This window comes from Monodelphis domestica, chromosome 1 (genome assembly GCF_027887165.1).
Source record: "Monodelphis domestica isolate mMonDom1 chromosome 1, mMonDom1.pri, whole genome shotgun sequence".
Classification (NCBI taxonomy): domain Eukaryota; kingdom Metazoa; phylum Chordata; class Mammalia; order Didelphimorphia; family Didelphidae; genus Monodelphis; species Monodelphis domestica.
This window is the reverse complement of record NC_077227.1, coordinates 362,913,324-363,490,039: the sequence shown is the minus strand read 5'-3', so window position 1 is coordinate 363,490,039 and position 576,716 is coordinate 362,913,324. Positions and strand designations below refer to the sequence as shown.

The following is a 576,716-nucleotide window of genomic DNA, read 5'->3' as shown; positions in this document are numbered from 1 at the left end:
GTGTCTGAGATTAAATTTGAACCAGAACCTCTCATCTCTAGATCTAGGTCTCTATCCACTGAACCTTGATAATACATTCTTAAAGAGACAGAAAATGGAGAAATGGAAACAATGATCACAAAAAGCCAGCAAAGCTTAATCAAGAATGTCAATCTAACCTCATTTCCTTTGTTTGTTTGTTTCACAGGAAAGTTAAAATGATAGATCAGGATATCTATTTGCTTAGATAGATCAAAGGAATCCCATTACTGGTAGATCACAAGTCCAGGTCTTATCCCTACCTGGAATGCTAGATCATTGAAATGATGCAGATATGATATGCCTGTAGATTAGCAAAATATTTGACAAAATCATATTTTATTTCCAAAAGAACAATATGGAGAGAAATAGATTAGATTAGACAATGTCCTAGATCGGTGTATTCAGAATTTGCACGATTGACTAAGTTAAAAGTATACTTGGAAGGGTATCTCTAGTGGAGTGACCCAAGAATCTTGAGCTTGGTCTTATCAAATTTTGGCACTGTTATCAATCACATAGATGACAGCATAGATAGCAGGTTTTTCAATAACTAACATACTTTAGGACAGAGTCAGAATACTATTAGATCTTAACAGATTGGAATTTCAGATAATATCTAATAAAATCAAACAATAAGCAACTATTAGGCACCTACTGTGAGCCAGGCACCTAAATGTTAGGGATAAAAAAGAAGCAAAGATTAGTCCCTCTCCTTAAAGAGCTCACAAAGTCATAAGATTTAAGAAGGATAAATTGACATCTGAAATTGCTGTAAAAATTCAACAAAAGAAACAAAAGATGGGAGAGTCAAAGTTAGTAACTCCTCTAGTAGAATTGTTTTTATGTAGTTGAAGAGCTGCTGCCTAATAGAAGAAGGATTAGACTTTTTATGCTTCAGTTTAGGTGACAGAAGGCAAAACTGTGTTTGGAAAGCCTTTACAGATAAAGTGAATTATACAAAGAAAAAATTTTCCTAGGTATTAGAATTCACCAAAAGTGGATTAGATTTCCTTGAAAGGTAGTAGACTCCCTGCTGCCTCATCTTCCCCTTCCCCCAATCATCACTGTTCTTGGCATAGTGGTTGAACTAAAATGGCTTTTTATATCCCTTCCAATGCATAGATTCCATAAAGTGTGTTGCAACCAATTCAGATGGCACTGAGTTCTCCATTCCAATCACAAAACTAATTTTTAAAAATATTTATAGTTGGACCTTTTGGTTTTGGTCTGTATTATACCTTTGATTTTTGCAGTATCAAGAAAAAGAAACATGTCAGTGGGAGATGGAGGATTACTATTTATTTACCCTATGCCACCTTTGGCCAAGCTGTGTTGTTCTCCAAAACCACTACTTTTTAATAGTTTTCAGAATCAAATTTTGTGGTGATTTAAGGCAAAAAATTTTCCTCAAAACAAACTCGTGAGCTATGGAGTACACGTATAATTATCCCTATTTTGTGTATGATGAAACTGAGTCTTGGAAGAGGGCACTCACAAGTCCCCATGGATAGGAAATGACAGAGTTGAGAAATGAAATTATGTCTTCAATTCCCATCCTCTTTTTACTATACCATTTTACTTCTTCTGTAAGGTCAGTACTAGCTATAACATTTTGTAATTCCATCATTGGTACCACCTACGGTGCTTTAACAAGTTTGAGGTCAATAAGTGTTCTAGCTTCCATTTGCCCTTGAGGTCACATTCATAAAACTGTATTTTCATATAGAAGTTGGACCAACTATTCCTTTCCTAAATTATATCCCCTGAACACCCAATTACGTGCACTGTTGGAGGGGATCTTTCTTATTTGACTCCAGAATACATTATATTGTGTGTGGTGTTTGCAATGACTTGCTTTCCTAATTAGATTTGGCTGGAGGCAGCTTGTTATGGAAGAAAGAGCCCTGGATTTGGATGCAGAAGATCAGAGAATTACAGAATTTCTGAGTTATAAAGAACCACCAATTCAGTCTACTTCAATCCAAATAAAAGTTATCTGTACAGACTCATAGATCTACAGGTAAAAGGGACTTCAAAGCCACCTGAACAATCCAGCTCATTTTACAAAAGGGGAGACTAAGTTTCAGGAAAGTTAAAGACCTGCTTAAGGTAACACAAGTAGTATAGATGTGGGTCTTCTGAGTCCCCAAGTACTCCATGAGAATCCCCCAGGGCTTCAGTTTTCTTTCCATTGTATAACAGAGTCAGCAGCTAAAGATTTCCAGTGTGGAAGCATATTGCTCAGGATGCCAGGCCATATTGCTTCACTTTTAGGTAGATTTGTTAGGAAGTTTTCCCTACAGACCCTAATCTCTTTCTCTGAAGCTTCTACTTACAGCTCCTATTTTGGCCATCAGATTCTAAACAAAACAAATTTAATCTCTCTTCTATGACAGCCCTTCAAATATATAAAAGAAGCTATTGTATTCCTACGAAATCTTCACTTCTCCAGGCAAAACATCCCTAATTCATTCAACTGACACATATATGCCATGAACTCCAGTCCTCTTACCATCCTACTCACTCTATTCTGGATAGAGTCAGGCTGTCTAGGGTCTTTCTAAAATGTGACATCTGGAACATAACTGCCCAGATGTGATCTGATGCAAGGGGAGAATCAATCCCATCTTCACACCAGTCAAGGTATAACAGGTTTATCATCTCCATAGTTTTTTAAAGCATGTTTAATTTATTTAATTAAGTATTTCCCAGTTGCATTTAAAATTTTTTTACATTCATTTTTTAAAATTTTGAGTTCCAAATTCTCTCTCTCCCTCCTGCCCCTCCCCTACTCCTTGAGAAGACAAGCAATATAATATCAATAATATATATGGTCATGAGTTAATCTCTGTGAGTCTCAATTTATTATCTGAAAAATGAAGAAGTTGGACTAAATAATCTCTATGACCCCTTACAATTCTATATCAGTACTACTAGGGCATTATGCCTCTTCTAATTCACTGAAGAATTTCATAATATTAATGACTCCTAGAAATAGGCTAGTTTTTAGAGAAATAAAATATATAAAAGTATTTTATGACCATAATAACAGTGGATCTATTTAGAGAAAAGTTTAAGGTTTATAAAGCAGTAAGTAATTAGTATCAATATTTTTATCTCCATTTCATAGATGTAAAAATTGAGACCCAGGAAGTTGAAGTGACTTGCCTTGTATATAATCACCAGAGTGTCAATTAAATTTGGAGATGCAGTGGATAGGGTTCTAGTCTCAATCAGGAAGACCTGATTCCCAATACTTCCTAGCTATTTGTTCCTAGGCAAGTCACTTATCTCTCTCTACCTCAAGGTCTCTTTGAGCTCCAAAAAGATGATCCTTCACTCGTGCCAGCATAAAACAGAATGACAAGTTTCTTGGGTCTAAGAGGTCAAGGCTCTAGGTTTAATATTATTTCTTCTATTGACTAGTCAGGTGATTTTTAGTGCTTTATTTGACTTTTCTCAGCCTCCATTTCCTCATCAAAAATAATAATACCAGTCCCAACTATTTCGTAATCAATTAGATAATGAATGTGGATTATTAAAGACAAAAATAATGTAAATGCAATATAAGATGATTAGTAAAGTTATTTTGACTTCCAGGAGCATCCTCTGACTGATGGAAATAAAGTCCAATCTGAAATGTGTTAAAGAAGTCAATTTGGGATTCAATAGCTAATAATCCCCAAGGCAAATAATCTTCATATGAGAAAATTTTCTATAAATATAGGGTGTATACCTTAAATGAGAAAATCAGAGAATTCTATTGGAGCTGAGGAGCAAAAATAAAACAGATAATGATTAATAGAAAAGGAAAGGGGTAGCTAAGTGGCCCAAGCCAGACATGGAGTAAGGAGGTCCTGGGTTCAAATCTAGATGGCCTGAAATATTTCTTAGCTGTTTCACCCTGGGCAAGTCATTTAGCTTCAATTACCTAGACCTTAATTCCTGCCTTGGAACCAATACTTAGTATTGGTTCTAAGATAAGGGTTTAAAGAAGAGAAAGAAAAGGAGAAAGGGTACTAGGAAAGATACAGATGGAAAGGAGTAGAATATATTGAACAGTATTTCTAAGGGTGAGTCAATAAATTAACTGGACAGTTTAGCCTCAACTAAATCACACTTGTTTAGTTATATCAATGAAACATCTTTGTTTGACTTTGATGGTGATTTCAACTTTCTGGGCTTTAGTTTCCATAAAGATATGAGAGAGACTTGAATTCCCTGGCCTTTGAGGTCCCTTCCAGTTTTAGGTCTCTGAACAATGATCTATGAATGAAAGGACTATTTTTTATTCAGCCTTTACCAATCAAGTCTGTGAAACCATCTTGTGCTTTGAGACATAAATCTAGTCTTCAGTTCATACATTACATGCTTCTCCCCTCTTGGGATCTCACTGACAGCCATATGCCAATAGATGCCAATATGTCCAAATTAGAGCATTGACTCATTTCAATTAGCTCATGAAATAAATGTTTGAGGGTGATCATGACATGTATGATGTGTTATTTAACCTAAGCAAGAGTCAACCTATAAGTAATCAACTTGCTAAAAGTAGATTCTATTCTGTAGAACACCTTACTAGAATTTTCAATTCAACAGATGAGTGTAGGAAGACATGTAAATGAACAGCAACATTTCTCATCATCAATTCAATATTTTCTTAAATGACCATCAGTTAAACTTCATCATTTTATCATAATTAAAAGGATTCAGTTCTTAAGAGAATATGTTAAAGGGAAAAGACAAGAAGTCTTTAGGACGAGAGGATCTGGTTTTGCCACCAACTTTTCATTTGATCTTGGGCAACTTACTAGTCTCCCTAGACCTCAGTGTCCTTATCTTATCCTTAATTAAGGAAATTAAACTAGTAGAATTCTAAGAATTCTATCTTCTAGTCCTGAATCTATGATCCTGTGACCTTTATGTTTCTTTTCCATGTGTTAAATATTATAAAATCTGTAGTAGTAAAATCTGTAGTATAAAATCTGTAGAACAAAACCACATGTTCTCTTCATGTTCAACATATTAGGTATGGATGCTTCATTGGAGTTCATTATTTTCCAGAAGTTGGAAGCATGAGGTGAGATATCTGGACAAGGTATTTTCCCCTCTGCTTGTCTAGCACTCTAAATTGCCAACACATCTCCTTGTCTTTCCCGAGTTAAAAGTCGTGGTGCTGTTCACGTAGATGCCATTTAATTTATTTTTATCTTGTGTCTTTTCTACAAAGTGTCTCAAATGCTTTACAGTGAGAGATAAGGAAGAAGACGAGGGTGTTTGACAAATTGGGAGCAGTTGCTCTTGTAGAAACAGAACAGAAAGGCAATTTATGGGGAGCAAGGGAGGTGCCAACCATAAATAATGTGATAGTGTAGGCTCTTATCCTGATGCAATATGGGTTGCAGTTTGTCAGAGAGATAAAATAGAAAAATTCTCATATATGCTTAAGGAAACATGTATGTTGAGCATAAGGTCATGTCAAGATGTGGAAGCATAAGGTCATTCAAGATGTGGAAGTTTATCAGTGGAAAGAGAAAGAGAAACAATTCTGTATGAAGGAAAAACAAATGACAAGGAAAGCCCACCAAAGAAAGGAGCCAACAGAAAGGCACAGAAAATGCCTTCATAGGATTTTAGAACTAAAAAAAGTCCTTAGGACACCACCTAAACTTCTTATTTTATGAGTGAAGAAACTGAGGCTTGATAAAAGAAGTCATTTGCCCAAGGTCACATAGGTGTTAAGTAGGAGAACCAGGATTTGGACAAATTTGAATACCAAACCCAGTATTTATTCCCTTGTGAAATAAAGCTTGAGAATAAGAAGGGAATGGTCTCTTTTTTTTTTCTCAGTTTATCCAAACATAGATCATTTGGTGTAGTGGATACCGAGGCAGCATCAGTGCCAAGAAGTTCTGGGTTCAGATCCTGTCTGTCACATACTGACTATGTCACCCTAAACAAATCCCTTAACTTTTAAATTCTCAGGAACCATTCTAAAAGACTATAAATGACAGAGAAAAAACTAATATGTATTGGTAGGAGTTGGCTTATCTGGGAGTTCCCAATACCAATTAAATTACAGCTTTAGTCCCTATTTCTATTTAGCTGAGAACAGAGATCAGGATTAATTAAGTCCAAGACAAGGTTAGATGGCAAGCAGAAAAGGCAATCAGGATTCAAAACCAACCTCAGCCTAGGATACAGGACCCAGAAGTTAAACTCAGATAATGCAGTAATGATAATCAAGTTTATAGACGAAGGTCAGGAGGACTACTAGGTAATAGATAGAACTCTAACAACAAAATATGATTATCTAGCACTGTCTGTTGTATCTAAGGAGCTATAAAACTTCTATGCCAATCTTACCTAGTGTAAAATTTAACCCACAAATAATTTATCTTGAAATATAGATAGCATCTTGGAAGCTATATGGCCCAATATCTTAATTTCATATATGCATACTGTGCAGCAATTATCCCAACTCCCATTTCCACTGATAAGTAATGTCCTCAGAGGATGATTTCTAGGTTCCCTTGGGCCTCTGCAGGTAACTGAAGGTTGAGTTGTTTTTTTTTTAATTGATTTATGTTGCTATATTTTATTTTTTTTAAATCAAACTTCCCTCTGTTTTCTTCCCTTTCAGAACCATCTCATATAACAAAGATATTTTTAAAGAAAAAAAAGAAAGAGAAAAATTAGCAAAATTGATCAATAACATAAAAAACCTGAAAAAATATACAATGTTCCACACCTATGGACTCCTGCCCCTGTAAAGGAATAGAGAGTGGAATATCTTCTGATTTCTCTTCTTTGGAGTAAGATTTGTTCTTCATAATTTTGCAGCCTCTATTTTTATTGTTTTGTGACTCATTTCAATTTACATTATAAATTATAGTAATGTGCAGTATATTGCTTTGCAGTTCTGTTTACTTCACTCTTCATCAGTTCATTTAAGACTTTCTGTGATACTTCATATTTCTCATATTCATTATTTCTTCCCTATCACAATATTTTATTACATTAATGTACCACAACATATTTAGCTAGTCTGTATTTGGTTTCTACTTGGTTTCCATTTCTTTGCTGCAATAAAGTTTTTTGTTTGCTTTTTATTGTCATTTAGTCATGTCTGACTCTCGTGACCTCATGTACCATAGCATGCCAGGCCCTTCTATCTACCACTGTCTCTCAAAATCTGTCCAAGCTCATGTTCATTGTTTCCATGTCACTACCTATTCATCTCATCCTCTGCTGACACTTTTTTCTTTTGCCCTCAATCGTTCCCAATATCAGGATTTTTTTTTCAATGAGTCCTGTCTTCTCATTATATGGTTAAAGGATGGAAGTCTCAAATTCAGTATTTGACCTTCCAGTAGTGAATAGTATGAATTAATTTCTTCAAGTATTGACTTATTTGATTGCCATGTTGTCCAGAGGACTCTTAAAAGTCTTCTCCAGCATCCCATTTCAAAAGGTTCAATTCTGCAGCACTCAACTTTCCCTATAGTCCAGCTCTCACATCCATATACTATTACTGGAAAACCCATAGCTTTAAATATATGAACCTTTGCTCATGAGGTGATGTCTGATTTTCAGTATGCTCTCCAGATTTGCCATAGCTTTTCTTCCAAAGAACAAGCACCTTTTAATTCACGATTGCAGTCACTGCAGTGATCTTTGAGCCCCAGACTGCTTCCATTTCCCTCTATTTGGCAGGAAGTTGCCAAGATCCTAGATTTTGGGATTTAAGTCAGTTTTTATACTCTCCTCTGTCACCTTCAAGAAGTTCCTAATTTTATGCATCTCTGAGATTGTTTTTTCTGACAACCTTAATTCCAGCTTTGATTTGTGTTGCTAGTTGCTATTTACAGAGCCTTTCCTTTTTTGTCTCAGGCACAAGTCTAGTAGTGAAATCTGTGGGTCAAATGATATTATCATTTTAGTCATTTTCTTTACTTAATGAAGAATTGCCCTAACACCTAGCTCTACCAACAATGCATTACTGTGCCTCTTATTTCCACAGCCCCTCTAACATTGCTATTCAAATCTTTTGTTTCTTTTGATAATTTTCTGAGTGAAAGGTAGTATCTTTTTAGTGCTCAATACATCATAAGCCCCTCTTCAGTCTTTTCTACTATGATTGTGGTTTAGCTATCAAACAGATTGAATTAGTGTTTAGAATTGGAACATGGTTATAGAGTTGGTACAATTGGCACAAATCATCCCCCACAAGTCTGTGACATGATACCACACCAGTGTATACAGAGTCTAATGCTCAGGCTTAGCTACCTAGTACATGTGGCAAAGGGATAACTCACAGTTCCTGGTTGCTAGAGGCTCTTTCAACCCCTTCACTCAAGAAGCTCTCCTTAACCAGAGTGTAGTTTTCTTGCTGTGTACCTTGTAAAGTCAGGAATCTATCTTCCTGAATCACATATAGTCTATTCCTGATTTTCAATGAGGACACTGCAACCAGTCACTGATACCCCATAGTTAGAATACTAATAGAGAGCTAGGAAAATGAAAATCCTGAAGATCTATCAAAGCTCACATGTTCTTTCTTGGCCTAAAGGAGAATAAGGCCTGAGAGCTGGGCCAAGGTTGAAACTCTCCTTCCCTCAAGCAGTTCCTCCTCAAGGGTACTGCTGGAACATACTTATCTTACATTCACTTCAATGTCTCAGGGCCAAACTGGGTTAGTTTTTTAGAGATGATATCTAGGGCATGGGCATGTTTCCTCAGTGAGCACAATTCCTGTACAATGTCACTCCAGTTAATCAAGGACATTTTTTACTTAAGGTATCACTTTAACTAGGCTGAGGTAATTTGATCATTTATTCAATTGAGCCCCTTTATTATATACAGATTAAGAGATGGATATCTAGAGACAGGAAACGACTTACCCAAGATCACTTATCCCATGTTAATAGTCATCACAGTGCTAAGAGATTTCTTTGTGAATCCTAAGACTACTTGACACTAACCCCGACATTATTCCTTCTCTACAGTTACCCTAGAATTAACAAACCATTTCTTTTCAGAAACCCACATGATTATAAGTAAGCTCCTTGAAGAGCATTAAGAAATGAATTAGCAAATAGAAAATCGAATCTGATTTTAGAAAATAGGGAATGTTCCATTTAAAAATGAGACAAGGAAAGGAATAGAATAATTCTCGAGCATAAGACATGTTCTTGAGAGTTTCTTGGAGACCTTTTCCAATGAGAGAATGAAACTGGAGGATAATTGGAACAGTGTCTCATTCTCATATTATTGTGAGGGAAATTATAAAAAAGAAGCTGACTTAATCATTCGATCCAATCTAAGAGTTTCTAAAAGAAACACAGGAAGAAATCAAATAAATTGGTCCCATTTCTTCTCCAATCTGTCTCTTGGAAAAGTTTCCTTCTTTTTATATCCTTTGTACCCAAAGGAAATATTTCAATAGATTTTTTTTAGCTGAAAACAAAACCAAAGTCAATGTTCCAGCAGCTTGTACTAGAGGTTCACATAATAACAGCCCAAGTGAATGGTGGTAGGTGTAAGGGCAATGAAATTGGCCATACTCTGCCCATTTTTTAAAAACACAGAACTGAGAATGTACACACACAAAAAGAACAATTATAATCAGAGAACTCGGAAAGCTCCCTTATAAACTCATTCATTTCCTTTTTCAATAAATGGCACCTGTCCCTATATAATAAGACTCTCTTTAGATACTGGTATTTGCACTTAAGTAATGCTAGCATTTTTCGGCTCAGACAGACACAATTTAACCAATGGTATCTCCAAACATCATCATTAATCACCATCACCATCACCACCACCATAATGATATTAATGATGATCATAAGAATAGTGACATTTTTCTGGAAGACAGTTTAAACCTATTTTTATTCTACCTTTCCTTAAATCCATCATCTTCAACTAAATAAAATGAAGCATGGTTTCTAAATTAAAGAGGAAGTCAAACCAAAACATTTTATTAATCATTTGATGTACATGGATGACATCAAGATATATAGTTCCACTGAAAAACACATTAAACAGATCTTTCATCTTGTGGAATCTTTCTTCACAGATATAAAATGTCATTTCAACTTGGTAAGTGTGAAATGTTTAACACCATGAAAAGAGACTGTGGGCTTTGAGGTTGAATCTGGAGGTCACATTGAACCAATGGATGAAGGCAACACCTACAAATAGCTTGTCTCCTCCAGGCATCACATCTAACATAAAGATATCAAAGAAAAGGCTGTAACTAAATAAGAAACTTACTGGCATCCAGAAATCAAAATTGAATTGAATTGAAAGAATATATTTAAAGCAATTTACACCTACATAATACCAATCTTAATATACTTTTGGAACTGCAAAATAGTTCACAACAAATTTGGGAAATGTTTAAACAGAAATAGTAACAAAAATCATAGTAATAATAATAATAACAAATAATTACCATTATATAGTGCCTACTATGTGGCAGATTCTATGCTAAATAAGCAACTAGGTGGCACAGTGGATAAAGTGCTGGACCTAAAGTTAAGAAGATTCATCTTCCAAGTTCAAATATGGCCTCAGACAATCTCTGTGTTACTTTGGGTAAGTAACTTAATCCTTTTTGCCTCAGTTTCTTCATCTGTAAAATAAGCTGGAGGAGGAAATAGCATCTTTGTCAAGAAATAGTATCTTTGTCAAGAAAACCTCAAATGGGGTCACAAAGAATCAGACATAATTGAACAACAACACTGTGCTAAGCACTTTATAAATATCATCTTATTTGATCTTTGCAGCAACCCTTGGAGGTTATACACTGTTATTATAACAATTTTACAATTGAAAAAGCTGGGGAAACAAAGGTTAAATAACTTGCTGAAAACCAAATAACTAATAAGTGTCTGAGGCCAAATTTAGACACAAGTCTTTCTGACTCTTTACATAAAAACACAGGCTCCAACATTCTAATGCAGCTATGGAGGAATAAAAGTATTTATACATCCAAAAGGAGGAAGATATAGAGATTCTTTGTGTACTTGATAAATAGGGTCAAAATCCTGAAGGAATGTTTTTAGAACAAAAAGACAACACTTCACTAAACAATAGTTAACTGATAACAGGTACCCTGTTAAGTAAGAAGAAATTTGTACCCAACTGTGTTTATGTATATCTGAACTTTAACACATTCAGATGAGAGTGAAGTTCAAGTGTTCCCGAATCCCTCAATATACTCCCCTTAGTTGTATAAACTCTTCCTTGAGTGCCTCATTGATGTAAATTATTTTCTCCTTTCTACCTTTCCCTTCTCCTCTCTCCCAGTGCATCCCTTTCTCATCCTTCTATTTTTCTTTTGAGGTCATCCCAATATAATACTCATACCCATGCCTTCTGACTAAATAGACTCCCTCTAACAATTCCAGTGATGCTAAAATTCTTAGAGCTTAATTATATGTTTCATTTCCCATTTGGGAATGTAAATGGATTAACCTTGTTGAAGTTCTTTATGATTTCGCACTCATGTTTACCTTTTTATTCTGCTCTGGTGTCTAGTATTTGAATGTCAAATTTTCTATTTAGCTCTGATCTTTCATCAGGAATGTTTAGGGAAAGTCCTTTATTTCTTTAAATAATTTTTCCTCTTTTTTTCCCTGAAGAATTATATTCATTTTTATGGTTACATTATTCTTGACTGTAACCCTACCTCCTTTGCCTTCTAAAATATCATATTGCAAGTTATCCGTTTCTTTATAAAGGTAGCTGCTAAATTTTGTGTAATCTGACAATGATTCTATGCTATTTCAACTCTTTCTTTCTGGATCCTTGCAATATTTTCCCCTTCACATTAGATATTTGGATTCTGGCTATACTATTCCTCAGAATTTTTATTGAGGGTTATTTTAGAAGCTAGTATTTTCTAAAGTCCTGAATGAATTCATCCTTATGTCTGAGTGGTCAGTCATATACCTCTATACTAATATGGCATTTTCCCCAAATGCTTTCATACCATATTTTCTTTCAGATTTCTATATTTCCTTGTATATGTATTTTCCAAGGAATCTAAATTCATGATTTAATTAATATAGGAAACTACCATGGAGGAAATACCTTCTATAGTTGCAGATTGACATTTTTTCTGTAATTTCCTATTTTATCAGGTTACCTGGGATACTGAGATGATAAATGACTTGCCCAGGGTAACACAGTAAGTATTAGTTAGAGGTAGGATTTGACTGTGAGGTCATATATCTATCTACCACACCACATTGCCTCAGCCCAGACATATATCTTCTCAAAATATTTTGTTGCTTTTGAATAAGACATATTCTCCCAGGGTCATATTTCTGTCACAAGATTTAATTCTACTAAGATTTAATGATGCTCAAAAACAAATGTGAGGGGCAGCTAAGTAGCACAGTGGATAGAGTATGAGGTCTGCAGGCAGAAGGACCTGGGTTCAAGTCTTACCTCAGACACTTGCTAGCTGTGTGACTCTGAGCAAGTTACTTACCCCCAATTGCCTAACCCTTGCTGCTCTTTTGTCTTGGAATCCATACTAAGATAGAAGAAGAAATAAATAAAAAATAAATGTGTCTTTTTGTGTTTGGTTCCATAGTTTATCTTCTTTATCATCCATTTTTTGTGCTTTTATATATGAGCATATGAAGCCATAGATATTATTGTTGGGTTTCTTCTTAGATATTTACTCCCAACATAACTAATTATTATTCCTTCTGCTATTTTTTCCCATTACATCTGTTATTCTTTGAAGTTCTAGGCTTGTCAGACCCATATGGATTGTTTATATCCTCTCAAATCGATTCCAAAAACTTCATACAAGTACATTTTTACCAGTCCTTGTTGGATTTCCTACAATCCATTTTATTCTCATTTTTTGTCATGGTCCAGAAATCTAAATCCTGTCTGAGACCATCTTTGTAGACAAATATGAAATCTCCAAAGCCTCTTCTCTTCTGAATTTTCTACTATTACTTTCAATAAGCAGCAGTGATAAAAACACCAAGGACAATCTCGATGTCTTTAGTTTCTTGCCTAGGACATCTTTAATATTGACCACTGTTTTGAGGGTCATCAATTCATAGATTTAGAGAAAGAAGGCTTAAAATTCATTTAGTCTAAATGCATTATTTTAAAGGGTAGGAAACCAAGGTAAAAAGGTTAAACAGCTTCTTTAGGGATACCCAACCAGAGCTAGTATTTGAACCCAAGACTTCAGACTCTTTACTCTACTATATTATTTTCTCGTGACATAATTAAATCCCAAACAATTATAAGAGGGTAGTGGCTTCCCAATCTCATCAGGTGTCTTTCACAGATATATTCTCAAAAAGACATTCATTCTCTTTTGTTTAATGTTAGATGCCAATCTCTTTTGTTTATGTCAGAACAACAAATAACTGCCTCAGCAATCCAAAGTCACCAACCAACACCACTTATTTCTTCTTCTGACCATTACCACAACCTCTCACTTGATGGCACCATAAGAAGCTACTTCTTCCAAAAATATGCCAGCTCTCTGTCAATAGAGACTTGTGATTATTACATCCCATCCAATGTTCAATGGGTTTTAATCCCTTTCTTTCCTGTCATAATCACCCATCCTTCAGCTTCTTGAAATAAATGATAAATTCTCTTCTGCCTCTTTACCTCTATAAAATGGGTGACGCTTCAGATGGCAAGTGACCGACTGATACTCATAACCACCTTCTCATTCCAATTATTTTGTCCCTGATCAGGTCATCAGTCATAACTTGTTGTAAAATGAATATTTTGGGGCCTAGAGATGACAGAATAGCTCTTCAGGTACATATTTTCCCTTCTTCCTGTTATAGTGAATTTATATTAAGGAAGAAGTCTAATATAATAAGATTGTAATATAATATTACTCATATTCTTCAGTTGGGAAAATTCCTGTCATTTAGGCAGAGATTTGGCTTTCTGCTCTAATTTAAATTTATGCTTATCTCTAATTCCTGGCCTCCTTATGACTGAGTCAAAATTCAAGTAGAGCATGTTATAACATCTATCATATGCACATATGATGTACAATATGTTCATATAATATGCACAGGAAGGAGAAGTAGAAAAAAGAGTGAATCTTTTTATGTAAATTCTCTGGTCTTAAAGAGTTAGTTGCAAAGAAAAGCTTCAGGCCAAGTATTCTCCTTTGATATTCCTTTAGGGATCAATAACCTTCCTCAATTCCAGTCTTCTCTTGACCATTCTCAATGTCTCTCTTCTCTTTGGCAATTAAGCCTTACTTTGGCTTTTTTTTTTACCTATTATCCACTGATTCTTGTTCAAAACATTAAGTTCCATGGAGCAAAGGAGGCTTATTCACACACACACACACACACACACACCCATTGCTGTTGCTACTTCCCACTCCATCCTATCAGTCTCTTTTTTGCACACTGTATGTTCCTATTTCAACTCTAGGGCATGACTCAATTCCCTCTTTCAGCTTAGGGATCAATATTCTGTGTAGTATTAAATCACTCTCAATGTTGAAGTGGGATGTTTGTCTCTAACTCTTCTTCTATGTTTTCTCTTCTTTTCCTCTTTTCTTTCCTTCTTTCTTTCTTTTCTTCTCTCTTGTGTTTTCTTTCTATCTTCCTTTCTTTCAATGTTTCTTTTTCCCCTAACAATCTATAGAGAAGAAATACATTTCTCCAGACCCAGCACTTTCTCATCTTGCCCTGGATCAACTTGTATTTTATAAATAAATAGATGTGAAGAACATTGCCTAAAACACAAACAAAGCATTTTCTCCTCAGATTATTGCAAAATTGGCCTTGCCCTCCATCTTTGCTTAAAATAAGGTCATTAGTCACCTAGGAGCTTTCAAATATTATCTCCTTCCAAAGATCTTTCCTGATTCCCCTCAATTGTGAGTGTTCCTTCCCCAATGATTTTGTATTTCTCTTGTATATGTTTTTATTTATTTGTCTGTGTTAATATAAGTTCTTCCTTGCCCTATCCCTTTAGAAAGTAAATTCCTAAAAGGACTGGATTATTTCATTTTTCTCTTTGTATTCCTCACAGCATTCTGCATACAGTGGGTGCTTAATAAATGCTTGAAAAGTTAAATGTAATGGTCTTTTAGTGGTCAATCGGCAATGTGCAAGGCAACAGAAGCAAATCCGTTTGACTATATCCACTTTATTTCCCATTGCTCCTGCTGCCTAGACACTGTCTTTGACTTCCCTGAAAGTCAAATTCCTTCTTCTTACTTAGAATATAAGGCTTAATTTATTTATTTAACAAAAGAAAACAAAAAATTAGTCCAGAAGATACAAGGGATACTAGGCTATAACTTCGATGAAAGCCATCACTTATCCAAGTTTTATATTTCTGACATTCAGAGTGTAAGGCCCAGCCCACAACAAATGCTTAAAAATGATTACTGCATTGCCTTAATAAGCAAGAACATCACAATGACTATGAGCATCCTTTGCAAGCCTCAGTTGTCTTTGCAGGGTCTAAGCACTGGACTATGGTAGTAGTTGGTGATTTCTTTTAGAAATTTCAGTTCTGGAAGAAAATCTTCTTTACTGAGACAGGCCAGAAAAAAATAAAATTCACAAATCAGCAAATGGAAATTCTCTCAGACATAGCTTTGGTTTTACTCTCTGAATCTTGACCTTTATCTATCCTCCAGTAACCTATGGGGGGTGTCTTTTGTGAAAGCGAAAGAAAGTTCTTCCCTACTATGACCCTGAATGATGAAAGAAGTCCAAAAAAGGATTAGCTAATCCAATTAGGAGTCAGAGTACAGCTGTTTGTCTTCCTCCTGGCATATATTAAATCTGAGGATAGCACAATGAGAGAAGGAAGAAATGGGATGCAGATAATTTTTTAAAGACTCAGCAGAGAAACTGAGACAAGTGAAAAATGTCCTCTGTCCAGCCCCAAAATACTATCATAGGTACTATGGGAGAAAAAAAAAAACACAATGATTACATTATGCTCTGGCTGTATTCTATTCAACAAGGGTTAATTAAGCACCTACTGTGTGTAAGGCCCTGAGGATACAATGACAGAAATGAAAAACAGTCACTGTCCTGAAGAAGTTTATATTTTACTGAAACATTATATCTGGAAGCAGTTGGAAGAAGATGAAAGGCAATTCTGCCTATGGGACAGAATGACAAAGTTTATCCATCTTTAGGAGAAAAGCTGCATTTAATAATGAGGGCTAGTGTCTTTCCCAGAGACAATAGCTGATTAAATCTTTTGCCTCTCTTTCAATACTTATTTATTAAGGATAGACTATTATGCCATGTACTAAGGGAGATATTAAGGTCCTATAAACTAGAGTATCTAGCTTCATGGAATTTACAGCATAACTAGAAAGTTAAAATAATTATGTAACCCAGGGCCAGGCTAGCAGGAGATACTCTGGAGAACCACTAGAAGTGTGCATAGAGATAAGGGAAATGCTAGAGAAAAGGCAGAAGAGGAAGGTCACCAGTGCTGCCTGGGAAGGTCACCATTTCTGCTACCAATGCAGCCCCATGCCCCAGAGACATGGGATTCTCAGCTGTCTGCCCCGTGGGCTAGGGTAGGCAGTGCAGTATAGCTTTTCAGTTTGGGAGAGTGAAGAAAGGGAGTCACTTGTGGATGCACAGAGTGCTAGATGGCAGGTTGAGAAATAAAAGACTGGGAGAGGCATTAAAGGCAAGTGTCAGGAGAACTGTAGTCCCCTCTTATTTGGGGGCATTCAGCAACTGTCAATGGAACCTGTGCCTGTTTATTGGTTTTGAACTCTGGAGAATGAGTGTGTCAGCCTTCCAAGTCCATTCTCTACCCCAACTCCTTTGCCTGGGAAGAAAAGAGGGGCACTGAAACAATTTTCAGATACATAGACGAAATTAGTGCCTGAAAAAAAATTAAAGAGGACAGCTTTAAAAGATACAGGTTGAACAGATTATATACTTTATTATTTTTTAAACCTTGTCTTCTATCTTAGAATCAATACTTAAGTACCAGTTCCAAGACAGAAGAGTGGTAAAGGCTAGACAATCAGGGTAAAGTGATTTAGCCAGCATCACATAGGTAGGGAGTATCTGGGATCAGATTTGAACTCAGAACCTTCCATTTCCAGTCCTATCCTATAGAGTCCAGGCTATTCAGTGGGCCACCTAATTGCCTGATTATATACTTTAACAAAAAAGAATGGTATTCATTTTAGAGCTTCACACAGATTTATGTTCAGTTCTCTTCCCTGAAAATGCTTACATTTTTATATGAACACAGATGGGCAGTTAGGTGGTGCAGTGCATAGAACACAAGACCTGGAGTCAGAAAGAGTCATATTCCTGAGTTCAAATCTGGATTTCACCACTTAATAGCTTGTTGCCCTGTACAAGACATTTAACCCTGGTTGCCCCAGTTTCTTCATCTATTAAATAAACTAGAGATGGAAATGTCAAACCACACCAGCATCTTTGTCAAGAAAACCTCAAATGGGTTCGTGAAGAGCTAGACACTAATGAAACAACTGAACAAAAGCAACAGTAATGTTCAGAATTTTAATTTTTAATTTAAAACAAAACAAAGTTTATCTGTATTCTTTAAAGTGACCTTTATGATTTCTGTTTAAGTAGTTCAGATTTGCAAGTTAGATAAAAATTTGTTCAATTCTGACTCTTCTTAGTTGTGAGAAGAATGATTTGTGAAGGGAAATTATAATAAACCATGGTTTATTAACCTTTTTGGGAATCATTGATCTATTTGACAGCCTAGCTTCTTATCAGAATAATGTTTTTAAATATTTTAAAGAAACATTCTACTTCAATTAGAAATTGGTGAAAATAATAATGTACTTTTCCCATACAAGTTCATAGACTCTAGTCAAACTAAACAAACATTCAAAAAATAAAAAGGGATCCACAGGGAAACTATATTATTCTGAAAGAAGCTATAGACAACAAATCAATATCAGTAATAAACTTATATGCCCTGAAAGCCTTAGCATCCAAATTCATAAAAGATATATTATCTGATCTTTAAGAAGACAAAGTCAGCAACACAATAGTGATGGAAGACATCAATATTACTTTATAAGTTTTGGATAAGTGTAACAGGAAGATAAACTAAAGGAAAAATCTATAACTAAACGAGTTCACAGACACTGAAATCTATTCATAGATATTGTTAAGGGTCTAAAGAACCTAGAAACCCTTAAAATATAGGGAGAAACAGGAATTTCACATTAGCCAAAAGGGGAAAAGTGAATGGAGCATGAGAGTTTATGAGAGAAAAACTTGTTTAGAGAGTCTATGGTGAATTAAGAGATTCTGATATTAATCAATAAACAATTTTATATGGATTTGCCAAGACCTTGACTAGGTAAGGAAGGGGAGTTAGTTATCCTTGCTGCCTAGGAAGCGGCCATGGTGGGGCAGGTTGTTGCCATTGTTACCCCCCACTCTCCCAAACTCCCAAACCAACACATACAGAAAGAGAGAGAGAAATAAACATAGGGAGGGAGTAAAGGGTGAGTGAGAGTCATAATTTGAAAGGATGCCCTTTCTAATAGAAGGAGAAAGGAGAGCTTCTGGACCAGGCACATACCACCCAAATTCTAAGGTTAGAGAGAGGAAGGAAGGAATAATGACATTAGATCACTACATATCCCAGAAATCATCTCCTCTTTTTAGTGTCTTTATTTACTTTTTTACACCAATTACTTTTTTTATTTTATCTTCTGTTACTGATATCTATTGGACTCTTGAGTCCTCATTGTTAAAGTATAAACGCTTTATAAATCTCTTACCAGATTATTTGAGGCCATTCACAATCTGCTACCACCCTATCGTTCCAGCCTTATCTCATAATACTCACACATGTCCATCCAGACTGTCCTATTATTGTCCATATTATTTGTGAACTCTCATGTTTGTTCCCTTAGCCAAACCATCCCCTGTACCTAGAATAGACTATATTCTCCTCCCACCTCCCACCCTACCATCTTTGTTATTGAAGGTATGACTCAGTGCAACCTTTTCAGTGGAGCTTTCCAGGATGCCTCCTAGCCAGAAGTTATATTTCTTTTTTTTTCTTTCTTAGCCAATTTGATCCTCTCCTTTGCACCTGTCATACCTAATTTTTATTATAGTCACTTGCCCACATGACTTATCTCTCCTACCAGACTGTAAGCTACTCAATATCCTCTTTCATCTTTGCATCCTTAAAACTTCACATTGGGCCTTTCACATATTTAGAACTTATATGTGGACAAAATGTACAGCTATTTAAAGGAGTCTTTGATATTTGGAACATTCCAATGGAGTCTGAAGGAAAGTTATCAAGAAAGTAAGATCTATAGCTATGTCCTGGGGTAGTTCCGAATCCAAAGGGACATACTAATCAAGGCAAGAAGAAAACTAGGTATTCTTAGGAAAGAGACAAAGTTGGTTCTTGGCAATAGATCATCATAAGTTTCCTCTTGATGACCCAATTATCTCTACTCTGGAGCATCATTTAGGGCCTGCTGATTCTGGATTAGCCAGATTTTTTCTGTGTTCTTTACAATATCAGAATTTTGATCCTGTGTTCTTTCTGATTAAATATGTTGTCAGCTAGAACATTTGCATATATTAGTGGGTTGATTCTGAGTTCACATATTTAACTGGAAACTTCCAAAAAAATATTACCAGATTTACCCAAAGGAGTCTCTCAGTGCTGTGGAAGCTTCAGTTACTGAATTAAATCAGTGATAGAACAGGCAATCCTTGCCCCTAAATCACACATTAGGAAACCAACTAGTTATCCTATACATAGAGGAAGTGCCACACAAACTTTTTTTTTAGTCAGTAGTCAAAGTGAAAGAGTCAGTGCTATCATTTGGCATTATCTAGGCAAAGTTATCCAAGGAACCATAAATTAATAGCTAAAAGAGTCCTCATCTATCACAATCTAACCTAACAACTTGATTTTCCAGGTGAGAAACTTGAATTCCACAGAAGTTAACAGACTTGTCCAAGCTGGCATAGGTAATTAGGGGCAAAGTGAGACTTCTAAAGTGAAACTCATCTCTTCCTACTGCCCTATAAAAAGGTTGTTTTTTATAGATTATATATTTTTTAAAGCTAACAAAAATTAATTCCATAAAAATTACCAATAAATGTTCTTAAATTTTGCATATATCTAGAGACTAATTCAATAAATATTTACTAAGAATCTGCTTCACAGAGAACAGGTGATTTACTAAGCTTTGTTAAGAAATAGCCCCCACCCTCATGGAACTTAAAGCCTAGGATGAATAAATGATATATGCAAAAATAACTCAAAAATAAACACAGCTCTGTGGATCAGAGATGACTCATGATGTATTTCAACTGACCCATCTCAAACAAGGGTGACTGGTAGAATAAGCAACCAAGAGTCAAATCAAGGGTGCTCTGAAAATTATTTTCATCTCATCATTCATGGAGTTGCAAACTAAGAAAATTGTTGTTCTCAATATAAATGGAATGGTGGAAAATGGCACCAGTAGTAACACAATTATGGGATTTGATTTTGAGATGGTAAAATATTTCTTGTGGCTTTTTAATTTTTTTGGAAACAATCCCAAGTATGACTCAGAACTGGAGTTTGCCCAGCATTTCTCAAACTATGACAAGTGTCCTCATTGCTACAAGAAATCAAATTAAATTGTGTGTGTGTGTGTGTGTGCATAAGACGAACTGTTTTAAATCTAACATTTCCACAAATTCAATATTCAGTTAGCTAGTTCAACAACAAATAGTACCAACAAATTACCTATTAATACATATCCTAGTAACTGATAGTGTTAGTGGAAATAATAGTACAGTTAACTTAACACTTGAGAGTCAAAGAGTACATTTTTACTACTAATGATTTGTAAATATTTTTTAGAGAATGTGATGGTATCTTTGATCAGTGAAAATTTACTGGTTCTAGAACCAGCATTGCTCTTGGTTTTAGTTTCCTCCTCTATAAAATGAGGGGGTGGTGCTATGTGGTCTCTAAAGTCCATATCACCTCTAATAATTACGATTCCAGATGATATAATGGCAGCAGAAAGGAATCATTAATTATAAGCCTTCTCTGAAATCAAATACTATTTAACTGAAACAAGCATAAGCCCAGGGAAAATTGGAACTATAAAGGATTTATCTTTTCATTTCCCCAGGATATGTGAACCCTGGATTTGGAGAAGAAAGAAGTTTGCTTTAGAACATCTATCTGAAGGGCAAAGGAAGAAATAGAATGGGGTAAATGTTCTCACCTTAAAGGGGTACCAAAGAGCTTTTACAGTAGAGGGGAAGATGGAAGAGGGAGCCCTTGAACCTTACTCTCTTCAAAATTTACTCAAAAAGGGAAGAACATACACAATCAATTGGGTATCTAAATTTATCTCACCCAACCAAAAAGTAAGAGGGGAAAGGGATAAAAGAAAGTGGAGGACTGATAGAAAAGAAGGCAAATGGGGATAAGAAGCTAAAAACTTTTGAGCATTGATATAATGAAAGGAGAGAGAAAAGGATAAAGGGGATGGAAATAGGATGGAGAGTAATACACAGTAATCATAATGGTGAAAAAAAATTTTACAAGTCTTTCTAATAAAGGTCTCATGTCTCAAATACATAGAGAAATGAATATATAAGAATACAAGTCATTCTATAATTGATAAATGGTCAAAGGATATGAACAGGTAGTTCTCAGATGAAATATTCATGCTTTCTATAGTCATGGGGGGAATGCTTTATATCACTATTAATTAGAGAAATGAAAATTAAAGCAACTCTGAGGTACCATCCCAGACCTATCTGATTGGCTATTATGACAGAAAGGAAAAAGGACAAAACTTGGAGGGGATGTAGGAATATTGAAACATGAATGCACTGTTGGGGGAGTTGTGAACTATTTACCATTCTGGAGGACAATTGGGACCTATGCCCAAAGACAGTACATATCCTTTGATACAACAATACTATTACTAGGTTTGTATCCCAAAAATACAAAAAAAAAAAAGAAGGACATATATGTACAAAAATATTTAAAGTAGTTCTTTTTGTCAGAACAAAGAATTGTAAAGTGAGGGGATATCCATCAGCAGAACAGGGGGAATGGCTGAGTAAATCATAGTATATGATTATAATGGAATACTATTGTGCTGTAAGAAATGATGATCAGAAGAAGCTCAGAAAACCCTGGAAAGACTTAATAGGAACTTAAACAAAGTGAAGTTAATCAGAACCAAAAGAACACTGTACACAGTGACAGATATAATGTACAACTAACAACTGAATGACTTAGCTTTTCTCATCAATACAATGATCCAAAACAATCCAAAAGAACTCATGATAAAAAAAATGTCATCTACTTCCAAAGAAAGAATTGATGAACTCAAGAAAGAATTTGAGTCTGGATCCAGACTGAAGCAAACTTTTTTCACTTTCTTAATTTTTTTGGTTTGAGTTCCCCTCCACAAAAGGATTAATATGGGAAAATTATGATTGTACTCATAAAATCTATATCAAATCTATATCATTACTTACCATCTCAGTGGGAGAAGGTGAAAAGGGAAGGAGGGAGAAAATATGAAACTCAAAATTCTTTTTAAAACCTTGGAAACTTTTTTTACATGTAATTGGAAGAGGAAGGGAATAAAATTAAAAGATCTATCTCTGTCCATGAGTTTACCAGTTCTGATATCTTAGTTACCTTCATAGGAGTGATTAGAACCAAGCAGTCTATGGTTAAAAGGTAAGGAGATGGGGAAGGGTCAGTTGTGATTGGTGATGGTTCCCATTGCCTACCTCTATGCCTTCCTCTATTGACTTATATAACTGGGACAGCTCATGGAATCACAGGATTCTTACACAAGAAGTTAGAGGTTGTCTAAATTAGTCCCTTTGTTTTGAAGAGGTGAAAACTAAGACCCAGAGTAGTAAAGGAACTTGCCCAAGGTCACAAAGGTATTAATGAATATAACTTGGATTTGAACTCAAGTCTGAGCATTTTATACCCACAGAAAAGAGCAGATCAATGTGCATTCCCATCAGTGAGCAATATTTTTTTCCATTTTCTAAATAACAAGAACACAATGTAACATGTTTCATAAAGTTGAACCCTAAAGAAACTTTCTGTGCTGAACCAAACAAAATATGAGATATAATTACTATACACAAATGCATTTTAAGGGGAACTTTTCCTACTTATATTTTCCTCAGAAATAAGTTTTACATTTAAAACCTCTGAAATCATTAAGCCTTTTTCATCTGTACTGGAAGGATAGGCACCAGACATTCTATTTCCATAAGAATTAATGTTATAGCCTTATTATTCCAAGCATAATTTCAACAAGGAATGGATTTAACACATAAGTACATTACCAGCAGCAGTCTTCTGATGCTCTGAGTCTAGAGACAAATTTGACTTAATGGACTGAATGAATAGTGGCACTGAGAGATTTTTCACCCCCTGCAAGGGCATTACTGAAATTTGGACTCCTATTAACAAATATTGTTACATGTAAAATTTATTTTTAAGACAAAGAAAACTTGCAAACATGTTTTTACAAAAGAAAAGATCTGTCCTACATAAGATGATCTCCTTAAGACATATTTTTATTACTTATACCAGTCTATCTAGATATTTAAAAGTAAATTTCTCCCTAAAATAATTCTCTTAGATTTACAGATTCTATCTTTCTTTCTGGGACACTCTGACCTTTCTTTATGACAAGAACTGATGCTTTTCATTTGCAGTTATGCAAAGAATATGAATAAAATAGCCATACCCTTTGACCCAAAGAATCCATTGCTATTCATATACCTAAAGGAGGTTGAAGACAAAAAGAAAAGTTTAATATACACCAAAAATTTATAGTCATACTTGTGGTACTAGCAAAGAACTAGCAATGAATAGGTGTCCATCAAATGGGGAATGGTTCAATTAATTGTGCTAAATAAATTCAATGAAATTTTCTATGTAGTAAGAAACATTCAATATGAGGAATGCAGAAAAGCATGGAAGAACATGTGAACTTAGCAAAATGAAATAAGCAGGATGAGTGAAACAATATGATGATTATAACAACATATAAATTGAATGACAGCAAATATCAGTACTAAAAGTTGTATTATTATAATGACCAAGGCTGGCCACCCAGGGAAGAAATGAGAATGCTTCCCACTCTCTTCTTTGCAGAGGCAGAAGACTATGGATGTGTATTATCATGGATAACAATTGTCTTTTTTCATAGGTTGATTAGTTTTCTTGAACTGTTATGTTGTGAGGAATTTTGGTTCAATTTGTATTGCTTTAGTTTGTTGTTATCAGAAGGGAGGCATACTTTGGAAAATATGCATGTGTGATAAAAACAAAAGGGAACAAAAATACATATTTAAAAAAACAAGTTATATGTTTTTTCCATGCCTATCCCTTCTTCCCTTCCCTGACTGAAATGTTCCTGGTAAAGGGTTACTTATTTCTACATGATTATATTACTTTTCCAAATCCTCAACTGAGCTACTGATCCTATTAGCCAAACCAATTTAGATTATAAATAATTGAATGAATGAATGAATGAATTTATTAAGTGTTTGCTATGTGGAAGGTACTATACTAAATAATGGGGACAAAAAAGAAGCAAGCAAAATGAATTCTGCCCCCAAAAGCCTACATTCTAACAGATCTTCCTCAGATAACAGCATGTTGTCCAAAGAGAAGTATTTCGGACAGGGAAATCAGAGAGAGTGGTAACTAGAATTAAAAGACAAATGATTGGTATGTCCATTCCAGAAACAGTGGTGTTGAGTTGATTACTATTCTTAGAGACAGAATTAGAAAGGGGACAGTATGGGTATGTATACTCATGACCCTGCACCATGGAGGATGTGGGAAAGTGAAATGGTGAGCCTAAGGCTGTGTAAAATAAGGCAAAAAACTCAGAGAACCAAGCCAAGAATCCAAAGATTAGAACTTAGTTGTTAGCTTTGTCTCTATCTGGGGAGAAGAGTGTATACTTGGATTGTATTTTTAATTTTTCAAATCATGTTCACATCTATCAAGATATTTGATCTTAAAAAGAGCCCTGTTAAGGAGGAGGAGCAATTTTCATTCTCCCCCATTTGCCATATGGTCACTGAGACACAGATTACTTATGTCACCTATCTGATTTAATCACCAGGGACAGAAATAGATCCCAGGTCATCCACTAAACTGCCAAAGGGACCTTCTAAAAGTTCAAATCTGTTTTCTGTGATGTAGAGACACTGGCCTCCTTCCTACTGTGCCTCTCTCAAAAAATGCAGTCTCTGAGCTCCAGGAATTTTACAGGCTATTCCCCTTACTTCGAAGTCTTTCTCTCCTCATTTCTGCAGGAGTAAAAAACATAACTTGCATATATATATATATATATATATATATATATATAATATATATATATATGTATGTATTTAAATTTGTTATTTGTTTTTCAAAGAACTGTCATGAACATACATTGTCTCCTTTTTCTCCTCAAATAACAAACATATGAGGTAAATAGGGAAATTATCATTATTCTTATTGTATAGAAAAGGCAACTTCCACATTAAGATAATCTATTTCTTGCTCAAAGTCAGGTACATGATTCTTTTAGCTATGGACCAGAAATGAAACTCAAGATGTCAGGCTCTTATCCTGAGTCTTTGACCCACACCAAAGCATATGGATACTGTTTGTTTGGCAATCCATCTATGCATCTCCCAAATCACAGACTGTTTCCTAAGCAATAAGTGGCAGAAAAGTGTCCACAACATTCTGGCAAAAGAGTCAGTTTTCTAAAATGAATTTCCCACAGGTACTTGCTGACCTTAAGAAAGTTGGAACAATCTGGCAATTAAAAGTAAGATCATAAATTATTAAAGGTAAGGTTGAGGGTTCAGGAGGAAGTAAACTTTCCTTCGGGATCTGGTAACATGGACATTTTATAACTGATTTTGTGGAAATTTCTCTCTAAGTGCATCTCATCATCTCAAGTCTAAATAAAACTCCCATCACCCTCAAGAACAATCAGGATTGTAGAAACACGGAAGAAAAACAACTTGATCACATGGGTTGATAGTGATATGATTGGGGATGGAGACTTTAAATGATCACCCTAATGCAAGTATTAATAATATGGAAATAGATCTTGATCAATGACACAGGAAAAACCCAGTGGAATTGCTCATTGGCTATGAGAGGGGGGAGGGAGGAATGGAAGGAAAGAACATGATTCATGTAACCATGGAAAAATATTCTAAATTAATTAAATAAAATTTCAAAAAAAATTAAAACAATCAGGATTCAGTTCAAACTTTTGAACTTCCAAACCAGTATCCTTAGCTCTTGGCAGCTCTTATTCTAAATGAGATGAATACATGGAAAAGACAACTTTTAGGTTGCTTTAAGCCCACCTGTTGTTTTTGAATGGCTTTTCTGGAGATTTCCCAATGGTTGCTGGGGCCACCTGTTCATGTAATATGCTACATCAGCATTTCTGGCCAGCCTACCCCCAACAGCAGGTGGGCACTGACTGTTCCAGCTGAGGGTGAACCCTGAGGCATGCAGCAGGCTTCTTTAGCACTAGGAAAACAGGCCCCTCATAATTATCCATCCCAATTATTGGGTCAAAAATAGTGGGACAGAAGGATACCAGTATCTTCATTAGATTCAACTTGGAATTTCCAGATTGAATATAGTGATGATATTGGTCATTTAAAAAATGAATAAGGATTATGTTATTCAGCTTCTTAAAGGATCTCTTTTACAAAGATATAGTCCTACCAATTCGGGCATTCCTCATTACCATATTACATCCTGGTCTATTGTCTAAACTACAACTCATTTTCTTTCTAAGGAAATAATTTTCAAAACTATAAAATCAAAGATCCCAAAGCACAGAACTGATGGTGTTATAGCCCCGCTCAAAAAGATTCAATGGTTCCCTATTTCCACTGGGATAAAATACATATTCTTGTGTTTGGCATTTAAAGTCCTTCATATTATAGCTTCCATTTATCCTTCCAAGACTGATCCTCTTTAAACACTCAAAGTTGTTGTCAAACTAGTTCATCTGAATGCATAACTTTCCATCTCCTCATGCCTTGAGTGCCCTTCCTCCTCACTTCCATCTCTTAGAAGCCCTAGCTTCTTTCAAAAATCACCCCAAATACTACCTCTTATGAGGGATCTTTCCTGCTTTCCCTCTCCCCTTCCCAAAATATTACAATATATTCATTTTCATATATTTACTTATGCATAAGATTTGTTAAGTTAGCATGTAAGTCAATTGGTGGAAAGAACTGTTTTATATATATATATATATATATATATATATATATATATATATATATATATATATATATATATATAATTTTTTAAATTACTAGTACCTGGGAATTCCAGTGCCAAATAAGTACTTAATTAATACTTGTTGAATTGCATTGGGCTGGATGGGGCAGGATGAGAGGAATGTGTTGGAAAAGGCAAATGGTTTTAGAATTATCACAGAATCTTGGAGAAAATGTAATATTTGCAAGTAAGACTCAAGACTCTAAAATACTACCCTCTAATGTCTACTAGTCAGGCTGTCTTCTACCACTATTGTGTACTTTACAGTCACAAAATTGAAGGTGATCTCAAAGCTCACTTAGCTTTTACTTGAAACAAAGATATTCCTGACAAGTGATTACCCATTCTCTCTTAAAAGGCTTCCAGGGATTCAGAATTAGATATTATATACCTATTATGATTAATGGGAAAAAAACATCTTCCAGCTGAGTAAATCTTCCTAATATCATCAGGAGACCAGCTTCACAAAGTGCTCTTTCAAGGAAATAGAGAATACCAGTCAAATATTATCATTTATTAGTAGTAAATTCATATTATTTTAAGTGGTATCATACCCATAAAATCTTTTCCTCTCCACTTCAGATGTTAAAATGGGTCAAAAGCAATGACTAGTATATGTAAATTACCACAACAAAAACTTTATGAGACAAAAAAAATAGTAATTTATCTATTTTCAAAATCTAATCTCTTTTCCTTTCCTTATAAGGAGATAAATTAAAGGATTAAGGAAGCTGGAAGAACACCACTGAACTTTCCAGGTGATAATGATGATGATAAAAAGGAAGAACAAAGAAAGAAGAACATGGTAAAAAGAAAAAATAATTGGAAAAAGAAGAGAGGATTCTCAGTGAATTCAAGGATAAAAGAATATTAGGGTTAAGCAAGACAAGTACATAAGCTAAAGTAGAAGGAAAGGAAGAAGGATTTTTTTTAAACCCTTGCCTTCTGTCATAGGAGAAATACTGTATATCGATTCCAAGGCAGAAGAACGGTAAGAGCTGGGCAATGGGGGTTAAGTGTCTTGCCCAGGGTCACCCAGCTAGGAAGTATCTGAGGTCAGATTTGAACCCAGGACCTTCTATCTCTAGGCCTGGCTCTCAATTCACTGAGCCACTCAGCTGCCCCCAAGAAGAGGGAATTTTGAGGATGGAGACTTAGGAATTTTTGAAGAAGGACAGAAATTGAATTTAGGGAAGTGAAATTTCAGCTTACTTTAAAGAAAAGTCTTATAACTAGTAGAAGAAGAAGCATTTGAATTGAAGGAGGAAGATTATTCAAATTGAAGGAGAAACAATTGATTTGAAAAAGGATAAGGATTTAATAAATATTCAAGAAGAAAGAGCCAAGGAGAAAAATGAGAGAAAAAGAAAAAAGACTCCCCCAAAATAGAATGAGGGACAAAAGAAGGAGCATCACTCAGTGAGGATATTGATTCAAGGAGAAAGACTCAGAAGGAAAAGGAGAGCAAAAAGACAAGAAAAAGACACTTGACAAGTTGGTTATGACTGCTAAGGTACTAACAAGATGAGAAGGTGTTAATGAGGTGTGCATAGTCTTACCGGGATTTGACAAGCACTGCTTACAAAAGCAGAAAAAAAACTCAAGATCTCCCTTCAAGAAAGAGGAGGTGAATGTTACAGAAACTTGCATAAAACATATGATGGCTATCTTTTGCAATGGCTAAATAATTATCTATACTATAAATTCAGATTAACTCCCAAGTAAAGGACATAAAAGTACCAAACTCAACTCCTAAGATTTTTAGAGATAATGAAGTGTCCAATTGAAAACAAAAAGGAAAATGGAGGATTCACAATAACCAACACTGTAGAGTGAGAGGTTGCATTTAAGTCCAACTAATCTTATAACCTTAAAATAACTAGAAATGAACTAATATAAAATACCAACAAGATGGGAAATGATGAAATTTTTCACAAAGAAATTCCTGCCCCAAACCCCCCCCCCAAACATTACAAATATACTGAGGAAATGAGAAAGCTAAAAGAAGCCCCTAATGCAGTCTTTTTTTAAAACCCTTACCTTCCATCTTAGAATCAATACTTTGTATTGGTTGCAAGGCAGAAGAGTGGTAAGGGCTAGGCAATGGAAGTTAAGTGACTTGTCCAGGGTCACACAGCTAGGAAGTATCCAAGGTCAAATTTGAACCTAATACCTCTTGTCTCTAGGCCTGGCTTTCAATCTACTGAGCCATCCAGCTTCCCCCATTAATGCAGTTTTTAAAAAATAAAGTGGTAAAAGAATATTAGGAGAAACCTGTAGTAAACAGAGTAATTCTTCAATGAGTACAATTAGAATCCCATTAAAAAAAAGATCTTTAGAACCAACAGGATGCCACCTGCAAGATTCTCCCAAGTTCAACTGCCCTAGAAATGTGATGACTAATTCCATGGTTCCCAGATCCAGTAGAATAAATTAGAATTGGACAAGAAGAGACTCATCATGAATCAAAATAACTCCAGTCAGAATTGTTCAAGATTCACGTGACCAAGCAAAGGAGAGTAGGGAACTATACTTTTCATTATTATTTCTTATGGCACAATAGTATTCCCTTATGTCCATATTTTCATCATTCAGCAATTCCCCATTTGATGGCACCCATTTAGCTTCGTTTTTTTTGTTTTGTTTTGTTTTGTTTTGTTTTGTTTTTTAACTACAAAAGGCTCTGGGTTTTTTTTTTTATATATAAATAATAGATCTTTTTCCTCTTTTCTTGGGAGAGGAAGAAGACATTGGTCTGTAAGTCCTATTGCTGGGTCAAGTTGTATGTATACTTTATTTCATATCTAGTATATTATTATGTATTTATTTAATATATTTAGTACATTTGGGTTATATCTCTTTGGAGGATAAACCTACAGATGAGATCACTGAATCAAATGGTATGCACAATTTAGTAACTTTAGGGGCATCTCTTATCTAAAATGTCTTTGACCATATACAACCACACCAACAGCCAAGGTATGGAGAAGGAGAAATATTTTTGCCACTCCAGCGAAAGTCCAAGGTTTAAATTCAAACTCTCAGCTGAAGGGAAAATAGAGAGCCCTAGAAAATGGTCACTTATTTTAAAATCTATTGTGTATCTTTTCCCGATTCAATGGTCAAATCACCTTTGTAGCAGATACCTGTTAGCATCTTAGGGTCAAAGGAATTAGTTGAACTTCCCAAAATGCTAAATCCTTCAATGATTAACCAGAATGTGGGGATAAGTGATTTGGGTACTTGTTAGCAGTACTGGTAAGATAGTTGAGGCAAGAATACATGATTTTAAGGGGTTAGTAAAGTATTTTGTTTCCATTCCCTTTGAGATAAGATGTCTATATTCAAATTGCCAATAGATCTATAAATTTATTGATATGAGTATTCATTCAGCTCATGCTTTCTCAACCTGTTAGTCTTGTCCATATCTTCCTAATGGATCACCACTGATGGTTCACCCAGACTCCTTGGGGTCTTTGTCAAACTCATATGACATCATTAGGATGGCAATCCATTGGTCATCCTTTAGTCTCACAATGTGACCCATCCACCTTATTTTTCAATTATAGATCACCTTATAATACCCTCTGTGCTGCTCTTTTTTTGTCATCCATTGTTGGTAATGTGTTACAGCCCACTCAATGTTCACCTTAGCTGTTTTATGGTACTATTATTTGGTATACTCTTGCAAACATTTTCAATGATTGGCTTTTCAAATGTATTTGTTAATTTTAAAATGTGTCTGTTCATGGACTAGGCAATTAAAATAATGAGACCAAGCAGCCAAATAATCAGTCAGATCATTTTTCTGCATAGAAATGTCAGAAGCATCCTTTCTCTTTCTTCCTCTTAAAATCCCTGCTGCTTCCACAGCTTATATCAAATGCCACTTCCTATGTGAGATCTTTCCTAATTACCTCGGTTTTTTTAATGCCTTCTCCCCCCAAAAAAAATTACATTGCACTTATTTTGTATATATTTTGTCTATGCTTATATTGTTTCCAACAGAGTTTAAAGTCCTTAAAGAACAGGTACTGTGTCATTTTTTGTGTGTGTTTCTGGGTTCCCAGGGCCTATCAGAATTCTGGCTCTTAGTAGTCAAATAATAAATTCTTATTGATTGATTGAGTGAGTGAGTGATTCTCCTCTTCACAGAACCAGTTTTAAAAAAGCAAGTTGATTGGGGGCAATCTGAATTGGAGACTTACACAATTCTGTCACTGATTAGCTAGCCATGGGACCTTAGGCGAGTCATTTTACTAATCTGAGCCTTGCCATCTTCACCTATATAATGAAGGAGATTTGACTACCTGGTCTCTAACATTCTATGATTCCTAAAGCCCTTTTTCAGTGACCTGGGAAAACCAGCATCTCCTCTCCAAATTTTTCTCACCTGATCAATGATGCCTGAACTTCTCTACCAAGTATTCCATTAGCTTAAAGCAAAAATCCTCATTTTGTTATAAAACTTGTGCTCAGTCATTAATCATTTACACATTAAAATTCAATAAATATTATAGATCACCAAGAGCTTTGCTCAAAATAGACCTCTGAGGTAGATCTTTCTAGAGAATAGCACATCAGTTATGCCACACAAAACAGAAGAACATGTGATTGTAGAGCTGAAATGTTTCCATTTTGCAGATCAGGAAGTTGAGGTTTAGAAGTAAATTATCTTGTCAAATGTTGCAGAAGTGGTGGCAGAGCTAGGATTCAAACCCAGCTCTTGTGATGCCAAGTGTAGGGCTTTTTACTGTCCAAGGATGCCACTGTTCAGAGATCCCAGAGGAATCAAAACAGGAAAGTCATTATAAATGAGTTCAGAACAATTAGAAATCTCTTTAGACTTCAAGCTAGAGGATTCCCCTTTGTTAGATCAATGGGGTTTGGGATAAGTTGTGGGGCCAAATATAAGACAACGACATTGGCAAGTTCTTCTAACTGGTCACCAGCTGATAGGAGGGAAGGAAGAGTGTGCAGAGGTAATTAGAAATAATCAAGTCTTAGTCATTTTTTCAGGTAGCATCAGTCAGCAGAGTTTGCATAACTGAAAACTGCTGTCATTTAATCTCAGTTTTCTTCTTCCTGTTAAAGTGAATGCTATAGCAACTAGTATACTTTCAAAAACAAACTGTTCTCCATTTCTTGTTGATGAGGAGGACATCTGAGACATCCTAAGCAGAAGATGCAAGGCACCCTCTGTAGTCTCAATGAAACAGTCACCGTCGTACTCTTTCCCTGGGACTTAACAATAGATTTCTGAGCCAAGAATCTAGTAAAGCTTTTCAACATACATGAATATTACCTATAAAATATTAACAAGTATCAATACCCCGCATTCCAATGTCAATGATCACAGATGGTGTGAATTTTAGATTTACTCCACCCTGCTTAGTCTTTAGAATTTTGGCAACCAGGAATGTATACACCCCCACTTAAGGATTAAATGTGAGGAGGATGGCCTATGTGCTAGCAAGTGACAAATCAGAAACAACTGACTGACCTCCTGGGTCGTCCTAAGCCAAACTTAAGCTATCATTGGTACATGTGAGATGCAGGAAGTGATGTAAAAAACTGTCTATATATTTTGCGTGGCAGTGTTCTTGGTGTGCTTGTGGGTTTTTTCTCTGTAGCATGGTTTAAGTGAGGCGTCTTCCCTGAGCGAGTCTGGTGAGTGGTTAGGCTGATTCCTCCTTTCCTTTACCTCCTAAAGCACTATTCTCCTAGGAGACCTCTCATCTCAGAGGAAACCTCATGGCTGGAAGCCAAGCTAGATTTAATCTTCTGAGGAGGCCTTGTGGCTGAGGCCTCTGAACTTCCCTTGGCTTAGGCTAGGCTGGAGAAATCTTATACCCTTTCCTCCCCCTCTTCTTCTTAATTTTTTCCTACTATTGTAATTAAATCACCATAAAAATCCCAAACTGACTTGAGTATTTTATTGGGATTGAATTTAATCCCCAGCAACCACTAAAATAATCTATTCAGTCAACAACCCTAATTTTACCTTAATAGTGGGAGGAAGGGAAGAGAATGAAGGAAATCCAAAACTCACTCATCTTTGAATGCCAACTTCTCAAGCAGATTGCTCCATGGAAGTCTATGATCATAATCATGGGCTCATAGTAGGTACATTTTCAAAAATACAAGTTATAGCTCATTAAGGTATAGGTAAAACTCAAAGAGCACAACTGGTCTGTGTAATAGTCTTGGAGTCAGGAACGCTCATCTTCCTGAGTTCAAATCTGATTTCATACACTTACCAGTTATGTGCTGGCCAAGTCACTGAACTCTGGTCATCTGTAAAATGAACTGTAAAAGGAAACAGCAAACCACTCCAGTGTCTGCCAAGAAAACCCCAGATGGGGTCATGAAAAGTCAAACAGAACTAAAACTACTGAACAATACCAGAACTCCCAGCAATCAATGTGTTTTTTAAGGTTTTGCTTTCAATGTTTATTTTATCCTCTCATTTATCTCTCCCTGTTTGGTTCCCTTCCCCCCAATTTTTTTTATTTTTTTTTCTCTAAAGGCAAAAGACAAAAAGGTTTTATCTTTGGCAATGTTTTTGGGGTTTAGAGTTATTGGGCTCAAATCCCAACACTGCCATTTCTTACTATGGTGACCTATTTTATTTGTAGAGATGACAATTGGTCAGTGCTTTCCCATATCTGCTGAAAAAATGATCCTAAGGAACAGGTCTAACTATGTTACTCTTCTACTTAATAATCTACAAGGGTTGCATATTGTCTCTAAAAATAAAATAATATACAAATTCCTTAATCTGGCACTCAAAGCCCTTCACAATTTGGGTTGCAATCTACTTTTACAGGCTCATTTCAAATTATTCTTTTCATTCACTCTGCATTACAATAAAACTAGCCTTCTAGACATTCCTCAAACATGGCAGACCCTTTATAGAATTCAAAAGAGTATATCTAATATCTTGGAAACCAATAAATGTAAATATATATCAGGGTTTAATTTACTGTTTTGTGTGTATATTATATATGTATAATAGTGTACACATATAAATATTGGTATATATGTATATATGCATGTATATATGGATTTATCAACATACTACTGTAAACCTCAAATTTCCTTAGACTTATAATTGTTGAAAATTTCACCATTGGGATATTTCATACTTGGAAAATTTCTTACTGATAGTCTATTGGAATGGGAACTCCATTGGCATGGGAGGTTCCTTCTCTTCCCTTCTTAAGATTACTTTAGGACAGAAACCCTTTGCTGAACAATGGAAAGGACTTTGACCTATGCTTAAGCATAGAACAGGAATTTCTTTGAGTCTTGATTGATTTAGAATTGATACAATGGAGATACTTGGAATAAATCTCCACCCTATTCAGTCCTAATAGGATTGAGTAAGGGCTGCAGCCTAGATCAAAATTTAATTATTCCAATCTCTACCATACTCAAGTTAACAGGATTTAGAAAGGGCTGTAGCAAAGGAGTATAGATTTAATCATTGGAAAATATGACCTTCAACAGACATGTGCAAAAAGCCAGAAACCTCTGGGCGGTCCTGGGTTAAGCGAGAGCCTCCATTGACAGGGAAATTGATGAAGAGTGATTGGTAGATGTGAGGACTGAGGGGAGGCAACTTGGATGGTGTCCTTAAAGATAGGAGGGTCTGGAGACTGGAGGGAGGATTGAGTTTTTGGGTCGGTGTGGTTCCTGGACTCGGAGGAAGCTTGCTCTGAAGGAAGCTGAAGGTGGGGGCCTCTGAGACTGTTTCTCCATTTTGGACACGTGAGTAATAGGGACTGATCTCCTTTCTTTGCCCCAGCTATCTAAGGGCTTGGGCCTTTTGGCCCAGCCTAAACAGAAGGGGTATTTAAGCCCTATTCCCTTCTCTCCCCTTTCTCTCTCTATATATATCTCTAATTCCTTTCTTGCTCCTATTGTAATTAAACTCCAAAAAAGGCTGACGGCTGACTTGAGTTTTTCATTTAGGAATTACATAGCTGATTCCTTGGCGACCTTAAATTAATATATATCAGTCTTTTAAAGTGATTCCCTTGTAACATTGTGGCTGACCACACGGGAGTCTAAAGAATCCTCTCAATAAAACTTTTTCTTTGCCTTTTTACTATACTGTTTCACCACTTAGTCCTTTTTTTAAAAAAAAAAAAAAAACTTGGCTTAAAGACACAGCTGCTAGAACACGTGAGTATAAAAAACTTTTTCTCTTTTCTCCTTAAGTTAAATTGGAATCAGCAGTTTTTTCTTTTTCTTCCCTTTAATCTTAAGGGACAGCTGGGTAGCTCAGCGGATTGAGAGCCAGCCCTAGAGGCAGAAGGTCCTGGGTTCAAATCGGACCTCAGATACTTCCCAGCTGTGTGACTCTGATAGACAGAAAACAGCTGTTTTTAAATCTCAGCAACAGGACTCTAAAGTCCTGGCTGGAAGAACTGTTTCTAAATATCCTTTCCCTTAAGGAACAACTTCCTGGATTAAAAAAAAAAAAAAAAACCCTGTGGAAAGTTTGTTGCTTTGCCCTGCTCCCCACGTGTTTTGTGAAATTACAAAATATACATATAAAAATGAGTACTACATTCTTTGACAATTATATGGCAGCTGAAGAAGTAGGGGCATTGAGGAATGAAGGATACCTCCAAATTTTTATATTAATAGGTACTGTCATTTTTGTACTCCTCAATACTATATTTAGAGATGAAAAAATAAAAAATATTGAGGATAAAATAAAACAAAATAAGGATAAAATAAAACAAAATGAGGATAAAATAAAACAAAATGAGGATAAAATAGAAAATATTGAGGATAAAATAGAAAATGTTGAGGATAAAATAGAAAAAAATGAGGATAAAATAGAAAATATTGAGGATAAAATAGAAAATATTGAGGATAAAATAGAAAAAATTGAGGATACAATAGAAAAAATTGAGGATACAATAGAAAAAATTGAGGATAAAATAGGAAATATTGAGAATAAAATAGAAAAACTTGAGGATAAAATAGGAAATATTGAGAATAAAATAGGAAATATTGAGGATAAAATGGGAGATATGGAAGATAAAATAGGAAAAATTGAGGAAAAAATGCAAGCCCAATTAGAAGATCTAAAATGTTTCTTACAGGATCAATGGGCAAACACCCACTCTACCAGAAACAGACCTGTTTCTGAACCTTTGAATGAGGAAATTTCCTTCCCTGAAATAGAGATGGAAAGCACCTTCCCTATAGCCCAGTTAACAGACTGCTTCTCTCGTGCAGTGCAAATCTTGTCTGAATTTAATCCCCAAAACCCTTCCCCTGCAATCCCAGCTTCTCATGTTCCTTCTCCTACAGAAAACCAAATTCCAATGCAAGGGAGATCTTGTCCTCCTAGAGAAACCTGTCCTTGTCAAACTGACCCACAGGTGCAAAATTCAACTAGAGGCCTGTTTCCTCTAAGAGAAGTACCTGAAATAGGACGAAATGGGGATGTGGTGACTTTAAGACATAGGATACCGTTTACTCCCCAAGAAATAAATGAATTTACACGAAATATCCCCACATATGAACAAGATCCTTTTCTAGTAACAAAAAAGATGGGAGACATATTTTTTCAATATAATCCGTCTTACAAGGACGTTGAGAGCTTACTACAGGCTTTTTTAAGTGAACGTGAAAAAAACAAAATAATTGCTCATGTCAACAAAACCCGGGGGCGTAATGCAGCACATTGGCCATCTCAGGATCCCGAATGGGACTATAATAATCCTGAGGACTATCTACAACTATACCGTTGTAGAGAGGCCATCCTCACAGCCATGAAGGAATGTGCGGACAGTACAGATAAGTGGATGGAACTGGAAAAAATTAAGCAAAAGGAAAACGAAACACCCTCCAGATTTATGGACAGAATTATCGAGTTTGGGGACAGATACTTAGATTGGGACTTAAATAAAGAGAATAGTTTAAGACAAGTTAGAAGAATATTTGTAAATAATTCTTGCAAAGTAATTAAAAATTATTTTAAAACACAATGCCCAAGATGGTCAGATATGGACCTTGAAGAATTGCGAAAAACAGCTATATATGTTTTTAAGGGAAACGAAGAAAAGGAGAAAGAGAATAATGATGACATGGAGGAAATGAAGAAAAAAATGAGATGTGTAATAGATAGGATAACTAAATTAGAAAGTGGGCATGATAATGAACCAACGACAATTGCCCCTCTCCAGAAATCCAATTATCAATCCATTACTTGCCACTTCTGTGAGAAGAAGGGCCACAAAATGATGGAATGTAGAACCTTTCTTAAGATGTTTGGAAGGAATACACAGTTTAATAATGGTTTTAGAAATAATAACTATAGAAATTATGATAATGGTTATAGAAACCAAAATTCTAGAAATTATAATAATGACTATGGAAATAACTATAATGAATATAGAAATAAGAGCTTTAGAAACCAGAATTATAGAAATAGGAATTGGGAATTTAATGACAATGCTCAAATTGAAGAAAATTTTAATGATAATACTCAACAATATATGAGAAATGGAGCTCGTCCAAAAAATACTCGAGGTGCTAATGATCCTCAGAGAGGTGCCCTTCAGGAGGGTGCCCAGGGAACTTCCCAGTATAATAAAGATGATTCTTCTTAGATTGTATTGATTTTGTTGATATTAATTAACCTTTTTCAGTTTTTTTTTTCTTTTTTTTTTTCTCCTCTCCAAATAGTAGGAAAGATGAATAAAGAACTTAAGACTATGATTGGCAAATTATGCACTGAGACCCATTTAAAATGGCCTGAAATTCTCCCTCTGGCCCTATTTTATCTTAGAAGCAGGCCTAGAGGAGACTTACATATTTCACCATTTGAGATGCTTTTTGGACATCCGCCTATACAGGCTAAGCCTTTCTCCCCGGCTTATACATCGCTATTAGGGGGAGATATTACTATTGCTTCCTATATACAGGAGTTACAGCACAAACTACGTGAACTTCATGAATCTGGAGCTGCAGTACAAGCTGGACCATTAGACTTTTCTCTGCATGACCTGAACCCAGGAGATAAAGTTTATATCAAGAATTTCAAGCGAACTGGAGCAACTGAACCTTCATGGGAAGGACCATTCCAAATATTATTAACTACTCCAACATCTATAAAGATTGGAGAAAGAGACTCTTGGATTCACTGCTCACATGTGAAGAAAGCATCTTCTGCTGAGACTGATTGACTCTATCCTATCATATGAATTGTGACTCTATCTTATCATATGAATTGGAGATAATAATCCATAGACAAATGGATGTTTTTTTTCAAGAATATATTGAATTACTGATTTTTTTCCCTTATTTTTTCTTATTTCTTTTTATTTTTTGATCAGAATATTTGATTTTTTTCTCATTTTTTTGTACTGAAGGTACACATAATTAATATTAATATTATTTTTTTCCCTGCAGTAATACAAGTTAATATATATACTCTTGCTATAATATCAATATATGCCTAAAAGCTTTAAACTATGGGAACCTGCCATTTATTGATAAAATATTATAGGACTGTGATTAATGTTTGTGTCTGATTCCAGGAAAAGGGATAAAAACAAGGAGCACAGACTAAACCTGAATAGTGCCAATAGAGCACACATGAAATATTAAAGTGAGACTCAAGGTTGCGACGCTTAACTTATGTTTAAGTCGTAGGACTTCCTTGTATCTACACTCCTTTTGAAATACTCAAACAAGTACAAAGCTTGACTATCATGCTGGCTCCCTATATCTCTGAAAAAAAAAAATCAGACAAGGGAATGACATTTCCCCATCAAAATAGAATTCTAATTCTTTTCTTCTTATATTATGGCAACTTCCTGTAGTCTTGGCTACAAATGGCTAAGTGAAATATTACTGCATTCTGTCCTACATACTTGTGGGATAGAAATTACTTTAAACTGGACCTATACAAGGTCTATTTTGAGTTTTTCTCATGTTTTTGATTATTTTTTCTATTCTTTTGATAATTGACACATACAACCCCATAACTGAACATTGCATTCTGAGCTAAACTTGATATTTTTTTTTTAATACTTACTTCAGGGGGGATTGTATTTTAATTTAAAATCTAAGAATTTTTGAATTTTTTTGTTTGAGATTTTATTTTTATAAAAATCCAAGACTTTTGTTTAAGATTTTACTTTTATAAAAAATTCAAAGATTTTGATTTTGTTCAAGAAAAGATCTTCAAGAAAGAAGCTTGAAACTTTTATATCCAGAGAATGAACTGTTGCAGAAAGATGCCAAAAACCTACACTTCATCAAGAAGATCAAGAATGAACTTTGGATGTGATTGATTGGACTGAACTTTTGATTGAACATTTATTGTAACATTTATGCCAAAAGGGACTGCCCCTAATTTGGCTTTCTGTCAATGCGCCTAGCAAACATTGGTTTTGCTTTCTTTTCTTTTCTATTTCCTCTCTCACTATTCTAATTTCTCCTAGAAAATTGAATATTGTGTATATCTTTAGTTAGAAGTGAATTTAGAACTACAAAATGATTATGTTAAATGATCAATGGGGAGACTAGTCTCCCAATGATCATCAGGGGGGATTGTAAACCTCAAATTTCCTTAGACTTATAATTGTTGAAAATTTCACCATTGGGATATTTCATACTTGGAAAATTTCTTACTGATAGTCTATTGGAATGGGAACTCCATTGGCATGGGAGGTTCCTTCTCTTCCCTTCTTAAGATTACTTTAGGACAGAAACCCTTTGCTGAACAATGGAAAGGACTTTGACCTATGCTTAAGCATAGAACAGGAATTTCTTTGAGTCTTGATTGATTTAGAATTGATACAATGGAGATACTTGGAATAAATCTCCACCCTATTCAGTCCTAATAGGATTGAGTAAGGGCTGCAGCCTAGATCAAAATTTAATTATTCCAATCTCTACCATACTCAAGTTAACAGGATTTAGAAAGGGCTGTAGCAAAGGAGTATAGATTTAATCATTGGAAAATATGACCTTCAACAGACATGTGCAAAAAGCCAGAAACCTCTGGGCGGTCCTGGGTTAAGCGAGAGCCTCCATTGACAGGGAAATTGATGAAGAGTGATTGGTAGATGTGAGGACTGAGGGGAGGCAACTTGGATGGTGTCCTTAAAGATAGGAGGGTCTGGAGACTGGAGGGAGGATTGAGTTTTTGGGTCGGTGTGGTTCCTGGACTCGGAGGAAGCTTGCTCTGAAGGAAGCTGAAGGTGGGGGCCTCTGAGACTGTTTCTCCATTTTGGACACGTGAGTAATAGGGACTGATCTCCTTTCTTTGCCCCAGCTATCTAAGGGCTTGGGCCTTTTGGCCCAGCCTAAACAGAAGGGGTATTTAAGCCCTATTCCCTTCTCTCCCCTTTCTCTCTCTATATATATCTCTAATTCCTTTCTTGCTCCTATTGTAATTAAACTCCAAAAAAGGCTGACGGCTGACTTGAGTTTTTCATTTAGGAATTACATAGCTGATTCCTTGGCGACCTTAAATTAATATATATCAGTCTTTTAAAGTGATTCCCTTGTAACACTACCACTAGTAGATGAATATTTTTCCCTATAGGCAGAACATGAATAAAAATGGAAATTTTTAGGATCATAGTATCACAGATTTAGTGTCAAGGGATCCAACATGTCATCAAGTCAAACCACTTCATTTTAATGATAAGAAAACTTGGGGTCCAACCAGATTAAGGCACTTACATAAGATAAGGCAAATAGTGAAGATAACACAAATACCAAAGCCAGGATTTGAATCCAGGTCCTTTGTCTCAAAATCCAGTACTTTTCCACTAAGGATTTTAATTTTGTCACAAGACATTCAGCTTTCTAGGTACAGCCACATTAAAGAGGAAGATTCCTTTACTTTGTTCAAGCTGCCTAGCCTGATGTGTTGCCCAGGTCTAGAATCATTCCAATGGATATATTTGTCTAAGGTTATCACCCTTAAGGTCAAAGACTGGGAAGACTTCATGCATTCTGCATTATTCTTTCCCATTTTTCTTTGTAGCCAAGGGTACTTCTGACAAACTTCTGTCTCTGGTGGGAGAAGGTTATGCTCTCTAGAACAAAAATAATGAATTTTGTGTGGGTAAAATTGGGAGACAGTCACAGAATAAGGACTCTAAATTTAGCTGGCTTCAATTGACTTCTATTCCCTAATCCAGCTTCATCATTGAAAGTTCATTCCATCATTATGTCTGGAGGATGTTAGGTCACTAATGAATTGGAAATCTAGACTAAGAGGCTCAACCATCAGCCAAAGGCAGCTGGATACCAAGATAAATGATTCTTGGTTTTTGCTCTAAAAGCACTCAGCAATTCTAGGTGATATCAGAGGGAATAAGAATGGAAGTCAAATGTCAAGGGAGAAAGCAAGAGGCACTCACTAGCTAGCAAACTATAAAAGCTAAAATCAGAACCTTGGGGAGATAAGACAAGAGGCATTCAAGGAGTCCCAGGAGGATGCGGGTAAGAAAGGACAGGAAGGACAAGGCAGGCAGGTAAAGAATAAGGGCATTAGGTGTCTCTGGGCATTGCCTCTAAGGGAAGTGGAAGGAATGGTAAACCAATTCTACCTTCATAGTTTTATCAGGTGCCTTCAATATAAAAAAAAGTCTTTATGACACAAACTGTGCCTGAACTCCCCCCAAAAATTCTCATACAAACTAGGTCCAATTCCAGATAACCTCATAAAAGTCATTACTGCCCTTTGGCCCATTGACCCTACCAGGAGTTACTCCAGAAAAATCTTCTTATATTTAAAAGTATAGTTTATATCTAGTCTTCTCCAAATAAAGGTAACTCTCAGGTGCCCAGCTCATGTGCAAGGCATTCAAGGTAGCATGTACAAGTCACAGATACACAAACTTTGTTTCACCTTACAGAAAATAGAGAGAGGACATAGAGGACCTCCAGGAGCCCCCAAACAGATGTAAAAATCCCATAAATTATTCTTTCAAATTGTTCATCTACTTCCAAACTTGGAACAGCTGTCAGAGCAACTCTGATATTCTGGTGAGTCCCTCTTTCCCAGAGAGTGCAATCTACATAGTCCCTTCAAGACTTATAGTACTATCTTGTGTTTTAGAATTCTAGTGGAAAGTAAACAAACTCCACAGAGGTTCTGAACAATCACTCCTTATCCCATGCAATCCAAATAACTCAGAGGATTTGTTCTCTGAGGAAGATGTTGTATAGGAAGTTACCTTCCTCCAAAAAGAATGTTATGTCAAGAAGTTCTTTCTCCTATTCAAATAACCAAATTCTCAAACTTGGGAACTCTTGAACTTTGAGTTATCCATGACATACTTGCCAAAGAAATTTCCTTGCTCTGAGTAGAAAGATTCTGGTATCATTTTTACTACAAAGTTCAATGACCGCTGTCTCTTCCTCACAAAACATAGTTCATGAACTATTCTCTCACTTGCCCTCTAAGAAGATGCCAAAGGATGTACCTATCTCCTTTCCGAGGCAACTTTCAGATATCTCTAGACTAAGGCCTTCATTCTATAATTTTATAAATTTGAATAGGAGGAATTGATTAGATTAATAAGCAAAACCCCAAGAATAATGTCTGAATCTGAGAAATTATTTTAGTAGTTTACTAATGGATGATCCAGATGGATTTCTGGATTTCTGTATTCACAAACTAAGGTTGTTGGGTTTTTTTTTCTTTTATTGGAAGAGGGTGGATTTTTATGGATTTATCTTTTTAAGCAATGAGATCCTTTGCCAGTCCTCATTTGAGACATTCCTTGTGCTTTTCAGGAAAATGATAGATGATCTTGACTTGTTATAGGATTGCCTTTCCCCCATAATTTAGCATTTTGTGTGTTATTTTACTTATAACCTCATAATGTAAGGTCCTTGAGAGTTATTTTCTATTTTCCATTTCTATAGTGCCATGCACATAATAGGTTCTATTCATATTATTGAATATTTATCTCATTATTGCATATCTTGCATATAGATCTATGTATGGTATCTTGCATATAGAAGGTACTTAATAAATGATTTTCACTGAAAAGAAGTTACATATACTTTAGTCTTGGTCACTAATTCTTTCCCCCAATCCTGTCTTCCCACTTAAACTCTATGAAGGCAAGAAGCAAATCTTAGGTGTTTTTGTATCCTTCCCCTACCTTCCTCAGACTTCTACACACACCTAGAATCTATAACATAGTGCTGCACATATAAGATCCTTAATTACTACTTGTTGATTGAGAAAAGAAAAATTGTTGTCCAAGTACCAAGTGTGAATTTCAAAACTATTCTACCCTAATAAGACCATTCTTTAGAAGTTCTGATTTAGCTATTTCCTGATCAATAACAATAGAGATACTTGGAATAACAGAATCAGGTCTTGGAAACCCACATTCTCCACCCTACTTGGTATAACAAGATTAGGAAGGGTTGCATCAAACTCAAGATTTAATTATTTGAGTAAATGGCCTTCAACAGACCTGCAAAAAAAGGACAGAACTCTGGGCAGTCCTAAATCAAGCTTGAGCCACCATTGGCACATGTGGGACACAGGAAGTGAGGTAGATAACAGCCTCTGGAGTTCTCCGGACTTCCTGTGAGGAGGGCTAGAGGGCAGTTCCATCCTGGAAATTGAGGTTGGAGGAGCCCCACAGACTGCTTTCCTTCAGATTGGTCACGTGAGTGATGAGGACTGACCCCTTTTCCTGCCTTGGCTCTCCAAGCCCTTAACGCCCATGTTGGCTCAGCCTGAGCCAGAATGGTTCTGAGTTAAACTCCTTTCCTTATCTCCCTCTTTCCTTCTCTCTCTCTCTCTCTCTCTCTCTCTCTCTCTCTCTCTCTCTCTCTCTCTCTCTCTCTCTCTCTCTCTCTCTCTCTTTCTCTCTCCCTAATATTTTCTTCCTCCTGTTGTAAGTAAATCACCATGAAAATTTGGCAGCTGACTTGGGTATTTTATTATTTGGAATTTCCCTAGAGACCATTTAAATTTAGATTTTTTTCAGTCTCAACTATAATTTTAACTGTTACACAAGGGATTAATTGCCTTTTAGAATTGTGGATGATTTCTTCCTCCAAGAAAGTCCTATCCTGAAGTGACAAAAAGATATAAGGGATAGTGGCAGCAGAGTCTGAACTCTGACAAGGTCTAACAAACAGGAAAAGAGTTGAGTACCAATTCAGAGAAATACCCTATGGTAATCATTCAAGAACTTTTCTGAGCTGATTAGTATATATTGTAAAGGGTAAAATTATAGTTGAGACTGAATGTAATAATTATTTTTGTCACCAAGGATTTAATTTATAAAATACTAATGAAAAAACCCAAGTCAGCTACAAATTTTATGTTGTTTTAATAGATAGTGGAGGAGATTAAGGAGAAGGAAAGGAGTAGGTTTTCTTCCCACCCCCACCCCCCCATCTCCCCACCCCTGCCTGGCTGGTACCAAGAGGGGAGATTAGGAGATAAGATTTTGGAGTATGAAGGAGGAAAGAATCAGCCTGACCTCCAAAGGGGCTCAGCTAAGATGCTGGAACCTGAAATCAGCTCCAGGGCAAAACTTACCACCTGAACTCAGACAATAGCCACCACCACACCAAGATGGTTAGAGAGAGACAGGAAGTGACATGTCTTATATAGACAGTTTTACATCACTTTCCTGCATCTCATCTGTATCAATGATGACAGCTTGACTTAGGACAGCCCAGAGGTCTGTCCTTTTTTTTTCACATGTCTGTTGAAGGCCATTTCCTAAGATAATTAAATCTTGAGTTTGATGTAGACCTTCCTAATCTTGTTAAACTAAGAAGGGTAGAGAATGTAGTTTCCAAGACCTGATTCTGTTATTTCAAGTATCTCCATTGTTATTGATCAGGAAATAGCTAAATCTGATCTTCTAAAGAATGGTCTGATTAGGGTTGAATAATTTTAAAGTTCACAATATGAACTACTTTCTATGTTCCAGGCAGTGTGCTAAATGCAAGGAATACAAGTTTGAAAAAAGACCTTTGCCCTCCAGGAGTTTATAATCTAATGAGGAAAGTGGGATAGAGGTGGAGTAGATAGTCCCACTAGCATGATGAACAAGGTCAGAAGAGTATGACCAAATAAGAAATTAAGTGTAGAAAGCCCCAATCAATAAAGGTCAGATATCTAATGTTTGTTTGGTTTTTTTTAACATAACTGATGAACCCACATTTAAAATATCATTTACAGGCTCTTCTCTGTTTTGGTGAAAGAAGCATAACAAAAATCACAGATATTTGGACTTACTGAAATATAATATAATACATGAGCTCTGTTCCTTACTACTTTATAAGACTTTAACACTTCTAAACTTTCTGAACCTCAGGTTCCTCATCTGTAAAGTGATGTGATTGGACTAGAGGATCTTTAAGGATCTTTTTCAGCCCTGTATCTATGACCCTATTATCTACAATTTTCTGAGCTTAGTTTCTAGTAAGATATCAAAGAAGAAAATATGTTGGTTATTGATTATCCATGTGGTTGATTCATTCCTTAAAATTCCCTTTGCAAAAGTTAATGCTTTGGAATAGCATAAAGAGGACATATCCCTCAAGGGAGAAAAATCAAAGTGAGATGATGCTATAATAAAAGGTCTTGTTTAGTATTCTCACAAATGATGCTATTAGGCATGATTTTCTGAAGATTCTTTTAATTGGAGTCATGGCTCAGGCAGGAGTGATTAAAGGTGTCATTTAGTTAAAAATCAAACCACTTTTTGATTACATCTGTAATTATAATGCATTAACCACAGAGCTATATATTCAGGCATTGCATATGCTGGTGACATTAAGAAACACCTATAAAGTCAAGAGACTTAATGATTGTGATCCTATTCCATTCAAAGTCATGATGATTCAAAAAGTTGCAACAATCAATCCATCAGTAAGCATCAAGTACCTAGTACAGTGATGACGAACCTTTTAGAGACTCCAGCTCTACTCCACCCTCCAGACCAAATGTCATGCCGCCCCTGACTCAGAGACCACATGCCATGCCTCTCCCCCATATGCTGAGTATGCCCCACTCCCTTACCCTACACAGGGGAGGGAGGAAGCCCTCCCATTGGGCTGCTGGGTGAAGGGAAGTGAGGAATGTCCTCAGTGAAAGCAGAGAGGGTGAGGGGAAAGGCCCAAGTACTCTTCTCCCCTCCAGCTCTGCCACCTGTGAGTTGCCCACCTAGCCCCTGTGCATTCATATTGGCTGCTGAGCAAAGGTGTGGGAAATATGAAAAAATGTCATCAGGCACAGTGGAGAAGGGGAGGGGAGCAGCTCCATCCAAGTCCTTCAGCCTTTCTAGTAACAAACACTGGATGTGGGGAATGGGGAGGGATGGTGACTGAGTGCCCACAGAGAGCACTTTGTGTGCCATCTTTGGCCCCCCATGCCATAGGTTTGCCATCACTAACCTAGTATATATCAAGCATTGTTCTAGGTATGGAGAATACAAAGACAAAAGAGAATCAATTCCTATTCTCAATGAAAATATAGTCCCAACATATAATTACATAAGCCCATAGTTGGAAAAAATATATTGTTTGAGGCAGTTAAGTGGCTGGCCAAATAGAGTGCCAGACATAGAGACAAGAAGTCCTGGTTTCAAATATGGCCTGAGATACTTCCTACCTGTTTGACCCTGGGCAAGTCATTTAACCCCAATTACCAAGACTTTACTGCTCTTTTGACTTGGAATCAATACTCAATTTCAACTGTAAGACAGATGGTAAGAGTTAAAAAAGACTCAATTTTTGAAGAAATTATATGATTCAGTAGCTAACTTCTACAGCATCCCTGACATATAGTCATCCAGTCTCATTTTGCAGACGTCTAGTGACAGAGAACCTATTAGCTGTGGGTTGGAGGGGGGGGGACTATTTTAATAATAGCTAACAATAATAATAGCAAAAAGTTATATAGCACTATGCTAAGTGCTTTACTATTATTGACTCATTTGATGTTCACAACAACCCTAGGGGGTAGGTGTTAGTATATTCCCGAGTGTACAGATGAGGAAATTGAAACAACAGAGAGTAGGTGACTCCTGCCAAGTGTAAATAGCTAGTAACCGTCTGAGTTAAAATTTGAACTCCAGTCTTCCTAAATGGGCTGACCCAATTGTTAGGACATTGCATTTATTTTCTTGCCCCTACTCTCAAGTCAAAATCTGCATTCCTGTTATTTTCCAATGTATTATTATAGTTGTGCTTTCTGAGGAATGCAAAGAAAGTTTAGTCCTTCTACTGTAACAGCCCCTCAAATGTTTGAAGACATTAATTCATCCATGTGTTCTTATCTTCAGGTTAAATATCCCCAAGATAAAACCAGTCCTTAAAGGATATGGTTTCTACATTCCATCATCCAGATTGCTTTCCTCCAGACATTTGCTTTTCAATAACAAAAATTATGGTAACTAAAGCTGAACATATGGCTACAGTTGTGGTCTGATCAGGGACAGGTATATTAGGATTATCATATCTTTTATGCCAAATACAATATTTCAATTAATGAAGCCCAATATCTCATTACACTTTTTGCTACCACAACATACTATCGACTTTTCTTTAGTTTGCAGATCATTCAACCCTCACAAATTCATTTTTACCTATATAATTTATTTCCTTTCATCCCAAATATAAGACTTCATTTTGTCCCTATTAAAATTGCATTTTGTGGGGGCAGCTGGGTAGCTCAGTGGATTGAGAGCCAGGCCTAGAGATGGGAGGTCCTAGGTTCAAATCTGGCCTCAGACACTTCCCAGCTGTGTGACCCTGGGCAAGTCACTTGACCCCCATTGCCTACCCTTACCACTCTTCTGCCTTGTAGCCAATACACAGTATTGACTCCAAGATGGAAGGTAAGGGTTTAAAAAAAAAATTCATTTTGTTAGCTTCAGACCATTCAGTCTGCTGAGAATTTTTTGAGATCTATGTTATATCATCCAATGTATTACTCTGGCCCCTCAGCTTGCTGTCATTGGCTAATTTGATTATGATGTCATTCATACAGAAATATTGATTATTATTACAAATGGTAAAAATGTTGTTACTATTAACACGAATACTATTGATATTAAGAATTACTGTTAGAAATAATCATTCTTACAGATGTATGATCTTCTCACCTATGCTTTTGGAACAGCCTACTGATTGGTCCCCTTTGACTCCAGTGTCTATAACATGCCCTCTTGTCGTTTACATTCATTTCAGTCGTGTCCAGTTTTTTGTGACCCCATTTGCCATTTTTTGGCAAAGACACTGAAGTTTTTTGCCATTTACTTCCCCAGTTCATTTTACAGCTGAGGAAACTGAGGCAAATAGGGTTAAATGACTTATCCAGTATCCCAGATTTAGTGCCTGAGGTGACATTTGAACTCAGGTCTTCCTAACTCCAAGCCCAATGCTCTATCTACCATACCATCTATCCTCTACATAATAAAATACATAATAAAAAAGTACAAGTAACAATCACAATCTTCTCAAGAAACTTCGATAATTCCATATTCCCTCCTCTGTTTGGCATATAAAACCCTTCATATCTTGGTTCCAACCTATCTCTAGACTCATTTCGTATCACCTGTGCCACATACATTATTCATGCCAGACTTGCCTTACTTCATTCCTCTAGGTTCTTGCCTTGATTATCACCTGTGACTTGGGCTTGGAAGCCCTATCTGCCTTCAAGACTTAAATGACAACTTCTATTTGAAATCTTTCCTCTTCCCTCCAGTTATTAGTTCAATCCTTTATATTACTTCATATTTAGTTTTCAAAAGCCTCTCCGACAGAGGGTATAGTTACCGATAGTAATGCTTTTAGATGCAAAAGTACTTTTAAGGATTTAACAGTTGAGGCTGATGGGTTTTGAGAGAATTGAAAAGAGAGAATTAAGGAATATGATTTGAGAGAATCCAGGGAGAAGATAGAGAAAAAGGAGATTTTACTATTTAGCTGTTAGCAAATGAAGAAAATTTTAGGATGAGTAAGTTTGGGAAAAGACTTTTTTGAATGATAGATGAAAGTAAAGAGACTGAAATTTCAAAGAAATAAGATGGAGAGAACTTTTTCTTGAGATAATAGTTTTAACCTTCACCTTGCAAAGAGAATGAAGAGAATTCTTGAGAAGTAACTTTAGTTCATATCTTTAGGGAACTGAATGGAGGAAATGTGTTTTTAGACGTAAGGAGCAGTCATCTATAAATATAGCTAAAGCACTGTAAATAAGAATTACTAATAAATTGTAAGGCTAGTAGCTTTTATGTTTATCTAGACCTTGAGAGATAAGAAAAATTGATACAAAAAAAGTATATGTACAACTGGGAAAGAGATTTCTCCAGTTTATTAAATAAATGTTTGATGAATTGAATCTTGCTCTAAGACTCTGACCTTAGTTGATTGAGAAACATAGTGACATTTTATTAATAAGAAATTATAAACCAAGTACCTGCATTATCCTAGAGCTTTCTGATAATGAGTTTAAACATGGGAATAAGTCAAGTAGCAGTCTGATGGAGGACGTATAAGTTAGGTGGCAATCTAAATAACCCTCCTACATATATGCGTGTGTGTGTATTGCATTTATTAGTCTGTGTACATGTTCTTTGCCTCCATCACCACCAACTCCTATAGGAGATGAGCCTCTAGAGAGTAAAGTCTTACATTTTTATTTTTATATTTCAAGGGTATAGCATAGTGCCTACAACATAGTAGGTACTTAATAAATGATTGTTGAATTAAACTGAACTTGATATAATGCTTTGGAGTTTGCAAAGCACTTTCTATACATAGCTCAGTTGACCTTCTTTCACAGGTAGTTATGAGCCAAGTCATGCATATGTTAGCTCCATTTTATAGGTGTGGAAACTAGCTTGAAAAGTAAGCCCATGGTACTTTCCCATGGTATCAAAATCATAACTTGAACCCATTCCTTCTACTCCAAACCCAGTGTTCTTAACATTCCATATATCACCTTACCTGTCTCTGTATTATAAGAATTGGAAAGGGAATAAACATTTATATTGCACCTACCATATACCAGGCACTGTGCTAAATACTTTGCAAATATTATCTTACTTGACCTTTACAACAATCCTGCAAGGTAAGTATTGCTATTATTCCTTACAGTTGAAGACTGAGGCAAAAATATGTTAAGTAACTTTCCCAAAGTCACATAGCTAAGGCTGGATTTGAATTCAGGTCTACCTCACTCCAGGTCCAATGCTTTATTCCTAGTACCACCTAGCTGCCTCTTGGATTTTTATGTGATTAAACTTCATTTCTCTGAAAAAAAAAAGTATTTTGTACCCATTTCAAATTCTGGATTTACTTCCAAAGTATACCATGGAGGTCCTTACTCATCTTCATCCCCTCTCCTTCTTAGGGGCTGAGAAGATACCTGACAACTTCTTGATTCAGAAACAAAGAGCTTCTTTCATCTCTTTGATCAGAATTATAGAATACTAGCCCTGGAAGAGTATCTAATTTAACCCCATAATCATATATGTCAGGAAAATAAGATCTAGTGGGGAGTGTTCTGCCTAAGGTCACACAGCTTCTCACAAGTAGAGCAAGACTTATATTCTAAATATCATAACTCCCACTCCACTATATCAAGGGTAATACCTATGTGTGAATTTTCTCTAGTGTAAAATGAGATAGTTGGACTAAATGGTCTGTAAAGTCCCTCTTGAACTTATTCATTCTAGGATTTTAAATAAAGACTTGCCTTTCCACCCTAAATTTGGTGGATAATCTCCAAGCTTAAAAAGAAAATGGAACCCATTGCAACTCCAAAGGTTTTCTTAAAGCCTGAATGGAAAATGAGCTAAACGCAACAAATTCATCTGTCTTACAAAATTAGACTTTATTCTGGAGACATACAAAAATAGTTTCTCCATTCTGTACTGCTTCTGTATTGACCACTCTAACCTTTCCCCTTTGACAAACCTCACATATGTTGCTTCAGGCATCTATTGCCATTAATGTCCAGAAACTCATTTGTTCTCAGCAAACCTTTAGGCTACCTTTAATCTTTCCCTTTGTCCAGTGGGTCATACTGATGTCTTTAATTTCCTTGGTTTTCTTACCTTCTATGGACAGGTTCAAACATTGTTTTTAGGTTTTTAAAACATTTAGATTATGAGTTACACATTTCTCTTCTTTCCAGGCTGAATTCCAACAGAATAGACATCTGGCATTTTCTCTAACATCCATCACCAGGGTGGCAGTTGTACTGACAGTGTCCTATACCTAAATGCATGTAGTACCACAGTATAATTGTAAATATATGATACATAAAAACACATAGCAAATATACTCTTAGTTTCCCAATAACAAAGACTTGTTGGAAATTTTAATAAAGCAGCTGTAGGAAAAGAGGCAGGCTCATGGCATGATTCATATCAGGAGGATCAATCAGGAGGCATAGAATGATGTATCACAAAGAAAACTAAATCAGGAATTCATTAGACTGGCATTCAAATCCTCATTCTTTTGTTAACTGGCAGTATGACTTTGAGAAAATCATTTCACCAACCTTTGCCTTAGATTTCCTACTAAGTGAAGACAAAATAATATTCAACCCCTGTTCCAGGTCTATACCTCCACTAAGTGCTTATACCAGACTCCTCTACAACTTTGAGGCTACTGCTCCTAGCTGGCAGGTATATAACATTTCATGATTTGCTAGGCACTTTACATATATTATCTCAATTGGTCCTCCTAATAATCCTGTGAGGTTCATACATGCAGTTGTTACCCCATTTTACCACTGAGGCTCAGAGATTAAGTAACTATCCCATGTTCACGCAGCTAGAAAATTGGAATTTACTGTTTTTTAAAGTCAAGTTTCTCCTGGCTCTGAGGCTAATTATCTTTTTCCTCCCATAAGGAGTAGCACCTACCCAAGTTTTCCATTGCCTTTTAGATAGTTTTGATGGGCTCCCAGTTCCTGATTATTAACAAAAGAAATTTCTGACCAAAACTTTCAGTTTGACATATCTGCCTAGATATAACCCAAAGTTATCCTTGACAATCTTTTTAAGAAAGATAGAAGTAAGGAATGTGGTGGGGAAACTGGAAAACTGACCTCACCTCTCTAGCCTTCCTTGTAATGGACAGAGGTCCTGGCTAAGATTGGGTGTGTGTGTGGGGGGGGGGGGTAAGTAGTAAAAATTAGGTGCTCCAGACCATTGAAGAGATGTTTTCACAAACGACATTGGATAATATATTTAGCATTATCCAAATTTTGTCATAAAAAGAGGACCAATTTTCAATTTGGCTTCTCCTGCCTTCCAGTTGAGTTCATGTAACATATGCCTCCTTCTATCATATGTCAGTCCTGGGAGAAAATTGGCATAAATTTATGCCTTTCCCTTTCTGTGTATCAGCTCATCTCAAGAAAGGCAGGAACTTTTTTCTGACTCATAATCCCAGCTTCCCTCTGTCATACCTTTCAGAAAACTGAAAAGAGTCTCAGTCATAAGCAGCCTCTGAAACCCTTGAATTATGTATGATGGGAACACAGGTAGAGATCCAAAGCACATGTGCCAGTTAAAAAATCACACTTCACATCCAAAGTCTTCAATCATTTCTTCAGATATTCAGAAATAATGATTATCACTCTCTCAGCTACCAGGACATAAAGAAAATGAAAAATAGAAAACAAGTAACTTTTTAAAAGACATTTAGCAATATATGATTGAAATCCAAAGAAGGGTCTAGTATTGTTGATACATTATATGATATCCTAAGAGGACTGTGTCATCATATGTAATCAATAAATGGTATAACCAGAAACATGTATATATTTATTGGAATAATGCTTTGGATGTCAATAGAATGTAGACTCTTTGAAAGCAAGAACTATTTCCTGAACTTTATTCCAAGGCACCTAGAGCAGTGGCTTGCATGCCGAAGGTATATAATTTAATTGATGCTTGTTGAATTGAATTGTATAAATAGTTTGAAGAATATTTCTTCCCCCTGTCTTTCAAGAAGTTCGGTATTTAAAGAGAATGCATAAATGTCTCCAACCCTATTTGCTCCCCTCTAGGTAGCCCTAGTAATAAGGACATATTTAAACAAGGAGTAAGCAAGAGAGTGGAGACCATAGAAAGAGGAGAAAAAGAACTGAGTAAGGTTTTACGTATATATATATATATATATATATATACATATATATATATATATATATCACCCCTGAGATGGCTTTAAGGAACTCAAAGACTCCTCAGAGAATTGCCAGTCTCAAACAAAAAATTAGCAGGTGGTGAGGTCATAATTAGTACAAATAATGAATCCCCCAAAAGAGTCAAATATATTCAAATTCACATTATTTGAAGTTATAATTATGAAAAAAAAGATAATCCTTGGTTCAAACTCAGTAGAAATATGGAATGTTATTCCAATGATGGGACCACTCCTGGAATTCATTATTCACACTACTAGGGACCTAGCATTAGACAGCTATTTAATTGTTGTCTCCCCCATTTGAAGGTGAGCTCTTTGAGAGTAGACACTGGTTTTTTGCCTTTGTATTTTTGCATCTTTGTCTGCATTGGAGCTGGCTAGCTAATGGGGAGGATAAAGAGGAATGTAGGCAGTTTTTTCTACTACTAACCCAGCTCACACTGAAAAGTCAGTCAATATCTCTTCAGTGTCTACTATATGTCAGGCATGGACTAAGGACTGGGGAAATAAAGAAAGCAAAAGATACTCCCCACCCTAATAGAGTTTACAATATCTAGAGAGAGGCAACACATTAAAAAGCTGAAAAGGCATGGAGCATAGGGGGGAAGTTGCCCAGGAGTCTTGCAGCTGCAGCAGAAAATAGTCTAAGGGGGTAAGAGTTTCAAGGCTGATTTCAAGTAGCAGAATGATGAATCTATGAAGATGATGATGCCAGGACAGTAACCAAGTAGAAAATGACAGGGAGAATTCCTTGGGTGCTCTCCTTAAATGGTGAGGATGTCCACTTTTCCACCCTCTCTAAGCAGAGAGGATCCCAGGGGCAAGAGGTGCTGAGGAGGAATGAGTAGGAATCATTCTATTCACTTGCTCTGAACCCCAGGATGATGTCAAGACCAATCTAATTGTAAGTTAAGGTAAGAAGGGTACAATTTAGAGCTCTCTCTTGCCCTGGGACTGGGCTAGCCAAATATACAGAACTCAGTGGGGCTTAAGGATTGCTATATCTAGGTAGAAACTGCAGGGACTTCAGGAGTGACTGATTGGCCCTGGAATATCAAGCAATTGTTATTCAAATGAGAGCTGCTTGGGGCCTTTGTTCCTGTTTCATGATCTGAACTCCTAGAGAGAAATCTTTTCTCTCCTGCTAGACTCACATATGGATTCAGAAAATGATTATCCTCTGCACCTTTCTCTTCTCCCAATTTCTATGTTAGGGTACCTCACTCTGCACATAATCTTTCAAATGTTAAGTTTTTAGAGCAAACAATTTACATCTTAGAATCTGACAAACTACAAATCAGGACTTGATTTATTGTTCTGATGATTTTGTAAACTTAAGAAAAAAGAGAAAGAACATTAATAATGATGGTTAAACTTTTAAAACTTCCTCTTGATTTGCATATGTTTTAATAGGGAGAGTCCACCATTGTGTCCAACTGACAAACCCCAGGTAGGGAATTCCAAGTACCGACATCTTTAGATGTAGAAATTTTATATAAAATTAAAAGAACCCTATACTCCCCTTCCCCAATCTACCTTCCAGGTCTTTGGACTAAAATCAAAATCTGTCTCTTTCCTTCAAAGCATTTACAAACATATACTGAGCATCTACTGAATGCGAAAGTACTCTTGTTGGCACCATTCCTCTTCATCGCAATACCTAGGTATTTGTAGGATTTGGTTTTCCCCTCAAAACTCACTTTTAGGCCTTTTCTCCCTAGGTAGCTATACCGGTTACCAATATATTCTGATTTTACCTTCCATAAAGACCAAGTCTCATCACTTCTGAGCCCTGTTCTTTTGCAGATGCCTATTTGTGGTAATCAGGAACAATAAATGAACTCATGTCAGCCAATGTGCTTACAAATAATACCTTAACTCAGTTACAAATCACATCTAACACAAAGATTCATAAAACTTTAGAATTTGAAGGGAAATTAAAGATATAACAGAGTTCTGATAACTCATCACCCACTAAGTTAATGACAAAGTCAGGAGAAGAATTCATTTTTCTTGATTCCCTATCTAGTGTGCTTTCTATTAGACCATATTGCTTTCTCTTAAAGAAAGGTATTATTAAAACTAATAGTGAAAGTGCAAGATGAAAAAGAATCAGAAATATTTTTGGTCTGATGGGTCTTGTGGTAACTTTCAAATCACAGCACAAACTTAGATACTTGACACTCTAAAAAGTAAAAGCAATCACTCTTGGGAAACAGTGACAATAGTGACTAGCAAATGCCTACGTCCCAGAAGGAATTGTGACAGTAGGATATATTTGATTAGGCATGGGATAGATGGAGGGGAAGAAGAAGAAGAAATATCTGGGGCAGATATCAAAAACCCTGCATAAGCTGACTGAGGAAGCTGAGGAGCAGAAACAAGCTGAAGGTCTAGGAGCATGACATCCCATATCCTATCTCTGTGCCTTTGCAAAGGGAGTCTCCTTTGCATAGAATATATTCTGGCATCTATCTATCTATCTATCTATCTATCTATCTATCTATCTATCTATCTATCCATCTTTTCTATCTTATCTATTATCTAGCTATTTTATCTTTCTAGTACCTTTCCTCTGAAATCCATCTCTAGATAGCTGCCAAATTTATATTCCTGTAACACATATCTGACCATGTTAGCACTTCCTGTCCCTATTCAAACATCTTCAATGACTCCATTATTGTCCCTGTGATAAAATGCAAAATGTTCAGCCTAGCATGTCAAAACCTTTCATCATCCAGTGACTATCACATATGTGATTCACCTATGCTCCCATAAACCTTCCTAGAATAATTTAATATTAGTCTCTGGGTAAATACCCACTTTTGTTCTTGTTAAACTGAACTGCTAGCTTCAATAGGAACATAAAGATGAGCATGAACCCAAGGCATATACTTTTTCTCCCCTCTGGTCTCTCTAATATATATATATATATAGGTCTGGAACTGTAAGAGTGTTCAGGAAATATTTTCCTTTATGGGAACTTGTGCTCTTATCCTAGTTGATTCAGAGGTAAGATATGAGACTCAAGCAATCAACAAATATTAAGTGCCAACTATGTGCCAGACACCACTATTCTTGTATTATATTGCCTGGCACAGTAAGAAACATAATAAATTCGAATTGAAGGGGCAGCTAGGTAGTTATAAAGTGCCAGGCCTGGAGAAGGGAGGTACTGGGTTCAAATCAGATCTCAGCTACTACCTAGCTATGTCATCCTGGTCAAGTCACTTAACTCCAATTGCCTAGCCTTTACCACTCTTCTGCCTTGGAATCAATCTGTAGTTTTTAAGACAGGAGGTTGGTTTTAAAAATAAAATGAAAGATAATTAACCATGTTGGTCATTTTCCTTCAGTAAGAAAATTTGGTTTGCAAAGAGATACTAGAAGCTGAAGCTACAAAATTTCCTCTCTAAACTAGGTCTGATGGTGATGTACTGAGCTCCATTCCTATGGATGCATTCTGCAGCTCATGGTAGCATTATAGATGACAAGCATATGTGATTTTTCAATGGCAGAACAGATCCCAGGAGAGAGAATGTAATTTATAATGAATTCATGATAAAAAGCTGAAGCATTTGGGGAATGAAAAGCTTTTGGTGTAATGAGACCCAGTGGATTAGCTTAGGGGGGGAAGTCCTGTGGAGATATTTACTCATTGTCCTGGCTGAAGGAAGATCCTCAAAAAAGACAAGGATGGTACTTTCTCCAATAAGCCTCCACATGTCGAGCTTTCTGGCTCTGTCTTTGTCTCTCATGTCTCTCTCCATTTCTGTCTTTCTCCATCCATCTCTTTGTCTCACTATATCTGATGCTGTTTCTGCTTCTTTCTCTTTCCATTGCTGTTATTTTAGCTTCCTTGTCTCTCCCTGTCTTTCTTTCCTTGGGCCTGTATCTTTTTTTGTTTGTTTGTTTCTAGGTCTGTCTTCTGTTTCTGTTGTCTCTATCTGTTTCTCTAACTCTTCTCTCTATCAGTGTTTCTTGATGTCCCTCTCTGACTTTATCTCCCTTCTTTCTCTTTATCCTCTGTCTTTCACATATGCACATGCCATTCTCTTTACATGAAGGCTATGTAGTGTGAATGGCAAAGACTGCAATACTCGTTGATGGGAACAGGAAGGGCTGCCACACATGAGTCATGTACCTTTCATCCTGGAGTACAGAAACAAATAGACTATTTCTTATTGCAGGTAAAATATTATTCTTATTTGGAAGCCATATTTCATCTCTCCTTGGAATGAAAGACAAAATAAGGATACAATGAATGCTTATTTTTTTTATCCTTTTCTTACTCTATGATCTCAATGAACAACTTTGTTGCCCAGGAAATAACTTCCCTCTGCTTAGTAGAATGTACTAAGATATTCTCCTAGGATGCCAATGGTTAATGATCCTAAGCTTATATCACCTGGAGATTCAGCTTTTGAATTATGTTGCTGATGCTTAATAGCTATGTGACATTTGGCAAGTCACATTCCCTCTCCAAGCACACCATTACTTCATCTGTAAAATGAGGGAATTGCACTAGGTCATCTCTAAGGTCCTTTAGCTCCAAACTATGATGTAATAGCTAAGTGTGAGAATATACAGATATAAATTTGTTTTCCATTTCTTGTTTTCCCATATTACTTTATTTCCATCACTAAGCTCATGCAAGTAAAGATGATCTCTACTGTGCAAAGCCCTGCAGCTTCAGGAGATACATAAGCATTTATGGCATATGCCTGGGGACCTTGAAAAGACCCTGCCATTGAATTATGCACAAGGTCACCTATGTTCTCAGTGAAGCCTTTTATTCTGTTGCTCTTGAACAACTCATGGTTTGTAACATTTGATCTCATACATATGCCTACCCACTATCTTTATAATGCCCTTTGGGTCACTATAATTTTTCTTCTAACTACAAGTGACATTTCAATAGTGCTTTTAAGGTTGGCAAAGCATTTTACAGACATTATCTCACCACCCTATGAGTTAAGTGATACAGACAGTTATCTCCACCCAAAAGAGGAACAAAAGAATGACAATGGAATGACAATGAATTAAAATAAATGAAAAACCATTGTGTTTACTATGTGTCAGATACTGTGCTGAGCACCAATGATACAAATACAAGATTAAGACAGTCTCTGTCCTCAAAGAGCTTGGATTCTCATAGGCGGAGGCACTACATATGAGAAATGAGAGGATTAAGTCACAGGGATGAAAAATGGAGGCATCCATCTCTTGATGTGCTTTCTCAGAAGCAATAGTAGTTAGCAGCAATACAATGATCCAGGACAATTCTGAGGGACTCATGAGAAAGAATATTATCCACATACAGAGAAAGAACTATGGGAATAGAAACCCAGAAGAAAAACAACTGCTTGGTCACATGGGTTGATGGATATATGTTTGGGAATGTAGACTCTAAATGACCACACTAGTGCAAATATTAATAATATGGAAATAGGTCTTGATCAATGACACATGTAAAACCCAGTGGAATTGTGTGTTGGCTACAGGAGGGGGTAGAGGGAGGGCAGGAAAAGAACATGAATCTTGTAACCATGGAAAAAATTATAAATTAATTAATTAAATAAAAATTTCCAAATTAAAAAAAGCAATAGTAGTTTTGATTATTGTTCCTAGAGCAAGAAGTAAAATGGGAGATGGAGAGGAGAGCATTTAGAATGGGCATGTCAAGAAAATGATATGATAAGTGACTAGAACCAGCAGAATTCAAGTACCCTAAAGGGGTCCTTGAGGAGGGTTCAGTTGGGAGGATTTGGCAGTAAGAGCATAGACAAAATGGCAAGAGATGTAAGACTGAAGAACCAAGGATGAGAAGAATTAAGTGACTTTCCCAAGGTTACACAGCTTAAATAATGGAGGCAGAATGTGAACAAAAGTCTTCTTGAATACAAGTCCACCACTCTGTTCACTATATCACACTGCTTCTCTCTAATATCATGGAATTACAGGCTTGACAACCAAAAAGGAACACCAGGAATATAAAGGGACCAGAGTGGTAGCAAGTGGTTTAAGATTATGGAAAGCATGGCAGTTTCCCAAGTGTGATCTAGAACAATCTCTTTCCTATTCAATTCTGGGTCCAGTTTGTATATCTATTGCACCCCCCTAATGACAATGTGTACATGTCTATGTACATGTCTATAGCGCCTGGAACATAAAGTGTAGAGTCACCTCCTTTCTCTCTAGGCTAGCCTTTTCAACCTAACCTGCCTACTGATTTTATGGGATGTTTAGGGGGAAGAGAAAAGAGGTAAACATCTAAATATTTTAAGTTTATTGATGAGGAAATGGGTTAGGAATGAGAGTAACAGAGAAGGAAATTTTCTTAATCTTATCCCCAAACTAATTTCCCTTAATACTATCCTATTGGCTAACTTATCTAAGCTAAATAAGTTAAGAGAACCTCACTAACTGAGTCCAGAAATGGGCCAAGATCCCAGAGGTAAAGTCCAAAATAGGTCCAGTAGAGATTTGATGGTTCTTCTTTGGTCTTCAGTCTAGCTGCCAGCAGCCTGTGCAAGTCTCTCTCTCTCCTCAATCTGGTATCTCACAGAGGGCCAGAAATCTTATAGATAGATGGAAATCACAGCTACCTCCTGTTCCATTATAACCCATAATAATTAGAATCTCTCATGAGTGTGCCTGTGATCACTTAGGAGCCCAGGGTTCTTCTCCCAAAGTGGGCAAGGGCGGGGAGGGGGGGGGAGGATGTGGATCTCGTAGCCTTTTCCAGCTTTTTTCTCCATGGTTTCTCCATCTTGGGGACTTAGATGTAATTATCCATTCATTCCTGTCCCCCAAAATATCCTCCTTTATGTAAGAGCTATTAGAAAAGAAGGCACTTGTTACAGTTACTTATTCCATTTAATGAGAAGAGAAACTATTTAACTATTAAACATTGCCTTCCTGGCCCTGTGATCTCTTCCATAGGTGTTTGACTTTTACTATGAACTGAAGAGAAAGGTCTTTGCCAAACTCCACTGCTGACACTTTTTTTTTTATTTTTCTTGGAAGATCTTTTAGGGAATTCATTACTGAAGTACTTTTAAATGGGTTTTGGAGAAAGCTAGTGAGGTGAGTAATCAGTTTACTTCAGGGACAGAAGAGATCTGAAAGCAAACACTTTTTTTTTTTCCCCATCACAAAAGGAAGTAGAATTGGAGAGGGAAGTCAGAGCACTTCCTTGACTCTCAAGTAGCAAGCCACTACAGAAAGAAAAATGAAGAAGCCAAACAGAATAGGACTGCTACTTTGGAGGGGGACAAAAGGATTGTGTTCCAGGAGTACCCCTTACCTAGTTTAATTGCAGAGGAGGAGCTAAATGCTTTCTTTGTGTTTTTTCCCCTTAAGATATCCCCATTTTTATTTATCCAAATCTCTGTATAAACATACATACTCCAGAGAAGTCAAGTAACCTATCTTGCTCTGGTTTGTTTGTTTGTTTGTTTTTGTTTATAAGTAACCAGAATGAACACTGTTGTGTATTTGGGGGAGTATGGGTATGGGGCACCAACCCAAGCCCTTTTGCCATCTATTTCAAATATCTTTACCCCTTCCTTTAGAATACATCCTGTTTTTGCTGAGAGGTATATGCTGCTTATCCAAAACCTTGCCTTCACAACTTTGCTTCAATAGGAAATGCAATTTCTCTGATCTTATTCAAACACCTATATCATCACTATGTTTTCTGTATAATATTTTCTTTCACCAAGAAGTCTTTCAGTTGGGACCACAACCCCCTTGAACTCTTGACCAAGGCTCTAATGTGATTCTGTGTCACATGCTCCATGTCAATCATTTTGCACTCTTTCTTTGCTTACTATACTTCTCACTGCCTGGTTTTGAGTTCTCAGAGATAGACCTTGATAACATGGGCTCAAAGTTTCTCAGAGTCCTAGAAGTAACTCTGTTGTATGGGAGCATGGGTAGAATCAAGGGAATATGTACTCAAAACTGTAGCTCATAAGGCTCCACCACTGGACTTACCATTCATATAAAATCAGTCACTGTAAAACTGAGACACAAACATAAGAGCATCTTAACAACAAGGCAAATGAAAGAATAATCAATACATGACAGTGCACACATAACATAAACAGAGGTCACATTTTCGACCAAAATACATACAAAGTTTAGATGTAGCAGTTCAGCCCATAGGTATTATGGAGAGACAAGGATTGTGAGTGAGCACATGGCCACCCTGCGCATGGCAATGAGCTCTATTTCCAGCGTGGCTGAAGTTTAGGCGTGAAACCTTGCTTCCCTTTGTCTCACTCACCAGAGGATAATAACCCCACCTTCTCCTTGTCATAAGTTGCAATTAGCCAATGGCAATACACTAGGTAACTCATACATATGTATTGAAGTATCATGTAACTGATCAATATGTATTGAGCTCATTTGTATATCAAAGAGAATAAATGGACGAGACACAGCCAGCCCGCCCACTGGGAGGACACCGACAGGTTTGCAATGGAGCAACTTCTCCCCTTTCTCTCTCCTCTCTATCTTTCTCCCTGAGGCCTGGCCTTTTGGTCAGGCCTCCCTGTTTCTCTCTCTTTTCTAATGCTAATACCTAGCATTATCTACCGCCTTTAGTTTCTGATCTCCTTTCCTTCTGAGCTAGCATTATCCTCTGACCAGTGCAGTGTTAAATTGAGATCATTGGATGGGAATAGCCTGGATAGTCACCTCCAGTGGTCGGAGCAGGCTGTGGCTCCCGAAAATTAATAATTGATTACTGACTCGATTATTTACATCTCTAAAACCGGCTCGTTCACACCCTTCGCGGAATCCAAAACTTCTATCCTGTTTCTATCTTCTCTCCTTGAAACCTCTCGCGGGTCGGGAGGTTGTATTAGAGGGGAAAGTGGATACAGACTTACAAATGTCTAACCGAGGGATGCACAGGTAAGGAAACCCCATGTGCTTTAGATGATTCACAACTTGGAAGTGGAAGTCTTGTTGTCATAGGACTACTATTCAGGAAAAAATCTGCCCTCATATGAAGCCATTTCTCTTTTAACTGATTCCCTTCTAGTCCTCACTGCCCTCCTGCTGAACAAATCGCATCCACTTCTGCTCTCAAACTGATGAAATTATAGAAGCTCTTTGAACTCAATAATCCTCAAATGACTGGAAGATACCTAGGTAGAAATATCTTATAGGCAGTTGGAGATATGGAACAAAATTGAGAGGAAGATGGTGCAATGAAAAGAATCTGGACATCAGGAGTTTGTTTCCTGCATCTGCTACCAATTATGTCTATGATATTGAGCTAACCAGTTAACTTTTCCAGATGTTAGTTCCCTCATCAATAAAATGAGGGCTTGGATAAGAAGAAAATCAAGATTCCTTCTAGTTTTAAGTCTTTGATACCCTGATATCAAGAAGGATACAAATGAAGACAAACATTTGGAAGTCATCTGAAATGACAAGATAGCTGACTCCAGTAGTGGAAGTCTCTCGTGACCGAGAATGACTATTCTCTTTGTGCAGTTTCATCTACAGTGTACCCTCATGTGACTTTGGAGTCCAAAGGCTGAGGAGCACAGTTTGTGGCACATGGGGCATGGGACGCCAGTTGTTACGGGAGGTGCAGTTGTGGCCTGGTGTCGGCGTTCATACGCAGCGGCAAGACGTCGACGTCGCTCATCTTCAAAGGTGGTGGCGGCCTGGTTAATGTGGGTTCGCCAGCTGCTTCTGTCAGAGGAAGCAAGTTCTAATTGCTTTGGTGTAATGACAGCCCACTTCAAGTTGGACTTTAGCTGATCCTTGAATCTTTTCTTTGGTCAGCCTTGTTTCCTGAGTCTAGCTGACAGTTCACCATAGAACACCTGTCTTGGTATTCGCTGTGGGTCCATGCGGATGACGTGTCCAGACCATCGTAGCTGGGTTTTGAGGACCAGGACTTCGATGCTGGTGGAGTTGGCTCTGTCGAGGACTTCCTGGTTGGTGATTCAGTCCTGCCATCGGATCCTCATGATTGACCGGAGGGAGCGTTGGTGGAATTGCTCCAGCTGTTTCATGTGCTTCCGGTACAGTGTCCATGTTTCACAACCATACAGGAGCGAGCTGAGGACCACTGCGTTGTACACTTTGAGCTTCGTCGCAGTGCTTACACCTCTGTGTTGGAGGACTTTGCAGCGCAGCCACCTGAGTGCCTGGCTGGCCTTTTGGATCCTGGCATTAATCTCGTGGTCTAGGGACCCGTCGTTGGTGATGGTGCTGCCCAGGTACTTGAAAGTGTTGACGTTAGAAAGCTGCATGCTGTTGATTGTAATGCACGGCTGGTTCGTTGGCCTCCCTGGTGCAGGTTGGAACAGCACCTCTGTTTTGCTGAGGCTGATAGTCAGGCCAAACAGTTTTGTTGCGGTAGAGAACCTGTCCACAATGGTATGGAGATGATTTTCTTGGTGGGCCATGAGAGCACAGTCATCTGCAAAGAGAGCTTCCAGGATGAGTCTCTCTGTTGTCTTTGTTTTTGCAGTCAGGCGACGAAGGTCGAATAGTGAGCCATCCAGCCGGTATTTGATGTAGACACCCAGGTCTAGATCCATCACAGCATGTCATAATAATTGGGTGAAAAATAGGTTGAATAGTACCGGAGCGAGGACACAGCCTTGTTTCACGCCATTGGAGATGTTGAAGAAATCGGAAGTCTCTCCACCAGATAGGGCTTCCCCTGTCATGTCGACATGAAAGAGCTGGATCAGTTTGACGAATTTTGCTGGGCAACCGAGCTTGCTGAGTATCACCCACAATGCACCCCTGTTCACTGTGTCGAACACCTTTGTCAGGTCTATGAAGACAATGTAGAGACTCAGGTTCTGCTCAAGGCATTTTTCCTGCATTTGCCTCACCGTGAAGACCATGTCGATGGTGCTGCAATCTGGTTGGAAGCCACGTTGTGATTCAGGCAGGTTCTGCTCTGAAACAGATGACAGGAGTCTGTTGGGTATAACACGGGCGAGGATCTTTCCAGCAGTGGAGAGTAGTGAGATGCCTCTGTAGCTGTCACAGGCTGCTCGTGAGCCTTTGTTCTTGTATAGGGCTACGATGGAGGCATCTCTGAGTTCTGGGGGCATGTCTTCCTCTTCCCATATGCTGGTCAGCACTATGTGGAATGCCTGGAGCGCCTTTCCATTTAAGGCCTTGTACACCTCGGTTGGGATCCCGTCTTTACCGGGTGCCTTGCCTGCACTCATTTGTTTAATGGCTTTTTGGACTTCCTCTATTGAAGGAGGGATGTCAAGTTGTTCAATGGTGCAGTTTTGGGGGATCTGGTAAAGGGGGCTTTGGTTGACTGAAGAGGGTCGGTTGAGAAGCTGACTGAAGTGTTCTTTCCACATGTTGCTGATGCCTTTTTTATCTTTTATGAGAGTGTCACCGTCAGAGGATAGCAAGGGAGTGGTGGTGGGTTTTAATGGCCCATAGACAGTCTTGAGGGCACTGTGAATGAAACTGCTCAAAGAGCCTAGAAAAGGACAAGGATAAATTCATGGTACATTAGTTAGCAGGGAGATAGGGACTGGACCTGTAAATTCATTGGTACAGAGAGTGTCTACTAATGTATGTAGAAACCTTTTCTGCAATTTGCAGTTTTAATGAAAGGCCTAGGACATAGAAGACAGTAGGTTTACATTGGATATGAAAGTTTGTATTTTTCAAAGCAGGATTTGAAACTAGACCATCTGGGTCTTGAGAATGGATCTCTATCCACAAACACTAAACCACCTCTCCATAGTTATTAATATATTCAAAAATCATTGATACTCATTCATGTAAAATCTATATCATATTGCTTGCCATCTCAGTGGGTAGGGAACGGATTAGGGGAGGGAGAGAGAGAATTCAGACTAAAAATTCTTGTATAAATGTTGGACACTTTTACATTTAATTGGGGGGAATAAAATATATTTTTAAATCACTAATATGACAGAGGGTTTAAAAAAGAGAGCATGTTTCAAAGTATAGCACTGTTTAAACTGTCTTTGGAAATAGAAGGTTTTAGAAGCCAAGTAACTTACTTTCCAGAAACTGTTATTGACTGAATCAGGGCCCACAAGGCAAGAGAAGTGTCTTCAGTCATTACCTCTGAAAACCTGAAAACCAATCACTCCTAGAGTGGCAAGTACCCTATATTTCATTCACATTCCAGTGTTTCCTCTATAATGGTGGCATATCTGAGATTGAGACACTTCGCTTTTCAACTTTAAAAAGAGCTCCTCATCCTTCTCTCTCTCCTGCCAACCATCTCCAAGGGCTCTTTAGGCAACAAGAGAAAAAGCAAGCTTTGACCACTGTGAACTTTGCTCATAAAATTAATTCATAGGATAAAGGGAACAAGTCAATTAGTGCAGAAGATTCTCTGGTTTTCTCTCTTATGTGCCCTTTGCCTAGCCAATGACCCCAGCTGGAAAAAGCAGTGCAGACTGATAATATGATGATATGATGTGGGAGTTGATATTTTTCTATAGAGATGATAACTCAGACTTCAAATTGCCATTGAAAAAGGATTTGCTATCTTAAGAAATTAGCCTAAGAACCACATAATGGGTGGTGTCAGATACTGAGAGTTTGGTAAATTAATCCCATTCCCTCAGATCTGAAGATTTATGCAGTGTTAAAGGTGGCATTTGTGAATTTAAAACTATTCCACCTTAATCAGACCATTCTTTAGAAGATCTGATTTAGCTATTTCCTGATCAATAACAATAGAGATACTTGGAATAATGCAATCAGGTCTTAGAAAACCCATATTCTCCACCCTACTCAGTTTAACAAGATTTTGAAAGGTCTGCATCAAACTCAAGATTCAATTATCTGAGGAGATGACCTTCAACAGATATGTGCAAAAAAATGACAGACCTCTGGGCTGTCCTAAGTCAAGCTAAATCCTCACTGGTACAGATAAGAAACAGAAAAGTGATGTTAAAACATCCATATAAGGCAAATCAGTTTCTGCCTCTTTCTCTTTCCCAGGAGAGACAACTCTGGCTGGCAGCATGCTAAGCATGGTGAGTTTGCCCTGGAGCTGATTTCAGGTTCGGGCATCTTAGCTAAGCCTCTTTGGAGGTCAAGCTGATTCTTTCCTCCTTCACACTCAAACCCTTACTTTCTAGATCTCCTATCTTCCTGCCCGGTTCTAGCCCCTTCCTTCCTCCTTCTTCTTCTTAAAATCTTCTCTACTATATCAATTAAATCACCATAAAATTTGGCAACTGACTTGGGTATTTTATATTTCCCTTGGAGACCACTTAAATTTAGATTTTTTTCACTCTCAACCATAATTTCACTGTTTACAATTTGAATTCTCTGTTTGGTAGATTCTGCCCAGAAATCAAGTCATTCAGTCAACTAACATTTATAAATCACCTACTATGTTCTAGGTATTGAAGATGCAGAGGCAAAAAATAAAACAAAACAAAACAAAATAAACCTTTTCTCTCAAGGATCTTACCATCTAATGAGAGAGACAACATGCAAGCAGGGATGTGCAAATAAATCATGAAAAGGAAAAAATGGATGTGATCTCAGAGGGAGAATATTAAGATTAAAGAGGGTTAAGGAAGGCTTCTTAGAGAAGATAAGATTATTGATGAGGTTTGAAGGATGCCAGGAGGCAGAGTTGAGGAGAGAAAGCATTTCAGTCAATGAAAATGTTTGGAGTGCCTGGTTTGGGAGAATGACTTTAGGATTATTATCCCAATAGCATGTTTGGAAGACTTTGCAAGAAGAAAGAGATTGAATGTAACTGGTCTGGTGGCCAAAGAACTATCTCATCAAACTGTTGTCCCAGGTCTGTATGAAGCCTTAATATTTCAAAACTCCAAAAGGTCTATTATATCATTGATATGAGTTTTCCCTCTACTCAGAGAGAGAGAGGTATCCCTTGGTGCCTCCTTAGGCTCTACGGCTGAAAGAATACTTAGCCTCATGGTCAACCATCTGAATAAAATATACCTCTTCCTAGGCAAAAATTCAATCTGGTTCAAATATCAGAAAACTACCATCCCATATTTGGGACAGAGTAATGGATGATCTCTTCAGTCTGTTTTCTCTACAATGCTTTCTAAGCCTTCAAAAAATGGGTCCCAAAGTCAGTTTAAGTTCACCAGCAAATTTGAAATTCATCTACTATTTCATTCTGCATGCTCATTTATAGTCCCATTTCCATTTCTATTTGTTTGGCACAACTTTTCTGCCTTCAGGATACCCATCAGGAAATTTTGTGCTTTAATCACATTCAAGCTATTCCCCACATCATTAAAAAATATTCATTCTCAACCATCAGGGACAACTTCACAATCTCTTCCAAATGCCCAAATTTCCCTAATTCAATCCAGCCAGCCTATTCTCCTCATTTTATTCAATTCTGGGCCCAGATCATTGTCCAGACCCTACTTTGGAAAAAGCACTGGATTCAGAGACAGGAAGGTTTGAGCTCTAATTCTGCCAGACATTTACCAGCTATATGATCCTGAGCTAGTCACTTCATCTCCTTGAAACTATTTCTTCATCTCTAAGATAAAGATTATAATCAAAGATTATAATCACCCAGAACTCCCAGGGTGATTGTGAGGATCAAATGAAATATTTTTTATTATTTTTTTAAATTTTACTTAGTCAATTTAGAACATTATTCCTTGGTTACAAGAATCATATTCTATCCCTCCCTCCGATACCCCAACCCTTCCCGTAGCCCATGCGTAATTCTACTGGGTATTACATGTGTCCTTGATCAGAACCTATTTCCATGTTGTTGATGTTTGCACTAGGATGATCATTTAGAGTCTACATCCCCAATCATATCCCCCTCAACCCATGTGATCAAGCAGTTGTTTTTCTTCTGTATTTCTACTCCCACAGTTTTTCCTCTGAATGTGGATAGTGTTCTTTCTCATAGATCCCTCCAGGTTGTTCAGGATCACTGCACTGCAACTAATGGAGAAGTCCATTACATTCAATTGTACCACAATGTATCAGTTGCTGTGTACAATGTTCTCCTGGTTCTGCTCCTTTCGCTCTGCATCACTTCCTGGAGGTCCTTCCAGTTCACATGGAATTCCTCCACTTTATTATGAAATTATATTTAAAGTGCTTTGCAAACTTTAAAATGTTACCAAAATGGAGGCAGTTAGGTGGCTCAGTGGATTGAGGGCCAGGTCTGGAGACTGGAGGTCCTAGGTTCAAATCTGCCTTCACATGCTTCCTAACTATGTGACACCTAGGCAAGTCACTTAAACCCCTACTGCCTATCCCTTACTGCCCTTTTGCCTTGCAACAAACATACAGTATTGATTTTAAGATGGAGAGTAAGGACGTTAGGGCATAAAAATGCTATTGAAATATTAATTATTGTAGACAGCAAAGTAGAAAATGAATGGAGTGCTCTAGAACGTGGCATCAGACCTTTAGTTCAAATCCTACTTCAAATACTTAATAGCTCCTGGTTATATAAGTTGACTTCTCTGTTAGTTTTTTATGTGCAAAATGGAGATAACAATAGCACCTACTTCACAGGATTATTGTCACTATCAAAAGAAAACAAGGACAGAGTTTTTTTTTTTTCAAATCCTAAAGCATTATATAAATGCTATTATCAAAATATGTACAGTGTTTTATAAATCTTAAACCACTATAAAAATGCTAGCTATCAGTATTATTATTATTATTATTGTCCCCATCATTGGTTCATCAGTTCCAGTGCAATGCTCTGACAGTCCATCTGGGATCCCTTGCTCTGAATATATGATTAATCTTCCTTTTCCATACATGTGTAGCCTGAATAATATTTGGATTGATTGATGAATGTCTTTGAAGAGATGCTTCTTATGTGTAAGTCAGCATTGGAAACAGGATCCCATCTACTGAAACCCAGTCTGCTGCTTTCCATGGCCCTTTGGGTCACCTGAAATTTTGTTCCTTCTGAGATTGTGTTTTTTTAATGATTTGTAGTCCCATAGCAGCAGCACTGGCAGCTATTCTTTGGTGGAGGAGCACATGGGGACTGTTGGAAAGTCTAGTGCATTTTCCCAGATGCAATCTAGCCAGCTCATCTATTCCTATTCATTCTGGCCCCACTTCACTGTCCCCTTTCAGAGCCTATCCAAAATAATATTTACTTGTAAGAGAGAAGGGAGTGATTCAGCAAATAACCTTAAGAATTGTTTTTAATCCTTACCTTCTGTCTTAGAATCAAGCAGAAGAGTAGTCAAGGCTAGGCAATTGGGGTTAAGTGGTTTGCCCAGGGTCACACAGCTTTGAACCCAGATTTGAACCCAGAGATTTGAACCTAAATTCTCTCAACTCCAGACCTGGCTCTTTATCCCCTAAGCAACCTAGTTGGCCCCAGTCTTATCCAAATCAATTTAATGATATCACTGTCTACTTACATACCTATAGATGATCTATGATATCTTCTAGACTTACATGTGACATCATGAATCTTATATAATATATACCTGAAGACTGCACATATGTATCTAGTATAAAACGGAGAGAATGAAAAATCTTTAAAATTTTCTCTCTCTCTCTCTCTCTCTTTCTCTCTCTCTCTCTTTATATATATATATATATATGGTATTGTTGTATTGCTTGTCAACTCTGGAATGGGTGTGAAGAGGGGAGGGAGACAACCAGAACTATGTAACCTTAGAAAAAAATTTTTTTTAAATAAAATTTTTTAAAAATGTGTTGTTTTATAATTAAATGAAACAAGAGGGAAATGAAATGGGGAAAAAAGCTATGGAGATACAAAACCTTGCATAAGCAACAAATTACCTAAAAATTAGAATAGACCAAATATATGCTAGTGTCTCTATTTTATAACAAGAAATACAAACATGAAATTTAAAAAATAGAAAAAATATAAGAATTCTCATAGCAAGAAGAACTGACCTAGAAAACAAATTGATGAAAAATAATTTTAAAATCACTGGACTACCTTAGAACCAAAAAAAAAAAAGAGCATAGACATATATTTCAATAAACTATAAAGGGAAAGAGCCCTGATTTCTCAGAAACAGCGGACAAGATAGAAAATGAAAAATATTTCTGAAAAGATATTTTGGTGAAAAAGAACTCATGAATGAAATACCAAAATGAAAATTCCCAGGAACATTAAAGGCAAATTCCAGGACTTCCATATAGAAGAAAAAATATTGTAAACAATGAAAAATAAAAAACTCAAATTCAGAAGAGCCACTATCAGATTCCTCATATAATTTAGCAACCACCACTATCAAGGAGAATAGACACCAGAAAATGACATTCCAGGTGGCAAAAGACATGAGTTTATAATCAAGAATAACTTAACAAGCAAAACTGAGTATAATCCTATAGATAGGAAATAGACATTTAATGAAATCAAATGGAGCCAAGATGGCAGAATAGGGAAAGCACTCAGTTGAGTTCTTCCAATAGTCCTCTCCAAAAACTTTAAAGTAATATCTCAAATCATATTCTGAAATGGTAGAGTCAACAAAAGATCAGAGTGAAACATTCTTCCAGCCCAAGTTAACTTAGATGGTTGGAAAAAAAGATGAGAAGGGTATGGAAACTGCTCCAGAGCCCATATGGATTAAATATTAATGCAATCTGTAAAAACAAAAGGTCAATAATATCAAGAGAATCAATAAGGAAAAAATGTGAAGGAAGGCAGTCTATCAGTACCAGTTCTCAAACTATATTACAAAGTGGTAATCATCAAAACAATCTGGTCCTGGCAAAGAAAGAAATTGGTGGATCAGTGAAATCGATTATATGCACAATACACAGTAGTAAATGACCATCATAAACTTGTTTTGAAAAAAATCCAAATATTCAAGCTTTTGGAGTAAGAACTCACTATTTGACAAAAATTGCTGGGGAAATTGGAAAGCAATTTGTCAGAAACTAGGCATAGGCCAACATCTCACACTGTATGCCAACATAAAGTCAGGATGAATAAATGATTTAGACATAAAAGGTGATCTCATAAGTAAATTAAGGGAGCATGGAAAAATGTACCTGTCAGATCTATGGATAAGGAAAGACTTTATGACCAAACAAGACATAGACACTATCATGGATAGTCTAAAATGGATAATTTTAATTAAATGAAATTTTAAAGCTTTTGCAAAACAAAGCAAATGCAGCCAAAAGTAGAAGGAAAACAGGAACCTGGTGGGTGGGGGGAGGGATTTATAGCAAATTTCTCTGATAAAGGCTTCATTTCTCAAATGCATAGGGAAGTGAGCCAACATTATAAAAAATAAGAATTATTCCCCAGTTGATATTTGGTCAAATGGTATAAATAGGCAGTTTTCAGAAAAATACATCAAAGCTATCAAAGTCACACAAAAAAAAATGTTCTAAATGACTACCGACTAAAAAAATGCAAATTAAAACACCTCTGAGATACCACCTCATAAGTATCTGATTGACTAACATGAATGAAAAGGAAAATAACAAATGCTAGAGGGAATGTGAGAAAATAGATACAGTGATGTACTGTTGATAGTGTTGTGAACTGGTCCAAACCAATCTGGAGAACAATTTGGAAGTATACCCAAAGGGATATAAAAATGTGCAAAGCCTTTGACCCAGCAACACTGCTATTAGCAATACCCTTTGACCCAATATCCTAAAGAATTCTAAGAAAAAGGAAAAGGACATCTATGTACAAAAATATTAATAGCAGCTCTTTTTGTGGTGGCAAAGAATTGGAAATAATTGTGGAATTACTGAACAAACTGTGGCATATTATTGTGGTGGAATGCTATTGTGTAATAAATAAAAGATGAGCAGGATGGTTTCAGAAAAACCTGGGAAGATTCATATAAACTCATGTAAAGTGAAGTGAACAGAATCAGGAGAACACTGTGCCCAATAACAGCAGCCTTGTAAGAAACATCAACTATAAACAAAGTCCAAGGAACACTGATCAAGGCAATGATCCAAGTCAATTCCAATTCAGTAAAAAAATTCTTGGTAGTTCAATGGGTATGGCACTAAATAAGTAAATTGATTTGGGTAGGATTCTCATTTTTATTATGTTAGCTCATCCTACCAATAACCAATCGATGTTTTTCCAATTGTTTAGATCTAGTTTTAGTTGTGTGGAAAGTGTTTTGTAGTTGGGTTCATATAGTTCCTGTGTTTGTCTCAGCAGATAGATTCCTAAGTATTTTATATTGTCTAGGGTGATTTTAAATGGACTTTCTCTTTCTAACTCCTGCTGCCTGGATGTGTTGGAAATATATAGAAATGCTGATGGCTTGTGTGGATTTATTTTGTATCCTGCTACTTTTGCTCAAGTTGTTCATTATTTCCACTAGTTTCTTAGTTGATTCTCTAGGATTCATCCAAGTCAATTCCAAAGGACCTATGATGAAAAATGCTTTTCACATCCAGAAGGAACTGATGAACTCTAAATGCAGATTGAAGCATACATTTTTTTGTTTTGTTTTTGTTTGTTTTGTTGTGTTTTATTTTGTTTTTACCCTGGCTTTCTGTCTTAGTAACAATTCTAAGGCAGAAGGGGAAAGACCTAGGCAAACTGGGGTTAATGACCAATATAGAAATGTTTTGCATGATAATATATACCTAACCCAGATCAAATCGCTTACCATCACCAGGAAGGGGAAGGGAAAGAAGGGAGGGAGACAATTTGGATCTTGCAACTTCAGAAAATATTGAAACAGCAGCGGGGTTATTCAGTACATTGAGAGCCAGGCCAAGACAGGCGGTCCTAGGTTCAAATCTAGCCTCAGACACTTCCTAGCTGTGTGACCCTGGGCAAGTTACTTAACCCTTATTGCCTAGTTCTTACTACTTTTCTGCCTTGGAACCAACATACAGTATGGATTCTACGATAGAAAGTAAGGGTTTTAGGGGGGGAAAATATGAGTTGGTTTTTTAAATGAGATTCACACAGATAATAAGCCTCAAAGGTGACCTTTAACTTTAGTTCTTTCTGACTAAGGCTGCATTTGAACTCAGGTTTTTCTGACTCCAGGCTTAGCACTCTATAGACTGTACCACCAACCTGCCTAGATGAAATATGTTGTTGTTATTCAGTTATTTTCAATCATATTCAACTCTTCATGTCCCCTTTTGGAATTCTCTTAGCAAAGATACAGGAATGATTTACCATTTCCTTCTCCAGCTCATTTTAAAGGTGAGGAAATTGAGGCAAAACAGGGTTAAGTAACAGCTAGACCCTGAGGCCAGATTTGAACTTAAGATGAGTCTTCCTGACTCCAGGTCTGGTACTCTATCCTCTGCAAGGCTGACTGTGCTGAAATATGCCCTAAATATCTAGGTAAATACTAGATCTATGCAGTATAAGTAGAAGATAGTCTCAAAAGGAAAATATTAGCAGCAAAAATGACTCAAAGGGCCTCTTGCAGTTGGAATTTGTATTGGGTCTTGAAATGGCCAAGCATCCAGAAGGCATAAATAAGGAAGGAAAACATTTTGGTATGGGGTCAGCCAGTGAAAAGCAGGCTACCAGGGGATGGAGTGTCCAGTGCAAGGAACAACTGACTGGTCAACATAGCTGATTTTCAGAGTATATGGAAGGGAATGAATGATATGGAAGAAGTTTAGAAAGTTAGAAAGAAGGCAGGATATGAAAAGTTCAAAAGCCAAACTGAACATTTTATATCTAATTCTGGAATTCAATAGAGAGCTACTAGCACTTATTAAGGGAATGTTAGGATCAAACCTACAGTTTAGGAAAATCACTTTGGTTATTGAATAGAAAACGAATTGGGGAGGGGAGAGAGTTGGGGCAAGGGGGCCAACCAGGATGCTGTGGAACTAGTCCATGTTTAAAGTAGTGAGAGCCAGCACCAGGCAGGTGTGCGATTGGAGAGATGAGAATATATTAAAGAGATGCTATGAAAGAAAAAATGAAAGGAACTCACAACAGATTGGATACGTCAAGTAAGTAATGGGTAAGAAACAGAAGGTAACACCAAGGTTGTATGTCTGAGCGCCTAGGAAAATGCCACATGTCACACTTGGGAGCCCAAGTCAAACTGAAACCCAGTGCTCTTTCCATTCTACCACACTACCTATACCACTTCCTTGAAGGAAGGGGAGATAAGAGACCCAGAGAGCAGTAAACACTACCCTCTATTAATGAGAATCCTTTAGCCTGGAAAGTTCTTTTAGCTTCTAGACGTTTGTAAATGTTCCACATTAAGGTGCCAACTTGGAAAAGATTGATGGAGTTCTGAGAGAGGGAGAGGCAGGATGGGGGTCGGGAAGGCCAGTCGTATTCCTTCAATGCACATCAGATTCTGAAGCTAATCTTTGAAACTACATTTGCCTTTATTCTTTCTGACTTGAGTTAATGGGATGAAAATAGCTTCAGCATATATCATTTCTTTTCCAATTTCACATAGTCACAAACCCTTTATTAGGCAGAGCTGACCTTCCACACTCTGGTAAATGTGTTTTGTTCTCTTAATTTTGCCAGAGAGCAGATAACTAGCCTGGTGTCAGTCGCCAAAGCACAGCATAAGGCAGTGAGCATTTAATTAGCCCTGGGCCAAGCAGAAAATGGAAGAAGCCATCACCTGAATAAAACAGTTCCCCACTCCCACCCCCATTTCTTCATTCATCCAAAATCTGACATGCCATTCACTTATCTTTAAAAATGTCTGGGGATTTTAAAAATAAGTTACTTCGAGAAGACATCTGTCTCCGATGTCAGAATGCTTAAGTTGGCATCCTGAAGTGGGAGGGAAGGTCAGAGCTAAGAAGCATCACAGACTTGAGAAGAGTCAAGTTTAGAACCCAGATCTCAGCTTTCAATTCACTGTTCTTGAGAACAGAGAATCTTAGAGCAGAAAGGGACTTCGGAGGCCATCTCATTTCACCAACACTTGAACAGGAATCCCTTTTATCATATCTCAGAGCAAGGATGCCTCTACATGAAGGGAGGAGCTCAGCATGATAATCTACTACCTGCAAAGGAAACCCATACCACTTCTAGACAAATTTATTGTAGGGAAGGTTTTTTTTTTTTTTTAACTTGAAGCTAAAATATGCCTCTCTGTAGCGTCTACACTTTGTTTCCTAGATCTGTTTCCTGGTGCTGGGGAAAAAATCATTATGGTGTAATGGGAAGAATGATGGATTTATCAGGATCTGAATTCAAATCTAGATCTGCTATTTAATACCTAGGAGACCTTGGGCAAGGTACTTAAACTCACAGTCTTAGTTTCCTCATTTGTAAAATGAAGAATTCACTTTTGTTTTGTTTTGTTTTGTTTTGAATCCTTACTTTCAGTCTTGGAATCAATACTGTGTATTGGTTCCAAGGCAGAAGAGTGGTAAGGGCTAGGCAATGAGGGTTAAGTGACTTGCCCAGGGTCACACAGCTGTGAAGTATCTGAGACAAGATTTGAACCTAGGACCTCCTGTCTCTAGGCCTGGCTCTCACTCCATTGAGCTACCTAGCTGACCCCAAGACTTCACTTCTAACATCCCTTCCAGTTCCAGTTCTGTGATTCCTTTGTCTTCTAAATGACAAACCATAAAGTACTTAAATAAATCTATGATGTTTTCCTAAATCTTCATTTCTTTTTGTAAAATATCCTAAGTTGTTTTTTTTTTTTCATTTACGGGCTTTTAAACAGATAGGTGGCACAATGATTAGCGTTCCAGGCAAAAAGTCAGGGCAACTCATCTCCCAAGTTCAAATTTAGCCTCATTTACTAGTTGGGTTATCTGGGACAAATCACCTAACCTTTTTGGTCTCAGTTCCTCATCTGTAAAAATGAGCTGGAGAAGGAAATGCCAAACCACTCTAGTATCTTTGTCAAGAAAACCCCAAATGGGGTCAAGAAGAGTGAACTGAACTATGTGAATATGACTGAACAACAAGAAATACATTTTACTGATACATGTTATATCACCTTGATTTCTTCCTGTATCTCTTTCCTTACCATCTTCCTTTCAGAGAACCATCCCACCGATGAGAATTTTTCTCCAATTCCTTAACTTACTATCATTTGACATGATGTTCAGACTTCAACATCTAGGTCACCCACTGCTGGAAAATCCACACTTCTTAAATGTTTTTCCTAACTTATCTTACTCTAGACTTCTCTCCCTCTTCAGCAGTACCCTTTTCTTCTTGGAGATATTTGTACTCTGAAATCTATTCTTCATATTGATGAATCCATAGTTTGAACCACAACTTCATGTGGAAGTCCGTTCATACTCATTTTACGCCTAGCTTAACTTACTCTCCGGATCCCTTCACTTCCTTGACAACCACCTTTTCTTTTAAAGTTTTGTCTTACATTAGTATGTAAGCCCCTTGAGGGTAAAAAGTATGTAGTTGCTTGATATCCAGTGCTTAGCAAATATAGTGCCAGAAACATAGTAAGTGTTTAATAAATGCTTTATTTATCTATCTATCATCTATTTATGATATATATGTATACACATATACACATATATAGTATGATTCTACAATGCTGCAGAAGTCATCTGGGTAGATCATATTATTATGTAAGGGTTTATGATTATTTGGGACTACAGTAACATGAAAAAAATAATAAACCATTAGTTCATGAGAAAATTAATTAAAGGGAAGGGAATTTAATTCATTTCAATAAAATTTTATTAAGCACCTAATATGCTTAAAGCATTTTATTAGGCATTGGGAAATTAGTAATGGAAAATGGAGAACAGAAAAAAAGGGAAGAAATCAAAAATGATTCGGAAAAGAACATAGGTTACTTTTCTTCTTCCTGTACCTTATCTGTTGTTTTTTTTTAATTAATATATTACTTTCTTTAGAAGATTTAAGCTTTTGTTGGATGGGTGTCATGCTAACAGTGTGTTGACCCTACATGCCTACATGTACAGATGCCAACACTGTTCATCTTTGCTACTCTGAAAAATTCTAACAGCAGCACTTCCTCTGAGGGAGCCCAGAGATTCCAAACTGTCTTCTACCATTCAACAGAGGTAATAATAAAGTCAAAGATGGTTCATGAGAAAAAATGGAAGGAGACAAAGTTCCCAAACAAATTCTCACTTCAGGTAGTCCAGTACCATTTAGTCTTTCTTACGTGACATTTTGAAAGGCACAGTCAAGTGTCCATCTTCATTTCCTTTTCATCTGAAAACAAATGAAGAAAAAATAATTGCCTTCCAGTGGATGATGGGGATAATTTTCTGGGTCATTCCTCAAGGACTCTCTAAGCAGAACAATTACCTCTATCCAATGCAACTCCCCTAATGGACACTCCAGCTACCATAATGGTCTGCTTTCCATCTAACTCAAAATCACCCACTCAGTGGATTGCCCCCCTTTTCAGTTTGCTCCTCTCAGACAATTATAATAACTAAAACAATATGGCATAGCTGATAAACACTAGATCTAAAAGTAGAAAACCTGGTCTAAATCTGGATTCTACCCAGATTGCTGACTGTGTTACTCTGGGTAAATCATCCAACTTTCTTGAGTTTCATTGTGTTCTTTTGTAAAATGATATGGTTGTACTTGATAACAAAGTTGCTTCTAGCACTGAAACTTGTGAATACTCAAAGAATAACACGTCTAAACTTTTTGCTAGCAATCCCTAAAACTTAATTCAACTTCTATTATGTGTTGACAACCTGGTTTTCAGAGAAGAGAATTCTTTAGTTTTATAGGACATCTCACTTTTCAAACAGCATGATGGAGTATAAAGAGTACTAGAGAGTAGTGTGGAAAGATGGTGGAGTAGGGTGTGAAGCTTACTTGCCCTCCTAAAACCACCCACAACCAACCAAGAATAACTCCATAAAAACAACCTTAAAAATGGGGGGGGGGGGGGCGGGGATTGATAGGAGACTGGAGTGAAGCTGAATAGCCAAGGACAACTGTGGAGGAAGGTTTCTGATCTCCATAGGCCCTGGAGACAAGAATAGATCTAAAAGTGGGAATCTACAAAGTAGCCCTAGAGAGCAATATTAGCAACCTCACCTTGTTTGCTTATCTCTAAAAGAACATCCCAGAGGATACCCCTGGAATCTGAAGAATCCCCAGAGGGAGGAGCCTGGAGAGCATCTGTGTCTGCTATAGCCTCAGCTCTGGCCCATGGCTGGGGCCTGAAGGATTGGACACCTTGGAGTCAGCAGGCACCAGGTCCTACAGGCAGGAACTCAATATTATTTATTATTGCTAATAAACTAAGGGCTTTGGAGGCCTGAGAAATGCTGACTGGACACCTGCTCTGTCAGAGACTGCTGCTATGATAAGAGAGGAGGAGTGAGGAAAGGGCACACACAGGTGAGTATGTTTGAGGAGAGATGGGGATCCTGTCAGTTGTAGTCACTTATAGGAGAATGGAGTCCCCTAGTTGTTGCCACAGGGAAAGGCAAATTGAATGCTTGCAGTTGCAGTAGTAAAAGAAGTCCCAGGACTCCAGAAAAAAAAAAGTCAATAATTAAATCTATTGGCCCAGAGGCTAAAATTAAAAATTTAATATAATAAATAAAAATTACCAAGCAAAGGAGAAAGAATCCAACCATTGATAGCTATAATGGGGACAAAGAGTTTGAGTGGAGTTTCATCTCCACTCAAATTCAATGCACTAGGAAGTTAGAATACCTACTTCAAAAAATAGCCAAGAAATACAATAAATACCAATAAGCCCCAAAAGAACTTTCTTTTTGTTTGAAAGAGCTTTAAAAAGACCTCAAAAAAAAAAAAAAACAACTAAGAGGTGGAAAAAATTAGAAGAAAAAAGTAAGAGCAAAGCAAGAAAATCAAGAAAATTACGAAAGAAACATCATCCAAATGGAAAGACCCAGAAACAGAAGAAAATAATATATTAAGGACTATAATTGGATGAGGAGAAGTGAATGATTTCCTATGATAACAAGAAATGATATAACAAAATCAAAAGAATGAAATAATAGAAGAAAATATGAAACAACTTATCACAAAAACAACTGACTGGAAAATAGATTAAGAATAGACATAATGACAATAAAAAAAAAAAAACTTATACACCCTACTCCAAGAAATCATTAAGGAAAACTGCCCCAAAATTTTAGAAACAGAGGGTAAAATATAAATTGAAAGAATTCACTGATCACCACCTCAAAGACATCCAAATATGAAAAGGTACAGGAATATCACTGCTAAGTTCCATATCCCACAAGTTAAGGAGAAAATACTACAAACAAGAAGGAAAAAAGCTTAAATACTGTGGAGCTACAGGCAGAATAACTTAAGACTTAGCACTACAACATTAAGAGAATGCAATACATGGAATACAGCATTTCACAGAGCAAAAGAATTGGGCTTGCAATCAAGAATAACATTTCCAGCAAAGATGAGCATAATTATAAAAGAAAAATGGATATTTAATGAACTAAAGGAGTTTTATCTATTCCTGGAGAAAAACTCAGAACTCAGCAGAAAATTATATATATATATATATATAGGTATGTATGTATATATATAAGAAATCTACAAAAGTAATGAAAGACTAATCATAAGTAACTTGAAATGCAAAATTGTTTGATTCTGGTGTGGGAACCCTGGAAATTGCATCTTTGCCTGGGTATTCTGAAGGGGTGGGTGTAGATGGAAGACTTGAGATTGAAAGAATGAAATGGAATGAGCCAAAATGGTAGTGGACTAGACCAGGAAGATATAGGGTGGGATGGCTAGCTCATGTTGGGGAGGAAGTAGTTGAGGGACTGCCATGGAGAAAGGAACAAGGGGATAGAGGGCTGGGAGTACTAGAACCCAACTCTCACCAGACCTGGAAAAAAGGACAAATAACATACATAATTAGAAGAGTAAAATTTTTCTTAACATACAGAGAAAGAATGAGGGACTTTCAGGTAAGCATGGAGGCAATCTAAAAGTGAGTCACTTGCCCTCCCCAGAACACTTCTACAAGGAGTACCCCAAAAGACCTTAAGAACCATTTCAGAGGAGTGGAGGAGCTGTACAGTCGGGCGCTGAATTGAAGGTGTGTGGGATTGGGGCTTTTCCAGTCTATAAGAGGGTGAAAGGGCTTCCACCCAAACATGAGCCAATCCACCCTCCCCCAACCCCACCTACGGAGCCAGAGCCAGAGCCAGCACCCGCCAAGATGAGCAAGCAAGGGACACCCCTGAAGTGAGCAAGGGAAACCTCTGGCACCTTGGGAGTGGACTAGGACCATAGGGGACCCCCCCCCCGAAAGCAGCTTGGCAGGAAACCCCAGTGTGCGAGGGATTGCAGACCTTAGATGCCAGGAGCCAGCATACTCAGCAGAACCAGGGAGTGAGCCAGGAGCGCTTCTGGAGCAAGCAAGGGGGACTGCCAGAGAACCACCCTTGGGAGAAGCTGGACCAGAAATCCAGGCGAGAGGGAAAGCACAGACCCTGGGTGCCCCTGGGTGCCCCTGGGAAGGAAGGGAGAAGATTTGCAAAGGATGTGGAGATTCAAGAGCTTGCCTTAGGCAAAATCCTTCCTCCTTAACTCCATACACAGAGAAGCTGCCCAGCTGACTCAGATTTCTGACTAAAGAGGAAAGGGAAAACACCCAGGAAAAATGGCTAATTGTGCACAGGAGCCTCAAAATTCTTCCAAAAAAAAACACAAAAAGAAGACTGTGACCCTCGAGAATTTTTACAGAGGAAAAATCCAGGCTACAGAGGAAACAATGGGCAAAATTCAAACAAAGGCAACCCCCCCCCAAAAAAAAAACCCAGAAACTATCCACAAGCCCTAGAAGAGTCTCAAATGGAGCTTATCATCAAAAAGATGGAAGACTTCTGGAAAGAGAAATGGGAAATGGTTAAAAAAATAAAGAAATCATAACTGAGTACCAAAAGATTAAAGCAGAAAACGAGGTCTTAGGACCAGAATTAAGCAACTGGAAACCAATGAGCTTGCAAAACAGCAAGAATTAATAAAGCAAAGTCAAAAGACTGACAAAATAGAAGAAAACATAAAATATCTCACTGACAAGGTGACAAGATCAGGAAAACAGAGGAAGGAAAGACAATTTGAGAACCATTAGTCTACCAGAAAGTCCAGAAATAAACAGAAACCTTGACACCATACTATAAGAGATCATCCACGAAAACTGCCCTGAAGTTCTAGAACAAGGGGTAAAAATAGACATTGAAAGAGTTCATAGAACACCCTCTACATTAAACCCCCCCAAAAAAAACAACTCCCAAGAATATAATTGCCAAATTCCAGAGATCTCAAGCTAAGGAGAAAATCCTACAAGAAGCCAAAAAGAAACAATTCAGATACCAAGGAGCACCAATCAGGATCACACAAGACCTGGCAGCCTCCACACTGAAGGACTGCAAGGCCTGGAACATGATATTCAGAAAGGCAAGAGAAATGGGTCTTCAACCAAGAATCACCTATCCAACAAAACTGACTATATGCTTCCAGGGGAAAGTATGGGCATTCAACAAAATAGAAGATTTCCAAGCATTTGCTAAGAAAAGACCAGAACTAAGTGGAAAGTTTGACATCCAAACACAAATATCAAGAGAAACATGAATAGGTAAATATGAAAGAGAGGGAAAAGAAGAAAAATGTTTTTTTTTATTCAAACTCTCTTCTTCAAGGGCTACAATTAGATCAAACTATATATATTAATATATGGGGAAAATGTTATTTGTAACTCACAAAAATGTTTTCATTATTATAATAAATAGTAGAATCATTCATAGGAAAAGATTGTGGCATTAAAGGCTATAAAATGATATGCAAAAAAGGGGGGTTAAGGGGGAATCAATGATGGTACTAAGAGATACATTAAGAAATTAAATAAATAGAATAATCTTCATCACACAAAGATACACATGGGAATGGGGAGGGGAAGAATACTCTTATAAGAGGGAGAGAACGAGAGTGCTAATAGGCAATACTCAAATATCACTCTGTGAAATAAGTTCTGAGAGGGAAGAGAAACTAGATCCATTGGTATCTTGAAGTCTATCTTATCTACAGGGTGAGGAAGAAGGGAAAACTAAGAGGAGTAGGGGAGAGGAAGTTTTTAAAAAAAAAGATAGGGAAGGAAAGAGGGAAGGGAATTTAACAGATCCTAAAAAAACGAGAAGGGAACAAAAAGAGAGGGGCCAGAAAGGGAAGCATATCAAGGGAGGGGAATAGGGGGAGTGACTAAAAAGTAATCCACTGGTTTAAAAGGATATAGCAAAAGAAGAAAGGTCAGAACTAGGAGAGGATATCAAAATGCTAGGGAATTCAAAAGTGACAATCATAACTTTGAATGTAAATGGGATGAACTCACCCATAAAACATAGACGAATAGGAGAGTGGATTAGAATGCAGAATCCTATCACATGTTGTATATAAAGAAACACACATGAGGCAAGTTGATACTCACAAGGTCAGAATTAAAGAATGGAGCAAGACCTATTGGGCCTCAACTGACAGAAAGAAGGCAGGAGTTGCAATCATGATATCTGACAAAGCCAAAGTAAAAATAGATCTGATTAAAAGGGATAGGGAAGATAAATACATTCTTATAAAAGGGAGTATAGATAATGAGGAAATGTCACTAATCAACATGTATGCACCAAATGGTATAGCACCCAAATTTCTAATGTAGAAACTAGTAAAATTGAAGTACGAAATAAATAGTAAAACTATACCAGTGGGAGAACTGAACTTACCACTAACAAATTTAGATAAGTCAAATCAAAAAATAAATAAGAAAGAGGTAAAAGAGATGAATGAAATCTTAGAAAAATTAGAGTTAGTAGATATATGGAGAAAAATAGAGACAAAAAGGAATACACATTTTCAGCAGCACATGGCACATTCACAAAAATTGACCATATACTAGGTCATAAAAACATGGCATACAAATGCAGAAAAGCAGAAATAATAAATGCAACCTTTTCAGATCATAAAGGCAATAAAAATAATGATCAGTAAGGGTACATGGAGAGCCAAATCAAAAATTATTTGGAAATTAAATAATATGATACTCCAAAATTGACTAGTCAAAGAACAAATCATAGAAACAAATTTCCTTGAAGAAAATGACAATGATGAGACATCCTTTCAAACTCTATGAGATGCAGTCAAAGCAGTACTCAGGGGAAAATATATTTTTGAGTTCATATATTAACAAATTAGGGAGGGCAGAGGTCAATGAATTGGACATGCAAATTAAAAAACTTGAAAGTGAACATATTAAAAACCCCCAGAAGAAAACCAAATTAGAGATTCTAAAAATTAAGGGAGAAATAAATAAAATTGAAAGTGATAGAACTATCGAACTAATAAATAAGACTAGAAACTGGTATTTTGAAAAAATACAAAAAAGACAAAATGTTGGTCAAGCTAATAAAAAAGAGGAAAGAAGAAAATCAAATTAACAGTATCAGAGATGGAAAGGGAAAACTCACCTCCAATGAAGAGGAAATTAAGGCAATCATTAAAAATTATTTTGCCCAATTATATGGCAATAAAAATGGCAATCTAGGTGATATTCATGAATATTTACAAAAATATAAATTGCCTATATTAACAGAAGAAATAGAATTCTTAAATAATCCCATATCAGAAAAAAAAAATTGAACAAGTCATAAAAGAACTCCCCAAGCAAAAATCCCCAGGGCCTGATGTATTCACAAGTGAATTCTATCAAGCATTCAAAGAACAACTAACCCCAATACTATGCAAACCATTTGACATAATAAGCAAAGAGGGAGTTCTACCAAATTCATATTACAACCGAAATATGGTATTGATCCCAAAGCCAGGCAGACCAAAAACAGAGAAAGAAAACTACAGACCAATTTCCTTAATGATCATAGATGCAAAAATCTTAAACAGGATTCTAGCAAAAAGATTCCAGCAAGTCATCACAAGGGTTATTCACTATGATCAGGTGGGATTTATACCAGGAATGCAAGGATGGTTCAATATCAGGAAAACCATCCACATAATTGACCATAACAACAAACAAAGCAACAAAAATCACATGATTATCTCAATACATGCAGAAAAAGCATTTGACAAAATAAAACACCCATTGCTATTGAAAACACCTGAAAGTATAGGAATAGACGGGTCTTTCCTAAAAATAATAAACAATATTTATCTAAAAACCAACAGCCAACATCATCTGCAATGGGGATAAACTAGATGCATTCCAAATAAGATCAGGAGTGAAACAAGGATGCCCATAATCACCTTTATTATTCAACATTGTACTAGAAACACTAGCAATAGCAATTAGAGAAGAAAGAGAAATTGAAGGTATTAAAATTGGCAATGAGGAAAACAAGCTATCACTCTTTGTGGATTATATGATGGTTTACTTAAAGAATCCTAGAGAATCAACCAAAAAACTAGTGGAAATAATCAACAACTTTAGCAAAGTTGCAAGATACAAAATAAACCCGCATAAGTCTTCGGCATTTCTATATATCTCCAACACATCTCAGCAGCAAAAATTAGAAAGAGAAATTCCATTTAAAATCACCCTAGACAATATAAAATACTTGGGAATCTATCTGCCGAGAAAAACACAGGAACTATATGAGCATAACTACAAAATACTTTCCACACAACTAAAAGTAGATCTGAGCAACTGGAAAAACATTAACTGCTCATGGGTAAGATGAGCTAATATAATAAAATGACCATCCTACCCAAACTTATTTATCTAGTTAGTGCCATAACCATTGAACTTCCAAAAAACTTTTTTACTGAATTAGAAAAAAAATAACAAAATTCATTTGGAAGAACAAAAGATCAAGGATATCCAGGGAAAAAATGAAAAAAAAAATACAAAGGATAGTGGCCTTGCAGAACCAGATCTCAAACTGTATAATAAAGCAGTGGTCATCAAAACAATTTGGTACTAGCTAAGAGGCAGAAAGGAGAATCAGTGTAATAGACTTGGGGTAAGTGAACTCAGCAAGACAGTCCATGACAAACCCAAAGACTCTGGATTTTGGGACAAAAATCCACTATTTGATAAAAACTGCTGGGAAAATTGGAAGACAGTATGGGAGAGATTAGGTTTAGATCAACACCTCACACCCTACACTGAGATAAATTCAAAATGGGTGATTGACTTGAACATAAAGAAGGAAACTATAAGAAAATTAGGCAAACACAGAATAGTATACATGTCAGATCTTTGGGAAGGGAAAGATTTTAAAACCAAGCAAGACTTAGAAAGAGTCACAAAATGTAAAATAAATAATTTTGACTATGTGAAATTAAAAAGTTTTTGTACGAACAAAACCAATGTAACTAAAATCAGAAGGAAAGCAACAAATTGGGAAACAATCTTCATAACAAAAACCTCTGATAAAGGTTTAATTACTCAAATTTATAAAGAGCTAAACCAATTGTACAAAAAATCAAGCCATTCTCCAATTGATAAATGGTGTTAGATTTAAAATGGTTGAGGTCTTAAACTGTAACAGTTAAAAGAGTTTTGTTGTAAACTGTAGTGAGTTAAAATGGTGGAAATGTAAATTGTGATAGATATAAGAGAGGGTGAGTAAATTGACTGCAGAAAATATGTTTCACTACAGTGTCTTGGTTTTTAAATCAAATATAAGGTGGTCACCAGGGAAATATTCCCAATTATTCAAATACCCAAGTCAATTGGGTTTATGGAGATTTTAATTAATACAAATGTAGAATTAAAGAAAAGAGAGAAAGAGAGAAAAAGGAAATAAGTATGAAGGGACTTAAGCCAACATGACCTAGACATGAGTCTTAAGAGAGAGAGATCAGTCAGTCAGTCTTTTAACACTCACCACAAGGTCTGCCTAAACAAGGATTCTAGTGACACCAGGCCAGCTCCATCTCAGCTGACTTTACCAGAGAGAGTTCTAGCCAGAGTCCCCCTTAAAGAGCCTTCCAGCCAGAGACTGTTCCAAAGGGCCTCTCTCCAGAGGCTCCAGAGGGACAGAGTCCCATCAGAGGAGCTCCAACGAGATCTCCTTAGAGATAGTCCTCCAAGAGCATCCCTTCTCCAGAGCCTCTCTCAAGAGATTCTTCCCAAGCGATCCTCATCAGAGATCCTCCAAAAGGTTTTTTTCTCAAGAGATTCTGCTTTTTCTTATATAGGGGTTTTTCTCCTATGTCACCTCCCCTAAGTCCTTACATCTACCAATCACTGTAGACGTTTTCCAAAGGACTGCCCGTCTGTATTCCTGCTAAGTCGACAAATCTCCTCAGTAAGTCTGAACCAGAAAAAATGCTGCTGTGTCGACTAATCTCCTCAGTAAGTCTGAACCAGTGAAAACACAGCTGAGTCAACTAATCTCATTAAGAGAAAACTTGTCCAACCCTTTTAGGTACCTAGCATCTCATTGTATCAATTCTAAACAACAGGCATGTCTCAAAGAACTCCTTGCCTTATTATAAGCATGGGTCCAAGTACTTTCATTGTTTAGCAAGAAGTTTTCTCCCCTAAAGCAGTCTTAAGTACAGGTGGAGTAGAGGTCCTCCCATAGCAAGTATTTTTCTCCCCTAAAGCAGTCTTAAGTATGGGTGGAGTAGAGGTCCTCCCATTTCTGATCCTGGTGAGTTCTCACATCAAAATGGGGAATGTTTTCCCAGTAGGGAATTTGTTCCAATGGAGGATTCCTCAATGTGGAAATTTTTAACATTCACAAGTCTGAGAAATTTCAAGATTTACAATGGGCAAGAGATATGAACAGACAATTTTCAGTCAAAGAAATCAAAACCATTAGTGAGCACATGAAAGTGTTCTAAATCTCTTATAATCAGAGAGATGCAAATAAAAACAACTCTGAGGTATCTCCTCACACCTAGCTAACATGACAGCTATGGAAAGTAATGAATGCTGGAGGGAATGTGGCAAAGTCGGGATATTAATTCATTGCTGGTGGAATTGTGAATTGATGCAACTATTCCAGAGGGCAATTTGGAAATATGACCAAAGGGTGCTAAAAGACTGTCTGCCCTTTGATCCAGCCATAGCACTTCTGGGTTTGTACACCAAAGAGATAATAAGGAAAAAGACTTGTACAAGAATATTCATAGCTGCGCTCTTTGTGGTGGCAAAAATTTGGAAAATGAGGGGATGCCCTTCAATTGGGGAATGGCTGAACAAATTGTGGTATATGTTGGTGATGGAATACTATTGTGCTCAAAGTATTAATGAAGTGGAGGAATTCCATGGGGACTGGAACAACATCCAGGAATTGATCCAGAGTGAGAGGAGCAGAACCAGGAAAACATTGTACACAGAGACTGATACACTGTGGCACAATCGAATGTAATGGACTTCTCCATTAGTGGCAATGCAATGTCCCTAAAAATTCTGCAGGGATCTATGGGAAAAAACATTATCCACATGCAGAGGAAAAACTGTGGGAGTAAAAGCACTGAAGAAAGGCAACTGCTTGACTACAGGGGCAAAGGGGATATGATTGGGGACGTGGGCTTTGAATGAACACCCTAGTGCAAATACCAACAATATGGAAATGGAGTTCGGATCAAGGAAACATGTAATACCCAGTGGAATTCTGCATCAGCTATGGGGGGAGGGGGCGAAAGGGGAAGGGGGGAAAGAAAATGATTTTTGTATCCAATGAATAATGTTTTAAATTGATCAAATAAAAATAACGTTTATTCAGAAGGGAAAAAAAAACATACAGAGAAATAGAAGGGAAGAGGAATGGAATAAGGAAGGAACTAAATGTCCCCTTGGGGAACTGAGGGAAGAGAAGGGAGAGTGGATTAAGAGAAAGGAGGACAAAAGGGATAAGAAAAGGGAAGGAAGGACGGGTTACCTAAGAGATGGTTGCATATCAAGAAGTAAAGGAAAAAGGTGAGGGGATGAGGGAATCAAGAAGTTGGAGTGCACAGTTGGGAGATAAAGGAAGGATTTGGTGAAAGATGGATAGAATAAGAATTAAATGGTTAAGGGAGAAGGGAATTATCTTTGGAAAGGTAGGCTAATTTAGAATTTGGAGGGCAAGCAGAGAGAATAAGAGAGGATCTTTGGGAAAGGATGTGAATAGGGTAGGTATTGATTAAAAGAAATTGGACATCTGAAAATGGATATGGCAAAAAGAAAGGAGGTGGGGACAAACAGTGAGGAGTAACAAAGTAGATGGAAATGAATGAGTAACTAGGACATTGAGTATAATGGGATGAATTAATTCATGCAAAGAAAGTAGATACAGAAAGGATCCAAAACCAGGTCCTGACAATATGTTGTTTACCAGAAACACGAACAAGAAACTGAAATTGAGATAAATGCAGCAAAGGTGAGGGGTTAGAGCAGAATATATTATGCCTCAGCTAATCCGGAGGAGGCAGAGTTAACAGTCATGATGACTGACAGTGTGTACTAACATAGATATAATTGGAAGGGATGAACAAGGTAATTCTATTATGGTAGGGCAAGGAAGGCTACTATGGATAATAAAGCATTATCAGTATTGAACCTCTATGCGCAAAGTGTTATAGCACCCAGGAAAAAATAAATGAGGTACAGATGGAAATATAACAAAATAATAGTGGTGGACTTTAATGTTCCCCTCTCAGAACTAGATAAATATAACCAAACAAATGTACAAGAAAGAAGTGAAAGAGATGAATTGAACTTTAGATAAGTTAAATATAATAGATTTCTGGAGAACCCCCACACCTACATGAGATTAGTAGCAGATCTAAGCCAGAGCAGTCACATAATCTAAACAGTTTCTGGTGGGAAAATAGCTTAGATATCATAAATATTCTTCAAAATTCTTACTTTAATATTCATACTGTGAAGTTAATTCTATATCTCTGTGGGATTATGGCACTAGAATGAAAATTTTAGTAAATATGACCAACCTGGAAAGCCTTGTTTTTTAAAAAAAGTATGGTCATGGCAACAGATTGTGTCTGCTGCCCAAGGACCAATCTAACAAAATATGGTCCTGTCAATATATGTTAACTGAGAACCAGTTGGGCCAAAGTGATCAAATTAAATGCTCATAGTAAAATAGAGAAACAGACCTGATATTACGTTGCTACAATAGCTTTGGATTTTTTTTTAGAAAATAAGATAGAAATATACATTAAGAATTATGTTCGTGCTCATTGACCTTGAGATCCCATAAGGGCATTATTGAGAGGGGAAAATGCTGTGCATGTATGATAATACTAATGGAATTTTTATAACAAAATAACTAAAAACAATAAAACTGGAAATGTAACAAAATAATGCTAGAAATAACAAAAAGCACTAAGTGGGAGAAATGACTGAATTGATTGTGATATTTGAATATAATGGATTGTATTGTTATTAGAAATGACAAATATTAGAAATATAAAGAAAATAAGGGATATGAAAAAATTAAAAGAGAAGAAAAGAGAATAAGAAAATTCATACCATGATTATATATTTTTTAAAATGACAGTCACAAAATCAAGGGGGAAATGTATCCAAGTACAATTAAGCCTTGGTGTTTAATGGTTTCAGAACTTGTTGAGTTTGGTATTCAACTCATTCTGACAAGAACTTATTGTCAAGACATTGGATATTTGCTTGGCACTTGATGTACTTGCTAGAATTTGTGGGCATCCCAATCTGAGGAAGTATATGCCCCTTCCAACTAAAATAAAGAATCATGAGTATAAAGTATCTTGCCAGTGAGGAACTATAAGAGCTGCAAAGGGACCAGCAACAGTTAGTGATGGGGAAGTTTTCTTTAGGTGAAGAGGAGGCAAAAGAAGATGTGCACACTTAGTTAATCTAGGAAATGTGCGCAAAATGGGTGGAATTGCTAAATTTTGTTTAGAAATATCACTCTGATAAAACTTTAACAAACTGAATTTGTTAAATGACTGGACCATTTCCCACTTTAGAGGAATTTTGAAAATGCAGACAAAAACAAACATGGATTTCTTATGAAGCTTACATCTGGCAAATCACAAGCAGGGTTCAAAGGTGATAAGGGACAGAAAAAATAAAGAGAAAGTACTGAAGAAGGGCAGTTACCCTCAGATATGGAAAATGACTGATAACATTTCTTCTACCCCCCGCCCCCCCGTCCCTTTAGGCCTTTAATACAGGTCAAGTTAACTTAAAATTATTTTATTTAATCTTGTGGGTTTTATTATTTTTGTCTATGCATTATTGTTTTTATTTATGTCTATGTATTATTAATATTTATTTGGTAAAATAAAACTCCATTAAAGCATATAATAACATAAAATCTGGGTTTCCTGGATGTCTGAATGGATTAATTAATTTAGCTTACATTATTTTCTATTTTTTCATTATGGAAAAATTCATTTCATAATCAACCTTTTGGGTTCTTGACCTGCCTTCTGGAATGCATTAATGATGAGTGACAAAGTACCACTTTCAAACAAATCCAAAGGCAACTCATAAGTAGAGGATGCTTATATTAGCATGCATATATAACATATATTTTCAATAAATTATAAACAATGTGGAGTTTGTGGCTTTACAAATCCTTTTAATGTATTTGTTTAGTTTATTTTTATTGGCAGTAGTAGTTACTAAGCATATAATGAAAAATAAATAAATAATTATAAAAGTAAATTTAATTTAATTTCTAAAAGAAGATCTAAAGGAAAGATTAGCCCACTTACAAAGCTAATAAAAAACAAACTGTTCTTCCTAAGGAGTATAGGAGCATAATAAAGTCAATCTCATAGAAGCATGTTCTTTGTCCTTTTGGGAGATGGGACGGACAGGGATTTGGGGTCCTTACTAAAGGAAGGTGCAACAATATGTGCCTTCCATCATCCCATCCCACAACATTAAATTAAAGAGGATTGTACACAAGCCAGCCAAACTCCACCATTTACTTTCTGTGTGATCTTGGACTAGTTATTTCACCTCTATAAATCTCAATTTCCTCATCTAGAAAACATGAAAAAGGAAAATTGCCCTACCTATCACATATTTACTAAAGTCCTACTATGATGCCTTATCATAATATGTAGACAACAATGTTCTTAAAAGCCTTATGAGCTCTGGCAGGCCCTTGCAGCAAGAATGACTTTCTATATCCATCTAGCAGCTGTTTCTGTGTCTGTTTCCCAAATCCAGCTTAGATAAATGTGAAGAGGATCAACCATCAGAAGACTGTCCTAAGTATTTTATTTTGGTGACCATATTTCATGAAATCATAACCTAAGTCATCAAAGTGATGTGTATGGGCATGCCCAAACAGAAAAAATCAGTCATCAAACTGTTGAAGTATTAAAGTACCTAACCTTACAATGTTGAGAGGAAAATGATTTGCCTATTATATAATTACAAATAAATGTGTGATAATAACAATGGAAAACATTTTAATGCAAATATAATTATTGCTAATAATAGTGCTCCATAAAACTTAGACTTGTAAAAGATGTCACCACATTGATTATTCATACTCTCCAAGCTAAATTTAGTGTAAAGCTTTCAAAATATAGAAGCCCAAAAGAAAAAATTGAGACCATATTGACACAAGACACGATTCATATCCTTATCATCCTGTATGATACTGGAGTTATCCCAAAGATGCTTTTGTCATTTGGTCCCTTTTTAGTGATGTGTGACTCTTCATGGCCCCATTTGGAGTTTTCTTGGAAAAGCTACTGGATTGGTTTGCCATTTCCTCTCCATATGCGAAAGCTTAAAAAAGTAATTTGCCCAGGGCCGTACAGCTTAGTAAGAAACTGAGGCTAGATATGAACTCAGAAAGATGAGTCTTCCTGACCCTAGGTCCCCTCCTCCATCTGAGCTACTTAGCTACCTCAGAGATGCTTTAAAGAGGGTCTATAGAAGAAAAGTTTAACTCCCAATGTTGGCATTCAATTACAAAAACTCATCGTTTTATTCTCCTCAGAAATCAATCACAGAACATTAATTTTTTTTAAATAGCAGAATAATAAGTTGTCCCATGGTTTCTATCTGAACTCCATCACACTCAAAAGCGAACTTCTCCTGGGGTGATGTTCTCTACATAAACCTCCTTGCAAAGGGTATATGCCATATGCCAGCTCACCCCCTTAGAGAAAACATTCCCTTTCAGTCTTTTCCCCCATCTTTTCCAGGGCAGGGACCAATGGGAATGCTCTCCAAAGTGTGTGCTGTTCCACAGTGCCCAGGCTCTATGCAGAACTCTATTTCCTTGCTTGTATTAGAAAGTAGGGAGCAAGCCTGGATTTATAGTGATTTCTTGATTACCAAATATTCTAGTCTAGCCCCATGCCAGGTCGGATCATTGTTCATGAGTACATAAGAAAAAGAAGCTGTTGTTTTTTGGTTGTTTTTTTTTTCTCTTTTTAATATTGACTATCGGTTGTTTTTAATTTTATTGTGTTCAGGGTTTTCTTTTACTGATTTTGAGTGAGGCTTTTGCTCTATGAAAGAAGCCTAGAAGTGTTACACATGAACAGAAACTGGTTCAAGAATTATAAAGAATCTTAAAGAAAATGTAATATAACTTCATTTTATAAAAGGAACTGAGGGCTAGAGCAGAGAATTGACTTGCTCAATGTCACCCCACTAGCTGATGGTCAAATCTGCACAGAAGTAAGGACTCTTAATTCTTGGTTCTATACCTTTTCCAACACAGAATACATTAAACTTTGAATGAGAAATCACATTCCTTTTTCTCTGACCCTTAGTAACACTTATTGCATTTCTGATGCACAGTCATTAACTTCAGTGGGCTGTAAAACACCCAAGATTGTAAGGAAAGTATAAAGAGAGAAGGGAAAAAGAGGAAAAACCAAAATTAAATTTAAAAAAAAGACTGTACTGGGTTACCTTTTGACTGTGTGTATGACTTCTGAATTACTATTTTTCCATACTTTGAGGTCTTAGAAAATTTAAGAAGGCTTTTAATCATTTTAATTTTTTATTAGATGATTTTAATGTGACATGCACAGAATAATGGTGATGAGAGTAATATCATAGACAACCAGAGAAATATATTTCTATACAGATGTAGATCAATCTATACTTGAATGTTATTGGCACTGCCAGTGGCATAATTACAAATTCTCCTTCTTGGACCCCTTTCTATGACTTTTTTTTTCCTTCCCATTTGAATTAGTTTATTTAGTCAATTTAGAAAATTATTCCTTGGTTACAATAATCACATTATTTTCCTCCCTCCCCTCTACCCATCCTACTTGCAGCTAACGCGCAATTTCATTGGGTATTACTTGTATCCTTGATCAGAACCTATTTCCATGTTGTTGTTTACACTAGGATATTCATTCAGAGTCTATATCCCCAATCATATCCCCCTCGACCCATGTAATCAAGCAGTTGTTTTTCTTCGGTGTTTTTACTCCCACAGTGTTTCCTATGGATGTGGATACTGGTTTTTCTCATAGATTCCTCCAAGTTGTTGAGGGTCATTGTATTGCCACTAATGGAGAAGTCCATTACATTCTGTTGTACCTCAGTGGATCAGTCTCTGTGTACAATGTTTTCCTGCTTCTGCTCCTCTCACTCTGGATCAATTCCTGGATGTTGTTCCAGTCCCCATGGAATTCCTCCACTTCATTAATACTTTGAGCACAATAGTATTCCATCACCAACATTTACCACAATTTGTTCAGCCATTCCCCAATTGAAGGGCATCCCCTCATTTTCCTATTTTTGGCCACCACAAAGAGTGCAGCTATGAATATTCTTGTACAAGTCTTTTTCCTTATTATCTCTTTGGGGTACAAACCCGGCAGTGCTATGGCTGGATCAAAGGGCAGACAGTCTTTCAGTGACATTTGGCCAGTTTCAAATTGCCCTCCAGAACAGTTGGATCAATTCACAACTCCACTAGCAATGAATTACTACTTTGTCCCTACTTTGCTGCATCCCCTCCAGCATTCATTACTTTCCATAGCTATCATGTTAGGCAATCTGCTAGGTGTGAAGTAATACCTCAGGGTTGTTTTGATTTGCTTCTCTCTGATTATAAAAGATGTAGAGCACTTTTTCATGTGCTTATTAATAGTTTTGATTTCTTTGGCTGAGAACTGCCTGTTCATGTCCCTTGCCCCTTTATCAATTTGAGAATGGCTTGATTTTTTGTACAATTGATTAAGCTCTTTGTAAATTTGAGTAATTAAACCTTTGTCAGAGGTTTTTGTTATGAAGATTGTTTCCCAATTTGTTGCTTCCCTTCTAATTTTGGTTGCATTAGTTGTGTTTGTACAAAAAACTTTTAAATTTGATGTAATCAAAATTATTGATTTTACATTTTGTGATTTTTTTCTAGCTCTTGCTTGGTTTTAAAGTCTTTCCTTTCCCAAAGATCTGACAAGTATACTATTCTGTATTTGCCTAATTTGCTCATAGTTTCCTTCTTTATATCCAGGTCATTCACCCATTCTGAGTTCCTTGTAGTTTAGGGAAATCCTCCTCCCTTTCACTCCCTCTCTTCTCCAACCCTCTTCTTCCTGCCACCCTCTCCTCCAAATTCTTCCCTCCCCTCTGAGTGAATTTATAGTTATATATATATATATATATATATATATATATATATATAGTATATATAGATACTCTTTTCTTTTCCTTTTCAAGTCAGGGGTTTTATTGGAATAACTGGATGGGAAACTGAGGTGAGAGGGATGAGGATTTCCCTAAACTACAAGGATAATTTTAGGAGGGTTTGAGGAAGTATTCCAGTCACAAACTGTGACTCTAAGACAGTTAAGGAGATGGAGGAAAACAGAAGTTCAAAATCTTTTCTTCTTTTTCACAAAATCAGCCTGGTTTGTCTCCTTTCTCAGCTTCAACCCCAGAGAAAAACAAAGTTCAAAGTCTCTCAGTTTCTCCTGGCCAGCTGAACTCTCTCCAAGAGACAACCAACTCAAAAGCTTCTCCCTGGTCAGCTTCCACTGCTCAGAGCCAGAGACAAAGTCTTTTAGATCCTACTTCTTCCCCTCAGTGTGGCCAGAAACCCCAACTGCCACTCCTGGGAACATTCCATTGGAACCTTCTCTTGATTGACAGCTAGATCTCCAGCCTTTTATCTTCATTTACAAGCTCTCTCTCTCTCTCTCTCCCCAGTCTCTACTACAAAAGAGAAGGAACTTTGGAGAAATAGGACCAAATGGGTAGCAAATCCTGTTTCTGGAACTTGTGACCTGTATGACTTTAGGCAAATTATTCAATCTCTCTGAGCCCTTGTTGCCTTGCTTCTAAAATGAGGGGTTGGACCTGATGGCCTCTAAGATCCCTGCCAGCTCTGAAACTACAATCCTTTGAAATTGTCTACTACAGTCATTTCTTTTTACAGATATGAGATCAGAAAAGTGAAGTGGCTTGTTGAATGATACTGGGAACTCATGGTCAACAACAAGAATAGAGATATTCTAACTCTCGGTCCCAGGATCCTTCCATTGCCCTGACCTTTCTATAATAAAGAAAATGTGTACAGTACTCTCTTCCTATTCTTTGTTAATATAGGAGTCTTTAATGACAGTTGGGGGAAGCAAAGGGGGGGGAGGAGAGGGGATATACCAGCCAATTGTACAGAACTGTTTCCTCTTGATAAGGAATTAGAATTTGACTGTAGGTTACTGAATGACTAATCCCAATTACTCTGCATGAAGCTTGACCGTGTTTGTATTGAAGGGAGGCTGTAAAGGCTTCTCTGGGCTTGGTTTTGCTCTGTAGAATCCAACCTTCAGTAATGAAGTTCAGCCAGATTGATTATCTTTAATCCTGTCACAGAAGGATAATCATGGGGCTCATTCTCATTTATGTAGTACTTTTACTTCTAAGACACCTTCACATCTATTTATCTGCCACATTTATCTTCATGAAACAACCTTGCTGTTACAGATAGTGCAGTTATTATTCATAATTCCTGTGTTGTGGAAAAGGAAAATAGAGATCTAGAGGGGTAAAGTGAGTTGTAAAGATCACCACAGCCATCTGTTTCTAGAGTTGACCCTTGAATAAGAGTAGGGGATAATTGAACCAACCAATCAATTATTCAAAAACATTTAAAATAACTACAAAAATTCTTTGGTTATCATTCTTTCTCAGATGAGAACAATGCTCAATCAGTCAATCTTTCAAGGACATTGAACTAAATGAGAACAGCAGTTAATAAGGTTAGGAAAGAGAAGAATGCTTTTAGCCATTAGATGGAATAAAAAAAAAATTATTCTATGTAGGAAGCATATTGGGATTGGCTGAAAAGTTCCAGTTCTATCCTATGGGTTTGGAATAGAAGAACAAACTAATTTGAAACCCACTGGCCAGTTTAGTTATAGAAATCATTCCAACCAAGCCTCTAAGAGGATATTGTTTGCAAAGGTGGGGTGGGGTTAGGGGGACCTACCCTACCCTCTTTCATTTAACCAAAGGAAAACCTTTTGAATTTCCAAAGGTCTAGAAGTCTTAGACTTCCCATGGGTGTCCCAGAAATGTTTCTGAAAGAGCTTGTGACAATATCTGCATTGAGAGCTGAGAATAAATTAGTGAGCAAGGGTAGCTTCAGGACACTGAAGAACTCAACAGAAAACTACAGCATACCTTTCCTAAGGGCTGTACCAAGGAGAAAAAAAAGGAAATAGACTTCCACCAAAAAGGACTTCTAGGAGCTGTAAATTGCCCCCACCCCCACCCAAGCCAAGAAGCTTTACCTCACTTACCTGTGGCCTTAATGTAATTTGGGGCCATATGTCCCAAGCTTGGGGAGGGGGAAGGTATTCTGTATCCCCAAATCCTAAGTACCCTTTTTCCCAACAACTAATTAAGTCTGATGGCTAATTAATATGATCTAATAATCACTGGAGGAAAAATACTAGGGAAAGGATGAGCATCTCATGAACAATAACATTAGAAATAGTAGTAGTAGTAGTCAAATCTGCACTGGGGACCCAACCTGGCAGTCCAAGTGAAGATTTGAGAGAATGATCCTAGAGAATGTACTCTACTTGGAACTAGAACCAGGGCCTGATCCTTTTCTAATGCCTATTCTACCACCCCAAACTGCTTCTGACGAACTGATATAGATTAGCAACTCATCTAGAACAAAGTCTTTTAAAGAGTTGTCTAGGACTCTTTGGGGGGTGACAAAGTGGTGCAATAGATAGAGTTCAGGTCCTAGAGACAGAAAGACTCATCTTCATGAGTTCATATCTGACCTTAGACACTTTCTAGTTGTGTGACTCTCACTGTAAAATGGGTGAGAGAAGGAAATGGCAAACTATTCAGTACTTTTACCAAGAAAACCCCAAAAGGGGTCACAGAGTCAGATACAGCTGAAATCACAGTTAAATCTCTTAAATCTTGTGTGTCTTGCCCATGATCACACAGCTTATTTATGTGAAAGACAGGACTCAGACTGAGATCTTCCTGCCTCCATAGTCATCCATGTACCATTATGCCATGCTACCTCTCATTCCTGTTACAGGAATGAAGAAATGGAGCAAAGTGAATTACATAAAACCATAGGATCAGAGCATCACAGATTTAGACCTGGAAGAAACCTTAGTGGCTCCCTTGGCCAACCCTTATCCAGTCACACAGCTGGCTAGTAACAGAAGTGGGCCTCAAAACTAATACCAGAACCCAGGTATCTCAGCCTTTTTCACACAGGAAAGCTGTACCACTCCACCAGTCCCCATTTCAGTATAGGCATATCAAACCCCATGCAAACTAATAACCTTGTTGTCAAATAATTCAGTGTGAACTGACGTAGGAAAATCACATTCTTTAACCAATTTGCAACAGCAAAAAATAGCTCCTTGTTCAACAGCAGGGAATCATGCAAGTCACTCCAATTTATTGAAAAGGCCCCTGCTGTGGCTTATTCCCCAGTGACTGGTAAAGGGACAAGTGTGAGGAAGCATGGCTCCAAGAAAGAAGCAGACAAGTCAGAACTCCAGGGTTCTTTGGAGCTTTGCCAATCTAGGCTAGCCACTGTGGAGGAGGAATCTATTTTGGCCTCTCTCTTTGCGACCTGACTACCCAACTTCATCAGCCTCATTGGGTTGTCCTCAGCTCCCCCAGGGTCCACTTGAGCTTACATAGAGTTCTTAAAGGATTTAACTAGAAATCAATAGGAAAAAATAAGACCTGCAACCAACTTGGACTATATAAAATTATTGAGTTACAGAGTCATGAAACTTTATGCCAAAATTTCCCTATTCTGGACTGAGCATGGCAGAGATTTAGAAAGACCTAGGTGATGTTGCATTTAGAACTCTGGATACAGAATCAGCAAGACCTGATTTCAAATCTTGCCTCAGATACTTTGTCACTGGTCAAATTACTTAACCTACCTGACATTCAGTTTCCTCATTGGTAAAATGAAGAATAGTAGCTTTTTCAGAGGGCTTTTATGAAGATCAAATGAGATAGCAATCTGTAAGCCTTAAAGTGCTACACAAATGCTTATTAATATAATTTGAGGATCTTGGGTTTAGAGTTGGAAGGAACAGTAGAGGTTGCTTATACCAAACCCTTAAGTTCACAGATGAGGAAACCGAGGCTCATAGAGATAATATGGTTTCTTTCTTCCAAGGACTCACAGGGAACAAGTGATAAAGTCAAGATGCATCCAAGTCAGTGGATGTTGACCAATACCTGGCCCAGGCTCCACACAAAGTTACCAACATAGGTCCTTCTCATGAAATCTCATATTGGCACTCATCCCCCAAATTCTAGGGCAAAGCTTTCTAGTAGCACATATCCAGATTGAGGTCCCTCATACCTCTCCTTGTAGAGAAGACTTCCTCACCACCCTTGAGGGCTGGCACAGCCACCAAGTGGCAAGTCTCCAGCGAGGGGAGATCTCCATTTTGTCTCCCTCAAGTAATTCAGGGACTCTGGGAGGGAGCAATGAGGGAAGTCATTTTCATCAATTCTTTCCTCACTGCCTTCATCCCTCATTTCTCCATCTAAGGAGTGTCAGTCCCCCAAAATTACAGGCAAAGCATTCTAGTGGTCACATTGCTGCCATGTCAGCAAGACTTCCATCACTTCTCTGCACATACTCCTGAAGAGAGGAGCTTGCCAGTTTTGCAACACATGTACCATAGAGAGCTAAGCACTGGGCACTTCTAGCCAAAAAATGTGCCTCAGAACACCATGGAAAACACCACAGCCCAAACATATAACCAGAAATGGACAAGGCACAATCATATTCCTCTGTATGCAACATGAGGTAGTCACTGTTATACCTGAATGTTCAATGCACACACCAATTCCAATCATGATAAGGGAAAGGACATTTATATTTATTTTTTATTTTAAAATCTTTATTTAATTAAATAATTTAGAATATTTTTCCATGGTTACATGATTCATGTTTTTCCCCTCCCCACCTCCACTCCTCCATAGCCAAGGAGAAATTCCACTGGGTTTTACATGTGTCACTGATCAAATATTTCCATATTATTACTATTTGCATTAGGGTGGTCTTTTAAAGTCTACCTCCCCAGTCATATTCCCATCGACCCATATGATCAAGAAGTTGTTTTTCTTCTGTGTTTATACTCCCACAGTTCTTTCTCTTATAATGGATAGTGTTCTTTCTCATAAATTCTTCAGAATTATCCTGGATTATTGCATTGCTATTAGTAGAGAAGTCTATTATATTCAGTTGTGCCACAGTGTATCCATCTCTGGGTATAAAGTTCTCCTGGCTCTGCTCCTTTCACTCTGCATCAATTCCTGGAGGTCATTCCAGTTCACATGGAATCCCTCCAGTTCATCATTCCTTTTAGCACAATAATATTCCATCACCAACAGATACCACAATTTTTCAGCCATTACTCAATCAAGGAGCATCCCCTCATTTTCCATTTTTTTGCCACCACATAGAGAGCAGCTATAAATGTTTTTGTACAGGTCTTTTTCCTTATTTTCTGGTATAAACTCAGCAGTGGTGTAGCTGGATCAAAAGGCAGACCATCTTTTAAAGACCTTTGGTGGTACATTTATATTTAGTTATGCCACAGCCACTTCAAAACAGAAGTTATTGTATTCTACCCCACAAACTAACTCTTTAAACATCCATAGATCTGTTTAGAACACCACTATCCTTCTAATTACTGAAATTCACAACCTGAATTACCCTTGATTTTTCTCTCTCCCTTACCTCAGCAACTTTTAGCATCTTGGTCTTATTGCTTCTATCTCCATAACAACTCTAGCATCCATTTCTTTTTGTCTATGCAACCACTACTCTATTCTAGGACCTCATTACCTTTGGCTTGGATTATTTTAAAGGCTTCCTAATTCCAATCTCTGTTTCTAGTCTCTCCTTTATGAAATTCATCCTTTATATAATTACCAAATTAACATTCCTAAAGCACAGGTACAGCCACATTATTCCCCTGCTCAAAAATCATTAATGACTCTCTTAAAATATGAACTCATAAGCCTGATTGTTGGAGACCTTCACAATTTAACTTCTACCTGTTTTTCAAGATATTTTATATTATTCTCCTTCATGGATTCTCTGTTCCAGCCAAACAGGTTATTCCCCAAAGTAAAAAACATGATTTCCTATCTCTATTCTTTTGTATACAGTGTTCGCTTTGAATAGTGTCCCTTATCATTTCTGCTTAATAGAATCCTGGACTTCCTGTAAAGTTCAGCTCAGGCACCACTTCTCAAGTAAAGCCATGCCTGATTTTCCCCAATTGTCATTTATCAGTCCTAAACTCATTTGTAGGACTTTATGTATATACTAATTGTTTACCCACCCCACCACGACCCACACACACACATAGAGAGGAAACTTCCTGAAGACAAAATTCTTTTCATTTTTCATCTATCTCCATGAGCCAGTATAGCATCTTATACAAAAGTGGACCCTAAACAAAGACTCAATGAATTTCAATTTATTGATCGTATGTAAATTAAATATCTGGGAGAACTCCAACCCAGTCCAATTCCAGAAGGGTCCCCCACCATAAGTAGCCATAGAAGTCACAGAGCCATGTGGATTAATTTGCCAGCATGGAAACTGAGATTCAAGACCAGGGAAAGTCATGGAAGTCAGGGTATGTAGCATATGGGGACTGAGGTGAAACCCTGGACCAATTGAAGGATCCTGGGGGAGGGTTTAGACTCAGCTTGAAAAGCCAGCATGTGAAGCTCTCTTGTTCTCTGCCATTCCTCTTCTCTCTCAGACATCCCACTTATGTATGTAAGACATTTCTGGTAATTCAGGAACTTGGTCTCTTGGGCTCTGGTCCCTTCCTCACCTCAAGCCTACTCCTTAGCTGGTTTTAAGTTGTCTGGCCCAGTCATGTGGGTACCTAGACCCCTTGGCCCCCACTTATAAAGTGGACCAGAGTCCATGGAAAATCTAGGACCTGATTGGGCAGAAGTATCTCATCTGGGGACTTACTTTAAGTTAGAAGAGCCAGAAACATTTCTCTTTCTTTTTCTTTACTAATAAATACTTATAAATTTAATATAAAGTCTCCACGATTAATTTTTATTCATAATAATAGTTACCATAGCATTTTTGCTCCAAAGCATTTTTTCTAAAAATAGTTATTTGGGGTACAGGAGACAAGAAAAGTTCAGGGAATAAATAATTAAAGGATTTGGGAAAGATAAGGAAAAGTATAAAGCAATTGATAATGTAACAGTAATGAAATTTTTAAAGGGTATATAGAAAGGACTTAACTGGGACATTTAGGTGATGCAAGGGATAGAGAATTTGGAGCTCGAAATCAGAAAGATTCTCTTCCTGAGTTCAAATCTGACTTCAGACATTTATTAGCTATGTGACCTTAAGCAAGTTGTTTAACCCTGTTTGCCTCAGTTTCTTCATCTTAACATGAACTAGAAAAGGAAATGGCAAACAACTCCAGTATCTTTGCCAAGACAACCCTAAATGGGATCAAGAAGAGTCAGGCGTGATTGAAAGTTACTAAAAAGCAATAAGCACTTAGAAAATGTTTGTTGATGGATTGATTCCTGGACTTGGAACCAAAAGGCCTATGTTCAAATTCTGATTATTAGCTAGGTGATTGTGTATATGTCATTCAACATTTCAGTGCTTTAGTCTTCTCATCTATAAAATGAAGTCCAATTAATTAAAAAGCATTTATTAACCACCTTCTTTGTGTCAGGCACTGTGCTAGGCATCAGGGTTACAAAGACAGAAACAAAATGATCCATGTTCTCAGGCAGCTTGCATGCTATTAGGAGAAACAAAATATACATAGATGGATAGATAGATAGATAGATAGATAGATAGATAGATAGATAGATAGATAGATATGTATATTATGTATATACATATGTATGTATATATATATATTAATATTAATAAGGATAGGGACTGAACCTGCAATTTCAATGTTATACAGAACTTCCAGCTGTAGAAATTCTCTTTACCAATTTATCCTGGCACTTCCTTTGAGACTTATACTCTTAAAGGGTTACATAGAGCCCTGGGAAATCAAGTAAGTGGCCCAGTAGAACTCATACCTAGGCCTTCTTAACTCAGAGATCAAATCTGTCTACTGTGCCATATTGTCTCTCATGCAAAGAAAATGCAAGATGACTTTTGCAGAGAAGAGAAGTTGCAAAGGGAGGTTCTAGATGCCAGGATATAAGGAAATGCAAAATTTAGGAGATTTAAACCAGGCTTTGGAAGAAACTAGGGATTTTCAAGGGTGTTGGTTAGGACACAGTACATTCCAGGCATGGTGGTAAATTGTGCAATATCATAGAGATGAGAAATGGAATGTTGTACTTGACAGATGGCAAATTGGCCAGGTTGGTAGATTGTGGAATTTGTAAAGGGTATAGCGTGTCTGGAAAATAAGCTGGAGCCAAATTGTTAAGGACTTTAAATTATACTAATAATACTTACCTGGGGAGGTACTAACACAATAACAATATTATTATGCTATTAATTTTTAATATTAATAATACTAAATGTTTTATGATGATAATAAATGATACTAATAATGCTCATGCTGCATACCTTACAGAACAATTGTGAAGAAAGTATTTTATAAACTATAAATTACCATATAAAGGTATTTATTAAGAAACAAAATAAGTGGGGTTTTTTTTCCAATTTAGAGCTTCCAAAGAGGAACTAGAAGAAGGAAAATAACAAAATGATGCCTTTAAAATACCATCCTTTTGGGAAATATTCTCATGAACCAATTTAGAAACTGGGACCTTGGTGACTATGTTCAGTGCTAGAAGTTGCTGAGATGAATGAATGAATAAATAAGTGAGTGCTAGATCAAAACCAAACAGATAAACCTAGCAGGAAGAAATCTTGAGAAAAAAATAGGTTTGACATCAGACTGGCTCAGTTAGTCAAACTCTGGCCTCAGGGGTTCTATGCTACAGGCCATATGGAGTTGGAACTGCTTTTTAGGTTCAGAGGACAAGTCCTCTGAGGAAGTAGATTATTGGCTAATTCCGCTTTCCCTGTTCCCCAAGAAGTGCTCATCTTCCTTTCAGATCTTTTGCCCTCCCTTCCTCACTCCCTCCTTTACCAAAATGTAATCTGGATAACATAGAGTAATAGCTTACTGTAGCTCAGCTGACAAATGACTGATCCATTGATTAGATGGAAGAAAATGATAGAAGCCAAGCTATTGTACAGAGTGGAATGAGAATTGTAGATAAGTGTGTTGGGGGAACAAGCAGGAGTGAGGGGGAAGCTCAGAACCAATTTTTCCTGGTTTTCAAGTTCATTCCCCAACCACTGTGGCAGGCCAGTTAACAATCTAGTTAGATGAGGTTGTGACTGTGAGAGAAAAAAACCACCTGAGGTGAAAGGGATGAGTAAGATAGACAGAAGTTTGAGGAGGCTCAGACAGTGTGGGATTTCAGCTTTTTCTGCCAAGAGAAAAGATGGCCTTAATTTCCAAGACTGACACTTCTTCACCACTATGAATTATCAAAGTTAGACTCTAGTCAGGTACTCTCAACATGCTCCACAGGTAGAAAGGAATGAGAAACAAATAAACAACAACAACAAAAAAACAGCCGCCTTCATTTATTTATGTAACACGGTGTCCTACGTGACATCAATTGCAAATATTGAGTGAAAATAGCTAGTTTTACAATTTGCTAAGACAAAAAGTAATCTGAACTAATTTATTCCCATGTGAATGTGGTCTGATGCTAGAGGTAGTGAAAGATTATAGAAAAGAGCAAGTTAATAGCAGGCAATTCATAGAATAATCAAGTATCCAAGCAATAAAGAGCCTTAGAGATTATTTACATGATCTCCTGGACTCACACAGAGCCCCTTGTTAGCAAAGCCAACTTGAACCCAGAATTCCTAACTCTCAATCCAATTTCCTTTCTACTCCACCAGAACTCAGTTCAGGTGCCTCCTTCTATGAGAGGCCTCTTCTGGTTCCCATTCCCCACAACTTCACCCCCACCTGCTCCAAGGCCCATGTGCTTCTGTGTAACTGCTTCATGTGTAGTTTGACTATACCTCTATATGCCTTTTATTTATACACTTATATATGTGCATATAGTCTCCTCCATTGGAATGTAAACTCCTTGTGGGCAGGCGCAGCTTCATTTTTGTATCCCCAGGCCTTGGCAGAGTACCTGACTCTGAGAGACTTTTGTGAAAACTAAATTTAGCTCTCCCCTGATTATAACAGTGAAGATACTTAGCTCTTCCTTTATTGTGAAAATAAAATTATAATCTCCTCATTGTAACAATGAAGATACTTAGCGCTTCCTTTACTGGGAAGATTGAATTGTAATCCACAATCTATTCTTAGATTTTAATCTACAAAAAAAGTGATAACAGTATTTTAAGTACATCTATCCATTTTAACCACAAAAAGGTGTTAAGTAACTACAAAAGGTGAACTTACAAAAAAAAAGGTGTTAAGTAACCCAAAAAGATATAATCTAACCAAAGAAGGTGAGAACTAAAGAGTGGGCAGTCCTGGAGAAAAGCGTCTTCTGTGATTGGTAGACGTGAAATTTAGGGGAGATGACATAAGAGAAAAAAATTCTTTAAAAAGAGGACGAAAGGCCAGAGGAGATATATATTTGATTCAAGTTTCAAGTTGGATGGAGGCTCTGACTCAGGAGGGGGGACTGGAAGACAGACCCTTGAAGAGCAACTGGAGACAGACACTTGAGGAGCGACCAGAAGACAGACACCCAGACTTCTTTTCACTTAGATGGTCATTGTTGGTGAGTGAAAGACTGACTTAGTGACCCCACCTTTCTGGAGGTGTGAAGCCTCCATGAAAGGTCCATCATCTTTAGACTCTCTTCCCCTGGCTGGGGCTTAGAAATTTCTAACTGGCACACAAAGATTCACAGGGGAAGGGGAGGGGAAGAAAACTCCTATAAGAAGGAGAGGAAGAGAGGGGGGGGGGGTTACTTAAACCTCAATCTCAGGGAAATCATCTCTGAGAGGGAAAAACATCCAGATCCATTGGGATCTTGAATTCTATCTTACCCAACAAGGGTAAGGAGAAGGGAAAACCAAGGGGGGGAGGGGGAGAGGGAGAACAAAAAGGGAGGGAAAGAGAGGGGGGAGGGGGAGGGAACAAAAAGGGAGGGACTAAAAAGGGAAACATCAAGGGAGGGGACAAGGGGGACTGATTCAAAGTAAATCACTGGACTAAAAGGTAGAGCCGAAGAAGAAAAGGTTAGAATTAGGGAAGGCAATCAAAATGCCAGGGAGTCCACAAATGACAATCATAACTTTGAACGTGAATGGGATGAACTCACCCATAAAACGTAGATGAATAGCAGAATGGATTAGAATCCAAAACCCTACCATATGTTGTCTTCAAGAAACACACATGAGGCGGGTTGACACCCACAAGGTCAGAATTAAAGGATGGAGTAAGACCTTCTGGGCCTCAACTGATAGAAAGAAGGCAGGAGTGGTAATCATGATATCTGATAAAGCCAATGCAAAAATAGACCTGATCAAAAGGGATAGGGAAGGTAATTATATTTTGTTAAAAGGGACTCTAGACAATGAGGAAATATCATTAATCAACATGTATGCACCAAATAATATAGCACCCAAATTTCTAATGGAGAAACTAGGAGAATTGAAGGAAGAAATAGACAATAAAACCATACTAGTGGGAGACTTAAACCAACCATTATCAAATTTAGATAAATCAAATCAAAAAATAAATAAGAAAGAGGTAAAAGAAGTGAATGAAATCTTAGAAAAATTAGAATTAATAGACATATGGAGAAAAATAAATAGGGATAAAAAGGAATACACCTTCTTCTCAGCACCACATGGCACATTCACAAAAATTGACCATACATTAGGTCACAGAAACATAGCACACAAATGCAAAAAAGCAGAAATAATGAATGCAGCCTTCTCAGATCACAAGGCAATAAAAATAATGATTAGTAATGGTACATGGAAAACCAAATCTAAAACCAATTGGAAATTAAACAATATGATACTCCAAAACCGTTTAGCTAAAGAAGAAATCATAGAAACAATTAATAATTTCATCAAGGAAAATGACAATGGCGAAACATCCTTTCAAACCTTTTGGGATGCAGCCAAAGCGGTAATCAGAGGCAAATTCATATCCCTGAAAGCTCATATTAACAAACAAGGGAGAGCAGAGATCAATCAATTGGAAATGCAATTGAAAAAACTCGAAAGCGATCAAATTAAAAACCCCCAGCAGAAAACCAAATTAGAAATCCTAAAAATTAAGGGAGAAATTAATAAAATCGAAAGTGATAGAACTATTGATTTAATAAATAAGACAAGAAGCTGGTACTTTGAAAAAACAAACAAAATAGACAAAGTACTGGTCAATCTAATTAAAAAAAGGAAGGAAGAAAAGCAAATTCACAGCATTAAAGATGAAAAGGGGGACAGCACCTCCAATGAGGAGGAAATTAAGGCAATCATTAGAAATTACTTTGCCCAATTATATGGCAATAAATACACCAATTTAGGAGAAATGGATGAATATATACAAAAATACAAACTGCCTAGACTAACAGAAGAGGAAATAGAATTCTTAAATAATCCCATATCAGAAATTGAAATCCATCAAGCCATCAAAGAACTTCCTAAGAAAAAATCCCCAGGGCCTGATGGATTCACCTGTGAATTCTATCAAACATTCAGAGAACAATTAACCCCAATACTATACAAACTATTTGACATAATAAGCAAAGAGGGAGTTCTACCAAACTCCTTTTACGACACAAACATGGTACTGATTCCAAAACCAGGCAGGTCAAAAACAGAGAAAGAAAACTATAGACCAATCTCCCTAATGAATATAGATGCAAAAATTTTAAATAGGATACTAGCAAAAAGACTCCAGCAAGTGATCAGAAGGATCATTCACCATGATCAAGTAGGATTCATACCAGGGATGCAGGGCTGGTTCAACATTAGGAAAACCATCCACATAATTGACCACATCAACAAGCAAACTAGCAAGAACCACATGATTATCTCAATAGATGCAGAAAAAGCCTTTGATAAAATACAACACCCATTCCTATTAAAAACACTAGAAAGCATAGGAATAGAAGGGTCATTCCTAAAAATAATAAACAGTATATATCTAAAACCAACAGCTAATATCATCTGCAATGGGGATAAACTAGATGCATTCCCAATAAGATCAGGAGTGAAACAAGGATGCCCATTATCACCTCTACTATTTGACATTGTACTAGAAACACTAGCAGTAGCAATTAGAGAAGATAAAGAAATTGAAGGCATCAGAATAGGCAAGGAGGAGACCAAGTTATCACTCTTTGCGGATGACATGATGGTCTACTTAAAGAATCCTAGAGATTCAACCAAAAAGCTAATTGAAATAATCAACAACTTTAGCAAAGTTGCAGGATACAAAATAAACCCACATAAATCATCAGCTTTTCTATATATCTCCAACACAGCTCAGCAGCAAGAACTAGAAAGAGAAATCCCATTCAAAATCACCTTAGACAAAATAAAATACCTAGGAATCTATCTCCCAAAACAAACACAGGAACTATATGAACACAACTACAAAACACTCGCCACACAACTAAAACTAGACTTGAACAATTGGAAAAACATTAACTGCTCATGGATAGGACGAGCCAATATAATAAAAATGACCATCCTACCCAAACTTATTTATCTATTTAGTGCCATACCCATTGAACTACCAAAATACTTCTTCACTGATTTAGAAAAAACCATAACAAAGTTCATTTGGAAGAACAAAAGATCAAGGATATCCAGGGAAATAATGAAAAAAAACACATATGATGGGGGCCTTGCAGTCCCAGACCTCAAACTATATTACAAAGCAGCAGTCATCAAAACAATTTGGTACTGGCTAAGAAACAGAAAGGAAGATCAGTGGAATAGACTGGGGGAAAACGACCTCAGCAAGACAGTATACGATAAACCCAAAGATCCCAGCTTTTGGGACAAAAATCCACTATTCGATAAAAACTGCTGGGAAAATTGGAAGACAGTGTGGGAGAGACTAGGAATAGATCAACACCTCACACCCTACACCAAGATAAATTCAAAATGGGTGAGTGACTTAAACATAAAGAAGGAAACCATAAGTAAATTGGGTAAACACAGAATAGTATACATGTCAGACCTTTGGGAGGGGAAAGGCTTTAAAACCAAGCAAGATATAGAAAGAATCACAAAATGTAAAATAAATAATTTTGACTACATCAAACTAAAAAGCTTTTGTACAAACAAAACCAATATAACTAAAATCAGAAGGGAAACAACAAATTGGGAAAAAATCTTCATAGAAACCTCTGACAAAGGTTTAATTACTCATATTTATAATGAGCTAAATCAATTGTACAAAAAATCAAGCCATTCTCCAATTGATAAATGGGCAAGGGAAATGGATAGGCAGTTCTCAGATAAAGAAATCAAAACTATTAACAAGCACATGAAGAAGTGTTCTACATCTCTTATAATCAGAGAGATGCAAATCAAAACAACTCTGAGGTATCACCTCACACCTAGCAGATTGGCTAACATAACAGCAAAGGAAAGTAATGAATGCTGGAGGGGATGTGGCAAAGTAGGGACATTAATTCATTGCTGGTGGAGTTGTGAACTGATCCAACCATTCTGGAGGGCAATTTGGAACTATGCCCAAAGGGCGACAAAAGAATATCTACCCTTTGACCCAGCCATAGCACTGCTGGGTCTGTATCCCAAAGAGATAATGGACACAAAGACTTGTACAAAAATATTCATAGCTGCGCTCTTTGTGGTGGCCCAAAACTGGAAAACGAGGGGATGCCCATCAATTGGGGAATGGCTGAACAAACTGTGGTATATGTTGGTGATGGAATACTATTGTGCTCAAAGGAATAATAAAGTGGAGAAGTTCCATGGAGACTGGAACAACCTCCAGGAAGTGATGCAGAGCGAGAGGAGCAGAACCAGGAGAACATTGTACACAGAGACTGATACACTGTGGTATAATCGAACGTAATGGACTTCTCCATTAGGGGCGGTGTAATGTCCCTGAACAACTTTCAGGGATCCAGGAGAAAAAAAACACCATTCATAAGCAAAGGATAAACTATGGGAGTGGAAACACCGAGAAAAAGCAACTGCCTGAATACAGAGGTTGAGGGGACATGACAGAGGATAGACTTTAAATGAACACTCTAATGCAAATACTATCAACAAAGCAATGGGTTCAAATCAAGAAAACATCTAATGCCCAGTGGACTTACGCGTCGGCTATGGGGGGTGGGGGGGTGGAAAAGAAAATGATCTATGTCTTTAACGAATAATGCTTGGAAATGATCAAATAAAATATATTTAAAAAAAAAAAAAGAAAGAAATTTCTAACTGGCTCAGAGGAAGCCAGATTTTCTCTCTCTCTTTCTCTCTCTCTCATTCCTTAATATCTTCCCTCTATTTTAAATAAACTACCATAAATTCATTTTACTTTAGTAATTCATTTGGGATTTAGAAATTAAAATCCCTGGCAACCACATATATATATATATATATATATATATATATATATTCAGAGTCCAACCACAATTAATTTTAACACTTTATAGTTCCTTCCTTCCTTGATTCTTACCATGGCCCCCCATCAGGAATATCCTCTTCTTTCTTCCCTGTGGGCCTGATTTCTATTCATTTTTCAAAGTCTACATTCATATCATGGCACCTCCATGAAATTTTTCCTGACCCTCCCAGACCCACAATTATCTCTTTACAACTTGAATTCAGCTCTCCCGACTTATGGTCAACCTTATTTTGTAGAGTACAAGAACATAACACTTCCATTTGTTAAAACAGAACTTAAAATATGCCCTTTAGATTTTGGGAATCTTCTTGTAGTGATTTTCTATGCCGAAGTATACCTCACCTTGGGATATTTTGTCATCAATCTTATTCATGTTTAGGAGAAATTGGCTGGGTTCCCAGATGTGCAAATTAAGAGATGATAATATTAATATCTTGCATTTGTAAGCCACTTCTAAAATTTTTTTAATATATCATCTGACTTGATCTTCATGACATCTTATATGGTAAGCAGGTGGTACCTCCTACAGAGAGAAATAGGGTCTGTCACTAACCAAGCTATATGAGCTTGGGCAGATCCATGGGTTGGTGATAGGCAGGCAGGGCACTTCCTTAGGGCATTGGGATTTGGGAGACAATAGTCAGGACTTATATTCCATCAATAGCATAGAAAATGAACATAACACTTAGGAGAAAGATTAAGTTAAAATAGGAAGAAATTAAATAGTGTGCTCCTATTACCCCAACTCTAGCCCCAAGGTAAGCTCTTTTCCAAGGACCAGAGACAGTGGTCCCAGTAGAAGTCTCTTAACATCCTAGACTCTCCAGCTATGGGGACTAATGTTCCTAGGTGGATGGTTTTATAGTTTTATGGATTCATCTTCTCTCATGGGATCTTCCCCCACCTTTCTTACCCTGCCAGTTATCTTAGGACCAGGATTATAAAGTAGAAAGAGCCCAGGCTCCAAAATTGGGTTCAGATGTCAATTCTGATTCTTATTACCTGAGTGACTTTGAGCAAATCATTTACCTTTCCTGGGCCTCAGTTTTTATAAAATCAGGGAAAAGGACTAGTTGTCCTCTGAGGTCCATTGTAGTTCTATAATCCTACAATCTCCCTATATGCCCATGCCATTGAAATGTAAGAAATAAATCTCTGGGCCATAATTCTGATCTGAAACTGACTTTATTCATAGGCAAAATATAGTCAGTGGCCACATTACCCCAGGGAGTGATGATTGACATCTTGTCAATGTTCATAGTTGTTCTTATAGACCTTTGACAGTTGGTATAAATCACTGACTAACAAAACCTACATAGTCAAAACTGAGTTAGCTATAGTTATTAAATTCTAGTACAAGGTCCAACCACTTTATTGATCTCACTACTATCTTCAGACAATATTTTAGAAAAAGACTTTGATATTATAACAGACAATAACTCATAAGAAAAAACTTGAAGATATACAAAGTTGTCTCTTTGAGTCTTAAAATCCAAAGACCCTACTTTTGGCATAAATTCCTCGAAAAGCAAATACTAGCCCTACTTTTACAAGGGACTCTGTGATTGTTTCTGTTATCTTTATTTAGAATCAGGAGATAGTAAAGATGTGTACTTAACATGAAATTTATAACAGGAGTTCTTAAGCTAACTTTCTCCTTATCTATCACAGTTGATTTAACAGCTTGGACTTGCCTTTCTAATTTTCTAGTTAACATATATAAATTAAAGACATATAAGATGAAGTAGTTATATACTAAATGATATAAAAAGAAATTCACTGAAATAAATGCAAATTAAACTCTTCAGAAATTTGTTTCGAAAAGGGGATTTGAATTTGTACTTTATTCTGCTCAGTCTATGAAAATTTTGCAAAACTTGACCTCGGCACCAAAATTGCTGGATTGCTCTGATATTGGGCAAGTCCCTTTACTGAGAAGTGGCATAAATATAATGAATGAAACGTAGGCCTTCAGTAAGGAAGACTTATTCTAATCCTGTCTTTAGCACTTATTAGTTGGGTGACCGTGAGTAAATCAATTAACTGCTCTGAACTGCATTTTCTTCATCTATAAAAAGCAGAGGCTAGACTAGATGCTTTGTGGTCCCTTCTAACTCTAAATCTACCACTCTTTCAGGGTTTCTGGTTCTTCATCTATAATGCTATTAGCTCATATTGATATACTGGTTTTGTTTTTGTTTTTTCACAGTTTTTAATTTTTTTAAACCCTTACCTTCCATCTTAGAATCAATACTGTGTATTTGCTCCAAGGCAGAAGAGCAATTAGGGCTAGACAATGGGGGTTAAGTGACTTGCCCAAGGCCTCATAGATAGGAAGTTTCTGAGGTCAGATGAGAACCAAGGACCTCCCATCTTTAGGCCTGGCTCTCAATCCACTAAGTCATCCAGCTGCCCCACACAAAGATTTTTTAGAACAACTCTGTAAAGTAGGTGATAACAATTTAATTACCCCTGAGGTCCAGTGCTATTTAGTGTCTTGCTAAAGGATAGATCAATAGTTTTAAGACCAGGACTGAAACCCAGAGTCTTTTGACCCTTTCCAGTGTTCTTTCCACTACACTATACTAAATATATCATCCATACTCTGCAAACTGCAGGTATTGAAGAAGCCCCAAATTCCCTTATTTCTCTGGGTAATGCAATTAGTGGCAAAACTAGGACTAGAATGTGGGTCTCTGAGTCCAATGCTCCTTGAGACTTATGCAGCATGGAAAGCTGAATTGTCTTAGAAGTTATTATCCATATTCTTGGTTTCTGTACACAGCAGTCAATGATTCCTGAATTTCAGAAATTGCTATATTAATAGGTGGATATATGCATTTCTTCACACCTGAAAAGTTTTTATACTTATAGTGGAGCTTTTGTGATACTTGAACCCTGAAAAAGTGATTCTAATTGATTTCTTTCAGACACTGTTGTAGACTTTTAGGTTTAGGGAAAAATTTAGAAAGAGCTTTTTGGTATCCTTTCATATCATACTACATATACTTTGTTGTTTTGTAGTCTTTTTCAACCATGTCCAATTTATCATTTGGGATAATTATATAATATATATTATAATTATATATATACATATATATAATAAAATGATAATAATATCATTTGGGATAATAAACACCAGTTGGGAGTTTGGGGGATTGGTAAAGATAATAGAGTGCCATTTCTTTTTCCAGCTCATTTTACAGAATAGGAGACTGAGGTGAAAATGGGTCAAGTGACTTGCCCAGGGCCATACAGCTAATAACTACCAGAGGCCAGATTTAAAGAAGGATTCATCTTCTTAACTTCAGGCCCCTACTGTACCACCTAACTGCCAGATGCATATATAACCAACTACAAATAGGACTAGTTGGTGGTCATTTCACCCAAAGTATTATTCCTACCCAGGGAGGATTGTGTGGTTTAAGGCTACTACATATTTATTTAGAATTGATGAAGTCATAGCATCTTGAGATGTTAGAACTAAAAAGTCCATTAGAGTTTAGCGTCGGACCAGAGTCCGACTCCTTTACTTAACAAAGAAAGAAACTGAAGGTTAGTGGTTCAGTGACACAGCAATTGAGAAGTAGCTCTGAACTCTGAAATAGGTCATTTGTCTTTAAATCCAGTGCTTGTTTTTGTTCTACAACCCTATTCACCCAAGTGACTATGGAAAACTTAGAGCAACTCCTTTCAATATTCAATCTTCTTTTTTTTTTTTATTATGGAAAAGGAGGAGAATACAACCACCAAGGAGAAAAAAAAATGATAAATCTTCAGAGGAAATCTCATTGGGTGGAAAGCTCAAACAACACCCAGTGATTTATGTTGGCCCATTCAGGCTGCCCTGAACACATCTGTGTGCATCCAATAAATCACTGTGTCCAGTGAAGTGGCATCCTCATAGCCCTTCTGTAGAAGGCATTCTGCTCAAACATTCCTCGTTAGGTAGTGATTAAATTGATGCTGCATTTTATTCCAATAAGAAGAGATGTAGACTAGGAGGAAGGTAATTTTGTGGAAGACTTCTTAGAATCATTATATTTTAGAAATAGAAGGAATCTTAGAATTAAGCTACTTACACAAAGGTGATATCAGCACAAAATGGAAAGAGACCAAACTGCTGTCAGATTCAAGTTTGTGACCAAGCTCCAATATTTCTTAGCCACGTGTCTGTGGGTTAAGAACTAAACTACTCTAAACTCTAAACTAGAAAAGCTAAATTTTCATTCTTTTCCTTTTAAAAAAAAACTTTTACCCTCTATCTTAGCAACAACTCTAAGTTAGAAGGGCAAGGGCTCAGCAAACAGAGTTAAGTGACTTGCCTAGAGCTAGGAAGTGTCTGAGGCCAGATAGGATTTCAGGTCCTCCTAATTCCAGGTCTAGAGCTCTATCCATTGTACCATCTAGCTGCTCTTCTTCATGAAAGTCCTTTGAATTCAACTATTTGAATGCTCTTGAGTGTTCTCTCCAAGCTAATCATCCTCAGTTCCTTCAACTCATCCTTTTTTTGGCATGGACTCGAGATCCGTCTTCATTCTGGTTACTACATTCTGGATCCTCCTTTCCTTTTCTTTAAAATTATAACACAGCAACTCTCAAGGTGGTTTTGAGTGTACAGTATGGCGAATGTTAAAAACAACACATAAACATGAGCTTCTGTTACCTAGGCTAACCCTATACTTTTATATATAAAGAAACTGAGGCTTGAGGCTTAGGAAACAAAAAATTTTACCTGTCATATATCCAAAAAGTTACAAAACAAGGCTTGAACCCATGTCTTCTTTTTTTTTTTTTTAATGTCATGCAAAACCCACTTCCATATTGGTCACTGTTTAACAGCAAACTCTCTACATAACCAAAACCCCAAAATAAAACCATAAATACACTGATGTGGAAGATGACACCAATAGCTCTTTCTCTGCAGTTCAACAACACCCCCCCACCCCGCCACCATAAGTCTTTCAGGATTGAGCCAGTTCATTGAATTGCTGAGAGTAGCCACGTTTTCATAGATAATCATCATCCAATATTGCTGTTATTGTGTACAAAGTCCTCCCAGTTCTGTTTATTTCACTCTGAATCAGTTCTTGCAGATCATTGCTTATCTCATAGCACAATAGTATTCTATAACCAATATGTATCACAATTTGTTCAGCCATTCCTCAAATGATAGACATTCCCTCAATTTCTAATTCTTTGCCATTACAAAAAGAGCTGCTATAAACATCTTTGTACAAGTAATTCCTTTCCCCTTTTTTTATGATCACTTTGGGAAATAATAAATTGTACTCCAAAATGGTTGAATAAGCTCACAGCTCCACCAATAATACATTAGTGTTCCTTTTTTTCTTTATTCTTTTTTATTTAGTCAATTTAGAACATTGTTCCTTGGTTACAAGAATCATATTCTTTCCCTCCCTCCCCTCCCTCACCCTTCCTATAGCCAACACGCAATTTCACTGAGTATTACATGTGTCCTTGATCAGAACCTATTTCCATGTTGTTGATGTTTGCACTAGGATGTTCACCCAGAGTCTATATCTCCAATTATATCCCCCTCGACCCATGTAATCAAGCAGTTGTTTTTCTTCAGTGTTTCTGTTCCCACAGTTCTTCCTCTGAATGTGGACAATGATTTTTCTCATAGATCCCTCTGAGTTGTTCAGGATCACTGCATCACCACTAATTGAGAAGTCCATTACATTCGATTGTACCTCAGTGTATCAGTCTCTGTGTATAATGTTTTCCTGGTTCTGCTCCTCTCACTCTGCATCACTTCCTGGAGGTTGTTCCAGTTCCCATGGAATTCCTCCACTTTATTATTCCTTTGAACACAATAGTATTCCATCACCAACATATACCACAATTTGTTCAGCCATTCCCCAATTGAAGGGCATCCCCTCATTTTCCTATTTTTTTGCCACCACAAAGAGCGCAGCTATGAATATTCTTGTACATGTCTTTTTCCTTATCTCTTTGGGGTACAAACCCAGCAGTGCTATGGCTGGATCAAAGGGCAGACAGTCTTTTAGCGCCCTTTGGGCATAGTTCCAAATTGCCCTCCAGAATGATTGGATCAATTCACAACTCCACCAGCAATGCATTAATGTCCCAACTTTGCCACATCCCCTCCAGCATTCATTACTTTCCATAACTGTCATGTTAGCCAATCTGCTAGGTGTGGGGTGATACCTCAGAGTTATTTTGATTTGCATCTTTCTAATTATAAGAGATTTAGAACACTTTTTCATGTGCTTATTAATAGTTTTGATTTCTTTAATTGAAAATTGCCTATTCATGTCCCTTGATCATTTATCAATTGGAGAATGGCTTGATTTTTTTTTGTACAGTTGATTTAGCTCTTTATAATTTTGAGTAATTAGACCTTTGTCAGAGATTTTTGTTATGAAGATTGTTTCCCAATTTGTTGTCTCACTTCTAATTTTGGTTGCATTGGTTTTGTTTGGACAAAACCTTTTTAATTTGATGTAATCATAATTTTTATTTTAAATTTTGTGATTTTTTTTCTAATTCTTGCTTGCTCTTAAAGTCTTTCCTTTCCCAAAGATCTGACATGTATAGTATTCTGTATTCACTTAATTTACTTATAGTTTCCTTCTTAATATTCAAGTCATTCACCCATTCTGAGTTTATCTTGGTGTAGAGTATGAGATGTTGATCCAAACCTAATCTCTCCTATACTGTCTTCCAATTTTCCCAGCAGTTTTTATCAAATAGTGGATTTTGGTCCCAAAAGCTGGGATCTTTGGGCTTATCATAAATTGTATTGCTGAGGTCACTTTCCCAAAGTCTATTCCACTGATCCTCCTTTCTGTCTCTTAGCCAGTACCTTATTGTTTTGATGACAACTTCTTTATAGTACAGGTTGAGATTTGGGACTGCAAGGCCACCTTCCTTTGCATTTTTTTTTCATGATTTCCCTAGATATCCTTGATCTTTTGTTCTTCCAAATGAACTTTGTTATGTTTTTTGTAATTCAGTAAAAAAGTTTTTTGTTAGTTCAATGGGTATGGCACTAAATAAGTAAATTAATTTAGGTAGGATTGTCATTTTTATGTTAACTCATCCTACCCACAAGCAATCGATGTTTTTCCAATTGTTTAGAAATAGTTTTAATTGTGTGGAGAGTGTTTTGTAGTTGTGTTCATATAGTTCCTGTGTTTGTCTAGGCAGATAGATTCCTAAGTATTTTATATTGGCTAGGGTGATTTTAAATGGAATTTCTCTTTCTACTTCTTGCTGCTGAGATGTGTTGGAGATATAGAGAAATGCTGATGACTTATGTGGGTTTATTTTGTATCCTGAAACTTTGTTAAAGTTGTTGATTATTTTGATTAGCTTTTTGGTTGATTCTCTAGGACTCTTTAAGTAGACCATCATATCATCTGCAAAGAATGATAGCTTGGTCTCCTCATTACCTATTTTGATGCCTTCAATATCTTTTTCTTCTCTAATTGCCACTGCTAGTGGTTTGTTTGTTTGTTTGTTTGTTTTTTGTAAATTTGACTTAGTTTCTTATATATTTGGAAATTAAACCTTTGTCAGAGAATTTCATTATAAAAATTTTCCCCAGTTTGCTTCTTTCCTTCTAATTTTGGTTGCCTTGGTTTTGTTTGTACAAAATCTTTTTAATTTGATATAATCAAAATCATTCATTTTACATTTTGTAATGTTCTCTATCTCTTCCTTGGTCTTAAATTCCTTTCTTTCCCACAGATTTGACAGGTATATTATTCTATCTTCACCTAATGTATTTATGATTTCACTCTTTATATTTAAGTCATTTACCCATTTTGAATTTATCTTTGTATAGGGTATGAGATGTTGATCTAAACCTGCTTTCCCTATAATGTTTTCCAATTTTCCCAGGATTTTTTGTTAAATAGTGAATTCTTGTCCCAAAAGCTGCAATATTTAGGAAAAAAAACCTTTTTAATATAATAAAAATTAATCATTTTACATCTTATAATATCTCTGTCTCTTGTTTGGTCATAAATTCTTCCCTTCTTCAAAGATCCACCAGGTAAACTAGTCTGTGCTCCCCATGTCTTCTTCAAAGATCATTGATCTTCCCTCATTCCATCATGCTGTCTTTAGGTCAGCAGCCAGGCAACCATGAGACTGGGTTTAGCTCATTGGCCAGTCTGCTGCATCTCAGCTTCAAACAGACCCTCTATTGAGTACATTTCCAGAGCCTTAGTAAATGCTGCCCAATACTTCCCACATACTTTTTTTCTTGAGGATTCCTTAAGTTGAATAGATATTTGAATGAAAATGGGTGGATGACTTTTGTCCTACATCAGTAAAGGAGCAGGTCTCACAATCTCAGATTGATTAGTAGACTACTCTAATCTGCCCATTCTGACTGACCAAGAACAAGGATTTTGGTTCATTCTTCCAAGTAAAAGAAAATTTCCTGAAATTGTGTGGTTCCATACAGCAGCTCCACAAAGATTTATGAAACAGTGACATGCAAGGCATTCTGCGGCAGTCTATATTGGCCTCTTCAAATCCTACCCTTCTTAGGGGGCTCATTTAAAGTTCTTGTTGTTTCTAATGCTATCCCTGATCACCCCAGTCTTCACTGCTCTCCCTTTTCTTGGTCAACACCTAGAGCAGCTATTTCTTCCCTTGATCATATATATTGCCTTCTATGGTTATGCATGCCTTTCCAGTGCACCTGTTTTGTGTCAAACTTGATTGAAAATTCCACAAGGGCAGGGACCACAGAGTAGCAGAGGTTTTAGTATATTGCAGGAGTACATGGTAGGTGTTTAGGTGTTTAATAGCTTCTCCTTGTTGAATTCAATTAAATTTGACAAACTCCAGTCTAGAAACACTGTCATGCCAATGATACTGTTTAACAGCATCTGTGAAAATGTTGGTGCCACACCAAACTAGAAGAATGCATGTATCTTAGCAAAATGAGACAGAGAACATCTATCTTCCTTTTTAGAATACCAATTGCAATAGTAATACTATATAATCATATTGATAGACTTTTTGAATCAGAAGGGAGCTCAGCAATCACCTAGTCTAGCCTATACCAAAAAAATAAAAAATAAAAAATAAAAAATCCCACTTTCATAGACTTGACAAATCCAGTCTCTACTTGAGGACCTTCAATGAGGGAGAACCCACCAACTCCCAATGCAGTCTGTTCCACGTTTTCTTTTTTTAAAATCCTTACCTTTCATCTTAGAACCGATACTAAGAATTGGTTCCAAGATGGAAGAACAGTAAGGACTAGGAAATTAAGGTAAATGATTTGCTCAGGGTCACACAGTTAGAAAGTGTTTGAGTCCAGATTTTAATCCAGGACCTCTTGTCTTGAGGTCTGACTTTCTTTTCCACTTTTAGACAACTCTAATTAGTAAGTTGTTATTGACAACCACCTTAAATTGCTTCTTCATATCTCCATCCATTTTCACCCCTCTTCTGTACATTGTTGCTCAGGTGCATCTAACCCCTGCTGGGGCTTTTCTTGGCAAAGATACTGGAGTGGTTCCTTCTCCAACTCATTTTACAGAAGAAGGAGCTGACGCAAAGGAGGTTAAGTGACTTGCTCAGGCATCACACAGCTAGTATGTATTTGAGGCCAGATTTGAACTCAGGTCTTCTTGACTCCAAGCCCCAGCACTCTATCTACAGCATCCTATCCACTCACTATTCTTCTATATGACAGTCCTTCAAATTCAACTATAATACCCACCCCACCTTGAGTGTTCTCTCCAAGCTAATCATCCTCAGTTCCTCCAACTTATCCTTATGTGGCATAGATTCAAGGTCCTTCATCATTCAGGTTACTATCTTCTGGATGCTCTTTAATTTATCAATGACAAAGTGAGTGACGGCCAGAATTAAACACCATTTTAAAGATATTGTTCATCTTCAGTACAGAGTACCATAAGCAGAGTAAAAAGAGAATATCATTTTCACTCCTGGTAGCTTTGCTTGGGCACCTATGTGGTTCCCTAGATAGAACACTAGAACCAGAGTCAGAAAGACCTGAATTCAAATCTGACCTCAGATACTGTGAGACCCTGGGCAAGACTCCTAACTTCTGCCTCATTTTCTTCACCTATAAAGCTGAAATAATTATACTTCCCTTACAGGATTGTTGTGAAGATCAAATATTTGTAAAGTTCTTAGCATCATACCTTGCACATAGTAAGCGTTATATAAAAATTAACTATTATTATTTATTATTGCCATAAGAAATTGCTTTAGCTTTTTGGCTGCTACCACATACTGACTCATATAGAACCTGCAGTCCACCAAAACCCCCAGATATTTTTTAAACAAACTCTTATCTAACTATATTTCTCACATCCTGTACTTGTGAAGTTGAACTCATGTATAAGAGGTTGCATTTAGCCCTATTGAATTTCATCTAATTAGACTCATTCTAGGGCTCTACCCCTTTTGAGTTTTTCAGATCCTATCTTTATCATCCAGAATTCTCCCTCCCAGCTTTGTGCCATCCCCAAATCTTTTGATCACATCATATATGCTTTTATCCAAACATTTGATTAAAATGTTAAACAGGATAGGGCCAAGGATAGATCACTGAAAACCTCTTGTAATGATGGCATTATTACTATTTTTTATTCCAGCCATCTAACAAGATCTGAATCCTAATTGTATTAAGGTCCAATACACTTCTCATTAATTCTTCTTACTAATTTTTCATAATAATAGTATGACACTATGAAATTCTAGGTAAATTATATCTACACCATTCCATGTTACCTACTAATTTAGTTAGTAGGCTTTTGATGAAGCCATGAAGCCATTTTGTATTTGCTGCTTCCTTTTCTAAATGTTCACTGATCATCTCTTTAATGAACCATTTTACAATTTTCTGAAGCATCCAGGTCCTATCTTTGTAGTTTCAAGTTCTCTTCTCCTTTTTAAAAATCAGAGTGGAGTTGTGAATTGATCCAACCATTCTGGAGGGCAATTGGGTACTATGCCCAAAGGGCGCTAAAAGACTGTCTGCCCTTTGATCCAATCATAACACTGCTGGTTTTGTACCCCAAAGACATAATAAGGAAAACGACTTGTACAAGAATATTGATAGCTGCGCTCTTTGGGGTGGCAAAAATTGGAAAATGAGGGGATGTCTTTCAATTGGGGAATGGCTGAACAAATTGTGATATCTGTTGGTGATGGAATACTATTGGGCGGAATTCCATGTGAACTGTAATGACCTCCAGGAATTGATGCAGAATGAAAGGAGCAGAACCAGGAGAATATTATACACAGAGAATGGTACACTGTGGCACAATCGAATGTAATGGACTTCTCCATTAGTGGCAATGCAGTGATCCTGAATAACCTGGAGGGATCTATGAGAAAGAACACTATCCACATTCAGAGGAAAAACTGTAGGAGTAAAAACACAGAAGAAAAACAACTGCTTGATTACATGTGTCGAGGGGATATGATTGGGAATGTAGACTCTAAATGGTCATCCCGGTGCAAACATAAACAACATGGAAATAAGTTCTGATCAAGGACACATGTAAAACCCAGTGGAATTGTGCATTGGCTATGTGAAGGGGTGGGGGAAGGGGAAGGAAAGAATGATTCTTGTAACCAAGGAAAAATCTTCTAAATTGACTAATTAAATAAAATTTTCAAAAAAAATAAGAATTCCCTTTTACAAAGTGCTATTATGCAATACATATTTCCAAGTGTGTTATGTTGTGAAACAAGACACATATTGCTTACAATAGAGAAATATTTGTGGAAGAAATAAAGGGAAGAATGATATGGTTCAATCTGCATTAAAGTCCATCATTTCCTTCTGTGACAGTGGATAGATAGCCTTTTTTTGTCAGGAATCCCTGAGAGTTGTCCCAGATCCTTGCATTGCTGATAATAGTTAAATCATTCACAGTTGATCATCATCCTATATTGTTGTTACTGTGTACAACCTTCTCCTGGTTCTGCTCTCTTCACTTTTCTTCACTTCATATATGTCTTTCCAGGTTTTTTGGGGGGGGGGGCGGGGGGAGGTATCTTGTTCATCATTTCTTGTAGCACAGCAGTATTCCATTACAATCATACCCCACAACTTGTTTAGTCATTCCCCAATGGATGGACATCACTTCAGTTTCCAGTTCTTTGTCACTACAAAAAGAGCTACTACAAATATTTTTGTACAAGTTCACGATGAGTTTCAAGATGCAGAAAAAGGTAGGGAAGGGACAACTTGCACAAAATAAAGAAGAGGTGAATTGGAAAGAAGAGCTCAGGTCCTACAGAGGTTAATAAATGTCTCCCCCCATTCCTGCCCTTCTGATCCTAGTTTCTCAAGCATCCACGTGATCATCCATTCCCTCTTTAAGCCCTGCCTTACCAACATTACTCTATTTGGTTGGCCAGGGCTCTGCTCTAACCATGGTTTCCAAAAAAAATATTTTTTAAATGGGCTAAACCAGATTGAATTGTCTGCTAACACTGGGAGGGGGAAGGGAAGGGAGGGAAGGAGATAAGTTTGTTCATATAACTTAGGAAAATTTATGTGGAAATCTGTAATTTCATGTAATAGTAAAAATAAATGAATAAATAGGTTGAAGCCAAAAAAAATCAGGATAATATTTGACTATCCTTAACCCTATAGCAAATCTCCTGATCTGTGATCTTCCAAATATCATTACCAGAGGTTTGATAACCATATTTGACTATTTTTTTCAGAGTTCAAGGTTGCATTTCAGAGTCCTAGAAGCAAAGTAGAGAAGGAATATCCCTTAACTCCTGGAAGTTTTGCCTGGACAGCTAGGTGGTCCAGTGATTGGAGGACCAGGTCTGAGGTCAGGAAGATCTAAGTTCTAATCTGGCCCCAGACACTACTAGCTATGTGACTCTGGGCAACTCACTCAATTCCTTCCTCAGGTTTCTCATGTGCAAAAGTGAAATAATAATAACTACCTGGGCCAGGTAACTTGAATTCTCCAAGGCTAATTAGATGCTCTCTTATAGTAGCCAAGGAAGTATGAGGGGATCAGGAATTGGAGAAGACCTGGGGCTTCTTGAACTCCTGGAACAGGTTCTAGGCCAGGTGGAAGGATGAAGGTACATCCACACATTCATCATCTCTACCACCACCTCATCCTTCTCAGATTTTGTCTAACCCTTTGGAAGGCACTAAGAAAGAGGCTGCTTCTCCCACCCTGAAAATGAAGAAACAATCCCCAAGTTGCTTCAATGAGTCCTCTTGCCCTTCTCTACCATGTGAAAGATCCCAGGACCACTGATGGACTGAAACTCAGAATTATGGATCTCCTTTTCTCTCAGCTACACTCAGCAGCTCCCCCTATCCACTCATGCATTAATTTTGAAGATGTCTGCTTCAATGGAAGCTGAATCTAAACTGTTGTTCATCCCCTCCACACCTTGCCTTTGCCCTGGATTGTAGGACAATTGAAGAGGATATTGTCCTTGACCTCCAGTGACAAGAATAAGTCTTACAGATTCTATATACAGATACAGATTTCCTAGATCCCCTTCCCTGCATTATGTAAGACAGAAACAACAAATAGATAGTCTCTTGACAGCTACCCATAATGAGGCCAGGATGAAAAGTGACAATACCAACATTGACCACAGTGTGGGCAGCAGGAAAGCCCTAAATCTTAAGTAACCACAGTTTTTCTGTTGATGCTGCTGCTATTGCTGACCCAGCCTAGTCAGCCTGGTTTCTGACTACATTTGGGTTCTAGAAACAGGGTTGGACTCCTAAGCTTAAGGATTGCAGTCAATAAATTGAAGGAGAGACAGACACTGACCAAGTCCCACCTCCATAAACACGTCATTTCCCAGAGGTATGACAGGGGCTCTCTGGTGGCTTCCACTGCAGCCAAGCCTGGGAGTCTCCAGAGGAAGAAATTGAATTTGCCTGTGGATAATTCATCTTCTATATGGCTGTGAGTGCCAGTGAATAGACATACCTAAAATTCATTTGTGGAATGGAATTATTATAGAAACACATGTGCCACTGGACTTGAGTCTTATGAAGAATTTATGCAAATAAATCAATCAAATCATTTCTCTCTAAACTTAAAAAAATTGCTCTCTTCTCTCTCTATTTACTTTGGTTATCAATTCAGGTTCACTTCCTTATTCCTTAATAACAATGTCATGTTAGGCAAATCACTTGGCAACTCTGAGCTCAATTTCTTATTTAATAAAATAAGGAAGTTCAACTAGATGACCTCTAAATTTCCTTCTATCTTCAGATCTGTGACCCATGTATCTATGAACTTGTATTTCTGTGCTGTCATTTCCAATGTAAGTGTCATTCTCTTTTGCAGAGAAAATAGAAACAAAATAATTGAGCAGCTCTTCTGTCTCTCTGTTGTCACTTATCATTGTCCCATCCATCCATCTCAGGTGTGATCTTATTCTTTCTTTGATTCTCTTCTTTTCTCCCCTATAGCTTTAAAAACAACAACAACAATAACAAAACAGAAAAAAACCCTCTTTTGCTGTCCTGAGCTTCTCTTGCTAAGCTTAGTTCATTCTGAGTTTAAGCACTTCAATATTCTGTTTTTTACATTAATATACTATCAGGTAGAGGTGGATTGAGAGCCAGGCTTAAAGATAGGAGGTCCTGGGTTCAAATCTAAACTGAGAAACTTCCTAGCTCTGTGACCCAGGATCTGTCCCTCCAAATGCCCCACAATTGAGCAAAAGAAAAAGAAGACTCTAATCATAAATATGCATAGTCTAGCAAAAACAATTCCCACATTAGTCATGCTCCAAAATGCATTTCTGTGTATTTTAAGTTCATCACCTCTCAGTGAGTTTCATGCTTCATATTTAGTCCTCTAGCCTCCTGAATTGTCTTTGTGCTGATCCAAATTCTAAAGCCTTTTAAAATTGTTTTTCTCTATGTTGTTGTCATTATATAAATTGTTCTCATAGTTCTGTTCACTTCATTCTGCATCAGTTCATAAAGGTCATCCAGTTTTCCTGTAAAACTGTCCATTTCTTTTATTTCTTATTGCACAATAATATTCTAATACTTTCATATACCTCACTGAGAAGAAGATTGCAAAATGAGGATGCTGAGCACACAGGCAAAAGCAATAGGACCCCCAAAATTAATGCTGGGCAGAAAGGGAGATCTTCCTGAAACCTCCCTTCATTTGCAATTCTGTCCAAGATTGGTCTTGCTCTTCCCTCCCCACTTCAAGCTTCAAGGAGGAGGAGGAGAACCCATTGCAACGACCTTGCTATAGGGAACTATTTGACACTAATTCATATTCACAGTTTTATGATCAGAGGAGAAAAGCATCTATAGCTACAGTCTGCTTAGACACTGATCATAATCTTTCATGTCATAAGTTCCTTTTTCATAAACCAATGCTGCTCCTCTGAAGCACTGGGTGTCTTCATCCTGCATTCACTATTCTGTTCTCATAGTAATTAAATTGGCTAATCAGAGTATCAAGACCATTTTGTAAACACTCCACACTGGGTTTCAAGAAACAGAAGATGTAATCTCAACTCTGTGACCTTGGGAAAGCTGCTTACTGAAGTGATCCCTTCCAGTTCCAACAGTCTATAACTACCTTTTATTCATCCTTCATTTCAAAGAGGACCAATGACATCACATGGTGATGTCTTGACTGGAACATGAATTGGATTTAAGTAAGTCAGTTGCACAGTCACCAGCCTAACTCTCTCTTTCAGAGTCATCGAAATCCAGTGGCAAAATAAAAGTCAAGATGACTGGCAATGGCCCGAGATACAGTGAATGACCTTGGCATTTTCAATGTCTGGCCAAACTCTAAGTGCTCCAGAGCACCTGCTTCATCTACCTTCATGACTATTGGAACAAATGGTTCTCAAATGCCCATTCCACTGGGAACATATCTACAAATCTAGATAAGAGTTTGCAATTCATTTAGATGTTCCCCAAACCTCCACTTCTTTACATATGTTCCAAGATTCATATGATCAGAAACTCAGAATTTTTAGAGATAGAAGACACCTTAAAATCATCACAACTGATTGGTGCTGTGAGCAATATGTAGGACTTAAATAATTAGGAAGACCAGGATTTGAATGATGCCTGAGATACTTGCTAGTCATGTGATGCTGGAGAAGTCACTTAATCCCTCTCAGCCTTGATTTCCTCATTTTCAAAATTTAAAGGGGTAGATCTGAGGGTCTCTTAGGTCTCTTGCAGTTTTAAAGATATGATCCTAATCCAATTCCTTCATTCCACAGATGAAGAAACTGAGATCCTGAGAACTGAATGATTTTCCCAAGGTCATATAGCCAGTACTCTTTCAGTGTTTCGGGCATTCTGCATTTGACTGTAACTTAAAAGGAAGGATGAGGACTTACAATAGGAAGGGATCATAGCTCCTTCTCATACACAGTCACCCAGCTGCATTGTTAAGGCACTTTCCAGCTCTAAATTCTGTGACCCTATATGTTGCTTTCACATTTAATTTAGCTCTTTTGTCTCAGGTGGAAATGGTTTGGAAATAAAGGACCCAGAAGAGCAATGAAAATGTGTGCAGTTCTGTGGCCTCTGTCGGTCGGTTATAAATGTTGCTATGTTATCGATCCTATCTTGTGTGTTCCCTCACCTGAGTCCAAAGATGTAAATGGAAAACCAGAGAGAAGGCAGCCCAGATCCAACTAAATTGCCCAGCCTAGTACCTTGTGCCTACTAGGCACAAGAGAAATGTATGCTGAAATTGAATCCAATTGAGTTGACTGGCATTCCCTGTGCTTATTGCTGGGCCAAAGCATTTGTTTTAAAAAAAAAATCTGTTTCTCCATTCACAGACATATCCCAAAGAAGCTAAATCTCAAAAACAAAGATTTGACAAGAACAATAGAAAGAGACTGAGCTGTGTGTTCAGGAAACCCAGGCTGTTGTCCCTGCTTTGCCACTAATGAGAGTGACCTTAAACAAATCACTTAACCTTGCTAGGTCTTTTCCTTCACCAGAATGTCATGATAGTGAAAGAGATGATTTCCAAGGCCTCTTTGATTCTAATGTTCTACAATACTTGGAACAGGGACAAGGAAGTTCGGTATGAGTAATTTTGCATCCCTCTTTGCATTCCCAGCGTCTTTTTAAATAACTGCCCAGTAAAAATTTCATCAGGATAAATCAAATAATGCATTTGTATGCCTTTCCTCTACAGGCCAGCCTAGCTAATTTCATTGCCAGGTTGGCTACAGTTTGATGGATTTGGAGTAAAAAATAAAACTCTTAAAGAGTAAGTGGTAGAAGGGTTGTAATCTAGGTTGGTAGAAGGAATGCTCACACCAACAAAATTGTCAGTGTCTGGATTATTGAGAAAGATATGGGGTGGCTGGGTAGCTCAGTAGATTGAGATCCAGGCCTAGATATGGGAGGTCCTAGGTTCAAATCTGGCCTCAGACCCTTCCCAGCTGTATGATCTTGGGCAAGTCACTTGACCCCCATTGCCTAGCCCTTATTGCTCTTCTGCCTTGGAACCAATATATAGTATTAATTCTAAAATGAAAGGTAAGTTTTTTTTTAGGAGAAAGTTGAAAAATGCTCATTACTATAAGGAAGATAAAGAGGAAGCTAATAAATGTGATGATGAAGATGGAAATAAAGATGAAGAAGAAAATAGGGATGACAACACTCTCATCCAAATATTCCTGCAGGAATCTTTAGTCATATTTTAATGACTACCTCTTTCTTTCTTTGTAACTATGCAGGTCTCCCAATTGTTTTTTTTATTAAAAGAGCCAAAAGAATGGAATGGGACTAAAATGTTTTCTTTCTTTTGATTAATGATAAAAAATAAAATAGAAGACAGGCCTTGAACTGAACGAGACAAGATATGTCAGCAGACCTAAGGACTAGTTTTTAATGCAATTATCTCAGGGATGGTTGAGAGCAGAGAAGTCTAAGTGGCAAAAAAAAATTTTCTAGTTGTGAATTAAGTCCTGAGAAGAGAGTCAGTTGTGGGGACTCAGATTAGGGAATTTGTTTCTAATAGGAAAAGCCTAATGTGCTATATTAAATTTGGCAATGCATGTGTGTTTTCATTCCAGGAAAGTTATTAACATTGAAATCTGAAATGAACTGGGGGAAAGCATAACATCTCTCATACCATAATAATTAGTGATTCCCATCTGGAGAACTCATCCAGGTGTCTTGACGTAGTACCTATTGTCATTTCCCACATAATGGTTGTAGCAGTAGTAGATAGAGAATTTGAAGAAGTCTGGCAATCCTGACATTAGCTGTTGGGTCCAAGAGTTAAGCAGTCAATAATTCTGTAATGGTTTGTTTATTTGTTTGTTTGTTTTTAAATAACCTGGCAGTGGTGGGGAACACCATTATGCAAGTTGATCATAGAAAAAGGCTATTTGTCTCCACAATCCTTTTAGATGGAAATATATAAAATGTATGCCTTAAGTAAAATAGGGAGAATTTTGTATTAGGACTTCTTTTATTTAAAATAATGGTGTTTTGTAGTTACAAAGCAATTTGAATATGTTATCTCATTTGCTTCTTATTATAGATCTACAAGAGAAATGGAATAATCATCAGCTCCCATTTTATAGGTAGGAAAATAAGCCCAGAGAAAAGGCATGACTTAAGAACTTAGACGCAGAGCAAGGATTTGTGACTCCTAATATAGTATTCAAAACACACAAGAATAGTACTCTCCAAAGATGACCTCTGCTGCTCCCTCAGGTGATATTCAGAATGAAAATATCTGACTTGACTTAGGCCATCAGCATTACCAGGACAAGTGACAGGTGTCTCCCCCTCGCCCCCATCTTTCTTCCCAACCTCTGATTTAAAGTGGAGGCGGAGGGACAGAGCACAAGGAAATTTTCACTTTATCTGGAAGATGCTAATTAATCCTCAACCTTTAGCTAAGATGTCTGTATCCTTGCTACATTCCCAAATGTCAAAAATAAGTGCTTTTGACAGGTTTGTGATATGCATCAAATAGCTAGACAGAAACATCCAATATTCCTTGAATTAGGTAGTAATTAGCTCTAGTTTGGGAAAGGTTTTTCTCAAGGTCACATAGCCAGCCACCTTTCTCTTGGATCCGCCTGGGGAGCTGTCTCAGGTTCCTGGTGGTGTTTTTCACAATAAACCCACCTGTGTTGTATTAGGACATGTGAGAGGCAGCTAGATGGCATAAGGGATAGAGTGCTAAAATCAAAACCTGCCTTGGAAACTTCCTAGTTGTGAGATGATGGGTAATTCCCTTTACCTCTGTCTTACTAGGGCAGCTAGGTGACACAGTGGAGGGAGGGAGGGAGGAGAAAGAGAGAGAGAGAGAGAGAGAGAGAGAGAGAGAGAGAGAGAGAGAGAGAGAGAGAGAGAGAGAGAGAGAGAGAAACAGACAGAGACAGAGACAGACAGACAGAAAGAGAGAGACAGACAGACAGACAGACAGAGACAGACAGCAGCAGCAGCAGCAGAAGAAGAAGAAGAAGGAGGAGGAGGAGGAGGAGGAGGAGGAGGAGGAGGAGGAAGAGGAGGAGGAGGAGGAGAAGGAGAAGGAGGAGGAGAAGGAGAAGGAGAAGGAGAAGGAGAAGGAGAAGGAGAAGGAGAAGGAGAAGGAGAAGGAGAAGGAGAAGGAGAGAGAGAGAGAGAGCTGGGTCTCATCTTCCTCAGTTCAAACCTAGTCTCAGACACTAACTGCAGGACCCCAAGCCAGTCAAACCTAGCTTGCATCAGTTTCCTCATCTGTAAAATGAGCTGGAGAAGGAAATGGCAAACCATGCCCAGTATCTTCACCGAGAAAACCCCAAATGGGGTCATAAAGAGTCAGACATGAATGGAATAAGACTCAAAAACAATTGTTTCATTAAATTTCCTAATCTGTGAACTGGGGATAACTTGTGAGAATACAAATGAAATAATATTTGTGAAATGTTTTGCAAACCTTATACTATTTTACAAAATGTCATTTTATTGTGATGATGCTCTTATTACATTAGAGGCTTATTTTCCAACCTGCAGCATCAAATGAAAATATCACAGTTGTATAATGAATCTGATTTTTTTTTGCCACCCATTAGAAATGGCCTAATCCTTTTAGTAAGGAGATTTAGTAAACTAGGATGAATAATGGCTTTAAGATGTTTGCAAAAGAGCTAAGGGCAGCATGAGTGACATGCCGTCCTTCTCTTCCTTCAAGAGGTAGCTCAACTATTACCTTCTACATGAAGACTTTCCTGATCCCCCCAACTCTTGGTGGCCTCCCTCCCAAAGTACTCTGTAGTTATCTTTACATGCTTTCTTATATATACTCATAGATGTACTTATAATCTCCCCAGCTAGAATGCAAGCTACTTGAAAGTATGGATGTTTTTATTCTTTGAGTTTGTATCTTCAGGGCTTACTAGTACACACATAGTAGGCATTTGTTGTTGGACTAATTGTGGTAATGACCATGGAGCGAATCCCTCTTTTATATGACCTTAGATAAGTCACTTTAGTTACCAGGGTCTCAGTTTATTCATTTGTAAAATGAAAAAAAAATTGGACCACAAGGTCTCTAGTATTCTATTAGGCAGCTTATTAGCTAGCTGGTACAGTAGACAGAGGGAAGGGCTAAAGTCAGAAAGACTTGAGTTCCAATCCAATATTAAACACTTATTATCTAGTTGACCCTGGGCACGCCATATAACCTCTCTTTGCTTCATTTTCCATTGTAGAATTTATCCAATAATAGCACCTACCTGGCAAGATTGTAATGAAAATCAAATGAGAATATATTTGTAAAGCATTCAGCTGGCACATAGTAGGGACTATGTAAATGCTTATTCCTTTCCTTTCCATGACCACAATAATAATTGGATATTAAATCACAACACAATACAAATCTCCTCTATTAAATTCAAAGTAATGTGAAATAAACTGGTCAAATCCCAGAACATTGCTGATTCTCCTGACAGAGATGTATAACCTTTTAAAAGTTTAATCATCCATCTACAAAGGAAAAACCAAGAAGACAAATAATGTCCATTACTGAGATGATGGCATGTGGTTAGAAGGACAACTTGTCCATCAGTGCAACGTACATATTACTGATTGCATGTTACAGATAGATGATAGATAGAAAAGGAAAAGACTGGACCTGTGGTGTCCTTGGTATGGAGAATTCCCAAGTGAGAAAACTCCATCCACCCCTTCCAGTCAGCACCTTCTCTGTCTGCAACTTGCCATCTTAGAGAGTTATCTAGAGTTCTGACAAGTTAAATGCCTTGTCTAGAATCACAGATGACTAGAAATGGAGATGAACTGATGATGTCTAAAGAATGAGACCCCAGAGAGGCAGTTTGCATTGCAATGAGATCCTTCAGATATTAAAAGAATCAGAATAAGGTTTCCAGTGTGTGGACTGAATCTTCCCTTGAGGATTTGCCCAAATACACTGTAAGGGTTGTACTAGAAGAGAAGGGATGGGAAGGATACAATATGTGCTGCTGGGGAGAGCATCCAAAACAGCAAGATCAGAGATCTGTCAAAAAACCTGAACATCTTTGCATCAGTCTTCAATCTGTCCCCTTCCATGCATTATGTTTCTTGCTCCTCTGTCAATCCTGTGGATTAGATAGCATAAGAATTATGATCCCTATTTTACAGACAAGAAAAGTAAGGTCTAAAGAGATAAAGTGAAGGAACAATCATAAATAAATCAACCATCATTTAGTGAGTACTTACTAGATGTCTGGCACAGAGCTAGCCATTGTGGATACAAAAACAAACTTGGTTACTTAACCCTTTCCCTCAAGGAGCTTACATTCTACTACAAGGATACATGTTCACTGATACATTCAAGATATACAGAATAAAATAAAGACACAGTGATGGGGGTGGGGTTAGACTAATCATTGGGGGTAATCAGGAAAGGATTCCTGAAGAAGGTAACATTTGAACTGACCCTTGAAGAGAGCTAGGATTTGCAAGAAGGAGAGGAGAAGAGAGAGTGCATTCCAGGCTTGAAAATTTTGCAAATACAAAGGCACAGAGGTGGGAAATAGAATGTTGTATATCAGAATAAAATCAATAAATGAGCAAATTCAATATTCCATTGATTTCGTGATTTTCTCCATGTCAGCCCCTCCTCCCCACTTTGCTCCCCTTACATTTAGACCACAGTTCTACATGTTGTTGTTTTTTTAAATCCACCAACAGCCTGCTCTGATTAATAAATTGCAATCAATTGCAATGCCTAATTATCTCCGTAGGAGGCCTGAAAAGAAAGTAATAGATGGAGCATGCTTACCTCTCAGCATGGAAGAGAAGCTGAGCCTCAGTAACTAAGTAAAAATGCTTCAATTAAAATTTTTTAAAGGAAATGAAAAGTAGCCTAGAGAGAAGTGACTGAAAAATGAAAGCTCTTCTGAAAGATCTTGAGACAGAGACTTCACAGGAAATGTTTATGGTTTGGTGTCTGCAGTGCTGAAAGGTTAGTTTCTCAAATCAGTGTGTTTAAAAAGTCTGTCAGAATCTCTGAAAAGGATATCACTAAAAAAAGAAAGTTATCCTAGAGTTAGGAGGGAAAGAAAAAATCATTGGATCATAGGATTTAAAATGGGAAGGACTCTTAGAAATCATGTTGTTCAACACTCTTGTTTTACAGACAAAAAAAAAACAACAACTGAGGCCCAGAAGGTTACATGACTTGTTCATGGTTACAAGAGTAACCTTGCAGAGGGAGAACTTTAACTCTAAATTTTTCATTTTTATGGTACATATCTCCTGCAAAAATATCAATGGTCAGAATATAGCTAACAAGGTTAATAGTTTACAATGTTTAAAGCTCATGTTTTGGTATAGCCAAGAGGCATTTGGTCAGGTTTGACAAGATTAAAACATGAAGCCTTTTGAAAATGTTTTTCAATTGGTTGACAAACAGCTTGCCTAGTGTTCAATGTTTCTGTAACTTAGTGTTTGCATATAAACCCTTTTACTTTATTATAGAGAAACGGAGCTAGATGCAAGCTATATTTTATATCCCCAGGGGGTATCCTGAGTGGAGACACAAGCTGAAGAGAGAATAGTTTGTGAGAAACTGTTTTAGATTCAAGCTGATCATTGCTGAGCTGGAGTTCTGCACCACTAGTAACATATAGGATGTCTACAGACTAGAGGTCTAGAAAAATGGTGTTGTCTGACTCCTTCAAAATCCTTCACGTTTCCCCTATCAACAGAAAGAGAGTTTTGTTGCTTTTAAGTTTAAAAAATATCTACTTTTTTTTCGTTTTAACTAAATATGTTCTTTATTATTATTTCTTTGGGCAGTTTGTTGGCTGTTCCTCATCCTTAAAATACTCTCCCTAGTTGTCTCTGCTTCCATTCCTTTTATGGCGGTTGAGAAAGGAGGAGAGAATAACCCAAGAAAAATCTCAGAAAAGTCTTATCTTGCAGTATTATATAGGCAAAAACCCTATAGTCCTTCAAAGCAAAGCAAAGAGGGACTGTAACAGTTGCCTCAGCCGAATGGGAAGAGGAGGGCAATTTGTTCCAATGGCTCTGAAGATGGCTGAAGCAGGCACTTTGGAGTTCTTAGAACCTGGTTAGACCTTGAAGATGCTCAGGTCATCTACTGCCTCACAGTCCATTACTAGTCATTTTGACTTTCTGTCTTGCCACTGAACCTCAGTGATTATAGAAGAGAGTGAGGCCAATAACTTTGTGTAACTCTTGCTGTTGGTGAGTTGTTTCAGTCATATCTGATTCTTCATGATGCCATCTGAAGTTTTCTTGGCAAAGATACTAGAGTAGTTTGCCATTTCCTTCTCCAGTTCATTTTAAAGATGAAGAGATTAAGGCAAAGGGGGTTTATTGACTTGTCCAGGGTCACACAGCTAGTAAATGTCTAAGACTACAACAATTCTGCCTCACTTAAATCTAACTCAAATGCAAATCAAGTCATTACCCTGTCCTTGGCAATTGGTTAGTACCAGTTCCATTCCAACCCTCTCCATTTTGCAGATTGAGGAACTGAGCTCCAGAAAAAGGAAGTGACTTGTCCAGAATTGGGACTAGAACAAGGGTGCTGTGACTCCCAGATTCAGGTTCACTATGGTAAACTGTCTCCAGTTAAAATATCCTAGTCAGCCTTAATCAATGGGACTTAAAGCATCAATATCAGAACTAGGGAAGAGTAGGGAGGAACAACATGGGGGAAATACATCACAAGAGATCAAAAAGCATCCTGACCCTTGTCATAACCACAGAAACATCCTAGCTCCCTCCCCCTGGGTTCAGCTCCTACATCTCCCCCCTTGAAGGTCTAGGGTACTTGGAGGGGTTGGGATTGTGTCTCCTCAATACTGCCATTGTATTAAACCCCCAACCTACTTGTGTTTCTCCATTGTTAAGGGCCAAGCCTCTGACTCTAATTCTATTTAACCAAGTAATATCAATTAATTAGCTCTTACTTCAAAGATATAAGAATAAATTTATGAACATCTTCCACCCCACCCAGCATACCTTTTGAGCCTATTCTCCATACATATCAACTCCTTAAGGGGGTTTGGGGAATGGCAGAGGTTGAAAACTTATCACTTTTCCTCCATAACACTAGTCCCACCAAGTTCATGTCCAGATGTGGCATGAATGCTGAAGGAGTTCTCTCTTCAGCTTTGGTCAGAGATGTGTTCAGAGATTGTACTTCTTTCATTTCAAAGAACAGAGAGGCCAAAGACCACAACTAATTTCTCAGACCAAATGGTCTCAGATGGGAGAAGAACCCAAAGCCTTTCACCTTACAAAAGCCTCTCAGCAGACATCATGAGTGAAGAGATCAGACTACCAAAGCGTAGCTAAAACAAGAATGGCCAGAAGGCTAAGGCTGAGGCTAACAGCTCTTTTAAAATACTTTCACAGCTGATCTAATAGCTTCCTATTCATCACATGGGTAGCAGACTGTAACCTGTTATGTCGATGAGTGCTCCACAGATCCCAAGGCACTTTCCTTAAACATCATGACAACTAGAAGCTGGCTTCCACCTGAGAGATAGCACCTGAGGCCCTTTGTGATGGGGAGCTAATAATAATCATAATAAATAATAGCTAGCATTTACATCATGCCTACTCTGTTCCAGGCACTGAGCTAAGCACTTTAATGCATTATCTCCTTTAATCCTCACAACCATCTTACCAGCTAGTCTAGTATTATCCTGATTTTATGAGTTTCTTAACTATTAAGTGAAAGGGGCCAGATTTGAACTGAGATATTCCTGATGTCGAACACTAGATTCTATCCATTATGCCACCTAGCTGCCCCTGATACTTAAAGAAATTTAAGTAACCTGAAGAAGATCATTAACATTAGGCAGATTTTCTATGGAGGGTTTGTGGGAAAATGTGGTGGGTTGTGAGGTGGTCCTGGAATTCTCTGAGCTGTCTTCATTTCCCAGGTTGGAAAGGCTACTGCATTTCTTACAAAGAGCCATACAATATCATAAGGCCTGGGTTAGTTGAAGGACTTATCATAGACTGGAGAACCCACATAGATGAGATCACAGTGTGATTCTTGGGGTCTAACTAATGTGGAAGAGGCATGAAGGAAAAGAAAACTTCATGCATGCAAGACAGAAAGCTGGTGACATCATCTGTCAATCAAGAAAGAACATTTCAAATGTCTTATTAGAAAGTAAGCAATGAGATCAGTCAGTATACATGCCAGTCCTCACCACTATACAGTATCTTACCTTACATGTAGTATTTCATTTTAAAAATTCTGAAAGAATGACTGAAATTTAATTTGTTTTTACATGATACCAATTAATTTTGCTACTAGCTTTCTAAAAGAGAGGGATCTCTTTGACACTACCTAGGACAATTATTTAATTTGCCATACTCTTAGAGAAGACTGATAGATAGAAGTGGTTTAGGAAGGAAGAGACCTTTACAAAAATCAAGCTTGCCCTTGATCTTTCCTTCCAGTGTCTTACTCTAGTTTCCTTCTAAGAGCAGGAAGACCAGCATCAGAAAGGACACCACTGGACTGTGGAGGATTTTTTTTTGTATTGACAGAAAGAGGCTTGATTTGAAACTAAGCAAGAAAAATGTTAGCAAATGAAAGCAAAATTAGAGAGGAACCACTTAGAATTTGAGGGATGTAAAAACTAAGTCCTAAAGAGAACCTTCAGCAGCTCCACCCAAAAATGTGCTTTTAGGAAGGAGAGACTCCAGGCATCTCTAGATTCTAGACTCTAGAGTCTAAATGCCATTCTCAGAAGTTAGAACACCCCTTTTATGTCCCCAGTTCTGCCAGTAACTAGCTAAGTGGTCTAAACAGCTGTTCAAAGTGTCCTTTCTTCTTACCCTGTCCAGTTCTGGAAGTATATACTATAATCAAATCACTTCTACTGTTCTGAGATGAGATGCTAAAATCGACTCCCCTCTGGGCCCACTTGCCAAATCTGAAGCTTCTCTAACCAAAGTGCCCCTCCTTGGCTACAATTCTTCTATTTGCATGGTTTCCTCAATTAGATCATAAGGTTCTTGTTGGCAGAAACTTCATTCTTGAGTGCTTTGTTTGTGTCCTCAGTGTTTGGCATATAGTAAATGCTTCTGGTTTGGGTTTTTTTTTAATTCATTCTCTGACAACTTATTCTGCTTTTTTTGGATCTTGATTTCTTTATCTAGAAATCAGAACTCGTGATTTCTAATGTTCTTTCTAAAGCATTAAAAAAATTAGAATTATATAATGATTAAAGTAGGATTTTCTGGGATTACAAAAGGCAAATAATACAGGATATATCTTGGAGAGAGATGAGACTTAAATCAGACTATACAAGTGATGTGGCCTTATTATTTAGGTCAGTGCCTGGCCTTGACCCTTGTCTTGTGAAAGAGATAATATAACTTTGAAAGCAGTCTAATTCACAACCAAACTGTAGCTCAGGACTGAAAAAGCTGTGGCCCCAAATTCCATAATGCACCAGATATAGTTAGAGGAAAGATTCCATGGCCAAAAATATATATATATATATATATATATATATATATATATATATATACTCTCTGTTCCATGTAATCTTTTGTAGTTGAGGTGAAAGCAATCTAGAGGATGGATGTTTTAAGGAGACTTTTATTATAGAATTAGCCAAGAAAGTTTGCCCTGGTTCACCCATAGAATGCTGTTAATTATCTGTGAAGACCTTTCTTTTTCTCTCAGTTGGATGGTATAGGCTTCAAAGGAGTATCCTCTGTTAAAATGAAAGGAACACAACACTGTAGTTGAGGTTAAAGGTTTTTTTTTTATTTCAAAGAAAATGAAAAAAGGAGATTTTTAAAAGCCAGTCGAATTAAAAGGTCCCCTAAAGTCCCTGCTGAATAATAAAAATAAACATTGCTTATAAATATTGACATTGTTCAAATGCAAGTTCCACCAGGAAAATAACCACATAGATGAGTAAAATGTAAGATGAGGGAGTTAGCTTCTGCGGCTAGTTTTAGCAGACAGTTATAGGAAAGAGCAACAAAGCTTCTCTGTTAGAGCTACTGTCAATGGAAATATGAAAACCGGACTTTAAAATACCCCCCTCCCATTGTATCATTTAAAAATGCTAACCAAGGCAGCAAGATTGTTTTGATACACTGCCACCTAGCGGTGATTTGAAGAAAATAGACCCAGATGCTCCATGGAGTCACCAAGGGTGCAAAGCTCATTTTAGAATCACACTTTCATCAATACAATTATCTCCCTGAGAGAGAAAAAAATAATTACGAATAACACTGAAGATGTCCCTGTCCCAAGAAAACAGAAGGTAAAAATAAGAGCTTCAAGAGGAAGGTGGGACATCTCGGTGCATTGAAAAGTGCTTAAATTTAGAACAAAGAGGATTTGGGGTCAAATCTTAGCACTACTACTTATTCCTTGAGTAATCTTGGGAAAGTCACTTAATTTCTCTGGGTCTTATCTTTAAAATGAGGGCTTCTCTGGATTTCTAAGATTCCTTACAACTCTAGCTCTGATGAAACTGATCCTATGATCTGGATTCTAACCTGATTCTATCACGAGCTAGCAATATGACATTAAATTTTAATAGTTTAAAATTACATTCAGATTTTTGTGGCAATCCTTGTGTGAGTGTTTTATATATATATATGTGTGTGTGTGTGTGTGTGTGTGCATTTTATATATATACATATATATCTCAATAAAGTATATACATTATTTATGTAAATTTATATTTAAATAAAATGTATTTATATTTTTGTACATAATGTGGTAGTTGGAAGCATGGAACTAGCACTCAGGAGATAGATTTGGATTAGAAAAATAGACTTCAAAGATAGTAACATAGTTGTAACAATTGAACCTATGGGAGTAGATAAAAGTCTCCAAGAAAGTTAAGAAAGAAGAGGAAAGGTGCCAGGATAGATCCTTGAAGAATACTTAGACTTGGGTGCTGGGAGATGAATGATGACCAAACAAAGCAGACAGCAAAGGAGCAGTCAGATAGGAGGAACATGAAAAGAGATTCCTTTAATAGATGCTAAGAAGGAAAAGGAAATCCAAGCCATTAGTAACAGCCACAGATTTAATTTTTAAAAAATAAATAAATAAATAAGGTCAAATAGAAGGGCTGAGAAAAATCTCTGGATTTAGTGATAAGGATATTGCTAAATTTCAGGGTGTGCTCAGAAGCCATATTACAAGGGGTTAAAAAGTGAATAGGAAATGAAAAAAATGGAGGCAACATATACAATATACAATTTATCCTGGGCATTTGGATATAAAAGGAAAGAGGTTTTGACAGTTTAGGGGGAAAGTAGGGTCAAGTGAAAAGTTTTTAAGGATATGGGCATTGTGGGCATTTATAGGCAGTGAAGAAGGAGCCAGTAGCTAGGGAAAACCCTGAACATAAGAAAGAAACAGAAAATTATTGAAGAGGCAAGATCCTGGAGGAGATAGGAAAAGATATGATCAGTGGCACAAGAAGAAGAATTTGTCTTGGCAATGAAAAAGATAGCTTCTTCAGAGACTAGATCAAAAGGGAAGGAAATAGGAACATGATGTATAGTGATTTTGAAGAGTGAAGTAAGGGGAAAGAATGAGTTCATTGCTTATAGCCTTGATTTTCTCAGTAAGGTGAAGTCCTCTTCGGAGAAGGAATGGTATGGAGGCATGGCATCAAATTCAAATAGAAATGGAAGGGAGGGGAACACTATACCATCTGTAAAGATCCTGAAGGCTACCTATTGACTTTTAAATGTTTTTTTTTAATTTTTATGTTGCATTTTGAAATGCAACATATTCTATGTTTTATTGTAGTTTTATCTATTTCATTAAATATTTCCCAACTACATTTTAAAATGGTTCCTCGGCACTCTGGAGTAGCCCAGGGATCTCATGTTTGATCCTTCTACTATAGGGGACTTTAGAAGGGAAGAAAAAGTTGGAAATGGTTACTTAGGGGAATGTGATAAAGAATCAATCATGAGAAAATAAAAGTATTGCCATGTGATAATGAGGACCCTATTGGAAGACTATAAATCTATATTGAACCCACAATTGTATGACTTCCTTAATCAGCATTTGGGAATATGCAGGCATGGGTAGAAGAGATGAATGCTAGACCTAACTCGGAGTCAGTATTTGGCCTATGTATGAGGAATGAAAGGTAAAGGCAGAAAAGATTCAAAAGTATACAATGCCATATGGGTAATTGATCAACTATTGGGTGAAGACAATGAAAGAAGGAAAATGAAGTCAGAGATAGGGAATGAAAGACAGGGGAAACAAGGAGGGATGAGAGGTAGCATTAACCAGTGAAAAAAGCCCCAAATTCTGAGTCAGAGGTCCTGGATTCAAAACTGTTCTGTGACACTCAAGACCTGTGTGACTTTGTGTAAGTCACATTACTCCTCTGAGTCTTTGCTTTATTCCAGTTTTAATTCTCTGATCTGATGACATGATGCTGCAGGAAGAATGAAGAATTGTTTTAAGAGGAATGGCATATAGAATGAAATGAAAGAAGAGGAGCTTATGATAAGAAAGGGAAATTTCAGACTCCAAAATAATGGAGGTAGGACAACTTTTGGTGACAGAGCTAATATGAATGACTGCCACAAAAAATTAAATAAAACATGCATTTTAAGCACCTGCTGTGTATAAGGTACTCAGGCAGTAAAATTATAAAGTGGATAGTAGACTATCATTGGAGTTTGGGAGAACCCAAGTTTATGTCCTTCCTCTAATGTATAACTGAGTGCCCATGGGTAAGTCACTTAATCTCTTAGTGCCTCTCTCTAAGATAAAAAATAAGTTTACTCATGAATCACTAATCTATTTTGTTGGGGGGAGTTTACATATTGATAAAAAATAATAGTTTGAATAAAAATAAATTATGTGAGATTATCAAAGTCTAAAACTGAACTAAGACTGGGGCAGCTAGTTGGCTCAGTGAATGGACTTGGGTCTGGAGACAAGGGGTCCTAAGTTCAAATTTTACCTCAGTTACCCCAATTGTGACCCTAGACAAGTCATTTAATACTAATTATTTAGCCCTTATCACTCTTCTGCCTTGGAATCAATACCTAGTATGTACTCAAAGACAGAATATAAGAGTTTAAAAATAAATAACTGGACCAAGACTTTTGGGACACATATACCCATACACCCATACATATACACACACAGTGCCAAGTAGATGGCCTCACTCTTCTTCCCCCATTGTCTTGACCTTATAGTTGACCAGTTAAATATATGCTGTCAGATATATACACATACACACACACACACACACACACACACACACACACACACACACACACACACATATATACTCATTTGGTAATAGAAATCTTCTTACCCAGTAGGGAAATAGAAGAGGAAGTAAATAAGAGAAAGAAGGCTGGGGGAAGGCAGTCATAACTGTGAATATGAATGGGATGAATTTACCCATAAAACAGAAGTGGATAACAAAATTAATTAGAAATAAGAATCCAACAATATGTTATTTACAAGAAACACACTTGAAACAGAGAGACATACACAGAGTTAAAATAAGGGTGTGGAGCAGAATATATTCTGTTTCAGCTTAAGTGAAAAAAGCAAAGGTGATGATCATGATATCAGACAAAGCAGAAGTAAAAATAAACCTAATTAAAAAGAGAAAAATAGGTACGCTAATGAACTGCTGATGGAGTGGTGAACTGGTCCTACCTCTCTGGAGAACAATCTGGAAGCAGGTCCAAAGTGTTATAAATACCCTTTGTGTATACCCTTTGACCCAACAACACCACTACTAGATTTGTGTCCCAAAGAGACTGAAGAAAAGGGGAAGAAAACCTATTTGTAGAAAAATATTTATAGCAACTCTTTTTGTGGTGGCAAAGAATTGGAAATCAAAGGGAAGCTCATCAACTGGGGAATGGCTAAACAAGTTGTGACACAGGACTGTGAGGGAGTATCACTATGCTGTGGGAAATGACAAAGGGGAAAGAGGGAGAAAGTGGTTTCAGAAAAACATGGCAAGACAAATATGAACTGAGGCAAAATGAAGTGAGGAGAACAGGGAGATTATTGTGTACAATAAAATGCTGCAATGATCCCAAGAAAATTCCAAAGGACTCATGGTGAAAAAATACTATCCTTTTCCAGAAAGAAGACTGATGAACACTGAATACAAATTAAAGCATAATTTTCTCAATTTCATCTTTTTTTAAAATATGGCACCTATGGAAATATATTTTGCATGATTTCACATATATAATTAATTTATCTTTTGCCTTCTCAGTAGGTGAGAGAGGAATATGAGGAAAGGAGAGAATTTGGAACTCAGTTAAAAACAAGAAGAATGTTAAAATAAATAAATAACTTTAAAAAGTTTAATGCTTAGTAGAGAAACAAATTAAAACCTCTCTCAGATACCACCACCCACACCTATTAGATTGGCTAACATGATAGAAGGGGAAAATGCCAATGCTGATCAAGATATGGAAAAATTGGGAAACTAATAAATTGTTGGTGGAATTGTGAACTAGCTTAACCATTCTGGAAAAAATTTGGAACTCTGCCAGACAGGTTATCAAACTGCCTACCCTTTGACCCAACAGTACCACCACTAGGTCCAATATTCCATCATATCAATCTGGAGATGTTCAAACTAGATCCCCCCAATACTGCTAATCCTCCCAGCTTTCTTACTCTCTTAGTAACCTCAGATAGTATTCTCCAAGTTGCCCTTGATTCTATCCCCATCTCCTTCTCACCACCCTAGTTCAGGTCTTTATCAATTCTTGACTAGACTCCTGCAATCACCTCCAAATTGCTTTTAGCCTTTCCTTTTCCCCACATCCTGATGAAGCTGCTAAAATAATCTTCCTAAGGCAAAGCTCTGCCCATGTCATGACTCTGCTCAAAAATCTTCTGAAGCTTACTGCTTCTAGGATAAAATACAAACTCCTCAGTCTGGCATTTAAAGCTCTGATTAATCTGGCTCCAGTCCACCTTTCCAGACTTATTTCACATGATTGCTCCCTCCTCACTCCTATATCTAAGAATCATTAATGTCCTTCAAGTTCAGCTCAGGTACCACTTTCTACAAGAATCCTTTCCTTAGACCTTCAATTTTTAGTGCTACCTCCATACATTTAGTTATATTTATTTATTTGTATAAAGGCAGCTTGACACAATGGATAATTAATTGGCCTGAATGCAGGAAGGCCTGAGTTCAAATTCCTTTCTTTATAAATACTGGCTATGTGAACTGGAGCAAGTCTGTGCTCTAGACAACTCAAAGATTATAAATTGTAAAATAGGTACTGTTCTGCATTGCTAGAGGAAGGTTCTTCATCTCTGCGTTCCCTTTATCAGTGAAAACACAGGACTGGTCCCTATCTTGCTTATATATGTACAGGCCTTCTCCAAAGGAGGCAGGAACTGTTTTCATTCTCATGTTTGTATCCCCAGCACCTAGGAAAATGCCTGGGAAATAGTAAGCATTTAATAAATGCTTGTTGAGTTGAAGTGAATTGAATTGAACTGAATCAAATAAAAATGAACAGAAAGGCATGGAATGGCATGGCATGGAATGGAATGAAGGCCATACATCTGTTTACCTACTCAGGAAGAAAAATAAGATGCCAAATACTTCAAAGGTAGCTTCCTGAAAAGCTGTTGAATATTAGCATTAAGGGTTCTATGGTCTCTTCTAATAATCTGTGATTCATTGATCTCAGTGTCAAATAAACCTTTCTTCTCAGAATTCTTTTTGGGTAAAATGTGGTGGAGGGAAAACTTAGGAAAAGGTATAGAGAAAAAATAATGAGAAGGAAGGGAAGAAAAGATAGCATATTTAATTTTGATCTTCACAACAACCCTAAAATTTAGGTACTATTATAATCCAAATTTTCCAGGGGAAAACTGAAGCAGATAGAGGGTGAGACTTACTCAGGGTCACATAACCATTAAGTGTCTGAGTCCAAATTTGAACTCATGTCTTCCTGATTCCAGGTCAGCACTCTATCCACTATACCAGCTAGCTTCCTCCTAGAAGATAAAAGGGGGCACTCAAATTGAGAGCAAGAGTGTGGCTCTGGAATTGGGTGGGTAAAAGAAAAAATGTCCCTACCTCTTGAAACTAATCTTTTCTTTAATTAAAAACCCAAAGAACATATAATGAATCCACAGACTTCCTCCTCCCTTCACAAGTCATCCCCAAAGTAAAACCCTTTCCTCCATCTATAGTACCATACCCACAAGGAGGCATGTTCCTTTGAGGACTCAATTTCCCCCTTCGAGGATGATCTCTATTTAACCTGACTTCACTTGGATTCATAAGTTCCAGAAGTGGGAAACACATTCAATGTGACTTGCCCCAACCCTGCCTACCCCCCTCTAGCTCTCACTTGGCTTTGCTAAAGGTGAGAACCCCAAAGCAAGGGTTCTGTTTCCTAACACTCACAGATGTATAAGGATCAAGTGGATCACTGTGAAACCAAAGACAATCCATTTCTCAGTTCCTGACTCTTATTTCTCCTGGAGTAATTGGTCTATAGAACAAAGTTGATATTGTTACTGAAATAATGAGCCATTTGGATCTTTCCCTCATGATCACAAGAAAGATGGTGAATTCAAATCAATCATGACACAGAAACAGAAAATGCTATAGCAATAGTGAACTGTTTGACCAGATTTACTATGGGAAAAGCTACCTTATTGTCTGCTCTCTCCCCATCTCCCCTGCCTCCCTGAGTCACTCCCCACCCACCAGTATCCACATTGATAGAGATTTAGATCTAGGGAAGATGATTAGAGTAGAATGACAAATACCTACATAACAGTTCTCCTACCTCCCAGGGAATGCTGCTCAAGGAAAGCTCAAGCTCGAAGGACTCTTTTAATTTTGAGCTCCTATTATTCTAAAACATGCATCTGTGTTCTTGGGGAGGAAAAGGTGGAACAAAGGCAGTGAAATTAAAACTGGCTTTGGAGTTGGGGGACCCCAGATTTAATACCCTGTTATTTATTTGCTCATCTTTTAAGGGAGAAATCGATGATATCTGGAAGCCCCTTCTACTTCTTATATCTGTGATCCTTAGCTGAGCTTTCAAAATCTTCTAAGATTTAGGCCCATGTTATTTTTCTACCCTTGTGTCTCCAAACTTCTTGTTCTGCAACCTTGCTTTTGGCCAAGGCAGAATACTTGTGGTCCCTGAACATGCTTTGCACTTTCCAACTCCTTTGTCTTTGTTCTGGCCATTCTGTCTATCTAGGATGCCTTTCCTCACACTCCATCTCTCAGGTCTTCTTGTCCAATTCTCATCCATCTTGCCAAATTGAATTCATATGCTACCTCTCCATTATGCCTTTCCAGATGTTGCTAGTCAGAATTGTAACCTCTTACTTCTGAACAAAGAGATCACTTTGTGATTCTCTTTTCATTTTTCACTGTGTGTATCCACCTTTAAAACAGGAGCTCAAAGTGTGAAATCTACCAGCAAAGACAAGAAAAATCTTAAGATCTAGAACCAGAAAGATCTTTAGAGGTCAACTAGTTCAAACTTCTTACTTCATGCATGAGTAAACTTAGTCCTAAATTGGTAGAAAGCAGAAGAACTAGTTGTCATATTTGATGCACTATAACATACTAGGGTTGCACTAGGTGATGCAGCGGACAGACTGCAGGACCTACAGTCAGGAAGATTCATCTTTTTGAGTTCAACACTGGCCTTAGACACTTATTAGTTGTGTGACCCTGGACAAATTACTAAACCCTGTTTGTCTCAGTTTCCTCATCTGTAAAATGAGCTGGAGAAAGAAATGGCAAACCATCCAATAGCTTTGCCAAGAAAACCCCAAATGAGGTTATGAAGAAATGTACACAACTGAAACAACTGAATTACAAAAAAGTAGCACACTGACTTCCATTGCCCTAGTAAACCTCATTCCCTCTTCTTAAATATAAATGGGAGTATAAAGGGAGCATGGAAATGATAAGTGATGTGCCTAAGTTCACCCAGCAACCAGTAATAGAACTAGGTCCTTTCCATAAGGAACTCCAATGGAAATGATATAATGGAAAGAAGATCAAGGTTCAAATACCACTTCTGATTCTACTACCTGTGTGAATTTGTCACATGAAAGGAATAGATCAGATGGTTTCTGAGGTCCATGCTAGCTCTGAATCTATGATTCTCTGATTTTAGTTAGTGATTTGGGACAAGAGAAAGAAAGAATCAATATTCCATTACTGATTCCATTACCAAGCCCTCAAACTGTCCAAATCTCCAAAAAGGGACCATTAGAGTTGAAATCTAAAGATCTCATCAGGCTCCCCACTCAGGACCCTGGATAAGTGACAATAGACAGGACACACTATAGAAGCAGTACCCAGAAAAGTCAGTCCATGAGGAAATTAGAAAGTTCTGACTAAATAAACTATGCGTTATCAGGAATGTGGAAGCTGTCAACAAGCATTTATTAAATGCTAACTATGTGCTTGACATTCTGCTTAGGTACTGGATTACAAAGACAGAAATGAAATTGTTCTTTCTCTTCAAAGAGCTTATATTGCATTGGGGGAAACGGCATGTATACGTAGAATATACAAAATAGATTCCATACACTTTTGAGATGGAATGGAATGGAACAGAAGACGTTGCTGACAGAAGAATCAGGAAAGATGTCATATTGTGAGCTCAGAAGGAACACAGGGATTCTAATAGCTAGAGATCAGAAGGGAGTACATGTTATGCATGGGACAGGAGGAACAGGGTTAGCCTATGCCAAGGCTCAGGGATGAAATGTTATATATGAAGAACAACAAGCCAAGTTTGTTTGGATTTTTGAGTTCTATGAAAGGAAATAATATGTAATAAGCCTGGAAAATTGGGTTGAAATGAAATGACATTAGTTGGGAAATATAGGAGTTTCTAAGATAAACCTCAGTTCTTATTAGAACAGAGAGAACAGGGTCCCATCAACTCAAAGAAGCAACTCCCCTCCTCATTCTCCTTTTCTCCTTTGAGACATGCAGGAGTTTCAGAGCATAGAGCCCTGGGCCTAGAGTCAAGAAGACCTGAGTTTGAATGTGGCCTCAGGCACTTACTAGCTGTGTGGCTCTAACCATGCTGTTTAACTATCATCTGCCTCAATTTCCTCATTTGTGAAATGAGTATAATAGCAGCACCTTCCTTGGATGGTTATTGTGATGATCAAGTGTGATATTTATAAAGTGCTTAGCACAGTGTCTGGCATACAGTCGGCACTTAATAAATGCTTATTTCCCTCCTTCCTTCTAACTCAAAGATACTCTCAATATAAAGCCATGTAGACAAAGACTATCTCTCTGAGACTCATGTAGTTTTTAAGATTTGTGTTCTTAAGTCTCTCTGGGTTATACATAATAATAACAGTGACACCTTAGGGTTCATAAAGCAATTCATATACATTGTCTCATTTGACTCTCAAAAGAGTTGCTCAAGGAAGGTAATAAAGGTCCTGTTATCCCCATTTTATGGATGAAGAAGCATACTTAGAGAGGCCAAGAAGTCACCTAAAATCACCTAACTGGCAAGTCTGGATTTGAATTCAGATGTTGCAGGTCCAAGGCCATTGTTCCCTCTATCAAGCTTGTCCCTCTCTTGGTTCTCCCTTCCCCATTCTAACATATGTTCTTCCCTTCTTTATTATTGTATATATTGTACAGCACTTGAGCTACTGCTGCTTATATGGCCATAACCACACTGGCATGTGTGGAGAAACTGTCTCATTTAGGAATGGTGGACCCCCAATTTGGAGTTTCTCAAGTCTCCTGTTTATTCTTGTCATGGTAAAGATAGCCCTAAGCATCAGTGTCCAGCGCATATGCTTTCAATGATTCTAGTGCAATAGCTCACACTTTGCATCCTCAGAGAGTTGCCTAGGTCCTCTCTATTTTGAATTAGTGATAAAAAAGGGAAAGAGGAAAACATCCAGCATCCTCCAGTGTTCCTCTTTGTACTTTGTCCATCAAACAAGGATTATATAGGAGTTACTTAAAGACACACTTGGGCAAATGGCTTCATTTCCCTGACCCTCTACTTCCCTTTCCATAAAATAAGTAATTTAATCTCTTTTGTTGTTGTTCAGTCATTTCAGTTGTGTCCAACTCTTTATGATCCCATTTGGGGTTTTCTTGATCAAGATTTTCTTCTTCAGCTCATTTTACATAGGAAGAAACTGAGGCCACAGGGTGAAGTGACTGACCTGGGGTCACACAGTTAGTAAGTGTCTGAGGCTGGACTTGAACTCAGGAAGATGAATCTTCTTTACTCCAGGCTCAGTGCTCTATCCACTGGACCACCTAACTGCCCTAATTAACTTCTAGGATCTCGTGAAATTTTAAAGTTGCATACTTCCTTATTATGCATTATGGTCACATCATATTTAAACTTATTTAAAGTAAAAACAAAACCTCTACCCTCTACAAGTGCCTGTGTGATCTTGAGTATGTTACTTCTCTCTGGGGCTTAGTTTCCTCATCAGTCAAATGAGAAGATAGCATTAGATGACGTCTAAAGTCTCTTCAGGCTCTGCGTCTTATGATCCTAAGTGTGGCACTGAATAGACATTAATAGCAAGTGGTTAGGAGAGCTCTGAAAAGTTTCTCAGTTCGGCATCATTACACTGTAGGCAATTAGGTGGCTAATTAGAATGGCCTAGTTTAAGCATTTTGGAGAAAGCTTGATTTCAGAACTGCAGCAACATATCCCCTCTCATTCTAAGCCTATGAAATTTTTGTTTTTAAATCCATTGAAAAGATGGAAGGAAAAAAAAACTTAGTTAAATTTCATTCTGTCTGGTGACATACCAGTATAATAGAAAGAACACTGAATCATAAGATTTAGAACTAGAAGGGAATTTATCACTCTTCCCTGCTTCACAGATAAGAAAATTAAGATCTAGAGAAGTGATTTTACTCAAGGTCACACAGGTACTAGCAGACTGCAAATAATTTGCTGAGTTCTTACTCACATTCCATCCTTTGATCTATAGGTGAGGAAACTGAGCTTTTAGAATGATAGAAATCAGAGCTGGAATAGAAGAGATGCTAGAACCCATCTAACTTGACTCTATCATTTACAAATGATTAAATTAAAAGTCCACAAAAGTGAAGTAATATCCTTAAGATTAAACAAGTATTAAGTAGCAAAGCCAGAATTGGAACCCAGATCCCCTGACTCCAAATGCAGTGGTCCCACAAAGCAGAGAAATTAACTAGCTAACCTCTGAGTGTATGATTCCATGAGAGAAGCAAGTTGGAAGTTGTTAGGAAGCCCAATGGTTCTAATATGAACTGAGTGTTCATCCAACAAATATTAAGTGATCATGGTATGCAAGCAACCTTGGCAAGCACTGCAACATTTAGGGAAATGTTTGGGGCAAAGGTGACAAATGATCTAGATGTTTTCTAAAAAAGTTTGTGTTGGTAAAACAGTAAGCTATAGTTTAATAGAATTTAAGAGTTAATAAGAATTTAAAAGTTAAGGAAGAGAGTTGGAAGTCAACTTTGGGTCCAACCTTTGACCCAATGCAGTATATTTCTCCAAACTTTTTATCTTAACCTGTACCTAAGAGCTTCTAAGATCTCCAAGTCTTCTTCTCATGGTTAAATACCACCTGGTTCCTTTTAGCCCATTATAAATGAGATTCTGGACTCTTCCCCCAGACCCTCCCAACATTCTGATTGTCTGCCCCTACTTTGCCAATATTAATCTTAAAGCATTCTTCCAAGAGATGAACACAATATACAAGATTCTGACCTGATCAGTGCAAAATATTTCAGACTATTACATCCTATGATCTAGACACTATACTTATATTAATGCAGCCTAAGTTCACATGAGCTATTTTTTCCTCTCCCTTTTGTTGGTTCACTGAATTAAGCCTTTTCATTAGAATAGCTAATAAGATAAGTTCTCCACATTCTGGACTTTTGTCACTGTCCTTGTTGCTACTGTTAACTTGAATACAAGATTTTACATTCTTTGTTTGGCCCCTTAGTCCACCCAGGCGATCATGAGCTTTCAGGATCGCAATCCTGTTATCTCATATTCCAGCTATCTCTTTGGGCTTCGGTCTGCCTGTCCAGGTCACTGCTAAAAATACTGAAGGTGAGTTCTCTGGCACTAGAGACCTCCCTCCAGATTTAAAGAACTCATTATTCAATATACTTGGGGAAAAGTTGATCAGACAGACAGAGAGTCATTTAATGGTGACATCCCTAATCTTCATTTCTCCATCTATTAGAAAGAGGATAGGAAACCATGAAGGACAACTGACAAGAGTCCTGAGAACAAGTAGAGAAAGGGTGCCAGGAGTAGTAATAAAAATGGCTAGCATTTATAAGGTCTCAAAACACTTTTTAAAATCTCATTTAACCCTCACAATCCCGTGAGGTTGGTACCATTATGATCCCTATTTTACAAGTTAGAAAACTGAGACTAGTGACTTTCCCAAGGTCACACAGCAAGTTAAGTGTCTGAAGCTGAATTTGAATTTAGGCCCAGATTTCTATCTTCTTGTCTCCTAGCTACCTCTGTAAGGTGGAGAAGGTGGCTCAGAACCAACTTATCTTCAGTGCTTCAAATCAAGTGATATATCATTATTCTTTTGAAACAAATTATGTCCATTTTTTCTTCTCAGCTAAAGCTCATCCAGGGAAACAATATATTTAATGATTGCAGGCTCCCAGAAGCTGGTTCAGACACACATGACAAGGACCAGGCAGGGGAGGGGATGGCTTTACCTAGGAAACAGGGCGAGAAACGGTCCCATCTGTTCTACCTGGTGCTGCCTGGCATGGGCCAACTGCACTGTCAGGTGGAGAAGCTACAGGAAAGGATTCTACCATCAGAAGCTACACAACAACCAAGAGTAATATCACGTCAGACCAGCTGCCAAGGTTTTTCACAAGGCATTCCCAGAAGAACAACAAGAAGACAGCATGGTGGAAAAATACAAGCAAAAGCTAGGGCAGGCCTGAGCCCAGACAGATCATGACAATGTAGCGATGCCCGCAGAAAGATTCCCCCCACAGGAAGAAGCAGATAAAGAAGAGACTGGTGAAGTGAGCAGACCTGAAAGGTGACCAACAGAAGAGTATTTGTTTTGTTTTATTTTCCAGAATCCTACTCAGGAATTCTACTCAACTCCATCCATCCAAGCTGAATATCTGCAGTTTGAACCAGACCATGAATCTATGCTGATTTCAGCCAAGAAAATTCTTCAAATCAGAAAGTGGTGCCTAGCCCAGTGCTAAGTAGAATAATTGATAGAGCAATAAACCTGTGCCTTCCTTCAAATCCAGTCTTGAGTATTTACTAGCAGTGTGACCTTAAGCAATTCACTTAACCTCTGTCTGCCTCAGTTTCCTCATGTCTAATATGAGTATTTTAATTCTTATACTAGCTAAGACATTGGATAGTAGGGAAATGCCTTTTGCTAACCTTAAGTTACTATATAAATAAGAATTATCATCATCTTTATCCATGCCCATCACTCCCTACATTGCAAAAGAGTTTGGAAAACCCTTGGAACTTTGGAAAACTTTGAAAAACCAAAGGCAGAGATAGTATACATTTATTATCTGATCAGCAAGGGTCCAAAGGAAGGCTGGAGCATAGATGCCTTGAAGAACAGAAATTCTGTTGGGCTTTGATTTCAAAGGTAGGAGGGACTGATAAGTCCCTGATTTTGTTACTACAGTTTTTATCAATATTTGGTGAGCAATCATGTTATCAGACTGAAATGAAAGAATTGATATATGTGAAAGCTCTTCATAAACAGTGAAGCATTATGTCGACATACGGTATTCATTCTTATAGTTATGGAAAATCTCAAGTGGCTTGGTTATGATATCATCTAAAGCAGGGGTTCTTAACATTTTTGTCACAGAACACTTTGTCAGTCTGATGAAGCTTTTTGCCCCTTCTCAGAGAAATTTTTTTAGATGCATAAAATACTTAGAATATAAAGGAAAGCAAAAGTTAGGAAGGAGAAAGATGTAATTTTTATCCATCCAAGATCATGGACTCTCTAAAATCTATTCATCTATAGACTCCTTGCGAACCTATGGTCATCAGGATAAGAGCCCCTCATGTATCATTTTAGTTTAATAAACATTTATTAACCACCTAATATGTCAGATACTGTGCTAAGTGCTGGAAATACAAATAAGAAAAAGAAAGCTAATCCTTGCCTTCAAGTAGTCTACCATCTAATGAGGGAAGACAACACACAAAAGGAAAATGGTTAGAGGCAGGGACACAGAGGGGCACCTTGTTCCAATGAGTTGAAACCAAACAGAGCTGCACATAGAAAGTGGACTCTAAAGCAAGGATTTAATCTTATTCCCTTTTTTGGAATAATAATTAGATCAGATGATGCTGGAGATCAGATTTTCCTACTTTTCAGCTAGGCATTTGCCAAAGATAGGTGGGTCTTTTGTGGAAAATATGGAGATATATGAGATAGATTCTAGTCAATTTAAGTGGATTTGGAGATAGTTAAATGGTTGAGTCTCCAAAGAAGTATGATGTCAACTGGTAAAAGGGTCTACAGTGGCATGCTTTAGGGATTTCCCACTGGCACTTTGCTTATTTATTAGTGACTTCAATGAAGTCATAGATAGCATAATTAAATCAGTACAATATATGCTTACATATTAAACTGTAACAAAGAGTCAGGATCCAAAAAAGTTTTCACAGGCTAAAATGGCAAGCTTCTTGAGAGTAAGGATTATTTTATTTTTTGTTTTTGTTTTCCTGGTGCCTAACACAGTGCATAGTATATGGTAGATATTTAATAGATATTTAGATATTTAATAAATCTTTCTTGATTTATTGAATCTAATATAATGATATGCAATACAGACAAATGTAAATTCCTACCATCAAGCTCTAAACATCAACTTTGTAATTATAAGACGGGAAAGTCATGGCCAGAAAGAGGATCATATGAGAAAGATCAAGGAAATTCAGTGGGCTGCAAGTTCAAGATGAGTCAAGAGTATGCGATGCCAGCCAAAAAATATGAATGAAATTTTAAGCTGAATAGTATGAGGGACCAAGGAGTTGACAGTGATACTATACTCTGGACATCTGGAACATTGTTTTCAATTCTAAGTACTTATTTTAGGGGAAAAAACTAACAAACTGGGGACCATCCACAGGAGGATGACAAAAATCCTTGTCTGGATCCTTTCATATTAGGGTTGGTTGAAGGAAATGTGGAGGAGGGAAGGAAAGGAGAGGAAAGAACAAGTATATAAGAACCTACTATATGCTGGGCACTGTGCCACATGCTGTATAAATATTATCTCTTGGGGATGAGATGACTTAGAGGGAACATGATAGCAGTCATCAAGTACTGAAACCACTCACATGGTTGAGGGGTTAGCCTTGTTATGCTTGACCCCAAATAAAACAAAGAACAGTAAGTGGGGATTTGGAAAGATACAACCTTCAGTTCCATATAAATTAAGCTTCCTAGCAATTAGAGATAACTGAATGGAATGTACTGCCTTGGAAATAAGAGGTTCCAAAGTAAAGAGTTAATTAACTGTTGATAATGCAGGGATTTTGAGTAAGGTATATATCAGACAGAATAGTTTTAGCTCCCCTTCATTTCTGGGATTCTGAAATTCTGTGACTTCACTTCTAAACTTTAGACTTCTAATATGTGGAAGGTGGTAGAATCTAAATGAAGTAACCAACATCCTAATACACTCTCCCATAATCAATGTGAGTGGGTAACTATATTCCTCATCTTGCTCATCTTTTGTTTTCTAAAAAGACAAATAACAGCACAGGTAATGTCTTGACTTGCTTGTGAGTTGAATTTAAGTGAGGCAAAATTGCACAAAGTCATTAGCCTCACCATCTCTTCCAGAGTCATTGAAGTCTAGTGGCAAGATGAAAGTAAGATGACTGGAGATGGTCTGGGATGTGGTGGATGACCTTGGAGTCTTCCATGGCTGGCCAAGTTCTAATGACTACTCCACAATATCTATTTCAATCACTTTCACTGTGCTGGAATAAATTATTCTCATCTATCCATTCTGCTAAGGGAAGTCTTCACATGCTTTTAGTAGACACCCACCCCCCAACTCATGGACAGGTTTGAGGCCTGTAGGTTACCCTCAACCTGGTTTAGTCCATCTGCAGAAAGTTTTCCTGGGGTGTGGACACAGTGTATGCTTCAACTTCTTGGAACCACAGGTGAGAATTGGGCAATAGGGAGACATGAAAGGTAGATGGGGAGGCCTGAAAAGGGCTCTACCAGCCCTGACACAAGAGGTGCTAGTTCCCACTGAATACCCTCTGTACTCCCATTCCTCCTTCTAAAAAAAAAAAAAAGCAAATTTTCTAACTTACTAAAAATTCCTAACATTACTCCTATGTTAAAAGACTTTCTAGCAGCTCATCAATGCCTTCATTTGAAAATGGGGGTGTTGAATTTAGCAATAGTAAGTCCATATTCCTTAGTGTGGCATTCAAGGTCCTTCACAATCAACCTCCAAACTAGCTTTCCAGAGATGCCTTCCATTAATCCTGTAGAAACCACACATTGCCATCAAATTGCTTTATTGAATATACTCTGTATAATAGTGCAGTGCAGTCTCTTCATTATCCCCAGAACATACTTTGCATTTTCCCACCTCCTCTGCTTTGCTCTTACTATTTCTCCTTTAAGAAATGCCCTCTTTATCCTCTCAGCTTATTCTTCAAGATCAAAATCAAATTTCCTCCTCTTAAAGCATTCTATGACCATCCCAGATCATAGGATATCTCCTTTCTCCCAACTCCTATGGCATCTTTTCCATGCCCCTTATTTGGCAAGCACCAGATACTGCCTGGCATTGTTAATTACAGTGTCAGAGGACCCTATAGCTTGAGCTGGAAGGGATCTTGGTGACAATCTCTTTTGGTCTGTTCTGACTCTTCATCTAGGAAACATAGGCTCAGGGAGGACTAATCTTTTCACATGTATCATACAAAGTAAACGTCTTTCTCCCCAAATAGCTAGCATTCAATTTACAAATATTTCATTTAATCCTCATATCAACTCTAAGAAACAGATGTTATTATGATCCCCATTTAACAGATGAGGAAACTAAGACAGAGAGAGCTCAAGTCACTTCCCCAGGGTCAAACAGTTAATAAGTAACTGAGGCTAGATTTGAATTTAGGTCTTCCTGAGTCTCCCATTAGACTGTGAGTTCCTTGAGAGTAGAGACTGTCTCTTGCCTTTCTTTGAGTCCCCAGCACTTAGCACAATGCCTGACACAAAGTAGGCTCTTAACAAATATTTAAGTGGCCAACTAACTCCAGATCCATTGTTCTATCCACCTGCCTACCTAGCTACCCACTAGAAGGTAGGAGAATATAAACTCCTTGAGGATATACTATGGCTTATTTATGAAGTACAGAGTTTTACATATAATGAGCCCTCAGTAAATAATATGTAGGATGCTATGCTAGAAAGATCTTAGAGATAATCTTTTCCAGCATCCTCTTCATTTTATAGATGAGAAAACTAAGACCCAGAAAAGTGAAAGTGATTTGGCCAATGTCACACAAGCATCAAATTAAAAAAACAAACAAACAAACAGAGATTGGGACCCAGGCACTTTATTATGAATAGAATGTTCTTTTAACTCACACAAACTTTGAATTGATTATGCAGATTTAGACTTGGAAAAAAACCTTAGAGATCATCTAGACCAATCACCTTGTTTTGCTCATGAAGGAAAAAGGGGCCCAGAGAGATTAAAATACTTGTTAAGTGTCACATAGAAAGTGCAAGACCTGAGATCTGAACTCAGGATCTCTGACTATGAGAACATTTGAAAAAATGCTAATGTAATAATTCAAAGGAATTACTACACTACATTTACATTACAGCGTACTAATAATTCCTTTGTTTGGGCCACAATACTTTTTTTTTTTCCTTACTATTCCCTTTTGCCAAAATTTGACCAACAGATTAAAAATGTTAGTAGTAGGGAGTGGTAATGACGAAGTGGTAAAAGGCTAAGAGAAGAGGGATGATTTTTTGGCTAGTATATTAAAGCCTAGTAGAGTAGACAGATTAATATACTTACAGGTGGTAGGAGGTAGGGAAAAGATGATGTTAAGATATTAGGTAGGGATAGGATTGACCTGTGACTTCATTGACATAGGAAAAGCCAGGATAAGGAAACTCTATCAATGCAAGTCAGCCTCTTCTTTGTCACTCATAATATGTTGCCCCTTATTACTTTTCAGTAGAGGTATGGTTTAGATTACAGAAACCTGCAATAGATTGCCTGACTTTCAGAGTGTCCCTGGTGTCCAGGATTCTGAGCCATCTTTTTGCCATCATTGGGAAACCCAAATTAAATTGGAATCTCTCCAGTGCCCCCAATTCACTCTCTCCAGTCCACATCAGACAAAGTAATTGAACAGATGGACACTGCATTGTGTCTGGGAGTCCAACCAACTCTGGCTGTGTTGGATGGGGAGCGAAAACATACACAAGCTGGGTGAATTCTGCAAACTACCAAAAGGGGTGGATCTAAAAACCATTCCCCCAATTTTGAAGTTGCCCAGTTTGGGGGATTTAAATGAACTCTCTCACTGTTTATCTTCTCTTAATATCCACTCCATTTCCATCTGGAATGCCAACCAACAGCTGGCTCCTCAGTAGACAACACTGCTACAATTAAGTACCTGGCAGGGAGTAACTGCCCACTGGAACTGATGGGTCCTTTCTACAGAGCCAGATATGCCAGCCTCTGCCTTCTTCTAGCATGGGAAGTTAGTATGAGAGCAGAGACCTTCCATAACCCCTATCCTTTTCTAAATAAACACTATTCAACCCACTTTGATCATAACGTGGGAAGGGTATGGGAAGTGGAGTAGGACTGGTAGGAGGAGGGAATTAGAAGGACATGATTTCTGTTTTCCAAATATTTGAAGGTTTGCCATTTGGAGAAAGAAACCAACTTATTCTACTTTGCCCAAGAGGGCCAAACTGAGGTCAGTGGATAGAAATTATAGGAAGAGAGGTTTCAACTTAACATAATGAAGAATGTCCTGACAATCAGAGCTTTCTAAAGATGGAATAAACTACCTGAGTATGGACTGATTTCCTTGGAACTTTTAAGAATTGAAATAGGGGTTAAATAACTATTTTGTGGAAATGGGTGTTAAGGAGAGGATAGCAAATGGATAAGGGCAAGACTAGCCTGAGGATGCTTTTGGTATTTGGGGGTTTAGGGGAGTTGTTTTTTTTTTTAACAAAGGCAGTTATGTGATCCATTGGATAGTGTTGGACTTAGTGTAAAGAAGACTTGCATTCAAATCCATCCTCTATTAACTGTGCACTGCAGGACAAGTAAGTCACTTAAACCTCCATCTGTCTGTTTTGTCATCTGTAAAATGGGGATAACAATTATTGTTGAGAAGATAAAATGAAGTAATATTTGTAAGGCACTATAAAAATGTTGACTCTTTTTTAAACATTTCTAGCAGACACTTAATATGTCTGTTGTTTTGAGTTGAATTGACTTGAATGGAATTGAATGATCGCTGATATAACATTGAATCTCAGAATCTCAGGTTTTGGAAGCTCAGTGAGTGACCAAAGTCTGCTAGGACAGCAAATCATATAAGTTTGTCTTCAGTGAGCTCTCCCTGAAGGATAAGCTGCAATGGTTTTCCTTTTCCTCAAATGTTCACTTTTTCCAGATTTCAGGTCACTGAAGATCAAGAAATATCTTCACTCTTAATTTCTTAGTTTTGTGTGGCAAAATATGATCTACCTCTATTGGACTTTCTCAAGAGTCCCATCCTGCATCCCCAGAGTGTTATAGAGGAGCAGAGCCTGTGTACATGTGCAATTAGGATGGGATTAAGTGTGGAGTTTGCTGTCAAGTTTTTGCTACCTGTGTGACCTTGGCCAAGTCACCTCCACCTTTTTGAGTTTTAATTTCAACATCTATACAATGAAAGGACTTCAATAGATTGAAATAGTGCATATACCAGATCTAGAAAAGAACACTTCAAACACCAGTTAAGACATTCAGTGCCTTCCATCTTTAGGTACATGGGCTTCTTTTTCATCAGAAAATATTGCAAAGGGCAAATTCAGAGGTGTTGCCTGCTAAGCTTTGCTGCTTTTCAGCCTCCTCCAATCTTCACTCCCCCTCCCTCATTACTGCTCCCCCTCCCCTTCTGCCTAGCTCTCCTCATCTTTCCTGACTTCCCTGAGAAGCAACAGAGCATGATCCATGGGTGTTTACCAGCTTGGATGCTGGCTCGTGGGCAGCTTTGGGGGAGAAGAGTTAATATTCCATGCAGCGAGGCTAAATCACTTTCCAAACAGAAGCAGTCGACTGGGCTGGAGCCAGCTATCAGGAAAGAGCTTCTAACGCAGCAATGCGGAGAGATTTATTTTCATGTCACATCTTTCATAAAGCACGACAAAGCACTCAACCAGAAGAGGAAAAGAACCACTCCCCACTGCAAAAACCCAGTGGTGAAAAAGCCCAGCAGAGCTATAGGTCTTCCCTCCCTTCCCAGAGGCATCTGGGTCAATCCCCACTCACACATCTGAGGCCCTCAGGCACAGTACCCATGGAGAAATACCTTCTCCCATGGAAAAATGAACTGGGGTTTAACTTGCTCTTCTCTGGCTACAGCACTTATTTCAATTTATTCAAGCCTCTTTATTTTAGAGATGAGGAGGACTCTAAAAGGTGCGCATGACTTGGTCAGGGTCACACTGGGAGCAAGTAACAAAGTCAGGAAGTCAGAGTCAAATTGTGTGATTCCAAATCTAGTGTTCTTTTGATTCTGTCATACTACTTCTGTGACAATTATAATAATGTCATGGATTGTCAAACCAAACTAAAATACACACTGGGCCTAGTGCCCAGAAAACCAGCAGCCAGTCCCAAAGGTGGATACGCACAAAAGAAAACCCCTGGGGTTTGAATATAGATATTGAAGATATTGAAGAATATCTATAACATCTCATTTAAATCTCATAACAACCAGTTGAGATAGGTCCTTCAAATATTTAGATCCATTTAACAAATGAGGAATTGCCTGTAATCATAGGTGTTAGAGCAGGATTTGAACCCAATTCTTCCTGATCCGAACATCAAACCAAGCTGCACTGATGAAATGCTAAAAGAACTTGCCTAAGAGTGAGACATGGCTTACTGGTTAACTTAATCCTCCTTTATCCTTAGCAACATTTATGTGACCACTATGTTGGGACTGGAATTACATGGAAAGGTATCCCCTAGTTAAACTGCAGGGTTATCCTTTCTACCCTCAAAGATTAAGGAGAAAATGCTCTTACAAGTATATGGTAAATTATTCAGAAATCGCAGGTTCAGTCTCTGCGTATCTACTGAGAAATAAGTAGGTGATACAAAGAGGAGCATATGAGGACCTGTTCATAGTGTGATGGCTCAACCAAGCACGATGTGTCTTGGGGAATCTATTTGTCCTCGGTTCGTGGTCTTTTGGTATCTAACTTCTCTATCTCAATGTATATAAAGTAAAACTTGACCTGAAGAGTGAAAGACTTAAAAGAGTTGACCCAGAGCCAGGTTAGACTAACAGAGTTGGAAGTCACTGAGCAGTCAAAGACAGGAAGAACTTCTGAGGACAGAAAGACACAGTTTCACAGTATGAAAACAACAACATTTTAAGTAGAAGTGTAAGTCAAGTGAATTGCTAGTTGTTCAATTGTTTTCCAGTAGTGTCTGATTCTTTGTGACTTTATTTGAGGTTTTCTTGGCAAATATATCAGAGTGGTTTGTTATTTCTTCCTTTAGCTTGTTTTATAGATGAGGAAACCTAGCCCAATAGGATTAAAGGACGTGCCCAGGGCCACATAGCAAATCAGTATTGAGGACAGATTTGAACTCAGAAAAATGAGTCTTCCTGATCCCAAGCCCAGCACTCTATCCACTGTACCACCTATAGCACCACTGTGCCACTACAGCAACACCTAGCTGCCATATGAATATTTTTTTTTACAGATTTTTTTTACATTTTTTTACATTTTTTTTACATTTTTTTTTACATTTTACATTTACATTTTACAGATGAGGAAACTGATGCCTAGAGAATGTACTTGTACATAGTCACCCAAATAAATAGTGATACAGTTAGATACTTCCTAGCTCTTCTGCACAGTATTACTTCTAAGACAGAAGGATTTTTTTTTAAGTGACAGAGCCAAGATCTGAAAGAGGGTCCTCTAAACAATAATTACTCTAATTCTGAGACCCAGATGTCCAGCATCAAATAAAAAGGATGGGGGGATTTTAGGAGTTCATTACTATCTTATCTTTCAATGTCCTTCTCCTCCCTGAATACCCAACCAATTCACTAAGCATTTTTAAGCACCTACTACATGCAGGCAATGAGGACACTTCAGACTTGCCATGAATCAAAGAATTCATTCATCATCCATTTAAGGGTCTTTCCAGGGATTCATCTAACAATTCATCCATGCCTGTAGTTTACATCAGAGTCTACCCAATGTGCTGGAGGCCTTTCTCAATTTTTCTTGACATCAAGAGGATACCAGCAGGACACACAGGGTCTCTTAATGACCAGCTCATCTTTTTTAAATATACATTTTCAATATATTTTGCATGACTTCTCCATCATTCCTTATTTGCAAATTATTTGAAAGGAATACACAAGACTCATAAGACATAAAGACAAAGCAAAAAAAATAGTCTTGAACCTCAAGAAATGTACATAGTACTAGAGAATATATTTAAGAAGGCTACTTAAGGTAATAATTTGGGGAGGAAGAGAATGGTAACAAGTAGATGGATCAGAAACTGCTCCCTATAGGTGACAAGTGAATTGAGCCTTAAGGAATCTAAAAAGTAAAGATGAGATGAACTATTCTAGGAATATAAGACAGACCATGTAAATATATAGAGTTGGGTAATGAAATGCCAAGTATGGAAAATAGCAATCAGACCTGTTTAGCTAGAATGGTGACTTCATGAGAGGGACCACTGTTAAATAGAACTAGAAGAATAGACTGGAATCCGACTGGGAAAGGCTTGAAGGGCTAAGCTTAAGAGTTTGTGTTTTATCCTCATAATTCTTGAGGGGATAGAAGTGCCAATTAGTAAAGACACTAGAATTTTCTAGTTTAGATGGTTGCAAATAAAGAAGATTCCATTAATGGGGAAAATCCAGAAAAAAGGCAGGATAAGGGGGAAAGAGTACCAAGCAGGAGAAAGTGTACCTAGGATAAAGACAGTTTATTGAATTGAAAAAGACAGGGTCAAAAAAGTGGAAGCTCCCCATACCCCACAAAATACTTTTGTAACATCTTACATTTGTTTTCTTCACTCTACTCATAGGACCATCACCCTAGTGCAGTCTTTTTTGTCCTCTTGACTTAATAATCACAAGAGCCACCTAACTGGTTTCCTCTTGGCTTCCAGTCTTTCCTTTCTCCAATCTAACTTCCAAAAGTTACAAAAAAAAAAAAACTTATTAAAACAGAAGTCTGACCATGTCCCTCCTTTGCTCAAGAGTTATTGACTCCTTACTGCCTTGAAGATAAAACACAAGCCTTTAAACTTAGCCCTTCAAGCCCTTCCCAGCTGAATTCTAGCCTACTCTTCTAGGTCTATTAACAGTGCCCCCTCTCATGAAGTTACCGTTCTAGCTAAACAGGTCTTATTGCTATTTTCCATTCTTGGCATTTCCTCATCCTAATCTCTTTTCAGAACTCAATATATACCTAGAATTTTTTCTAAGCACAAATGGGTAAATGATTGTCCTACATTTTAGGTTGCCCCTACCTATAAAGCTCCAAAGGTCAGCTGTGTTTTAATTGACCTAAAAAAAAGCTAAAGGACTAGGATAGAATTAAATAGCCTGTATCAGCTAGGGGTTTTTCCAAGGATGGAGAAAGGAGAAATGGAGAAAACCAAAGTGGCCATCAACATGGAAACAATCCTTTTCTTGGTCTTCATCCACTTTCCCATGTTAATATAATGATGGATTGGAAAAGCAGGAACCAATTCCCATGGGTAGTAATGAGGTTGGAGGGACTGGGCTAGAGGCATGGCCAAAACAAAGCAGTCAGGAGCAAGTAAAAGGGGCCAAAGAAGAAATCATTTCTCTGGTCCCAACTTTCCCAACCATCTGGACGTTGATTTTTTAGGAAGCTATGAATTTGTTATTTCCTGATGGCAATGGCTGAGTTTTATCACTTGAACTATGCCTGGGAACTGTCCTGTAGAAATCTCGAGAGAGATGAAGAAAAGATTTAGTGAAGACAATCTCTAGCTCAACTCAGAGGTTTGTGCTGCATACAGCAGTAGAGGGTACATAGAGAAACTGACAAATTATGTTTTTGTTATTTGGGGAGAAAAATGTCTATCCCTTTGCTCCACCTCTTTTGTAGGTGGTGGTGCTCACTTCATTAGTCAGTGGATGTAGTCTATGTGGATTTTTCCACTAAAATGCTTGGCTTAGCTTTGACTTATTGGGAATCTCAGCTGTCCTCAGGCCATATTGAATTTTACTTGAACATGTCATAATGGACCACATAAGCATGTTTTGATAGTACACAGCGCTTTAGTCATTACCATAAAAATAAAAAGAATGATTTCAGAGAATAAAATATATCGAACAAATACTTGGTTTGCAGGTAGGCGTATTCTTGTAAGTGCTTAATCGACCCTCTGAAAAAAAAAATATACATACAACATTTTAATGTTCAAACCAAATTCACTTTCTTAACTCTAAACAATCAAAAAATAATAAATCAAGTTCTGATTTATAGTGTTTACTGATTTCTGAGGTGTAAATGCTCACAATGAAAATTTAACATGAGCCAGTGACTGCACATCTGTGGCTTCTCCCAGAGTGAGGCTGCCTTTAGTCTAGAGGCTCAAACTCAGTAGCTATTGTATACAATTCAGATTACTTAGACTCATCTGCTTCCTCCAAGAGCTAAAAAGTATCCCTCATCTGCTTTTATGCTCCTAGCTTCCTACAGAGTCAAAGTCCAGGCAGTTGGGGAAATTGGGATCCCTTACAATGAGTCTTCTTTTAGCTGATTTCATTTACTGCTGGTTGCAGTTTGGAGCATTCCCCAATTTGTTTTATTTTTTTCCCTAGGGGTGGGGAGGGTAGTGGGTGCTTTTAAGTAGCTTCCAAATCATTATAATTCCATCTTGCTCTAAGCTTTAGTTAGGAGAAAGCAACTATATGAGGCATATGGAAATAGAGGATTAAAGGTAGCATCAATTATTTGATTTCTAAATAAAATGGTACAGGGGTCTTATGCCAGAATCCTCATAAATGAACAGCTGTTTAATATAAGCCTTCTGTTTTGTGTACTTCAATGCATTTGTCTGAGGCACATGGGTAAGTAATAAGACAAACTGGATAATCTCACTTTCCTGGGAAGTTCCAGCTTTCAGATGTCCCCAGAGCTTTGCTTTCTTATATCCTTTATTTAATGCAGCAGAACCAAATGCCAGGTGGTGAATCAGAGTCACAGAGGCGAATGACCCATTTTAGCAAGGGAAAAACCCAAAAGCCAAGACAAGGGGGGAGATCAAACACCTGCCTCTGGCTGAGATTTGAAGTTAGGCAGGCCAAGAGAGGAGAGCCAGGGTGATTAAGGAACAGATGGCTCTTAGGCGAAAGAAACTGAAGAAAGCCCAAACTCTGGGTCTGCTGGGGGTTAAGAATCCAAGGATCTGGGTTAATATACCACCTCTGATGTTTTCTACCCCTGTGACCTTGAGTTTCAGTCTCCTCATCTTTAAAATGGGAGTATTAAATCATGTATAACCCTCCAGGTCTAGGACTGTAGGGAGCAGCTAAGTGGCACAATGGATAGAGTCCTGGACCTAGAAGCAGGAAAACTCATCTTCCTGAATTCAGTTCTGACCTCAGACACTTACTATTTGTCTGACCTTGGGCAACTTACTTAATCTTGTTCAACTCAATTCCCTCACTGTATAATGAGTTGAAGAAGGAAAAGGCAAGCTACTGCTGCATTTTTGCAAAGAAAACTCCAAATGAGATCATGAAGATTCAGACAGAACTGAACAACTAGAGCTGTATGTTGAAGTTCCAATCAAAGAGAAAGAAACAAATGAAAACAAAGCTATTGGAGAAGAAAAGAGAATTAGCAAGACTACATAGTTGGTTTCACCCTTGGGCTTATCTTGATCTTTCCCATCCATTATCTATTCCTCCATCTTCCTAGATCTCTCCACAAGATCTCAACTTTCTCAGGACTTAGAGAAAATTGAGATTCCTCAAGTCTTTTGTTATTAAAAAATGTAATGTCATTCCCTCATTATTTACTCAGATTGTATTTTTTGGTTCATGATGCATAAGACAAATTTTGGAAAAAATTGACTCTTCGAGTTCCACCATTCATTAGACAAGGCATTTTTATCCTCAGGCAATGTTTTCTCAAAGGTTAGTATACAGAATGATGTTAGGGATTGGAGGCCGAGAAGAACAATGTAATCTATTTCAAATCTTTTCCCAAGGAGGCAGCTGGGTAGCTCAGTGGATTGAGAGCCAGGCCTAAAGATGGGAGGTCCAGTAGATTCAAATCTGGCCTCAGACACTTCCCAGCTGTGTGACCCTGGGTAAGTCACTTAACCCCCATTGCCTAGCACTTACCACTCTTCTGCCTTGGAAACAATACACAGTATTGATTCAGGGTTTAAAAAAAAAATCTTCTCCCAAGCTGGGTCAAATTTTTAGTGAAAAGGATGTCCTTTATTTCAAAAACAGTCATCTAGGCCCCAGATCTGACCTTGGAAAACATCATTTTTGGAGTCTGTAATCTTGCAGGACATTGAAATTTGTGTCAAAAATAGTCATATGTGAGGCTGAAATAGATCCCATCACTATAGTGACTTGAGAAATAACTTTTCCATTCACTCGTCATGAAATCCTGTTATTAGGGATTCAGTCACTGGGAATGAGGCAGTATCATGTCTCTAAGAGGGCCAAAAAAAGTACAAATATCCCTGAGAGAAGAAAATATAGCAAGCTATTTTTCAGCAACTCCTAACTCTGTTTAAATTTGTTAATAAGATTAGAGCTAGCTGGTCACCTTATTCAAGGTCCTAAGGGAACAAGACACAGGAGGGTTATGTTTTAGTTGGGACAGAAGTGAGAGAGAATAAAGATTTGGAGCATGGAGCTATAACAGACAAATGGAAAACTCCTGGGGAAAGCCCCAGACAACTGAGTGGTGGTAGTATCGACTTTTGGGCTACTAGGGACAAAGTATTACAGCTGTGGGAAGAGAAAGGTGGGCACAGAAAGGAAAATGGATAGAGCACTGAAAATTAACTTACCCATATCTCACAATTACATTGTTATGAGCATCATGTATTTCCTCAGTTTCCAAATTTTTTGGATGCCATGATATTTGGAATTTAAATCTATTTACTCACCCCCATTCCGTCTTATCTTTTCCCCTTGAATTATATTCCATAGAAAGAGAGGAGGGAGCCTGAATCATGATGGCTAATTAGAGTTAGATGGGACTTAGGTGACCTGGTGTAAAGATTCTAAGCTACATTAGTAAGGTCATCATAGAACAGGTTAATGTTCTTAAGAGTCAGCCTTGGCCAGGAGAAGCACTATCATTCCATTTGAGTAGCCCTCTCATCTTTATCATGGTGTCCATCTACTGTGGTCATGTCACTCATCATTTCTTATTTCCTCATTCCCTCTCTCTCTCCCGTAAGTTGTCCCTGAGGGCTAACAAGTAACCTTTTTACTCTCAAATACATATTGCCTTGAGAAAGCAATATCTTTTTTTCTCTGTATCATTGTCATGTGCTAGGGAGTATTTATCCCAGAGGATAGACTTTTATAATATATCCTTCTTGGTTGAAGTCATCCAGATTATGTTTTTCATTGATTCAATAAGGGAGTAACCTAAAATTAAATCTGTATACTTCATTTCTCCCTCCAATATTTAAAAACCCTGTAGGGTACTGTATTAATTAAAGAATGAAGGGGAGAAAACTTGGTCTTATTTGGAAAATATCAACTTTTTTCATGTTGCATCTAAGTTACTTTTTTCCTGGTTAGTGAAAATGCAGATTTCTTTTAAAGAATAAAGAGGAAATAAAGAAGGGAATTATAATAGAACTCAAACCTATAAATCAAGTCCTATAGAAAGTAGTAGTTTTTAAATTATGCTTACATAAATTACAGAATGTCTCAAAAAGAACATCAATATTTTCACAAAAGTCAGCTTTCCCAACTAGACTAGGAACTTCCTGATGGTGCAAACTATGTCTTATTATTTTTTTATTTCCTTAGTGAACCTTATACATAGTAGGTATTTTATAAATATTTGTAGAATGAATAAATGATTATCTACTCACTTTCATTTTTTGTTCTGTATATTATCTTTTTCCTCAAAGCAAAGGAGAGGAGAAACTGATTTTTAAAAGCAAGATATTTGACAATATGAACTCTCACATCTAAAGATAGCCTGATGGAAATTGACCAAATTAAAAAAAATGTCAAAAAAATAAAAATAAAGATAGCCTGATGAAATACTAAACTTGGCATCTGAGGAATCTGGGATTGATCCCTGCTTCAGATGTTTGCAAACTGAGTTTCTGGGATAAGTTCTTTAACTGAACTTGGCCTCAGTTTCCTCATCTCTAAAATGAGAGGTTGGACTAGATAGCCTCTAAGGTTCCTTTCAGCTCTAGATCTGTGATCACTTGATTCATTTCTCTTGCTCCAGGATATACTTCACCAGTGTGTTGGCATCTTATCAACAATGACACTATGAGAGAAAAGCCAATGGCCTCCAGCCTCTCTTTATATTATATTCAATATCAAAAAGCCCAAGAGAACTCAGTGTAGCTTTTCTGTTAAACAAGTTATACAAGATTTACATTCCCACTTTTAGTTACCCCATGATTCAGCAAGTGATCAATGTCAAGGGAAAAAGTCTGAGAAAGTAGAATTTTATTTTTAAAAATCTGCAAACCTTGACTTTAAATGAATAGACCTTCTTAACTGCCATTTCAGAAGGATGGTGTGAAAGTGTGAAAGTCTAAAGGAAAAGGCAAAATTAGGTCTAGAATGACTGTGAAATGTAGTAAAAGTCACAACCCAAACCCAAATTGCTTGATGTGAGAGTCTTGGGAACACTTAATTCCAAGATCTATAAAGTAAGACCATGTCAACAGCTTTGGCATTTTCTTCAGTTTCGCCACTGACAAGGGCAAATGCTCAGTTAATGGCTTTCTTGTGTTACAGTTTCTAGCTCCCTTCTCTTTACCTAAAATGTGTTGGGGGAAAGGGGGAGGCAAGGGAAGTGGTTGGCACAAGGAATATAATATAGTTCACCTTAGAGTACATTGCCATGACCAAATACAGACACAGTGGAGATTCTTAATAAAACATGACTAGAAACCACTAACACATAATTCTGCCCAGAAAAAAGAAGGGAGACAGAGTATAGGTATTGAGCTTTTTCTCAAGTCAGGACTGTCCTGTTCAGAGACATGGCCTTCTCCCTACAGCTAGGGAGAAGCAATAAGGGTTTGCCTCAAGTAACCAAATGTAGAGGTACACTGGGAGTACTTGTATTTCTTCAACATCAAAGAAACAACAGGACTTTCTCCTTCAGCATTGTAGAAACAGCAGGTCTTAGTAACAAGTTAGCAAGAATAATTAGCAAAAATAGGAAGCTACAAGATGGTAGAATGGTGTGAGCTCCCCTCATGCCCTAACACCATGAAGCAATTTGCTCAGCAGCATTCTTGTTCTATGTTCATTTCCCCATCTATAAAATTAAAGTAGAGGTAGACTACTAGAGTTTATTTTAGTTCAAAATATGTGATTGAGGTAGAATCTTAGGAATCATCAAGTCTAACCCCCTCATTTTACAAAAGAGGAAACTGACAACCAAAGTAGTAAGTGGCCCAAACCTGATTCACAGACCAGAGGTCTTCCTTCTCTAGGATCCAATCCACATAGCCTTCTTTAGACTTGAATCATGTTCCAAAATATCAAAGATAGTCAACTACTGAGGTTACCACATATCTTCAACATAGCCTGACCATCTGTTATGTATTTTGCTGTTCAGTTATTCCAGTCAAGTCTTCACTTTTCAGTTGACTCTTTGTGATCCCCATTTTGTAATTTTCCTGGAAAAGATACTGCAGTGCTTTGCCATCTTCTTCTCTAGCTCATTTTACTAATTAAGGAACTGAGGCATAGGATTAAGTAATTTGTCCATAATCTGTGTAAGTATCTGAGATCAGATTTGAATTTAGGAAGATGAGTCTACCTGATTCCAAACCCAATCAACTGAGCCACCTACATGCTCCCACTTATTGTGCATAATGAATTCTATTAGTCACTGTAAGAATACAGAGAAGCAGAAAGTATAGTCCCTTTTTATGCAGAGGATAGAATCCATTTGAGAAGGCATAATTCCTAGAGAATAATAGCATGTGTAAGGTCATACAACACCAATTATGATCATAAGCACTGAGGTAACACAAATAAAAACAAGCAAGCACCAATAATGAGTTGTGGTTTATCTGGAAAGGCTTTTTGGAAGAAATGACTCAAACTGGTACCAGAGAGAGAAAATAGGCATGAACTGGAGAGAAAGTAATAGATTATTTTCAACAGGTAGAACATTATGAAGCAAAACCTACAGCAAAACTTCCTTGGCTTTCAAATAAATATTCCATTTTCCAGGAAGAAATAAGATGAGGCTGGATAACTAAAGGGAAGCCAGTTTATTTTTAGTTTTGCATGCCTTTCTAAAAAGTGTATATTTGATGTGGGAAATAGTAGAAAGTCATTGTTGATGGTCTTTGAGCCAAAGTGACATAGTGAAAACAGCATATAAGAGCCCCCAAATATAGGATAACTTGAAACCTTTAAAAAATGGCTGACATGGAAACCTGAAATACAACAATCTTCCAATAATCCAGATAGGAAAAATGGGACTCTGAGCAGAGTTATATTGCTGTATTTATTGTTTCAGAAAATGATAAAATTCATAACTATAGATAAGGAAAGGAAAGACAAATTTATTTCCTCAAGGTACAAGAAAGAATATAACACTTTAATCCTTTAATATTTGTTGAGTATCCACTTAGTTAATGGCCTCAGATCAAAGCCCAAGGTTCTAGAATTCCTATGGTATCATGAAACAAATACTTGATTTGTAGTCAGAGCAACTGGGTTCAAATCCTAATCCAGCTACATTCTACCCAAGAGAGCTTGGGCAAATCTGCCTCTGTCTCTGTCTCTGTCCTGTGGTCTAAGTCCTTTCAGACAAGATATTTAGAATCAAGGTAGTGTCAAATACATATATTTAAAGAATCTGTTAGATTTGAGGACTATATTCTAGTATTAAACTTAACAGAAAATGGAACCAGAAAGGCAAGAAATATTTTCTCCTAGCTCTAGAAAACTGTACCATAAAAACCATCTGTAAGCTGAAGATGCTTATGAAGGAATGAAGTTAGGATATCTCTAGGAGAAGAAAGAGAAGTTGAAGCCCTCAGGGGGGATTCTATAGTACAAGAACAGCATTTGGATCTCATCAGAAATTAATCAGGGCCAAAAGATGGATGTCATTCAAGAAATCACAGACCCATGGCAACCACCTCCTAGCAAAACTTCCCAGAATTGAGATCTCCCCCAGAGCTCTCACTTCACAAACACAGCAGACCCCATCAGCAGAGAAGTATAATGGAACTATGGAACTGTTTTAAAAAACCCTTACAGATCAGGAGGAGAAAGGGAGAAGTGTCTGACTTGTTTCTCCTTTAACATCCTAACACTATCATTTTGTTCATTGTAATAGCCATTTATGAGAATGGCTAATTGCTTTTTAATAATAAGCTAAAGGCATTTCTTAAACTGTCTTGTTGATCTCCATAAAACCTCAATAAAATAAAATAATATGGCCTGTCACTCTGGAAAGTCAGAGGAAATTTGACCCACTCCAATATTCCCTTCCTTATTACTCTATTGAGCTCAAAAACACCTTTCCTATTTACTTTGGGAACAATGCATTGAACGACGATTTTGCTTCCTAACTTGATGCCCCCTTGATACAAAAAGCTACTACAGAATAACGAGATAAAATTATTGTCTTGAGAGCTAAAAGAGACCTTAGTCCATAGCCTACCCAACTCCATCTTTAAAAGGTGCTATTAGTGCTCACTTGGGCAGCACATATACTAAAATTGGAATGATACAGAGAAGATTAGCATGGCCCCTGCGCAAGGATGGCACACAAATTCGTAAAGCGTTCCATATTTTTGTAGTATACATGTCAGACCTTTGGGAAGGGAAAGATTTTAAAAACAAGCATGAATTAGAAAGAGCCACAAAATGTAAAATAAATAATTTGACTACATCCTATTAAAAAGTTTCTGTGCAAACAAAACCAATGTAACTAAAATCAGAAGGGAAGCAACAAATTGGGAAACAATCTTCATAACAAAAACCTCTGACAAAGGTTGAATTACTCAAATTTACAAAGAGCTAAATCAATTGTACAAAAAATCAAGCCATTCTCCAATTGAAAAATGGGCAAGGGACATAAGTAGGCAATTTTCAGTCAAAGAAATCAAAACCATTAATAAGCACATGAAAAAGTGTTCTAAATCTCTGATAATCAGAAAGATGCAAATCAAAACAACTCTGAGGTATCACCTCACATGTAGCAGATTGGCAAACATGACAGCTATGGAAAGTAATGAATGTTGGAGGGGATGTGGCAAAGTCGGGATATTAATTCATTGCTGGTGGAGTTGTGAATTGATCCAACCATTCTGGAGGGCAATTTGGAACTATGCCCAAAGGGTGATAAAAGACTGTCTGCCCTTTGAACCAGTCATAGCACTGCTGGGTTTGTACCCCAAAGAGATAATACGGAAAAAGACATGTACAAGAATATTCATAGCAGTGCTCTTTGTGGTGGCAAAAAAAAACTGAAAAATGAGGGGATGCCCTTCAATTGGGGAATGGCTGAACAAATTGTGGTATATGTTGGTGATGGAATACTATTCTGCTCAAAGGAATAATAAAGTGGAGGAATTCCATGGGGACTGGAACAACCTCCAGGAAGTGATGCAGAGAGAAAGGAGTAGAACCAGGAAAACATTGTACACAGAGACTGATATACTTTCGTGTATCAGATACAATAGAATGTAATGGACTTCCCCATTAGTGTCAATGCAATGTCCATGAACAACCTGCAGGGATCTATGAGGAAAAACACTATCAACAAGCAGAGGACAAATGGTGGAAACAAAAACACCGAAGAAAGGCAACTGCTTGACTACAGGGGCTGAGGGGATATGCTTGGGGATATAGACTCTAAATGAGCATCCTAGCACAAATACCAACACCATGGAAATGGGTTCGGATCAAGGACACATGTGATAGATACCCAGTGGAATCGTGTGTCAGCTATGGGAGGAGTGGCAGGAGGAGAGGGAGGACAAGAAAATGATCTATGTATTCAATGAATAATGTTTGAAATTGACCAAATAAAATAATGTCTAAAATAACACTAAATAAATAAATAAAATAAAATAAAAGATGTTATTATTATCCCCAGCCTCTCACTGAGACTAAGAGGTTAAGTGATTGAACCAGGGTCACATAATGCTACAAATCTACATTTGTAGATGAGGAAAGTGAGGCTCAGAGAAATTAAGGTGCTTTTCAAGTTGGAACTTGAACCCAGAACTCACAGTCTCTAAGCTCAACATATGTCTCTCCTAGTGGCACAGACAACCTCACACAGGCAGCTACTGGCAGGACAGTGACAAGAACCATGGAGTGCTTGCTAATTAAATGATTAATTGATTGATTAGTTCATTGCTGCCTGACTCTTAGTCATGTGCTCTTTCCACCACACCAGATGTCTCCAATTCTGTAGATTAAAGACATGGAGGGATTGCTCTCAGTTCACTGGGGACCAGACAGTTAGAATAGATTTTTTTTCTTTTTTTCCATATGACGTAGATAGAATTTTTATACTCATTTTCTGACATTTTGTAATTCATGTTCTCTCCTTCCCACCCCTCTCCAAAAGGTCAGGTAATATGAAATAGGTTGTATTTATGTTATCATACAATACATATTTCCATTTTCTAATTTATGTTTTGAAGCAAGACACATTACTTACAGTAGAGAAAACTCATGGAGAAAAAATAAAGTGCAGAATGGTATCTTTCAATCACATTTGGACTCTATCTGTTTCTTCTATGGCAGTGGAGAGCTTTTTTCATCATGAGTCCCTTGGAGCTGTTCTGGATCCTCACCTTGTTGATAATGATTGTCATTCACAGGTGATCATCATACTGTGCACACCATTCTCCTGGTTCTGCTCCCTACACTGTGCATCACTTCATAAAAGCATCTCCAGGTTTTGGGGGTATGGAATAGACTCTTAGGAGGACCTGAATCTTGCCCTCACATACTACCATCTAGGTTACCCTGAGCCAATCATTAAAACTCTTCCAGTCTCCATTTTCTCATAGCACCTACCTCAAAGGGCTGTTGTGAGGAACAAATAAAACAATAGATGGAAAGTCCATTATCAGACTTAAATACTATATAAATGCTAGTTTATTATTATCCCTTCTTCAAGTTACTAGCCAATCAGAGGCACAAAGAACCCCATCTCCCTCTTCTTCTACAGCTAGCTCCATTGGGTGGAGGAGAAAAAGCTGAGCTGCAGCCACCCACCTGGACTATCATGTTCATCTGCCTTCAGATTCTAGGCCCCACCCAGGAAAAAGGCCATTTCTTTTTGGGCAGGGGCTGCTTTCAGTTCTGGCTGGGGATCCCCAGACCCTCATGCAACACTGCACATAGCAGTACATTTAATAAGGGCTTCTTGGGGGAGGTTCATGGTTCAGGGTTGATCCTTGCCTATTGGAAAATCCTCTAGGCCCAGAAAGGAAAGAGCTGAGTTTCCTGCTCCCAGGGTCACAGTCCCTGAATCTGGTGGGGTGGGAGATACCTGTGGAGCATCAGCCCTTAGCCAAAGGCTCTGGTCTGGCCCACCTGCCAGTTGATATCTCTATAGTTAGCTTCTCTAAAGGAAGCACCCATGGGTGTGGGACTTGGGGGTGAGGGGGGGGGGGCCAAGCCGGTTGAACCGGCTGCATAGGGAACTCCTAGAGAACTGGGGAGGGAAGAAGAGAGGTAAGAAACCCAGGTGAGGATTGGAGGGAGGGAGGAGTTGTGGGAGTGGCAGTAAAAGAAAGCAGCTCAGAAATTCAGAAATGGAAAAAGAGAAATGCAGGGGGAGAGAGGGGGGATGCTAGGGGGTGGTCATAGATTGTATTGGGGCTTTTCTAACTATCCTATTAGGCAGGGGGACCCCGGGGTAGGGTGGAGGAGCTGGCAGGTCAAATGCCACCCTGACTTGTTCTCAAAGGAGGAGCTGCTCCCTTTCCCTTTGACACTTCTTGGCTTGTCCCACCAGTTCTCAAGGAGGAGGAGCTCTTCATCTCCCTCCCTTTCCTTTTTACCCCACAAAGAGTGGTGAGATAACCAGTGCAACCTGCTGGCTAGCTCCATCTTCTCCCCACCCTCTCCCCCCATGAAAGCATCCTTGTTGCAGCTGGGAGCCACACTGCCAGCCTCCCCAGTCACAACTGCATAACCTGCTCAGAGGAGGTAAGCTTTGGGCAAGAGCTTGAAATGTTTCTGATAAATCAGGAAGGAAAGGGACTATCTTTACCCTCTTTATTTTGGGGCAAGTGGTCTCCTGAACTAACAATCCTGGGTCCTTTTCCTAGGATAGGGATTCACAGGCTTTATAGCTAGAAGGGATCTTGTAGATATATCTTATAGATATATCACCTCATCCAACTCCCTCAGTTTTATAGATAAGAAAAAAAGAAGCCAGGAAAGTGGAAATGGTTTGGTTACAAGTCACACAGGATATAAGTAACAGTGCTGGGATCCTATCCCAAATCCAGTGATCTTATTCTCTAGACACCACAATAGTTCCCCTGGGTTGTAATACCATCATGCCCTGTCTGAGCCATGGGATTGGACAGATGACTCCTCTGAAACCCTCTGAAGAACCTTCATCAGTGAGTTAAGAGATAGGTAGGGGAGCTGTTGTTACAAGTGGAACTGAATTTAAATTTTCTCAAATTTAAACAAATAGCTTGGCGCAGGGAGATTTGGTGCCTTAGATTTGGGTTCAGAAGACCTAGGTTAGAAGCTTGGCTCTGCTTCTTACAACCTGAGTGTCCTTAGACAAGTCACTTAATCTCTTTGAAAAATGGGTTTTCCCACCTTTACAAAGAGAGGCTTGGACAAGTTGAGCCCTAAGGACTCTTCCAGCTCCAACATTCTACATTCTGAACTTTAGCTAAAAGTTGCCTCTAGACTAGCCAGTTGCTACTATCTAGTGCTTTCTTCCTTACACAAACGATTCCCTTAAATAGGACTAGGAATTGTGTTGCCTAGGACACAGAACAAAAGCAGAATTGATTGATTGATGTTGGTGATGAGGAACTAGAATGAGGATGGTGGAGGTGCTAATAGCTATTACCTATTGGATTTTAAATACCTTCAGAGCTGGGGCAAGATGCCTTTTTTCCAGAATCTAGCCCAGTAGCCTTCTTTTAATGCATAACAAGTGAATGAATGGTTCAAATCAAACCTTACCATACAAACTATCTCTATGATCCAAGGGTCTGCAACCAAGATGGGGACCACCTTCAGCATGAGCTATTAAGCAGAAATGGCCTTTGCCAACTAGTGCCTTTGGATGTTATTTGGCAGTGAGTTGATACTGTCTATGTGAGGTAGGGAGAGTTGGGGGGTTGGGAAGGAATTACTCCATAGAGGATACTCTACACCTATTCCAGTACACTTAGAATGTTGCAGGTTCTCTCCTTCCAGTTGTTCTGACCACTGTAGGCAGTACTGACTGCTGTGATGTTAGTTATTGGTTTGCTGGAACGAGAGTAGGTAGCATGTGGTATGAGAGAAAGAAAACAGCTCTCCTAATTTTAAAAGCAGTAGATGTGGTCACTAATTCTGCAGGGGGAGACCTTAAATGACACAAAGGTGATGAGGAATTCTTCCTACAGAGACTTTTTTTCTCCCTGACATACAAAGCCTGCGATACTAAGCCTGAACTCTCTCCAACTCTCAATTCCAATTTTGTAGAGAAAAAATTGTTATTCCTGAGTCCAAAAGATAATTTCAAAATTACATGGTGGAGAATGACTAGTTAGATAGCAGTTTGTCTGGGAAAAGGAGGGGGGGGGTTGCTAGAGTAATTCACAGTGAATATATGTCAGCCATTGTGATAAGGCCCCCAACCAGACTGAGTGACCTTGGCCCCTGCATTAAGATTTTTCTAGGAATAAGAAAGTGAGAATCTCACTAAGCAAGCCACATTTATAATATTGTATTCAATTCTGGACAGCATATTTAAGGCAAAATGTTGATGAGCTAGACTAGTTTTCAGATAAAAATGACCACATTTGGGAATGAAAGTGCATTCCCTGTGACAAATTAGTCCAAAGGACCATATTTAGGCCAGATGAGAAAAGATTTAGGTGAGGACATGATGACTGCCCTTAAAAATTTGAAAGGTGGCCATGTAAAAGAAGTGCTGGACTTATTCCTCAGTGAGCTGAACTAAGGGTAGTTGTTAGAAGTTGTAAGAAGAAAAGACTGGAGGGGGAATGTCTAATAATTAGAGCTATACAAAAATGGAATGGGCTGCCTTGGAGGGAGAGGATTCCTCCTCCTTACCTGAGGTCTTCAAGAAAAGGATGGATGACTGATTATTGAGTATATATCAAAGAGTGGATTTTTGTTTAGATATGGATTTGACTAAATGAATGTTGAGGTCCCTTTCAACTCTGAAACCATTCTTCAATGATCCTGGTACCACATGAGGAGAAAGTATGTTGCATTAAGTTATTTCTTTATATCTATTATTCACTGATGAATAACTATTGCTAAATTCCTTTCTGATTTGGAATTCACTCAGAAACCACTGTCAACATACCTCCCAGGTTATTAGTGGTTCTTGGGTTTCATAAAGTCAAGGGTAGGTTCCAAAGCAAATTGCCCCTCTCAGGGAACACCCAGTTAGCCCTTTAAAAAGATGGCAAAAGGAAGAGAGAATCCCAGAAAATAAAAAACAACCAACACACTGATTTCCACAGGTGGTTCTTCCAACTCTAACATTTTATGAACCTAGAGATCACCTATGGATAGGTCAGTAACCCAATTACAGAAGAATCAAGAGGTGAGTTCTTTTCCCAGTTACCATTAAATTCTTTCAGAAGAGGTATTTAAAGAGGAAGGGTTACTGCTTGGCCTATAGCAATTCTGGAACAAGATAAATTCAACTCTCCTCTAAATAAGAAAAATGAAAGAGAGAAAGAGGGGGAGGAGGGGGGGTGGGAATCAAATCTATAGGAAATGGTGGCTTATTTTCTTTTTGCATTTTGGTTTGACCTACCCAGCCTGACTGTGCAGTCCAAACTGGCTGATGGAGATAAGCAACTCCCAATCCCATTACTCTGCAAACCTGCTGTTCTGGACACACAGAGATTCTGTTGATTGTAGAAATGCCTGAGGATCTCGTCATGCCCATAAAGTTTTGAAGGTCTGGGAGTTCATGCTTCTCTGCTTGGCTAAGTCAAACCATACTCACAAATGTGCTGCCTCATTTTCTAGCTTTTCTGCAGACAAGGGTTTAGGATTGTTTTTAATTGCCATCATTAAGTATCTAGATCTGTAATTTTACACATGTGGAAGTCTTAGTTTGGAAATGTTTTCCACTTATGCAAATGGGAAGTTTGGCTATAACTTATAGTCTGATTGAGTTGTTTGGGATACTGAGAAATCTCTCAGTGACTAGCCTATGATCCACATAGGCTCCCACGTCCTGTTAGAGGCATTTCTGGTTTCCAAGTCAACTCTCTAGCCATTTCTCATGCTGATTCCTATGGACTTGTTAGGCAAGAAAAAGAAGTGCTAAATTAGAAATCAAAGGGCTCCAGTTTTTTACCTGGGCTTCACCACTGACTATGTTTCCCCCAAAAAAATCATCTAACATCTTTTATCCTCTGAAATGTAGCGATAATTATAGTCCCTTTTGTACCTTTGAGGGCCATTCTGTAGTTCATCAATATGAAGGTTCTTTGTAAATATAAATCATGATACAAATGCAAGGTATGTGGCATAATCTCTGTTTCTCTACCTTCTCCTCTCTCTCTCTTTCTCTCTTTCTATCTCTTTCTCCCTCCCTCTCTCTGTCTCTCTCACTCTACTTTCTTTTTCTCTTCCCTCACCTCTTCTTTTCACGGTATCAACCTTTTCATAGTAATAGACCTCATCATCATCCAACATTCTATTCCCCTTTTCAATTCAACCCAACAATTTTGTGCAAGGTACTGTGCTGTGCCCTAAAAATACAAAGAAAACTGCAAAACCAGTCCTGTCCATAGTGGGCTTACTTTCTAGGTGACATAACATTAACACATATGAGTAATTAAAATATAGGAAATAAAAGGTGAATTCAGGGGCATGGGAAATGAGGTTTATATCTGGAGGAATCTAAGAAAGAACACTTGCTTATCTAATTTCATTGATTTGGACCATGCCAATGTAGAATAATCAAACTGTCAGTTACTGTCTACACAATTAACTAAATGGCAGTTAAATTTACTATCCCATTTCTTTTAGTAAGTTGTTAAAATAAAAAAGTGGCTCCAACAGACAGAGGCCTAGCCTGGATGACTTCTTAAAGTCCCCTCCTATTCTATAATTTCATTTCAACGATCCTGTCAAATATATTGACTCAAATTAATTTGAGTTGGCATTTCTATGGGGTACAGACTCTTTTATTCATGTGAAATCGACTCAAGAGGGCCTCTATTTTCATCAGGAAAAACAACAGCAGCATTTATGTATTGTTTTAAGGTTTGCAAGTATTTTACAAATATTTAACCTTCACAACCTTGGAGGAGAAATTATACTCATTTTACAGATGAGGAACCTGAATCAGAGATTGAGTTGCCCAGGTCACATTATTAGTAAGTGTTTCAGACTGGATCTTAACTTAGGTGTCCTTGACTCCAGGCCAGACAGTATTCTATCTACCATGCCACCTAGTCAATTTTTTTAAATCATGATTTGAGAATATTTCTAGTTATGGTAGTAGGCACCTGCAGGCCCTGGTACTCAAAGGCTGAAGCTGGTGGATCATTTGAGTTTGGGAGTTCTAAGCTAAATAGGGCTAAACCCATTTGGGTATCTCTACTAACTCTGATACCAAGATGGTTAAGCCCTAATGGCTATCAGGATACCTGAGAATAATGAACTAGATCATTTAAAAAATACAGCTGTTCAAAACTTATAATATATATATATAATTTAAATTTAAATAATTAATTTAAATAACTAAACATAATTTAAATAACTAAATATTTAAATTAAATAAATAATTTAAGCATTTTATATAGAAATAATATTTTATATATATATATATATATATATATACATAAACTAAGAAGGCCTAAGGTGGTCTCTAATGTCAGATTTGCAAAGGGTGTAAATTATTTCAAATAAGCTAAGAATCCATGTAGCAACCAAGAGAATAGATGATAGGTCTTTCTGTTACATGGGGCATACAGTCATGACATCCTTCTCTTTCCTCTTCCAGTGAATTACTGTGTAGTCATTGTGATCCTTCAACCCAAAGTGACCTAGAAAACAAACTATAAGCAGAGCATTCAAGGTCCCTACACAAGTCGACTCCACCTTACTTTCTGGCAATGTGAACTGCCCTTTATCATGTTCTTTATTTAAATGAAACTAGACAACTTGTTATTTCCTGGTACTTTTCCACCACTGAGTAATTGCCCATATCCATAACCAGGAATGCTGCTCCCTATCATCTCCAACTGTTGAAATCCTATGCTATAACTTAATTCTTCAAAGAGTTTCATAAAGCCTTTCCTTATCCACCCAGTTAGAAATTATTTTTCCCCAGTCATTGTGCTTTATACTTCTTATTCGTGTGTCCTTGTTTGATTATTTCATTGGACTGGGGGCTCCTTGAGAACAAGAGTTTCCCATCTTAGCATTTGCCTGAATCTAGCAGAGCAGTCTGTTCAGGATAAGCACTCAGTAAATATTGGTTAGATAAAATGGATCAAGGCCTGCTCCAAATATTTGACCCTGGGTAGCAAGTTACTGCTGAACCTGTCTCTCTTGTTTTTCCCATGGCTCTCCAGATCCAACCCAAGTGAGTAGAGTTGAGGGAGTTGTGAATATTTCATCTTATTTAGCCACAGATGGTGTCATTCAATGCATAGCTTCTCTTTTCTCATCAACTTTTTTTAATGTGAGTCGATCTAGACCTGGGGTATTTTTTATTGGTTTTGCAGGATATACAATTAGCAACGCCTCTCTGCTTGTAAGTATAAATGAAAGGCCAGGGACTTCCTTTTGGGCACCTCCAATTTCCCTTTGTTTCCTTGTTCTATTTTGAGCTCAACTGACAAATGGCTGAATTTAAATATAAATAGTGAAAGATAATCCTTTCCATGCTGAGAAATAATCAAAATTATGGGAGGAAAAGGGATTAGCAGCCTCACAGAAAATGGAAAAAAAATGGTTTATGAATTCCAGCATCTATATGAGAGAACATAAAGTATATGTAAATTGTTGATGTATAATGGAGATGTACTATATTCTTCATCACATCCATCTATGCTTTGGGGTATTTTTCTAATAAGATCAGATTAAAGGAGCAGAGACTAGTCCTCAGTCTTCACTTTACAAATAAAGAAATTGAGGCTCAGGAAAATTAAATGAATGTCTCAAGGTGACACAGGGATAAATCACCAGAAGTTAGATTTGTGTCTAACTTGTGTCTAACTGATTTGTGGGCCATACATTCTGGGATCAAGAATCAAAGTGGTGCTTGAGCTCACAGGACTGCCTTCATTAACATGAAATTCTTATCACTCTTAGAGCTATAAACTGAGTGGATTTCATGCTAAGAACTTGTCTGCATCCACCACAAGACTGGGGCTGGATCCCTTTGACCTTGCTCTTTTGGAAGCCAATATTCTGGTCTCCTTACCTACTCCCTTCATTTGAACTTCTGCCTTCTTGTTTATGATTCTTTTGATTGTTGCTGCAAATCTCATCTCCTGTCTTGTGCTCTCCTCACCCTCAAACATTATTTCTGCATGATCTCTTTTTGGGTAGGGAAAGTGACATTTTGGAAAAATATATATTTTGCATCTTATTTTGCCCATCTTTGATAAAAAGAAAATCAGTCTGTATGTTTTTCTTGTTCCTTCCCTAGCATCTTCCTCCCTCTGACACTGCATTCTAATTTATCTTGTATACTATCTTGTACATATCTAATTAGGTAAGCCCCTTGAGGGCAGGGACTGTTTTTGTTTTTCTTTGTATCCTCAGTGCTTCATGAAGTGTCTCACTCATAGCAAAATTTAATAAATGCTTTTAACTTAACTTCTCTTTGTTAATGTGGGAATACATTATCATAACTTCTGAATGGGACAGAGAAGAACAATAAAAAAAAATCATCAGAGACCCTTAAAAATCTGTCTGACACATTCAGTGAAAGGCTAGCATTGTTGCAAATACAGTATATAAAATTCCCTGTTATTTAAAAGCTTTTAGAAGGCTATGTCATTTAAATGCCTTTTTCTAGTATTTTTGCCTTTCTACTCAGAGAGCAGTAAAATATTATCTCTGTTCTGTTTGGGGTTTTCTTCTCTCCCCTTCCATCCCCCACCACAAATGCTGAATCATTTTATAATTTGAAATTACATTTGTTGTAGAATATGCTGAGATCTGGGTAATCTTAATTTTGACTTTAGGGTAAAATCTCTGTCTCCCTCTCATTTATTACTTTCAGATATCTTACCATGTCCTGGCTTCCTTCAAGTTTTAGCTAAAATACTACTTTATACAGAAAGCCTTTCCTAATCTCTCAGTTCTAGAGCTTTCCCTTTGTTGATTATTTCCAATTTTATCCTGTTTATAGCTTTATTTTGTACATGGTTATTCAATATTATCTCCCTCGTTAGATTATGAGGTCCTCGAGGACAGGAACTGACTTTTTTTTAACTTTCCCTTGTATCTCCAACACTTGGCACATGGTAGGTGCTTAATAAATATATATATATATATATATATATATATATATATATTGCCTTAATGATAAGGAAATTTATCATTTTTAAATTTATTTGAATTTATCTGAACAGTAATCTGGCTTCCATTAATGAAAATAGGCCCTGGGGTTTGAACATCTAAGCCACTATAGCCCCCTAGTCATGAATTTAGAGGTTGAAGACAACTCAGAAGTAATCTGGCCTAATATCATTTCTGTATGAGTTAACTGACTTTCACTGAGATTAAGTGACTTGTCTATCTTTGTACATTATTAAATCGCAAAGTCATGATTCAAACCTATCCCCTGACTCAATGTCCAGCACTCTTTCCAGTATTCTGTGCTATCTTCCTATCTCATAGGTCTATTCTCTCTTCCTCTTCCTCTTTTGTCAAGAAAATAGCTGTCTGACAGCAGTCCTTGCCATGATAGCCACCTTGTAAGTTGATTTCAGCAATGAGTTGTTTTAAAAAGTGTAACACTACAGAGATGGTGTTCTGAGACTGGCTAGCTACCTCCCCCTTGAGGAATAAGGATATTTATTTCTCACAAATCCACACTATCTCCTATCACAATGGAGTATTTATACACATGGCCTGGACCAAGAAGACTCATGTCATTCCCATGGATTCTTCCCTGAAGGAGTCTATGACAGATGAGATGCTGGGTGAGGTGACTTGTGAAGAGAGACCTCAACTCTTAAAGGAAGATTTGTGGAAAGAAACATGGAAAAGGGAGCTTTGGGCCAGTGGTAAGCAAAGCTCAGCCCTCCATGTTTTAAAGTGAAAAAAAAAAACCAGTCCTATTCCTTATACTAAGATTGAAGAATTGAGCTAAGACCTGGAACTGACTATTTTGGAACTTATGAGATATACAGACCAAAAGTTTTGTTTTTGTTGTCTTTATTGTTCAGAAGGAGGGACTTCCATTTCTGACCTTGAGTTTATTTTTCCCCAACATTCATACCATAACTTCCTCCACAAATGAGAGATTACTTCAAAGTTTTCCACCATTGTTCCTCTCCATAACAAACATTTCTAACCTGGAATTCATGGTCCCTTAAGGCTCCATTGACTGATTTCATGGTATCTGTGAAGCTGAATTGGAAAAGAAATGTGCATCTTTCTTTTCAATAACCTTTAGTTTCTTTTGTCATCCTGTGTATTTTATCTTATGTATTTAAAAAAACATTGTCTGGAGAAGGGGTCTGCATGTTTTGCCAGTTTACCAAAGGAATAGATGAGACAAATTTATGTATTTATGTATGCTTTAGAGCATGGAGTGAAATTTATATCCATTTCTGCCAAATGCCTAGGAAGTCCTTTTCCTTATCTCCCTCCTATGGTACTTTTTCTTCATTTGATCAGTCAGTTTTAATGAAATATGAAAAATATCACATTAGAACTGCAACCAAGGGTCATCTACACTCTCCTCTCACTAAAAATCCCCATAAAACAAAGAAAACTCTTTCACCTATAAAAAAAAAAAAGCTGACACATTTCTAAAATACAACTGAAGCCTTATTACATGGATGAACAGATTTCTTCTAACTCATTCCAAGCTCTCATATCAATACAATCATTGCTGAAACATTGTGGTTAGCCAGCCCTGATAAAAGGAAAGGCAGTAAATACAGCATTATTGGCAAGTTGAGATGGGTGAAAACAGAAAGAGACCCAATAAGAAACAACTAGATTTTACCTGTTTGGAGATCACATTTTTAAAGCAGATTTAATATTCTGTAGGAAAGGGAACAAGCTGGAAAGTAGTACTAAGTTGGAGGCATAGTCTCACTTAGGTGACTAATGGTAGGACCTGAGGCAATAAGAAAGCTTATCTAAGAGAGGGAGGTGGGGAAGAAAAGGGATCATTAGAATAGGAGTGGAATTTAGAAAGATGCTATATTTCCCAACATAAGATCATAGATTTCAAGGTAGAAGAGACCTCAGAAGCCATCTTATCCAATCCCTTAATTTTATAATAAGGATACTGAGGCTCAGAAATGTGAAGTATAATCTTCCAAGTCTGATGAGTTAGGAAATGGCAGAGCTGAGATTTCCCATATCGTTTAGACTACCAGTCTAGAATAAAGTCACCATGTTATCTTGCTAATAAACAATCAATACCGAAGTTCTAAACCTATTACCTCATCCTATCCTAACCCATTTTTCTTCCCAAACATTGGCTGGGAAGCTTCAGTCACCAGCTTCTTTATTAAGTCTGTGCCAGGAACCAGTTGTGTGTATACCATATCAATACAATCATTGCTGAAATATTGTGGTTAGCCAGCCCACCCCTGATAAAAGCAAAGGCAATAAATTCAGTGCTGTTAGCAACTTGGGATGAGTAAAAAAAGAAAACCAGATAGAAACAACCAGGTGTTACCTGTTTGGAGATCACATTTTGAAAGCCGTATGGAGCACCTGGTGCCCGGGAGAAGGGGAAAGCTTAAGTTACAGGTAAATGAGTTGTTTTATTACAGGCCTTTCTTCCTGTCTGTAACATTCGTCTTTCAGTACTGCTACACAGACCCTGATGGATTTTGTTAATCCAGGGCTCCAAACTTTGGGAGATATTTCTGGAGCAGGGTAGTCTGTTTTTAGACAACTATTAATTCTGGTCCTTATTGGCACTAGGCAGTGGTTGCCAACTGATATTATTGTCACAGAAGCATCAAATTGGGTCCAAGTGCCTTAGCTTACAGAGAACTATAGAACCCCTATCTTCTATCCTGTGCCAACCATTTTCTGAACAATTTAATTACATGTGGGGTGCTCCCTCCTCCCCTTCATTATTAACAAGTTTATATTTGGCCCAGGGTTGGGCTGCAGCAGTCTTGTGACTCTCCCTCTCCCTCTCCTTCTTCCTCTCTTCCTATTTAAATCATAGCCAAATACTTAGGGAGATGTCAGTAACTTAACTCTTCCTTTCAATAACCTAAATCCTTCCTTTTCAGGCAAGTCTAGAGCCAATTTGTAGAGTAAGGTGGTTCTTAAGTCTCACTCTTTTTCCAGGTGGACCTACAGTGACTCCCTGATGCTCCCTTGACATACCTCCTTCTATTTAGACTACTTACTATTTTCTAGATTTAGACACTAGATGTATGACCCTGAGCAAATCACTTAATTCTAATTGCCTCAGTTTCTTCATTTGTAAAATGAGCTAGAGAAGGAATTGGCAAACCATTTGAGCAGTTTTGCCAAGAAAAGCACACATGAGGTTCCAAAGAGTCAAATACAACTGATAAAGGACTGAACATATAGATTTCTTGTTATAAGAGACCTTAGAAATTATGCACTCCACCTACCATGTTCTCCACAAAATAAAAATTATAGATAAGGAAACTGAGGCAATCAGAGGCTAAGAGACTTGCCTAAGATCACAAAGGTAGAAAATGACAGAGAATCTGAATCTGAAACCAGGACCTCTGGCACCAAATCCAATGTTCTTTCCACTACAATAACTTTTTTTTTAGGGTAGCCAATGCCCTCCTTATAATATTAGTTCACAGGATCATATTTATACTTTAATACCTCAAAGCCTCTGTGATCATACTGATGTGGGATTCCTTCCAAAGATGTAGACAACAACCCATCTTTTTGCCCATTTTGGGCAATTCCTATTCATATTCTCCTCTAAGTCATCCACAAGGGGTTCACCCAACATCAGTCCAGTGAATCAACAAACTTTTATTGGACACTTTCTTTGTGTCAAGCACTGTGCTTGAACTGATAGACTCCTCCCCATTCTTTTAATCTTAGTTCTGATGCAGCCTTCCTTCATGAAACATTCTTGGCTTCCCCAAACCAGATTATTTCTCCCTATTTTGGAATCCCACTTTAAGTTTTTTGTAATTCCTAAAGTACTTATCACACCTAGTTCTGTAAGGATTTAAGCATGAGTGTTGTCTCTGCCACTAGGTTGTAAGCTCTTTGAGAGCTATTTTGGTGATCTTGTGAATAGATTGTCAGAGTCATAGTCAACAAGACTGAATTTGAATCCTGTCTCAAGTAGGGCAAGTCAGTTCACTTCTCTAAGGCTCAAAACACCTACCTCCCAGGATTGTTGTGAAGATCACATAAGATAAATATAAATCACTTTTCAAAGTACTTTATGAATCATATTGTTGTTGTTATTGTTATCATCATCATCCCTGTAGCACCAAATAAATAACTTTGCACATAGCCTTCAGTGAATGAATACTTGCTGAATTGTGTAAAAGATGCAAACTTTTCAGTCTTCTTAGAATTTCATGAGCTCCTTATCAGTTAATTCTTTCTTTATGAGTCTGTTACCCAGAAGCATAAAAAATGCTATAGGACGCTTTGGGAAGCATAAAAAAGGTTTAGGACGAACTGGATTGGGGTGGGAAGATTAAAAAATGGTGTGGAGAAGAGCATTGTTCTAAAAATAAACAGACCACACACACACACACACACACACACACACACACACACACACACACATATGCTTTTCATTTACAAAATGCTTGAGTTTAGAGGAAAGTAAATTCTAAGATATTCTTAGTGCCAGCTTTCTTCTTGATCCACTGAGGTCTCAGGGGCTTAGCTATTCCCACTATCTGAAAGTCCATCATAAGATGTTATTCGCTAGCATTTAATTAGAATAAGAAGAATTCAGTGGCATTAATTGTGCTAAGGAAAAAGTGAATGTTATTGTAGTCTACAAAATATTGTTCATTCTAAAAACATCAGCACTGCCATACAGAAACAAGAGACCCTCTTATCTTGCTGGATAGTAGCAAAAGCCAAATATCTCTTTTCTTACCTCTCTATTCCCCATTCAATTCAAAGCAAAGGGCTTTGTGTTTTGACTTTCTAGGATATTTAATTTTGTGTTTCAATAAATAACTCCAGAACCATATGCAAATGAAAACACAGGGTCACAGACTTAGGGATGGAAGGGATTTTAGAAATAGTCTAGTGATATGCCCTTCTTTCCAGATAAGGAACTGAGGAAAAGAGAGGCACACAGATAGTAAGTAGTAGCAAGTGGCAGAGGCAAGATTTAGACACAAATTGTCTGACTATATATTGAGCACACTTTCAGCTATACGATGCTCACATACATCATGCTGAAGCAGATTAATGGACCATTTAGTCCAATAGTCTGTCATCTTTGGGGGAGAACATGGGAGGTTTTGCCCTCTCACCCCAGAAGGTTAGTGATGTCCTCCCCAAACATCACTAGCCATCAATTTAGCTTTAACCTTCTTATACTTGTAACTGGAGAGCTAGTCCATAGGGATAGATATGCTAGAAGTAAGATGCCTGAACAGAGGACATTTTGTGAGGAAAATGTAGACTATATATTGCAGTTAAGTTAAATAGATTATTAGCTGGTCAAATAGCCAAACTTTAGTAGTCGTTGATGATTAAACTTAAACCTGAGAAGTCTTTAATCAAGTGCCCCAGAGATCTGTGGGGTGATCATCCTCCTCCGCATATGACCTATAAGGACCCCTCCAGTTCTAAACTCATTATCCCATGAACTAAATACATTTAGCCTAGAGTAGGAAAGACATGGTGTGGCACATGCTACTTCAGGTATTTGAAGGAAGAGCTAATGTATAGAATAGGATCAAAGATCCAGAGCTGGAAAGGATGTCAGAGGTCCCTTCCAAATGCCAAATTTTATAATTGAGGAAATTCAGACTTGGGGAGGTTAACTGAACTGCTTACGGTTACATAAGTAGTTAAGTGTCGAAGCCTGCATTTCAACCCATCTTCTCTGACTCTAGAGAGTCTTCTTTTGACACCAGAGTGCCAAACTGGAAGCAATGGGGTAGAGTTTACAAAAGCTAAATTCAGGCTTTATGTAAGGAGAAATGTGTAAGTAGAAGTGAGGATTAATGTCGGGGTATAGATTGAACTAGATGGCCACTGTGTCTCCTTTCTAGTTCTATAACTCTTTGATTTCATGATTCTGTTGGCACATGACACTGTCTGAATCAAGTTAAGAATAAGTATTTATTAATTGCCTACCATATCCGAGGCACCAAGCTAAACCCTGGGAATTCAAAGAAAGACAAAAAAAGATCCCTACTGACAAAGAGCACACAGCCTAATGGGGGAGACAACATGCAAACATCTATGATAACTATAAAAGCTAACATTTATATAGCACTTCAAGGGCTTAGGAATATTTTTTCAAATATCTCATTTTTCCTCACAACAATGCCATGAGATAGTGAGATGGGTGCTTTTATTATCTCAATTTTATTGATGAGGAAATTGAGGCAAATGAGTGACTTGCCCCGGGTCATACAGCTAGTAAGTATCTAAGGCTTAAGTTGAATTTGGGTCTTCCTGACTCTGGGTCCAACACTGTGTCTACTGAGTCAGCTGCCTTCCAAATAAATAATGGTAAGCTAGAGGAAGTCTCCACCTACCCTCTGATGGCCATCCTTTCATGTGTATGCTTATTCTTCATCACTCAGTCACACATAGAAAAGAAACACCTCTGCATTTTTGAGACCCTAAAACCAAATCCTTGACAATGAAGTGGTCTTAAGTGATCATTTTTTCATGCTTTCCACCACTAGGCAGAAACCCATTTTACAGGTATTAAAAAATGTCAAGGGAATGAGAGCCATGTTCTTCCATCATTAAGTCAGTCTAGCACCAAAGTTCCATACCATGAAGTTGTTTTTCCATTTATTTCATCTAAATCACCTCCATTTGTTTCAGTATACACATCACCATAAAGCATTTAAGCTCCTTAAGGTCAGGGAGCTACTTCATTTTTTTCCTCATTATAATCAATGCATAGTCTAAAGCAAGTGTTTAACAAATCTTTACCTTGAATTCCTATAGTTTTTCAAAAGCTATGACAAGAGAAGATTAAAGTGTACATAGTCTCTTCTACTAGAACCAAAGGAGCTTATTTAGGGTAGCAAGAATTGCAGAACATGTTTGGATGGAAATCTCAAGTGGACCCACACACACACACCAAGATTCTCTTGTGGGTCTTGTACTACATAATATTTTTTGTCAATGACTTAAAGACAATATGCTTATCAGATTTTCAGATGACATATTAGAATGGATAACCAACATGCCAGGTAACAGAATTAGAACTGAAAATATTTCAACAGGCTAAAATGTATAACTGAATATAAGAAGATAAAATATAATGGGAATAAATGTAAAGTGCTGCTCTGGTTCAAAGAATCAACTTCATATATACAAGAAGGAGACCCAGATAAACAGCAATTTATCTGTTAAAAATGTGAAAATGTTAGTGAACTACAAGCCCAACATGGTAATATGTTGATCAAAAAAGTTAATAAAATGTTGGGTTACAGTGAGAGAGAATGTTATATTGATTTAAAAGAAAAATAGCCCCATTATACTTTTCCAATGATCTCTGGAAATATGTGTTCTTTTCTGGGCACTAACCATTTTAGTATAGTCATTAACAAATTGAAGAAGTTTCAGAAAGCAGCCTGGCTAATGAAGGGTCTTGAGACCATGCCATATAAGAATGGATCTAAGGAACTGTGCATATTCAGCCTGGAGAAGAGCAAATATGAGAGTTATCTTAAAGCATTTAAAGGTCTGTCATATTGAACAAGGAGTAGGTAGATAGAGTGTCAAGCCTAGAGTCAGGAAGATTCATTTTCCTGAGTTTAAATCTGACCTCAGACACTCACTAGCTATTTGACTTTGTGCAAATCACTTAACCCTGTTTGCCTCAGTTCCTCATCTGTAAAAAAATGTGCTAGAGAAAGAAATGGCAACCCATTCTAGTATCTTTGCCCAGAAAACCCCAAATGGGATCACAATGAGTCAGGCACAACTGAAATAAAAACTTATTAAAAAAGAAATAGATTTGTTCTATTGAACCCTGTGGGAAGAACTAAGAGTAGTGGGCAAATGTTGCCAGGATTTATGCTAGATATGAGAAAAATCTTCCTTAAAATTAGAGTAATCCAAAAACTTGAATAGGTTACCGTAAGAGGTAATAGGATTCCTCTCACTAGAGGTTGTAAAGACAATTTACCAATGGTGTTGAGGTGATGATTATTCTTCATGTATGAGTTAGACTAGATAACTGTTGATGTGCCTTCCAGTGTTCTGAGTCTTTGATCCTATGAACATAAAACCTGCAAGAACTTAATCCTCCCATTTTATAGATACTAACAGTGCAATTTTCCTAAAATCAGTATTAGGATTCAGGTCTTTGGACAATTAGTTCAGGGTTCTTTCCACTAGAGCCTCTGCCCATAAACAAGAATTCACAAGTTAGGATGCTGTGAACTTTAGAGAGAACAATCTGTCAGTGCTTTTGACTGCCTTTGGGATTCTTCTTTGTTCTCATCCAATTAGAGTGAAATAAATTTTCATCATTTAGCTGTTTTATAAACAAAAAGAAAAGACTGAAGCAATATCCAATCACTGATGTGATCATTAGTTATTTAAATTTTGAAGTATCTAAGCTAAAAACAAAATGCTGCAAGCAGCTATACAGATCATCCTCTCCCAAAGCTGTCAGTATTCCACTTCCATTGGGACACAGGCTTAATTTCCGCAAAAGTCAACTAGAGTAGAAGAAAAATTGATACAATTGCAGGCTTTGTCTATCATATTCATGATCTCAAAATGGAAGAGATTGATTTTTCTCATTTCTTGGCAAGATTCCCTTGAAGAAATTAGGGAGGTTCTTTTTCCAAGCCTTAGTCCAATATATTCTTCCAACTCTTTCCTCAAACACCCCAATCATTTCTGTGGAGTGCTTATCTAAAATACAAGTTTTTATTGACAAAGATGATTCCTTGCCCTTCTTATCATCTCCCAGGTTCAAGTTCTCTCTATGATAGTATTCACTCTTGAAAAAATCTGTTGATAACTCATCAGCTAATTTATAATTTATTAAGCATCTACTACACAATCAACATTATGAAAGATACAATTACTCAGTTCATTTGAGAGTATACTGTGTGCTAGGTAATTTGAGTCATGTTTACATGATTCCTGCCCTTAGATAGTTTGTAGAGTATTTGAGGAGTCAAGATAATAACATAGAGACCAACTAGATAATAATGCAGCATAGCATAGAATCAATCACTTTTCCCACGTCTATTCAAAAATGCCTTTCCTCTCAACGGCCATCTCTGAAATTCCTATTGTGTTTTGGTTCCAAGACAGAAGAGCAGTAAGGACTACACAATAGGAGTTAAGTGACTTGATTGAAGTGACCCAGTTAGAAAGTATGTGAATTCAGATTTGAATCCAGGGCTTCCTGTCTCTAGACTTAGCTCTAAATCCACTGAATTATGTCCCCACCACCACCATCAATTATTTTTTAAAACCTAGGTCTAGTCCCATATTTTTCTTTCTTTTTTTTTTAAACCCTTACTTTCCATCTTAGAAGGCAAGGCAATGGGGGTCAAGTGACTTGCCCAGGGTCACACAGGTACAAAGTGTCTGAGACCAGATTTGAACCCAGGACCTCTCTAGGCTTAGCTCTCAATCCAATGAGCTATCCAGGTGCCCCCCCCCCATATTTTTCTTGATCTAACCTATTGATAAAAATATTTCCTTCATTGGATCTCACATAGAATAACTGATATTTTCCCCTCTTCACTTCTCTAATTTACATATATATAAAACCATTGTATATTACCAATATGTATTTGTGCATGAATATTCATAAGGAAATGACCATTTTATTTAAATTCTGTATCTCCCCAGGATCTAGTAGATGAACATAATAGATATTTAATAGGTTTGTTTAATTTGATCAATCATTAAACATTTATTAAATACCCACTGTATTTCAGATACAATTTTAAATTGTGGTGGTAAAAGACAGAATAAAAACAAACCATCCTTGGTCTCAAGAATCTCACATTTTGTAGGAGGGCAAAAATTCATATAGCAAGACATCAATTACATGCTATTATCAGAGGAAGACAAAAATAAATAACCACCAAAGCTATCAGAAAAGGCTTTATGGAAGAATCCTAGGATTTTGATTGATATGACCCTACAAAAGTTCTCCTCTATTCTTTGTTATAAATAGAAGTTACTGAATGCAAAGCCTTGAGGTTAGGCCCTGACAAATTCTACCTTGCTGGAAAAGCTTTACCCAACTTAATCCAATACAAAGAGAGAATTGTGATTAGATGATGAATTATTTGGGCATGGAAACTCATTATTCCAAGAAAATATTTAAATGGCTCCCAGTTCTGGGTGGCCTACTTGTGCTTCCAAGGTAATGGGTAGTAGAATGCCTGTAAAGGTGGCAACATTCACAAAGAATCATTTATATAATCTATAAAAATCAACTTAACAGTAAGGTCTTTATCAATTAACTAGCTCTATAAAAAGAACCATATTAATGGTGATATTATTGCAATAAATGAAATCAGAAGGCAAAAGGATAATTCAACTAAATGGGAAAATGTCTCAGACACTCTCTTTCAAGAGCCCAAACAGAGGAACTGGCATACTTTATTTCATCATGACCCAAAAGAAATTTAAAAAATTTCATTCAATAGGACCCTAAGTCCTCTTATCTTGCAAGAGTCAGAATAAGAAAAAACACCTTGAATATGACTACAGCTTCCTTGAATATGACTACAGCTTATGTGTGTGAACCTTAAAAAATTCTCAGACCCTACTTCATAAGGTTTGGTTAAGACCATTCCCCACTTTAAACAATGAAGGGACTTAGATCAGGAATGTGAAGACCTCTACTCCACCCCTACTTAAGCATACTTTAGGGAAAGAAATTCCTTGCTGAACAATGAAAAATACTTAAACCCATACTTATAGTAAGACAAAAGTTCTTTAGCTGTGCCTATTTTTAGATCTAATACAAAAGAGTGCTAAGTACCTATAAAGGTCAGGCAACTAATGAATTTACAAGGAGCAAAGAGGTGAGAACTTACTCAGAGATTTTTTTTTCAGGTGTGAACTTAATCAAAAGTTCAAGCCTACTTAGGTGTGAATTAAGAATGGTCTGTCCTTTGGAAAATGTCTACTGTGATTGGTAGATGAGATAACTTAGGGGAGGTGACATAAGAGAAAATTCCCTTTAAAAGGAGAGGAAAAGCTGAGAGAAAGGACTGTCAGAAGAATCTCTCTATGGAGATGGAGAAAGCTGAACTGGTGTCTCTCTGAACACTAGAATTTTGCTTGGGACAAATCTTGTGGTGAGTGGATTGAAGACTGACTGATCTCTCTCTCTTAAGGCTGGCCTAAGCTGGCCTAGTCTTTTTTCTCACTATTCCCTTTTTCTCTCTCTCTTTCTTTAATTCTTCATTTGTATTAATTAAAAATCTCTATAAAACCCAATTGAATTGGGTATATTTCATATTTGGGAATTTTCCCCTGGCGACCACTTTATATTTTGATTTAAAACAAGACACTGTCTTGAAACAATTTTTCTTCGGTCATAATTTAAGCCTAACAACTCTTTATCTGCCACAGTTCATAACTCCCACTATTTTAATCACTATATGTGCCAATATTTGTTGTAGAAGATGAAGAGGTAGAAGAAAAAATTTATGAAGACCTGAACAAGATTCTCCAAATCAAGAAAATATAATTCTGATACTCAGTGATAATAATGTGAAAGTAAGCACATGAGAATATAACACATTTAATCTATTTACATATTTATTACCTTTATAAACATATTTATATATGGAAAATATGGCTCAGTTTTAAGGAAATAAGGCCAGAGACTGATAGATGACTCTGAAGACATATCTATACGCAATGAATAACTTTTATAAGAAGTACTAATGGAATCGACTGTTTATATTTAACTGTACAATCTCCCATACCAATGATAATTTTTTCCAAGTCAGTGTAATTTTTGTGCTGTTTGGTGCATACCATTTTGTTTTGTCCAATATCTTCTGTCCTTTGCTTTTTTATGGGAAGGGACTTAACAAGAGCAAGTTACTTGTCCAAGATCACAAAATGTTCGTCTTGAAGAATGGAAGAATTTGGGGAGGCAGTGAGAAAGGTTATTAGCTCTCTAAACAAGGACCTGAATAAAGATACTGAATTGGGGAAGAATATAGGGTGTGATACCAATATTGTGGAAATACCTTCTTGACAGGAGTATAGGGTGAATGAATCAGCCCACAGAGTCAGATTATGAAAAATCTTAATAGAGACAGAGAAGCACTTGATGTCCCAGAAAAATAAGGAAGCTATCCTCAAGCAGGGGAGTGAATAATAACAGTAAAAATCAACCCTTTACAACATGGTTCCATCCTACCTCTTTCCCAACCTTTAATATCAGTCATTCTCCTCCAAGTACTCCATCAACTAGCCAAATGGGGCCTTCTTCTCAATCCTCACATGACATCTCCAAACTCCATGCCTTTGCATAGGTTCTCTCCCATGTTTGGAATATACTCTCTTTCCCATCTTTTGATCCTTAGAATTATGAATTTGCTTCAAAGTGGATCTGAAGCATCATCTTCTACATGGGACTTTTCTGATCCCACTCCCTCCCTCACCAATGTTGTTGTTCTCTCCAAAAAATGACTTTATACTTATTTTCTATAAATTATATATGTAAACTTAAAGAAAGAAATTTCCCTTTTTTTTCTTTTTATATTCTCAGCTATTAACAGAGTGCCTGACACATAGTAGGTACTTAATAAATACTTTATGACTCATTAATACTCAGCTACATGTCTGCTTCTCAGCAAGGATGGAAATATGTGTTCACAGGAAGAATACCTCCAAATATCTAGCTAGGAGGGAAAGATTTATTTAAAGTCCTGGTGTACTCAAGCTTGTTTAAAGTGGCCTGTCTACAGAATGGATTGCACACTCAGTTGACTGAGAAGACTTCCAGATCCCTATACACTTCCTGTTGAAGAGAAGGTAAATAAATAATGCTGGGGAACATGGATTGCAGGCCCTCTACTTGATTCCCTCCTACTTGGTTGTCTGAACAAGAGTACTCAGAAGTTTGGTGGCAGAGGCAGCCAAAAAGCATCAAAACCAGACTTGACTCGGTTAATGCACAGTCTAATACACTCAGAAATGATTCCACATGGGGAGGGTGGGGTGGTTCTTGTGGTGGCACAGTGCTTCTTTAAGTAAGTGAATTTATCCAAGCATCTTTCTCACCTGGAGAAGTGAAAACTTAAGTAGGATATGATAGATGTATTCAAGGATTTGTAGGACTGTCATGTAGAAGAGGGATTAGTCGTATTTCACTTGGCTCCAAAGAGAAGCATAGGTAGAATTTAACTCAGCATAATTCAATAGATTGTGCTCCATATTGGGAGTATGAAATCTCTTTAAAGGCATACTTTCTGCCCTCAAGGAACTTACAATCTAATAAAGGGATGTGATGACCACATAATAAGTATGATAGAAACTAGGACATGATAGGGGTGAAAGAGTGATCCAGGCAAACTGTTCTAAGCCAATCTCTTTCAGATGGGGGAAGGTTACCTTTGAAGACCTGAGTTTTAAAAGGAGGGTGAAAAAAAGCTTTCCACATGCAGTTGGCATGAAGGAAATGCTTTCTAGATAGGCAGATTAGAATTTTTAAGTGTGATAAAGTATGAAAGTGTGGAAGAAATCAGGAAACAGAGATAGTAGTGAAGTATGGATGGAATGAAGAGTTTATCAAGAGGGTTAGTATGACATAAGACTAGAAAGATAAGTTGAAACTACACAGTAGAGAGCCTTAAATGATAGTTTCACATATTTATATCTTCTGGTCAATAGGAAGCCAATGAAGTAGAGGAGTGACATGGTCTAAACGTTGTGTTAGAAACATTATTTTAGTTGCTGAGTGAAGAACAGATGGAGTAATGAATGGTTGGTCATTGCATAGTTATCTTTAACTATGCCCTTTTCCTCACCTCTTCCACCTCCACCATTCAATATTTTGTCAAGTCTTATTGTTTCTGCCTTCACAATTTGACCTCTTCCTGAAATCATTTTATATTTAGTTTGTTTATACCTTGAACTTCCTCTTTGAATGCCAATTAGCACCATTTTTTTTAGCTTAGTCTTAGCAAATTGTTTAGAACATTGAATAGCTAATGGACTTTCCCAAGGTAATATAAACAGTATATCAACGGTGAGACTTGAACCCCAAACTTTCTGACTCAGAGGCCACCTCACTACTCACTATACTATTTCACATACAAAATATATGTAGAGTCAATATAATTTAATTTTAGGACTTCATGAGTTCTTTTTCATTTATTCCCTCTCTTTTCTCCCTCCTCTCTCCTAGCTTCTCTTCCCCTCTTTTCTTCTGTCTCATTCAAAGGAACGATTATAGCTCTTCATGTATAAATTTGGCAGTTATCTACATAAGGATTATAATTTATGTTATAAAAGCAGACAAGATCACCCAAGATGAGCATAGAAAAGTAAAAAGAGGACTAATAACAAAACCTAGAACAGGGGTTCTTAACCTTAGGGCCCTGAATTTATTTTTTGTTTTTATCTGTTTTATATTTGATAATTGTATTTCATTATAATTGGTTTCCTTAGTAATCCTATGTACTTTATTTTATGCAATTAAAAACATAATTCTGAGGAGTCCATATGCTTCATCAAATTTCCAAAGGGGCCCATGCTAAAATTTTTTTTTAAAAAAAAACCCTGCCTAGAAAAGAGAGATGAATAAAAAAAAGAAAGAAAGAAAAGAAAAGACAAGAAAAGAACCAGGAGAAACTAGTCATGGATACCATGGAAAAGATTATTGTGTTCATATGGGGACATTACATTTTATAGAAGACATTGGCAAGCTGGAGTGCTTACCAAGGGATGATGACCAGAATGGTAGAACTTGAAACCATGCCATTTAGAATAAGTAAAATGAACAAAAAAGTATTCATCCTGGGGAAGAGAAGACTTAGAAGAATGGCATTGTGTGTGCCCTTAAGTATCCAAAAAGCTTTCATCTGGAAGGGGAATTTGACTAGTTTTTCTTGGCTCCTGAGAGCAGAACAGGGCACAATGAAAGGAAGTTGCAGAAAAGCAGATGTCAGCTGGTTGTTCTGTAAATGTCCTAACAATTAAAGCTGTTCTAAAGTAAAATGGGCTGCCAGAAAATGGTTGAGTTCCCTGTAAATGGACATTTTCACATAGAAACTGCATGATCATTTTTCTGGAATTGTCCTAGAAAGGGTTCTGGTTCTGGTTGGATTAGGTAACTTCTGAAGTCTTAGCATTAGTGTGCTCAGAGATTAGCTTTTTCAACATTTGTTATAAATGTTTGATTTCTGATATTAAAAAAAAAAGCATTGGCCTGACTATTGAATCCTATACTCTAACCAAAATGGCACTTCTCTCAAAATGGCAGGGCTGTATAAGACATGGGTACCAAGTCACTGCATTATCTAAAAATTTCCATGTGGCACTTGAAATTTCATACTATAATCATATTCCCCAAACTACAGAAGTATGCTTTTTCCCCTCACATCTTTACTATCACATATATATTTCATATGTATACTTGTGTATGTACATTGTATTTCCCCTGATAAATAGAAGTTCTTGAGGGCAGGGAGAGTTCAACTTTTATCTTTGCATCTTGAGCACTTGGCACAGAAGCTCACTTATAAGATAATGCTTTAAAAAGCTTGTTGTTATATTGATTATGATAATCTAAAAAGTTCCCTGAACCAATCAAGAAGAGCATCATTTGGGCTCTACTAACCATCTACTCTAACTCAGGCTCAGTTTTTTTTTCAAGTATTAGAAGGAAGAGAAGTGGAAGAAGGGATATGGTTTATCAGATTTCTACTGACCCTATATATGATCTTGGAAATATAAAATTCCATATACCTTAGTTATATCATTATTTTACATCTTTTTTTAAAATTCTGTTACATGTAGAAACACTCTGACAATTGTTTTTGACATTTTAAAATTCAGATTTTCTCCCTCCTTACCCTCTCGCCCCATCAGGCAATGAATAGTCTGATATAAGTAATACCCCTACTTTCATGTCATAAAAGAAGACATATCACACATATAATAGAAATCTCAAGAAGAAAATATAGTGGAAAATGGCATGCTTTCAACAGTTCCTTCTTTGACTATGGTTAGCATTTTCATCAGTCCTGTATATATATCTTAGAGACATGCTTTGGCTGATACTGGTTTAGTCCTTCACAGCTGATCATTGTATACTATTTCTGTTACTTTATACACTGTTCTCCTGGTTCTGCTTACTCCACTTTGCATCAGTTCATATAATTCTTTTCAGGTTTTTTTTTAACGCATTCTGTTCATGTTCCTTATGGCACAATAGTATTCTGTTACAATCATATGCTTGTTTGTCCATTCTCCAAGTGATAGACAACCCCTCACTTTCCAATTCTTTGCCACTACAAAAAGACCTAATGAAAACATTTTACAAAAAGACCTACTAAAACATATAGATCTTTTCCCCTGATCTTTGATGTCTTTGGGATATAGGCCCAGTAGTGGTATTGCTGGGTCAAAAGGTGTGCAGAGTTTTTTGACCCTTTAAGCCTGGTTCCATGTTGTTCTCCAGAATAGCTGTATTCATTTACTCCACCAACAGTATGTGAGTGTCCCAATTTTCTTACATCCCCTCCAACATTCATCATTTTCCTTTTTGGTCATATTAGTCAAATTGGTAGGTAAACAATGGTATCTCAGAGTTGTTTGAATTAATATTTCTCTAATCTATAGAGTTTGGGGGCATTTTTTCAGATAACTGTTGTTTTAATTTTCTCCTCTGAGAACTATCTGTTTATATCTTTTAACCATTTCTCAATCAGAGAATAGTTTGTATTCTTATAAAATTCACTCATTTCTCTATATATCTGAGAAAAGAGACATGTCAGTGTAATGGAGAAAAGGTTTGGGGATGGTAAAGGAAACGGAATCTAGGAGAGACAGCTGATGTTTAGGGTTGGCTCAGAGAGAGATGAGGGGCTTTGAAGATTTTCCCCCTTCACCCTTTACTCCTTAGCTATGGCTGCTCTCCCAGATTTACTCTTGTCCTTCTTGTCCCCCCCAGAGACTTAAATATTTCTTCTTAAGAAGATGTCTCTGCCCCTTGAAGCTGCTCACTCACTAGATTCAAAGCTTGGGGAAAAGATAACTACTTTAATGTCAATTAACTCAATCAGGGTAATACAAAGGAATAATTAACAGGGAAAGAATGGGAAAGGAAACTGGGGGAAAAGGGATCTCTTTCTCTAGCTAAATCCCTTTTCTCTCCTTCCTTGAGTTTGGAGGGAACTCAGAGTTTGGCAGCCTGAGCCCCCTGAGAAACAGTCAGGTTGACTAACCCTGAGTTTGGCCCCTTGGCCACAGTTCAGACCCAGGGCAATAGGAGCTGAGGTAAAGTCTGACAAGAGATTCAAAATGCCTTCTTCTCTGAGTCCCTTCAATTGGGAAATGTTGTAGGGAAGGATTTCCAATCCCGAGCAGGAAAAAGGTGGGTAACCCTCAGGAGAAAATCTTATCCAGCCCTCCCTCTTCAGCTTCTCCAAACTGAGAGACCAACTGCTCTTCAGAAGGGAACCTTCTGCTCCTCAAGATTCCAACCTCCTGGGGCCCCTCCCCCTGATGAGGAGAAAGATTCAGCCTGGCACTCCTCCTTTAGTGCCACCCTCTGTCACATCAGAGACACTATGAGATTTTTTTAAATTTTCTTTCCTTTCTAAGCTTGTTTGCATTGATTTTATTTATACAAAAACTTTTTTTAGTATAATAAAAATTATCTCTTTCATTTTTCATAATATTCTCTATATCTTATTGGATCATAAATTCTTCCCTTATCCATAAGTCTGACAGATAAACTTTTCCATGTTCTCCTAATTTGTTCATGGTGTCACCCTTTATTTCTAGATTAAGTATCCACTTTGACTTTATCCTTGTGTATTGTGTCAGATGTTGGTCCCTACCTAATTTCTACCATTCTGCTTTCTAGTTTTCCCACCAGTTTTTTGTCAAACATTGATTTCTTTCCCCCAAAACTTGGATCTTTGGGTTTATTGAACACTAAGTTGCATGGACCTTAACTGCTATGTGTTGATTACCTATTCTATTCCATTGATCCACCACTCTATTTCTTAACCAGTACAAGACTGTTTTGATGATTACCACATGATAGTATTAATATCTGGTATAGCCAAGACTCCTTCTTTCATGTTTTTATTTTCATTAATTCTCTTGATATTCTTGACCTTTTGTTCTTCCAGATGGTCTACTTGGGTATATTATTGATAGTGTATTTTGTAATTCCATCAATATTAACTCCTAGTTTTGTTTTTCTTGTTTGGGACCATCAGAGAGAGAGAGAGAGAGAGATTTACCACATGTAAATAACTAAGAATCCTCTTCTCTCTAGATTTTCAGGACACTACTCTCTCTTATTTTTTCTCCTACCTATATGATCACTCTCTCTGTTTCTTTTGCTAGATCTTCTTCCAGATCATACTCTCTAACCACAAGATTCCCTCAAGGTTCTGCCCTGGGACCTCTCCTCTCTCTATGCTACTTCTCTTTTGTGATCTCAATAGTTCCTGTAGATTTAATTACCATTTTTATACTACTTTTCCTGCCCCAAACTGTCTACTGACCTCTAATCTCCAACTGCTTTCATACATCTCAAATTGGATGTCCAGTACACATTTTAAACTCAGTATGTCCAAAACAAAACATCTTTCCCTTTAAAGCCCTCCCTACTTCTACCATCATTAGTAGTATAGAGAACAAAACTATCCTCCCACAACTCACAACCTAGGAGTCATTCTGGATTTCTCACTATTTCTCAGCCCCTATTTATCTAAGCTATTGCCAAGACTTCCCTATTTCATCTTTTCAACATCTACTGAGTCCCCTTCTCCCCTCTTCCACTGTACCATCAAATGAAGGAATTAAGAAAAAGGAGAGAGAATAAGAGAATATATAGTATGAAGGGCTTAGGCCAACATGGCCTAGGCCTGAGCCTTAAGAGAGAGACCAGTCAGTCTTTAATCCACTCACTACAAGATTTGTCCCAAGCAAGATTCTAGTGTTCAGAGAGATCCAGCTACTCCAACTAGTCCGAGCTCCAACTCAGCTACCAAAGCTGAATTAATTCCAAGCCCTCCAGCTCCTTCCTTTTAAAGAAAATTTTCTTTTGTGTCACCTCCCCTAAATTTCTACATCTACCAATCACAGTAGATGTTTTCCAAAGGACTGACCATTCTTAATTCACACCTGAGTAGACTAATCTTGTCCTTTGCAAGTTACCTGATTAATTTGATCTTCATAGGTACTTAGCACCCCTTTGTATTAGATCTAAAAATAGGCCTAGCTTAAGGGTTCTTGCTTCACTTTAAGTATGAGTTGGGGACTTTTCATTGTTCAATCAGGAGTTTACAACTTTATCTTCCCCTAAAGTATGCCTAAGTATGGGTGGAGTAATGTTAGAGTTCTCACATTCCTGACCAAAGTCCCTTCCTTGTTTTAAAATGGGGAATGGTCCTAACCAAATGTTCTAAGGTAGAGTTTGAGAATTTTTTAAGATTCACAATACCCAGCACTTAGCACAGTGCCTGGAATATAATAGACACAATAAATACTTATTGAATTGAAGAACTGTAGAGGCAGATCTTATATGTGATCTCCCCCATAAGAATGTAAACTCCTTGAGGACAGGGATTACTTGTTTGTCTTTCTTTGTAACCCCGGTATACAGCTCAGTGTAACTGCTGAATAAAATTATTGACTGAGTTGGTGTTTGGCTTTACAATCCTCTTTGTTCAAAAATGGGACATCATAATAATAAACACCATTATTATTATTATTACTATTGTTGTTGTTGTTCCTGCTGCTCTGTTTAGGCTATTAGGGAGAGATTAGGATACTGTGCTGAGTTCTAAAGGGTTATGTCGTTTCCTTTTTCTTTACTGCCCTGAGAAATCGATGCTTTTGGATAGTGATGTTGGGGCATAAACCCTAATAAGAAGACAACATGGGAGGCAGCTCTACTAGTCACTCTGGTCTTTCCATTAGGATGGCAATACTATTCACAGAATAATATCCAGAACTTCAGAATGGTCTTCAGGCCATGACAAAAACTACTGTGATAATACCAATTGTAGCTACCAATATGTCATTAAGTTCATTCATGTTTCCTTTGCTTGATAAAAACCTGATGATTACCTTTTGCCTATGCCTGGAGAGACAAAAGCATTCTGAGAGAAGATTCTGCTCTCAGACGAGTATAGTCCCTCAAACGACAGTCAAGCTTCAATTTCATGAAGAAATTGCCTAAAACTTCTTGAATGATGCTCTTGGTTTTTATATGTAAGATCAATAGGATGTAAAAAAGGATATTAAAATTACATTTATACTTCCATAATATTTCATTTGCAGCAGATTGGTAACTATATAGGTCTTCAACATTTTAGTGAACAAGAAAAAGAAAGAGCACATTGAAAATTTTCCATTAATATATCAAAACAGTCTGTAGTTTAAGTTGCTTTACAATTGAGTCAAATCTATGCCCAGTAAATTTGATAAAAATATACTCATACTGAGGCAAATCCCTGGACCAACAATGGCTACCTGCCCTTTTGGGTGTCTTCGCTGAACCTACACATTTGCTTCCATTCCTCTCATCTTCCTCCACTTAATAAAACTACCTTTTCAAGACAGATCTTTCCCCCAAATCCCCCCTTTACACATATACATTTGTACACACATTCAGATTAATTTCATTAGGGCCTAACTCCCTTGGTCTTTGCAGCAAAGTATGATGTGAGTCAGAATATTTTCTGAAGTGTATAAAATGCAGAAGGTGGTACAGTGAATATCACACAAGGCCTGGATGCAAAAAGACCTGAGTTCAAATCCAGCCTCAGGAATTTACTTGCTATATGACAGGGGCAACTCACTTCACCACTCTGCCTCAGTTTCCTGAACTGTGAATGTAGTTAATAGCTGTTAATGTAGTTAATAGTAATAGTAATAGTAATGTAGTTAATAATAATAATAAGTAATCCCAGTGAGGTTCAACTTAGATATTTGTAAATCATGTAGAACCATGCCTGTTTCATAGTAGAAACTTAATAATGCTTGTTTCTACCTTTCCTTTTAGTTTCTGTTCTTGGTGTTTTTCTTCTTTGATTTCTTACGTGGTTAGTGTAAAAAAATTTTACATGTTTAACTATATTCATTTCCTGGCTTTCATTATATTCTTTCCCTTTTTCATATGGTTTCTAAACTTTTCCAAGTTTCATTTTCCCCCTATTTCCTGTTGACTTCATTCAGCTCTAAATCCCCTCACATCTTCTCATTCTATGCTCTCATTAATTTTCCCCATTGTGATTTCTATTCCTTTTACCCAAAACATCCTTCCAAATAATGTTTGAAGACATTCTTTTTCTACATCCATCTGATACTTAGAAAAATAAATTTTGAACCACAGCCAAAAAACTATTAGACTTTGACCCAGTAATGCCATTACTATTTATCCCCAAAGAGATCAAAGAAAGAGGAAAAAAAAAGTTTCAAATGAACAGAAATATTGATTGCAGCTCTTCTTATGATAGTAAAGAATTAGAAATGGAGGTTTTTCCCATGAGTCAGGGAATGGTTGAACAAGTTAGGGTTTATTATTGTGATGAAATAAGATACCACTCTGGAATACATGATGAAAGGGATGGTTTCAGAGAAAACTGGGAAGACTTCTATGAACTGATGGAGAATGAAATGAACAAAACAAGGAGAAAAATTTATACATTAGCAAAAATTTCATAAAGATAGACTTTGAAATAATCTGAAAATTCTGATCAATAAGATGATCAACCACAATTCTAGAGAATTCATAATATAATATGTTGCTTACATCCTGATAGAGAAGTGCTAGACTCAGCATATTGAGACGTAATTTTTGGATATGGCCAGTCTGGAAATTCCTTTCATTGACTACACATGTTTTTTTTAAACTTATATTTTAAGAGGATCCCCCCCCCCTTGCTTTCTGAGTGGAGGCAGGAAGAGTTAGGAAGAGGAGAAATCAGAACTTTGAAAGTTAATTTTTGTGAAAAAGAAAATTTTCAGTTCTGACAATCTCTTATTATAATCATTTCACCCATGTACCTGTTCACACTGCTTCTTTGACACTGTACTTTACATGTAAAGACACTGAAAAGTAGAGCAATTTTCCAGTAGCCACAGCAAGTCAATAGTGATAGTAAAGCCAGACCCATAGAATTCTTACTTTCTATTAAACTGGAATGGCACCCTTGAAGTCTGAGCCTGTACAGCCTTCAGGCTATATAACAAATCAATTCATTTCAGTAAACACTAAATGTTTATTGGTGCAGAGCACTGGGCATGGGGTGGGGGTAAGGAGGAAGTTGCTACTTTCTCTGACTTGTGAATTCATTTCCTTCAGATAAGGTAAAGATGCTCCATTTTCTGTATGTCTTGTGAAAAGAACAACAATAAGAGTTGACACTGATCTAATGCTTTAAGATTTTCACAGAGCTCTTACATTCTCTTATATTATCTGATTTGATTCTCACACTAACCCTAAGAGATAAATACAACTAAGTACTATTATTGTCCCTATTTTACATTTAGCAAAATGAGTACCATAGAAGTCACTGGAGTTGGCTATGGTTACTTAACAATTAAGCTTCAGAGACAGGATTCAAATTCATGTCTTTCCTGACTTCAAATCCAGTGCCCTTTCCACTAGGGTCTATTTGATGATCATAAATCATAATAAAAAATGAACAATATGGACTTTTTGTGAATGGAGATGAGGAAATGTATATCCCCATTATTCTAAACCAGCTTAATGAGCCTCAAAGCACAAACTGACCTTGCAGAGCAGCATCTGCCCTTCTGAAGCCTAAATTCGGGTATCCAAGGTTTAAACCCACTTTCTTATTGTTGACTTCATTCAGAAGAAAGCCCCTCTTTGTGATAAAGGTTAGGTTTGGGTTCAACGTTGTTTTAATTTATGCCTAGGCCAGTCTTAAATAATTGGGAGCTTCCAATGTGAAACCAAGTTAGGAAGAGAGAAATACTGAGTACTATATATTAGTATAACACTGCAGTCTTTTTTGAAGTCCTATCATGTATTGTATTTGGAAATGGGAAATGAAAATGAAAAATAGAGAGGAAGAGAATGATGAAGAAGAGAAGAAGACTAAAGGAAAGAGACAGGAAGAAGAATGGAGGGAGAGGAGAGGAAAGTAAGTGAAGATGAAGAGAGGACATAAAAATGAATTGAAGGGGTAGGGAAACAAAGAAATAAAAGGGAGAGGAAGAGAGAGGGGAAAGTATGAGTAATGTTGGGAAAGGAAAATAAAATAGAAAAAGGGAAGAGAGAAAGGAACTAAAAGGAAAATAAAGAAGACAGGATATTGCTGTTACAACAGAGGAGACAAGGAAGAAGTGAAAAACTGGAAAGAGAGTTAAAGTGAAGAGAAAAAATGTTAAAGAGATGACCTAAGTCACTTCTCTGATTTAAAAAAAATGAGACTTCTATAAAATGTGAAAATAATTATGGCAAGACCAGGGTACATTAAGATCATCATTGCAAGAGAGACTATTATGACTACACTGGAAACAGTGGCTGATTTTCTCAAGAGCTGCTCTTCAGCGGCTGAACTGTGGCCATTAGTCTGCTCCTTACACGCTCTGAATAAAGACATCTGCCTGAGAGCATATTCCAGTCTGGCTGAGGAGATTGCACTTTGGGACGACTGTTTACAAGGCTTGTGATTCATCTTTGGGTTACAGTTTCCTCGGGGGAGGCAGGTAGAAAGGTAGAAAACCCCTCACTGTAGAGAGAGTAAGCAGGTATTTGTGAAGAGTTGAGAGAAACAGCTGTCACACATCAGGGGCCAGACCTGTTGTACTCTTGTGAATACAAATGTCAACCTCGCTGTCACAGACTGAATTCCAAACCTCCTAAACTAATATCCATTTTCCTTCTTCCAAGCAATTCACCCAGACACTCCAACAAATTAAAGCTCTTAAGAATTTTCATCTCTACTATAAATAATTTATTTTAATTACTTGGTAAAAGAACTTTCTTTTCTTTTTTTTTAATACCTGTGCTTTCAAAAGCATATGAAAGAAGGAAAAGAACTTTTAAGATTTCTAGTCTTGAAGAACTTGGGGCACTAAGAGGTTAAGTCATTGCCCAGAATTGCACAGCCAGTGTGTTAGAGGTGGGATTTGAACCCAATTCTTCCTAACTCCAAGGTCAGCTCTAACCCACTATTCCTCTCAGAAGTATCATTAATATATCAAAGGTACTTCCCACTTTATCCAGTTGCATTTCTGCAGGATTAAGGGCAAGTATGCACCCAAACTCTGGCCCAACTTACTTCTGGGTGCAGTCTGTGCATTGCATCTGAGACAGCTGTAGTCCTAAAAATATTAACTGTAAAGTAGGTTATCTGGCAAATAGTAGGTATTTGATAAATATCTGCTGGTGGAGTTACCATCTCCCAAAAGAATATAAGTTATGTAAGATTACATCTTTGAAAGAAGATGATAATTTCATAAAGATATCCATAATTTAGACAGTGTTGAATAAGAGAGCAGACTTCAGAGTTGGAAAGACTTGAGTTCAAGTTCTACCACCATCATATAATTAGCTGGGTGACCCTGAGAAGTCATTTAATTTCTCAGTTTCCCAAATAACCCTTTAATCATAGTGGAGGTATCCATATACATTAGTTTAGAATTTTCCTAAGAGTTCCCCATACTGATAAAATCACAAGTAGGGATTTTTCAAAACAACACTAAAACTAAGTCACTAAATCTGAATTCCTGGACTCTTTCTGTATTTGTTCCAGCAGCTCAAAGAACAAACCACAGTGACAGCTTGATTGAACCACATTCATTGGACTGGAAAGTCCCTCCACATTCTATTAAACATCTAAATCCATTTTAGACTGTAGAACACTTAGGCCTTGCTTCCTGGCACTTTATGAAATCCACAGGCTTTTAGAAAGCAACACGTAGATTTAAGATGAAAGAAAGAGGAAGAGACAGAGAACAACAAATTTAGGGAGGGGATTTGGAAGGGGAAAAAAAACGTAGGCAAGAACATTGTCATAAACAGCATGGAATAAGATTGAAATACAGGACTATTTTGAATAAGAGGTGCTCCATGTTTATACAGTACTCATGGATTTACAGAGAAATCCAAAGCGAACTCCTGAAATACTCTGGTAGACAGTCCCAAATACTGAAGGTATATGGGCAAACATAAGTAGAGGACTGTCATTCAGTCAATTGACAAACATTCCTTAAGCATCTACTCTGTGCCAGGTACTCTGCTCAGCCTGGGGAAACAGAAAGACAGGGATTTAAAAGATTATACTTGTTGTCTCAGAGAGGTGGAGGGATAGAGGAAAGGAAGAATTTGACTCAAATTTTTTTTAAATGTTAAAAGCTGTTTTTCCATGTCATTTAGGGAAAAATTCAATAGCATTTTTTAAAAAGTAACCAACAAGTCAACAAGTGGAAGAGGAGGGAAGCTCTGGCACAACAGAAATAGCATTAGTTCTCCAAACACAAGTCATGAGTTTGAATCCCAACCCTATCACTTATTACTTGTGTGTCCTTGGGCAAGTCACTTAATTTCTTTGAGATTCTGGGCCCTAATCTGTAAAATTTAGAACAGCTAAAGCAGTGAAGTGGATAGAGTGCCAGACTCAGAATCATGGAGATTGATCTTCCTGAGTACAAATCCAGCCTGACACTTAGTAGCTGTGTCCCTGAGCAAGTCACTTAACCCTCTTTGCCTCAGTTTCCTTATCTGTTGGATACAACTAAAAAATAACTAAACAGCAAAAATAAATATTTAAAGTTACAGATTGGATGACTTATAACATCCCTTCTAGCTCAGTCTATATAACCCTACAAGTCCATCCAAGTTTTGAAGAAGGAAGTGAATTTGAAAGCAGATAAACATTGGTACCCAGTTGAGGCACTTGGTTATACTAAGGGTTAAACTCCTAGGATTAAAGAGGGCTGGGAAACAATTTAATAAGTGATAAAAAAAAATACTGGAAGGTTAGGGAGTCAGGTGAGAAAATGCAGGTCAAATTCTCATATATTTAGTTCTCCGTGTTCATATTGTATCCCACCATAAACCCTTTAAGGGTCTCCTTTATACCTTCAGACCTAATATAGTGCCTGGCCCATAGCTTCATAGGTGCTAAGTAGATTCCTGTTGGATTGGATTGAAAAGAAGGTAAGCAAAATGAATCATTGAGAGAAGTCCTCAAGTTCAAGATCACAGACCAGAACTGAGTCAGACTTGTCTCAACAGAAGAGCTCCTCAAGCCTGAAGGGCTAATAATACACATAGCCTGTGTTTTCCTTTAACTGGACTCAACCCCATTTAATTCTTATCAAGTCAAGGAGAAAACGTCCCCCCACCCAATGCAACATTTCTGGATGAGAAGTAAGGAGTATAACAATTTAGTTTGTGGCATAACATAGACAAGATCATCCAGTCAATCACAGATCTAGAGCAGGAAAGCTCCTCAGAGGCCATCTACTCCAACCTTCTTATTTTAGTGATGAGCAAACAGGTCACAACTTGTCCAAGGTCACACTGGCAAGAAAACTAGAAGCAGGATATGAAACAAGACCCTGAATTTAAAATCAGTACTCTTTCCCCTGAGCAAAGTTGAGCAGCTCATGCTTACCTAGAAGGACTGCTTGCAGCAGAAGAGGCTTCTGGGATTTTTAAAATTATCTTATTTGCTGCTTAATGAAGTTTTTGAAGCACTGCATTTGGATTGCAAAAGCAGATATACCTCAGGCCAGGAAATTGCTGCAGTGCCCTCTCTTAACCTCTACCATATTCTTCTAACAGCTTTCCTCTCTGAAAGACACTGATTTTTCTTCCAAGCTTATTAATTTTTCAATATTAATGCATGTCCCTTATCTTCTTATTAGGCACGGCTCCAAGCATATTTGTGATGGAGTGCACATGTTGGCAGCATTTCTACTGTCTCTCCTGAAGATACTGAATGGTTTCCTAAAAGCAGTGTAGGGGAAGGGGTGGTAATGAACTAGAAGATCAGAGACGTGAGTTCAGTTCCTGAGTGACCTGGAGAAAGATTTCCCCTCTTTGGGTTTTTATTTCCTCATCAGCAAAATAAGATGATTGGGTCAGATAGACAATCTCCACCATCCCTTATATCTAGTACTGAAATTATAATATTTTTGTTCCTATGATCCCAGAACTATCATGCTATTCACTGACAGTCAGCTTATGATATAACACTTTATTTCAGGAGAGAAACTATACCTGAATATAGAAATCCAGGAGTATTCACATAAAAATAGTCATCAAACCCTAAGCAAGTTACCAAGTTAGAGGGAATACAGAGCAAATTAAAAGTTGAGGGAGTGGAACTGGGACAGGAGATTAGAACACACTCATAGTTAGGAGATGTGGCATGACTAGTGATTCAGCAAAGAAGACAGAGAAAGAGTAATCAGTCAGACAGTGGGATGGCTACCCTTATTTTAGAAGAGAGCAAAGTCATAAAAATCCAGAAAAGAGCCAGTATCCAGGAGGAAAGGGTGGTCAGCAGTGCCAGAGAACAAGAATAATGAAGCTTGAAAAAAGACTACCACATTCAGTCATTAAGAGATCATCTATGTTTTTGGAGATAGTTTCAGGTGAGTGATGAGGCCCAGATCTGGATTGAGAAGGCTTGGAGTGGAGAAGAGAGGAGAGGAGAGGAGAGAAGAGGAGAGGAGAGAAGAGGAGAGGAGAGGAGAGGAGAGGAGAGGAGAGGAGAGGAGAGGAGAGGAGAGGAGAAAAGAAGAGAGGAGAAGGTAGAAGTAATGAGTAAAGGGAGTTTTTTTTTTCAAAAAAATTTGACAGCAAACAGGAACAGAACTATGGGATTATAGCATGTAGGCATGGTAGGATATGATGAGGGGAGTATGGACATGTTTATAGACATGAGAAAATGAAATAGTAAACAGGGAGAGATTAAAGATTATGAAAAATGGAAACAATTAAAGGGATAATTTGTAGAAAAAGATGAGAGAGGATGGGATCCAGAATACATGCAGAGGGACTGGCCTTGTTGAGGATACAGACCACCTATTCTTCAGAGACTTGAGTTAAGTTAATATAGCTGGGGGCAGGGCTGATGTCAAAGGAAAAGATGAAACTTGTAAATGGCTTTGATTTTTCTCATCAAAGCATAAAGCAGTATTCACAGATGAGATGTTTGAGGTAGGAGTTTTGAGGGGATTTGAGAAGAAAAGAAAAAATGAAAAAGTTTTGGTGATAAATGGGATAGACAATCAATTATAGAAGAGAAAAGAAATTGCCTTGCTGCAGGGAGGGTCCAGTTAAGATTCTTTCACATAAATTTGTAATGGATCCTCTTAGTACATACAGGACTGTGACTTCCTCCAGCTCCATTTAGTAACACACTGAATAGAAACAGAGAAGGGAGATGGAGGGAATAAACCAAAGTAGAGGTTTCATGGAACATAACGTTAATTTAATAGGACAAGAAAATAAGGGATTTATGACGAGGATAGTTTTGAGTTGAAATGGTTCACTAAAGGGTCTAAAGAGAAATTTATATTAATTCCAAAAGAGGAGTTCTAGAGGGCAAAATGGAAGGAAAGACAGGTCTGTAGTGGAATGTCTGAGGAGTAGGGTTGAGGTGAATGAGGGATAAGGAAGCAAAAATGAAAGTTGGTTAGAAAGATGGTTTACCCTTTAGTAAATCAGGCATTTGCATTTCAGATTTCAAACTCCAGTTAGCCTTTCATTTAACAAGTAAAGAAAGACTCAGACTGAGTGAGTGGCCCAGGGTCACAATTACTAAAGTGGGCTTTTGAATCTTTTGAATCTCAGTGGTCCAATCCTCCTTCTACTAGAACATGATGAAGATGCCTCTGCCTGGAGATAACTATTTCCCCTTTCCCCCACCCACCCTCAACAAACCTTTTGTTCAATCTTCTCTACTTCCTTATCCCACAAACATTGCCAAATGTGTTGTTTCTTAACTCCTTTCCTCCACTCCTCTAAATGTCTGTCTTCAACCATCTCTATCCTTGTCTCCTTCCATGAAAACCCACAGAACTTGGGAAGGTCAGCTTTCACTTCATCAAAGCTTACTTAGCCTTTCCTATGGACCTTCAGTTCTGTCCCCTCTCATGTCTTCTAGAATCTTGCTCAGCTACCACAGTCATTCATATCCACCACCTCCACCACCATCTCCACCCTTCTACTTATTTTCTTTACATATGTTTGTATGTGTTAATCTTCTATTGCAAAATAATTTCCCCTTGGCTCTGCCAGCCATTCAAGCAATTATCCTCTCTCTCTCTCTCTCTCTCTGTCTCTCTCTCTCTCTCTCTCTCTCTCTCTCTCTCTCTCTCTCTCTCTCTCTCTCTCTCTCTTTCTGTCTCTCTCTGTCTCTCTCTGTCTCTCTCTGACTCTCTCTGTCTCTCTGTGTGTCTCTCTCTCTTTCTCTTTAAACTACTTGAACATCTAAAAAGAGTGATCTATACTTGCTGTCTCTACCTCTTCTCTTATTAATTTTAACTCCTTATTCAGTTCACAAATATTTATTAGGCACTTAACTATGTGCTAAACACTGAGGAAAGAAAGACAAAACTGAAACAACCTCCCCATTCCTGAAGAGTTTACATTTTATCCAAGGGGGCAACATGTATATACACTCACAAACACACTCAAAGTATGAGATAATTTGTGGGAGGAAGGGGATGATTAGGAAAAGGCTCAAGTAGGAGTATTTGTTTAATATATTCAGTTGTATCTGACTCTTTATCACCCCATTTGGAGTGTTCTTTTCAAAGACACTGGTGTGATTTGACATTTCTTCTCCAGCTCATTTGACAGATGGGTAAACTGAGGCAAACAGGGAAATTAACTTGCCTGGAGTCACTCAGCTACTAAGAGCCTGAGGCCAGACTTGAACTCAGGAAGATAGAGTCCTTCCTGTACCCTATGGCACCACCAAAATGCCCTACAAGTAACAGTGTTCATTTAAATTTAAAAGGAGAACAAGGATTTTATAAGGCAGAAAAATGAGGAAAAGTGAAAAAAGAATGCACTCGACTGAGGATCACTTAAAGCTAAGTCCTCATCCTCATACATCTCTCTTGAAGTATTTGACACAAGTGACTTCTCTATTTTTCTGGATATACTTATTAACCTCCAAGACTAATGACTCCAATGATTCTGTTCCCTCTCTAATTGTCTTTCCTTTTTCTCCTTTCCTAACCCATTTCCTTCTTTTCTCCCCAAAGGTTCTCCTTCCTCCTGTCTCTACTCTCTCTCCCTTAGTCATTTCATTTAGTTCCAGATGTTTAGTTATCATAACTGATTTATAACCACCCTGATTCATGGACTCATCTCAACTCTCCATAGGCCCCTGGATCCAGTCTTTTCCTACTCTAGTCCTGCCTGCACATCAATGCCCAAGTCATCTTCCCAATGAGCCACTGCTTAGTGTATTAAGTAGAAATTCCAGATCCTGGCATTCAAGGACCTCCACAATCTAGATGCAACCAGCCTACTATGGCTTCTCTTAAAATGTTCTCTTGAGAAACTCTAGATTCCAGACATTCAACTTCCTGTTCCCATTCTGCCTTCTCCCACCTTTGTTCAAATTGCTCCCCTCTATCTGTAATATACTCTCTCACTCCCTCTACATCTAGTGAGGTCCCTTCCTTTTTCCAAGACTCACCTGAACTGCTAACTCTTCCCTGCATCTACTCCCTATTTATTTCTAGAGTTATATAAAAAGTGCTCTCTCCTCAAATTTCTCTTGGCATTTTGTTCAAATCTCTCCTCTGTACTTATGACACATTTCTCCCACCATTACCCCACTCAATTAGACCATAAACACCTTGAAAAGCAAGGTTCTCACTCATGCTTTCAGAAAGAAGACATTTTATTAATGTTTACTAAAAAGAATTAAACAACTTTATAAAGGAAGAAGAATAAAGTAAAAATAATTACTACATGTTTAAATTTAGATTTATTTTAATGTATTTTGCTTTACAACAATCCTATGAGGTTAGTAATTCAGCCATTATTATCTCCATTTGAAAGAAGAGGAATCTGAGTTTCAAAAGAGTAAGTGATTTGCCCAAATTCACAGAGCAAATAAGGGTTATTTAAGTTAAGGATTATATAAGTTAAGAATTCAAACTTGTGACCTCCAATTTCAACATTCTTTCCAAAAATTCCTTTTGTAAGGCTTTCTACTCTTCATCAAGGGTTCTTAACCTCCTTAATCTGTTCACTGACTTGTTTTTTCTGTATACATTTTGATAAAGGTATTTACATATAATTGGTTTCCTTGGTAATCTTATGTATTTTATTTTATGCATTTAAAAATATTATTCTGAGAAGCTATCCATGGACTTTACTGGATTTTCAAAGAGATGCATACATAGCACACACCAAAAATTTAAGCACTCTTAGCAACAGCAATTTCCATATGTTGAAAATGACAATTTTCCCATCCCTAGGAACCATTCCATCACTAAAAAGTAGAAATAACTTTCTGATTATAGTGCCTTTACTAAGGGATGCTTATTATTAGCCACAGCTTATCCAGATCTTCATACAGTGGAATAACTACCCTCTTCAGAAGGAGAAGAAAGACAGATGCATTCTAACCCATATTTGCTTTTCATTCTCATTAATTCAGGCCAGGTTCCAGCTCTAATGGCATTTGATGGCTTTGCTTTCCATGAGCAGCTAGGACTTTAATTTTCATGGGATATAAATTAGGAATCAATATGTTTTTGTCTGGAGTTTATCAAAGGTGACTGTAAACTGTAGTCACCTACAACTGCTGGCAAAGTAATTTCTGGTTCTGTGGTGTACTTTGAGGTTATCAGGCAATCCCGCAAGCATTTCCAGAGACTAAGACATACCCTCAGACTAAGAAGCCCCCTTTCTATGATGTCCTCCCAACTTAGACATGAAGTCATCAATCAAGAATATATCTAAAACTTCCTCACTTATCAGATCAAGGTATTTATCCCTTCTGAGGAAGCTTAGCCTATTAAAATCAGAAGGCCTTTGAAAATGGACAGTTTTAGGGGGCAGCAAAGTAGCCGGACATGTCACTTGATGCCGGTTTGCCTAGCTCTTGTTCTTCTGTCTTAGAATTATTACTAAAATAGAAAATAAGGCTTAAAAAAAGAAAATGGGCAGCTTTCTCATTCGGTCCATTATTTTATTTACTTTATATGAATAAAACACACTATTTTATTTTATTTTCATCCATTTGTAGCCTCAATAATTAGGAGTAACTAAGTGGCACAGTGGAGTGAGTACTAGGCCTGGAGTCAAAAAAGACCAGAGTTCAATGTGACCCTGGACTAGTTACTTAACTTCCCTTTGCCCCAGTTTCCTCATCTGTAAAATGGAGAGAATAATAGCATCTACCTCTCAGGGTGTTTGTGAGGATCAAAGGAGATAATCATCATTGAGCTTATAACACCTGACACATTGTAAACAATATAAAATATTAGCTATTGTTATTATTAGCCTATTTTCTAATCAATCCACAAGTATTTATTAAATATCTACTATTTGCTAAGTATGATATGAGAAATCTGGATGCTAAGACAAAAGTGAATAGTCCCTAACCCCACCAAGGTACACAAGACAAAAAGAAAACAGTCCAGCCCCAAGGGAACTTAATTTCTATTGGAGGGGGAATGAGTGAGAGGTGGGGATACAACATATTCACAGACAAATACTGCGTATATGCAAAATAAATACAGAATAGGTGATGGGAGGGACAGGAAAGTCCTCTTGAAGAAGGTGAAAACTGAGCTAAGCCTCAAGGGGCCTAGGAGCTTCAAAGAGGGAAAGGTGGCCCATGTTGTGAACCCATGGCATGTGTGCTAGAAGGGACCCTTCCCCTCCCCCTCTCCAACATGCCCAAGGACATTTCTCCCATGACCTTCCCCTCTGCCCAGCAGTCCAGTGGGAAAGCTTCTTCCATCCCCTGTCTGGGATAAGAAGAGGGGCTCACATATGGCATGAGAGTTGCAATTTGGGCACTTGGTCTCTAAAAGGTTAGCCATCACTGGTCTAGGCATTAGGAAAACTTGTGCAAAAGCCTATAAACAGGGTATGAAATATTATATGTATAAAGGAGAATAATATATAATGAACACAGAGAGACAGGCTAGAGCCAGATTGAGAAGGGCTTTAAATTTCTAGAATTGTGGAGTCAAGAGAAACCTTAGAGATAATTTCATTCAAATTTCTTATTTTACAGAGGTCTAAAATGGAAGTCTAATGAAACAAGGTCACACAGCTAGTTAGTAAAAAAAACTGAGTCTGCTGACTCCCCTCGTAGGGTTTTTCTACTCTCCTACACAGTTTACTCCCAAGGAGTTTGAGGAAATTTATAGGATTAGACATAATGAAAAAACAAACAAGACAATAAAGAATAAAAACAAAACAGGTAACAATCATTCAACAAACATGGTGCTATGTGACTATAGTTATAAGGACAAAAATGAGATAAGTCCCTCTCTTGAGAAGCTTAGTGAATAGGTGGTGGGGAAATGGGAAAAAGTATAAGCATAAACAAGTGAACAAAACATATTCAGAATTAATACAAGATCATTTTTACCATTGGAAGGAGACAGAGGGAGGAGATATTACTAGTCTCCTCCCCTCAACCCCAAATTTACTAGAACTGAGCCCTGAATTTGTACCGATTTCATGGCAATTAAAAACAAAAACAAAAAATAGAACTATTGAATTAGATTTGTTTAATGATTATAGGAAGTATAAGCTCATATACAAAAACAACATTTTCTTGAGACCAAAATCATATAGTAATTTGTCAAATGAGTTTTCCTTTTTCCTACTCAAAGGACCTAACACATAATAGGTATCTTGCAAATATTTATTGATTGATTAACTGATTCTCACTGGGAGATCTGTCACATGGCCTAAATATGTTCAGATAACTCCCCTTTGACATGGCTTTTGTATACATTTAATTAAATTCATTTAAACAAGTATTATTGATTACCAACCAAACATGGAACTGGGTCCTGTGGGGAACCAACCACCAAAGTATGGGCTATAGTCCTTGCCTTCAATAGTTTATAATCTAGTTGAGAATATAGGATCTAAATATATGAGAAGTTATTTTCATAGGTGGGAGTTATAAAGAGAGAAATCTAGGCTTGATGTAAGAAAAAAAAAACTTCCCAACTAAAATATCTGTCAAAGAGAGGAATGAACTGGCTTGGAAGGTAGTAAATTGTGCTATCAGGATATTTCAAATAGGCCACATGACTTTATTTTGGATGTAATTGGAGGGAAATTTCTTTTTTAGACATGGTTTAGTCTTATAGATGACCACAGAGATCCCTTCCAAAGCTGAAGTTCTATGATTCTTTGATTCATGATATAAACATTTGAATATACACATATATAGATTTTCATACTATACACACATATATGGAAGAATAGGATAGGGATTACATTGTTATAGGAATAGAGAACTCCTAGCTAAGATGTCCTCTACCAGAGCAAGACAAGAGAGGGCAATATAAGGCAACACATTTAAATAGTAAATGAGTATTATAGAAAACAAACAGGATGGGAGTGGGAAGGAGACATCACTATAATCTAGGGTGGTCAGCAAAGGCTTCTCAGATGAAATTAAAATGGATATGAGTCTTGAAGAATGAGTAAAGTTTAGATTAAAGGCAGTACAGAAGGGGAACCATTTGAGAAAAGGAATTAGGGAGAGCATAAAGGAGATAATTGTTGAATAGGGGTACAAGATGGTACTATCAATCCATCTTCAGAAAGTCATGCATGAGATTTTTTTTAATATTGCTAATGACTACCATGATACCACTCATATCATCTTGAATAAATGAATGATCAAAGGATGGACAGAAAACTATTCATTAAGTGTCCACCATGTGTCATTCACTGTAATATGCATTGGGCATCCAAAGACAAAAGTGAGCTAGCTCTGCCTGAAAGGAGACTGCATTCTAACTGGGGAGAGAGTGCTTTTATTAGGGAGAATGCAGTCTGCAGTACATGCTGAGAATGGAAGTAGAGACCTGCAGTTGATTGGCATGCCCTTTCCAGAAGCAATGGCAATATTGAATTGATTGCTCTTGCAAAAGCAAGAGGTGGTTAATCCTCTACATACCCCACCACATGCATTTACAAGATGGCTGATTCTGACTACGTCCACTGTGCATATGGCATGCGATAGATTTGTTTGTTCTCTCTGTAAGAAATAGTCTTTTTTGTTTTCTTTTCTCTGTGAGGAGCTGATAGACCTGGGTGAGATTTTGAGTACTTGCCATAATTCTTCAACAGACCACAGCCTAATTACACTCACTATACAGGCTTCTATTGCTCTTTAGGGCCATCCGCAATTTTCATACTTCTGAGATCTTGGCATACCAACATTTGTGAAATATAATATCACAGCAAGGACATTGCTGTTAAAAGATGAACTTTTGCAATGGTGACCCATTTGATGCATTGAAAGAACCATTTAATTTTCCAAAATTCAGTCTGGTCTGATCTCTCCCTGAAGTTCAATCATAGGCCCTCACATTAAATACATACACATATAAACACTCATAAATACATATATACACACAAACATGCTTGCATGTACATAGACACAAAAACAAACATTAAAAACAAAGATAGATTGATCTGAGCAATCAGGCTACTTGTTTTTTCTCATACATGTTATTCCATCCATCTTTAATCTCTCTGCCTTTGCACTGGCTATCCCCACAGGCCTGGAACGTATTTTCTCCTTACTTGTCCTTTGTGGCATCCCATGATTCCTTCAAAAATCTGCTCAAGGTACATAAATAAGGTTCTGGGACTAGAAGACCTGAGTTCAGATGTGAACTCAGAAGCTAGCTGTGTGATCCTAGAAAAATCACTTTAATTTCTATCTGCCTCTATTTCTTCAGGTCAAATGAGGATAATAACTGCACCTACCTTGCAGCGTTATTCTGAAAATGAAAAGAGATAATAACTATGAAGTGATTAGCACAATAGCTGACACATTGAAAGTGTTATGTAAATATTATTATTGTTGTTTTTAATATTAGACATTGGATGGGAGTCAGGTATATCTTGATTCAGATTCTGTCATTGATACATACTGTGTGACCCTGAGCAAAAAAAAAAAATCTACTCAAGCACACCTTCTACATGAGACTTTCCTATTATCCTCAGCAACTACTGTCCTCCTCCTATAACTGTCATATTTGTTTTGAATATTCTCGGTATTTAATTCTGTTGATCAATGGAATAAAATTATTAAGCATCTACTCTATGTCAGGCACTATGTTAAAAGCTGGGGATACATAAGCAAAAGAGACATAATTCCTACCTATGAGCAATCATAAGCTAGATAGACAACATGTATGTATACCATGTTGGCATATACAAGACACATACAAAGCAGACAAAAGATAGCCTTGAATGGGAAAGGGCTATTAGCCCTTGGAGATTAGGAAAAGCAGCTTGAAGATAGAAAATAGCCTGAGTGGAGTCTTGAATGAAATAATGAATTTAAAGAGGCAGAGGTGAGGAGGGAGAGCATTCCAGGCTTGGGGGGACAGCCAGTATATAGCTCTAGAGATAGGTGATGGAACATATATGAGGAACAGCAAATAAGCTGAAAAAATAAGCACACTTTATTATAATAATAGCATTTGTTTAGTGATTTAATTTTTAGTTTTTTAAGGTTAGAAAAAAGACTTTACCTGCATTATTTCATTTGATCCTCAAAACAACCTTTTGAGGGAAATGCTATTATTATCCCCATTTTACAAATAAGGAAAACTGAGACTGAAAAAGGCTAAGTAACTTGCCCAAAGTCATACATCTAGTGTCTGAAGCATGACCTGAATACAGGTCTTCATGACTCCAAGTCCAACACTTTATCTACTGAAGCACCTAGCTGCCTATGTACATATTATCTCCCCCTGATAAAATGTAAGCTCTTTGAGGGCAGGGACTATTTTACTTTTTTTAATTTTTTTCATCAGAGCCTAGTGTCTAGCACATTGTAGGTGCTTAGTAAGTGCTTGATGATATAAGAGAGAAAAACAGGGTGGAGGTGCGAGGAGGGTTTAGAGGAAGAGACAGAGAGATAGAAAGAGAAAGAGACCAAGACAATGATTGAGAGAGGAGATGGGGAGAGAGAGAGAAAGAGAGAGAGAGAGAGAGAGAGAGAGAGAGAGAGAGAGAGAGAGAGAGAGAGAGAGAGAGAGAGAGAGAAAGAGAGAGAGAGAGAGAGAGAGAGAGAGAGAGAGAGAGAGAGAGAGAGAGAGAGAGAGAGCGCCTTCTCTGTGCTTTTGTTTGTGTTGGGAACTCTTTAGAGAAATATTTTTTTTTAATTCTAAGGTCAGCCTGCCTGCTTCTGACAAATGCTAGCTGTGCAAGCCTGAGCAAATCTCTCAGTGTCCCAGTCAATTCTATAAAACTAGTAGTTGCAAAACTTTTAGTTGCCACCAGGAAGCTCCCTGAGACTTTCTACAAATACACAAACTGTAATCTGAGTTTATAGTTCCCACACTGGGGTATTTATATATATATATATATATATATATATACAGTATGTTCTAGGGACAGCATGAAAATGGAGTGACTAAACTGAGTTAAGATATTTTGGAAGATTTAGGATTTTTATAAGCTGGTACAACTATAGAAAAGTTACTTGAGGCTGCTCCTTTTTAATGCTGATAGTCACTTAGTTAATGCCACCATTTAAACTATGTTTTGAATGACTGATATCATAATATATGGAGTTCAGTGTTTATATGGGACCATAATTATTTCACAACTACATGACTAATATGACCAGATATTTTGCAAAGATGAACTATTTATTGGTCATTATTGGACCCAGATGAGAAACTCTAGATGGTAGAGCACAATACCTCCCCATTACTAGAAAAATAACTCATAGCATTTAACTAACAACAGATGATACCTAAGAATGGTTATTTCTAGATAGAGTATTCTTCCAGGCTCATTTGAGGCAGAAAATTCCTCTTTGGATTCATCAGAAACCCTAGTTAAGCCCTCTTCACCTTGTTCTGGGTCTGTAGTGCCATCTGGAGAAACAGAAGGTTTGTGATGTTTCACTGTCATCTTTAAAAGAGAGAAAGGAAGGAAGCAAATTTCCTAATACCCATAAAAACCCAAGGTCTTCCCTCTCTGAGTTCTGTTTCTTCCATCTTAGAGAATTGATCTGGCAGCATCTTATTTTGTGCTTTCAGAGCTAAGCAACCTAAAAAAATAAAGTTTTGGAAACAGAAAACTTGAGTTCATATCCTGGCTCTTACTTCTTACATGTGTGACCATCGACAACTCCCTAAATCTCTCTAGGTCTCCATTTTCTCACCTATAAAATAAGAAGGCTGGATGTAATGACCTCTAAAGTCTCTTCAAACTCTAAATCTCTGATCTTGTGGCTCTTTCTTGGAAAAAAAATAAATTTTCACTAGTGATTCTGGGAAGGACACTGTTCAGTGCTGATAGGATAGGAAATGTCTTAAAGTCAACTGTTTCTTGTTGTTGTTCAGTCATTTTTCAGTCATGTCGAACGTTTCATTACCTCATTTAGGGCTTTCTCAGCAGAGATAATGGAATGGTTTTGCTGTTCACTTCTCCAGCTCATTTGACAGATGAAGAAACTGAGACAAACAGTATTAAGTGACTTGCCCGGGGAAGTGTCTGAGGCCAGATTTAATCCTAATTTGAGGTCTTGCACTCTATCCCATCTAGTTGCCCACAACTATTTCATGACGTGGCTTTCATTTGCAGGGTTCTGTTTTTACACTTTTTTTTCTCTCTCTCTTCTGTACAAGATAAGGAGATGACCCAAAGGAACATATCTAAAGTCTAAAATGAAGGAATTAACTAGCCAGAGCCTTCTTGTGCAAACTCTAGTCCCCAAAATCACTTTACGAGTTTTGAGTCCTGAACGATCTCAGAATCATTGTAACCCATTATCTTCATTATCCTCCATCCAAATGCAGATTACCCTGCTTCTAATTAATATCAACACTTGTTCTTAAAGGACTCAGTAGACCCTTCCTTTTCTTTTATTTAAATTAATACCATATGTCTTTGCATCACCTTCACTTCCTAATATGTCCCTTCTCTCCATCTTATACAAAAAAAGCAGTGCAGTAAAAATGACACATCAACTAAGTCCAATATAATATTCAGAGACTCACAACTCTGCAAAGATAGCTTCATTCTTATATCACTTTTTCAAGTCAAGGTTGATCATTATCATATAGTATTTATTTCAACTCTTTTTTTCTTTTCATTTTAATTGTAATTACAGGAATCTCTTTTGTTTCCCATTCTTTACCACTAAAAAAATGCTCTCATGAGTATTTGGGGATCTGGCTCTAAAAAACAATATGAAAATGCAGCTACCTTTGCAGGGATATGAGACTTTGACTACAATAATATTCCTCCATTTGTTTGGCCAGTCTACAGGAATCTATTTCGTTTCCTATTCTTTGCCTCTAAAAATATGTTCCCATAAGTATGTTGGGATATGATATTCAGTTACCATTTTATGTGGATGGATTCCTAAATGTTTGTATTCTGCCCTCACCCTTTTCCTGAAATCCAGGCTCTCTTCATCAATTGCCCTTTGGACATTTTTACCTGGATGTCCTGTAGTCAACTCAACAGAGCTAAAGGAGAAAGCATTATCTTGCCCCCCAACCGGCCCTATTTTCACATTTCACTATAACTATTTTTTAAAACTGCATCCTATTGAGTCTTCCATTTTGTAGCCACTATTTTCAATCTTAGAGTTATCTGGGGCTCATGTCTTTCTCTCAATCCCTGGTATCCAATCTACTGTGATAGCCACTTCTCCATTCATGCCTCTACTACCCAAATTAATGTCCTCATCACCTTCCATATGGACTAATTTAATAGCCTTCCTAACAGGTCTCCCTTCTTCCAGTTTTCCTCCTCTTTCATTCTTTCACAAATCTCCTGAAATAGTCTTCCTAAACCACAGATACTCTCCTTTTCAAGAAGATTACATGCCCTTCTGGTTTAGAATACAAATTTCTTTATTGGCATTTCAAGCCCTTCCCAGTGTAACTTCAGTCTACCTCTCCAGTCTTATTTCTTACCATTCCTTTTTGTTTCCAGCCAAATAATGTTCATTTCAGGAATTCAACATTTCATTTGCCATCTCCGTGCCTTTGCCCAAACTATCTCTCTGGCTGCAACATATTCCCTCTTATTTCTACATCCTAGAATCCTTAGCTTACTTCAAGACTTTGCTCAGGTGCCCCCTGCTTCAGGAAGCCTTTCTCAATCTCTGAAGTTGTTAAAGCTCTTAACATCCCCAAATTACTTTGCATTGAAACTTTGTCAGTATGAAAATCTACCTCCAAGAAAATGTAAGTTCTTTAAAAGGAGGAGCTTTTTCATTTTCATCTTTGTATCCCTAGTATGTAGCACACGAATAAGTGCTTGGATAGATTATTTGAATTAGAGGTTATGAAGAAAACTGAACTATCTACACTTCTGGTCAGTTGTTTAGAACATTCACTTGAACCTGGCATTGCATTAACCGTGTTCAGTTACACGACCACCCAGTGAGTGTACCTCTATTCTGTCTCAGTCCCGTCCCATCCAGGCCTGTGGAAGACCAAACCACTGGTGACAGTGGGTTCTGGACAATACTGTGCACGTCTCATCTCGACAACTAGCCAAACAGCTCAGAAACCCATACTGGATCTATCAATGATGAGAGCTTTGTATACAAAGGACAGCATGTAACTTCAGTTCATTTTGAAAGTGCCCATCCAGTGCTTGACCTGCCCTCCTCTGGTCTCTGGGCTTGGTGAAACAATTCTAAAACTTTCACAAGCTGCCTTGAACTCCCAGCTGCTGCTATGTTTCTCCTGAGCATACCGCAGTCTTTGTCTTTATCTTTCAGATCTCGGACAAAAGTATTGTGTAAGCAGAATCATAAGGCTGACTGATTTAAATAGTTACAGATTAATGAAATTCTGCAGCACTAGAGATCCCGAGACGGATCCCAAAGGAGCATTGCTCTGCAGTAGCACTCTGATATTCAAAACAACACCTCCTAGGATAAAGTTTGAGAGGATGTCAACTCTGTCAGGGAGCTCCAAGTGATTCTATAAAGGCTACACCCTGAATTGCCTAACATCCTCCAAAACATCTCATCCTTCAGGATACTGTCTGCATATGTGCATGTATGTATAAGTGTGTGTGATGTAGGAATGGGGGATGGGGACGAGGAAGGGGGCAAAGAATAGAACTGTGACTTCATCAATGTGTTAAAGTCTCCTCTCCAATGAAAATCTGCAGCCAGTCTGCCACTAAATAGCCTTAGAGAGTCACCTAGGGCCCTGAGTGTACTGATTTGTCCAAGGTCTCACAGCTTTATCTTTTTTACATAGAACTTGAACCCAAATCTTCTTGGTTCTAAGGCTAGCCTTCTATATACTAGAGCCCTCTTGCTCTCTAAACATAAAAAAGATGCAAAAACATTTATAAATTTCACAAGCTGCCTATTTTATTCTTTGCTCTTACTTGACACATTTTCTCACTATCATTTATGTGCTGAATCAGCAAAGATCCAGTAGAAAGAAAATTCCACTGAGAAACCTGGATTCTTGCTTGAGTACTAAATAAGGACCAGCTATGTGACTTGGGGCAAAGCATATAACATCTTCTGGCTTTAATATGTGCATCTGAGTGTCATCTAACACTTGCTTTCTTCACTTCTTGGGATTTTTGTGGCAAATAATGGGTCAAACATTTTCTAGGGGGGGTAAAACTCAGCAATACAAATGCAAAGTTTATAAGATTATCCATCTAGAACCAGAAAGAACATCAAAGATCATAGAACCTAGACTAATTTTACAGATGAGGAAAATGGGGTCCAAGGAGGTCCGCAGTCACATATAAGCAGTAAGCTGGGGAGATGAAATTCAAACCCAGGACCTCTGAATTCAGAGTCAGTGAGTACTCTTTGTAGGTGTTGGCATTTATTTTAATGAATGATGTTAATAGCAACATCATCTGTAGTAAAACCCTTCATTTTATTCTGCTTTCCTTCAATAAACACAACCACCCCAAATGAGGATTTCACACCATATATCAAGAAAGAGACTCATCCTTATATTAAGCCTGCCTCGTTGCTGATGCTCTCAGGTCACATAGGAGAATGTGTTGGTTAAAATACAAATTGGGTCTCACTGTGTAAATTTCAACACTTTCTAATCTTCCCCTCTTTAGACATTGATTTAAATTAATTGTTATTCAAGGAGTCACAAGCTCTTCCCTGCAACCTCCTAATGATTTGACCTGCTACTGCTATATAATACCTATTCAGACATCAGCTTTGGAAGCTTACAGCATCAGTTATTCCATCAGAAGTCTATTTTCATCAAATCACAATAAGTCACCTTCTCAAATGTTTTTCCAAGTTTCATTGAAATATGTCTAAAATATTTGAGGACATCTTTATTCCTATTTTGTACACCAACAATCTGCAAGTCAGTGGGAAATGAGAGTTAGCATACTGTACTCAGAGGTCCATCCTGGTCGCCAGACTTATTATACTACCTACCATTTCCCTGTGTGACCTTGAGGGAATCATCAAATAAAATAATATGTCCCTTTAAGTGCTATATAAATATTAGCTTCTCTTATTATCATTTCCCTGTTGGGGACCTCACTTTCCTCCTCTGTACAATGAGGGCCTTGGACTATATGATGACCATGGTCCCTTTTGGTTCTGATATTGTGGCTGGATGCTGATGGCTCCCTATCCCAAAAGGTAAAACCATCAAATACAGTTACGGTGATAAAAAGTCAAGCAGACATTATTCAAAGAATGGGGTGGGGAAGGATAGGGGAGAGAGTGTGGTGAACTGACCCCGTTTGTAAATAAATGAGTGGTTCTATATCTGGAAAATTATTGGGCAAATTCAATGTCTTCTTTTTTTAAAAGAAAAATCTTTTAAGAAAGTTCTCTTTCAGAGAACAGCTGTAACTGTCCAGAAAGATACAAAAAGATCTCTCTTTCCAGGACTAGATAAAAGTTGTTTAAAAGATTTTTTAAGAAGAGACAAGTTTTTAGGTAGGAGACAAAATTCTCAGCTCTAGTAATAATTTCCAAAATGAAGGAATAAATTACACTTTAATATAGAAAAGGGAAAATTCCCAGATCTGCTTGGTCCCAGGGGGAAAAACAAGTTTTAATATGTGAATGAACCTTTATAGATCTCATACATCTATAACACTTTACACACTTTTTTCCTCACATTAGCTATATGAGATGGGCACATACATGAATTATTATGCCCATTTTACAGATGAAGGAGTTGAAGTTTGGTAACTTACCCAATGATGATACACAGCTAGCTAGTGGAGCCAGGACACATGTTAGATGGCTTCAGACTTGAAATGCTTTTTCTATTGCAAAAGAATATCTCCTAAAGTCTAGATAAAATTAGGAAATCCAGAAAACATCCAGAAGTACATTCAAGTTTTATGTTGAAAGGAAAAACTCTAATATGAAGCATGATTTAGAATTGGGGGTAATTGTAAAGATCATCCAGTTCAACTCACTCAATGAAGAGATAAACAATGTGATTTGCTCCAGGTCACACAGAGCAAGCAGAACTTTCAATAATTTAAACCCAGGTCCTCTTACCTCAAAATCAATGCTATTTCTGCCCCGTCTCATCAGTCATCAGCTGGACTTTAGCTACCTTTTAGCTTCCCAAGAAAGCAGGCCACATCATTCAAAAAATATTTGCAGCTGCTAATGAACACACATGAAGCTTGTAAAACAATGACAGAAAGATTTGCTTCTTAGATTCTTCTCCTCAAATGATCTTTGACTATTTTAGATCCCCTCATTCATTTTACTTATCCACAACATCCAGTCCAAAAGGCAAATTCCACATTATGGATTTCCCCAGTTGTTACTATTCTCTCCATTTTTATAATTTATGCTGTGGATGTCCTGTTGTAAAGATTAAAATCAATATGCAATAACTAAATATTATATTTTATAATGTTTTATTAATAATAACTAAAGGAAAAGAACTGCCTGAATTCAGTCTGGTCAAAGGTCAAAAAGAGAGCATGGGAGCAGCATATATCCTCTTAAATATCAATAACATGATCTCACCAATGTGGAGACGCAGGAGAGGTAATAGGGAATTTGGGGAAATACTAAGGACATCTGGGGAATGAAGTCAAAGGTTCAAAATCTCCATTTATACATATCCCCCTGTGATCTTATTAGGAAACCAGTTCCCCCAAAATAATCATGGAAACATAATCAACTTAAAAATTCCAATAGTTTGTGGATAAAAGGAAAAACAAAATAAAACCAATGATTACTAGGTTGACAAAAAGCCAATTTAGGGGCAGTCGCCTTTGACATAAGAATATACATTCAAAACAAAGGCATTTCAAACCCCCCACCACCACCATAGTGCAATTCACATCCCAAAGTTCACTCTGGATCTTCTGGTGTAGCATGTGATCTGTGCAGGCATCTATCTTCAGGGTGCATTCTGGATTCTGGGAGGTAGCAAGTTTCTTATCCTAGAGTTGCTCAAATTTAAATCAAAATTGACAACAATAACTTGCCCCCCCCCACCGGAGAAGAAGAATAACAAAAACAAGGATCACTCAGGGATTCATGGTTGAGTTATGAGGTATATGAATCAATTTGCAAAAGAAAATCAGAAAGGTGAAGAAATCCAAATAAAAAAGAAAAATAACTTATGAATGAAATATAAAATGTGTAAGTCTTATGTCTAAAAAAACCTTAGTAAAGGAAAAAAATCTATAGCAGGTCCTTGAATCAGAAACCAATTAAAATTATTTAAGAAATTATACACTACCCAATCAGTAGCTAGGACTACAGAAAGACTACCATGAAAGACAGAAAAGGGACTAGATTATAGGAGCCAGGTAGGAGCTAAATTTGAGATACTTGGTAGAATATGGGACAAGGGAGACCTGCCTTTGACATATCTCAAAACATCTCCAACCTCAAACCCCAAACAAGTTCAAGTCCTTTTGTCTTGGCTCAAATTTTCATCAATCACATTGGGATTGGTTGATCTTTTTGTCCTTTTACTCGATTGGCACTATGCAATTTAGTTTTGTGCTTCTTTGGCACTATGCAATAGCTCTTTTTGTATTCCCTTCTCCTGGAATCAGACAGAATCATTAAGCAAAGTCCCATAATTTTTTTTAACAATCAATGACATCATTTTTATAATCTAAAACTTTTGGGATATGCATTTACATCAGGGCAAATGTATTTTAAACTTATATTACTGCAAAATCGAAAAAAGTTAAAGAAAATCTTAATGCTGGTGATATGCTTCAAATACAAAAAGGAGAGAAAAAATAAAACTGAAGTAGTATATTGCACATGCAAGCAAAAACAATAATAAATTTTTTAAATCAAAGATATATAGCTTACAATCATTGACACACTGTGTCAGTTTTAAAAAAAAAGATAGAATACAAAGATTTCTATCCAAAAAATGAGATCCATTTCCTTTTCAAACTTGGCCACGATCTACTGTTTACAAAGTAACCATTTTTATAAAGAATAATAGTAATGCACATTCAAGAAGTATCAGAATCCCCAAAGTTATAAGAGCCCATTTAATGGCAATAGCAAACAAACCCACTATCATTAGGATTCTTCTGTATGGTATTTTAAAAACCTGTGAATTGTTGAATATTTGTCACAATTTTTTACAGATGTAGCAAATCTTTCAACCTTTGCTGAGATATTCTTTTAAAAATATATATTACTGCCATCATTACAAAAATGTGGCAGAGGAATCTAGGAAGAAAAAAAAAAACCCAAACCTCTGTACTGTTGATGTTGGATCTAGAACATTACTAAGAAATATAGATTGTTCTGGTGGAAGTAAATTAAACTGAAGAATTACAAATGAGAGATACTCCCTTTTGGGAGATATCCAGAGGTACCATGTCCTGGCATCAACTTCCCAGATCCTATGGTATGAGACTGTTATGTCCCATCCATTCATATTTTTACAAATGCAGGAGGTAGGGATTATGATTGTACTTCACTTCAGCTACTAAAATGGACCCTTATACCTCTTGTTACAAATAATTCAGAGGTAAGCAAAATGATCAATCAGAGTTGTTGAAAACAAAATTTTTAATCATTTCTAAAGACCCTTAAAATCAATTTGAGATATTTAGCTCATTAAATTAAAGGTTGTACATAGCTTTTGATGAAGTCCATCCATCATCATATATGTGACAATTCACAAAGGTCACATGTGATCTTCGATGGATCTAATGATAAGGGTTTAGGCAAGATGTTCATGGGCTTATACAATATTTTGTTCTTCAGCAAAGGTAAAGGTACAAATTAAATATCAATATGGGCTAAATATGGTAGCTTAAAATGATTCAGTTTTACAGAAAGGTATGACTAGATTAATACAGATAAACTTAAAAAAAATTAAACCTTAAAGGAATCAGTAAATGCAATAATATAAACAAATGAGAAGGTGTAGGCAGGCAGTGCAGTCAAAATCCTTTTTTTAAAAACAATCCCAATAGACTTGTTCTATATTATAGGAGGAGAATAAACTCAAAATAGTTAGCAATAAACTTCTAGATCTCTTTTAAAGTTTCATTCCCCTCCCTCAGTTTTATCATCCATTGCATCTCTTATGTCAGAGCTCTGAAGTTTCTGATAGAAGTACTGGGCAGAATCTCCACACTGTATGATGAGAGTATTTAAGACTTTTAAAACTTTGTCAAAATATTTCAGTTTAGTTTGTACTTTAAGTAGCATAGTGTGCTGCATATTCTTGAGGGGAAGTAAGCAGATTGGGAAATAGCCAATAAAAATACAAGCTGCTAGTAAGAGATTCAAGCAGAGGCAATATGTGCTTGCTAGCTCAAGCAATTCCAACTGTTCTTTGAGAGTTTGAAGAATGGTTTGAAATAGCATTTTTTAAAAAGGAAGAATGGAAAGGAATAGTTAGAAGGCTTGGAAAAGTATTACTCTTTCACCTCCTCTCTAGTGCAAAACTTTGAGGGAAAACAATAATGTATGTGCATGATATGAAAAGTACTGCTTCTTGGTGTTTGGGGTTGAGAGAAAGAAGGAAAAAAAACAAGCTTATTTCCCAAAACTGATTAAAAATCCACTGATTTGGACTCCTTGACCTCCCTGTGAAAAACCTTGAATAACAACCTTCTAAACTAGGAGTCCAGGATCATCTTTAAAAAAAAAAAAATCTGCTTGAAAATCAGAAAGTGTGGGGCTCTTTTCTCCACACTGAAAAAATGGCTATGGCAGACTAGAAACACACATGTGGAGTGTGGAAAGGAATTGGGGCAGAAAGATTTTTATACATCACCCTCTATGGTAAAAAAAAAAAGGCTGGAATTGGCAGGCTCTTGTGGCGGGTCTGCCCTCAGCAAAAGGAGGCTCCAAGCTGGGTGGTGAGCAGTGAGGAATGCTGACTCAAGCAGATGAAGGGGAGAAACAGTAGGCAGCGGCAGGTGGTATGGCAGGGCAGGAGCTCAGGCACACTTCGCCACCAGACCCTCATGGTGGGCAGAGACCAGGCAAACTTACTATCTTTACTGTAAGGCTATCTGCTCAAATTTTTTTTTAGAATTCATAATCACTTTGTGATAAGTCAAAAATGTAAAGATTAAAATTAATATACAATAACTAAATATTATATTTCATAAAGTTTTATTGATAATAACTAAAGTAAAAGAACTGCCTGAATTTAGCCTGGTCACAGGTCAAAATAAGCATGAGCGGAGCACACATCCACTTAAATACCAATAACATGATCTTGCCAATGTGGAGACACAGGAAAGGTCATAGGAAATTTTGGGAAATACTAAGGACTTCTGGGGAATGAAGTCAAAGGTTCAAAATCTCCATTTATACACTGTATTGACTTATGTGTAAATATGTTGTATTTTGAGTAGAAGCTTCTTGAAGGCAGGAACTGTCTCCTTTTTATTATATGCATACTTCACATGATGCCTGATTCATATAAGGTACTTAATAAAGCTTCTTTAAAAATTGTGCCTTGAGATATGAATAGGCAGTTTTCAGATGAAGAAATCAAAACTATCCATAATCACATGAAAAAGTGCTCTAAATCCCTCCTGATTAGAGAAATGCAAATTGAAAAAATTATGCCCAAAGGACTTTAAAAGATTGCATGTCCTTTGATCCAGCTATACCACTACTGGGTTTGTACCCCCAAAAGATATAAAATTGTACAAAAGTATTTATAGCTGGGCTTTTTGTGGTGGCAAAAAAAAATGGAAAATGAAGGGATGTCCATCAATTGGGGAATGGCTGAATAAATTGTGGTATATGTTGGTGATGGAATACTACTGTGCTGGAAGGAATGATGAACTGCTTGATTTCTTTAAGAACTGGAAAGACCTACCTGAAATGATGTGAGGTAAAATGAGCAGAACCAGGAGAACATTGTACACAGAGACTGAAACATTAAGGGATGATCAAATATGATTGACTCTGCTACTAATAGCAATGATCAAGAACAGCCCTATGGAAATTATAAAAAAGAATGTTCTCCACATCTAGAGAAAGAACTATGGGAGTAGAAACGCAGAAAGAAAGCATATGATTTATCACTTGGTTATATGAGTATGTGATTTGAGGTTGAAGTTTTAAAAGATTACTCCATTAAAAATATGAACAATAAGGAAATAGATTTTGAGCAATGAGACACGTATAAACCAGTGGAATTGCTTTTCAGCTCCGAGATGGGGCAGAGGGAGCAAAAGGAGAGGGAGAGAATATGAACCATGTAACCATGGAAAAATATTCTAAAAATAAACAAATAAAATAATGTTAAAAAAGGGGGGGGCAGGATGCATTCTTTAAAAAAAGTGTGCTTTGGGAGCAGCTGTTTGACACAGTGGACAGAGTGCCAGGCCTGGAATCAGGAGTTCAGACTTCAGACACTTCTTAGTTAGCCGTGTGACCCTGGGCAGGTCACTTAGTTCCTATTTGCCTGACTCTTGCCCTTCCACCGCAGAGTTGTCACTAGGACAGAGGATCAGATTAAAAAAAAAATTATGCCTTAACTATTATAGGTATTCATGTTTGAATTTGTTGCATTTCTCCCCCAAACTCTTCAGTACTTTTACTGGTTTTTTTGCTTAGTTTCCTGACAGAGGTCCACAATTCCCCTAGTAACAGGTATTGATCCTGGGTAAAAATTTTCTCAGAGTTAGCTATTGATTAAACTTTTCTCCTTCCCCAATGGTTCTAAGAGTTCTACCCTCAGTGAACTCCTTCTACTAACTATCAGATGCTCTTGCCCTGATACCTCATTCCTTGGTTCTTCTACACACATTGATCAAACAATCACCACAGCATCTGTAACATCTGTGAGACTGACACCTCTATAAAAAATGTTGCATGGAAACTTCTTTTGGAGAGCATAAATCAAGGAAATCAACAAAGCTCCAAATTCCTCTGAGCCTCACTGTGTATTTGAGATCTTCACGTAATCAGCAAGTGTGATATACTGGTCCCACTTGCCTTCTCTGCCACAATCAAACTATAATCAATAAGACCTATGACTACTTCAAATAAGAGATATATGGGGTTTTCAGAGCAAACTAATAGACAGCATGTGTATAATGATCATAGCTAAGAGCCTTTTCTTTCTTTCTCAAGTGTCCTTGTGGTCTAGTAACTAAATGATATTCAGATAGAAGAAGACACAGAGACAGGCAAAGTTATAATTGTTGACACTGAGAGAGAGCCTGGTAAAGTGGCCAGAGTTATGCTCTGCCTCGGAAGCTAACTCACTTAAGCAGTCTGAGTCTCAGGGACTTTCACTGTGGGCAGCTGGGTGATACAGAGGATGAAGAATTGGACCTGAAGTCAACAAGACTTGAATTTAGATCTTCCCTCAAACACTTAGTAACTGTGTAAACTGGGCTGTTGTTTAAATTTCAATCTTGTCTAAACATTTAGGGATTTCTTGGCAAAATATTAGAGTGGTTTGCCATTTCCTTCTCTAGCTCATTTTAAGGTGAGGAAACTGAGGCAAACAGAATTAAGTGATTTACCCAGGGTCAGACAGCTAATAATTGTCTGAAGTGAGATTTGAACTCAGAAGTTCTTGACTCCAGACCTGGCACTCTACACATTATACCACCCAGCTGCCAGTGTAAATATGGAGAAGTTCCATAAACCTCAATTTCCTCATTTGTAAAATTGGGATAATAACACCACTTTCACAAGGTAAAAACAAAATGAGATAATATGTATAAAGTGCTGTGCAAACATTAAAGGATTCTATAAAGGCAAGGTATAATTATTATTATTAAACAGAGTATTAATTATACCTATTTTATAACATGAATATAAAAATCAAATAAAAATATAAATTCAAAGAATCATATATATAAAGTTCTATAGTGTTTTAAGTATATATATATATATATATTTAAGTAAATACTTACTTTTAGTATTAGAAAACACTAAATATGCTTAACAATATATACTTAAAACATTATAGAACTGTAAACTATTATTAAATACTTGGAAAGACTTTATGGAGACAATTATTTGAACATCATGTATGGATTGCAATTCTTCAAGAAGAATTTGCATTGCACTATGTCATCCATTTAACAGAAAACAGAATTGTACAGTAGAATTGCATTTAGCATTCATGGATGCTGCATAAATGCATCACCAAGCTCCAGAACACTGCCCTTTGTGTTCTGGGAGAGTGTTTCTCACTTACAGAAATGCCATTCTTTCCCCCTCACGCTTGGCTCCAACGTGGCAGCATTTTTCCCCCCCTGTCTTTGGGCACAATTATTCTTCCCAGGCACATCCTTGTTGTCTTCCCTCTTCCAAAGGAGTGTCTATTGCCACTGACTTCAAAGGCCCTGACTGGGAGGCAACCGATATTATCGGTGAGATGAAAAATATCTTAAGAAAGAGAGATCATACTGTAGTCTAGCATTGGGCCAGAGAAATGTTTCAGCTCTCAAGCAGTGCTTACTGTTGCTGTTAAAGATGCAGGCTCTGTAAAGAACTCGGCTTTTCTGGGGGTAAGTAAAAAGTGATCTCCTGCCATCCTACTTTACTTGGTCAAGATTTCCAGGGGCTGGCTGGCTTTGACTTTTGAGCCTCAGCCAGAAGATAACAATCATGCTGGGGCTTGAAAAGTACAAGAATAAATTAATTTAGCTTAGTTAATACAAGATATGAATTCCTCCTCAGCCAGAAAGGTTTTTATTTTTCTTTAATTGATTGCACTATCATGGGCTAGTAGCAACAGCTATTTCCACAATCTGAAAGCTGAGTGTGTGCAGGTACCATGGATGAAGAAGAATGGCATTTGATGAGGGCATGGAAACAAAATGAGTCACAAAGCAAAAACAATCAGATGCTTTAGAAGAAAAAGATCACCTTTTCTTTATCCCGATAATCATGGAAGCTAGAAGCCAGTTATCATATAAAAATTGTCAGTCCCTGATCTTTTGTAACTTTCCACTGGGAAAGGAGACTTGTTGTTGTTGTTGTACCAAGAAGAAACCCAGGGTTGAAAGGAAAAGTTCACGGAGTCAGGTATTCCAAGGACATATATTGATCCTTGGGGGTCAGCACGGAAGCTACATTGAATCTGGCAGGCCTATGGATAAGCACTGTTTAATTCATCCCTGCTTCAGGGTACTGATGAGGGCGAAGCCAGCCAGGCAGGCAGCCCAATCACCAAGTGCAAAGTGAAAAGCTAGCAAACCCAGTTTAGCCTGTGTGAGCATTAATAAGTAGCTTGGCCTATTGGTTCTCTGAATTGATTGCATAGTTTGGGCAATTATAAGACAGAGCAAGGGAAGATGAATCTCCTCCTGAAGAATACACTTACAAAATGGGAAAATTTGGCAGGCTCCTTTTCTGGGTCAAATTCTTCTGTCTGACCTTTGCCTGAATCCGTCTAGTGAAGGGTATCAGGAAATTTTATTCCAGTGGTAGATGCACTGTAAAATTAAGTCATTATTAGCAAAGAAAAAATAAAAGGTGCTTCCTTTTCAGATGTTACTAACCCTCATCTTTAATAATACCACTGAATTTTTCCTTCCATTGCCAGTGATGTTTGTTTTCCACTTTACTAGGTTATTTCTTGAATTTTGTTTATGTGATTTTATATCATAAATATATCCTTTTGGAGGGGATTTGGCAGAGCTCCTCAGTCTACCACTGTGTATTATTATGACTCAAGAATTCTAATAGCATAACCTAGGTAACTGTGGGCTGAATTAATAGACTATTAAGAGGCAGAACGTTGGAATCTATGGAATCAATCCTTAGTGATCTGGAGCTAAAAGATACATCACCTTTTAAGGCATGAGATTAATAAGCTCATAGGCTTATAGGTTGAAACACGGAATGGGTCATAAAGTCTACTCCATCACCCTCATTTTGTTTATTTTTTTACATGAACTTGACAATCAACACTTGCAAACATTTTAATACACACAATTTTACTATATAACAATTACTATATATAAAACGTGAACTCTTTTAAAAAGAAATCTATTTATATATGTATATGTTATATATTTTATAATATATGCAAAATATTGCATACATATATTCAATCCTGCTTCTGCCCAGACCTCAGGCTAGGGGCAGAAATAACCCTGTGCTATGGAGTGACTGTTCAGATAAATTGACTTTTGATCGCCTGAGACATTACCGAGCATATTAGATTCCTCTAGTTATTGTAGAGATTTATTGGGGAGAAACTTCACTGTATGGACATTTGTAAAAGAGAAGGTCCAAGAAAAACAGAGACTTGAATAGTGGACCCTTAGAGTGGCAGTCATAATTAGGAGTCAGTTCCATCATGTTTCTTGACCTTCAGGGCTACAGGCTAGTATTCAATAATCTGTCTCAACCAGCTTCCTGGAGACCTTATATCTACATACATCACTAAAGTCTCTAAAATAAACTAAAATAAGTCCTTGGTGTAGATATGCATCATCATGCTCCACATTCTATAAGCCAAACAGGACTCAAATCTCCTTCCATGTATGCAGACACATTACAGGGCTGGACCTCCATAAAACTATATCTGATTTGGGCAGAAGAATGCACAAATATATAAGTACATACACACACCCACAATTATTTGTTATACAAATATATTTATATATGGGGTTACTGAGAACTGAATTTCTGAACATCCTCATTACTATTGAGGACACTGTCCTAGGCAAACAGAATTACATCTTTGATATCATCTTTGGCTCCTCATTTATCATTTATTCCACATGTGTATGTGTGTGTGTGTAGGTATGTATCTATATACATAAATGTAAATGTGTGAATATATAAGTATAGATATGTACATATATATCCACATATGCATATATATCATTTTTTCTTTCCTTTGTGCATTTTTAAAATATACTATTGGTGCTCTTACTTTAAAAAAAATTATTATCACTAACTACAGATTCATGTCCACACATACACGTGATTTACCTTCTCTTATAATAAATATATCTAGACAAACAAAACAAATGTAAGTGAAAATCTTGCACACTGGTATGGTCCTAACCCCCAGGATTCATGTGTGCTATGATTTAACGGATTCAGAGACTGGGCATTACTCCCCTTCTGAGCCTCTTTCTCTTTCAAAGAGTTAAGTTTCAAGGACCCTTTCCCCTCATTCCTTATTATCAGAGAATTCCCTGATTTCAATGATCTTCCTTACTTTGCAGGTGATAGAGCAGTCTTTGACTAGAATCATGGCAGCTCTTTGTCTATAACTCTATATAAAATTGAACCTTGAGTATCTACTGGGGAGCATAGATTGGAGCATATTTTACTGCATGGCTAAGCCACTAGCCTACTTGTGAAACTGGGAGGAGAAGAGTAGGATGGCCACCTATGCTGTTTCTCATTGGCATCTGTCCCACTATGGTTACCATCACTGTGTGGCAGTGTTGTTCTTCAGGGACACTCCTCCTTTCACCATATGACAAATCAACACTTTGACTATTCTTGAGCATGCATGTTACATTTGTGCCTCTTAGTTCATCATCTCTCTGCTAAGAGGTCAAAGATAAATATCATCAGTTCTTTGAAGTCATAATTGGTAATAAGTTCAAAGATATCTCAGGTCTTTCCCCTCAGATAGTTATTCTGGTCATAACATCAATTATTTTCCTCTTTCTGCTCATTTTATCCTGTATCAGTTCATACAATGCTCTCCATATTTCTCTAAATCCATCATATTTATCATTTTATAGCACAATAATATTATATTACCTTCATATGTCATATCTTCAGCCATTCCCAATGGTTAATTATTTTGTTTCCAGTTCTTTGCCACAATAAAAAGTACTGTTATAATTATTCTTATACATATAGGTCCTTTTCCTTCCTTAGAAGTATATGTCTAGCAGTATATTTCAGTTTACAAGTTTATATATATATATATATATATATGTGTGTGTGTGTGTATGTGTATATATATATATATATATATATATATATATATATATATGTCTAGGTATACACACATAATGACTTTGGAGGTAAATTTCCAAGTTGTTGGGGGATTTTTGTTTTCAGAAAATATGAACCAATTTATAGCTGTACCAATAATGCATTGGTATGTTTATCCTTTCTTAACCCCTACAACAATTGGCATTTTGCTTTTTTTGTGTGTCATCTTTACTAGTCTAATGACAGTAAGGTAGAATATCAAAGTTCTTTCAATTTGCATTCAATTTCTTTTATTATCAGTGATCTGAACCATTTTTAATATGATTGGTGTTACCTTGCATTTCCTCACTTGAGAACTATCTATTCATATCCTTAAACCATCTATATATTGGGCAATGGTTTTTATTCTCATTTATCTATATATTTTTAAACTTAGATTAGTATATTAGATATTTACAATGAAATGTTTTCCCAATTTTATCTGATCAAAGTTGTCTATTTTATTTTTTATAAACATCTCTATACTTTGATGAGGTACTAATTGTCTCCCTAGCCATTATTGTGAAAGGTATATCCTTCCATTTTCTTCTTTTTTGTTATTTAACATCATATCTAGGTCATGTATCCATTTAGCATTTATTAAGGAATTTGGTGTAAAACATTGGTCTAAACCTAATTTATATAATATGGCTTTCCAGTTTTTTCAGCAATATCATCAAGCAAGGCATCCTTACCCAGATCACTAGTACCCTCACATTTATCTGTCTTCATTTTATATATAAGGAAAACAGAAGTCCAGAGAACTTAAAAGATTTGACCAAAGTCATATAGAGAGCAACCGGGAGAGACCCAAATCTCCCCAATTCTGAACTTACTGATAACAACGGAAGGTGCTGTTCTAAGCACCCAGGCTTACAAAAATTGATGTCCTCGGCTCCTTCTCAATAACTCTGTCCATTGCCAAATATTGTTGCTTCTACTGTTGCTATATTGCTTGGGTCTATGTTTTCTCTCTACATACATGGCCAATATTGCTTCAGACCTTCCTTACCTCTTCCCTGTGCTATTGTAATAATCTTCTCATTTGTCTCACTGTTGGAAATCTCTCTTCCCATCCCAATCCATTTGCTACTTAGCTGCTGCCAAAATGATTCCTAAAGCATAAATGTGACCATGTCATCCCTCTCATTCAATAAGCCCCATTGTCCCCCTATTGCCTCCAAGTTCAAATACAAAGTCCTCTGGCACCTAAAGCCGTTCATAACTTAACTTCTTCCTACCCTTCTAGTATTCTTATTCCTTCTCCTCTCCATATAGTTGACCATCTAGTTACACAGGCCTACTTGCTGTTTCTCACAAGTAATACTTAATCTCCCACCTCCAATGCCTTTTATACAGGCTACCCCCATACCCAGCATGCTTTTCTTCTTCACCTCTGACTCTGAGTATCTTTGCTTCTTTCAAGAGTCAGCTTAAATCTCAATTTCCCTAGGCATTTTCTGGTGTACTCCTTCTCTACACACTGAAAGTCCTTTCCCCTCTGAGCTTATCTTCTGTCCTATATATATTTTATAGATATCTGAATTATTTACATGTTGTTTTCCTCCATTTGAATGTAAACTCCTTGAAGACAGAGACTATTTTTTTGTCTTTATTTGTATCCCTAAATTTAGCATAGTATTTAAAACACAGTAAGCACTTACTAAATGCTTTTAACTGAATGACTCCATATCTAGGGCATTTTTCTCTGCATCATAAATTAAAGGAATTTAAAATTTCTCTACATGGTTTGTTCTACATATGAATGGAAAATTCTATTCTCACAACTGGTGAGTTGTCTGTTACACAGAAATTCTGATCATAACTTTACATGTACATGGTGTTTGCATAATTTCTTGATTGAGCCAAGAGAGTAACAGGAAAGTGTTGGTACTAAGTTGAAACTAGGCAGATCCTTAAAAATTATTTCAAGTTATTAATTATTCTTTGCATAATCTCTATTTTAAATCATCTGGTTAAAAGAATTTCAATATTCAGCACTCTTTTACAGTTCTTGCCTTTTTAACCCTAATGGAAACTATGCTTTATTATTAAAAATTATAGGGGGCAAGTGTATGACTTGCTCATAGGCAAAGTTTTGAGCCCAGGTCTTATGACAAACAATTTAACTAATATTCTTTCTCCTGGACCTTGCTGCCCCTAAGTCTTGTCTTTCATGGTATTTAGAGCATTAAAAAAATCTTTTTTCTCCAAGAGATCTGAAAGAAGCAAAATCCTCATTGTCTAAGTATATCTGTGTCAACTATCTCTGGCAAGTGCCAGGACATGGGCCACTGCAGACCATCAATAGAATGCAAACAAACAACTTCCTTTGTCAGGAGAGGCTTTTGTTATCTCCAAGGCCAAGTTTCTGCCAGCTGTCACTGAATTATATGGTAATGATCTGTAAACACTGGGAAGGTGAGAGGTACAGACTGAAGAGACAAGGCAGATGTACAGGGAAGCATCACAAAAGAGTTTTAGGTCTCTGCTTGCCTTCCTGGGCTCACCCCTACCCCTAAATTCTTGGAATCACCACGGAGTTTGTTTGATAATATGATTCAAGTGTATCAGTCAAAATAATTGGCCCTCCACCACCGCCATCATTACTTTTGCCTACACAACCTCCTTGACACTCCCACCCACAAATCACAAATCTCCTGAGCCCATCTTGATTTGTTTCTTTCATGCTACTGCAGAGGATGGAAAGTCAGGGGAAATGATGCTGATGGCTCTTTCACACAGGCAGAAGAAGGTATACATAAAATGAAGACCAGTTAATGAGTATCCACACAGTACATATGAGAGACAGCTTGGCAGCTTCACAGGTCAGGGAGATTTCAGTTTGGATCTCTGTCAATGAGCCAACATTTTCTATGTACTAGGCACTGTATACCCACACTCTGGTTATACAGAGAAAGACAAAGATATGGTCCCTGCCATCAAGGCCCACACTCTAAAAGGGAGAGAAAACATGCAATTGACTATATATACTGTGTATGTGGAAAATAATCTCAGAAAGAAGGCACTAGCAGGGGGAGATTGGAAAAAAGTCTCCTGAAAATAAGAAGTGGGATTTGAACTATCTTAAAAGAAACCAGGAGGCAGAAATAAGAAAGGGGAACCTGATAGACTGGCACAATAGCCAGTAAAAATGCTGAGTTCAGTGTGTGAGGGGAAGCCAAAGGCCAGTGTTACAGGTTCACAGTTGATGTGAAGAGAAGTAAAAAGGAATAGGTTGAAAGGTAGGAAGAAATCAGGTTATGAGCAGTTTTAAGTGCCAAGCAGAGGAGTTTCTATTTGATTCTGTAAGTAATGGGGAGCCACTGGAGTTTAATGAGTAGGGAAGTAGCATTGTCAGACTTTTATTTTTTTTGGAAAACCATTTAAGCAGCAGAGTGGAGGATGCACTGAGATGGAGAGAGATGATACCAGAAGACCAATCAAAAAGCTTGTGGAATAGTACAGGCAAGAAATGATGAGGGCCTTCATCTGTCTGGTAGCTCTCTGATTGGAGAGAAAATGCAAAAAGAGAGACGCTGTGAAAATAGAAATGATAGAACTTGTCCAGAGACTAAGTATGTGGCCTGAACATGAGAGAGGAGTCATGGATGACTGACGTACAGTTCTGAGTGACTGGGAAGAGAGTGACGCTCTACACCTCAGTTTCCTCATCTGTAGAACAGTCATCATAATACTTTATTTACATTGCAGGGTTGTGAAGAAGTTTAAATGTGTGCAAACTGTGAGGTCTGCATACTGTCATTATTGTGAAAGTCAACAGCAGAAGTGATAGCCTCAACAAATATTATCGAATACTATTTATGGGATTCTGGGAGTTGAGTATTCCAAGGCTAAGTCTTTGACTTTGGGGAGTTTAGAATTAGGATGATAAATAATGCATTCAAAGAGAAATAACAAAACAAGAGAACTTGAGCTAAGTACCAAATGAGTGATACAAAAAATAAACAACACTTGAGCTCAGAAGATCTCTATGGTGATTGCAGAAGATGAGATGTAAGCTGTGCCTTGAAAGATGGTAGGGAAAAGGGCAATGAAGAAGGGCGTGGAGGTGGGAATGTTCACACTAGCTTTAGAAGAGAAGTAGAAGAGTTTGGATGAAACCATGCTGAAGAGCTCATATAGAGAAAGTGAGAGGGGAAACAAACTGGAATTGTAGGTTTGGGTCTAACTGGTAAATGGGGCTTGACTGCCATGCTAAGGAGTTTAGATTTTACTCTCTGGGCAATGGGAAGCATTAAAGGAATTTGAACATGAAAAGTCATGGAGATAGGACATGGAATATGGGAAACAAAGAGAAAGCCAGTTTGGATAGACTGAAAAATAGTGTCTGATGAGTTTGGAAAGTTATGTTGGGGTCATGTTGCCTAAGGTTTTGAAAGCTAAAAGAAGAGTTTATATTTTATGTTAAAAGTATTGGGAAGCCACTGGAGTTGGTTGAGTAGGGGAGTCACATGGTCAGACCTGCATTTAAGGAAAATTACTTTGGCAGCCGCATAAAAAGTGGCAAGAGACTTGAGGAAGAAGAGCCAATTAGAAAGCTGTTACAATAATATAGGTAAGAAGTGATGAAGCCCTGAACTCAGGTGGTGACTGTGTGAGTGAAGAGAAGCATTCAAATGGGAAAGGTAGAATAAGGTAAAGACAGAAATAGCAAAAATTTGGCAACTGCTCAAATACGTGGGGTGAGGAAGAGTGAGGAGTCCAGGATAATGCTGAGATTGTTAACCTGGGAGACTAGATGGATGGTGATACCTTCAACAGAATTAGGGAAATTTGAAAAATCAGAGCATTCAGGGGGAAAGCTAATGAGTTCAGTTCAAAGTTTTTTTTTAACTAAAAAGTCAATGGTGATATCATTATATAAAAGATAGAATTATCAAATTGCCTGAAAGCAACTATTTCTCTGAGAATAATTATATTGGTACACAAAAGTGCCAATATGGAGAATTTTTGACCCTTAAAAGATGCTTTCTTCATCAAAAGGCATCTATTAATAATCTTTTTCTCACCCATCAAATGAGCTGTGACTTCCTACAAATCATTTCCCTTCTCTAGGCCTCATTTTCCTCCCCTGTAGAATAGAGGTTGAAATAGATGGTATCTAAGGTCTGCTCCAGCTCTGACATTCTTTGATTCTCTGTTCTCTGCCTACATTTGAGTGGGGCTCAGCTGTTACCACCCTAGATTCTGTCAGTGATTTTGTTCCCCTGATACAAAACTCATATGGTTGGAAAATACTCAGTGTAGATGTACTGTGTTGAAAAGGTCAGCTTGGATGTGGAAGGCAATGTACATTCAGGGACTTTTCCATGTTATTACACTGAGCTCAAAGGTAATTACATTGAATTTGATTACAATCCTTCAAACTTCAGGCTGTACTGATTCCAGTAAATAGATTGTCACCCACGAGTTTTGAGGACAGTAGCTCCCATCCATTGGTGTGAATACAATTCAGACAGACCAGTTCCTATTTAATATTGCTCTTTCTTTCCCCGAATTGCTGACACATTATCTTATATCATAGGACAGGCAGTTTGTCCTCTACTGTCAAATAAACTTGATGTAATAATAGAAAATTCTGAAAAATTCAATCAAATATTACTGCTCCTCCAGGGAATTTTTAGGCTGATTCTCTTTGAAAAGAGGGGGAAAAGATAGATTTGGATCATGTACAAAGCTCTAACTGTGCCTAATACCTTGGGCTTCAGTTAGGTAGGATAGAAATAACTGGGTTTTCCTTTTGAAGTGGCTCAGAGGGATGGTGTCGACATGAATTGAGAAACTTTTTCAAGAAGTTAGTGTCACTGCAGGGCTGTGTGGACATGGAATCAAGGGTGTCTGAGTGGTAATTTATTCAAGGGTTCTATTCCTTTGATGTATGGACAGGGCGAGCCCTCCCCCCTCCAACCAAACATGATTATGAAGCCAAGTTGCCCACAACAATTAAAACAACTCAGTCCATCTTTGTCTAAAGAGCCTTCCTGATGACTATAGATCCTAAAGTAGAACAGTGATAAATTAACAAAGAGTAGATTTCTAACATAATTCAATTCAGAATATCCAGAAATAGTGGAACTCACATTGGCACTGAGTCAGAAGACTTGGGTTCAAATTTTTTCTCTCATGATCCTGAGCAAATCATTTTGTTTCCATAAGTCTCATTTTCCTCATCTCTTAAAGAATGAATGTCTTAGATGAACTGAAGTTCCTTTAAGCTCTAAATCTATTTATTATCCCATGATGCAATGTGGAATTAAAAAAAAAAGCCCTTACCATCTTCACTTGGAGATATTGATTCCAAGGCAAAAGAGCAGTCAGGGCTTGGCAATGGCAGTTAAGTGATTTGCTCAAGACCACATAGCTAAGAAGTATCTGAAGCCAAATTTGAACCCAGGCCCTCCCATCTCCAGGCCATTTCTCTATCCACTAAGTCACCTAGCTACCCCCTTCTGAAGTATTTATTGAATGAATATGTTTGTACTTGGGTTATTTGTCTTATTCTTCCCCCTCCCATTCTTGCCAACTAGAACATTTAAGTCCCTTAATGGCAAAGATCTTGTCTTGCTCATTTTTATATCCTCCTTGTATTTGGAATGGTGTCTTTCAGGGAGTAATAATAATCCTAATAATAATAATAATTTCTTATTATTTTAATTAATTAATAATTTCTCATGTTCATAGAACACTCAACAAGGAGACTCAGTGTAGTACATTAAAAGGAGGTCCAAAGTCAAAGTATTTGTGTTTAAATCCTGTCTGTACTACCTACTTCTTCAGTAGGTCCCTTAAGCAAATCCTTTTTGGACCTCAGTTTCCTCATCTGTAAAATCAGAGAGCTGGACTTGATGGTCTCTGAGGTCCTTCTAACTATAAATCTATGAAGGAAGTTCCTCCATAGTACAGAAGCTCCTTAAGGGCATCATAGGGTTTAGTTTCGATCTATATCTCCACCACCTGGTATGGTGCTTAGCATTGATTTACAACCAAAAATTTGGAACTCAAAGAGATTGTAGAGGTCTATATTAACCCCTTCATTTTACAGATGAGGAAACCAAAGCCCAGAGAGGATAAGGGATAGTTCAGTTTGACCCCAGGTAATTAATTTTAAAGGTGGGATATACATACAGGTTCCCTAACTTCAAATTCAGAGCTCTTTCTATTAAACCATTCAGTTTCTCAATCAATTAACATTTAGTAAGCATCTATTATGTGCCAGACATTGTTCAAAGCATTGGGGATACATAAAGAGGCAAAAGGATAGTTCCTGCCCTTGAGGAGCTTCCAATCTAATGGTGGAAAGAGCATGCAAAAAATAATAATAATAATAATATACCAAGCAAGCTATATACAGGATAGATAGAAAATAACTAAAGGAGAGAGGGCACTAACATTAAGAGGGAAGACTTCCTAGGCATTTAATAAGTGCTTCTTGAATTGAATTACAAGGCATTTTCATATCCAATAACAATATTGGATAATATAAGCATTATCAACCCCATTTTACAAAAGAGAAAACTGAGACCCAGAGTGGACCTATGACCAAGGCCACAATTATGCAAATAGTTAGTAGCAGAGTGATGAAGCAAATTTAGATCTTCTAATTACAGGTTTAGTATTTCCCTGGGCCATACTACCTGATATGGAATAAATGTGAATTAAAGTAAAAACTGAAGTCAATGGAATTAAAGTTGTAAGCCAGGTCAAAAAGTTTTTACTCCTTCCTTCCACATATTTGTAATGCCTTCTTATTATCTTTAAAATATGCCACAGTGGAACCCTGAATTAGAGTGTGCTACAATTCCCAAGGAGAGAGAGATCATGGGCCTAAGAGTCAGTTGGCATTGATCATGGCTACAACTGACATCTCCCATCTGCCAGATGATGGAGGCCTTCCTGCCAAAACATCACTCTCATCTATTTTCCCATTATTATGGTTTAGAAGTGGCAGCCAAACCCCATCCTGATTATCAATGTCTGTCTACTGAATTGCTCCAACATTGCTGAGTATGAGGAACAAAGAGGCTCCTGGGGAAGTGGCCATGCTTATCAACTGAGCAAAGTCTACCTGAAAAAAGTGAACAATTCCAAAGTCAAGAAATTTGGGGAATCTCCTACTGACATGTACCATGTACCACTTACACACAACATGAACTAAAGCAGAGAGATTTTATTGTTGTTATTCAGTCATTTTTCAGTTGTGTCCGACTCTTCATGGCCCCATTTGGGTTTTATTTCTGTTTTTTTGGTAAAGATATGGGAGTGGTTTGTCATTTTACAGCTCATTTTACAGATGAGGAAACTGAGGCAAAATCTGTGACACAGCTAATAAGTGTCTAAGGCTGGACTTTGAACTCAGGAAGATGAGTCTTCCTGACTTCAGCATGGACATTATCCACTGTACCACACTACAGCCCCCAAGCTAATAAATGTCTAAGTTTTAATATAAATCCAGGTCTTCCTGACTACAGGTCTAGCACTCTCTCCACTGTGCCCATGCCAGATGAGTAGGCACCGTGTGACTATCACCAAGCCCTGATTTCCTCTTGTTGTTCTTGCAAATACTGATGCATGAGACTGTCCAATTCCAAATCTCTGAGATTATTAATAGATGGGAACCTGGCAGAAAAGAAATTTTCTACCAAGGCCCATAACTTATGCCCCTGTGGTTTAGTAAATCCTTTCCCATAAAGGATTGTGTCTTGTGTCTGATGAGCCACCTCCATGGAACATGGGAAATAGTTTAAAAGAACATTAAACCCAAAGAAAGGACTATATGATCTGCTGCTCCATTTTAATAGAGGGAAATTATTATGAAATTCACTGTATAGCTTTAAAAAATGACCTGTATTTCTTATAAGAGAGATGTGAATTTCTTCTAAGATAGATTCCACATAAAATTGCAGTAATTCCAAGGGAAAGAGCTACCACCAAGAAAAGCTAGCTTGCAAATGTGCCATTTGGATTGTTTTACAGGGGAAATGTATCTTTCTAAGAATTCAGGTATGTTTAAGAAGAGTTAAATTCCTATATAAGTTCATGAAGAGTAAGACACAATTGAAAATAACTGAACAGTAGAGTATTATATAGCTCATACAAGGGCAAGGACTCGTTCTAAAATTTCTTTCGTATAAGGCATTCCCAGTAAGGAATTTCCTCTTCTCAATTCAGGTTTTGCAGCCTAGAGTCTAAGAGAGTTAGCCACCTAAAACAGAACACTGAAGAGGACTTGTGTTTAAATCCTGATTTTGTCACTTTGAAAAATTGCATGGCCTTGGGCAAGTCACCTGACATCTCTGGACTTCCATTTCCTCATTTGTTCAATGAGGGGTTTGATCTAGATGACCTATAAGGTCTACAAGGATGATATTAGAAATTGGGTCTTGTTATATTAGAAGTAGAAAAGCTGGCTTGAGAAAGAATTGGAGTTTGAAGCAGATCTAAGACAGAGTGTCAATTTCAAATGTTGACAGGTCCCTCCCCAGCTTTATATATCTGATCCTCTGAAAATATGAATTTCTAACAGAAAGAGACTTTTGATTATAGTTTATTAAGCCAAGTTTTGAAAACTATCCACAGATCAAATAAGATAACGTTTTTGATGCATTTAGCACAGTACCTGGCACATAATAGGCACTCTATAAATGTCCCCTGCTCTTTGCATGTGGCAATGCCCTGCACATTCTAAGTTTTCCTTTTGCCTTAACCCTAGTGAGCCCCAAGGAGCTGAATTCCAACCTATGGGGAAGGATTCACATGTCTCTGCTGAATTCAACCATGGTGCAGGTGGGAGGGCAAGGGGGAACAGTGTGTTCTACAAGAGCTCCAGGCTGCAAGGGACATCTGACCATATGTTCATCTTCTCCTTCCTGAGTCACTCCTGTCTCCCCCCACTCTCAGGTGGCTGATAAGTCAAGGTGCCAGCTCTCTCTGCAAAGCCAAGAAAATAAAAGCTGTAAATGTCAGCTTGCTCACAAATGAACACAGGCTGTTGCTTGCTTGGTGTTGGTTGAAATGTGAAGTGACAGCTCAGCCACATTCTTTTTCTATTTTCCCCCTTACTTGACTTTGACTATTTTTTTAACTGACTCATTGTTTTTTTTTATGTTCTGATACTCTGACCCTACCAGAAAGAATGAGAAAGGCTGCTATGGGACTGCAAGTGAAGAAGGTTTGACACCACCTTCTGTGGGAAGCCTTTTCCCAGTCCCTAGTGCTTTGCCCTCCAAGGCTTTATCTTCCATCTGTCCTTTGTGCCTATATGTGTATGTATATGTATGCATGTGTATAGACAGACAGACAGACATATAGATAGATAGATAGATAGATAGATAGATAGATAGATAGATAGATAGATAGATAGATAGATAGATAAAGGAGAGATAGAGAGAGAAAAAAGAGAGAGGGATATGCTTAAAAATTTCACAGGGAAGAGACCACTGAATAAAACATTTCTTTTGCTATCACCAGAGAACAACTAGAAATGACTTGAAGGGCTATACAGAGACCTAAAGTCAAAAATAGACCCTTCTTGTTGTTCTGCGTATTGTTCTATATGATGGACTCATTCTGCTTATTAGCCTTTCGTAGAAATCTGCAATGCAGCAAATAAATCAATTCCAGTTTAACCCATTATGAATTGAGATTATATAGTATATAATATTAAAACTTTTGTTGTTCTTGGGTAATTTTCAGTTGTGTTCTTTGTGACATCATTTGGGATCTTCTTGGCAAGATACTGAAGTAGTTTTTCTTTTCCTTCACCAGTTCATTCTACAGAGGAAACTGGGAAGCAGAGTTAAGTGACTTGCCCAGGGTCACACAGCTAGTAAGTATCTGAGGTCAGATTTGAATTTAGAAAGATGAGTCTTCAAGGCTGCTCGCCTGGCACTCTTACCAATGTGCCACCTAGCTGCACAAAAGCTAAAGTAAAAGCTGGAAGGAACCAAGTAAAGGCAGAAATAGATAAGAGGAAACATGGGAATGTGATGTTAGAAAGGTAATCTAGAAGCCCTGGAGTCAAATTCCACTTCTACCTGTGAGACCCTGGACAAGACACTTAACTGCTTTTGATCTTAGCTCCTTATTGATGAGGGAGTTGGACTAGGGAGTCTTTTAGAGCCCTTCCAGTTCTAAATCTATGATCCTATAATCCTAGGACAACTACAGTGGATCGTAGGAGAGCCAATGACTCCAGGCAAAGTTTGATTTTTGCCCCAACTGTAGCAATATTTGACATACAAAACCAAGACAAAGATACTCAGGACTCATGAACATTTTTACTCCAAAGTACAATTGCATGTGCACACACACAAAGCCATATCCCTTGGAAATTTCATGCCAATTCATACCACCTCTCCTTTCCACCAATACTGTCTGTTTCAAAAGGAGTATTACTGAGTCAATTTGAGAGGGATGAAAAGATCAGCTCCCAATTTTAGGAATAAAATGAAGCATCAGTAAGAAAAGAAAAGGAAAAATTAAATCATAAAAGATGCTGACATGAAACCCACCTGCAAACAATGCTCGAGTAAATGAGGTATAGCTGGCAACAGAGTAGGAAAAGGGAAGGTTAGAGCTTAAAGTGTTCAGTATCCAAATAGAGATTGACCACTAAAACAAAATGTGAAGATGTGCTTGGTGCTCTGATTTTGGGACTCTCCTCAAGACTTATCCCCCATTCCATCCCACCCAACACACACACACACACACACACACACACACACACACACACACACACATCCAACCAGGAGTACTTTCTGTTGCCGTTACGGCATTTCAGTTGTGTCTAATTCTTCATGATCCCATTTTAGGTTTTCCTAAAAAAATACTGGAGTAATTTGCCATTTCATTCTCCAATTCACTTTAGAGATGAGGAAACTGAGGCAAACAAGGTTAGGTGACTTGCCCAGGGTCACAAAGCTAGTAAGTATCTAAGGCTAGGTTTGCACTCAGGTCTTCTTGACTCCATGCCCAGCACTCTGTTCACAGTCCTGTGCCCTTTCTCACCTCTATGACTATTCCCTATGCCTTCATAATGTTCTTTTTCCATCTCTGATTATTAAAATTCTACGCTTTTTTCAAACCCCAACTTAAATGATACCTCTCCCATGAAACTTCCTCTGACCACCCCCTCACACAAGCTGGAAATGTCATCTCTTCTCATCATATTCCTCTACTATATTGTACTCATCTCTGTCTATACCTTATGACTCCTACTAGACCACTTGAGGGCAGGGATCATGCCTTCATCTTTTTTGGCTCCCTTGCACCTTGTATATACTGAGTACCTTTTATATAATAAAGATTTGTTGAGTGAATAAATCCTTTACTAGGGGAAAGTCTACCCAGTCTTGCTCTGCTTACTAGAACTCTCCTCATATTAGATATCATGGCACCAGGCTTCAATTCCCAAGCTTGTTTGCATCCAGGTACTTGTGGGCTTGCCTGCAACTTCAAGGTATTTGAATAAGCACTTCTATCACAAGATAAGGAAAAGTGGGGGAGATTTTTCTTTGTGAAATATTTATTGGAACATCTCCTACTGTGAAGTGGGAGCCACAGATGCTTAAGGAAACAGTGCAAGAAACCCTGTCTGGCTTAATGTTAACTTGAGTAAATACCTGCTGGGCTTCTGCAGAATAACTGCTCAGAGGTTTCTCAGAACAGAATTTGTCCACATCTAGGAGCTACATCTGGGCCACCAGGAACATTCCCCTTGGATTTATTTAAAACCCTTTGTTATTCAGACATTAAAAGACTTAGAAACTGGGTGCCAAAACCAGCTGCTATATAGCCTGAATCTCTCATCACTTGTGTTAATTGAGCTACTAAAAGATTTTACTTGAAAGTTTTGAGTCAAGAAAACTTCTAGAAGCCTCTAGTAAGTTGTCTAGAAATATAGTGTGGGTCTGTGCAATTCCCCCCAAATTTAAAAGATTCCAATTGCCAATAATCCTGATGATGCTACTTTCTATTTTATGAGTTTGGGCAACTTACTTCTCCTTTCTGGACCTCAGTTTCATCTGCTGAGAATAAAATTGGACAGGCTAATCTCTTAAGTATCTTTCTCTTTATGAATTCCCTGAACCTATGAACTGATCTAGGTTACTGATAGAAAATAATAATACCACCAACATGATATGTAGAACAACTGACAGAAGACATGGCATTTTTCAAGAAGGCAGTTTAAGCCTATGATTATTCTACCTAATCTCAAATCCAGTATCATCTTTTTCTAAGTAGAGCTAAGTATAGGTTCAAAATTAAAGACCGAGTAGAATCAAAATATCTTATTAATTGTTAGTGACATAAAGGGATGGCATCAAGCTATGTGATTCCATCAAAAACCTATTTGACAATTTTTCATCTCAAAATCTCTAATAATATGAGAAAATGTCATTTAGATTTGATAGCAGTAAAATTCTTAATGTACTTAATGGAAAGATAGAGATTGAATTCTTCGAACTTAAATCTGGAGGACAAATTGAAGTAGTGAATAAAAACAATAGCTGTAAATACAATACTTTGGTTTCATATACGCAAGACACATTGAAGCTTTGAAGGAGAAATATATTGAGATTTAGTAGCATCTTGAAACCAAAGGTCACTGGAAAGAATGCATTTCAAGCAATTAACACCTTCACTATACCAGTTTTAATGTATGCTTTTGAAACTGCAAAATAAAACAGAACAGATTTGGAAAGTATCCTAATAAAACCCACTTAATATTAATGACCAATGGACCTTCGGCACCCTAAGGCAGCTATTGAAAGTTTAACACTTCCCAGCCAAATAGGAGGAAAAAGATTTATTGGGACTCTTAAAGTGTTTGATAAAGAGACTACAAACAAACTACTTCACTAAACAGTACTCAAAGTTGGTAATTGGTACATACCTTTGGATTTGTCAAATATGACTGAAAATGACTTAGCTCTAGGCAAAGATCCAAGCTAAGGTTCAAAAATGATCTCAAAAGATTCTAATTGGGAGACATTAGCAAAAACACAGTCAACAATATGCCCACAAAATTGAGCAAATGATAGTCATATAGAGTTGTTTATGGAAATGGAGGGATATGTATATATCATCATCATCATCATTTAGGACCAGGTCACAGCCAGCATAAATTACAAAAGGATTATCTTTAAAGAGCCCTGACTTAATAAGCAATGCATATTATTCAAGGGAATGGGAGGAGCTGGATAATACATCCCTATAGGTTGCAAAAATTTAGCACCTATCAAATGCCTGGCAAGACATGTCCTAGTGGTTAGAGTTATATATCAGAAGATTATCTTTCATAAGATAACAGATGACAAAATTATGTACCCCAATATAAGTACATATAATATAGACCTCAATGTATCCTTGAGAACTTAACCAATACACTATACTTACAATGGAGTATTGTCACAGACCAAAATGTTGCCATAAGAGCCCAGTCATAATAATGATTCATAAAAAATTATCAATAATATTTTAATAGATGTTCATATGTCGTAATCTCCTAGCTACATGGAACATAATATTTTCTAAAGCTGGACTCGTAAAATCAAATTAAATTAATCAATTAATATCTTGTGGTAACAAATTGAGGTATATGTCATCCAGTTATACCAAGGATGCTTTCAGTGGACTTATAAAAAATGAACTTACTTTCTAATACTTTTTTAACTACAAAAAAGTAGTTATTCTATTCCCCTATATAATAATATATAATAAGTTACAGAATATTAAAAATAAAAAGAACAGAGAGATATCAACTCCTCCTTTTTGGTTACAAAAGCATAGGCAATCATTCTTTTCATCTTATATATAGATATATGGAGATATATGCATACATACTTCTTTGTATCAATAGATAAATATATAGATGGACAGACAGGTGGGCAGACAGATGGATAGAAGGATAGATAGATAGATATATAGATAGATAGATAGATAGATAGATAGATAGATAGATAGATAGATAGATAGACAGACAGACAAACAGACAGACGGACGGATGGATGGATGGATGGATGGATGGATGGATGGATGGATGGATGGATGGATGGATGGATGGTTATATACATAGATAGTAAGAGAGAGAGAGACAGAAAGACAGACAGGTGGATATCGCAGGTAGGTGATGCAATGGGCTTGGAGTTTATAAGATCTGAGTTCAAATTTGACCTCAGATTCTTACTGTGTGACCCTAGACAAATCATTTAACCCTGTTTTCCTCAGATTCTTATCTGTAAAATGATCTGGAGAAGGAAATGGCAAAGCACTTTGCCAAGAAAATAATTGAATAAATATATATACATGCATGTGTATAAATGCATATTTACATATGAGAGAGAAAGAGAGAGCTAAAGAGAATTCAAATATATAAATATGATACCATCCCTGACATACCCTTATTATATAGTAAAAGGGATGACATGAATAAATAAATATCACACAAATGGAATATTTTAAGAGGAACATAAAGTGCTATGAGATCATATGACATAATAAAAAACTAAAACCAGTATTTTACCATAAATACAGTTTCCTTGCATAACATAAGGAAAGTATATCCTTGATCCCTATGAGAAGTCATCTATCTGCTCTGACTTCCCAAACCTCTGCAAAATATGCAACTAGCTAATTTTCTCCCAGCCTCCATTTGAGACAATCAACATCCCAAAGCTTTTTAGACAATAAGTGGCAGAGGAGTTGGGGAGTTCTAAGCTCCTGTTTATATTTATTCACCTACATGAAGGGAGGAGGTGGAGGAGATAGGGATATGACCTTCATCTGGATGGCAGGTTCAGATATCCCAGAAGGCAATCAGGGCTTTACCTGGATAAAGTACTTTACCTACATTTTTGTATACACTTTTTGGTGGGGAAGAGAGTGTTGGTTATCTTCTGTTTTTGAAAAATCTGACTCAGGATGTTGGCACTCAAATTCTCCCTGTCTCCCTGGGGATACTCAGGATCTGATTTCTGGAGGTTGTTTTCCCTACATCATGGGTGATGGCATTTCATTAATATTGCATGTGTCTTCACACAAACTTTCCTAACCCCAGCTCAGTTTCTAGGGGACCTTCTATCTGAAATGCATGAGTCCTCCCAGGGACTTATCAGGCACAGAGGCAGGCATTTTATAACCACTGCAAAATGCTGCTATATTTCATTGTGCTTATGGCCTTGGCAATCAGAGCAGACAGATTCCTGGCTTTCTAGAATGTGGGCTAATCTAAGTGGTAGCAGACATGAGGGAGTGCATTAGTAAAGTCACACTGAAGCATGAAACCCAGATGCATACACATGTATGCTAGTGCATGCAGTCTAAACCCTAGACCAATGATAACTTGAACAGATCTAGTTAAATTTCTAAAGCAGGCAGGCAGTTTGAAACCTTCAGGAATGATTTAAATGGCTTTTCCAAGACACATTTAATTCAGATTTAACAAGATAGCTACACTTAACAAGATGCTATTAAATTTACTTGGTTGTTTAATATGAATGTCTTGAAGAGTAGTCATATAGGAGATTAATAGCATTATTAATGCTGATTTATTTTTTATAATTAGTGTTTAAATTTCAATAATTTTCATTAAATTGGGAAGAGTTGAAACACAAGGCCACTTATCAAGCATGTTATAGTGGGGATTCCTTTCATCCACAGTTGGACTGAATAGCATTTGAGGTCCCTTCCAATCCTTGAAATTCTGTGGTAGCAGTAATGTGTTTATTATATGAGAGATAGCCTGGCATAGAAAATAGATGACTATTCTTAGAGTAAGGACAGCCTGAGTTCATGTCCTAATTCTGAAATATATTAGCTGTATGATCCTGAACAAATCATTTCACTTTTCAGTGTCCCATGCAATTCCCTAAGATTATAAATTTACCCATCAGTAGCCCCCTATACTGATGAAATCATAAATCAGGACAAAAAAACAAAAATATATAAATGCAGAAATATGACATTCTTTTCTTTTCTTTTAAAACCCTTATCTTCTGCCTTACAATCAATGTTGTGTATTGGTTCCAAAGCAGAAGAGCAGTAAGGGCTAGGCAATGGGGGTCAAGTGACTTGCCCAAGGTCACATAGCTAGGAAGTGTCTGAGACCAGATTTGAACTCAGGACTTCCCATCTCTAGGTCTGGCTCTCAATCCACTGTGCTACCCAGCTACCCCCAGAAACATGTCTATCTGAAGAAATGTTGAGCCTAGTTCAGAGATAATTAGTAGTCCCTAATTGGGAAGACAGAGTAGGAGTGATCAATTAGACACATTGGAGAAAGGAAAGGTCCTTTTCATATCCTTGAAATAATGATGTGCATTTCTAGATATTGAGCTAGGTAGGTGACTCAGTGGATAGAAAACAGGACCTAGAATCAGGAAGACTCAACTTCCTGGGTTCATATCTGGCCTCAGATCTTTACTAGCTGGGTGACCCTGGACAAATCACTTAATCCTATTTGCCTCAGTTTCCTCATGTGTAAAATGAGCTGGAGAAGGAAATGGAAAACCATTCTAGTATCTGTCAAGAAAACCCCAAATGACTGTGGGAGTAGAAACACAGAAAAAAAAAACAACTGCTTGATCACATGGATTGGTGGGGATATGAGTGGGGATGTAGACTCTAAATGATCACCCTAATGCAAATTTCAATGATATGGAAATGGGTCTTGATCAATGACACAAGTAAAACCCAGTGGAATTGCTTGTCAGCTATGGGAGGGAGTGAGAAGAGGAGAGGGAAAGAACATGAATCATGGAAACATGGAAAAATATTCTAAATCAATTAAATACATTTTTTCAAATTAAAGAAAAAAGCAAAAGAAAACCCCAAATGGGGTCACAAAGAGTCTGATACAACTAAAATAACAACTAAAATAAAAAACAAAATCTTTAAATAGAAATATAAACATACAGACCATGTCAAGGGCATAACTAAACTTTTTTCATATCGTGGTACTCATCTGGATGTGTGTAGACACAGAAATATTGCCCATCATGTGGAAAAAAGGGAGTTTCATAATAAAAATGGAGTTTTAGGAAAATTAATCTAGTCGTGTCGTACAGTGTGGATTGGAATAAACAGTGCACCTTGCTCCCTTGCTTCCCTTTCCTGAGCAATCCTAGAGTTGGAGATTTGTAGCAGAGAAAGGTAATCTTCAGTCTGGGGAGATGGAGAAGCCAGAGACAAAGAAAAGTCGCTTCCAGAAACAAGCCCAGACCTTCCAGAGATCCCTTTGGGCGATGCAGCTACAAATGCAAAGCCAAAGTGCCCCCTAACGTTCGCTCTTCCCTGGATTCAGTGAGAGTGCCATTGGCTGCTGCAGTCCTGACGCCCGAGCTGCATCTGGGGAAATGAGCATTGCCATCCGTACTTGTTGCTCCCTAGCAACCACCAGGCCTGGCTGCATTCAAAAGGAAGATTGGAAGGGAGAAGGGAGGAAGGGAGAGGACCCAGGAAGGGGGAGACAAATGAAATTTAAAAAAGAAATGTGCACCCATTGTGAAAAGAGAAGCCGAATTCAGAGTGATGGTTCTTTAGCTTAGTCCAGCTCACTGTACTGTTGCCATTCCCTCTCCCTCCCCCCCGGAAATGCTTTTCTCTCTGTTCTTTCCCTGGGAGGGTTGAATGAGAGCCAGTTTGGAACTTTGGTTTTTCAAAGGCCCCTGGCTCTTATTGATAGCTTAGGAGGCAGGATCTTTGTGCTTGGCTCCTTTGTCTCTGGTACTGGATCAAAAGGTCTGAGTGACAAAGTTAGAAACTTTTTTTCTGGAGTGAAAAGGATGTATGAAACTGGGTGGGAAAAGCGGAAATACTCTTGTCCCTTCCCCCTTTTTCTCTATTCCCACCCTTCACAGCCTACAACAATCCCTCCCCTCCCTCTCACCCAAGGACCTTGCATCAGACTTGAAAAAATGTAAGTGATTCACCATTCTCTTCTCCTCTTCCTCATCTTATATAGCATATAGAAATTATATACATATATATAATATATATATATATATATATATATAAGACCCTGGGTTCTACTGTTCAGTGGAATTGCCCAGTATTGTTGTCTTCCCATGAGCAATGGCTCTATGCGGTAGTTTATGAGCATTTTCTCCCTTGTCCTGACTTTTTCTAACAATTTTGGTAGTTCTGTGTTTTTCCAAGTTGGCAGAACCTAATAGAAATAACTGTCAGAATAATGTTGGAAATTACTGAGTAGCCTGCCCTAGTTCTGTAAAGACTGAATTATAAGCACATTCTATTTGTAAGAAATTTTTCTTTTATTGATCAATAAATCAATAAAAAATTTTGAGAACCTACTCTATGACTGGAAGCACAATCTTAGGTCCTTAACTACCATGTTCAGAAAAGACAAATGCATTGTGGGAAGTTTTATAAATAACAAAGAAGGTTTTTTAATTCATTTTATTATCATACAAAATTCCATCTCTAAGCACTAGCCTTATCTTTTCCAAAAAACATTTGACTGCATGTATCAAAACTATTTTACCTGAGTTACACATCGAAAGCTGTCTTCCTTTGGAAAACACCCCATCTCCAAAGATGGATGAGTCTCAGTTATATCATCCCTGGCCTTGTTTTCTTGGTACATTGGAGCTAAGGGGCTAAATCTAAACTCTCAGTGCCAGGAGACATGTTGGAGGAAGAAACTAAGCATTCATTTGGCTGGGGAAGGTAGAAGAACATCTGTGATTGGTTTTAATCACTTCAATGCATGACCCCTCCTGTTGTTTTCTGGCTGTTTTATGTTGTAGCCTAACAATGTTTCCAGGGAAGAATTTGATAAGCAGCCTCTATGTTTCCTCATGATCCTAAAACGTGACAAATAGGACTTGCTTAGCCAGCTCTCTCTTCCATTCCCCACAAGGGAGTGTTCAACCTTTCATCTGCTTCTGTTGGACTCATTAATAATAGAGACATAATTGGTGGAGCTATCAAAATATAAGTATTTCTGTAGATAAATTGAGCTTGCCACCTCTGTCCCTATTTGTTCCCTTAGAGGAAACCCAAGACATTATCATTATCCAGTCTAAGCCTCTCAAGTTACACTAAATATTGGCAATGGAATTCCAGTAAAGGGATGTGCCCCTTAGCACTGAAGCTATCCTGAGCAGCTCTCATACTGTGAAGATTGTCTTGTGTGCATGAATTTCATGGTTGATGAGAAGTGAGAGATTGCACTTAAAGAAAGGAGCATTCTTCAATGGGATCACTATTAGTAGGAATGCACATTATAGTAGATTTAAGTTCCGGTTTTAGGGAATTTGTGTGTGTGTGTGTGATTTCAGTGTAGAGGAATTCCCACTGCAGGGAACCTCTTCTATCCATCCATTCAGATCAGCAATTGTAATCTAGATCCTTAGATAACTGCCTGGGATATTAAGTTGTTCAGTAGTTTGAGTCATATCTAACGCTTCATGACCCCGTTGGGGTTTTCTTGGCAGAGATACTGGAGTGCTTTGCCATTCCCTTCTCCAGCTCACACTTTACAGAGGAGGCACTGTGGCAAACAAGGTTAAGCATCTTGTTCAGAGTTACACAGCTTATAAGTGTCTGAGGCCAGATTTGAACTCAGGATGTTGACTCTTCCTGACTTAGAGTCAGGAACTCTGGCCACTGTGCCACCTAGCTATCTTATGGACTAATAAGAGATTAGGGTAATTTGCCCATAGTCATGTAGCTGGGATGAATGAGAGCCAGAATTTAAACTGAATTCCAAGGCCAGAACCTTAACCATGATGAGATACTGCCTCTTAATGATAAGTTTAGGGTTAGCAAATTAGGTGGCTGTTTCATTGTTTATTTGAGACTCACACATACTGTCCTTGTTTTCTTCCAGTGTGCCCAATACTGACCCCATTCCTTTGCCCAGGGTCTCACTCTGTAGCCTTTGTTTGCCTTGAAAATGTTCCTTAAATTCTACTTGTTGAGGGAGAACTTGACAGTAAAAACCCAAGTTGACAGGTTGCCCTTTGCAAAAATGCAAGATTTAGCTAAAAAATAAAAAGAGAAATTTATTAATTCAGAAGTCATGTTGAAATGGCCAGGAGACAGTGTGCAGGTAGAGCACTGCCTCCTACAGGAGATAGTTTCTGGGCTTTATATACCATTTTGACAACAGGGTCTACGTGACTAGAGAAAGGATGATGATAGCATATTGGTCTCTGGAACCCAAGATGAGTCATGTGGTTATGTCCCATGCCTCAAAGTCAAAAAGTGGTAAACTGTCCAATTTAGAGGACAACATGGATGCACCCAAGATCAAAACAATGGCATCTCATTGACTACATCATTGTACACTGGCGAGACATCCAGGATGTAAAGATCACCAGAGCTAAGAGAGGAGCTGAATGCTGGACAGACCACAGATTGGTTAGAGCCACTCTTCAAATGCGCATTGTGCCTCCCCATCCAAAATGCGCCCAGAGAGTTAGCGCATTTTACAACCTGAGTCTTCTTAGAGATCCATCTTATTTGCAAACATTCCAGTCCTGCCTGGACAACAAACTGTCTGCCAAGGGACCGCTCACTGGAAGCTCAACCAAGAAATGGAACCAGTTCAGAGACACAGTGAAGTAAACATCAAAGGCAGTCCTAGGCCCAAAACAACGCAACCACCAGGACTGGTTCGAGGAGAACAACACTGCTATTGAAGACCTATTGAGCAAGAAGAACAAAGCCTTTATGGAGTGGCAAAATAACCCAAACTCCGCTCCTAAAAAGGACAGATTCAAGTCTCTCCAAACCACGGTACAGCGTGAGATCAGGAAGATGCAAGACCAATGGTGGGAAAAAAAGGCAGAAGAAATCCAGTGCTTTGCTGATATGAAAAACTACAAACAATTTTTCAGTGCCCTCAAGACTGTCTATGGGCCATTAAAACCCACCACCACTCCCTTGCTATCCTCTGACAGTGACACTCTCATAAAAGATAAAAAAGGCATCAGCAACAGATGGAAAGAACACTTCAGTCAGCTTCTCAACCGACCCTCTTCAGTCGACCAAAGCTCCTTTGACCAGATCCCCTAAAACCACTCCATTGAACAACTTGACGTCCCTCCTTCAATAGAGGAAGTCCAAAAAGCCATCAAACAAATGAGTGCAGGCAAGGCACCCAGTAAAGACCGGATCCCAACCGAGGTGTACAAGGCCCTAAATGGAAAGGCGCTCCAGGGATTCCACATAGTGCTGACCAGCATATGGGAAGAGGAAGACATGCCTCCAGAACTCAGAAATGCCTCCATCATAGCCCTATACAAGAACAAAGGTTCACGAGCAGCCTGTGACAACTACAGAGGCATCTCACTACTCTCCACTGCCGGAAAGATCCTCGCCCATGTTATACTCAACAGACTCCTGTCATCTGTTTCAGAGCAGAACCTGCCTGAATCACAATGTGGCTTCCAACCAGATCGCAGCACCATCGACATGGTCTTCACAGTGAGGCAAATGCAGGAAAAATGCCTTGAGCAGAACCTGAGTCTCTACATTGTCTTCATAGACCTGACAAAGGCATTTGACACAGTGAACAGAGACGCATTGTGGGTGATCCTCAGCAAGCTCGGATGCCCAGCAAAATTCATCAAACTGATCCAGCTCTTTCATGTCGACATGACAGGGGAAGTCCTATCTGATGGAGAGACTTCCGATCGCTTCAACATCTCCAATGGCGTGAAACAAGGCTGTGTACTCACTCCAGTACTATTCAACCTATCCTTCACCCAAGTGTTACAACATGATGTGATGGATCTAGACCTGGGCGTCTACATCAAATACTGACTGGATGGCTCACTATTTGACCTTCGCCGCCTGACTGCAAAAACAAAGACAACAGAGAGACTCATCCTGGAAGCTCTCTTTGCAGATGACTGTGCTCTCATGGCCCACCAAGAAAATCATCTCCAAACCATTGTGGACAGGTTCTCCACCGCAACAAAACTGTTTGGCCTGACTATCAGCCTCAGCAAAACAGAGGTGCTGTTCCAACCTGCACCTGGGAGGCCAATGAACCAGCCGTGCATTACAATCAATGGCACTCAGCTTTCTAACATCAACACTTTCAGTACCTGGACAGCACCATCACTAATGATGGGTCCCTAGACCACGAGATCAATGCCAGGATCCAAAAGGCCAGCCAGGCACTTGGGCGGCTGCGCTGCAAAGTCCTCCAACACAGAGGTGTAAGCACTGCGACGAAGCTCAAAGTGTACAATGCAGTGGTCCTCAGCTTGCTCCTGTACGGTTGTGAGACATGGACACTGTACCGGAAGCACATGAAGCAGCTGGAGCAATTCCACTAACGCTCCCTCCGGTCAATCATGAGGATCCGATGGCAGGACCGAATCACCAATCAGGAAGTCCTCGACAGAGCCAACTCCACCAGCATCGAAGTCCTGGTCCTCAAAGCCCAGCTACGATGGTCTGGACACATCATCTGCATGGACCCACAGCGAATACCAAGACAGGTATTCTATGGTGAACTGTCAGCTGGACTCAGGAAACAAGGCCGGCCAAAGAAAAGATTCAAGGATCAGCTAAAGTCAAACTTGAAGTGGGCTGGCATTACACCAAAGCAACTAGAACTTGTTGCCTCTGACAGAAGCAGCTGGCGAACCCACATTAACCATGCCGCCACCACCTTTGAAGATGAGCGACATCAACGTCTTGCCGCTGCGCGTGAACGCCGACACCAGGCCACAACCGCACCTCCCGTAACAACTGGCGTCCCAGGCCCCATGTGCCATAAACTGTGCGCCTCAGCCTTTGGACTCCAAAGCCACATGAGGGTACACCGTAGATGAAACTGCACAAAGACAATAGTCATTCTCGATCACCGAGAGACTACCACTACTAGATATCTAGGATATAAAATAGAGGTTTATCAGGAGCAAGCTGGGATGTGCCTATCTGTGCTCATAAAGAATGAAGGGAGAGAGGAGGCATCTGGGTAACTCAGTGGATTGAGAGCCAGGCCTAGAGACTGTAGATCCTAGGTTCCAATCTGGCCTCAGAACTTACCAGCTTTGTGACCTTGGCCATGTCACTTAACCCCCATTGCCTAGCCCTTACCACTCTTCTGTCTTAAAACTAATACACAGTATTGATTCTAAGGTGAAAGGTAAGGGTTTAAAAAAAAAAAGACTGAAGGGAGAGGCCAGAGGGTCTCAAAGTCACCTTCCCTAACCCTGCAGGAATGCTTTCCAATCTGGGGTGTTAGGGTGTCTAGGGGAAGCCTGTACCCCATATCATCCTGAGACCTTAGGTTTCCTATGTCCCATTGTTTCAGGTCTCTGCTTTATCACTGTAAGAGCTGAATCATCAATGCAGGTCTTCCCTATAACAAAACAGATGGTATTGTATGCATATATCCTCATCCTATGGGATTCTCTTTTATCCTCCCATAATTCCTCCATAGAAAATCTGTTCAGTATAAAGGAGAGCTTCCCCAACATCTTTTGGTTACCAGTGCAACCCTAAGACTATTCATTACCGCCCCCCAGGTCTTACTGTGTAATGGTCTCTCTTTTCCAGATATATTTGTGGCAAAAATAAATTTATTCATCAACTATACTATACATACTTTACCCAAATTATACCTCTTATAATCACTTCTTGTGCACAACTTTCTTCTAGAATAATTCTCATTTCTATAACATTTCAAATTTTATGTTTGTACCATTTAAAACTTTGAGGCTCTGTTTCCAGCTGATTGGAACATAGACAGTATTAGTGTCAGTGTCAAACTTAAATAAAAACAATTATTTATGGGCTGCATATTGACTAAGAAAACAGCAAATTGATATTATTTGTGTTGTAGTATATTTTTATTTAATTTGTCAAGTATTTCAGAATTATATTTTAATATGGTGCAGATCCACTCAGGTTTGGTCATCTCTGGTAGTTGATCACTGATACATGCATTGACCATCACAGAGAAGAGAAGTAACTTGTTGGTGTCCTTGAAATGATAAATAATAGATGGAAAGAAGGAAGATATCGTGAAGTGCTTTCCTCACAACTCTGTGAAACAATAATGTAAATATTATTCCCCTTTTTTTCAAATATGGGAACTGAGATTCAAAAGACTGAAGTTAAATGTTAGAGGCAGGATTTGAACCCCTTCCTTGACTCCAAGTCAGGTGCTCATTTCTTTCTTTTTCTAAAAGCTTCGATTTGTTCCTTAATATCAATTCTAAGGCAGAAGAGCAGCAAGAACTAAGCAATCAGGATTAAGTGACTTACCAAAGGTCACACAGCTAGGAAGTGTCCGAGGCCAACTCTGAACCCAGGCATAGTGCACTATCCTTTGTGCTACATAGCTGCCCCTGGGAAGTCTTTCCTAAACACGTCTTTCCTAAAACACAGGTCTGACCCTATTACCTGTTCAAAAAACATCAATGGTCCCCTCTTACACTTAGGATAAAACACAAATTGCTGTTTGTCTATTAAAAAGTCTTTCATGAATCTGGCTCTAGGCTACCTTCCAGTCTCACTTTCCATTACTCCCCTTCTCGCATTATGTGGTCCAGCCAAATTAGCTTGTTACCTTCTGTACCCAAAATCCTCCTTGCTTTTCTACAAGTTGTCCCCTAAGCCTGGAATGCTTCCCCTCACTTCCATCTCATAAAATCCCCAGCTAATCTCTGACTGCCTCTAAAGTACCCTCTCTCCCATGAAATCTATCTTGATTCCTTCCAATCCCTCCCTCCACTAGTTACTAGTTCCCTTCCATGGAAGTCACGTTATTTCCACACTGTATATATTTTGCATTAATTTTCTGTGTATGTGTTGTTTCCTTCAATGAAATTTAAGCACCTTGAAGTAAGGAATGTTTGATTTTTTTCTTTCTGTCCCCTGCTGCCTAACACAAAGTAAGCATATGATAAATGTGTTGAAGGAAGGAATGTATATTCATCTATATGAATGTGTTCGCATGCATGAATAAATATATAATATCTATTATTTATTCATCTATATGAATATATTCAGGATACATGACACCATAACTCAGTGTGCAATGCACTTCAAATCATAGCATTATCAAGAAACATTCTTTTTTTTTTTTAAACCCTTACATTCCATCTTAAAATCAATACTAGGTATTGGTTCCAAGGCAGAAGAACAATAAGGCCTAGGCAATGGGGGTTAAGTGACTTGCCCAGGGTCACAGAGCTTAAGTGTCTGAGGCCCGTTTTGAGCCCAAGACCTCCTGTTTCTAGGCCTGGCTCTCAATCCACTAAGCCACTCAGCTGTCTCCCTCCCCAGAAGCATTCTTAATGATCATCTAGTCCAGTGGTTCTCAACCTTTCTAATGCCATGACCCCACAATACAGTTCCTCATGTTGCAGTGACCCCAAACCAAAAAAATTATTTTGGTGGCTACTTCAAAACTATAATTTTGCTAAAGTTATGATTCAGAATGTAAATGCCTGATATGCATTATATATTCTCATTGCTACAAATTGAGAGGTTGAGAACAGCTTATCTAGTCCAACCCCTTCCTCTTAGAAAAAAAAAAGAAATTGAGGCTTAGATGGAGAAAATGGCTTTTTGTAGGTCACCAAGCCAACTAAAGATACATAGCTCTTGAGATTCTCCTGGTTCCCAATCCACTGCTCCCTCTTCTCCATTCTGCTACCTTCTAAATGTTCCAAAAAAAGGATTCCAGGTCTTCCCCACGCATGGGCCAGGAGCTCCCTAACAGTAAAGCCTCTGTGACATTCCCTCCTTCCTGCAGTCAGCCTGATTCTCAAGGCATTTGTTTTCACTAAGCATAGGACAGCTAGCATACGTAAGTGACTTAATTAGAATTGCACTGAAACCCTGTAATTGGGCACCTGAAGCCAGTCATCTGCCAAATTTCAGACACATTCTGAAAAGTTGAAAAATAAAAGAAACACTGTCATCATCACTTATTGAAGTGTCACTTTAAAGCTTTATCAGCAAGGCAAAAAGTGGCATTCATTAAAAGTAATATTAGGGCCTGTTATTTGTTGGAAAAGGACAGGAAATCCTACGTCATGTCCCCATCATATGCCTGAAGAAATAGTTAAAATTATTCCTTGGGAAAAGCATGGTTGGAACAAAGGTTCTCCACCTTTTTGTGCCATGGACCTACCCATTTGGTAGTCTGGTGATGCTTATGGATACCTTATCAAAATAATGTTTTAAAATAATTGAAGAAAATGCTAAATTTAAGTTACAGGTTAGTCAAGTTAACAGGCATTTATGTGCTAGACACTGTACTAAATACTGAAGAGTAAAGGCATCATTTTCTTTCCATTCAAATTCATGGACCCCTTGAAATCTATTAAAATCTAAGTTAAGAAACCCTGGTCTAGAAGCAAGACTGCTAGACTGAGACTTGAGAAAGAGTTCTAACCATTGATTTGCCAGTATGGTACCTTCAAGTGTCACTTTGTACAAATTATTTCTGTTCCCTGGGCCTTGGTTTCCCTATTTGTAAAAGAAGGTAATTGAACTAGATTTTCCCTTCCAGCTCTAGTAGTTAGGACTCTGTGAGTCTGGAAGCAAGGCAATGTCACTGAACTAAGAGTCAGAAGACCCGGGTTCTCTTCCTGACCTTGACTCTTCCTAATTGGTATGACCTTTAAGCAAGTCACAACCTCCCAGAGACTCTATTTCTTCAACTATAAAAATGGCGGCCATGGTGAGTATAGTACCTACCCTACAGGGCTGCTGTGAGCTAATTGCTTTTATGCCTTAAAGGAATAAAAAACTGAGTTACTATGGCTACGGGGACTCTTGATTCTTTCTATAGAGATGAAGACTTTAGAAACCTCCAGTAGAAGAGAGGACATAACCTAGGGAAGTATATGTCATATAAGAGAGGCCTCTTCAGTGTGAGGCTGGGTGAAAAGAGCCAAAGAAGAAGCCAGTTGAGAAGTGCAGGTGGAGAGGAGGGTTCATGAAATTGCTAACAGGGCAAAAGGAAGCTGGCATTGATGCAGAAACTGTGAATAATTCTTTGTGCACCTGAATATGCATCATCTCCAACCCATTTGGCCCATCTGTGGGGTTGGGCTCACTGAAACCACATGGAGAAAATGAGCTTGCACATCTATAAGGGAGGCAGAGCAATCATGTGGAAGATCATTCTGATGGTACCTTTTTCAGTCCTGAGCTTGTAGCATGCTTAGGCCTCAAGGGGATTTGGGAACCATATGGTCTTGACAAGTTCCAAAAGAAAATACAATCCAGGCAGCATCTCTCATTTAATCCTAGCATGGCAGACCTGAAAAGTAAACCAAAGAGATCATCTTCTTTCAACCCTCACAGAATCTCAGAGTTAGAAGGGATCTGAGAGACATCGAATCTAACCTGATCAGGAATCTCCTCTGTGATATCCCCAATTAATGACTGGTCAGTCTTTGCTTAACAACATCTAGAAAGAGGAGAACTCACTACCACCCATAGGAACCCATTCCTTTTTTATTTTAAATTTTAATTTTTCCAGATTACACATTGATGCAATTTTTAATATTCATTTTCTGACATTTTGCTGTCCATGTTCTCTACTTCCCTTCCTCCCACTTCTCCCATCTTCCCAAGAAGTACAGTAATATGATATAGGTTATAACATATATTGTCATATAATACATAATTCTCAGTTCATCGTGTTTTAAAACAAAACACATATTGCTTACACTAGAAAAAAAGTTCATGGAGGAGATAAAGTGAAGAATGGTATGTTTCAATCTGCATTCAGACTCTACTCCTTGGTGGTAGGTAGGCTTTTTTATCATGAGTCCCTTGGAGTTGTCCTGGATTCTCACCTTGTTGAGAATACTTGAGTCATTGACAAGTTGATCATCATACATTATTGTTGTTTCTGTGTACATTCTCCATTCTGTTCACTTCACTTGTAACACTTCATATGAATCTTATTTTCTTTGGCATGAGATAATTCCATACAATCATATACCACAATTTGTTCATCCATTCCCCAACCAATTATTAATATATAATTGTTAGGAACTTTCCCCTCACAGGGAGTCTAAATGTACCTTTCTACAACTTTCTCTCATTATTTCTAGTTCTGCCCTGTAGGGGCAAAGGAAATAAACCGAATCTCTGCCACTTGGCATCCATTCAAATTCTTAAAATATTTAAAATAAGAAGGAACTAAGAAGCTGTCTAGTCCAACTCCTTCACTTGATAGATGAAAAAACGGAAATGAAAAAGGTTAATCACATGGCTAAGTTCATATAAATAGCAATTGGCAATTTGAACCCATGATGTCTAAATTTAAATCTAATATCATAGTGTACTAGCACTACTGTGTACCATAATGTTTTAAGTCACTTCTTCTCTGAACTAAACAGTTACATGTCCTTCAATCAGTTTTGCTATGTCAAGAAATCAGGATACTTCACTGCTACCCTGACCTGGAGACCTAATGATCCCCAACTTATCAATTTCCTACCTAAAACATGGTGCCCAGAAGCTGTCAGCCCAAGCTGTCAAAGTGCCTGTATTTTACTGAGGAGACCAAAGCCCAGAAAAAGGAAACTATTTGCCTACAATCACCGAGCTGGGCCTACAATTCAGGCTTCCCAACTCCCCGGCCATCATCTTTTATTTTGTCCCTCTTCTGGGCTCTGCTCTAAGCCAGCTGAGGCAGCCTTTGTGGTACAGATTCCCCAAGTCTGAGCAATTCCCTCCCCCCAGAGCTTCAGTTTTGAGATCACTGTTTGACTGCCTGGTTAAATTCACCCTTAAAGGCTTCTCAAATACAGCTCAACCTGTTTTTGGTTTTGTTTTTTTTCCAAATGGCAAACAATCTACAGAAAAGTCCTTTCTCCTTCTCCTGCTCCTTCTTCCAAGTTCCTTTGCTTTGTTTTTCCACTTGTTAATCTTTGCCTTTTGCTCAGAAAAAATGATCCATCTGAAGGTGCTGAAGTGTTTACTCCCCAGTCTATCAAATTCCATCAAGTGTTGTTGTGATACTCATTTGTGAGACTACGGGGGCGGGGAAATGAATTATATTGAAGAAAAAGCCTCAGCTTGCCCCTATAATTTACAGATGAGAATAAAAACCCTTCTGCGAAATTAGGGTTGATTCTTTTAAAGGATATATTTCCTGCAAAATAAGAGGATAATATTGCAGGCAATAAGAGGCATGCAGACACCATGAAAAAATTGTGAAGAAGGTAAGTGGACTTACTTTAAGTAGACTTTGTCTTCCCACCTTTAAATCCACCTCTACCCCAGGGGCACCTCGTCCGTGCTTTCAAGTGGCTGTCCTGATTTCCACAATTCCTGACTGACCAAGCAGGGTACCTTACTTGAGCTTACTCCCTTCCCTAATGAACTTTTCTTAGAAACAGTACTGGAAGAGTCCTTAAAAGGGTTATCATGTCAGGGACAGCTGGGTGGCTCAGTGGATTGAGAGTCAGGCCTAGAGATGGGAGGTCCTAGGTTCAAATCTAGCCTCAGACACTTCCCAGCTGGATTGACCCTGGGCAAGTCACTTGACCCCCATTGCCTAGCCCTCACTGCTCTTCTGTCTTAGAACCAATACATAGTGTAAGATGGAAGGTAAGGGTTAAAAAAAAAAAGAAGTTTATTATTTCTACCCCTAACCAAAGCATGAATATAATAAGCATTCACTTGAGAAATCTTGTATGTGATAGAAACATCCCCTTACACACAGCCCCATGCCTTTTCTTCACCAAGCAATGCTTGAGGATGAATCTGAGAGATGATAAGTAATGCTAGACATAAAACAAGGAGTGTGGAATATATTGAATTGAGTGTTGTGTTTTGGTTTGGGAGAAAGGGAGGAATACAGACTTGTGTCCCTTAATAGCTAGTGCTCCTACTCCTATCTGAGATTACCTCCCAGCTATACCATATGATCATGAACTCTTTGAGTGCAGGGGTTTTTTTTTTGTTGTTGTTTTGGGCACAGGAGATAAGGTACTGGGCCTGGAGTCATAAAGATCTGAATTCAAGTTCAGCCTCAGATATTTACTAGCTATATGTCCCTGGTCGAGTCATCTAACCTCTGTCTGCCTCAGTTTCCTCAACTGGGACCCTAATGGTACCTACCTCTTAGGGTTATTATCAGTGTCAAATAAGATATTTGTAAAGTGCTCAGAATAGTGCCTGGTATAGTAGGTATTTGATAAACATTTGTTCCTTTCTCCCTTTTCTCTGAATTCCCAGTGCTGGGCATAAAGAAAACATCGAATAAATTCTTGTTGACTACCTATACTGATCAGTATAAGGAACTCTCTATATCTAGAAATGCCTTCCACTGATGCCAAATGTCTATAACTTATAGTCTTAGGCAGATGCCAGAAGGAATGAGAGGTTAAGTGAGTTGCCCAAGATCATGAGGCCATTATATTACCAGAGACAGGACTTGAATTTAGGACCGTGCCTTGCTGAATCTATGTATATATTATTTTACATTTGCAATTAAAGAGGAGAGTCTTTATGGTGTAGGCCTATTTGTACAAAATTAATACAACCCTTTTTAGAGCAGCCAAAATGTAGGTTGTTATCTTCCCCATCTCCTCTTCAAGCTCTTATAATAAGTCAGGATGGCATTCCATAGTCATAGAAGCTCACAGTGACAAATGTAAAGTAAGTGATGCATGGCAAAAGTACAGGTTTTCTTATTCCTGTTTCAATTCAGTTTCAACTAAGTTTTGGAGGCAGCTAGGTAGTGCAATGGATAAAGCACCCAGCCTAGAGTCAGGAAGACCTGAATTCAAATCTAACCTCAGAAATTTACTACCTATGTGACCCTAGGCAAGTTGTATCACATTATTTGCCTCCATTTCCTCATCTGTAAAATAAACTGGAGAAGGAAATGGCAAACCCCTCCAGTATCTTCACCAAGAAAACTCCAAATGGGGTCACGAGGAGTCAGACAGGACTGGAACAATTTAAAAACAAGTGTTAGGCATTGTAGTAGGTACAGGAAATAAAAAGACAAAAACAAAACAGTCCCTGCCCTCAGGAAGCTTACTTTCTACCTGGAAAAGCACCTACACACAGATAAGTACATGTAAAATATATACCAAAAATTACAAAGTGATTAGATAGAGGAAACACTGGTGACTTAGGAAAGCAGGCAAGGCCTTTCCTAGAAAAGGGGCCCTTGAAGTAAGTTACAGATTCTAGAAGATTGAGGGAAGTGAAGAGGGAAGGGACAAAGTCAGAGAAGTAGGAGATGGGATACTACAAAAAAGAAACACTAAATAGACCAGACTAAAACATGGAAGAAGGAAGAGAGTGGTATGAGGATAGGTGGTTAAGGTAAGGTGGAACCATATTTTGAGGAGTATAAAATATATAAAGAAAAGGGTTTTTTTTTTATCCTAGAGGGATATCCTAAAGGACTTTTATCTTTGAGCAAGCTACTAACACTTCTAAAGCAGATAGAAACGAGACTCAGAGAAATAAAATAAGTTGTCCTAGTCTTGTAGCCAAGACCAGTTGTTTTCCCACTGAAGAATCTTACCTCTGTTTTAGATTACATTTTACCTTTGGATTGATCTCATCTGAGTTATTCTTTTTCTTGGTCTACTGAGACTGATGGTTAAACTTAAGCATTATTTGCAAAACAGTTTATAAGAAGAATTTTTAAATGCTCAAGTAGAGCCAATATAGTTAATTGTTCAATCATTAAATCATGGCGTTCAAATCCTCCAGCAGAAGAGACTGCTTTGCAGTTTGAATTTCTGATGGGAATTAACTCCATTCCCCTTATTCCCAAAGTTCAGATTGCAATTGTTCATGGATGGGTAGGTAGAATTTGTACTATATGGTGTACAATTAAACCATATGTCAATAGATAGATTTCCCTCCCAAGCACAGCAGTGATAAGAATCTGAGAACAAAGTCCACATTTGCCAAAGAGACCTTGGCACAAAAATATTGCCTTCCCCCAGCTCCAACAAAGGAAGCATGCTATTGTGAAAGGAGCACACAAGTGAGAAGGCTTGAGTTGTTATCCCAGTTCTGCCCCTTTCAGACAATTTAACCATGGGCAAGTGGCTTCCCCTCTCTGGGTCTTAGTTTCCTACTCTATAAAATGAAGAGGTTGGACTAAATCTCTAAGATCTTCTATCCCCTGAAGAAAATACATAGATAAATAAGGAGATCTCTGCCCTCAAATCACTTACAGTCTAGGAAGGGACCCCAGAAAGAGTTTTTCTTGGATAGTAATAATAAATATATAAATAATAAATAATAAAGTAATAATCTGGGCTAGCTCACTGCCCAAACAGCAAGAATTTGCTACGCACCAACTATTTGTTCATATCTGTGGTAAATACTCTAGGAGATAGCCAGAAAATATAACTCATGATCCCCACCTTGAAAGGATCTTCCACTTTGAAGGGAGAAACAAAATAAATGTACATGAAATAACAACAATAAGAGAAAAACTAAATGCTAAATTGTGTGTTAATAATAATCATAACTAGGGGGCAGCTAGGTGGGTCAGTGGATTAAGAGCCAGGCTTAGAGACAGGAGGTCTCTGACCTCAGACACTTCCTAGCTGTGTGACCCTGTGTAAGTCACTTGACCTCCATTGCCTAGCCCTTACCACTCTTCTGCCTTGGAATTCCAAGATGGAAGGTAAGGATTTTAAAAAATAATAATAATAACCATAACTAACATTTCTAGAATGCCTTTGAGGGTTACAAAGTGCTTTCCTCTCTACAAAAGAGATAGTTGCATACATTTTATTCCCATCTTACAGATGAGGAGAATGATATATGGAGAAATGAAATTATTTTCCTATAGTCACTCATCTTAGTAGCATTAGAGCTAGGCTTCAAACACAAATTTCCTGACTCTCAAGTTTTGTTTTGTTTTTTTTCCATAATACTATTCTATATGTCCTCTAGAAGTTCAAAAGCAATGACTAATAAAGGTTAGGCTAGTCAAGAGAGGCTTCATAGAAGAAGTGTGATTTGAGCTGGGTTCTGAAAGATGAAGAGAGGGGAAAGAAGAGGAAAGAAAGAAGAAAGAGGGAAAGAGATGGAGGAAGTGAAAGAAAGATAAAGGGAGAGAGGGAGAAAGCAATAAAGGGAAGGAAGGGGAGAGAGAAAAGCAGAGAGAGAGAGAGAGAGAGAGAGAGAGAGGGAAGGAGAGGGGAGAAGGGAAAGAGAGGGAAGGGAAAAGCAAGTGAGAGGGGGAAAGAGAGAGAGAAGGGGAGAGAAAGAGGGAAGAAGGAGAGAGAGGAAGTAGGGGGTGAAGGGAGGGTGGGAGAAATACTTAAATACTTTCTCTATGCTTCAGACAGTACCTAGAGTGCTAGGGAAAGGAATGCATGCAAGGAAGACAATCTCTACTCTCAAAGAGCTTATATTCTAATGAGAGGAAAATATAAAAGGAAAGATAGAAATTGGGGGTGTGGGGAGAAGAACAAGGAAGTAAAGGAGAGGAAGCCAAGTTTTCCAGATGAGAGGAACACAGTAATTAAAGACACCTAGACAGAGTTAAGCATAACTTATTCATAGGACAGTGAAATCAACCTAGCCAGAGAAGAACGTGCTGGGGCATAGTGGCAGGTAAGATTGGGCTGATATACTAAAGCCCAGATTAGGACAAGCTTTGGAAGCCAAGAAGAAGCATCAAAGACTTGATTCAAAGGGCAATTGAAGATGTTCTGAGTACGGACTGGTAGAATGAAAAAGATGCTTAAAGAAAATTACCCACTTGTTCCCTGGGAACCATAACTTACAGCTGCTATGTAATACAGAACCTGGTAGAATTTATTTACTGCCCCGATGTTGTGTTTACAGCTAGTATACAATCTTACTCATAAATTTGAATTGTGGTTAAGAATAAAAACCACAGTAGAGGTAGCAAGAATCGTGTTTCAGAGAGCTTTACTTTTTGTGTTTAACGTTTTATTTTCCAAGTGTGAAAAAAAAAATGTTCATAGGTCCACGTATCTGAGGACATTGTTGAAAATGATAGCAGCACATCATAGGAGACCGAGGGCTGGTCTTAGGGTCACAATGTCTTTGATCCATGCTGGCTTTCTGGCCCTGGACACCTCATAGAACATGTCAATGGCCCAGGAAGCTTTCTGAGCCTATAAATTACATGACAGTTGCCAGGGGGAATGGGGAGGTAGATCTCCTCACTGGGAGCTCATATAACATTGAAGTCACTGGTTAACAAAATAATAATTGCCATTTAAGGTACCTTACATACATTATCTCATTTAAGCAACTATGTGAGGCAGATGTCATTATTATCTCCATTTTGCAAATGAGAAAATTAAAGCTCAGGGAGTAATTTACCCAGGGGCACACAGCGAAGATAGGTCTGTGAGGAAGAAGTGTAGCATCTCCATCCTTTAAAGACAGGTAGGAATATTGCTGAGGCAGTAAGTAGCCTGGGATCACTCAGATGAAATGGAGCTTCACATTTCATGGAATCCCAGAATCTCAGAATTAGAATTGGCATCAGGGGATAGCTAATCCAAACTGTGTCTGAGCAGGAAGTCTTTCTCTGTTTCTGATGCTGTTCCTCTGGGGCATGAGAAAAGAAGCTGTGAAATCATCTGTTGCTTCTGCATCCCAACAGATGCTCGCCTAAGGTCCTCACCTGCTGAGTGGGCCTCACTCCATTTGCAGATGTTGCCATTCACTGAGCTGGAGGGAGGAATTCCATTCCAACAGGATAAACATTCATTAAAGACCCTTTGTGTGTTGGGCACTGGGATAGGAACCAAAGTAGAAACTTCTTTTGGCTAAAACATGGTTGCTGGGTAGAGGTGCTCATAGTCTATTAGTGTGTTTACTAACAGGCATATAACATATGTGTACACACACATACACCAAATAACTTTAAAATAACATAGCAAATGAAAGATTCAGGAGATAGGTGGGGAAAAAGGGAAGTACAAAGGAGAAAAAAAATGGCATCCTAGGCTTCAAAGATTTAAAGTAAATGTTAAAGGAAAGATAAGAATTCAATAGGCAAGCTACAAGAAGGGCAAGGTAGACATTTGAAATTCAGTGAGCAAAACATAAAGGTGGAAAAAGTAGAGGGACTAGCAAGTGGCCCTGGGACAGTAAGGTGGCCATAGGGCATAGAGCACTGAATCTGGAGTCAGGAAGACTCCTCTTCCTGAGTTCAAATCTGGTCTCAAACACTTACTAGCTGTGTGACCCTGGGCAACTTAACCCTATTTGCCTCAGTTCCCTCATCTCTAAAGTGAGCTGAAGAAGGAAATGGCAAACCACTCCAATATCTTTGCTAAGAAAATCCAAAAGGGGCATGAAGCATTGGACACTGAAACAACCAAATGACAATAATAAAACAAGTAGTCCAAGTGGCTGGTGGGTAAAATACACAAGGTGTCTGGTGACAGATAGTGGGGTGCTTTCAAGGTGCTATTTGCCAAGCAAAAGTATTTTAATTTTATTTAATAAAAAAATTAATTTAGGAATAGTTGAAAGGTTTTGAACAAAGTAGCAACATGGCTAGATCTATCCATAAGGGAACCATCAGTCCAAATTAGAATCAAGGAAGAATGAAGAATACAAGTCAGAAGACTGATACCCAGTAGGAGAAGTAGAAAGAAACTTTATGAGATTGTGGCAACAGAAATAGAGAGAAGAGTGATACAGATGATGAAGTGACAAGATTTGATTGAAATTGCTTACAAGAAATGAAGGAGAGTCAAAGAAAATAGCAGAGTTTTGAACATGAGAGCTTGGATGAATGATTGCCCATGCCATTAAGAGAAACCATAAAAGTCATAAGGAAGACCAGGTTCTGAGGAAAATAAATCATCTTGGTTTGTGGTATATAGAGGAAGCTAGGTGGCACAGTGGATAGACTTCTGGATTTAGAATAAGGTGGACCTGGTTGGAATACTGTTTCAGTTTCTTACTTAGCCTGGTGACCCTGGGCTATGTACACTTAACCTCTCAGCCCCCATAGTCTCATCTGTAAATGAGATAATAATATCATCTCCCAAGGTTGTCGTGAGAATTAGATAATACATGCAAAACATTTTGCAAAACTTAAAATGACAGAAATTTTTATTATTATTACTATTACTATTATTTTTATTTTGATATGGAATTTGAAGAACCAGTAGATATAGATCAGGAAATGTTGTCCAATCTGCAACCAGACACACATATCTATTTTATAGGGGAGGGGCCAGTATTGGAAGTAGAGACAAGGGAATCACTTGAATGATAGTCACAGTCAAGGCAATGAATGAACAAACTTGGCAGGGTCAGTTTCCATTGACTTGGGTGAAGCAGAAAAGGAAAAAGTTTGTTCAGGGCAGAATCTTGGGAAGTATTAATGATCTCTGAGAGAGTAATTCCATACAATGACTAGGACAAAAACCAGTTTTCAAAGGGTTGAGGAGAAAGTAATCATTGCAGTAGCTGTGAATAACTTTTTGCAGAGGTTGGGAAATGAAACAGGAAGGAAGGGAAGGTATAGAGAATAATTTGATGGAAGGATTAGAGAAATAAAGAGTTTGCTTCTCTTTTTTCTGAGTAGAGAGCCCTTGGAACTCTGTGAGCATGATTGGGAGAAAAAATATATCTTTATGTTCATTGATCTCTGGCTGAAATTAATCATTTCCTTTAATTATTTAAAAACATTATTTTGACACATACACACACACAAATGGCTAAGAACCATTGATTTTTAAGAATCCAGTAATTCAGGGATGTTTGGAGGAGTTGTAAATAGAACTTTGTGGAAACACAGTCTCACATAGCTAGGAATTTTAAACAGAAAAAAAGAATTTCCAGTATGCAAAGGCTTGCGAGAAGCATTAATCCAGGATAAGCATCTGTACAAAACATTATTTATGAAGTACAGACACGCTTCTGATGAAAGATGAGTAAGGGATGGTGCAGACAGAAACAATAAAATGCTGATCACATTCCTATTCATCCAACTCTCCCGACTAATACAGGCAGAGACAGTATCTCTAACTTACCCAAGCCTTCTTGCATTTTGCTGAAGCTTGAAAAAGGCATTTGAAGGTGGTCTTTCTGCTGCCTAGAGAAATGATCTTGGAAGGTGAATATATCCAAAAATCCCAGAAACTTAGAGGTGAAAAGGGTCCTGGACCATTTCCAAGCAGGAATACTCTACACAACCTTGTTGTCAAGGAGTCATTTTGCTCTCTCCTTAAGGATTTCCAGTGGTGGGCAATTTACTGCCACATACATAAAGAACATTCTGCTTTTGAATTGTCCTAATGATAAGGAAAGAGGTTGTATGGTGCAGTGGGTAGAGTGTGAGCTTTGAGGTCAGGAAAACCCCAGTTCAAGTCCTGCCTCTGGCATAAATGGCTGGATAGCCATCAGAGATATAAACTGTACCTCTCAAGGCTCTAGGGCAGATCTCTGGTGTCTATCCATTATCTGCACCTTGATGATCTACATCCAGTGGAAGCAGCTTTCACACAGGGAAGTCACATAAACTAATGGAATTTCAAGTCCCAACTTCTTCAGTTCCAGAAAGAATTAGGTATACTTTCCTTAAATTGAGTCTAAATCCCTTCTCTCCAACGTATGTCCTTTGCTCTTACTTCTTCCCTCTGATTTCAAGCAGAACAAAGTTTCTTGTTCTTCAGTATTTGTAAACACTTGAAGATCATGTTCTAAGTCTGGTTCTAGGCTAAGCATCCACACCTCTCTCTCAGCTGATCCTTCCATAAAATGATCTACAGCCTTCTTCCCAATCTGGTTACTTTATTCTAGTAGAGTCAACTGCTGATTCATGTAACTGCTGGCCATTCAAAAAATGGGCAAATGGGAAAAAAGATGATAGAAGAGATAGAAATGTTCACTTAATAATGGCTAGCATTTTATATGGTGGTTACCTAGGTGGCACAGTGGATAGAATGTTGGACCTAAAGTCAAGAAGTCTTTCAATTCTGATCTCAAACACTTGCCAGTTATGTGACCCTGGGCAAGTCACTTAACCCTATTGGCCTCCGTTTCCTTGTCTGTAAAATTAGCTGGAGAAGGAATGGCAAACTACTTCAGTATCTTTGTCAAATGCAGTCATGAAGAATCAGACATGACTGAAATGACTGAACAACAAAAATAGCTGTATGCTTAAAAGCACTTTATACATACCATTCGTCTGATCCTCATGACAAACTTATGAAATATGCCCATTGTACAGATGGGCAAACTCAGGCACAAAAAGGTTAATTGACTTGTCCAGGGTCACACAACTAGTTAATGTCTAAGACAGGACTCCAATTCAGTTCTTCCTGATTCTAAGTTCAGCACTATATCCAAAACTGAGTTGCCTCCTAGATTGTTAATGAGACCCTTTGTCAGCATCCAATCAATCCTTTATTCAATCTGACCTCTATCTTTCTTTCTGTCCTAAATCTCCCACTTAATCTTTATATAATTCTGTTTCAGCTAAACTGGTATTTTCACTATCTCTGAAACATCCTTTGGATTTTTATCACCTCTGTGCTTCTATTCAATCCATCTCCCCCACCACCACTTTAAGCATTCATCTAACTTAATCTCATTTCTACCCATCAAAAATGTTATCAATCCTTGCCACCTCCCCCATGTAACTTTTCTGAGTACTGTAGCTACAAGTAATATCTTCCTCTTCAAAATTTCAGTTTATGAGACCATTCAGAAAAGTAGCAACTTCTATTTTGGCAAGCCTGTAGAGGAATGCAGCTGCTTGAGATTTCTGGACCTATTTAAGGGTGCAAGGATATTTCCTCATTTCTACTATTATTTATTTTGAAAGTTTGAAAATGGCCTCAGTGTAGAGGGAGAAAGAGAAAAACAAATGGAAAATGAATATTTCTCTTTTGTTGGGAGTTCATGAATCAGTGTGGAACAGAAAGAATTATTCACTGGTTAGACACAAGTGAGTGGATATATGGCAGGAGAGAAATTTGAGTGCGTAAGCTTAGAATGATTAGAGAGTGAGTGAGAAGAAGATTCATTGGATATGGATAAGAGAGAAAAAGTCAATGAGACAATGACTCCTAGAAAGTTTAGAGCTAGTAAGCCTAGTCTGTGTAATAGGAATAATGCCTTGACCTGGATCTTCAGGTCCTCCCCCCCCTTCACTGTTTAGATACCAATATAGAGGAGCAGAGGTGAGAGTATATTAATCAAATTTGGTTTTATATCCCTTTCTGAATCTGTTATTTTCTGAGTTCCTTTTAAGTTTTTGGAGAAGGAAGAGGGAGAGAACACTAGACAATAAACTCCTGGAGGGAGCCATTATCTTTAGCATGATACTTTACTCAATAAATATTTTTGAATGACATTTATAAAAAGAACAAATACAGCCCCAACCCAACTAGATAAACCTTGTTTGGGGTACATTCTATTGCAAAGAGTTATTTAGTAGAGGCGACTTCAGCTCCCTCCTGAGCCTTTTTAGAAAATAGAAACTAATTATGGAACCAGATCAACAGTCTCTTTATTGATGCAGTCAAAGTAAAACCAGTAGGGTGCAATTTAGCTCTTCTCCTCATCTTCCAAATAGCTGCAAAATATTATACAAAATGAAGATACAATTGAATTGCAAATTATTTTGAAAAAATCACATAACCCTGATGTAAATAGTACATTTTTACAACTTTCCAAAACCAGTTATTAAAAACAAAAGTGAATGCTTCCCAAAATCAAATGGGTCTTCCTTAGTCTAATGTCTAGAATGGTAGAGAAAAAGGAAGGGAAGGAAAGAGAAGAGAATAATAGTTTATTACGTACCTACTATGTGCTAAGCACTTTGCAAATATTAATGCATTTGATGTTCACAACAACCCTGGAAGGTAGGTGTTTTATTATCCCCATTCAATAATTGAGGAAATTGGGATAGACAGAGGTTTAGTGACTTGCCCAGGGTTATACAACTAGGAAGTATCTGAGATCAAATTTGAACTCAGATCTTCTTGATTCCATTCCCCAAGGCTCTCTATCCACTTCTCTACCTAGCTTCTGAACAGTTTCTGGAATTTACTAAATGTATGTTAATCTTGGTTGAGAATCACAACAGTCCTGGATAGAAAGGTCAGTAACAAGCAAAGGAAGTTCAGCCACTTGTGTGCCCACCTTAACCACATCGTCTTGTATACCTGGATCTGCCTCTTCACATGTACATGCACCCTCATTGCTACTGAGTTGTTCATTGGACAATATTTTCTCTCATATATCTCATTCAACAAATATTTGTTGAGTGCTTAATATGAGAAAGGAATTAGGCTAGGGATTATGGCTCCCTCTCTAGAAGCTTATTGTCAAGTGTCTTCTCCCTCCTCTTCCAAACAACCTAAAAGGAGTTCAGAAAATGACATTCAGAAAAGGGATCTAAAACCAAATTCGATTGATACACTCTCATCATTGATCTACTTTCTTGACATCTATACAATTGTGTGAACTATAGTGCTCCTCCAGGGCCTGTCCAAACATAGGAGCCACCCACTCTGATTGGGGTACTACCTGACCATAACTGCAATGCAATACAGTAACCATCTGTCCAGCTCTTTCTCTACCTGATCTGGCTGTATCCCAAACCAGAGGATAAGAGAAAACTTCTGAGACAGTTGCACTGTATATAAGCTTCGAAGGACAGGCAGAATGTGAATGCTTTCAGGATGGACACAAGGAGAATAAGGCACATGGGTGGAAAGTATCAGACATCGTACCATAGATTTGGGGAGCACCAATCAGTGAAAAAGCACATAGTACTTACCATTATGCCAGGATAGGGATACAAAGAAAAGGGGAAATCTTCTGCCCTCAAGCAGCTGACATTATAATGAAGAGAACATACAAATAACTGCATGTGTGATATTGTATAAATCAATGGTTAATCTCAGAGGGAAGAAAGAATGAAAATAAATCTGGAATGTCTCTGAAGAAGGGGGCATCTGAGCTGAGTCATGAAGGAACCTAGGGGTTGAAAATGAGGAAGAATATGCATTATGGGCATTGGGGATAGCTAGTGTAAATGCACAGCCAGGAAATAAGAGTATTGTATTTGAAGAAGACAGGGGTTGCAGAGTGCATGTAGTAGAATAAAATATAATTGAGAACGTAGAAATGGCACGTTGTAAAGGGTTTAAATGTGAAAGAGAGGATTTTACATTTGATCCTGGAGGTAATAGGAAGCAGCTTGAGTTTGTCATGGTGGGAAGTGACATGGTCAGATTCAAACTTTCGGAAAATCATTTTTTAATGGCAAAGTAGAGGATGGACTGGAGTGGGAATGATTTGAGTCAGGCTATTACAAAAATCCATGTGTGAGGTGATGAGAGCAGGTATGTTGGTCATTTCGTAAGTACAGAGAAGAAAACACGTAAAAGAAATGTTGTGAAGGAAAGACCAAATTCAAAACAGATTTAGAACTGGAATGGTCCCTAGAGGTCACCTAGTCCAAACCCAGGAGGCTATTCATCAAATTTGGTCAAATATCACTTAAATTACTGAAGAAATTGAAGCCCAAGTAGGTTAAATGACTTTTTCAGAATGGCACAATTATTGTGAGATGTGGAATTTGAATGCATATCCTCTGGCTCCAAAGAAATATGAGGTAAGGCTACCTAGAAAGGAAATCTCATACGGGTATATATAGAGAGAGTATATTCTTTATCTGATTGATGATGGGAACCTTTAAAGGATTTGGAGCAGAAGGGAGACATGATCAAATTTGTATAGAAGAAGGGAACTGAGTAAGGTTGGGTTTTGAGGACCAGTTTTCCTGGTTTAGGCTAATAAGACCAAGTAAGCATTTCTCTTTGTTGATTAAGAGATATATAGATTGTGATAAAAGCAGGTAGAAGGGGTAGGGGGAAAAGAGAGGGAAGTATAGCACTGACCCAACACCCAATATTCCAATAAATTCCTGTAATATGGCACCTAGAAATTTATCTAGTCTTACCCACAGAAATTGTCCTGTATGGGAACCATCCAAATGAAAAGATAATCACAGTACTTGTTTGTTGACTGATTCTAAGGCAAAGTTCTGCCTTTCACATTGACTTTCTCTTTTTCTGCCTTTCAGGCTTGCCTTACCAAAGGGTACCTCAGCAGATCAATGGCTCTTTCTTAGTCAAAGGTGACCATTTTATTGGTGAGTAGGACAACTCTTTTCATGATTAACCTCAGAAGCCCTTGATGCCTATATAACCTAAGATTCTGATCCTTGGAAAGGTTGCTAGATATTTGGTCAGGGAGGATCAAGAAGCCGGACTGGCATTAGGTTAGATGGCATGCAATAACTCATTGCATGTGGGGTTCTGGAATAGTATACAGTGATGTGGTTTCCTTACCTACCTTGCATGGCCCTACACACAGCTGACAGAAGGAATTCACTTTCAGTTCTTTCTGCCACCACTATCCACTCCCCAACTTCATCCCCTCTCATTTATTACTACCCAGAGTCCCAAGAGTACAATTCTTTCCAAATCAATATTTTCCCTAGCATCAATTCTATAGTCTGGCAGAGGAGAAACACATCTGCTCTTCCAGTTTAGCTTCAGGGAGGACTTAGATCAGCCAAAATCTCTGCATTTAAATTCATGTCAACTCATCAAACAGTATCCCTTATTGTGAGAATCAGCAAACTCAAGTTAATAAATTTGAGAGATAAGCAATGAGTCTAATACAACAAATGTCAGAAATAGAGTCTGAAAATGTGGAACCGAGGCTCATGTCTATCACTTACTTGGTAGGTGACCTAAGCAAAAAACAAGTTCTCTAAGCCTCAGTTTCCTTATATGTGAAATTGAGCTAATAGTAGAAGCTACCTACCTGCAGCTAAGCTTTATGGTAGGACCCAGAGTCAGGAAGATTTGAGTTCAAAGCTGATCTCTGACACTTACTAGATGTTTGACTCTAGACATGCCATTTTACCTCTGATAGCCTCATTATCCTCAACTATAAAATAGGAATAATAATTGCTCCAACCTTCCAGAATTGTTGTGAAGATACAATAACATTCATAAAATGCTTTGCAAACCTTCAAGCTCTACATAAATACTAACTATATCATTCCTCTTATTATCACCTCAAACTATGGTGAAAATTCAATGAGATAATATATGTATTTTGCAAATGTTAGAGCATTATATTAATGTCATCTATTATGATAAACATATGGCTTAGAGTCAGATAAGCTGGGCATGGGTCCTTCAAGGTACTCATTTGTTTTTTACAATATGAGAAAAAAATGTCTCTCTGTCCTGTTTGTTATATACATATTAAATGACCTGATTCAATGATGTCATTAAGCTAAATGTCAGATTCTTAGGAAAATCAAGCAGAAGTCTTGCTATACTTTTGTAACGACTAATGCAGTAGGCTTTGTGGTATTTAATATTTGGGCTTCAGAGATGGCAGGTCAATCCTAGGACATTCCTTAAGGTAAAGGTTAGCTCTGTGGATGAAAAGCCTTTTACTTTGGGCAGGTGGCACTCTCCAAGGCTTGTATCTTAATTAATTCAGGAACGTCCTAGTGGATTCCTCTCTGTATTGAATACTTGTGCTTATTCTCTTTGTTTTTCATGTCTATACCTTTCACTGAGCCAGTAGATAACTCTTATGTCCTTTTAATCCTATCTTTATATCATCTGGAATACGTTAGGTCAGAGAACTGGATTTAGATTTGGGAAGATCTGAGTTCAAATTCTGACACTTGCAAGATTGCACACACTTGCTGGGTAATTACTGACAAGTCACCTAACCAGTGCTTCATGCATACTATTGAAGAAATGAATGCATGAAATTAAAAGTTCTGTTTTTTCAAAAGCAGAAAGAATTAAGAGATAAGTTTTCCTAAGTCTTGAGGGCACATAAAAGATAAGAAGTATTGCTGGATACTAACTATAGCACAGTTTCACTTTTCCCATTATACTCATAGATATATGCCACCTCATTAGAGAAAAACATTAGATGGCATCATTTAGGTCATGTTGATAATTCCTTCTTGAATCTCAGGCAACTACAGGAACAAATTTCCAGATGTGTTATAAGCATCAGAAGTCAGTTGGTCCAGGAGGTACTTACTGGAAGGGGAGGCACAGATCATGAGTTCACGTGGAATGAATGCACCCTGATACATGTAGAAGATGAGCAGAACTCAATAAAGGTATCCCAACTTCCAGACATCAAACCCAAACATGTTGTAGGGTATGCAGACTGCTTCTGCTCTTTGCATAATTATAAACTCCCCCTCAAAAGAGTAAACATTGCTGCTGACTTCAGAAACATATGACAAAGTGGTATTAAATATGCATTGCTAATTGGACTTTCTAATTTTGCTAGCAGCTTCACACAGACATGCTCTGTTCTGCAGATGCTGGAGTGTTTAAATAAAACCTTCATCCTGCCTTATGAAAAATAAACCAATAGAAAAAAGGGAAAGTCTGTTTTAAATTAGAGTTCAACTTGATGCTGTCTAGTTATCCCTTTTAGATTATTCTATAACAACAAAACTTATGGAGGTGAAAACTGATAGGACCGTCCTAGTTGAGGTATTCATCACATCTTGTCTAGACAATTGTAACAGCTTCATTATTGGTATCCATACCTCTAGTCTCTCCTCTCTCCAAACCATCCTTCACACAGTTACAAATTTGAAATTCTTAAATAAAGAACCAAGTATATATAACACTCTGTTACCCAAAAAGCTCCAGTGGCTCTCTTCTGCTTTTAGAAAAAAAACAAAATTCTCTATCATTTTCAAACCCTTCACAGTACAGCTCCAATCTAGATTTTGAGGTTGATTACTCATGATTCCATTTTTACATAATTTATAATGCAACCAAACTTGCCTATTAATTCTATTAATTCCTCACATACAACATATCATCTCTTGTTTTTCAGTCCTTGCACCAGCGGTTTCCATGCCCAGAATGCACTGCCTCCTCTCCCTGCCTCTTAAAATCCCTAGCTCCCTTCAAACCTCAGCTCAGGTTTCACCTACTACGTGAAATTTTTCCTGATCATCTCTGCTGGCAGAACCTTCCCCACAAATTACCTTATATTTATGAGCTTCGTATTTACTTATTAGTACATGTGTTGTTTTCCCAGTTGAATATATGCCCCTTGTAAGAAGAGGGATTGCTTTGCTTTTGACTTTGTCTTATCACAGTCAAAGTAGGAAACTACTAAATACTTTTTGATTGATTGACTTGGTAACTGTTTAGAGGTAGGAAATGAGGAAGCAGTAAGGATGATTCCAAGCTTTCAAACCTGATTAACTGGAAAGTTAATGGAGCCTCCATCATCCTCATCCTATCCCATTTATATAGTGTTTTAAGGTTTGCAAAGCTTCATAGATAATATTATCTCATTTATTATTCTTCCATCAATAGAATTAGGGAAGTTAAGGAAAAGGCTGAGTTTAGAGAGACGAGTTATCTTCTGGACATGTTAAATTGAATCTGTGGAACATCTAGAAGAATGTATCTCTCAGGAAGTTGATAGGGATATGATGCTCTACAGACAGATGAGTGACAGCTACATCGATTTGGAAGTCATTTCCATAGATGATAATTGAGCATATGGGAGCTGATGAGATCACGGTGTGAGAATACAAGAGAGTCCACGTCAGAGCTGTGGGGTACATCTATAAATAGGGTCTTGAAACAAGCTAGGGAAACTAAGAAAGAACAGTCAGACAGTTAGGAGAAAAACAAACATGACTCTTCAACTTGTCAACAATAATAAGAGTCTCCCAGCTGGACACAGGATCACCAGTTCATTGCTTCAGAGTTGAACGTGACCTTTGTGAAGATTTTCTCATGTCATAGATGAGGAAACTTGGACCCACAGAGATGAAGTTGTCCAAGGTAAAACAACTAATAGGTAGAGGAGTTGGAATTGGAATGGTCCTTCTACTTTCCCAGAAATGCTGGGATTCTCAGGAGGCTCTGTCTGAAGAGTGTAGCTTACTAATACTACCACTACTTCCTCAGAGTTCCAGGGGATTAAATATGAGGGTTTCTGTGCCTTTTTGTACTGTGGCTCAGGAGAACCTCCATCCTATTCTAGTATACTCATTGATTATCAGCTAGACATAATTAGCTTTTTAGAAATGGTATTTACTAACCAGATATATCAGAATAGTTGTCTTGGAAAATAATTCACTCAAAATAGTCATATTCTCTTCCCTTGCATAGAAAAAATCCCTGAGGAGAGTTTAGGGAACACATGTACTAAAAAGGTAATGTAAAACTCCTCATTATTGGAAATCCTTAATTGAGTCCTAATAAATTTCCCTTCAATTATCGTTTGCTGCTAGGTCTATTGGGTTGTTGATTTGTAGAATTTCTTCCTTTTGTGTCTAGCTGGTCCTCATGTACCTCTTGACTTCTAAGGCAGGGCTACTATCAGCCACAAGTGTCCCAGGGATGCTGCTGCTGGATGCAGTGTAGACTCCTTACCAACACCAGTGTTCAAGACCTCTGCATCTTCTGATCTTTTGAAGTTCACAAACTTATAACCTAATTGGTTTTATCTTCAAATACTCTGCCATCTTTTCTCCAGGAAACTGTCTCTTTTCATTCAATACATCAAAAAATATTTATTAAGTGCTGTGTATGTGCCAGGCAGTGTGCTAAGATTTACCAGATGCTTAGACTCCTACTACAAGCTCTCTCATAATATGATCAATCAAGAAGGAAGGGGAGACAGAGGCACTGCCCTTTTTCTCCTGCCCCAAGAGCAATTCCCTTTCAGGAATCCCAAAATCTTTAGCTTTAAAATTTGGAATCATCTCCCACACAATTCAGATCAGCTCTAAACTGCCTTACTATTTGTTTCTGTAGTTCTAGAGGGTTTTTGCCAATCAAAGTGGGCTTCTTTGAGCAATGATAGGCTATTTCTTGTTTGGTGCTACCATCTCTATCCAGTGACAAGAAGCTTGTATGTTCCTTTCAAATTAAGGATTTATTCACACTTCATTTACTTTTTATTTACTTAGCTGAGGTGTTTTAGCTTTCTTTGATTAGCTGGTTTAAGAGGTGGACTCCCACTTTTAAGAAAGGAAAGTATAGTCTCATAAAGGGAGGAGAGAATACCTAGGTAAGGGAGTAGTTAGCAGCATCTGAAACTATAGAGAGGTCAAGAAGGATAAGGATTGAGAAAAGGTCTTTGGATGTTGTCATTTGAAGATCCTTGGTAACTTGAAGAGAAGAGTTCCAATTGTGCAGTAGAAACAGAAGCCAAATTACAAGAGGCTGAGAAGTGTGGAGGATGAGAGATAGAGAATGATAGCTTGAGAGGACAGCAGGGTCAGGTTGAGGTTTTTTAGGAATCAAGAAACTAGATTATGTTTGTAGATAGAAAGAGGAAGGAGCCAACTGATGTTCAGGTATTTCAGTGGTGTCCAACTTTTAGTAACCCCCATTTTTGGCAAAGATATTGGAGTTGTTTGCCATTTCCTTCTGCAGTAGCTCAAGATTAATCAAAGAAAGTTCACCATAAAGGAAGCATACAAGCAAAGATGCAGAAAGGTAAATGAACAGAAGAAAGCCGGACAATCTAGATTAGGTCACATCTGGGAGGCTTTAAATGCCTGCTGTGTGTGTGTGATGTCTCTCTTTCTGCAAATAAGTCTCCTATTTGGTAGACATCAGGTATATAATATAGGTTACAGTAATAAAGCTGCCATTTTCTATTTAAGTTCACTGCTATACCCCCATCTACAGAGCACCATGCTTCCCACTTTTGCCTGCAACGTTTCAAAGGCGTTGGAATTGTGCTAAGTTCTATCCCAGCAGCATTTGGTGCAAGAGAAAGAACAAAATTTGCAAAGTAATCTGTATGCTTGTTACAGTATGTCTGTCCACACTTGAAAAATCTTACCCAGTCAGAATCCAAGAGTCGATACCCCTGTGGTCCAGTACTCTGGCTGGAATACTGATTTTTAAATAAAAGAAGATGAGCTCCTTCAAAAACCATTTCAGACAGACAAATGTAAATAATCTTAATAGAGAGGTGACTTGGGGAGGAAAGTGGAAACTCACTACATCTGGTAAGTTTGCTCAGAAAAATCCGATAAAATGGTGGGGAGATAAAGTTCAGAAACACAAATAGCCAGAGATATAAGCCAGACTCTGACCCACATCCCCTGTAAAAAAAGTAATCATAAAGCATAATAATAATAAATAGCTTATAAAGCTAGAACTTCAGGGTTTGCAAAACATTTTACACATTTTATTTCTTTTGAAATTTACAGCAATTCTGTGAGATAGGTGCTATTATTATCCCCATTTAACAGAGGAGGAAACTGAGCCTGAGAAGTTAATTAATTTGTCCTGTATCACACAACTAGCAACTAACTGGATTGGATTCTGGTCTCTCTCTCCACACATCCCCCCATATCCCACCCCACCCCCTTGACTCCAAGTCTAAAACTCTATGAAAGTCAGCAACCATTCATCAATGAAACAAGGTAAAATGTCATAGGAACAAATGCGAAGTCCTATATCTAGACTTAAGAAAGAAAAATCACTATCACAACTATAATATGGGAGATATACTATAGCAAGCAGTTTGAGTGAAAAATACCTGGGGATGGGGTTTAGTGACTTATCAGCTCAACATAAATCAACAATGTGCCATGGCTATTAAAAAAAAAGGTGAGAGGGAAGAAAGAGAGGGAGAGGGTGAGAGAGAGGGAGAGGAAGAAAGAGAGAGAGAGAGAGAGAGAGAGAGAGAGAGAGAGAGAGAGAGAGAGAGAGAGAGAGAGAGAGAGAATTAATTTTGTTTTATAGAAGTATAGTCCCAGAGCATGGAGAAAATAGTTCTACAGTACTTTAGTCCAAAGGTTTCAACACTTTCTAAGTGCAGTTAAACTAGATTAAACTGTAATTGGGAAATATGTAGCAAAAATAAATAAAAATATAATAAAACACAGATAATGTTCATTGATGGTTTTCTAAATCAATATTTGGACTGCAGGGATCCGTACAGGCCCCTTTTTCTATTTGAACTGAAGACCACTGATCTGATACCTTAAACCATGCCTGGAGTACTGTGTTTGCTTGAGGGGACTATATACATTTTTTTTAATTGGCTAAAAATAATTGACTAGCTAGAAGACCCCACCATCTATTGTAGTGCTCTTTATTAGTTGTCTTTTTAAAAACTTTTTAGCTTCTCTGTTAATCCATCTCATAGAAATAAGATTACATGAAAAATTTAAATAAGCCTTATATACCCCCTATACAATATATATCGTTATTTCATGAATTTAGTAGTTTATATGAGACACCAAGAAGCATAGGTATGTATATGCCTATGAATACATACAATATGTCTATGCATGTGTGCATACATATTCCAGTGATGCTATATGTGTAGCTATGAATTATAGACTACCACAGTCTATCAAGAATTAAAACTGAATATCACCCAAAAAGCAATAGAGAGGTAGGCTAGCATGTGTATGTGTGTGTCATACATGCATAGTCTTTTATGCTTTGGTTTTTGTTAAAATTCCTTGGTGGTTTCTTTCATCATAGACCTTGAATCCCAAATACTGATCTATCTTTGCCTGGGTCCATTGTTAGTAAAATCTATAAGCTCATAAATAAATCACCTATTTTAAAAATCCCCCCTCCATTCCTGGGCATGCGGCCAGATAAGAACATCTTTTCACAAATTCAGGCCCAAGGGCTGCTATAAAGTTAAAATTTAAAGTTTGGCCTTTGAACACATATAATATAGATCTTGGAAGAAGGGAAAACAGATAGATGCCTCTGAGCCCACAGAAGGTAGCAAAATTCCTGTCTATTTTTAAAAGAGGATAAAAAGTCTCACCTTTTAGTCCCTGCAAGCTTCTAGGGGGATTTTTGTCCCAACTGTTGGCATTTACCCTGGAAGGGCATAGTTTACAGTAGACCAAAAGCCAGAGATCTACGAAGGGCCAGCACTAGGAATGTGCCCCAAATACTATGGTCTTTGGGGCACCGCAGCAGTCATAACACTTTTCTTTTGAGAGGAAGGAGCTAGCAGACCACACTCTAAAATGTCCTTCTATTAAATAAGACTTCAAAATTACAAGATTTCTGCAGAGGTTGCTTTTTTTGTTTGTTTTGTTTTTCATTTTGTTCGCTTATTACACTGACTTAGCACAAATGGAACCAATTCAGAGTATTTCCTGCTATATAAGTAGAAAACCAAAAAGTCCCCTGAAATCCAATTCTCTGTCTTCCATGGATTCTAACACTGGTCATTCTCCATGAAATTGGAGCACATTTTGGGTGCACATACATACATCTCTTTTTTGTTCCTGCATTGAATTAATCAGTAGATTGTCAAAGTCATCTCTGTTGTTCCAGCTTTGAAGTAATCTTGTATAATTTTTGACACATGTAGGGGGAGACACATTGGAAAAGCTAAAATGTAGTGTTTTGCTTTATTAATTCAATATTTTTTTAAAAAATTAATAAGCAGAAATAAATAGAACTGATTAATAAGTATTGCTTTTGGGGCAGACACTGAAAAGGGAATAGAATCTTGGAAAAGAATTAACTGAGAGGTGAAGAGCTCAGACCACACTGCCCTTGAGAATTGCATTACTCCCAAGTTCTACTTAAACAAAGACATCTTTTTAACAATATTTGGGGGTCATAATGGTAATTCAACTGTGAGCCATGGAATTCCACAGTCTCCGAAGAATTAAAATCAAAGTCACCCAAAGATTAATGAAAGGGCATATAGAAGATGTGAATAGAGTACTGAAGAATTTCTAGAGATAGTGAAGTAAAGGATATCAAAGACTTGAATAAATGGAAGAAGTAAGCTGGTTATGTGGCCAGAACAATGGATAATTGATGGATGGTATATTCCATTGTACACATATACTAACCAGATATGTAGAGAAGAGGTTCTTAACTTTCTTTGTGTCATGAACCCCTCTTGCAGTCTGATGAAATTTATAGATCACTTCTCAAAATAATGTTCTGTTACCTACATTCAAAAATTGTAGGAAATAATTAAATTTACTTAGGGCTTACTTTAAATAAAGATGTAATTTGTTCCCATTAAAATTCATAAATCTCCTAAAATCTATCCATGGACTACAGATTAAGAACTCCTGTTCTAGGCCAACACTAGCATGCTGGGGAAACCCCTGTGAAGGATCTTTATAGGAGAACATGAATAAATAGCATAAGATGAAATGTCATAGATAGGTCATAATGCATAATCATTGGAGATCATATTTATATCTCTGAGATCATTGAAGCTAGAGCTTGTCTAAAGAAGAGTTCAAACAGGATGGTGAGAGAACTTAAAATCACGTTATATCAGAAATGTTTGGTTTATAATGTTTTGTTTGGAAAAGAGAAGACCTAAAACTGTCCTTAAAGATTGTAAAAGTTAAAATTAATCTCAATAATAAAAGTATTATATTTTAGGAAATTTATTAAAGATCATTAGAAATAAAGGAATAAAAGGGATACAAAATAAAAACCATGTGCCCATGGCTAATTATTAGCCTGTTCAAAACCCCATGCTTACCACCACCATGTGTGTGACAGGAAGTAAAAGAGCTCAGGTCCCTCCACATCACTGCCTAATATCCCTTGTCTACAGGAAGTCCTTAATGACAGGAACTCAGTGGGCTCCCAGGAAATGTAGTTCCTTTTTAGGGTAACAGATTTCCAATTACACAATATGAAAGGAGTAAGATTGATTAGATATTGTTAGCTCTAGAAAGCAGAAATGGAAGCAAGTAGTAAGTCCTCCTCTCTGGAGGCCCATGTAAAAATTGGATAGCTATTTCATAGGAATGTATAACTACCAATACTAACTACTGAAATGAAAAAACAATTTTAACCTTTTTGTTGAAGTTCTAACCAAATTCTTACCCTCTTCCCTCCCTTCCCCTCTCACCCTCTCCCTAAAATGGAAAGCAATATGAAATAGATATTACATGTGTAATAGTATAAAACATCTTTCAATATTAGTCATTTTGTGAAAGAGAACTCACACAAAGAAAAGAAAAGTAAAGAAAAATGAAATATAGTAAGTCTTTGTCTGCATTCACTCCATCAGATCTTTCTCTGGAGGTAGTTGGCATTTTTCATCATGAATCCTTGAGGATTGTCTTGGATCACTGTGAATATACTTTTCTGGATATGGAAAATTGAGAATAAATTCTTGGTACAGTTTGTAGTGGCATCTCTAAGCTGAATCTGTTCACATATTTTACTATGATTTACTTCCCCTAATTCTGGTACATATTCTGAGTGGCTTTGAAGCAGTTGAAGTTCCAATTCCAGACCAAAGCAGATACCACTAAATAACCTCATGAACCATATGATGGAAGAACAAGATATTCTAGGGAAGAACAAGAACAAAAAACCACAAAGAGTACTCACTGTCTCATCAACAAGCATCACTTGGCTTCCTCCAAGATACCTCAACCACTTCCCTTATCTGGAGTTTTACTACATAATCAGTGAGTTCCTCCTCAGTTCAGAGGTTCTAAGATTCTAGAACTTAACCTTCTAAAAGAGTCTGTAGAAATTATTTAGCCCAGATTTCTGAGTATAGATGAGGAAACAAATTGAGAAAGTGAATATAGATCATACAGTCATGGAATTTAAGGGGACCTTAGATATCACTTAGCTCAACTTCCCATTCCATGTGTCCTTAATAGATAGTCATTTCATTTCTACTTGAACCCTTCCAATGACAAGGGCTCCATTTCCCGCCCCCCCCCCCATCATTGCACAAGATCCAGCAGATAGTGACAGAGCTATTGTACACTCTGGCTTGGACTGAGATGCTAGAGAGACAAGTCCAAAAGGAGACAACAACCTTCATTTTCCCAATTATCATAATAGAGAGGAGAGGAAAGAAGGAGCCATAGAATGATCCATCCTCCAAAGTAGCATATTGTTTGTTTGGCTTATATCTGTTGGACAATTTGAATAACAGGAGAAACTTAGGAACAGTTGGAATGAGCTAATGGGAAAGAGAATGTTGTCAGAGAATTGCATAGCTGAAGGGCAAGGATTGTAGTCCCAAGTTAGGATGACATATGAGAACAACTTGAGAGACACTTGAATGTGGCATAATGGATAGAGAGCCAGCATCTTTGATATTTACTGACTGGACTAACCTAGGCAAGCCATTTATCCTCTCAATGCCCTATAGCTAAATTGCTAAGTCTATAAGTTGTAAAGATGACCTAGATTTTCAGAGGCAAATGAACTTTCTTTATTCAGAGTTCCCTTTACCAGTGAAATCACAGATCTGGTAAAAAGAGAAAAAAAAAACCTTGAGAGGAGACTGCCTAAACTTCAGAAAAGTGTGAGTATGACATTAAGTTCACAGGGTGATTGAAGGTGATTAGAGATGTGGAGCAAAGGGCTCTGGAATCCACCTCTGGTAGCTTGCTACCTCCAGAAAGGTCATTATCATCCACCTCCTATGGTGAACCCCAGTCCCCCAGTCTACAGAGGGATACTTTGGTAGTAGTTGCATTAATGGAAACAACACTTAAAAAAAAAAAGGAATCAGACCTGAAAATAAGCACTAGCCTGAAGGAAATCAAACAGAAGTTCATTAAAACCAGACAGCAGGAATGCAAGAAACTGAATAAATAGAGCTGTTCTCCAAGCTCTTTTTTTGTTGTTGTTGTTGTATCTTCAAGGGAATTAGTTGTGAAGGGAAGTGGGCTCACCAAAAGCAATACTGGTATAGTGTTAGCTTGGGAAATGGAACTATAATTGGCTGGGAGGAGTTGTGAACAACCTGAGAGGTTACTGGCAAAAATAAAACCAAGTTTCTGTTGTTGAGTCATTTTTAAGTTGTGCCCTCTTCTTCATGACCCCATCTGAGGTGTTCTTGGCAAAGATACTGGAATGGTTTGCCATTTCCTACTCCTACTCATTTGATAGATGAAGAAACTTAGGCCAACAGCATTAAGAAATTTGCCCAGGGTCACAGGACTAATAAATGTCTGAGGCCAGATTTAAACTCAGGAAGATGAGTCTTCCTGATTCTTAATCCAACACTCTATTGTCTATGCCATTTAGCTGCCCACTAAGTTATCCAGTTGAAAAGAAATTTTAACCACTCAATGATTTGTGTTTGGTTCCTGTTAGACATGAAGAAGTCTGAGGTTTTTTTTTTTTTTTAAGGGATTGGCCAAATTTGAATTCTGGTACCCTAGAAAGAGATCATTCATCTGAATTTCCATAGGACTTCTGGCTCACTGTTAAGGACAGTGCATTCAAAAAGAAACCAGATGTCACAAGCACCAGTTTTCTAATTTGTACTCTTTATTTATGACCAGTGATAATCAACCTATTGGGCATGGGCTGTCCAGGTCCAGTGCAAATAAGATCATGCTTACTAAGAATAAAAAGAAGGCAAATCAGAGATCCTCCCTATAGGAAATGAAGTCATAGCCTCTGAAGGAAAATATACAGGTTGTCCCAGAAATTTGGGGACATTCTCTATTCTGAGGCAACTGAAGCCTAAATATCATATCCAAGTTATTCAATTGATGAAGAAGCAGATGACAAAAGGAGAAGCAGGTAATTAAATTTCTACTTTTCTCCATATTCAGAATGTTAAACTGCTCTTTTAGCTGTTTTGAGGTGACTTGGCATAATAGTTAGAGTCCTGGACTCGGAGTCAAGAAGACTTGGGTTTAAATCAATTCTCAACACTTGCTCTGACAAGACAGGAAATCATGACCCTGAAATTTAGATGTTTTAACTGTAAAAGCAAAAAAGTTGGACTCAATAACCTCTAATCTCTTCCAGCTCTAAAGATGGATCTGATGATCCTATGTAACTCTCTTGGATCAATTCTCCATTGGTACAAGGCACTTATACATACTTAGAAAGTCTATAGGTTGTTAATACTTTACTTTTATAGAGCCATTCATGCTTTTCAAGGAGATTTTATATAACTTTACTCATTGAAACTTCAGAACATACCAGGTGATGAATTTTTCAGTCTTGACAACTCATGAAATATGTAGTATAAACATTATCTTTATCAGTGGATGGAGTCTCTATGCCAATGAAATCATCTTTCAAAGAATCAAAGTAACATTCCAAAGAAGAAGGCAAGGATTATTATGCCTCTTAAATGGAGAAATTCCATCATAAAGAAATTAAGGGATCTTACAGAAAACTAATGTCAAATCCAAAACTAGAACCAAAGTCTCCTTGCATCCCTTGCCCTTAGTTGAGTGCTCCTTCCATTAGCCATTGAGAATTAAGTTGATACCATTATCTATCATTTTCTCACTGTCAAGGGCTGATGTTACTTACCAATCTACCTCCTAAGAACATAAGGTCAAGTTTTTAATTAATCATATTTTTTTAAAGTAAATCCAGGGGAATTTTCATGCTTCCAAAAGGAAAAAAAATGCAGTAACTTCCCTCCCATGTTCATTGGAAAAGCACTGGATTTGCAGTCAGCTAACATAGCTTCAAATACAGCCTCAGTTAGTTGCTTCCTTTCCTATATGACTGGCAAATTGGTTTAACCTTCTTATGCCTCAGATTCCTCTTAAATGACATAGTTGGACTAGATCAGAGGTATCAAATATGTTGTCCACAAATCCAGATAGCCTACAACACTCCCCAAGAACCATATTAAAACATAAATGGGAAAGATTTAACAAAATAAATAAATAAGAAAATAAATTAAAATGCAACAAAACATTGATAACATTATCTATTAGGTAGGTGGCAGTGAATAGGAGGAATGGACCAGATATCAGAAAGATTTGTTGGGTTCACATCTAGCTTCAAATATTTATTGACTCTGTGATCCTTAACAAGGCATTTAATCTCTATTTGCCTCAGTTTGGGCAACTGTAAAATGGGGATAATTATAGCATTTACCCATTAGACCTGTTGATATTTATAAAGTACTTAGCACAGTGCCTGGCACATAGTGCTATATGAGTGTTAGCCATTATTATTTCATTTTTAAAAATAAATCAAGGGGGCAGCTAGGTGGCTTAGTAGATTAAGGACCAAGTCTAGAGATTGGAGGTCCTGGGTTAAAATTTGACCTCAGATACTTCCTGACTGTGTGAACCTGGGCAAGTCACTAAACCCCATTGCCTAGTCCTCATCATTTGTCTACCTTGGAACCAATAAACAGTATTGATTCTAACATGAAAGGTAAGGATTTTAAAAATAAAATAAAAAAGAAATCAGTTTGCAGCTCTCAGAGATCTCTATGTACACATTAGTGGCCCCCTTTTTTATTTGAGTTTGATGCCACTAGACCAAATAATTTCTACAGTCCCTTTTCAGCCCAAAATCCATCATCTTATTGTAACTCCATGCTCTCCTCACTTTCCTAACCTAAAAGAGGAGGAATCAAAATCTTCACAGACCTCTCCTAATAGACTGGCACAGAAGAGAGGGTTCACCTCCAGGCTCTTCTAGCCCCTCCCTCTCTTTGAGTAAAGTGGCAAAGTTTTACCTCCTGGGCTATCACTAAACTCCAGAGACATCTGTGGTTCCAAACTGACTCATTCTTCTTTGAGAATATTTAAGTGATCCTAGAGTTCAAGCCTCAAGAATATGCTTAGGATGAGTTAAAGAAACATTTTTAAAGCTCAACTCTAACTCAATAGCATTCAAGGAGGTCTTTTACCATCCCAAATCAGGACAAGAGAGTACTAGAATAGATGATAAAACAATATCCCTCTGAGACATCCCCCATGTGCCCTCTGATCTCAAAATAACAACATACTCATAGAAAATGGTAACAAACTCATGAAAAAAAAGAGAGAGCTAGACTTAGAAACTACCATCAGTCAGCTATTGAGGAACAGAACAATAGGATCACCAAAGCAGTTGGAAAAGAAGTTTAGGAGAAAAAAAAAAGGTCCCTCAGATTCTTGGCACCATAGCTGAGGGGGGACAAAGTAGAGAATGGATAAAATCACCAGATCCTAGCAGTATTTCAGGGTAGGCTCATTTAGGCAAATGCCAAATTCTATGCAGGCAAATCATTCCTTAAATAGATTAAGCCAAACAAGGATCCACATTCTCAGGATTATTGTTGATTTTATAGTCAATCAAGGGTAGCCTGCTTCCTAGCTCTCACAATCCTGTAGTCTTTCCTTTTCCTTGGAAAACTACTTCCAAGTACCCCTGCTGATATGATCTTGAATATGATGGATATTGATAAACTTTAAAAATAAAGATTCTAGGAAGGTCTTTCAGAAAACAAGTGAAGTCAAAAGATTGGCTTTTGATTAATCACATTACTAATTCCAAATTAAGCATTTCCTTTTAATCTGTTTAAACTCATTAGCCACTAAAGGAATGAGCTTTAAATAAATGTCCTTTAAGGATCTTTCTTGCTTTCCTTTGTTCCACTAAGCATTCCCAAAGAAACTAGATAATGCTGTACCTTTAAGAGACAAATGAAATGTGGTAGAAAGAGCAGTTTGTATGTTAGTTTCAAATTCCAATTGCAAATATCATTTTGAGAAGCATCTACCTATGGAGTCAAAGAAAGTGTGTTTTAATTTTTTATCTATGATAAAACTGTGGAAAAGACAAAAAAAGAAAGTGAGGAGAGTCTTATGAGCACTATCTTAATGTTTTATAAAGAAACATTATAAAAAGTATTTTATTTAGAATCTGTTAGGAAATGGTAGTCTACAGTACATTTTGGAGAGACTATCAATTTTGATGGTTGAAGAAAAGACAAAAGGAAATGATCAAATAATATTTTCTGAAAGGATGAATTTAACTTTTATCTTGAGGAGAAATACAAAGGTAATTCTTGATACATTTTAATCAGTATCTTGAATAAAATGAATGGTGGAATTGTATTTCCAGATCCAAAGAGAAGTCCTCTACCAGTATAGTCTGAACTTAAGGTTATTCTGGCTATGATTTTTCAAACAGTTATCATAATATAAATACTTATCTATATCTTTCTTTTATTATTGGTTTCATTGTAAACAAGCTATATGTTCAGGAATATATTTAATTCTAAGAAATTAAGGCATATAATTATACATATATATGAGTAACCACTAATGAGCTGGTATAATTATGGCTTAACCTAACTTATTAATGAAAAAAAGTAAGTTGCAATTTTATTAATAAAAAAATATCCAAATACACTCCTGTATTACTTTAAACCTCAGGATTACAAGATAAAATGTGGGAATCAGTCAAGTGGCAAGTTAAAGGATGAACTATAAATATGCTTCATTGATCCATTTTATAGAATTTAACAATAAATGTACTTGATGTCCTCAAAGCAGTTATAGGGGACCTGAATCCATTTCTTTTCTTTTTCTCTTTGCTAAAACAAAGGGAATACTTTTGATGATAATAATATTTGGCCAGGAATTCTTCCACCATATCTTGGAAGAAGCACAGTAATGGCCCTTCTTTTTTCTTCTCTGGGATGGGCATTCCAGGCCAAGAAAACTATAAAACTATAGGATAAGAGCAATAGAGAAAAAAAAATTTAGAGATCATTGGATCAAAATTTTGCACTAGAAAAAACCTGAGAGTCATCTACTACAATTCCACATTTTTATAGATGGGGTATGTGCGGTCTACCTTCAGAGACTGTCATCTAGTCCAACCATCACTGTTTTATAATTGAGGTAACTAGTTATAATGATGAGATTTGGTTTTCTCATGGTTACCTCTTGTTAGCAATAGAGCTAAGATTAGCAATATGCTCTCAAAAAATATTATTCTCTGGACTGAAAGCTCAGCAAGTAGAGTACAAGAGATCTGGTATAATTGGGAATAAGTTAAGAATGATTAAGAATAATAAGAATAAGTTCTTAAAAGACTTGCAAACCAATCTCAGGTGTTAGCATTCATGCCCACATACCCATTTGCTTGCAAAAATTAAGCTAAATTTCTCTTCTTTGGCCTCCTGTTCTTTCCAGAGAAGCACTTTCATAATTGTTGACTGCTATGCTGTAAGAGAGAGTTTTAATTCTATATTTTAACTAGACCTTGATATCTGTTAAAGATGCCTGTACTTATTTGCGCATATTTGCAAATTACCAGCTAAAAAGAGGCCTAACATATCTAGAGGTTCCAAATACAAATGAAGTTTTGAATCATTTAATTTATATGGTAATTGTTGAAATCTTATAGAATGTATAACTATTTAAAAATGAATGGGCCGTCTCAATCCCAGGTCCTTCAAACTGTATTATATAACTTGCATTTTACCTCTTCTGCTGATTTTCATAATGGAACAATAAGAGGACAGACTTGGCAGCATTGTAGTATTAGGAGGTCTTTTGAAAGGGAGGAAAAGCGCCGATTTAGAAGTCAATTAGATTTGTAAAGACAGTTAGAATTTACCGAAGACTTAAATGATCATCTGTTCTATCAGTAAAATAAATGTGCCCCACACCAGTTTAATTTCATATTATGAAAACAATAATTTAATATAATAATTTAATATGATGAATTCACAGGAAAAGGCAAAGATGTGACATAGGGAATTGGGCAAAGTTAGTTAGAAATGATTAGAATGAACATATATACCTTCTAATTTTCCTAGAATTGAAGGAACTCTCTCTTCTATTCTGAATTTATCTTTACATGAGAAACTTTGTAATACACTGAATAAGTTATTCACAGAGGACAGAGACCTTTTTGGATGGAAGTGGTGATAGATCTATACATATATGGATGGAAGAATGGATGGGTGGGTAGATAGAACTACTATTTCCCAATGTAAGCCATCTACTCCAATAAGACATGCCCCATAAGCATTCTGTGTCCATTCCCAATATGCTACTTTGGGGCATTTATCTAGCTATTAATAAGGAAGCACCTTACTTCCTCCTCTTTGCTTCTCCCAGTTTGACCAATGTTTACTTAATTTAAGTACCACACCATAAAAGTAGAGGCAGTTGTGACTGAGAGCATTTGTCCAGGAATCAGGAAGACCTGAGTCTAAATCCAGCCTCAGACATTTCCTAGCTATGTGACCTTGAACAAGTTACTTAAAATCCATATGCCTAAGAGGCAGTGAGTTGGCTTGGTGGTTAGTGGTAGGCCTGGAATCAGGAAGACCCTAGTTCAAATCTGGATTCAGACACTTCTTAGCTCCATGACCCTGAGCAAATCATTTAACTTTTAACTGCCTCATAAAAAGGATTTGCTGAGTGCACTAGAGAAGAAAATGGCAAAGCACTCTAATATCCTTGCCAAGAAAACCTCATGGGTAGCCTTGGCATGGGGTCACAAAGAGTCAGGTACAACTGAACAACAATCATAAAAGAGGTGAGAGTTCTTAGAGCATTCATGGAGGTTTAGAAGCTGTGTTAGTGAAAGGAGTGCCTACTCTGGCAAAATCACAAGTCCTGAAAATATTGAGGCAATGTAGTTAAGTAAAAAAATGTGCTGGGGGCAGCTGAGTGGCTTAGTAAATTGAGAGTCAGGCCTAGAGGCAGAAGGTCCTGGGTTCAAACCTAGCCTCAGACACTTCCCAGCTGTGTGACCTTGGCAAGTCACTTAACCACCATTGCCTAGCCCTTACCAATCTTCTGCCTTGAAACCAATACTGAGTATTGATTCTAAGATGGAAGGTAAGGGTTTAAAAAATATATATATGCTGTTTTGTAGTGAAAACACCTAGTTCAATACCCCCTGTTACATAATATATGCATCAACTTAGTTGTCACTGAATAGCTCTGAGACTCAGTTTCTTCCTCTGTCAAATAAAAGGATTCAACTAGATGACCTGAAATTTTTTTCAGGCTCTAAATCTTTGATTTATTCAAGTTAGTATTACCTGGCTCACAGATTTATTATGAGATCAAATATATGTAAAAAATTTTGTAAACTGTTAAGTGCTACATAAGAATGTGAGATAATATTACTAATTAACTGTTGATCTAACCTTAGGCAATTCATTTCTCCTGTCTGGTTCTTAGTTTTATCTATTTATAAAAAGAAGAGATTGAATAATATGCTGACTCAAGGTCCTTTCAAGTGTAAGAACATGCTACTTTTTATTGTTTGGACTTATTTAATATTTTGCAGAGGTCTTGTACATACCCCCAGGGAAAGCAAGCACTTAGGAGCTTTGGAATGAGAAGTTTAGTTTTATTTTGCCTCCACTCACTCCTGGTTCTCAAGAAGTATTCCACTTAGTTTAGGAAATCTATTACATACTTGCAATATTTTTACCACTGTTGTTATTATGTATATATTTGTTGTTGTTAATCTATTTCAGTCACATCTAATTCTTTGTGGCCCTAGTTGGGATTTTCTTGGCAAAGATATTGGAATGGTTTGCCATTTCCTTCCCCAATTTATTTGACAGATGAAGAAACTAAGTCAAACAGTGTTAAGTGACTTGATCAGGGTCACCCAGTTAGTAAGAGTCTGAAGTCACATTTGAATACAAGAAGATGAGTCTTCTGGATTCCAGGACTATTGCTCTATCCCCTGTACCAGCTAGCTGCCTCAGTTTCTCCATCTATAAAATGATCTGGAAAAGGAAATGGCAAACCCAAACCAATCCAGTGTCTTTCCCAAGAAAACCTCAAATGAAGTCATGATGAATCGAACATGACTGAAAAGTAACTAAATAACAACATGGAACCAAAGGTCCCCATGTAACATGTAACATTTATAGATATAATATATGTGATGCTATTATACAATTGTTGCCCTTCATCAAAGAATTCAAAATCTCAGAATTGCAAATGACCTCAAGCCATTTACTCCAACCCATCCCTGAAATGTAATCTTAACATCCTCAGGAAAGATTCGGCTTGAAGACCTCCAGTGATGTAGGAACCACTATCTCCAGAGACAACCCAATCTTCTTTTGGATAGCTCTCATTGTTAGGGAGAAATCTTTTCCTGACATCTCCTTTTAAAATCTGTCCCTCTCCACTTCCTACTCATTGATTCTAACTCTACCCTGAAACCAAGCAGAATAAGTTTAATTCTCCTTCTTCATGATAACCCTTCAAATACTTGAGTACATCTACCCACATCCTCCTTGATTATTCACTTCTCAATGCTAAAGTCTCCCCAGCTCCTCTGAATTCAGACTTCAGAATTTCTTACTTACTGCAAGAGCTATTGCTAAATTCTCAGAGATAACATTGATGAGATTGTAAACATTCATTCATTCATCTTCTTTGTCTCTGCCATTCTGTCTTTCTCTACCTCTTGCCTCTCTCATTCTCCCTTCTTCCTTTTCCCTTTCTGCCACACTCTTCCTCCTCTTCTCACCCTCTCTCAGATCAGCTTCTATGTTTCTCTTCCCTAAACTCTGTCCCTCCTTCTGACCTTGTTTTGTCAGTGACATAAGCTTTGACTGTACTTTCCATCTCTGCAACCTGGTGGTTATTTCTGATTCTGTCCTCACCCTTCCCTCTCATGGAAAATCAGTTACCAAGTTCTTAGGATTCCCACCACCACCACCAACAACCACCCAGGCATTCCTTGCATCTATTTCCTACCTCTTTCTCCCTTTTCCACTGACCCCTACCCCTTACTGGTTTTCCTTCCTATGAACCTTCCATCAAATATCTCAAAAATATCTTCCATCAAATTTTGAAAGTGTCAACTGTTTCAATTCATTTTTTTAAATTTGCTTCAAGTATCCATGGAGACACCTGATTTCCATAATTATTTATCATCAAATTTGTCAAAAATAAATCAGTATGCCTATCCACAGGTTACATGAGACTGGCCCATTTCTTAATAATATTCCCATATCCTCAGTGCCTTAAGTGAGCAATTAATTACCATTCTAATTCTGCTCAAATGGTGTTGCCTGAATTTCTAGGTAAGTCAGGGAATTAAAGTTAATATAGCTATCTACCTAAATTCTATGGGTGCCTTACATGCATCAACAATGCATGAGGCAAAAGGATGCCAGAACTCATCTGAGATAGGACTCAATGGAAAATGCCAGGGCTTCATTTTAATGAGACAGAGGCACAAAAGGCTAACATCATTTCTGCTGCTTTAATGGAGGTGGTCTAGATATAAAGAACAAGGGAGGTGATCATTCTTCTAGAAGTCCTATGCTTATACCTAGAGTAGCGGGTTAGCAACAATAGCAACAACAACAATAATATCTACCATTTATAGCACTTAAATATTTGTTAAGCACTTTGCAAATATTAGTTAATTTTTTTCTCACAACAACCTTGGAAGGTTGATACTATTATTATTTTTTAAAACCTTAAAAATATTATTATATTTTTAAACCTTGTCTTAGACTCAATAATAAATATTGGTCCCAAGGCAGAAGAGCAGTAAGGGCTAGGCAATCACGGTCAAGTGTCTTGTTCAGGATCATATGCTGGGTAGCATCTGAGGTCAGATTTGAACCCAAGATCTCCTATTTCCAGGCCTGATTCTCTATCCACCAAACCACCTAGCTTCCCCAGGTAGATACTATTATTAATCCATTTTGCAGATAAGATAACTGAGATGGCAGAGATGACCTGACAAATATCATGCAACTAATGAGTCAGATCTTTCAAACTACAAATGCCATGTTCTAGACATTGTACTACCTAGCTGCCAGTAGTCACATTTTTGGAAGAATCATTACTTACTACTTGTGTGTCCTTGAGGAAGTCACTTAACCTCTAAGAATATGAAGGTTTCTTCTATCAAATGATCCCTAAAGTCTCTCCTAGTTCTGTTTTCTATGATGCTTAAAAAAAAAAAAACCTAGTATAAGACCAGAGGAAGGTGAAAAGGATGACAATGTGATTTAAAGCTATAACTTAGAAGGATCTGTTGAAAGAATTGATGATATTTAGGCCAAAGAAGAAAAAACTAAGAAGTCATATTCCCTTTCCTGCCCTCTCCCTACTGCTGCTGCCACTATGACTACCACTACCACCTCCTTCAAGAATGTTCTTGGATTTTCCATGGAAGAAGGGATGGATTTGTTTTCCTTGGCCTCAGAAGGTAGTCCTGGAAGTAAGGAGTTAAAAATTCAAAGGAAGGGGACAGCTGGGTAGTTCAGTGAATTCAGAGCCAGGACACAAGGTAGGAGGTCTTGGGTTCAAATTTGGCCTCAGACACTTCCTAGCTGTGTGACCCTGAACAAGTCACTTAACCCCCATTTCCCAGTTATGAGTGCTGTTCTGCCTTGGAATCAATACACAATGTTGGTTCTAAGACAGAATGTAAGGATTTTTTTTTTTTTAATGCAAAGGAGTTTTGACTAACTTGATTTGAGAAATAATAAAGGCACTAATGGAAGTAGGGCAACCATTAGGCAGCAAAGTCTGCCTCTTCAAGACCCACTTATGCTCAAGTAGAATAATAGATAATACATAAGGGAATTAATTCATTTCAATAAATTTTAAGTGTCTACTTACAAGTTACTATGTTATGTGCTGGGAAGATACAAACCTTAAATAAGACATGATCCCTGTCCTCATAGAACCTGCTAAAAAGGAATAGTTAAGGTACTAATATAATTAGAGGCAGCTGTGGTCCAGCGGTGGAAAACGCTAAGCCTGAGTCAGGAAGACCTGAGTTCAAATTTAGACTCAGACATTTCCTAGTTGCATGACCTTCGCTAAGTTACTTAACCTCTAATTGTCTGACAAAAGGATTCACTGGCTCCACCAGAGAAGGAAATGGCAAACCACTCCAGTATCCTTGCCAAGGATATATATGGTCCAGAGTCATGAAGAATTGGAAATGAATGAATGGCTGAATAACAACAACAACAAAATAGGATTCTACCCTACACTATGGATTTACATAGACCTAGCATAATCTTCAAGGGAAACTCCCCAAAGTTTCTCTCTTTGGATCATCCCTCTCCCAAAAGTTGCTTCTGGGAAATCTCAGAATACAGCTTAAATAGAGTCCTTGTATGAGTCTCTTCTGATGTGGGTAAAAAGGTCTCCAGTTCCCATACGTGTGCTCAAGGTCAAATGTGTATCAGAAACAAGACATCTTTTATTTTACCTGACTGAAATTGTAGGAAAAATACAAAGTACTCCTAGTTGGCCCATAAGTAATTAATCCAATTCTCCTTCCTCTCCAGTGTCTTCCAGGGCTTTATATAGTCCCTCAGTCCCAGTATTAGTATATAACTTGGATCTCCTTTGGAAGGGCAATGAATATAGAATTGCTAGATGGGGCTATATACACATAGATACGTGCATGTACTTGTATTTGTGCTTTATATTCTTGCTATCTGTCCAGGAAAGCCTATTTTGTGTGTTTGAGGGATAAAAAGTAACCCCATTTGGCTAAAGCTCAGAGTACTTAGAAAAGAATAATGTGAAATATAACTGGCAAGGTAGGTTAGGGTCAGATAGTGGAAGGCTTTATCTGCCAAGCTAAGGAGCTTAGATCATATCCAATCTATGATAGGCAGTCATTGGAGGTTTTTCAGCAGATCAAAGTAAAAGAAAGATAATCCCAGCAGTCCTACAAAGTACAGATTGGAGGGCAGAGGGAGTCCAAGGCCTGTTAGGAGGCCATTGCAATAGACCAGGCAAGTGATATAAAAGTATCCAGAAGTTCAGTGGGAATAGGAAAAAAGGAACAGACCCGAGAGAAGTTTCAAAGGTGGAATCCAGAGGACATGCGAATTGAGTACACCCTTGGGAGACTGGGTGAATGGTGAGGGCCACTACCAAAAAGATGGCAAAGTCAGAGCAAATTTAGGCAAAAGGCAATAAATTCCATTTTGAATATAGTGATATAGATATGTTGTTCAGATATGGGAACTAGGTTCAGACTCCATGATAGAATACATCCAGGACTCCTGGTAGACCAGCCTTCCAGAAGCCTTAGATTTTCCAGATTGGCTCTGGTCAGGGAAGAATTCAGAGGAAAGGAATAAGGAGGAAGGAGCAAAAAACTAGCTGGGGACAGAGTTACCAGCCTTGTTTTTAATGCTCTCAGAAGCAGCAGCTGCAGTCATAACCTTTCATTTCAACCTAGTTGGAGTTGCTGCAATATCTGCCACCCTCTCTAAAAAGTCAGGTAAATTTCCCTTCCTGCAGTGATTCATTTGTAATCTAACCCATTCTCCGGAGAGTCTGAAAGGAAGATGATTTCTTGGGACAGGGCTATGAATTTGTTGCTGGAGCTGCCTCCTTTTAGAGAATCTTCTTCATTAAAAGCTGATTGAGTTACACCAGTCATTCATTTGAAAGTCAAAAGCAATAGCCCAGGGGTTACAAGTTACTGCTCCACTAGTTGACAGTTCTCCAGAGCACCTTGGTTTTGCCTGTGATAAGCAGTCTTTTGATGAATCACTCCAGCATTTCATTTCACATCTTTAAATTAGTTCCCAGAGTTTGTCTCTAGTGGTTTGCGGTTTTTTTTTATTTGTTTGTTGTTTGTTTTTTTCTTCTCCATGTACTCTCCTACTAGCCTTAAAAAAAAAAAAAGCAGCAATTTTAAGATCCTGGGTCATACAAATAAAACAGTAAAGAGTAGCAAATTATTTTGTCAGTTGGACACTAACTATGTGACCTTGGACAAGTCGTTTAACATCTCTCAAGGTACAATTTTCCTCATGTGTAAAACGAAGGTGTTACCCTAGATGATCTCCCAGTCCCTTCTACCACTAAAAGCTAGGATGCCATAGCCCTTGTTTGGGCCTCATTTCCTATCCTCCAGTCTTGGCCAGTTCAACAAGATAAAGTCGTCCTCAGTACCCTGTCTTTTGTCCTTTTGTCCTTCCACTGCTTAGTCTCTGCTAATCCTTAAGCCTGTATCATTTTTAACATCTACCTTTTCCCACTCTATCTAACCATAAAAAGGCACAAATCTGCAGACATGGTCTACTACAAAATTCATATTATCCAAACTCAAGTGGCCCTCACCATTAATGGTAGTCTGATTTGCACAGGTCTGCCTTCTAGCTCCTTTAGGGTGCCTGGCCAGCAGTTTGTGGTAGTTGGTTGGCATTTGGTGAAGATGACTGGCCCCTTCTCCACAGAAGTTGTTTCAAGGTCTAATCTCACATCTCCTTTGGCCTATTCTTAGTCACCTTTTTCTGTAGATCTCAAAACGTCAGATTCAACATGTCCAAAACTGAACTCATCATCTTTCTTCCTTTATCTATACCTCTCTTAACTGTCATTTTTCTACTGATGGCATTACTACCCTTCCAGTCACACAGCCTAAAATATTGGGTTCATCATTGACTCCCTTTTCCTCCTTCCCCATATCTAATCATATACTTAGTTGTTGAATCATTTCAATTGTGTCCAGATCTTCATGAGTCTTCATTTGGGATTTTCATTTTCATGGCAAAAATACTAGAGTGGTTTGTCATTTCCTTCTCCAGTTCATTTTATAGATGAGGAACTGAGACAAACAGGGTTAAGCAACTTGCCCCTGGCCACAAAGCTGGTAAGTGGGTGAGGCCAGATATAAACTCAGGATAATGAGCCTTCCTAACTTCAAGCCTGCCACTACGCTGGCTCAGTGCCCAGAATATGGTAAGTTCTAGCAATTCCACAACTTCAACATCTCTTCTCCTCCAGGTCTTTTTCTTGCCTCACTCTGTTAGTTCCCTTAAATTCAGTTACTCATTACCTCTTGCCTAGACTATTGTAATAATCTAATAGGCTTTCCTGAACCCAGTTCATTCTTAACACAGATGACAAAGTGCTAGGGGAGAGATTTAAGTAAAATCCTAGATCTGGACAAGTTACCCTTGTCAAGAATGACAGACTCCAATAACTAGCTTGAAAATAAAAAAAGAGAAATGTATTAATTTGGAAGTAATGTTGGAGGTTCAAGAGTGGACACTGCCTCCTAGAGAAGATGTATTCTGAGTTTTATATACCCTTTTGACAACAGAGGCTAGATAATCAAGGATGAGGGAATGGAATGAGGTTGGGAAGAAGTGGGGGATGTTTGTCACCTGCATGGGGCTAGAATGATGTTTTGTGTCCCTAAGACACAGGAGTTGACCAGGAATAGTTTAGGGGACAAGTGGGTACCCTCAATACAGCCCAATGGTATCAGAGTATAACTGGGAGATATGTATCTGTGTCCATCTCAAAATCTAGTGGAGAATCTAAGGGGAATATTTCTCTCAGGGGTCTTTCCTTCTCGTGGGTCTCTGATGCCCAGAGTCACCTTTTCAACAGTAATACAAGAATGCAAGGAAGGAAAGGGATTTTCCTGCTTTCTGTTTGACCTGAAACATTTATGGAGTTTGGGCTGTCCAAAGGGAAACCTAAGGTCCCATGCCAAAAATATTCTTCTTCAGGTATATGGCTGACCATATCAGATCTCTTCAGAGGTGCTCTTCTGTGTCTCCAATGAAAATACAAATTCTTTAGTTTACTATTTGAGTTCTTCCTTTTGGTGTGACTTCAAGTTACCATTCTCAACATAGTTCAACTTAACTTCCCTTATACTAAACATTCTAGCAACAATCCAGTACTAGGTGGTCCCCATACTTGAAATGCCAGTTTTTGACTCCATGAATTGAGACAGAACAAAATCCATGCCCAGAAAACATCTTTTCTTCATTTCTAGCTCAACAATTCCTCTCCTTCAAAATTCTGCTTGGTGTCCTCTCCTCTTTGAAGCATTTTTTTATTCCTCTCCAGTGAAAATGTTCATACCTTCCTCGAATTTTCTTGGAGCACTTTGTCTAGGATTTGTTTGTTTGTTTTTTAATATACTAGGTACATTTCATGCAATATTATCCTTGTGCATATTCTTTCCGCCCAGGAAGGTAACATGATTCACTGTATAAAATGGTAGTCAGAAAGACCTGAATTTGAATCCTAACTCAATCGCTTACTAGCTGAATGACCTTGGGGAAATCACTTAACCTTTTTCAGCCTCAGATTCTTTATAAAAACATAGCTAATGATAGATATAGCACTTCCCTCACAGGATGGTTGTGTGAGTCAAATGAGATGATATATGTAAAGTGTTTTTGAAAACCTTAAATCACTATACAAATGTCAAGTAATGGTAGAAGTAGTCTACTAGCTACTTTAAAACAATTATCTTTGAATCCCTAAATAGCTTGCAAAGTAGCTGGAAATACTATCCCATAACATATCTATTATTTCTCCAAAAACTGCCCTTCAACCCATCCTTTCCTGTCTCCTCCAAGAACTTACCCATTTATTTAATACATTAGATGATAGTGTCAGTATCCAAAAATATGACAAGCTAGAATGTTGGATCTTAAAAAGAATCCTAATAAAATTTAATTTAATAAAAATAAATATAAGGTATTATAATTGCATTTAAAACTTTCACAACTATAGGCATAGCCAGATCACAGTTTATCTAGGGGGAAAAATGAAGACTATATAGTAAATTAAACTTCAACAAAAGTAGATAGTATGATTGATATAGAAGACCAAAAAAAAAAGCAAATGCATTCTCAAATAACATTAGAAGAATATCCATAAGCTCAGAGACAAGATATACTGAGTTTGAATTTGTCCTGATATACAAATCACTTAATCACCCTTACCACTAGCCCTTACCACTCTTCTTCCTGGGAGCTAATACACAGTATTGATTCTAAGATCGAAGATAAGGGTTTAAAAAAAATAAGAGTATCCAGAGCTAGGAAGATGATAGCTTAGACTTTAAAAAGTGAGGGAGAAAATATTAATCATGCAGATTATTAAGATTAAAATTATCTTGACATTTTAAACTTTTAAGTCAATCTTAGAAAAAGAAAGGGGTACAGGCTAGTGTTAAATTCTCACACTATGAAAATTAAAATTATGTTGTGCATTCAGATAATTTGTAGAGAACAAAGAAGCAATTTTTGTAAAGATATTTTATTTTGCCAATTACATGTTAATAAAAATTTTCTACATGTTTCCACATTTTTTGGAGTTATATGAGTCATATTGTCTCCCATCATTTCTTCTCTTCCCCTTCTTGGAGATGCTAAACAATTTGATCTGGATTATATATGTATTATCATGCAAAATATATTTCTCATAGTGTTCCATTTTTATAAGAAAATACTGATATAAAACCAAAAACCCAAATAAATTAAAGTGAAAAATTGTATGCTTTGATCTGCATCCCAACTCCAACAGTTCTTTCTCTAGAGGTGGATAGCTTTCTTTGTCATAAATCCCTCAGAATTTTGCTGGATCATTATATTGCTGAGAATAGCTATCTATCACGGTTGATCATTCCACAATATTGCTGTTACTGTGTATAATGTTCTCCTGGTTCTATTTATTTCACTTTGCACCAGGTCATGTAGGTCTTTCCAACTCTTTCTGAAATCATCTTGTTCATCATTTCTTCCAGCAAGATAGTATTCCATTACCAATATGTACCACAATTTGTTCAGCCATTCCCCAATTGATGGATATCCCCTCAATTTCCAATTCTTTCCTACCACAAAAAGAGTTTTTATAAATATTTTTGTAGAAGTAGGTCCTTTCCCCTTTTTGTTTGTATCTCTCCATGATATAGTCCTAGTAGTAGTATTACTGGACCAATGGATATGCATTTCTTTATAGCCCTTGGGTATAGTTCCAAATTTCCCTACAGAGTGGTTGGATCAGTCAATGAACCAATTGTTGAATAATTCACTCAAACACAGCTATGAAAAAAGCAAGTGCCATCTTAGACAACATTAAAAGAGAATCTAAACCAAATGGGATGATAATTTCTATGTACTTTGCCCTTTTAGGATCACTTTAGGAGTAGTATTCAGTTCTGGACACCATGTTTGAGGAAGGGCAGTGATAATCCAGAGAGTTTATAAAGGGCTTTAAAATGACATCATATTGACTGAAGGAAGCAGAGATGTTTAAGCTGAAGAAAACATTGTCGAAAAACATGATATCTATCTTCAGTTATCTGAAGATCTGTCTTGTAGAAGAGGGGTAAGATTTGTTCTCCTTTGCAACAGACAGTAGGTCTAAGTCAAAGGATGGAAGTTGCAAAGAGACATATTTTGACTAGCGGTACCAAAAAAAAATACTTTTAACAATTAGAGTTGTCCAAAAGAGGAATGCCTGAGGAAGTAATAGGTTTTCCCCTCCCTGGAGGACTCAGACCAGTACCAGAAGTGGAATGATCACCTGTGTATGGGATTATTGGTTCCTTGCTACCGGAATGGTTTGCCATTTCCTTCTCCAGCTCATTTGACAAATGAGGAAACTGAGGTGAACAAGGTCTAGTGAGTTGCCAAGGGTCACACATCTATTATGTGTCTGAGATTAGATTCGGATTCATGTCTTCCTGACTCCAAGTCCAGCACCCTATCCACTGGGCCACCGGCTGTCATCAAGATAAAATACAACTTCCTTGCTTTCACATTCAAAACATCCTATCATCTTCAAGAATTCAGTCTTATAACATACTACTCCCCTTCCCCTGCTGTATGCTCCAGGTAAATTGAACTATTTGAATTTATTATCCTATCTTCTATCTCTATCTGTTTACACAAGTTCCACCCCGCCCCATCATGCCTTTAGTGTATTTTCATCTCATTGCCCCTGACAGAAGCTTTATCTGCTTTCAATGTTTAGCTGATACCTCTTCTTCTGTGAAGTCTCCCCTCATCCCTAGCAAAGCAAAGTGTTTTCTCCCTCCTTATATTATTTTTTATTTTACTTGACTCTGTATAAATTGTAGTCCCATCCCCTCAAATCCAATAGAATAGGATTCGACAAGTGCAATAGTAGAGGACATTATTCTAGAAATAAAAGACTGAGGTGAGAGAGAGAGAGAGTTGCAGAAGACAAATATTCTAGTACATCCTCCAGTAAGAATGTAGAACTATCTCTCATTTTAGAGTCTGAAGCAAATAGCCAATTAGAAATATCCTAAATATTAAATTGGTAATTCATTCTCTGGGTGCCTCAAAGAATCATATCAAACTCTTTACCACCTAAGTCCATTGCTGCTGCAAGTCATAGCAGCAGCTGGATGAGTTCCAGATTAACTCATCCTGAGGACCAAGTTCTGCCAGAATAAAATTAAAAGACAAAAAATCAGACTCCTTCCTCTTTCTGCTTCCTATAGAAAAACACATAAACACACAAGCACAGCTACAAAGTTTTCCCTCCCCTTAACCCTCTCCTACCCCTGCCCCCAGGGCTTTCATATTCCTGCCTCCCAATTCAGAATTCATCTTCCATTGCCTCAGGCAGGTGTGCTGAGGGAGGCCTCCCAGGTGGGGCTGACTATGGGCTCAGGGTTAGAGTTAATCATACAGTCCTCTGGGTCAGTATTGGTGGCCCACTTGGCCAACAGGGGTGAATTCGAAGAGCAGGTATGAAAACATAAGGTAATTATAAACTAGCCCCTCTGGCTATTATGTGTTTTGCAGATGGGAAGACAATTCCTCTGTACCAGCTGCTAATTTAAAAACAGATATTTTTTTCCTCACCCACAAAGAAAGTGAACCAACTAGACTGGGTAGCAGTTGCCAGGGCAACGCAGCTCAGTCACATACTTAGTTCACCCTGTTGATGTAGGGAGAAAAAAAAACCTGTTCGTTATTTCTCAGATATGCTGAAGTGACACTACGCTGCTTAGCACAAACCTTAATCAACTTTTCTTTGGAGAGAAGGGGAAGAGAGAAGAAAGAAGGAGGGTTGGGGGTGAGACTAGGGAAGAGATAATATAAAGGATTGCCTGTAGCTATTGCTTGTTAACTTATCAATCAGAACTAGGTGTGTTAATGAGTTGGAAAAGGAAAAAAGAAAGATTGAGTGAATCCATGTGCTTTAGAGGAACTACAAATGATGGGTTAGTTTAATTGTTGGTACATAGGACTAAGGTCATAGGTTTGATCCCCAAATAATCCAGATAGCTTGCTTTTGCTCTGGAGGCACAGACTATACTCCCTAAACCTAGTCAGTCATCTTGTAAGTATTATTATTAATAACAAATGTTAACTGCCTCCAAGGAGCAAGACAATGGGATTGCAGTCATGATCAAATGAATAAAGATGGTGGAGAGAGAAAGAACAGTTTGCTAGTGAGGAGTTGAAATAAGGCAATTCCACTATTCTCCTAACAACTAAACAGTTCAACATAGTAATCAGAATTAGGAACAGTGAATAGAAGTTGCAGATTTGCACTTAAAGTATAGGAAATTGGCCTAAACATTCAAATAGCCCCAAGGTGGAAGAGACAGCCTGGAGAAATTGAAGGGGTTCTCCCCCCACCACCACATACTCCCAGCAATTGGAGGTCTTCAAGCTAGGTGACCATTATCAGGGATATTCTGGAGAGGATACATACATGCTGCACTAGATGGCTTCTGAGGTCCTTCTAAAGCTGAGGTTTTGAAATGATATAATTTAAAATCATTCCATATGTGTCTCATGGTATAATGTTAACCTCATATATACAAAGAAACAGTGGGTGCTACAGCACCAACAGGGAGGGAGTGGATAGCCACACGAGCAAGGAAAGATTAAGGGATTTGTTTAGTTAGCTTTCTGTTTCCTGTCACTTCTAAGGTGATGGAGAGGTATGTTGAGGATAAAGGAAGGGTGTTTGGTTTTGATTTGGAAATGTTATCAATCGTCCTATGGTTCATTTAAAAATCCATTAGTCATAAGAAGTGAATAGATTAGGAAATGAGGAAAGGAAAAAAAAGCACAAGTGTCTGGTTTTGTAGTGAGTGGACTGTCTGCCTGAGCTCCTTGGGGAAGCCTGTGGTGAATGCTTAATGCAACGACCAGGCGGGGGAGTCTCATGTCTAGTCTGATTTGAAGAAAGTCACAGGGAAACTCACTTTTCTCGCATCTCCCAAAGATGGTGCTGCAGTAGACATGTTTGAAACACATACAGATGGTCCTAATAGCAAACCAGGTGTTTAATACAGCTGTACACCACTCCAGCTTCTGTGAATGGTATTTTTCATTCCTTCATTTTCTCACTGTATCCCCATATCCATGATTATCTGAGCAGGGATCAGCAAAGAAAGGAAGGAAGAGGTAGGAAGAAAAAAAGGATAGAGAGGGAGAGAGAGGGAGGGAGGGAGGGAGAGAGGGAAGAAAGAAAGAAAGAAAGAAAGAAAGAAAGAAAGAAAGAAAGAAAGAAAGAAAGAAAGAAAGAAAGAAAGAAAGAAAGAAAGAAAGAAAGAAAGAAAGAAAGAAAGAAAGAAAGAAAGAAAGAAAGAAAGAAAGAAAGAAAGAAAGAAAGAAAGAAAGAAAGAAAGAAAGAAAGAAAGGAAGGAAGGAAGGAAGGAAGGAAGGAAGGAAGGAAGGAAGGAAGGAAGGAAGGAAGGAAGGAAGGAAGGAAGAGGAAGGAAGGAAGGAAGGAATGAAGGAAGGAAGGAAGGAAGAGAAAAATGTAGGACTAGAAGAGGAAAGAGAAGAGATGGAATATAAAAAAGTCAGAGCAAATAATAAATGTTCATGATAGACAATAATAGTATCATCAATTCACTTCCAGGAAGTATGTAAGAAGGGGACAGCTGGATGAATCAGTGGATTGAGAGCCAGGTCTAGAAATGGGAGGTCCTAGATTGAAATCTGGCCCCAGACACTTTCTAGCTATGTGACCCTGGGCAAGATACTTAACCTCCATTGCTTAGCCCCTATCACTCTTCCACCTTAGAATCAAAACACGGTATTGATTCTAAGACAGAAGGTAAGGGTATTTTTTTTAAAGAAAAAGAAAAAAGAAAGAAAATATGTAAGAAATATAGTATGGCTAGATGAGTCTCCAAAGGAAAGGGACGAAAGAGAGAGCAGCTGAAATGTGACCCACACTCTTACAGACTATTGGGAATTGTTGGATTTTCCTGCAAAAGAGTCCTTGCCCCTGACACTTAGTAGTCCCATCATTTTCATTTTCAATGCAACCATAATCACTATGAACCAATCTGGAATTGCCAGGTCATCCCAGCTAGGACACATCCATTATCAAGGGGCCAGAGCACATGTCCATCTCCAAAGAACATATGCCAGTCCCATAGATCAGACCCCTCCTGATCACCACCACTGCATTAATTCTTAGAAGGTACCTACTATGTACCCAAGCACCTAGGAACACAATAGATAGAGTACCAGACATGGAATCAGAAAGACATCTTCCTGAGTTCAAATCTGGCCTCAGACACCTACTAGCTCTGTGACCCTGGACAATTCCTTTAACTTTGTTTTCCTCTGCTTCTATGTAAAATTAGTTCGAGAAGGAAATGACTACCACCACTCAATATCTTTGCCACAAAAACTCCAAATTGGTAATGAAGAGTTGAACAGGACTAAAATGAATGAACAACAACTATGTGCCTACAGCTACATCAGGGTCTCTTTGTGGGAGAGGCAGGGGAAAAGTGGCACAGAGGTAAAGGACATGAGCATTCACCCTGGAATAATTTGTAGTCTAGTTGCTGAAATATTGATTGTGCTCGTGAAACAAAAAGAAAATCATGCAAGACAGAATATAATGAAGTTCTAGATTAAGCAAATACAAATTTCAAAATTATGACACGGAGATTGTGTGGTGTGTTGAGTCTCTGTATCCACAATCAAATGCATCACACCTCCCATGAGGGCATTTGGATGGCTTACTCTCTTAGCTGGCTCATTTACTGCAACTAGCTCTCACACTGGCAAGTATGGGTCCCCAAAAAAAGGTCCCCTTCATGTAGTTATACCCACGTTTTCTTGAGGTCCTAGAGAAAACCCCACTGGAGTGAATACATTCCTCCTACTCATCACTTTACCTCTTGAGCCCATGTGAGTTCACTTCATTAACATGAATCATCCACTCAAAATGGTGACAATTTTAGATCTGAAACATAACCATTTCTTTAGCAATAAGAGAGAAGGAATAATATCACAGGTGCTCCTTTATTAAAGCAAATGCAGAAGTAATAAATATATTATAATCCACATATAAATCTGGGTCATGCTATCCCACCAGTGTACTCAGTATCTATGGAGGAGAGTGGGCATCTCCTACCAGAAACTTACAAGAACCATTTAAGGGAAGAAAACCAACATGCACTAGATATTTCATAACCCTGAATTGCAGGTGTTGGTGTTTTGGGTCCATTTAAGAACATCTGCACTAGATAATAGCCACTTATTTCCTAACTTCTTATCTGCTGGTCCTCACCTCCCTCCAGCTGGGATCTTCTCTTCCTTTCAGGAAAGTGTCATGCCATTGATTAGGCTAGCATTTCCTTTGAAACCAGAGAATTACCAAGCTTATAAGACTTCCTACCTCTAATCGATATGACCAGCTCAACTCACTCAGCAGGATGCTGCAACATATGACATACCACTACTAATAACAACTAACATTTAGACAGTACTTACTATGTTGCCAGGCACTGTGCTAAATGCTTTGCAATTATTATCTCATTTGATGCTCACAACAACCCTGATTCTAAGGTGGATTCTAAGCTCCATATTACATGTGAAGAAACTGAGGCAAAGTTAAATAACTTGCCCAGAGTCACACAGCTGCTAAGTGACTGGAGGTGGATTTGTACTTGGGTCTTCCTGACTTTAACCCACTGAGGCACCTATCTGCACACAGAGTACACAACAAACCAGCTTAGGTCAACTCTGGGAAACAGGCACACAAACCTAACCTACTCTTCACTCAATAGGATACTACATCATCTAGTTAGATCCCACAATGTCTTTCCCCCCTTTCCCTCCCAAACTAGAGCAACAGGTACTTCTAAGAAGGTTTCACCTCTCTTAAGCTCTAGGTGGCACTAACTAGCTAGAACTTGAGTTTTCTCCCAACGCACATGAATCTTTCTTCAATCAGTCCAGATCTATCCCTGAAATCTTATTCCCAGATGATTGCTCTTGTGCTTGGTTTCTTCTAACTACTCTGATAAAACTGCTTTTCAACCTTCTGTTGAATCTTCCTCTCCCACAAGCATCCTCAGTCCCTTCACCATAGTCCCATAGCCTCAGCTATTCCAGTCTATTTTGGTGGCTTAAATCAAGCTCTCACAGTATTCAATGATTCACCTTTTACTTGTGAGGTAATAGCTCATCAAATTTCCCACATGAAATCAAAAGTTCTTATTTAATCATACCTGAGTCTTCATATGGTTATACAATTTCTCACTTCATTGAGTTTTACCCTCTTAAATTTTTAGAGTTATATACAAATCAGCTGAGAGATCACAATGTCCTACAGCTCTTAGTTCTCAAATGGTCCCTCATCAGGGTCCTTAAAACTGTTTTTTTTTTTTTCACACTCAAATGTAATCAGTATTTAACAAATTTAAGGGGAATAAAAATTCCCCTTAAACCTCCAAACTATTCCTATTCCAAGGAAGGATCTTCATATTTATGCTATAGTTCATTTTTAGCCCCTAATTAATCAGATTCTGTCTGAAAGTTATGGTTCTTTACATATATATTTTAGCAGTTTTTGTTAAACCAAAATTATCTTCCTATTTCTTTCAAGTATCAAACTGTCTATGAAAGAGACATTATAGTATATCCTTTTGAATTTCATATTACCTTTTTTCTTCATACCAAAAAAATGTTTATCTTCCACTTTCAACATTAAATGGCTCCATATTAAAGGACAATACCTTAAAACAGATTTCTAACCTTTTTATGTGATAGACCCCTTTGACAATCTGGTGAAGCCTATAGACTTCTTTTAAGTAAAATGCTTTAAAATCTGTAAAATAACATCTATAGGATTGCCAAGGAAACAAGTTGTTACCAAGGAAACTAGTTATCAAAATACTTCTTATAAAATTTATAGATAGCAAGTTAAGAGCTCCTGCCTTAAAGGGACAATACTTAACATTTAAAAAAAAAACTTACCTTCTATCTTAGAATCAATATTAAGTATCAGCTCCAAGGCAAAAGAATAGTAAGGACTAGGTAACTGGGGTTAAGTGCCTTGCCCAGAATCACAATGCTAGGAAGTATATGAGGACAGATTTGAACACAGATCCTCCTAGACTCTCTATCCACTAAATCAGCTAGCTGCCTCAGAAAGTAAACAGTATAGGCAATCAGCAAATGGAGATAGAAATATAGCTAAGACTTCTTGAGGTGTCAGAAACTATTCACTGGCATATATTCTATGTATTGCCTACCTGTAGCCTAAAGTTTTTCCTATTGGTATTTGTTTTCTGCTTTTCTGTCCAATCTTTATTCTTTTTTCAATTTCATTTATTTGAGACCCATGGTCTATCATCTAATATCTCTATCATTTTTTTCACTTGAGCCATTCACTTGAGAATAAACCATCTCCCTTGAAAGGCAAGATGGGATAATGAAAGGTCATTGAATTTAGAGTCAGAGGACCTGGGTTCAAATCTTGATTCTGCTGTCTGACGTTTGAACACAGGATCCTGAATTTAGAACCAGAAGAGACCTTTGAGTCTAACCCCCTCATTTAACAGATGATGAAAGTGCTCTCTCCTCTTGTCATCCCATGGCTTGGTATAGACTATCTGGTACCAGAGCAGCTGAAAGAGCTCCCTGCTAAAATCTTGGCTCAGCAAGATCAACTAATATAGATGATGAAATGATCTGACCATTCTAGCTAATTAATTCTCTAGGATCCCTTAATTGCCGGACAGATTTCTCACTGCACTTAAAAGACCTGCATTTCTCATATGAGACAGAACAAATTTTGAACAAAATTAAATCAAGTTTCTTAAACAAAGTTCAGCTCATTTTACCCCACTTCCCAGCAACTCTAACATCACAATGATTTCAGCAAAGTGTGTGTATTTTGGTGTGACCCAGGCCAAGGCCAAAGATCAAGAAGGAAATAGTGTTCCTGCTGCCTGAAAAGTCTCTAAAGCGAAATTACTTTCCTTTTTGCTTCATTCACCTTAAAATAAATATAGGAGCTCATCTTTTCCTTTCCCGATATGATTCCCATTAGTCATCATCGTTGTTCAATAGGTGGATGTGGAAGGTGACCAGAAAGAGTAATCCATATTTCCTGGGCAATTTGTCATTCAGTAGGCATAGAGAGGGCTTTACATAATGAACAGACCAGTTAGGAAGAAAGGAGTATTAGGTCAAACCAAGCTATCAGGTGAAGTCTTCTTTGTCCATGTCTACTCCTTCCAACTTAACTCTTTGTTGCCTGTGTCTAGATGTGTCTGAGGTAACTATACTTTTTGAGAAAAGTTCCTTTCAACAACTTAGAATGCCTGGAGGAATGGGGTGGGGTCTTACTAACCTCTAGACCTGCTTAAACTTTCTTTTTCCAATTACATGTAGAAATCATTTGTGACAATAGTTTTCTGACATTTTACAATTCAGATTCTTTCCCTCCTTTCCTCCCCAACCCTGACCCCAGGCAGAAAACAGTCTGATAGAGATTATACCAGTGCTTTCATGAAATTTCCAAATTACTCATGCCATTACAGAAAACACATCATACATATAATAAAAAAAAAAAGCCTCACAAAGGAAATAAAGTGGAAGATGGGCATGCTTTTGTCTTCAATCAGACTCCAACAATTTTGTCTTTGGCTGTGGATAGCATTTTTCCATCATGAGTCCCTTGTGGATATCTTGGATGCTAGTTTGTTAGTAATAGTTTAGTCCTTCATAGTTGAGCATCATATAATATTTTTGTTGGTATAAACAGTGTTCTCCTGGTTCTGCTCACTTCACTTTCTGTCATTTCACATGTCTTTTCAGTAGACCCGTAAAAATGTTTATTCCAACAGGCAAATATTTATTCAGTGTATGCTATATGCAAGATAAGATAGTAGCCCTTTTTCTTACATGACTGAGGGTAGATGTTCTGGATAATAATCTATCTACAGTTTACTTAGATCTAAAAAGCATGGAGTAATGGTAAAATCACTATAGCAGAAGTTGGAAGATTTGCATACTAGCCTACACTCCATACACATATTAGATTAGATGATAAATAATAAAGCCATTTAAGCTTTCCATATTCTAAGTTCCTACTTAGGCAAAGAAACTTAGGAACATAAAATGTAAAAACTGAAAAGGACTTTGGAGGTCATTTAGTTCAACTCTTGACTTTCCAAGAGAAGGAAAATTAGTCTAAGAAAAAATAAGTGACTTGCCCAAGGTCACACATATAGTAGTGCCAAGTCTTCTAGCTCCAAAACTAGTGTTCTTTCCATTGTAAGACACTGCCTCTCTCCATATCTCCCCCAATCAGTCTGAATGGACAAATAAGCTGATGGAAGTAGAAGTGCTTTGAAAAGTATGAAACTATTATATAATAGCAACTCTGAGAAGAATAGCTAACATTTATATGACCTGTTCTATGTGTCAAGCACTATGCCAAGCACTCTATAATTATTATTTCATTTGATCCTCATAACAACTGTGGGAGGTAAGAACTATCATTATCCCTATTTCACAGATGAGGAAACTGAGGCAGAGCTTAAGTGACTTGACCAGGCTCACTTATATAGCTAGTATCTGAGGCCAAATTTGAACTCAGGTCTTCCTGACTGTGGGCCCAGTACTCTATCCACTGTACCACCTAGCAAAAAATTACTTATTCACCTATGAGAGGTAATGGAAAGAACAGTATATTTTCAAATGTTATCTATAAACATACATTTGAAACATTTTTGATGTTCTATTGGTAAAGAAGACTCATTAATGGACAGCTCTTTCCAGTCATTATATTCTCATTACTTCCAGTCTTTGCTTGGATTTCTTAGAATAGTAACATTTTACAGCCAGAAGGGTCCTTCAATATTATTTGTTCCAGTGCTCTCATTTTACAGATGAGGAAACTGAGATTCAGAAATGAGAAATTATTTGCCCAAAGGCTAAAACTCTACCTACGCCCCAATGTTCTTAGATTAGTTCTCATTTCCCAAAACCATCCGATTCCAATGCAAAATGCTGCCCCATGTTCCTTTTCAACCCTGAGATGAAGCTGGGCATATTTACTGAGTGGAACATTTTGGTGTAATAAAGCCAGCAGCCCTGGATACTTGAGTGCAGCTCTTCCTTCTTGCTGAATTTATGGGGAACCTCCCCCTGGAACCGTTTGTCTTCCCCCATTTTCCTTTCCTTTAGGGTGAATTATTGTTTCTCTGGCTACAATAAGTAATATGAGCACTGTGCAAACAGTTCATAAATGCAACCACTTCCAAGAGAATTGTTTGTATGGTCAAGAGAGTATTCAGTCATGCAGCAGGAGGGAACAGGCTGAATGTGCAGCCTACAGAATTAATCCAAAGTTACTCAGAAATTGCCCCCATGCTGGAAGAGGGCTGACTCAGGCCTCAGACTCTAGCAAATTAGGCAGTTATCTAGACTGCCACATATGAAAGGACACCAGAAAATGGTATATGTTAAAAATGTCTTCAAGATGTGCCCATTTCATTGGCTCTGTCTGGTACAACAGACTTGGGGCTGTATCTGTTTACCAGTTGGTGGAGACTAGGAATCTAGAGGGCATCTCCATTCTGAGAACCAGAGATATCTCAGCGGGGTAAGGACAGCCCATTTTGGAGAACTGTGACCAGATGACATGCCCTCCCCATCACTCCCTCTGATGGTCACCCATTTGGTAGAGTTCCAAGGACTCTACTGCTGTACTGGTCAGCTTGGTATTTCAAGAAATATGTGCAAGGCCTTCCATTAAGTTGATCTAATTACAGTCCTTATTGGATAATATAGAAATCTTGAACAACTTACTCTTTCTGAAACAGTGCAATAATTAATCAAGCATCTATTAAGCACCTACTGTATATCAGGCACTATACTTGGCCCTGGGAATATGAAGTCAGAAAGAAAGCAGTCTTTGCTCTCAGTGAATTTATTCTCTAAAACAGCACATATGTACCCATGCATATATGCACATGTGTATTTATATTATATATCTAAAATGTATAAATAGCTACAAAACACATGAAAAGCAGATATAAGACATAACTAGCCAAGGCTAGAGGAACTTTATCCCAGGATGTCCACTTTCTCCCAAAGGGCTATGCCTTTTTTGATAGTGGAAGCTTTGTCCTAAAGAAAAATGCTCTCCTTAGCATTTTCTTACCTTGCTTTGGAGTCCTCATTGGCCCATGTAAACATCACCACTATCACCAGACCAGATTCATATCACAATGAGTTGCCTTCACCCTCAAGCACCAAAAGATCAAGGAACCAACCATTATCGCCCTTGTACTTGGAATCCAATAGTCCTTTCTGAGTGTCCTTACCCTGATATCTACCTCTAGACCTCAGTTTCTTGATTATAGGCTCATTTCTCTTATCTCCATTTAAAAGTTCCCATTTTATTTGTCTATCTAAGGCAGCTAGGTGGCACAGTGGATCGAGCACTTAGCCTAGAGTTAAGAAGATCTCAGTTCTAATTCAACCTCAAATGCCTATTAGTGGTGTGACTCTAGGAAGACACTTACTTACCTCTGTCTACTCAGTTTTCTCTACTATAAAACGGGGATCATAAAAGCACCTAGATATCAGTTTGTTGTGAGGATCAAATGAAATATTTGTAATGTATACAGAATGCCTAGCAGATAGTAAGTATTTAATAAAAAGCTTCTTCTTTTCTTGGGTTAGCCATTCCCACAACCTTTTCAGATAACTCTAATTGTTGGATTTTTTCCTTAACTAAAGTATAAATCTGCCCTTCTGCAAATTTCAACTTCTATTCTCTAGGACCAAGCAGATCATATCTAATTCCTTTTCGACAGAGGATTTGTCTGCTAGATGTTTGAAGGCAGCTATTGGCCTGGCTCTACAATAAACTAGTCAGGCGACCCAAGACCACTTTACCTTCTTAAGCCTCAGTTTTCACATCTATAAAAGATGTCAATGTGGTATGGTAGAAAGACCACTAGTTTTGGAGTCCAAGAAGTTGGATTCAGATCCTAACCTGGAGCACTTACTGGTTATGAGACTTCCTGTTTCCACTCTGGCACGTTGCTTCCTCACTTCTCACATATAATCAAATAATCAAGTCTTGTTCATTATAATTCTCTTATCTGGCAACTCCTCCTTTTACCAATTTCCTCTCCCAGTCATAAATACTAATAACCACCCAATTACAATTTTATAATAGTTCTCTAATGGGTCATTTACCTCTACTCTCTCCCCTCTAAAGTCCACCTTTTATGCAAAAACATACCTTATGTGTGCATTTCAAATCACAAAAAGGAAATGACAGCAAAGTGACATAGTGAACAGAGTGCTGGACTTAGTGTCAGGAAGGCCCAAATCCTAATCCTGCCTCAGATACTTAGTGTATGTCCCCTGGTCATTTAATCTCTCTCAGCCTCAGTATCCTCACCTACATAAAGAAAAGAATGGTGCCACCTAGCTCACATGGTTGTTGTCAGTCAGTCAATAAGCAGTCATTCACTGGGAATACAAAGAAAAGTAAAACATAGTCCCTGTGGTCAAGGAGCACACTGTCTAATGGAGGAGACAACATGAAAGTAACTGTGTACAAACAAGATAGAGAGAGAATAATTTTGTTGTTGTTGAGTTGTTTTTCAGGTGTGCCCAATTTTTGTGACCCCATTTGGGGAATATAAAGCACTTTGTAAACCTTAAAGTTCTATACAAAATTTCAATATTGTTATTATTTCACATGTAAGGCAGTGTGTGAGATACTGGGGATGCCAAGTTGGATATGTCTCAGGCTCTGCTCCCAAGGAGCTTACAATCTCATGAAGGAAATATTTCTATATAAGTAACTTCTACATAGGAGATTGGGATCATTGCAAAGGAGAAATACAGACAAAGCAATTTGAAATAAAATATTAATATCTTACAAAATGCTTTACAAATATCTTGTTTTATTCTCATGAAATAAGAATAAAACATTGGGAGACAAATGCTTTAGCATCTCCATTTTACAGATAAGGAAACTGAGGCAAACAAAGGTTAAATGATTTACCCAAAGTCACACATCTAGTAAGATACTAGTAAAGTACTAGTAGATGTCAAAAAGATAGTAGCTATCACTCTATCTACTAATGCCACCAGGACTTCATAGATTTGGTCATATTACTTTTATGCTTATCAAAGGCTCCTTGATTAAATCACAGAATTTGAAAACTAGAAGGCACCTCAGTATCCATCTAATCCAACCCACACCCAAAAGGAATCCTCACTATGACAAATCCAGTAGGTCATCTGGCTTCTGATTAAATACCCCCAATGAGGAGAAATCCACCACCCCTAGAGGTATTCCATTCCACTCTGGGACCGTTCTAATTATTAAGAAACTTTTCCTGACATTAAGCTACATTTGCTTCTTCAATCTTTACCCATTTTTCCTGGTTCTGACAGAAAAGGTCGAAGTTCTCTTTCATATAATTGCTCTTCCATCACTTGGAAAGTTATCTTGTTCCCCTTCTTCCATTCTTCTTTTATCCAGGCTAAACACACCCAGGTCTTTCATGTATCCTCATGTGACATGGACTCCATAACAATCACCATCCTAACTGCCTTCCTCTGGATGCTCTCCAGCTTATCAGTGTTCTTAAACTCTGTTTCCCTGAAGTGAACACAGTCCTACAAATAAGATATTGGGTAGATAAGACAAGGGCAAGATACAGTGGAACTGTAACTATCACTTCCTTATTGCAAGAAGCAATTCCTCACTAAATAAATAAGATCACATTAAATGTTTTGACCACATCACACTGCCAACTTATAGTAAGATTTCAGTACACTAAATTATCAGAACATTTTTAGGCAGAATCCTGTCTAATATGTGAAGCTCATTTTTCTGAACCCAATTTAAGACATCATATTTATCCCTATTGGGTTTCATTTTATTAAATTCATCCCAATATTCTAACCTGTCAAGATCTTCTTGGACTCTGATGATGTCATCTAGCATGTTAGCTATTGTTCCCAGTTATGTGTCATTGACAAATGCCATCTGTACCTTTATCTAAGCCATTAATTAAAATGTTAAATAGTAGGTAGGGTCAAGCACCTCTTCCTAATGCATTCCACTGGAGACCATCTAATAAGTCATTATAGAATCATTACTATCACTGCTCTTATAGTACAGCCTTTCAATCATTTCTGAATTCATCTGATTGAATTGACTGGATGAAGAGGACACCTTTATCAAGAGCTGGGAGAAAGGCAACTCCCGAGTCAGGTTACTACGCTTCATCATCCTCAATATAAAAGGTATCTGAAGTAGGTTTTGTGTGAGGGAAATGTGATGGCTTGATGTTTAAGATGAGAGTGAGTTCCATCTTGTAAACAGAGCAAAGGGAAAGGGAAAGGAAAGAAGACAACGAAGTAATCTATTTGGTTCATGGTAAAAGGGAATAGTGCCCCCCTGTACATCTTTACCACTAATAATAAGAATGTCTCCAGGGGTGGAACTGGAGTTATCAGACATATTTATCTCCCCAGACTCTCTGTTTAGTCAGTACCACTACTGAGAGAAATTAGGAGAAAGGAATAAGAATGAAATGGATGGAAACAGCCTAGTGGTAAGTCTTGTATCCATCCCTAAAATAGATTAGTACCTGTCTGCTGTTGAACCATTTGGTTGAAAGCAGAGATTCTTGCTCTAACCTTGCCTCATATATCTTTAATTATTTGAAGGGCTGTCATATGAAAGGATTTGATTTGTCTCTCCTAGGCTTTCCAGGGCAAAACTAGGGGGGATATGGGAAGAAGTTACAGAAAGGCAGGCTGTGACTTGACATAAAGACAAATGTCCCAAAAGAGCCATCTAAAAATGGAATGGACCACTTCAGTACATAATAATATCCCCTCATGAGCTCATCACCTTGGGCAGGGGTGCTAGGTGACCACTTGTTTGGGAGATAGAGAAGATTCTTGATCAGATATAGGTTAATAATATGAAGTCCTAGGTTCTTTCCAACTGAGATTCTATTAATTCTATGTGTGCATGTGATAGTAAAAACAGGAAGAGCCCAGTACACATAGTGTGCTTATGACCTCTGGGATGCATGGGATGTTCAGGGAGGACTGAGGGCTTGCTGGGCCATTTTCAGGGCTGCTTATTAACCTTTGGTATCCACCTCTTACCAGACTCTCACCCATGGATCCAAGAAGCTATAGCATGCACAGCAGCCATGCCCCCCCCCAATAAAATCATCTCAGCAGGTTGGCCAAAGCAGGTTGAGGCTAACTGAAAGGGCTCGAACTAATGGGTGAGTCTAACCCAAGCATGTGAAGACTTCCCCTGGCAGAATGGGATGATGAGAACAATTTGTTTTAATGGCCATGAAGGTAACTGAAGTAGGCACTGTGGAGCACTTAGAGCTTGATAAGACATCAAAGATGCACTGTATCCCTGGCCATATGCAATAATCCTGGCCTTTGACTTGTCACTGGACTTGGATGACTGGAAGAAAAAGTGAAGCAGACAAATTTGTACAACTCTGCCTCACATAAATCCAATTCACAAGCATCACCCAGTAATGCCATTAGTCCTCTTAGAAATATAAAGGATGAACAGCATGTGACCTCTATTTAGAGAGAAGAGGAACAGATCAGGAAACTGAAAGCCTGAATGCCAGGTCTGGCTTCCTTCACTGTATGATTCTGGACAAAATTTAATATCCCTGGGACCCTCAGTTTCCTCATTTGTAAAACTGGAGCAAAAGTACAAACTTACTTATGGTCTGTATTTCTGTTTTCCAGGAACTGTCCTCACTAGGTTTAGAGAGGTTCAGGACCAGGATGACTCCAAAGTAATAAATTTAGAGTCATAGCATCTCAAAAAGACCAAGTTATAAAATTTTGGTGGAATTACAAGTTGCCTTGGTAAGAAGCATACTCATGCCAACCAAATTATAGAAGCTGAAGGATTTTCACTCAGTCTACTTACTCTTATCACCATCTTTACCACCATCAATACTCCAGGTACCACATCATATTTTAAGGAGTCATTGTTGAAATCATGATAAAGGAATTAAGAAAGGGCAGTAAGTATTGAAAAATAAAAGTCAGCTTGACTTCTTTATGAAGTCAAATAGTCTATGCTGGGTTTTATTTTTTGTTTGTTTGTGTTTGTTTTGGGGATAGGGAAAGGACCTATTTCACTGTTATAGGGATCTCCCAGATGAGGAAAATCACTCTGCCAATACAGACTTCTAGTCTTGGGAAGAGTCCTCAGGCTTTGGAGAATTTAAGTGACTCACCCTGAGCAAGACAGTCTTTGTTAGTGACAGAATTTTAATCCAAGGTTGTCTGAAACCATCTTTTTCTCCACTATACCATACTACCTCTTTGCCTCTTGACAAATTGTCAAAGACAATACTGATGGCAGTTTCCATCCCATCCTTAGTCACCATTAGCATTACTCATGGTTAGAAACAGACATTTCTCCAGTGGCAGGTCTAGATCAATACTATTCCAGTTCTCTCACTAGGTCCCCATTAGCCAATAGTACTCATATAGAAGAAAGCCAACATCAACTAGGTATCATAACATCAGTGATCTAGATCTAGAAGGGACCTTAGAAGCCCTCTAGTACAATTCCATCATTCTACAGATTAGGAAACTGAAGCTTAGGAAAAATTTGACTTGCTACAAGTAAAGTAGAAGATATCAGAAGGGGGTTTGGAACTCAAGTCCTTTCATTCTAAAGCTAAAGTTCTTTCTACTATGTATACTGCCTCCTCAGAGTGTACAACTATTAAAGAATAAAGACACATGTTCTATGTGCAAATGCCAATTAAGAATCATTAGCATTGTGGTCAAACCAACTGAGCTGCCAACTCAGAACTCAAGAAAGCCAAGGATAGAAAGACCATGAGGTACTTCATCAGGTTAGAACCACCTCATAGATGCAGCTCTCTATCTTCTCAGGCTAGATAAGTGTTCTTATACCTTACAAGTCTGGATGCTCAAACACTCCTCTTATGTCCCTAAGAGGAGATGATAATGGCTTTTTAATGACTTATGAAGGGTAAGATGAAAAAGAATCTCACTGCACTATGCACAAATTGAAGAGGAAGACCAGTGGGATTTTCTTATGCTTTTCTCTTTTTACACAAGCTGTATGCACACACACACACACACACACACACACACACACACACACACACACACAATACACATGCTCTATTGACATGGTGACATGGGGAAAGTAGGATGAGGGGGGTAGGTTGTCTTTTGTTATCTGATATCTGAACCTCACTACATGGATATTCAGAGAGACACAGGACAACTAGAAGTGGATGCTGATATCTCCCAAGAGTGATGTGTAGGAAAGAAAAAGATTTGTACAAAAATTTCATAGTCATGCTCTTTGTGGTGGCAAAAAATTGGAAAATGAGGGAGTGTCCATCAATTGGGAAATGGCTAAACAAATTGTGGTATCTGATGATGATGGAATACTATTGTGCTGAAAGGAATAAAGAACTGGAAGAATTCCATGTGAACTGGAAAGACCTCCAAGAATTGATGCAGAATGAAACATTGTACACAGAGACAGATACACTATGGCACAATCAAATGGAATGAACTTCTTTACTAGCATCAATACAACAATACAGGACAATCCAGAGGAATTTAGGGGAAAGAACACTATCCACACCCAGAGAAAGAACTGTGGAAACAGAAATGCATTAGAAAAATATGTGATCAACCACATAGTATGATTGGGATATGATTGCAGTTTTTGATGTTAAAAGATCCCTCTACTGCAAATATGAATAATGTGGAAATAGGTTTTGAACAATGATATATCTGTAACCCAGTGGAACTTCTTGTTGGCTTCAGGAGGAGGGAGGAAAGAGTAGCAGATGGGGGGGGGGGATCATGAATCATGTATACATGGAAAAATTCTAAATTTAAAAAAAAGGAAAACATTTTTTAAGGGATGAGTAGCAAAAATGTAGGTATCTTTGAGGTTAAGGACCTGGAATGCCCTAGAAAACTAATTGCTCATTCCCACTGCAGAAGGAAGAGGTTAAAAGCCCCTTCTTTCCAAAATAGGCTTTGCCTCTATTTCAAGATCACCCTGTCATTGGTTCAGCATAACTGCTTGTTCAGCCCCTGGTAGCTTGCCAGGCTTTGACCCACTACTCTCCCTTTACTGAAGCTGGGCTTCTGTCCCCTCTCTGAGATAAGATTGGCTTCTACCCATCACTCTGTGCCTTTGCCTTGGTTCTTCTGGTCTTGGCTCTCAGCCCCATATCCACAATTCATCATTGCCCACAGCCTGCTCTGACAGTGACTCGCCAGAGAGACTACCTTGTAGACAAGCAGAGAAGACCTCAGCAGCTGGAGATGTCTAAGGATAGGAGCAGTTAGGTCAGAGTGAGTGTGATACAAATTCTTTCATCCCCCAGGCTTCAGTTTTCTGGGACCAAAAAAGGACAAGCCCCCTGTAAACCAAATGTTTCCACAACCTTGGAATGAATTTGTTCCCCATGACTACATCTGATTCCACTGCTATTGCAAAGCTGGCCATTTGAGTTTATAAAGAATTGTGTCTAACACCTTTTAATGATTTCTCTTTCTTCCAAGGTTCCTGTAAATTTAGGGTGAAAATATGTTTTCCAGAAATGCTCTAGCCTGCTGCTGAGAGCAAAAACTGATGGACCCATTTTACTTTTTGAATTACACTCTCCAGTGTTTATTAGCTCTTTTCTATGCTCTTGAAGATGTCACTAAGTGTTCATACCAAGAGACAGCTCAAAAAATGTATTACACTCTAACCCATTAACAAAGACTGTGTTTTATGGTGGACTAGAGGTTTGCAATAATTGGTGTGATTCACCCATAGGCCATAATAAATTCAAGATGATATTTCTATTTCTGGCTCACCTTAAGTCAATAAGAAAAATGAATTTAAAAAACAAGTGAAAAGAAAATTAATCAAAATAAGGAGGAAAATGCATCATTCCTATTTATTAGATGAGGAAATTTTGAATTCAAAACTCCTAACAATTTGTGTAGAGAATCTACTCTGATGTAGCTGGGCCTTGGAGTCAAATAGTTTCAGTTCAATTTCCAGCTCTGGTCCTTGTAGGGTTAGATGGGCAAGATATTGCTCTTTTCTGAGCCTTTTCCCATCATTTTAAAAATAGGGATAAAAACACTGGTCTTATATATCTCACAGGGCTATTGAAGGAAAATGTACCGTGTCAACTCTAAAGTGCTGTCTAAACATGACTTGTTAATAAGAGAGGACTCCTTTCTTTTGTGTACTTCCAAACCCCACTGGTGAACCCCTTTCAAAAACATTTGCAAAGGGTTAAAATTATAATTCTTTCATCTTTGTCCAACAAGAATAATAAAAAGGTGGGGATGTAGATAATGGATCAAGGGCATTTCTTATCCAGGATAATGATATCTACCTCTTGAGGTTGTTAGGATCAAGAGAAATAATCATTGTGAAGCTCTTAGAACAATGGCTGGCACATAATAGGCACTCTATAAATACCTATTTCCATGCCTGCCCTCTCCTTCCCTTTCTCTTCCCTCAGATTAAGACATTAATAATTAATTTTATAAAGTATTTTATTGAAATCCACCAGTTAGTCAATCAGTATTTTTTAAGCACCCACCATTCCAATCACTGGGCTAAGCAATAAGGTCACAAAGAGAGGAGATCACAGTCTGGCCAGGAGTGACTACATGAAAACAACTATGCTTAGATAAACTGGACTTCATCAATAGAGGGAAGGCACTAGCATTAAGGAAGATCAGAAAAGGTTTCCTGAGGACTTTCAATGAAGTTAGCAGGGGTAGGGGAGAGGATTCAGTAAATGGAAAACAGCCAGTGAAAATGCCTGGATGTGAAGATGGAGTGCCTTCTGCAAGAAACAGCAAGACCAGTGTCATTGGGTCACAGAGGACACTCTGGGAATTAAGATAGAAGAAGACTAGAAGGGCAGAGGGAGGTCATTAAGGGTTTTGAATGCCAAACCAATGAGTCTGATGTGTTATCAAAGGTAGAGTGGTTTGTTGTTGCTAAACTGCAGATGGACTCAAACAGCAAACATTTCCAAGTGACAGAATGGAAGAAGGGATTGTTGCTCGCCCCACATTCCCGATTTTCAAACAGTCATATTATTCATCATACCTATGATGCTACAGACTTTGTGACCAATTATACTGTTTTCCCCATCAATGATTCTGCCTTCTATTCTGGATGGTCCACCTTTGTCTTTAAACCATTGCCCTTTTTTAGGGTCTTAGCTTTTCTAAGGGGTCTGAGATTCAGTTTATTGGTAAATTCATGCTTTGTTAATAAATTGAGCACACTTATTACTTTGTGCCTCGGTTTACCTTGATGTCATTCACAATAAAGGAAGCATATAAGAGAGATGTTATAAAAAGGCATAATCAGCAGAACTTACCAACAGACTGGATGAAGGGCAGGGTAAAAGAGAATGAGAAGTCAAGGATAACACCTAGGTTGCAAGCCTGGGTCACTGGGAGGATGATAATGCCTTCTACAGTAGGAAGGAATTTCAGAGGAGGAAATGGTTTTTTGGGGGGGAAGATAGTAAGCTCAATTTCAGACATTCTGAGTTTAAGATGTCTATAGGACATTCATAATGTCTAATGCCTTAATAAGCAGTTAGAAATGTGAGTCCAAGAAAGAATAGGAATAGAAGGGTCATTCCTAAAAATAATAAACAGTATATATCTAAAACCATCAACTAATATCATCTGCAATGGGGATAAACTAGATGCATTCCCATTAAGATCAGGAGTGAAACAAGGATGCCCATTATCACCTCTATTATTTGACATTGTAGTAGAAACACTAGCAGTAGCAATTAGAGAAGAAAAAGAAATTGAAGGCATTAAAATAGGCAAGGAGGAGACCAAATTATCGCTCTTTGCAGATGACATGATGGTCTACTTAAAGAAGCCTAGAGATTCAACCAAAAAGCTAATCGAAATAACCAACAACTTTAGCAAAGTTGCAGGATACAAAATAAACCCACATAAGTCATCAGCATTTCTATATAATTCCAACACAGCTCAGCAGCAAACACTAGAAAGAGAAATTCCATTCAAAATTACCTTAGACAAAATAAAATACTTAGGAATCTATCTCCCGAGACAAACACAGGAATTATATGAACACAACTACAAAACACTTTCCACACAACTAAAACTAGACTTGAACAATTGGAAGAACATTAACTGCTCATGGGTAGGATGAGCCAATATAATAAAAATGACAATCCTACCCAAACTCATCTATCTATTTAGTGCCATATCCATGGAACTTCCAAAAAAATTTTTTTACTGATTTAGAAAAAACCATAACAAAGTTCATTTGGAAGAACTAAAGATCAAGGATATCCAGAGAAATAATGAAAAAAAATACAAAGGAAGGGGGTCTTGCAGTCCCAGATCTCAGACTATATTATAAAGCAGCGGTCATCAAAACTATTTGGTACTGGCTAAGAGACAGAAAGGAGGATCAGTGGAATAGACTGGGGGCAAGCAACCTCAGCAAGACAGTATATGACAAACCCAAAGATCCCAGCTTTTGGGACAAAAATCCACCATTTCATAAAAACTGCTGGGAAAATTGGAGGACAGTGTGGGAAAGATTAGGTTTAGATCAACACCTCACACCCTACACCAAGATAAATTCAAAATGGGTGAATGACTTGAACATAAAGAAGGAAACTATAAGAAAATTAGGCGAACACAGAATAGTATACATGTCAGACCTTTGGGAAGGAAAGATTTCGAAACCAAGCAAGAATTAGAAAGAGTTACAAAATGCAAAATAAATAATCTGGATTACATCAAATTAAAAAAGTTTTTGTACAAACAAAACCAATGTAACCAAAATCAGAAGGGTAGCAACAAATTGGGAAACAATCTTCATAAAAACCTCTGACAAAGGTTTAATTACTCAAATTTATAAAGAACTAAATCAATTGTACAAAAAATCAAGCCATTCTCCAATTGACAAATGGGCAAGGGACATGAACAGACAGTTTTCAGCCAAAGAAATCAAAACTATTAATAAGCACATGAAAAAGTGCTCTACATCTCTTATAATCAGAGAGATGCAAATCAAAACAACTCTGAGGTATCACCTCACACCTAGCAGATTGGCTAACATGACAGCTATGGAAAGTAATGAATGCTGGAGGGGATGTGGCAAAGTGGGGACACTAATTCATTGCTGGTGGAGCTGTGAATTGATCCAACCATTCTGGAGGGCAATTTGGAACTATGCCCAAAGGGTGATAAAAGAATGTCTGCCCTTTGATCCAGCCATAGCACTGCTGGGTCTGTACCCCAAAGAGATAATGGACAAAAAGACTTGTACAAGAATATTCATAGTTGTGCTCTTTGTGGTGGCCAAAAATTGGAAAATGAGGGGATGCCCATCAATTGGGGAATGGCTGAACAAATTGTGGTATATGTTGGTGATGGAATACTATTGTGCTAAAAGGAATAATAAAGTGGAGGAATTCCATGGAAACTGGAACAACCTCCAGGAAGTGATGCAGAGCGAAAGGAGCAGAACCAAAAAAACATTGTACACAGAGACTGATACATTGTGGTACAATCGAAGGTGATGGACTTCTCCATTAGTATCAATGCAAAGTCCATGAACAATCTGCAGGGATCTAAAAAACACTATCCACAAGCAGAGGATAAACTGTGGGAGTAAAAATACCGATGAAAAGCAACTGCTTGACTACAGGGGGGAAGGGGATATGACTGAGGAGAGACTCTAAATGAACACTATAATGCAAATTCCAACAACAGGGAAATGGGTTCGTGTCAAGAACACATGTGATAACCAGTGGAATCCTGCGTCGGCTATGGGAGAGGGAAAGGTGGGGGTGGGGGGGAGGAAAAGAAAATAATCTTTGTTTCCAGTGAATAATGTATGGAAATGACCAAATAAAATAATGTTTAAAAATTTAAAAAAAAAAGAAAGAAAGAAATGTGAGTCCAGACGTCAGAAGAGGTGTTAGAGCTGGAGAAATAGCTCTGAAAATCAACATAGAAATAATCACTGAAGCAATGGGAGCTGAGGAGACACCAAGTGAAAGAGTAGAAAAGAAGAGAGTCCAAAACAGAGCCCAGGGAGACATCCAGTATTATCAGGAAGGACTTGGACAAATTGAGACTGAGAAAGAGTCATCAAACAGGTGGAAGGAGAACCAGGACAGAAGAGTATCATGCAAACCTAGGCAGAAGAGGGCATCGAGGATAAGAAGGTGATCAACAGTGTAAAGAAGTGCCTGAAAAGAACCATTAATATTGTTAATTAAGAGAGCATTGGTAAGTTGGGATAGAGCAGTTTTAGCTGAAAAATGGGCTAAGAATCTAGATTTTTGAAGTTAAAAAGTGTGAGAAGTGGAAGCTTCAGTTATAGGTGGCCTTCTCATAGAGTTTAGCCACAAAAGAGAGAAGATATATGGGGCAGTAGCTGGTAGGGATGAATGAATTCTGTGAAAGTTTCTTGAGGATAGATTTAGAGAAGCTTGTAGACAGTAGGGAAGAAGTCAAAGGTAAGTGGGAGGGTGAGAATGGGATGGAGGGAGTAATCTATTAGAAAAAAAGAGATTGGAATGGGATCACGTGTACATGTAAAGGCATTTGCCTTGATAAGGAGAAGGGACCTATGAAGTAGTGCAATTATTATTCTCATCATTTTTATAAATGATGAAATTGGGGCTCAGAGAGATTAATTGGCTTTTCCATGGTCACATAGCTAGGGCCAATATTCAAATCCAGCTCTCTTGATTCCTAGACATAAAAAGCAAATTTGCTCTGTAGCTTTAGACAGTTTCAATCCCTGGCCTTTATTCCTTAGCTTCAAAAATCCAATTTCTGCATGAATATATGATACTAAATAGTTAGGATGGGGCCTTGATAGTTGGGCTGTTGAAGGCTCAATTAAATCCAGCTGGAGAAATCCTCCTGTGATTTTCTGATAAAAGTTGAAAATGAACAACAAGCCAGCTGTCAGCATGAACTCCAAAGCACCAAATATCCTAGATCCTTTTCACCTCCTCCTTCCACTGAAGTCAGTGAACCCTAATTGGTCCCTAATTAGCACAAAAAGAATCTCTGCTTCTATCTGCCCAGTTCTCTGTCAAGGTGACAGTGCATCCCAAGTTGGTTCTTCATCCCTGACACACACTCCTACTTGCTGTTCGTGGCTGAAGGAGAAGGAGGAAAGGGCAAGGAGCCAATTACACTGCAATGGAATCTGGCCCTTGGAGGCTTCATGTTGGGGAGGAAGATAATTTGATGTTCCTGAGGATGACAGATGCTTCTTTATTTGGGACTGATCTAAAGGGTGAGAGGTCATTTGTAACTAGGATTTGGTCCATTTGCTACAGCAAATTCTATTCTACCTGCTTTAATTTTCTTCCCTCATGTACTTTGATATTCCTGTTTCTGCTGGATAATCTGAGTCTGGCTTAAATGTTTTAAATGTTCAGGAGTTCTTTTTCTCCTCCTTCTCCTCCTCCTCCACCTCCTCCTTCTCCTCCTCCTCATCCTTCTTCTTCCTCCTCTTTTTCTCCTCCCCTCCTCCTCCTTCCCACTTTTAAGTAAGGGTGTAAGCCTTCAGACAGAGAAAGCATGCATTGTAACAACCTATTTTTCCTACTCAGATCAGCACAAAACCCCAAACACATGGTCCTGCTGTTGCTTCAGTCTCCATTACATCTATTCCTTCTCTAAATGAATTATTAGATGGAAGCAAGTAGAAGGCAAATTTATGAGCTTTAAAAGGTTGGAACTGTGAGCTATCAGAGTTCCAATGAGGGGTGTCAATGCCAGATTTTGCAGATAACTGAACCCACTGGGGAGTTAAGACTTGAGCCAGCATGGAAGTGGATCAAACAAAGTCAAGAGGACTAAGCCTCCTACATTAAAAAATAAATCTATTGGGACACAGATACTTTGTAGCAACTGCTTCCCCATTAAGCCCAAACTGTTTCCAGGTAGCAGAAGGGAGAATCAAGACTTCTGTCCTTGTTATATTGTCATAGTAAATATCCCTTAGCAAAAAACTAATAATAATTACTGGCTATTGATATTAGGGAGAACAAGCCTGAATGGGGGCTCAAATTGATAAAATTGGAGAACCTCCTAATTGCTCAGAGGTAATTCTAGAATCCTGAGGATATGCTTCTGCATATATTTTGTTTATTTTCATGTTTTCTCTCCCTTTAGACTGTGAGCTCCTTGAGAATGGGAATTGTCTTTTACCTTTCTTTGGGTTCTGGGCATATAACACAGTTACTAGTACTTTTTTTGTTGCTCAGTTGTTTTTCAAACATCCAATTCTTCCTCCCCATTTGTTTTTTTCTTGGTAGAAATACTAGAGTGGTTTGCCATTTCCTTCTCTAGTTCATTTTACCAATGAGGAGTCTGAAGCAAACAGGGTTAAGTAAATTTCCCAGGGATACACAGCTAGTAAGTGTCTGAGGCCAGATTTAAAGTTTCCAAGAAAAGACTTCCTGACTTGAGACTCTATCCATTGCATTCTCTAGCTGCCCAGTAATATTTAATAAGTGCTCTGAAGAACCTAATCAGTTTCATTGGAATTTCACTGTGATAGACCATTGAAAACTCCACATTCCATATGATCATTCTCATGTCAATTTCCCCAACTGTAATGTACCACAAGTACAGTGATGCCTAGCAGAGACAAGAAACAGTGAGTGTAAGAGTGAGAGGTGTTAGGGAGGGAGTTTTACTTTTCTAGAGCTCACTTTCCCTTTCTGGAAAATGGAGGTAGTAATTGAGGGCAATCAAGATTTCAAATATTCAGAAAATATTTAACAGCAAATAAAATGCCTAGCATCTGAGGCCATATACCTCTGGGAGATCTTGCCATCTGGCTATAGATACCCAGAAAGAGAAACTATTTGCCCTGAAGGCAGCCACAGTACTCTTATCTTCCTGGGAGGAGTTAAAAAAAACAGCATTCCCTCTAGGGGAAATAGAACCTCATTTCCATTCTTTGCTATTGTTACAACTCAATTCATGAAGTCTTAACACAGCTGTCCCAATAAACTCGTTTTTATTTGTTTGTTTTTCTGACAGCTTTGGAATTATTTTCAAGCTACCATCTCTAATTCCTTTGAACACATGTTCACAGAAAATCCTTCAACATCGAACCACATTACAGAATGTGAATGTTTGAATGGCCTTTGTACAATATCTGATATAACAAAAAAGAAAAAAAAAAGGGGGGGAATCCCCACCATACTGGGGCATTGTGTCAAGAGGTCTTATCAGAATCCAAAGTGCTGGGTTTGAATCCTAGCTCTAAAACTTACTCCTTGACCATGGGCAAGTTACTTTTTCATTCACATTTCACCTTTCCAGGCTCACTCAGTTCCTTCATATTTAAAAAGAGGAAATTATCCTAAAGGTTTCTACAATACCTCTTTATACATAGAGATAGTTAAGAAAATACCTGCTAAACTGCCAGATCAATACCTTCCCTGTACTTTATACTCATGGCAAGTTGGCTAGGGTCCCAAGAGGAAAAGTGACTTGTCCAAGGTCACAGAGCCAATAAGGTTTTCCTGCTTACAAGATCAGTACTCTGTTTACTACATCAGCTACCCTTCTAAGTCCTTATAAATACTAGATGTGGGATAGCTTCATTAAGACCCAGGAAACCATTCTTATCACTTACTTTTTAGGCAACTAATAAATTTTTGTTTAATTAAATTTAAAGGAAGACTAAAAAGACAAAGACAAAGGAAGACAAAGTAAGAGAAAGAGACTGAAAGACAGAAGAGGAGAGAAAAGGGGAGAGAACAAGAAGAATAGAATGAAATCAAGAAGGTGAGAGGGAGGAAGAGGGAGAAGAAGAAGAAAGAACGAATCAGTTTATTAAACTGACAACTAGTTTTTTAGTTTATATAGCCCATAACCATTGAAAAGGGCATAGTAGCAAGTCAGCTAACCATTATTGTCTCAGATTAGACTAATCATGGTATAGGATGCCCCAGAGTTGGGCTGGTTATTGGTAATTTGGGATTTCATATATTTATAGATAATGTTTCTTCACAGAGAATTTAGAAAAGACCAAGTGGTTTCAGACACCCCTCCATTAAATGGCAAAAATTGGATCCCTATACTGGAAAAATAATGAAACCAGTGGACATTGCTTTGGATGTTCATGTCTGATTGAATCTGATTGAGACTTTTGGGACTGACCCTCTGATGACTAGCCTGCCTGAGGGAATTGACAATCATTTGAACATTTTGGGGAAGGAATGGTATCATGGGGATTTGGTTGTATGCTTTATAAAACTGAAAATTAGAGTTCTCTCTAGGGCACTTTAGTTTAATATTCTGATGTGGGAAATTGAGATCAAAACAAATTAACACATGTACATAAGAGGACCCTCTCCCTGGCCACTTCCCTCTTTCCCTCCTCCCCACCATGAAAGAAAGAGACAGGTTATAGATCAGCTGGTTAGTGGCCAATTTATTTCCAATTCCCTTCATCCTTTTGCAGCTAGGCATATGGGGATTTGGAAATATTTTATATCTCCAACTTAATGATCTTCATCACAACTGCTTCAATTATACACACTATAAATATTAAATCTGGGCAACTTCCCTTTCATCTAGAATATTAAATTGGGCAAACAAATGGTGGTTGGAGGGGCAGGGGAGACAGGGTGTTGTTGATTTCAAGTAGATAGAATATTAAGTGATAGAAAGATATGTAGCTGTTTAAGAACTAAAGTTCTAAATGGTTCATATGCAGTGGAAAGTTTTCAGTTAGTCATGAAGCATTGCAGTGTCTTTCCTCTAGTGGGATTTAAAGGAAATTAATTCTACCAATTCTGCCATGTTATCCCCTTTCTCCCATTGGTGAGTTCCCTCTGGTTCCCCCATCTTGAAGAGGGACCCAAGCCATTCAACTTTCATTCCTCTCCTAATTCTGCACCTGACTTTCTGGACTATTCTAGTTTATCCCTAGATAGGTGCCTTCCCAGTTACCTCCCCATCTCCATCTCCCCCACTTTCAGTCTCCTTTTATATGTTATCTTCCCTCATTGGACTGTAATCTCCTAGAGGGCAAGGATTGTCTGCTTGCTTGTTTTTGTATCCCCAGAGCTTAGCACATTGGCTGGAAACATATTAAGCACTTAATAAATGATTGTCTGCCTGTTGTTATAAGAGTGTCAAATTGTATAAGGTCATATTCTTAAAGGTAATGGCTACAAAATATTATTTTCTGATAATAAAAAAGTCCAGTTAATTAACTAGTCACTGGAAGAAAAAAAAAACCTTATCTTGGAGGCAGCTGGATGGCTCAGTGGATTGAGAGTCAGGCCTAGAGATGGAAGGTCCTTGTTTCAAATCTGGCCTCAGACTTTCTAGCTGTGTGACCCTGGGCAAGTCACTTAACCCCCATTGCCTAGCCCTTATCATTCTTCTGCCTTAGAATCAATACACACAGTATTGTGTATTGATTCTAAGGCAGAAGAAGGTAAGGGCTTAAAAAAACAAACAAACCTTACTTTCCACCTTAGAACCAATACTGAATATTGGTTCCAAGATAGAAGTGCAAGCGCTAGGCAATGGCTAACTCCCAAATTTCTTCAAGAGAGCCCCATAGGACATGGTGTCAAGATCCTTTTGATTGCCCTTCTCTGGATACTCTCCATATGAGCAATTTCATCCCTAACTGTGGTGAACTGAATTAGCCTGAAGAAGAGGAAACTCAGGGGTGATGCAAAAACTGTCAAGGACTTTAAGGGCTATCACATGAAAAAGGGATTCAATTCTGTTTGAATCTCCCAGAGAGGAGAAGCAGGAACAGTGGGTGGAAGTTGTGAAGAAGCAAATTTAAGCTATTAGGATAAACCATCTCTGGCAGTGGTGGGTCTCCCTGCTATGGATCTTCAAGTGTAGGTCAGAAGACCATTGGTCAGGGAACAAACATTTATGAAACACCTACAAGGTACCAGGCACTGTACTAAATGTTTTGCACTTTTTGTCTCATTTGAACTCACAACGACCCTTTGAGGTAGGTGCTGTTATAATTTCCATTTTACAGTTGAGAAAACTGAGGTGGGCAGAGCCCAACTTTGTCACGATCACACAGCTATTAATAATGTTGACGTAGATGATGATGATAGTTAGCTGTTATATGGTGCCTACTATGTGACAGGCACTTTCTAAATATTCTCATTTTTATCCTCACAACAATGGGGGGGGGGTGCTATTACTATTCCATATTCCAGATGAGGAAACTGAGGCAAAGAGAGGTCAAATTACTTGCCCAAGTCACTTAAGTAGTAAATGTCTAAGGCTGGATTTGAATCTAGGTCCTCCTAACTCCAGGTCAAGCACTCTCTCCTCACCACCTAGCAGGATAATTCTTTGGGGGCATGGGTCATGTGAATTCCATTAAATCCTCTGATTCCAAATATAGCAAGTTTCTGGGTACTCTACTTCTTTTGTCTCTATGAGGCCAAATAGTTGATTTGCTGGACTGGTTTCTTTTTTCTGGTGTTGGGTAGTTACCATCTTAAAGACATATTTGAAAGCCACATAAGGAAATCTCAGATGTCTGAAAGCAGAGGTATGAACATTCAGAGGATTTCTGACCTCACGACTGGGGAAATTAGAAGCCAAAATATCAGCCCTTTTCATTTGCAGACCTAATAATCCCAAATAAATAAATCACTGCCCTGTTGTGGAAATAGCTATTAGCCTGGAAGTCAGGACATAAAGATTCTAATCAGCCTTGAGTCCTATTTAGTGAAAGAGGCCTGGACTGTGAGCCAGGAGACCTGAATTCTAGTGCCAACTCACTCTCACATGTTATCTCAGCCAATTCCAGGAACATCTCTGGGCTTCAAGCTCCTCCTTTAGAGCTTGACTGTACTGAACCTTCCACCTGGTTCTGTGAATCTGCTCCTACCTCGCCTGGTTGGCTTTATGCAAGATTTTTAACCTTTATGAACCTCTGATTCCTCATTTGGAAAATGCTGGGCAAGGTAATGAAGGTTCTGAACCTTTTGTGACACAGTCACCTTCAGCGATTTAGTGAAGCCTCTGAACTCACTCTCAGAATGATGTTTTTAAATATTAAACTTTAATATCTAAGATCACATAGAAACAGATCAGAATGAAATAGTTATCTAAATATTTTAAAATAAAACAAAAAACAAGTTCATGGACCCCAGAGTAAGAACCCCTGGAACAGATCGTTACAAAGGCCACTTACTCATCTAAATCCTCTGGTCTCTTTCTCCTATCTGTTCTCTTGCTGGCCATCTTGGTAAAGGACTTCTGTTAGAGGTCCCTCCTGCAGAGTGCAAGATGGTAGCTGCACAAAAAATGAAAAAAAAAACACTAAAACTCAGTCCATTTGAAGTGGCAATTAAAAAGCCACAAATACATACAGGTCCCCAAAATGATCAGACAAAACAAAGACTAATTGATCATCCCAGTCACCAATTGTCTAGCTACAAGGAAATCAGAGATTAAAAATTATGCTACAGGGGTATCTAGGTGGCTCAGTGGATTGAGAATAAGGCTTAGAGACAGGAGATCTTGGGTTTAAATCTGGACTCAGATACGTCCTGGCTGTGTGAACCTGGGCAAGTCACTTAACTCCCATTACCTAGCCCTTACTGTTCTTCTCCCTTGGAATCAGCATACACTATTGATTCTAAGATAGAAGGTAAGAGTTAAAAAAAAAAACTATGCCACATTAATGAAAAAGAGCCTCCATGACCATAAGATCATCAGCATTGAATATAGTGTGTTGGGATACATATACTGCCTATCATTCATGGATCCAAAAGATTATCATCTCATAGGAAGAATGCAAAAATAGACAAGTACAAAGTTAACCATATACATTTAATCTTCAATAAAACTGACCAAAGGTTATATTCATAAGAAAACGTACAAGTAAATTCCCTGGTCTATAGTCTTCAGTTTCCTCATTCTACTAATCATGAGGAAAACCCTCTCTATTCTACTCTTAACTGGGAAGGCTAACAGCTGCCCAGTTCTTTAAGAGCTTTTGTTTTGTATGTTTTGGATGGGGAAATTTTTGAGAAAAAGATGAAGGCACACCATAAAGGTTCATTGCATTATAATTATAATTAACTAATATCTGATATTTCCTAATACATTTTGGAATTCTAGGATTATAAATTTGGAAGACTTTTTAAGAAGTAAAAAAATAAGTGCTATAGCAGGAAACGCAATAAACTGTGAACCTTGAGTTATAAAGAAGGTGGTATTTGTTTAATTAAGTATGTTGGGAAGGAAGGAAGGAAGAGAGGAAAGAAGGAAGGAAATGGAACAATTCTTGGGCCAGTAGCATAGAAATCATTGATGGGGCATTATTTTGGCCTTTGTGAAGAGTTAACAGAAGCTTCCCACCTGCTGCTTCTCAAAGGTCACTTCTCAGGTTCTAAAGAGAAATATGAAAAATAAAACTGTATAATAGTAATAATAATAATAATAATGGACAGCTAGAAGGTACAATGGTTAGAGAGTGGACTGAGCTTCATGAGTTCATATCTGGCTTTAGATACTAGCTTTGTGATCCTGGGTGAGTCACTTAACCCTCTTTAACTTAGTTTCCTCATCTGTAAAATAAGCTGGAGAAGGAAATAGCAAACCATCTTTGCCAAGAAAACCCCAAAAGAGGTCATGAAGAGTCAGACACAATTGAAACAATTAAAAAAACAAAATTCTTCATAGCACAGCCTGAATCCTGAAATTCATTGCCAGAAATTCTCCTATTTTTTTTGTCTGACCTTTGCTTCAAGTCTACTCCTTATCTCTCCTGAGAATGCAGTAGATATCTATAGTCAGCATATAAGAGTTGTCTGAAATAGGATCCTAGCCTTAGAACTAAAGGGGACTTCAGAGGACTAATCTAATCCAATTTCTTCATTTTATAGATAAGAAATAAGTAACTTAATCAAGGTCACATACATAGCAAATGGCAGTGTTGGGATTTAAATCCAGATCCCAATTCTAAAGTCCTTGACATTCATCTTCTAGTCTCAAGTCTACCACTAAGTGACCTTGAGCAATTATTTAACCTTTCACTGATCTAGAGCTCATTTACAGAATAAAAGAAGTTAGATAACATATTTCTTAAGGATTATCCCAATTCTTCTATTCTACAATGAACATTCATAATGACTGTAAACATAATTACAGATATATATATATATATACATATATATTTATATATAAAAAGTCAGCCTGCGATAGATGTAGTAGAAAGATTTTATTTGGAGTCTAAAGTTCATGTTCAGGCTCTGATATTTACTAGCAGCTGTAAGATCTCAGTTAAGTGATTTTACCTTTCCAAACCCTGATTTCTTCATCTCTAATAGAAGACTAAGATGACTTGCAGTTACCTACCTGTGTGAAGATCAAATAATGAGGAAAGGTTTTGGGGTTTGGGGTTCTCATTTTCGAAATATAAGCAACTATCCCTAAAATGGTCCACTTTCAAATTTATAATCCTAGGATTCCTCTTCCCTCAAATTTCTTGGAACACTAAGATTTCTCTTTCTTGTGTAACCTTAGGTAAGTCACTAAAGTTCTCAGGACCTCTATTTCCCCATCTACAAAATGAAGGGATTGGACTAGATCAGAGGAAATAGCTCAAACCAGATTAAAAGGTAATATTTAGCAAACTAAGTTAAAATATGATAAAACATAGATAATGTTAATATGAGGTTTTCTAAGTCAATGTGAAGTCTGTAATGATCTGTATGTGTAGCTCAGCGACCCTGTTTCTATTTGAGTTTGACACCACTAGACTAAAAGACCTCGAGGTCCCTTCCTTTCTCAACTTGGGAACCTCCCTACCTTGAACCAAACTTCTCTGTGCCTGAGTCTTTCTGTGCCCTACTAAGGCCTCTCATTCCACTTTTAAACAACTACAATTGATAGGAAGGTTTCCTTTATGGCCAGCCTATAGCTGCCCCTTAGGAACCCCTACTCACAGATTCTAATTCTGCCTTCCATGACCTCCTATGCTAGAATTTAAACTCCTGGAAGGGGAAGAAAGATGTTATTTTTTCATGTCTGAGTTCCTCAGTGGCTAGCACAGTGGCCTGCCTGCAGCACAAGCATAATGATCAAGGTGTGTTGAAGGCTGCAGATGTGGAATGCCCATCTCTTTATGGTATTCTGTCCTGGAAGGTTTTGAAACACTTTCTTTAGCCTTCTATTCAGAAAAGAGTTGTTTAGCTTCTTGAGAACAATGTATTCATGCTTAATTAGAATCAACTTAATTATGTTGCTAGTAAACAAAAGAAGACAAAAAAGGAGAAAGCTTTAAAAATAAATTTCTCTCTAGAGGGGGTAAACAAAAGGAATTAAAACTGTATGTTTATGTTACCATTATGAATATAGCAAAAAAGGGGGGAGGAAGCTCTGGATTTAGGAGTAAAAATATTCTGGCTCTGCTGCTGACTGCCTGTGTGACTGAACAAATCATTTAACCTATCTCAGCCTCAATTTTCTCCTCAGTAAAACAGGGAATATAGTACCTACCGTATCTAATTGTTATGTATATATGCACATATAACATGTAAAACACTTTGCAAACCTTAAAATACTGTATCAATGGTAGTCATTATTATTTCATCTTTATTATTATTACCTAGTTAACTGTAATTTAGTTAACTCATCTGATCTTTGTTTTTGTCATCTGCAAAATGGATATTGGGTCCAATAATCTCTATGGTCCTTTTCGGCTCAAATTTCTATAATTGAAAAATTTCCTTTTAATCTTCTTTCCCAAGATCCTTTGCCCTTCATTAAGCAAACCACTGGGAAATCAGAGAGGCCATGTGGTAAGATGGGAAAAGTGCCACAGTTGGAGTCAAGAAACCAAGGTTTAAATCTTGGCTTTGATATTTACTAGCTGTAGGATGTTCAGTTGTTTTTCAATCGTGTCCAGTTCTCTGTGACCCCATTTGGAGTTCTCTTTTTTCTCCTTTTGAAACTCTTCCCTTCCATCTTAGCATCAATTCTATGTATTGGTTCCAAGGAGAAGAGTTGTAAGAACTAGACAATGGGGGTTAAGTGACTTGCCCAGCCACACAGCTAGGAAGTTTCTGAATCCAGATTTGAACCCAGGCTTGGTTCTCAATCCACAGAGTCACCTACCTAACTGTCCCCATTTGAGGCTCAGAACTAGTGGTTCGCCATTTCTTTCTGAAGCTAAATTGAGCTCATGAAGATGGGTCTTCCTGATTACAAGTCTAGTGCTCTGTCTACTGTGCCACCTACCTGCTCAATACTTGCTACAGAACCCCAGGCAAATCACTTAACTTTTCTGTGCCCCCATTTCCTCATTGATAACATTGGACATTTGCATTTCTTCCTTCCTAGGATTAAGGGCATCTAGGTAGCACAGTAGGTAGGGTATCAAGCCTGGAGTCTTCCTGAGTTCAAATCTGGTCTCAGACCAGCTGTGTGTTACTTAACTGTTTGCCTCAGTTTCCTCATCTGTAAAATTAACTTGAGAAGGAAATGGCAAACACCTCTAGTACCTCTGCCACGTACATAAAGTCACAAAGAGTAGATCATAACTGAAATGACTAAGCAACAACAACACTTTTAGGACTGCTGTACAGATCATTTGAGTTAATGTAGCACTTGGAGCATTGAAAGGTAGGTTCTTCAGGCGAATGGGATAAAAGACTTTTCCTTTCATTTTGACAGCAAATGCAGGTCTAAGTATATGAGTACCATTAGAATGTTAGTTTATGATAGGGACTAGCAAACTATGATCCGAGGACTAAATTGGACATTCTATCTAGTTTTTGTACTGTTGGAAAACAAAACAATTAATTTTATATTTTAAAATACAATAAAGCTTCACTTAGAAATGTAAAATTCATTCTTATGGAGGTAAAGGAAGGAAGGGGAGATAAGGAGATAGATTTGACCAAATCCATGGCATAGTTAGATTAGGAATGGAATTACTGTGACTTGCTTTTTGGTTTAACCAGTATAAACTTTAGCAGGTCGATGTAATGACTGGCCTTCCTCCCTGGCACTACATGTTGCATGAAAGAATGCCATTGCTGGTACTTACCATGCAACCTCTTGGCCCCAGTTTCCTAATCTATAAAATGAAGGAATGAGTCTCTAAGGAAATTCCAGCTATATGTCCTATGTTTCAGAGGTGGCCATTACAAACTATTTAACATGATTAATGATTGAGAGGTGGAGGAGGAGGAAGAGATAAATACTCCAAGAAAAAAGTCATTTTAATATAAATAGTCATTACCCAAGATCTTGCTCTGTATCTTGACTTCTCACCAGTTTTCTATTCTGAAAATCACTGGGGCAGGAGCTTCTGAGGCTTTAAGGCACAGATTGTGGAACCCCTGAGAAGTAATTTTCAATCTCCTGCCAATACCCACAGGGCTATTTTGTTCTTCCCATTTTTTATTTTCAAGCTTTATTCTTTTTGAAGTCCTAATCACCTTTAAGGCTGGTGTGATTTCAGGTTAAAATCCAACTCAAATGCAGCTTTTGGCATGCCACATCTGGATCTTAGAATCTTAAGAGTTTGAAGATACCTAGGAGGTTTTCAAGTCAAATCTGTGTGAACAAGAATTTGCAGGTCAATGTTCCTAACAAATAGTCACAGAGCCTCCCTTTAGCCTTCCAGTGAAAGAGGACTCAGTACCTACAAAGGCAACTCATTTCACTTTTAGACAGAACAGATCATTAGAAACTGGTTTGTTTCTTCTTTATATCAAGGCTAAATTTGCCTCTGAAAAATCTTTTAAAAAAATCTGCCCTTTGAGGCCAATTGCAGCCTAGTAGGGAGAGTTTTGTATTCAAATCCTGCCTCAGATACTAATCAGCTGAAGTCTCTGAGGAACCAGTTTATCTATAAAGTAATAGGCTGGACTTGATGACTTCCAGAATCCCTTCTGTCTCTGAACCTATGATACTATAATTCCTCTCTTACATCACAGTCTTTCAAATACTTGCCAAATATGTCCCCCATCAGGCTTCTCTTTTCTGTACTAAATATTCCTAAGTCTTTAAATCAGTCTTTATAATCAATGGTTTCTAGTTCCTTCACCATTCTTATTGCCCTTCTCTGAACAAACTTCAGCTCATCAATTTCCTTCATGATGTATGACCTTTAGAATAAGGCAAAATTTTCCAGTGGCCAGGGCAGAGTACAGCAGATTCTCATCTCCATTATTGTGATTCTCCACAGTGATTCTATTAATGTAATTTACTGATTTCCCCTTGTTGTTTGTTTTCTGATGCCATTATGTCACATTGTTGGTTCACATCAAGATTGTGGGTCCACTGAAGCCCCCAGATCTTTTTTAATCAAACTGTGGTTTAGTAGTAAATGTCTCTATCTAACTATGAAGGTGATCCTTTTTTTCAACCAAGTGTGTGACTTCACACTGATTCCTATTTGAACTCACTTTCAAATTATGAGTTGACCACTTTCCACTTATTCGTTTGACATTGGGTAAATCACAACCTTTTTGCACATGGCATTCTCATACTCTGTGGTTTAAGAGCAATTCACATTTATAGAATGCTTTTTACATAGTGATTTCTTCATTACAGTCCTCTGAAGTAAAGAGGGTAAACGAAATGATCCCCACTATTCAGAAAAGGAAACTGAAGCTCAGACAAGTTAATTGCTTTGACTGGGGTTATACAGCTGGCAAGAGTCAGAGCCTAGATTTAAACCCAGACTCCTTAAGTAAAGGAATGAGCCCGGTCCCTTGGGTTTTCTGTTTTCTGTAATAGAATGTGCAATCTTAGAACTCAAAGATCATATAGTTTAACCCCCTCATTTAATGAACAGAGGAGAAAAGTGAAAGACAAAGACAAAGCAAAGTTCTACAATCAGCAAGTGGTATGGCTGGAAATTGAACTGGTAATTCACAGTTCCTGGTTCAATGTTTTTCTGACTACATTAGTAGTCTGAATCTTCAGGGCAGAATACCTGGCTCTAGCAGTCCTCATGAGAAAGGCACACAAATCACGGGGCTGCCTTGAGGCTGGATCCACAGTCGCTTCATTTGTGCAGAAGCACTCATCAGGCCAAACTGACTTGCCCACCCAGCTTCCTAGGTCATGACTGCTACACATTTGCACCTACTACAGACGCATCACTGGAAGCCAGCCAGGTCGAGGAAAATATTTAATAAAATGTATGCACATGGACCACTTTTAACTTTAATCTATATTATTAACATTTCCAGCCTTACCACTTACTGATTGTAGAACTTTGCTTTGTCTTTGTCCTTCACTTTTCTCTTTGTTCATTAAACAAGAGGGTTAAACTATATGATCTTTGAGTTCTAAGATTGCACATTCTATTACAGAAAACAGAAAACCCAGGGACCAGGCTCATTTCTTTACTTAAGGAATCTGGGTTTAAATCTTGGCTCTGACCCTTACCAGCTGTATAACCACAGTCAAACTAATTAACTCATCTGAGCTTCATCATGAAGATTCAATAACTTGTTAACATGATTAAATCTCATTATTTATTACTTTTTAAGTAATGAGAAGTTTCCATTACTTTCTTAACTAGAAAATCAAAACAAGCCCTGATTTATAGTGTTTGTGGATTTCCGAGGTATAAATGTTCACAGTGAAAATGTAATAATCAGCTCTCCTAAGCCAGTGAGAACTACTTCCAGGACATTCATTGGACTCATACCTGTCTTTTCATTCATTTTTTTGGGAAGCCAAGAACAGATATGCTTTCCACATCATGGCTTTACCCATCGCAATTTTCAATATGCTGAGGGTCTGCATATGAAATTAAATGGAAATTGGGGGCGGGGAGTTTTGTGGAAGCCACAGATGAAACAGAAAATGTTTAAAAACTCAGAAATGCATAAAGTATATGTATAGTACCATATAATATCAATATATTTTATCTTTTAATACCTTAAATATACAAAATTTCTTTTTTAAAGTTAAGATAAATAAAATGTTAGTTTGTAAAAATAATGCAAAAGCCAAAAAATAGTATTTTCTACATTGCTGTGTGAACACCTACTATGTGCCAAGCAGAAAGACAGAGAAGCTTAAAGGCTCAAGTTGGACCACAAAGTCAAGCAGACCTGAGTTGAGTCCTGCCATAGACACATACGTTTGGTATGACCCTAAGCAAGTCACTTAACTTCTTATTGCTCACAGGCAACTCTCCAAAGCTATAATTTGCAGAATCTTATCACTGGTTATTCCTGACACCAATGTTCTCCAGTTTGTTTGTCTTTTGAGGACCCTATCAGAATTTTTTTTTCCTGAAAGGTATTCTGGGCTTTTCTCAATGGCACTTGAAAGCAGTTATGTCTTTTACAGTGAGTTCTCCCTGTGGACTTATAAATGCCTGTCTTGGGGGACAAATTCATTGCTAAGAAAGGGGTAAATTGGAAGCTTACACAGAGGCAAAAGGGGAGTGGGGGAAGGTGTGTTTGTGTTGGAGTTAAGATTGGTTGGGGGTGGGGGGAATTGTAGACAAGATCCATGTGACCCAGTCTCCTATTCTCTGACTGGTTGATCACATACCCTTTGGCTGGGCATTCCAATCCCCACTTTGGTGAACACTGTCCTATGCCAGTGAAATCCCAGGACTACCATAAATTCCTAGGCACAATGATGGGCCCTTTTGGTCATATGGTCCAACACAGTCCATGCTTGTGAAGCACAATATAGCTATGTAGCCAGATCCTTTGCCTTTAGAAAAAACCATGTTCTCCAGTGAAACTTACAGAGTAGGATCTTAACCAGGGGTTCAGAGAACCCCAAGGATAGTTTTTAGGAGATCTGATATGAAAAAGATGCATCTTCATTTTCACTCACCAATTAAAACAACATCTTCTTAAATTATTTAAAAATTCTTAGCATTCCTTAGCTTTCACCAGACTGACAAAGTGACTATAAGCCAAGAGATGTATGACCAGAATAGAATATAATACATAATTTGGATTAATTGGCTTGCTGGGGTCACACAGCTAAGAAGGGCTGAAGCCAGATTTGAACCCTTAGAACCTTCCATTTCCAGGCCTGGCTCTCTATCCACTAAGCCATCTAAGTTGCCCCAGATTTGGGATATATTTGATGGAATTTTCAAGTGATCATATCACTTGGATTCATTTTCTCAAAATACAAAGTAATTTATAAAAATAGGTAAAGAGGGGAGTTGTTCAGAAGAGGGTAGCAGGGGCTTTGGAGAATGGAGAGGATTTGAAATAGCCTCCATGAGAACTTTATTAGGGAATAATTAAGAGAAGTAAAATAGTTGCTTTAGAATAGTGACAGTATATTCACATCCATCTGACTCCAAAAGTTCTTTCTCTGAAGGTAGATAGTATTCCCTGTCATAAATCTCGATAGCTTTGTTTTTCAGATGAAAAAAAAAAACAGAGACCCAGTCAAGTTGAATGACTTGCCCAAGGTCACAGAATACCAGAGCCTTCTGACTCCAAATTCTGAACTCTTTCCACTGCTTTGTTGTAATACAGTACAACCTTGACCAACTGAAATGCTCAAGAAAAAAGTTATTAATTCTGAGTATTTGTGTTTCAGACTTTGACATTTATAGTTCATAGGTTTATAGACCAAAAGGCAGAGAGAACCTTAGAGGTCACCAAGTCCAGTCCTCTCATTTTTCGTTTGTGAAAATGGAGGCAAAGAGAAATTATGTGATTTGTCCAGGATCATAGACAAAATTTCTGGGGCAGGATTTGAACTTGTCTTTCAGGCTTCAGATAAAATACTCTCCCACATACTGCCCCATGCAACCAAAAATCCAGCCAAAGTAAATGAGAAATAACCAACATTTTCTGATAAATCTTTCTGATGACTGAAAATCTTGCAGCAATCCAGGGTCATCATTCTGCATATCAATTATCTGAATGTGGATTCTCATCATCACGTACAGTAGACAGACAGTAGACAGACATAGAGGATGGAGACTTGCTGTCCTCAAAATAGAACTGTTTTGCTTGTTTGTTTGGAGCAGAATGAGTGGGTCTGGACCAATAGGTTCATGATCGGTCATTTATATTTCTAGTGTTTCCTGGGACACCAAGAGAATAAATGACTTGCCCATGAATCACACAGCTTGTTTTAGGGGAAGTACTTGACCCTGGATCTGCCCAACTCCAAAGCTGGCTCTTTATCCACTCTGATGGGTTGCCTCTCTGCCCTAGAATGCTGTTGTCATATGCTACGTGATATTCCTTCATTGTTTTTGTTTTTAATTCAGTACAACTAACCCTTAAGTATCTTTTATGAGCAAGGAACTTGGCCAGGGCCTGGGGCAACCAGGAGGCCTTGTGGATAGAGCCCTAGATTTGAAATAAAAAAAATACATAAATTCAAATACTGTCTCAGCTATTTACTAGCTGTGCCAACCTGCACAAGTAACTTAACCTCTCTCAGACTCAGTTTTCATACCTTTAACATGGAATAATATGTCTCCCAGGATTGTTATAAAGAGCAGGTAAAATAGCAGATGTAAAGCACTTTGCAAATCTCAAAGCACTGCATAAAATTTCCTATCAGCTAGTAGTCCTACAGTCAGTTCCATATCTTTCCCCAACACCACCCTCCCTTGTCCCTAGTCTAAAATTATTTTTTTTAAGGTTTGAGGCAGGATGATATGCTGGGGGCAGCTAGATGATGCAATGGATAAAGCTTCAGGCCTGGTGTCTGGAAGAGGCATATTCTGAGTTTATATCTGCCCTCAGATATAACCATAGACACGTCACTTAACCCTCTTTGCCTCAGTGCCTTATCTGTAAAATGAGCTGGAAAAGGAAATGGCAGACTGTACCTCCCTCTCCATATTTGACATTCTTTAAAAATACAAGTCCAGGATTTATCTGGTCCTGTGGAGCACAAAGTTGTCAGGGCAGATGGGTTTTGCCAAATTCCTGTTTCATGAAAATAATTGAAGAAGGAAAAGGGACAAAATATACATTGTTTCTAAGAAGTATGCAGGATAAGAAAGAAAATGCCTGAAATTCAGAATAGTAAGTCTCCAAAAAAGCAAAAAGTACTGTAATTAACCCAGCAAGTTAGCCTAGATGTGTCAACGTCTCAGGGAAGAAAAATAAATGAAATTAAATGAGAGGAGAAGATACCTGTGAAAATAATTGGTGCCCAATTACTGCAACTTCAAGCCCAAGGCAATCTGGAATTTAATTAGCAATGATAGGTAGGTGAAGGGATAAGTTCACTGTTAATGTTTGATGTCACATCAAAGAATAAAATCAAAGAAACATGAAGCTTAGAGGTACCTCAAGGGGTCATATAGTGTAGTACCCTGCTTTAGACAAACCACCCTCATCCCAATCCCCCAAACCCAAACCAATGTTAATCCCTATTCACAGACAAATTCCACAGTCTCTTTCTGCTTTATTGTCAAGACGTTCTCCTTTACAATTAAACAAATCTCGTCTTTCAGAAGGAACCTCGTGGTCTTGCAAACACAGACCATTCTATTACATCTATGAAGTGGGGCTTCAATTTCTGAATGATCTGTAGACTTGCAAGTAATCAGTGAGATCCACCAAATTCCTACCATGAACAGATCCCTGCCTCAGTTTCTCTGAGGAGACACGCATGAGAAAAACAAAGCCCACCTGGTCCCTACCATTAGAAGACCTATTCTGTATTCAGGAGCACAGAAGGAGCAACCTGGTGAAAATAGTACTAGCTCAGGGCTCTAAAGGACATGAATTCAACCTCTACCTTTGATGCTAACTATGTGTGTAACCTCGGACAATCCAATAAACATTTATTGTCTATTATGTGCCAGGGCAGGTAGGTGCAGGAGTGAATAAAGCACTGTGTCTGCAGTCAGGAAGACTTATCTTCCTGAGTTCAGATCTGGTCTCAGACATTTTCTGGTGGTACAGCTCTGAGCAAATCACATCACATAAGCCCGTTGGCCTCAGTTTTCTCATCTCTAAAATAAGCTGGAGAAGGAAATAGTAAACCACTCAAATATCTCTACCAGGAAAACTCCAAATCAAGTAACCAAGAACTGGGCCCAACTGAAATGACTAAACCACAACTATATGCCAGGCACTACAGGTACAATTAATTAAAAGAAAGACAATCCCTGCCCTTCAAGAAGCCTGCAATCTAATGGGGGGAGACAACACACAAAAAGAGGCAAGAAAGTATGGGAGCAGTCTGGGAGTAGTTCAGGATCATTTATTCAAAGGAGCTGAAACTAGGCAGTTCAGAGGCAGAGTGCAGTGAGCCAGTTTGTGACCTCCATAAAGGAAGGCACTGGAAGAAGTTTGAAACTTTGCCCTCTAGTCAGAGGAAGAAGAGGTTGAAGGAAGTGGTGTCAGTCAAGGCTTGAGTTAACTGCATGATGATAAGATTAGAAACAATGAGTCAACTCACTTTTCATCTTCTGTAAAATGAGACAAAAATGCATGAATTCAGAAGTTGCTATCCAGATCTAGGTCTGTGATCCCACGATCCTAAGAACAAAGCAACACCGGGAAGAATGCCAAAGAACCTGGTAAAACTGAGCACAAATGTACCAAAGTACCATTGTATACGAGACCCCATCCTAGTCACTCTGAAAGACGTCTGACTTCTGTGCAATAGAATGTCATTCCTACATGTTCTGGAACATTAGATACATCAGAGTTCCATGACTAATATAAGATATGCCTTAATTTAATCAAGTGACTCACAGAACTCCCAGATACCTTATAAAAGGCTATTATGCTATGCCATATTCTAAATATTAGAGGCATCACTAAACCTTTTTTTCATCTTGAGATTTTTATTTTGTGTATTGTTTGTTATTCAGTTATCTTTCAATTGTGTCTGACACTTTGTGCCCTCATTTAGGGATTTCTTGGCAAAGATACTAGAATGGTTGGCCATTTCCTTATCCAGCCCATTGTACAGAGAAGAAAACTGAGATAGAGAGTTAAGTGACTGGCCCAGAGTCACACAGTCAGAAAGTGTCTAAAACCAGATTTGAACTTAGGAAGATGATTCTTCCTGGCACCATATTCTACACACTCTGACACTTAGTTGCCCCTACTTTATTTTTATTCCATTCAAAGTATTAAGGCAATCTCAAAATGGCCTTGAAATAATTATTGTACAAAAAATAGGGAAATTTGAAGGCTTACCAGAAGAATTTAACCTGAAACATGACTATATCTCCAACCTAGGGCAGAAACAACAATGAGACAGACAGACAGCCAGACAGACTGCTCCACATATAATAGGTTGAAAGTAGCCAGAAGAAGTACCTCCAGCAATATACAAATCACATGTGAAGTCTGAATATCAGCATTCTACAACATCATTCAACATGTTGTATGACTGGTTCATAGGCCCTACCATGCTGTGAGCTTATAGTTAATAATTTTTATTAATTTTTATTATTTATTATATATATTATATATATTTATTATATATTATATTTATTAATTAAATTTTAATTCATTATTATATAAATAATAATATAAAAATAAAAAATAAAATTAATATTAATAGTTTATATTAAACAATAAACATAAACAACAACCCTGCTCTGTGCCCCTTCTCCTGTCTCTAAATAGAGTCCTTTCTACCTGCAACATTAATTATCTTTTGACACAAAGGCACTATGCTTTGGTTTCTACTTTCTACACATTCTTAGTAGAAGTCTATTTCATCTGTTTTCTTAGAAATCTCCTACATCTGACTTTCAGGAAGTACAGCTACAATGAGGATAAGTGAAACTTGGGAACATAGAATTCTTGCCCTTAAAGAAGAGCCCCACTGGCATTTTCAACCTGTTTACTCCTTTAATTTTCAGGCAATACTGACTGGAGGCAAAATTGTAAAGCAGTCAAAGCATGACTTCATAAACCTTCTCCTATGTATCTTATCCTTCCCCTCCTCTGCTTCTTATGGACGCATTCGGACTACCCACGACCTCCCACTGAATGAAGTACCCATCAGGGTTGGTTCTGCTCACAGGAATTCCGTGTTCCTCATACTTAACTCCAATATCTATCACATTTTTCCTCATACACTGTTCAATACAAACTTGTTCATTGGTAACAGCAGCTTGTAGTATTGTACCCTTCCCAAATGCATTTTAACAGGGAGTCTCCAGAAACACAAGACCTTAACCAAAAGTATTCACTTGGATGGCTCAATGGTGGATAGTATGATTTTACAGAAAAGAAACAGATAGAAATATAAAGTCACTTACTTATCCATTCATTACACAATGCCTTCATCAGTACCAGAGCAAGGACTAGAAGCTAGACCTACTGATTTGAGATCCACTTGTTGTTCCAGGGGGGCAAAACCCTACTTTTGCCTAGTTAAAGATCAAGACACTAAATGAATCTTCTATCTGTCTGATTTAATCCCTGTGGTATATTTATCTTTCAGCCTCAACCTACCAGTCAAGATGACACTGTCTGTGGATTCTTCTTGGTTTCGCTGGCAAGGGAGAACTAAAGACAGCTTCTCCCAGACTCCTTCAGAATCTACCCCACTGCTGTCTGTAGCTAAAGAGAGACAGAGCTACAATCTAAGTCAACAACGGATTGTTTTTCCTAACAATAAGACATTTCACCAAGACTGGGCAAAGGTTTCCAAGTTTTACTCTGGCAACAGGATCCATACCACCAAATATACCCTGTTCAATTTTCTACCCCGGAACCTCTTGGAGCAGTTTCACAGGTATGAAGTCGAAGATCAGGGGATCAGAGGTCTGGATTTGGAAGGATCTTCAAAGTTCATCTAGTCCAGATCCCTAATTTTTCAGATAAGAGGAATGAGATCCAGACCTCTTACTTGCTCAAGGTCATACAAGTAGTAGCTTTCATTATTTAAAAAAAAAAATTTAACCTCTTTTAGTTAAAGATTAACCAGTCTCTGGAAGGTTTTTACCAGCATGAATAATTTTACAGACATAGCTAGATCCAAAGTTAGGAAGGAGCAACCTCAATTTATACAATTTTTAATTTGGAAATGTTCATATAAGTGTAGAGTAATGGGATTTCAGACACTAGATATCCATTTATTATAAAGAGACCTGGAAATTATTTACATGATGAAACAAAAGACTTCAGAACTTCAGTGGAATGGGCAAAATTCATGATGCCACTTCAATAGTGATTTCAGTCTAAATATTTCCCCAGGATATCACCATCTCAAAATAAGAAATATACCTTGTCTTCTAGGACTACTATAGTGCCACCATATTCTGGAAGAAGAACTTTATCTCAAACTTTGTATTTTTAAAAAATCGTATTTGACAGAGGGATGATTTATAAGAAAGTTGAATTAAGAGGGACATTAGTCACAAGAAGGAATTTCAGGACAATGAGTCAATACAACAGCGGGGCATATGGAATTTTATTAATGTATCTTCAAAACTCAATAGATCCTACTCAGTTTTAGAAGAGATTAAAAGGCAATCTTGTTGAATTTAGCAGCTCTGGTTTAGGAATCAAGGATTACAAATATTAGTCTCCTTTCTTCCACTGACCACCTGGACTCTAGGCCAATCATGAAATGATAGAATCTTGGAATTGAAAGAGATCCTAAACCTTCATCTAATCCAATCTGCTAATCCACAACCCAATATGGAAGCCCCTTATATAACAATCCCCAACAAGTGGTACTCTATCATCATCTTGAATGCCTCCAATGACAGGAAATCATCATTTTACAAGATGGTCCCTTCCATTAATGGGTATCTAAGTATTGGCAAGGTCTTACACATATTTCACTGAAATCTGCCTCTCTGTAACTATCTTTCATGGTTCTGCCCTCTAGAGCATTATAGAATAAGTCTAATCCCTCTTCCCCTGTCCCTCAGATATTTGATGATATTTATCATGTCTTCTCCTAAATCTAGTCCTCTCCCAGCTAAGTGTCCCAGGAAGCTTTATCCTTTCATGTCATGATTTTTTAGATCCCTCAGGATACCATTCTCTTCCCCTATCAGGTAATTCTACCCTACCAATGTTCCTCTTTCAATAAGGTACCCTAGAGAAGACACAATATCCCAGATGTTATCTTCACATTTTAATATGTAATTGGGACTATTATATTCCTTCATCTGAATATCATATATTCTGCCAATGCATTATTAGCACTTTGAGCAACCACATTGCATTTTTGGCTCCTATTAACTTTGTGGTCAACCAGAAATTTGTGGTCAGCCAAAACCCACTCGCCTCTTTAACATGCACAGCTGTTAAGACATGTTTTACCCATCTGTATTTAACTCCTGTAAGCTACCATATTTTCTTTTGAAAGAGGGGCATCAGAATGCCTGTCTCACCTACCTGACAAGATTTTTTAAATTAAATAATATATGAAAGCTCTTTGAAAATATATAATGCAATTTGCAACTACCATGTGCTACTCTAAACCAGGAATAACCTGAGGCCCAGGAATTTGATTTTTCTAAATATTTTGATGACTCAACTATTTCAATGTAACTGATTTCCTTTGCAATGCTGTCTTTTAAGTATTTAAGAACATTAATCCAAGAAGGTATTTATAGGCTTAACAAATACCACAGAGAAACTATGACACAAAAAAGGTTGAGAACACATTCTAAAGTTCCTCTTTATCCCTAAAATTCTCTGAGTCTAAATGTAGTAGAGGATAGAGCTAGGAGATCTCAATTTGAATTCTGAATCCCTAGCCTTACTAACTATATGATCATGGGAAGGCTACTTGATCTAAAGATTCCACTTCCTAATCCATAAAATTCATATAACATTAGCTACTGTGTTAAGGTTTGCTAAATCCTTTACAAATATTTTCTCATTTTATCCTCACAATAAACCTGGGAATTAGGTGGTATTATCATCTCCATTTTACAGATGAAAAAACTGAGTCAGAAAGAGTGTCACACAGGTAGTATCTGAGGCTGGGTTTGAATTTGTGTCTTCCTGTCAACCCTATTGGCACTATGCCCCTTTGTTGCCTCTGTTTATATAATCATGTATAATTAATCTCATGGGGTTATAAAGAAAGGTTTTGAAGACTTTAAAGCACTGTGCAAATGAGTTATTAATGTTATCATTATGAGAATATTATGTTTGATGGTACAAAGTCAAGAATAAGAGAGAAAACCAGAAAATGTATTTTGTTCCCTGGGTACTTTTGGGGGGGATTATTTCCTTCTGTTTTCCCTCCCAAGCCTGAATTCTAGCATCTCTTGGTCTTTTGCAGGTGGGCTAATCTCTATTTCCTCTTCCTGGTAATTCTAAACTGGATGCCACCTCTAGAGGTCTTCCACAGAGAAATCACCATGTTACCTTTGGTTCTTGTGCTGCTGATTATCATGGTAAAAGACGGCGTGGAAGACTATGAGAAATACCAATTCGACAGAGAGATTAACTCCTCCCATATTCAAATATATAAAAAGTAAGAGAAATATTTACTTATTTTCTTCAGTCACTTTAGCCATATCCACCCTTTTATGACCCCATTTAGGGTTTTCTTGGCAAAGGTACAGGGTAGTTTGCCATTTCCTTCTCTAGCTGATTTTATATATATGGAAGCTGAGATAAACAGAGCTAAGTGACTTGCCCAGTATCACACAACTACTAAGTGTCTGAGGCCAGATTGGAACTTGAGTCCAACTCTGGATCCACTGTGCCACCTAAGCTGCACATTTATTTTATCATCTCACAAAACAGGTCTTGCTTATGCAAGCAAGAGACTGGCCTCTCTTTATGTTATAATTCTTATATGTACAAATCATCCATAAAAATAGCAAATCCCATCACTCTTCAAAGCAACTGAAAGAAGTAGATAATGTAAGGATCCCTCTTTTATGTATGACAAAACTAAGATCGAGAGCAATTAAATGACATGCATGTGGTGTTTGAGGCAGGACTTACCATGGGACCTGATCCAATGTTCTTTCCATACACCACACTAACTCTCTCCATGCTGATATGTGACAGAGGCTGGCACTAAAGAAAAAGTGCCCCTCCCCCATCGAGCTGATCAGTTTCACACACTCTTCAGCCTGGCACTTTTTTTTTAGTGTCAGCCTCTGTCACAAATACAAATACACTTAATAGCAATGTGGGACTCAATCACAAGCATTTATTAAGGGCCTAACTACTAGGAACTAGGCACTGGAGATGGGGTTAGATTTATTCTAGTTTATTATTAATCTGCAGATTGAAAAGCAACAGTATCAGGAAGACTTAGGTTCAGATCCTACCTCCAACCTGCACTGTCTGCATGACCCTGGAGTGCAAATCACTTAACTTCTCAGCACTCCCAATAACTCTCCAACACTCTATGCTGCCAAAAAAAGTACTTATGTCTATTGTAGAGAGTTTTCTTGCTAGGGGCTTCTACATAAGAACAGAATCACAATGAAATATCTATCAAATCCATTGAAGCCTGGAAGCAGGGGGATGAAGAATAATTATAGCATTGATTTATCATGTCCCTTAAGCTTTCCTAAATTTTTTTCTTATGACAAATCTAAATGGTAACTAATGCTAATATTATGATAACCATTTTATAAATGAAGAACCTAAGGCTCCAGAGAGGTTAAATAAAGTTCCCAAGATCACACAGCTGGGATCAATAGTAACTCATGGAGGCAGTCATTAGGAGAAGAAAGAGATTAGTCTCCCACTTGGTCTTATATTTTTTTAAAAAGACTATATAGAGAAAAACAGACAGACAGACACATATGCACATGCCTATATACTGATATTTTTTTAAAAAGACATTAAGCATATATACACATACACAAAAATACATACATAGTTTACATATGTATATACAAACACCTACATGTCTTTATTAAAAAGGTCTTAGATTCACACACACTCTATATGACCAGCCTACCATATCCATTAAACAGCATGGGGGTAAATATTTCACCCACCTTCCTTTTATAACTTCTTCCCCTCTTTAAATAATATTCATGATGTCTAAATTAAAGTGAAAGAGGAGAGAAGGAAATATGAATCCAATATAACATTTGTCTTGTCCCCAAACCCTACCTATGGACAGCACTGACAGAAATTATAATTGCATGGGTGTGTTTATGTGCATGTGTTTTTGCCTTAGGGCTATCATCAACACTTCAAACATTCAAAAATATCAGAGAGTAAGTGAAGAACTTTGGATAAGATCTTCCAAGTGATATGTAAAAATTGTGTTATACCCCTACTTTCCTAGGAAAACACAGTGGGGAAACAAGAACCATCTGCTTGGGCATCTGTTCCCCAGATCCCTGGGCCATAAGAGGCAGAAATTATTACAAGTATTAACATTGAGGGATGTGGCTTTCAGGTTCACCCAAGAGTCTAATGCCAAATTGATGCTGAGTTTGGGGGGAGGGTATTATTATTGTTATAAAATATTCATATCCCAGAAATAGCTGATTGGCAAATTATCAAGAATTAGTCACAATCACCAAGCCTTGCTAATTATGTAATGACAAGAAAAGAACTGCATACAGATAACTGATATGCACAAATAATCCAAAAACATAAGAAGAGCTAAGCTCCTAGCATATTCAGTCATATGTAAATGAATGTATTGGCTCCTTTTCTAAAAGAAAAATAATAGGGTCATAGGATTTAGATCTAGAATAAAAATTTAGTTGTTCTTTCAGAGGAAGATTGGGTCGGAGTGAAGAAAGGGCAGGGAATTAGCTGAATCGTTATTTATGTGGCCCAAATGAAGACAATTAACCTATTTTGTCCCCAGTATCATCTGTAAAATGAAAGGATTCATCTAGATAGTCTCCAAGGCCCCTTCTAACTCTCTAATCTCTTGATCAAAGACAAAGAGTATTTATTAAGTCTCTACTATGTGTCAGATACTATGCTAGGTTTTAGGGGCATAAATACAAAGTCAAGACTATTCTTTCCCTACTGAAGCAAACACCAAATATGAAAGTATTTAGAGTTTAAGGCCTATAAAACAAGTTCAGTAAAGAAACTTTTTCTTCCTTTGAAAATTTTGCCAAAGACCAGCCATAGTCTCATGCATTTGGTTCCATATCTGATTAGGTGGCTGGTGGATATCAGCTTTCAGTATTTCATTCTGGACTGTCTTTAACATTATAATATAAGGCATTTAAGGAGGTAGAGCCAAGATGGTGGCTTAGATGCACCTAAAGCCTAAATCTCTCTGACAATCATTCCAAATCAATATTTATATTGAGCTTCAAAGAAAACAGAAATCCAAACTCAACAAAAAGAAGTCAAAGGACTCTCCTACTGAGAAGATTTTGAAAGGTAGGCACAGTGTGTCTATTTTCACAGGATAAGGGAGAAAAGGGCTAGCTAAACATTCTCCCCCACCCACCATGCTAAGACCTACAATAAGACCAGGCTGGCTATATGAGCCATTGGCAGAGGCTACAGCCTGAAGGGAATGCCTCTGCCCCACACCACACAAGATCCAGGGCTCTGTTAATGACTGGCAGGGAGAATTGTTGGGGGTGGGGAGCACCTGGCTGGACACTCTCAGCCTTGCTGGCTACCATGAAGAATTTGCCTCAGGGCAGGCTAGCTCAGCAGGTTAATTCAACCATTGAATCCAGTAATAGCTCAAACACTCTGGTTCAGTAAATCAACAATTTTATAGTCCACAGAACTGAGAAAAATAAATAAAATGAGTAAACAAGGGGGAAAACACAAAGCTACAATTTAAAGCTTCTATGGGGGCAAGGACCAAAGAACAAAACAAATGGAGAAGGAAGAGATCCAGGGATCATCAAGCAAAGTCTCAAAAAAAAAACAAAAAAAAAAAAACAGGGACTTGTATACAAGCTCTGGAGGAGTTCAAAAAGGAATTTAAAAAAATCAAATAATACAGGTTGAATAAAAATGACAATAGGAAAATAGTAGCCTAAAATAGGACAGCTGGAAACAGAGGCACAGGCATTGAAAGCCAGAATTGACCTGCTGGGAAATGATGCAAAAAACTTGGAAGAAGAGAAGAATAATTTGAAAGGAAGAATGGACCAAAAGGAAAAGGTAAATAAAAAGGTTGGGGAAGAAAATAATTTATTAAGAATTAGAATTGGGCAATAATGACTTCATGAGACACCAAGACAAATTAAAACAAAAGAAAATGAATGAAAAAAAAAAACAAACCAAAAGTAAAGCTAATATGAAACACCTGATTGAAAAAACAAGTGACCTAGAAAATAGATGAAGGAGAGACAACTTAAGAATTATTGGACTACTCAAAAGTCATGACAAAAAAATAAAAAACCAATACATCATACTATAGGAAATTATCCAAGAAAACTGCCTGGATATTCTTGAACAAGAGGGCAAAACAGAGTAAAAGAATCCACAGATCACTTCCTGCATTTAATCCCCAAATGACAACTCTCAGTCAAGTTATAGCCAAGCTCAAGAACTCCCAGGCCAAGGAGAAGATACTAAAAATTTCTAGAAAGAAACAATTCAGATATCTTAGAGCCCCAATAAGGATTATACAGGATCTGTCAACTTCCATACTGAAGGACTGGAAGGCATGGAACATGCTACTCCAAAAGGCAAGAGAACTGGGTCTACAACCAAGAATCAATTATCCAATGAAACTGACTATATTCTTTCAAAAGAAAGTATGGTCATTTAATAAAATAGAAGACTTCCAAGCATTCCTGAAAAAAAAGACCAAACAAAGAAAATTTGATGCCTAAATGCAGAACTCTGGAAAAGCATAAAAAAGGTAAATAAGAAAGAGAAAACTTTAAGGACTTCAATAAGATCAAATGGCATGTATTCCTATATGGAAAGATGATATCTGCAACTCTTACAAGTTGTTATCATTATTATAGTAGCTAGAAGAAGGAGACATAGAGGATATGGTGGTAAGCTATTTAGGATGGTATGTCAAAAATATATTAAAAACTAGGAGAAAAAATAGGATAATACTAAGGGAAATGGGAAAAGAGATAAAATGGGATAAAATATATTACATAAAGAAGAGTGCCATGTTGGGGGAGAGGGGAGGAGGAAGACAAATACAGTGGAAGGAAAGAAGAGGTTGGTGACAGGTAACAAACCTAACTCTCATTGGAATTGACTCAGGGAATAACAATCAGATCCCTTAAAGTATAGTATTGTCTTTTACCTTATAAAGTAGTAGAAGGGTAATAAGTTCTGGGGTGGTGGGGAGGCAGGTAATACAAGGGAAGGAGAGATTGGGGAGCAGGCATTCAAAAGGCCCTATAGTAAGAGGGGAATAAGAAGGAAGGTGGTTTGAAGGGAAGTAATATAAGGGAGAGGAAAGGGGGGAAAGTGAAACACTGGAGAGGAGGGTAATAGGGAAAGGTAGGATTAAAGGACAAAGTCAAAATGGAGGGAAATACACATATGCCAATAATCATAACTGTGAATGTGAATGGGATGAACTCACCCATAAAAGCAAATAGCAGAATGGATTAAAAACCAGAATCCTACCCTATATCGTCTACAAGAAACATATTTGAAGCAGGTAGATGTACACAGGGTAAAGATTAGAGAGCAGAGCAGAATCTATTGGGCTACAACTGAAACAAAGAAGGCAGGCGTAGCAATCATGATCTCAGACAAAGCAAAAGTAAAAATAGATTTGATTAAAATAGATAAGGAAGGTAATTACATCATTATAAAAAAGTGTATAAATAATTAAGATATATCAGTACTCACTATATATGCACCAAATGGTATAACATCCAGATTTTTAAAGGGAAAATTAAAGGAGTTTAAGAAAGAAATAGATAGTAAAACCATATTAGTGGGAGACCACAGCCTTCCCCTATTAGAATTAGATAAATTGAACCAAAAAATAAATAATAAAGAAGTAAGATAAGTGAATGAAATGTTAGAAAAATTGGAGCTAATAGATCTCTGGAGAAGACTGAATAGGGATAAATAGAAATATACCTTCTTCTCAGCAGCACATGGTACATATAAAAAGGTTGATTATATACTAGGGAACAAAAACATCACAATCATATATAGAAAAGTAGAAAAAATAAATGCAATTTTTTTCAGATCATAATGTGATAAAAATCACAATTAATAAGGGCTAATGGCAAGGTAAATTTAAAATTAATTGGAAACTTAATAATCTAATTCTTCATAACTGGTAGGTCAATGAACAAATCATAGAAACAATTACTGGTTTCACTGAAGAGAATGACTATGAGGAGATGACAAATCAAAATCTGTGGGATAGAGCCAAAGAAGTACTGAGGGGAAAATTTATATCCCTAAGTGCCTATATCAGCAAAATAAAGAGGGAGGAGATCAATGAACATGCAACTTAAAAAACAAAAAAAGAACAAATTAAAAATTCCTAGGTAAAAACTAAATTGGATATCTCAAATATCCAAGGAGAAATTAATAAAATTGAAAGTAAAAGAACTATTGAACTAACAAATAAGACTAAGAGCTGGTACTTTGAAAAAGCAAATAACAGATAAATTACTGGTTAATCTAATAAAAACAAAAGAAAGAAAAGAATCAAATTAATATTACCAAAGATGAAAAAGATGATTGCATTTTTAGTGAAGAGGAAATTAAGGTAATTATTAAGAGCTATTTTGTCCAATTATATGACAATAAATATGACAATCTAGATGAAATGGGTGAATATTTACCAAAATGTAAATTGCCTAGATGAACAAAAGAGGAAATAGAATACTTAAATAATCCCATATCAAAAAAAAAAAAAAAATTGAACAAGCCATCAAGGAATTCCCTAAGAAAAAATCCCCAGGGCCAGATGGATTTACAAGTAGATTCCATCAAACATTTAAAGAACAACTAATACCAATATTATAAAACCTATTTGACAAAATGAGCAAAGAAGGAGTCTTACCAAATTATTTTTATGATACAAATATGGTACTGATTCCTAAACCAGGCAGACAAAAAAAAGAGAAAGAAAGAAAAAAAAACAGACCAATCTCCTTAATGAATATAGATGCAATAATCTTAAATAATATACTAGCTAAAAGACTACAAGAAGTTATCACAAGTATTATTCACTATGACCAGGTGATATTTATACTAGGAATATAAGACTGATTCAATATTAAGAAAAACATCCACATAATTGACCATATCAATAACCAAACTAAAAGAAATCACATTATTATCTCAATAGATGCAGAAAAGGCCTTTAATAAACTACAATACTCATTTCTATTGAAAACAGCAGAAAGTATAGGAATAAAAGGGCCTTTCCTCAAAATAATAAGCAATATTTATTTAAAACCATCAGCAAATATCATCTGCAATGGGGACACGTTAGAAGCCTTCCCAATAAGATCAGGAGTGAAGCAGAGATGCCCATTATGACCACTACTATTTAATATTGTACTAGAAATGCTAGCAATAGCAATTAGAGAAGAAAAAGAAATTGAAGGGATCAAAATAGGCAATGAGGAAACTAAACTATCATTCTTTGCAGATGACATAGTGGTATACTTAGAGAATCTGAGAAAATCAACGAAAAAGCTAGTGGAAATAATTAATAACTTTAGGAAAGTTGTAGGGCACAAAATGTACCCACTTAAATCATTAGCATTTCTATATATTTCCAACAAAACTCAGCAGCAAGAGTTAGAAAGAGAAACTTCATTTAAAATCACTCTAGACAATATAAAACATCTGGGAATCTATTTGCCAAGACAAATTGAGGACTTGTATAACTACAAAACACTTTTCACACAAAACCTAGATCTAAACAATTGGAAAAGCATTAATTGCTCATGGGTAGGATGAGCTAATATAATAAAAATGACAACCATACCTAAATTAATTCACTTATTCAGTGTCATACCTATCAAACCATCAAAAAAAATTTATAGAATTAGAAAAAATTATAACAAAGTTCATCTGGAATAACAAAGTATCAAGAATATCAAAGGAACTAATGAAAAAACATGTGAAGGATGGAGGCCTAGCATTACTAGATCTCAAACTATATGATAAAGCAGTTATCATCAGAACAATCTGGTACTGACTAAGTGATAGAAGGGTGGATCAGTGGAATAGACTTGGGATAAATGACATCAGCAAGCTAGTATTTGATAAATGCAAAGATTCTAGCGGTACAAGAACCCACTATTTGACAAAACTTCTGGGAAAATTAGAGAACAATATTGGAGAAATTAGGTTTAGATCAGCATCTCACACCCTGTACCAAAATAAAATCAAAATGGGGTAAATGACTTAAATACAAAGAGGGAAATTATAAGGAAATTAGGTGAACATAGAATAGTATACCTGTAGATCTATGGGAAAGGAAGGAATTTAAGATGAAGCAAGAGATAGGGGACATTACAAAATGTAAAAGGAATAATTTCGATCGTATTAAGTTAAAGGGCTTTTATACAAACAAAATAAATGCAACCAAAATTATAAGGGAGGCAACAAAATTGGGGGGGGTGGAATTTATAACAAAAACCTTTGACACAAGTCTAATTTCTCAAATTTATAAGGAACCAAGTCATTTGTACAAGAAATCAAACTATTCCCTAATTGACAAATGGTCAAGGGACACGAATAGGTAGTTTTCAGATGAAGAAATCAAAACAATGAATAATCACATGAAATGAAAATCAAAACAACTCTGAGGTACCACCTCACATCCAGCAGACTGATCAATATAACTATAAAGGAAAATAACAAAAGTTGGAGAGGATGTGGCAAAATTGGGACACTAATGCATTGCTGGTGGAGTTGTGAATTAATCCAATCATTCTGGAAGACAATTTGGAATAATGCCCAAAGGGCTTTAAGAGAGTGCATGCCCTTTGATCCAGTAATACCACTACTAGGGTTTTACCCCAAAGAGATAATAGGGGAAAAGACTTGTACCAAAATATTCATAGCTGAGCTCTTTGTGGTGGCAAAATTAGAAAATGAGAGGTTGTACCTCAATTGGGGAAAGGCTGTACAATATATTGTATATGATGGTGATGGAATACTATTGTGCTGTAAGGAATGATGAACTGGAGGATTTCTATATGAACTGGAAGAATCTCAAAGAACTAATGCAAAGTGAAATGAGCAGTACCAAGAGAATATTATAAATAAAAAGTGAAACACTGTGAAATGATCCAATATAATAGGCTTTACTACCAGTAGCAATACAATGATCCAGTACATTCCAGAGGGACTTATGAGAAAGAATGCTATCCACATTGAGAGAAAAAACTGTGGGAATAGAAAGACAGAAGAAAAACTTGTGACTTATCACTTAACAACTGTTTATATGATTGGGGGTTTTGGTTTTAAAAGATTGCTCTATTGCAAAAATGAACAACATGGAAATAGGTATCAAGTGATAACATTTGTTTAACCCAGTAGAATTGCTGGTCTGCTCTGGGAGTGGGGAGGAAAGAGGGGAGGTAAAGAAAATGAATCATGTAAACATGGAAAAAAAATTTTAAATAAAAATTTGAAATGCAAAAAAACTACACAGGAATATATTCTTTACAGAACTGCTATATCATTTTTCTTATGAACCATATCTCTCCCATATTGAATCAAAAAGTTAATTTTTTTAAACAAGATGTAAGACCTTCTATTCACTTTGATTTAACTTCATCATATTTAGATTCATGTCTTGTGCCCTTCATCTTTTTGGACTCACTAAAACCTGGATCCTTCCTAATGAGTTTCCTTGGCCACCCTTTCTAGCACTGGCTACATTTTCAGTTACTCCACCCTGTACCTCATTTCCCTGGCTCTATCTTGACCTGTTGGTAAAACACTTAATTTCTGCATTGTCTTTTCTCATCTCCCTTGCCATGTGATCCTATCCAACATCTTGCTTTGCCAAACCTCAGCCTTGGATAACTCCTACTATCTGCTCCTTCACTCTTTCTCATATGCTGCTGAGTAAAACTGGAGAAAATCATGAAACCACGGTGACTGGGTCCACTACAGATTTGTTATATAATCTGAACTAGGGCATCATTAGGAGAAAGTAACCCTTTTATACCTCCCTAATATATTCATTGTCCCATTCTTCATAGCTGCTTTTCCAAACCTTTTCATCCTTCCTCAAACCTCATACTCTCAGCCCAGAACTGCCTCATATTCCATGAAAAATTCCATGAAAAAATTCCATGAAAAAAGGCAGTTCTCAAGAGTTCCCTCTTCTCGCCTGTTCCTCATCTTACATCACTCAGATGCCTTCTGCCACTATTTCTTCCTTCATACTTATTTAACATGAACAGGTAGCCCTTCTTGCCAAGGCAACTCCTCTATAGGTACAAATAATCTGATTCTATCCCATCTCCTCCAGCAAATCATGTCTACTCTCTCAAGAATCTTTAATCATTCTCCATCTTCTATCAGACCATATCATACCCTCCTACCTCCCTCTCCTCCTCCTCCTCCTCCTCTAGTTAATAAACTCTAGTGACTCCCCATTCCCTACAGGATCAAAAGAAAATCTTCTGTTTGGCTTTTAAAGTCCTTTATAACCTGTACTAGAGCCCACACCTTTCCATTCTTCTTACACCCACACACATGCTTAGTGAGCCAGTGATACTGTCCCTTTATGTGTTCTTCACATAGGACACTCAGGCTATAGAGGGTAAGCATTTTCACTGACTGTTGCCCCAAACCTAAAATTCTCACCCTCCTCATCCCCATCTGTAAGCTTCCCAGGCTTCCTTCAAGTCTCAGTTGAAGTCCTCTCTTTCCAAGTCCTCCTTAATCTTAGTGCCTTTTCTCTGAGACTCTCCCCAGTTTACCTAAGCTTTATCTTGTTTGTTCAGACTTGCATATTATTTCCTCCATTAGACTGTGGAACTGAAAGCAGAGACAGGTTTTTGGCTTCCTTTGTATCCCTAGTGCTTAACACAGTACCTTACACATAGTATGACATAATAAATGCTATATGATTTGGCCTCATTTGATGTATTAGTCATTGGGTGAATTGTTGTTCTGTCTTTTCAAATGCGTCTAACTCTTTGGGACCCCCATTTGGGGTTTTCTTGGTAAAGATACTGGAGTGGTTTGCCATTTACTTCTTTAGCACCTTTTTCACATTGAGGAAACTGAGGCAGTTAAGTGTCTTGACATGGGCAATAGTAAATGTCTGAGGTTGGATATGAATTAGATCTTCCTTTCTTTCCCCTGAACCACCTAACCTCTCCCACTCAAAAAGTTACCTTTTCTTTATCTTTTGAGTGCATGGCATTTCTAGAGCTTAACAGGGCAGACTTTAGGACCCAGAGTCATCTCACCTGCCAAGATGACTAGGTAAAAGGCAAAGATAACTGTAGGTGACTGCATTTCAGCAGGTGGAGAAGGAAGCAACCAGGTTGGATACACACCTCTCTCTAGATCAGCTTTTGTACTCACTTGATCTGGATATTTTCCTTCCATTATTTACCACTCCTAGCCCCAGTCCTGATTATCAGTCTGGGAAAGGAAGCAGAAGACCCTGCCCCAGAGAAGGGAGGAAAAAGATGTCTGGATCATCTGCTGAATAATGGAGCAGCTCAAAAAAAACCTTTTTTACCGGGAAATAAAGTGCCATGGCTTGACTATTCCTGGGACTCAGGAGAGGACAGAGATGAAAAAGGAAGGAAGAAAAAAGAAGAAGAAAGAGGAAAGAAAGTATATTGTGGTCTCTAACCTCCCCTTCGAAGGAAGACCCCAAAAAGAAAACCCCAATCAACAATATAAAAGAAACCAAATCAAGACAACCAAATACACCTTGCTGTCCTTCCTGCCCAAAAACATCTTTGAGCAATTACATCGGTTTGCCAATCTCTATTTTGTGGCTATTGCAGTCTTAAATTTTTTCCCAGTAGTCAATGCTTTTCAACCAGCTGTAGGCCTGATTCCAATCTGCATCATCATGGTGGTCACTGCCTTAAAGGATGCCTGGGAAGATCTTCGGAGATACAAGTCAGATAAGATAATCAATAATCAACACTGCTTCATCTACAACAGGTAAAGAAAACAATTCATGGAAGACTAGATGGACCTTCATTTTGTGGGGAAAGGGAAAGAATTGTTTTGAAAAATTAACTGAGTATAAATACTATTAATTTTCTTAGTTATGTTGTTAAATCCACAACATTGGTACTACAAGGCTAAAACTACTATGGAAAGGCCAAGCCAATATTTGATGTACTCTGAAATTTAAAATGGTGGCAGATAGAGGGGATGTCCCTGCATTGTTTAAAAAAAAAAAAGTTCAGTGAAATCTGCTGGACATTTAAGTATTTATATAAGTGTTGACCCTTCAGAGGTCAGTGCAAGAATTTTCACATCATAGACTCTAAGTGATCACCTTAATGCAAATATTAATAATATGTAAATAGGTCTTGATCAATGACACATGTAAAATCCAATGGAATTGAACGTTATCTACTGGAGGGGGTGGGGGTAGGGGAGGGAAAGAACATTAATCATGTAACTATGGAAAAAAATTCTAAGTGAGTTAATTAAATTTTTTTTCAAATTAAAAAAAAAGATGTATTTTCACATCAGGGTTGTTTAGACAGGCCCTAATGGGCACACACAAAAAAAGGAGACATAATAATAATTCTTTTCAGCAAGAATGAACAATGATTACTCAAAGTAGCTTTTAGTACCACATTCTAATTTCCCACAGGCTGATCATACATTAACCCTTTTTTCAATATTGTCCTATGTCTACACAGGAGTCAGCAGAGTGTAGGGAAAAGAACCCTGGGTGGCAATCTGGGTAGGGATATAAAGTCATGAAAATTTGAGTGGAATCCAGCTTAGATGCATTCTGTCTTTGTGACCTTGGGAAAAGCCACTGAACTTCTTTTCCTGGGCAATTCTTTAAGACCATAAGTTCTAGAACAGGAACCCATTTGCCTTATTAGAGAGAGTTTCCTCACCAGGAGTTCCCTATACCATTAAAACCATAGTTCTGAACTAAAAGAATGGTTGGGGGAGGGGGGAAGGCAACAGCATTGAACTAGAGTCAGAAAATACGAGAGATAACATAGCATAGTAAATAGTGTTGAACATAAAACCAGGAAAACTGGTATGTAGACAAATAATACTGACTGTAACCATGTGAAAGTGAGCAAGTCACATAACTTCTCTGGGACTCAGTTTTTTCTTTTGTAAAATAAGCAGGTTAGACTAGATAATCTCTATGATCTCACCAAGAAAATCTGAGTTTATCTTAGATACTTCTTAGTTGTATGACCCTGGACAAGTCATTTAACTTCTGTTTATCTCAGTTTCCTCATCTGTAAATGGGGATAATATCCCTAAATCCCATGGTTGCAGTGCAGATCAAATGAGATAATAATTGTAAAGTACTTAGTACAGTACCTGGTACAGAGTGCTATATAAAGGTTAGTGACATTATTATTATCTCTCAGGTATGAAAAATTATATATAATTCTATTTTTACATGCATTACAGTCAAAATCTATGGCAAGAATTCTCTAGTGGACTATTTCAGGGATCTCATGTTGGCCCTTTGATATTTAACATGTTTATCAGGGACTTGGATAAAAACCTAGAAGGCTCACTTCTCAGATTTGCAAAAGACACAAGCTTGGAGGGTTGCCCATCAAATAGATGACAAAGTTAGGATCCGAAAAGATTTTGATAGGCTGGTAGATTAGACTGAATCTAATTAGATGAAATTAAGCAGGCATAAATGTAAAATCTTATACTTCAGCATGTAAAATCAGTTTCATAAATACAAATGAGGGAGAAATAGGTAGTCTGGAAAAAATTCAGTGCAATATGAGCCATTAGTGTGAGAGGGCAACCCCCCCCCCAAAAAAAAACCTGATAAACCATAACTTCCTAGGACACCATTAGTTCTCAGGTACTCTGCATTCATCAGACCTTATCTTAAGTATTGTGTTCAGTTCCAGACATCAGGTCATTGGGAGCTGAACAGTGCCTGAAGGAGGTCAACCAGGATGGTCAAGGGACTTGAATCTATGTCATTAAAAAAAAAATTGAAGAAATTGGGAACAGTTGGCCTAGAGAAGATTCAGGAAGGTAACATAACTGTTGTCTTCAGAAGCTGTCTTCATGTGGAAGAGGGATCAGATTTGTTCTATTTGTCTCAAGAGGTCAGAACCAGAACCAGTGTATAGACATTTAAAGAAATCAAATTGAGGTCCAATATCAGAAAAAGTTTCCTTGTAATGGCAGTTATCTGAAATTAGATGACATTCCCCAAAAGGAGGCAGGCTTCTCCTCCCTTTGTGATCTTAAAGCAAATGGAAAATAACCACTTGCCTGGTATATTATGGTAAGGATTCATTTTGTGTGGGGCTTGTAATAGACAGCCACCAAAGTCCCCAAATTCTGGGATTCTATGAAGTCAGTGTACACTTTGGTTTGAATGGCTGAACCAAACATGTGTCCAATAGAAGGTATAGGTATTCATATATAGGAGTTATTATTCTTCCTTAGTCCAAGAGAATGAGATGGGAAATAATATAATATAGATTGACCCAAGTTTGTGGCAGCTGATGTTGTCCCAAACACAATGTAAAAACTCTGTCTTATAAGAAAGAAAGAACATAGGGACAGGAGATCTTTGGGCAAGTGGCAAAAATGGATGAGTCTGTAAATGGCAAGGGGAAGGTGTGATTTCTTGGCAAGGAAAGGAAATCATCATCCTGATGAAGAAATGGTATATTTCCCACAATACCTTTCCAACCTTTAACCTTATCAGAAATTCTTATCTAGTATTGGCAGAAATGGAAATGCTTGAGTTATAAAAATAACTCCTTTCCCCAGCATGTTATTACTGGTTCAAATGACCCGAGGGTCAAGATGTATAATACCAATAACTGATGGGCTGCTTGCTAGTGTTGATAGACAATAAATCACTTGCCTTTGTGTAAAAACTCCAAAGGGTCTTACTACCTCCAAAGGGTTATACCAGGATGACTCCTGATGAATTTCTTTATAAAATGAGATATAAGTAATTGAGTACTTGGTTTATGAAAGCCCCTAAAATAAACTCCAGGTCAGCTTCCAGGCACTGTCCTATATTCCCAGTCTCCTTTGTTTCATATCTAGGATACAGGATAGGAAGAATGCTATATCTTTTAAAAAAAGAAGAAGAAAGCCAAACAGATTGTTTTCTTGGCAGTTGTGTCTGATTCTTTTGAGGGTTGACAGTTTTACTGAGTATCTAGAGGTGAAATATGTTGCTGTCTAACATTTGGTTAAGGAACAATAGAGAAAGAAGTAACTGCTGATATATGATCACTTCACTTACAGGAATGTTTTTTAAAGCAATGTCTGTCTTCCTTCTTTCCCTTCTGCAAATTTAATTTCTTTTACTTCTTTCTTTCCTTGATTTTATGTTAATGAAAGAGACATGGTTGAAGTGAAATGTGAAATAAGTTTACTATTCTGTGAAGGAGAATATTTCTCAACTCTCAATTAGGATTGCTCCATCTTTTTGTTTGAGAACCTCTAAACCAGAGGCAGTGTGCCCTGTCCTTAACATTCCCAGGTATGGCCAGAACCAGATTAAAATAAGTGGGGAAATATTTAACAAAATTAATAAAAATACAATAAAACATGAATAATGTATAGTTTTCTAAGTCCAATACACAACCACGGGGATGCTTGTGTATCATTTGGCCATCCATTTTTCTATTTAAGTTTTATACCACTGATCTAAACTATGTGGCCTCCTCTCTGAATGGCCCCTAATTACTGTTGCTCATAGCAAATATCCTATGTCTTAGATGCTTCTTACATCCAGCATGTGCTGACACCCTTAGTAATGCTAGATGCCTTTAAGACAGAATGGAACTGTCAAACAGGAGTTATAAGTCCCAGCTCTGCCTAAACTAGCCCAAAATAAGTCACTTAATTTCAGCCCAAGTTCTTCCACATCTAAAATGAAGTGATTAGACTAGTTGATTGATATCTCCCTATAAAGTTTAAATCTAGTTGTTTTGGGGGGGATTATTTCATTGTTTTGTGGTACTCTTCATGAGAAATTTAAAAGCTCAAAATGAAATAATGGAGATTCTCTCTTTAAGACCCATTCTAAGAAAAGAGAATCTTTCTAGGCATTTTTATGCAGTGGGAAAAGTACTGGACAAAGGCTTAGAACAAATCCCTAACCTACTCTGAGCCTGAGCTTCCAATTATATAAAATGGTGTTAATAATGCCGTGCCTTCCTTAGGGTTCATTTTGAAGCTCGAATGAATTCATGTTTCTAAATATATGCATATACATATGCTTTGAAAAGTATAAGAATTATACAGTTATAAGGCACTATCACTGTTACTAATGGATACAGAAGGGAATTAACTTTTGCCAAACAGAGACAGTCCAAGATGAGATGCTAGGCATAGGATATTAGATCCTTAGAGGACAACTTTGTTTCTGAGAAACAACACAGAATCACTGCTTTCATTTCAAGTTCTTGCCGAGGCTATTTAATCTCAGCTTCAGTGAAGCTTTGGAAACTAAACTACTTTCACTTTAATTTCTGCCCCATTAAAGAGTTGGACATGTGTTTTTTTTGTCTTTTTCCTTATTACCCATTGCATCATCTAACGTTGGGTTTTTTATGCCTTGGTATGGGTGTGTCTGTTTCACAGACACCAGGAGCCTCATCAGCTAAGTTATAATCCAGTTAGAGCATTTTCTTTTAATATAGCAACTACTCTTGGGTCTAAAGGTGAGCCACAAATCAGATTTATCATGCTGCTTTAAAAAACGATTAAATTTAAAATTGTGTTTCCTTAGTTTCTCCCAAGGCTCAATATAATGAATCTGGCCCCAGTCCCAGAAAGAATTTTGTATTTTTTCTAACAGTAATAAATACCTATTGGGATACAAACTACATGAAATAGAGGAGAAGGGAGGCTAATGAGATTAGGGCATTTCCCCACCAAGGTAAAAGAAAAACTCTGTGAGAGTTTGAGCAACATCTCCAAAGTCACAGCCCTAGATTCTGTCAAATAATCATAATGACAAACTTTTACTAGGATCTAAAAGAAAGCTACAATAGAGGAAGGTCTGGGGTCCAGTGAAATAATGGTTCTTGGGAAAACAAAGTGGGGGTGAGGATGAGGAGAAGACCTGATCACGTCTCCAAACTTGCCTTTGAGCATTTCCTCCCTTCCAGAAAGTTAGTAACCTATCTGTAAAACAAAGGTGACACTGATCACTGTCCACCTATGTGGAGCTTTGGATAGGAAACAGGATTTAAAACAGCACTTCTGATCTCTTTATGTCGTGGACCAACCCCTTTGGCAGTTTTGAGGCTATAGAACTTGTCTCAGAATGTTTTTAAACTCATCAGAAAGTACCTAATATTAGACAGGAAATAAATCATATTAAACTGCAATTGTCAAAAAAAATTTTGTTTTAAGATTACAGACTACAGTTTAAGAAACTCAGATCCAGTAGAAAGATCCTCAGCCTGGAATTCAAGTAATCTGAGTGAGACCCAGTTCCAAACTCTGCCATTAGTTGAGTGACCTCAGTCAATTTCCCAGAAGTTCTGTTTCCTTACATGTAAAATAAGGAGGCAGGACCAGATCAAAGACCAAGAGGATCCTTTCCTGCTCTAAAATTCTGTGAGTTCTATGCCTCTAGGAAAATGACGAACATTTAGAAAGGTGAACTACTCTAAATATTCAGTTGTTGACCTGTTCTATTAAGGGACAACATTATTATGCTGGACTTTGAGTCAGGAAGACCTGGGCTCACATTTTCTCTCTGATGCATTCCATGTGACCTTAAGCAGGGGTCTCACTGTGGCTTAGTTTTCTCTTCTGTAAAATGGGAATAAAATAGTTGTTGTAAGGCTCATATAGGATCCTATATGCAAACCTAAAAGGGGAATATTAATGCTAGTCATTATTGTTGTTGCTTTTATTCATGTGAGCCTTGGATGTTTTCCACACAGGCTGTTCAACTGGAAAGACTGCCTAACTACAAAGCAAAGGGGTTAAATTCTAATCCTCAGAGTCACTATTAACTAGCTGTATGACCTAGAGCAAGTCATTTAATGTCTCTTAGAATCACTGACCTCATAAGGATAACTTCTGCCCCAGTAACTTGTCAGAGCTATTCGTAGATTATAGATTCATTCTAGAGCTGGAAGGGACATGAAAGACCACTCAGTTAAACTGGTCACTTGCCCAACTTCACAGAGCTGGTAAAGTATGAGGCTAGATTCAAGCCATGGTTCTTTGATATCCATGTCCAAGGCCCCCTCTATTCCCCACACTGCATCTCATTGTTATGAAAGTAGAATTTAAACATGGACATAATATTGCATCTGCAGAGTTAAAAATACACAGGTTGTTATTATGATGCTATCCTACTAGGCTACTCCAAAGAAAGGGGCATTTTAAGATATTTTAAAATATTTAAGTAAGACAAGGAAGACTCTGAAAAGTAACACAAGTCATACTGACAAGGTGCCAAGACCCCAGACAGGTAATATTAAATGACTGAGGCAACAAACATGGTGCCTGGACTCCTGACCATGAGTCCAATGTCGAGTCAGGAGAAATCCTAAGAACATAACAGAGAATGATTGGCTAAGGTGAGAGGGAAGCAGAATTCTCATATCATAACTGGCCCCTGAATCTCACCTGCCTGATAAAAGATGTGAGGGAGAGTGGTAAGCAGAATCAGAAAACCACAAATGGCAGATAAAACCCGGTGTTTAAAGCCCAGTGTCATTTGGAGCATGACAATGAAACATGTCACAACCATGGGGCTTTTACAAACCAATGGACCATTCTGATGATCCTTGGAGAGGCCAACATACTCTGCAGATGGGCTTTTGAAACAGGGGCTTGTGTTTAAGGCATAAATTGTGTAAAAGCCCAAGCTGCTCCCACTGCCTCTCCCATGGCCTCAGGAAAGGCAATAAACCATTTTAGCCTATACTGCTTGTCACTTCAGGACAAAATGCATTATGTGCAGTGAAGGGGTAGAGGAGAAGGGGCAGTAAAACAAGATCTCAGGCATCTCAAGGGCCACAGGCTTATAGACACAGGTAGGATTTGTGTGGTATTACACCAAGATTTATTGCCATGGTTGCTGTTAAGGAATACACAATTCCCCACAAGACAGGAATATCATTCTAAACAGAGCTTTTTTTTGAGTGATTTGAGTGAGCCTTTGACTACCACTGAAAGCAAAGAATCTTCACCTCTCTTCATATCTCATCAAAAGGCAAAATAGGATAGGTAGATGAGTTATCATGCTCCTATATCAGTCTCTTGAAGTTCCTGATGGGACTACTAGATGGGACAGGGCTTTGTGATACCCATCATTAGAATCAAAAGAAACTGAAGAATAAGATCATGGCTCTAGAGAAGAAAAGAAACTCAGAAATGATCTGGTTTAACCCTCTCATTTTATAGATGAAGAAATCAAGACCCAGTAAAATTGTGTCTTGCCCCAGGTCATACAGACAATAAACATCAAAGGTGGAATCTGAACTCAGGTCCTCTGAGCTCAAAGTTAGTGCTCTTTTCACTCTATGGCACATTGCCTCACAAGTCATGAAAGGAATTCTGGTATAAGGTATAAGTTGGAATGGACAACCTCTGAGGTTTGTTTTAAATCTAAGATTTTATAATTCCATAAGTTTCCTACAAAGCCATAGGGGCCCAAGATGAGTCTATAAGGTTTAATCAGTAGCAAATGAGCTTCTCATCTCCAGAAGCAATTCAATTCAACAAATACTTAATACACTTAATACAAACTATGTACAAGACAAGGTGCCAGGGATAAAAAGGCAAAATTAAACAATATCTGGCCTCAAGGAGCTTGCATTCAACTATCTGAATGGGGGAACATAATGTGTATATAGAGAAATATAATATAATATAATATAATATAATATAATATAATATAATATAATATAATATAATATGATATAATATGATATAATATGATATAATATGATATAATATGATATAATATGATATAATATGATATAATATGATATAATATAATATGATATATATGATATATATGATATGATATGATTGATATGATACGATATATGATATGATATAATATAATATAATATAATATAATATAATATAACATAATATAACATAACATAACATAATATAACATAATATAACATAACATAATATAACATAATATAATATAATATAATATAATATAATATAATATAATATAATATAATATAATATAATATAATATAATATAATATAATATAATATAATATAATATAATATAATATAATATGATATAATATAATATAAAGAAAGCAAAGAAGAAATCAGAAAAAAAATGTCTCTGGCAGAGTTTTCAACCTTTAAATCATAAATACCTTGGCCAGCCTATTGAAGTCTATGCACCTCTTCTCAGAATAATGTTTTTCAGAAATCATCAATCAGGGCTTGATTTACTGTTTTATTAATGGTCTAAACTTAAGAAAATGATGGGGAAAATGTTAATGCTGAGTAAGTAAACTTAAAAGTGTGATCTGTGTGCTCCATTCCCCACAGGAAGCCAATTGATTAAGAAGGAAATCAATTATATTTAAATAGTTATCAGATACATTTTAAGTTCACAGTCTCTAGGGATATTTGAAGGAGAGAAAAAAAGGGGTCACTAAGAGATTGGAAGAGAGGGGGAGGAGCTGAGCCTTAAAAGAAAATAAAAGTTTCTGCAAGATATACAAGAAGCAGAAGTGTTCTCTAAACTGTACAAATACTCGAGGCAGGAGATAAAAAAGAGTTTGAAAAACAAGTAGTTCAATCTCACTGAAGCATAAATGTACTGGATTGTATGTATATATGCATATATGTGTATGTATATATGTATGTGTCCATATGTTTGTGTCTATATATATATATGTGTGTGTGTGTGTGTATATATATATATATATATATATATATATATATATATACATTTTTCTTACAAGCTAGAGAGATAAGTTGAAAAGAGATGGTGGAGAAACTTTTTTGCCTTGGGGCAATATGAAGTCATCACAGGTTTTTGGACAGTCTAGACCTGAACCTTAAGAAGATGATTTTGACAGTTGTGTAAAGATGAATTGGAGAGAGGTAAAACTGGAGGAAGAAAAACCAATTTGCTAAGTATTGTAACAATCCAGATGAAATAGAATGAATAACCAAATTGAGGTTATAGATGTGAGAAAAGAGTAGAACTGAAATGATAGCTAGGAAAGTAAAGTTGAAGGACTTAGCCACTGATTAAATGTGAGGTAAAAAGAAAGGAAAGAATGGCTTGAGTGTCTTCTGTGTTGGCAAAAGCATGGCACACATGCCCCAGTGTACCAGAGGGGGCTACTCCATTTTCCCTCTCCACCATGCCTGAGGACAATTTTCACATGCACCACCCCTCTGCTCATCAGCCCAATGCAAGCACTTCTTCCCACCACTGTCTGGGGTAATGCATGGGGCTCACAGGCAGCTTGAAGATGCAGTTTGGGCACACAATCTCTAAAAGGTTCACCAGCACTGGTCTAGATGGATAGTGGTGCCCTAAATAGATATGGGAAAGTCAAGAGGAAAAATGAGTTTAGGGGAAAAGATATTGAGTTCTGTTCTGGATATGTGAAACTTTAGGGACTAGCAGGATGCCATGGTGAAAAGAGAGAAATGGAAATGCAGGGATGAAGTAAAGGAAATTAAGGTTAGCTATATAGATTTAGCAAACCTCTTCAAATAGATAATAAGTGGACCCATGGATATATATGTGTGTACCTGGAGAGTGAAACAGAAGAAATAAAGGCCTACAATGGAACCCTAGAAGAAGTACACACTTAGAGGATAAGAAGCAACTAAAATATTCAGCATAGAGACTGAGAAAGCATGGAAAAAATATAAAGAAAATGTGCTTTCTAATAGGACTTGTCTTATATAAATCATTGGATGATATTAGTATTCATCATTATCATCATCATCATCATAACACATTTATATAATACTTTCAGTTTTACCTATTTTTATGGGTCAAAATTGGATGTTGTCAAAAAGGTAAAGGAAATACACATGTTATGTTTAGCAGGCTAAAGAATGTTACAGACAGTGACCTACATGCAAGAAATGATGTAAAAGGCATCATCAAAGAGTTTGCATTCTTCCTTCCCTGCCCCCAGGTAGAATATGTTTTTGGAGGGCAATTGTTTTTATTTTCACATCTCTTGGCACATAGCAGACACATAGTAAATGATGAACTGAGTTGAAAAAAACAGGGAGTTGATGATGTATTAAGGAGAGAAATTAGATGATGAGTCCAAGCATTCTCATGATATTAAAAGAACTAGAAGGAGGCCTTTGATATGGCAGGAGCATAACTCTGAATGATTTTTGGAAAGAAATGAACAAGAAGGTTATAGAATTAAAAGGTATGGAGGTGTTGCTATATGCTCTGGCAGAGGAAATTTCTAGAACAATAAGATGAGGAATGCATCTAAATATTCAAGAATTTGAGGTTTCAAAGTGCTATGTGGGCAATATTCCTGTTTATAGGTAATACAAGTATCATTATCCCCTTTCTACAGATGAGGAAACTGAGATACATAGAGCAACAGGGATATGCCCAGTGTCAGAATCGGTTCAAGTCTTCTGACTTCTTTATCTATAATTTTTCTTCTATTTTATACTGCTTCAATTCAACTCTATGGATCTCTCTCCTCCCCTAGTAAACAGAGAAGCTAAGCCAAATGACCTTTGAGATGTCTTTTAACATTATGTGTTTTTATAATTTAACGTCACAGCTGGGAAGTCTCAATCAAATCCATAGATGTAGGTCATAGTGCAGTCATCATTCTTTTCACCCTGTGGCTATAGAGCTTGGCATTCTCAGATGGCATTTGGGCTTTATGGAGGAAGGATTCCAATTGTCTTCCTTTTAATCGACAGTTGCCTGAGAGGACTTTGCCCTCTGTGTAATGTACCCAGGCACCCTGAAACCTTAGTCATTTGCCATAGAAACTCAGATCCCTGGAAAACTGGGTAAAACTCTTTCCTTTCTGTACCAATTTATTTCCCCTCTACCTTCTTCCCTAATGCCATTCTCTAAGTGGCAAAGATCTCCCCATTTTTATTTGCCTCTTAACAATACCAATCTACTTTCTGAAAGGTATTCAATACCCCTCTACTTAATTCTCCCGTAGGCAGAATCTGACAGATGGATTTGCAATCCCAAATTGTGTTGATTTGATGTATTTTTAAATAGCACGGAACATCCCATAAAGCTAAAATAGGAGCCAATTCCCAGGTGTGGACTGACTGAGCGTAGGGAAGAGCAAGAGACTGGCAAGTTGACTGACCGACCACCTGGGGCAACAGTTCCAAAATAGTTGAATTAATGAGGAAGTGACTTCCACAAACAGCTCTGTGCCAGCTGCTGGCCTCATTCAGAGTCATTCCTAAATACCAGAACCCATCATTGTAATGTTTTTCCACTTCAGCTGGAGTCAATTTAGGAGCTTCACTCACCTCATACTCTCAGTTCAACACCCAGAGGGAAAATTAGACCATACCCCAGTGATGGTGAACATGACTTGACCATAACAGACCATACCCAACTTCCTTCAGAAGAGAGTGAAAAAACAGACGAGATAATAAAAATAGCTCATCTTTAACTAACACCCTACAATATACAAAATGATTGACCTGCTTTGTCCTATTTTATTCTCATACCAACTCTATGAGGCAATAGATGAATTATTATCTCTATTTTACAAATAAGGAAACTAAGGCTGAGGGGGTTAAGTGGCTTGTCCAAAGTAACACAATATCAAGAAATAGGGCACAAACCCAGGAGCTCTGGCTTCAAAGCCAGGGCTCTTCCCATAACCTTGCTTCCCACTCCACCACTGTGTTCCTCTTTCCAAAAAATGAAAACCTAATACTCTTCACCAGGAGAGATATTGACCTCCTCAAAGGGAGCCTTGGCTCCCAACATTTTTTCTTGGGGTGGATGTCCAGTCCCAACAAAGACTGCTCTTTACACTTTGTTGTTCAGCATTTCAGGCTTGTCTGACTCTTTGTGACCATATTTGGTGTTTTCTTGGCAAAGACATTATAGTGGCTTGCCATTTCCTTCTCTAGCTCATTTTATAGATGAGGAAACCCAGGCAAACAGGTTAAGTGACTTATCTAGAGTCACATTGCTAGTGTAGATATGAACTCAGGAAGATGAGTCTTCCTGACTCCAGGCATGCTACCTTGATGCCTTTTACATGAGTTTTACATATAACATACTTATTTTTTGATAGTTTCAATATTTTTACATTTTTACATGTTGTGTTTCCCAATAGAATGTAGGTTCCCTAAGGTCAGGAACGGTTTCATTTTTGACTTTGTGTCCTCAGCATTAGGAAATGTAATTAAGAGCTTAATAAACATTTGTTTCCTAACTACTTGATTCCTTGATCATACTATATGAGTACTCTAATGGTTTGGTAAATCACTAGGATTCAAGTTCTTCCTCCAGGGTATGGGGCCCCAGTCAACATGACTCTACATGACTCCATGCCTGGAACTCTCTCTCTCCTTTTCTCCATCTCTTGGTTTCCCTGGCTTCCTTGAAGTCTCAGCTAAAGACCTACCTTCTCCAAGAAGCCTTTATTGAGCCCTTTTAGTTCTGGTGCATCTTGTTTATACAGTTGTTTGCATGTAGTCTTCCCATTAGACTGTGAGTTTTTTGAAAGTAGTGGCTGCCTTGGTAATTCTTTGTATGCTCAAGTTAGCATAATGCCTGGCACATTAGAAATGCTAATAAATGCTTGTAACCTATTGGCTATCAAGATGTGGATATTTCTCATACATAAACCTAAGCACAATCCTCCTACCATAAAAAGGAAGCTTCAAGACTGCAAACCCCAACCCCTGAAAAACAGATTACTGGTACCTAATTGAGAAAATCCATGGAGCCAACTTGGGTGATTGTTCATAGTTTGACATGTTTGGTACCAATACTGAAAATGATGGATTCTTCCTCAAATTTTCTTAGCATACTTTGTATGATTCTCTCCTTGGTCTCACATGCATATTTGTGTTCCATATTATAATATGAAGTTCTTTGAGGGTGATAGGATTCTGTCATGTTTCTACTTAGTATCCTTGGTGCCAAGGTTAAGTCCTTGCACACACAGGCAATCAATAAATGCTTTTTAATTAAATAGAATGATCAATTATTGCTTCAGTTTCTCCAGCAACAATATTTCAGTGTTCAGTGATGTTCAAGTCAAAAGAAGGAATACATGGGACTTTCCTTTAGAATATCATCCCTATGTTCTTCCCAGTGATAGTTGTAAACACAATGTTAATCAAGCAAACATAGTACAGTAATTGTTTCAGTGTACTACTGAGTATCTTCTGATCTCTTCTGAGCCCAAAGCCCTGAAAGGGCAGCAATAGCAGAAGCAACTGTTAGCATTTATTGAACATTTACCTTGCATAAGACCTTGTGCATGGGTTACATGAGGGATGTATAGAGGGTCAACTTGATGTTGCATAAAGAAAATGTAATCTTATCTATGTGAAAGTGGCATGTAATAGGATTGGGTATAAAAGACATACATGTGAAAATATAGCAAATAAGAAAGTATATCATTAAGCAAATGAATAAAGCAGGTAATCAGTACATGTCAGTCAGGAATAGCTAGCTGCCATCTAAACCTTCTGATGGTTCATTTAGACTACTAAAGTAGGTGGTGCTTTGGCTAGGTTTTAGTGAAATAAAAGTAATTAGGTCAAAGGAGAGAAGGAAGAAAGGAAATACAGATTGCAAAAATGTGAGCAAAAGCATCAGAAGACAGGGAGAAAAATGGAAACTGACATTTTAAAGTTTCACAATGAGCTTTACAACTATATTATCTCAGCTGATTCTCACAATAACCCTATGATGTACATCAGTTAAATCACCATTTTATAAGGAAATCGAGACTGAAAGAAATTAAGTGACTTGTCTCCAAGGTCACACAGATAGTATACTAATCAGGATTCAGACTCAAGTCTTCCTGACTCCAAGAATATGAACACCCAACCTACTATGCCATATAGCTTGTATAACAATACAATGTTGAAGGAATTGACATGTGAAGATTCAGGACCAGTGAATAGACTTGCTGATCAAGAAAGTTAATACTGGAGAGCTCATGCCAAGATAAAAGGCTTGAAATACCAGATGGGCCATATTGTAGAGCACCTTGACTATCATGCTATGTAGTTTGTCCAGTAAGTAATGGAGAGTGACAATGCATGGTAATATTAATCTGGAAGAAGCAACAACCAGCAATTAATTCCTACTTTTCTCATTCAAGAGTGAGAGAAAGAAAAGGATGAATCATCCATATGCAGACCTTTCACCGAAGCCCTTTCCCAATGTATCAGTGAAACTGACTATATGGTGGTTCAGTGATAATGTTTTCCCAAAAAAGAATCTCAGATAATAAACTAGTACATGATCTTTAAGAGCAATGAACACCCATCAGTTGGGGAATGAATGAACAAATTTATGGTATTTGAGTATGTTGGAATATTGTGTCATGAGAAATTATAAAAGGAATGATTTGGGAGAGATCTAGAAAGACTTATATGAATCAATGCAGAGTGAAGTGAATAGAATCAAGAAAACAAATTATACTGTAACACCATTATAAAGACAAACTTTGAAAGATTTAAGAACTAAGGAATCCAAATCTACCCACAATTCCAAAGGATCAGTGAAGAAGCATGCTATTCAACTTCCTGAGAGAGAGGCAATAGCCTCCAGATGCAGAATGAGATTTACAATTTTTGAATATGACCAATTGAGGGGTTGTTTTGCCTGAAGTTTTGTCTTCCTTTTTTTCCCTAAGAAGGGAGAGAAAGGAGAGAAAATAAATGCTTATTAATTTTAAGTAAAATAAAATGAAAGTTAGTTTAAAAATGAAAACAATAAATCTCCAAACAGACCTGGAGTAATTCCTCCAAAATAAACAACTTAGGGATGAGTGTAATGTTATAAAAGGGTGTCAGTCTCTCTTATTGAATAGTAAGAGAACCATCATCAACCAAGGACCCTTGATAGAAGTGTAGTGATGTTGGATAAGTGTAAAAAAGAAGACAGTTAAGCTGGGTATAAGTTTGTATACATATTTAACATCTGGCAAAAAGCTATCTAGAGATTCAGGGCAGAGATTCACAGATAAAACATTAGTAATAACTTCACCTTGATAAGGATAGAGGGACACAGAGGAAAATGTAAAGAATGATCAAAAGATCATAGATTTGGAGTTGGAAGGGACCTTAAAAACTAGGGAACTTGGAACTTTCATTTTATAGACAAGGAAACCAAGATACAAAGAACTTAAATGATTTGAACGGGGTTAAATATCTGAAGTATCTGAAATGGCATTTGAATCCAAGTCTTCCTGGCTTACAAGTCATGGTCCTATGTATTACCCTGTGCTGCTCCTCACTAACATATGAAGTTGTAGGCATTCAATAAATATACAGCATCACTAACAATGATTATGCATTTTATACCAGCAACCTTCTGAAGATAGGATTCTTACTTTGACCAAGCAAAGTGAATCTAATCTTGAGAAATGGCAACTAAGTGGCAGAGTGGATAGAGCTCTAGTCTGGGAATCAGGAAGACTCATCTTCATGAGTTCAAATCTGTCCTCAGACACTAGCTATGTAACTCTGGGCAAGTCACTTAACCCAGTTTGTCTTAGTTTCCTCATCTATAAAAATGAGCTAGAAAAAGAAATGACAAATCACTTCAGTATCCTTGCCAAGAAAACCCCAAATGAGGTGGGGGAGGGAGGGCCTGCTGGGTAGGTCAGTGGACTGAGAGCCAAGACTAGAGATGGAAGGTCCTAGGTTCAAATCTGACCTCAGACACTTCCTAATTATGTGACCCTGGACAAGTCACTTAACCCTCATTGTCTAGCCCTTACCTTTCTTCTGCCTTGGAACCAATCAATATACAGTATTGATTCTAAGAGAGAAGGTAAAGGTTTAAAAAAAGAAAAGAATACCTCAGATGGGGTCTGGACATTTGGACACAACTGAAAACAACTGAACAAAAATGGTGAGAAATATCAGACAGCAGGAGGAGACAGGGCTATGACAGGCCAGTTGGGGAAATATTTGAGAGGTAGGTTAAACCTGTGTTACCCTATACTTACTTATTGTTCTTGCTGACTCCAGTCAACCCATTTTCATTTTCTAAGGGACCTTAAAATTTAGATTTTCCAAGCTATGATAGCTCTCCTTCTCCATCACTCCCAGGAAAGAACAAGACTATGTGCAGAAACATTGGAAGGATGTCCGAGTAGGAGACTTTGTCCAACTGCAGTGCAATGAGATCATCCCAGCAGATATCCTCCTACTCTTCTCTTCTGATCCCAGTGGAGTCTGTCACCTGGAAACTGCCAACTTAGATGGGGAAACCAACCTCAAACAGAGGCGTGTGGTGAAGGGCTTCTTGCACCAGGTAGGGCCTTTTCTATGCCCTTTAGCATTGATATACAGGGAAAAAAGTCAACTCTCTGGGCAAGTGAACTATGATTAGAAATAATTTGATGATGTGGTTAATTACTTCGGAGGAGCTCCTTGAATCTTTGTTCCAAATCATACCATTGTAAAATAGCCTCAATCTCATCTCCTTCATAAAGCTTCCTTAACAAGAATAGTCCCTGGAAGTCCCTCTGAACTCCTGTCCCATTCATTTGGTAAAGTCCATCTACTAATTTTTGTTCTTGTTTCTATATTCATGTATAGCTGAGGTGACTTTTAATTTCCATTCTGCCAGTCTATCATTCCTTTCTTCCTATACTGGTCACAGCAATTTAAGACTTGTCCTCGTAACTCTTGGCTCTCTCCTGGACTCTCCTTCATTCCCTGAATCACTCCTGTATTTGCAGAGTTATGCCAACTACGTTCCCAAAATCATCTCAAAAAAAGGGGGGGATAAGAGGATCTCAGAACTTTAACTAGGAATTCTCATAGCAAATCTCATATCAAATTCAGGGTAAAGAAAGAAAAGAACCTTGTGAGCAACATCTTTCCTCCAAAATCCCTGGAATTAAGAGTACCAAGTTGCCTAGGTAAAAGAAAAAGGTGTTTCATGAAAGAAACATCTAATTCTTCCTTCTGTACAGTAAGTGTGTATTATATTCCTATGATAGCATTACTTCTAGTTCTCCTTTTCAATCAATTTTTTTTTCATTATGCTACTTAACTCAGGTTCTAGATTTACTAAAAAAAATGACTTTAATAAATGTTGCTACTCCATCAACCTCAATTTTTCCTAGCCTATTATTTTTGAATAAGGTATCACTGCCAGAGCCATAATCCAAATAAGAATAATATTCTCATAAGTCCCAGTGATATTTGTGTCAAGCTTGAATCTTTTCATCAATATATGTTTAATTCACTCTATTATTCATTTTTATGCATTTTATATAAATATCTAAGGCCAAGTGTTTTATTGCTGAACCTTTTCTTGGTAATTATTTCCTATAAAGTGCTGACTTTCTGCCTCTGTCTCTTGGAGCTTCTGTGTGTGTGTATGTGTGTGTGTGTGTGTGTGTGTGTGTGTGTGTGTGTGTGTGTGTGTCTTTCTGTCTCTCCTTGTTTCATATTGTCTATGATATTTAGCCTTAGTAGAAATCTGTAAGCGAGCAATTCCCTTCCTCCTCTTCCGTTTTTGGTTTAAAGCCAACTTAGTCAGATTTCAAGATTTATTTTAGGTTCATTCTGCCTTTCTTAAGAGTCCATCATTCCTACATGGTATTGAGCAAGTTATGGGATACTGAGCTAGACAATGAGTCATCTCAATTTATTGCCTTCTGCTAGTCAGTGAATGGGTGTATTTTTATGCCTGAACATAAATGGCCAGCCTCATGCTCTGCTTTCTTCTGAAATTCCTCCAGTTAGAGAATGTCTATCCTTAGTCCCTTCACTAGTCTACAATGTTCAATTATTCTATCATGGCTGACTCTTCATGACCCTACAGACCATACTGTCAATGGAGTTTTCTTGACAAAGATAATGAAACGGTTTGCCATTTTGTTCTCCAGCTTATTTCACAAGTGAGAAAAATGACACAAACAGAATTAGGTGATTTGCCCAAAGTCATACAGCCAGTTAAGTGCCTGAAGTCAGATTTGATTCAGGACTTCCTGACTCCAGGTTTGGCACTCCATCCACACCGTCACCTAGCTGAAAGTCTCCATAGCAGTGGTCTAATAGACATACCTTCAGACAAAAGTATTGAGTACTCTTCATTCCATTTCAGTTGTCATTCTCCCCTTTTACTTTGAACACATATTTTTCCCATCTTAGTGGTACAGAAAGGTTCTAAACCTAATTTTCAATGTATCTCAAGTTTACCCTGACAACTTGACAAAATCCATGTGTTTCTTCATCTTTTTCAGTATATTTTCAGCATGTAAGTGACAGGTGACACAAAGAACAAAAGAGATATCAATCAGTTCCTGAAGAAAATAGATTTTGCTGATACCTGCTTGGCATCATCCTGGTAGTCTAAAAAGGATAGTTCATTAGAACTTGGGACTTGGGATCTGGTCAATTTCTTTACTTGGCACTGAAAACAGCATGGTATAGGTAGAAAGCACTTGATTAAGAGTGAGAAGGCCTGACCCTGAGTCCCAACTCTGCCCTTTAGTAGTTTTGTGACCTTGGACAAATAACTTTTGAGAAAGCCTCCATCCTATGATTTTTCTCATCTATAAAATAAGAAAATTAAACTAAAAGACTTCTAAAGTCCTTTCAAACTCTGAAATTCTATGATTCTATAACTATCATGTTTAAATTAGTTAACTAAGTTAATATGTCCCAGTCTCACTCAACACAACCATGAGGCTTGGGAATACAATCCTTAAAATTCTGTAATACTAGCAAAATTATTATAAACTCAAATATACCTGAATATCTAAGGCTATCCAACCAAATTTCAGTCAGTGAAGTTTGTCTCTTAGCTTTCCTACTTCCCTTTCTTTTCTGACCTTGCCTGTCTTTGCAAGGTTCCTTCATTATGTCCCCTACTGCATCTTCCCACCAAAATATGCCTGTGAATGGTTAACACTCTCTATTTTTTTTATTCTTCCTTTCCTTCTTATTATTCAAAAGCATCATTAAACACAAAGATGTAAATAATAGATAGCCCTCCCAGGAATATTTATAGATTTTTAGATGTAGAAGAGATCTTTGAGGTCTAGCCCAGCTCCTGTGGTATTCTTTGTTTATCCAGATGAATTCCCAGATGATGGAACTTGAGGTGAGGGCAGTTAGGTGGCACAATGGTTAAGAGTGCCAAGATCTCATTTCAAATATGGCCTCAGACACTTACTAGCTGTGTAACCCTGAACAAGTCATTTTAATTCCGTTAGCCTCAGTTTCTTCATCTGTAAAATGAACTGTGGAAGGAAATTCCATTCTAATTTCTTTGCCCCAAGAATCCCAAATGGGGAACAAAGAGCCAGACATGACCGAACAACAACAAGAACTTGAGGTAATATGAGAAAGCTGAATAAACAAATAAAGAATGTCAGATTGTTTAGGAAATGTTGGGTGCAATAAGAGACTTTTCTAGAAATTTTTCAATCATATCATATAGAAATATCTCATCTATGAAAAAGTTTGGACCTGTAGTTAACACACAAAGACCAGTTCCTGTCCTCTGTAAATTCTGAACCTGAGAGAAATAGTACGATGTAAAGGAACATAAAAGCAAAATGAATGTTGTCTCCATAGGGAAAAAATGATATAACCCTCAACAATCAAGAAGAGGTACGTGGGGAAGGAGTCAAAATAAGATCTATAATTGGTATGAAATTATAAACAATAGCCATGGGAGTTACAAGTTCAGACAAGGCAATGGATAATGATGGAAAGGATTTGATTAAATTTGATTTGATTAAAAGCCAAGAAGTTTCAGGAAAGAAGTGGCTCTTTTAAAGACAGATCCAGAACTGAAAGTCCAACCACCCTCATTTAAAGATTGGGAAACTGAGGGCCAATGAAGTTTAAGTCATTGCCCAAGGTCACATAGGTAGCCAGTAGCAGAAGTGAGATTCAGACTCAGATCTTGGAATTATAAGGCTTTTCCACTCTGCTTCCTTTCTTCTTTTTTCCCTTCCTTCTGTTCTTAAGATGATCCCAGGCCAAAGTAAAACAAAGCCAAACAAATTTTCTGACCCCTTCGTTGAGAAGCATTATTTGGTCCAATTGCTTCAATTCAGCAATTCTAGTGTATATTCAGGCACAATTAAGCAATAACTGAGTGACAAAGGAGTAAAAAAAGGACACAAGTCTGAACTCATCAGTAGTTTAGTGACTTTATACAGGTGTCTTGAGAATCCAATAAAATAATGAATGTGAAAAAACTCTGAAAAACATATGATATATATAGTGGTAGTCTCTCGGTGACGGAGAATGACTATTGTCTTTGTGCAGTTTCATCTATGGTGTACCCTCATGTGGCTTTGGAGTCCAAAGGCTGAGGTGCAGAGTTTGTGGCATATGATATATATATATATATATATATATCCATATATGTGACATATGACTACATATGGCATAGAACTGACTATATATGATTCTATAAAGGGAGAATATTAGAAGAAATCAATGTTTAGCACCATTCTTCATCATATAAGAAGGTACAATTCCCCAAAGGAAGTGTTTGGGTTGTTATAATGAGGGGGAAGAGTCACAGGACTAATAAATCGGGGAATTTCTTCCATCAGTTCACTGCTATCAGAATGCTAAATGTTTGGTTTGGACAAGTGTGATTGTAGTTGGGGGCAGCTAGGTGGCTCCGTGGTGAGAGATGGCACTCACCTCCCAAGATTGTTGTGAGGATCAAATGAGACAATCATTGTAAAGAACTAAGCACAGTGCTTGGCACACAATAAGTACTATATAAAATGTTGTTGATGGGCCCCAGGTTACAAATCCCTTCTCTAAGACTACAAGTTGCACCGCAGTTGTGTTGATCTGCATTGACATTTCACCAAACATTCCTATAATTATGAAATCACAAGTTAGTGGGGAAGGGGTGGGAGAAAGAGAGAAAGGGGAGAGGGGGAAATAAGGGAGAGGGAGAGACTTGGAGTTGGAAAAAGGGAAAGGGAGAGGAGAGGAAGGGAGAGAGAAAGGAATGGAGGGAGGGAGAGAGGGGGAGAAAGAGACAGGAGAGACAGAGAGATACAGAGATAGAGAGGGAGAGAAAGGAAAGGAGAGAGGGAGGGAGGGAAGAGAGACTTCAAGAGAGATGGAAAAAGGGTGGGGGAGAGAAAGAGACACTGTTTAATCATAAAGCACTATATAAATATGAGTTGTTATGAATATTATCAGTTCACCTTAATGTGAATGAAGGATGTGAGACCAGGTTTCACTATTGGATTGAGAGAGAGAGCAATGGGCAACAGGACATGAAGCAACAGAGGGCCTTTCAGAGATGGAGGAGGCTACAGAATAGAGAAAGTGAAACCTAAAAAGGCAAACCTCCAAACCTCAACAACCTCTAAATTTACTTGGATATGGCACCAGAGACATGGAAACATTCTTTTATCAGAAAAGCAAATATGGCAGCCTTTCTCTTTGGTAAGAGACTAAAAGTCACCCCTTAAACAGACTGCCATGTTGAGAGCAGTCAGGATTTGTCTACAAATTAACACCCTTGAGAGGACCAGTCACTACATAGCAAAGAACCTGATTTAGTTTTTGTAATTATAATTTCAAATTAAACATATTCCTGGACATCCATCGCCTAACCTATGGGAATTCAAGGCTCATTTGTTGTAGCTGGCTTCAAATCACCTCTAGGACTTCAAGGAACATAATCTATTAATCTAATAATTTCTTCCTCTTTTTATTGCCCTGTTTAAAGACTATTCTTTCTTTTAGTTAGATTCTCTTTTAATTGATTCCCATTTCTCTCATAGTTAGTCCTTTGGAGGACATTTTGCCTAATTAGGCAGTTAGAGTTTTGATTGGGATTCTCACAACAGAAAGTATAAATGGCTTTTTAATATACTGGAAAGAGCTGGTTGCCTTTACAGATAGAGATTCAATAGCACAATGAAAAGCATATAAGCCAGAATCAGGAAATCTGGGGTCTTTCATTGACACTGCCCCTAACAGGCATGTGACCTTGGCTGTTACTTCACCAGATCTTAATTTTCTCATTAATGAAATAGAGAGGATGAAGAGAAAAATATGTATACCCAGCTATGTAAATGGAAACAGCACAAAAATGTTACCAAACTCAGAACGCTTGCAATGACTTGTCTTAGGAGGGAGGCTAAGAACTATAGTTACAGAATGGCACATATGGTATAAAATATGACTTCATTTTGTCCATTGAGTTTAGCTCAAATTTTTAAGTGAAGAATTAATTGGAGGCAGTATTTTGAGAAATTATTCTGATGTTTAAAATATATATATATAAATTTTAATTTTAAAAAATCACTAAATAAGATGGAGAGATAAGATACTAAATGATCCAAGTTTAAATCCAGTTCTAAATTCTATTTTAATCTGTGAGGTTCTTTCATTACAAATCAGTTTCTTCTATGCAAATAAAACTGAAATAAAACCAAACCCATAGCTTTCTAGAACTGCAGGCCAAAAGAACTCAAGGCAATTACTTCTTAATGGTTTTCTGTTCTTCCTGGGTCAATATCCTTATGGAATACACTATGCAGTCTATCCTGAATTTCTTATAAGGCTAACTATGCCTAGAAAACTGACTTTTGAATTGTGAAGCTATCTGGATTGCAGTGATGGTGCCTAGAAGAAATGGTCATTTCAAGGGGTTTGACCTTGCCAACCCAAAACTACCTGTACCTAAAAGAGGCTTCAAAGAAAACAGCCTTTACTTTACAGATGAGGAAAATGAGGCTAAGTAATGGTGACCTCCACAATGAGTTTTCATGATTCAGACTCAATCCTGGATGGTAAGCAGATTCAGAATATTGCTGATGCCTATTTACTTACTACCAATTCACATGGCAGTGCCAATAAAAGATATCAGATTTTCTGATTCTGATTCTTATGTATTTTGCATCATTCTAATGAAACTCTATCTGACCAGGGAATCCATTTTCTCAGTATGTTTGAAAGGCACATACATTTTCAATTGGAAGAATCCCAGGCAAAACTTTAACAGCCTAAGATAAAAGGGGAGAAAGTCTTCTTACCTTTCTCCCACTTTGCTTTTATCCTAATCTCCTGTCCTTTAGCTAATCATACTGGCTGGTGTGAATCAAGGCAATTTATACAACCCTCTTGACAAAAATTTCCCCAATCAGGACTGGAAAGTACTTTGCACTCTGTACACTTGTTATCTTGAAAGTCATTCCAACTCATTCCAACTGTGACTTTTATAAAGTGCAGGCAGTTTTTTAGATAAGATTCTTTCAGGCCAAGTAAGTTATTTAGGTGCATTTCTAGCCTAGGAAAAAAAGACATATTAATACTGAGAGGAAAAACTGATCTCTTAGAAGATTACCAGCTAAGATTTGAAGAGTCTTTCCCTTACCTTAGCAGCCTGATAAGATACTGCTTTCCTGACAATGACCTGGCTCCCTTTGTGTCACTCTCCTATGTTTGGCTTGAGCGGCAGCTCCCATCCCAACAGGCCACCCCTTAAAGCATCTATCAGCAGGATGCTATCCTGACATCTACGTGTTACCAACACCCATATCAAGAATCTAGGCATTTTTCTTTTTGAGGAGTTTCCTTCAGTTGGGGGCTCAGCAAAGAATACAGTTGAGTGCTCATTTTTTCAATTAACAAAAATAAAGCAAAAGCACCAGGAACCAAATTCTATATGTAAGTAGAGAATATGTACTGAGTGACTTAGATAAATTCCAGAGTGGATTTTTTAAATCATGATAATCACTAGATTTGTGGAATCCTCAGAGCTAGGGACAATGCTTACCTCTCAAAGATGACAAATTGTGGGAGCAGGTTGGTGGTTCAGTGGACAGAGAGTCAGATCTAGAAATGGGAGGTCCTGAGTTCAAATCTGTCCTCAGACACTTTCTACTTGTATGACCCCAGACAAGTTGCTTAATCCTCATTGCCTAGTTCTTACTACACTTCTGCTTCATATCTTAGTATCAGTTCAAAGATAGAAGGTAAGGGGAGGGGGAAAAAGAAGGGGAGAGAGAGAGAGAGAAAGAGACAGAGATAGAAGACAGACAAAGACAGAGACAGAGAAGGAGGGAGGGAGGAAATGACAAGCTGTAAACCTGGACAAGGGTAGATAGCTGACAGCTTTAGTTTCCTTCTCTGAAACTGAAGGAGATTAGATTACCTGTTCTTTTTTTTTTTAACTTAATATATTTATTTTGACAAGGCTAGCAGTTATTAATAATAGAAATCACTGGTACCCCAGTAACCAAAAACCTCCAACAGAGAGTAGCTTTTTTATACAGTTTAGTGGTTATTTAAGATCCAGAGACATTCCTCCTTCCAAACTAGGATTATGATTGGTTCAATATATACATCATACAATCAAGAGTTTATATCCATTATGGCAACTGGAGAGCCCAAATTTGACCAACATCCTCTTGGAAGAACTGATGACAGCTAACCTGACAGTGTCTTCCCAGACCAGGGACTTTCCAGAGTCCGTGGTGTTATGGAGGGGTGGATTACCTGTTCTCTAAGGAACTTTCTGGTCCAATCTTTCTATAAATATTTACTAAGACTCTGCTAAAATAATAGTAATCTCTTGTTGTATTGCAATGTAGCACTCTCAGAGCATGTTGTCACCTCCATTATCTCACTTGTGTCTCATAATAACCCGTGAGTTAAGCAGCACATTTGTTATATCTGTTAGCTCTCAGCACCTTCTGTAGTCATGGCGCCCAGGATGGAGAGTTTCTCAGACAATTTATGATGTCCACTTAGCACAGTGGCTGGCATATAGCAATCACTTAATCAATGCAGTAAGATTTGGTGCAGCATCATTTGCTATTTGTACAGACAGTCTCCTATAGGAGTGGATCAGCAAGAGCTTGAAGCCCAGATCAGCTGTATTGATCACTGAGGGGGTTATATAACATAAAACACTGCCCACAACCATACTCTGGAGTCTTTTGCATCTCTCTCTTCTACATTCAATTGCATAACAATCAGAGAGCTGAAAGAGCCCTCAAGGACAATCTAGTTCAACCCCATCCCTTCAGCAACTAAGAAATTGAGGCCAGAGTACAGGAATGCATCCAAGGTCAATATGGTAGTAAGTGTCAAAAGTGGGATTTGATCTTGGACCCTCCAGTTCCAGAGCCAGCCCTTTTATGCTGTTCCAAGTCAACCAGATGGAATACATCTGATCTAGTTCTTTTTTCAAAGGTCTCAGTCAAATTCATTTGCAAAATGGAAGTTTCCAGACAAACAATGCAGACTATTTGTCTATGTGATATCCATCTATGCTTTCTTCGAGGAGATTTGCAGCCAGCCTTTCTTACATTCAAATGAGTTGCCCAAAGAGTCTTCACAATTTCTATCCCAACTCAAAATTATTCTTATTTTACAGATGAGGAAAAGTGACTGATCCAAAGTCATGGTGCTTGTGAGTGATAGGTCCAAAAGTGGAACCAAGTCCCTCTAAATTCTTAGCCAAGAGACTCAAAGTACAAGACTTTGCTTCAAAGCGCTATGTGGGGTGTGTAAATGTCTAAGATAATCCTGTTACAAAGTAGATAGAGCACTGAGTCTACAGTTGGGAAGACCCAGGTTCAAATTCTGCCTTAGACTTACTAGCAATGTAATGTTAGGCAAATCAACTTAGCCTCTGTGTGTCTCAGTTTCCATATCTTCTAAAGGGAGATAATAATAACATCTTCTTCCCAGGGTTATTGTGAGGATCAAATGAGATAAAATTTGTAAAGCTTTTCATATATTGCCTGACACATAGTAAGGACTTTAAAAATGTAACATATTGGAGTTATTATTTTTTTAATGTATAGCTTAACTAGAGAGAAAAGCAGGATACATAAAAGAAAAATCACTAAAGTATCACTAAAGCAGAAGGGATAAAGTATTGGATATGGTGCCAGAAATACCTAAATTCAAATGCTGTCTGTGACATATTTCAGTTAGGTGACCATAGGCAAGTCTCTGAACCTCTTGGAGCCTCAAACTCAAGTCTATCAACAAAATCACAAATCTTTGGTGCCTATAAGTGCCCACTAAGAACTCAGACAATAAGTACTCTAGGAGTACACAGGTGGAAGAATTCATTTTAGACCAGAGCAGTCACAGAAAGCTTCCCCTAAGAACTAAATTTTAAAATGGGCCTTGAACAATTGGTCACATTTGGCCAAAGTGAACTGAGGAGATAGAGAATTTCACACAGGGAGAGAATCACATGTGGAAAGAGCAGCCTCAGCAAAGGTATAGGGAAGGCAAAACATCTTTAAGGCACAATGAATAAAGTCCAATTTGGCTAGACAGAAATTTGTGAAAGTGGTGAGAGGCAAACCCAAGGGACTAGGATAGGGCTGGAATAAGAGAAAGTCCCCCAATTATCTGAGGCCTGGTGCTCCCTAGATTCTCCCATGTCAGCTGGCCCAGTTCTAATAACTAAACATACAAATGGAGAAAGAAAATCATTCTCCTAATTGCTAGACTTTAAGCTCCAAAAGAATATCTCTTGGAGCCTAGTACTATATCCTACACAGTAAGTGCCCAGCAAATGTTTGTTAATTGATTGACAGATGGATGAATTGCTTCAATTGCCTCTCCAGCTTGCCCTGGTTAGAAAGTCACTATCCTGGTTCTGAGAACCAGAGTTGGACCCAGTAAGCAACAGATTACCTGGAGCTGACACTGATTCTTTCCCTTCCCATCTTCTCCAATAAAATTAGCCCTGATATCATGCCAGCTGCATCTCCACTCTTCAGTCTCTCCCTATGTATAAAATGTCTCCTTTCCTCCTTCCTATAAATGGACCTTCAAATCTTTAATCCTAAAAAAATCAAGCAAACAAAAACAACTCATAATCCAGTCATTCCTGGTAACCATCTCTCCTCTCCATTTCACCAAACTCCTTTAAAAAGTTATCCAAACAAGTACTTCCACTTCCTTTCCTCTTAGTATATTCTAAACCCTCTTCAATCTGGTTTCTGGCTCCATCATTTAACTGAAACTGCCTTATCCCAAGTTACTAGTGATCTTTCTACTGCCAAATCTAATGGCCTTTTCTCAATCTTTATCATTCTTGACCTTTCTACAGCTTTTGAAACTGTCAATCACCCTCTCCTCCTAGACACCCTCTCCTTGATAGGTTGTCATGATATTACTCTTTGTTCTCTTGCTGTTTGACTGCTCATTCTCAGTCTGCTTTCTTTGCTGGATCTTTATTCAGGTCACACTCAGGTTCTGTCCTGGCTCCTCTCTTTTCCCTTTCAACTCTCTTAATTAGCAATCTCATCAGCCTCCATGAGTTCAGTTATCATCTATTCAGATGATTACTAGATCTATATATCCAGCTCTTATCTCCCATTATCCAATTGCCAAATTTTAGACACCTTAAATCAGATATCCTGTAAACATCTCAAACTTGACATGTTCAAAACAACTCATATTCTTCCCCCTAAATCTTTCCCATCTTCCTAAATAGCCTATGATTGTCAGTACGACACTATTCCCCAAATCACCCAGGCTTACAAATTTGTATGTCATCTTTATTACCTCACATGTGCCATATATCCAGTCTTGTCAAATCTTGTCTTTTCTAACTTCTCAAACTCTCTTGAATGTGCCCTGCTCTAGGCTGGGTCTGACTCAGGCTAATTCCCTAATAGTTTAAAAGGTTCATTATTTGAACAAAAGAAGATACTCATCAGCCATTCAACAGTTAACAAAAATGATTTATTTAGTCATAGCAGTATACTCAACAAGGGTATCGATAAACACCCTAGTTGACTAAGATGAACAGAATTCTACTTCAATTACCAGTGGTGATCTACTGGTCCTTGAGCTCTTCAAGGTTGCTTTGTACTGAGCCAATGAGGAAATATCAATAGGCTGAATTCTTACTACCTGCTGAACTAGCCAAGTCTGAAGGAAGGTCTCAGAACCTTTTAAGGAAAAACTAGCCTGACTTGTATATGAAGGAGAGGAGTTAAGAAATTTCTCCTATTGCAAGTCTTCTCTCCATTCAAACAAATAATCACCATAGTAAAAGTCCTTAACTCCTCTCACTTGATGTCTTCCAGAATTCTAGTCTCTACCTCTTCTCCCTCTAATCCACCCTCCCTTCAGCTGCCAAAGTAATTTTTCCTAAAGTATAGGCCTGACCATTTCACCCCGCTACTCAAAAAATGCCATTTGCTTCTTATATCCCCTAGGATCAAATATAAACTCCTCTGCCAGCCCTGGGCTTGTTAAGGTCCAAACACTGAAAATGAACAGGGGTCTGTGGGGCTAGATGGGCAACTTCACAAAAGTTGCATTTAATGATTGTTTGGATTACGTTTTTATCAAGATATCACAGTCAAGTCATGTGTCATTACATCATCCCAGGAGGTGTTTCTTTCCCAGAGTATATTGTTTATGAAAAGGCTTTACACAAAACATTTCTAGGACTCCTCTACAAACCCAAGCAATCCCAGGGGCCAGAGTTCATGCCCAGATATCCCACCTGCTGCTTGTATAAAAAGCTTTTCTGTGGCCTTCAGCAGAACACAAAAGGATCTCTGTGAAAATTATTCATGGTTCCTTTATCTCTGGATCAAATAGACCCTATCACTCCTCTGTTTGGCATCTAAAGCCCTCCACAGTCTTGTCCCTTACTATCTACTTGAAATCGACATAGACTTTACTTCCATCCATAAACAAGACAATTTGCCTTCGCCATCCTGCTTATTGCTCCCTATAGATGACATCCCCTCTCTTCTTTCTGTGTCTTTACACTGGCTGTCTCTCATTCCCAGAGTGATCTCCACCTCTGCTGCACCCCACTTCCAACATTCCCTGGCTTTCTTCAACATTTGATTTGAAATGAGTCTTTTCCAATCTTCTTTGTTCCTAGTTCCCCTTCATCTCCCATTTACATGAACATAGTTAATTGCATGATTTCTACCATTATAGTGATGTGAGCTCCTCCTTGAGGGGAGGGACTGTGTTTTTCCCTTTCTTTATGTACCCAGTGCTTAGCACAGTGACTGGGACAAAATAAGTACATGATAAATGTTTATTGACTCAGTTACAGACTGAAGAATCATGTTAAGCAATAGATCAGGATTCCAACAGTCATGGTAGTATTCCTGTCATTTCCTTAGAAATTCAATCTGAATCATAGAAGCTCAGAATTTGACCAAATCCCAAAGATGATCTTCTGTCCTTTGCTGGAAGACCTCCAACGAGAAAAATTTACTTGACATCCCAAAGCAACCCATTCACATTTGGATAGCTCTAAATATTATGAAGGTTTTCTGGACATGGCACCCAAATTTGTCCCTTTTCAACTTCCACACATACATAATTCCTGGTTCTGTCCTCAGGAACCAAAGAGAATGATTTTAATACAAATGATCCATATGATAGCTCTTCACTTGATGGAATTTAACTCCTGCTTCTAGTCTTCTCTTCTCCAGGCTAAATATCCCCATCTCCTTCAATTTATGATCATATGACAGGGACTCAAAGCCCTTCTTCTTTTTGGTGGCACTCCTCTAGACATTTCCCAACTTATCACTGTCTTTCTTAAACTATAGTGCCCAGACCCATAGTTATGGTCTGACCAAAGCAGAAAACGGCAGGACTGTTGTTTAGTCATTTCAGTCATGTCCAACTTTTCATAAACACATTTGGAGTCTTCCAAAAAGAAACTGAAATGGCTTATCATTTCCTTCTTCTCCAGTTCATTTTACAGATGAGGAAACTGAGGCAAAGGTTAAGTGATTTGACCAGGGTCACACAGCTTCTAAGTGTTTCATTCTGGACTTGGACTCAGGTCTTCCTAACTTGAAGCAATCTTATCTTGCATTTTGAAAGAGAAATAGATTTACCCAGTTAGGTGGGTCATGGCACTAATCACCTCAGAGGAAAGAAAGGCAATGAAACCATCTAGACAAGAGTTGGGTTTTGTTATCATTTGTATTGCATTTCAATGGAAGACCTTAGGTTTTGTTCTCATTTTTTCCAAAGGAAAAAGTTTTAGACCAGAAAATAGTATTTTAAAATATGTTTAGAGAAACTAAAAGGGATATTCTAATATGTTTCTACAATCTATACATGTAAATTGATCAGCCCCTTGTTAGATAGATAGTGTTGCTGTTTTTCAATCATTTTTCAGTTGTCTGATTCTTCCTGACCCCAGTAGGGGTTTTCTTGGCAAAGATACTAGAGTGGTTTGCCATTTCCTTCTCCAGTTTATCTACAGATAAGGAAATTGAAGCAAACAGGGTTAAAATGGCTTATCCCAGGTCATACAGCTAGTAAATGTCTGAGATCATATTTGAACTCTGAAAGATGAGTCTTCCTGACTCCAGGTCAGGAACTCTATCCACTGTGCCACCTGGCTTCATGGCTAAACAGTAATTAAAAGGTAATTTCAGAGGGAAAGGACCAGGCAAAGCTTCAAGGAGAAGATTAACATTGAGCTCACTCAGTCTTAAAGGAAATTAGGAAGTGAAAGGAACAGAGCATTCCAAGCAGGAATGGCAGCCAGTACAAAAGTACAAGGAGATGCAATGTTGTTTCAGAAACAGCAAGTAGGCCAGTCTAGCTGATCACAGAATATGTAGAAGAGAGTAAAATATACAAACCTTGGAAAGGTATGCAAGGGCCAGGTTAAAAGAAGGGCTTTACATGCCAAATGGAGGAGATCATCTGATCTTTGAGGTAATAAGGAAACAATCAACAAGGGTATGACATAAACCTGCAATTGTCCATTTGAGAAATGAGGAAAGGTTGAATGAAGGTGGTAGCTTTCTTCCTATTGATGTTCTTTTTTTAAAAATCACATTCACTTCCCAATGATTCCACATTCTTCCATCCTTATACTTGACATAGAAGCCTCTATTGAAGAAGAAAAAAGAATTATATTTAAGGAAAATAAATTAATAAAATGGTCATATCTGATAATATATGCTCCATCCTACTTTTAGAGCACACTACCAGTTTGCTGAGAAGAAGCAGAGGGGTTCATCATCAGTTTTCCAAAGTCACAACTGCTCACTGCCAAATTCAGTTGTTCCTGCCTTCCCAATGTCTCTTGTATATACATGTCTTCTTCTCTCCAGGAATACTGTCTCCACCCTCATTCAATCCTTTATCATTTCTCATCTGGACTCTAATTAGTCTCCCTCAAGGCTTTCCCTACTCCAGTCCACTATCCACCTAGATGTCATGCTAAAGTCTAAGTCTGACTATAGAGAAGCCCCTTCTTGATGTCCATTGGTAATAATTATTACTTGTTTCTGCTAGGATCAAATAAAAAGGGGGAAAAAAGAGGAAGGAAGGAAGGAAGGAAGGAAGGAAGGAAGGAAGGAAGGAAGGAAGGAAGGAAGGAAGGAAGGAAGGAAGGAAGGAAGGAAGGAAGGAAGGAAGGAAGGAAGGAAGGAAGGAAGGAAGGAAGGAAGGAAGGAAGGACAGTCCTATGGTAGAAGGGGAAAAGCACAGGCCTTGGAGATGGGCGAATTAAGTTGCTAACCCCACCACCAAGTCCTCTATAATCTTCAGTAAGGTTACTTCATATATCTATATCTATATCTATATCTATATCTATATCTATATCTATATCTATATCTATATCTATATCTATATCTATATCTATATCTATATCTATATCTATATCTATGTCTATGTCTATGTCTATATCTATTCATACTTCATATCTCTATATTTCAAATCCTCATCAGAAAACTGAAAATTTAAAGATCCTTTCTATCACTAATGTTCTACGATACCTAGAGATTAAAGGGCAAGGGGATTTAATGGAAGAGCATCATTCTTGAGGGCTCATTTAGTCTTATTATTCAAGTAACATTCACATTTGAGGTAAATTTGGATTTCAAAATCCAAAGGTAAGTGAAAGCAGGTGAAGCACATCTTGGTTGGTAGCAAAAAAAGGAGTGACAAATTACTGCATTTTTGGTTCCCATCTAGATGCTCAGCGATTTCTTGTCCCTGAAAGAATTAATACAAGAGAGAACATAGAACTATTTTTAGAAGCTTGTTGATAAGTGATTTATTTCAGGCAGGTGGAATGTATCTGCTTGGTTTTGGTGCCAAGAAAACAGGACAAAAATATGCCCTCAAACCAACTTTTGAAGATAAATTTATTGGGGAAGGAGAAGCATGGAATCCTGGAAGGGAAACAAGGTAGTGACAGCAATTGAAGCTGCTCTGATAGGGTCTGGGAAAGAATTTCCCCTGAGATGTAGCTGTGGTAGGGAGAAAACTGGCAGTTTTCTACTCTAATCTTGCTAACTAGGTGCTAAGCTCAGTTGTTTCTTCACTGCAATTAAAGTACAACTACTGTCAACACCTTCCAAATTTAATGTCCTTCCTAATGATGCCATCGCTACAGAGCTTTTGGACAATACATTTTTGGTTTATTTGTTTTTAAAGTAAAAAAAAATAATTAAATGGTCAGTCAAAAAAAGCATCTATTAAGCTCTGGGCGCTATGCTAAATACTGGGGATTCAAAAAAAAGCAAAAAAAAAACTCTCTCTTTAAGGCACTTGCAATCTAATTATGGTTAGTCAAATAGCTTTAATTTGTATCATGCTTTTTATAATTTACAAACCCCCCTCACAGGTAGTTTAATGGAAAGAATATTGCATGTAGAGTAAAAGGAGGTGAGTGCAAATCCTTTCTCTGTCATTATGATGCTTGTGTGACCTCTTTCAACCTCAATTTCTTCAGCTGTCAAAGGAGGAAATTGGATAGAAATCTTTAATTTATGATCATTTTACTACTATAACTATGATGTCATTTGTGTGAGACAAATGGAGCAAGCATCCTCATTTTAGAGATGAGAAAACCCAAAAAACTTAGAGAAGGTAACACTTCCTCTGTTACCATGCATTTTCCCTTTGTTTCTGTCCTAATGAAACTTGGTGACTAATTTCTCCTTCGTGCCACATAGTTGTAAGGGAGATTGCTAGGGACTCCCCTTTATAAATGCTTTCAGAAACACCATCTAGAAGATCAGCAAATAGAGTGAAGAGTACTCTATCTGGAATCAAGTCATGCAATCATTTCAGTTATGTCCAATTCTTCATGACCCCATGTGGAGGTTTTCTTGGCAAAGATACTGGAGTAGTTTACCATTTCCCTTTCCAATTCATTAGTTGAGTAAACTGAGGTAAATAGGGTTAAGTAACTTATCTGGGATCACACATCTAGTAGTTGGAGGCCAGATTTGAATTTAGGAAGAAGAACCTTCCTGACTCAAGTCCTGGCACTGTATCTACTATATAAACTAGATGCCCTGGAGTCAAGAAGACATGAGGTCAAATCTTGCCTCAGACACTTACTAGCTTTGTGATTCTAGACAGGTCACTTTATCTCTGCTGCTTCAGTTTCTTCATCTGTAAAACAGAGTTAATAGCAGCACCTAACTTCTAGAGTTGCTGTATAGATTCTCATCCAATAGAATGTAGAGTCCTTGAAGGCAGACTATTATTCTTTTTAAATCTTTTCATTCCCACTGCCTAGTCACAGATTCTTCCTTGCAAGTACTAGGCTTTTCACAATCTCCTGCCATCTACATTTGTATATTTCCTACTATGCTATATTATCCTTTAAAAAAGAGAGGAAAGAGAAAAAAAAGAAGAGAAGAAAGGGAATCCAAAGAGAACTAAACCCCAACAGACTGTGAAGAAGTTCTCAAGCTAGATAATCCCTATTATATATTTTTCTGTGCTCTCAAATATATACTGTTACTTTCAGTCACTTTTCTCTCCCATAGTGAGGATTTAACATTCTCTTCTACTGTATTACAATTCTCAGATGATGACAAAAAAGGGATTACCTCATGCTGGGATGCTAATTTGGAATGGTTCTAATGGTAATTAGCTTGTCTGATGAGCCTATTAAAAACTGGGTCCATCTAAGGAAGAAAACTCATGGTATAATCTTTTTTATAGGAATCTCGGTTTGAACCAGAACTCTTTCAGAACAAGATTGTGTGTGAGAAGCCCAACAATAACCTCAGTAAATTCAAAGGTTATATGTAAGTAACCAAGCCCTGTGCTATTTGCTATTGTCTTTTTTTTTTGCTTTTGCAACTATTGAGTTGGAATGTTTTTTAATGATTATTTTCTGACTTAGTAGCAGTCCTAAGACAGAAGGTAGAAGCTAGACAAATGGAGTTAAGTGACTTGTCCAGGATCATACAGCTAAGACATTTCTAAGGTCAGATTTGAACCCCACTCCATATTTTTACTCCACATTTTGAACTCCCAACCCCAGGCCTAGCTTTCTAGCCACTGTGCCACCTAGATGCCCCAGAATATTTTCTTGAAATTACTTAATAGGCAATTTGTAATTCAGAGTATTAATTTCTACTACATAAAAGGGAGTTTGACATTGAAAAAACCTGTCTGCTAATCAGACATTTTTAAAACTTACATAACAAAGAAGTATCAAGGAAAGAGCCTTGAATAAGGAATCAAAAGATTTGTGTTCTCATCCCAGATATGCCACCAGTTAACCCTATTGACCTCAGGAAAGTCACTTAATTTAACTGGGAAGGAAAGCCCAGTTTCCTCATCTGCTAAATAGGGATCAAACAGTAGCTCAAATTTTGAGTTCACGTCTCTTTCAGGCTTTGGAATTGTTTTCCCCATAACAACCCTATAAGACAGGCAGTACAAGTAATTAAAATACACTTTGGACAGATGAGGAAGCTAAGATTCAATACTAAGTCTTCCAACTCAAAGCTTCTAATATACCAATATTGCATCTCAAACATATGTGTAAAAACCACAAACCTATAAATTTAAAATATTACAGTGTTTTAATTTAATACTCCAGTGGATCCATGATCTTAGCATCTCAATTTCACTTCAACAGGCATCTATTTAACACTTACTCATTGCAAAGCATTGTACAGATTGTCATTTATCATGTCCTTCCCATTCTTGCCTATGTCTTCCCATTAATCCTCCATAGTTGAGCTACCCATTGTGCTAGGAGGCCTTTTCTAAATCTTTTTAAATTCTTTGGATACCAATGGAACACTGAATCAGTATGTTCATCCCTTGCTCTCAATATATGATCAAGACCAGAAGTGTCAAATTCATAGTCCAAATATGCAGCATGGATAACATCAATTTGTGGTTTTCTAAGTCAATATGTAGGCCTTCAGAATCTGTTTCTGACCAAAGAATCACCTTTTCTGATCTTATATTTCCTGGGTGATATATTTTATGTTAATTCTTGCATGTAAATCATAATGGTAATATGATACAACCTACTTATACCCACCATGCATCTTTCCATTTTCCTTTGGGTCACTTTCAGTTTTGATTCTTTGGAGATTACACATTGACCCAAAGATGAATTTCTCTGTCAGGCAACAAATAGAAACTGTTGAAAATGATGCTTAATTTCTAGAAGGCAATCCAAATAGTTCTCTTCATCCTATTCAATTCTAAGCTTAAATCATTTTCTATCTAAAATGCCTGTCCAAACCAGAAAGACTGATAGACTAACTCAGTGGATTGGCCATACCACAGCTGACATATTGTTATTTCAGTTACTGATGGGTTTGGCACTACAACATCCCCAAACAGAAGACTCTGAATTATTTCACCTTCTATAGTGCATCCTTCTTCCATCTTGGCTTTATGTAGGAAATCATCCATGATGATGGTAGAGAGCATTGATGAACTTATATCTTTCTGTTTTTCTGTCTTATTTGACATTAATGATCAGAGATTTATTAAACAGTTACCTCTGTGGTCACATTAATCAAGAAATCATATGTGATCTTAGAATATATATGAATACAATTTGTGGGAGGAAAACTCCAGAACCCTGAAATCATGACACCTCCAAAATAAAGCTCTTTTTATGTGTCTGGTCTAGCTACCATTTCTGACTTAATTTTATTGAGAATTATTTCCACTTCTTCATGTAGTATTTTGTGAACTAAAGTTAAAGCCATGGTCAGCAATAATGAAAACATATTTATGTAAAATGTATTTCATTATTTTCCTATTTGTTTCCCTCACTTCCAACTCCTAATTTCAACTACAAATGCTCCTGGATCTTTGTGTTGTGCTTTTTGCAAACTTATTTTCTCTTCCATTGCCTTTCATTATTTTATGAGAGCATAGTTCTTATAATCTTCTCCCATGTTCCTTATTTTACAAAATGAATTTCTATTCAAAATCTGTTCTACCCTTGGCTGCCATTTTTCTCTATTTGGCAAGCATATCTAGTGTTTACTGGGTAACTGGTTTCTGGGTTCTATTGGCCTCCTCAATGTGGTGACCGAGTTATAAGAGTTAAAAGTCTAAGGGAAATGTTAATAATCAGAGTCAGTCAGTCCCTTTATCTACTTTCTACTGTTAAAGTTAAATGAAAAACTCCTGGTTCTTAGTTTCCATAAAGTTTATTAATATTACTTGAATAAAGAAAGCAAATAGATAGATATTAAAGCCTATTTCTAATCAAATTCTAACCACATGTCTCTCCACATGACTATCTCTCTCAGTCACGGTCCTCTACCACCTCTGTCCAAGGAATAGAGAGAGTGCACCCTACACACCCCTTCTTTTATCCTTTATTTTGGCGTGAACCCATAACCTTTTAGTTCCATGTCATGTCCCTAGGACTCTTCACCTATGACCTCTGTTTGGAATGTTCACATGATGTCTAGTCACACAGCACAGGGACGGAGGTCAGATGATCCTGGGGGCAGGAGGTTCCCTTTACACAATCCCCCTTATGGTTCTATTGGGAAACAAGCATGTTAAAATCATTTCCTTCCAATACTATTTTTCAGCTAATCTGATTCACTTAGGGGATAGCTCTTATAATTGTCTGCAGTGCCTTTCCATTATCATTATCCTTTATTTCTTGTTCATGATGACTTTGACCTTTGCTCTAGCTATTTAGAAATTATTCTTTAGGGAGTAAGTAATCATTTCCTGACTGTTAGTAGATGGTCATTTTCATTTCTGTTAGCATTCATCCATACTCATCATGTCCAGTATTGTTCAATTCTCTTACTGAAGATGTTATTCAAGGGAGATAAGAATTAGATTTTTGAGTAGTCTACAAGCCTTTTAACCTTATTTCTAAACCATAATACCTTGTATCATACAATGAAACAAGGTTATTGCTGTACTGATCTAAAAATAAGCTATCCATTCATAGAGGCTGACATTGAGAAATAATTGTACAAAAATGCTAACATATGTGTGTGTGTACTCCAAATGAGCTCTTTTACATTTTTTCCATTCAGATAAAGATATTTTATTCAACCTGATCTCCACCTTCTCTCTTCAGCTTCATCACTTTGTCTTTCTTTTACTAAAATTTAATTTCGTGCCATTCTCAGCTTTTCACAAAAGGAAAAAAAGGGAGAAAAGTATAGTTTGTATTAGCTTTTTAAAACTTTATCATGTGCTTAATTTGTACAGAGAACTAAGTCTATGCTTGAAAACAATGAGTATTGCTGTAAAAAGGTCAACCCTCTTGCCTCCTATTCAATTTATACCTTCTTTGACTTGACCTTTGTTTTTTCTTTTGTATTGATTTATAATGTCATCAAAGTAGAGAACAGAAGATAAAGAAGTTCTCTCCACCAATACAGATCAGCCTGTCTTCTGCAACTTACAGTCTTAGACTGTTGAAAACTGAGAGATTAAATAAATCAAATTTGCCATCCAGTTTCTGTTGGGGGCAGAACTTGAACCCAGCTATTCTTGACTCCAAAGCTGTCACTCTCTCCATTACATAAGAGAAAGTACTTGGATTCAAACTTAATGTCATAGGACAGAGACAGTGGTCCCTTGGCATAATACATCATAGGCTTTGGATTAAAAAAGTCCCACTTCTGAAACTTGAGGAAGTGACTTAATTTCTCTGATCTCTAGTTACCTTACTTGGAGAAGGAAAGCGTTAGAGTAGAAAACATTTAAAGTCCCTTCCATCCCTGTTGATTCCATCACTTTTAATTCAACAATTTAGGGACCCATGGTTGTGGCAATGTGGATACTTCCTCTAGTGATAGAGAGGTAGATAGATGTCACCAAAAGGTTCATTATTCTTTAAAAGACTTGTTAATGACTCCCTCCAAACTTATACTGCTCCTTATATGACCCGCAGTCCAATATCAAACCTGTATTTGAAACTTTTTCAGCTTAGTAAGACCTACCAGAACTTATGTTCCCTGATGGAGTCTTCAAGAACTTGGGTTCACCTCCAATCCATGATGAAGAAAGTTCAATTCAAGAAACAGACATTTACTAAGAGTCAGCTAGTTCAAGGCACTATGCTTGTGGTCACAGATATAAAGATAAAAAGAGGTATAGTCTCTTCTCAAGAAGCATATATTCTTCTTGGAGAATTGTTTTAAGTGCAGAGAAGCAAAATATAATGAATATTGTGACAGAAGAAGATAGGGAAAGAAAACTCAAAGGGATCAATAAAGACTTCATTAAGAAGGAAACACCTCCCTTGAGCCTTTGAAGGAAGGGAAAGATGCTGGATTGGAGGGGTGGGGAGGGAGAGAAGGGTAGAGTTGCATTCCAAGGCCCAGAAATAATCTCTGTGAATGCAGAGACAAGAGATGACATGTTAAGCTTGAAGTCCAGTTGGGGGAGGAGTATAAAATGAAGTCAGAAAGACATATTGTAATTAGGCTGTGGCAAGCCTTAAATAAGAGACAAAGTAGTTAATAATTCATTCCATAAACAATGGGGGCACTGAAGGATTTTGTACATGAGAGTGCCCTAATCATACCTGGAAAAGAATTTAACATGTGAATTATTATGACATTTGGTGGAGTTTGCATCGAAATCACTCAAGAAGAAGTTGATGCTACTTTATTAATTGTGTAGAAGCAGGTTTCTAGGGACAATGAACTTTCCCTCTTCCACAAAGAATGTACTCAAAGGATTATAGACTGGAAACCAACTTGATTTTTCTCAGACATTATGAATCTTCAACTGATTATTCTTGCCATCCTCATTCTAATTCTGTCAGAATAACAGGTTTACTGATCTTTCTAGGGCAGTAACAAAGGCACAGATCACAGATTTAGAGCTGGATGAGACCTTAAAGATGACCTAGCCCAATCCTTCCTTTTACAGAAGAAGGAACTGAGGCCTGAAGAGGGAAAGTCACTTGCCAAAGGTCATTCCTAAAGTTACTGTCAGAACACAGACTTAGGACCAAGATCTCTTGCTTCCCTAGAGTCTCCATTTTTGTTCAGAATGTCAAAGTGCTCAGAAATATCATGAACACCCTTCCCTGGCTAACTGAGCTGGTACGAGGAAGGGGCAAATGGAACTTTGTCCCAAGGTGCCAAAATTGAAAGCACATATTCTTTCAGCAAGTAGAACCAAATATAGCCCCAAATTGACAAGAAAATTTTATTAAAATAGGAAACAACCATCTGATATTTTTCCGCTGCTCCCTTAGCACTATATCCATGTCCTAGGTGAAGTCTTTCTCCTCTGACCCGACTCTACTCACTCCATTTGAAGTTGTTTTGTAGCATGCCAGCTCTCTTTTTCCTTCCAATCTGTAATATCCCAGAGTCTCCCCTCAGAGAGATTTGTGACCTGAGACCTGAGTTGTGTTCAAAATATGTGTATCACACACATACATGTATGCCCACATACACTAAGGACTGAATTTGACTTAATTCATCTTATACATTTTTAAAGTGATTCAACAGCACCTTTTACATTGTTTATGTTTGTATGTTTTGGTATGTTTGCCATAGGCCTCAGATTTGCTAGTTATAGCTCTACCTTGTGAAACATAAAATAAAACATAAGTTCTTTGGTCCTCTCTCCCTCTCTCTCTTTCTCTCTGGTCATATTCTCTGGTGCCCAAATAATAATAATCACAATAGTATCATTTACATGGAACCTACAAAGACCTTTACATATTGTCTCATTTTAGGCTTATAATGACTCTAAGATGTAGAAGTGATTCTCATTTCCATTGTACAGCTGAGGAAACTGAGGTTGCAAGAAGTTAACTAATTTATCCAAAGTCATACAGCTAGTTAATATCTAAAGCAGTTTTAAAATCAGGTCTTCCTAACTGTAAGCCATGCTCTCTGCTGTGCTCTACACACACCTTGTTATATCCTTTGATACATAATTGGGAATGGCATATATGGGAAGGATAGGGGAAAGGAGAGACAAGAGAAGGAATTGAGAAAAATAATAACTGAAAAGATAGATAAACTATTTTAAATAAAGGATTCCATCTAATTCAATTCAATTCAAGATATCTAGAAAGAAATACACACTGGCACAAAACTCAAATGACTTACAAAAACACTAATATAAATGTCCTAAAGAAAGAAGAACATAATTTCAGGGATCTTCAGCTCTAAGTCTGGTGAAAGACTAGAAAGTGGCTTTCTCTGGCATTTTGATGAGCAAAATTACTTGAGCAGACCACTGGCAAATGGTTACAGACTCACTACTAAAGTTTAGAGTTTGTTTAAAGTCTAAATAAAACATCCCCCCTTTCTAAGATATCTGCTTTTTCCAAGGCCCATCATCTTTCATTTCTCTCTTCTCTGAAAGATAAATTTCCCTTATAAATTCAATTCTGAAGCTTAAAGGTGTTGCTTTGATCCATGTCATTTGTAAACAAAGGAATCCCAAGTCATCCAAATAAAGCTTCCTGATAAATACCCAGAATGAGGTACTTGGTGGCCATGTAGCAGTTGATTCCTCTAATCCTCTTTCTGACTGATTGAAAATGAGTGGCATTTCTGCATGAGGGGCTGGGAATCTAGAGTGCTCAAGTGTGGAGATTTTCATCATATATCAACACAGAAGGTCACAAAAACTTCTGATAAACTAAGACTCTAATCATAACATAACCAACCCTCATTATTTCTAAAATCTTGTCTTAGAAAATATGGATGGAGAGCAAGGTAGGCCCAAGGATATGTCATCAGGTCTGCTTCCAGGTAGTTTTATACATCACACAAAGTAACTTCTGAGCTAATCTCACCTCAACCCATACAGAGGCAGAAAGAGAGACAGACAGACAGACAGACAGACACAGAGCCAGAGAGAAAGACATACAAAGTGACAGAGAGGAATACAGACCTAGTAGTAGTGAATCAATGAATCCATCAATCAGCATTTTATTTAAGCACCAACTAGTACAAGGCCCTGTCCAAGGTGCCACAACTACAAAGATAAAAAGAAGTCTCTGGCCTCAAGGAGCTCTACAGGAGATACAGCATTTGCACATATAAACATGTAACTATAAGTGCATGTTTATATATTGTATATGTATATAAATTTATACAAGTATATCTAAGTATATACAAAATAAATCCAGCATCACCAGGATATAGAGGAAGGATTAACATCCGGGAAGAGAATCAGGAAAAGCTGTGCCTTTGTGAATATGGTTCGAGAGCAAGGTAGAACCAAGGGTGTATCATAAAATCAATCAATAAACCAACCAGTAACCATTTGTTAAGTATCTATTATGTGCCAGGCAATTAATAAAGGTGATTTTCAAGATGAAGTTCAAAGCTGGCTTGGCATCTTGGAGGAAAAGGTAAAGAGAGAACAAATCTCAGGCCCTTAAGAGTCAGTCTATGAAAGGCACAGAGACAGAAGATGGATTATTAAATATAAGGAGCAGCCCAAAGATAAATTTTGGGGAACCAAAGAATATGGGAGGAGTAATGTATAGTAACGCTGGAATGGTAAGGGGTAGGGTGTGTGTGTGTGGTGATTTGCAAGCTTTAAGGCACTATCTAAATATTAGTTATTTTATTATTAGAAAGATGTAGTCCTTGAGGAAAGATTCCTAAATGTTGGATGAATCTTCCATAGAGGCTCAATGGGAAAGCACAGATTAGAATCACATAAAATGAAAAGAAACAATTGGTTTACAATGGACATTAATGAAGAGTATACCCACTTTGGCAAAGTCTCATATCCTTTGAAGTACTGGAATATTACCTACTTATAGCCACTCTGAACCTCAGTTTCTTCACCATTGAAATGAGGAAAACAATCCTTTTCACAGATACATGTAACTTAATAGGGCTAGTTCTAAATTGACCTAGATTATCTAGTCTAGAGATGTCAAACATACATAACCAGAGTACCCAGTGCAGCCCAAAACCCTCTCAAGTGCAGCCCAAAGCAGAATAAAATTTAATTGGGAACTATTTAACAAAATTCATTAACATGCAATAAAATATAGGTAATGTTAATATGTGGTTTTCTAATATGAGGCCCAGGGGGATTCTTATGTATGGCTTAGTGGCCTCAGATTATATTTGAGTTTGACACCATCAATCTAGTCCAACCCACAAATTTTACAGATGACAAAGCCAAGTCAGAGGTTACTTATCACTTAGGCTCATTCTGAAGAAAGCACTTTGCAAACAGCAAAGGACTACATAAATGTGAGCTATTGTTTTTTTATGCTATTAATGAATATATTTTTAAATTCCAAAAGAGGCAACAAAAAATCTATAAATTTGGATAATAACAATTTGGTTGTACTTAGTAGACTCTAATTTTTCCTGAGTTCAACTCTGACATCAGACACTTACTAGCTGACTGATCCCAGTAAAGTCACTTAACCCTGTTTGCCTCAGTTTTTTCATCTGTCAAATGAGCTAGAGAAGGAATTGGCAAACCACTCCAGTGTCTCTTCCAAAGAAACTTCAGATGGGATCACAAGTTGTTGAATGCAACTAAAATGACTGAACAACAACAAAAGTAGTCCCTAGGATGATATAATGCTGAGTGCTTGGATTTGGAGGCAAAAGGCCTGAATTAATCCCAGTTGTACTACTTATTACTTACTGAACTGGAGCAAAACTCTTAACTTCTATGGACCCCAATTCCTTCATTTATAGAATGTTTCTACATCTGTTAGATTTACTAAGACTTATAAGATCCTTTATAACTCTAAAATGATGAGCCTATCATACTGATTCTCTCTGAATCTCTCCTTTTACTTTCTCCCTACATGTTTTACTGAATCTTTTGCATTCTGGCCTCCCAACCACTTTTTTCCTCAAACTATTTTGTCAAATGGAGCCTGTGACTTTCCTTGTTGGCAAACCCAATGTTTCTCAGTCTTTTCTCTCCAGACCTCTGTTTAGAATTAGTCACCATAGTCCATACCTTCATCTGGTACACTCTGACCTCAGAGTTACCATATTCCCCAGATTCTCCTTTATGTCTCTCAAAGATAAGGAAGCAAAGAGAGGGAGAAGGCTTAATCTCTTCTTGAAAGGTCCCTCCTCTCCGCTTGGGGCACTTACAACAGGCTCCTCATCGTTGAGTTTGTCTTATAGATCATTCTTAGAAGGGAGGGAATTGTCAAGAAGAGACAGAAAATGTAAAGAATTTAAGCCCTAACCCATCCTGTTTTGAGAAATCCACTGAAAGGAGGGCTAGCCTCTGCAATGTACCTCCCACAATGGAGAGCCTGTAGGCATTCTTCTGAACTTAATATATGATTAGGTGTTGGTCATTCAAATACTCAACAGCGATGTGAGAGATTTGGGGTGTGGGTGCTTCCCTGGCTCTAGCTTACTCTTAAACCATAGCATCAAAGAGAACCACACCCAGCAGCACATGTAAGAAACAGGTCTTTAGTCCATAGCTTTTAAAAGAGCAGGATGCCATGAAAGTTTTTTAAGCCTATGCACCACACTTAACCCTATATGGGCATGGAAACTATGAAAAATAAGTTGTTAGCACAGAGTCCTGATGAAAATTTAGAAGCATTGAATTTTAAAATTAGAGGGGACCCTAGAGATTATCTTGTTCTACTCATTCCTTTGACTGAAGAGAAAAATAAGACCCAGATGAGTGAAGAACTGACCTACCACAATACATTTCATATGGATAGAAGAGATTTCCAAACTGATGACACATTACTCCATCTTCTATATTTTATTCTCCAGCCATACTGGCCTGTCTAATTTTCCCTATATGTAACATTCCATCTCTCACTTCTATGTCTTTGCCTAGGCTGTCCCCCATACCTAGAATATTCTCCTTCCTTACCCCTACCTCTTGGAACCTCTACCTTTCTTCACGACTGAGCCCAAGTTTCAACTTTTTTTAAACCCTTATCTTCTGTCTTATTTTATATTGATTCCAAGGCAGAAGAATTGCCCTGGGTCACACAGCTAGTAAGTGTCTGCAGTCAAATTGGAACCTAGTACTTGCCATCTCTGGGCCTGGCTCTCAATCCACTGAGCCACCTAAGTTCCAACTTCTCCAAGAGGCTTTTTCTGATTCCAGGGTTGTTTGTGTGTGTGTGTGTGTGTATTTTGGTTTGGGTTTTTTTATTATTTAACCAGCACTTAACACTGTGCCTGGAACATAGTAAGTACTTAGTTGTTTATTGATTGATTGACCTGGTACTTATTTATGTTAACATGCTGTATCCTTACCATCATCAGACCATAAATTCCTTGAGGGCAAGGATTGTTTCACTACTATTTTTTATTCCCAGTGCCTAACAAACAATAAGTGTTTAGTTAGTGCTTGCAGATTAGTTGGTTAATTGAGAAAAATGATGAAATTTATTTTATCTACTATAAATTCACAATGTATTCTCTTGTCCTTTTCATTGATAAAAAATCCCACTTATATCCAAACTTTGCCTTTCCATCACCTTTAGGAACTTATCAATCTTTCTTCTCTCTTCCCTATCTCTGGTTTTGTCTTTTTTAGTGACTCCTTCCCTACTGCCTACAATAATGCTCATCTCTCCTTTCTTAAAAATCTCTCCCCTTTACCTTGCTAATCTCTCAAACTACTTTACTAAATCACTAACCCCTTCCATTTCTAAAACCCTAGAAAGAGCAATCCATATCATCACTCTTCACTTCCTCCCCAAGGAAGATTAGTACCTGTGGTGTGAAGGTTCGCTGGGCCCTTTTCAGTTACTTTCCTCCTCTGGTATCCACTTGCCACCCAACTCTCACCTGCAGCTCCAAGAAGTTGTAGCATGTGCAGGAATCCCACCTAGGTAAACTCATTCTGTAGGAAGGCTCAATCAAGTGGAGGGTAACTGACAAGCTTCAAACCTGTTAATGAGTTGGAGGGCGGAAGGGTCTACCCAAGGCTGTCCTCAGTGAAAAGGGCAGATGAGAACAAATTTTTTCAACAGTCATAAGAGTAGTGGAAGCAGGTGCTGTGGAGTGCTTAGACTTTGGTTAGACATAGAAGAAGCCAACTGGATCCTGGGCCATTGCCAGTCTCCTTGACCTTTGTCTTGCCATGGGACTTTGATGACTGTGAAAAAGAGAATGAAATCAAGAACTTTGTGCAACTCTGCCTCAGTTAAATTCAATTCATGCAAGAGCCAAAAGACATCCCCAGTGATATAATTTAATACTCTTCAAGTATGACAGACAACTACTGAATCTTTTTCATTCAAGCCTCCCATCCACTTTTCTATCCCAACTATTTTTTCACACATATCTGTGACTCATTGTTTCTCAAGCCAATAACTTCTTTTCAGTCTTCCTCTCAGGCCCCTGTTTAGCATTAGACTCCATAGTCCATGCCTTCATCCGGTATACTCTGGTCTCGAGGTTACCATATTCTCCAGATCCTCCTCCTATCTTTCTAATTATTCCTCTTCTCTCTTCTTCAGTGGCTTTTCCTCCTCCATATGCCTTGAAGTGAATGTTCTCTAGGGTTCTATCATCAGCCCTCCTTTCCTTCATTCATCTTTATAATCAAGAATCATTCTTGGGGTCAGCTAGGTAGCTCAGTGGATTGAGAGCCAGGCCTAGAGATGGGAGGTTCTAGATTCAAATATGGCCTCAGACACTTCCCAGCTGTGTGACCCTGGGCAAGTACTTGACCCCCATTGCCTAGTCCTTACCACTCTACTGCCTTGGAGCCAATACACAATATTGACTCCAAGATGGAAGGTAAGGGTTAAAAAAAAAAAGAATCATCCTTTTCAGTATCATTCATTCAGTTTGTTTCTTATTCATTCTATCTCCTTAGCAGCTCTCACATTCATCCCCACTCACACACCACTCATCATTCAGATCCATATTATCTCATACTTGGACTATTATAGCACTTATAATTGATTTCCAATGTCTCCTTTCTCAAATTTATCTTCCACATAGCTGCCAAAATAATCTTCCTAAAGCAAAAGTCTAACCATGTCATTCTCTTGCTTAAGAAACTACAATGGCTCTTTATTGTCCTTAAGAGAAAATACAAATTCCTCAGCTCAGCATTTGAGTCTCTTCCATCTAATTCCAGCCTGCTTTTCAAGGCTCATTGCCCATCATTCCCCTTTACCCCCTCTCTATATCTCAGCCAAACAACCTACTTGTTGTTCCCCAAACTCAACATTCCCTGGGCCATCACTGGGATATGATCCCTCTTTCCCTCTGCCTCATAACCTTTATAATAAATGCATTTTGATTCTTAAAACTTGTCCCTTGTTGCTTTCATTTATTTCCATAATTTCAATTTTTATCTCTCAGTTGTCCCACAGTACCTCCCCAGACCCAGGATTGCCATTAGCTTATAGGACATCATTATTTGAATGCCCCATTCATGTCTCAAAGTCAACATTCTTGTGCTATTTCTAAACCAAGCTCTTCATTCTGTGTACTATTTCTGCAAGTAGTCTCACCAGCCAGCCAGCCTCTCATGGTTGCAACCTTGATAGTCTCTTAGCTTCTTCCCTCTCCCAAATTTCCCATATTCAATTAATTACTAATCCCTATTCAATCAATTTCTCTGCTAGCTACTGCCATTATTATCCCCTACACTTCCACCATTTCTTCTGCCATTATACTAGACATTCATTACCACTTTCTGGGACTCTTTAAATAACTTCCTAAGACTTCCCAAGTGCATTCTCCATTCATCACACCACTGGCAGACTTCCTTTCCTCACTCAGATCCTGATCATTTTACTCATTAGTCTAAAACCATTCAGTGGTAAGGGGATGGTAGGTGGAGCCCTGGTTTTAGAATCAAGAAGATTTAGGTTTGAATCCTGCCTCAGCTACTTACTAGCCATGTGACTTTAGACAAATCACCTAACCTCTTTTTCTCAATTTTCTCATCAGTAGAATGGAAACATCATAGGGCAAAAAGTGAAATTATATATGTGTGTATACACATAATATTATATCATATAAATAATATTTTGTGATAAATATTTTACATAGCACTTTATAAACTCCATTGCATTTTGCAAATATTAGCTATTATTATTATATCAAACCTATAATTTTATTGTAATGGGAAACTACTATTGAGGAAACTCTCTACTAATACAGATGAACAACTCTTCTGCAAATTATAGCATTTCCTGGAATACTAGGAGTTTAAGTGGCTTTCCCAAGACCACAAAGCCAATGTGCAGCAAAAGTGAGATTTGAATCCCAGTCTTCTCAATTCTAAGATCAGCTTAGATCTTAGATCATTGTGCCACAAAACTATTATTACCAAATAACATTCAAACACCGTTTTGGGAACTCAATGCCCTCCACAGTCTGGGACCACCCTCCATTTCCAGTCTTATTCTATTCCTCTCCATATTTTCTTTGATTCACTGAACTAAACCTCTATCTGTCTATCATACATAGCCCATGTTTTCCTATCTCTTTGCCACTCATTTTCTCTTTAAAGAACACCATCATCATGATGCCTTTCCTGGTAGTTTCCTAGGTGCTAGGATGCCCCCTTCCAAAACAACCTTTTGTTCATTCTCTATTTACTCCGTCATGTACATGTTATGTCCCCTATTAAAATGTATGCTCCTTGAAGTCAAGGACACTCAATTCTTTCTTCAAATACCCAGTGCTTAGCATAGTGATTCAAACACAGTAAGTGCTTAATAAATACTTGCTGATTTATTGACTAATTGTAGATGTAGAACAAGAAGACATTTCCATAGCTTTTGAACCCAATTTCTACATTTTACAGATGAAGAAACAGACCCGGGGACTATGCCTTCCTTTTTGACCCTCTACCTATTGAATTTCCATGTATTCTTACATTCCAACTTAGTTACTAGTTCCTCCAGACTTCCTGACTTCATTTTAATGACCAATCACCTCTAAAACCTCACATGGTATTTTGCTTGTGCTCTTCATACAACTATCATTTATTCTTTTGTATTATGTTTATTTATGTTGCCATCATATGACCCTACTCAAATATAAGATTCATGAAGGCAATCATCTAAATTTCATCTCTTTAGTGCTCAAAACAGTATTCTATATATAGTAGGTGCTTAGTAAGTGAACGGAAATTAATTTCATGGTGATTTCCCCAGGATCTAATTTCCAATCCCACCTCCATGAATCCAGAAACAATAAATAAAGATAGCAATACAAGAGCAGCTAGTTATTATAGTGGATAGAGTGTCGGGCATGGAGTCAGGAAGACTTCTCCCAAGTTAAAATCTCACCTAAGACATGTACTAACTGTGTTAGTACATGGGCAAATCACTTAGTCCTTTTTGCCTCAGTTTCCTCATCTATAAAATGATCTGGAGAAGGAAATGGAAAACCACTCCAGTATTTTTGCCAAGAAAACCCCCAATTATGTCATGAAGAGTTGGACATGACTGAACAACAACAGGAAAACCAAGAACTCTTCTCATAACTGGCTTTAGTTGTCCTGCCCTATACTTAAGGAGTGATTTTTCTTACCCTACCCAGTTTTATGGTCGAAACCTAGAGACAATCCTAGAACTGTTGTGAACATTTTTTCCCCTTCTTCCTAGGGAACATCCAGATCAGACCAGGACTGGCTTTAACAGTGAGAGTCTTCTGCTCCGTGGTTGCACCATCAGGAACACAGAGGTGGTGGTCGGCATTGTCATCTATGCAGGTCTTTTCACCTAATATACCTTTTAATACCTGATTAAGTCATTATCAATCTGGAAAGTGAATACCAAAGCACTGGACCTGGATTCAGGACAACATTTGCTTAAAAACAGCTTTAGATATTTCCTAGCTGTGTGACCCTGGCAAGTTCCTTGGCCTCTGTTTGCCTCTGTTTCCTCAACTATAAAATGCAGATAAATAATAGCACCTATTATTGTTGTTATGAGGATCAAGTAAGATGATATTTTAAAGTGCTCAGCACAGTGCCTGGCACATAATTAGCACAATATAAAATGTTAACTAATATAGCTAGCTATTATTAGCTATTTCCGTTTCTTAGGCAAAGAGACCTGGAGCCATGGAGATTCTGTCTTTTTCATTTCCTGACTCCATATGCCCAGCCCTGCTACAGAGCTAAGTGAGGATCCCCACTATGTGCGTGGATCCACATATGAGGACAGTCACAGTGGCATGTGGAGAAAGTTCTGGCCAACACAAGGTAAATTGGGATAGAGATATCTCTGGTGGTGAAACAATTCTCTGAAGACAGCTCCATTGATATGTCTTTTTCTCTTATTTTTGTACAAGTTTTTCAAGGTTGGGGTGGGAGTCCCCTGGAGAACAATTAGACACTTGCCCAGGGGGTTGTGGAATAAGGTCCTCCTTTGGGCTTTTCAGTGGGAAAGGGATTCTGGTGCCCAGAAATCCTGCTGAATGCCTGGAATGTGACCAGCCTGCTTTGTTCAGGCTATTCCATCCTGTCCAGAAACAAATTAATTCTACACTTTGAGGAAAATATACATATATAGCTGTACTGCTGGGAATGTGACCAAGTTTTCTTGGTGATTTTTGAAGGGTAATGAAATCCCAAGGAAGAACAGTTGGGAACCAATTTCCATAAAGGGGTGGAATTTTCACAATTATTTAAATTATTTTTGAAGTTTTAATCACTGTCATAATCCTTTTGCATATAAATAATACAGCTAGAAGATGGACTTCTGATTTCACTAGTATAATAGATGAGGAAACTCCCCCCTCAGGACCTTCTCTGAAACTTATCTGAGAAGTTGACTGGCCTCTCTAGGGTCACATTGCCCAGTTGTATCTGTAATGGGATTTGAACCCAAGTCTTCCTGACTCCAAGGCCAGTTCTCTATTCACTATCCCACACTGAAATTCACATTTACATAGCACTTCAAGACTTAGAAAGTACTTGTCTCATAACAGCCATGGAAGATAGATAACACCAATATCCCCTTTGTACAGATCGATGCTGTACAATGGAAAGTGCTAGAACTGACCTTGGACCCAGGTTCTGCCATTTACTGTGTGTGTTGTTGTTCAGTCTTTTTCAGTCATGTCCAGCTCTCTGTGCCCAAATTTGGCATTGTCTTAGAAGAGATACTGGAGTGATTTGCCATTTCCTCTCCAGCTCATTTTACAGATAAGGAAACTGAGGCAAACAGGCTTAAGTTATTTACCCAGGGTCACACAGCTAATAAATGTCTGAAATCAGATTTGAATTCATCTTCCTGATTTTAGTCCTCATGCTCTAGATCCTGTACCATCTAGATACCTCTACTATCTTTGTAACTTATAGCAAACCAACTCATCTCTCTTACCCTCAATTTGCTTATCTGTAAAATGAAGAGGTTGGACTATATAATTTCTACGATTCCTTCTAGCTCTAAGTCTATGATCTTAAGTCAAATGAGAAAACTGAAGTTCAGAGAGATTCGTTGACTTTGTCTGGGGTGCTCTCATCAGTCAGTAAATATATGTTAAGCTCCTATTACATACCTGGCACTATATTAAAGGCTGAAGAAAGCAAGAGGTAATACACAAATCTTGCTCTAATCAAGCTACAAATTTGTATGTAGTGACGGAGCCAATACTTGAACCTGGGCCCTTCTGACTCCAAATTGGTATACTTTCCACTATATAACATTTTTCTACAGCACTTTAAATTTTTTCAAAGTATTTTTTCTCGGAGATTTATAATTTTACATCTTTGGCACCCACTAACCATAAGATCATAGACCATAGAACTGGAAGGAACCCCAAAGTCTGTCTAGTTCAGCTCCCTCATTTTATGAATGAAGGAACTAAGGCTCAGAGAGACCAAATCTAAGGTAATGGGAGAGGGAATTGTTAAAGGTGAGATTTAAACTCAGATTCTCTGGATGCAACTCTGAACCATTCTGCATCCAATCCCATTATTCTATGGGAAAGAAACTCAGGTCAGAAAGGATGTGAGCTGCCCAAATCTTCCCATCAAAGGAGTCATTCTAGCCTAGACAGGACTAGAACCCAAAAGTCCTAACTTCCAAATCCTATGCTTCTCTATCCTGTTCTCAGTTTCTCAATTACTTTTTCACTTTCTCCTCATTTATTTTTTAAATTTTTTTTATTTTAATAAAAAATTGCCACATAAGTTTTCCAAAGCCATAGGATCCACATTGTCTCCCTCCCTTCTTCCCTTCCTCCTCCTGGAGCTTCACACAAAATATATTGCCATATTATTCAATTTTGTTAGTAAATAATCTTATAAAACCAAAACCCCAAATCATATATCCAAAGAAACAAGTTTCATCATACGTTTTCATCTGAATTTCTACTCCAATAGTTCTTTTTCTAGAGGTGGATAGTGTTCTTTTTCATAAGTCCCTCAGAATTGTCCTGGACCATTGTATTGCTGTTAATAGCAAAGTCTGTTATGTTTGATCATTCCACAATATTTCAGTTACTATGTATAATGTTCTCCTGGTTCTCCTTATTTCAGTCTACTTCAGTTCACATAGATCTTTCCAGATCCCTCTGAAATAATCCTATTCATCATTTCCTTATAGCACAATAGTCTTTCATTATCATCATATACCACATTTTGTTCAGCCATTCCCCAATTGAGGGAAATCCCTTTAGCTTCTAATTCTTTGCTACCACAAAAAGAGCAGCTATAAATATTTCAGTACAAAGAGTCCCTTTCCCATTGAAGTCGAGGGGGTTCTGTCTTTCATAATAGAGAGAGAAAAGAGTGGAGACCTCCCTTCTCAAAGTGGGGTTCAGGGGAGAGAGATGATGTTTAGGATTGGCTCAGAGAGAGGAGAGGGGGTTAAAGGTTTTTCCCCTTCTGCCTTCCCTCCTTAGCTATGACTGCTCTCCCAGATTTGCTCTTGTCCCTCTTGTCCCCTCCCTCCACTACTTGAAACCAAAGGGTCACCCCTTTCACAGCTTAGGGGAAAGATAACTATTTTAATGTCATTTAAATCAGGGTAATACAAAGAAATAACTGGCAGGGGAAAATGGGAAAGGAAAGTGAGAAAAGGGGGTCCCTGTCTCTATCTAAAAACCTTTTCCCTCCCTCCTTGAGTTTGGAGGAAACTCAGGCTTTGGCAGCCTAAGCCCCCTGAGAGATAGTCAGGTTGGCTGACCCTGAGTTTGTCCCCTGGGCCACAGTTCAGACCCAGGGCAACAGGAGCTAAGGTAAAGTCTAACAGAGATTCAAAATGCCTTTTTGTGGGTTTCTCTTCTCTGAGTCCCTTCAATTGGGAAGTGTTGGGGGGAAGGATTTCCAGTCACAAGTAGGAAAAAATGGGTAACCCTCAGGAGAAAGTCTTATTCCACCTTCTCTCTCCAGCTTCTCTAACTGAGAGACCAATCGCTCTTCCAGCCAGAATCTTCTACTCCTCCAAGATTCCCATCTCCTGGGGCCCCTCCCCCATTGTGGAGATCAGTTCCACATGCTCTTTAGCCTGGCACTTTTTCTTTAGTGCCAGCTTCCATCACACCATTTCTCCTCATTTAGAAGACATTTGACTCTCTCAGGTTATCTCTCTGAAAAACCAAATCTGTGTTTCATCCAACTTTTGTATCCTCAAACTATCAGTCCATTCCTTCATTCGTTGAGTCTATTACACATGCCAGGTAAGATGCTATGAGGAGTATGGCAACACTATAACTATGTTATGAGAAAGAGTGTGATACCACCACAAGAGAGCAACAAAGTACTACAGGGAGAGGTTTCAGAGGAAAGAGAGATCACACAATGGTTAGAGCAGAGAGTAAACCAAGAAAGGTTTCAGATCTCAAAGTTACATGTGTTCACTTCTCTCTTTGAGTGGTCCCTATTATGAATCCCAGCCAAATAGCTTTACTGCTAATCCTAAGACCAGCACTGGCATCACTGATTTCTTCATTAACTTGATTACTCAGCCAGCAAACCAAATAAGTTCCTATGCCACACTCATAACCCACAGTCTACCAGACTGTGTTATTGTGAGACCTTGTTTTACCCCCCAAAATTCCATGTTTGCCAAAATATGTGCCCAGATATTTTCATTACCAACTGATTGTCACAGTGGATGGAGTGGTGGGCTTGGAGCCAGGAAGACCTGAGTCTAATCCAACCTCAGATATTTGCTAGCTTATAACCCTGGACAAGTTATTTAACCTCTATTTGCTTGTTTCTGCAATTGTAAAATAGGGATTCAAATAGTTTTTTGCATTGCAAGGTTGTGGTGAGGATCAAATGAGATAACATTTGTTAAAAAAAAAAAAAGCACTTAGCACATTGTTTGGTACATCCCCTCCTCTTCATCTTACTTCCGCAAATCCTGTCCCACTGCTATATCTCCTACAAAAAAGTGCCTGTTGGCAAGTACCCGTTAGAAAACCTGTGCCAGCTGACAATACCATGCTGATCACTGAAAGTTTGCTAGCTGTGTTCATTTTAATTTTATTTATTTTTTTAATGGTTTGTATGGTTGACAGATATTTTGGGGACTTCCAATTTAAGATCTTTCTCTTAAGATCTTTCCCTTTACCTTCCTTCTTAGAAATACCAAGTCTAAGTTAGAAGACAGAAGAGCAGTAAGAGCTAGTTAACCAGAATTAAGTGACTTGCCCAAGGTCACATAGCTATAAAGCATCTGAGGCCAGATTTAAAAGCATGACCTCAGGTCTACAGGACTGGCTCTCTATCCACTGAGCCACCTAGCTGCCACCAAGTTAAGATCTTTTCCAATTCGTATTTGTATTAGCAGATAAAAGAGGCCTACTGTCCCAAGAGGTATCAATTTAATATTCTGTAAGCATTGAAGTGTCTATTATGTGCCACAAGATAGGGATACACAAGCAAGAATTAAATAATCCTCTACCGTAAAAGAGTATACAGTCTCCTGGAGAAAAACAACATGAACACAGATAAGTAAAAATATAATAAATAATAATTTGGAAGAGTAGGGGTAGAATATATCAGCAACTGCAACAACCAGGAAAAGTCTAGTGTCGGAAGAGTTGAAATGTATTTTGAAGGAAGCTAGAGATTTCAAGAGGTAGAAGGAAGGAGGAAACATATTCTGGGTGGGAGATACAGACCATGCAAAGTCACAGAGGTAGAATTAGAAATACCATGTACAAGAACTAGCAAGTAGGCTAATCTGACTGTAACATACTGTGTGTGTGTACATGTGCGTGAAGAATCTAGACACATAAGAAACATTAAGGACTTTCAATTTCAAACAAAGGAGTGTTTATATTTTATAGTAGAGGCGATGGGGGGCCACTAGAACTTCTTTAGCAGTGGAGTGGCATGATCAGACCTATGCCTTAGGGTATCAAATTGGCAGTTGTAAAGAGTACAGTTGTGATGGAATGTAGAAGGAAAAGATCAGAGAGAAGACACATTAGGAGTCTGTCATAATCCATGAACAAACCAATAAAGTCTGAACTAGTGTGGTAGCTACATACATGGGGAGAAGAAAATATATGAGAGTTTGTGGCAATAGAATCAATAAATCTTGGCAAATGATTGAGTTAATGATAACACCAAGATAACACCAAATCTGAGTGACCAGAAGGATGGACTTTGACATAAATACTGAAATTAGGACTTTTGGTGTCAATGAGAAAAAGTTTTGTTTTTTGGACACATTAAGTTTGTAATAACTGAGGCACAGAGAATGAAAAGTCCACCAGGCAGTTGGTGATACAATATTAGATCTCAAAAGAGAAATGAGGGCTAGATATAAAGATTTGGGAGTCATTTGAATAGATGAAGACTTTTAAAAACTCATGAAGTTGATTAGTTCACTGTGAGTTTGTGTAGAGAAAAAAGGAGAAGAGGCCCCAAATTGGAACCCTGGGATTTATCCACATAAAAGGGACAGGATATGACTAATGACTCAGCAAAGGAGGCTGAGATAGTGACCAGTTAGAAAGAACCAAGAAGAAACAATATCACAAAACTCAGGAAGGAGAAAATACATAGGAGGAAGGTATAGTAAGCAGTGTCAAAAGCTGCAGAGAGGTACAAAAGAATGACAACTAAGAAAAGGCCATTTGATTTATCAATTAAGAGATTATTTGTCATCTTAGACAAAGAAGTCTCAGTGGAGTGGTAAGGTCAGAGACAAGATGGCAAAAGGTGACACAGTAGATAAGAGTACTGGGTCTGGGTTATTCCTGACTCATCTCCTGAATTCAAATCTGGCCTCAGATATTTACTAGCTGTGTGACCCTGTGAAAGTCACTTAATCCTTTTGGGCTTAGTTTCCTTATCTTTAAAATTAGCTGGAAAAGGAAATAAAAAACTACTCATGTTTTTGCCAAGAAAACCCGAAATGGGGTCATGAAGAGTCAGACATGACTAAAATAACAGAACAGGAGCAAAGAAATATAAAGACCTGGAGAAAATAGAAGTATACAACATTTTTGGCAGTGAAAGGGAGGTTGATATAGGATGAAGGCCTGAGGACTTGGAAAGATCAAGTGAAAGATTTTTAGGGATGGTGAAATTCTGAACATGTATTTAGGGAACAGGGAAGGCTTCAGTAGATTGGACAAAGAACGGTTGACTTTTAGAAAGATAAAAGGAAAATTGAAGAGTCAAGCTTTCAGGGGAGCTAGGAGATGTACAAGGGTTCAAGTAGAAAACACCTTGGCAAGACAAAGTCTGTCTCTTACTCCAAGGCTGGAACAAAGGAGAAAAGAATGGGGATTCTGAGGTGTAGAATTGGAAGGAAGAGGAACCTCATGATAGATATAGTCCTGATGGGTCAGAGAACCTTCCAAGATAAATTAAGTCTGATGATTGCAATCTATTTCTGATGATTCATAGGGACACAAATTAGAAATATATGCCAGTAGAAATATAGGAAAAATTATTCAAGATTATAGTCTTAACTAAGAAAATGAAAACTATAGGCATACAAGTAGTACCTTCATCACTGCTCCTTTCCAAAGACAAGTGAAAAAGAAAGACAAAAGAAGGTTTAGAAAGCAGACAACTGATTAAAAAATTGGTGTCTAAGAATGTAATTCCCAAGTCATGGACCATAAAAGTGATAAATTCTTGTGCAGGGATTCTTGAATTCAATAAGTAGTAAAAATTATTTACTTAGACTCTTACTGAGATGATTTTTTAAATAGTTTAAAAGAGGAAAAAAGAGGGAGAAAGCTGTCGGGGAAATGATGAGTTAACAAAAAGTTGGAATATACCCTAAAATTCATAAGAGGAAAAATCAAAAAAAAAAGCAGCAAGCAACTAAATTGATGGTCTCACCTGTTCATGCCCAAATGCACAAAGCAGGAATAATGAATGATGCATACTAGAACATTTCCTAGTATAATAAACAATTCTTAAACTTTTTTGTATAATGAACCCCTTTGGCAATCTGGTAAAGCCTATGAACCTCTTATCATAATATTGTTTTTTAAATGCACAAAATAAAATTCATAAATTATAAATTAAACTCATTCTATTAAAATACAGTTATTAAAAAGTAAAAATTTAAAAAACAAAAACAAATTTACAGACTACATGCAAGGAGGCAAATTGGACATTATAACAGACCTGTTTCATATTCCATGGCTGTAATATGGCTCTCAAAATGTTTCACTTTATTCAAAACAAACAGATTAGTTAAAGAGATGGGGACAGTGTGGTGAAGCAGGAAGATCAATTTCATATGTGGGAACCATGGTGAATAGTATTTCTTTGAAGGGCAATGGAAACAGAGAAGCAGGTTTTGATTTAAATGAAGGAAAAACTTCCTGATAATTGGTGCTACCCAAAAGCAAAATGGTCTGCCTCTGAAGGGACTACATCCCCAGTCCCTTACTTTCTAAGCTTTCTAGCACCATCTTAAATGACTCAGTTTCTCATCATCTCCAAGTTAGCCAAGCCAAGCTGATCTCCATCCTTTGTTCTCATTCTTCTCGGTCCCATTGCTTGTGTCATTTTCTAGACCTGAAATAGACTCTTCCCCATCTCTTTAATTGCAGTCCTTCCAGTCCTTCAAGGCCCAACTATTATATCACCTCTTCCATAGAGCCTTAATATTTGGAATTAAGCTCTCATTATTACATTCTTTATAATATTTTATTTGTATTTCCCTTTGTCAGTTACTACATGCTAATGGGAATTTCAGTTATTTGCATGCATTTTCTCTCTACTAGCTAATAAGATCCTCACAGAGAAGTAATATTCTATTCTGTTTTATCTTTGTATCTGTAGATGCCTTCAAGTAATGGCTACTTACTAGGATCATATACTGTGGAATCTTAATCAGGTACAAGTTCTAAGTCTGAGATTTTGTAATTTAGGCAGCAGTCTTCTGATTCTCACCACCTAGCAAGTTTCTTTGCTTCACTGTCATTCTCTGTTCCCCTTCCCACTAAAGCGTTTCATTTATTACTGTACATTCACAAGGGAAAGCAACCCAAAGCTTGTTTGGGCACATCACAAAGAGCTCCTCACTCTCTCCTATTGATATTCAGAAAATATTATCCTATGTGAAAATTAACTCAGTTCTACCTAGGAGGCTCCAGGCCCAGACATGATGCTGCAGGAGGGGGCAAGAATATTTTCTGAGTGACTATGAGGAGGACATCACATGTGTGATGTGCTCTTCATTATCTTTGATGGAGGAAAGCCCTTGCAGCTATTTGAAAACTGTGGCCAAAGCTATAGATTCTCCTCTCTTCACCTCTTTTGACAAGGTTATCCCTATAATGTTTTTAATGTGCTGTTCTGATCCTGCTACCAAAGACAGAGACTGGTCCTGTGATTTCATCGACATTAGAAACTCTTATCCAAAGAAACTGAAGAAACTATCAATGTAGGGTAGCATTTTCCCTATAAGTTAAAGTCTTAGAGGATTTCCTAAAGCCCCAGGAGATTCAGTGACTCTCTCAGGGTACTTCAGCTTTTAAAGGTCTGCATGAGTTGGCCCCAGTATCTCTTTCCAGACTCATTGGATATTTCCTCATCCTGGGTCCTGACCTTCTCTGTGTTTCTCACAAATGATACTCCTCCTATCTTTATGTCTTTGTACAGACCATCCCACATTCCTTTCCCTTATAAAGTTCCTCTCTTCCTATAATATGGAGCTTAAGTTAAAGCAACTAGGCACTAGGCATAGTCAGGAGGACTTGGGTTCAAATATGAACAAAATGTACAATAAATAATCTTGACTACATTAAATTAAAAAGGTTTTATACAATCAAATGTGGAAAAGTCATTTAACACCATTTACCTAGCCCTTTCCCTTCTGTCTTAGAGTTGTTTCTAAAACAGGAACTTGTTTTTTAAATAGATGGAATCCAAGCACCATCTTCTATGTGAAGCTTTTCTTGATTCCCCCATTATTAATACCTTCCCTTCCAAACCATATTGTAACATTTAACTACTTTGCATTTATTTATTCATCTTCTATTTATGCTTTTGTTGTTGTTCAGTCATTTAAAATCATGCCCAACTTTTTTTTTTTTAAATAAACCCTTACCTTCCCCCTTAGAATTGATTCTAAGGCAGAAGAGTGGCAAGGGCTAGGCAATGGAGGTTAAGTGACTTGCCCAAGGTCACACAGCTAGGACATATCTGAGTCTAGATTTGAACTTAGGATCTCCCTTCTCTAGGCCTGGCTCTCAATCCACTGAGCTACCCAGCTGTCCCCTATATCCAACTCTTCTTGATTCCATTTAGGTCTTTCTTTGCAAAGATGCTAATAGAGATTTGCCATTTCCTTATCCAGCTCTTTTTACATGTAGCAGTCCAGCCCACAGGTATTATGGAGAGACAAGGATTGTGAGTGAGCACATGGCCATCCTGCACATGGCAATGGGCTCTATTCCCAGCATGGCTGAAGTTAGGTGTGAAACCTTGCTTCCTCCTGTCTCACTCACCTGAGGATAATAACCCCACCTTCACCTTGTCATAATTTGCAATTATCCAATGGCAATACACTATGTAACTCATCCATATGTATTGAGGCATCATGTAACTTATCAATATGTATTGAGCTCATTTGTATATCAAAGAGAACAAAAGCCAGCTGGGCTACTTGGAGGACATGGACAGGTTTGCAAAGGAGCAACTTCTCCCCTTTCTCTCTCCTCTCTATCTTTCTCCCTGAGGCCTGGCCTTTCGGTCAGGCCTTCCTGTCTCTCTCTTTTCCAATGCTAATACCTAGCTTTATCTAACTCCTTTAGTTTCTAATCTCCTTTCCTACTGAGCTAGCATTATCCTCTGACTAGTGCAGTGTTAAACTGAGATCATTGGATGGAATAGCCTGAATAGTAACGTCCAGTGGTTGGAGCAGGCTGTGGCTCCCGAATATCAATAATTGATTACTGACTTGTTTATTTACATCTCTAAAGCCGGCTCATTCACGCCCTTCACGGGATCCAAAACTTCTATCCTGTTTCTATTTTCCTTCCTTAAAACCTCTCAATGGCCCGGAGGTTTTATTACAGATAAGGAAACTGAGGTAAAGAGGATTAAAATACAGCTAGTAAGTTCTGAGTCCAGATTTGTCCTCAGGAAGAAGAGTCTTCCTGACTATAGTATTGGCACTCTATCCACTGCACCACCTACCTCCCCATTATAATTATGTTATATATCTTTATATATAGTTGTCTACACAACTAAAATGTACAATTCTTTAATAGGGATTATTTCATTTTTGGTACTTGAATCACCAGCACTTTACACAGGTCCTAAAACTTAATCACTTAATCAATACTTATTGTTTCCTTGATTTCCTTGATACAACATGTATCAAAGATGTGCCTTTAGCACAGATCTTTCTTGTCTCAAGATAAACTCTCTCTAGTCACTCTGCAGTATTACCCCTTATGCCATCAAAGTAAGAATTAACTCCTCTGAGTGATATTCAAGACTTTCCATAACCTGGCTCCTTCCAGCTTTCCAGCCCCTTCTTACACTACTCAGCTTCTCATAACCTCCATCCTAGCCAGCCTAGGCTGCTCTCCCTCCTTTGTTATCATCATTCTCCAACCCTTTGCTTTTGACATTTTCTACGTCTGAAACAGACTCCTCCTTATCCTCCATCTTTTTTGTTGAAGCCCTTCCAATCCTTCAAGGCCCAATTGTAGTATTCTCCATGAAGCTCTCCCATTTGAAAATAATCTCTCCTTCCTCAAATGTTTTATAATATTTATTTAGATTTCTCTTTGACAATAACCACAGTCTAATATGCATTTCAATTATGTTATGCATTTTCTCTCTATTACATAATAAGATCTTCACAAGGAAGTAGTGTGTCTTATTTCTTCTTTGTGTCCAAGTACTTCGAACAGAGCCTTGCATATACTAGTTGATTTTAAAAGGTGCACTCCACATGAAATTGAGTTGGAGAAAATAAATACCTTCTTAATGGGCTAATTTGATAAACCTTTTAGGTGCCAGCAAATTTCTGTGATATTGGCTATGCCTCCCTAGCTCCAAATTTATAGAGTTTTTTAAAAACATTTGTTCCCAAACCCAGGGATATATGGGATGATTCTTAGGTCCAGTCAGTGAAGTCAAGTAAAGAAGACCATCTTCCCCCTTTATTCATTCTTTTCACAATAACATTTACATACTAGTCAGCCGGCCAACTAGTATTTATAAAATGCTTACTATGTGCCAAGAGGTGTGCTAAGTGCTGGGGATACAAAGAAAATCAAAAATAGTCCTGCCCTGAAGGAGCTAATGTGGCAGAAATTATACCTACAAAATCTATACTGTGTGAATGAAGGATAATGTCTGAGAGAAGGCACTAACAGTGCAGGAGGCCAGCAAAAAGCCCCCACCCCCACCCCTCCACCCCCCAAACCCCCGCAGAAGATGAGATTAGAACTGAACCTTGCACTTCAATGTTCCAGGAAGCTATCATTTATTAATAGAGGTCTTCCTCCTACCGATTCTGCTCAAAATTCTTCCTCACCTTAAATTATGGTTTCATGGGTTGCAATTGCAAAAATAAAAATTCATCCGTAGTGACCACCTTTAGAGCCTCTCTGAAATTAGTTCTGCTACTCCTTCAATGCTGGGTCCATACTTGAAACCTTTCTAGTTTGGTGGGAGATAAGGCTAGAGATGTAGGTTGGGACCACATTATGCAAAGTCTTAAATATTAGACTAAATAATTTGATATTTAATTAGAGGGAAGCCATAGTGGGGAACCTCTGAAGTGTTCTGGGTAAAGAAGTAACATGATTAGAACTGTGTGGATAGTAGGAACAGTAATCTGCCATAGATGTGAAGGATAGGTTGGAGATAGAGAAACCTAAGGTCAGAAGCTAGGGCAGTAACTCAGACCATGAGGGAATGACAGTTTGAAGCAGAATTGTAACAGTGGAAATGGAATGGAAGAGGTGATGATAAAAGTAGCTGTGGCAAGAATACAAAAAAAAAAAGTTAAATGGCCATAGTAATAATCATCTCTTTTTTGAAGTGATTAGAATTTTACTTTATTTTTTTAATTTTTTCGAACGTTATTTCTTTTTAACATTTTTTTTTAATTTAGAGTTCCAAATTCTCTCTCTCCCTCTAGTCCTTCACCTCACACACTGAGAAGGTGAGGAATATGATGATACCAAAGTAATATGATATGATACCCAAAAAATGATTTCTTAACATTTAGAGAGGGCTTCATCTCTTTCAAAGTGCTTTCACATGCGTTATTTCATTTGATTTTTGCAACCAAAGTAGGGACCCCTTAGAGCTTCATAAAAGTAGATAGCAGAAGGAGATAATGGGGCAATAATAGACAAGCCTTTCACTGTGTGCCTAGTATAGTCCCATTGTTTAATAAACATTTGTATAATTGATTTGAATGGAACTGAACTGGTGGCAAGGTCATCAAGACACTTTAGCCATGTTCATATCACAGAGAAGTAATGAAAACTTTAGTAGAGGTTCAGAATTTTAAGTATCTATGCCTACTATTTACATACAAAATTAAAATATGACCCGGGGCATCAAGTTTCTAAGTTAGTTGGAGTAGCTAAACACACACATACATATATTAAGATTAAACTCTCTGGAAACTGTATGTTAATTTATAATTATTTATTAGTGAAAGAAAGATTTCCAGGCCACCCTAACTAAATAAAGCACTTCCATCCTTCCTGGCTCCAGTTCCCAGCTAAATTGGAGCATTAAACACTCAAGAGAAAGGAGCAGGTCCCATGTCCAGCCAGAGAGAAAGTCCTGAGCCAAAGAGGGAGCTACTGCTCTGTCTACTTTCTTATAAGGCCAATGACATCACTCCTAATAGGGCTCTCTGATTGGAGAGTCTGGTTCCTGAGTCCTGACTTCCAGACATGTTACCTGTCACATGGGGACTTCCACCAGCCCTTTCCAGAAGTCAGGACTCCAGGTATCCATGTGGTACTTCAGTCACATGACTTGCTGGGGTCCTGACTTAATATGCATGTGCAGGAAAGGGGTTTTTCAAATGGAATAGGGGCTACATTTTATATTTAATTCACACACATCAAAAGTCAAGGAACAACTAAAGTAAAATGTCTTAAGTCAAAATGTTTTTCCCAAAGGAGGAATCCAGGTAAGTAATGCTATGGAAATTAAAGAGAGACAGCAAATTGAGAGCTGAAGTGCTCTCATAAACTCAGAAAGCCAGAAGTTGAAGTGACCATAGATAATAGTTGCTGACAGAACAGTCTGGCAGAATGTATAAAATCTGAAGAGAGAACCAGTGAAGGGCATTCCAGGCAGAGGAATGATGTGAATAAAGGCATAAGAATTGTATATATTCTGGAGATGATGATCTCTGAAGCTTTTGCCCTGCCTCCTAAAATCCACGCCATTGTATGGTCTTCTTTGTCAGCCATGTTGTCCCAGACCAAGGAAATTATGGGATGATCTCTTCTTTTTGCTCTCTAGCACTCATGCCTAATGAAGCTCCCAAGGGTCCTCTGCTTTACTTATGAGAGTCAAAAGGAATAGCAAATGTGAAAGTACTTTGAAATATATATAGCCCTCTTCAAATGTCAGAGATTATTATTACTAAGGCTAACTTACTCTCCTCCACTAATATCATCCCTTTCATTCCATTTACACTGCCTCAACCCTAGTTTGAGCTCCCTTTTCCAGGGTTGCTACAGTTATCTTTCTAAACAAAGGCTGGATCATGTCACCCCACTTAATCTCAAAGACTTTCATAACTTGTTTCCTTCCTCTCCCTATCACCCCACTTTTCTAGTCTTTTTACCCCTTATACTTTACCAAGTACTCTGTGATTCCAAGTTCTTTGTTATTATTCCTCAAATGAGACACTCCATCTCTTGACTACAGGTATTTTCACTGACTTCCCCCCATGCATGAAATGCTTTCTTTCCTTCCTCATCTCTGCCTCCTGGCTTCCTTTAAGTCTCAATTAAAATCCCACCCACTACAGGAAGCCTTTCCTAGTCCATTTTATTTCTTGTTCCTTCCCTCTATTAATTAGTTCCCATTCATCCTTTATGTAACTTTGTATATAATTATTTATATGTGATCTCCCCATTATACTGTGATGTCTTTAAGATTGGAGATTGTGTTTTACCTTTCTTTGACTTTTTTTTTCCATGTACTGACTCCCCACTTAGGAATTTTCTTCTGCCTCAAACTAGTTTTACTCCTAGAATTTTGGAAATGATTTTAGCTGCTTCTCTCCTAAGGACCTCATTTCTACTTGATTCCTACCCCACCCCCTTTCCTCCCTCTCTACTGGTCATTGTCTGTAGTGGAGAGTACCCAGAGAATCTACTGTGAATGCCAGCCAACCTGGAAGGGGACAGAATAGGGTGCAGAGATGAAGGTTTAAGTAGTAATATTTTCCACTGGGTGTTGGGTAGTAGTGTTGCCCAATGAGAGAGAGGAACAGCAGGATTTGTTCCAATTTTTGGCACATTGAAAGGTGGCAATCCCATTAGTGCAGACTGCCTGTACAGATTTCATATGCATCCTGCTATTACAAATGAAACAACTTGAATCTAATTTAATAAGCCAGAAATATTTTTTCTTTCCCACTGTTTTGTTGCCACTTTAAATCCACGTAAGTGACAAGCTAAATAACATTAAAACCGTTCACTGCTGGATCTGATATATTGCTTTTCTTTAATTTTGCACAAAAAGATGTGACTGGCATTTCCTAATCCAGCTACCAAGGAGAATTCCAGGACAGTTAAAATTCAGAAGGCCATTTTATCACAAAATTGCATATATATCTTATTCTTTTTTATAGAACTAGTTTGTTGCTCCAAGTTAGTTGCTTTATCCCTCTCCCTATCTTTTCCCTGGCACCATTTTTGTATATATATATAACTGCTCTTGCCAAACTGATTTCCTCATTGACTTACACTCCTCCTGCTTATTACTCATTCCTCTTTCCCCCATCCTCAAAAACCTCCACTTGATCAATCCGTCTCCATTAGTTATCATCTTATATTTTTCCTCCTTTTTGCATCTAAACCCCTTGAGATAGCAGTCTGCATCTTAAACTAGAAGTTCTATAAACATCTTTAAGTCAATACATCCAAAACTGAACTCATCTTTCAGACAGATACTTTCACATTTCCCTGCTCCATGCCCTGTGGACAAGGGCACCACAATCCTCCTACCCATCCAGTTACCCATGTTCACAATGAATATCTTGGATTTATGTGTGTGTGTGTGTGTGTGTGTGTGTGTGTGTGTGTCTCCTATCCTCTCCTCCACCTCTCTCACCTAAACTAAATTATTATCAGGTTTTGTTGATCCTCACTTTGTAACATTTTATATATATATGTCCCTTCTCTCCTGTAATACTGTCACCATCATAATACAAGTCCTCATCTCCTCATGCCTGGACTATTTGTTCTGTTGGTTGGTCTCCCAAACTCCCTAGTCTAGTTGCTTAAAAAAAAAATTTAGTAACTTTTTTTGCCTTTCTACATCTTCAATCCTCAGGGCTTAGCCTGGTACACAGGAGACAATTAGTAAATGCTATTGACTGACTTGTTTCCTCTTTCAGTGACTTCCTATTCCTCTTTCTCAAACTGATGTTATAGACTTATTCCATATTATTTTCTCTTATGCTCGGCATTCTAGGCAAATTTGTCTTGCTATTTCCTGTGATGCTCTATCTCCCCACATTATGCTTTTGCATAGGTTCCCACCCCACCTCTGTGCTTAGAAATTCTCCTTTCTCACCTCTACTTCTTAAGAACCCCCTCATTCAATTCAGTGCTCAGCTCAATTTCTGCCTCTTATAAATCTCTTTCTACCATTGCTATTGATCTACCTTTGAGGAAACCAAATTTAGTGTTCTTTATAACATAACTAAAATGGCATCTGATCAGGTGAAGACCCCATTTGACTGAAAACTCCCTGGGTTTTTTTTGATGTTCAGTCCTTTAAGTCATGAAATGACTCTTTGTGACCCCATTTGGGGTTTTCTTGGCAAAGATAATGAAGTAATTTATCATTTCTTCTCCAGCTCATTTTACAGATGAGGAAACTGAGGCAAATAGGATTAAGTGACTTGCTCAGGGTCACACAGCTAGTAAGTGTCTGAAGCCAGATTTGAGCTAAGGAACATGAGTCTTTCTAACAAAATCCAGCACTCTATCCACTACAACATCTAGATGAACTTCCCTGAGGGTAAAGGGCATTGTTTTCACTTTAGATGGACATACCTAGGAATAAAATATTTAATAACTCATTCTCCAAAAAAATGTACACAGGTTATACTTTTAAATTTAATCCATATTATTAACATATTCTCCATCACTTTCTTAAGTCTAGACAATCAAGAAAACAAAGTTTTGTAGCATTTGCTAATTTCTAAGGTGTTAAAAATGCTCACACTTAAAATTTAACAATTGGCTCACCCAAACTGAGTTAGGCTGGCTCCAACACACTCCTGGACACCTCCCTACTACATCTATGCAGTATTCTGCCACAGGGGACTAACTAATTACATGACTTTCTATTTGTTTCTCTAAGGCCATGAGACGAAAGCCATGCTGAACAACAGCGGCCCTCGATACAAACGCAGCAAGATTGAACGTCGCATGAACATTGACATTTTCTTCTGTGTGGGAATTCTCTTCTTCATGTGCCTTATTGGAGCTATAGGTATGGCGCATTCAGGAAAACACCACCTCTTATTGACAAAACTATTTGGTACCTTCAGACCCTGGGTAAGGGAATGTCTCATAGGACCCAGAGCCAAAACAGACCCCTGAGGTTACCTAATCTAAACCTCAGGGACAACAACTTTTCTAAATTTGTATAAGTAGTAAATAACAGAGATCAAATTAAAATCCTTCTGACTTTTAATTCTTGAAAAAGCTACACATTCACCAATTATGATTTTTTTCCCTTTTTCCTAAGAGCAGCAAACATATATGAAAGGGATTACTTTAAATTATAGATTAAAGAACTCACCAGAATCCTTCCCCTAATCTTTTGTTTTTAGTTTAGTTGCCATCTGTATCAAATCTAAACAACCAAACATTTAAATACTTACTTAGTGCCTTTCACTAGCTGTGTGACAGTGGGCAAGTCACTTAATCTCAAATGCCTAGCCCTTACCTCTCTTCTGCCTTGGAATCAATATTTATTTTAATAATTTTTAAAAACATTTATTAAGTACTTTATTAATACTTAAGTATTAAATACTTAAGTATTAAGTACCCGAACAGAGCTAAATCAGGAGTCCCCCTAGCCACATGCAGCCCCCTGAGGCCATTTATCCAGTCCCCACTGCACTTCTGGAAGGGGCACCTCTTTCATTGGTGGTCAGTGAGAGGAGCACTGTGTGTGGTGACACCACTCAGTACAGTACTACTTCCAGTGATATAATCCTTTGCTGGTGCCTTGTTCTGAGAGTAACTGAATGAGAACGAGGCACCACACAAAGGATTATGTGGCTGCACAATGGAAGATGTCGCCATGGTGAGTGTGATCTGGGGGAGGGGATTCCACACTGTGTATACTGCTGCCTGGTATAGTGGTGGCAGTGATGGGACTGTGCAAGGTGTGACAGACCCATCCCAGCCAGCACTGCAGCCTCTGCTATCCCAGACAGCGGTATACAGATTTGTTCACAGTTGTTTGTTTGTTTGTTTGTTTTATAGTACAGCCCTCCAACAGTCTGAGGGACAGTGAACTGGACCCCTGTATAAAAAGTTTGGGAACCCTTGAGTTAAATGATTGGGATTCAAAGAAAGACAAAACACATATACAGGGTTTCTCCCTTCTAAGAGCTTATATTCAAAAGGGAAAGAAAACATGTGGATAATTAGGTACCTACTATGTAGGTAGGTAGATAGTGTAATAAGGGACTATTTGAATTGTAATTGATAACTACAGATCAGGCTGTTAATCTTCTTCCTTCCTCCCTCTTCCTCCCTTCAGCCTTCCTTCTTCCCTCCTTCTTTCCTGTTGATTCTCCTATTGGTTTCTCTAATCAACTCAAGGGTGAGTTTATGATGTCTCAAATAAATATTCTTTCTCTTCTCTAAATTAAGTAAGGGATTTATTGGGAATAAAGGAAAGATAAGAAATGGAGGTGAAGAGGGTTTGGGTTTTCCCTAATACTAAAATAAATCTTAGGTTGAAGGATGGTAGAATATAATTCAATTTGGGAAAATGGCTGATAGGTCTGGAAGTTCAGTCACTATCACAACAGAACAAGTCAGATAGAGTTGGTCTTTGTCCTTTCTTCTATCTTCCAAGCCAAAAGACAACCTTCAGGCTTCAGTCTCCAAAAGTCAAGAGACATCAGACCTCTTCTGTCTTCTAAGCCAAAAGGTCCAGACTTCAGTTGGTCACCTCCCTTCTTCCAACTACTTCTCCTGGTCACATTTCAAACCAGAATGCTCTCGTTTGAATGACGGGTCTTCAGTCCCAGCTATTCCTGTCTTGTTGAAGACTTTCCCAATTTCTCTCTTCCAAGATAGATAGATAGATAGATAGATAGATAGATAGATAGATAGATAGATAGATAGGTAGGTAGATAGATAGATAGATAGATAGATAGATAGATAGATAGATAGATAGATAGATGGATGGATGGATAGATAAATTAGCAGGCAGACAGGTTTGAGACAGAGACAGATGCAGGATAATAAACAATCTCAGAAAGGAAGGGTTAGCAGCTAGAGGGCCTAGAGAAGTCTTCCCATGCTGGCTGGGGGACAAGATAATGCACAACACCAAGACAGGAGATGAAAGGTAGTGTCATATGTGAGAAAGAATAGGCAGATTATATAATCTAGTATATAATATAGTCCTATACTATGCAATAGTATAGAATATAGTATAAGAATATAATGTTGCTAAGAAGGGCATAGGTTATGAATGTTGAATAGAAAATTACCTGCAAGTAATAGGAAACCACTAGAATTAGGAGGAAGCAGGACAGAATTTGAAAGGGTCAGAGTTACACTTCAGGAAAATTATTTTGGCAACTGAATAGAGCATGGATGGGTTGGAGTAGGGGGAGAGACTGGAAACTGGGAGTTCAGTTAGAAGACTGTGGCAATAATCCAGGAAAGAAGTAATTGGGAATTTATCAGAGTGGTACTTCTGTGATTGGAGAAAAAGGGACGTCTATAGGAAATAGTATGAAGGCATAAACAAGATTTGCCAACAGATTGCTTGGTTACACGGGATAAAAGTGAGGAATCAAGGATAATGCTGACATTGTGAGCCAGGGTGACTAGGAAGATGGTGGTATCTTCAATAGCAATAAGGAAATTAGGAATAAAGGAAGGTTTGAGGGGGTAGAGAAAATAATGAGTTCTGTTTTGGGCATGTTGAGTTTGAAATTCCTCTAAGACATATAATTTGGGATGTCCAAAATGCATCAAAAAGGTGATGTAGGACTGAGCTTAAGAAAGAAACTAGAGCTGGATATCATCTCCACAGAGATGATAATTGAACCTCTGGGAATTAATGAGATCATCAAGTGAGAAAGTATAAAGGAACAAGTGAAGAGGGCCCAAGGCTGAGCCTTAGGGGACACCCACAGTTACATGGGTAAAGATTCAGTAAAGAAGACTGAAAAATAGCAGTGAGAGATAGGAGGAGAATTAAAAGAGAGAAGTACCTCAAAAATCTAAAGAAGAGAAAATATACTGGAGGAAAGGGCAATAGATAGTGTCAGATGCTGTAAAGGTCAAGAAAAATGAGGAATGAGTAGAGGTCATTCAGTTTGGGCTAATGAGGGATCATTGATAACTTTGGAAAGAGTAGTTTCAATTGAAAGATGGAGTGTTGTAGACATAAAGAAAAAAATGAAACAAACGCTGCCTTCAAAGAGTTTATAATCTAGGAGGAGACAGCCTCTAGAGACACAGACATATAGGTATAAATATCTATATATACACATATGTGTATACAAAATATATACAAAAGAAATAAAGCAATTTGAGAGAAGAAAGCTGGTGATGGAACTTCAGTCCTAAATGTGGTTTTAAAAAAGGCTTCCTGAAAAAGGTGGCTCGTGCTGAACTTTATCAAAGATTGTCAGATTTCTAGTCTAGTGGTATCCCCAGCATAGGGACACAAAAAATTGGAAACCACCATAAAGGGCCCACCTTGGATATTGTCCAAGCTATGCTTGCTTTATACCAATTAGTAAGCAATGTGCCCATAGATTTACAATGCTTCGGAGCAATCATCAAGAAGATTTTACTATATTTTATATTATCGACTTGAATAACAATGCATATCTATCAGAATAGTTATATTAGAACAAGTCTTTAATCAGGACAAGAGAGACAAATGATCTCAGACACTACACAGAACCAACCACTCTGGGAGGACCACAATCTCAGGAAAGATGCCAGTAATATGATTACTAGAAATTTCCATTAAACTGCAGAACTTGGGGTCCTATATGGGTATCCCTCCCACATTGCAACTTTCCCCATCATGGTTTCAATATGAGGTGGTTCAGCATAAGAAATCAAATGGGATTTATGGGGGGTGGGGGGGGGGAGTTAAAGAAACCACAGATGACATACAAAGGCCAACAGAAGACAGAAAAAGTTTAGAAACTCAGAAATGAATAAAATATATGTATAACAATGTAAGCAAGCCATAAAAGAAAAAGAAAAAACTCGAACTTCTCTGATACTAAGGAAGGACTGAATAAATTTAAGCAAATTTTCCAGATCATGGATTCCCTTAAACCCTGTGAAGTGGAAGAGACACCTGTATATACAACTGGCTGCTGAAGTGAACTCTTGGGACAGAACATGTAGCCAAAGGCTAGGGTACCTGGGAGCAGCCTCGATTCAACTGGAGAAACTAAGACAAAAAGGATACTTTAGATTGTATCAGCTAATTCTGTCTATGGTCATTAAGAGGCACTTCAAAATTTATTGTTCACTCTGGGGTGGGTCCATTTGGAACTACCTTGAAGATAGGTTGTCCAGGACAATTTGGAGGTTTCAGAAGACAAGCTATCAATATAAAGGATTTATTATATATAGGCGTTATGTAATCATCTGACTCTCTCTATATATATATGTATGTATATATGTCAACACATAAGATATGTATCTATATCTATGTATGTGTCTGTGCATGTATATGTGTGTGTGTGCGTGCTTTTTTATGTAGAAAAAGGAAAAGCAACAATCTGATGATGTGAGTTCATTGAAGTTGGGAGAGGGAGTGCAGGGAAGGGATAGCAGAAGTCCCAGCGAGTTGGAAAGATGAATTCATCTAATTCCAGGTATTTGGGTAACCTATGGAACTTAAGTCACCAATTTCTAGAGTACTTTACAGTTTACAAAGCACTTTCTTCACCAAAAATATCCTATGAAATAGACAGATAGAAGTATGTCCATTTTGTAGATGAGGAGAGTGAGGTTCAGAGGGGTAAAATCTAAGTTTTTCTTGATCTCATGTCTTAATCTTCAAATTCTTCCACAGCAGAGAGTCAGCCTATCAGTCCTTGGACTTCTTCCTGTGGTAGCCTTCTGATCCACCCAAGGTTCCTTTCTCTAAGCTCTGAAACATCAGGACAAAAGAGTTTTTTAATAATACCTTTGGTAACTGTGTTAATTGAAAACCCCAGGCAATGCAGCAGAGTTAATCCTCTTACCTGGATTAGGGCTGGGTACAAAGCAATAGCAGACAAGCACCTCCTTCTCTCCTACCTTCTCCCCCCAAACCTCAGCCTTTCAGAACTCTCCTTAAGTTTCTAATACAGTGTGTGGCATTATATCTGCCAGGGGAAGCAATTCCCTCATCACCACTCTGGTTTCTAGGCTGATAGTGTTGACTGGTCACGGTATGTCTGATTCTTCCTCTTTAGGGCCACCTGGGACCACTGGATACCTCTGCTGAAAAACTTTATCTAGCAATTAGCTAATTTGACTGAGCTCTGTGCAAAAATATCAGGGATTGGTCCTTTTCTCTTCTACTCTGGTTGAAATTCCTATTGATGGCATCTTCCTTTCTCTTGGTTTCCTTCCTTGTGATTGAATTAAAGCCCAAAATAAACCCTGACTCTTACGTGGTGTTTTGTATTTTTCCAAGCACATTCCCTATTAAAGGAGGTGCTCAGGAAAATTTTGTATGATAGAGAGAAGGAAGGAACTCTAAAGAGCATAAGAATATGGCCCCTCCTCCTCTCCATCTGAGAATCCTTACCTGATTCTGTGGCTCAGCAGGGTAGCAAAGTAAAGAGAGAGAGTGCATGACTTGGAATCACGAAGACCTAAGCTTGAATCTCACTACAGATATCTATGTCAACTAGAAAAATAAGCAGAACTACTAGAGTAGATATATTAAAACAAGTCTTTAATCAGGACAAGAGAGACAGATAATCAGAGACATCACACAGAGCCAACTCCCTGGGATGAACATTCTCAAGAAAGAGGGGCAGGAATATAATTACTGGGAATTTCTCCTGAACTGCAGAATTCAGGATCCTATATATACCTTTTTAGGAAAACATGGAAAAGCAACAACCTGATTGTGTGAGTTCATTGAAGTTTGGTAGGGGAAAAGGGATAGTGAAAGTCACAAAAGGTTGAGATACATTTGCCTGACCTCAGGTGTTTGGGTGATTGAGGTATGTTTGCAATGCTTAAGGATTGATTGTAGAGAGACATAAAACTAATTCAATCTTTGTATCTAGGAGTGGCTAGAGTGGCTGGGAGTGAATCTCTAGATCTTCAAATTTTGTTATCTTCTTTCAAATTCAATCTTTGCAGTTTCTGGAAACTAGGCAAGACATAGTCAATTTATTCAATTTAGTTCTTTGTTTCAACCTCTGAGAAAGTAAGGAATGGAATTAACAAAAAATTACTTGCTGGCACTTATTATCCAGGTGAACCTGGATAAGTTATCTAACCTCTCTTGGCTTCAGTTTTCTCATATGTAAAATGGCGAGGACAATTACCTCAGAAGGTTATTATGACTACAGAACAGAATCACAGATTTCTTAGAGCTGAAAGGAATGATAGATAGATAGATAGATAGATAGATAGATAGATAGATAGATAGATAGATAGATAGATAGATAGATAGATCAAGCAAGCATTTATTTTGTGCTTACTGTATATTAATGTGCTAAGTCCTGAGGATGAATATATAAGCAAGCAAAAGTCTTAGACTCCTCCAGGAGCTTACACTCTAATGAGGAAAGACAATAAATAAAGGGAAGGGGATGGAGTATTACACAGGGAAAGAAGAATATGCCCCTAGGACAGTGATGGGGAACCTAGAGCATGAGTGCCAAAGATGGCACACAGAGCATTCTCTGTGGGCATGTGCACCACCACCCCATCCACCCACCTCCCAGACTTCGTTATTAAAAAGGTAGAGGAAATCTGGTGGAGCTGCTCAGCTCCCTGTCTCCACTGTGCCAGGCAACATTTTTTCATATCCTCACCTCTCTGCCCAGCAGACCAAAGGGAGCATATGAGGGGTAAGGTGAGTGATTCACAGGTGGCAGAGCTGGAAGGGAGCAGAACACTCAGGCCACTCCCCTCTCTATATATACACTCCAGGGGACATTCCTCACTTCACTCAACCCTCTTCCCAGCAGTCCAATTGGAGCATTTTCTCTCTCCCCTGGGTGGGGTAAGGGGGAGGCAGGATGTGCCCAGCACTTGGGGTGGGGGCAGGGCCCAGCACACCATCTCTAAAAGATTCATCATCACTACCCTAGGACATAGTTTGGAAATGGTAGCCAACAGGTGACATGGAAGCTAGTTCAGAATCCAGTGTCCTGGGGTAAAGTAAGAGATTGAGGATAGGACAAGGAAGGGGAGAAACAGTGGGGATAAGAATGATGGTTAAGCACAGACAGCATGGCCTGGAAATAGTTACCAGGAAGGTAGAGCCTTGGTTCTGGACAAAATAAATACAAAATTCAACTCTGGCAAATCAGTGTACCCAGGTCAGGGCAAGGATAGGTGGGGGTTGGTGGGGGTCAAAATCCAAGGTTCCATAGGGATGCGAGAATACAAAATGGCCCAAAGGCTGGGAGAGAAGAAAGTGAAAAGATATTACAAAAATTAAATAAAACTATTTTCCCAGAAAATGAAGCCCTGAGTTCCATTAATTCTATATTGTAGAACCTTACATGTCAGACCAGGAAGGAATCTTAGAGATAATTTTATTTAGTCCCTTCCTTTTGTGGATGAGAACCAGAGAGAGGAAATGAGTTGCCCAGCCAAGTCTATATGACTTGTTAATGGCAAAACTAAGACTAGATCTCCATTGTTCTTTCATTCATGTCATGTATTCTATTCAATGGCATCACAGAGATGGTTGTGAGAAAATCACACTATGGTTTGTATTTTATTTCTATTTGTCCACTATTACAGTTGTTATGAAGTCCATAAATCCATAGGCAAGTATTGCAATTGAAAAATTGTCCTCAAGATGACTTTATAAAAGGAACAATTTACACATTCCTTTAATAAGTTGAATACAAATAAAGTTGATAGTTTGGAACCAAGTTGAGATTCTATTTTATCTCCTCATTTTATGTCTTATTAGGTCATGGCCTCTGGAAGGGAAAATTTTCAGGCCTTCCACCTTTTGATGTTCCAGATGCTAATGGAAATTTTCCCTCAATTGCACTTCAAGGCTTCTATATGTTTCTCACCATGATCATCCTACTACAGGTAAAAAAAAGTATCCAATTAAAGACTTAACATTCCAGTAACTAATCATTCTCCACCTCTGTAGAAGAAATGAAGTTGCTTTGTTCCAAAAGAGATTTAGGTTAAAATCAAGACAGTCAATAAGCATTTATCAAGCACCCACTATGCACGTACTGTGCTAACATCTGGGGATACAACAGAGTCCAAAAACAAGCCCTACTCTTAAAGAGCCCACAATCTAAAGGGAGGGATGGCATGCAAACAACTATACATACAAACAAGACATATAAAGGCTAAATTGGAAGTAGGTGGAAGAAGAGGATCAGGAAAAGGTTCTTGTAGAAGGTGGAATTTTAGTTGAAATTTGAAGGAAGCTGGGGAAACCAGGAGATAAAGATATGGTTGGAGAGTATTCTAGGTGTGTGGGACAAACAGTAAAAATGTCCAAAGTCAGAATGTCTTATTGAAAAAAGAGCAAGGATAGGGAGCAACTAGGTGGCTCAGGTGGATTGAGAGCCAGGCCCAGCGAGGTCCTGGGTTCAAATTTGGCCTCAGATACTTCCTAACCGTGTGACCCTGGACAAGTCAATTAATCCCAATTACTTAGCTCTTCTGCCTTGGAATCAATCCGTATTGATTCCAACTCCAAAAGTAAGGGTTTAAGGTCAATGGGACATAAAAAGACTGGAAAAGTAGGAGGGGATCAGATTATAAAAGACTTTGAATACTAAAAAGATTTTACATTTGAGCATGGAGGTAATAGGGAGCCATTGGAGTTTATTGATTGAGGTGGAGGTAAAATAGTCACACATGCACTTTAGGAAAGTCACTTTTGTAGTTAAGTAGAAGATGGACTAGACATGGAGGAGAGGGGAAAGACTGGTCATGCTGATTCCAATTAGAAGGTTGTTGCAATAGTCTAAGCTTGAGGTGATAAGAGCCTGCACCAGAGAAGTGGCTATGTAAGTGAAAAGAAGAGTACATTTATGATAGATGTTTGACTGAACTTGGCAATGACTGGATATTAGGAATGGGAGGGAGGGAGAAAGTAGGAGATGAGGATAACATCTGGCTTACTAACCAGGGTGACTGGAAGGATTGTAGTGCCCTTAACACTAATAATAAAATTCATAATAGCGAAGACTTTTCTGGACAAAGTAAGTTCAATTTTAGACATATTGAGTTTAGACATATTAAAACATGGTCCCAAGTGAGGAATGCTCAACTATTTCTCCCTGGAGAAAGTATATTATTTTATGTAATTGTCATTTCATTTGTGTAAATTTTGCCTCCCCAACTAAATTTTAAGTATCTCAGGTGTAAGAACTCTTCCTTATATACTCAGACAATCAAAAATCATTTATTAACCTCTTACTATGTTATTTCTATTTCTTTTAGATTTTCCCAGTGTACCCAAGACAGGTTTAAGCACATAATAGAAATCTGAATAAATATTTGTTGGACCAAGTAAAAAAAAATATGGTATTATATAAAATTAGAATTCCTTTAAAAAAAAAAGAAAGAAATCCCATTCTAATTCATTGGATCATAAATTTTAAGATGGAAGGGAACTCAGAAGCTATCTAGCCTAACATTTCTTAACTTTCGTGTGTGTTCTGGACCCTTCTGGCAACCTGATGAAATCTAATGACTCTTCAAAATAATGTTTTTGAATAATTGAAGGAAATGTTAAATTTCAACTAGAGGTTAATGAAAATCAATGTGTCATTACTTCCTATCCAAAGTCACAACATCATGAAATATATCCACAAACCCCGAGTTAAGACTCCATGATCTATTCCAAGCTCTTCATTTTAGAGATGAGCAGAGGCCCTAAAAAGGTAAATGGCTTTTCAAAAGTCCCATATTATTATTATTAGTAGTAGTAGTAGTATTAGAAGTGGAATTTGAGCCCTCATCTTCTAACTAAAACCTCTATGTACCTTTTCTGCTAAATATGATGCCCTCAGGACAAGTAGGCTGAATACTTATCAATTAGATGACATTTAGGGGAAAGAAAATACTATCTATGAAAGTGTTTTGCCCCCCAAAATTCCACTAGAGCCTTACTTATAAGACTTATTGTAAAGCTCAGATGACTCTGGGTTCTTGAAAGTTATGAAAAGTGAAGGATGGGTTTCATAATGATATGATCTTCATTCTGTAAGAGATCAAAATGTAAGGTGTTGTACAAAGAGCACCAGAGATATAGGTTCTTGGCCTAATTTTTCTACTAATAGGCTGTGTGACCTGGGTTGGGCAAATTATTTCCCTTTGGTTCTCATTATCTTTGTCTTTTAAAACAAGGAGGGGGAAAAGTCATATAACCTCTAAGGTTCTTTCCTAATCTAATATTTAATGGTTTTACAATGTATAATTAATAAAATGAGGGGTTTTCATTAGATTTCAATGTATTTTCTGGGAAGAAAGTTTTCATCTAGGTTTCCATACCATTTTCTTGTTACCTTCTTCTCTCTAATAGATCTTGTTATTACCCAGAAGTGTCTTTCAGAATTAGGGCCTGCTAGGACCTCCTTTCTTTATTTTTTAATTCAAAGATACTTTGTTTTCCCAGTTACATGTAATAACAATTTTCAACATACATTTTCCAAAATTACAAGATCCAAATTGTCTTCTTCCTTTCCTTTCCTCACTCTTCCCTGAAATGGTAAGCAATTTGATCTAGGTTAAACATGTATTATTGAGCAAAATGTTCTTCCATGTTAGTCATTATTATAAGAGAATATTCACATAAAAGAAAAACCTCAAAATAAAATCATAAATAAATGAATGTGAAAAAATAGCATGCTTTGATTCAAATTCAACTTTGGCAGTTCTTTCTCTGGAGGTGGATAGCATTCTTTGTCCTTAAGTCCTTTAGAACTGTCCCAGATCATTGTATTAATGAGAGTAGCTAAGTCTGTCAATGTTGATCATCGTACAATATCACTGCTTCTGTATATGTTTTCCCTGATTCTGCTTATTTTGCTCTGCATCAGTTCATGTAGAACTTGTAGAACAGCTTTTTTTTCTAAAATCATCCTGCTCATCATTTCTTTTAGCACAATAGTATTCATTACCAACATGTACCACAATTTGTTGAACCATTTCCCAATTGATGGACATCCCTTAAATTTCTAATTCTTTGTCACCACAAAGTTGCTATAAATATTTTTTTCAATTAAATACTTTCCCCTTTTTTACAATCTCTTTAGTATACAGACAGAGTAATGGTATGACAGGCTCAAAGGTTATGCACAGTGTTATAGCCCTTTGGGCATAGTTCTGAAATCCATTCAATGAAAGTCACTTTCATTTGTGGGAAGGGTGTATCTTTCCTCTTTCATTCAATAAGCATTTAATTGTTGTTGTGGTTATTGTATGGTCATATGTTCGACTTTTCATGATCCCTTTTGGGATTTTCTTGGCCAGGATACTGGAGTAGTTTTCCACGTCCTGTTAAACATCTACCATTTGGCAGGTTCAGCGTCAAAAGTGAAAAAAATAGTTTCTCCCCTCAAGGAAAACACATTCTATTGGTGGTCAAAAGAGACTAAGTATCCAGTAAGAAAAACAAAGAATCTAAACAAAATGACTTTTAAGAGGAAAGGTATGAGAAAATAGAAACCAAAAGGATCAGAATAGGTTTTGTCAGATATAGTACTTGAGTTCGGGCTTCTAAGAGGAGGACCTACATTCTCTGTATGGAGGATATCCAGGACAAAGATACAAAGATGGGAAGTAGATTGAACTTGGGGAACAGTCAGAAGGCCAGCGTGGTTAAAAGAATCTCCAAATGAGAAAATGGTCAATAAACTTGGAGAGGCAGTCAGACACCAGATTATGCAGGATAATACTAAACATTATTTCATCCTAGAGGCATAAGCACTGTGGCTTTCAGAGTAGAGGAATGGCAAGGTCAGCCACAGAGAGAGCATAAAAAGAGGAAAAAAGAGGGGCCAGGAGAGAGTTCTGTGATCTATTTGGCACAGCTGGATGCAATGTAGATGATGACCAAGAAAAGGAGACTGAAAGAGAGAGCATCATCAAAATAAATAAATAAATAAACAAACAAATAAATAAATAAATAAATAAATAAATGAATGAATGAATAAATAAATAAATAAATAGATAGATAGATAAATAAATAAATAAATGAATAAATGAATGAATGAATAAATAAATGTATAGATAGATAGATAGATAGATAGATAGATAGATAGATAGATAGATGATAGATAGATAGATAGATAGATAGATAGATAGATAGATAGATAGATAGATAGATAGGAGAGTGTCTAGGAGAAAGGAGTGGTCAACAGTATCAGATGCTGCAAGGAGACCAAGAAGTTTGAGAAATGAGAAATGGACATTAAATTTGGCAATTAAGAGATTACTAAACATATTATACCTTATACAGAAGAAAAACAGCACCATGGGCTTGAAACCATTCTCTATATGGAGTACTTGCATGGCCAAAATTAGCTATCATAATGACGACACTATTTCATTTCCTCGTTGATTCAAAAATCCTTTATTAGGAAATAGTGAAGGGAAGAAAGATTGATAATTTTATTACATAAAGGGAATGTTCTCCTTTCAGATCCTGATCCCAATCTCTCTGTATGTATCCATTGAGTTGGTGAAACTTGGTCAGGTTTTCTTCTTACACAACGACATTGACCTCTACGATGAAGAGACTGATCTATCCATTCAGTGCCGAGCCCTTAACATCACTGAAGACCTGGGCCAGATTCAGTACATCTTCTCAGACAAAACTGGAACTCTAACAGAGAACAAGATGGTTTTCCGACGTTGCACCATTATGGGCAATGAGTTTTCCCATCAAGAGAATGGTAAGAGGTGCTATAAAGGGCCCCCACTATAGCTGCTCATCTTTCTAGAAGAAAATGGGTGCAATTATGCAAGACAAGAAGTCTGGCATACCTCAAGTGATAAAAGCTAAGGAGTCTGAGCTGAACTCCCCCCCAGTCCTGAATGTTGAATTGCTCCACCTCTTTGGGTTTGTTATGTTTATTAACTATAAACATTTATTCTTATTCACAAAACTAATAGGGTTTGCTTTTTATACAGTGTTCAGGTGCAAACCTTTGACTTAGCACTATGGACATTTTTTTTTAATTCTTCCCTGTGATCTGGCCATTGAGATGCAGAGGATTATTCATATATGATGAGGGCACCTCCTTTGCTGACACCAGAATGGGAACACAGTTTAATTGCAACACCCCAGTTCCACAACTCAATCAAAATCTCAGAATGAATTCAGATTTGGATCCTCCCACATTCAACAAATTCTTTCCTCATCAACCCATCCCTCTGCTTCTCATTGAGGTAATTCATTGTAGCTGTCCAAGTTCCCATGCTGTCGCCAGCAGATTGAAGGAAGATCTTAAGGTAGATCAGTCAAATCAAATGTGGTTTCCTTTGTCTCACTTGAGCAGAGGACTTTCTCCTGGAACTATATCTAGGGATGACCAGCACTATCTTTGGCAAATCAGTTAAACTCTCCAAGCCGCATATCAACATTTGTAATATGAGATGGTCTTACTAGATGGCATCCAAGGTCCCTTCCAGCTAAATCAGTAGACCTGTGAGTCTATGAATAAGACATCACTCCTACTGTCAAGGAGATTATAGTCTGGTTAGAGGGAATAAGACACAAACAGAACCATAAGAAAAGGTGGAATGGGATGAGCAGATAGGAGAGGAACAAAACTGTGAGAATTGGGAGAAAAAGGAAAAGGGGACTTTTTGCTAGACACTTAGCCCCCGTCCAACCTCTATTACCTTGCTGATAGTAGCATGGCTGTATACCATCAGCATCTTCAATCCTTGGGAAAGGGAGAATGAGAGAAAGAGGAAAGAGAAAATGATTAAGCATTTATATAGTGCCTAATAGGTGCCAGGCCCTAAGCTAAGTAATTTCACAAATATTAACTGATATGATCCTCAAAACAACCCTTTGAGGTAGATGCTATTATTATCCCCACTTTTTCCGTTGTTTTAGAGATGAGGAAACTGGGGGAAATAGAGGTTAAATGACTTGCCTAGGGTCACACAGCTATGAAGTTTCTGAAGGTTTATTTGAACTGACACCAGACCCAGCACTCTGCTCATTGCACCCCCAAATATCTCTAGGCTTTTGGACTGAAAAGGAACACATTTCAGTGATAAGAACACCGAACTTGCAGTCTGGAAAGTTTAGTTTGAATCAGGCTGTATGACTTTGAACAGCTTTCCTCTCAACCTCAGTTTCCTCATCTCTAAAACATAGGTGATAATACTTATTATCTGCTATTGTGAAAAAAAAATACTTAGTCAACTTCTGCTAGAGATGGGGACTGGACTTGGGTTTTTATTTGTATAGGGACCTCCCAGAAGAAGAACTCCTTTCATTGATGCAGGTCAACACCTTTTCTGTAACTTATGATGCAGTGAGAAAACTATAAAAATCAGAGCTATATGAAATCTGTACTGTTTGAGTTGTTTTAATCAGTCTTTTTACATTGGCTTTTTTCCCCTAAACTATTTGTATTCTAAGCTATTTTATATTTGAAATGCAAAACAATTTGTAAGATGAATCCTTTTTTTAAATGTGCATTAAAAGTATATTCTGAGAGGATAAAAAGATTTTTCCTGTTCCAAAAGGTTATGATGTGATCAGGTTGCATAATCACCAGTCATCAGAAACAGAATTTGAACCTATGTCTTCCTAGCTCAGAAGTCATCTATTAAACCTTAAAACAGTAAACTGTAAGATGTAATTATTATTGTGATTGTTATATCAGCTGGCAGAGCTACCCTCCTCTTCTTTCTGACCCTATTACCAACCTAGAACAGTGAGGTTGCTCAGTGTATACAGTGCTAGCCCTGGAATCAGGAAGAACGGAATGCAAATCTAGCCTCATTTACTAGCTGTAACTGTGGAAAATTTACTTAGCCTCTTTAAGCTTTAATTTCTTTATCTCTAAAATATGAATAATAATGTCTCAACAGGAAGATAAAATGAGATATTTGTAGAGTGCTATATAAATGCTAGTTACAATTATTATTAATTGTTTCTAGTTTCAGGGCCTTAGTACCTAAAGCATAAGTTCCAGAATGATTGAATTAATTTGCTATGCTTTTAGAATAAAAATTTCTGGCCATTCTAGTAATGGGTTACTTTTTTTTTTTTTCAGCCAAACGGCTGGAAACTCAGAAGGAGCTGGATTCAGATGATGAGGATTGGACCAAATGTCAGTATGGGGCCTTCCCAGGTCTCAGCACACTGAGACACACTGGAAGTGCTAAGCCCCTGAGGAGGAGTCAGAGTGCCCGTGCCCATTTCCAGTATCACACTCGACACAGGTCCATGGGGAGATGTAACAGTACCCAGTCTCCGGTGGCCTTCAGCAGTACCATTGTAAGTCATGTCTGTTTCCTTCCAAGCTATAGGGGATTCATCTTTAATTAGGTATGGGGAGACATACTGGCAGGAGAGGGTGGTAGGAAACAACACTTTAGAAATTATGCTCTTATAAATGGTGACCTTGCTCTGCTCATTATACACTAAATTATAAAAGTAACACAACTCTACCTACTTTAAATTGTCTTTAATGTAGAAAGACTCAGAAGATAAACTAATAAAAAATGTCATTCCTCCAAAAAAAAGCTTTTAGGGAAAAAAGGAAAGAAAAAAGGAAAAGGAGAAAGAAGAGGAGGAAGAGAAAGAAGGAAGGAAGGAAGGAAGGAAGGAAGGAAGGAAGGAAGGAAGGAAGGAAGGAAGGAAGGAAGGAAGGAAGGAAGGAAGGAAGGAAGGAAGGAAGGAAGGAAGGAAGGAAGGAAGGAAGGAAGGAAGGAAGGAAGGAAGGAAGGAAGGAAGGATTCTGTTACAAAAGAAAAAGCATTGATCTGAGAAGAGATTTGGGGTCTAAATCAAGCTCTTCTATTAACTTGTTTCATGACCTTAGGCATGTCACTTTATTTCTCCAGGTCTCAGTTTCCTCACTCATAAAATAAGATGGTTGAATTTAATCATCTCTGAGGTTCATGCTAGTTCTAATGTTCTCTATTTATTCATTCCCTCACTCAATGAACAAGCATTTATTAAACACATTTTACAGACGTGAAACAGTTCCTACCCTCAAAGAACTTAAAGTCTACTGAGAAAGAACTTATAAACATATATAAATATATGCCAGATATATGCAAAGTAGATGAGAAAGGACTCATGTGAGAGGTGGCATTTGAAATGAGCTTTGAAGGAAAATTGAGATTCTAAGAAGCAGAGACACATAGCAGGCCTAGGACTATTTTCTATGACATGCTAGATACTTATATCCTATATATTTATTTTGTTTGGAACCAAACTTGTGATTTCATTGGGAAAATGTCATGGAAAACTCATGTCAACTAGTATTTATTAAGTACCCTCTATTTGCCAGGAACTGTGCTAAGCTCTGGGGATAAAAAGAAAGGCAAAAGAAGAGTCCCTGGTCTTAAAGTGCTCAAAATCTAATGGAGGAGACAACATGTAAACAACTCTATGCAAACAGTTTATTCAGAGATAACCTGAGAGGGAAGGCATATATATATATAAAACAACCATTGAGGAAACTCCCTTAATCCATGCTGATCAGCACCTGTTCTGCAATATAGTCTTAAGCAATGAATCTTTATCTGATTATCCATGAACCTTTTTAATATTTTTATAATTGTATTTTAATGTAATTGGGTTTCTCTATAATCCTATGTACTTTGTTTTATACATTTAAAACCTTCTGAGGAGTTCATATGTTCACCAGAAAGGGGTCCATGATACCAAATAAAAAAATTTAAAACCTCTGTTTTAGAGAGCTGCCTGAGACAGTGAGAGACTAAATGATTTGCCCTGGGTCACAGAGTCAATATGTGTTAGAGGCAGTTCTTGTGCCCACATCTTTCTGACTCCCACATGACTCTAGCTACTTAGCCATGTCCCTACTTTCTCTGATCTTATGAGCATCTGTAATAATAATTTCTATTTGTGTGGCTCTTTATGCTTTTCAAGATCCATATATCATGTCAAATTTTCAGTTTCCACTTTAAATGGTAGATGGGACAAGGTTTATCCCCAATTGGTGTGTGAGGAAACGGAGGCCTGGGAAAGTAAAGAGCTTCTCTCCAGATCCCATACCAAGTAGTAGCAAAGGCAGCTCCTAATTCCCTGCACAGGACTTCTTCTAATACCATGCTGCTTTACCAATAGAAATTAAGAGAAAAAACATAATTTTGATGCAAAACACCCTCTTTGTTGTATTGGCAGAAAGCAAAAACAAATGTTATTCATTATAGAGAACCCCTAGGTTTTAGAGGCAAAAGAAAAACACAGGGACTGTGCCCACTTAGCCCAGCAATATCTTTTCTGACTCCCTCTAAAGAAAAAGTGCATCTGCTTGTACCCTTCAACTGAAGGATTATCCAGTTGTTCTATATGAATACAAAATTGATTGACTTCCAAACTATTTTATACTTAATACAACCCTAAGGAGAACAATTGTGGTTAAACAAAAACCACTACAACCAATAGTCAACCAATGGATTTTTATTGAGCATCCTGAAGGAAAGTGCCCAGCAAGCCACAGAGAAGATACAAAGTTGAACAAATCTGTCATAGTCCATACCTTCCTTAGTCTACCCAAGTCTAGAAAGGAAACATGGCTATTTGTTAGTTTTAAAGAGCTGGGACTGCAGAGACCAACCAATACAACTTCCTTATTTTACAGATGAAGAAAATGAGGTTCTAAAGAACTTTTAGCTTACTCAAATTTACCTAGTAATGAATGGCAGCTAAAATTTGAACTCACATCCTCCATCTCCCTTGTACCATGCCACCTCAAAGATTAGACATATGTATTGGTTGTAATACAAAAGAATATGTATTGGTTGCAATACAAAAGAAAATGGAATAGTACACTCAGAAAAAATATAAATAAGGTCCCATAAGGGTCCTTTGAAGGGAGAGATTACTTCTAACCCAGATTTACATAATACTTTAAGGTTTACAAAATACTTTACAGATATTTCATTTCATCTTAACAGTAAGCCTGTGGTGTTGGCACTATTATTATCCCCATTTTATAGATGAGGAAACTGAGGCAGGAACCCACAGCTAGTAAATGTCTGAGGTCAGATTTCAAGTCAGGACTTGCAGACTCTAAGGCCAACACTGCATTCACTGTAAGCTCTCTCGGCTGTTTTCTCCCATCTCCCCTTCTGCTTGACTCTGCCTCCACCCATTCTCATCTAAGTATCTTTCCCTGTCTCCCAGCTGAAAAGGAGGGGAAAACTCCTCTCCCTCTTAACCCCAAAGCATTTCATTCTCACAACAAATCCATTTATTTCTACCTGATAGGAATAACAACCCATCACTCTAACTTGAGTCCTTTATGAACTGCTAGGACAAGGGACCTGTTTATTAACCAACCATGCCTCTCAAGGCTCCAGAGAACATTTTAATTGCTACTCCAGTACCAGGCCTCCAGGCAGTTTTGAATGACAAGTTCTAACCAAGTTCTTTCAGGAAGGAAAAATAGAAAGAATGAAACTATAAATGACAGATAAATGACTCACACAAGACTCAACTCTAATTGGCTAGATAGGTAGATAGATTTAATAAAAAAATATCCCTGAAAAATAATAGTTCTCTATCCCCCCCAAAAAATACAGGGGTCACTTGGCCAATTCTTAAATCTGAAGGACAAAACAAAGTAGTGGGGAAAGAAGTCAACATGCTCCTGCTCTTTGTGGTGCTCTTTCTACTACCCAGCAGTGTGGCATAAGGAGACACAAAGTCTCCGTTCTTCTGCTTACGCATTAGTTTTTTGTTTTGGAAAAAGGAAAGAGGAAATTTCTGATGAGGCTTATTGAACACCTGCCCTGCAATTTCTGGTCTCAGAAAGTTCCTCATCTGTAAAATGAAACGAGAACATTAGCCCCATGTACCTCGGTGGGTTATAGGAAGGTCAGACGAGAGGCTTGAATGTTCATTCATTCAGCAAATGTTCATTCAAAACCTAGGATGTGCCAGGCTGGCCTTGGAGGAGTGAAGATCTGCATTCAAGCTCTGCTTCTGCCATATGCTGCTTGTGTAACCCTTAGCAAAGTCATTTAATTTCTCTGTGCCTCAGTCAATTCTCTAAGATTATATATTGCAGAGCAGACATAGTTTGGCATTGGTAGAGGATGTTCTGATGAAATCACTGATCTAGTTTAGGAAATACAAAGAAAACAGTACCTTACTCTCAGGGAACATACAATGTATTGGAGTAAACAACTTATACACAAATAAATAAAAGCAAAATAATTTAGTGCGGAAGATGGGGATAGGCCTCAGATGGAAGCTGGTCCTTGAGCTGATTTTTTAAAGGAAGCAGAAATTCCAGGAGGCTGAGATGAAGAGAAAGGGCATTCTAGGCCTCTACAAAGGCCCAGAGAGATAAGAGATGGACTATAGAGAGTAACTAGAGTGGCCGGTCATGGATATGAAAGTGCTTTGAAAATCACTTCACACTATGCAAATGTATTTATGAAAAGAGGGCAAAAGTGACTTTTGAGGTCTTTTTCTCCAAGCAGAACAAGGCCCCAAGAGTAATTCCATTTTTGTTAGACTCAGGGTGAACTTCATTTAAAAGGTACAAGTTGAGAGGGTTTAGCTGAAGAAGGTGTTGTGATATGTAAATTGAGTGTTTTATATAATATATGGAGCTTTCAAGGCCTCTGAAAACATTCCATAAATATCCCTGGTTGTATTAGCAGAATTTTGAATTAATAGATTGGGGGCCAAGGTCTCATTGCCTACGGCTGCTAAGTGGGTCTCTCAGGGGCCCCTTAGACATTAGCTGTCCTTCCCCAGCTCAGTCCTAGTCTTGTAGAAGCTAACCTACTTAAGGAGTGCGAAGCAAAGAAGTACTCTATAAAGTACAGTTGAAAAGGGAATCTTTGCTCCTATCATTTTTATCTGTAATGGGCCCACTTGGGACACCGGGTTTCTCGCTCTCTTCTATCTAGAGCCATCTGCCCACTGGCTTGAGCCCAGCCTTGTCTTAGTCATTAGATGACACTCACTCTTTGATTCCTTTTCCTTAACCTTCTAAGAAGGTACTTAGGCACAACCTGTCTTTCAAAACTGGCAGGCCCCAAGTGTGGCAATTACTGCTTTCTAGAGACCTGGAGCCTCTCCTGTTTAGCAGGTGTCCCTTGTTCTGACAAGCCTCCCATTTAGTTTTATTTTTTACCACCCTTTTCTCCTCTAAAGAATAAGGAAACTTCAGATCTTTCTAATTGCATCTGTAAAGTTTATTGATATGTATGCCTAGGGGAACTAAAGACCTGGCACTTCCAGGAGGGAATAGGTATTGGGCCAATGTTTACAAGCACTGTCAGAAAATAAAATGCCCTTTTCCAGGACTCTTTAATTATTTTGTTTGTTTGTTTTAATTTCTTGTTTTAAAATAACATCCTTTGTCTAATTAGGGTAATCTTGCTAATTCTTTTCTTTTCAAACCCTTACTTTCAGCATTCTGATTGGTTCTATTGAATTTTATTTTCTTCTTTTTCTTTCTTTACTTTTTTTTAACACCATTACCTTCTGTCTTGTAATGAATACTGTGTATTGGTTCCAAGGCAGAAGAGCAATAAGGGATAGGCAATGAGGGTTAAGTGACTTGCCCAGGGTCATACAGCTAGGAAGTGTCTGAGGTCAAATTTGAATCCAGGACCTCCCATCTCTGGGACTGACTTTCAATCCACTGAGTCTTCTAGCTGCCCCTTTGCTAATTCTTTCCATAATAATCAGGCCAAAAAATTCAACACACAAAATGCACATACTGGCTCTAGCTCTTACTCAGTACCTATTCTGTGGCCTTCCCTTACTTCTGATGGTCTCCACCCGTACCAGAAAAACACAGGGATACCCAGGGCTTCCTCAGACTAAGGAAAAGAAAAAGAGAAGTAGAAGGTATCCCCAATTTTTAGCCCACTGCTTGATTTTTTTAATTAGGTTGTTTCAATATCTTCCAGGTCCAATTCAGAAAGCATTTATTAAGTGCCCATTATATGCTAAGCACTTTTCATGGAGCTGAACAAAAATGAAGTAAATCTTGTGTCAAGAAATTAAATTTCATGGAAAAAAACAACAGGAACATAGATGAATCAAATGCATGCAATATAAATATGAAGTCTCTGGTCAGGGTGAGAAGTTGCAGAAAACAGGAAGGAACAGGAAACTGACAAATGAAGGAAATTAGGAAAGATTTCTAATAAGAGGTAGCACTTGATCTGAGCCTTCAAGGGAACAAGGGATTCCAAAAGGTATTGAAGAGGAGAGAAAGCATTCCAGATATCGAAGATTGAGACAAGAGAAGGAATCTTGAGTAAAACAGGGCTTACAGTTTGGCACAAACATAGAATGAGTGTGAGCAATATGAAATCAGCCAGGAAAAAATAGGTCAGAGTCAGATTATGAAAGAATTTAAGTGCCAAACAGAAAAATTTGGATTGAAGAGATTGGTAACCTATGTATACAGCCACCTACATTGCCCAACCCTCTGTATTAATCATTATTTCAAGCCTGATGGTGCTGTTAATAAATCTCTTGCCAGGGTATGTTCTTATTAGGATCAGAAAAAAATACTGAGTTCTTTTGGCTCAAAATTCTACCCCCCCCCATTTTTTTTAATAAAATATGTTTCCCCCATGGATGGGGATACATTTTACTTCTTTCCTGACTTTTAAAGCTTCCTGGTCCTCAGAAAGAAATCTTAGATTCAAATTCCTTTTTTTCTTGCCCAGTAACAAGGAGACTCTATCCAAACAATGGGGGAAAAAAAAAGCAAATTCCCAAACCAGATTGAGTTCAAAAGTGGGCTTTGTGGGAGAGGAAGGAAAGAACATGAATCTTCTTTTTTTAAATAATATTTTATTTCATCATTTCCAAGCATTATTCATTAAAGACAAAGATCATTTTCTTTTCCTCCCCCCCAAACCCCCATAGCTGATGCGTGATTCCACTGGGTATCACATGTGTTCTTGATTCGAACCTATTGTCATGTTGTTAGTATTTGCATTAGAGTGTTCATTTAGAGTCTCTCCTCTGTCATGTCCCCTCAACCACTGTAGTCAGGCAGTTGCTTTTCCTCGGTGTTTCTACTCCCACAGTTTGTCCTCTGCTTATGGATAGTGTTTTTTCTCCTAGATCACTGCAGATTGTTCAGGGACATTACACCGCCACTAATGGAGAAGTCCATTACGTTCGATTATACCACAGTGTATTAGTTTCTGTGTACAATGTTCTTCTGGTTCTGCTCCTCTCGCTCTGCATCACTTCCTAGAGGTCGTTCCAGTCTCCATGGAATTCCTCCACTTTATTATTCCTTTTTGCACAATAGTATTCCATCACCAACATATACCACAATTTGTTCAGCCATTCCCCAATTGAAGGGCATCCCCTCAATTTCCAATTTTTTGGCCACCACAAAGAGCGCAGCTATGAATATTTTTGTACTAGTCTTTTTGTCCATTATCTCTTAGGGGTACAGAGCCAGCAGTGCTATGGCTGGATCAAAGGGTAGACATTCTTTTATCGCCCTTTGGGCATAGTTCCAAATTGCCCTCCAGAATGGCTGGATCAGTTCACAACACCACCAGCAATGAATTAATGTCCCTACTTTGCCACATCCCCTCCAGCATTCATTACTTTGCATAGCTGTCATGTTAGCCAATCTTCTAGGTGTGAGGTGATACCTCAGAGTTGTTTTGATTTGCATCTCTCTGATTATAAGAGATTTAGAACCCTTCTTCATGTGCTTATTAATAGTTTTGATTTCTTTATCTGAAAACTGCCTATCCATGTCCCTTACCCATTTATCAATTGGAGAATGGCTTGGATTTTTGTACAATAGATTTAGCTCTTTATAAATTTGAGTAATTAAACCTTTGTCAGAGGTTTTTATGAAGATTTTTTCCCAATTTGTTGTTTCCCTTCTGATTTTGGTTACATTGGTTTTGTTTGTACAAAACCTTTTTAATTTGATGTAGTCGAAATTATTTATTTTACATTTTGTGATTCTTTCTATGTCTTGCTTGGTTTTAAAGTCTTTCCCCTCCCAAAGGTCTGACATGTATACTATTCTGTGTTTACCCAATTTACTTATGGTTTCCTTCTTTATGTTTAAGTCTTTCACCCATTTTGAATTTATCTTGGTGTATGGTGTGAGGTGTTGATCAATTCCTAATCTCTCCCACACTGTCTTCCAATTTTCCCAGCAGTTTTTATCAAATAGTGGATTTTTGTCCCAAAAGCTGGGATCTTTGGGTTTATCATATACTGTCTTGCTGAGGTCTCTTGCCCCCAGTCTATTGCACTGATCCTCCTTTCTGTCTCTTATCCAGTACCAAATTGTTTTGATGACTGCTGCTTTGTAATATAGTTTAAGGTCTGGGACTGCAAGGCCCCCATCATTTGTGGTTTTTTTTCATTATTTCCCTGGATATCCTTGATCTTTTGTTATTCCAAATGAACTTTCTTATGGTTTTTTCTAAATCAGTAAAGAAATATTTTGGGAGTTCAATGGGTATGGCACTAAATAGATAAATAAGTTTGGGTAGGGTGGTCATTTTTATTATATTGGCTCGTCCTATCCATGAGCAGTTAATGTTTTTCCAATTGCTCAAGTCTAGTTTTAGTTGTGTGGAGATTGTTTTGTAGTTGTGTTCATATAGTTCCTGTGTTTGTCTCGGGAGATAGATTCCTAGGTATTTTATTTTGTCTAAGGTGATTTTGAATGGGATTTCTCTTTCTAGTTTTTGCTGCTGAGCTGTGTTGGAGATATATAGAAATGCTGATGACTTATGCGGGTTTATTTTGTATCCTGCAACTTTGCTAAAGTTGTTGATTATTTCAATTAGCTTTTTGGTTGAATCTCTAGGATTCTTTAAGTAGACCATCATGTCATCTGCAAAGAGCGATAATTTGGTCTCCTCCTTGCCTATTTTGATGCCTTCAATTTCTTTTTCTTCTCTAATTGCTGCTGCTAGTGTTTCTACTACAATGTCAAATAGTAGAGGTGATAATGGGCATCCTTGTTTCACTCCTGATCTTATTGGGAATGCATCTAGTTTATCCCCATTGCAGATGATATTAGCTGATGGTTTTAGATATATACTGTTTATTATTTTTAGGAACAACCCTTCTATTCCTATGCTTTCTAGTGTTTTTAATAGGAATGGGTGTTGTATTTTATCAAAGGCTTTTTCTGCGTCTATTGAGATAATCATGTGATTCTTGTAAGTTTGCTTGTTGATGTGGTCAATTATGTGGATGGTTTTCCTAATATTGAACCAGCCCTGCATCCCTGGTATAAATCCTACTTGATCATGGTGAATGATCCTTCTGATCACTTGCTGGAGTCTTTTTGCTACTATCCTATTTAAGATTTTTGCATCTATATTCATTAGGGAGATTGGTCTATAGTTTTCTTTCTCTGTTTTTGACCTGCCTGGTTTTGGAATCAGTACCATGTTTGTGTCATAAAAGGAGTTTGGTAGAACTCCCTCTTTGCTTATTATGTCAAATAGTTTTATTAGTATTGGGATTAACTGTTCTCTAAATGTTTGATAGAATTCACTGGTGAATCCATCAGGCCCTGGGGATTTTTTCTTAGGAAGTTCTTTGATGGCCTGTTGGATTTCATTTTCTGATATGGGATTATTTAAGAACATGAATCTTATAACCATAGAAAAATATTCTAAATTAATTAATTAAATAAATTTTTTCCAAAAAAATAAACAAAAGAAATACATTTTTTAAAAGTGGGCTTTGTGTTCATTGATGGAAGTGAGAAAAGAGGGCACCAGAATTCACCTAAAGCTCTTGGTCATTTTGTAAATATTAATTGAATTAAATTGCAATTCTCACCATATAAACTTTCTCCAATAAATAGCAAGTTGACATGATACTGGAAGACTGAGCTAGAGGCTCTCAGGAGCTACAAAAATCTCATAATTAAGTGGTTTGTGATCCAGGTAACTTGGTAGAGAAGAAGTGGTCATATTAGCAGTAGTACTAATAGTAGGAGTCGTCTCCAGCTATGCTAGGAGAATAAAAAGGTATGTACTCTTTCCTATCCTCCCCTTTCTGTATTTGACTTCCCCCATTTGGATTGTAGGATCTTTAAGGATGAAGACTGCCTCCCTTGTTTGTTCTGGTGTCCCTAGGGCTTGTCACAGTTCCTGGTATGTAGGGTTTATTTAATAAGTTATCTGCCTTGATGAGGATGATGATTTCCTTTTTCCACATTCCAGTCTGACCATCAGACTGAGTAGCCTCTGAGTCATCCAGTTAGGTAACTACATGATTGGGAAGCTGTTCAAGGCGGTTTCATGGTGTGGTGAGAATATGTCCTGAGGAAGTACTAGCCAGGGCCTTGAGGCCCAATCCCCAAGAGTTTAAATATAGGGTACATCCATGCTTAGTTTTTCAAAGGACCCTCCTGTCAAATATACTAGAGTCTTTTCCCCCATGTCCGTAACTAAACCTGTACCTTAGAACAAAAGCGGAAAGACTATTATTGGCTAGATATATTGGTAGCTATCTGGACATGACAAAACAAGTGGAATAGGTAGGATTCTACCTTAGGAAAAGGTAGAATATTGTGATTGCCAGTATGTGAGGCATCTGAAAAGTCTTATACTTCAAAATAATTTCTCCCACTCGCCTGCCAAGCTCTAAAATAGAAAGCATCATGGTATATCATACTGGCAATTGATTTTTGAGAACGTGAGTTCAAATCTACCTCTGGTGTTTGCTTACTTTTTTGGACAATTCATTTTTATAGATCAGAAAACAAGCCCAGCGAGATTAAAGGAGCAGATTATAATAGATTACTTCTGAGGACCCTTCTAGTTCTAAATCTCAGATCCTATCACCTAAATCTCTTCATGTGTTCATCAATGCTACTCTATTTAGCAATGGTTTATTTAAAAAGTCATCTGCAGGGTGCAGCTAGGGGTCTCAGTGTATTTAGAGCCAGGCCTAAAGATGGGAGGTCCTGGGATCAAATCTGGCCACAGATATTTCCTAGCTGTGTGACCCTGGGAAGATCACTCAACCTCCATTGCCTAGCCTTTATCGCTCTTCTGTCCTGGAACTAATATACAATATTGATTCTAAGACAGAAGGTAAGGGTTTTAAAAAAAAATTATCTGAGCTAGTAGACAAGAGAGCTTTTGGGCTTTCAAATTAAGTGCAAGCTTTATACTCAACAAGTCTTGTCCTTGAAAAACAACCTATCATCAAGTCCATAGTCATTACGTTTTCATCTCAGTAAAATCTGCCAGAGATTATGCTCCTCTCGCATAGATTTTAAGAGTGTAGTATCCTCTCCATGCCTTCATGAGGAATTATAAAGAAGTTATATTGATCCTAATCTTCCTTCCACCCCAGCTTCTAGAATATAACCCTCTAAAATATGTATCTATTTATAATTATTTTGTATTTACTTATCAGTATGTCTTGTCCCCTCCAATAAATTCTCTCCTTGAGAATAGGTAGGTGTTGTTTCACTTTTGTCTCTATTACCAGTGCCTTACAGAGTGTGTGGCATGTAGGAGGTACTTAATAGATGTTCTTTGATTAATTGGCTATTGGAAAATATAACAATAGTTAACATTTGTATAATGCTTTAAGGTTCACATAAAACTCTTTACTTATATTTTCTTGTTTGATCCTCCCAGCAACCTTTTGTGTAAAGTGATTTTAAATCCATTTTATTAATAAGGAAACTCATAGTAAGAGAGATTAATTAACTTGCCCAACCTCACACAGTTGTTATCTGAAAGTTTTAGAAATCTAATTCATGAATCCATGCAGTTTAAAATAAATATATAGTATTTACATAGTGATTTAAAATTTGCAAGTCGCTTTACAAATATTTTTTTTACTTTATCCTCACAATAACCCTGAGAGATAGTGGCTATTATTATCTGCATTTTACAGAAGAAGAAACTAAGGCAGACAGTGATTAATTGGTCCAGGGGTCCCACAACTAGTAGGTGTCTAAGGCTAGATTTCAACTCAAGTCTTATTGTTCCCAGGAGCCATGCTCTATCTTCTGTGTCACCTTGCTTCCAAGTTTGTGTACTTATGCTTTAATTGGTCCATAATTTCCTCTATGTGAGCTCTGCCTTCCCTGATGTACCAATCCCTCTATGTCTTCTTATCTCATGAAATCTTGTTCATTTCTTTCCATAAATCTTGAGCAGAAAAACTGTGATCTGTTCAGTATCTTTCAGGGTACCAGAATAAATCAACAAATTACAAAATCTCCAAGTCAGAAGGTTCTTCAAAGGTCATTTTGTCAAACTGTAAATAACTGTTGGGAAGGTTAGAAAACTATAGAAGTTACCTATTATAACACAAGCCACATGGGATACACTGTTGAACTGCAGTTACAACTCATCATGACAGTTGGAGGGAGAGAAAGGTGTACCTGGGTCTGTCTTTTTTGAGTTGAGGGTGACTGTATAGACTTGGTTGCCTTCATTTCCCTCCAACTTGAGAACACAGGATGAAAACACAAATTTTTTTTGTGGGTTTTGTGCCCTGTCTGGAATACAACATATCTGCAGGGAGCAGATGGGATGACAAAATGGAGCCTACTCCTTGCCTATGAATATACTTTCTGAGCTGCTCCTCTGCCCTAAGGATAAGAGTTTTTGCCACAGCTCTTAGCCCAATTTCCTGTACATAGTAGGTGCTTAATAAATACTTTTTGGTCATCTGACTGCCAGGGTTGCACAGTTATATTTTGGAGGGGCAAATATTCCAATAGAAGACCTAGCTTCCCAAAGGGAATGGGCACTTAAGGGTAGTATTAGGGTTGGATGGAAGGAGAGTGGATTCCTCTACCAAGAGGTTTTCAAAGAAAGGCTGGATGACCACTCATCAAGTGTGTTGCTTTGGGGAATCTTTTTGGGGTAGGGATCAGTCTAGATCATCACTGCGGTCCTTTCTGATTTTGAAATTATTTGATCAGGTAAGTGGGAGCAGGGTAGGCCTAAAACATAGCACAGTTCTAAAAAAATAATTGTAGAATGAAGGAATATATTGTAGTAAAAATAGGCAACTGGTTTGGGAGCTTTGAGGTCAGAACAACTCTAGAGAAAAGATTTTAATTCTCACATCCTGTGTTTGCTTTTACCTACTGGTGCCAAAAATCCTTGCCAGTAAGCACATTTCCCTGTAGTCCATTTACTTAAGAAATTCTCTTTCATATGATTTTCTTTCAGGAAAAGGATGTGACTCCAGACCAAGGTCTCTTGACAAAGGTGAAAGATGCTGCCCTGAAACTAGAGACCTTGACACCACACAAAGTCACCAAACCTTCCTTTACCACTGGCTCCTCCATCACCGATTTCTTCCTCGCATTGGCCATCTGCAACTCTGTCATGGTCTCCACAACCACAGAACCCAGACAGCGGGTAAGATGTCACTAAGGCTTGTGGGAGGGCTTCAGAGAAGACCTGACTAGAAGCAGGAGACATTGGTCTAGTCCTGGCTCTGCTTTTAAGCTGTGTGGCCTAAACAAATCACTTCTCATCTTAGTCATGGATAAAATAAAAGGATTCATCTCTAATATTGAGGCAGCTGATAGCACATAGAGGTCTGGCCTGGAGTCAAGAAGATCTGAGTCCAAATCCTGCTCAGACATTTACTAGCTGTGTAACCCTGGGCAAGTCATTTAAATCTGTTCACCTCACTTTCCTCAGCTATAAGATGTGGATAATATTAGCACCTACATTTTATATGTAGAATATAATATAACAATTTTATTATTTATTATATTTTATATAACACACATTATATAAAATATACAAGTATATATAATATATTTTATGTTCTATATATAGTACATATAAAATATGCAAGTATTTATAATATAAAATATAAAAATATGTAAAAATAAAATATATAAAATACATAACATAAAATATACAAAGTTCAATAATAAAATTATTATATTATGTTCTATATATAAAATGTAGGTGCTAAAATTATCCTCAGTTTACAGTGGAGGAAAGTGAGGTGAATAGATTTAAATGACTTGCCCAGGATCACAATTAGTAATTATAATTTATTATATTATTATTATATAAATTAAAATAAAAATATAAATTATAATTATATGGTATATATTATAATATATAAATAATTATTTTATTTCTATCACATATGCAAAGTTATTGTGGGGTTCAAATAAGGTATTATTTATAAAAGCACTTAGCACAGTGCCTAGAATGTAGTAGGTGCTATATAACTGTTTATTCCCTTCCCTTCCTCTAAATTCTCATTTTCTGATTATGAAGCTTGGTAGTATAGTAGACAGAGTACTGCACTTGGAGTCAGGAAGATCAGAGATCAAGCTATATGGCCCTGAATGAGTCAATTAACCTCTCCCAGAATAGACATCCTTAGACTCATTTTAGAGATGAATTAACAGACTCAGAGAGACAACATAACTTACCCGGTGTTAAGTAATGTCATAGAAAAAAACATAACACATTTGTATTATAAATTTTTTTTATAACTCTTCCAAGGGAGAGGCCATCTGCCCTATGGGCATAGAGTCACAGAACATTAAAGCTTGGAGGAATTAGGAAATCAACCCTTCTATTTTCTTTTTTTTAAACCCTTACCAAGTATCAAGTATTTTAAAACCTTATACCAAGTATCCATTTCAAGGCAGAAGAGCAGTGAGGACTAGGCATTTGGGGTTAAGTGCCTGGCCCAGGCTTACATAGTTATGAAGTGTCTGAGGCCAGATTTGAACCCAGGTTCCTATCTCTAGGTCTGGTTCTCTATGCACTGAACCACCTAGATACCCCAATTCCTTTATTTTCTGGCCAACAAAATTAAGGTGAGGAGACATAGAGTGACTTGTCCAGGTTGCATGATAGTCATGCTTTCAGTTTATCCAGCAAGAGATATGGATAATATATTTACAGGTAGAGTAACCCCTAAGTAACAAAGAGTCCAGCAGAATTAGAACCTGGAGGAAAAAGACCTTTTTAATCTGCCTCATTCTTCCATCTACCTGTGGTTGACTGTTATTTTCCCCTCCAAACTTCTGCTTTTTGCCTCATGTCAAGGTCACCATCCCACCACAGATAAGGTCCCTAGGAACGTCCCTAGAGAAGATTCACCAGCTGTTCCAGAGGCTTAAACTCTCCAGCCTCAGCCAGTCCTTCTCTTCCTCTGCTCCGTCTGACCTTGGAGAAAGCCTGGGGCCAAACCCCACCACTGTAGATTCGGATGAGCAAGATGACCTGTCCACTCAGAGCTGTGGAGATTCCACCGATGTGGGCTACCAGAGCTGCTCCCGGGAAGACGGCCCGGCCAAGCAGGAGCCCTTGGGAGCTGGAAGACCCTCCTTGGAAGATGTGCTGGACGCAGTAATACCAGAGCCAGAATTCTGCTACGAGGCTGAGAGCCCTGATGAAGCTGCCCTCGTGCATGCCGCCAGGGCCTACAACTTCACCCTGGTATCCAGGACTCCTGAGCAAGTGACCGTGCGCCTGCCGCAGGGGACGCTTCTCACCTTTGACCTCTTGTACACCCTGGGTTTTGACTCAGTAAGGAAGAGGATGTCAGTGATTGTAAGACACCCCTTGACTGCAGAGATCATTGTCTATACTAAGGGAGCTGACTCAGTCATAATGGACCTGCTGGAAGACCCTGCCAAAGGTAACTTAATTACCAGTGTAAATTCCTCTGTGGGTCTCAAAGTACTAAAGAGAAACTTTGAACTAATCTGAAGTTCCAAATGAACCACATGCAACAGATAACCCAACAGAGAGTATGAGTATTATTATCCTCATTTTACAGATGAGGAAACTGAGGCTCAATGATGTGAAATAGACTGACCATAGCTAGAAAGTATCAGAGCCAGCATTTGAACCTAGGTCTGCCAACACTAAGCTTAGGGTTCTTTCCATTATGACAAATTGCCTCTCTGTTGGAAGGCAGAGATTACAGAAATGAAAGAGACATTGGAGATCATGAAATTGTATAAGTGGAGATTTTCTACCTTTGAACTATGTTCCCCAGAATTCCTTTTGTATTTCCCAGAATTCCTTTCCCTTCTCCTCTATATTGCATGTTCACACTTGTATATAAGTTTTGGTAACTCCTCCCTCTTACTTTTTTTCCATGTGTGCAGCTGGGAAGGCTGGTTTTGCTCAGGCTTTTTATTTACTTCAAGTTAATTTTGATAAACTTTATAAATATAATATTTGGAGTATTTTGGATATTAATTTTAAAATCTACAAAATCTTATTCCTTCATTTGGGGCCCAGATTCAGGGAATTGCTGAAGGGACATGAAGGTAGTTAGCAAAAGAGTCAAAATCTTGGCTTCCTAAGCCCATTCCATCATGCTGTCAGGGTGCTAATCCTCACCTTGAAGATCTTTGACTTTTCCCTTTTCTCAGACCTTCATCTCCTCACCAATAAAATAGAAATAATCCCCTTCTCATTTCTTCCCAAACTCCCTCAAAAAGAGGGATAAACTCTCAAAATCAACAAAGTACTTCAAAGTCCCTGGGTAGTAGAGGCTAATGTGAGCCAGCATTAATTATGATGCAACCCACCGTCTTGATTACTAACAAGAAGTAGACAGCTATGGGACTGATTTTCTCCTAAGACAGCAGATTCCAGACAAGATTTAGAATTATAGAGGCAGCCCCATTTTCTCTGCAGAGCCAACTGTGGCCAAGGACAAGTGATCAGGATGAGTGAGGAGTGAATGTTAGTATTTAACCCTTTGCTTAAAACAATTGGCAAGTTTAATCCATGCTACCACGTTAAAAAGGTAGCCAGAATCCAGGAGAGGTGAGGACCTAAGAGGATGTGACTCCTCCTAGGACATCGTGGTTCAGAGATGTAAGACTTTCCAGAGAGCAGGAAGCTGAAGGAGCTATTTCACTTGGAGAGGTCTGCAATGATCCTTACAAAGTATGAGTTAGGGAGGTGAGACATTTCCCAAAATTTGCAGTTGACTGTGTGTTGGGAATCACTGTTTGACAGATAAAGACCCTGTTGCAGAAAAGAAGTTGAGAAAAATTAGAGCCAAGACCCAGAAACACCTCGACTGGTATGCAAGAGACGGGCTAAGAACACTCTGCATTGCCAAGAAGGTAGGAAGAACATTTCTGCTCACTGATCTTATACAGTCACACAGTAGCATAAAACTGATGATCTTGGGTACTCCTTCGGCTGTTCTTTATTTGGGGGGAATAGAGAGTGCTGAGACAATTTTCCCTTGACTATTTCAATCCTTTGAAACTCCTCTTCCCTCTGCTTTACCCAGATCCTTCCTGTCGTTCAAGGTCCAACTATGGACCTATGTCTTTGATTTCTGTATCTTCCACAGTGCTTAGCTCTGTGTTAAGGACACAATAAGCACTCAAAATGTACTTATTGATTAACTGAATAAATAATTGGTGAAGTCATTTTTAGATCTAATGACTTCAAACAACAACCTCTGAAGATGAATGAGTGTTAAAGAATTATCCTTGGTACTCTGCTCACAGAATAAACACCTTAGTTCCCCAGCTGCCTGGGACCAGAATTAATTAATTGAACATTTCATTATTCATTCATTCACCAAATATTCATTAAAGTTCTTTTCTCTGCACCAGATGCTAGAGTAACAAAGTTAAATAAGGCATTACCCCTGTCCTTGAAAAGTTTATGGACTAACCAGAACAAGGAGTTGGAGGGTAAGAACAAAACAAACACAAGGTTGAATGTGTTGTGGTTCAATAACAGCTATTTGTTTATTCTTTAGTCATGTTTGGCTTTTTGTGACCCTATTTGGAGTTTTCTTGGTAGAGATACTGGAACAGTTTGCCATTTCCTTCTCCAGCTTATTTTACAGATGAGGAAATTGAGGCAAACAGTGTTAAATGACTTGGCCAAGGCCATACAGCTAGTAAGTGTGTGAGACCTGATTCAAACTCAGGAAGCGAGTCTTCCTGACTCCAGGCCCAATATTCTATCCATTGTGCCACCCAGCTGCCCATGACTGAATATGTCAAGTTCTAAATAAAGGGTACAAAGTTAGATAATAATTTTAAGGGGGGAGAGATCACATCCCACTGGTGGGAAAGGTTGTCTAAAGGGGGTAAAAATCAATAGTTAACAACAATTTTTTTAAGTTTTTACTATGTTCAAAGACTATGCTAAATGCTAGGCATACAAAAACAGGAGTAAAAAGTCCCTGCCCTCAATTAGCTTACATTCTAATGGAGGACACAACAAGCAAACAACTATGTACATAGAGCATATACACAGGGTATATTGCAGATGACCTTAGAGGGAAGACCCTGGAGGCAGAATAGACCAGGAAAGTCTTCTTGTCCCAAACCTGAAGGTCAGGCAACCTCCATCTTACTTTGTCATGAAGCTTACCCGTGAGCGTAGGAGGTCATAGCACAGTCTAGTCCAGTTCAGGGTTTACGACAACAGAATGAAGTCTGGAAATAACTTCCTTCTCTTCCCGGTAGGTCTTAAATGAAGATGACTTCCAGAGGTGGGCCAATTTCCGGCACGAGGCTGAAGCATCCCTTGACAACCAGGATGAGCTCCTAATGGAGACAGCTCAGCATCTAGAGACTCAACTCACCTTACTGGGTAACTAAAAATAAGTCATTATCAGATGAGAAAAGAGAAATATTGTGGTTGTAAAAAGAGTTCTTGGCTCTGATAGCGACAAGACTTTAAATAGATATAAATTGAAAACTCATCCCCAGGAGACCTTTGCAAATCTTTGGCACAAATGAAATACCTCAAATACCAATCCAAGCTCTGCTCATTTTGCTTTCTGAGGAATTCCCTCTGGGAATATTATATAATAAATGTAGCCAGGCTACCTTGGATCCTGTCCACCTCTCCTGCAAAGCTCAATCTATTCCCTGTCTTGGACTGAGTCTCTATGGACTCATAGAATGATAGAAAGTTAACACCAGGAAACACTTAGAAAATAGAATGTCAGAGCTGGGAGGGACTTTAGAACCTAAAAGATCAGAGCTGGGAAGGACTTAGAACACTAAATGCCAGAGCTGGAAGAGACTTTAAAACAAAATGTCAAAGCAGGGAATGTAGAAGTCATGTAATCCAACTGTCTTATTTCACAAATGAGGAACCTGAAGCCCAAAGAAATTAATTGATTTCCCCTAATATGCATAATCTTAATTCTATCAATTTAGAATTAATGTTATGATTGTTATAATGTTAGTTCATTCAAGAAACACCTTTTTTAAAGTGCTTACTATGTTCCAGACATCAGGCAGGCGATAAGAGGCGAAAGACAAGTCTTACCCTAAAGGAGCTTGCTGTCTAATGGGACAAACAAATATATTCAAAGCAAGCAAAGGATAGGATAAACATCCTGCCCGACCCCATTCCTAATTGGTTACCAAATCCCACTGATTTTTTACCTTCATAATATTTCTTGTATATGCCTTCTCCTCTCCACAGATGCTGCCACTTCCCTGGTCCAAACCCACCTCTTACCTAGACTATACAAACAGTTCTCTGGTTGGTCTCCTTATCTCTCTCCACCCAGCTACAAAATTTTCTTCCTAATGCACAGATCTGACCATGTCACTCCTCTGTTCCACCAATTCCAGGGACTCTCTGTTGCCTCCAAGATCAATTGTAAAATCCTCCATTTGGCATTTAAAGCCATTATTAACCTAGCCTCTTCCTATCTTTCCACCACTACCACCCCTCCATGTACTCTGTCATCTAGTGACTCAGACTCCAGCCTGGTCTTCACAGAAAACATTCAATTTGCAGCCTGTGATCATCTCCATTGACTGTTCCTTCATGTCTGGAAATCTATCCATCCTCTATCCTATCTCTAGCTCCTGACTTCCCTGGGTTCCTTCAAGCCTCAGCCAAAGTCCTACTTTCTATGAGAAGCTTTTCCCAGATCTCCTTAACAGCCTTTCCTCCTTATTTCCATCCCTCTGAGATTATCCCCAATTTACCCTGTATTCATCATGTTTCTACCTAGTTGTCTGAAAGTTTCCTCCTCCTTTGAACTCTTTGAGAGTGGGCATTTTTTTGAAAACTTTATTTGTATCCCAGTAGTTAGCATAGTGCCTCATTCGTAGAAGGCACTCGATAAATATTTTTTGACTTGCCTAAGGGTGCCAGATTTAGAGGATGCTCTGATACCACTTCATGTCCTTCCTAAGCTTAATACCTGATTAAGAAGAATAAAATTAATTAAAATAAGAAGCTAGCAGATGGCATATTGGCATGAATTCTTTCCCCTACCCTACCCTGGAGAAGCCTCCCCAGAAGCACACTTGCACTCTGGTCCTGGAGTCTCTTTTCCTGCCCAGTCCCCACACCTCCCAGTGAGAGAGCCTTTTGTGCTACCTGCCCTGGACACAATGACTACTTATGGCTCTGCTCTAATGGCATCTTTCACAGCACCAGACCTTATATCCCTTTCAATAATATTTCCCCATTTTTCAGGACTGGACTCTGGGACAGTTAAGAGGGGTTCTTTTCTAGGCCAGCTGGTGAGAAGTTCACATAAACTAGGACTAAGAGAGGGATGATACAGCTTGTCAGAACCTGTCGATTTATCTAGCTATGAAAGCTCTTTCAGTCTCCCTGGCGCAAAAGTTTCATTTTCTTCTTCACACAAATAAATGTCCTTTCCCCCCTTCCTCCACCTTCCTCCTACTTTAATCTATATCATCTTCAAAGTCTTACTCCTTCTACCTGAACCCTGGAGGAAAAGATGAGGCAAGAACCATAATTTTTCACACAGTTGTTTACTTCGGCATTTGGGCTGGCTATCCAAAGCAAACACATTTCCTCAAAGAAATCATTTTTTCCTCCCTCAAGGTAGCTGGAAGAGGACTGAGGCTGGGAAAAGGTTTCCACTTGTCGCTGAGAGACTCTCACTCCATTAAATCGCCACACTGTAAAACTGCATTCTTATACTCTTATTGCATTCATATAAGGTCCTGCAACAGGAAATTATCTGTTCAGCATGCTCCTAGCGTCACTCCTTTGCCAAAGACTTGTCATTTTGGATTATTAAATAAAATGAAATGCTCTGCTTGGGCAATGAGTGAAATGAGTAGCCAAGCCTTTGGTCTAAAGAAGAAAAGCCTCAATTTAAATGCAGATTTTGTTTGTTTGATCGCTGAATCATTTAGCCACTGTTCAAAATTCTGTTGTATATTCAGGAAGGATTGAAACTGAGCTTAAGCTAATACAGAGAATATAAGGAATCTGCCTGCCTAATTAGGAGCCCCCTTCCAGCCACATTACCTACCACCTAAATGCAGCATCAGTTCTGCGCTAGGTCTTCCATTTAAGAGGGCAGATTATGTTTATGATTATGCTTAAGGGATTAAAGTCCTGGATCTCATCCCCAACAGGTGACCCAGCCTTTCTCTTCTCTTCCCCAGGAGCAACTGGGATTGAAGATCGACTGCAAGAGGGAGTACCAGATACCATTACTGCATTGCGAGAGGCAGGGGTCCAAATCTGGGTCTTGACAGGAGACAAGCAGGAAACAGCTGTCAATATTGCACATTCCTGTAAACTTCTGGAGCAGAGAGACATGGTCTATACCATTAATACAGAGAGTCAGGTACGTCTAGACTAGGAACCTAGTTTCTAAGTCCAGAATCCACCTTGGAAAAGAGGATAGGCACTATGGTGAGATTTGAGGGACAGCAAAAAGGATGCTCCTAACTCCCAAATATCCTAGAAGAGAAATTTTAGAGGAGAAAAGTTCTTTAAAAAAGAATGTGCAAACTTGAAAAGGCCTTAGAGAACAGAATATCAAAGTTGGAAGGGACCTTAGCACCAGAATGTCAAAGATGAAAAGGACCAGAGAGTTCAAGACTCACTGTGTGTAGATAGAGACCAACACAGCTAAGAAATAGGAAATGACCTTTCCAAGGTCATTAAAACCTCAGAACTCCAATTTCCTGATTCCCTTACCAATGCTCTTTTTATCATATAATCTTCCAAGTTTCTTTTTTTTCTTTGTTCTTGAAATGCCCAGGTTACCAGATCCCATAAGTTAAAGCACTTTAGACCCTTGTTAAAATATAAATATATGTGCTTGGGCAGCACATATACTCAAATGTAAATGGAGGAGAAAGAAGAAAATTAATTATCTCCCATTAATTGAGCTCAGATTATTTTCTCAAATTAGTTTGAGGAAAGATGAGACCTAGGAGAACAGAACCCAGAACAGATAAGTTTTGATGGAAGGGGGAAAGCAAAATGAGATAGAATACTGACAGAGGGCTGGTCCTGAGCAGCCAGTCTGCAGCAAGAGGACATTAGCACCTGGAAAATAATAGAGTAAAAAGAGCACTGAATCGGAAGCCAAGGAACCTGGGTTTGAACCCAAGCTCTTTTCTGTTTGTGTGACTTCGGGCAAGTTCTTTAACTTCTCTGAACCCTAATTTCCTCTAGAAGATGCTCAAAGGGAAAAATAAACAGGTAATAGTTTGGGGTGGTGAATGGGTAGGTACTAGGAATCAGTAAGGATCACTCACAATTTGGTCTGAGACTAGATGGGGGAGATGTTCTATTTGGTTTTCATTCTACCAAGAAACTGCTGAATAACAAGCACAGAGATAGGTATAAGCCCCACCCCCAACCAGCATGGAATAGTCATTTGTATTCTCATCAGATGCATAGATTATTATATGATTAGATTAAACCACAATGAAGTTTCCAAATGAAAATAATCTCAGAAAATCTTTGATTTTAATATTATGCTTATGAAAGAAAGTAATTTGCAGCTTGCTTAAGTGCTTGATCCTGTAATAGTGTTGATGTTTGCCTTCTTGGCTTGAAATGGAAATTTCATTTGCAATGATAATTTCCCTCCAGGTGATACCTGGAGGAGGAGGAGGAGGACATCTTTTAAAAGAGTGAGTCAACCTCAAGGGGGGAAAAGTTGGGGTGGTGGAGAGAGCTAGTGTCAGGTCTGTTAAACTCAAAATGTTTTCCCAGAAAACCTAGAATGTTTTCGGATTCGTCTTTCTCAAAGATAATTGTCACTCAGCTCACCCACATCCAGGTCAGTCATATAGAATCTACTGAGACCATCTAGTACTCTCCAAGGTGTCCTCTAAGAAATAATAATAGTAATAATAACAGTAGTAGTAATAGCAATGGCTAAAATGCAAGTGGTGCTTTACTATTTGCTCTTTATATGTTGTATCTTGGTTGATTCTTGCAATAATCCTATGAGGCAGGTATTATTATTGTGCCCATTTTATAGATGGAGAAACTGAAGCCAAGAATGGTTAAGTGACTTGCCTCTAGTCATTTAGTAAGTGTCTGAGGCAGTATTCAAGCTCAATTCTACCTGTCTGTGTTTATTATTCATTCAAAAAGTATTTATTAAACAAAGGACTGGACTGGACTGGACACTTCAAGAAACAGAGACCATCTAATATTTTCCATAACATCAGTGATACTGGAAGCAGAAAATCAGAATTTGGGTCAGTCCTTCAACAAGAACTTATTAATCATTTCCTGTGTTCCAGGCCCTTAGCACAGTGGGGAGGCAAAGAAAGGAGAACACAAACACATACCTTTATCTCAATGAGTTCAGAGTCTAATGGAGGAGATGACATTCAAACAGTGATGTATAAACAAGATGTGTTGTTCAATTGTGTTACTCTTCATGACCCTATTTGGGGTTTTCTTGGCAAAGACACTGGAGTACTATGCCATTTCTTCCTCTAGCTCATTTTTTAATTGAGTAAACTGAGGCAAATGGGGTTAAATGACTTTCCCACATTCATCCAGCTAATAAATAACCAAGGCCATATTGGAACTCAGATGAGTTCTTCCTGACTTCAGGCCCAGCACTCTATCCTCTGATACCTAACTGCCCCATAAAGATGATTTAGAGAGAGTAAATGGAAGTTAACCTTAGAAAGAATTGACTAACAGCAGGTAAGACTGGGAAAAGCCTCCTGAAGAAGATGGGATTGAGCTGAGCTCTGGAGGAAGCCAGGGAACATAAGTGTCAGAAGCAAGGAGGAAGAAGAGCAATTCCAGTCATGGAATGAATGCATGAGGTCAGAAAATGGAATATCGTGGGTAAGAAACAGTATATAAGCCAGTGAAGCTTGCATTCCATTAGAAGAAATAATATTATTGCATAAAAATAAATAGAAAATATGATCAAAGCAAACATTAGTTCATTTGGAGCCTCCAAGAAAGATAGAATATACACTGGAGTTCTGCTTTGTCTCAGGGCTCAGAGAGTCAACTTTAAGGAGTAATAACCTCAGCAAACCAAGGATGATGCCACAAGCTCCCCTGGCGAGTCATCAGGGATCAAAAAATAGGGACTGTTTCAAGTGACTCCTACCCCCATGATCCATTTAAACACTGGTGCGCCCACTCACATACCTTGCATGGGATGACAACAAAAATGACAGATGAGAAATGAATCATTAGTCCTCCAGAATGTTGACAGTGATGCTGAAGAAGTGGATATTTCTAGGTCATGCTGAAAACAGTAATACTAAGCAACCACAACATGCTGGTGCCTATCCTTGCTTGCGTGTGTGGGGAAATAACTCAAAAATTTTAGGTCACCATCTCTGCCTTTGAAACGTTTTGAATCCAATCAGCAACTGCAAGACACTTTATGCACCTGCATATAAATAAAGAAATATAACAGATTAAGGAATTAGCAAGAGCTGGATTCAAATCCATGCTCTGATTGGGTAACTTCTCATTGCCCCCACCAAGTCTCTAAAAGTATAGTTTACAGATGGGATGCAATTTGCTACTCTGCATTAACTGAGGGGATTTCCATACCAGTGAAATCCAAGGCCTGGAAACACATCAAAATTCTACTAACCACCTGTATGATCCTGAAAAAGCTGGTCTGTGCTTTAGTGTCCTCCTTTTATAAAATGAGAAGTTGGACTAGTTGATTTCTAACTGCTCTTTCAAGTCTAATATTCTGCTAAAAATTGTTCAAAGGGAAATAATTCAACCAACAGATTGCATCAGGAATGATGGGTTCATGGAACACTAAACATTTTGCTGCACACTTATGATCCCACCTTGTATCATTTAAGTTACACTTTGCTGAGTTGTGAGCCTCTAGATATGTATATTATGGGATTTAATTATCAAAAAGACAAACATGCAATTTATAATATAATGCAGGCAAGAGACAAAATAAACTATCTGAATCTTTAATTTACCCAGACCATTTATCTCCCTGCAAAAGAGTTATATATGTAATCAGCTAAATCTTCTAACTTTAAGTACCCAAAATATGGAAGCATCTGTCTCTCTGTCTCTGTCTCTGTCTCTCTGTCTCTCTCTGTCTCTCTCTGTCTCCCTCTCTGTCTCTGTCTCTCTGTCTCTCTCTGTCTCTGTCTCTCTCTGTCTCTGTCTCTGTCTCTCTGTCTGTCTCTCTCTGTCTCTCTCTCTGTCTCTCTCTCTCTCTGTCTCTGTCTCTGTCTCTCTCTGTCTCTCTGTCTCTCTGTCTCTGTCTCTGTCTCTCTCTCTCTCTCTCTCTCTCTCTCTCTCTCTCTCTCTCTCTCTCTCTCTCCATCTCCCCCCCCCACTCCTTCCTTCCAGACTATTTGTAATTTTTCACATTCAGATCATGCTCAGACCTGACTGAAATGACTATAGGGTGATAAAGCATTTCTCAGTGCATCAACATTTTCTCAGTGCTGTGCATAGCAGACCAAATGGAAAATATTTAGCAATCTGACACTGGGGCTAGAGTGCTAGAAGTGGAATCAGGAAAACTTGCCTCTAAATCTTACTAACTGTGTGATCATGGATAAGCCATTTAGTTTTTATGGGTCTTAATTTCATTATCTGTAAAATGGGTACTAATGCTTCCAGTATCTAAATCGTGATGTTGTTATAAAGAGCAAATTATATTATTTATGTAAATTTTCAAACTTTGTAGTTTTATATAAATACCATGATTGTTGTAAGCATGCTTTTGGAGAAAGCATGATGTGACACAAATGTCCAGTAGGATAGTAAACTCAGAACTAACAGACCTGAGTTCTAGGGTCCACTCTATGACATACTCATAATGTGAATGTGGTCAATTCACTTAATTATCTCAACATCTATGTTTTCTATTAAAGTTTCTTAGTCACTAATAGCTATCCAGTATGTATGGGTAAAGTATTTGACTATTAACAATAACCGAGGGAAGGAAGGAAGGAAGGAAGGAAGGAAGGAAGGAAGGAAGGAAGGAAGGAAGGAAGGAAGGTAGACAGGCATTATCAAGTACTTATTATGTTTTGGGGATGTATTGCTAAATATTGGGGATACACTAGAAAAGACTAACCCCCGCTCTCATGGAGTTTACATTCTAATTGGGGAGACAACATCTCTAGGTCCCTGCTGCAAGTCAGATGGAAAAAGCCCATGATCTTAGCCTGCATCAGCATGGAAGATATCAATGTATCTTCATTAGAGTCATAAAGGTGGTATGTATTTATTAGTAGGTGGTAATATTAATTATTGCTATTATTATTACTATTTTCAGCTCTATCTTATCCCTGGATCAATCCTCATTTTAATAAGTTTTTGCTTTATTTGTCCTAACCTGAGTTCCATTGAAGCAAGGGATTTTGGTTCTACTAAACTATCTTTGATGCTATTTCAAATGCTACAGTGAGAAATGAAGAAGGTGGAAAGATGTCAAAATCTTGATATATATCCTTCTATAATTCCTTTTCTAGGAGACCTGTGAATCCATCCTCAACTGTGCTTTAGAAGAGGTGAAGAGATGTTATGACATGAGCAAAACAGAACACAAGTTTTTTGGCATCCCTCTTCCTTGTCAGGCACCATCTTCTACCATGGAAGCTGCAGTTCCAGACATCGGGCTAGTGATTGATGGGAAAACTTTAAATATTATTTTCCAAGGGAATCTGGAAAAGAAGTTTTTGGAACTAACCAAATACTGCCGCTCAGTCCTGTGCTGTCGTTCTACTCCACTCCAGAAGAGCATGGTAGTCAAGCTGGTGCGGGACAAGTTGAAAGTAATGACTCTTGCCATAGGTAATCACCATGTGCATCAAAAGGGGAAAATGGGATCCAATTGGTTAGAGGAGTCAGGACAGAAATGAAATTTGGCAGATGTTTAGGGAACAGTAGGATAGAATCAATGTCACAACAGGATTAGAGATCAGACAGAGTAGACTCTAAGAAGTCAGTGATTTGCTATGGTCAAAAGCAATTCAAAGTTCTAAGAAGCAAGGAAGTCACTAAGTTAAAATGAAGTAACCAGGTCCTCAAGGGCTAAGGCAGACAAGAGTCTGGAATCCAGGAAACATGGGTAAAGTACTTAACCTTTATTATCAATAACAGTCACAAAAGAAAGGCTGATCATCAAACCAGCTTTTGCTTCTGACCTACATTCCAAAACCGCACTTAGTGACTTATGAAAAAACAAATGCTTAAATACATGTTATTTTTATTTCATTTGATTTCCCACTGAGTATGAGTTACCTTAGGCTAGAAGTTGTGCTCTGATCATAATTAATGTACTATGATACAATGGAAAACTGGCTCCTTTGTCAGAAGATCTCTGTCCAAATCCTACCATTGTCCATTGCATAGGTGCAGGTCTGTAAGGTGCATTTTCCTCAGCTGTAAAATGAAATAATTGAATTAGTTGCCTTCCAAGGTCTTTTCGGTTGAGAAATAAATATTTATTAACTACATATTATGCCAGGTATTGGAGATACCAAGAAAAGCAAAAGATAGTCCCTGATCTCAAAGAGCTGACAGCCTAGGCCAGTGATGGTGAACCTTTTAGAGACCATTGAGACCAAATGTCCAAACTACAGCCCTCATGCCACATGTAAGCCCTCCACCTTACCCCAGATGGGGAGGGAAGAAGTGCTCCCATTGGACTGCTGGGCAGAGGGGCAGGTGATAGGAGAAATGTCCTCAGGCACATGTGGAGAAGGGGAAGGAAGCAGCCCCCTTCAGCACATATGTCATAGATTCACCAACACAGGTCTAGGCCATGATCTTAGTAAGAGAATTAGAATTACAGCAATGTCCTTACTAATGTGATTTTTTGCCTTCTCTATTCTCTATCTCTACTCCTTATCTGTGATTTTGAAGCATGAAATCCAGGGAAATTTTCAGTATGTTTTACCTAGTAGGCCCTTTATTAATTACATCTTGTCTAAGCATTCAGCATAAGGTGCACAGAGCCAAACAAGACAAAGAGAGCAAACTCTTGGTGAAAGCAGCCCATTTGGATCCAGATTTCTCCTACAGAGAGCTTCAGTCACCCACTCATCACAAAAATATCACAGAGCTAATTCTTTAGGGTCAGAGACAGACTGTAATCCCTTAGCAACAGAAACAAAATCAGCTCAGGAGAGAAATGGCATGACTACCTCACCTCCACTTTTCTTGGCTTCCTAATGGAAGAGGTTAAAGGCTGAGACAGTTCTGCCATGGGGAAGATTTAAATTATTCATCTCCACGTTATGTAAAAAAAAAACTAATTATGGGAAAAATAAAGGCAGTCACAGATGACATGCTAGTTTTGAGATCAATAAATTTGTTTCAAAACAATTACGGAAGATTTTTCTCTCCTCGAGTTCAGCATTTTCTATGGTGAATAATATTAATTTAATTGCAGCTTATTACTGAGAAGCAGCTGTAAAAATATAAATAAATAAAGTGGAGGCAGTGCTGGCTCAGAGAAAGCCTGCAAAAAGTGAATTCAGAATCAGTCTTCTGGGAAAGAAAGGGAGCTTCAGGGAAACAATGTAGTGGTGGGTCTTATCTCATTGAAAGACCCCTTTCACTCAGCAGAAGAGGGTCCTGTTTTACAGAAAATAAAAAGATTAATGTCAGATTCCCTAAAGCACCTTTATTCATTTGTTTTACTCTTTTAAGTTCATTAAAACTGTGACTAAATCTGCCCCAAGCAAAACTTCATTCAGCCCCATTTTCCAAGGTTCCATTCAATTCCACAAATATTTATTGTGACAGTTATATACCTAGTGCCTAGTATTGTACTAGATCCTGAGGATACAGTCTCATAATAACAGATTCTCAGAGGTATCAGGGACTTCAACGTCACATGGTCACTCCTTTTTGAACAATCTCAATCTCTTGAGCAATCTGTCTTTTCATCTGACACCAAGTAAGCAGCCATAAGAAATTCTTCTTGATTGATTGAGCTATAAAATGAGGAATTTGGACAGATTGCTCTCCAGTGTCCCTTCAAGCTCTAAAATTCTATGAAAGAATCTCATGAAAAAATTCTCAATAGGTAATCGTTCAGACTCTACTTGAAGACTTCCAACAAAGGAAAGTCAAGTATCTCCATACACGCATACAACCCTGCACAAAGGAAAGCTTCTCTGGAACTTCATTTCTCTGCTGCTTGTTCTGTCCCCCTTGAACTAAGAAAAACAAACCTACTTTCCTGAACATGACTGACTGCCTTTCAGGTGCTAGAGGACAGCTGTCATGCCCCCCTGGCTTGTCTCCTTCAAGATAACATCCTCAGATTCTTTGGCTAGTGTAGCTATAAAACATGGCCTCCAGGTCCATCACCTCCTTGGGTTCCCTCAGATGTACTACATTTTGTTAACTTCTAATATAGCAAAGTTCTAAAATGTGGGCTCACAGGACTGATCCCAATACAATAATGAAAAGCAACCCAGACCTGCCATGAAGGAACTTATGTTCTAATGGAACAAGATAATATGCATGTATACAAATAATATGATACACTATAGAACAGAATAAGGGAAAAGGAGACAATCAGACAAAATGGGACAGGAAATATGAGGAACAAATCACGTTTACCTGGGACACCAAGGAGGGCTAGGAAGGAGGTGGAATCACAACTGGACTTGGAAGGAATAAAAAAATCTCATAAGACTTAGATCAGCTTGGTGGCACAGTGCCAGATATGAAGTCAGGAAGAGTTCATCTGAGTTCAAATCTAACCTCAGATACTTTTACTGGCTATGTGACCTTGGGCAAGTAAATTAACCTTGTTTGCCTCAGCTTCCTCATCTGTAAAATGATCTGGAGAAGGAATAGCAAACCATTTTATTATCTTTTCCAAGAAAACCTGGAATAGGGTCATGCAGAGTCAGATATAACTGAAAAGGGACTAAACAACAGATCTAGGCATATGTTTCAGACCTGGAAGAGAAAGGATTAACTTAAGTGAATGTAGCGAGATGAGAAAATTTTAGGAAAGCAGAAAAATAATAATAGAAAAGTCTCTTGAGTTCAATATTCTGGGGACAGATTCCCCTTGAGTTTCACTCAGTACTATGTCAAAAGGACTCAGCAAAAGAGGGAAGTAGAAAGAATTCTGTATCGGGAGTCTTTGACCCATAATTCTAGCCAAACTCTGCTATTATCTAGCTATATGACTTTGGACCAGTCTCTTGGTCTCTGTTTCCCCACTGATAAAATTCCACACATATTGATTGAACACTTACTCTGTGCCATGCACTATGCTAGGCACTGGAGACAAAAAGATAACACCAAAGAAATGATCTCTAAGTCCCTCATAGTTCTTCTGGTCTGTTTGCAGCCTTAGGCATATGACAGGTGTGTTTTGAAACTTCATATCCAAAATGTACACAAAACTACAGAAGTCCCATTTTTGTTTTCACTTTGCATGAGTCATTCTCCATCTGTTTTCAGGTGATGGTGCAAATGATGTGAGCATGATTCAAGCTGCTGATATTGGAATTGGAATCTCTGGGCAAGAAGGCATGCAGGTATTACTATCATTCTCCTTTTCCCCTTACTATTTACTTTCCCAGTGATCACAGTACCTAAGGATTGCAGGTGGCTTGCCCTCAAAAAGAAATGCAGGTCAACTCATTACTATCTACAAATGGGTTGTTTTTGTGCCTCTTCCTTTACCTGCCTACAGGCTGACCAAATCCAAAGCCAGCTATAAGGGGAATTGACTGTATAATCAATGTGTGTGTTACATTATAAAACCAAGCCTTTGTTCTATAGTTAAGAATAAACCTCGGGTTTTGGGTTATGCATGAGTGTGCTCTTAAAACAATGACCAATATGGAAGTGTGTTTTGCATGACAATAAAAATAAAACTTAAATATATAAAAAAACTGCCTTGAATTCTAAAAAAAAAAGAAGAAACTAGTTCTATGAGTTATCAATTTTATTAAACTTAATCCTGGGGGACAGCTGGGTATCTCAGTGGATTGAGAGCCAGGCCTAGAGACAGGAGGTCCTAGGTTCAAATGTGGCCTCAGACACTTTCCAGCTGTGTGACTCTGGGCAAGTCAATTAACCCCCCTTGCCTAGCCCTTTTCACTCTTCTGCCTTGGAGCCAATATACAGTATTGACTCCAAGATGGAAGGTATGGGTTTTAAAAAAATAAAATAAAATAAACTTAATCCTATATCTCTATAACTTCTACCCAAGTTTTGTATACAATCTTTTTTTAATATATAGAAGCTATGCTCTACCTATACATTGGAAATTCATATCAACCACCATAGCTTTTCAAATACATTTTTTTGTATCTTTTGAGACAATCATGTGGTTTCTGTTGGTTTGATTATTGATATGGTCAATTATGTGGATGGTTTTCCTAATATTAAACCATTCCTGCATTCCTGGTATAAAACTCACCTGATCACGGGTTATGATTCTTATGATATAATGTTGTAATCCCCTTGTTAGTATTTTACTTAAAATTCATCATATTTTTTTAAAGATAATGGCCTGAATGAAGAATTAAACTTAAGGTGCTAGAAAGGTAGTGTGGAAATCATTTGTCTAATTTTGGGTCAAAATCCATCCTCTGGAAATTGTCAAGAAACAGACCCCCAGGAATAAATGAATAGCTTTTCATCCTAACCGTAATTAGTGGCTTGGTTCTGGATCTCACCAGAAATGAGGCGGGAACTGGTTTGTACATTCAAGCAAAAGAGGGTCCAGTGATCATGTCATGGTGATGACCATTTCAGCCCTTGCCTCTCAGGGATACCAGAGTGAGGTTTCTCCTTCCTGGGTAATTTGTTTAGGATTGGCAATCATGGTGGGCAATAGAGTAAGCTTTTGAGTTTGGATAAAGGACTTTTCAGCTCTTGCTTTTCAGGCTGTGATGTCCAGTGATTTTGCCATTACTCGCTTCAAGCACCTCAAGAAACTTCTGCTCGTGCATGGCCACTGGTGCTACTCACGTTTGGCAAGGATGGTTGTTTACTACTTCTACAAAAATGTGGTAAGTGGCCACCACAAGTCTGTGTGTGTGAGGACCCTTCCTACACCCCAAACCCCCATCAAGCCTTTTCCATGGACCAGAAAAACCTAGCCACAGAAGTCTGCAGTCAGAGTCTGTTCACTGTGACTAGTGGAGAAACAGAAGACCTGCCTACATCAGAATCCCCTCTGCAGCCTTCCAGTGCCTGAGATTTCTACCAATGCAATCCATCCTTTGGTTTAAGGCACTGAGGGCCCTTAGTAAAACACAGATGCCATTTGGCAGGAATAAACCATTAACCAATTGGTTGCCTGTTATCACTTAGCAGAGACTCAGGGCATAAAGAAAATGAAACAAAGGACAGATAAGTTTTGGTGTGTGGAAAAGTGCTAGCAAAGATCTAGAAATTTGGAGTATCAGCAGGTAGGTCACCAAGGAGGTTGTCTTATAAGTTCAGGACAATGTGTGAGCACTAGAGACTGCTGAAAAGATGTCCAAAGGATGTGTAAGAGGTTGAGAAAGGGATAATGTGACCCTGGATATGCTTAACATGGGGATTTTTTCCCCTCCCTCCCTTACTTGCCATGGGACTCAGGCAAGACAGGTCTGACCCACAAGTCTCCTTATTTATGAAACAGGTCTTTCTAGACTTGTCAAAGGATCAACAAATGAAGAACTTTTCTAATATCCCTTCCAACCTCTTCATTTTACATAGCAAGGAAATGAAGCCTTGAAAAGTAAAATTTCTAGGAGCTACCTCATCTAGGGAATCAGAATATTACTATGAAGGTTAGTGGTGGCAAAATGCGTTCCTTTAAGGGGGCCATTTCCTATTCCTTTATTTTTTATGATACTCTCATTTCCCATTTGACAACATTCTATCTGGAGTACTTCAATAAGAACTGTGTAACTTTAACCAGGACTTAACCTCAAGTTATCCAATATTAATTTATCCAGTGAACTATGCAAGGGATAAAAGTAACAAAAGTGATGGTGATTATGATGATGAACATGATCATGAATAAATGGGACTTACATAGCACTTTCAAGTTTGCAAAACTTTTTACATGTTATCTCATTTGATCCTTACAACAGCCCTGTGAGTTAAATGCTATTCTTATCCCTATTTTTAAAGGTGAATGGGGCAACAAACTAGTTGGCTCAATAGATTGAGAGCCAGGTGTAGAAATGGGAGATCTTGGCATCAAATCTGTCCTCAGACACTTCCTAGCTGCATGACCCTGGGCAAATCACTTAATCCCCATTGCCTCACCCTAACCTTTATTCTGCATTGGAACCAATACACAGCATTGATTCTAAGATGGAAGGTAAGGGTTTAAAAAAATAAAAATATAAAATAAATGTAAGAAAAGAACTGAGAGAGTTTCAGCAACTTGCCAAAGGTGAGTAACTGCTTGAGATAAGATTTGAACTCAGGTCTTCCTAAATCCAGCTCTCTTACCCACATTGCCACCTGGCTTTCCACTGATAACCAGGCTGCCTATTGTTATTGTGTGCGAACAAGCACTCTGCTTGCTAGTTTTCTGAGAAAGTGGGAGGAAGTGGATATGGGGGCCTGAAAGAAAAAAGAAATGACTGACATAGGAAACAAGGAGAAAAAAAAGGAATGAAGGTCCCAGAGAAGATTCAAATATTTACTCTTTGATGGAAAAAAGTTGTCCAGCAAGCTAGAAAGCAGAAGACCAAGATGTCCTGACCAGTCTAGAATTTCTAGATAGCTTCCCTTATCCAGAATTCAGAATGAAAAGGAACCTTAGATGGGGAAACTAAGGTCACAGAGACATCAAATGACTTGCAGGAGGACATACATCAAGCTAGTGGCAGACCTAAGATCCTGGTCTGCTGATCCCCAGGTCAGTTGTCGTTGTCTGTCCCCTAGAACACACCATTCAGTTGAATGGAACAAAGTGGCCATGGGTCTCACTGCCTGAAATCTTGGTTACCTCTTCTATAAAAGGAAGATAATCATATTTCTTTTGCATAACAGTATTTGCAAGAAAAATTGAGAGGACCAAGCAGTGCATAAAAGTACTTTGAAAAGTATAAATCTCCATGAAGATGTGAAAAATCACTTTTAAAACATTCATTTGTCCCTGAAAATGTTTGTCTGTCATATTTCTGAGGGCCTAAAAGAATAATAAACTGTGAGTTATCAGCACTAGGGAGAGACACAGGCTAATGTGGTACTGAGGCCTTGTAGAAGATTCTGGGACTATAGTTAGAAGCTCTTGATTAAAAAAAATAATAAGTGGTTAGTCAGAGCATTACTATGCCAAAGAGGGCACAAATGCCTGAGTTAGTGCTTTTCATTATCTAGTTCAAGGACCTCAGAATAATCCCCCTGCGCCTCCAAATATAATCTGATTCCTGTTTGCATAAGGAAAAAAGGATGATTAGAACCAAGGGAATGGAAGACGGGCACATTAGACAAGTGTCGTCTCAGAAACCCAAATTTTTATCATTTGCTCCATTTTCTGGGCCCTGCTGGCAGCCGCTGTCACCATCACCACTCAAATACCGCAAGCATATCTCCTCAAAGTTTAATGTATATGTAAATGAGAAGCAGCGAAAAGAATAATGCAAATTGGATAAACTGGATAGTAATAGCATTTCAGCAAGTCACTGCAAACAAGTCACTCCATTTGACTCGAAATTCGCTTTAAGCATGAAAGATTGTTTACTTAGAATTCAGTGTCCGTGTTTAAAAAATATATATTTAAAAAGTCACCCTTCTGAAGAAGCCTATGACTTCTTAACGTTAAATTTTGAATATGGAAGGAAAAAAACCTTTTCCTGGCTGAGGATGCTTTCAACGCTTAAATGATATTTCTTTACAGCCTGATGTAGTAGTCTAACTGGGTGACATTGATGCCGCATTATCTCCCCCTTGCAATTAGAGGGTGGAGAACTATGACTTCCATATCCGCAACCCATTTCATCAGGGATTAAAAACCTGGCTGCTTAGAAGTTTGAACAATGAATTAATTACTGCTGCTGTGGCTTCTCAGAGGAAACAGAACGGGCAGAAATCGAAGCAATGCCGTCACCAGATCTAAAGCATTTCTCAAAAGGCAAAAAAAAAAACACCAAAAACTGGCAAAGGGTAGGAAAACAACAGATCCTGAACAGTTCTGAAGAGACTGAAAAAATAAATAAATAAGCACTCTTTTGGTGTTGCAGTCTAGCTGGAGGGCATATTAGTTCTTCCTCAGCTGATTCATAAAGGCCTGATCCAAGATCAAGCAATCCTTCAATAATTTTTTTAGCATCTACTATGCCCAGATCTTTTTATAGGATTAGAGACTTAGAGCTGGAAGGGACTTTAGAGGTCATCAAATCCCACTCTCTCCTTTTACAGATGAAGGAACTGAGGCACAGAGATTTTTGTTAAATGACTTGCTCAGGGTCACATAGCAAGTATCTGAAGAAGGATTTGAACCCAAGACTTCCTGACTTCAGGTCTAGTTCCCCAGCCACTATACCAAGCTGTTTCTCTTTTATGAAGGAAGATTCAGTCACACATTCAGGGTAAAAAAAAATGTTGTGGTATGGGTGTAAAGGAGATGCTGATTATATGATCAATTTTGATGAACTTAAGGAGAGCTTTTGTCTGAAATGCTGGTTGTGGCATGATGGGTGCAAAACTGGTCTCAAAGCCAGGAAGACAGAGATTCAAATCCTGCTTGACACCTTCTGACTGTATGCCCTTGGACAAGTCAGCAGCTCTTAAGGGTTTTAGACAACTCTTTAAGACTTTGTGTTATAGAGAAAATCACAACCTACATAGGTAATGAGAATTCCTCATCTGAGAATTCCCTGTACCAAGGAAGTTACAATATATTATTCCTATCCTTTTATCCTCCTTATAGAAGTCTCTTGTTAAGAGTAATAAAGACAATTCATGATTGATTCTAATAGACTGGGGCTGCCCCATGATCAATCAACAAGCATTTAGTTATATATCAGGGCAGCTAGGTGGCATACAGTGTATACAGTACAAGGGTATGGAGTCAGGAAGTCTTCTTGAATTCAAATCTGGTCTCAGACACTTACTAGCTGTGTGACCCTGGACCAATGACTTAACCCTGTTTGCTTCAGATTCCTCATCTGTAAAATGAGCTAAGAAAGAAGTGGCAAATCACTCAAGTATTTTTGCCAAGATAACCCCAAATGGGGTCGTGAAGAGTCAGACATGACTAAAAACAATTGAGCCAGCTAACAAGTGTTTTACGGTGTGCCATTCACTGTTCTAAGTGCTAGGGATATAAAGGTCAAATGAAACATTCTCGTCCCCCAAGGACCTTACCTTCCATCAATAAGATGAGTTGGTTGGTGCCTCTAACAGAAATGGCTTTCAATGACTGGGGCTGCCCTTAAGATAAATACTTTGGCTCAGATTCTTTAGAGAATTGACTCAGGAAGAACCATCCTTTGTTCTGGTCAATAAAAGTGAGCAGACAGAGCTCAGACCTTTTCAACACTTTGAAAATTTTCCTTCTGCCATTTTTTTTTCCAAAGAGAAAAATGGAAGTGAGGTAGAAAGGGTGGAGAGAGCAAATAACAAATTTATCAAATATCCACTTCTCAAAGGCATTATGCCAAGTGTTACCTAATTCCTTACATTTGCATAGCACTTAGCTTTCAAAATATCTCCATATACATGAGGTCATTTGATTCTTAGCACTGAGAAGAAGACAGAGTAGATATTTAGAGTAGGCAGAGTTGGCACTAGTGTTGGATATCAGAAGACCTAGGATTGATTCTCAGCTTCCCAAAACACCCTGGCTTTGGGAAAACCATTTCATTGCCCTGGGTCATTTTTCTTTGAGCTGTAAAATTGTGGAGATTGTCTCTAAGGTCAGTTCAAACCAAGTAAGATTCTATTATCCTCATTTTGCAGATGAGAAAACTGAAATAGCATAATGTCATGGATAGAGGGTCACTCTTCAAATCAGGACAATATGGATTCGAGGTCTGCTCTTGATACAAAGTCAAGTCAATTAACCTCTTAGTGCTCTAAGCAACCCTCAAAAAGTATATTTTTCAGATGAATTGCTATTTTGCATTAGTAGGGGAGTTTCTACAGTAGGAATTTTTCCATATCCTGTATTGCAGAAAGGGTAAAAGACTTTGCCAATGTCATGTGGCTAGTAATTGGAAGAACCATAACTAGAAACTAGATTTTCTTATTCCTTATACAGTCTATAAAGTAGTCTCAGATCCACCACCAAGCAGCTGTGTGTCTAAAACTGTCTGTTAGAGACAGTTTCCTCCATCTGTAAAATGAAGTATTCTCCTTCTCTTAGAAATGAGTCCTAAGAATAAATACCTAGGGTTTGCCAGGAAATCATGGGGACCAGAGGGAGACCACAGATAGAGAATGAAACTGGAATTTTACTGGTACTAGGAACTCTTAACTCCTTCTACCAATTCAAGTTATCACTTTACCTGCAATTTATGGTCTTACCTACATTACTGAAAGGTGACTTGCCCAGGGTCACACAGTCAATATTGTAGAATTTGAACCCAGGTCCTCCTGACTCCTAAGATATTTCTTTGTCCACTATGGCATGCTACCTTTAAATTAATAATAATAGTTTGCATCACAGCTTTATCAAGTGTGTTTCCCATAATAATTATTGTAGTTTATAAAGAGTAGGAAATAAGTATTACTATAATTCCCATTCTAGAGATAACTGAGACTCAGTTATAGCAAATCCAGTCTCAGATATTTACTAGCTGTGACCCTGGACAAGTCACTTAACCTCTTTCTGCCTTAATTTTTCTCCAGTATAAGACAGGGATAATTAGTATCACCTTCTTCCTAGAGTCATTGTGAAAATCTAGTATTTGTTAAGCACTTGACACAGTGCCAGGCACATAGTAAGTGTTTAAATAGATGCCTGTTCTTTCCTTGGCCAACAAATATATGTCCGATCTACCTCACTGGTATGTTAAAAGGAAAGTCTGAAATCAGATATGGAGGGGGGAAATAATTTTAAAGCAAGATATATAGCTAGAAAAACAGATCAAATAGATTTGTTGAGGGTTTTTTTTTCCTTCTGACTTTTTTTTTCCTTTTGACTCTTAAGAAGGGCATATTGAGTACTTTGAAAATCTGTACATAGTGTAATACCAAATTCTTCATAGCATCTTTGGGGTGTAGGAATGGATGTAAATGGAGAGGAGAGATAGAACGCACACGTGCATTCTGTCTCTCCTGTCAATCATCTCTCTCTTGTGTGTTCTATCTCTCCTCTCCATTTACATCCATTCCTACAAGGGGCACCTATTTTCCAAGAAACACCTCAGAGACTAGCTGAAGAAAGATTCTCCTTCAAAGAATAATCTGGGAAGCTGCATCAAGCAGCAAAGTAGCCTGGTATGCAACATGCAGAAATAAAGACAATTTTCTCTTTAAGCAAAGAGTCAGGGCAGCATAGCAACAATTCAGGTTTTCTGACCTAGGTTTTAAAACTAGAAAAAACAAATAACTGCAGGCGGTCATATATCCCTTGGGTGAGAAGGGCAGGGCTTCATGGTCATGCTTTTAAGTAAAGATAGTGGCATACACAGCAGCAGCAGCATCTTAGAAGACAGAACAAGGAAAAAAGAATCTTGGAAAGGTCATTGATCTAGAAGTTAGAGCCTCTGCTCAGAGCCCTGCCACTAACCTTCAGAGAGACTTAATCTGACAAGTCAGCCTCAAATGCACAAAATAAAGCATACGTAGACTTAGAGTCCAGGTTCTTCCAATAAGTAGCTGAGTGCCCTTCGGTGATTTATTTTTAACCTCCCTAGTCCTCAGTTTCATCATCTATAAATGAGGATGGGAAGAGGAAGATAATAATTACTAGCACCTAGTAGTTATGAGTAGTTATGAGGGTTAAATTAGATAATGTGTGTAATGTACTTCATATACCATAAAAATTTACATAAATGCAAATTATCATTATTATTATTTATAAAATAAGATTAATAGTATCTGCCCTACTTAAATGACAAGGTTTGCATAAGAATCAACTGGAATTATATACATATATATATGCATACATATATATATATATATGTAGTGTCCTTAATCACCAAAGACAAAAAATGTGATCATCTGTTATCGTGACTATGTAAGAGCTAACCAAGTCATTAATAGCATCAGTCTGCTTTTTTATATGATCTCTCCCTTACTTTCATTGGCATGTTGTCAGCATGCTTTGGAAACCCTGGGTTGAAGGAGTTCTAGAGGTAACTAAAGATTTTACCATTTCTCCCCACAGAGTTATGTCAACCTTCTCTTTTGGTACCAATTCTTCTGTGGTTTTTCGGGTACCACAATGATTGATTACTGGCAGATGATATTCTTCAACCTCTTTTTCACCTCCTTACCACCCCTTGTCTTTGGGATCCTTGATAAAGACATCTCTGCTGAAACCCTCCTGGCTTTGCCTGAACTCTACAGGAGTGGGCAGAATTCTAAGGTAAGAAGCTTGGAGTCATAGTTCTCAGGGTAAGACCAGAATAGCCACCTTTCTTAACTAAGACCTCAATAAGGGGGATTCAAATAGTAGCTATGGGAATTAACAAAGACAGAGAAAAGGCTCTTCTTATTGTTAGACAGACATATATAGATCATAGGATCATAATAGCTAAAGAGCCTGAGATATGAAAACAGTAACAGAACATAAAAGTACAGAAATTCAGACCAGATGCCCTTGCTAGAAACATAGAACCCTGACTAATAAAGTCCAAAATCAAGAAGTAGACTGGAAGAATGAGAAAACAAAACAAAACAAAACAAAACAAAAAAAGAACCTACCCATAAAAGACCTTCTTTGGTGAGGAAGAAGCTCAAGCTTACAAATACAGAAGTAAATGCCTTGGAAATATAAGCAAAGTAACCATAGGAATAGTACAGTACAAAGGAAAAATGCAAATTGGACTCAAGTCTGTAGAGAATTCCAAGAAAAATTAGAGTTTAAAAGGAGCTTAAAATTATTTTGTAAGCCAAATGAAGGCTATAGAAGAAAAATATAAAGAGAACTTACAGCTTGGCAAAAGGGATACAAAATCTTAGTGAAGAAAATCACTCTTCAGTCCTGGAATTGGCCAAAAAGAAGCTATTGACTCCATAAAATGTCAGGAAATAATAAAACTATCAAAATACTAGAAGAAAATGGGGAATATATAGGAAATATAACTGACCTAGAAAATAGATTGAGGAGAGATAATTTAAGAATTCTTAAAGCTTACCTGAAAGCCAAGAACAGAAACCAAATAGATTGCATATTTCAAGATGGTTTTTTTTCAATTGCCCAGGTATCAAAGAATCAGAGGGCAATGTAGAAATTGAAAGAACTCACTGATGACAACCCAAATGAATCTACAAAAGGAAAACTCCCAGGAATACTGTAGCCTCCCCAACCCAATGAAAATGCAAGAAAAACAAAGCTCATTACAAATATGTAGAGCATGCAAAATAAATTCCTGTAACTCTGGGTGCTCTCTTCTATATATTCTCCAGCTCATCAGCATTCTTCTTCAATGAGGAACCCCAAACTAAATGTAAAACCTTTATTATAGTCTGACCAGGGCAGGGGTACAGCAGGTCTCTCACATTCTTGTTCATAGACACTATTTCTTTCTTACTACAGCCTAAGATCTTGACTACCCTATTATACTGTTGAATTATATTGAACTTGTAGTCCACTAAAACCACCTGGTCTTTTTAAAACAAATGACTATTTAATTGTACATTTCCCAATCTTTATTTATGAATATATTTTATATAACACATATGCCTGTATATATTAGATATGTAATATGTAACATGTGTGTGAGCATGAAAAACTTAACACATCACATAGAAAATACATAATGTTCACTTTGTTTCTGGTACCTCCACAGAACAAGATTCTTCCCTTCCTGCTTCCTTTTAAGTATTGCCTCACCCCAATAGATTGTAAGCTTCCTGAGTTTTTGTTCTTTATGTTACCAATATCCATAGCACTTAGCACAGTGCCTTATCAGTAGGTTCTTAATAAGCAATAGCCACTAAATAAATATTAATTGGATTAGATTTCTTGAAAGAATTAGGGATTGTTCAGCCTAGAAAAGCCAGAATTTGGGGTAAAGACACAATCACTGTCTTCAAATGTTTAAAGAATTATCATGCAAAAGGGAGATGATTTGTTTAACTTGGCCATAGAGAGCTAGATTAGCAGGAGTGACAGGAAAGTGAGTTTCAACTGAGCATGAGGGAAAATTTTAAACAATTTAAGCAAGCAACTGTAAGAGAGGCTGCTGCCTCCTAAGTCTTCAAGGAAAAGGTTTGGCAGAGGCATAGTAGATGGAGTTCATGCCTTGGATTTGACTAGATGATTTCTGAGGTCCCATTAGAAGTCCATGTGACTGTTGACAGGAGGAACCATAGGGGAATATGGGGCTGACCAATTTCACAAATAAAATTGGAGGATGGCTTCCCAAGCATCTTCTCAGAGAATTCCCAGCATTCCCATCTAAGAGTGTGGGAATTATATGAGAAGCCATGTCAGCCAGAGGAAGAATGACTTTTAAAAAGAAGTTACAAGTAATATAGAATACATAGGTTTGAACCCAAATTCTGACATTTTCTACTTATGTTCCTGGGCAAGTCACTAAAGCTCTCAGAGCCTCAACTTTTTATCTGTAAGTTGAAACTAATGATACTTACATTATCTTTCAGCATCTGGCACATGGTAGGTGCTCAATAAATGTTGATTGATTGGCAGTTAGATGGCATAGTGGATCAAGCACTTGGCCTAGAGTCAGGAAGACCTGAGTTTAGATCTGACCTCAGACATTTACTGGTTATGTGACCCTGGGAAATCACTTAATCCTGTTTGCCTCAGTTTCCTCATCTGTAAAATGAGCTGGAGAAGGAAATGGCCAACTACTACAGTATCATTGCCAAGAAAACCACAAAATGAATCACAAAGAGTCAGACACAACTGAAATGACTTAACAACAACAATAAATGTTTATTGATTGATTGTTCTGCCTCATAAGGTTATGGTTAAGGAAGCACATTGTAAGTCTTCAAATGCTAAAAAAAAGTTTTTAATAATAACAATACCATTTATATAGGGCTATTGTAAGGTAGGAGGAGAGAGAATACACTTTGAGCAAGAGAGCAGTCTCTGACAGAGATCAGCTGCAGAGAGTGGGGGAGAGGCAAGAAGAAAAAACTGAAAGTTCCAGGGACGAATGACAAGCTGAGAACTCCAATTGGTCACTCACACACCTCCAGCTGGGAGCTGGAGGAAAGAGGTAGATCTCCTAGGCTGAAGGAAGCCTAGGAAGAAGCATGTCTCTCTCTGGAGATCAACTGTCTCTCTTTCTGAGCCCCTGAATACCTCTCACTCAACTCTAAGTAACTACCATCAAAAGTCATCAGTGGATATTGTGGACTGAACTTTGAAGAGAGCAGTCCACAGAGATCCCTTTCAAAGATCTCACTCTCCATCTCTCTCCCTTACCTGTCCCAGGACTCCTGTTTTCAAGTTAGTTAGCTTAGAAGTAAGGACCAACTGGCAGCTGGAAAGAAGGATCAAGGCTGAGAAGCCTTGAACCCCAAAACTTGGGGGGCAAGCTGTAGGGTCTCCTGTTCACCCATTTTTCCTGTTTGATACCTTTACCACCCCTTCCCTGTTTGAACCCAAATAAATTCTCTATTACCTTAGATTTAGATATGGGCTAGTTTCTGACAATAGTAAAGGCGACTAAAGATTTGGGGGGGGGGGTCATACTTCTCCCCCAAAAGGGGGGATTAACCTCAGGAACCCAGTGATCCAAAATTACCAGACCCAAAGAATAAACATCTCTCCTTGGCTGTGGAGTAGCCCCAAGGTCCTGAAGGGAATTGGCAGTTGGCAGTCCCTGAGGAAACCAGGGGCAGAAGAATTCATCTTGCCTCTCAAGAATAGCTTGGACCTCAAGGGGGGGGGGGCATTGTGTCATCTTACTAAGGCTTTCCCCTCTAGTTCTTGTCCTCCATCTCCCAGAACCATTCTCTGAGGAGACATACTCCCTCTTCAAGGAGACGGGACTTGGCTCTCTCTCCCCCCAAAGAAAGAGAGGGGAAGAATAATCTCTTCACCCTCTCTCCCCATTTCCCTCTCTCCCTCCATCCTCCTTGTTCCCTTCTTAAGCTTCTCTTAATTTAAGAAGATTGGAAAGACACATAGTCTGTCACCAGGCTCCAACCAGAAGCCTTTGCAGCTTAGTAGAACTCACCAAACCTTGCCTGTGATGTCACAGTATTGGAGAACTCAAGTCATTTCAATGCCCTAAAAAGAAATTTGTTTGTTACATTAAAATACTCAGTTTATTCCCTCCTATCCCCTCTCCCCTCATTAGAGAAGGCATCATTTGAGAAAAAGATATATGTATATATAAAACTGTCTTATTTCTATTTATCAGTTCTTTCCCTGGAGGTAGAAATACACGAGTCATTCTTCAAACAATATTTCTGTTGCTGTATATAAGGTTCTCTTGGTTCTGCTCATTTCTCTCTTCATAATCTCACACAGGTCTCCATGTTTTTACAAAATTAATCTGCTTGTTATTAACAGTATTCCACCACAATCATATGCTACAACTTGTTTAGCCATTCCCAATTAATGAACATCCCTTCAATTTTCCAGTTCTTTGCCACCACAAAAAGGGCTGCTATAAATATTTTAGAACATACTGATTCTTCTCCTTTTTCCCTGATCATTTTAGGATATAAACTAATAATGGTATTACTGGGACAAAAAGTATACATAAATTTAAAATTCTCCAGGCATACCTCCAAATTTTCTCCAAAATGATTGGACCAGTTTATAGTTTCACCATCAATGTATTGGTGTCCCTATTTTTCCACATCTCTAACATCTGTCATTTTGCCCTTTTATCATTTTAGTCAACTTGGTAGGTACGAGATGATATCTAAGAATTGTTTTAACTTCCCTTTTTCTAATTAACAATGATTTGTGGCATTTTCACACTTATATATAGTTTTGATTTCTACACCTGAAAATGTCTGTTCATATCTTTTGACCATTTGTCAATTGGGGAATGGCTCATGTTCTTAGATATTTGACAAAGTTCTCTAGATGTTTCTGATATGAGACCTTTATCTAAGAAAGCGTCAATAATTTTTTTCCCTAACATACTACTTTCTTTCTAATCTTGGCTATATTAGGTTTATTTGTATAAATTCTTTTTAATTTAACATATTCAAAATTATCCATTCTACATCCCACAATGCTCTCTATTTCTTGTTTATTCATAAATTCTTCTCCTATCCATAAATCCTGGTGGTGATATGTTCACTGTTTTTCTAATTTGCTTATAATAGCTTCCTTTATATGGATGTCATGTATACATTTTGATCCTATGTTGCTAAATAGCATAAGATACTGATCTACATCTAGTTTCTGCCAGACTGCTTTCTAGTTTTCCCAGCAATTTTTCCGAATTAGTTAATTCTTATCCCAAAACCTGGATCTTTACTTTTGTCAAACAAAAGGTAATTTTAATCTGTTACAAATATTTGTGGTAAGAAATGGAAAAGTAGATCAGTGGAACACAATAGAGGATTTTCATCCAGGCATAAGTATCCTTACAGTTCAAGCCAAAAGTTGAGAATGATGTCAGCTAATGTATTTTTTCAGGCTCAGTATATATGTTTGTGAGTATGTTTTTATTCTTTTCTAGCTTTACTCTTAAAAATTGTATGTATGTCTGATAAAATATTCATTGACTATAAACAGGCATTCTTAACCTGTTTTTGTGACTTGAACCCTTTTTCCAGTCTGGTGAAGCCTCCATGGACCTCTTTTCAGAATAATATTTTTCAATATATAAAATAAAATACACAGTAAACAAATTATATTAAAATAATTATCAAAATATACATAAAGCTCATGGGCCCCAGGTTCAGAAAACCTTCTCTAAAAGTTTTCATTGTGCCCAAGATACAGGTTGTACACCACTCTGCTCTACCCCAGGAATGCACAGAAGGCAACGTAAGAAATTAGAATATACATATTTCCCAAGTCTGTGCTCTGTCTTCAAGAAACCAATGACTTTAGCTGACTTCTGGGTCTTCTGTGGATCATTTGTAAATAGCCTATATAACTGTCAGTTATAACTGATATACGAAGCCAAAACCCACACCAAATATCATTGTCCCAAATATACTACCTGCGATGCAAGTGATGTCTTTTAAGGGAATGGAAAGAGAATTACACTTGAAAATAGGAGGAGTGGATACTAATTACAACTCTACTACTCACGTTTTATATGAATTTGGGCAAGATAGTAAGATTTAGAGTTGGAAGGGAACTTGGAGATCATCTCTCCCCTTCATTTTACATGTGAGTAAACTGAGACACAGAGAGATTAAGATCATATGGATAATAACTAGAAGAACTGAGGTGTGAACTCAGGCCCTCTGACTATGCAGTGCTGCTTTCCCTCTTCCTGCCCAGGTTTACTCATTTGTCAAATGAGGTCTTTGGACTGGAGTAGATGATCTCTGAGCTCTCAGATTCTACTGAGTCTGTAATTTTCTATGAGTCATTAGAGATGAGCTTTAGTGATGGTAACCTGGATGAATTCCTTTCCCACAGTTCTACAAGATGTCCACTTTCTGGATTGCCATGATGGATGCTTTCTATCAGAGTCTAATCTGTTTCTTTATCCCTTATTTGGTAAGTCCTATATCCATTTTCCAATCTTAAACCTAGATGAAGAATTTTGTCTCTTTTTGGTGCATAAATTTGCTGCTGTGTGATGGGTGACTGCCAGTGAATAGAGGCACCTGCCTTTGGATGAGAAAGAAAACCAAATGCAATTTTAAAAGGATTTAATAAGTTCTTACCCTGATTAAGTTCTTACCCTCAAGGGGTTTATATTGTGCTGGGGAGAACCAGGTCAAATAATGAGGTTTGGCCTTGAATAGTACCTACATGGTACAGTGGATAGAGTGCCAGCCTCAGGTCAAGGACCTGAGGTCAAATATGGCCTTAGATACTCTCTAAGTATCTATAAGTGGCCCTGGACAAGTCACTTAACCCTGTTGCCTCAGTTTCCTCATCTATAAAATGAGCTAGAGGAGGAAATAGCAACCCACTACAGTATCATTGCAAGAAACCCCAAATGGAGTAAGGAAGAGTTAGACATAATTAAAACAAATGAACAACAACTCTTATATGATCAAAAGACCATACATTTAGAATTGGAGTCAGCTTTATAAATCACCTAGTCTAAAATCCCATCAATTTCAGATGAGAAAACTGGGGTCCAGAGAGAGGAAGAAATTACCCACAGGTCATACTGGTTAGTAAGTGAGAAGGCAGCCATCAAACCCAAGTCTGTATTCCCCACAGTGCCTAGCTCAGCCCCAGCACATAGGAAGTGGCCAACAAATGCTTGTAGAAAGGGCACTTGGAGAATCCACTCATGGGCATCTCTGTAGGAACATTTCCATAGTCCTTCTTGCTACCCAGAATCCACTCCCTTTGGGGCTAGTTCAGGCACCGCCTCCTGAATGGAGTATTACTTGATTTCCTTTACTGGCCCCAATTGAAAATAATCTCTCTGATGTCTCCCTGCTGCTGAATTAATGGATTCTCTCTCCCTCATAGGAAGGCGCACATCTGACTTGTATTTGCAGCCTTCCTCCTTCTCATAGTGGCTGCTGCCTGATCAGGAATTCTCACTTCTCAAATGCCTTTTCTCTCAGACAAATGCTTCCAGGTTTATTATATTATACCCTCTCCTCCAAAACCAAGAGATAGATAGCCATGGCCACACATAAACTGTACTGATATGTGCCTATTTTGTGTGTGTTTCTTTTTAAGTCCATCTCCTTTAATTACCACTCTGAGTCCCCTCTCCTCCTAAAACATACACACCTTGAGGGAACAGACTGTATCACTTTTGTATTTGTATTCCCAGCACCTAGAATACTACCTGGCTATAATTTGTCAATCAACAAACTCTTATTAAGTACTCAGTGTGTGCCAAACACTGTTCCAGGCACTGACAGGAAGACATAAGTGAAATAATCCCTGCCCTCAAAGAGTTTAACCAGGAGGTCATTTACTTGTTACAATAATGTCTGACTCTTTCTGACACCATTTGGGGTTTCTTGACAAAGATACTGGATTTGCATCAGTTAGGTGGCTCAGTGGACATAATACCAGGCTTGGAGTTGGGAGGACCTGGGTTCAAATATGGTCTCAGATACTTCTTAATGAAGTGACCCTACAATTGCCTAGCCCTTTTTGCTCTTTTGCCTTGGAACCAATATTCAGTGTCAACTCTAAGACAGAAGGTAGTAATAGTTTGTTTTTTTAAGTACAGGAATGGTTTGCCATTTCCTTCTTGAGTTCATTTTACAGATGAAGAAACTAAGGTCAGCAGTTTTAAGTGACTTGACCAGAGTCACACAGCTAGGAATGTCTCAGATCTTCCTGACTCTAAGTCTAGCACTCTTACCTTTTTTGCTACCTGGCAGCCCTGATAACAGGATTTTAAATTATAGGGTCAGATATAAGAACATATGTAATATATTCTAAAATGATACAAGGTAAGCTGGAGAAGAAGCACTCTGGCATCAATGAGAGAAGGATTAGGGCATGATAGATGCCTAATGGTAGCAAGGTAGCACAACAGAGAGAGTGCAGGGCCTGAAGTCAGGAAGACAACTTTCTGAGTTCAAATCCAGCCTCACTTACTGGCTATGTGACTCTGGGCAACTCACTTAACTCTATATACCTCAGTTTCTTCATCTGTCAAGTGAGCTGGAGAAGGAAATAGCAAACCACTCCAGTATCTTTGTCAAGAAACTACTCCTCCAAAATTTTACAGAGAATCAGACACAACTAAAATGACTGAACTAACAGATGTGTAATAAACACTTGTTTAATCAAACATACTTAATGTATTCATGTTGGTTTTAATTTTTAATTAAGCTCTTTTTTAATTAAGATCTTTTTTTAGCACCTTTACTCACCAATGACTCCCATCCTCCCAACATAACCATACTATCCCAACCAAGATGGCTAGATTAGTGAAATTAACTAACACTGGCCATGTCTGACCAGCTAGACTTCCTCCCACACCTATAATCCCCATGTGCTTCTTTTGCAGACCTACAAGGACTCTGACATCGGTGTCTTCACCTTTGGGACACCCATCAATACCATCTCCCTCATCACAATCCTGTTACACCAGGCGATGGAAATGAAAACATGGGTATGGACCCCATAGGATCAGAAATTTAGAATGAGAAGGAATCTCAGAAATCATCCAGTTCAGCCCCACCATTTTACAGATGAAGTAACCAAGGATCAGAGAGATTAAATGGCTTAGCCAAAATTAAGTGGTAATATGTGGCAAAGCTGGGCTCTCTGACACCAAATCCACTATTCTTTCTACTGTACAAGATTTTCCTAGTAATTACCTTTGCAAGTATTTTGGCTCATATTCAATTAGCTGTCCTCTTAGGTCCTTTCCAATTAGAAGATGCTACAAGTCTATGAGAGCCAGGAGACAAGTTAGGAGAATTCTTGGTTCATTCTGCATTTAGCCTTAGCCTTTATAATCTGGCCTTTTTAGGCTTTTTTTTTTTACATTATTCCCTCCCCTTCTTGCCATAATTATAATTATTTTATGGTGCAAGCAAACCAGACTGCTAGCTATTTTTCTCATTCTAAACTCTCTGCAGCCATATAAGCCATCTTGCATGGCTCAAACATATTCTCTGTTGAAATCCTTCCCATCTTTCAAGGCCCATTCCAGGTGCTATCTCCCCCCTTTCATAAGGTCAGTCATGATCCCTCCAGGTTTCCAACTGAAAGTCATTTATCCTTACCAAAATTTCATAATATAATTTTGACCCAATTTCCCTTTTTGCCCTTACTTTCTCACTTGTATAATTCTTATCAATCATCCCATAAACAAATATTTATTAAATGCCTACTTTGTGCCAGGCAAAAAAAGAATGAAAATACAAAGAATGGAACAATTTAGTAGAAACAAATACATAGATAAGTACATAATGAATATAAAGAGAATAAAAACATATAAATGTGAAGTTGTTAAATATAAGGTTGTTTGAGAGTAAGGGTAATGCTAGTTCTGAAGTCAGGAAAAACTGAGTTCAAATTTGACCTTAAACACATCTCAACTGTGTGTCCTTGGGTGAGTCACTTAACCTCTATTTGCCTCATTTTCTCCAACTGTAAAATTGAGCTAATGATAGCACCTACTTCCTAGGACTGTTATGAGGATCGAATGAGATGTTTGTAAATCACTTAGCCCTGTGCCTGGCGCACAGTAGACATTATATAAATGCTAGCTATCATTATTACTATTATTATTATAATAACAATTATTATATCATCAACTAGCAGTTGAAGGGATCAGGAAAGGCTTCACTTAGAAGGTAGTACTTGGGTTAAGCCTCAAAAGAAGAAGGGGACTTGGAGGCAAAGAGGGAGGGCATTTCAAGGATGGGCAACCTATAAGTGTATGTCTGACTACTGACCCAAATGCACATTAGACAGAATTGTTCTAAGTAAAGGGACTTCCATTTTTTATCTCTTTACCACCAGTGCATGCCATTAATACATGTCTGTTGAACAAAATTTCCCTTATAGACCAATGAGCAATTAGCTTAACCACTTTGATCCTTGGTTTCATCATCTATAAAATAAAAGATTTAGACTAGATAACCTCTATGAATTTTGCCTTTAAAGGGCTTAGAAAAAGTAAAAAGGAAAGAAGGAAAAAAGAACTTAGAGTCTAGCTGGGGAGAGAAAACCCAATATGAAACAATGAGAAGACAGTTAAATGCTAAACTATGAATTCCTGATTGTAACTATATTTGTTAGAGTTTCCAAGGAGGGAGAGGTTACTGAAGGCCAAAAGCCTTCTTTGAATGATCGATTTGAACTGTATAGACAAATGAGAAGACACCATAGGTAGAGGGGAGGGGAGGGATGGAGCAAAGAAGCAGAGTGTTTGGAGAAAGTGAAGAAATCAACACCAACTGATCTGCTTATTAAAGATGAATGTTGGTCAGTAGTGGGAAATATGTTTCCATACATGAAATTATGAAGAGTGAAACAAACAGAACCAAGAAAGCATTAAATAAAGCAACAGAAATATTGATTGAAAAAAAAAACTCACGTATGTCCATCTCCAGAGAAAGAATTGATAAATAGAAATGAGCAAGATTTATATACTTTTTTGGGGATAAACTATATCTTCTCTAGTACAGAGTGCCTTAGATCTTTAATGTAACAAACTAATTAATTAATTTTTAAAAATAGATAATTCAATTCAACAGGCATGAATTAAGCTACCTGCTAGGACACAGGCGATGTGGTACAGGTATAAAGTCCCAAGCGTGGAATCAGGAAAACTTGGGTTTAAACTCTCACTTTTGCATGCGCTAGCCATGGACACATCATCTAAGCACTTGGTGCCTCAGAGACAACTCATTCAAACTAAGAGTTTCGGATAGCTTACTGACCTGTGTCCTTTGGTTAAATTTCCATACCAAGATCTCCTTACACCAACAATGTATAAAGAAAATAAATACAAATAAATATCATGTAGTTAAAAACAAGGTTGCTTGAGAGTGAGGGTAATGGTGGTTCAAATCACAGGTCCAGACCCCTCCTCCAAAAAAATACAAGCTGTTGAATTGGGTACTTAGGGATTCAAAGACAAAAAATTAAGCAGCCCTCTAGAGTTTCTGTTCTAGATAAAATGGTGCTATATTTTAGAGGGGCTTAAATGGCATGAAAATGCCTAAAGCTGAAATAGTTCTTCCCTTGTGATTACAGACAGAAATCCAATAGATAGTAGAGAGACAATATGAATTCCATCTGACCTACTGATGCTCCTGAACCCTGGTCCACCCTGCCTTTGGTCAGTGGAACTTCACCACAGAGCTAAGCTAGAATCCAATCATCCCAGGCACTGGCTACTGAACAATTCAGCATAAAGACTTTCTTCCTATCAGAGTAACCTTTATGTATGACTCCCATTCATCTGTGACATCAGTGAGTTTTTTTAAATTCAGTAATACACAATCAGGCTACCATTGTAACTGAGACAGATGATGAGGCTATTAAGATTTGGGGGATTTTCTGATTGGTCATTCCATTTTCTTTACAAAGAAGTGGAATTAACATCCTGAGCCATTTAACTAAATATGCTGCATCAGTTCTTTTTTAAAAATTTTTAAGACTTTTTTAATCTCATCATTTTTAAAAGGGTTTTTTAAATCTCTTCTTTTAAAAAAAAAATAAGGCTTTTTTTATCTTCTCCATGCAGTTTTGCAGTAGTAATCAATTGTCAGAAGAGACCAGCTAAGTTAATTGCATCTCAAGGATCTGAGGCCCTTCAGTTCCTCTTTAAGGCTATCAAGTCTGTAGTGCTCCATCATGCAGAGAAATCGAACATAAGAGATGATTCAGTGCCCTTGCGCAAGAGTTAGTTGTCCAAACCACAGCACAGAAGTTGTCCTTTTGAAGATGCTTTAAGCGTCTTCAGAGTCTGAATCTTCCTTCTATTCACATAAAAGGTATTAGGGGACTAGACTTATGACTTTGTTGGCAAGGGAAACTACCAAATGAAGAAACTCCCTCTACTAATGTGATCAGCCTCATCTCTGCAATCTATAATCTTAGAAAGTTGCCGCATACACTGAGACTTTGGGTGACTTGCTCAGAGTCATATAGCCAGTATGTGTTAGAGACAGAAGTCAAAGCCAAGTCTTCCTTGCTCCAAGGCCAGATCTTTATCCCACAAGCTCTCAACTGTTACAGAGTTATTTTTATAGAGTTTAAAACAAGTATAAATATCCATATTTTTTTCTGATTATTCCCAGGACCACAGTAAGATGAGGCAAGCTAAGGAGAGACAAGGCAACAAGCATTGATTAATAGCATCATGTGTGCCAGACATTGTTTTAAGAAATGGAGATGGGGCAGTCAGGTGGCACAGTGGATAGAGTGCCAGGTCTGGAATAGGGGAAAGTTGGTTCAAATCTGAATTTATATACTTCCTACTTGTATGACTTTGGGTAAATCACTTGACCTCTGTTGGCTTAAACTTTGTTATAATGGCCTACAGTTGTCACTAGGACACAAAGTAAGGTTAAAAAAAAAGGAGGACTTGAAATACAATTATTGTATAAGCAACAAGACAGTTTCTTGCTCCTCTGAATGAAAGACTGTCTTAGACTTGGCTACTCTCAGCAATACAATGATTGAGGACAAGTCTAAGAAACTTATGATGAAGAGTGCTTTCCACCTCCAGAGAGAGAACTGTTAAATTAGAAATGCAAATGAAAGCACAGGGTTTTTTCACTTGTTCATTTGGGATTTTGGTTTAGGGTTTTGGTTTTATATGATTATTTTCTTCAAAAAATGAAAAATATGAAAATATATTTTGCCCAATAATACATGCATAACACAGATCAAATTGCTTGCCAGCTCTGGGAGGGAGGAGAGAAAGGAGGAAAGGAAACCATCTGAATCATATAACTTCATAAAACTTATGTGGAAATTTGTTATTACATGTAATTGATAAAAAAAATAATTTTTTAAAATTTACATCCCATTGGGGGAAAGATAACACACAAAAGAGAGCTAAAAAGGTTGAAGGTGGGGAAGAAAGGCTTACCTGAGTTGAGGGTATGATGAGATGTCCTGAGAGTCAAAAGCAGAGCTGACCAAGAAAGCATGATGAGCCAACCAAAAATGTAGGCCCCAGGAAGAGCTCAGGAATGGTAGAAGTACCAGTCAGGTGGAAGGATGCTCCACAGCAAAAAGGCCCTCATCCCAGAGAAAAGATCCAGGGTAAGAGAGCAGCTGAGGCAAGGTAATGAAATCCTAAGAATTAGAAATAGAATTAGAGGTAAATTCAGGAGGGGATAAATTGATCTATACAACTGCTACCAGTTTCCATTGGCGTTAAATATAATATCACTACACATTGTCTCCTTTGTAGACATTCATCCACTGGTCTGTGCTTGTGGCTAGCTTCCTGCTTTATTTCGTGGTCTCCCTCGTGTACAATGCCATCTGTGTTACCTGTAACAGCCCAACCAACCCCTACTGGATTATGGAGAAGCAGCTATCAGACCCTACCTTCTACCTCTTGTGCTTCGTTACACCTGTGGCTGCCCTTCTTCCAAGGTTAGCACATTTAAACTTCTCTCCCTAAGGCTCTCCTATCTCCTGGCTCTAGGCACTAACTTCACAGGGCAATGGTTATGAGTTCAGATTTCTCTGGGACCTGTAGGGCTATTGTTTTAGGGACAGTATGGAATAGTGACATGAGCACAGAGATAAAGGTTCAGAGTCCCTGGGCTCTGTTCTCAGCTCTGCCCCGAGTAGCTTTTTGATCTTTGGCAAGCCTTGTGACCTCTTCAAACTTGTTTTCTGTAAAATGGGTATAATAATAATAATACACCCTTTTGTTTCCCTTCCCTCTCATCCGAGGTTCTTATTGAGAAAAGGAATAAAACAGTAAACTTAAAAGCATCTTGAAAAGAAGCACTTTATAAAAATAAGCTATTATTATTATATGTCTATTGTTTTTTTACAATTTCTCATAAAATAGTAATGATGTTTTACATTTCTACAGTATTTTATCTCATAAACATTCTCCCACTTATATCGTTTTATCTTGGCAATTACATTATGACATAAAAAGAATAGGGCTCTCCATCTTACTAATGGGAAAACCAAAGCATAGAGAAGGTCTTAGACTTACTCAAAATTAATAATAACAATTATTAGTGTTGCTATTATAGCTAGCATTTATATGGCACTTAAAGGTTTGCAAAGAGATTTACAAATATTATCTCATTTGTTTCTAACAACTACTTTGGGAGGTAGGTACTATTATTACAAATACAATTATAACAAATCAGCATGCAAATTAAAATCCAGGCCCCCATCTGCCAGTTCAAAGAGTTTTCCACCAGACAACCTCCCAATGATCCTAACATGTTGAGTCATTGTTCCAAGTGACTAATAAAGACAAATACCTCTAAGGGAAACATATTACTTTGTAGGTCAGTGTCATAAATGATCTTAGAATTAGCTCTGAAAGTAAAATATATATATATATATATACATATATATATATATATATATATTAGTCACTGTTCAATCTGAATGAAAATATCAGAATGTATTAGATATAGACAACAGAATATCCCAAAGAAAAATAGAACTTCTTTTGGGTAACTGGAGTGGGGCAGGGAGGGGTCTACACCATACCCACAAAGATCATTTGGCTAAAGTCCTCTCAATCTTTAATCTTCTTCAGGAGTTCAATTATGTAAACCCAGAAAATCATTGCACCTTCACAGATTTCAGTTTTCCTAGGATGTAACCAATTACATATCTCCTTCTTAGACACAGATCTAGTGGAGAGGAAGGTAGACTAAATCAAGAAAAGAAAGGAATGTTTTTTTCAAAACAAGTTTCAGAAAATATTTCCATGCATTCCCCTCATTATCCCAAACCCAGAGGAACAAGATAAGGGGAAATAACAGGGGCACAATGCTATTTAAATGAGCTATTTTTTTCTTGACTGGAAAAAAAAGTTTATGAAACAGTTAACATCATTCCTAGGAGACAAAGTTGTTTGGGCAGGCAGCACAGCATGATGGGGAAAGCAATAATGTTGGAGTCAGAGGACCTGAGTTTGAATCCCAGGTCGGTAATTTATTAACTTTGTGACTTTAGGCAAGTTATTTAAATTCTCTGGGTCTCTGTTTCCCCATCTGTAAAATAAGTGACTCAAGGACTTGAAGATTTCTTTTCCTTTCAACTGTAAGTCTAATAATCCTACACATGAATTAGTGAATCCACCAAAAAAGTGCCAGACTTGGGAGATGCGCATACACTCTTTTCTTTACTAATTATTAGATCTCTCTTGTGATTCATTTCTGTTTGTTTCTCAATGTGGTGCTCCACAGTTTAGAAGAAATTAACTTCTCTCCTTCTACATAGGAGATGGCTAGAGTCTTCATCCCTCCCAGTCCCACACCCAAGTTTCACATCCTTACTACAAGTTGGGCATTCTTTCAAAGCATGATTTTTGTTCAACATTCCTATCTACCCACTGTCATCTCTGACTATTCTTTCTCCTAAAAAGCTAGATCAAACACATAGTTAAATATTTTTGTCCCCCGCATTGGGGATAGTACCAACGTTATAATAATCTTTACTGGCTTCACAGATGTAAACTTTAAAAATTCAGTCTCTCTCCCTATTCAAGGTTAAAGGATCCAAATGTTCTCTCTGGGTCATACTAGATTTTGTCTTTTGTCAAGTTCAGTTCCTAGAAGACTCGACTTCCTTCCCGCAACCATCTCTGGCTTTGTCTTCAAACCCTGAAAGGTTCCATCACCTTACATAGATAAAAAAATTAATGGTGGAACCGTACTAGGACTCAAATTTCCTGATCAGTAGTCCAGAGTTCTTTCCCCTAGGTTCTGCTGCTTGTGAGCGATTAGCAAGTCGATTATACAATAGTCTATGTCAAAAGATGGGTCAGCCCCAAAATCTGATCCTATAACACCTTCCTAGCTTTGCCACATCCTCTAGATAAACTGAATTACTCTCTGCCTTTCTCATGTTCTCCTATACCAGTCACCTGACCCCCAATTCACCCTACTCCCTGTACCTTTGTTCATGCTATTTCCTATGCCTGGAATATCTTCTATTTCTACTGCTGATTTTCTCTCCATCCTTTACATTCTAATCAAAGGACCCCTTCTCCATAAAGTTTCTCACAATTCTCCCTGCCCATAGCAATTATTCTTTTTGGACCCCAAATAGCACTCTGTTTTGTACCTCTTTCATGCATTCGTGTCATACCATCATCTGTTATAGATATGTTTATGTTAGCTATAAGCTTTGTAAGCACTCTGAAAGCTGGGACTACAGTCTTATCTAGACATGCCATCTACCCAGCCCTTATTTTAGTGTTCTGCACAGAGTAATAAATATCATTGGATAAATAGCCTAACCTACCATGGCATCCCTCCCGGCCCACTAAGTCCATTGGGCCATCAGCGTTGGGGCATCAGACTATTCCCAGGACTGAAACATACATCTTTTGAGAGTCAACATTCCTAGAATAGCAAAGATATCTATCTATTCAGGGGTTCAATTGACCTGGATACTAAGATGGCATTCTCATTTTAGGGTCTGTGACTGTAGATACTTACAAGTGTTGAGGATTCATTATTCTTCCATTTCCCCCCCAGATATTTTTTCCTGGCTCTCCAAGGAACCTTGGGGCAGTCACCCATCCTGGAAGCTCAGAAGCTGGACAAACTTCCCAAAGAGAAAAAGGATCTGGCTATCCAAGAGTGGAGGAGACAAAAAGAGAGATTGTCTACAGCCTGCCGAGTAGCTCCGTTCCCTGGAAATGCCAGATTGGGCCATCTTCAGGTCCCCCATTTCACAGAACAAGAATTGAGGGACAGTTCCATAAAGGAATCCTCTTCTCCCATGAAAAGACATGTTGGGGACTGGGTCCTTAATAGAGATAAAAGTAGCCCCCTCCCCTGCCCCGGTTATGTAGGGCACAATCAAAGGTCACCTAGCTCTTCAGCAAGACCCTCCCCTGATGAACACCTCTTGGGACCCAGTGGATACAAAGCTTTTGGAATGTTCACAGATTCACAGACTGGCAGCCCAGGAGCCTCAAGCAGAGGGAGCCACAAGCGATCTCAGAGCTCCTTGACTATATGAAGGAGGACCCTATAGATAGTAGCTGCATGTGCAGAGACAAACTCCAAATGTGTTCATGTAATACATGTTTTCTTGTGACCTCAAGCAAGTCGCAATCCTTCCTGGGAAACTGGACAGACTTGATTCCTTTATCTATCAGAATTTCATGGAGAAAGGGCTTCTTCTCCCAATAGGTAAAAAATACTATATGGACTGGAGAACAAGACTGGGAATTAGTCAAATACTCTCTGAGGTTTTCTACAATTATCAGGCAGCCCATCTTACAATAAACAGGAGTTATTTCTTTTTCAGAATGGAAAAATATTTCCATGTACAGTGAATGAGAACATTTCTTTAAGAGATGGTCCTCAAGCATCCACCTCCAAGAATATGCCTTCAAGTACTGAATCACTCTAATGAACAGCTTGTGGAGATATAACTCTTCTTATATACACAATTTGGCCCACCCCAACCACCACCACCATCACTCCCCAGTGTTTCTTCTTTTGTGTGGAAAAGAGCTACAATTTCAGAAGAGACAGGCCCAGAGTTAGAAGCAAAGGAGTCTGAGTTTCTTCCAAAAATGAAAACTTCTACCCCAAACTTTCCTATATTCACTGTTAGGCCCAATTACCATGGCCTTTAAAATAAAACAAGATGCTGCTCCATCCCAACTCCCTTCCTAGAAGGGGAAAGAAGCAGGGGGAGGGAGGAGAAGAGAGAGATAATTAGTCACTGTTCAACTTAAAAGAATTTATCAGAAATAGATATAGGTGAAAGGATGCCTCAGAGCCAAGGACTTCTTTTTGGTAACCGGAGTATGATTGAGAGGGAAGGATCAAGAATATACCAACAAAGAAACATCATGTGGCCAAGCCCAAGATGAGAGAGTAAAGAAGGACCATCAAAAAATATCAAGAAGGGTATAGACAAAAATAAGTCTCTCATTCAAACAATCATCAAGAATTTATTAAGCACCTGCTAGGATTACTGATAACCTCGTTCTCCTAAAACTGAGAGCACTAAAACTTGGTCACATCAAATTGGCACAAGTTAATTTAGGGACACACAAAAAGAAGTCCTGCTTCACACAATGAGTAGAAACTCAGGGAGCCCATTACTCTCAAGAGAGTTCAGGACTAAAAATATAAAAAGAATTCAAAGTGTGTTAATAAATTAGTGACAGAGCTATAAAAAAAATAGATTGTTAATATAAGCTAGAGATGTTTCAAGGATGTGTCCAAACATGTGAGGTTAACATGGAAGGCCAACCATTGTCTATCAGACAAAGCACCAGATCATAGAGACCAAAAACCAGTGTTCTTATTATTTTATGGCCATGGGGGAAGAAAAGGAGAAGGTCTATGACTGCATTGGTGTGGGGAACTCCCAGTGAGAAATCTCCCTCTATCAACAACTCATCTGCTACTTATTCTTAAAGAGTTGCCTAAGCCACTGGGTGGCTGGGACTTGCTTGGGATCACATAGCTTGTGTCAGAAGTAAAACTTGAACCCGGGTCTTCTTGATTATGAGATCTGCTTCCTATCCTTTTAGGATACAAAAATCCCTGGGCCATTGCAGTATCAGCAATCCCCAACTCATCATGGATCATCAAAAACTCTCCATTAGGAGTGTAGAACACATCATAGCAACCATTTTTGAGGGTGCAATTGACTCTACCTCTCAAATCCTACACAATCCAGTGCCATCAACACTGAGCAGCTGGTTAATTCTAAAGGCTTTCTATGATGCCAAGGAAAATAATAATACAGCCTTTCATGATAGAAAGGAAAAGGACAAAAATGCAGAGGTCATGGATGCTCTCACCTTCTGCATGTCTATAGCTCTCCACATGTAAAAAGACCTCAAGGTCAGAGGCAAACATACTATTTGAAAGCTGAGAGGAAAAGCACTGAATATGATAAACGACCAACGGCTTCTTGCCTAAATGCCAGATTGCACCGAATACCAAGTTGAGGGCTAGCACTTAATGAAAAATTTGTCAAGGTCTCTATTCCCCTTCTTTAAAAAAAATGTCATCCAATTTGCCTCCTAACTCAGGGGAAAGACAAACTAACTATGTGGGGTTGTTCCCCCCCCCCCTTTGTACCTGGTAATTCATATTAATGTTTGTATTTAATTTATTTTATACTTTTTATCTGGTTTTGACTGACTAAAGATGTATGTATTATTTCTCTTGGAGGGAAAAAATAAATGGTTTTCCATAGACAGTCATCAATGGAAATCTGCCAGATTGTTCTTTTATCAATACCTTTCTCTGCTTCTCTGGGTTCCATTTCTTTTATTAAGTTACTTACTCCTTATGTATTTATTTTATGTGTTGCCCTGGTATATGGTACATGGTACTGAAATGGGAACTGAAGAAAGAAAACCATCTTTCATAAGTTCATAGTCTAAGAGCAGCTAGGTAGCATAGTGGATAGAGCACCCACCTGGAATCAGGAGGTCTTGGGTTCAAATTTGGCCTCAGATGCTTCCTAGCTGTATGACCCTGGGCAAGTCACATAACCCCAACTCCAACTCTTACCACTCTTTGGTCATAAAATTGATGCTTACTGTTGATTTTAAGAGAGAAGGTAAGGTTTTAAAAAAGAACTTCATAGCCTACTTCAGCATGGTCATAGGAATATTCTGGGTGAGGGAATTTCTTCTACCAATACAGGTCAGAACCTTCCCTACAATTTATAAAGTAAGAGTTGACCCAATCCCTACTTGGGGGTTTGCTTAGGATCTCACAAGTGGTATCAGAGATAGGACTTGACTCCAAGCCTTCCCAGCTTCAAAATTAGTGCTCTATGCTCTACACCAAACTGGCCATACACACATTCATTAAATAACTAAATCATGATGCATACAGGCAATATAATAAGGACAATAGCAGTACTAGCCATTTAGCTGGCACTGTTAAGTCATTTGTGCTTCAGCCATTTTTTAGTCAGGTCCAACTCTTCATGATCCCATTTGGGATTTTCTTGGCAAAGATACTACATAGGTTTATCATTTCCTTCTCCAGGTCATTTTATAGACGAGGAAACTGAGGCATACAGAGTTCAGTGCCCTGTCCAGGATCACGTAACTACTAAGTATCTAAGACCATGTTTGAACTCAGAAAGATGAGTCTTCCTGACTCTAGGTCGAGCACTCTATTCACTGTATTACCAAGCTGCCCTGTACAGCACTCTCCTGCCTAGCTAAAAAGTTATATGATCTAAATTTAGAGTCAGATGGGACCTTATTTGGCACATAATCCCCTAATTTTACAAAGAGGAACAGAAGGGCCTAGAAACTCACCCCACATCACTGAATTCTCAAGAAAGTTAAGGAAATAATATATGAAACCATCTCCTCTGACTTAAAAATCAGTGCTCTTTCCAGATTTATAAAGTATAGAGAAATGTCATCATGGAATGAAATGATCAGGAGAGACTCATACAGGTGATCTGATTTGAGCAGAATCTTGATGGTGGGTAAAATTTAAACTGACCAAGAAAAATGAGGAGGACATTCCAAGTGGCAAGACTGAGAATGTGTGGTCAAAATTATCTAGTACCAGCTAGGTGGTTCAGCAGTTAAAACACTGGACCTAGAGTGAACAAGTCCTGAATTCTAGTCCAGCCTCAGACACTTACTAGCTTTGTGACCATGGGCAAGTCACTTGACTTTTGTTTATTACTTCAGTTCCTTAACTGTAAAGTGGGGTAGTTAGTGATGGCATCTATTTTCCAGGTGGTTGTGAGGATCAAATGATATAATATTAGTAAGATACAGCTCCTGGCACAAAGTAGGTACTTAATCAGCGCTGATTTCCTTCCTTATTACTGGTTTATTTGATCACTTCCCTTATAAGCCTAGAAAAGGATTCATCATTATGGAATAATCTCTTTTAGCTTAATGGAAAATACATTTAGTTTGGGAAGAAAGCAACATGGGATAAGAGGGTTCAAAGGGAAAGTATCCCATGCAGGACGAATGGGAGAGGTGTTTTGTTTTCAAAATATAGTCCCTCTTTTTAGACTAAACTGATTAGATGGCTTCATCATTTCCCTATTCTTCCAACTTCTCCCCTCCCTTTAAAGCAAATTGGTTAAGCCTAAATGCCTCAAAACATAGGTCCAACCATTTAGAAAGAGATTTCCTCCCAGGTTCCCAAGTGTAAGTCATATTGATGTGTAAACCTGGCCAAAGAATAAAAGTCTCTTCACCCAGAGTGGCAAAAGAATAGGTCAGGAAATTGGATCCTAAGTGGTAACTCCAAACAGACTCAATACCGATCGTTTATATGTCAACTCAAAAGCTTTCTTTGTGTTCCCAGCACAAATATAGATGGTTTTAACAAATATTTGTTGATTGCCATTAGGAAAGACAGAACAATGAGAGATAAATATGTTGGAAAGCATTTAGAACTCTTATTACAGATACTTCAGGAATGCCCAAGATTTGAAGTTGTTTTTTTTGGGGGGGGGAGCTGGGAGATGACTAAGGAGCATATGCCCAAATCCTCTGCTGTGGTACCTAGGAGATTTCTCACCAGAATACTTTAGGCAGGACTAATGTCCTCAGTCCTCTGAAAAGATATGTTCCACAAGGTACCTGAAAGCTTCCAATATTCTGGACACAAACACAAATGGGAAGTTGGATTCAGGGTCAAGAGCCCAGGAAAACTATATCAAGACCAAACAAGCCTTTACCATTGAATTCAAGCATGTAGGAGGAGACAGAACCTGGCTCTGGCACAAAGTTCTAAACCAGGAGCTAGGGGTAAAAGTATGAATAAACAGGTGGCACAGTAGATAGAATAATGAGCTAGGAGTCAGAAAGACCTGAGTTCAAATTTGGCCTCAGACTTTTGCTAGCTATGAGCCCCTGGACAAAATCACTTAATGTCTATTAGTTTCAGTTTCCTCATCTGTAATGGGAATAATAATAGCACCTACTTCCCAAGATTGTTATGAAAATCAAAGGAGATAATAGCATGTCTAGCCCACAGTAAGCATCATATAACTATTATTGATATTACTATTAATATACCAAACACTATAAAGAAATATTTGGGTTAAAGAAATGTTTAACAGGCAAATCCATGAGGAGGGAATAACACCAGAACAAGTAAAAGTGTGGAGGGAAAAAGAATTACATAGCCACAAAATGTCTAAGAGTGTCTTTAAGAAAAGAAGCAAGAGAAAAGAGCTCGAATTACAAATGAAATTAGAGCTCTAGTGGAAAAATTTAGAAGGAAAACAACTAGCTAAGGAGAGAAGATAGAAAAAAACTCACCTAAATTACATTCATTTTTTAAAAAATCAGAACAGAGCAAAAAGAATTCAATGACTCCAGAAAATAATAAAAAATATTAGAACAAAATCAAAAGATTATAAAAAAAGGGGGAGGGAGGTGATGTGTTATTTTTAGGTGAGTTGTTTTGGATAGTAAATATAAGAGAGCTACTTTAAGAGACCAATGATTTAAGAAAGATTAGACTTCCTGAAAAACATGAGCAAACAAAAATATTAGATGCCATATTTCAACAAATCATAAGTGAAAACCACCCAGAACTAGAGACCAAAGTGAAAAAATAAAGAATCTATCAATCACCTCCTCAAAGAAATCCAAAATTAAAAGTTCCTCGAATGTCATTGCCAAAATTCAGAACTTCTAGGTCAAAGAAAAAAATTACTGCAAGGAACCAAAAAGAAAGAATTCAAGTACCAAGGAATCACAATCAGGATCACTCAAGATTTGGCAGTAGTTAATACAAGGAAGAGAAAATCTTGGAACATGATACTTCAAAAGAAAATATGTAAAGGCATTATCAAGGAAAGCTTACACTGCAAAACTCAGTATAAAAGATCATATGGAGAAAGAAACAAAAAAATCAGGGAAAATATACTATTGTCACTATTAATGTAAATGGGATGAACTCACATAATAGAAATAGAATTCATATAATGAGTTCTATGGCATTATTCTATTCTATAAATAATAATCATAATAAATATTTATATCACACTTATTATGTGCCAAATTATGTGGTTATAACAATATTTGCCATATATATTGGGTTACTTTTTCCATAAATGGGATTGAAACCATTCCTCAAGGCTTGACTCCAGAGACTAAGACTTGGGCCAGGAATGGATTTCTGGTGGCCTTCATACAAAAAGCAGCCCACAAGGGGTCAGAAGTGTCTCCTCTTTCAGGAGGTCACCAGGTCAAGACAATGACAAGGAAGTTGAGTCAAAAAGAATTAATATTGTATCCTGGCTAAATAGCCTTTCCCTAATTTGACTAAATAAATCTCCCTTTGTTAATTGTTAGATGGCTTATGAATGTCTCTTTTTTCTGCCATTTTGGAACTTGAAGCACCAGATTGGTCCAAGTCAGTCCTGAATTGCAATATATGCCAACAAAACTAATAACAAAGAATGGGTAAATGATTATAAAAATTTAAATACTCAGATTAACAGAACAAAAAGTAAAGGATTTAACATAACTCAGAGCCTGTTTTATAATCTCAGAGACTTTTTTTACCAAGCCTTAAATGGATTCCCATAGGAAAACACAAAACCAGATCCGGGTCAGTTATATTTATTAGTGAATGTTAACAAACATTCAAAGAAGAATTCATTTCTATATCACAAACTATATCACATAAAAAGAAAGAACGAAGGAAATCTACCAAATTTCTTCTGTGAAAACAATGTGGCATTAGAAACTAAACTAGAAAGAAATGAAGCAAAAAAACTAATAAAATGATATCCTAATGAATATCTGTGAAGAAATATTAAATGAAATACTAGCTAAATAACTACAGAAACAAAATTAAAATATTATGTACTGACCATTTTATTCATACTAGGGATGCATAGTTGTTTCAATATTAGGAAAACTAAATAAATTAGAGAAGAGAATAGCATAGTAGACAGAGAATGCTGGTCTTAGAATCAGGCAGTCCTATCTCTGACATGTATTGACTATGGAAACATGGGTAAGTCACTTAATTATTGAAAGGAGACCAATTTAAATAGATCATAGAGTATAGGAAGAGAGGTAAACGGTGAATACTTATCAATCAGCAAGCATTTACTAAGCACTTACTGCCCAGCACTATGCCAGGTTCTTAGGATCCAAATTTAAAAAAAAATGAAACAATAGGATTTTAGGACATGAAGAAAGCTTTCTCCTCACCATCCTGTCACCCTGAAATTCTTGTCATTACTATCAGTCTGGGAGTCTTAGAGAGCCTTTACCAAAAAAATGTAAATTTGTTGATTAAAAGACTGTCACAAATTAGCAATGCTCAAGACCCTGAGGGCATAAGGCAGCAAATTGCTATATTCTGATAAAGAGTTTTAAGAAATGGAAGGCAGACCTTTGGCTATCAAGAATTCTGGCTGCCAGAGAGGGCAAGGCTAAATGTAGTACAATGGGCAGCCAGAGGACCCCTGGCAATAGGATAGGGAGTCAGAGAAAGCAAATATCTCATGCTTTGAATTTTACTAACATTCAGCATCTTACCCTACAAAGTATTCTCCATGATCAGAAAAACTCAGAGAAAAGGAATTTTTTTTTTTACAAAGCATTCTGGTGCCACCTAGCATCTGGGAAGGGATAACTGCATAGCTAAAGGCTTTTCATTTGTGTGATGAATAGAAAATGGACCTGAGGGAAACCTTAAAAGGCAGTGAACCCTGGTAGGGAAAAGCAGCAAAGACTGGGGAATGATACAGATAGCTAGGGATCTTCAGGATCTGGCTGAGATCTCATGGAGAGAAAGAAAGTGTCAGAGGCAATAAAGCTCATTGTTGGGGAAAGGACAGGAAATTTTCATCATTTCATTGTCAAAAGCCACCAGGAATGGTTGACTACCAGAATGGTCTGCTGGTTTAAGATCAGTCACAGATCTGGAACCCCATGAGGCTTTGGGAGTAAGCAAGGTTTCCAGTTGACCGAAAAGATGCTAAAATAATGCTAAAAACTGGCTATTACCCTCCTAGAAGCTAAGCATTTTCCTCCATTGATCTCACACAAGCCCTAAAGCAACCTATTCACAAGTTCTCTATTCACAAGTTGCCTTCAAAAACTAGGGAGATTTTCTCCTCCCCTTGGTTTCCAAATCCCTGAGAGTTTCTCTTGAGATCAGGTACAGTCTCCACAGATGGAGATAGACAGAGAATTTCAGAGAGCCAACATGTATAGAGAGACAGATTGGCCTAGTGGATGGAGGATTGACCTTAGACTTGAGTGGGCCCAAGTTCAAGTTCTTTCTCTGATACATACTAGGTAGATGAAAGACAGGAAAGTTACTGATCACTCACTGTCCCAGTCTAAGACCAATGAGAGTTTAATCTGCATTGATAGAAGATATTTTCACAGAGATATAATAGAAATATGTACTCATCAATGCACCCCAAAACTAGTTATCAGAAGCTTCTTACTGAAAAGGGGGTCTATAGCCAATATGGCAGCAAAGGAAAGTGATAAATATTGGAAGGGATGTGACAAGATTGGGACCCTAATACACTGCTGGTGGAGTTGTGAATTGGTCCAACCATTCTGGAAAGCAATTTGGAGTTATGAGCAAAGGGCTTTAAAAATTGCCTGCCACACCACTGCTGGATTTGTACCCCAAAGAGATAATAAGGGAAAAGACTTGTACAAAAATATTTATAGCTGAGCTCTTTGTGGTGGCAAAAAATTGGAAAATGAGGGGATGCCCTTCAATTGGGGAATGGCTGAACAAATTGTGGTATATGTTGGTGATGGAATACTATTGTGCTCAAAGAAACAATGAACTGGAGGAATTCCATGTGAACTGGAACAACCTCCAGGAATTGATGCAGAGTGAGAGAAGCAGAACCAGGAGAACCTTATACACAGAGACTGATACACTTTGGTACAATTGAATGTAATGGACTTCTCTACTAGCAGCAATGCAATAATCCAGGAGAATCCAAAGGAATTTATGAGAAAGAATGTTATCCACATCCAGAGAAAGAACTGTGGGAGTAGAAACATATGATTGATCATGTGGTTCAATGGGGATGTGATTTGGGTGCTGATGTTAAAGAATCACTCTAAGTCTCCAGGTGTAATGATTTTTCCTGCCACTGGACCCAGGCTTCCAACACAGAGAGAGTGGGACTGTCTCTGTGCATCGACTTTTCCACTTAAATCTTCATGCACAAGTGTCTTTATGCACACTCATCTACATCACAGATGAAAGCGCACAAAGACAATTGTCATCCTCTGTTACCTAGAGACTACTACTACTACTGCGAATATGAATAACATGGAAATAGGTTTTGAACAATGATATATCTATAACCCAGTGAAATTGCTTTCCAGCTCTGGGAGCTGGGAGGGAAGAAGGGTGGGAAAAATAATGATTCATGTAACCATGGAAAAATATTCTGAATAATTTTTTAAATCAAGAAAGGGGGGTCTAAGGGATCCTTACTCCCTTTCAACACTTTTTAGAATGATCTACCCAGGTGTTTAATGCCCTCATCAACAAACACAATATATTTATTGTGCATTTTCTATGTGTATCTTTGCCAAGATAACCCCATGGACAGTACTGGCGTCTTATGGTCTACAGGGTTACAAAGAAGAGGCAGAACTGAACAACAACCCACCCACCCCCATCCCTACTGTCAGGAGGAAAAATCTGTCATTAAACTATTCATGCTGAGTTGTTAAAGGCTAAATCTCTCCAAACATTACATAAGTAAAGATGGAAGGGACCTTAGAGGTCATTTAATCTATCCTCTTCCTTTTTGCAGTTGACAAAATTGAGAGAATGAGTTGGCCAAGGTCACACACTGAGTAGCAAAGCTAGGATTTGAACTCAAGTCTTATGACTCCAAATCCAACCCTTTTTACATTATGTATTACTGGCTTCCGAAGTGAGCTAACTATAATTTTTTTAAAGGAATGCCAGGGAAAGGAATGAATTGCTTCAGTGGAATATCACAATGTCTGAAAATGAGGAGCATGCAGGGAAATAGTTTTGCTGGAGCATGTTTTGGAACAACAAGAGATCTCAGGCCACAAATTTACCATATGTGGCAGAGCCAAAGATTAACAGGTAAGTTTCATAGGGCCACAAGACCTAAGACTGAAAGTCACCTTAGAGGTCATTGAGTATAATCCTGTTATTTTACTGATGAGGAGAGAGAGGCCAAAAAATTTTGCAGTGGTCATCTCAATGCACCACAGAGATAGAAACTAGTAGGAAACACACACACACACACACACACACACACACACACACACACACACACACACACACACACACACACACTTTTGCAGTGGCCCAATTCTAATGTCTGAAGGTCTAATTGAAGGAAGAATAGAGTAGAGATAGAAAACTGTTAAAAATGTTTTATAAAAAGAAGAGAAAAAAAAGAAAAAGATAAAGCTATCTGGATTAGAGAGAGTTATTCTCAGACCCCTAAGTAAGCTCTATTCTTTCTGACATCTTTCTTTTATTTAAATATGTTCCTATGCCTGTAATACACTCCCTCCCTGATGAAGTCCCACCTATATTTTTAAAGTAAAACATGAATACTGCCCCCTCCCTGAAGATTTTCCTTATTCAACCATTTGGTAACAGTCTTTGCCCCCTGGGCATCACATGGTGCTTGGTTTGTAACTATCAGGCATTCACATGCCATATTGTGCACTTTCTTTCTGTTTTATCTCACCACCACCCTCAACCATTAGCTCTTGAAAGACAGAGAACATTTGTTTTCTAAATGTTGATTCTTCTCATTGCCCAGCACAGGAATTTGCACATAGCTGAATAAATGTTTGTTGGTTTTCTTTTCCCCCAGAAATAGATCCTTTCAGACAAATGAATAAATGCTGAGAACTCTAGGAATCACAAACCCTGGGTTCTCTCTGATTCCATCTGTCACTAACTAGTCTGTATCCTTTGGCACCATCTAGTACCTGTATGCGTGATCCCATTTCATCTTGTCATCTTTTTGAGTTTATCCCATTCATCAAACACCACCCCCTTTCTCTAGCCTTCATTCTCTACAAATCTCCAAGTTCCTTCCCTGCTACCTATTCACCTACATGGATCTCTCATCTTTAAAGCATTTCCCTTGTCTTTGCCAACTCCTCAAGCTGTCCTCATATCTTTTCTCCCTTTCACTGCCAAACTCCTTCAGTGAACATTGTACATTCACTGTCTCTACTTATTTCCTCCACTGCTTACAATCTGGCCACCAACCATCTCTCTTGGTCCCAGGAGCTGAGGAGCATTCCAGAATGAGGAAACAAGTAGAGGCAGAGTTTTGAGCCATTACTAATCAACCCTTACTCCCTCTACATCCAGCAGAATGTAACCTTTTCCACTCATATTTTCCTGGATTATATTCTCCTTATCTCTCCTTTACTCCTAATTCTCACAACCTTATATTCTACATATTTGATGCTAATAGTGCCTTATCAGAGAACTACTATGCTCACCTTGAAGGCCTATGCATAGTCTCTAGAGCAACTTTGTTGAGTCAGTTCTATGTTCTTTAGAGTGATTGAGAATCCATTCCTAAACTCTATGGATTTGAGAATCCATTCCTAAACTCTCCATGGGATAGTCGCCTTGGGTATCTTGGGACTTGTGTACCTTGGATTGGCTCTGAGCCCTGTCTCCTTTTGACCTGGCATATTTCAAAGGTTCTAATGGCATGGCCTTGATTAATAAAGTTGGTTTGTTGTTGTTTTTTCTGGGAATAGATACACATGCAAGAATGCTGGAGACAGCATTTTTTCTTTTAGCTTAAAATTAAGCAAAAAAGCAATATATAGAGGCAGCTAGGTGACTCACTGGATAGAGGAGACCTGGAATCAGGAGAACCTGGGTTTAAATCTGGCCTCAGATACTTCCTAGTTATGTGACCCTAGACAAATCACTTAACCCCCACTGCTTAGCCCTTACTGCTCTTCTGTCTTAAAACCAATACTCAGTGCCAATTCTAAGACAAAAGATAAAGGTTCATTAAAAAAAAAAGCAATATGTAAGTAATAGAACACAAAACATAATAATAAATACAAAAATATCAACAGAATAGTTGTACCCTTAGTTCAGCTAGATGGCACAGTGCTGAGTCTGAAGGCAGGAAGACTCATCTTCCTGAGTTCTAATCTGGCCTCAGACATTTACTAGCTATGTGATCCTGGGCAAGTCACTTGACTGCCTTAGTTCCCTATCTGTAAAATGAGCTGGAGAAGGAAATGGCAAACCATTCCAGTACCTCTGCCAAGAAAATCCCAGATGAGGTCATAAAGAGTCAGCCATGACTGAAACAACTGAAAACAAAGGTTATATATTTGTCATTGATATTTCTACCAGGCATAGATCCTGAGAGTTCTGTGACACACACAATCTGGATGTTCCCTTGAGCAAGCCAAGGAGTGTAACTACAATTTCCTCAGGATACTTGACTCAAATTGCTCCAAGGACTGGTCATCAAATGAAAATGCTGGAACTCTGGAGACAGACTCTCAGAGCAAGAGCTAGAAATGGAAATTCAGGACACAGAAACTCAAGAGAGTTCGTGATTTGTCTGGTCTCTGGAGGGAACCTCTGACCTCATCTGGCCAAAGCTAATTGCAAAGTTAGTAAAACTGGCAGCCAGCCCAGGCAAGTCCCTTCTCTATATCCCTGCATCCCTCTCATTTTGACCTTGAACATCACTCCTGGTTACTGACTAACTGCATACCTGTTCTCTCACTCCCTCAACTCTAAGGTCCCAGATGCTTAACCTGCAAATCTAAGGGGGTTTATATACCTGTATATATGTTAAATTCTCCTCCCTCCAAAATTGATGGTAGGTTCCTTCAGGCTAGGGACTCTTTTGTTGTTGTTGTTGTTGTTGTTTTGGCATCTAGCACAATTTCTTGCATACAACAGATATCTAATGCATATTTGTTGAACTGTGACTTGACTTCTCATTTTGCTCATCTATAACAAGGTCATGAAATGAAGATATGGTGTTCTTCTTATCATTATCAATGAGATTGATAGTCTCCAGAAACAAATGCTCCCAGTTGAAAGAGATAGAAAGAGGTAGAAACAAAAATCCTGGGTTCAATTCTCTAACCCTGAAACTTGTACCTCCTAGGGATTGTGACTTGATCATCACTTCGCCAACCTGGGCCTCATTTTTGACAACTGCTGCATTAAAGGATAGGACCAGATGATCTCCAAGATCCCTTCCTACCCAAATCCTATGGTTCCTCTCTTTAATGCTATGATCAAGAAATGCACAGAGAAGTTTTGTTTAAAACTTAACTGATCCCTCTGTTTTGAAAGGGGAAAAAAGCAATTCCCAGTCTAATGACTGGCCAGTTCTGAACATTGAATGGCTCATAAATAATAAATAATTACAAAAACAAAAAAAATGAAAAAGACTAAAAATGATTACCAAATAATGGGCAGAGGCATAGCTCTGTTGTATGAGGTATTTAAGCTCCAAATTCCATAGCCCAACATTCAAAGCTCTCTAGGACTTAGCTAGCTCTCAGTCATATTAAATTTTTTCAGTATGAGCATTTACAATTCAAAATTTAGCAAGGCTACAAATCCAGGCTTGATTTATTTTTTGTTGACTGTCTAGGCTTAAGAAAGCATGAAGAAAATGTTAATAATGCAGATTTTTTTCAGAAAATCAGCTGCTAAACATTTACCAGAATCCCTCTGGTTCCATTCCCATTCCTCTCTACATTTATCTTCTTTCTCAGTGATCCAGAGGAACAGGACAACTCAGTGTCTTCCCCAACATTTCACAAACTTTCCTATCTAATTTGACTCACCCTTCTCTATCTACAATGTCCTACTCATTCACAATCCCATTTTGATTTGCCATAATCCTACCTAGCCATCAAGTCCCAATTCAAATATTTCCTTCTCATGAATTCTCATTTTTCCAGGGTGAGGAGATATCTCTTTTCCTTGCCTTCTGTAAGGAGAGTGAAAGATTTAAGGACTTAGAGGAGGAAGAAAGGGGGCACAGTTTGAAAATTTATAATGTGAAGTTAGAGAAATGAGTATAGAGTTCTTCATGGGGTATTAAGCTTTGACATGGCTGTTTGAATCTACTCTATGCTATATATAGCCATATTGAGGGATTCAGAAACTGATGCATTTGTTCCCAGTGTCTTTCTCCAATTAATTTTTTTGCTTGCTTTTAAAATAGGAAGAGAATTTTAATATCACCTAGACCAAGTACCTCATTTTACAGATGGAAAAACTGCAGCTCAAATTGCCAAAATTACACAGGAGTAGACTAGAGGCCAGGACTAAAACCTAGGACTTCCAATTTCAAACTTGACATCCTTTTCACTATACCATGAACCATGAAGATATATTACCTTCTATCTGTGAATGAGTAGCACGTATTAAAAATTCGCTATTTGCTAAGCCCTTTGCTAAATGCTCATGATACAAATACAAAGTGAAATAGTTCTTGCCCTCCAGGAGCCAACATTCTAATAGGAGTGACAATACATAAAAGAGAATGATTGGTCAGGAAAGGAGCTCTGGTGAGTGAAAGAATAGAGCTGTTTGACGACATGCTTTTTTTTGGTGGGGGGGGTTGTAATGCATGTTCTATAGTAGGGTCTTCATTGTGGTTCTGTCTTTCTCATTTCTTTGTGTCACCTACATATGGCTTCAACATGAACCCCTATTTCTGTGATGAGGTAGCCGCTGTTACTTTAAAATTGGGCCTCCTTTTCCCAGACTTTTCCCTCAAATTAGAGCTGGAGACAAGGGAAAAGTGGATGGGCAGGGAGGAGGAAGAGAAAGCAGGGTTGTAGTTCCTTAGAAAATATGTGTATGCATTAGCCTGGCAGCAATTACAACCATAACAGCCAGACTAGCACTAGCTAGACAAAAGCAAGCCAAAGACAAGATAATTTCTGTCCTGAAATGGTTCTCTTGATTGGCACGTCCTATTTGGCTTTGGGGGAAGGGGAAGGAGAAGGGAGGCAGAGGGTAGTACATAGCTCCATTGCTTGGAATACATGCATTGTTTTTCTCATTTTTAATTAGAAGTTCCAATTTAAAAGACTAGGTTAATGAGGGCCACCATAGGTAGTGTTTTTCAGGGCAATTAATGAACTCTTCAGGTGATTAAAATGGCCCTAGCATTGGACTAAGGTCATATAAAATTGTATCAGAATGTACAGCCTGCCAGGCAGTTCTCTCATGCAGTAGAAAGAAGTAATTACTCACACTATCTATTGGACAGTTAAATTTGTAGAAAATCATATAGTATGCATAATTTAAAAGTTTGCCAGAGTTTAGAACATATGAGAATTGAGGCTTGCTTAATATGCTCTGATTAGACTATCCATGAGTGAATTTCTACGAATAGGTGTAGCTCTATTTGTGCATGTGTGTGTGTGTGTGTATGTGTGTGTGTGTGTGTGCATGAACACACAGGCAAATGCTCTCTCATTGGGTCCAATGTGCAACCTTAGCTGTGGGACTACAAGTAAGTCATTTTCATCACTTGTCCTTTGTTTCTTCACTTATAAAATAGAGATACTGATTCTAGAGGTGCCAACTTCACAAGACTGTTGGATGAAATGAGAAACAGGATCAAGTGAGATAATGTATGTAAGGTGCTTCATCAGTGTTAATTGTGTCTGTTATTTTTGTAATTTCTGTTTTAGCATCCCTCCAGTAGAGAAACTCCACACAAAGCAGATCAGGACCTGCCCTACATCTTACTGTGTCTTTGAGAGCTGCCTGGAGCACTTAGAGATCATCATTTGCCCAATGTCACATAGCTAGTACATGTTAGAAGTGAGATGTGGACCTGGGTCTCTATCCTCTATACCATGCAATTAATATTTTTGTTTTGATTTTCTCATCTTCCGTTCAGTGGGGTTCAGCAAAAAGACTCCTGGGACAAGTTTGTACCCCATTATTATTCTTTTGTACCTAATTTTTGGTGGACTGTTACACAGGTGGATAAAATACTTGCTTTTTATAATTGGATAAAAGTCCTAGGATAGAATTTCACTTTCTGTAGGTTAACTGAAAACAGATTTGGTACAACTCCAGTTACAGACAAGATGACTGGAATGATATGTACCACATCCTGTTCCCCTATGGTTCTGATTTCTTCTGTTTATTCTATCTGTTGTTACCTTTATCTTCTCATCTTTTTCATTATTATGATTGTTTTTGTTGCTGAAGCTGCTGCTATTATTATCACCTGCAGTTTCTGTATTATGATCTTTGGAAGATGTGTCCATTTCATTCCAGAAACCTATGGCCAACAAGGGATCTGGCCCAAAAGTTCTAGGCCCTCCATTTTGCTTGACACTGCACCCAAGTTGCTAATTAAAATGTGCCCCTAGGATAGCTCCTAGTCAAGTTATACTTGTGTTCCTTGGGCTCTCCAGAAGAACAGAGCATGTTTAGTAAATAATGAGCCTGCTAACCCTCACAGTACATTGTCAGGAGAGAGCTGCAGAAAGTCACCCTGAGGCTCCCTGGGTCCTGTTTGAAGTCCCCTACATTCATTTTTGCTTTCTCCCCCCCATCTCTCTCAGAGCCCAAGAAGCTGAACTGTTGCACCAGCCAGGATGAAGCATCAGGGCTGCTATAATTAACATTCCACTGGCATTTCCACTGCGTACTTGAAGCCTGTTCTCTTGGCTATTTCAAATCCAATTCAGCTCAGAGTGATTTGAGGAATGAGCCCTGAGCATTTTGGATCAAAAAAGAGTAGCTGACCATTGCTGCTTACAGTACCCTCAGGACCCATGCTCTGCCCCGGTTTGGAGCAGAGGCGTGTATCTGCCCAGCAGATTTCACATCCTAACTTTGTCTAACATAGTGAAATAGATTGGCATCCTGGAGAAGATAGGTGGAGCTAGGACTTGGAAGAAGGGAGTGGCAGCCAGCTAGGTCAGCTTCAGCACCAAGGGGGTATGCTCACCTATGAGCCCAGACAAGGCATTCTAGAAAGAGTGAGTGAGAGTTTAAGAGAAATGCAGAAGTTTCAAGAGAATAACAAATGGAAACTTAACACTTCTTAACAAATCACTCTGAACTTCTTTAGGTCATTTAATTCAACAAGCATTTATTAAACTCTAAATACCACATGCTAAACACCATGCCAGGCAGAAATAAATGAGTACCTGCTCTCAAGGAACTTCCTTATTGAATTTCTCTGTGTGTGTGTCACTCTCTTTGTCTCTGTCTCTATGTCTCTGTCTCTGTCTCTGTCTCTCTCTGTCTCTGTCTCTCTCCTGCTGGGAGCCATTAGGGCACAATGCCTTGACAGAGTCACATGTGGTAGTTAAGGAGGCCACAAAGTGGCCCTTGGCAAGATGTGATTGCCCACTCAGTCCCTCTTGCATGACCTCTCTCATTAACATCCCTTACCTATGAAATTGACATGACTATCATTCTCCCTAGTCTCAGAAGGAATAATGCAAGAGCAAAATATCTAATTCTCCAAAACATCACCAAAAGATCAGACCCTCAAATCCAACCCCAAAAGACTATCATGGGTCAACTTTTATTTAGGTACATAATTCCCAGTAAAACTGTAGCTATAAGCCAAGCCCAGAACTTTCCCACTCACAGAAACTTATTCTCATGAAGCCAACACACAAATCAATCATAAAGGCCCATACAAAACCTACAGGTACACTAAGCTTCAACATGCCTCAGTGACTCAACTTCACAAACCAGTAATTCGCCAGTGAGAAACTCCCTAGTAAATACTGAAAAATAATCAGTCTAATATATTAAATCTGAATTGTGTTCCCAGTACCTCTCAACCTCAATGATATGATTGTTGAATTGTCTTTTAAGAACTTCTGATTAATTATTCAATTTTACTAAAAATAATAAGTAAATTTCCTTGGTTGTTTTTAAGCTCAAAACTCCTCACAGGGTAATGAGAAAATTAAGCCACCTGCGACAAAATCATTTATCTTGTGTGGAACCTTTATACTGTCAAGAATCTGTAATCACAATACAAGAATATAGAATGTTAATCAAGTGATTTGTTAAAAGTTAATGTATCACTTTTCCAATTATCTCTATTTAGACATGTGTGTTGGATAATGTATCTGTGTGCCAAGAAAATGGGTATAAAAATAAATACCAAGCCTGGGGATGGAGGAGCAATCAGATGCAAAGCATTCCCACAGCTGTCTTCCAATTTGTTATTTTCTTGACTGATTGTTTGCCACCTGTCGGTAACCCCTGGAGTCAAGAGTAAGGCTGGACCTTGCCCATGACACTCTCCCTCCCTCCAAAAAGAATTATTTAGCAGAGTGGGGGAGTAGAGGTGTTGGAATCACAATATTGACAATTCAAGGAATATGGACTCTAATCCCAACTCTGCCCCTAACTCTATGATGTGTTTTAGGTCACATTTCTTTCCCTGTTTAAAAAAAAAAAAAGAAATTTCTGCTTAATGCTTCTAACTTAATGATTTTATAGATAACTCTAAATTGCTGATTTCATGAGGAAATCATTCTGCCGGTAAAGAAAAAAAAAGTTGTTTTTTTTTTTCAAAAAAAAACCAATTGATTAAATCAACTCCAAGTGTCCAAGAGTAGTAAAAACCATACTGGAATGAACCCTAGCCTCTATAGGAACCTGAGCTTCCTTTATCACAAGGCAGGATCCCTCTTAAGGAAACAATGGAGCCCCAGAGATGGTTAACAGCCATATTCCATGGGTTGAGTAATCCACCAAATTTATTTATATTAATCAATTAGCAAGCATTTATAAAGCAATCTACCAGGCCCTGAGACAGGCACTGAGAATACAAAGACAAAAATGAAAATCCTTGCTTCAAGGAACTCACATTCTATCAGGAAAGAAAACACTTCAATACATGCATATATACTAAAGCTATAAATGTATATGCAGTAGTTAATAGTAACTATATAGAGTAAAAATATAGTAATATGTTGAAACATTAAAATATATTAATATATTTTCAATGACCTCATTTTGTATAAATATATAATAAAATATAGTAACATTTCACTATATAGTTACTATAAATAATAATTACTATCTGTGCATATATACACGTGGAACAAGAGAAAGAGAGAGGGACAGAGAGAAGCAGAAAGAGAGAATTGGGGGGGGGGGGAATAATAGCAGCTGGGAGAGGAAGAGATCATGAAAGGCACCATGCAGAACATGGTACTCAAGCCAAGCTCAGAATGAAACCAGGATTCAAACAGAGGGAGGTGATAAAGGGGTATAGTCTAGACATGAAGGGAAACCTTTGCAAGAGCTGAGATGAGAGATGGAATGTTATGTATGACTTGGTAAATTTTGCCCATTTTGTTGTACCATAGAATACACGAATGGGAATAATGAAAAATAAGGCTGGAAATGTAGTTTTCAGCCAGGTTATGAAAGGCTTTAAAAGTCAAACCAAGAAATTTGCATTTGACCCTGTAGTTAAAAGGGACCTACTAAAGTTTATTGTTTAGATGGGTGACATGATCAGATCTGTGATTCAAGAAAATCACGTTGGTAGCTATATGGAGCATTGATTAGAAAGGAGAGTCCTGAGTCAAGGAGATCCAAGGAGAAGGCTAGGGCAATAGTAGGGTAAGAAGTGATAAGTGACTGAACCGGGTTGGTAATCTGTGTAAACAGAGAGAAGGGAACATGAAAGTTGTTGCAGCAGAATGGGGTAAGAGTTGAAAATGTATTTAATGTGGATTGAGTGGGAGAGTGAGGAGTTGTGAACTTGGAACCTGAAAATACTGTTCTGCAAAAAATATAGACTTCACACTCTGACAAAAACTGCTGGGAAAACTGGAAAGCATTTTGACAGAAATGAGACATGGAACAACAGCTCACACTAACATAAGGTTCAAAATGGATAAATGATTTAAACATAAAGGTAGATATCATAATGAGAGGAACATGGGAAAATGTACCTGTCAGATCTATGGTGTATGAACAAAAAAAGAGATTGAGACAATCACATGAAGCAAAATGGATCATTAAATTATGAAATTAAAAGGCTTTTTCACTAACAAAACTAGAAGGAAAACAGGAAATTGGAACAGGGAAATTTACAGCAAATTTATGTGATAAAAACTTCTTTTCTTAAATAGACAGGAAGCTCAGTCAAATTTATAAACATAAGAGCCATTCCCCAGCTGATAAATAGTCCAAGGATATAAACAGGTAGTTTTCAAGAAAGAAAGAAAGAAAGAAAGAAAGAAAGAAAGAAAGAAAGAAAGAAAGAAAGAAAGAAAGAAAGAAAGAAAGAAAGAAAGAAAGAAAGAAAGAAAGAAAGAAAGAAAGAAAGAAAGAAAGAAAGAAAGAAAGAAAGAAAGAAAGAAAGAAAGAAAGAAAGAAATCAAAGCTATCAAGTCACATGAAAAATATTCTAATTCACTACTGATTATAGAAATGCAAATTAAAACAACTGAAGCACCATCTTACAGTGATCAGATTTCCTAATGACAGAAAAGGAAAATGGGATATGCTGCAGGGAATGAGAAAAAATTGGGACACTAATGCCCTGTTGGGGCAGCTGTGGACTAATCCAACTATTCTAAAAAACAATTTGGAACTATGTCCAAAGAGCTACAAAACTGTGCATACTTTTTTTACCCAGAAATACTAATACTAGACATATACCTCAAAGAGATCAAAGAAAAGAAGGACATATTTATGCAAAAAAATTATTTACAGCAGCTCTTTTTGTGGTAGCAAAAAGTTGGAAACTGAGGAAATGCCTATTAATTGGGAAACAGCTGGACAAATTACGACCTAGGATTATGATGGAACACTACTGTACTATAAGAAATAACAAACAGAATTATTTCAGAAAAACCTGGGGAGACATATATGAACACATTCAAAGTGAAATAAGTAGAATCAGAAGAATTTTGTACACAGTAACAGCAATATTGTAAGAATAATCAACTGTGAAAGACTTGGTCACTGTGGTTAAGACCATGAACCAAGATAATTGATCCTTGATGAGAAATATTATCTACCTCCAGAAGGAGAACCAATTAACTCTAAATCCAAATTGAAATATACTTTTGGTTTTGGATTTTTGTTGTTGTTGTTGTTGTTTTAAACCCTTACCTTCCACCTTACAACTGTAAGGAATTAAATTAAGGGTTTGACTAAATATGTAAGAATTCTAATATGGTACTGTGGTTGCTCATTTAAAGATATTATAGCTCAAGCCAAAATGACTTTTAGTAGCTTTATTTACAAAAAGATGGAAAGAGTAAAAATAGAGGAATACAAAAAGAAGATAGAGAAGATGTCTAGCCTATCAGAGCTTGTTAACCCTCCACCTAAGGATCCAGTGTTCCACCTACATGGTCTCCTCCAAAAGGGGAAGGCCTCTCTGGAATTAGTTTCTCCAGAAGCCAGGAAAGGAAGAGTTACTCACTCACCCAAGAAACAGTCCAAGAGCCAAGGTCCCAAGTCAAAGCTCCAAGTTGAAGATTCAAGCCAAAGACCACAGGAAGACTCAAGCTGAAGATGACACTCTAGCCAAAGAAGATCAGGACTTTTATAGTCCTTTTTGTCCCTTCCCCTCTTCACAGGGGCCAATCACAGCTTCCAAATTGCCTAGTACTATTCTTGACTAATTGAGTTTCTGAGGGTATGAACTCTTTAAGTAAGTGGCTTGTGAATTCTCTTACTTGTTGGCTAACAAAGTGTTAAGTAGGGGTGTTTTCAGTTTTTGGTTGATTAAATTAAAAGTTGCTGATTGAAAAACAAAGAAAGGTTGATTCACACTTCACAGAATCAATATTGTGTATTGGTTCTAAGGTAGAAGAGTGGTAAGGACTAGGCAATAGGGGTTAAGTGACTTGCCCAGGGTCATACAATTAGGAAGTATCTGAAGCCAGATTATAACCCAGGACCTCCCATAGCTAGGCCTGGCTCTCAATCCACTGAGCCATCTAGCAGTTCCCGCCCCCATACTTTTTTTTTATTGTATTTTTCTTAGAGCTTTTTGTTGTTGTTTTTTAATTGCAACATGACTAATATGGAAATGTCTTTTGCATGACTTCAAATAAATAAATATTTTTACATTAATCTTTTATGTGGAAGGGCAGGGATTAGTGGATAGTAATAGGTTTTAAAGGAGTGTCAATAAAATAGTTTTAAATGTAAAAATAAATAGAAAGAATTCAAAAGAGAAGTGTGTTGGAATAGGGAATAGGTTGCATTGAAGATGCTGATCATATTTTGAAAGGTTAAATGGGGGGGGGTAGGAGTTTGAACAAAATCCAGTGCACAGTTTATTAAACACAAAACACTTAGTTTATTATTAGGAAATATGGATAGGAAATAGGAAGGAGAAAAGTGAAAGTAATCTTACAATAGCTTATAACTATATCCCAGATCCCAAACCTAACTAATTTTTTCTAAAAAACCCTAAATCTATCTGCCCCAGAAGGCAGTATCTTCTGCTAGGTGGAAGCCCTCACCTACTCTCCTATTCTCTCTATCTGATAATATAACCGCTATCTATCTACCTTGTCTACCCAAGTTAATTGATAATCAATAAGGCTATTAAGGCCTTAATTCAGTACTCCAGTCTCCAACCAGAGTGCTAGCAGCACGACCTCTCCCCAACAGACCCAGAGACAAAAGGCCCTTTCCAACAGACTGCAATTTATAAAACACACTCAGCCACACCCTTCTAACTGTCACCAACTGCCATGCAGCACAGCAGGGGGTCTCATACTCAGAAATCTTATTGCTCCTTTTCCTCTTATATAGAAAAAAAGGAGAAATTAATAAAAACTCTCTTTACAATATAAATAGGACAATAGCAAGCAGCCAAGTTCATTCAACCAAGAATAAGGCAAGGTTTTCAGCTAAAAGAGTGTGGGAAATTTGAGAGCCGAAAATACTTTTCCTCCCTCTTGGAAAGAATGTAACATTAGAGGCATATAACCAAGGAGAATCACCTTGGGTGAGAGTGGAAATCCAGAAGTCATAACAATGAATAGCCAGGGTATTTGTCCTAGAGTCAAGGAATTTTAGGGTTACAAGATATCTTAGAAACCATCTAACTCAACTCCATCATTTTGAGATGAGAAAAATTCAGACATCATTGGATGGGAATAGTCCATAGCCACACATCTAGTGACTGGTCAAACTGGGTCTACAAACCACATTCCCTAATCTATTGTACCTTTTTACTTTACTCCTCTGCCCTTCAGAACAAGGAGAACAAGTAGAGGGACCAGTGAGAATAGGGCCACAGACATAATGTAGAAGAGCTTTGGAAGTCTCCAGAAGCATTGCAATATTATGGGGCAGAGATCAGAGAAAATACTGGGGCTGCCCAATTATGGGAACTTAAAACCCCCAGAAAGAATTATTGATTTTCAAGAATGGCAATGAACCATGACATCAGTTCTACGAGAAGGAATTCATACACTGTTGTGGAGACCTTGGGGAGATATAAATAGTGAGCCCCAGGAGCAAGTGAGATGCAGAGGAAGGAGAGGGATCACTCTAGTGATCTCAAGTATTTTCCCCTCTTTTGGGTGGAAGTCCTCAACTACAACCATGCTTATGCTATAAATTCAACTATGGAATAGTATTGCAAGTCTGAAGGACTCTAAAGGTCCCTGGAAAAAAATGGGGATCCCCAGAGGGAGGGTCTTACATTTCTGGGTGCCACTGTTTTCCACATCAAGGAGAGCCTCAAGTGCAATCTAGAAAATTATATATGTCCTTGGGAAAGAGGAAGAAAGAATTATAGTAGTTATTTAAGGATTCAGGTGAGTAACTCAATTTAACAGACATTTATTAAGTGCTCACTATGTGCCCAGGCACTGTGCTAAGCTCTAGGAATAAAAGTGCAAGCAAAAAGACAGTGAAGACAACACACATTCTTGTTGTTCAGTTGTATATGACTCTTCATAGTCCCATCTGGGGCTTTCTTGGCAAAGACACTAGAGTAGTTTGCCATTTCCTTCCCCAGTTCATTTTACAGATGAGGAAAACTGAAGCAAACTGGGTTAAGTGACTTGCTCGTTCACACAGCTAATACGTGTCTGAGATCAGATTTTGAACTCAGGAAAATGAGTCTTCTTGACTTGAAGCCCAGCACTCTATCCACTGCACCACCCATCTCTTTACACATTTAAGGAAGCTGAAAAACAAGGGTAGATAGAGAATCAAAAGAGGAACCAAAAGAGGAGTGGAATGAGTATGACTGGCCAGGGCACTTCCTCATAATGGAGGTCTTGGGAAGGAGTCTCATAGCAGAGGTATCTTTGGAAAGTAAGAATTCTTTCTGGAGCATGGTGGGAAAGTTCAGAAAATCAGGAGAGGAGTAAAGGAGCGAGCATTGGCATTTTCTGTTGAGCAAAATAAAGCTTGCCCTGTATTTGATGTGGTGATAGGAGCTGAAGTTCCTTTTACTTTTTCTCTATAGACCTAGACATAATATTCTGATGTTGCAAGGAAGATGTTGAGGGAGAGGGATGCTTATAGGAGTAGTCAAATTTAGATATTCTTAGGGAAAACTCAAGGGGGTGTGAGGTAAAGAAAAGTTGTGAGAAGTCCACAAGACAGAACCTAGTGTGAGCTTCAGTTTTGAAACAAAGATAAGATGCGTATCTATGTGTGTGAATTATATATATATATATATATATGCTGTAACATGTGTATCTCTGTGTGTATTACAAATATATATAACATGTATATATATATATATATATATATACATATGCTGTCGGAACTTTTAAAATCCCATCACTGCTCAGTGAAAATTTCATGGATGAAACATCAGTGAAACAGGACTTTGAAAGATAAGACAAATTTTAAGAGACACAGAGAGGCCAAGAGAAAATACTGAAGATTTTTAAAGCATCTTTTCAAGCATTCTGTTATTTTGATCCAAACAATAATTATAGAAGGTAGATAGGATTAGGATGATTAGGAGGAAGGAAAGTTCAATCCACATAGTGTAGAAATTGAGAGTTGTCCCAAAGCACTTTGAAGATTTCTCAGAGGGAAGTGAAAAAAGATTTGGTAGCATTACAGTTCAAATCAGCCCTTCCTCAAGCCCTAATAATATGAATAATATAAGAATCCAGGTCTCATTACTTATTCTGAGTAGGTCCACAGGCAGTTCTGGCTATGTAGCTAATATTCCATACTGCATCGACCCATCTCAAATTTAGTCCAATATGTGTCAGCAGAATGGCTGTAACATATCGATGAAAATAGATCGAGCCATCAGAAGCTATCATCCATCAATCATGCCAAGAAAGCAACGACCTTCTCTGCTGGCAAAATAAACTCCCAGTCTACAATACTCACAGTTAACAATTGTATAGCATTAGACAGTAATAGCCCTTAAACAATGCTTCTCTCAGAGAAGCTGGATCCCACTGAGTCATTTTCACTGAATGTTAGGGTAATTTCTAGTCTCTTCCCTGGTTGCTAAGTTACTAGCAATAACATCTTAGAATATGCTTCTCTGGTTCACAATTGGTCACTCAGCTTCTCTGCAGTAAAGTCTGTGAGGCCCCCTCAAAAAATTATGGGCTTCCCCAAAGGATGAGAGAATCACAGATATTAGCTAGAAGGAACCTCAGAGACTAATTCAAACCCTTGATTGTACAGATGAGGAAACTGAGGCCCAGAGAGACTTGCCCAATGTCACACAAGTAGGTATCAAAAGCCATGAAAAATCGCTATCTTTGCTTTCATTCATTCAGTGATTCACTAAACATCTATTAAGTATACCCCGTACCAGAAACTGTGCTAAGCTCTAGGAAAACTGATACAAAAGACAGTCCCTGCCAAATCCAATTCCCACCCGTGTGACTCTGAGAAAGTCACGTAACTCCAATTGCCTAGCCCTTACTGTTCTTTGGCCTTAGAACCAACACATAGTATCAATCAGTTTCAATTCTAAGACAGAAGGTAAAAGGTTTTTTGGTTTGTGTGTTTTTTTTTATTTATTACCCAAAAAAAAAGACAGACCCTTCAGTCAAGGAGTTTAATGACATGACAACCCTCTAAGATAGAGCAGGCATTATTATTCCCATTTTGCAGATATAAAATGTAAAACTGATGTTCAGAGATAAGTCTATTCTTCATTATCTCATCACATACTCATAGTAACTCATTCCATTGTCTAAAGTCAAACAGCAAATTTTATCTGGTGTCTTCCCACTGGCGCCACCACCACCTACCCACTCTGAGGCAAATCCCACTGTGCTCTTATTCTACCCACCAAAGAAAGACCATTTCTTCTGACTGAAGCAGAGCTTGAGCTCCTGACCATACAAATCATGAGCAATGATTTTTTTAATAGTGTCTGTGTTCTTCCATAAACTATAGCTTCACCATGTCACATTCTGAATGCAATGATTCCAATGTAAACATTCCTCCAAATCTATCAGTGTCTGGGAGCCAATTAAGCTCTTCAGAATATAACTTCACTTGCTAGTCTGATCTCAGGGCATTTGGTCTTTGTGAATGGATCTATTAGAGCCATGAGGGTACTCTCTCACAGATTATGCTCATATTAATAGATGAGGTATGAAATGGATAATGATACCACTGACTGATTTATTATGATATATTAGGCAACCACGGAAGTTAGTTTCTTCCTTCTTTGGCCAAATCCTAGTCAGATTCAAAAGTAATGTTCACAATGAAAGTATCTTAGGAAAGCAAGACCAAGGAAAACAAGTTTCCATTATAACCACAAAACTTCTTGTATCCTTCTGGGGACTGCTGTGAACTATAAGTTATTCAACTGAATGACACTAAAACTTACATTTTCCGGGGTTTGTTTCACAAAATGGAAAACAGGGAAATATGTATTATATGGTAACATATGTATGACCTACATCATAGTATCTGCTTTCTTGGGGAGTGGGGAGGAGTAGGAAAAAGGAGGAAAAAAGAATGAGACAGATTTTTGGACATAGCTAATATAAGAATTTGTTTCTCTTGAATAAGTGTATTTAATATAACATTACATATTCATAACAAATCATATATATCATATATTGGTATGTTATATATTGTTATATATTTTTTTAAATTAAAATTAATGGTAACAAAAATTTTCCACAGGGGAAAGAAAAAAAAAGAAACTGGGAAACAGAAAAGAGAAGATCATTGGAACCAATAAAGATATCAGAGCAAAGGAAAGGCAATGGATAAAATTATGAATAGGTCCTTGATATCCTTCTATTAAAAAAAAAAACCTCCCCAGACCCAACCAAGTAAATGATGCCAGAAACTCTGCCTGTAAAGAGGGTCGTGGCCAAAATGAAGCTACAGGAATGCTAGCTCACATGGGTGTAAATGCTTCTCCAAGAAAAGTTAAAGATCCAGACTCGGTTATATGCTTCTGTTGCTAGAACCCTGAAATGCATATATGTTGAAATGCATTTTATTGCCATCCAACCCTAAATATCAAGGAAGTGGAATGTAATTCCTACTAAAAGGAGAAAGACTGTTGTAAAAAAGATGCTTTTGATCTAAATGTCCCTACCTTGGTTCAGCTGTGGACTTGACTGACAAAAAAACTAAAACAGTCATGGACTGATTCACAAAACACTAACATTACCTTTGAGTAAGAAGAAGGCTTAACCATCAAAAACAGCTCCAGCAGACAAATGGTAGTAGCTGGACCTCTCTTTGGCTATCTTGTTCCTTTATGTGCTGGAGATGGGGCGCAATTAACTTACGGGATCTTCTTCATCAGTTCTCTTTAGGAATCTTGGAATGCACCACCATTCCAGGCAACTCACAAAGTAACTGCATTTGTAGGTTTTGCCTAATACTTTACATTCCACCAGATGATCACATTGTATAGAATTCATTCAATATCCTCATTGTTCATCTTTGGTTGCTCTCAAGATCAATAGTCCTTTAAAAAATTCTATACCCACTACTGAGCACCACTTTTCTAATAATTAAATATCATTGGTTGTCACTGTCATATAATCTAACTACATGTTGGTTCTATGATTCGAGTTGATTGGACTGCATTGTAAATGCAAACTGCTTTAAGATTATCCCTCCATATTTGGAAAATTCTTATTTCCAAGGTAGTTGGGAAAATAAAATATCTTTTTAAAAAAAGATTATCCCTCCAAAATAATCTCTAAGGAATCCTTAAAAACAATGAAGGTAACCTTAGCTTAGAATAGGAGAAAATATGAGGACTCTTTGGCCAGAGGATGGAACAAAGAGGAAAGAAGGAAGCAATGGGGAGAGAGGAACAAAACAATAAGTCTAGAAGCAATAAAACTAACATTTGCTTCCTTACCAACTTTTCAGAGGAATTACTGATTGTGCATATTTTGTATGCCAGGACCCAGCAAGTTGCCTATTCAGTAAAGTCAACAATCTAGGACAGAGAGGGAAATAGTATAGAGATGCAAGCAGAGGAAGAACTGATCAGGGAATCATGATCCTTTGGTTTATATCTTAAATCTCCTGCTAACCAATAGCAAAATCTGGGGATAAGTAAGTAAATCTTCCTCTTTGGGACTCAGTTTTCCTTTCTGTAAGCAAAGGAAGTGGTGCTAGTTGAAATCTAAGCACTCTTTCTGCTCTCTTTTTCACACCCATGGTCCAATTTTTAACACTAATTTATTAAGTCCTAGTATAAATAATCACCATGTTAAATAGCTCTGATAGAAAGGTAATGCATATTTAAATGTACTCAAGACAGATCATTTCCATGAATATTTAAATGCCCACAGGATGCATAATTTAAAGTGTTTCCAAGGTAGGCAGGCTGGAAGTTTTCTAAACTTCCCAGAAACAGAATGAACCCAGCATTTTCTGTAGCCCCTCTTTAGGAATACCTGGACTCTGATGCATCTTCTGCCAGAGTGGTTAGCAAGTGGGAAGGAAGGCTCTGTCTAAGTGGAAACTGTTGAATTTCATTTATGATGTTTGGCATCCATCTGTAAATTCCTTCCTAGAGCGAAAGAATCCATTGCTCCATCTGCTCTCATGGCTATTGGCAGACTGATTGTTGATGGAATCATTTCAGTGTGATGGATGACCTTCCATTTGATAGCTCTGTTGATTGCTGATGCCTCTATGCTATGTACACTCACACATATTCTTTCAGTTTCCACCAGATGTTAAATTACAGAGTTCTAATTTAGCTATTTTTCTATTCAGTTTCATTTAGAGACAGTAAGATGGAAGGGATAGTGAGCTAGAGGAGTCAGAAAGACCTGGGTTCAAATCTTGCCTTTACTATTTACCAGCTGTGTGTCCATGGGCAAGTTATTTACCCTAGATGAGTCTTAACTTCTTCTATAAAATGGGATTAATACTTATGCTACCTACCACACGAAGTCATCATGACATGCAAATTAGATAATGCTTAGAAATCATTTTACAGACTTTAAGGCACTGTGTGAATTTCTTTTATAATTACAAAGCTGCCTTTGAGATTATAGCAAATAATGAGAATCTGCTCTTATTGACCCTAGTCAATCAACAAACATGTATGTGCCAAATACTGGGTTAGGCAAAGCTTGATTCTCTTCTGAGCAGCCGAGTAGTGAAAAAAAGCACTGAAGTTGGAGGTCAGGAGGGAGACCTGAATTCAAATACATTTATTAGCTGTATGACAATAGATAAGACATCTTACCTTTCACATCTCAAATTCTTCATCAGTCAAATGAAAATATTTTAATAGGAACCTTGAAAGTATTTTGTAATCCTTAGCACTAGGTAAATGTGAATTACTGAAATTGTTAAAAATATTTACTTCACTCAATCAACATTTATTATATATATTTATTGTTGTTGTTGTTACCTACTACGTGCCAGGGAAAAAAAGAAGCAGCAGGAAAAGATAGTCCCATCCCTCAAGGAGCTTACAGCCTAATATAGAAGACAATATGCAAACAAATATATGGAAAACAAGATAAATGCAGGATAAATAGGAAATAACTAAGAGAAGGAAGGCACTAGAATTAAGAGGTGTTGGAGAAGGCTTCATGTAAATGATGAATTTGTGGACTATATATCCAGTGAGGGTTCAACCACTGTACAATGCCTATTTTCACTGTTCTCACAAAACCATAAGACTTGGGAATAAAGGGAAACTTGGAAATGCTTTTCATTCTTCCTCCTACCTCTAGGAAGCAGAAGATCGTGATATTTGTAGTTGAAAAAAGACCTTAGACCATGGTCCTACCTCCTCAATTTAGGCCTACATTGATAAAGTGACTTGTCCATTTCACATAGGTAGTAATTAGCAACATTAGTATTTCAACCTAGAAAAGCAAATCCTTTATTCTAAATGATCACTATACATAAATCCTGCTAGAGAGATGAAGAACTCTCTCATTTTTCCAGAGGAAAATTGCATTTCCTCTTTTAGCAACCCATTCCAAAATCTCATGATCCTCCTTGTCAGGAAATTCTTTCATTAGGGCTTAAGTCCCTCCATGCTGCAACCATATCTTTTTTCCTCTTACTTCTTCTTCAATGGATATGGATATTAACCAAGAACCATCATCTATACATAAAAACCCTTCCCAATTAAGACCTAGTAAACCAGCCCTCACCATTCTCTGTTAAGTGTCTCAAGTTCATTCTTTCTGACTCCACTTCTCTATCCACTATCACCTATGTGACATCAACTAGAGTATTTTTTTTTCTTTTTTCTTTTTTTTTTTTAAATATATTTTATTTGATCATTTCCAAGCATTATTCGTTAAAGACATAGATCATTTTCTTTTCCTCCCCCCCACCCCCCATAGCCGACGCGTAAGTCCACTGGGCATTAGATGTTTTCTTGATTTGAACCCATTGCTTTGTTGATAGTATTTGCATTAGAGTGTTCATTTAAAGTCTATCCTCTGTCATGTCCCCTCAACCTCTGTATTCAGGCAGTTGCTTTTTCTCGGTGTTTCCACTCCCATAGTTTATCCTTTGCTTATGAATGGTGTTTTTTTTCTCCTGGATCCCTGAAAGTTGTTCAGGGACATTACACCGCCCCTAATGGAGAAGTCCATTACGTTCGATTATACCACAGTGTATTAGTCTCTGTGTACAATGTTCTCCTGGTTCTGCTCCTCTCGCTCTGCATCACTTCCTGGAGGTTGTTCCAGTCTCCATGGAACTTCTCCACTTTATTATTCCTTTGAGCACAATAGTATTCCATCACCAACATATACCACAGTTTGTTCAGCCATTCCCCAATTGATGGGCATCCCCTCGTTTTCCAGTTTTGGGCCACCACAAAGAGCGCAGCTATGAATATTTTTGTACAAGTCTTTGTGTCCATTATCTCTTTGGGGTACAGACCCAGCAGTGCTATGGCTGGGTCAAAGGGTAGATATTCTTTTGTCGCCCTTTGGGCATAGTTCCAAATTGCCCTCCAGAATGGTTGGATCAGTTCACAACTCCACCAGCAATGAATTAATGTCCCTACTTTGCCACATCCCCTCCAGCATTCATTACTTTCCTTTGCTGTTATGTTAGCCAATCTGCTAGGTGTGAGGTGATACCTCAGAGTTGTTTTGATTTGCATCTCTCTGATTATAAGAGATGTAGAACACTTCTTCATGTGCTTGTTAATAGTTTTGATTTCTTTATCTGAGAACTGCCTATCCATTTCCCTTGCCCATTTATCAATTGGAGAATGGCTTGATTTTTTGTACAATTGATTTAGCTCATTATAAATATGAGTAATTAAACCTTTGTCAGAGGTTTCTATGAAGATTTTTTCCCAATTTGTTGTTTCCCTTCTGATTTTAGTTATATTGGTTTTGTTTGTACAAAAGCTTTTTAGTTTGATGTAGTCAAAATTATTTATTTTACATTTTGTGATTCTTTCTATATCTTGCTTGGTTTTAAAGCCTTTCCCCTCCCAAAGGTCTGACATGTATACTATTCTGTGTTTACCCAATTTACTTATGGTTTCCTTCTTTATGTTTAAGTCACTCACCCATTTTGAATTTATCTTGGTGTAGGGTGTGAGGTGTTGATCTATTCCTAGTCTCTCCCACACTGTCTTCCAATTTTCCCAGCAGTTTTTATCGAATAGTGGATTTTTGTCCCAAAAGCTGGGATCTTTGGGTTTATCGTATACTGTCTTGCTGAGGTCGTTTTCCCCCAGTCTATTCAACTAGAGTATTTCTAACCAACAAAGAGATCATGTAATACAAGAAAGGAATATCTAGTGTCACACCAATATCCATGAGATATCTAATGACCTAGAACAGCGGTTCTCAACCTCTCAATTTGTAGCAATGAGAATACATAATGCATATCAGGTATTTACATTCCGAATCATAACTGTAGCAAATTACAGTTTTGAAGTAGCCACCAAAATAATTTCTTGGTTTGGGGTCACTGCAACAGGAGGAACTATATTGTGGGGTCACAGCATTAGAAAGGTTGAGAACCACTGACCTAGGTCAACTAGGTTCATAAATCCTCTTATGAGAGGTCATGCACATGAATCCAGGATGATAGAATATCCACTGAAGTATGTATATTACCTAGACCAAGGGTTCTTAATCTAGGGTCCATGACCTATAGTTTGATAACTCCTGTTGTTTAGTCATTTTAGTCATGCCCAACTCTCCATGATCTCATTTGGGGTTTTCTTTGGCAAAGACACTGAAGTGATTTGCCATTTCCTTCTCCAGATCATTTTACAAACAGTCCTTCAGTGTTAAGTGACTTGTTGAAGCTCACCCAGTCAGTAAGTGTCTGAAGCTAGGCACTCTATCCACTGTACAACCTAACTGCCCACCTAGCTGATAACTATTTCAATAAAATTCATTGCCTTTGTGATACTATGATTTATAACACTCATTTGAAAATACTATTCTGAGAAGTATAGAGCCTTCAAACTGCCAAAGGAATCTATGGCTTCCCAAAAATTAAGAATCCCTGAGTCCTAGACAAAATTCCATTTAACAAAGAAGGATTTTGTATAAAAGTCATTTCTGTGACCCTAGGGATTATCTGTGGGAAAAATTCCCTATTGATCTGGTTACAAATTCCATACAACCAGTAAATTCTATTCAATAAATACTTTCATTTGTTGGTATGAATGGTAGGTACAATATAGGGGGTAGGGGGGAAATTTGGAGTTAAAGGGCTTAAGTTCAGATCTAAGTTCTACTACCCAAGGAATCTTGGGCAGATCAGTAAACTGCCCTGGTCCTGTTTCCTCATCTATAAAATGAGAAAGGTTGGGTTGGACTAGATGTCTTTTAAGACCCGTTCCTATTCTAAATCCATGATCCTTGATAAACAAAAATCATTATAATGAAAGAAGTTAATTGGGCAAGGAGAGAAGAGATGCAATAAAGTGTAGCTGAGTTCCTTAGTCTGTTTTACCATCAAAGAGTGATTTCAATTCAACAACCATCCCCTTTCCCACCTTCAAATATCCAATCACCTCAGCAATACAACTTACCAAAACAACACAAAAGATCCTAGAGCTTAGAGAAGAATCTGGGGTAGAAATATATGTATATAATACTTCTGCCCTCTGTCTAAGTGAGGACTTTCTTTTCACATCTTTAAATTCACTATAGTAGGACAAATCATCAACCCTGTCTCTTCCTCAGCTCTGATTCATGCAATGTGTCTCCAGTAATGAGATTGTTTTGCTATGAAACAATTTTAAAGTTGTATTTTCAGTCAGCTAACATTTATTGAGTCCTCAGTATGTACTCAGAACTGTATTAAGGACTCCAGTCCCTGATGGATACAAGAAAAGTAAAAGGCAGGGTCCTGGTACATAAAAACAACTTCAAAATTTAGGTGAGAAAAAAAAATACAAGTGCATAAAATAACCAATGAGAAAAATGTTCTATAACAAATCTAGCTTATAAAGTATAATTAGATAATAAGGCAGTACTGTAGATAATAAAGGTTCTAATTGTATATTACAATCAGTGCAAAGAGAGTTAGAGAAAGGAGAGATTATTTTGGGGTGAAATCAATGAGAAGGCTTCACAGAAAATTATAGAAATCATACATTATTTAATAACAATAGTAATAGCGAACATTTATATAGTGCCCACTAAGTCCCCAGCCCTGTGCTAAGTGCTTTACAATTATTACCTCCCTTGATCCTCACAGCCACCCTGGGAGATAGATGCCATTATTACCTCCACTTTGTTGTTGTTGCTGCTGCTGTTTCATTTAAGAAGAGGACCAAGACAGGGTGATGTCTTGACTTGTACATGAACTGGATTAAGTGAGGTAAAGTTATCAACCTCACTTCTCTTCCAGTGGAAGAACAGAAGTCAGAACAACTGGATAACCCTGGTGTCTGATGTCCAACCAAGCTTTAAGAATTTAAGCAAATTGCTTTGATCTACCCCTTCCACCAGAGAAAGACTTCACATGCTTTGGATAGACACCACACTAACTCACTGATGAGTTTGTGCTCCTTTAGTTACCCTCAACCCAGTTTAGCCCATCTACCATGATGGTTTATGGGGTATAGCCACATACTAGTTTGTAGCCACAGGAGAGAGTTGAGTGTTAGGCATGGAGGTGTTGAGTGGTATTCATGATAGATGGAGAAACAATGATTAACATAAGTTATTATAAGTGTATTTCTCATCTCTTCAACTAAATTTCTCTGTTCCAGAGAAGGAATTATGACTTACATCTTTGTATTTCCTCTCTTCCATTGAGCACAGCTCAATAAAAATTTGTTGATGGGACTGATTGATCACAAATCCAAATAACTCTAATTCAATGCCCTATCCCATGGCTTGGAGTAGCTGAGATTCCCCAGGCTCCTTTGGAATATTGCCTTTATTGCTTATTGTATGTTTACACCTAAAGGCAAGACCTGCTTCTCACCTCTTGAGAAAAGATGAAAATATTATTTGGAAGTGGGTAACTAAGTTTGTTTCAATGTCACCAAGAAATGAAGATGGCCAGTGACTCTGATGACTGTTCATCTCAGTGCCAGGAATTGACATGATATCCCCTAAGACATCTGTCAGGGTATAGTTTCAGAACATCTTGCCTTTTGCTTCTATGGAAAACAGTCTGACATGAAGTGGCAGGGCCCAGAGAGGAGAAAATCAAGACAAGTGAAAATTATCCCTGTGTTCAAAAATTCAAGTAGCACAAAGGGCCTAGAACAGTCATAATTTATGGCACATAAACACAGAAGCATAGGAACCCAGGTCAACCAATTCCATTATTTTTCAAAAGGCTTGAAATCAAAAGGAGCCTGTAGTCAAACTTCAGCTGTCAGACTCAGGGCAGGTGATGGCATCTCTATGAACCTTGATTTATTCCTCTGTGGAATGGAAATAACCATTTGAACTACTTACATCACAGCAATTTTGCAAGGAAATCATTCAGTGAGAATTTATTAAGCATTAACTATAGGCTCATCACTCAGCATATAGAGGTGTTGGGAATGCCAAAGTATTGGGAATGCCAAAAAAAAAATTAAGGTAAACACAATCCCTGCTCCCAAGGAGCTCGCATTCAAATGTGGGAGTTTGTGTGTGCACAAGTAGATATGAATAAAATATATACAGACTAGATAGAGAGCCCGATCTAAAGATGAGAGATTCTGGGTTCAGTTTTGGATTCAAACACTTTCTAGTTGTCTTTCCTGTGTGACCCTAGGCAAGTCACTTAACTCCTATTGCCTAGCCCTTATTGTTCTCCTTCCTTGACCCTAATACAAAGTATTAACTCTAAGATAAAAAGTAAGTTTAAAAAAAAGATGAAATGGAAAAAAGACCATCAGTTCAGCAATTAAGATATCATTGCTAACTTTGGAAAGTATTATTTCAGTTGAACAATGAGGTCAGAAGTCAGACAGCAAAAGGTTTAAAAAAGAATTAAAGGAGGCAGCTAGGTAGCACAGTGGATAGAGTGCCAGGCCTGGAGTCCAGAGGACCTGGGTCCAAATATAGCCTCAAATTCTTTCTAACTATATGACCCTGGATCACTTAACCCAGATTGCCTAGCCCAAAGGTGAGGGTTTTTTCCTGATGTGTGTATGTGTTTTTTAAAGAAGAGAATTGGAGGTGCCAAATACAGGTGGATTTTTCAAAGACTTTAACTGAGAGGAGGATTAGAGAAATTAGATTATAGTTAATGGGGATGGTAAGACCTAGTGAGGGTTTTTTAATGATGGGAACACTCTAGGCAACAAGGAACCATAGATAGGGCAGAGGGATTATAAATGGAACAATCTTCTGGGGAAAATGTTAAGAGATATGAAGGGATTGATCTTGGTAAGAAGAAGGACCACTTCTTCACTGGAAACTGAAGGAAAAGAGTTTATCATGGGTATGATGTCCAGGACCTGTGAAATAAATAGAAGAGAAGGAAAAGGAGCTTTCCATAAGTGGCTTTGGTTCTTTCTGTGAGGTATAATGCCATACTTTACGGGAAGAAACTTAGACGAGCTGTTGAAGAAAGTGGGATAGATCATTGATTAGAGAGGAATAGAAGTATTCAGAGGAAAAGTAATCAGTTGAGATTAGATAACAGATTTGTATTGGATCCAGTCATCATGGTTCAGTGACTTCTTCTAGCTCTGTTCAGTAGCATGTGAGTAGGAATGAAGGAGAAAGATGGTGAGAATAATCCAGGATTGGAAATTAGCAAGGTGTGATCAATGTCAGGACAAAGGAACACGGAGTATAGACTAGAGGATAGTATAGAGTTGAATTGGTTCACCAAAGGGTCAAAATTTGGAAGTGAGGATTATTGTAATCCAAGCAGGGATGGGGATCTAGGGGAAAATGAGGGATGAATGAAAACGCAAGTCATGAGAATAAAGAGTAAGGTTACAGGTAGAAAGGCACAGGCAAAGATAGAATGATAAAGGTTATACAGCAGCATAGTTTATGAACAGATAAAAGGAATTCGATGTTCTTGAACATTAAATTGAAGCACTTGTGGGTTTTGACAAGATCAAACGTATGACCAGCCTTTTGTGCAGCTGAGATAGAGAGGAGTAGCTAATGGGAGTAAAGCAGATTGAGGAACCGGGAAGCTGGGTGTTTGAGGCAGCATCAACGAATATGTTAGAAACTCCAAGTTTAAGGGAAGGAGATGGGGTGGAGAGAGTCTGTAAATCAAGCACTGCAGTCATTGAGAAATCTGGGGAAATGGCATGAGGGAGGAGGTAGATCATGGCCATAAGCAATTAGATTGGGCAGTAAATCTTGGTAGAGTGAACCTCAAAAAAGGATACATCGCTGAGTAATGGAGGTAAAGAGAAAGTCTTGAAGTGGAAACAATAACAAGAAGTACTCTCAAGATTAGAGATAGGAGACAAAGTGCAAACAATAGCCTTTCTGGGCTGTTCAGGGAAGCAGTGGCAACAGGGGGAATACAAGTCTTAGTAAATGTCAGAAAATGGAAGAACAAGAGAGGAAGCAAGCTAAAATGAGATGAAGTTTGTGGGGCTTTGGGGAAATGTGGAACATGGGGGAAAGGACTGATATGGAATTTGAGGATAAAGTTATTCTTCACCATTTAGCCTTTCATATCACTAGTGGAAGAGAAAAAGAAGAGATACAAGGTATGCTAACCACTGGCTATGAGTCCTGGCAGCTTACTTGTAGATGGGAAGAGATCTCCTAATGAAAGCAGATGATGGGGAAATTCAAGACCCTTTCATGGCAGGTAGAATTACTGTGTCTTTGGGAACACCCATTGAAAGTGGCCCATCCTAGGGCATCTGGAATCCTAACAAGCAAATAGGAGCTACTGCATCCTAGGGGCAGGATGTGGCCTTTGGAATCCCAGAAGAAAAGACAGCAGGTGATGTGTCCTGTGGTTCAACCTTATAACAATCATAAGCAGGACCTGACAGTTAGGGTGCCTTATGAGCTAAGAATAAGAGATGGAGTGTTCTGGGGCTTCAAGAAACCAGGTCTAGATGCAAACATGAGAAAGATATATCAGTGTTGGAAACTACTATAGAAATATATAATTTTCTACATGCATAACCCAATGGAACTGCTTGATGGATTCAGGAGCAGGGAGTAAAGAACAGAGGGAGGGGGTGTTACATGAATCATGTTACCATGGGAAAATAGTCTAAATTATTAAATAAGAAAAAAGAAAGAAGAGCAGAATTGGAATGGAAATTTTAAAAAGATATATATCATTTTTGATGAAACACATACATGTTTTGGTTGTCTCTCGAACCGAGGAAGACGATTTTTTGTGCACAAAAAAAAAAGTGCATTTTTGTGCACAAAGACACCTGTGCTTGAAGATTTAAGTGGAAAAGTCGATGCACAGAGACAGTCCCACTCTCTCGGCGTTGGAAGCCTGGGTCCAGTGGCATGAAAAGTCGTTACACCTGGAGACTTCCTCAGCTGCATTGGATGGCCATGTTGTCTTTTGTGCTCCAACATGCCCTAAGCACTCCACAGTGCTTTGCTGCGTCACCCTCTCAGCCGTTGAACCTTCTTGTTGGTTTCTTCCGCCTGTTCCGCCGAAGCAGTCTTCACATGCTGGGTGAGCAAAGCCCTGGTTCACCAGGGGTCTATGACCCCATGGCTACCCTCACAAGGTTTAGCCGGCCTGTCGAAGCCGTTGCCCGGGGTGTGGCTGCTGCCGCATGCTAGCAGCTACTGGGAGCCACAAGTGAGAGCTGAGTGTCAGGTGAGGGTCAGAGGCTGGAGAGCTGCCCTAGGAGGGCACGACAAGCCCTCCATACCAGAGATATTACCCCTACCTGAGCACCCCATACACCATACATACATACATACACCCCATACATGTGTTCAGAAACACATACATACACAAGCACATATACACAAACTGCTTGCCACTGCTTCCCTCTTGTAGATTTTTTTTTTTACTTTCTGGGGAGCAAGGTGGGAATCAGTGTTTCTATCAGTCTAGTAGAAGGCCCAAACTCTCCCTAAGAGACACACATACTTGGTACTACAAGGTACCAAGAGGGAATCTTATCAAAAGAAAAATGGGGAAAGGAAATAATTACTATAAATATTAAGAAACAGAAAAATCACCTTGATCCAGAATCCTGCAATAAGCTTTTCCTTTTTTTTTTTAATCCCTTACCTTTCATCTTAGAATCAATACTGTGTATTGGTTCCAAGGCGAAAGCATGGTAAGGGATAGGTAATGGAGTTTAAATGATTTGCCCAGGGTCGCACAGCTAGGAAGTGTCTGAGGCCAAATTTGAACCCAATTGAATTCAATTGAATTGAATAGGCCCTCCTGTCTCTAGGCCTGGCTCTCAATCCATTGAGCTACCCAGCTGCCCCCAATAAGCTTTTCCCTTTGAAAGTCTCCCATAATTCTACACTGAGGTGGGTAATTGTATCCTTGTGTTCAAGAATTTGGAGAAATTGCTTTTAATTTAATCAGCAACTAGTTCCTTTAACATAGTAGATAGTTCTTTAAAAAAAAGTTCCATATCAGAGGGACTTCCCTTTTACATTAGGTTGTTTTTGCCCCTGTGTTCCCTTAGTTTTTTATAGAATATACAATAGAATCATAGTCTTGGAATTGGAAGGGGCCTCAAAGATCATCTAGTCCAATCCATATATGAGTATGAACCATTATACAACATCCCAAACAAGTGGTCATCCAGCCTTTGCTTAATGACTTCTGGTGATAGTGAACTCACTACCTTTAAATTCAGTTCATTTTACTTTGGGACATCTTTAATTGTTAGAAAGTTTTTCCTTACTTTGAACCTAAATTAACCTCCCTCAAAAAATCAACCCATTGATCTTTGTTTTTCCCCAAGTCAAATAATATAAACCTAATCTTTCTTTCAAAAGCAAACCTCCAAACCTCCCTTTTCTGTATCCTCTCTAAATTTTCTTTGTCTATTATAAAATGATTCCCAGATTTAACAAAGTAATACAGATGTTATCTAGTTAGGACAGTATCCAACAGACTATCATTTCCCTTGTTTTGGATACTAGGCTTCTGTTAATGAAACTTAAGATCACATGAATATATTGTGACATTAATGGCTGTGAAAATTAAATTTAACATTCCCCTGATTATAACAATGAAAATACTTAACTCTCCCCTCATTGCAAAGATTAAATTGTAACCCCTGTCTATTTTTAGAACGTGGTACTTAAAAGTTAAGTATGGAGATCTACCAATTTTTAGATTTATTCACCAAAGGTATACATGCCATTTCACACATTGAGAGGGGAAGGTATGTGCCCCACATGTGTAATAGTGGATGATGAATCATAATCTACTGACTGCCTTCTGGGCAGTCCTAGAACAGAGCATCAACTGTAATTGGTAGACGTAGAATTTGGGAAAGGCACAGGAAGTGACACAAGAGAAAATGTCTTTGAAAGGAGCTGTTACTTCCTGTGAGAAGGGGAATTCTTCATGCTTTTGAGTTGAGGCTGGTGAAGAGGGGCAGAAGGATCTCCTGACTGGACCTGAGACCCTGTTTTCCTGGTGAAGCTGATAAAGAATCTGCTGCCTGGACTGACATGTAGTGAGTGAAAGGCTGACTCTTAACTGCTGGATTTTTCTGAAAAAACTATCCTCTGGAGAGACCTACTCTTGAGAGACACTTCCCAGGTCGTCAGCTTTGCTGAGACCAGCTGAAATGAATTCTCCCTACCCAGAGGGGCCAGGAGTAAATTACTTAGTGCTCAGGCTAGATATATTACCTTATCCTCTCTCTGATTTCTTGCTTCACTCTTTCTACATTTTGTAAATAAATTGTAAATAAAATTTCTTTGGAATTAATTAAATTCCTAGCAACCACACTCTTAAAATATAAAATCCAACCCTTTTAAAAATAAACCCCTTTTCCCCCTTACATGACTCATACTAAGCATTCAGGCCACTAAAAATCTCCAGGTTGCCCATATAAACCACTGTCTCACCATGATTTTCCCAGCCTTTACTTGTGCAATTGATTTTTTTAAGTCAATTATAGGAATTTGCCTTTATCTCTATTAGAATTTATCCTTAGTTTTGGCCCATTGTTTAAATACATTCAATATTGTTTTAGCGCCAGATCATATAATATCATCACATTATAGCATATATTTCATATTAACTATCACATATCTGAGAGTCATCTGCAAATTTGATAAACATTTGTCTATCCCTTAATCCAAATCATTGGAAAAGAAAGTGAATAAAAGAGATCTGACATCAAAACCTTGTAGCAATCCACTAGAGATCTCCTTCTGGGTTGCCATAAAAGTCCAAAACCAAATGAACATGTAGGTTAGAAGAATAATTAAACAAATTGAGAGAGAGAATAAGATCAGGAGTGAAACAAGGATGCCCATTATCACCTCTACTATTTGACATTGTACTAGAAACACTAGCAGTAGCAATTAGAGAAGATAAAGGAATCGAAGGCATCAAAATAGGCAAGGAGGAGACCAAGTTATCACTCTTTGCGGATGACATGATGGTCTACTTAAAGAATCCTAGAGATTCAACCAAAAAGCTAATTGAAATAATCAACAACTTTAGCAAAGTTGCAGGATACAAAATAAACCCACATAAATCATCAGCTTTTCTATATATCTCCAACACAGCTCAGCAGCAAGAACTAGAAAGAGAAATCCCATTCAAAATCACCTTAGACAAAATAAAATACCTAGGAATCTACCTCCCAAGACAAACACAGGAACTATATGAACACAACTACAAAACACTCTCCACACAACTAAAACTAGACTTGAACAAATGGAAAAACATTAACTGCTCATGGATAGGACGAGCCAATATAATAAAAATGACCATCCTACCCAAACTTATTTATCTATTTAGTGCCATACCCATTGAACTACCAAAATACTTCTTCACTGATTTAGAAAAAAACATAACAAAGTTCATTTGGAAGAACAAAAGATCAAGGATATCCAGGGAAATAATGAAAAAAAACACATATGATGGGGGCCTTGCAGTCCCTGACCTAAAACTATATTACAAAGCAGCAGTCATCAAAACAATTTGGTACTGGCTAAGAAACAGAAAGGAAGATCAGTGGAATAGACTGGGGGAAAGCGACCTCAGCAAGACAGTATACGATAAACCCAAAGATCCCAGCTTTTGGGACAAAAATCCACTATTCGATAAAAACTGCTGGGAAAATTGGAAGACAGTATGGGAGAGACTAGGAATAGATCAACACCTCACACCCTACACCAAGATAAATTCAAAATGGGTGAGTGACTTAAACATAAAGAAGGAAACCATAAGTAAATTGGGTAAACACAGAATAGTATACATGTCAGACCTTTGGGAGGGGAAAGGCTTTAAAACCAAGCAAGATATAGAAAGAATCACAAAATGTAAAATAAATAATTTTGACTACATCAAACTAAAAAGCTTTTGTACAAACAAAACCAATGTAACTAAAATCAGAAGGGAAACAACAAATTGGGAAAAAATCTTCATAGAAACCTCTGACAAAGGTTTAATTACTCATATTTATAAAGAGCTAAATCAATTGTACAAAAAATCAAGCCATTCTCCAATTGATAAATGGGCAAGGGAAATGGATAGGCAGTTCTCAGATAAAGAAATCAAAACTATTAACAAGCACATGAAGAAGTGTTCTAAATCTCTTATAATCAGAGAGATGCAAATCAAAACAACTCTGAGGTATCACCTCACACCTAGCAGATTGGCTAACATAACAGCAAAGGAAAGTAATGAATGCTGGAGGGGATGTGGCAAAGTAGGGACATTAATTCATTGCTGGTGGAGTTGTGAACTGATCCAACCATTCTGGAGGGCAATTTGGAACTATGCCCAAAGGGCGACAAAAGAATATCTACCCTTTGACCCAGCCATAGCACTGCTGGGTCTGTACCCCAAAGAGATAATGGACACAAAGACTTGTACAAAAATATTCATAGCTGCGCTCTTTGTGGTGGCCCAAAACTGGAAAACGAGGGGATGCCCATCAATTGGGGAATGGCTGAACAAACTGTGGAATATGTTGGTGATGGAATACTATTGTGCTAAAAGGAATAATAAAGTGGAGAAGTTCCATGGAGACAGGAACAACCTCCAGGAAGTGATGCAGAGCGAGAGGAGCAGAACTAGGAGAACATTGTACACAGAGACTAATACACTGTGGTATAATCGAACGTAATGGACTTCTCCATTAGTGGCGGTGTAATGTCCCTGAACAACTTGCAGGGATCCAGGAGAAAAAAAACACCATTCATAAGCAAAGGATAAACTATGGGAGTGGAAACACCGAGAAAAAGCAACTGCCTGAATACAGAGGTTGAGGGGACATGACAGAGGATAGGCTCTAAATGAACACTCTAATGCAAATACTATCAACAAAGCAATGGGTTCAAATCAAGAAAACATCTAATGCCCAGTGGACTTACGCGTTGGCTATGGGGGGTGTGGGGGGGGGAGGAAAAGAAAATGATCTATGTCTTTAACGAATAATGCTTGGAAATGATCAAATAAAATATATTAAAAAAAATTGAGAGAGAGAGAATCCAAACATCTTTAAGAACTACTATGGTGACAGGGAAGCTCAACATAAACTCTAGAAGACAGACTTGAAAATATCTATAGACAAAGCCTCAAAGAAAAATGTAGATTGGATGCAAGCCAAACAAGAATTCCTAGGAGAATTTTTAAGAATAAAAAAAAATTCTAAACCACATAGGAGCAGTAGAGGGGTGGATGGGAAAATAAATGAGAGCTAAAACAGTATTAACAGCTTGGTTTTGATTGTTTGTTTAAGGTTTTAAAAAGTCCTTAATGAAGACAATAACTCCTTTAAAATTCAAACTGGCCAAGTGGAAGTTTATGATTCCAAAAGACATCAAGAAAAACAAAGTCAAAGGACTGAAAAAATAGAAAACATAGATTTAAAGGAAAAATAACTGATCTGCAAAATAGATTGAAGAGGGAGAATTTAAAATTCATTAAGCTACTGGAAAGTCAGAAATGACAAAAAAAGAGCCTGGACATCATATTTCAAGAAACTATAAAGAAAACTACCCAGATATCTTACAAATAGAAGGCAAAGTAGAAATTCAAAGAATTCACAGTCACCTCCTAAAAGAAATGCCAAAATGAAAACTCTTACACACCAGGGCAAAAAAGAATAGGAGAAAGAGAAAGAGGGGGAGAATAAGAGAAAAGATAGATTAAGAGAGATAGTGATCAGAAGCAAAACAGACTCTTGCCCTTTCTGGCTCAGCAAACTGAAATATTGATACTAATAATGATGATGTTATTGAGGATGTTGAGATACTGAGGTTTATTTGATTCCTCAGTACTGTAAGGCTGATGCCTCACTCACTGGGACCAGTGCACTGATAAGGCCTCCAAGACAGACTGGTAAACAGGTCAAAGGGATTTATTTGGAACAAACAAAAAAGTAGGAAGGGAGGATTATGGAACAAGGATTCCCTGGCTCTAATAATGAAATCTCATTAGCCTCCCCCTTCTAAAATTCCCTCACAGGAATTGCTTCATTTGTTTGATGCTCCCTAGGCCTTGGGTTATCTCTGACTAAAATTCCCCAAACCTTACTAGCTACACCTGACTAATTACTTCTCCCAGGTTGGTTTAAAGAAAGAAGTAGATCTCCAAATATAGTCAGGATGAATAAGTTGAACCTAGCTGGGCCAGGCCGGAGTTGGGCTCAGGCCCTCACCAACACTCTTTGGTTAGATCAGTTTTCGGGTTACTCTTCTCAGCAGTCAGGAACACTTTAAATTTACTTCAAAGTAGGTTTTCTCCAAGATAAGGTATCTTGATTCTCCTCAGCTCTAGGGAACAGGAAGCCAAGAGCTCCAGTCAGCTCAAGAGACAGGAAGTCAAGAGCCCTGAGCACAAATGTTTTCCTTTCAAATACTCTTTCTGAGTTCCAGAATCTTTCATCATTTGGTTCCTAGCACGAGGCTCTATCTTCTGCAAAACTCTTTCCTTGATTGCATTTCACTCATTCCTCTCTCTTTCTTTCCCTCCAACAAAACAGAAGGATAAATATAGTAGAATAGGATGGAGGGAAATATATATCTGACACTCAATTTGAATAAGATTAATTCACCTATAAACAGAACCAGAATAGACTCCAATAATATGCTATTTACAAGAAACACACTTGTAAAAAAAAGATACACATAGAGTTTAAATAAGGTGTTAGAGCAGAATCTATTATATTTCAGCTGAAGTTTTTAAAAAGGCAAGTGTGGCAGTCAATCTCAGACAAAACGAATGCAAAAATAGACTTAATTAAAAGAGATAAACCAGAAAACTACATTTTGCTAAAAAGTACCATAAACAACAAATCTCAGTACTGAACATATATGCACCAAATGGCATAGCATCTAAATTCTTAAAAGAAAAGCTAAATAAATTAGAAGAAGAACTTGATGGTAAAATTATAATGGGGAGAAGGGCTCTCCATTTTCCCCTCTCAGACCTACACAAAGCTAATCATTAAATAAATAAGAAAGAAGTTAAGATTTAGAGAATTCTATTGGAATAAAAATTAATAGGAAACTAAATAATTTACCTAAAAGATGAGACAGCTAGGTGGCTCAATGAAAAGAGTATTGGATTTTGAGTCAGGAAGGTTCATCTTCATGAGTTCAAATCTGGTCTTAGATACTTACTGTGAGACCCTAGGCAAGTCACTTAACTCTTTACCTCAGTTTCCTCATTAGTAAAATGAGCTGAAAAAGGAAATGGCAAACTACTTAAGTATCTTTGCCAAGAAAACCCCAACTAGTCATAAAGAGTCAGACACAACTGAAGCAACTGAATCACAACAACAAATGAGTGGGTCAAAAAATAAATCAGAGACAAGCTATAATCCCATAAAAGATACCAAAATTGTTGAGGTGTAACCAAAGCAGATGTTAAGGGAAACTGTATATTGCTAAGTAATAATAAGTATATTTCAGTAAAAGAGAAAAAAGAAAAGTTTGACAAGTTGGGCCTGCAACTAATAAAATTCAACAGCCAACAAATTAAAAACCTCAAATTGAACTGTAAAATAGAAATCCTAAAAGCTAAAAGAGAAATGAACAAACTTAAATTTTAAAAACCTATTGAATCAATCAATAAAATGAGGAACTTGTATTTGGAGAGGGAGGAAATGGTTTAAGAAAGAAAAAAAAATATTAGCTATTGGCTATTTTGATTTTTTTAAAAGGAAAGAAGAAAGCCAAGTTAACAGTGTTAAAAAATGAAGAGAGTAAAGTCACCACCAATAAAGAGGAATTAAAAGTAATTATCAGGAGTTATTTTACCTAACTATAGCCCAATACAACTGACAATTTAAATGAAATAGATGTTATCTTTACAAAAATGTAAGGAAATAGAACACTTAAATAATGCTCTCTTAGAAAAAGAAATTGAACAAGCCATAAAATGAATTCCCTAAGAAAAACAACCCCAGTAGATAGATTTACAAGCAAATTCCACCAAACATTTAAAGAACAATTAATTTCAAAGCAACACGAATTATTTGAAAAAAAAAAATCCCACCAAAGTCCTTCAATGAAGCAAATATAGGTTTTTAATTAATTTATTTTGTTAAATATTTCCTAATAACAAAAAATTTTAATAAATTTTAAGTTCCAAATTCTCTTTCCACAATATACTCCTCTGGCCACCCTGAGAAAGCAAACAATTTAATATTAATTATTCTTGTGAAATCATGTAAAACATTTTCATATTAGTCATATCACAAAAGAAAAACAAAATAAATAAAGTTTCTTAAAGTATGCTTCAATATGAGTTCAGAGTTCATGTATTCTCTTTGTGGATGTGGAAAGCATTTTTAATTGTGGGTACTTTGGAATTATCTTAGATAATTATCTTGATCAGAGTAGTTAAGTCATTCACAATTGATTATCCTTATAATATTGCTCTAGTAGTGTGTACAGTGTTCTGGTTCTGCTCACTTCACTTTGCATTAGTTCATATACATCTTTCCAGGTTTTTCTGAAACCATGATACTTGTAATTTCTTATAAAACAGCAGTATTCCATCAAAATTATATACTACAACTTGTTGAGCCATTCCCCAATTGCTGGATTTCCCCTTAATTCCCAATTCTTTGCCACCATAAAAAGTTCTACTTCTATTTTTTTTTATAAATAAGTCCTCCCTTTTCTTTGATCTTTCTGAGATAGAGATCTAGTAGTGGTAGCTAGACCAATGTGTATGCAAATGTTTATAACTCTTTGGGCATAATTCCAAACTGATCTCCCGAATGGGTAGACTACTGCCCAACTCCATCAACAGTGTATTAGTTTACCAATTTTTCCATACCTCCTCTAGAATAGGTTATTTTCCTTTTCTTTCATGTTAGCCAATCTGATTGGTAATGAGATTATGCCTCCGATTTGTTTTAATTTGCAGTTCTCTAATCAATAGTAGTTTAGAGCATTCCTTTATGTGACTATTGATAGTTTCAACTTTTTGTTTTGAAAATTGCCTGTTCATATTGTGTAGTTAGAAGCTGTTACCCTAAAAACTACAATCCCCAGCAAAACTACAATTCCCAGCACCCTACTCACTTCCTGTCATTGCATGCTGACATAGACAGGATATAAATTGGGTGTTGCTCCATCTCTTGCTTTTTTACTTCCTGTCTTGGCTTTGGTGGAGTGGGGATTTTTGAGCAGGTAGAAAAACTTAGTCCCATAGTTCTGTTTTGTCAGATAATAAATTTTATAAAAATAATACTTTAAGTAATAGACATTAATTTAAATCATACAATTTGACTATCAACTAGGGAATGTTTCTTATGTTTATAAATTTGGCTCATTTTCCTACCTATTTGAGTAATGAGGCTTTTATCAGAGAAATTTGCGACAAAAAGTTTTCCCCCAGTTTTCTGTTTTTGTTCTAATTATGGCTGCACTAATCTTGTTTTCACAAAATTCTCCATTTTATTTCCTGTAATTGTCTCTATCTCTTCTTTGTTCATAAAACTCTTCCCTCATTCATAGATCTGATGGGTATATTTTTCCATAATTTATTTAAATCACCCTTCATGCCTAAATCACTTATACATTTTGACCTTATGTTAATATACAGTGTGAGATGTTGGCCTATATCTGTTTCTGCCAAACTGCTTTCCATTTTTCCTAGCAATTTTTATCAAATGGTGAATTCTTGACCCTAATGCATAAGTCTTTGGGTTTATCAAACACTAGATTACTATGGTCTTTTACTACTGTATGCTTAATCTATTCAACTGTGAATTTTAGATTTACTCCACCCTACTTAGTCTTTGGAAATTCTAGCAACTAGAAATGTATACACCCCTACTTAAGGATTAAGTGTTGAGGAGGATGATCTATGACTAACATGTGCTATCAGGTGACAAATAAGAAACAACTGACAGATCCCCTGGGCTGTCCTAAGCCAAGATTAAGCTGCCATTGGTACATATCAGACACCAGAAGTGATGTAAAGAACTGTCTATATATTTCATGTCACTTCCTCCCTCCGGGCTCCCTCTCACTCTCTCTCTCAAAGTCATTGGGCTCACTTGTGACGTTGGGCTCTGTCGGCAGCATGAGGAGCACTGGGAGGCGTTTTGGCATGCTTGCAGATCTTGTCCAGTTTTGGCATTTGTGGCTTGGCAGTGAGGTGACTGATTCCTCCTTTCCTCCTTTCCTAGGCCTCTGAACTCCTATCTAGCTTGCCAGAGCAGTCCAATTCCTTTTCCTCTCTCTCCTTTGTAATTTCTTCCTTCTATTGTAATTAAACCATGATAAAAATCCCAAAATAACTTGAATATTTTATTGGGATTGAATTTTAATTCCTGGCGACCACTAGTACAATATATCCAGTCAACAACCCTAATTTTTACCCCTTACACCACTAACCCACCACTCTATTTCTTAGCCAGTTCCAGATTGTTTTGATATTCAATGCTTTGTAATATAGTTTTGAAATCTGGAATAAGTATGCCACTTTCCTTTCCTGTTTTTTCATTGATTTCCTTGATATTCTTGACCTTTTATTCTTCAAAGTTAATTTTATTACTATTTTTTCTAGCTCTATAAAATAATTCTTTGGTAGTTTGGTATGGCACTGAAAAAGTAAATTAGCTTCTATTAGAATTGTCGTTTTTCTTATATTGGCTAAGTCTACCATGAACAAATAATATTTCTTCAATTGTTTACATCTGTCTGTGAAAAGTTTTTTGTGATTGTTTTCATATAATGTTTGGGTTTTTTATTAGAAGGTAGTCTCCCAAGTATTTTGTATTGTCTATAGTTATTTTCAATGGAATTTCTCTATCTCTTGTTTTGACTGGTTTCTTAGTTGATTCTCTAGGCATACTATGATGTCATCTACAAAGAGTGATAATTTTGTTTCCTCATTACCTATTTTTATTCTTTCAATTTTTCTTCTTGTTTTATTGATATAGTTAGAATTTTTAGTCCAAGACAGAATAATAGTGTTGATAATCAACATCCTTACTTCACTTCTGATCTTATTGGTAAGGCTTCACATATAATCTTCATTTCAGATAATGCTTCCTATTCATTTTAGATGGAAACTATCATTTTAAGAAAGGCTTCATTGACTCCAATGCTTTCTACTATTTTTAATAGTGGCTTTAGGGGTAGTATCTCTGGTATGGAGAGCTTGTCGTGCCCTCCTAGGGCAGCTCTCCAGCCTCTGACCCCCACCTGACACCCAGCTCTCACTTGTGGCTCCCAGTAGCTGCTAGCATGCGGCAGCGGCCACACCCCGAGCAACGGCTTCGACAGGCTGGCCAAACCTTGTGAGGGTAGCCATCGGGTCGTTGACCCCTGGTGAACCAGGGCTTTGCTCACCCAGCATGTGAAGACTGCTTCAGCTGAACAGACGGAAGAAACCAACAAGAAGGTTCAACGGCTGAGAGGGTGACGCAGCAAAGCACTGTGGAGTGCTTAGGGCGTGTTGGAGCACAAAGGACAACACGGCCATCCAATGCAGCTGAGGAAGTCTCCAGATGTAACAATTTTTCGTGCCACTGGACCCAGGCTTCCAACACTGAGAGAGTGGGACTGTCTCTGTGCATTGGCTTTTCCACTTAAATCTCTTTCACGCACAAGTATCTTTGTGCACACTCATCTATCCTAACCCCGTCCACCCTCTTCAAGACCTGCAGCAATGGGGGAGTGGCGACGCAACAGGTGGAGGTGACCACTGGCAGTTGTAGTCACAATCCTGCAAGTAGGCGGCCCACAGACCAGTGGTCGCTCGGCCCTGTGGGCAGCAGGGATGTTCGGCAGCATCCTGGGCGACTGAGCAGCCCTCTCTAGGACAGCACTGCTCACCCTAATCAAGGGAGGGGACTAGAAAAGGTGTCCCAAACATTGCCTGCCCTACAAACACCAGGTCAGCACACCGCGGCTGGTGGGTCATCCCTTTAAGCGGTCGAAATCAAAGAAAAAATACAAAGAAACTCCTACTAGGGGCATGGAACATCAGGACATTACTTGATAGAGAGAATACCCCAAGACCTGAGAGAAGAACAGCTCTAATCAGAAAAGAACTGGTGCGATATAACATCGACATCACAGCCTTAAGCGAAACACGCTTACCAGAAGAGGGATCACTCAGCGAACCCACCACTGGATACACCTTCTTCTGGAAAGGTAGAACCTCAAATGAAGGCAGAACCCACGGTGTTGGCCTGGCCATCAAGACCAGTTTGCTCAAACAGCAGCCAGACTTGCCTGTGGGCATCAGCGAAAGGCTCATGAAGATCCGTTTGCCTCTCAGCAAAGACCAGTATGCCACAATCATCAGCGCATATGCCCCAACACTGACCAGCACAGAGGAGACCATCGAGCAGTTCTATTCTGACCTGAGTTCCGTCCTGCACTCAGTGCCCACCAATGACAAGCTGATACTACTGGGAGACTTCAACGCCCGCGTTGGCCAGGACCATGAAAGATGGAAAGGAGTGCTCGGCAAACACGTTGTGGGCAAAATGAACAACAGCGGCCTACTGCTACTCAGCAAATGCTCAGAGTTCGAACTCACCATCACAAACACTGTGTTTAGAATGGCGAACAAATATAAAACAACGTGGATGCACCCAAGATCAAAACAGTGGCATCTCATTGACTACATCATTGTACGCCAGCGAGACATCCAGGATGTAAAGATCACCAGAGCCATGAGAGGAGCTGAATGCTGGACAGACCACCAATTGGTTAGAGCGACTCTTCAAATGCGCATTGCGCCTCGTCATCCAAAACGCGCCCAGACAGTTCGCACATTTCACAACATGAGTCGTCTTAGAGATCCATCTTATTTGCAAACATTCCAGTCCTGCCTGGACAACAAGCTGTCTGCCAAGGAACCATTCACTGGAAGCTCAACCGAGAAATGGAACCAGTTCAGAGACACAGTGAAGGAAGTATCAAAGGCAGTCCTAGGCCCAAAACAACGCAACCACCAGGACTGGTTCGACGAGAACAACACTGCTATTGAAGACCTATTGAGCAAGAAGAACAAAGCCTTTATGGAGTGGCAAAATAACCCAAACTCTGCTCCTAAAAAGCACAGATGCAAGTCTCTCCAAGCCACAGTGCAGCATGAGATCAGGAAGATGCAAGACCGATGGTGGGAAAAAAAGGCAGAAGAAATCCAGTGCTTTGCTGATATGAAAAACTACAAACAATTTTTCAGTGCCCTCAAGACTGTCTATGGGCCATTAAAACCCACCACCACTCCCTTGCTATCCTCTGACAGTGACACTCTCATAAAAGATAAAAAAGGCATCAGCAACAGGTGGAAAGAACACTTCAGTCAGCTTCTCAACCGACCCTCTTCAGTCAACCAAAGTGCCCTTGACCAGATCCCCCAAAACTGCTCCATTGAACAACTTGACATCCCTCCTTCAATAGAGGAAGTCCAAAAAGCCATTTAACAAATGAGTGCAGACAAGGCACCCGGTAAAGACGGGATCCCAACCGAGGTGTACAAGGCCTTAAATGGAAAGGCGCTCCAGGCATTCCACATAGTGCTGACCAGCATATGGGAAGAGGAAGACATGCCCCCAGAACTCAGAGATGCCTCCATCGTAGCCCTATACAAGAACAAAGGCTCACGAGCAGCCTGTGACAACTACAGAGGCATCTCACTACTCTCCACTGCCAGAAAGATCCTCGCCCGTGTTATACTCAACAGACTCCTGTCATCTGTTTCAGAGCAGAACCTGCCTGAATCACAATGTGGCTTCCAACCAGATCGCAGCACCATCGACATGGTCTTCACAGTGAGGCAAATGCAGGAAAAATGCCTTGAGCAGAACCTGAGTCTCTACATTGTCTTCATAGACCAGGCCACAACCGCACCTCCCGTAACAACTGGCGTCCCATGCCCCATGTGCCACAAACTCTGCGCCTCAGCCTTTGGACTCCAAAGCCACATGAAGGTATACCGTAGATGAAACTGCACAAAGACAACAGTCATTCTCGGTCACCGAGAGACTACCACTACTAATGGGAATGAATTATATTTTGTTTGTATCTGTTGATAAAATCATGGTTTTTGTTTTTACTATTGATATCATCACTTATGCTCACAATTTTTGGCTTATGATCTTTGTGATATATTGTTGTAATCTCCTTGATAATATTTTATTTAAAAAATTTGCATCATTATTCAATAGGGATATTAACTGTAGTTTTCTTTCTCTGTAAAAACAGAAAGCAAAAGCTTTCCCTGGGTTAAGTGTTGTATTTGTCATATAGGAAATTTAATAGAATTCCTTTTCCTACTTTTCCAAATAGTTTATTTATTATTGGAATTGTCTCTTAAATGTTTGGTAGGATTAATTTGTGAATCCATCTAGTTTCAGTGATTTTTTCTTAGAAAGCTCAATGATGTCTTATTCAATTTCTTTTTCTAAAATGGGATTATTTAAGTATTCTATTTTTTATTGTTAGTTTGGCCAGTATATAGTTTTGTAAATGTTCTTCCATTTCACTTCGGTTATCTGTTTTACTGACATATAATCGAACCAAATAATTCCTTATAATTAATTACATCTTAAATAGTGATTCGTTGATGATGGAAATTTGGTTCTCTTCTTTGTTTTTTTAAATCAAATTAACCAATGGTTTATCTATTTTGTTGGGGTGGGGGGGGGGGAGTTCCACAAATCCAGCTCCTTGTTTTATTTATTAATTTAATGACTTTTTTTACTTCTAATTTTACTCATCTGTCCTTTGATTTTCAAGATTGTCATTTTGTTGTTTAAATGGAAATTTTAAATTTATTCATTTTCTAGGGGGGGTTTTGTTATATGCACAATTCATTAATCTGCTTTTTCTCTCTTTTTCACATACACATTTAGAGATATCAATTTTCCCTCAACTATCATTTTGGATGCATCCCAAAAATTTTGGACAGTTGTCTCATTGTCATTCTATTTAAATAAAATTGTTGACTGGTTTTTATGATTTGTTCTTTGACCCACTCATTCTTTAGGATTTAGTTTCTAATTAACTTTTAATCTATGCTTCCATGATCCTTTATTAAATCTAACTTTGTTACATTATGATCTGAAAAGGATACATTTATTATTTCTGCTTTTCCTCATTTGGTTGTAAAATTTTTATGCCCTAGTATATGGTCAATTTTTGTGAAGCTGCCATGTACAACTGAGATAAAGATGTATTCTTCTCTATTCCCAAAAAGTTTTCTCCAGAGTTCTACCATATTTAGCTTTTCTAAGATTGTATTCATCTCCTTGATTTCTTTCTTTTTTTATTTTATGGTTAAATTTATCTAGCTCTAAGAGGGTTAAATTGAATCCCACCCCTCAACTAATAGTTTTACTATTTCCTCCTATAATCAATTTTATTTTTTCTCTTAAGAATGTAAGTTCTATACCATTTGATGCATATATGTATATATATGTATGTTTAGAATTGATGTTACTTCATTGTCTATCATATCTTTTAGCAAGATGTAATCTCTGCTTATCCCTTTGAATTAGGTCTATTTTTGTTTTCTCATTGTCTGAAATCATGATTGCTACCCTTGCCTTTTTTACTTCAGCTGAAGAATAACATACTAGCCCAGACCCTTATTTTAACTGCATGTCTTTCTGTTTCAAGTGTGTTTCTTGTAAACAATATATTACTGGATTCTGATTTCTAAACCATTCTACTAACCACTTATATTTTATGGGTCTGTTAACCACTTTTCACATCCACAGTTATGATTGCCAGCTGTGCACTTCCCTCTATTCCTTTTTTCCTTTTGTTTATACTTCTCTCTCCCTTTTAATCTGTCTCCCTTCTAAAATCTGTTTTGCTTCTGACTCCTGCCTTCTTTTATCTGCCCTCCCTTTTATTACCTTCCTACCCTTTTCTTACACCCTTTCCCTCCTATTATTATACCGGTTGGGTAAGATAGGTTTCTATTACATTGTTTTTTAAAAGACCTAGAGACCAGATCTTCTAGTGAGAATTTAGGTATTATGAATGAGTTGAGAGTTGCTTTGGGATAAGATTTGCCCATACTCTGAGATCATGGATGGATCCCTAGAAGCAAAAGAAAAACAGGATGAAAATAAAAGTTGTAGCAGCACTTCTGGTGAGAGAGGATAATAAGGATAACTGTCATCTCCTAAATCAAGATCACCTGTACTTTAGTGGCCATAAAGATTTTGATGAGCATTATCAGATAAGGTAGGTTGAGAGGACAAGTATAGTGTGTCTTGAGGAGAAACTAAGTGGCACTCACAGTATTTTGTTTTAGATCCCTTTCCTTTGTGTTACCATTATAAGTGATGTGGGTGTTCTTGGGGGGTTTTGTCTTGGACAAGAGTTATAGCTTATACAGTCCCAGAGACTGCACCTACAGCACTCTGGGATCAGGAAAGAAAGTTATGAGAGAATTAGCCAAGTCAACAATTCTAGTAAGTGTCAGTTATTGTACTTATCACTAAAATTTTAAAGAAAGGTGAAAAATAGTAATCCTCGTGTAAAGATCAAAGACTTAAAGAGACAACACATAAACAACTATATACAAATAAGATGTGTAAAACATATCAATATGATATGTATTCGTAATATATGTATATAGGCACATTTGATGAATTAGAGATAATTACAGAGGGAAGACACTAGGATCAGTTAGAGATTTGAAAAGACTTTTTGTAGAAGGAGGGATTTTATATGGGACTTCAAGGAAACCAAGAAATTCAAGAGACAGAGATGAAGAAGAAGATAATTCCATGTCCAGGGACAGTCAGTAAAAATTCAGAGTCAAGAGATGGAATCAGATCCAACCTAGCACTGCCTATTTGAATCCCTCCCAATTTCCCCTTCCCTAAAGAAAAGGTTCCAGTAGCAACTGACTTGACTAACTCTATTAGGTCCTGAGATCCTAATAATACTTACTAGTAAGTCTTTAAAATCTACTCAACTAAAATCTAGTCTAATAGCAGGCTTTGCCCAGATTTCTTTTCCTTGCCTATAATGAATTATAAGACATATTCTTATTACCTCCCCAAATTCCTATCATTCCCCCTTTGACTAGTATAAGCCTAGATCTGAGACATGTACTTCAAGATGGGATAAAAGGTTTAATGGAAAGAATACTAGATTAGGAATTAGAGGATCTAGGTTCTAATTCCAACTTGACCACCCAAAATTGATTATGTGCTTTCGGGTAGGTCTCTCTAGACCTATTTTCCCATGTGCAGAATGAGAAAACTGGATAAAAATTACTTCAAAGTTCCATTTCAGTCCCAATATTTTGTGTTCCTGGCCAAGTGTCATGTTATATATCTGAGTTTTCCTATTTTATATATGAATATCCTTCATTGAGGACATTAGAAGAGGGAAAGAAAACACAAATTCAATATAAGCACATTTAAGTTATGACTAATGTAGGAAAAATGAAAAAGCATCTAAAAAGTCTAGTTAGTTCCCCCTTGAGAATTATACCATAATCTACTTCATTTGATTTTTTTAATGCATTATGCATAGTTCCAGGGCCCTGTAGGGTATTCTTTAAGCCTGACTCAGAATGAAATAATTCAATTAAGCAGGTTTGAGATTGTTGTAAGGTATTAAACTCCCCAAAGAGTGGATTCTTGGAATGTATCCAAGAATGTTCAGGCATGTGGGAGTAGGAAGAAGACATTTTAAGGAAGTTAAAAAGGGTTTTTCAAAAGTGTCACTATAGAAGATTTGCTTCCACGTAAATAAAAATGGTCAAAGAAGCCCTACCCAAAACTTCCCCTATTCATTCCTGGAACATTTTTCAAGAGATGCAAATTCGTTTCCCTATCTAATAGATCTAGTGTGCAATACAGGTACCCTTGGGAGGCATAACCCACAAATGATTTCTAAAATGTTAGAGGAAAAGGGAACCTTGCAGATAGTCTAATCCATCTCTCATTTTCCAAGTGAGACAATAATAATATTAATGACTCACATTTATATAGAACTTCACATTTCATAAATAAAACATTTAACATGCAGTGCCTTGCTTGATCCTCACAAAAACCATGCCACTTACACTAGAGCCATCATCCTCACCCACTTGCAATGGGAACTTGAACTCTACCCCCAGGGTCTGTTAATTATGTTCTCTCCTTATCTTGTGCAGAAACATGCCATCATTCTATTTCCTGCCATTTGCAAACTATGTTACCATGCCTTTCCCATTAGAATGTTAGCTCCAGGAAGACAGAAATTTTCTTGACTACTTATACGTCTCCTCATCACTAAGCACAATAGTACTATCATATAGTTAGCCCTTACAAATGCCTTTTCATTCATTCATATTATCATCACTATTTTAAAGATGAGAAGAGTGAGGCCCAGAAAGATCGAGTAATTTATCCAGTCACACAAAAATCTAAGTTTGTACTCAAACCAAAGGCTGTCATTTGCCTAAAAGCATATAAGTTACTAGCAGACATTTCAACCTACTTTTGAACCAAGAACTCTTTATTCCATGTTCACTGCTCCTAAGACTATGATGAAAGTAAACTATTTCTTGGTACTTACCATGTACAAGACACTATATCCTAGAATAGATAACACTTTAAGAGCAAAATTAAGAAGACACACATCCCTAACCTCAAAGAACTTAGCTGGAGAGATGAGACAAATATAAGAGATCAATGGAATATCTAGATAGTTCTTCAAAAGCCATCTAGTTCAGTTGCCTCGTTTTACAGATGGGGACACTGAGATCCATATCTAAAGTCATATCTAGATTTCTATAATTCCTATATTTCAGAGAGGAAGTTTATTTTCTTTTTCTATACTTTTAATTCAATATTGAATCCAGACCAGAATACTTGCTATGCCACAAGACATGATAACTCCAAAACTTGGAAGAGAGAGAAGCATGAATTTACAAGTATGAGCCCTCAAGTTAGTAGTGGGAATATTAAAGCCTTTAAGGAAGCCAGAGTACCCTCTGAAAAACAATCCAGATGGTGGTTTATATATATAGTATCACCTGGTGGCAAAATTATATACTATATTCCCTTGCTATTGGAATAATTCATTGTTGCTCTTGTTTTTCAGTCAGTTCAGTATGTCCAACTCTTCATGATTCCATTTGGTGTTTTCTTGGATAGATGTTTTGCTATTTCTTTCTCCAGATGAGGAAATTGAGGTCAACAGTGTTAAGTGACTTGCCCAGGGTCATACAACTAGTATGTATATGAGGCCAGATTTGAATTCAGAAAAATTAGTCTTCCTGATCTCAGAACCAGGATTCTATTCACTATACCATCCAGCTGCCCAATTGATTAATTAAATATCAATTTGATTTTCTGTAGGTTTATTAAAAACAAAACATGAAACAGTTTCAGAATGCTATTTGCTATAGCAGTATCTAAAGGGTCACACCTGCTGATTTCCTATAAGTTTTAGAAGACAGATTTTTGCCAGAAATACTGGATGTAAAGATTTCTCTCTACTTGAAAATTTCCCTTCTTATTCGGCTTGCCTGGATTTTGAGTCAAAGGACCTAGATTCTTTCAAATGAAGCTTTACTGTGCTTGACCAGTCTGACCATAAGCAAACCATTTTCTTCTCTAGGCCTCAATTTCCTCATCTGTCAAACAAAGGGGAACAGATAAAAGTGACCTGTGATATTTCCTGCCAACTCTGGATCCATGACCCCAAGACCCTCATAATAAAGATGGATGAGCACTTATGATAATCCCACCTATTCAATTGTGCTATATCATGTCATGCTAATTTAAACCTATTTTCTGCTAAACTTCTTTCCAGCTTCTCCAGAAATTCTTGTCCATTAGGGATTCTTTTCTTGTGTAATCTGGGTTCTTAGGTTTATCAAATTCTAGAATACTGTGTTTTGATTGTTTCTAGGCTTGTCAGTGTCACCATTTATAGTTATCATAAGATTACATATTTAGAACTGAGAAGAATCTTGGAAGTTTATAGATGAAGAAACTGAGGCTCAGAGAAAAAACAATGATTTTCCTAAATAATGGCAGAGCTGAGATTCAAACTCAGATTCTCTAATTCCAGAGCCACTGAGTTTCCTACTCACTACACTGCCTTCCACTTTGTTTACTTCAGTTCCTGGAATGAATGACAAATCCAGGTGAGATCATACCCATCCAGAATTACAGGCTAGAACTGAGTGCCTAAGGGAGTTGCAACAATTTATACTAAGTAGATAGAATATATACTAGAGTACTTCCAAGAAGCATGAGTATGTAGCAGGGAAATTACGTTCATTTCATAAATATAACAATTGTATCCACTTGAAGAGAAAGGAATGTCCAGACTGATCAATATACTTGATTTGCTCCACCATATGAACCCACCAATCGCATTTGGCTTCTGCTGCTATCATCATCACAAGCCACAGCATAGGAACCAGAAAGGATGAGTTTAACCTACCTGCATCACCCTTACAGCATTCTTCTATATTTTATGCACTGGTCATATCCAACACATGTTGCAGAGTACAGTGCTGGACCCCAGAGTGAGAGAAAATTTAGGTAAGATACTGTGTCCTGCTCACAAGGAATATATACTCTATCTACCAAGAGGAAAAAACAGCAACAAAGAAACTATAATATAAATTATAAGTGCATAATGGATAATCCTGCTTCGGATAAAACAACCTGGAGATATAAGGAAATTTACACATTTCCTGCAACATGGGTATCCAGAAGAGTATCTGTGTCTTAAAGAACTTTATGTCTCATGAGGTGTGTTATATCCTGGAATCTCTGTGTAAGGTTGCTTGACAATTACTAGCTCATCTCACCCTCACCAACTAATGTATCCCTCTGGTAAGTGCCAGCTATTAACATTTACTCAGGCATTAAGTTCCTAATTAAATATTTGAATTAGATTATTCAAATCAGAATCATTAGTCACATCATGGCAATCACACCCCAAATACAATCCCAACTCTCCTCCAAAAAAATCTCAATTTCAGGTTAGGATCCATTTTCTCTTTTTTGTCACTTATGGTATAACACAGCAAAACAGAAATTCAGTCTCTTATAAACTGAAATATGGTATGGGCAGTATAAGTAATAATATGTTGCCATATATGACCCAGAGAATGTTGTAGAAGCTTTCAGTGATTCTCTTGGCTCCCACTGGAGGAGTGTATAAAACCACCTCTAGAAGTACTTGCCAGTTCCCCTTCATTTTAATAAGTCCCTAAAGAGTGACTGACCACCTCTCTCCTCTGGTGCTGGAAGGAGGTGCAAGTAGTTCTATATTACTCATGAGTCTCCAGAGATGTGCTTCTCATCTCATTTAACTGCTTAATAGCTACCCAAGGTCAATTAACACTAGGGGGACAAATTGTGCCAAATGGCACAAGAATATTTTAAATAATTTTTTATAATTTTACTATAATTTACCCTATCTGTGCAAATATACTTTAAATACAAATAATTACAAGTTGATATCAAATGTTTTCATTCTATTCTCTCAATTTTATTTGTTGTATGGATTAAAAAAATATGCTGAATTCATGGACACAGTTTGGTGCTTCAAAGTAGTCTTAAATTCTGGTCTTCAATTAGCTTTTACAAAGAAATAATTACCAAGTGGGTAAATAAGGAATTAAGTACACAAAACATCAGCCATGTTCCCTCCAAAAAAAAAATGTCTGAGAGGTTCTCAAAAACATATACAGTTCAGGGGAAAGTAGTCTCAAATATGGTACAACTCTAGTCTTCGAAAGGCCTCCCTTTGTGGAACCTTCATAAAGTTCTCCTTAAGTGTGGGTAACCCTATAAGGGCCCTCTAGAATCCTAAGGCTGCCTTTCCTAGTTTTCCTTAGGCCACTACTTCTCTGCTGCCAACTCTGATGGGAAGTCTAAAGTCTTCTTACCTTTCTAAGGTCACCAAGTTTCTCTGAATAAGACATAAAAGAGAGAAAACAGAGACTTCTCTTCCTGTGCTACCTCCAAGCATTTCCTTCTTTAAGACTTGGCTCAGAACTATTCTATTCTTTATTGCTATTTTAATCCAAGTTTCACAGGATAGGACTGATTTTTTTTCTTTCAATTCCAATGTACTCCTTGTGTATCATCATCTCTTTTCATCCCATGACTTCTTCCAAACTGATTAAAAACATTTTTCACACCTATATAATACCTTCAGTTGATTAATTAATTAAGTGCTAAAATTGTTCACACCTATTTATCATCTTTTGATAATTGGAGTGGGATAAAGCCTCACCTTTACAGGTAAATGAGATGATGAGATCACAAGCTCAAGGGCTCTGCTGCTCCAACATCCTGAAAACTGTATCAGGCTGGTTCATTCACGTCTATCTATCCCACTTACAGCTAAATGACCTTGAGCCCTGCTGGAGTACCTTATAGGCTAAAACCTCTCCATGGAATGCTCTCAGAGGGTCACAAATCCCTGACTGTGTTGTTGTCCCAGATTCTGGGTCTTGCTCTTCTTTTGACCTCTACTTCTCTGTAATGTCTCATGTTCTACATTAAATCAATCCTAGCTATGCTGAAGCCAAGTAGATACTATACCAGAACAGACAATCCTGGGGCTGTTAAGTGGCACAGTGGATGGAGCACTGCTGATCCTGAATTCAGGAAGATTCATCTACATGAGTTCAAATATGGTCTCAGATTCTTCTTAGCTCTGTGATCCTAAACAAGCCACTTAACCATGTGCTTCAGTTTCCTCATAGATAAAATGAGCTGGAGAAGGAAATGGCAACCTACTGCAGTATACTTGCCAAGAAAACTCCAAATAAGTTCACAAAGAGTCAAATAAGACTGAATGACAAAACAAACACCAGACATTGCTAAGTACTGGGGATGCAAATTAAAGCAAAATAAACAGACAGTCCCTGACCTCAAGGAGATTACATTCTAATGGAGGAGACAACACATATGGGGAAGGGAGAGCAAAATTACTGGCAAGGAAGCAAAGTTCAAAGAGTGAGTAGGAGGCCAAGAACAAAGTGAACTTGGTTTGGGCCCCTTGTGAAATGATGGTCCAGGTTAGGGACTTACCACAAATCAAATAGAGCCTCAGAGTCTAGAATACAGAAACACAATGGTCCTATTCCCTACAAATGAGAGAGAGTTACAGAACAAGGTATATATAAAATCTCATGGGGCAGCCCATTACCAACATGAGACCTCAGGAAAAGCTGATGCCAAAGATAGGTCTCCAAGAAATGGTTAGGAATTCAAGGGCAGAAGTGGAGAAGGAGAGCATTTGAAGCACAGAAAATAGCCTGAGAAAAGGCAGCAAAAACTATGAATGCATGTTTGGAATACAGTTGATCTTTAGAGTGTAGAGGGACATAATACGAGATACTTCTGGAATGGGAGAGACAGTGCTGTGTTGTGGAGGGCCTTGAGAGCTAGGTAGAACAGTAAATAGATACTGACTCAAAAAGACAGACAAATGAATTTGAACCCTTTTTTTTTTAGAATTTTATGAAAGAGGGGACTTATCCTTACTTTGCAGCTATAAATAGCAAATTAAACTGCCAGTAGAACAAAGGAAAGAGATATTTGTTCTCCCATCTCTCAAATACCTTCCAATTCTCTAACTCCATCTCAATATTATCATTCTTTTTTTAATTCAAAGATATTTCATTTCCCTAATTACATATACTAACAATTTTCAACATGTTTTCTGAAATTATAAGATCCAAATTGCCTCCTTCCCTCCCCACTCTTGGGGATAATAAGCAATTTGGCTATCATTCTTTCTTTAAGGGGACATAAGCAACTCAAGAAACTTAAGTGAGAAATATCCTATGGTGCAATTCACTTGTTTCTGGCCTTACCCTTCAGTGTTCCCAGGAAGGTATCTCTTGGTCTTCTCATAATATGGAAGAATGGATAAAAAAATTTCTAATTTTTTGTCTGACTTGAATTTTTGCTGACTCTGATCAGAAGAGGAAAGCTGAACTCTTTGTCAGACCACCTAAGAATGAGAAATAAGCTTCTTTTGAATACTTTTTTCTCTTTTTTGTATTCCCTTTGGGGATCCCAGAGGGACCACAAGGCAAAAAAGGAAAGCTTGCTACCCAAACATCAGGGCTTTTCCCCCACTTTAGAGAAGCTCATTCTCTTCTGCATTTGTTCAGCCCCGATTATCTTCTGGACATCTATCTTTTCTGTCTGGCTCTCTCTTCTCCATTTACTAAGGAGTAAGTCAGACATGGTGATCCATCACTATGACTCTCAATAATTCCAGCAAAGTTGGCTGACATCCATTCTCTGACCACACAGTATTTTAATCTTCTTTTTCATTCTTTCTGATGTACAGTAGAAAGAGCATTGGCTTCTGAATATGAAGACCTGAGTCATCTAAGACCTGGCTTTACTACTTACATCTGAATGACCTTGAGAAAGTTACTTCCTCTCCCTAAGCCTCTTTTCTATGAAACTGTAACACTGCCACTCTACTTCACAGGGTGTTTCAAGGATCAAATGATAATTTAGTGCTGAAACCAGCTCAAAGTAACACTCTAGAGGTGACTCATAAATTTTGAATGTGATCATTTATACATCAGAAATCCATTACAAATCAGGGCTTGATTTATTACTGTGTTGTTATACTTAAGAAAATAATAGAGAAAACACTAATAATTCAGATTGAATTTTAAAGTGTGTAAATGCCTACTCTTTTTTTTGTTTTGTAGAGATGCTTGTTAAACCAGAATATGCCTGATATGTTTATAATGTGTTTTATAAGCATATTGACCTCTATAAAAATGGGCTATAATTGCTCTTTAAGGTATTGATACCAGCTTCACAGGGGGAATCCCATAAAGACAGAGGAGTTGGCCAAAGGGAAATAATATCTACCATATGGTCAATCAGGGACATGTCTAACAGCAAGGGTAATGGACCTGCTTTGAATGTAACTTCTTCATCTATAAAATGGGGATAATAATAAGAAAGCCTACCTCAAAGAGCTATTATGAGGATTACATGAGAAAACAAAAGTAAAGTACTTTGCCAACCTTAAAACACTTTGTAAAAGTTCTCTTATTTTTGTTGTTATTGCAATTATTATTACATAGATTTGCAGAATAGATATCAATCTTCGAATATAATCAGAGTCGAAGTATTGAAATCTTTGATAGATGAGAGAATAACAAATAATATGATGCTTCTGAGTTACTCCCTTCCAAGGTGAAGGTTTGCAATTGACCAGAAAACTGTGGAGGTACCTTCCAATCCTAAAATTCTGTGTTTGTGTAGATCTAGAATGAGGGTCTAGTTGAGGTAATAATTGATTCTTGTTAATCCCCAGGTATACTTCTCAGAACTTACTCCAGCAATTGATCTATCTGCCTGACTTCACAATACTACTACTTATTGCCTCCTATAAAAATTTCTCCCCTCCCTGGCCCAATGGAGAACAGAATATATTTAGTTCTTTCTGTAATAGCAAAGGCCCACCAGCAAAGGAGGACCATCAACTGAGGACCAACTTAACAAATTATGTTAATAGGAGTGTAATAAAATATTTTTGTCCCAAAAGAAATGGCCAAATGAACAGACTCAGAGAAAATGGAAGGCCTGCATGAGCTGATGCAGAAGTGAACAAAAGCAGGAGAATAGTTTACAAAACAAAAATAACATTTTCAAGAAAAAAAACGAATAATGGGAATAATGATCATATTAACAAACCACCATCAGAGAGGACTGGTGAGGAAGCATGATACCCACCTCCTGAAAGAATTGTGATGAACTCTAGATGAACAATGAAAACACCAACAAGGGGGTTTGCTTTGCTTGTAATTTGTTTAAAAGGGGGGAGAGAGAGACAGAGACAGAGACAGAGAGATAGAGAGAGACAGAGACAGAGACACAGAGACAAAGACAGAGACACAGAGAGAGACGGAGACAGAGACACAGAGACAAAGACAGAGACACAGAGAGAGAGACAGAGAGAGACAGAGAAAGAGACAGAAAGAGACAGAGAGAGAGACAGAGAAAGAGACAGAGAGAGAGAAAGAAAGACAGAGAGACAGAGAGAAAAGAATGTATTCTCAAAGTTTTCCTCATCTTTCTTGCCCCTCAAGCAAACATACATGCTTTTATGGTCAAATATGGAATAAGAATAATCTATTTGCTGCCCTTGACATCAGAGGAAAGATATATATCTGGAAGCCAGTGGATCAACAAACATCAAGTGCCTACTATGTATCAAGCACTGGGGATACAAAGAAAGGGAAAAACAAGACAAAACAATCTTTACTCTAGAGGAGCTCAATGTCTAATGGGGAGACAATATGTAAAGCACTTAGTAGCTTAGTAGCACTAAGTAGGTGCTTAATAAATACTTATTACTTTCCCCCACTTCATGTACAAATAAGATATATACAGGATAAATTGGGAATAATCAACAGATGGAAGGCACTGAGATTAATTAAGACTGAGAAATACTTCTTGAAAAAGGTAAAACTTTAGCTAAGACTTTAGGAAGCCAGGAGATAGAGACAAGGAGAAAATAAATTCCAGGCTTGAGGGTATAGTCAGTAAAAATTCTTGGAACTGAAAAATGGAATGTCTTCAAGGAAAAGTAAGGAGGTTAATGTTACTAGATCATAGAGTAAGTGAAGGAGAATAGTATGTTAAAAGACTGGGAAGATAGGGGGGGAAAGTCATATTATAAAGAACTTTAAAAGCTAAACAGAGAATTTTCTATTTGAACCTGGAGATAATAAGAAGCTACTGTAGTTTAATGAACATTGGTATGGAGTAGGGATGAACATAGTCAAGCCTATGCTTTAGAATGATCAATTTTTATCACTGAATAGAAGATAGACTGGAGTAGAGAGAGACTGGAAGTAGGAAGACCAGCCAGAAGGTATTGCAATAATTCCAGTCTGAGGAAATGAAGACTTACACAAAGGTTGTGTCAGTGTCAGAGGAAAGAAAAGAAACATATAAGAGGTGTTTCAAAGGTAAAATCAACAGAATTTGGCCACTGACTGGACATGATGGGTAAGAGAATGAGAAATTAAGGATTGCACCTAGGTTGTAAACCAGGATGACCTAGAAGATGGTGATATCAATCATAGTAATAAGGAAGTCAGAAGAGATGAGGGTTTGAGGGAAGTGGGCAGGTTGAATTTAAGATGTTAATGGAACATCCCAGTTCAAGATGTTCAAAAGGCAATTGGTGATCAGGAGAGAGGAGAGAGAGCATATTTTCCTGCCAAGATATTATTATCTATGGTGGATATGTCCTAGTTTATTATCAGTATTATTAATAGTTAAATAGACTTTTGTCATCTGGTCTGAGAGCCTCTCTACCATATATAGCATTATTTCCATGGGGAAATATGTGAGGTATTTGTAACTTAGAATGCAGACAAGAAATGCCTCATAAAAAATTAATGAGCTTGTGGGACAGATTACCACCAGATATTTGGAGCACAAACCATTCATAAATTGAGGACTGTCTCAAAAAGAATAAAATAGATTTAATGTATATAATAGAACAGCAATAATATATGACATTTTAGTATATAGTTATATTTTTAAGTCTTTTATAATATCATTATGTTATTGTTATATCATCATAATATGTCATATTCTTAAAGATTTCAAGCCTCGTGAAATACATTCCTCATAATAATCCGATGAAGTTGGTGATGTAAGTATTATTACCGCATTTTACAGGTGAGGAAACTAGAGACATTCAGACAGAACAAGCAACATGGCCAAATAGCAATAAATGTCTCAAATAAGATTTGAATTCAATTCTCCTAAAGTAATGTAATTTCATAGATAGATTATTGAACTTTTTACGAAGGTAAACCTGGGGACAACTAGGTACTTCAGTGACATTAGAGCCAGGCCTGAAGAGGTGAGATTCTGGATTCAAATTTGGTCTCAGACACTTCCTAGCTGTGTGACCCTGGGCACGTCACTTAACCCCCATTGCCTAGCCTTTACCACTCGTTTGTCTTGGAACCAATACACAGTATTGATTCTAAGACAGAAGGTAAGGGTTTTAAAAAAAGTAAGGAATGCCTATATTCAAACTCTATAACTGGAATTCAAAAGCTGTATGATGGTAGGAAAGTTATTTAAATTCTCTGGGTCCTGGTTTTTCCATCTATAAAATAAGGGGATCTGAACTCATTGATAAAAGCCCCTTCTAACTAAATCTTTGGTCCAATATATGATCCTGGCCCTTTTCTCTATAAGACTCTGCCTTTATATACAAATATGGCATACTGTAAGGATGTGACCTGAATCACTAAGGATTTAAGTCCTGACTTCATTATCAGCTAGTGGCATCCAGATGGCACAGTGGAGAGAGGATAGTCCAATGACTTTGGATTTCTTGACTCTACCGTGGTTAATAATAATAATAATAACAATATAGACTTTAAGATTTACAAACATTTTCCACATCGGATCATCACAACAACTTTCTTGGATAGGTGATATTATTATCTTCATCTTACAGAAAAAAAAAAAAAACAGAGACTCAGCAGTTAAGTGATTTGTCCAGAATCACACAGTTCATGTCTGAGGCAGGATTTGAATTTAGGTCTGTCTATCTCCAAGTCAAGCACTCTGTCCACTAAGCCATTCATATCCTAAAGTTTATAACTGGCTAGTCCGTCACTCTATTCATATTTTAATATATCAAAAATATGTGACTAATTATAGGCTCTTTCCCAGATTGTAATATATATCTCTGGTCCTTTGAACAACTCCTCCATCTTGAAGTTTCCCCACTGTGAAATCAAAATCAATGCATTAAACAACAAAAATAGCCCGAGTTTATAGAGTTCATTATGTTTACAAAATACTTTACATTTATGTAACAATCCCTATAACACTCTATGAAGTAGGTATGGTGCCTGTTACTATCTCTGCTCTTAAGATCAGGAAAACTAGGCTCAGGAGTTGATGGTGATTTGTTCAAAGTCATTCAGCTACAAGTGGAGGAGCCAAGAGCCAGGCTCAGGTCTTCAGATTTTAAATCAATATTCTTTCCATCATTTTTTCAGAAGAGGTGAAAAATGAGAAATAAAATACTCTGTGATCAGAGAATGGATGATGGCCAAGTTTGCTGGAAATACTGAGACCTAAGGTGATAGATCATCATCATGTCTGGCTTACTCCCTAGCACCTAGGGAAGAGGGACAGACAGAAAAATAGGAGCACCTTTACCCAAAATTGAATAAGAAACCATACTTGTGACATGATTTTAAGAGTAATTGTAAACCCACTACCCACAAAAATTTCTCCTACCCCATTAGTTGATGAACCCAATTTCATCATTAGAGACTTAGAGAGGCAATATAGAAAGATGATGGGATTAAGAATCTGTCCACCCAAGTTTGAATGACTCTTCTGTCACTTACTACCTGTGTGACCATAGACAAATCATTTTCATCTCTGGACTTCAGTTTCCTTAGACTCTGAGGTTCCTTCCAGCTATAAATTTAAATCTAAGATGTGATGATTCCATTAAAAGCATGAATTCCACTGGTGGAGGAGAGGAAGGAGAGAATAGTTCAACACTGATTGTGTCTTCCATGTACTAGGCTTTGAAGAGGATACAAAGATAAATAAGACACAGTCTTAACTTCAAGAAGCTTATTGTTTATTAGTAGAGAAGTGATATTATACAAATCTGCCTCTTCATGATAGAGAGAAGATAGTTGCTGTTGTTCAGTCATTTTGGTTGTGTCTGACTCTTTGTGATCCCATTTGGGGTTTTCTTGGCAAAGATACTGGAATTATTTGCTATTTCCTTCTCCAGCTCATTTTACAGTTGAGGAAACTGAAGCAAACAGGGTTCAGTGACTTGCCCAGGGTCATACAGCTAGTAAATGTCTGAGGCCAGATTTGAACTCTGGAAGATGAATCTTCCTGACTCTAGGACTGGCACTCTATCTACTGAGCTGCCTAGCTGCACTAAATATGCAAAAGGAGAAATATATTTTTGAATGTTACCAATATGGAAATTTTTTTAGATGATTATAGGTTCTGTAATTTTTTTCTTTCTTTTCAGGAGGTAGGGGGAGATGGGAGAGAGAAAAAAATAAATGCTTATGATACATAGCTATGATACAAAAAAGAAAAATGTCAACAAGTTCCTTTGAGCTTCATAGGAAAGATAATGACAATAACACTTTAAATTTTTACCATCATTTGCACCTTTGCATTCTTACATTTTTTATTCCTCCCTTCTTTAAGAAGCAGGTTCTGAAAGGAAGAGATGATAGAAAGAATATAGAACTATATCTTTCCTTGTAAGGCACCTCTGAAAGAGAAAAGAAAGAGGCCTAAGGCACTAACGATGAACCATTGATTTTACAGTTTTGCCAAGGATAGAATGCCTAAACCTAATCACTTTTTTAAATGCATTTAATTAAATTTTACATATACAAGAAGGTTCGAGGGAGCTTGGGTCTGTGAGCTTGAAACCTGCACAATTCCACACTGATTTGAAACAATCCCAATTTCATCAGTGAATGACCACCGCTGGCCTGTAATCATGGCACCACATGGTAGCTAATGAAATAATTAACTTGTTTGAAGTGTAAATAGTGGGCAATTCGTGAATTGTCAACAGCCTACCCATGAGAACAGTTACTGGCACTGAATCAGACATGTACCAATTATACCAAGGCCCTATGGTCAGTTACTGGAAAGAGTGAAATAAAGGCAGAAAATGTTTTATCCCTTTGCTTAAGGTAAGAAGAATCAAGATGAAGAAATGCCTCAGTCCTCCCAAAGAACTGGATTGGCATCATCCTACACTCCCCACTTGAAATAAAGCTCTGAGTCTTTTGAATGTCTAGACAAGGGAGACACTAAAACTTTGGCACATTTTGTTTCACTATGGTCAATAACACTATGTTTTGGCATAGGCCTGATAATATGAGAAGGATTTGGGCTAGATTATTTAAATAACCCAGCAGACAACATCTATAAAGTCTGGGTTGGTAGAACTTTAAAGAAAGGACTATTTTATCTCCTCAATACAATCTCCATTTATGTGTTTATAGATCATAGAATCATAGATCTAAAGCTGAAAGGGCCTCAGACTAGGCAGTCCAATCGCTGCCTCATTTTACAGGCAATGAAACTAAGGCTCAGAGAAAGTAATTTACTTGCCAAAGATTGCATAGGAAGGGAGTAACAGAGGCAGGATTTGAACAAAAAACTATTTTTAAAGATCTATGGGACTATGAAGCCCACTTCTTTCAGAAACATGGGCCCTTGACTACAGAGATTTAACTACAAGACATATATTCCAAGGAGGTCAGTTATCAAAAAGAAATTTTATATATTCATCAAAATACTCCATGTATGTGTATCAAAATTTTTTTTGTAGTAGCAAAGAACTGGAAATACAGTTAATGCTTGCTGATTAATGGTTATATAAAGAAACTATGGTACATGAATGAAATAGAATGTTATTGTGGTATAAATGAGAGAATATAATTAATATTGAGAAGTATGGAAAAACTTATATGAATTGATGCAAAGTGAAATAAGCAAAACCAGGAAAACATTATATATGACTATAGCATGAAAAGAAATTAAAAAGGGCACATAAGTGACTCAGTGAAGAGAGAACCAAGCCTAGAGGCAGGAGGTCATAGTTTCAAATTTAGCCTCAGATACTTCCTAGCTTTGTAAGTCACTTAAGCAAATAAGTCACTTAATCCCATTTAGGTAGCCTTTACTACTCTTTTTATTTAAAATCAACATTAAGTGTTGACTCTAAGACAGAAGGTAAGAGTTCAAAAAAAAAAAGAAAAAGAAAAGAACAACAGTAAAATGAAATTGAATAATACAAAATTAGAAGGGAGAAACTTAACCCTAAAGTATAGAAACTAGAAGATACTTCCCTCTACTTTTTTCCAGAGGCAGAATACTATGGTTATGATTATATTACATTAAACCATATGTAATTATAGACTGCATATAATCGTGGACTTTTTCAATAGGTTGTTTAGTTTTGATGAACATTTTTTCCTTTTTTAATTCTTTTTTATAAAGTATAGCTCTCTGAGAGAATGGCAGGAAGACATGGGAAATAAGAAGAGAATAAAGCAGGGAAGAGAAGAGAGAGAAGAGAAGAGAGAGAAGAGAAGAGAAGAGAAGAGAAGAGAAGAGAAGAGAAGAGAAGAGAAGAGAAGAGAAGAGAAGAGAAGAGAAGAGAAGAGAAGAGAAGATTCAAAAACCACAATTCTTTTTCTAAGTAGGGCTAGATCATAGCAAAAATTTTGTCATCAGTTCTTCTTGCCTCTTTTCCCTTCCCTGTGCCCCTCCTCAGACAGACAATGCTTTCATCAATATCAATGACTGCACCCTTCTCCATCTCTAATGGTACCCACATAGTTTCAGTCCATGCCAAGGAAGAAAATTAGTAGTGGTGGAAAGATAGGCATATCATAAACAAAAGCCTAGCCTTGTCTCTACCATTAACTTTCAGAGCAACCTTAGCCAAATCACTTAACCAT

At 37.7% G+C, this 576,716-nt stretch overlaps 1 protein-coding gene, 1 long non-coding RNA gene and 1 other non-coding gene across 4 annotated transcripts; 2 read left to right on the top strand and 1 right to left on the bottom strand.

The window, feature by feature from the left end:
• The first annotated feature begins 170,398 nt into the window (after positions 1-170,398).
• On the top strand, positions 170,399-170,505 carry LOC130456817 (U6 spliceosomal RNA). Its single transcript, XR_008915838.1, has one exon. It is a non-coding gene; the product is annotated as a U6 spliceosomal RNA (small nuclear RNA).
• A 3,240-nt stretch (positions 170,506-173,745) lies between these two features.
• On the top strand, positions 173,746-507,941 carry ATP10B (ATPase phospholipid transporting 10B (putative)). Of its 2 annotated transcripts, XM_056811542.1 has the most exons (25): positions 173,746-173,885; positions 245,832-245,905; positions 279,180-279,248; positions 352,451-352,744; positions 355,259-355,453; positions 383,308-383,512; positions 401,167-401,252; positions 416,006-416,112; positions 433,384-433,515; positions 441,415-441,542; positions 446,125-446,377; positions 448,724-448,947; positions 461,850-462,041; positions 463,710-464,304; positions 465,645-465,754; positions 467,126-467,252; positions 470,060-470,244; positions 475,370-475,691; positions 479,334-479,410; positions 480,770-480,895; positions 488,170-488,370; positions 494,548-494,628; positions 497,075-497,179; positions 501,953-502,140; positions 505,233-507,941. In XM_056811542.1, exons 4-25 carry the CDS (start codon positions 352,470-352,472, stop codon positions 505,720-505,722), a joined length of 4,404 nt encoding a protein of 1,467 aa, XP_056667520.1. In that variant the 5' UTR covers positions 173,746-173,885; positions 245,832-245,905; positions 279,180-279,248; positions 352,451-352,469; the 3' UTR covers positions 505,723-507,941. The 2 variants fall into 2 exon arrangements, with proteins under 2 accessions (XP_056667520.1, XP_016282467.1); XM_016426981.2 differs by lacking the exon at positions 245,832-245,905.
• On the bottom strand, positions 260,937-289,598 carry LOC130456386 (uncharacterized). The gene is made up of 3 exons (XR_008915155.1): positions 289,513-289,598; positions 264,263-264,389; positions 260,937-261,154 (listed from the first exon to the last, which is right to left on the bottom strand). It is a non-coding gene; the product is annotated as an uncharacterized LOC130456386 (long non-coding RNA).
• Positions 507,942-576,716: the final 68,775 nt, after the last annotated feature.

Excerpts from the sequence above, each read along its gene's own strand:
- ATP10B (XM_016426981.2), top strand. The coding sequence starts at position 352,470 with ATGACACTGTCTGTGGATTCTTCTTGGTTTCGCTGGCAAGGGAGAACT. Across the intron at positions 462,042-463,709 it reads CCACAGAACCCAGACAGCGG|GTCACCATCCCACCACAGAT; the intron begins GTAAGATGTCAC and ends CCTCATGTCAAG. Across the intron at positions 467,253-470,059 it reads GACTCAACTCACCTTACTGG|GAGCAACTGGGATTGAAGAT; the intron begins GTAACTAAAAAT and ends TCTCTTCCCCAG.